The sequence below is a fragment of the Ictidomys tridecemlineatus genome, chromosome 14 (assembly GCF_052094955.1).
Source record: "Ictidomys tridecemlineatus isolate mIctTri1 chromosome 14, mIctTri1.hap1, whole genome shotgun sequence".
NCBI classification, from domain to species: domain Eukaryota; kingdom Metazoa; phylum Chordata; class Mammalia; order Rodentia; family Sciuridae; genus Ictidomys; species Ictidomys tridecemlineatus.
The window spans coordinates 15,007,332-15,494,918 of NC_135490.1; the positions used below are offsets into that span (position 1 = coordinate 15,007,332).

General features: G+C 42.3%; 3 protein-coding genes, 2 long non-coding RNA genes, 1 other non-coding gene and 1 pseudogene across 27 annotated transcripts; 4 read left to right on the forward strand and 3 right to left on the reverse strand.

Moving 5' to 3' along the window:
* Positions 1-40,603: 40,603 nt before the first annotated feature.
* Ints10 (integrator complex subunit 10) lies at positions 40,604-73,652 on the reverse strand. Of its 10 annotated transcripts, none has more exons than XM_021729094.3 (19): positions 73,430-73,652; positions 72,861-72,928; positions 71,404-71,507; positions 70,579-70,718; positions 68,454-68,535; positions 67,829-67,969; positions 65,952-66,123; positions 64,188-64,357; positions 62,801-62,934; positions 58,953-59,109; positions 57,726-57,808; positions 56,549-56,701; positions 53,508-53,616; positions 48,946-49,025; positions 47,531-47,693; positions 46,314-46,407; positions 44,209-44,285; positions 43,306-43,383; positions 40,604-40,967 (listed from the first exon to the last, which is right to left on the reverse strand). In XM_021729094.3, exons 1-19 carry the CDS (start codon positions 73,556-73,558, stop codon positions 40,930-40,932), a joined length of 2,172 nt encoding a protein of 723 aa, XP_021584769.1. In that variant the 5' UTR covers positions 73,559-73,652; the 3' UTR covers positions 40,604-40,929. The 10 variants fall into 10 exon arrangements, with proteins under 10 accessions (XP_021584769.1, XP_040149324.1, XP_077887056.1 ...); XM_040293390.2 differs by having other exon boundaries at positions 43,306-43,384; positions 58,953-59,106; positions 73,430-73,651; XM_078030930.1 differs by lacking the exon at positions 43,306-43,383 and having other exon boundaries at positions 44,163-44,285.
* Positions 73,653-114,356: 40,704 nt separating this feature from the next.
* Csgalnact1 (chondroitin sulfate N-acetylgalactosaminyltransferase 1) lies at positions 114,357-419,752 on the forward strand. 6 transcript variants are annotated; one of them, XM_078030934.1, is made up of 11 exons: positions 114,357-114,516; positions 251,371-251,529; positions 251,843-251,930; positions 268,172-268,293; positions 335,889-336,835; positions 375,866-376,082; positions 388,986-389,087; positions 405,225-405,403; positions 406,269-406,363; positions 415,171-415,252; positions 418,103-419,752. In XM_078030934.1, the coding sequence occupies exons 5-11, from the start codon at positions 336,196-336,198 to the stop codon at positions 418,384-418,386; spliced, it is 1,599 nt and encodes a 532-aa protein (XP_077887060.1). In that variant the 5' UTR covers positions 114,357-114,516; positions 251,371-251,529; positions 251,843-251,930; positions 268,172-268,293; positions 335,889-336,195; the 3' UTR covers positions 418,387-419,752. The 6 variants fall into 6 exon arrangements, with proteins under 6 accessions (XP_077887060.1, XP_077887059.1, XP_077887064.1 ...); XM_078030935.1 differs by lacking the exon at positions 268,172-268,293 and adding an exon at positions 238,613-238,753 and having other exon boundaries at positions 114,375-114,516; XM_078030933.1 differs by lacking the exon at positions 268,172-268,293.
* LOC120892737 (uncharacterized) lies at positions 161,732-167,665 on the forward strand. Its single transcript, XR_005737507.2, has 3 exons — positions 161,732-165,531; positions 166,041-166,157; positions 166,460-167,665. It is a non-coding gene; the product is annotated as an uncharacterized LOC120892737 (long non-coding RNA).
* On the forward strand, positions 366,252-366,773 carry LOC101956468 (TSC22 domain family protein 1 pseudogene; annotated as a pseudogene).
* A 3,271-nt stretch (positions 419,753-423,023) lies between the features above and the next one.
* Positions 423,024-423,100, forward strand: Trnae-cuc (transfer RNA glutamic acid (anticodon CUC)). The gene has a single exon. It is a non-coding gene; the product is annotated as a tRNA-Glu (tRNA).
* Positions 423,101-425,003: 1,903 nt separating this feature from the next.
* Positions 425,004-486,986, reverse strand: Sh2d4a (SH2 domain containing 4A). 8 transcript variants are annotated; one of them, XM_040293395.2, is made up of 11 exons: positions 486,422-486,562; positions 483,507-483,683; positions 481,577-481,943; positions 471,270-471,429; positions 469,701-469,872; positions 453,626-453,706; positions 449,473-449,584; positions 447,249-447,447; positions 443,064-443,200; positions 426,578-426,798; positions 425,004-426,138 (listed from the first exon to the last, which is right to left on the reverse strand). In XM_040293395.2, exons 3-11 carry the CDS (start codon positions 481,755-481,757, stop codon positions 426,046-426,048), a joined length of 1,356 nt encoding a protein of 451 aa, XP_040149329.2. In that variant the 5' UTR covers positions 481,758-481,943; positions 483,507-483,683; positions 486,422-486,562; the 3' UTR covers positions 425,004-426,045. The 8 variants fall into 8 exon arrangements, with proteins under 8 accessions (XP_040149329.2, XP_077887066.1, XP_077887067.1 ...); XM_078030940.1 differs by lacking the exons at positions 483,507-483,683; positions 486,422-486,562 and adding an exon at positions 486,965-486,986; XM_078030941.1 differs by lacking the exon at positions 483,507-483,683 and having other exon boundaries at positions 443,064-443,194; positions 486,422-486,560.
* Positions 433,577-443,057, reverse strand: LOC120892765 (uncharacterized). The gene is made up of 2 exons (XR_005737539.2): positions 441,242-443,057; positions 433,577-440,947 (listed from the first exon to the last, which is right to left on the reverse strand). It is a non-coding gene; the product is annotated as an uncharacterized LOC120892765 (long non-coding RNA).
* Positions 486,987-487,587: the final 601 nt, after the last annotated feature.

The following is a 487,587-nucleotide window of genomic DNA, read 5'->3' on the forward strand; positions in this document are numbered from 1 at the left end:
AAAGATAATGATCTTTCTCTCTCTCTCTCTCTCTCTCTCTCTCTCTCTCTCTCTCTCTCTCTTTCTCCAGAATGTCTTACTCAAACAAGACAGAGCCCCATTGAGTAGTACCAAGTTCTAGAGACTGTAACAGTTTATTGGTCCAGTCTCCTATCTAAGTCAAAACCTCATAGGTTGTTAGCAAAATTTTCACTGAAAAATTCCAACCATTAAGAACACAACTCAAATTTGTAGTATTTGGGAAAAAATGAATCTTATTTGATTAACTATCCCATGGCAAACATTTTCACAATAAAACATTTCAAAGCACAAAATGATCCCATAGTCACAGAAAAAAACACACAACCACATGTGAGTAATTCTTGAAGAATTAAAAAAAAAAACTGTGAATCAAAACCAAAACCAACAGCAAGAAAACCCTTTACTACCTCACTAAACAAATCTACATTCAACATCGGTTCTGCTTTATAAAAATAAAACACATTTAAGAACCCGCTTTTTCATTTAATACAGTTATTCTTTTAAGAATGACCCTATTTTATAATGGAGAAAAACAACAAATTAGGCAAAAATTAACTTCTCCTTTCCCAACAAGTAGATCTGAAGATGAGACTTTTCTCTCTTGTTTAGGATGATTGAGATGTTCATCTAAGGAGATAGACAAGTACCCCCAAAATATCTAAGACTGAGAAATAAAAGATGAGATTTAGAAATGCAGTGTAATCTTGCTCTCAAGGAACAACCTCCAGCTATGTGAGATCATTCTAGGAATTTAGGGTCTGAATTGTTTATGTTCCTGGCTCGTTCACAGAGAAAAACAAACAAGGCAGAATGAGCAGTACGACACCTGTCCAGCCCCAGGTTGAGCTCTCCAATGTCCTGGTCTAGGGGTCAGTCCAGCCGTTACCACCTGTCCCCATGACCCAGGCCACCGGGCATTAGAAGACGAGTTGCCAAGAAAACGAAGGGATGAAGATCAGAGGCCTCCAACTGATTGTCAGTTCCTCCCAAAGTCTCTGTATTTTCAAACATCATATAAGTAGATGGCTTTGGAGCATCTTCAAGAAAATGTCAGTGAGAAGCTAAGCAGGCTTCTGTCCTGATGGACGCTTACAAAACGATGCAGAAGCAGAGCAGAGCACAAGAGACAGCTCTCCTGTAAAACGGCAGGCTCCAGGAAGCTCATGACACTGCAATCACCCATTTAAGGACCTGGGGTGGTTGGCAAGGGCCACACAGAAGGCATTGTCCCTGCGTGTCTGTGGGAAAGTCCCCATACAGAGAAACGGCCTCTGGGCTCTGGGTTCCAGTGCCATTTCCTGGTGCACTTCCCAGGACTGATTTTTCAAGAGTCAAACCCTGACTGTTTGGAGACCTTTTTACATGTTGCCACAGTAGAAATCGAGCCAAGAGAGGTTCTGAGTGAAATACGCTCAGACGTCAGCCCAGTTTCAGAAACGCAACCAGTTTGAGTCAATGCGATGTGCAACTTATTGCTTTGTCACTACTGTTGAACACTAACCTTGAAGGCTTGCTTTTTTGGAAGCAAGAGAACATTTCATGAGACTACTTTATCATACCTTAGTTGGAAGCAGCATCGTTAAAATGTTACTCATAATCGCAAATTACTGACATTTATATAGTATTCTTTATTTTGCAAATTCTTATAAAAAAGGACCATATTTGATTTTGAAACACCCCGGGGAGGTAGGCAGAATAGATCTCATTATCCTTTTTTTTTTTTTTTTGCAGATGAAGAAATGGAGAGGTTTAGGCTGGTTAAATAAATTGCCAACCCCCAGTCTACAATGGCAATAGAAAGAGCTTATGTAAACCTCACCTTCCTGGAAGCGCCAGATAGCAACTGCTCACAGTATCTCCTTTTTATTACCATAATATTAATAATAATGATAGTGACCACCCTGATTTTGACTTCTGTCACTTTCAGTTTTCACAAAATACAACTAATGGCAGACTACATCTCTAAAGGCAAATTGTAACATTTTTTTCCTTTAATTTCCTTTGATTTTCATTCAAAATTATCAGCAAATAGTTATTGAGGACCACATTCTTGCATTCTTGGTGATATGGTCCATGATGAGATTTCAAGTGTCTAAGACAATAAGCTAAGGATATTTTACTTAGGTAATACTGACTACTCATGTATATCAAATTGTATAGAATATTGGATACATTTATACACATAAAATATAAGTAAAAAAAATCAGTGACAGAATTTTACCCCTTTCATCTAGATTCTTCAGCATCCTAAATAGAAAAAAATAAGAAAACTACCTGGCACTCTGAATTCCCTGTTCTTCCACTAGAGATATTCCACTAGGGCAGAGAGCATAGGGCTTCCAGGCAGGAAATATAAATAGTGGTGCTACTGGATTCACCCAGTATATATCCTTAAAACCCTCATTTTGTTTCTCACCTTCTGAAGCAGATAAATGTAAATTGAGACCCTAACCAGAGGGCAGGTAGGCACAGCAACCTTAAGAAATTGAGAAAAGTTGTTAACAGGAATCATTTAAGAGATGGAGGGACTTTGCAAGTAAAAAGAGATTAAAAAGTAGTATTAAATAGGTCTTGAAGATGCCCACCTAAAACAACAGAACAGGAAATGCACCGTCCTCTCCAAGTCTCTGAGTCTCACCTGAATCATGCCCAGCTCCAGGTCTGGCTGTTCTGGATGATAGGCATGCTTTGCTATATCCAGCTGCGTCCCCATGGCCTGGCAGCCTGTGAGTGAAAGATACATTTAATCATCTGCACTCATTCTGTGTGCACATCCACACACACGCAATACCTGATCTTTGTGTAAGAGAAAAATAGAAAATTGCATTGAAACTTGTTATTTAGCTTTACCACACACACCTCAGACCTCACATTAATTTCCAGGATATATAAAGAACTCAAAAAACTTAACACCACAAAACCGAATAACCCAATCAATAAATGGGCAAAGAAACTGAACAGACACTTCACAGGAGAAGAAATACAATCAATCAATAAATATATTTAAAAATGTTCAACATTTCTAGCAATTAGAGAAAGGCAAATAAAAACTACACTGAGTTTCCGTCACTCTAGTCAGAATGGCAATCATAAGAATGCAAGAATGTGGGGAGAAACATACACTCATACATTGTTGGTGGGACTGCAAATTGGTGCAACCACTCTGGAAAGAAGTATGGAGATTGCTCAAAAAACTTGGAATGAGACCACCATTTGACCTAGTCATCCCACTCCAAGGTTCATATCCAAAGGACTGAAAATCAGTATGCTACAGTGATGCAGCCACATCAATGTTTATAGCAGCACAATTCACAATAGCTGAGCTATGAAACCAACTCAGGTGCCCTTCAACAGATGAATGGATAAAGGAACTGTGGTATATATGCAAATATTACTCAGCCTTAAATAAGAATGAAATTATGGCATTTGCTGGTAAATAAATGGACCTGGAGAATATTATGCCAAGTGAAATAAACCAAAACCAAAGAACCAAAGGCCAAATCTTTTCTCTGATATGTGGGTGCTAATTCACAATAAGGGATGGGGGTAGAATATAGAGGTATTTTAGATTAGACAAAAGTGAGTGAAGGGAGGGGAGGGGGCACAGGGTAGGAATGATAGTAGAATAAATTGGACATCATTACCCTACGTATGTATACGATTACATGACCTGTGTAACTCTACATCATATACAGCCAGACAAAAGAGGAGTTATATTCCATTTATGTAAGATGTGTCAAAATGCGTTCTACTGTCAGGCATAACTAATTAAAACAAATAATAAAAAAAAGAAATTTTTGATTTAGAAGAGGGTAGAATGGGACGCTCCGCAGTGTCCCCTAGCAGGACATGCACACGCACTGCTTGACATGCCAGCAAGAGCTCTGCTCAGCAGAGGAGGGAATCCTTGGTTGGCTGGTCTGTGATCCAAAGTTCTACTCTTTCAGAGGAGCTCTATGTGGTTTCTGAGCAGCTTTACTGAGTCACGACTCACCTGCCATACGATCCACGCACTCGGAGCGTACAGCTCAATGGCTTTTAGCATATCTGCAGATATCTGTGACCATCACCACAGTAGACATTAGAACATGCTCCTTATCCCAGAAAAAACCCTGCCCCTGTGCCGGCACTCTTCATAACTCTTCCCCTCCAGCCACTCCCCAGTTTTAAGTGGCTACTTTCTTTGTGTGTCTTTAGATTTGTGTGTTTTGGACATTCTATCTACCTGGAATCATTTAGTGGTCTTTAGGACTGGCTTCTTTCACTTAACGGATGGTTTTAAATGTTCATCCATTTGTGGTATGTATCAGTACTCTGTTCCTTTTTATGGCTGAATAGTATTCCATCCTTTGATATACCATATTTTATTTATACCTTCATTCCTTGATGGGATTGTGGAGTGTTCCACTTCTTGGATATTATAAATAACACAGCTATAAACATTTATGTACCAGTTTCTGTGTGGATGTATGTTTTCACTTCTGCCAGGTACATATCTATGAGTGAAATTGGTGGGTCATGAGTAACTGTGTTTACTCATTTGATGAAATGTCAGACTATTTTCTAAATGAGAGCATCCTTTTATACTTCTGCTAACCAAAGTTCCAGTTTCTTAGTATCCTCACCAACACTTGTTATTATCTGCCTTTCAAGAAACTTCTGAAATGGCTACATCCTCATGGGTATGAAGTGAAATCTTACTGGGGTTTTTATATGCATTTCCTTGATCACTGATGTGAAGCACATTTTCATGTATTTATTGGCTATCTGTATATCTTTGGAGAAATGTTTATTCAGGTGGTTGCCCATGCTTAATGAGTTACTTAAGTAAGTTATTTATATAATCTTGGTCTGAATTTTTTATTGGGTATATTTGAAAACATCTTCTCCCATAATCATCTGTTTTATTGTCCCTTTCTTGAGAGTGTCCTTTGATGTACACAATTTTGATAAACTTTGATTTGTTGGTTTCTTTGTGGTTCCTCACAATTTTGTGTCTTATCTAAGAAAGCTTTGTCAAATCCAAGGTCATAAAGATTTACTCTTATTTTTTCTAAGAGTTGTATAGTTTTAGCACTAACATTTACATCTGCAATTCATTTTGAGCTAGTTTTTGTATGTAATGTGAGATAAGGGTCCAATTTGAATCTTTCCTATGTAACGATACAGTTATTCTAGCAAAATTTGTTGAAAAGACCATCCTTTGCCCAACTGGACAGTCTCAGCACCCTTGTTGATGGGGATGGATCAAGCATGGGGGTTGGTTTGTGGACTAAATGTCATTCCATTTATCTGTGCCTCTGTCCTTTTGGCAAACCACACTGCCTTGACTGAGGTTGAACTGAAATAAGTTTTGAAATCAGGAAGTGTGGTCCTCCTGTACTATCCTTCTTTAAGATTGATTTGGCTACTCTGGTTCTTTATGATTTCCTATAAATTTTAGAACCAGTTTGCCAAGTTCTACAAATAGGTCAGTTAGGATTCTTATAGGAATGGCATTAAATCTGTAGCCCAGTTTGGGGGATATTGTTCCAACAATATTAAATCTTCCAAAGCATAATCATGGATTATATTTCCAATTATTTAGATTTTATGTATTAACAAAACATTTCTTTCAATGTTTTTTAGCTTTCAGAGTTCAAGTTTTGTACTTCTTTTGATAAATTTGTTCCTGAGTGTTTTATTCTTCTTGGTATTCTTATAATGGGATTATTTTCTTAATAATGTTCATTGAAAGTTTATAGAAATACAACTCATTTTTGTTTCTTAACCTTTGCCTCCTGCAACCTTGCTGTATTAGGGTTCTCTAGAGGAAAAGAATCAATACGAAGTATAATTATAAAGGGGGACTTATTAGGTTGGCTTACATGATCAGAAGCTGGATAGTCCACAGTGGCCGTCTGCAGGCTGCAGAGCTGGAAGAACCAGTAGCTGCACAGTCCAAGAGGCTGAAGCCCCAGAACAAGAGGGATCATTGGTGCTACCCTAGTCTGAGACCCAGGTTTCTGGAGAATCTGCTTTGGAAGAGTGAAGAAGTGAGTCTGATATCCTCAGAGGATCACAGCAGCCATCAAGAACCCATTAAAGAAGAATCTGATGGTGCTTTCTTGTTCTTCCAACTTTTATTCCTTCCAAGCCATCATCCTACTGGACGGTGGTGCCCATGCTTAGGGAGGGTCTCCATTTCCGTTGTCTGTCCCACATGCCAATCATTCCTAGACACACCCACAAACCTCTAGATCTACTGACATCTCTTAATCCAATCAAGTTGACAATTCAAACTGACCATTACATTTGCTGAACTCATTAGTTAATTTCAATAGTTTTTTTTTTTTTTCCTGTTGGCTCCTTACTATGTGCTATACAAGGTCATGCCATCTCAACGTTTAGTTTTAGGTTTCCAATCCAAATGCTGTATACAGTGTTCTCTCTTTTATACAGTGTTCTCTCAGATACATCTGAGGTAGACACTGGGAGTTAATCCCATCTAGGGGCTGTGCCAGTTCAACAGTCCACTCAAATTACTGACAGTGCCATGGAGTCAGGGATCACTTTAGGTGCTGAGCCATGAAGCAGGCTGTGGCAATGAAATCCCTATGTAACTATCCAGTTATTTTAGCAAAATTTATTGAAAAGACCACTCTTCCCCATTGGAAGGTCAATGAAATCCCCTTAGTAGCCTTTAGCTTTGTTTGCATTTGGAATGTAGTTACCAACGTAGAGATGTTTTCAAGACCTTATTCTATTTCAAGTTTTTAAAATTGCAACAAGATCAAATTAATAGAAAACCTAAGATAGAAACGTCATTGAAGTGAATCTCACTCTCATTGCATCCTACCAGGAGACATATGATTCATATTTTCCCCAATAGTTCATTAATCACTTACGTAAGGTTGTATTTGACAACTTCTCCACCATAAACTCCAAATACCTATATTAGGCTTGCCTCCTACAAAGACTGTCCCTTCATCCTGCTCAAATCCACTGCAGATTTTATTATGCTATACCCAACTTGCTCAGCCCTACTTTATGTCTCAAAAAAAAAATTAAATTCTAGAATCTACTTTTCATTCTGGGGTTATTCATTCCCATGAATAATCTTCAGTTCCTTGCCAACCTCCTTGGCTTACTTTCATCTTGTCTTCCCTTTGAAATTATGGGACCAAGTTTCATTTGCCCTTTGCTACAGAAAGTACTCCAGTAGGTGTCTCTTCACGATTGTAAATAGCTCTTACTGTAATTGGTGAAGTGCTTTTGAGTTTCCAACTCCTTCTAGACCCTGTTTGCACCTGTCAGTTTTAACACAGCCTTCACCTCCTTGCTGCTGTCAAATGTGAGTAAAGATTCTGGCTTTTTCAACCTAACAACAAGGATTGCCCATTTTGAAATGCTGACTCTGGGCAGAAAATTCCTCCCTTAACAAATATGTCTCTTCTCTCTCTCTCTCTCTCTCTCTCTCTCTCCCTTCCTTCTCACCCACCTCTCTCCTTTTAAATATTCTAGCTTCAAGTGTGGTTTTTCTTTCTTTCTTTTGTGGTGCTGGGGATTGAACCGATGGCCTTGTGCATGTGAGGCAGGAACTCTACCAACTGAGCTACATCCCCAGCTCTGTGATTTGTCTTTATTGAAGAAACTTTCCAAGGGTAGCCAATGACCTGACTCTTTTCTATCATATTCTCTAGGATTCCTGACTTGGTAAAATGTACTTGAGCCCAGAGAGACACGGGCTATAGTTTAAACAACTGCCTTTCTATCCCTATGCTAAGAATTGCCAACTTTACACCCCAATAGAAAGAGATGGATGGTTGCTCTCCTTTGTAGTATATAAAATCATCATCTACAGTTTATTTTGCAGCTTTCAATTCCAAGACAAATTTATGTTAGGACTCTTTGAAATGCAAGTGGCAAAAACCTAGCTCAAAGTGTCTCTAATAACAACAAAATCAAGATCATTTAATTGATAAAGTCAACATTGATTTTATCAATATTGACTTGATGTCAATTATACATGGAGCTTACTGAATTGATAAATCTATAACCAGATTTGGAGGCTAAAGAAGGACCCTAATAACAACAAAATCAAGTTCATTTAATTGATAAAGTCAACATTGATTTTATCAATATTGACTTGATGTCAATTATATATGGAGCTTACTGAATTGATAAATCTATAACCAGATTTGGAGGCTAAAGAAGGACCCTGGGTCTTTGGCTCTGGTCATTTATTGGTTTATTTTACCTCTGTGTTGGGGTTGTTCAGGCAATGCTTCTCTTAGTCAGTCAGTCATTTAGACCCAATGATCATTGGTTTTATTTGAATAATGTGTCCAATCCTGAAAATAACACTCCAACCACAGGATGGGATACACTAATTGGCTAGATATGGGTCCAATGTTGATTTCTAGATCAAAAATGAGGGCTAATCCTACCTTCAAATATGAACCTAAACTGAGGTGGTAGTAAAAATTTAGGATACTTTTTAACAGAAGTAGAGAGTCTGGTTGGTCAAAAATAATAAACAATTAAATATAATATAGTGATTGGTTTGTAAAAAGAAAGAAATATGCAACAACAACAATTAGGTCTGATTGCATTATGATGTCCAGATCTAACTTGCATGGTCTCAGTGGTGGATACAAATTATCACTGGTACTAGTTTATCTCAACTTGTTTCAATGACAGAAAATAGATCTCTTTATACCTACACTTCACATTGAACTTGTACTAATTAACTTTATACATGAAGAGCTCAACTAAAACAGAAACCAGTCTTGTGAATCAGCCAATATATCATTGTTCAGCTGCTCCTACTACTCAGTCTCTTTGGACAATGCTAGAGATTTGGAGTTGACAACAGCCTACTTAAATGGCTAATTCTATCCTTTGCATTCTTCTCCTGCCTACACAACATGCCACAATCAACATTTTTGGAAAAATTGTTTGCTTCAGTTGAATTCATGCCTGAACAGGAGGAAATTTGTTTATCTAGATTACTGTCCAGCATGGATACTTCCTCTGAAGCATTCAGGAAATTCAGTGAAAGAATATTGCCCCACATACAGCTCTATTGGAATCAAATGCTTAAAAACAACAACAACAACAACAACAAACTCATAGAAAAATGCAGAGGACTTCCCTCACAAAGCTATAGATTTAATAACTCATCACAAACAATGCCTTTTAATAATCTCTGTATTACTAGAAGAAATAGGCTAGAAACAAGAACTCAAGTCTCAAATGTTTGTACTATTTCTGTCAATAGTTGAGATTTAGGAGGAGGAAAACCAAGAAAATGAAAGCTCTGCTTTACAAATTGAATATAAAATCCCTAACGTCTGTACCTATGGAGGCAGGTAAATTAGTTCCCTGATGATTTTGCCTGGGCTCCCCAGAAAATCATGCTTGAGACGAAAACTTGCAAGCCATTACTTTGATGAAGGGTGGTGGTAAAGTTCAGGGAGATAAGCATGAGAGGAAGAAGAAAAAGTGGGGCAGGAAGGAGGAGAAGCAAGCCCAAGCGTGTGCAGTTGGAACTGGACAAGCTGGTCTTGCAGGATGTCCTGAGAATGATAAAGGATTGCTGCATCCCAGAGCACCCAGTCCACGGGACAAGGAGAAGCCAGCAAGGGGGTGCGGGTTCCTTCCCATTTCCCTCCCCCATTGGTCAAAGTCTTCCTGACAGCACACTAGCCACGCCCACTTTAGGGTTGTTACTCTCTCCTCCCCCCCACCCCATCCCAGGTTAAGCTTCTGCTGGAATTTCCAGTTACCCATGGCTCTGTCCCACCAGATAGAGATGTGGTGATCTCTCCTGGTCAGTGTTTTCTGATCATACCAACAACATGAGCCACTCCTAGGACTGTGCTGGCCACCAAGAAAGGCAAATGGCTGAAGCTGAATGCACAGAGGTGTGGGGAAGAGGAGTGCACCAGTACACTTAACCAGTATGTCTGGAAATTTCTAAGGGCCACTTACCTTCTTCTCATTCACTCATTTATGTCATTATTTACTCACGAGAGGCTTGATAAGCAAGTATAGTGGTTTGCATTTGAAGGGGAAGTGAAGAAGGAGAGATGGGTATGACAAATGACAGAGACCAGGCAGAGATATACAGGAGAGTAATTTGTCAGAGCTGACAATAAAGGCCACCTCACTATAGTGGAGAGAGGCACAACAGGCTTGGGTTCTGGGACCTTTGTGGGGGGCGGGCTCAGGAATCAGAGTCAGGTGAGTCCTAATGCAGGTGGTTAGGGGTTGGGTTGGTAGGAGGGAGTGGTGAGCCTTTCTCAGACAGGCCCTTGGGCAGGAAAGTGAAATTTTTTCCTTAAAATGTCGGCTGTCACCTAAGATGGCCGTACAGATGCTAAGCCAGGACCTTATACCTGTAGAAGCCAGTTTGTTTCTCATGTGCTCCCTGATGGTCATCTCCAGATGTGGCCTCTTGACCTTGGACCAGAATCGTGAGCCAAAATAAACTCTTGCTTTTCTAACTTACCCACTTTGTGGAATTATGATTTTAGCGACAGAAAATGGAGTAAGAAAGTAAAAGAAGTCTGACTGCATGGATGGGAGGACAGACGGAAGCCTTGGGGAATCAGAATGAAGATGTTGGGAAGATCTTGCTTTGGCTATTCAACAGTGAACATCCATTTCTCCAAGCTCTGGGGGCTGGGAAGCCCAGTATCAAGGCGCCAGCAGATCTGGTGCATCATGAGGGTCCCCTTCTTGGTTCACTGATGGCCGGCTTCTCCGTATCCTCCTGTGTCAGAAAAAGGATGTGAGATCTCCCACAGGCTCCTTGTATAAGGGCACTGATCCCAGTCATGTAGCCGCCTTCATCTCCACCACCTAGTCGCCTCCTGTTTAGTCGGCTTGCTCGCTTCTGTGACTGAGAGACCAGAACAACCATAGAGGAGGGAAAGTTGATTTGGGGGCTCACAGTTGCAGAGTTCTCGGTCTGTAGAAGTCTGGCTCTATTTCTTGGAGCTCCAGAGATGATGTAGAACATCATGGCAGGAGAGTGTGGTAGAGGGAAGCAGCTCACATGGTGATCAGGAAGGAGAGAGAGAGAGAGAGAGAGAGAGATCTCCACTTATCAGATACAAATATTTACCCAAAATCACGCCCCCCCAATGCCCCACCTCCTCCAGCCACACCCTACCAGCCTTCAATTACCACTCAATTAACCCCATCAGGTGATTAATTCACTGATTAGGTTAAGGCTCTCATAACCCAGTCTTTCTCCTCTGAACGCTCTTGCATTATCTCACACATGAGCTTTTGAGGGCCACCTGACATCCAAACCATAACACCTTGCAAAGGTCCCAATTCCTGGTATCACCTCTTTGGGGGGCAAGTAGGATTTCCGTCTGTGAAGTCAGGAGGACACAGTCATTCAACAATACTGAGGAATTTGATCTGTAAGACTTGGTTGTCTTGGCAGATACATTTAGGACATGTCTGTGTGGGACATACAGAGGCATCTTGGGCACAATGGCAGGTAGGGGTCAAGGAGGAAAGCTGAGAAGCCAAGATGAGGGACAGGGGAAATGCCAAGAGTCCCAGGATGTTTTCATTAAACATTAGCCACATCCCAGCTCCAGTGCAACAGATTCACCTGGGTGTAAGGAACCCCAGAGGAGAAGAAATATTCCAGAAGTGTCTGAACAATTAGAGATAGATACTTTGGTCTCTGCGCCCTCCCAACTCCTGAACCTCGGGGTCTTAGAACATTCATCATGAAACGTACCAACGAATCCCAGACAGCACCATACTGTGAACACACCGTGCACATTCCCCTTCTTTGCAAAGATAAATGAGGATAACCAATTGAGATCTTCAGTTCTATCGGAATAGTTTGCCTCTCAAAGCACCGTGTTTCTACCACTTCCTGTGTATGCACATGCCGACCTCCTGAACAAAAATAAGGACACAACTAAAGCCACCCCAAAGTTTAAAGCAAGTCACCCATCATTCTGCTCTATTCATAAACAAGAATACCCACTCTTCCTATCATTTCCTCCTCTCTGTTTTCTCCCCATTCCCTCCTTTCTCCCTTCTCCTTCCCTTCTCTTTTCCTTCCTCCCTCTCATCCTTTCTTTAATCCTTCCTTATTTCCTTTCTTCCTTCCCTCCCTCTCTTTCCCTTTGTTACTCCTTCTTTCTCTCCCTCCCTTCTTTTTCTTTCTTTCTAGAGAAAATCCTACTCCCCTCATAAATGACCTCAATTCTTGATGAGATAATAAGTCTCATTTAGAAAACAAAAGTTCACTAAAGCAGAAACAATTTCCAAAGCAAGTATTTATATTCAAATTCAATCTATTTTCTGCTCTTAAGTTCTTCTTCAAAGTTAAATGGCCTGTTAGTTGTCTCGTGCCATTTTTTTTTTAATCAAAGAAATTTCCAAGAGTTGGCTTTTACTTTTGTGTAGTTAATACTTTCTAGATTTCCTGCAAAAGGAATAGCACGTAAAATTTTCTGGAAGGTGTCTTTGGGGAAAGATTTATTCCTCAGTTTGATGATGATTCGTTTTATTTATTCCAAAGATAATGGATTGCTGTTGACTGAATAAACATGGAAGAAGCCCTCAAAACTCTCCCAGGGCTATTTTGAGTTTTCTGAGGTTTGTTGAATTTTCTGGAAGGAGGAGCCTGCCTGCCAAAGAAATCAGGACTGTGATCTAGGATAATTCTGCACCCTGAAATTGAGTATTGTCCATTTCTCTAACTCAACCACCCCGAGTGTCCCTCTTTCCATGCAAACCTCCTTCCCTCAGGTTTTCTGCTTATTTGCTTGATTGTAGAGGGGCCAGCAAGGATAAGGATCTGGCATCAGACAGACCTGGCTTTTCCAACAATTTCTGCCATTGCCTGGTGACCCTGAGAAATTTCCTGAATCGCTGAGCCCACTTCTATCTATAAAATCAGGATACTAAAACTTTTCAAGCTTCTTGAAAGAGTAAATGAGATAAATGTAGTAAATCTCTTCGATTAGAGAAGCAAGAATACGAAACCCAAAATGGGGTGTACTGTAAAATCAGACCCAAAGGCAAGAAGCTGTCAGCCTTCCTTAGGTTCCAGTAGCCTCGCCAGCAGAGGAGAAGTGCTAGGAGCAGCTTTCTTAAGGAAGCTTGAGGAATGGTGTGATTATTACCCTTACTTCTCTCGCAGATTTCCAGTCCTGAAAATGACCACTGAGTTGGTAAGTCTCTCTGGAATCTTTAACTTAGTTGGAATGGTAGAAAGTTCAACTAGAATATCTTACCTGGGGTTTTGAAAGCTGGTACAAGTAGTTTGGGAGATGCAATAAGCCCCCAAGACTTCCCACCCTGATTCCTGGGACTGGGACTGTGACCAGAGATACCAAGATTGGGATTATGTTAACCCATTAAGTCCCAAATGTTCATTTTGGCAAATTTCTCAATGAAATTGACACAGGCACATGAAAATGGGTTGGAAATCATCATCTAGAGCTTATGTACTATTATATTAATATTGATTAACATAATTAGATATATTTATATTCTTATGTCACTATATGATATCATGTATTAAATGCCATATTTAAGTTTTCATAAGTGTCCCACATCTAGGATGCTGGGACACAACGGGTTACTATTACCTGGCAAAGGGAAGGCAAGAAATCAGTTGGCTTTGAGTTCATCAAAAGTTACTTTTATTCAAGTTACTTCTGGTTGCAGAAGGGCACATCAGAGAGATTCCAGGTGCAAGGGATGACATGCTTCCCAAGCTTTGAAAATGGAGGGAGACAGGAGCCAGCAGCCTCCATGAGCAGAGAATGAGGCTGGGTGACTGTCAGTGTCCTGCGACTTCCATCCTGCAGCCGCCAGAAATGGATTCAGACTGACATCCGCTGAACAAGCCCTGAGACCCACCAGACCTCCGACCTATGGAACAGGGTCTACGTTTATTACAGGTAATAAATGTGCCGGGGATTATTGGCAGTAATTTGCCATGCAACAATAAAACTCTAAGACAGGAGGGGCCCAGGGAGTGGGAACGAGGAAAGTGAAGAGGGAAAGAGAAAAGCTAAGGTTTAAGAGCTTGATGGGAGGCTGGGACTGGGACCAGCAGAGCTGGGTTCTTCTTGGATCTCCTGAGAATGCTCTCTAGAACTTCCACCAGAACCACCAGACTCCAGCCTCTGCCTGCTCATGGGGTCTGGCTCAGCCCCCCTCGTCCTCTCGGCTAGGGGAGCTGAATTGCCCAGTGTCTCTGAGGCCAGGCCTGTCCAAAGTGGGGGAGGGGGAGGCCCTGCAGAAAGGCAAAAGTCAGGAGCTCTCTCTCCAAGGGTGAGGGCTGAGCTTGCCCAGGAAGAACTAGAAGGCTGAGGCTGGAAGCAGAAGTAGGCCAAGGTCCTGTGAGGTGAGCATTTAAAATGAGATAATATTAAACTAAAACCCTCCAGGGTGCGGTCTGAGGCTCAGGGAGGAAGGAGGTCTGTGCAGGGCAGGACCACGGCTCCCAGTACTTCCCTGTGCTGGTGAGACCTTGTCAAACCTGGAGTCCAAATTCCTAAACACCTGTTGGCCTCATCATCCTTCCGTGGACCTAATGGGATTACAAAGCCACTTCAAGCCTCTGAGTTCACTTCACACCTAAACATCGCACTAGCAGTTATACTGTAGTGTTACAGTGCATTCACGAAACAAAATCATCGTCTATGCGGCCTAGTGTTGCTTGCCAATATTTAAATAGAAAAGAAACCGGGAAAAGTTGGTATGGAGTTAATTACCTGTATTTCCAAGTTTGTCATCTTTCTGAATTATCTAGAAACTTTTCAGCTTAACCTGGCTTGCCTATTTCTCTCTCTCTCTGCCTTCTGATGTGGGAGAGGAATTGGAAAAGAAGGAACAAAATCAATTTGCTCTTCAAGCTTCTTGTTGACAAAGTCTTGCTTCTTATTCTGAACTAGCCATGCTAATTTACATCTTTTTATTTTTTTTTAAAGAAATAAGCCTATCACTTCTAATACTGAGCATATAGGCATCTTATCTAGATTTCTATAGTTATTGATAAAGACGTAATGAAGTCATTGAGAAAGATTTATCTTCCCACCCTAAAGTGACTTGGTTAGAAACTTTTCTGAGCATCTCATCTTACTTTGTTCAATTTCAGTTCCAATAATTTCAGCTTGGTTTGGTGGTCTTCAATTACTCTGAAAATCTATCTGTCATGCTGAGCAAGTGTTCAGAATGTATTTGAGCTTCATTCTAAGTACCTGGATTTACAGCAAAGAGAAACAGGAAAGTGATTGTCCACTTTACAAAAGATGGAACAGAGACAGTTTATTATCATGTTCCATTAAAATGATTTAGAACATTCACTTACAAAGAACATTTTTGCAACCCCTCTAAAAGCACTATATTTTATTAATTCAAGGGCATACTTTTTATGTTTTAACAACTCTGAAGTCAGGAGGCATCTTATATTGCTGCAGCCTGGGAACATCGGTAATGCACTGGTTTTTGCCTGCACTTGTACAAACATCAAAAATATTAGCATCAAAACTCGTAGAGTGGCGTACTGCATCTTACGCAGTCTGATTTCTATCACCTTATCTCACTAGTATTATCTTTCTTCTTATCATTTAAATCACAACTGAAAATGTCCCCTTAAACACCTACACAAAATAGCCATCTAGTTATTGTCCATCTGTGCTCACTTTCTTACTGTCTTATTTATGTGTTGGTTGGTTAACTCATTGTCTCCGCTTCCCAGAATGTAATAAGCTCCTGCTGAGTTATTCTGACTGCCTGTTTCTCATAGTAGATGCTCAATAAACACGTCGAATGACTGAATACATTTTAGTTTTATTTCAGCCCACATGATACATAATATTGGTATTATTAAAGCAAATGTTTCAAAAAATGATTTCCTTTCCTTGAGCAAAAGAAACAAAAAGCAAAATATATTAGTCGATCAGACATGGCTACTGCAATAATCGAAGGCTATGTTAGGTCTTAATGGTAAAAACCCCACACCATCCCCCATTTCTAGTTTTTAAGGCTCTTACTCAATGCCAGCTGGTAAAACCCTTCTCTGCTTTAAGTCTCAGGAAATTATCAAAAGCGAGCAAAGCACCTACCTATCCTAAGAGTACAGATGTTTGTCTGAATGAATAAAAAGGTTCTCTTGGCTAGTGGAGTAACTTATTGACCCCACCACATGACCAGGGGACAGAGGGAACGATTCCAAACCGTGCTATGGACCAGACCCACTTTAGGAAGCAGGTCTGCGTCAATGACAGCGTCGCTGTCGAGGAGAGTACGAAGTTCTTCTGCTCTTATCACCACATCGTGGAGCCCAATTCCCCAGTTCCCTCGTTGCTCTATGACAACCCTTTAATCACTGATCAAATGTTTTATTGAGTCTATTTCATCACAGAAGCTCTTCCTGTGTGCCAGCTTCAGGGAGAATCCCAGATCTTAGAAGCAGACAGGAAATCAAGATCCCCCAGGGCAGGGGACAGGGCTTCAGGTGTGTATATTATTGTGTCTTTTTTTTAGAGAAATTGAGCTTAAAAGAGCTGTTTAAGGGCACTTATGGTGAGGACAGGGAGGTCCCCTGTCTGGCACTTCTCTGTTCTAATTCAATCCCCCGCTGTTGGTTTTCAGCCAGGTCTCATCACTTCTGCATCTCATTTGAAAATAGAGACAAAAATACCCCCTCCAGGGACCAATGCCCAATTATTCCATATTGGCCAGTTCACACCACTTTCGGTTGCCTTTGGCTTCTCAGCTCACCTAATGCCTGTTGGGAGTGCTGCAGGGATTTGATTTTCATTTGTTTAGCCCTAACAGGCTGTTTGTCCCCAAAGCCCCAGAGAATACTCCAGGTGCTGCAAGAGAGAATGAGTACCCATAGCTGGGAGAGGGACCCCAAAGGAAAGGCACAACCCTGCCCCTGACGCTGATTCAGAGACAGAGAGACCAAGACAGAATTGCCAGCCCAGGAAAAAGAAAGAAGACTGCTTTTCAAGAGGAATACACAATTTTGGGAAAATAGTCTGCCAAAGGAAGGCAAGAGTGGGTGAAGCAAAGGTGGAATGTGAGTGGGTGCAGGCTGTCAGGGGGTAGGGGAACAGACAGGCCTCCAGGTGACCAGAACAGAGCCAAGATCGGAAGAGCAAATGGGGGCGGGGGCAGGGTGAGAGCAAGCACAGTTCTGAGGGCCCGAAGGACAGGTTTTGCAAGACCATCCCAGGTGGGTGGCATTCAGAAATCTCTCTGGAAATCACTCATGACTGTTACTCCGATAGGAGCTGGTGGAGGTGGAATTAGGTAAAATTGATGCAATCCCTTATCTGGCTCCTTCTAATCAGCATCTATTTCGATTCCAAATTGTACTATTATAACCAATAGAATCTGTGCTTTCAATAATTTGATACCTTATAATGAACTCTCAGGAGTAGGTAAATAAATAAGCACGCTCTGTGAAAAATTTGCTGGTTTTCTTGAAGGTAAATATTTTTGAAAAAGAGAAGAGTTTAATGACTTCATCTCTGCTTTACAAAAGAAACATAGCAGGAAAAAATGTACTCTAATTACACAGTTTGCTAATTTTCATTTAGCTTAGTCTCTATGTGGCTGCCTAATATCTACAGAAACAAGCAATTTTCTCAGTAAATATCAATCAGTTTGAGCTTCTTATTTCTTGGAGGAAAATGCTACACAATTCAGTGTAATGAAGAGTGTCAAAAGCTGAGGAAGCAGGATTTAGGATGCTCTCGTTCTGCAGTAGCGAACAGTGTCACCTGCTGGTAATCATGCAGCAATTCTCTTTTTACAAAGGGGGCGTGTATGGACTTCTTTAAGACTTATTATTACAATTAAAACATGGAGCATGTTTTGAAAATCAAGTATAATTAAAGAAAACATAACAAAAAATCCATAATCTACAGTCTCACTTCCTCCTCTTGCCTCCTGATCCACAGAGGTAAGAAGCTCTTTCAACCTTTTTAGCTATTATATACATCATTTTTGTACAGACTTAAAATGCTGCTTGTGATCTGACATTTTTAGACATTTTCTGTTGATTTCATGTTACTGTAAATGACTGTTTCGTTTTCCTTCTCTCCTAACCACATCAGACTAAATATTCACTTTGTAATTGTTTAAATCTAGCCAGGTTTACATTATAACATTAAAGTGCTACATTGCTCTTTCCTTTTGAACCTCCCAATGTAACATCCAGTGGTCACTCTTTTTTTTTTTTTTTTTTTTTTTTTTGTACCTGGATTGAACTCAGGGGCACTCAACCACTGAGCCACATCCCCAGCCTTATTTTATATTTTATTTAGAGACAGGGTCTCACCGAGTTGCTTAGCGCCTTGCTTTTGCTGAGGCTGGCTTTGAACTTGTGATCCTCCTGCCTCAGCCTCCCCAGCTTCTGGGATTATAGGAGTACCCCACCATGACCGCCAATCTTACACTCTTGCTTTTCCTGGATTGCTGCTTTGGGGGGGTTGTTTACTCCTATCATTTCCTGTTTCTTTTTTCTGATCGGCACCATCATGTGTCTGCTCGTCACTCATCTCCATGGCGCTCCCACACATTAGGTATTTCATCAGTTCCCTCTTTCCTAGCATCTGCCCTGCGGGAGCTCTCCTTTGCGGGCTCAAGTTGGGACCTGCTGCTCTTGGCCATCTTGGAGTCCCTCTTGAATACCTTTTGGTAGCTTCCTCCTCTTTGGAGCACAGCTTCTAATCACTTCTTTAAAAAAGGGCATGAGATGTGAGGATTTTTTTAGTCCTTCTAGGAGTGACTATGCACTCACTCTCACCCTCGCACTTGAATAATATTTTGCTGAGTATAGAATTATTACTTGAAAAAAAATCTCCCCAGAATTTTGAAGGGTTCACACCATTCTCTCCCATCTGTGACACTATGGTCACTGGCTTTCTGTTTCCTGAAGCTTTGAAAATGATTTCTCTCTCTCTCTCTCTCTCTCTCTCTCTCTCTCTCTCTCTCTCTCTCTCTCTCTCTCTCTCTCTCTTTCCCCCTTCTCTGGATGTTCTTAAACACCTCTGTCCCCATGTTCTGAAATGGCATTGATTTTCTATGCTTTGGGTCTTTTGTCATTGATTGTGCTAAGCGCTGGGTGAGTCCTTTGCATCTGAAGACTCACAAGCTCGTCAGTTGTGCACATTTTCTTTGTACTATTGATTTACTAATTTTCTTCCTACGATTTCCTTCTTTTTGGGATTCCTGTGGATAGGATGTTACATCTCCTGCACTGATCATCGAATGTTCTCTTCTTTTTCTAGTTTTCCATTTCTTTTTAAATTTATTTATTTATTTTGGTATCAGGGATTAAACTCAGGGCACTCAAGCACTGAGCCACATCCCCAGCCCTATTTTGTATTTTATTTAGAGACAGGGTCTCACTGAGTTGCTCAGGGCCTCACCAAGTTGCTGAGGATGGCTTTGAACTTGTGATCCTCTGCCTCAGCCTCCTGAGCCGCTGGGATTACAGGCGAGCGTAACCACATCCAGTCTCCAGTTTTCCATTTCTATATTCTATTGTTTATTTTTTTCTGGAAAGGTTCTATGTCATTATATTTTAAATTTATACTTTTTTTTAAAACCTTGGCTACCATGTATATTTTCAATTTCTAAAATCTCTGTTCTCCTCCAGATCCTCTCTTGATAGCATGCTCTTTATACTTAATGGCTACAGTATCCCTTGACATTTGTTTGAGGAGATGAGTGTTTCTTGGATGCTTTCTTCTGAGTCCTATATTAGCTGTTCTTACTAAATTTTAAATTTCTCTGGAGGGTCACTAGGCAGTGAGGGGCTGTTTCACTGAGAACTCCTAAATGTCAACATCTCTCAGTCTTGTCTCTTGGCCACTCTGAAGACAAACTCAGGCAGCTGCCCTTCCTGGATCAGGACAGAATAAGAGATCCGGGAAATGTCACTAGTGCCATATGAAGGCTGCATTTAGTCCTATTGTTCTGAGCTCTCTGCCCCACCTCTCACCGAGCCTGCCTCCTTTTTTCCAGTGACTTCTGCCTCCTGCAAATGGAAGGCTTGGGGGAGTGTGGGGCGGGATGGAGGGAACAACTGCTCCTAAACATCCCTTTCCATCAATCATCCATTTTTATCCAGAGCCTCATCCTGCTTCTTGGTACCAGGTCTCCAAGTCTGAGATTTTCATAGGTCCATAAGACACATAAGGCCACTACTCTGTGTTTTCCCACCTTAGAGATGCATTGCTTAAGTCAGAGCCTCTTCTGCTCAGCATAGTCAACGACCACATTTCCATCTACATCTCTCTTTTGTGTAGCACTGGGTTTGATCCTCAGCACCCCATAAAAATAATCAGGTAAAATAAAGGTATGCTGTCTGTCTACAACTACAAAAGAATTTTAAAAACAAAACCTCTTATCTCCCGCCCATGTCCCGAACAGGCAGTGGGAATGGAGTTCCTCCTGGTGGAACGGGCTGGCTGCGGAATAACAGCTAAGAAAGGCAAGACAGGGAAAAAACCACAGGGCACAGAAAGCGATTTTACAAGAAGAGGGTGGGATGGGCTGGCTGATCTTAGAGATGGAGCTTCCACACGAAAAAGAGCAAAATGGAACCCGCCTTGCTTTATTGATATCAGGAAACATCAAAGGTTTTCCATGGAATGTTCTTTGCCAAATAAGGTAGGAGGTGGGCTGTCCAGTCCCCAACGGGTTACGCCCAACTCCGGAGCTACAAGAGGGTAGTCTTTCTACTGGAGTGGAGATAGGGGTCAAGTGCCTTGGGCAATCTAAAGCTTGCTGGGGAGCCTTGGATAGTTCCCAAGGAAAAACCTAAATCTCCATGGCTGATACCAAGTGAGGACTCTCAAGTACTTCACTGGAGTGGGGGGGTTGGGGGGGTGGCTCCCCGCACTTGTCCCTTTCTAAGTATTCTCTCCCTCTGCCTGCGCTTTTGCAGAGCTATCTCTATCTCTACTTCTCTACCTTTGTCTCTATTTCTATACCTGAATCTATTGTCATTTGTGGGCAAGTCAGTAATCGATGAGTCATTTGTGTATCCACTCACCAAGTTTAACTGGACCATTTCCTAAAACTCAGTCCAATCCATCACTTCCCCATTAGAACATTTCAGTGGTTTAACATTCAGTTGGCCAAGAGCCTTCCTGCCTCCCTCTCTAGCCTCATCTTAGGCTTTTTAAAATCTGCTGCTAGCATCTTAGAAATGAGAGTGGCCTTAGAGACAAGCCAGTCCAGTCATTTTCAAAGTCATTTTCCTTGGAGATCCAGAGATTTCATGGAGATGCTATGGAGATGCTGACAGGTGTGTCAGGGAGTGGGTACAGCAGTGACCCGTGTTCTGGCCTCTCCCCCCAGTTTAGTCTAAATGACTCCATGTTTGTCTGCATTACAAGCTGAATTTCTGTGTGTGGGGGGGAGGGGGGCGAGTTCTGTAGTGAAATAAAGAAAAAAAAAATGAAAGAAAGTCATCAATCCAAACCAATCACTCTAAACATGCCACCTGGAGCCAGGGCATTGGTCGGATGGACAGCCTCCTTCTCACGCTCAGGTCAGTAGGAGCAGAGCCAGGACCAGGCCAGCATGCCTTTGGCTTCACGGTGCTGCCTGCCACAACATCAAAAGGACATGGGGGTCCCCTCCTGGACTAAGGCAGAGGGGGCCCATTTCTGCCTTAGACGCATCCCCATGTGAGAACATTTTAGCCTTTACTGTTGTGCCAGCGATTGCTCTCATAGGCGGGACACAGCCATGGACTGGACAGACGGAAGCCCTGCCCTGGGAGCCACGCTCTGGAGTTTGTGGGGGGAGGGTGCTGAAGGCAATGGAACCTGCAGCAGGACGCAGATGCGAGGCTCGATTTCAAAGAGTGAGAGGAATTTTTTTTGGTGGTGCTAGGGAGTGAACCCAGGGCCTTGTGCATGCGAGGCAAGCACTCTATCAACTGAGCTATATCCTTAGCCCTAAGGGAGAGGAATTATATAAAAAGAAGAAAAAAAAAAAAGCCGAGTTAGAGGAAGGAACTGCAGGAGAGGGTGGCAGGGTTTAGTGGTTCCCTGGGGAGAGTCACCTGATTGGTGACCTAGGCTGATGGCTGCTCTGGAAGAGCCTTGCAGGGAGCAGGGGAGGCACTCAGGCACAGGGGGGAGTGCTTTTCTCTAGATTATCTTACAAATTCCAATCAACAAACAGGGGAAGACTGGACAACTTAACAGAAAATGAGCAAAAGCCTGGAGCAAGAACTTCACAGAATAGAACCTCCAAATGGCTGATAAAAGCCCAGGCTGTCCTAGCAGCAGAGAGGAGGCTGCTGAGGCTGGAATGCGGTGGCAAGGGGAGGGTGGCAGGAAAGAGGACTGGATCAGTAGCCAAGGGCCAGTTCACTGGGAGCCTGCTGCATGACGCGTTTGGATTTTATTCTGAGAGTAATGGGGATTTTCTTCCAAGATTTGGCGAGTTTTACCTGCCTTCAAAGATCAGTTCGACAGTCCTTTCTATGTGTGGTCATCCCAAACACTCCTCCCACATCCATAGGTTTCTGCTTCCCTACCCACAGGATTCTAGGTGCCACTATACAGATGTTTTTAAAAATGATGAGTCTTGTTGACAGGCCTGCGTCTTCATCCTGGTGGGTTGAAGTTAGACATTTTTCACTGAGAAGCACATTGCCTGAAACTGTCGGAGCTTAATAAACCTTGACTTGTGCATAAAGGGATATCTGCCTAATCCATGGGACAAAAACATGTCACCATTGCTAATAATGCAAAGCAGATTCCATTCTAAGTCCTCAACATCACACTAGAATGGCAACATCACCCATTCGTGGGCTGTGTGGACTGTGTGTGCATAGTAGCCGAATGAGGGGATGAGACTGGCCTTGGGAACCTCCTGTGGCACCCCCACAGGGATTGATAGCCTGATGCAGGTAAACTTCCCCCTCAAGCTCTGCCAGAGATCCCACACAGCACCTGAGAGGGGTGTGACCTACCAGGATGTCAGTCAACCTGCTGACTGCAAGACACCATGAAGAAAACTCTGCCCTTGAAACTTTATCCCTGCCTTGGTTGTCCCCTGATATAAATAAAGCAAGAGAGGGTTCCATTTATGCCCTCAAAGAGAATAGAAGCTCAATCTGTATGATCCGCTCGCTCGTCCCGCCTCGGCTTTTTGAAATTATTTTCTGTGTCTGGTGGTTTTTTTTTTTTTTATTGTTCTATTTTTCCTAGCTTTCACTTCTCAGCCAAACCATTCCACCAAGGGGAACCCCATTTCCATAGTCTGCACAGAACGCCGGCGAGAGTTCTCTTTAGGACAGACCCCATCCAAATGGATTGTTACATTACAATCAATTATATATGGCAAAAACAACATATGTTACTTAACAGTAATGTTCACTAAAAATAATCAGTCATATTGTCAGTGCACAGTTAGTGTATTTTCTTTTGGAAGTTGATAAAAGCATCATCCTTGACCAAACTTTTGTCAGGCTCCCTTGAGCCCCCTCTCTTCTAGGCCTCCCGGTGGCTTGCTGAGTGTCAGAAAAGAATTCTACTAAGCCAGATTACCAAGAATCTCTCCCCATTGACATCTAGTCAAAATTGTCCTCATCACTTCTGATTCTTGATCAATTTCTCCTTCCCCCTACTACCCTTGATATCTCATCAAAGTTCCTCTTGGTAATTTTCCAGGCTGTGAATCCACTTGTGAGTTCAGTCTCGTCCCTGTTGCAGTAGTCTTGAATAAAATCTTGCCATTTTTCAACTCGAGTCAGGTAAGTAATGTCTCCAAATCATCAACAGGCAGCATAGTTTTAAAGCAGAAAAGGATACTTAACAATAATGTTCACTAAAAATAATTCATTTTAAAAAAGCCATTGCTCTTTTTTTGTTGTTGTTGAAAAGAAATTGCACCTTATAATAAACTGAATGCTTCAGAATGGAAACCTGTGTTCCTCTTGCCAAGAAAACAGATAACCATCTTGAAAGTAAGCAAAGAAGAATAGTTTAACTGTCACATATCCACTCATAATGATGCTAGAGTTATTAAGTCAGGGTGGAACTGGTCCAACCATAACAAACAGATCAACCTAACAGAAGAAAGATCCAGATGACAGACACAGCTAGCTGAGTTAACACAAAGAGGACCTGCTAAAACGGGCTTTTTAACAAAACATGCTGCATAAAAGAGGCCCGAGGGGGAAATCAAAGAATCAGGACTCCTTTCCTCTTTGATATGCAAAAATCAATTCTTAAGTGGATTATAGATTTTAAGGAGAAAAGTAAAACCATAATTTTTTTTCCAGGAAAAAAACAAAAAGAGTATCTTCATGACTTTGGGTAAGGAAATGACATCTGAAACACAACAGGAAAAAAAAAAAGAAAAGTTTCTTTTTTTTTTTTTAAACATTGATCTTAATTTTTGTTTATGAAAAACATCGCTAATTGAATAAATAAAATTTCTAGAATAAATGCAATAAAATATCAAGTCTAGATTGGGAAAATGTATTCATAATACATACTTCTAAGTGCTTTTTCCAAGACTACCTGATTTCAATAGGCAAACAGGAAGGACCAAACAACTCAACAGGAAATGAGCAAAAGCGTACAACAGGAACTTTATAAAACAGAATATCCAGATGACCAGGGAACATGTTGAAGTCGCCAGTTCTTAAAGGCACATAAATTAAACCATAACATGATAGTGCAACTCACTCACCAGAAAGTTCCACGGAAACTCTCCTATCCTGGTGAGAGTATAAAATGCACAACATTGGAAAACTTCTTGGCCCAGATACCCTTGTCCCCTGCACACATGTGCCCCCCAAAATATGTATACGACTCTTCCAATATCCCTGAGTTGGAAATATCCACATGCCCGTCAACAGGAGGCAGAATCAACCGTGATCCCCTCAACCAGTTGAAGATTATATACACAAATATGACCTCCTGCCTCTTTTAATAAGTTTTGCTCATTCAGTTACAGATTATCTCTGTAAATTTCAACAAAGACTGAAATTTGTACCCTTAAAGACTAAAATATTTACTACCTAGCCAATTATAAGAATAGTGTACTACACATACTACATGAACAAAACAAAATGTTGAGTGAGAGACGCCTACATAATATTTACAAATGCTTAAAGCTACTCTCTGGTGTTAGCAGTGAAACTGTGGGTACCTTCAGAATAAGACAGGGATTCTATGAGGTGTGCAGAGGATTCCTGAGAAGCCAATAAGCGTCCACTTGTGATGTGAACATTGATTATATAGTTGGGTTAAATTTGAAAATTTCTTGTGCTATATACCCATGATGTGTACAGTTTTTATATTTTGAGTTTACTTTAAAAACTCACTTTCTAAACTAGGGCAATAAAATCTCTTCTGCAGTTAAAAAAAAATAGAGAGAAATTGCATAAAAGGCCTATAATTAAATATCAAGAGTTTAGATTTCCCGGGAGTATTTTCTTTCCTCTGTATGATTTATTTATTTTTTTCTTGTATTAGGGGTATTAGGTGTATAAATCTATTACAGGAAAGAAAAACATAACATTTCAGGAAGCTCTGTAATTCTTTGAGGTTATTAAAATAACATGAATAAACTAATAGCCCAAGGCACTTCGAATATAAAGAGTATTGCAATGTCTAAAACCTCAACACATCTGTTATAATGTAATCATTCTTTCCTGCATCAGAAACAGTGAGTCCGGGAGGTATAAGCAAGACTTTAGACAATCACACAAATAGATCTGGAATATGTTGGGAGGTTAAATTTATATAAAATTAAGGATTGAATGTTTCCCAAATTGTAGCATTTGGAAAGTGGCTTAAGCCAGGGACAGTGGCGCACGCCTGTAATCCCAGTGGCTAGGGAGGCTGAGGCAGGAGGATAGAGAGTTCAAAGCCAGCCTCAGTGATTTAGTAAGCCCCTAAGCAACTCAGTGAGACCCTGTCTCAAAATAAGAAATAAGAAGGGCTGGGGATGTGGCTCAGAGGTTAAGAACCCCTGGATACAATCCCTGGTACCAAAAAAAATAAAAATAAAAAAATAAGGCTTAACTCCACAGATTAGCTTGGCAAATGGCTTTCCTAAATCAGTAAAAGGAAGAAAACATTTGTCCTTCAAATTCCTTGTTACTTTCCTCCCTTGTTTGCACTCAGTCCTTCCTAACTCTTCTCTTTTCTTTGAAGCGTTTCTTTATTAACTTTTCTTTTGAGCCTCTCCTTAACTGTTCTACAGACTTCATTTTTAGTGTGGTTTCACTTATGTATATAACACTTCTTTTTGAAAATATGTAAAATATGTTTTTGTCACCTCATCATATATTTCATGAATTAGGACTGAATCACTCGGGTAAGGAAAAGGAGGTTAACACTTTGGAAAAGCCACTCCTCAACAATTAAAAATTAACCTTGTAAAATGTTTACTAAATAAGACGTGTTAACAATTGTCACATAAGTAAACCTGGCCACTTATACTAAAAGTTGTGACAACACACAGCTATTGCCTTTTCTGTGACATCTAGAAAAAATGGAGCCTACAATTTTCAAAATACTTATTTGTTATGGTTATAATATATCAGGTAATATAATACATTTTTTAAAGATGTAATGTAATAGCTTTATCATTTCCCAGGTAAGGAAATTGAGATTTAAATAACTAGGTAGCTGTATAGTGAGGGAGGTTACAAGACTGAATTCCAAGGTCAGGTGGTCTGGATTTGAGTCTCATCTGTACGACTTATAATCTCATTGACCAGGACAATTATTTATTTGTGCTTCAAGTTTGTCCTTTGTAAAATAAAAGGACTGTCTTCACTCATTTTCTGTTGCTCCAATAAAATACTGGAAACTGGGATACTTTAGAGAGAAAAGAGGTCTATTCAGCTGAAGAGCATGGCACCAGCACCTGCTTGACTCTGGGGAGGACCACATGACAGAAGGCATCACCATGGCAGGCATGTGCAGAAAAGATGGCACAAAGAGAATAGCGGCAAGAGAGACAAAGCCCAGAGAGCCATACTCAATTTATAACAACTCATTCCAGTTCTATGAGACCTGCTCTAACCCCTTCCAAGGGTGGTGCACCCGTGACCTTCCTCTAGGCCCACCTCTGAACTGGGACCAAGCTTCCAGCACATGAACCTTGGAGGACAACTCAAACCACACTCAGGTCATAGTAAAAGTTAAATATATTATAGTGAGTGCTGGATAAATGGTCGCTTCTGTCATTCCGTCCAGGACCAGGTTCCCACGCGTCCTCTCTAACTCCTAAATGTCACGGTTTCTTTGATTTTCTGACAAATGACAAGGAATTAAAATTTTGAATTCTTTGACCTCCAAGTGGTGGACAAAATCCTTGTTATGGGAACTATCAGGAAGTTCTGTGAGCTCTTGACCTGGGAAAGGTTGTTGGGTAATGGAAAGGAATGCTGAAGAAAACGTTCCCTTTTGCAAAACTTGGAATGAGGTGGTGGTGCTAGTGGACGTCACATCACCGCCATCCTGTGGCCTCATCACGCTTTCTATTTCAGTCTTGAGTCTAAAGGTAGTCAACTATAATAAGTCCTGCAAGTAGACAAAGAGAAGTATCTTATCCGAGATTCATGGTCTGACAAAGGATGAGAAGTCCTTTGAAAGGAAATAAAGCTCATCTTGAAACATCGTGCACCCACTGGTGTAGGGTCACTATGTCCTCCCAACCCCAACACCCTTCACCTTTGTCCTGCCCTCCTCTCACCCCATAGCTGCTCTTATTTCCAATTATCATCCATAGAAGGAAGGACCAGCCTGAAGCAACTACCTGTTGTTGCTCAGAAATTTCCTATAAAATTCTCTGTTGCCTCTTTCTCTTTCTCTCTCTGAGTATTCTGAAAATTCTTTGGGATCTTTCCATTTCTTTTCCGACACTTGTCAGTCTGGCTGGCACATAGAAGTTGCTCAGTAAATATTTGTCCTGTCCCATTAACTATGGAGGTAGTTTTATTCTTTTTAAATGAATATACCCCCGAGCTGGAAGTAGCTCTGATAACCAAGAAGGTGGATGGGCTGTTTATCTCGTCCTTGCAAAGACAGAAGTACAGAGAAGAGGAAGGTGTCTGCCTGCTTGAGTCTCTGGCACAGTGTAAGGGTCCGGCGAAGCGTCGGAGGAAGAGACCACCAAGAGACCACTCATGCAATTGGCAGAAGGGGATTTATTGAACCAGCATGCTGGGTCTCTGTGCCCACTCAAGAAAGGAGAGCAGCCCAGAGCCCAGAGCAGAGGTCAAGCAGAGCTTAAGTACACTTTTTGGGGAGGGCGGGGGGGGGCTTTGCATACATCAGAACAAATCATCATGAGGCGCGGGAAAATTGAACAACAACTCTGAGACATGATTAGTACATTCATTGGCGGGAACAGATTGGACAGGGGTGATTGGTCACTCCTAAGCGGGGTACACATTCAAACTGATTGGTTTTAGGGCCTAAATAACTATGTGACAAACTACACAGAGTCCCAGGTTATTAGACAACCAGGGAGTCAGTGGGAATATTTACTGGGCAGTTCGGGTATTGTCCTAACAGAGGATTTTAACAATACCTGGTCTTTCACTTCTTAACTCAGGCCCTGCAGCTTGGAAACTTTACAATGCCCGGTCTTTTACACTTTAACTCTTACACTTTAACTTCAATTTCTTTTTCCCTTACGACAGAAGTTGGTGAGCCTCTGTTTGAAGGTGGGTAGGGGTGGGAATATCTGTGAGGGTGAAGGAAGGCACCACTCCACACAGGTGAACAGAGTAAGTGGCGTGGATTGCTTAATAATGGGGTAAGTTCTCTAGAGGAAATAAAAACCACAAAATAGCAGGGTGGGTCTTACAAGTCAGCATAGTTGGAACCCCCAGATAAAGGAGTTTCAGGTAATTTCAATGATTTCTCACCTAAGTGCCATTTCATTATAATTTCCCTGTTTCTCTGACTTTTGATAGGTACACAAGTTCAGTCGGGGCTCTATTTAATATTGTTTGTGGGGAAGCAAGTGTGCAGACTATTTTGAACACAGCAGAGAGAGAAATTCGGAGGTGTCATGTTTATCCTTTGTCCCTTCTCCACTTGTCTCTGAGGACCTTTTGGTTTGATCTCATGTTACACAAATGTTTTCTGTCATGCTTCAGGCTAAGCAATTTTGGTTGTCAGTTAAAAGTTAAATAACCAGATACAGCCAGGGGATGGGAGGGTGTTTGATGTTTCCAGATCAGAAAGACACTGAGTTATGGCTTATGGTTTAGATATGTGGTGTCCTCCAAGGGCTCGTGTGTGACACATGCAGGAATGTTCAGAGTTGACATGATTAGATTCTAAGGAGTGTAGCCTAATTGGTGGATTGATCCATTCAAGTGGATTAACTGTAGTTCGGGCAGGGTGTGGCTGGAAGAGGTGGTAGGTCACTGGGGGTGTGCCTTTGGGATTTTATGTTGTCCCAGGTGAGTGGAGCTCTCTCTCTCTGCTTCTGGCTGTCATGTCCTGGGCTGCTCTCCTCCACCGAACCTTTCTACCGTGATGTTCTGCCTCACCTTGGGTGCAAAGCCCGTCATGAACGGAACCTCTGAAACCATGAGCCAAAAGAAACGTTTCTTCCTGTAATTTTTCTATCAGGAATATTGGGCACAGTGATGCAAAAGCTGACTAAAACGGGAATCAGGCGGACAGGTTAGAGAAACAGCCCCGGGGGAAACTTTATTATAAGGGCCTTCCTGTCAGTGCGTATTTACATAGTGGATGCTGCAAATTAGGAACGCACCTGTCCCTTGTGTCTGGGAGGAGTTGAAAACTAACAAGTCCTGAAGTCCAATTTATGCAAGCGTGTCTTGGACTGAAATATACCAGAGTTCTGTTCAGTCGGTGCCATCTCTAAACACTTTTTATCTTTGGGTATACAGAGGCAGATGCTTTGGGGGATGCAGAGGCTCCCAGTGGAACCCCTCCTGGAAGAGACGGGACTTGGCCTTGGACAGTGGACAGGATTTCAATAGTAGAAGAACTAGAGAAGTGTTTCAGGGAGAGAGCGCAGCTGGCGAGAGGTAGGTTATGAGTCAGTGTGTGCAGTGGAAGAAGTTTAGATCCCATGAGGACTCTGAAAAAGGGTTCTATTTTGACATGCAGCAGTCCAGCCACAGGCGTGTATACCTTGCACTGTCCCAGGATGTTGAAAATATGAGGCACACTAAATCTGCCGTTTATCAGTAAGCAGCTTAATTAGCATGGATCATCCAACCCAGAAGTCTGGGCCTCAGAATCTCCCCAGGTCATACCACGAGGGGCATCCTAATGTGGCATCAGAGTTTGATGGTGCTGTGTGTTTATTTCCACAGATTATTTATTATTCCATCATAGAGCATAGAAGGTAGCAATTATCTCAGCAAGCACTGAAATACATCATTTGTATTTAGTATAATAAATGCTTGCCTAGGTAATGGGCCTGAAAATTTTAATATAGTATATGAATCATGAGATTTACTTAACAGTATTCTTTGAAGTCTAGGAGTTAGTTTGCTATGGGAGAAATACCTGTGAGCTCCAGCCTCGCTACTTTGTAGCTGTGGCAACTGGTGGTGAATTATTTCACTGCTCTGAGCCTCAGTTTCTTGAACTGTGAAAAGAGGGAGATTACATCATGTGCATTATTTAATTCCTAAGTGGTTAAGCAAGATACTAGTGGTTAGTAAGCTTGCAGTAAGGTCTCAGTAAATATGTTTCTTTACCTTTCCTGTATTTTAAAGAAAGGTGGTCAGCTCTTTAAATGCATAACTCCGCATCATTTACAAAACCCAACCAGAGCTGCTCATTTGGGAGTCTCTTCAGAAAGCTTTTTTGGATCCAACTCTTTGGAATTTCCTTTAGAGGCTCCAGCATAGCAGAGTTTATGGGGAGGGGGGATCTGAACTATTGCAGAAGCAAGTCCGGGGCTTCAGGTGATGATTACGATGCTATTGCCAAGCTCCAGTCAGCAAAGGGCTGGAGCATGGTCAAGACACAAAATGAATCAATTCGGGTTTCTTGAAGCTGCTGCTCTTGCCTTTACAGGATTTCTTCTGTGACTCATCACTGCAATCCTGCTGCTTGTGGGTTCTCTGGAATTCTGTGCTGCTTGGGCAAACGGGGTGACAAGGAACAGAGGGCACTCCTGTCACGGTGTCTTCTCTCTTAGCAAAGGCTCCTTTGTCCCACTGGAAGGTTTTACTTACAACATACAAGATCAAAGATGATCGTGTCATAAGAATCTAATAAGAATTTGAAGATGGTGACAGTGAAACATTGAACCAAGCGCCAGGCCCTTCTGAAGTTGGGCCCATATACAGATTGCACACCCATAAAGCCAATCCTGTCCAGGTGAATGGGGTAGCAAAAATATATGAACAAATGAACATGTGGTCATCCTGTGAGTACTTGACCATGTGTGGACAGTACCACCCACCAACCACCCCGGTCTTCTGGAACAATTTTTTTTTTTTAATTTGACCAGATCTGAATTAGGGCTGAATTCTGTAAAATTGGGCTATGAAATTTAATTTGACTGTGATTTTGCTTCCCCTGAACAGCTCTAGTGAGAAATACAAGGCTGTTATTTGGCCTTGGGAAGAAGTTGGGTAAGTCACCCTAACCACCCACCCAGGCTTCAGTTCTGCTGTTGTCCTCTACCAATGGCATGGTCCCTGTGTTCACAGGTGTCCAGGTATAAACTGAATGATCCCTAGGGAGAATGCTGTAGCTCAACAGACAGCTCAATAGAGCTATGTAATGGGAGTCACAAACAGCCATTATGTTACTAAGAAACTTGAAATAGGCACACTAAAAACAGGGAAAGAGGGCGGGGTTTTGGCTCAGTGATAGAACATTTGCCTAGCACAAGTGAGGCCCTGGATTTGATCCTCAGCATCACATAAAAAATTATTAAAAAATAAATAAATCAAATAAATTTTACAAACTGAGAAGGAGCCAGGCATGGTGGCACACCCCTGTAATCCCAGAGGCTTGGGAGACTGAGACAGGAGGATCACAAGTTCAAAGCCAACCTCAGCAAAAATCGAGGCACTAAGCAACTCTAAGCAACTCTGTCTCTAAATAAAATACAAAATAGGGCTGGGGATGTGGCTCAGTGGTTGAGTGCCCCTGAGTTCAATCCCTGTACCAGCTCCCACCCCAACAAAAAAAAAAAAAAACAGGGAAAGAAATAGGTAGCACTAATATTAATAATATATTTTCTTTAACATATCTAAAATGTTATCATCTTAGCATATAATTAATATAAAATTATTGATGTAGCATCAATCATTTTCTTCATGTTATGACTTGTAAATATGGTATATATTTTACATTTAGAGCACACTTCATATTGGACTAGCTTTATTTCACCTGCTCAGTGGTCACCTGTATGTTCCCAGTAGCGACTGTGGTAAAGAAGACAATTGTAGATTTAAACATTGATGAAGAACTTGGATCAGCCAAGGGATATATAAAATCCCCTCCAGACCTATCTGTTTTGGGCAAGGGATTATTGTTCTTACAGTCCTATGTTCAATTACAGACCAAAGTCTTCTCTTCATTGATAATACAGACATTTGGTTTCTGTTTGACACAGTAGATAGTGGCTGCAAAGGGATAATGCTTACTGAGAGCAACTACTTCCCCCAGCTTCCCCCGTCAAAAGTAAATAAATGAGTCTTTCACAAAATTCAACTCCCATTCATAATTTAAAAAAAAAAAACACTGAAGAAATGAAGGGCAGAAGGAACCCACTTCAACAGCATAAAGGCTATACATGAAAAAAACAAAGCAAACCCCATAGTAAATGGGGAGAAACCAAAGGCATTTCCTTTAAAATCTAGAACAAGAAAAAAATGTCCACTCTCACTACCCCTAGTTATATACAGTGCTAGAAATTCTGGCCCGAGCAATTAGGCAAGAGAAAGAAATAAAAGGGATTAAAAATAGGAAAGGAAGAAGTCAAATTATCACTGTTTGAAGATGATATGATCCTATACTCAAAAGATCTGAAAAACTCCACCAAAAGATTGCTAGAGCAAATAGACAAATTCAGGAAAGTATCAGGTGACAAAATCAACACACAAAAGTCAATAGTTTTCCTTTATATTAACAATCAATGTGCTGTGAAAGAAATCAGGGCAACTATTCCATTCCAAATAGCCTCAAAAAAATACCTAGGGGCTGGGGTTGTGGCTCAGCAGGAGAGCACTTGCCTTGCACATGTGAGATCCTGGGTTCCATCCTCAGTACCACATAAAAATAAAGAAAAATATGTGTCCATGTATAACTAAAAAAAATTTTAAAAATACCTAGGAATAAATCTAAGCAAGGAGGTGAAAGACCTCTACAATGAAAACTATAGAATACTAAAAAAAAATTAAAGAAGACTTCAGAAAATGGAAGACCTACCATATTCATGGATAAACAGAATTAATATTGTTAAAATGGCCATATTACCAAAAGCAATGTCCGGATTCAATGCAATCCCCATCAAAATGCCAATGACACATTTCGCAGAACTAAAATTCAGTTTCACAGTTTTAAAATTCGTTTGGAAGAGTTAAAGACTGAGAATAGCCAAAGCAATTCTAACCAAGAAAGCAATGCTGGAGGCATGAATACCTGACTTCAAATTATGCTTCAGAGCTTTAGTAACAAAAAATGGTACAGAAATCCTTAATAAAGTTGCCAAAAACATACATTGGGGAGAATACAACCTTTTTAACAAATGGTGCTGGGGAAACTGGTTAATTATATATAGAGTAATGAGAATAGATTCTCTTATCGTTTACCCTGCACAAAAATCAACTTAAAATGGATCAGAGGCCTAGGAATTAAGCCAGAAACTGTAAAACTCCTAGAAGAAAACATAGGGTCAACACTCCAGCATATAGTCACAGACAATGACTCTCTCAATAGGACCCCTAAGACTCAGGAAACAAGAGTTAATTAATGGTTTGGCATCAAATTAAAAAGGTTCTACACAGCAAAGGAAATAATTAGGAATGTGAGGAGAAAACCTACAGAAAAAAATGTTTGCTAGCCACTTTTCTAATAGGATTAATACCTAGAATATATAAGGAACTCAGAAAACACCAAAACCCCAAATAATCCAATTAATAAATGGATATATGTGCTTAACAGACACTTCTCAAAGGAAGAAGGACAAATGACCAATGAATATATGAAAAAGTGTTCAACATCATTAGCAATTAGGGAAATGCAAATCAAAACCACACTGAGATTTCATCTCACACCATTTAGAATGGCAGTCGTCAAGAATACAAGCAATAACAAATGCTGGAGAGGATATGGAGGAAAAGGAACCCTTTACACTGCTGGGAGTGTAAATTAGTACCACCACTATGGAAATCAGTATAGAGGGTCCTCAAAAGACAAGGCACGGAAACACCATAAGACCTAGTATTTATTGTAAAGAATTAAAGTCATTAGACCGCAGCGATACATGCATATCCATGTTTTAGCCGCACGACTCACAATAACCAAACTATGGAACCAGTTTCAGTGTCCATCACTAGATGAATTAATAAATAAAATGTGGTATATGTACACAATGGTGTTTTATTCAGGCTTAAAGAAAAACTAAATTATGTCATTTGCTGAAACGTGGATAGAACTTAAGTGAAATCGGTTAAACTCAGGTCAAAGGTTCTGTGTTTTGTCTCATCTGTGGAAGCTACAGAGGAAAAAGGAAAAGAAAGAGTGTGTGGGCAGAGGGGAGAGAATCTCATGGAAATCAAAGGGATGAGAAAAGGAGAGGAGACAAGGAAGGTGGGGGGAGTTGTTGGGGAGGGATATCAATCAAATTATATTGTTATATTGTGTGCATGTGGGAATGTGTGGCAACAAATCCCATCAGTAAGTACAGCTACATGTACCAATAAAAATGTGGAATTTAAAATAAATAAATAAATAAGAAGTTAAGTAAAGGTTTTAGGCCTGCATCCCATTATGGCTGTTGATGAGACAATCTAACACAGGAGTTGAGAAGCCCGGTTTCTTATTTCTGCTCTGCATGAGCTCTTAATATGATCCCTGACTTAACTTCTTGGAATTAGCTTCTCCATGTCACATTCAAATTCCTACCAGGTATATGTTTATATGTATATACACACATATAATACATAATACATAAAATATATGTGTGTACATATGTAGCTATAATAAAAGCATGTGTATTTATAAACTTTTAAATATCGAGGCAAGTAAACATTTTAAATTATTCAGCTGTTACACATAACAAGGTGTAAGCTTAAATTACTGTCAGTCATCTGGCCTCCTTTAAAATCTCCTACATAATAAAATGACCTTTCCTTAAAGGTTTTTCAGTGACTGTCTTCCACTGATGAACATGTGCCTAATGAATTGTCTGCTAGATTTTTTTTCTAACACATCCATTTAGACCTTAGAATTTTGCTTCAACTGCAAACCAAATAGGGGTGAATCAAAATGTTTAAATATAAGCTACAACTCATGAGAAAAACCATTTAATTCCATCATATTTCTTCCCCTTTCTATCTCCTTGAGACAGTTATGTCTCTGAACTTTTTAAAATAATAAACAAGTGGTGATCCATTTATAAAGAGCTTCTCCTCCTAGACATGCATAATGGCTTGACTTTTAATTATGAACCAGAAATACTTTATACCTTTGTCTTCACCCCTGGCAGATGCCCTTGAGGGAAAGTGATTAATACAGCGCTCTAAAATTACATCCTCCCCTCCTACACATTGTCTGTCTGTTGGAGCACAATGAAGGAGAGCCCAGAGAGAATCCTGTATTCCAGTATTGCCCATTAAAGGAAGACATCCAATGCATCATTTCCTTAAGTGCAAACCATGCCCTTGTTTTGTCTCACCTCTGCTTCATGTGAAAGAGGGAAGTCCTGGGTTGTAAAAGGTGCAAAAACTTGGGATAGCTTTATGAGGAACAGGGAAATTGGTATTATTCTCTAAGATTGTATAAACAAACAACAACAAAACAAAACTCCCAAAATATGGTTCCCAAAGTATGATTGATTGAATTGTGACAACTCAAAATAAATGTTAAGGTTCTAACCCCAGCACCTTAGAATCTGACCTTACTTGAAAGTGGGGTCCATGCACATGCAACTGGTTTATATGGGGTCACACTGGAGGTAGGGCTATACCTCCACTGTGACTGGTGTCCTTGTAAGAAGAGGGAAATGACCTGAAGAGACACACTGGAGACCCCCACAATGACAGAAGAGATCAGAATGGTGCATCTACAAGCCAACAATGTCAGCGGTGCGGCCACCCACTGCAAGCTGGTGAGGGGCAAAGAGGGTTCCACCCGGAGTTTCAGAGGAGCATGGCCTTGATGACATCTCAATTTTGGATTTGTAACCTCTTTAACTGTGAGAAAATAAATTTCTCTTTCTTTTAGGCCACCAGGTTTATTGCACTTTGTTATAACAGCCCTAGGAAACTAATACCTAAGAGCCTGAACAATTTGTGCAGAAGTTGTTAAAAAAAGATGAGATTACAAGAAAGCAAGAGTTCATGAGGATTTTTTTTTTTTAAAGATTAAAATTGTGAGAGCACTGTTCAGAAAACTCGTCTTAGGGAGGCAAGCATGGTGCTTGAAATCTCACCATTAGGACCAGGTGGTCAGTAGTCTTGGGAGAGGTAAAATATACATCTTTCACAAAGACGTATGTGAATTCCTTTGACAGGTGGAACTGGAGTGAGCTCTAGGCTATGACTAAAGATGAAATGATGAGAGGGAACAAGCTCCTGGGAGGGAAGGATAGTGGTGCCCAAAGGGGAACTCAGAGCCCATGGAGATGGGGCCATCTTCAGGCTGTGGTCCAGTGAACGCTGGGATGGAGCCTCTCTTGTTCTTGTGTTCACCTCCAGCACCTGGTTCACACGTCCTACTGACTAGTCCTCAACAGGATCTGTTTGCTTTTAAATGTCATCAAATTTCCAGGATGCCTCTCAATCTCATAAAGATCTTCATATTTTAAGTTCTAGTAAAATTGTTTCATCCTCCTCCTCTTCCTCTGTGCCTGTCTCCCGGTGTCTTCTTCACACCACTCACAGGCCTACAGTCCAAATAGCTGTATGTGGGCCTCCTATTTGCCAACTTCCTGGAGGTAGAGAACATGCCCTGAGTTTTATTTTTCTATCTTTAATTATCTCATCTTCAGAGTCCAACACCACAGCAAAAATATGGAAGCTCAGGAGGAGTATCACAGAGTGGGGGGTCTAGATTCCAACCTCTCCAGCAGAGGTCAAGCTACATTTTGATGACCTCAGGACAGAGACGACTCCTTAAAGCCTCAGCCTCTTCATCCACATGTAATTCTATTGGCCTCATGGGGTTATTACAAATGAGAAAATACAACTGAAACCCTTTGCCTGAAGCCTGGCAGATAACTAGTGATCAGTAAATGTTAGACATTATTGAATTAATATATGGACCAATCAGAATTCACATTGGTTAAAAAGATAACGGCTGCCTCTACACAATTTGGTGTGTTGGAATCAAGTTGGTCACCTACGTTTCTGTGAACTGATCTCAGCCTTGGATCCTCTCTCTTTGGTTGCTAATTTGCAGAAAAGAGCCACTCTGGCAGAATCCTGAGACTCTTCAGTTATGTGTGTCACAGGAAGAAGCCTGTTTAGGGCTTGGAAGTGGAAGAGGAACAGTGGGTGGCACTGGAAAAGGCCATCCAATGTTGTAGGGAAAAACGAGGCAAGGCACCGAAGATAGCAGGAAACAGTTTTATTTGGCTGCAGCCAGGTTCAGAGGGCACAGCTTTTGCTGTAATCAATCAATCCCCTGAACCCCAAGTTCAGGTAGTTTCAGAGTTTTATACCCAGCATGTAAGGGGAGGGGCTCAGAAGTTCACAGTCTGAAGTTCACATAAAAGCTGATTTTTCTTTCACTGTTCTGGGCAAGTTAACCCTTCAAGGACAACATCTGAGAAGGGGAGAGCTTCTTTTCCCCTTTCTTTCCTCCCCTGCCAGTTGTTACCATGGAGCCCAGTTGGTAACTTCCCTTATCTTAAAAAATGTAGACATCTCTGTGAAGCCCAACTCAAGGCCAGAGGCCTTGTTTGTACATTTCTACAAACTACTATACTGGATACATTTGTGAAAAACTAGTAAGGGGGTGTCCAGCACCTGGAGTGCTGATTTCTTCCTGGCCAGTGGCCAAGTAAAACAGGGCAGCATGAAAATAGAAGTTTATCTACATTGAACTCTTTTGCAGACAATCCTAAAATCAGCCATGGTGAAGTTTTCTGGAGAAGCCCAGTTAAGACTTTTCTGTGGAGAAAGGGGGTGCTACTACACCAGGGCAAACCTTGCTTCCTTGATTTTTGTTTAAGGATTACTGAGGTATTGCTTGATATTATCTTGAGTGCCAAGTTTAGCAGAAAATATCATAGACCGCCATTACTGTAATGCTGCATCTATAACAAGTTGTTTTCCAATTTACAATCTTAAGTCACTTCCAAGATGGGTGGTTCCTGTCAATCAGTTCCTTTTACTGACTCCTACTGTGGCTTTAGGTGAACAACTGAAAGTTCAAGAGCTTAACTTAGAGTTAATAAAAGCATAAACAATTAAATTTGGGGAGAAACAAAAATTCAGGAGAAAAAGGAGCCACAGGGGGCTGGGGTTGTGGCTCAGCGGTAGAGAGCTCGCCTCACACGTGCGAGGACCTGGGTTTGATCCTCAGCACCACATAAAAATAAATAAATAAAATAAAGGTATTGTGTCCAACTACAACTAACAAATATTTTTTAAAAAGAAATAAAGGAAAAGGAGCCATAGAAGCTATACTAGAGAACGAGGTCTCTCCCGCCAGCAGGATCATGCAGCGTTTGTTTTGTTTCTGGCTCATTTCATTTAGCATAGCCTCCAGGTTCTTCCCTGTTGTTGCATACAGCAGGATTTCCTTCTTTTTTGAAGGCTGAATAATTTTCCATTATTAAAGCAGAAATAAAGACAAACACTGCATGATTCTACTCATATAAGGCACCTTCTCATATGTGGCTTCTCTGACTCCTTTCTCTTTCCTGAATTTTTGTCTCCCCCCAAATGTAGTTCTTTGCACTTTTATTTTATTGTATACCACACTTTATTCATTCACTCATCAACTTCAAAGACGCAGAGAACGGTGGTTGCCAGGGGCTGTGAGTTGAGGACCTCAATGGATGTAAGCTTCGGTTATGGAAGACAAATAATAACATTTAAGAGACTGGGTCTCACATTGTGTTCTTATCACTCAAAAAGAGATGAGTGAGAGAGAAGTTCCTTTTTTGGCAGAAGGGCCAAAAACTGAGCCCTTCAAAACAGCAAGGTCAAGCCTGGACGTCTGAGTTCCTTACTTTGGGCATCTTGTTGATCCTCCCCTCCCGTTATATACACCATCAACTCTTCATGAAGGCTTTATTGTTCAATTGCTTTTTCCTCTTTGCAAAATTCTGCAGTGGACAACAGAAGGCAGATGAAATGTACAGACATAAATGCCACAGGGCCAAGGAGCAACTAGCTTCAGGGCTGTATTACTATTCTCTCTCTGCTTAGTATCATTGTTTATCTGTAGTTTGACTTATTTTTAGAAAAAGAGATCACTTCCAAGATTCCACCCAACTCTGGGTTGGTACTTTAGTTCACATTACAAAAATAGAAATCATAACCCCTGATTAGCTGCTTAGGAACTGCAAAGTGAGCTCTCTCTTGCCGACTCTTAAGCTATCCTGTGGGCTTTTCAAGCACATGCAGCTGATGAGCATCACAGAGCACAGCAGCAGTGCACAGGGGGACAGACTCTAGGCCCTGAGAATGACAGTGGCTGTTGACAGTGCCCTGGAGAGGTTGGTTAGTTCCAATGGCACTGCTTTCCTTCACAAGCAAGGTATTTGATAATGGATGTGCCAGTTAACTTTGAGTCCTGGTTAAAAAACAGACATGTGGGCTGGGGTGTGGCTCACTTTTGCCTAGGTTGTGTGAAGCACTGGGTTCAATCCTTAGCACCACATAAAATAAATAAATAAATAATTGTGTCCATCTACAACTAAAAATATTAGGAAGAAAGGAAGAAAGGAAGAGAAAGAAAGGAAGGAAGGAAGGAAGGAAGGAAGGAAAGAAGGAAAGAAAGAAAAAAAGAGAGAAAGAGAGAAAGAAAGAAAGAAAGAAAGAAAGAAAGAAAGAAAGAGACAGAGAGAGAGAGAGAGAGAGAGAGAGAGAGAGAGAGAGAGAAAGAAAGAGACACGTCCTTCTGTAGCCATCATTTTTCAGAGGCGGGTGTGTGGAGATACAACTCACCCTGGTGCAATTGGAAGAGGCCAAACTTTACGTTAGTATGTAATACTTACCAAGGCTTCATTACAGGAAATAAAACCTTGAGATCAAGGAAGGCAGATGTCTTTTTAAGAATCTACATAATAAAATTCATTACTCATTCAGTGTGCTGAGTCCCCCCTCCCATGCTTGTAAGCGTAGAAGTTGCGTCCTGGTTTAGATATTCACAAGAACTAAATTTTTTAAAACCTCAAATTTTAGGATGATTTTTATTTACAAAACAGATGGGTTCTCTTGTTTTACAAAAATTACAAAAAGCGACTCTTGAAAATAGAAGTAGCTTCTTAGCTCTCGGGAACTACGGTTAAGCGACCGAGGAGCTGGACCCCGAAGTTCTTTTCGAGGGCTGTTGACAGCTGCGCTCGTCGCCGCTCCTGCGGCCTCTGGAGCAGAGGCCCCGGCTCAGGTCAAAGTCTGAAGGAGCAGGATCTTCTCATTTATGCAGAACCTGTGCAGCACCACCATCAAATTCTCGCCACAGCGGGAGACCTGGCGCTCCATGGCCAGACGGAAGTCCTCCTTCACGCCCTTGGTGATGCCACGAGTGACAGTGTGGTGCCTGAGGCAGCGGACAGGGAGACAGATGGAGAGCAGGCGTTAGCAGCAGCACCACTGCCCAGTGCTACCTGGTAGGAGCAAAGCCTGCCTCGTTTCTAAGCATAATAAGTAAAACGTTCTAATCACATTTTTAAAATGAAAAGAAAGAAAAGCTGCAACCAGCCAACCACTCCTGCCTGTTCTTCTCAGAAAGCTAGAGGCACTTTCCCACCCTAAACCAAGTTATTTTAAACAGCTGAATGTTCTTGAATTGCCACCTGCTTTGCTTTTGAACTCCTGGAGCTCTGGCGGTATGCATCCCCACCTCTGGCCTGCACACATTTCGGTTACTTGGGGCAGAATGGTTGCTACCCACACTGGCCACAAAGCGCTGTGTCCAGCCAGGACAGCAGGCTCTGGAGAGGCAGCAGCAGAGAGGAGGGAACCCAGAGTGCACCAATCACTGAGGACAGTTTCCACTGGGGCCCCTGCGGCTGGTGCTCCCTGAAGGCTTGGAAAGGACTGGGCCTCAACACAGCCGTTGGGGTCCCTGCTGTCCCTCTCCCAGAGTGCCAGAAAAGGGAAGCTCCTCTGAGCACTGCGCCCATCCAGACTCTCATCTGTTTGAGAGAAAGCAGGGGGACTTGAGGGTCCTGAGACAAGAATGTGGCACAGGTTGGGAGAGAGGCAGAATCACTGACAGAGGCCTGCAAAGTCCTAGAAAGACCAGATCTGTCCAGGAGACTTGGAGGGCCCTGCGTGGAAGGGTCGGTGGGAACACAAGCAAAGTACTCCCTGTGTCCCAAAAGTTGTGTATTAGAAAAGGAAATCACAAATGAAATCCTGGAAAACTAAAGACCACAAAATGCAGAGAGGAAAAGAAAAATCCAGCAAAAATCAGTGGACTCGATTAAGAGGAAAGGATTCTGGTTACTAGTTTGGTAATAAGTGGTAGACTGAGACAGACAAAAGCCACCATTGTTCCCTGCCCCTACCGCCTAACTCTCTTTAGACAAGCTGGAAAGTGAGATTTTCATGTAGTGTGCAAACAAAACTATTGATCATTCTAAAAGTTTGTTTTTAAAACTTGTATGAACTATATAAAATAAGTGCATCAGGAGGCATAAAATTGCAATGCAATAGAAGAAAAAAAATCAGGCTTTGTTAGACTAGTAAAGATATTACAGAACATTCTACTACACCCATGGATGTTTAAAAGAAGTATGCAGTGAAACATCGGGCTGTGGGGAAAACGCACAGCTCTTTGTGGACTGTCCTAACCCAGTCTGGCTGGTGAACTCAGGAGCTGGGACATGGTGGCAGTGGGGTGGAGGCTCTGGGTTCCATTGGGAGCAGATGCAGACTATTAGATGCAACCTTGATCCTGCTCTGCTGGGTCCCAGGCTGCAACCTCACATTGGAGGCGATCCTCTGCTCAAGCGGAAGTAACTAGTATATATTTGCAGGCAGTAAGTTGAGGGGCAATTTCTCCCCTTAATACAATCAAAATGTAATTAAATGCTCCATTCTGCTAAGCGAGGTCCAGCGGTATTGTTTCCATATATAAAGAGTAGCCCCACATGATGATAGTTCTAGTGGAGCCTCTAGCCCTTTAGCAAGTTTAGATGAACATGGGAATTACAGTCATGTACTTAGGAAAGATGTTTCAGTCAATGATGGACCACGCGGGTCCCATATAACCTAGGTGTGCATTAGTCATATCACCTCCTTTTGTGTAAGTCCCCTCTATGATGGTCACATGATGCAGAAATTGCCTAATGAGGAATTTCTTAGAACTCATTCCCATCAGTAGATGACAGATGACTGTAGTTAGCTTTTATGGGTAAGAAAAGGATAAACTAGCTAATAAATATGGCATCATTTAGCCTATCAAATATTTTCAATTCAGAAAGACAAGGTCTGAAAAACTAGCATCAGTGTCAGGAGAAAAGCTGTGCTAATGCTTATTTACACCACAGACAGTATGGTCACTAATATTAAAATCCACGAATAAAAATTTATTTAAACTTCAGCATTCTTAAATACTTATGACTGAAAGCTTCATGTTTTATCAAAAGTGAATCATAATTTAGCGCTTAATCTAATACAGCTTTATATAAGTATTTTTTCCAGATCCATAATGATTTTTAAATTCGACACAAACACACTGGCAACTTATGGAAAAAAAATAGGAAATGTTACAATATTACAACCAGATGGTTTGCCAAGGAATGCGGAACAAATTAAAAAAATTAAATAAAGCATGAAAAAGAGCACTGAGGAACAAAGAGCTGGAAACCATGGGCAGTAAAACATGTTGACACACAGCACACTATGAGCAGGTGTTTTCCACTTGGTACCTGTCAGCAGTCTGTATGCTGGGCTGAAGCACAGGTAAGAATTCCTGCTGCAGTAACCCCATGGGAGGGCTAGAAGGCCTTTAAAAAACAGCAAACAGCAGCATTCAAACACCCACACCAACGCACCCTGCACTGCAAAAACAACACTCCGGAGAAGGTACACAAGACTGGAAGCGGACTGTACAGAAACTGTAACCTGGACAAGCCCCTGGCCACGGAGTGTTTTCGGGGAGACTGGGGAGAAGCTAGTGAGCCCTTACTGCACCCGCTGCTGGTGCGAGTCCAGAGGCATCTTGGTTCCTGGTCCCAGAGCTCAGCCCATGTGAGATTTGGTATTAAAAGCCATCAGTGAGGAAGAGGACGAGGCAGTGTGACTGGGTAGTAGAGGAGAGGGGTCAGCATTTGAGAAGACACGAGTTCAAATCCAGCCTCCTTCACTCTGTACTCTTCTCATGCCCACAAAAGTCCCAGAAATACACCTGGTGACTTTGTGTGACCACCAGGGACAGGATTGAAACCCCAGACTGAAAGGGCCTTCCAACAGGACTAGAGGGGCTGGCAATGTTTTTGATAAAGTGTGAGTCTGAAGTCCAACCAAGTATTGAGAAAAGCAACTGATGGGGGAAAATGAGTCTGGGACCCATGGCTTTGCAGAATTCTGTAACAACAAAGATTGAGCATATTAGCTGGTATTCACCTCATTCAACATATCGTTTTCCATTTTAACCCAATCTAATAAGATACTGCAAATATCAGCACAGAAACATTTCTCTATGTTAAAACACTTCACGTAACAGATGAAGAGCTTATCTCTCCTTTAGGTCAGACACCAGGTGCCCTTGGGGTTTGTACTGTACCTGCTTGCATCGGAGATGCCACAACTAGGACGACTCACAACCTTACCCAAGGGGAGGAGCTGTACACTGTTCACAACATCTCTGCCACTCATCTGGAGGGACCACCCACAAGGTCTGCAATGGCTTCAGAGAATTTGTTTGGAACCCAAAGGGAAAAGGAATATAGATAGTTTTATTCAAGAGTCTAATAACACCTCAGTTAGTAAAAGCTCACTGTCTTACGCAGTTTGCTTCTCCTCTGTAGCTTAGGTATACGCTATCTGAAATACAGGCTTCAACTTTACTTTGAGACCCACAGAGAGAAGACCCAGCAGATTCCTACCAGGTCAGATCACTAGGTAACAATCCCTATTCCTGTTTCCAAACCAATGAAACTTCAGGTTTCCCAAGAGGCTTGTCTTCTACAGGATGCTTGAAGAAATTAAGTATTAAGTGTTAGACAGGTCAACATGGGAGAGCCTAGAACTGCCCCAAAGCCTGGGAATGCAGGCTGGGTGCCCTTTACACAAACAACCCCTCCTAGTGACACTGTCGGGGTATTTGATGCTTCTTTGCTTTAATTCCTTGTCCTAGGGATTGCCTGCATGTGCCCATGGTACTGTTCAGTTCAAGAAGAGAAGAGAAGCTCAGAACAAGGAAGACTGAGGTTCCACTGTATCTGACAGCCCATTCTCTCAACCATCCCCCAGCAGTGAAGCAGGATCTAGGTGATGTGTTCATCCTCTGCATGTTTAACCCATGTAGGTGGAGTCTGGTTCTAGCTGAGGATCCTTCTATGTTAGGACCATCTGTATGAGGATTATTGATTAACTTTTTAGCTAATTTTTAGCTTTATTAAAGGTATATTTGTATATTCTGTTTCAAAACCTAGGAATCCTAATACAAAAGGGATTCCCTGGGCTCTCATATCAAAAAGTGATCTATTTCCACACAATGTCAGGAGTACTTTGAACCATGCCATTATTTATTTTTCCCATAGTTTTGATTCACCATCTTAGGAAACTGAGGGGAGAAGGGAAGATGAGCATGCCAGCCCATCTTGCTTAAGCCACCTTCATGCATAAGGGTTTCAGGTTTTCAAAAAAAGAGCATTTGTCCTTTTGTTTTAAGTGTTTAGAATATTCAGTATCATTTACAAGATGAAGGGGACAAAAACAAAAAACCAGTTCATCTCTCCATTCTTTAGAATGGATTCCACAAGACGCTATTGTTTTCTAGGACATAAACAGAAATGTTTGCTATGTGTCAAATTACTGAGGTTGTAGAAATCCAGAATAAATGTTTCTTATTTCCCTTCCTCAATATTTCTAAGACTCTCCAAAGACAGAGCAAGATGTGGATTTTTGCTTTCAATAACTAGAAATTCTTTTATTCCACACTGAGGTACTTTCTTCCCACTCGGGGTCAGTCCCTTGCAGTACCTCTAACACTGACTTGCAGACAAACTGAGTATGCAGGAAGCAAAGGAGAAGTATGAAAATAAAACTGCACGTGGCACTCACAGCAGGGAGGAGATATTACCCAAACTACAATGAAGATCGAGGAGAGAAGCAAAATTATGAGCTATTTAAAAATCATAAATGGTCACTACCTTCACATTTTCATCTGAGCCAACCCGAAATTTAGGTAACATCCTGTGGTATAGGGGGCAGGCCTGAGAGCCAGCACCCCCACCTTCACCTGGGGACAGGTGGCTTCTTTCTAGAGGTACTACAATGAGCTGTTCCACTTTGTGCAATATAAGCAATGAGGGCTTCAAGTATAGTTTTATAAATAAAATCTGTAGTTTTTCCTAATAAATTTTCCTAACCCAGAACATCTTTAAATATGGTTGCTCTTTGTTAAAAACCCTTTGTCTCATCAGAAATTTACAAAATCAGTGTATATTTTGGAAAGAAAAGGAACCTTCTATCTAGTGAAGAAGTTTGACAGAAATACTCCAATTTAAATATTTTTTTCAAAATATCCTTTAGTTAAGAAAACACAAGTCTTTCAAAAGATATCCAGAATCAAACTGACCTTCAAAAACAGAAACAAGGTTTGGCTTCCTTTCTATTACACTTTGAAAAGGTACTGAAATTTACATATAGTTCACGTAAGTACACAAAAGGTGAGCACCTGGCTTAGAAGAGCAAAAGATAGTCTACTTACTTGATCAGCATTCCTTGATTGGGGAGTAATTCCAGATGAATCTTCCCACCTTCCTGAGTTCTCAAGTAGGCAAACTCCTCCAGCATATCAATGTCTGCAGCCACATTCAGGTTAACCACACGTAAAGACAAGGTCTCAGTGCTCTCAGGTGGGACTGGCTCCCAGCAGTTGACAGACTTGCCCTTCGAATCCCACTAATGATTGCAGAGTATCTGAAATCCAGGTCTATCGGATTCCAAAACTTAGGATTCTTAGATCAACCCAGCGGCCTCATAAAGAGAGTTCTGGCTTCCGATGTGCCTGGCTGAAGAATATTAGGAAAATGTGTTTTTTCCAGTGATAATTTAGCAGAGTCTACATGCTCATAAGAGCAAAAACAATTTTTTTTTTAATAGGAAATCAAAGAGGTGTTTGGTGTGGGATGGACTGTTTTGTGTTATAGAACATAAATCATAAAATACCTAGTGTGGCAAGGATTCTTAGATGCTTCAGGGAAAGAAGGATCTGTGAAACTTGGAAATTTCATGCAAAATGTTGATGACATTCACGTACACATTTTTCTGGTGAAAAGCTATATGACTTTCATTAGATTCTCAAAAGGCATCTAACAGTTTTTAACTCATTGCTCTGAGTACTTGGACAAAGACAGAATACATCTTATAACTCAAAATAATGTGTTAAGCAATGAAATAAAAATACCCAAGCTGGTGTATAACCTTCAATTCAAAGGTCTTTCCCTAACTGTGAAATAAAGCACTGCCCATTTCTGATACCAGAACCTTTGGTGGGTGCTCATTGGTAGCTGTGACAGTGTGGCATGATGTACTAATAAGCAATCTCAGGGGACAGTCAATGTCCCAGGAAAGGAGAGGGGGGCACTCTTTGGATAGATGAAGGCCAGGGTACTATCATTTTCTATGGCTAAACCAGCCAGCCTGGGCTTGTCCACAACCTGTAAGTTATTACTTCAGGCATCTTGGACACCTTCTTAGAGCTCAGTTAGAAAAGAAAAATGAACGTAGTTGTTGATACTCCTGATGACCTGAATTACATCTTTGAAGCCTTTTAAGACTTTTATGAAACCAATAGTCACAGCCCCACTTTAAATCACCATTCTTTCCCTTTTTCTCCAAAAGAACCAGTATTTTTACCCAGAGTGGTTCATTCATTTTCTAAGAAATCAGAACCTGTTGGCGCTTTAACAAGAAAAAGGATACTTGTAACATAATTAAAAAAATTCTCATATTGGAAATTTCCTTGTTGACAAATCTTATTAACAGCCTTCAAGAAAAGATTCTCTCCTCGTGGCCACTCCTGCTGAAGCAATACGATCACATGCCCCAAAGCCATGTCGTCTCTGTTGTCTGTGAAAGCTCTAAGCTGCAAGACAAAGATTTAAACCAGAAAGAAATCACAGGGTAATCTAGAATGCACCAAATATTACCTCCTAAAAAAATGCTGCATATACAAATGTTTGATGATGATCATTAGAAAAAGAAAGGAACAGAGTAGAAAATAACTGCCTTCTAAGGAGGGTAGATCTTAATCAGAGTAGCTGGAGGCTCCCCCTGCAAAGCTGACAGTTGCTGGCAGGGTATTTAACTGGGAGTTGGACATTCATGTGTGACCTGGAAACTTTTGATTTTGAACCATAGCTACATAAAGTTAAGTCATCCGGAATAACAGAGGAAAGATTCTGGAGACTTATGGGGTGAGTGGAAAAGATGGGCAAGAGGCCATCTATCTAAGAGAGAGGGGTTTGAGGGACTAGACAGAAAGAAAGGCAGTGAATAAGAAGGAAATATGAACTAGAGAAACAGCCAAAGGACTTTTTGCTTTAAACGGCCAGCATAAAATCATACTTCAGTTCCTTCTGTTGCTCCAAGTGGTTCAGAGCCAAGTTAGGCAACGGATGCTCTACAGTGGAAAACCAATAACATTACTGCCTTACCCACAAACCTCTACTCCAATCTAAGGCTCCGTTATACCTACAGCCAGGGCGCTGGTGTCCTTTCAAAAATCCTTGAACCTTTCCAACACTACTGGGTCTTTGCTGGTGTTCATTCTCATGTCTAAAATGTGTGATGAGCACAGTGTTTACAATATTCTTCTACCGGGGCTGGGGTTGTGGCTTAGTGGTAGAGCACTTGCCTAGCATGTGGGAGGTAGTGGGTTCAATCCTCAGGACCATATAAAATAAATAAATTAAATAAACGTATTATGGTCTTCTACAACTAAAAAAAATAAAATGTCTTTATCCTCTATATCTTTATAATAAACTTATCATCCCTCTACAAACTCAAGTGGCATTTATGTTCCTTTCTTCTAGAGCTAAATATAGTCTGACCTGTATATTAACTTACAAAATATTTACTGAGCCTTACTATAGGCAAGGTTATTTGCAAATCTGTTCCACTATTATTTGTAAACTTCCCTATTCACCTTTATCAACTACAGTTTTTATTTAATATTTGTTAATTCCTAGCCCCTGTGTTTTTCCCTCTATATCAACCTGCCCTTTAGAAGTAATAAACTAACAATCATTAATAAGGTTCTCAATTCAAGTCATTCCAAGTCACCAAGACATTATTGCAAATTAAATGTTTTTTATGCTAATCAACTTAAGGCTTACCTTAAAACAGGCTAACATCAAATGCAGGCAGTATGGCATAATAGCCTTACTGGTACAGGGCAGAAGCTTCAGATCAGAACCTAACAAGAGTCCACAATGTTAATGAATGCTATAATCCAAGAAAACAGCTTTGAAAAAGCAAATACTCAAGAAGCTTTCCTTCTAACAATAAAAAGGATAAGCAACAGTCACATGGTTCCTAGTACTGTTAAGCCACAGTTTATACTCTGGGATGGTGAAACTGGTTTCTAATGGTTTCTAGCTTCATTTTGCAATCTTTTTTTTTCTTTCCTAAACTCACATAAAGATTTGATTTTAAAATTATAAAACATCTCAACTATATTCAGAAACTGAAAGAGAGAATATTGTAAACACTGTGCTCATCACACAGTTTTATAAAACATTAATATTTTGCTTAATTTTAAAAGATTTTAATACCAAGTATTTCAAAGTCAGTTGAAGCTTCTTGTGTATCTTTCTGATACCATTCTCTTCTGTCCTCTCCAGAGGTAGTCACAGTTCTCAGCCTGGTGGCTGTCATTCCCACACATACTGCAAACTCTTCCTCATCAGTCTGCATTCATAAAAGCTAGAGGGATGTTTTGCACATTTTTGGCATACTATATGAAATGGTGGCATACTCTATGAATCCTTTCACAAGGTGCTTTTTTTTAACTCATGTGTTTCAGATTTATCAATAATAATCCATGTAGCTACAGTTCACTCATTTTCAGTGTTTTATAGTATTCTGATATTTACATATATCACAATAGATTTGTTTTCTTGATGGTAGATATTGAGGTTTCCAACAATGCTGAAATAAATATTCTTTTTTTAAAAATAAATATTCTTATATATGTTTTCTTGTGCACCTATGGAAAAAAAAACAAGCATTGGCTTTTAAACAAAGATCCCAATCTCTTCATTTATGGTCTGTGTTCTTGATGTACAACAGCCTTCTCTACCCAGAGGCAAGTAGCAGCAAGAAATCAATCCTTCATTTTTGCTCTCCCTGATACATTTTTTTACCTGGGGATCCTCTACAAACTTAACACTTGTTTTATATCCAAAACAAAAGATTTATGAAATAATATTTATAAATAATACTTAGCTGCAGACATTGAAAAATATTCTATTTTATTAAGAAAGAAAATTCCTCCAGGCACGGTGCTGCACACCTGTAATTCCAGCAGCTCAGGAGGCTGGGGCAAGAGGATCACAAGTTTAAAGCCAACCTCAGCAATTTGGCAAGACCCTAAGCAACTTTTGATATCTGTCTCAAAATAAAATATAAAAAGGGGTTAGGGATGTGGCTCAGTGATTAAATGCCCCTGGGTTCAATCCTTAGTACCAAAAAAAAAAAAAAAAAAAAGAAAATTACTGTTTGAAACTCATGATCCAGTGGGTGAGGATCCAGTTTGACAAACACCAATCTAAAGTACGCAACAAGGAGATGAGGTAAATAACTAGGTAATAATATATTCAATTTGGTAATGCTCAAATAGTTTCAAAAATGGCTGTACATTTCTACACACCTTCTGTCCTGAGAAATAAGTATTGCCACTTCAGGAGGAGAACCTTTTAAAATAGTTTTTGGTAATTTGAATTTCTGCCTCGATTACTCTGTTCTTCATATCCTTTGCTTATTTTATGATGTGAGGTTGGTTCATTATTCTCATTGATCTGAACTGGATATTTTTATGTGTTAGACAATTTCCTGGCATTCTATGGCTTATCTTTTCAATTTACTCATAATATCTTTTGTTGGCATTTAAATTTTAATCTGACAAATTTACTCATTTTTTTCCTCCATAGTGTGTGCTCTTTGTAGACCAACCTACTTAGAAGGCATAAAAATATTTCTTCTAAAAGTTCAAAAATTTTAATTCTCACATTTAAATCTTAAAATTTAAAAGATTTTTGTGTAGTGTGAAAGAGGAATCCCATTTTTTTACAACTGAACAATTACCTGTCTCAGTATCATTTACTGGATAATGGCATTCTTTCCTTACTGAATTGTAATGTCACTTGTTTTTTTTTTATTTGGGGTTTCATTTTTGCAGTGTGGTGATAGAACTACCAATGAGCTACCCCTGAACCTCCCAGTTTTCTCTGCTATTCCACTGGTCAAGACTCAATCATCTGACCCACCCGATCTGCTTCTGTTTCTCATGGATACTTGATTTTTTAAGAAGTCTGGGTTGAATTGATTACTTTAAAAACCTCTGTTATAGAAAACTTAAACCAACCATAAAACAACTTGTCTAGCACCATTTGTTAAAAGGCTTCTTTTCCTTACTGAATTACTTTGGTACTTTTGTCAGAAATCATCTGACCATATCTGTGTGGCTCTACGCCTGGATTCTCCACTGTTACACCTATACCGTTCTGACAGCTGCATTTTTATACTGAGTAGTACTTATCATGTAGCCTAAGCCATCCAATTTTGTCTTTTTTGAAACTGTGTTCATAACTCTAGATTACATTTCCATATAGATTTTATACTCAGTGTGTCCCTTAAAAAAAGTCTGCTGGGGTTTGCTGGGATTACATTGAATCTATAGACAAATCTAGGGAGAAATGGTTCTTTAACAAAACTGAATCTTCTGACTTTGTAAATGTGATCTATCAAGTGTCAAAGTTCAACATTAATTTCTCTCAGAAACGTTTCATAATATACGAAGTGGAGGTTTTACATGTCTTTTATTGAATTTGTTCCTGTATGCCTTATTTTTTAGGTTATTATAAACAGAAACAAAAAAATTCATTTTTCGATTGCTTATTACTACCATGTATGATTTGAATTTACTCTTTTGCATTGAAGTGTCTTGGAAATTTTACCTATTACTTTTTGTTTTGTTTTTGCAATGCTGAGGATCAAACCCAGGGTCTCATGCATGACAGGCAAGCTCTCTGCCCGTGCAATACATCTTTGGCTCTCCCCATTAGTTTTAGTAGCTTTTTGGAGATTCCACAGGCTTTCTCCTACATAGCCAAGTATGTGACTGTAATGTCACACCTATGAATAGTCTTTTTAAATATTTAAAGCCTTTATTCCTATTTCTTAGCCTTACTACACTGGCTATAATCTCCAGAATGTTGAACAGGAGTGATGAGAGCAGACATTTCTGTATTAGATGAAAGATTCAATATTTTATGTTAGACATGATTCCCAGCGGCTTGGGAAGCTGAGGAAGGAGGAACGCGGGCTCAAAGCCTGCCTCAGCAAAAGTGAGGCGCAATTCAGTGTGAGACTTCACCTCTAAATAAGATACAAAATCAGGCCAGGGATGTGGCTCAGTGGCTGAGTGCCCCTGAATTCAATCTCTAGTACCAAACACACACACACACACACACACAGATTTTGAGAACATTTCCTTCTTTTTCTAGATTGCTAAGATTATTTTTATCACAAATAGGTACTATTTTCTGTGTCCATTAAGAATCAGAATGATTTTTCTCCTTTAATTGCTTCGTGATGAACTACACTGTTTGGTATGTTAAACTGCCTTTACATTCCTGGCACATTGGTCTTATGTATTATCCTTCTCACACATTGCTATATTCCATTTGCTAATATTTCATTAAGTATGTGCATCTGCATGCATGGTAGAGACTGGCCTTTAATGTTCTTTTTTTTGTAAATGTTTATTTGATTTTGCTATTGGGTTATGCTGGCCTTAAAAAATGAGCAAGTAATCTTTTCTGAAAGAAATTGAATTGGATTGGTGATATATCTTCTTAAATTGATAAAATTCATCAGTAAAGTCATTTGGACCTACAATTTTCTTTGTGGGAAGGTTTTGGATGACAAACTTAAATTTTTAGCTATAAAGACATTCATTTTTTCGACATTATTTTCTGTCAGTTTTGGTAAGTAGTGCTTTTCAAAGAACTTCTCCATTTCATCTAAATGGTTAAATTTATTGGCATAAATGATTCTCTTACTATCGTTTGAAGTCAGTAGAATCTTTAATGACATTTACCTTTTCATTCCTGAGAATAATAACTTGTGTTAATCTTCTTTCTGATTAATTTTGTTAGAGGTTTATCAATTTTATGAAAATTAAAAAAAAAACTATTTAGGGATTTATTAATTTTCCTTATTTTGTTTCCACATCATTGATTTCCGTTCCTGAATTATAATTTCCCATCTTCGGTGTTTTTTAGGCTTAATTTGCTTATCTTGTTCTAATTTTAAGATAGAAACTTACTTATAAATTTAGTTTTTCAAGCAATGTGAAAGTTGACGTAAAGCCCAAAATGGCCCTCAAGGGCTGTGCGGAGACAGACTTCAGTCATCTACAGTTCTCCTGGAATTGCCACAGTAGGAAAGAGTTTACTGATATTCTTCAGAGATACACACCAAGGAAGTGGGGGCTCTGGAAGATGGGCTGACAGCTGCTCTCTGGGAAGAACAATCTGGGAAGGCATTAGCTTTCCAGAAAATCCAGTTTGGGGAGCCCTGCAATCTTGTCGTCTCACTAGGAACTGTAAAGTACACCTCAGCCTTACGTCCTACAGCTGTTTTTACCAAAGAACAGTAAGACTTGTCACTGTACCTTTTCTAAATTTGGGCTTCACTTTTGAGGGCTCCTCCTGTGATTTGCCTCCATCTTGAATGGGGAGTACCATGTAGCACATCAGGTCAAGGACTTTCTCACACGTCATCTGAGGAACATAAAACCAAAAAGAATGAACCCCATGAGCTTTCTGAACTGAATCAAATAAACAGAATGACCAATATTTCTAGCAAATAACCAGGCACCGAGATACTGCCTTAATACCATGGTCTCCCAGGGAGCACCACCACTGGCTCACAGCAAGTACCAAAAAAGTAACAGCAAGATTTAATCTACACACTAGAGGGGACGAGAATCCATTCTTTGCTATTAGAAAACAAAAGGACAAAACTTAAAAATTAACCAAGTATTAACAAAATCACCAAGTGTTCGACAGCACAGCAGGATCTAGAAGAAGGGTGGCCCTGCCTCATAGCCATGCACTCACAGGCTAGAAAAATAACAGAAACACACTGGCCAGACAGCAGGAAAAGCTCTGGGCACAGAGGTCATCCTGATCCCAGCTTTACGGTGGGCAGGGGGGATTCTCTAGGAGAAAAAGAGGCTGTGAAAGCAGGAGACGGAGATGTGAGGAAGGGCCGCATCTTGGTTTGGGTAGTTTACTTGAGGAGAGGGTAGGGACCGTACAGATGCAGACTCTAAGGTGAGAGAAGCAGGGAATGCCTGGGAGCAGGCTGGATCCCCAGGGGAGTGGCACTGCTGCTCACCAGCTTTCTGTCTATTCCAATTCTAATGCCAGTGGCCAGATTCCCTTTAGTGAGCACCTTCTGTGCAGGGAGCAACCCTTTATTATCTCCATGTTGCCCATGAGGAGAGGAGCTTTAACCCATGCTTCCCAGCCTTCCTCATGGCTTAGCAAACCCAGAAAACAGTGTTTGCATGGCTGCTCCAAGCTGGCGGCCACTGATCGTGGGCAGTTCTAGCTGCCCTAGGCCACTGCCGACTGCCCTGAGGGCTGAGGAATCCCTATCTTAGCACATCTGGGACCCATCAGTGGCCATGGGGTCGTGAAACTCTAGCTTAAAGACGGGTAGCTTGGTGGTTAAGAGGCAGTCAGTCCAAGGGAGGCAACTGGCCCAGCATCCCAGAGCCAGTACATGGAGTGCCTTCCCCAAATGTCTACTGTGCAAATGCCTGGGCTTAACAATATTTTATTTTAACCTAGATAAATATTCACACTTTCTCTCCAACTCCAGTTGTGCCACCTCTGGATGCAAGGATCCCATACACCCCACCCCAAAGCCTGGTCCAACACTGAGCTCATAGAAAGCTAACACTTCAGTTAGGTGGAACGAGGAAAGCAGTTATCTTAGACACAATGACCATGATTTTATAAGTTTGGAAAAAAGACTATTCCTCAGTTGAAAAGCAGAGATTTGGGTGGGGACAATGAAAATACTTTAATGTCATACTGGAAGAATTAGAAAGACTGGCTTGATCAAGAGTGAACCATGACTCAGAGTTGCACATCTAAGGGTCGCTACTATGGTCTAAATGTCTGTGGTGCGTACTCCCCCTCCCATCCCCCCCTAAAACTCATATATTAAAACCAAGCATCCAAAGTCAGAGTACCAGGAGGGTAGGCCTATGGGAGGTGAGTAGGTCATGAGGGTCTTACAAAAGGGACCCCAGAGAGCTCCCCTGTCCCTCCTATAAACCAGAAAGCAGGTTCTTACTAAACACTGACTTTGCCCACACCTCGACCTGGGACTTCACCTGTAGAAGTGTGAGAAGTACATTTCTATTTTTATGAGCGACTCAGGCTATGGCTTTATTTTTACAGCTGCCTAAGTAGACTAAAACAGCCAGAGAATTAAGAAAACTCACACCTGGATGGATGGAGTCTGAGCTGAAGAGAGGCATCCAGAGATTCAGGAGATCTGGTAAGTTACCACTGCAATAGAGGCCTGAGAGTGGTCAGCTTAGAAGTGGAACCTGAATCCCTGGCCTAATAACATCTATAAACTTATGTTATATACCTTAGTACAATGAAGAGCAGTACGCCATGTCTTGGTAATTCTATGTGGCATATATTTTTATATATGTATGCATGTATACGTGCGTGTGTGTATCCATATACATATACCTGTATACATATACATATACCTGAGGATAAATTGTGCTCTTTCAAGTTCTCAAAAGGAATTAACTGAAACTTAGAATCAAGTACCTGATAACTGCATGAGTAATAATGGAAAAGCATCTTCAATTTTAAATGTTCATAGTTTACATATTACCAAATTATTTCTGCAAAAATCATCACAGCAATTATAAATCATTTCAGAGTTCAAGTTAAAAAATTAGGGACTTTAATCACAAAGTAACAAATTTAACATAGACATGAAAAAAAATAAGAATCTGTGTGTTAAATAGTGGCCTTGAATTTATACAGTACATACATACATAAAAAAATCTAATTTTAATTGAATTAAAAAGTTTATTGTGTATTCCTGCTGTGAAAATCACTGTGGTAGCTGTTATAAGAAATTCAAAGGTAAAAAATGTGGTCCCTGCCCTGCAGCAGGACTCAGCCTCTGGGAGCAAACAGATCCATTCACAAACCTGCTCCTGCAATACCCTATGGTGTCCTCAACACCCAAAAAGAGATCCTGAGGTCTGGATGAGCTAAATATCAATCCTCCATTTCCCATTAGTGAAGGCCTATTCTTTCTAAGCGCAAGAGAACTGATTACACTTTAAAGAGATGTGACGCTGAAAAATAAATAAATAAATAAGAAAAATAAAATAAAGAGATACCAGGCAAAAAAAATTTTTAAATTGCCTTCCAACAAAATTGAACCATGAATAAGAAATCTGAACTAATTTCAGGGAAGTTATAGTAAAGAGAAAATTAAGTAAAATGAAATCACTGTGGTTTCTGCCAACAGACTAAGTACTAATCCAGGCAGAAAGATCAAATGCAGAAAAACATGCACTGAATTAGAAAGCCATTCTAGGGAAGAGAAAGCGCAGGGTGGTCTGGAATACCTCGGGCTCCACGCAAGGTGCCTAGCACTTACTCTGTACTCCCCCAGGGCAAAGTGACAGGTCGCCAGCTGGATGAGTGCCCTCTGATGCTCCAAAGTCCCCTGTCCTGTGATCTGTGGCTGAGAGAGTGATCCCTGGAGAGCTGCTAAATGATGGAGGCTGGCTATCGCCTTTTTATATTGACCCTAAGAGAGAGAACAGCAGGAGGAATAAACAATGCCATTAATACCCAACAAACACCCAAAGCTCCCAGAGTAAATACTGCTACCAGGAAACAACTACAAATAAGTGACCTCTGTAGCATCAGCTAAGCAGAACAAAAGGACACAGCAATAGAACCTAATCGACTTACTTAAAGCTACATGAAGTTCATTATGGAAGTGTTTTATAATACAGTCATCCCTGGGAATCCTCAGGGGATTGGTTCCAGGATCCCGGCAGATACCAAAATCTGTAGGTGCTTAAGGTCCTTGCATAAAACCATGTAGTACTGGCATATAGCCTACATACTTCTTCCTTCACACTTTAAATCATCTCTTGATTACTCACAATACATAATACAATGTAGGTATTAGACATATAGTTGATATTGTTCAGGGACTAATGACAAGAAAAACAGTCTGTGGGTTCAATACAGACATGATCTGTTTTCCAAACATTTTTATCCATAGTGGGTTGAATCAGTGCATGCAGAATGCCCAGATATGGAAGCTGACTATACAAAGACCTTCCTTCCTGGTCTTAAGTCTTAAAACTAGAGAGAGTAACACAAGCTCTTGACAGAAGTATTTTACTACTAACGCCATTTGTCCTTTAAGAAGGTCGGCTGCAGCAACCTCTCCATTTCTACATCTCATTAGCAAATTGTCTGCGTTCACTATTCTAGGTCTAAGAAGCTGGTGAAGGGCAGGCTGGATTCCACCAGAGCAGAGTGAAAAAGGGCTGAGAAGTATTCATCTTCTATTGAAACTAAAAATTGCACTTCCACTGTGCCTGGACACGCCAAGGGCAACATGAGAAGGGATGGCCTGGTCACTCTGGAGGTACTTGGAGGTGAAAGTGGATCGTAATCCCTTAGCCACTGAAAACTGAGCCTTGTGAATGAGCAACAACGCAGCCCATGGGGGAACACAATGCACCTTGTAGGTTAAAGTCTGACTGAGACAATCATCATCCTGTGCAGAAACGGGAACCCGCATACCGCTCTACCTGGTAGATGATCATATCCGTGAGGAAGATTCTTAGCCATAGCCACGTATCCGTCTTCCATGCCAAACAAATTCTTGTAAATTCTAAGTGAGAATTCAAAAGCAAATTCACCAAAAACATGTAACATAGAAGGGGAAATGAAACTAACAAACCCAGCAAGTAAGAACAACAGATAAATTACCAAGAGCTGCACAGTAACTTCGGACTAATTTCTAAAACCACATTCCAGAGCTTCAGTTGGAAAGTAAAGTTAGAACATAACTCTTATCAGTAACACAAAAGCAGCATTTTTTACGAGACACCAACATGTGCAAACACACTTTATGTGCCAAGAGCTGTGCTCTTCTTGTATTACCTTATTTATCTTCCAAACTACTTTACTCTCCACTGAAAAGGTCCACTTCATTTTCACCCAGTTAAAACAATAAACATACAATGATACTAAGAAGTTTTTAAAAAATAAGTTTATAATTATGGGAAAAATCTCCTTCAAATGGTCAATATATATTCCTACTTTAGATGCAACAAAGAGAAACTGCTTGATGCTTCACTGACCTAGGAAACACAACATGACACACCTGCCCACGGGCTCTATCTAAGCATGTGACAGGAGGCTGGGAGGAGTGTCCATTGCTACAAGGAAAGCATCAGGCCTTGATTCCAAAGTACAGTAATGATGCTTGGTCAGCAAAGAGCTAGTGAACTCTAAGTAATGTTCAAAGACTTAAATGTTATGCAAATAAAAACACCTCTAATCTTATGTCCATACTTTTTAAAAAATGCTTTTTTTACAGCTTTTGGATGAGTGTTCTAGGCAACAGAGTCGGTGAAGATAAAAACTGAAATACCTTTTGCATTCTTAGACACATACAGCTGAAGAAGACTCAAAACAACAAGAAAGAACAACTCAAAGAAACCCAGCCAGAAACACAAACAAAAATAGGAATCCAGCAACACAATATTAAAGAAAAAGAAAGACTGAAACTCCCTCAAGGCCACCCCAATCTGATTATAACAGACCCTTTGAGTGGGAGCTAAGAAGTCCACAGTTGTTTAAATGTTAACTAAAAAGATATTCTGCTCAAAAAAGATTTCTATAAAATGTGTGAGCTTCTGTAATCAGTTTAATTAGCCATAATACACTTGACATTTCAAGTAACATGATTTTCTACCATGATTTTATATAAAAAAACTTAAACACCACCAATATCACAAGCACATTCTCACCTTTGTCAAGGAACTCTAGGGAATAGAGAAGCTCCCAGCTCTCCCGGGCCAATTTAAAGCTTTCTAACACTTCAATGGAGTTTGGAAGTTCTGCTTTGTTAACTACAATGTGACGATTTCTTCCTTTTGTCGAACATTCTTCGTCATCTGAACTCTGCTTTGAAAATGTGAACATAATAAATTCAAAGTTATGAGTAGACACATGCCACAACATTATATTTATTGTTGCTAATTCTGCCTCCATGGATTTTACATCAAAGAATAGGTTGTGGCTCAGAGGTACAGTACTTGCCTAGCATGTGTGAGACACTGGATTTGATCCTCAGCACCACATAAAAATAAAATAAAGGTATTATGTCCACTTATAACTAAAACATAAATATTAAAAAAAGAATATTCGGGCTGGGGATGTGGTTCAAGCGGTAATGCGCTCATCTGGCATGCGTGGGGCGCTGGGTTCGATCCTCAGCACCACTTAAAAAAAAAATAAAGATGTTGTGTTCACCGAAAAACTGAAAAATAAATATTAAAAAATTCTCTCTCTCTTTAAAAAAAAAAGAATATTCTATGAGTAATAAAATCTTTTAAATTTAACAATTCAGCTTTAATTAAAAATGTCATCTTTATATTCTTACATTCAGCTTTGACTTAAAATTAAATTTTTTTGATGATAAAGTCTTATTTTCCAATAATTTCAAAACATCAGTTTTTATAAAAGCCAAAAAATTAGATTCTTCAATTTAGAGATATAGCTTAAATAGTACTTGCTTCATGATTCACTTTTCCCCCTAAATATGTGACATTATTTAATTTGCTTTCTAAAAAACAGTCATGTACTACGAAAAAATTCAAAGCCCAAGCCCCCAAAGACATTCTGTCGGAGAAACGCGCCACTCATAACTCCTCTCCAGGGCCACCCTGGTTAGCTCCACTCTCCCGTAGAAGGTGTTCGGTCAGAAATCTGTATGTGCTTATCCAGTAACACCCTTGTGATTTACAAGTCGGAGTTCTACTTCTTTTGCTCTTCATCTCAAGGCTTATAAAGCCAAAGAAGAGAGTGGGCTGCAGAGAAGGCAATGGTCACCAGTACCTGGGAACAGCCAGCTGTGCTGCCCAAGTACAGAGAGGGTGAAACAATTCCACTGCATTTTATTTTGCTGAGAACTTCTTGAATCTTTTATTCCACCTAAGTGATTTTCAGCTTCCATAACCAAATTAAATCATTCCTACAGATTTTCACCACATTAAGATCATTGTGAATATGTATAAATGCTTTAGCTAAAAGCGCTGCTCCCTATGCCAATGTCCCCTGAGACAGGCAGCATGCCCACAGTGTCTCCCCTGACCCACTTCCACAGCTTAGTACTCTCCTGCTTCTCCTTGTGCTTGGGGACTCTATCTACCCCTATACTCTCCCTCAGGACTGACATGTGCCCTTCCACAAGTCAAACCTCTCTCTCAGGTATACTGTTTCTTCAGGGTCTTGTTTATTCCCAAGCAGTGATAATCTAATATCAACATTATGAATGCTATGTATTTTTTAACTGTTGCAACTTATAAAAAACATTTCTGACTCCAAATGAGACCAGGAATTTGTGAAGGACTCCAAATGTTGGGGAAATTATATGGAATTCCAAATAGTTTGTAAAATCTTGAGAAATTACTTTTGAGATAATAAGCACCCTCTGAAGCTCTAAGGGGATGTGCTGAAGCAGCAGTTCTCCTAACTGCAGGGGACATACTCAAGGGTGTGCCAGGTGGGAAGCACTACCCAAATCTATGTGAATTTACTCTTTCACCACACTTACACTGATGCCCACCAGGGCGCTAGTGGACCAGACAAAGTCCCTGGCCCCATGGAATTTGTGCTGTAGTGAAGGGACACAGCCAGAAATTCAAAAAGCAAATAAATAAGAATAGATAGTAGTCAATAAAAAAGAAACCACTGGGCAGTTCCTTAAGATGAGTGCTCAGGAGAGGCTTTAGAGGGAGAAACATTTGGGCTGGGGCTTAGTGACAAGGCTCCAGCCTGGAACTGAGAGAAAATCACAGAGCACAGCCTGGACAAGGGATGAGGCTGGGAGGCAAGTCAGGTGTGAGGACACACAGTACCTACTGCAGGTGCACCCGCGGAAGGAAGAGGGCTCAGGAGGGCTCTGCAAGCTCTGGCTTTAGTCTCAGTGCCACAGGAAGCTGTCAGAGGTTGTAAAGCAGGAGTGTGATATCTGATTCATGTTTCAAAAGATTCCTGGTTGCGGGGTAGAGAAAAGGCTGTGGGGAGCAAGGGTGCAAGATGGGAGACAGAATGACCACTGATTGTCTAACTGTTTGTTGGTTTGAACCAGAGAGCGAATGGCAAGAAAGGAGAGAAAATGATGGTTTGGGGCTGTTAAATACTGAATTATATGGAGACAAGTCATTACTTTTACTTAACACCAGTAATAAAACCTGCTCCTACATGAGAGAAAGGGATGTGTGAAGTCTTCATGAAGCACCTACATAAGGCTTCAAGGAGCACTGATGAGATCTCCCCACCCAGGAATGTCAGGCAAGAAAAAAAGAGCAGACACAGGGCATCTGAGAGAAGCTGGTAAGAAGAGTTGTCAACTTGGGGCTCATGGTCAGACCTCAAATCATCTGCAGAACTGTTTGTGTATTTCTGAGAGAAAATATAACAAGGGTTATTAACCTATGAGAATTCAGAAGAGTTTTATGTCTGCCTGGCTCCAATCCACCCTCTTAGTACAGAGCCTTTAGAGACTTTGAATTAATGGAACCTTAAGGCACATTTCTCATCATACCCAGGATCCTCAAAAGCGCTACTCAAGGACTAAGAAATGTGAGTCAAGAAACTGAAAATATGGGAAGAGGAAGAAAAAAAATAGGTGAGGCTCCTGGTTCCCTTTGGGCATTTTGACGACAGCAAAATAAAATAAACTGCCATCTGTGAGACCAACCCTGTTTGTAAATAAAGTTTTATTGGAACATAACCACCATGGTGGTTGTTCATGCATTGTCTGTCAATGTTTCTGCACTATAACAACAGAGCTGAAAATATTCTTTACCTGACCACTGAGAGAAGTGTGCTGACTCCTGAACTAGGGCCTCTCCACTTTCCTGTACACACTAGCCTTCACCACTGACTTTATTGTAAGAAAGGAAATCGCTGTCTTGCATAGGCTTGCCACCTAGCTGGGTTAGAAGATGGAAAATTCACATTCTCTGGCCTCTTGTGTCTTTGTGCACATGGTCCCCTCTCAACAAAATCTACCTCCCAGTTCCAGGTGACAAAATCCTACACCCTGACAGGCAGATTTCAATGCTGCTCCTCCACGAAAGCCTTCTTGCACTGCATGTGAGTTGTTCAGGTTACTCCTACACCTTGGCCCTTGCCCTTCTGAGGCCAGTACCCACTATAGCACCCTGCTCCATGTGCAATGTCATCTTGGCTTTGTTTCGCAAATTAAAATCACGCCATCCAGTCAAAATATAGACAAATAACTTATAACAGAGTTTCTCAACCTTGTCATTATTAATCTTTTGGATTGTCCTCTGAGCTAGAGGATGTTTGGCACCATCCCTGGCCTCTACTTACTAGATGATACCTAATTAACAACCCTTCCCCAACCAGAGCATAGCTGTGACAATTAAAAATGCCTCTAGATATTGCCAAATATTTCTTGGAAATAAGATTGTCTCCAGTGAGACCCCCCATTTATACTATGATTATACTGTATAATTAAAAGAACAAATAAGCTTTATCAATTGAGTTCTGAAACTATATTTTACAAAATTCATGTCTAGCAAACTATAAACACATACTGTTAATTGTATCTGAAAGGATTTACCATGGGTTTTTCTCTTCCCTCAGCCAGTTTCCTCTTTTTATGTATGTGTTTATTGCGATCAATTTCTACATCACCATACACATTTGATACATCTTCAAGAAGAACCAGGGGAACTTGGCTTGGAGCATTGGGACCTATGGGTGGTGGAAAACACCCAATGTAAAAAACGTAGCAAGAAAAACGATACTTAATATTAGCTGAAGTTTGGCAATCATCACACAAAACAAAGCCCATTAGGATTTATCAGACATTATTACCCTATGTACACGCATGACTATATGATGGTGGGATTCTACATCATATAGTCATGCATGTACATATGTCCTACTCCATTTATGTATGCCGTATCATGGGTATTCTACTGTCATGTAAAACTAATTAGAACATATTTTAAAAAGTATCATTTCTTAAAACGAATAAACAAACAAAAAACAAAATAAAACTTGTTCACTGTGATCCTGAATAGGTGAACAAACAAGTATACATATGTAGGAAAAAACTAAATGGTTAATAAATGTTCTCTCTCACTGATGAAAGCAAGTGATCACTCCTCTTTGTATTTGTTTTGTTTCTTAACTTTTTTTTTTTTACAATAAGCATGAGTCATAAAATTACTATAAAAAGATAACAAAACTGCACATATGGTTATAAACTCCAAACAAAATAAGGACATGAAAATCTATAAGGCAATACACAAAAGTACAATTATTGTGGGTGACTTTACCTTCTTATTTCTATTTTTCAAACTTTCTAGAACTAATTCACATTATTTAACATCTCACTTAAATCTTTGCCTATGGTAATGTCTTTGTAAATTTTTGTAAACTTTATTTTGTAAATTTAATCCACACCATTCAGTCAAAAAATGGACAAATAACTTACACCAGGGTTTCTCAACCTTGTCACTATTAACCTTTTGGGCTGTCCTGTGACCTGGAGGATGTTTGGTACCATCCCTGGCCTCTACCTATTGGATGCTAATAGGTAACTGGATGCAACTCCTCCCTACCCAGCTGTGGCAATAAATAATGTCTCTAGACATTCCCAAATATCCTCTGGAGGGTAACATTACTCCCAGGGAGATCCACTCTGCTTAAATTCTTTGCCATATCTGCTCTTTTTTCAAAATAGTGACATGTGATTTGTTATTTAGTTTCACAAGTACCACTATAACCTTTGACATAGGAATTTTAAATAAAACATTACATTAAAAACTACCAACTTAAGCCAAACTAAGTCAAAATAAATCAACAGCCACAGAGAGCACAAGTACTACTCTACAGTTTCTGGATCCAAAAACAAAGGTGAAATTAAACAGCTGTGTCCTCCTCACCATCCCTACTAAACAAGTATTTTAGAAAACTCTAAAAAAAGATGGTAAACCAACCTTGGAAGAGAGATGGCTGTATGCTGTTGACATACTGGAATGCATTCTTGAAGAAGACTAACATAGTAGAATAAACCACTTGGTTTTTATATTTTGCATGTGCTTCATTATCAAAGTTGTTCATGTATCTGCAGAGATCTTTCATTCTATGCAATATGTCACTATAGCTTCTGAAAGACAGAGGATGATAAAATGTATCAGTTATCTGAACTCCTCAGCAAAAGGTCTAAAGAAAGGCTCCGACAGAATCTACATTTACCAAATGCAACTGTTTAAGTTATTTTTTTAATATACATATTTAAGGCATCTGCTATAGGTACATATCAATACATCTGTATAATCTGTCCTGATCAAAGCAGGATAATTTAGTTTCCAACTCCTTTATAACCAAGTGGGTTTGGAGCCTTTGTATTTCTCTCTTCTAGTTATTCATAAAATATATAAGAAGTTGTTGTGGGGTTAGGGATAACACTGCTCAGCAGTAAGATACTTGCCCAGCACCCCACCCCTCTCAAAAAAAAAGAAAAGAAAAAAAGAAAACCTTGCTGTGAACTACTGTGCTTCCACTATTCAGTAGAATACTTATTATTTCTATCTAACTGTGTTTGGGAAGCTGTGATCTAACCTCTTACTATCCTTTTCTTCTACCCTTCCTACCTTCTAGTAATCACTGTTATACATTCTAATTGATTTTTCTCAACACCCACATGTGAGAGAATATGTGAAATTTGTCTTTTTGTATCTGACTTATTTCACTTAGACCTCCAATTCTATCCCTTGCCACAAGTGATATCATTCTTCTTTAAAGCTGAATAATCTTCTATGACATATAAATACCACATTTTCTTTATACAAATTCATCTGTTGAGCACCTAGGTAAATTCTACATTTTAGCTATTGTGAATAGTGAAGCAATGAACTTGGACATTGCAGTTGTCTCTGACATGCTCATTTCATTTTCTTAGGATAAAATATCCAGAAATGGAAGAGATGGATCAATGCAGCATTCCTATCTTCAGTCTTCCGGGAGAATCTCCACACTGTTCTCCATAGTGGCTACACTAATTTACATTCCCACCAACAGTGGGACTCCTTTTTCTCCACATCTTAATGAGAATTTGTTATTTTTTATCTTTTTCATAAGAGCCATTCTAACTGGGGTAATAGCTCATTATGGTTTTGATTTGCATTTTCCTGCTGGCTAATGAAGTTCAGCATTTTTTCACAAATTTGTTGTCCATCTGAATTTCTTCTTTTAAGAAGTGTCTTATTCATATTAAAATTATTTTTTGTAGTCTGAAAATGTCTGCTTTTGAATTAGGGCAGCAATCAGACCAAGGTTTCATGACAGACACTTGTCAAGTAACTTTTCTCTTCTCTGAACTATCATGGAAAGCTTCAAACTCAATATCTTTTTATGAGTCTATATTTCAACTAGGAGTCATTTAATAAAGTGAAAAACCACACTCTTTGCATAAATATTAAATATTACAAAATTTTCCCCCAAATAAGTGTACCTATGCATTATATTAGTTTTAAAAAAGTATTTTTGTGGGCTAGGGCTGTAGCTCAATGGTAGAGTGCTTGTCTAGCATGCATGAAGCTCTGGGTTTGAGCCATGGTATGTGAGGCACTGGGTTCAATCCTCAGCACCACATTAAATAAATAAAGGAATTAAAAAAGAAAAGTAATTTTTTTTTAACAAATATCCCAAGATTACACAATCAAAAAATTTGATAGGCAATTTCAGAAATAAACTATTACCGTCTTCCTTTATCCATCTGCCATTCACATCTCATTCCAACGACATTCAAAATTTTAAACAGCCTCTCCCAAGGGTCCACAATCTGGGACGACTTTTCAGTGAGCCCTTCTATTACATACTTCTGAGAGCTACGTTTGCTAGGTGACATTAAATCAGACGTATCTTGGGCACCTGAGATGTGAGAAAAAAAGTAGCCTACAATTAACATCACTACTTACTATTTATGTAATAAACAGTAACTTCATAAAGAAAGGTCTAACTCCTCATTCAAAAGAACAGAGTGCAGAACCCCAACACATCACAGTCACCTAATGCATCTTAACGCTTCGGTCAATGATGGACTGCTCACACAACCGCAGTCCCACAGGATTAAATGCAGCTGAAAAACTCCTATTACCTAGTGAACATGAGCTAAAGAAGACATAAGAAAAAAGGAAATTGCAAGAGAAGAACCTCCAATAAAATTCACAATGAAAGGTTTAGCAGCTTTTGTAGACCTCAACAAGTTCCCTAACAGGCTTGAAAACATGGGTTCCAATACCCAAAGGGTTTCATTAATGGAGAGAAAAGATCACGGTGTGATTTCTACTTAAAAGGAAATCTCATGGGGGAAAAAAATAAGCAAAGTACCATGGACATATTTCTGAAAAGAGTGACAACTCCTCGAGAGCTTCCAGCAGGTCCTTAGAAAGGACTCCAAAATAACACTGGCATCGCTACTGTGGAAGCTGGCAGCTCCATGTAGGCTACTGCCCTAGAAGACCTTCCTGTGGCTCAAGATGTGGACATACAAAACAGTGATATGGATGATCCTGACTCTGCGTAGCCATGGCTAGTATGTGTGTGCGGCATAGTAAAAATAAATTGGGGAGGAGGTACCAGGTATTGGAATTCAGGGGCACTCAACCACTAAGCCACACCCCCAGCCCTACTTTTTATTTTATTTAGAGACAGGGTCTCACCAAGTTGCTTAGTGTCTCACCATTGCTGAGGGTGCCTTTTCCTCCTGCCTTATCCTCCTGAGTTGCTAGGATTACAGGTGTGCACCACCCAGTGTAGCAAAATTTTTTTTTAATTAATAGAAAAAAGTTTATAAAGATGAAAAACAGGGGTCTAGAATGTGGCTCAATAGTAGAGACCTTCTGGGTTTAATCCCCAGTACTACACACACACACATACACACACAAAAAAAATCTTTAGTAAACTAACGTTAATTTATTACTTCAGTAATACATTTTTATAAATTTATAAATTTTTATAAGTTTAGTGTAGCCTAAGTGTTCAGTGTTATAAAGTTTACAGTAGTGTACAGTCCTGTCCCAGGACCTTCTCTACATTTAGATCTATTTAGACAAATACTTCCTATTGTGCTACACTGGCCTGCAGTATTCAGTGCGGTAACACACCGCACAGGGTTAGCACTCAGAAGCAACGGGCTCAACTCTACAGCCTAGGTGTGTCACAGGCTGTGCCCGCCTAGGTTCATGCACATACACTCTCTGATGTCTGCATCATGAAATCTCCTAACAACACATTTCTCAGAAGGCATTCCCATCACTAAGCAATACACGACTGTGTATGTGAATCTCAACTGGCCTCTGGTCTAAGAAGAAAGTGAATTTTGAGCTGTGATACCTATAAGAGTTAAGTGCATTAATGTTACAGGTCAGCAACTAGAATGTTTTGATCAAGGGATAGAAATGGTTCTTGAAACAGCTCATCTCTTAATGTAATACTTTGTTTTCTTGATAACATCCTTTAGAAAAACTGTCAAACTATATGCATTCAGAGGACAGGAATCGAATTGATAAGGGATTTCTGAAGTTGCAATGTTACTAAATCTGTCTAAATAAAATTGCAGGATAGTCCCACTTACCTTGATGCTGATTTTCTATTTGAGTAGACCTAGTGACATAGTTGATATAAAATTCAGCTGCTTTGTTCAAGTATTTATATAATAAATTGGCAGGCAACCGAACATCATGATTGTTAATTATTAGAGGAAGGACATCACAAACTGTGGAAGGGGAAAAATAAGAAAAAAATGATCAGGTTGTCTACCCCGGGGTTCTGGCAATAACAAAATCCACATTAGAGCTCATTTAATGTAGCATCTAAAACATACGGGAAAACCCCTTATGGCCCACTTATTTAAAAATCGCCATGCAAAGGGACACTAGTAAAAGGAGGCAGTGAAAAAATGCCCAAGCAGATCCAAAATTATGAGAAAAGGTCCAGCACTCACACTGGGTGGTGTGAGTGGACTCAGATAGCTATGATCTTGCTTCTCACTTAGGTGTAATGCTGCACATATTCTTTCAGAAGTTCAAATATTACAAACTAAAAGTCTAAAAGTTGTTTAAAATGCTTTCTGGATTGAAAAAAATAAACTTAAGACTTGAATTTAATAATACAAAGAGTTCCTCTGCATTCCACAAATGACCTATCCCACCATACTCTACTCACCCCAAGGAAGTAACACAAAATACAATATTTCTTACCAAACAATTTTCTAAAGCAGTTAACAGGAGATTCTTGTTCTTCGATAGTTTCAGCTTCTAAAAGTACCTCCCCAAGGCCAAACTGTTTCAAAATAAAATTAACCATTTAAATGTGTGCAGTTTAAGATGTCAGAATTACATGAACAAATAGTATGGGGGTTGGGGATGTAGCGCAGTCAGTAGAGTGCTTTCCTCACATGCACAAGGCCCTGGATTCAATCCCCAGCACCACAAAGAAAAAAAAAAAGTATGTATTTTATTACACAGTTTATATAGTTAAACTTCCTGATGCATTTGCAATACAACCCAGAAGGCCAGGTTAATCTGATTACTTCACCACTCTGGTCTCAGTTATTCCCCACTAAACTAGCAAAATTAAAATGTTAATAGAATGTTTAAAGAAACTTTAGGGAAGCATTGGAACTCGAGTTAGAATAATACAGATAGATTTTCTGTTTTTGCACTGGGAATTGAACACAAGAGTGCTCTACCACTGAATTACATCCCCACTCTTTTTTATTTTTTATTTTCAAGATGGTCTCATTAAGTTACTAAGGGTCTTGCTAAGTTGCCAATGTTGGCCTCAAACTTGGGATCCATCTGCCTCCATGCCTGGCTAGATGAACAGATTGTCTAAGAAATGTGGAAACTAACTTTATTCTCTATATCCAAATACATGAGAAGGACAAAAACCATCATTCTCAAGAGTTTGGCGGAGGAGCCAGTCATTCAGAATGGGCAAGATTAGACAGAAATGTCTGAGTTTTAAGGCCATCTTTCCATCACCGCTGCACAAGTATAGTAGAGTCCTTTATCAAAATCCACCAAGATCTTTGCATTATCTTTCTTGCAACCACACTGGAATGCTCTATGGTAGAAGTGGAATAATGCAAAATATTAAACTACACAGAAGGTTAAAAGTTAGGGTCATGATCAGGGAGTAGAATGGTTTGAACAGTATCCCCCAAACTCATATCCACCCGCAGCCTCAGAATATGACCTTTATAGTCAGGCATCACCTACTGATGAGATATGGCCTGAGAGGTGCATGATTAGGCAAATTCATCACTGTGTGAACATCACGGATTGTACTTATACAACTTAAGACGGCTATATAGTCACTAGGTGGTATAATCTTATGGACCACTGTTATATATGCAGTCCATCACTGATCAAAATATCATTATGGGGTGCATGGTTATATGTTTTACCTTTAAAGAAAATAGTGTCTTTTGTAATTATAATGAATTAAGATGTGGTCATACTGATCATATAGGCAAGAACTCCAGTGACTGGTGTTCTTATGAGAAAGACACAGAGGAGCAGGGAAAGCCCACATGACAAATGAAGCAGAAATGAGAGTGATGCAACTGCTAGCTGAGGCGTGAGAAGGGTCTCTGACACCATCAGAAGTAAGGACTCTTCTCTGGAATCTTTAGGGCGAACATGGCCCATTAACATCTTGCTTTTGGACTTCCAGGTTCCAGAATTGTGGGAGAATTTCTGAATTTTAAGACACCCCACTTCTACTTTATAATGGCAGCCCTAGAAACAAATATAAGGAAGTCTACAAAAGGTTAACCAGGGGCAGAAACCAGAAAGATGGCATTGGAAGGACAAACCAATAGAGTTTGAATGACCAGAATGAAGGGTTTGAATCCTGATTACTCACAGGCTGTGGGAAGTTCCTGAAATATTTAAGATTTGGTTTCTTCAGGAAATCCTAGCACTTAACCAATGCCTCCAATAGCACTCAATAATTATCACAGTTGTGGCAAGAATAGGGCAGAAACACATGAAAAACATCTCCGTTAAGACCAGGAATTATGGCTCTCATTTAAATTCAAACACTGTAAATATTATAAGTAAATACTACTGTCAGAATGTGGTGTCTATTTCCTTACACTGATAAGACAACTCCTAAAAATGTGTAATTAATGTTTGCCAACAGTGATGGCCTTTTAGCTTTACTTACAAAGAAACTCTTGATTTAAATCTACCTTATCCAGAGCTCCTGGGATTCTCTGCGTTAATATAATACACAGGGTAGCTCCTAAATATACTGATTTATCTGTCAATAATCAGTTCTATTTTCTCTTAAGAAAAAGGAAAGAATCAATCTTACCCCATGTTGCACTACTGTTTCAGGGAAGCGTCTCAAAAGAAGGAGCAACATTTCTGATCGTTCCAACGTGTTGAAGCATTGTTCCGTAACCTTTAGTAACATTTCACACTGGACCCGACCAGGAAGGGTTTCAAATAAACCTGGGTACAACAAATTTACCTTTAAAATGTCTTCCAGAGAGAAAATACTGAAGCAAAATATGTTAAGTAAGGCAATTTCTTGTACTGAACAATAGCCAATCACTGTGGTCAGGTTTCACTTACAACCTGGTAGGCTTTGGAACTCCACAGTATTTAGAATAAGAGGTTTACTGAAATATGATAAAACATTTGGAGGCTTTACTGAATCCAGAGCACAAGAATGGTATGTGTGGACAGTCACAACAATGCTTGTTGCAGGTTGAGACAGAGAATATGCACTTGTTTCAGTTAAAATGACCTCAACACCTACTTTATATTTTATCTTGAATTTGAAATCTTTGCTTGGCTATAGTAATACAGAATTTTTTTTTTTTTTAATTTCAAGTTATGAAAAGTTCCTCTCTTGTTTTGCATAGGTCTACAAATACTTTCTGGTCACTGTAAAATGTGTTAAAAATATCAATTTCCTTGTCTCACTTATAGCTCCACATACTTTAGGAAAACTTAAAGGGATCTAAAAATATTCAAGGGACTGAGTGTCATTACAGACTTGAGTTGCCAAAAGTAAAACATATGTGTTTTATATCAATACCACAGATGTGACTTTCTAGTGAAATGCCTACATATGATTTGGTATTCCATAAATGATAACTTATACAATATTAAAATATTACTCCATTCTTACTTCTTAAAAATTGGGTTTGTTTATCCTGTGAATCATTCCTTAATGCTGATGTAATAATGCTGATTTCTCTCCATACCACCGGCTGGTCCGGGAAACTCACAAACCTGTTTTTAAAATATGTACATAAATTAAAATGTCAGATTTTATACAGTATCCAAAAAAATAAGTAAGAATATTAACTTTACATTTTTCTTTATTTGAAGTGAATATTTAGATATGGCAAAACAAACCAAAATAAAGATATGAAAATTAAAACTGGTTTAGAAAAATGAGAGTACTCACAAAAGTCTTTAGAAATTTTTACAAATGAAAAGACAAGCACCGCTAACATATACAGAACTAAAAATATCAACAAGACTAAAACAAACTATCTAAAAAGAGAAAAAAAATAGGCAAGGACAAATCAGAGACTATAAATTGCCAAAAAAAAAAAAAGAGCTGAAATAATACTCAACTTTACCAGTAATATGAGTAGCATAAGATTTTTAAAAAAATAGTACGAAAGAATTCTTTCCTATCATACTAGCAAGAATGAAAAAGCAATTAATAAGTCAAGAATGGTGGCACTTGACTATAATCCCAGCTACTCACAAGGCTAACACAGGAGAATCACTTGAGCCCAAGAGTTTGAGATCAGCTTGGACAACATAGTGAAACTCCATCTCAAAAAAAAAAAAAAAAAAAAAAGAGGAAGAAGACAGAAAACAAGAAAGAATAATAATATCCACTGTTGGCAAGGATGTGGGAAAACTGGCACTTTTATATACCCGTGGAAATAAAAACTGGGATAGTCCTTTTGGAGAGCAATTTGGTAATTAATTAAAATTTTAAATTTACATGCCTTCTAACTATGGAAATATGTCTTAGAATCCTCTTCCGATGAATACGAAATTACTTACTGATATTCTGAACAAAATTTCAAATAACTTGAAACTATCTAAATGTCTAAGAAGAAAGGAGTGGTTATGAGATGCTCTACAGGCACAAAAAACAATACCGAGAATCCTGACATACTGTCATAGAAAGGGCTCCATCCATAAGGCAAGAAGAGAGCGAGCTGCAGAATTTGAATAGTTTAACCTCACTTTTGTAGCCTCTCCCTCCCCAAAACATTTATATGTATTACGTCTAGGTGTATAGACACACACACAAAACTTAACCCTGGTTGAGTTTAGGAGAGACTTCACTTTTTATTCTCTATCACTTAAGTTTTGTTTGAACTTTTGCAATGAACATGTTTATTATATATTATTTATAATGTATTCCCAAAATAAATTAGCGGCTAGAAGAAGCTTTTTAACACGAATAAAATGACTTCTCTGCAGAAGGCATGTCAGCAACAGGGAAAGACTCCTAAGTAAGCTCTGGGCACCAGCGATGCAGACGAACTTTTGAGACCTTCCCCAACTCCCACTTCACACACAGAAACAAAAGCGCGGTAAGTGACGCTCGCTCACATTTCGTACAGCAGCCTCCCGGCGGTGGCAGTCCTCTCGGCATTCCGCTCGATGGTGTACATCTCATACTGCAACACACAGCAGGCCCGTCACCACCCAGGCCCGGGGCACGTTCTACACCACCTCCAGCCTCCCCGGTGGGCCTTCACGCAGTCCCCTCCGGGGCAAGGGAGGGCCCGAGAGCAAAGCATCACCTGGTGACACGGGACCACACTGGTGGCAGCCCTGCCCAGGGCTGAGCAGCGTGACCCTGCGCTCACTTCCACCCGTCTAGCTCCCAGGACTCACTGGGATAACGTTTCGAAAGTAAGGGACGCTGAGCAAATGGCTGCCACTGGGATGAATGAATGGGAGAGTGGCCTTCCCGGGGCGAAGCCGAGCTGTGCAGCCTCAGAGCAACACCACGCCGCCCCGCGACCCAACCAGCGCGACCCCCAGTGGGCTCCGCCGCGGAGGGGTGTGGACCCAGCGGCGCGCTGAGCGGGAGGCGAGGAGGAGTGCGACGGGCGGGGCGGCCGGGCGCGGAGCTCACACCTCCACGCGGGCCGCCGCGCGGGCCCAGACCTCACCTGGATGTTAAAATCGGCGGGATAGAGGCTGCGGGCAGTGATCAGCCACGCCTTGGCGGCCCACAGGTCCTGCGGCACCAGCTCCCGAGCTCGCTGCACCAGGAACTCACTGTCACTCTGGGCCGACATGACCCAGGAGCGAGCGAGCCGTCGGCCTAACACCGCCGGACCTTCCGGCCCGAAGATTTGGCTACAGCCGCCGCCGCCGCCGCGGGGAGCCACTGCGCATGTCCGGAGACGCAGGGAGGCGCGCGGAGTGGAGCGGAAGCGTGTTCCGGGCTTTGCGAGCAGCCGCCTGAGGTCGGCTCTCCGGGACGTCCAGGTTTACTCTCCCGTGAAACTGGAGTCTGGTCACCGACTCTGCAGGGTTACCTCCAAAATATGGAGAAGTGGATTTCATTCTTGAGGATTCCAGCTTGACCCTGGTCCAGTCAGGGAGCATGCGCGGGAGCCGGGCCCGCAACTGGGAGCTACTTGGCTCTGGGCTTCCTCCGCATTTTTTCCGCGGTCATCGGCTGGAGTCGGGGGACCAGCAGTCAAGGGATGGGAGGCGACTAGTTGTCCCCTGAGGCCTAAAGTCGGGGGATTAGACTGGGTAGAAGTTTGAGAGGACACGCGGCGGGTGTTCACACAGGCGGGAAGGAGCAGGACTGCGCGGGAGCTTCTCAGCCCAAGCCGGTGCTGCAGCCTCCCCGGACCCCGGAGCCCTGCAAAAGTCTGGGGCTCGACTGGGTGGGGTGAGGAGCGTTGGGAGCGTTTGGTCTGGTGCTTCTTTATCTTTCCTAAATCCATCCACGTTTTGAGACTTTTTTCACCTTTATTCTCTGATTCACCCGTGCATTTATTGAACAGCTGACATTTGGAAAGTGTTTTTTCTTGGGTGCTTGTGAGAGCTACGAAGATGTGCGAGATCAAGGGAAAAGTAGCGACACGATTTAAATTATCTTCTCAAGCCAGAATTCCAACCAAGATTTACAGGTTGCTTTTACTAATTTAGAAAACAAAATAAGACCAAAAAACTCTTGACTTCACATGAGTCTGCAAATTTGTGTCTGTCTGCTTTACTTTTGAGTCACCATGGATTTCAGGAACTGCAGGTCGGGTCCATAAATGTCTTGTGGTGAGCTGAAATCACTCCCTGGCAACAGCAACTTCCTTATCACCTGCCTGATGGATCTTGAGATAGTGATCAACTAGACGTTATTTAAACAGGGCTGCTGGAACTGGGTATTTCTGGTCCCATTTGTCAGTGCAATTTGGAAGTTTATTTCCCTATCCCTGAAGATAGGGCTGGAAACAGCCCTTTGTCTTCCAAGTATAGCTATATTGATTAAAGTTCCTTTCCTGTTTTCCACCATTACTTTTTCTGTTTGGTTTTTGGAGTGGTCTGACATGATTAGTTGGGAACCCAAGAGGCAGATTTCTGGCCTATGACCCCTGGAACAAAATCAATGTCACTTTCACCAAACCTTTACATTTGAGAGAAGGAAAAATACTAATTTATGTGCTCTGATGAGAAAGCAGTATTCATTTGGTGAATAGGAAGAATGTGCCCAAAAAGTGAGTTCTGAATATTAGATTTTTGATCCAAGTTTCATGTGCAAAATTGCGTCAACTTCTGTTGCCACTGACTGCCATGTAAAACCAAGAGATAAAGAATTCCAAACTGATTTAATAGAAAATGGAAATTGCAGTGTACTTACATGAAAAAAATATTTTAAATAAATATGAATATATTACTATTTATTGTAATATGTAAAATATCTATTTACTAATTTCAGTAATTTACAAATAAATAATTCTGTTTGTGGTGAATTAGTATATAGTTTTAGATATAAGTATCAAAAAGTGCAGACATAGAAGAGCATATATCATGTAAAGCACCAGTGCTGTCAATCCATTAATATCTAAGCTCTTTTATTTTACTATTGTTTAAGACTTATGAATTTTTTTTCTTTTTTCTTTTTCTTTTTTTGGTACTGGGAATTGAACCCAGGAGTGCTCTACCACTGAGCTAGATCTCCAGCAAACTCGACCCTTCTTTTTTTTTTTTTTTGGAGACAAGAGTCTCACTAAATTGCTGAGACTGGCCTCTAAGTTGTGATCCTCCTTCCTTAACCTCCCAAATTGTTGGGATTGTAGGTGTGAGCCACCCAACCAGTGAAGTTATGGAAATTTGACTTCCCCCTTTATCATATTTTTTTAAAAACTTGATTCTGTTTCATTAGTATCCTCAAAGATGGCAAAGTTTGGCTAAGTTTTCTGCATCAACCTCATCCTGTCACTATGAACCCATTGTAGTATTAGCACTCCAGGAAGCTTTGTGGTTCTAAGCCTGCTGTTCATTTTCCCTCTTGATGCCAGGAACACCCTAAATGTGTGATTTGTAGGCCACTCAATGTGGATTTGATTCCACTCAACAATCAAATAATTTTTGGCTTTGTACAATGGGAGAAGGTAGAAAATTGAATTTAAACAGCAGTCAGGGTATTTTTTTACTTTAGAAAGTGTAGGTCATACAAACAGATTGTAGCTTCAATATGTTTTCATCGTTTCACTGGTTTTAATATATAAGGTATGTGATGCTTTGGATAGGAGATGTCCCCCCAAAGCTCCTGTGTTAATGCAGGAGGTGAAGTAATTAGATTGTGAGATCTGTAACCTAATCAGTGAATTGATCCATTTGAGGGGATTAATTATTTGAATACATCACTGGTGGGTAACTGTAGGAAGGTGAGGTGGGTCTGGAGGAAGTAGGTCACTAGAGGCGTACCCTTAGGATTTATGTTTTATCCTGGCTCATGGCTGTCCCCCTCACCCCGCATCCTGTCAGCAGTGAGGTGCTTGCTGAGCAGCCTTCTTCTGCAGGGCCCTGCTGCCATGATGTCCCACGTCACTTAGGCCCAGAGTGATGGAGTCAGCCAACTATGGACTGAACCTCTGAAACTGTGAGCCAAAATAAATTTCTTCTCTAAGTTGTTTTTGTGAGACAGTTTGGTCACGATTATGAAAAGCCAACCAACAAAAAGTGTCACATCAGAATTTCCAAATGGCAGAAAGGACTGATGTGGGTCATTGAACTTTCAGGTTTTCAAGTTAAAATTGAAGAAACAAAAACAAAGCTGTACACTTGTTCCTGGATCTTCTATTAAATATACATTGTAAATGAACAATTTTAATTTAGGGGATAAATCAGGGAACTCTGGATGTATTTAGATTTTTTTTTGCCAGAAAACAGTAAGATTTGTGGCTATTTTTTAGCCAGCTTCTTAATTTATTGTGGCCTCCAGCTGAACATTTCTCCTGAGTTCATGTTGGCCTCTCACAGTACAGAAGGGGGGTCCCCCACACAGGAAGTCCACTTCTTCTGGCTTGTTCCGTTGTGTCTTGAAGCCTCCTGTCAGAATCTGGGCACCTAACTCAAGTTCTCTATGAACTCTATGTTATGGTTTGGATCTGGAACGTACCCTAAAAGCTCACATGTTGAAGGTTTGGTTCCCAATGCAGCAATGTTCAGAGATGGGGCTTGGGAAAAGTGATCGGATCATGGGGCTCTGACGTCATCAGTGGATTAATCCATTATGGATTTATAATTTGAATAGACTGTTGGGAGGTGGTAGAAACTGTAGAAGATGGAACCTAGTGAAAGGAGTAGGTCCTTGGAAGTATCCCTTTGGAGACTATATCACATCCCCAGGCCCTTCCACTCCTAGCTTTCCAATGACAACTGGGGAGCAGCTTTGCTTGCTCTATGGACTCTTCAAAATACCATCCTAGATCCTTCCTGGCTGTTGAGACTGGCTTGAAATTTCTGCTTTAATAAATACATGGGGGGAGGTGAGTATAACATACATTGTAAACATTGATGCTATAAGAGATTCAAAATTTGGGTATCAATTTAGACTTTCAACAACTATTCCAAGCCATTGTCATGGCTGAACCTCAAGCAGATGACCTTGGCTTTTACTAGAAAGGTTGAAGCCATCAAGCCTTAATTTTGGAGACTATTTTGTTTAGATATTAGGTATTCCCAAAAAGCTCATGCATAAGAATGCAGGATTTTTCCAGAAGTGAGAAGATTAGATTATGATTTGTGATATAATCAATGGGTTAATCCACTGATAGGAATTAAGCAGGCAGGGTGTGGCTGGAGGAGGTAGGTCACTGAGGGAGTGACTTTGGGGTTTGTATTTTGTTGCTGGTAAACAAAGCACTGGGTCTCTCTCTCCCTCTCTCTCTCTCTCTCTCTCTCTCTCTCTCTCTCTCTCTCTCTCTGTCTCCCCCCCTCCCTCCCTCCTTTCCTCCCTCCTCCCTCCCTCCCTCTCCTTCATGGTTACCATCTCCTGAGCTGCTTCTCTGCTTCACACCCTTTTCTGATAAGTTCTGCCTCAGCTCAGGCTCAGAACAACAGAATCTGTTATCTATGGACTGAGACCTCGGAAACTGTGAGCACCAAATAAACTTTTTCTCCTCTAAAATCGTTCTTGTCTTTGGTCACAGCAATGAAAAAGCTGACTAAAATAGACACCATACCCTATTTTTCTTTTAAGACCATATACCTGATCACATATGCATTCATTTGCTACCTTCTGAACCCAGGACTCCTTTTAGTTCTTTGGGGTAGTGTGTTTTTATTGTCTTCACTGTCACTTCTCCTGTGCCTAAAACATACCCTACTAGCTTCATTGGCAGGAAATCTTCCCTCACCCCACTTCTCCTTGTTCCAAAAATGTTTTGTTGTTGTTGTTTGTTTGTTTGTTTTTTGGTATTGAGGATTGAACCCAGGGGCACTTAACCATTGAGCCGCATCCCCAGCCCTTTATATTTTATATAGGGACAGGGTCTCGCTAAATTGCTTTCAACTCTTGATCCTCCTGCCTCAGCCTCCTGAGCCACTGGGATTACAGGCATGTACCACCACACCCGGCTCTACCGTTCTTATACTGTTTTGTTACTGATGGTTTACCAGAGGAAATTCCATCAGATTATCGATTTTATCTGTCTTTATGCTGTTACTTCCTCAGCCCCAAGGACATGCCAGTATATATTAATAATAGGCTAGCAATAAAATTCAGGTGAATTTGAATTCTTTTGACTTTTTGCTTACACATTTGCATAAAATTTATAATTTTATACAGATTTAATTCTGTCTAATTTTGAAGACAAAAAAGATTCCTTTCATTCAAAGCCAAAATCCTCACCCGAGCTCAGAATCTCATACTCAAAGACTCTGCCTTATCTGTTGATCCCACATCTATAGCTTCAATCTATTTTCCTGGTTTCTTCTAATAGTTGATGTGTTTTATTGGGTTGCTGTAGTTTCCCATGGATTACAGTAGATGTTGTGTGCTACGGTTTGAATGTGCTCCCCCCAAATTATGCACTGGAAACCTAATCTCTAATGCAACTATTTGGGGCTGTAGGTATTTAGGTCATACGCACTCTCATTAATGGATTCATGCTGATCTGGAGAGTATGACCTCCTACTGATGAGGGGGATAGACAGATGGAAGTGGTGGGGATGTGAGATTATAGGAATAATTCTATAACATGGGCACACTGTGCTGACTCCCACATGCTTTCTTTTCCAAGAAGCAGTTTACCTGCAGCCCTGTCTGCCCTAAGTGGACAGGATATGTTACATTCCTCAGCAAACTATCTATTATCTACAGAAGAAATGTAGGCCCACAATAATGTCTATAAGAGGAACTCAAGTTTCCCTGAAGGGGGAGACTCTTCTGCCCCTTTTCATAGACCTATGATAAGGATAATTCATACTAACAATAAAACCTGTAAGACTGAGTGGTTAAGAATCCGATTACAATTGGTCAGCATGGGTCCAGGTGACCTAGAGTTGTCATGGCAGTGGGGACTTGAAAATCTGATGTTATTCTGCTGTCATCAAGTCAAGCGGTAGACCTGGGAGGGACTCTGGAAACTTCTCTGGGATCCCGAATAAAACTGTAGTGCAGGAGAGACACATGGTTCCTCTCCTCTCTGAGAGGCCCCATTCTCTCCCTTTTCCCTTTGCCTGTCCCTTCAATAAACTCAGGCTTATTACTCTGAGTGACATGTCTGAAATCATTATGATTTAGTAACAAGAATCAGGGTTTGAAGGGGGATCTTGCCTCAGTTTCTTGGAAGGTCCCAGCTCTGTAACCTACCACCCCCCAACACACTGCATCCCCCTTCCCATGTGATGCCTTCCGCCATGTCATAATGCAGCAAGAAGACCATCACCAAATTCCAGTGACTTGACCTTGGATTCCCCAGCCTCCAGAACTGTGAGAAAATACATTTCTTTTCTTGAAAAATCACCCAATTTCAAGATTCCTTGAGAAGTTAGCCATGGGGGTGATAAGTTTAAAAATGTTTAGTGCCCTTGCATTTAGGGGTAGGGATGGCAAATGTATTAACATAACTATGTTTCAGGGTCCTCCTCTGATATATCAGGTTGTAAGGGTCCAGCGAAACGAACCATCGGAGTAAGAGACCACAAGAGACTGTCTTATGCAAAAGCAGAAGGGTGGGTTTATTTGGAGACCAGCATGCTGGGGCCCAAGCTCTCTATAGCAAAGAGAGATAGAGCCCTGAGAACAGCTTGAGCAGAGCTTATATACTTTCCCTGGAGAGGGCAGCGAGAGAAGTTACATTTTGTAGTTTGGCAGTTGGAGACAGCTCTTTCTGGGAACAAGATTAGCAGACAGTCCATAGTTGGGGACAGCACATTCTGGGAACAAGATTAGCAAACAGTTCTTAAGATTTCAACAGTGTTTTGTTAAGCATATAGAGAAACGGAGTGACAAGTACTTTTTTTATTAACCTTTCAAGGTCAAGGCTGGATCTATCGGAGACCAAATCCATGCCCAGCTTTTTCCCCTTCTTCACCCTGCACCTCTGCCCTCCACCATGGGTTTTTCTTGAAGAACATCCCCTCAGTAAATCATGTGCCCCCAAGTCCCTGTCTCGGGCACCTCTAGATAACCCAGCCTAAGACCATAGTTACTACTGGACGTGGGAGTTACAGGAGGTGCCTCAGTGAATCCTCAGGATGCCGGACATAGCTGAGGTCATAATTTGAGTGATTTGAATTCTGTGGCATGCCTTGGATTTCCAGTGTTTTCTTTTTCCCAGTATATCCATGTATGGGGAGCTCAGAATTTTATTATAAGAGTTTTTTCCATCACCACATGCCTTGGTCCATTTAGTGCTGCTGTGATAGTACCACAGGGGAGGGTTCTGGCTGGGGAATCTGAAGAACAGGTGCTGGCATCTGATGAGGGTCATCTTCCTATGTCCTCATGCAGCAGAAAGTAGAAGGGCAAGAAAAGACAATGCCAAAGCCTCACATGGCAGACCCACAGAGAGGACTCGCGCCTGCAGGAGACGTTCCTCCATTCATGAGGAGCCCTCTTGTCTTAAATACTCCTCCTGAAAGGCCCCGTCTCCAGGTTCTCTTGCATTGGAAACTAAGTTTCTTATAGAAATTTTGGAGGAGATACATTCAAACCCTAGCACCACTGTTCATACCTTTTATTCTATTAGGCAGAACCCCAAGAGGAAACAGAGGTATAGATGGTCCCAAATATATGAGAGTGACTTAGAATATTTTTAGTCTTATCATGGTTATTGGGACAGGCCCCAAATGCCTGTAGTTAGGCTCCCTTGACAAGACTTCTGGCAGGCTCTCCCATGTTGTTAGTGTGTAGCCAGGGCTGGTAACCAGCCATGTTATGGTTAGTCAAGGCCAGAAACACTGATTCAGAAGACAGAAGAGAGAGATGGAGAGGAGCAGGACCAGACTCATCTCTTCATAAGCAACCCACTCCCACAATAGCAGCATGAATCCATTTGTGAGGGTAGAGCCCTGGTGACCTGGTCACCTCTCAAAGTCCCTGCCTCCCAACATGGTTGCATGAGGATTGATTTTTCAACTTAATGTGGGATACATCCTACCCATATCTGCTTTCTTCTTCCTCCTCTTTATCCTCCTCCTTTTCAGTGGTTGATGTAGAGGTTTCATAATATGTTTACAATTAACCCATTCACTGTGTCATTTCGTCAGTAGTGTGGGTCCCTTAAAATAACAATAATTCTAATTCCTCCCTCTTGTTCCTGGTATAGCTACTCTCATTAGTTTTACTTATATAAGCATAAACACGCATAATCAGGTACATAGATGCTTTATTATTTTGAACAAACTGTCATCTGCTAGATCAGTTAAGAATAAGAACAACAGAAGTTTTCACTTTACTTTCATTTACTCAATCTTCTAGGTTCTTCCTTTTTTACATAGATTCATGTTTCTGACTTATGTGCTTTTCCCCAACCCTAAAAAACTTTGCATAGTATTTCATATAAATCAGGCAACAAATTCCCTCAATTTTGTTTAGTTTCTTTCTCTCTCCTTCACTTTGAAGGATAATTTCACAGCGTACCAAAATCTAGATTGGTGACTTTTTTTCTCTCAACATTTTGAATATTTCGCTCTACTCCCTTTTTGTTTTTATGGTTTTTGAGGAAAAGTCAGATGCAATCCTTATCTTTGCTCTATAGCCATAGTGTATTTTTTTCTCTGACTTTTTAGTATTTTTAAAATTCACCTTTGATTTTCTGTAGTTTGAAAACAATCTGCTTGCATGTAGGGTTTTTTTTCCCTCTAACTTTTCTGTTTGTTTGTTTTTCTGACCTTGTTCTTGCTTCATGCTTTCTGATCTGTGGCTTGGTATTGAAAGGTTAATAAAATAGGTACTTGTCACTCTGTTTCTCTATATGCTTAACAAAACACTGTTGAAATCTTAAGAACTGTTTGCTATTCTTGTTCCCAGAACGTGCTGTCCCTAACTGTGGACTGTCTGCTAATCTTGTTTCCAGAATGAGCTGTCCCCAACTGCCAAACTACAAAATGTAACTTCTCTCGCTGCCCTCTCCAGGGAAAGTATATAAGCTCTGCTCAAGCTGTTCTCAGGGCTCTATCTCTCTTTGCTATAGAGAGCTTGGGCCCCAGCATGCTGGTCTCCAAATAAACCCACCCTTCTGCTTTTGCATAAGACAATCTCTTGTGGTCTCTTACTCCGACGTTTCGCCGGACCCTTACAGTATCTCATAATCATTTGGGAACATTCTTAGTTGTTATTGTTTCAAATATTTCTTCAGTTCCTCTCTTTCTTTCTTCTCCTTCTAATATTCCCATTATGCATGTTACACCTTTGGTCATTGCCCCACAAACCTTGGATATTCTGATGATTTTTAGTCTTTATGCTCCTTGTTTTTCAGTTGTGTTTCTACCAATAGATCCTTAAAGTCAGAGATTTTTTTTCCTCAGCCATAACCAGTCGATTAGTAGATCCATCAATGGCATTCTTCACTTCTGTTAGTGCTTTTTTATTTCTAGCGCAGCTCATTAGAATACTCATTATATGTATATTTGTATTTTTGGTACTGGGGATTAAACTCAGGGGCACTCAACACTGAGCCCTATTTTGTATTTTATTTAGCAACAGTATCTCACTGTGTTGCTCAGCACCTTGCTTTTGCTGAAGCTGGCTTTGAACTCACAATCCTCCTGCCTCAGCCTCCAGAGCCACTGGGATTTCAGGCCTGCACCACTGCACCCAGCCTCATTCTACTTTATAGGATGAAGTGCTACCCAACATTAGAATCTCATATAAAAGCCAGTTATATTCTTAAACTAATTGCATTATAATTTTTAAAACTACCTCTTTTGATCCCTTGGTAGCTGCTCTATAGAGGGGTATAAACTTCAGTGGTGTTGGGGTGGGAATTTCATCAGTGACTTTATGACTCTGCTCCTCTGCCATCAGCACCCACGATCAGAACACAGACCCCCAACATTTGGAGAACAAAGTCCTTATTGTCTCCCCCAGTTCCTGCAAGCCACTCTAGAGGCACTATCCCTGCATGCCATAGGCATGGGGGTAGGAGGATACATGATTGTGCACTAATCTGACACTGATCAAAAGCAACCATAATTTATTGGCCACTTTCCCTGGAAGCTCAAACCTTTTGAATAGACTAAAGAATTTGAAATCCTTGCATAAGACAGATTCTGCCTATACACTTGTCCTCAGAGAGACAGATACCTTCTCTGACACTTTAGCCTGACATTTTGGTACAGCTCATTTTAAATGTTCAGTGTCAACATTCTAATTTAACATTTATGAAAACTGATTGCAAGTTGGAATTTAGAATCATTGAGAGTCACAGGTGGAAATTAATTTTTAATAACATTTATGGGCTTCTTTGGGTTATTTCTCAGATTATGCAAGGTCAAAAGAAAGCATGATTGTGTGTATAAATAAGAGGTAGCGATAGCAGACCAGTAGAGAAAAGATTGTGTTCCTGGAGAATTATAGCTTTAAGATCATCCTAAAACCATGGATTTGCCACTATGATGAAAATGAGAAGGTGGCATAAATTTAGATTAAAAAAATTTTACATGACTGTAAAGTGGCATCTATCACCAGGACAGAATGCTCTGGCTGAGTCCTCATAATGAGGGAAAAGTACTCAAATCTTATTTTCCTCTTGTGTTAGGCCTTCTTTTATGGCTTTATCCTAGTTTTAAATTAACTTTTTGTCTCCATGCATCATTTATACATGATCATGGATTTTTTTATGGGTCTATAAAAAAATACCTGATGCTAAGTAATATATAGAGAAAGTAGGTTTATGGAGCACAGTATTCTGGTGGCCAGAAAGTCCCAACAGCATGGTGCTGGCATCTGGCAGGAGCCCTCTGTGTTACAACATGGCAGATGGCATCAAATACCAGAAGCATGTGTTCAAGTGTGCAGAAGAGATCATGTGAGAGAGAAAGCAAGAAACAACCTTTTTTTTTTTTTTTAAATAAAAAGGGAATTTATTAGGTTGGCTTACATGACCAGAAGAAGAAACAACCCTTTTTTGGCAGGGATTGAGGGGGTACTAATCCTGTCCCACAATATCAGGCAATTTCTTAAGAGACAGCATTAATCAATTCTTAATAGTTGAGTCCCTATAATTTAATTACTTTCTACTAGGCTGGCTCTCTCAAGGGTCCCACACATCTTTCATTATCACTGTTGAAGAACAAGCTTCCAGCACATGAAACTTTTGTGGACAAACCAAATCCAAACCATGGCAGTTTTCCAATCAAATAGCAATTTCTTTGAGGTCAACAATCATATTTTAATGCCTTTTTTATGTCATACACTTATAGGTACAATTGTTATTCATGTATATTTAGTAATTATTCAGGGCATGAGAAACCTAACCCCTTTTAACTTGTAACTCATAAGGATGGAAATACATTTATTTTTGAAGATACAACATTAATAAGAGTTCTGGTGGGAATGAAAGCAAAATTCTTCTTCATAGACAGGAGTAATATTTTCCTAGATTGGGCTCCAAATTCTCTCATTACTTTTATTTTTACTGGGTCCCATTTGGTATATTAATAATTCATTAGCATGTATACAGGTTGATAGCTTGATGTTTTAAATTTGGTTCTAAGTCATTAAATGAAACAAATGAAACCATTTCAAATTGGAAAAGGACACTATTATTCAATGTTAACTGTAGAACACCTTGTAATAGTTTGAGAATCACTACCATAAATCATCCAAATATCCCATGAATTTAACAGTTCAGCATTCAAACTTTATTCCGTATACAGTATCTTTTGCAAAAACCCATTGCTTTTATTCATTAGAATTGTGCAACACTTAACTTTCTTGAAGTGATACATAACCATTATAGGGAATTAGAAAAATGCAGAAAAGCCCAAGAAAACAAATATAAATTACTCATAATTCCATCATTAAGAAATTACCACTTTTACCATTATAGAATATTCATACAGTCCTTTAAAAAAAAATCCTTTTCCCCACTTACATTCTATATTTTTAAGGAGAAATACAAGCAATCCAATAGGGAAAAAATGGGCAAGAATAGGTACTTCATAAAGACTATTTCTAAATAACTAATTATCAGTTATTTAGAAAAAAGGAAAATATAAATTAAGATGTCAAAAAGATAACATCTACATAGCCATACAACTATTAGAATTAAATAGAATAACAATAATTGGTACTATTCACCATGTAAAACAATGGAAACTCACAGTTTGAGAGTGACAAATAGTTACAGACAATTTGGAAAACTGACATTAACTATTCAAGCTGAAGATCTGCACATTTCACCTAGCAATTGTCCTTGTAAATATTTACACAACAGAATGGTAAGCTCTTGTGCAATAAAAGACATATAGAGGAATGTTCATGATAGCATTATTCATTTATTTATTGTTTACTAAGATTAAATGCGGCCAAATGACTATCCAAACAAATTATGGCAAACTGGGTTCCCATCCACATTGTAGAAGATTGCCAACTCTATCCATCCTCTACAACAGGTATTATCATTTAATGATTAATCTTTTCCAATGTGATCAAACACATTCTTTTTTTCCCCTTGCTTAAATAGGCATTTATTTAACTATTGTCAAGGTAGAACATTTTAAAATATATTTGTTGGCAATTGTGGATTTTCTGTATCTTTGCTCATTAAAAAAAAACTGTAAATCTAGATTTAAAACTTAAATTTACACTTATGTTTTCTTGTTAATTTAAAAATATTATTAGAAAACAAAATTATTGATCTTCTGCTCTTATATGCATACTTTCCCCAGAATTCCTTATAATCTTCTGATGCATTAAAAAATGGTGTTCTTATTGTGAAACAGAACAGGACATAGAAAGCCACATAAAGCATATAAATCCACATAAACCACATGAAGCATAATCCTAAGGCACCTATCCTGTACCTACTTCCCTGATGATGAAATAGAAGTTTCCGTCTCCCCAGAAATCCCTTCCTATGTTCACCCCTATTTCCTCCCTTCCTCAAGAAGTACTCACTATCCTGACTTATACAATAAGTTTCTGTGCCAGGTGTGGTGGCACAAGCCAGTGACTCAGGAGGTTGGGACAGGAAGATAGGAAGTGCAAGTTGGAGGCCAGTCTTGGTGACTCAGCAAGACTGGAATGAAACTCGGTGGTAGAGCGACCCTCGTTTCAATTCCCAGGACTGCAATAAATGAATAAATAGAAATAAAACCTTCCTGTGAATCCACAGAGTTTCATGACCCAACTGTGCATCCCTAGACATTGTAGCTTAGTGTCATCCATTAAAAATTAATATGGACCCTTTGTTTGTTATTTTAAAATTGAAATATGATTCACATGCCATAAAGTTCACTCTTATAAAGAATACAATTCAGTGGGTTTTTATTATGTTCTGACAGTTCTGCAACCATGATCACTATTTTACTCCAAAACATTTTCATCATCCCCAAGAGAGACCCTGTACCAATTAGCACTCACTTCCTGTTCTCCTTTCACTCCATCCCTGGGAAACACTTATCTAATTTCTGTTCTGTGGATTTGCCTAGTTCGGGCATTTCATATAAATGGAGTCATATAGTCTGTGACTTTTTGGTCTGACTCATTGTACTTAATATATTTTTCAAAGCTCATCGTGTTGTATTGCATGTATGAGTATTGCATCCCTTTTTATGGCCAAATAATATTCCATTTTTTGTATATGCCACATTTTGTGTGCCTATTCATCAATTGCTCGGGACTTGTGTTATTTTTTTCATTTCAACCAGTATAAATAATGCTGCCACTAACATTTTTATACAAGGTTTTGTGTGAACATATGTTTCAATTCCTCTGGGTCTATCCTTGGGAGGAGGATTGCTGGATCATATAGCAGCTCTCTGGTTAACTTCTTGAGGAATTGCCAAAATGTTTTCCACGGCAGCTGCACCATTTTACATTCCCACCAGCAATGTACGCCTTCCGATTTCCTTGCCAGCCTTTGTTGCATTGATTTGTCTTTTAAGACTCTTTTATTCTACACTGCCCCCTGAACAATCCCCCTCCCCATTTTTCCCTAACAATTAGTCTATTGAAGAAACCAGGGTGGTTGATCTTTAGATTCCCCCCCACAATTTGGGTCTATTCATGATGAAGTCTAAAATGTCATCTCATTTCTGCAAATTGGCAGCTATATCCCGAGACTGGATCGCACTGGGTTGGATACATTTGGCAAGAGTGGGAACGCTGGGACGAGTTCTTTCATCCAGAGGCACATGATGTCTGATGGTGTCTTTTACTGGGATGTTTGCAGCTGTTGATTCTTCATGCCTAGATCCATGAATTCACTGGGGCTGCAGAATGATGATGTTCAAATTCTAGCACTTCTCTTTCATTTGTTGGCTGGAATATTTTATAAATATAATTTTGGTTACCTTATGGTTCAATATAGGGTATGGTTCACACTAGAGGGGAAAAATAAAATAAATGCTCTATTTCCTTGATTAACTGGTTTTTTAAAGATAATTAACTGGTTTCCTGTCAAACTCTGAAAGTGATTAATTTCATTTTAAAATATGGCATTTATCGTGAATTCTTGGATGGAACTGTATTTGATGGATTTCAACCCACTGCAGTTATCACCTTTCCGGAGTTAATGGTGCCATCTTGGGCTAGTGGAGTGCGCGCTGGGGGCTGACTGCACGGAGGCCTTCCAAGGCTTCTTTTTCACATGGTGTAACAAGATGGACCCGGGCATCTTCTACATCTTCTGTTTTGGACCTGTTTTCCCTTTGCCTCAATAAACCTTTCTTCTTTGTTCGTTTGTTTCTGTTTCACTCTCATTAATGGATTCATGCTGATCTGGAGAGTATGGCCTCCAGATTTTTAAAAGAATGTGTGTTTTTATCCATTCCTACTGGTTGCCCGATATTGCATTGTAATTCACGCAATCATTTCCATTTGGTGAAACATTTACTATTTGTAGTTTCTCATACACAGTCATGCATCATTTACTGATGACCACGTAGTTCTGAGAAATGTGTCCTTAGGCGATTTCATTATTTTGTTAGTGTCACAGAATATTCCTACACAAATCTGAACAATAGAGCCTACTACACACCTAGGCTACCTGGTGTGGCCCGTTGTTCCTTGGCTCCTAACCTTTGTTGAATGTTATTATACTGAATGCTGTACGCAGTTGTAACACAGTGGTATTTGTGTATCTAAACACAGGAAAGGTAAAGTAAAAATACCTTATAAAAGTTATAAAATGGTTATACTATATAGGGCACTTACCATCAATGGAAAAAAAATCTTTTTCATTCCTAGCTCTGGGATGTGACATAATATATGCTATAAAAAACATACTTTTATGAATTTCTACTTTCTAACTAATTTCTTGAATTTCAATCCCCATTCACAAGTTCCCTTCTTGTCTTCTCCTTTCCTGTTATTAGTATCCTCCTTCTCTAACAGTGGGAAGCCTGATTCCCTTTACCCTCAATATATTGGCCCATTTGTGTGTCGACCTGCCTCCTCTGGATGTCTGGTCACCCAGGAGGGGCCACTGGACATCAGGCTGTCCCTCATGCTGACTCAGCCACTTGGAGTTTGACAGTTTACAGGGGCCTGTGGATACTGGGGTCCTTCCCTCCACCCCTCCTGACTCTGTGCAGATCCTGATCCTGCTCCCTGGGCTCCACACTTCTCTGCCCCCGCCTCATCTCCAACATACCTGGATGCTATCTTGCTAGGTGTCACCCCATGACCTAGTGATTCTAGGACCAAATTATTCATAATGAAAAGAAGGAAAAAGCAGAAGATAAAGGCAGCAAGGAAGACATAATGTACATTTTTAAGTGAAGAAACCATAAAAAATGCATTTTGGGCAAAATTTGTGCATGCAGAGGAACTCTGGACATGCCATGCCTAGATTGTCCACAGTGGCTATCCCTGGGATGCTGGGTCGTGGGCTCATTTTCTTTTCCTTTTTTGCTCGTCTCTATTTTTTTTTCTCCTACATATCCTCTTTGTGTTCCTCCCCATTTTTGGAGAGTAGATACTAATGAGCACAATTTGTTTTGATAATAAGAAAACTAAGTAGAAACTGTATTTTTAAATATAAAAGCAAGTTCTATAATTAAAGCCATTTTTCCCCCTTCCTGAGTGAAGAGTAATAGTGCAGTTCTTAGGATGACCTGAGTTTTTCTTTTAACTTAAAAAAAAAAAAGTTTGTTTTTTTTTTTTTTTTTTTGAAGCCGGGCTATCCAGAAAAAAATGCTGGTTATTTTATTTGTTAATTGCTTGAATCGGAGGTTCAATCTTTTTTCCATTGCTAACTAATATTGCAAATTAGAACTAATTTTCCTAACTGGCTTATTGATTCACTAAAAAATCATTCACCTGTGATGGACAACGTGGTGAGTGGAGGGGGAAAAAGACAGAGACAAGTCTCCTGGTCTCTTTCACACTCTCAGACTCTAATAAAAATATTATTAACATTTCCAACTATGGTAAGTCCAGCTGCCCTGAAACTAGCATAAAAGCTAATCCATCCAAAAGTGAGCTATATCTATTTAAATATCTAGTTCCTAGAATTGGAATTGGTAGAATATAGGTGGTTGCCTGTAACCAATTGGTTTCAGGAAAATAAGTACATGCAAATGCTTGGTGGAATGCTATTATTATAACACCACTCTGTAACGTCCCTGTGAACAGTTATTCCATATCTGTAATTTCTTGATGGGCTTACTTAGGATCAACTTCACATTCAAAAACAGACTCCTTTTAGAAGGATTTCTCCCATGAATTCGTACTCTTCGTTTTTTGGACCTTTCTCCAGTGAAGTTTTATGCCTTTGTAATAGTGATTTTGGCACCTGAAGCTTTTTCCCACTCTTGACTGGTTTTTGAACAAACCACACTTGCCTGGGCCCCCTTGGATTCCAGCTGCAGAGATTTAGGGCCCATTGCAAAATCTTTCATATGACTGTATAGAGGGAACCCGACAGGCAACAACAGCCTTTGGCACTAGGTTTTTATTTTTCTGGTTCTTTTGTGTGGATTCTTTTCCTTCTTTATGTCCACGGACATTATTTTAATGATCCATTTTCAGGGAGATTAATTATACCCTTGGCACATCTGCTTTCCCATTTGAAAATTTTCTTTCCGTGACAGGATTGGAAAATAATAGAAAACAGTTATACAGCTGCCTCAGTTACCAACACAACAAAACCACCACGTAGCTGGCTACTTTATTTTTTCTCTCTTTTTCTCAATACCTTCCAAATGCAGTATTCTTTGTCCTCAAAGCTTTGTGTCTGACTGAGGTTACGAGTTGATGATTATTGTGTGAAGAATTTAGCAAAAGTATTAATGTGCCCTGATTGTAGATTCACAACAAAGCAGTTTTTTTTTTCCTTTGGGTTTTCTTTTCAATTCTTGAAAAACTACTTGTGTAATACATTTCTACATGTTCTATACGGGGATATACAAACTTTGCAAAGTGTATAGTGTAAAAATCACAGATCTTACTTTCTAGGACACTGATCTCCATATCAACATATTATAGTGAATATGATTCTAGTAAATGGGCTTAGAGTGAATTTAAGACCAACTGTGTATTCAGATCAACAAAAAAAAAAAACACGTTAGAGATGCATGTTAAAAGTTAAAAAGCATAAAAACCCTCTAACCTTATAGGAACAACCTGTTTTTTGTATGAAATTCACAAAAAAAGACAAGTCAAAAAGAAGACATAAATAACCCATAATTCTAACATCCAGAGGTCACCACCATTAATAGTTAGCATTAATGCTTTCAAAAGGATTAGCTTTTATTTTTAAATCATACATGTTCGTTAAACAAAATAACAAAAGAATAGAAAAAATAGTGTCATTAATAATGATAATAGCAAAACAATGATGATGGCTACTCTTTTTATTTTTTTAATGGCTACTTTATTGACATTTCCAGTCCTATGGTAAGAGTGCACATACATGAAGGAAAACACAATGCTTTTTTGGTTAACATTTGGCATAGTAATTTCTAATCCTTTCTTTCCTTCTGCATATAGGCATTTCAAGACATATATAGTTATAATTGTATAATAAAGTAGTTTTTTTATACCAGGGATTGAACCCAGGAGTGCTTAACCACTGAGCCACATCCCAGCCCTTTTTAAAATATTTTATCTAGAGACAAGGTCTCACTGAGTTGCTTAAGGCCTCGCTAAGTTGCTGAGGCTAGCTTTGAACTCATGATCCTCCTGCCTCGGCCTCCTGAGCCGCTGGGATTACAGGCATGCACCGCTATGCTTGGCTATAAGAAAGACAGTTTTAACCTCTGATTTTTCCATAAATATTTTTCTGTAGTCTTACATATTCTTTGATATCATTTTAATAGTATATCATCAAATAATTCTTTAAAAATACTCTTTCATGCGTTGTCTAATATTTCATTCAATTAGTATATATAATCCATTTCATAATTTCCATGTTGAACATTTATTATTTTTGCTTTTTGCATACACGGATGCAGATCAACTAATGAGGACACATTCTGCACCATGTGTTGTTAGGTGACTTTGTCACTGTGTGACCATCGTAGTACTTAAACAAACCTAGGTAGTTCAGCCCACCACATAGCTAGGCTAGTTGGCATAGCCTGCTGCTCCTGAGCTACGAACCTGTAGAGCCCATCACTATACTGAACACCTAGGTGATTGTCACACAGTGGTATTGTGTATCCAAACATGTCAGAACATAGAAAAGGTACAGTATAAAAGACAAAAAGATAGCCTGCCTGTAGAGGGCACTTACCTGCAGGACTGGAAGTTGCCCTGGTGAGTCAGTCAGGGAGTGGGGCGGGGGGTGGGGGGAGGTGAACGAGGACACAGAGGATGTGACTGTGCCCTGCTGTAGACGTTATAACCCTGCACACTGAGGCCACACCAACTGAATGCATGCTGTCTTTGATGATGACTGAATTTAATCATCTGCCCAAGTTTGTAGCATTATTTCCTTTTTAAATCAACTGTTTATCCGTTGTGATGCTGCTTGTTTCCTCAAAAAAAAAAAAGCATGATTTTTAAACCACAAGCAGAATACATGCTTTTTGTAAAATTAAAACATAAAATGCACACAATAAAACAGAAACTTCCCTCTTTTGCAGTATCTCCTTAATCACTCCCATAGCAGTGGTCTGGTGTGTACGTCTGTACATCTCCAGGCCTTTCTCTAACATTAGGTGTTATGCCCATTTCCCCGCCTTTAAAATTTTGGTGGTGGGGGAAATGGGTTTGATGTGGGTTTACAAGAAATTTACTTCTATTCCTGATGTGTTGAGTGGTTTTAAAAGGTATTCACATTTGTCACTTGTACTTGCTAGAAATTATATCATATTTATACTATGTAGTATAAATACATAATTATATATAATATAATAACATCAATTATATTTTATATTATATATATTTAAATCATATTTTTATTACATATATTTCCTATTTGTTGTTAGTCTGTTTGGTTATTTTATTCTTCCTATCAAATTTGCTGATTATTTTCTTTTATGCTTGAAAAAATGTTTTTTTAGCTTACCAAGGCTTTTTTTTTAAATCTAAAGACACTTTGAGTAAAAAGTTCTGTTTTCTGCCATTTTAAAGTTTTCATATGTATTGCAAAGTGATGATCTAAGATAATTTGTGTTTTTTTTTCAAGAAAGTGATTTCAGTATACATTGTGAGATAATAAACTAAAAACAAATTTATTTTCGATTATATTGTAAACCAGGTCTCCTCAAGCCATGGGCTATAGGAGTTTCATCTCCCTCATTGCACCACCTCTGGTTTGATGTCTTAAATTCTGAAGTATCAGAGGGTCTCGGTCTGGTCTACCTTGCTTAATTGATTTCTGTGTGAATTTTGTTTTTTTAAAGGGTCACATAATAATAGGTATCATACTTTGAAAGAGGAGCTCTCCCTGCATACAAACGTTTCTTCGTTTCCCCTTGGTTTATATGGTATCTCTATACCATTACCTCACTGCTCTAATATTCACGATTCATAGTAAGTTTTGAAACCACAAAGTGTGGGAATTCCAACTTTGTTCTTTTTAAGGTTATTTTGCCTCTTTGCCATTCTTCAAGATTCCATATGAATTTCAAGTGGGACTTTCTATTTCAAAAAAGATTTTGGGATGTTGATAGGGATCACATTTCACCTTTATATCCCTTTAGATAGTATCATCATCTTAGCAATAGCGGTTTTCCACTCCATGATCATGGGCTATCTTTCCATTCTTTCATGCCTTTCTTTTAGCAATGTTCTGTAGCTTCAGTGTTTAATAAGTCTCCTCAATCAAATTTCTTCCCACATATTTGTTCTTTTTTGGTGTTATTATAAATGGAATTGTTTCCTTAATTTCCTTTTTTGTTTGTTTATGCTCAGGTTTAGAAATTGAACTGATACTTGTATGTTGGTTTTGTATTTTGCATCTTTGTTGATTTTTTTTTAATTCTCTGTGTGTGTGTGTGTGTGTGTGTGTGTATGTGTGTGTGTGTGTGTGTGTGTGTGTGTGTGTGTGTGTGTTGAATAGTTAGGGTTTTCAATATGTCAGGTCATATTATTTGCAAACAATCATTTTGCTCCTTTTTTTCAATTTAATACATTTATTTATTTATTTTTGCCTAATTGCTCTGGCTAGAACTTTTTAGACTACAAAGTGGCAAATTTGGCATATTCCTAATTGAAGAAAAAGCTTTCAGTCTTACCATTAAGTATAATATTAACTATGGATTTTTTTTGCATATTGCCTTTATCATATTGGGAAGTTTACTTGTATTTCTGATTTGTTGAACGGGTCTTATCATGAACATATGTTGCATTTCTGCATCTATTGAGATGGTTATGTGGGTTCCCATGCTTTATTTGATTAGTGTTGTATATTTCATTGATTGATTTTCATATGTTGAAGTGTCCTTGTATTCTAGGGATGAATCCATGCTCATAGGATATAATTCCATTAATAGTTGCTGAATTTAGTTTATGATTATTTTATTGAAAATTTTCACATCAGTATTCATATGAGAGTTTGATCAATAGACTTTTTAATAATCTTTGCCTACCTTTGGTACCAGGGCAATCTTAGCCTCATAGTTAGGACATGCTCCCTCTTTCTTCAATTGTTTTTGAATAGTTTGAGAAAGATTGGTGTTAATTCTTCTTAAATATTTGGCAGAATTCACTAGTGAGACCATGTTGTCCTGGACTTTTCTTCATGCAATGTCTTTGATCACCAATTTAATCTCATTACTAGTTATAGGTCTTTTTATGTTTTCTGTTGCCTCTTGACTCAGTTTTGGTAGACTATGTGTTTAGAGAAATCTGTCTATTTCATCTAGGTTATACAATTTGTTGGTGTAAAATTATTTACAGTAGTTTCCTAAGATCCTTTTCATTTCTGTAAAATCAGTAATAATATCTGTATATGGGGGGGTGGTACTTTAAAGTCTATAACAGTTAATGTCAATCAATAGGAGTAAGATCAAACCATAAAACAAGCTTCTCTCTCTCTCTCTCTCTCTCTCTCTCTCTCTCTCGCTCTCGCTCTCTTTTAATATTTTTTTTTAGTTGTAGTTGGACACAATACCTTTGTTATTTATTTATTTATTTTTATGTGGTGCTGTGGATTGAACCAGGCCCTCACATGTGCTAGGAGAGAGCACGCTACCATGTTACCACAATCCCAGCCCCAAGCTTTTCTCTTTTAATAGTAACAGTGATAGATTCTAGAAATTAGAAAGCATTCCAAAGAAATAAGAAAGCCAGTATCTTTCAGAAAAAAACTTTTCATTTTAGTAGAGTTTAGAAGAGTTGATGATATTGTTTCGAACTAAAGATAGTGGTGATATGAATTTTTATAATTCTTTAATAAAGCAATTTGGCAATACATTCATCATCTCAAGACAATAATTTTATTATTGATAAATCCACTTTAAGAAATAATTTTCAATAAATAAACAGCTTTATATGAAAAAAAATAGAAAGTTTTCTGTATAGCATTTGTGATCTCCATGACATAATGGGGAAATTTCAAGTAAAAGCACAGGTTTGTCCACAGCTGTAAAAGACTCAAGTTGAAGTTTGTTATAAGGACAAAACAGAGGAGTTCACGTGCCTTCTCTTGACAATAGCCATAGATATTTTGTGAAGTAAGACATTAGGGGAGAAAAATCAACTTCTGTATCACTAGTGTGTAATGTGGTCAACATTGTTTTGTTGGCAAACTAAGATCTTAAATTAAGAAATAAAACAGGGATTTCTTTGTCAAGGTGAGAAAGTGGAATGAGATCTGAAAAAATAATTTGAGTGTGCAGTCTCTAGGTGTTATTTGCATCAGGAATGCTCTAGAACAGTTGATTCTCAGGGCTGGGATTGTGGCTCAGTGGCCAAGCGCTTGCCTTGCATATACAAGGCACTGGGTTCGATCCTTAGCACCACATAAAAATAAATAAATAGAACAGTTGATTCTCAACAGGGGGTGGGAGCAGTCTGTTCCAAGGGTATTTGGCAACATCTAGAGAAGTTTTTGATTCTCACAGCTGTAGGTGGGGTGGGGTGTACTACTGACATCTAGTGGTGAAGCTTAGGCATGCAGATAACATCCTGCCTTAGGCTCAGGTCTGGCATCCACCCACAGCAAAGATCATACTCCAATTGCCAACAATGCTGAGGTTAAGAAGCCAGTTCTCAAGAAAGTACATTATGCTGTCACAACTATTAATTTACAAGGATAAGTATAAGGACTCTAAATGAAATAGGTAAATCTTGGCAAAACTATTGCTGTGCTTATAGAATAAAATCACAAGTGCACTCTATTTGAACTTCAAAATAAGGGAAGAGAAACTGGTATATGGATACAGATCAAATACATATTCTATTATCTACAAACACTTTGTAAAATTCTACATCTTTCACTAATTATTCTAAAAATATAAAAAGAAGTTAGGAAAACTATGAAATAGTACAAATAAATTAGCATCAATTCTTATATCTACATGAAAATGTGTTATTATAAGAGATGTTTCCCTTCTCAAGCTTTACTAAAGCATAATTGATAAATGAAAACATTTATGATGTACATGATGTTTTTGTATGTGAATACATCATGAGATGATACATCAAGCTAATTAATATGCCCATAACCTCACATACCCATCTTTTTGGGATAAGATGTTTTTGAGATCTAATCTCTTACCAGTTTCCGATTTTGCAACACATTGTTCTTGACTACATTTACCATATTGATCTCCAGAATTTATCCATCCTGTCAAAGTGAAACGTTGTACACTTTAGCCAACATCTCCCCACTTCCCTCCAAAAGAAATATTTTAAATAACTAATGACATTAGGTTATGTTTGATATGTACAAAATATGCATAAATAATTATGCACAAGTGTATCACATATATGAATATTATGCAAATGATGACATAGTATATGTAAATAATGATGCATTATAAGAATACCCATAAGCCACCACCCAATTTATGAATGTGAGCATTTTCAATACTGTGAAGTCATTTTAAGTCCCACCCCTACTTCTCCTCAAGAGTAACTCCTTCTTAAATCTGAGTTTTTGTCATTCTCTTACCTTTAAAAAATAATGATATCAAATGCATATATCCCTAAATTATATGCTAATTATTTGCTAAAAGTTCTACTTTTATTTGCCTATGTAAAAATAGTATTATAGGCCGGGCGTGGTGGGGTATACCTATAAACCCAGCAGCTCTGGAGGCTGAGGCAGGAGGATCACCAAGTTCAAAGGCAGTCTCAGGAAAGGCGAGGCATTAAGCAACTCACTGAGATCCTGTCTCTAAATAAAAAACACAAAATAGGGTTGGGGATGTAGCTCAGTGGTCAAGTGCCCCTGAGTTCAATCCCTAGTACTCCCCCCCAAAAAAACAGTAGAATGGAAGCATTCATTCATTTTTCACTCATTCCATCTTATCACGTGTAATTCATTCATGCTTTTGCTAAATAATATTCCTTTGAATATTATCTGTGTATGTATTCCTTATAGGATGTATACATTTGGACTTAGTATTGGCTAATTTGTGTTCATCCCAGAATTCATATGCTGGACACCTGACCCCCTGTACCTCGGCATGCAGCTGCGTTTGGAGACAGGGCCTTTAAAGAGGTTATCAAGGTGGAGTGTGGCTGTGAGGGTGGGGAGGGACTCTAGATCCACAGAGACAGCAGGGAGGAGCATGTTAAGCTGCAACAAGAAGGTGGCCTTTTGTCAGCCGAGGAGAACAGCTGACAGGGCCAAACCTGCCCACCCTGGAGGAAGGCCTCACATTATGGCGGTGAGTGTGCTAATCACCACGTCTTGAAAGAGGAAGTCAGAGACGCCTAAGTGGGGCCAGGCTAGGCTTTTTCTTTTCTGTTCTGTTCTTTTTCTTTTTTTCTTTTCTCTCTCTCTCTCTCTTTTCCCTCCCTCCTTCCTCCCTCCCTCCCTTCCTTCCTCCTCCTTCTTTTAACAATCTCTGGTGAGAACTAGGTCATGCCAGAACTAAATCCTTTTCAAGGAAACGGACCCACCTCTGGAAGGTTCTACACCGTCCCCCCTCCCCAGCTCATGCTCCAACTGAGGGAAACTCAGGGACAAGTCACATTCAAACCCGAGCAATAAGCCTGCGGCATTCAGTCGCCATTCTGTGCGACTCATCTTTTCTCATGGGCAGCTCTTTTTTTTTTTTTTTTTTTGCCTTCTCCCCAAACTGGGGATGGAACCCAGAGGCACTCTACCACCGAGCTACTGCCCCAGCCATTTTGTTTTATTTTACTTTATTTATTTTCTTTAAGACAGGGTCTTGCTAAGTTTCCAGGGCTGGACTCCAACTTGCAATTCTGCTACCTCCGTCTCCAAAGTCGATAGGTGTCCCCCACCAGGCCTGACTCACTAACTGCTTTTAGTAGGATGACTTGGCACCTGAGTTTGATTATGACATCCATTTCAAGTCTGTTGTAATTCTAAAACGATTTTTATTTATTTATTTAATTCATGTCTATTGGTGCATATTAATCATAGAGTAGTGCGTATCTTTGTGGCACATTTGTGCATACATATAACATGATGTGATCAGTTTTACTCCCCGATTCCTCCCTTACCCTCCCCTCCTCCCTCCTGCATAGCCTCTTCTTTTACTCCGAGGTCTTCCTTCTAGTTTTTTGACATCATTTTCCCCCCTCTTTTTCTCTCAAGCTTTCACATATAAGAGAAAACAAATGCCACTTTTCTTTCCGAGTGTGGCTTATTTTGCTTAACATGATGCTCTTCAGTTCCATCCATTTTCCTGCAAATGGCACAATTTCATTTTTTTCTTTTTGGCTGAATAAAACTCCATTGTATACATAAACCACATTTTCTTGATCCATTCATCTATTGACTGGCGCCTCGGCTGATTCTATAACTTGGCCATTGTGAGTTGTGCTGCAGTAAACACAGGTATACTCGTATCTCTAAAGTAAGCTGACTTTTAATTCTTTTTTATAAGTATCCAGTAGTGGTATAGCTAGATCATATGGTAGTTCCATTTTTAGTTTTTTGAGGAAACTCCATAGTAATTTCCATAATGACTGTACCAATTTACATTCCCACCGACAGTGGGAATTCCTTTTTCTCTATGTCCTTTTGAGCATTTACTATTATTTGTGTTCTTGATGATTTCCCATCTGACCAGAGTGAGGTGCAATCTCAATGCAGTTTTGACTTTTTCATGTAATTATTGGCCATTTGTGCTTCTTCTTTTAAGGAATGTCTGTGTAGTTCTCATTTGCCCATTTATCAAACAGATTGGTTTTTTTTTTTTTTTTGGTGTTGAGATTTTTAAAAATATATTCAGGATACTAATTTTCTGTTGGAAGAATGACTGGCATTGATTTTCTCCCTTTCTGTAGGCTTTCTATGCTTTTGATTCCTTTGCATTGTGGAAATGTTTAATTTGAAGCCATCCTATTTATAGATTCTTTGCTTTATTTCTCAAGCTGTAAATCCCTAAAGTTATTGCCTGTGCCTGTATGTTCTCTTCTAGAAGTTGCATAGTTTCTAGAAGTTTCTGCATAGTTTTATGTCTTTGATCCATTTTGATTTGACTTTTGTACAGGATAACAGATAGGAATCCAGTGTCATTAATTTACATATACATATCCAGTTTTCTCAGCACCATTTGTTGAAGAGTCCATCTTTTCTCCAACATGTATCTGTGGCATCTGTGTTGAGAATCGCACTGCTGCAGTTAAGTCTGTCTGTATGTCTTCTATTCCATTGCTCTGTTTTTGTGCCTGTACCATGCTGTTTTTGTTACTATGGCTCTGTTGTGTAGTTTGAAATCAGGGAAGGCTGTAACTTTCAGGAATGCTCTCTCTGACTTTAAGAACGTGTTCAGTTTGGACAGTAAATAATAAGGTTTCCTTGGCACTTTTGTCATCCTTTTCTCTTTTGTGTTTTTCAGTTTCACCAAAATGTATCTAGAATAGACTTCTTTCAAATCATGCTACTTGGAATATGACACATTCTTTAATTTCATCTTGCTTTGTGGTAACCTGTGTCACAAAGGTTTCTCTTCTAATCTATCTTCAAGTGTGCAGGTTTTCTTTTTGGTTATATCTAATCTGACATTTTAGCCATTTATTGAAACTTTAGTAGGAATTGATTATATTTTAAATATCTATTGTTTTTCTCTAAATTTGTTGGCATTTCTAATATACTTTGTTGATTGCCTATTGACTGTGTCTCTCTTATATAGAAAAGTATTTTGTACTCTGCATTTGATAATTTCAATGCGAAAGTTCTTTGGGTTCTAAATATATTATTTCTGAAATTTTATTTGTGGTGGCTTGTGTATTTGATGATCTTGTACCATGAACTTTTGAATTTGGTTGCTTTTATTCATTTGGAATTCTGTTTTTGTTACTATGGCTCTGTTGTGTAGTTTGAAATCAACTATTGAAGTGGGAGTGATTCAGTTTTTCAGCAGCTCTGAGAGTCTAAATTAAAAAGCCTTTGCTCAGAAAGAATTTGTTTTACCTTCTGGTGTGTGCCAGGAGATGCTACTTTAATTCCTTTAAAACATTCAGCTCACTGTGTGAATCTCAGGTTTACCTTTCATACCTATGGTAAGCTCAAAGAATGCAGATTGTTTTCTGTCTCACCTTTCAGTGTTATTTGTTTCTGCTTCATGTATTTTGAAAGTGTGTTATTTGGTGCATGCAGGTTTAGAATTGTTATGTCTTCAGTGAACTGCCATCTTTATCATGATGGAAAGCCCCTCTGTGTTTCCAGTAATATTCTTTGTTCTGAGGCCCACTTTGTCTGCTATTAATAGAGTCACTCCAGCTTTCTGTTGGTTTGAGTTTGTGTAATGTGTTTTCTCAAACTTTTACTTTTAACCTACCTATGTCTTTAATGTTCGTTTCTTGTAGACAGAATTTGTTTCTTGACTTTTAAAAATTTATTTTAATTTAACAATCTCTCTTTCTCTCTCTCTCTCTCTCTCTCTCTCTCTCTCTCTCTCTCTCTCTATTTTTTTTTTTTTTTTGAGATGCTGGGAATTGAACCCAGGGCCTTGTGCATGCAAGGCAAGCATTCTACCAACTGAGCTATATCTCCAGCTCTAACAATCTCTTTTAATTTAAGGTAATACAGATAGATTCATTGTGTGGAATTTAGACAGAAGGTGCAGAAAAAAATATCCCAAACTGAAAAGTTTTGTCAGCATTATTGAGATAATAATTTATAATAATTAGACATAGTAAAATACTAAATTAGCAAACGATATCAAAGTTCTAAATGATGCCTTGCATACAATAGGCACTCAGAAAGTATTTATTGCATAATTAGCTGAAACTGTTTAGGGTTAGACTCAGGAAAATACATTTACTCAAAGTTTACTATTTGATAAACTCTGAATCAGAGGCAGCTTAGATGAAACACAGAAAATACTCTGTTAGTGGCACTATTTCACTTTCTCTTTCTTATTTTCTTTCTGAAATGATAGAAGTGGGAGTGAATCAGTTTTTCAGCAGCTCGGAAATCTGCTTAGAGGATAATTTGTGACTGGCTTTTTCATTACCTACAGTAATATTTGTCCCTGATTTTGCATGTCATTAAATGCTTATGACATTAAATGTCACTACATTTATTCAATATTTTGAATAAATATTGAAACTTAGGACTAAGAAGATTTGCATCAACCTCTCCCTGTTCCTGTTGGATGCTGCAGTGGTGTACGGCAACATCTCAGATTGCTTGGTGCAATTGGAATGGCCCTCAATTCAGAGTGCAGAAGGCTGTTAGGATCCTGGGTCAGTCACCACCTGTCTCTGAGACTTTGAAGTAGATTCAGATTCCAATGTAACAAATACATAGCAGATGTGTCCTGGCCTCTGGTTCCATGAAAACACTTAGAAAACCAAGGATGATGTGAAATATGTTTTTAAAGAGAGAAAGAATTCTAAATTATTTATTAGTGACTTTCTAAGAAACATGCATTTTGGAAAATTTCAAACATAGTCAAAGTGAAAGGAATGGCCTAATAAATCTCTGTGTTTTCATTGCCAAAATGTTTGGCCAATGTAATTTTACTTACTTTCCAGACAAGTGTTTTTTTTTTCCTTTCATTTCCTGAAACATTTTAAAGAAAATTATGGATTGATCCGATCATTAAACTCATAAAAACTTCAGTATGTAAGTACATCCTTAAAAAAATCACATCTACTAATCCTTTTTGGTATTACAGACTCCCCACTAGCTTAGAAAAGTGAGAGAGTTAATGATTTGTTCAAGGCCATATGATTCGGTAGCAGAAGAGTGAGAGCTTCAATATTCTCAATACTTAATCTTATATTCTTTCCCTATAACATGTCGCCTCTGAAAATGACCTATTTACTAGCTGTCTTGGTACATTTGAGCTGCTATAACAAAATACCAGAGACTGGGTATCTTATGAACAACAGATGTAATTTATTTCTCATGGCTGTGAAAGCTGGGAATTGCAAGTGCAAGTTCAAGGCGCCAGTGGATTTGGAGTCTGGTGAGGGTCTACTTTCTAGTTCATAGATAGCATCTTCCAGCTGGGTCCTCACATGGTAGAAAAGTCACCCCCCCCCCGCTCCCCCCCCCCCCCCCCCCGCCATCCTATGCCACTTTTGTAAGGACTAATACCATTCATAAGGGACTGGCTTTCAGGACCAAATAAATCACCACCTCTTAATACCATAACACCGGGGTCTGTTTCAACATATGATTTTGGGGTGGACATAAATGTTCAGACAATAACACTAGCTGAAAAGAAAAAAAAATATTGCAATTCGATTCTCTGCAAGTGTATTAAGTCAGAGATATTAAAAATGTGAATTCCTGAGCCCCAACCCTAGAGGACCTAATTCCTTAGAGCTGGTATGGAGCCAGCAATACGTTGGAACAAATTTATGCCAGTTCTTGAGAACCAACTATTTCCTTTCAAGGAATTTTATGAGCCAATTACTAAAAAAAATCATTAAAAATTAAATCATATAAACATATAATTGCATAAATTATATGAAAAACAAAGGTTATAAATATTCAAAGCTCAGCACTGCTTACTAACTTTGCTGCACTTTCCTGTTACTTGTGCTGTTGAGGTCAAGTTCATTTTGTCTGTACGATGGAAACACTGTCTATGGTGTACCATTGTGTATTTTTCCCCAACCCCATCGGTGGTAGCTTGCAATTGGCCATGGGTGTATTTTCAGTTTATACCAACAAAATTTACAAGGACAAACCATGCTTGATTTGTAGCTTGTCTGAAAAATGGTGGAGGAAATGTTAATAATGTAGATTAAACTTAAAGTGTGTTATGCTTGTGGCTATTACATTATAAAAAGCTTTACAAAGTTGGGGAAATGTTGTTCTAATATTCAAAACCTATTATTCAGCAAATAAGTCTCTTAGATCATCAGTACATAATATGAGATTCATACATCATGTTTCACTTTGTTTATTCATTTGGAAACTACATTTGCTTATCAAATTTTAGCATAAGTTGGCCATGCTTGCTGCAGCCATAGATAACAAGAGTTCGGTAAAAATGATAAAAGTATTCTGCTGGAATGCATTAGATTTGTGAAGTTTATAATAATGAATATTGGATAATGTATTATTATTTGTAAATTGTGTGCTATGAATCCTTTTATTAGCAAAATATATAATGTTCTTGTGAACATGCAGAATGCCTACATTTGTTGGGGGAAGGACTAGTTGGTTGGTAAACGTTTTCTAGAAAACCCCTTGAATGGTCATTTTAAATGACCATCCCAGGTATTCCTGGGCATCCTAAATTTGAATAATGACATTAAGCAAAAATCAGGATTGGGCTGGGGTTGTAGGTCAGTGGCAGGGCACTTGCCTCACACATTTGAGGCACTGGGTTTGATCTTCAGCACTTATACAAAAATAAACAAACAAAATAAAAATATTGTGTCCATATATAACTAAAAATAATAATAATAAAAAGATCAGGATTGCTTAATTTAGTCTCCAAAGATTTCTTCCTGATCTTTACTGAAAGCAAATACAGAATGTGTCCTTTCAAATGTAGAGGTCATTTAAAAAAATTTAAAGCTTAAAATGTTTTATAGAAGTATAATTAACATATGATAAATGGCAGATATTTAGAATATGCAACGTGATAAGTCTCTACATATTGTACCCTTGTGAAATCAAGATTGTGAACATATTCATTACCCCTAAAGATTTTCTCATGTTCTTGTAATTCTTCTCTTCTGCCCTTCCTGACTACTCCACACCCAAGCAACTGCTGATCCACTTTTTGTCACATTTGCATTTTCTAGAATTTTATATAAATGATATTATACAGGGTTACTTTTTCTGGTATGGCTTCTTATACTAAGCATAGTCACTCTGAGATTCATTTACATTACTGAGCATTTGAATGGCTCATTTTCTTTCTTTCTTTCTTTTGTCCAGCAGTATGCCAATATTCCATGATTTCTTTATTCATTCAGTTGCTGCCATTTATTTCCAGCTTTTATCTATTGCAAATAATGCTCCTACGAACATTTTAATATAAATTTTTATATGAATATTTATTTCTTTTCTTAGATTAATATCTAGGAGTGGAATGGCTGGATAATGTGGTTGAATATCACGTTTAGTTTTTTTTTTTTTAAGAGACTGCCAAATTATTTTCTGTAGCTGCAGAGATCAATTTTTTTTTCTTTTTCTGTTTTCCTCCTTCCCTCTCTTCCTCCTTCCCTTCCTGGTGGTGAGAAAATGTGAGTGGTTCTGATATTGCTTCAATACTTTCATGTGAGTACTCCAAGCAAGCTGGTCATGCAACACACCTCAATTTATATTCCTTAAATAATTATGTAACATCTATTTAATGGAACTCAGAATAAACTATTTTATAGCACTAACCTCCATTGCATGAAGTTAGAGTCACTTCATTTACTCATTGGCTTATGATGAATTTGTTTGAATTTATTTTCCATTTTCTGCAGTTCTTGTTTGCATTTATTTTTTCTTTCATGATTTTCTGAACCATACCACATCTTAGGAAATATGTTAAAGGGTATTACATTGTAAATAATAATAATAAAAAAGTATATTCACTTCAGTAAGTGTTGTGCGACATATTATAATTAATTTCAGAATTTCAATTGGAGGCAACTAATTGCTAATTAGCACATACATATATACATTACCAAAATACTCAACAGAAGTGTGTGTGTGTGTGTGTGTGTGTGTGTGTGTGTGTGTGTGTTTGCCATATCCAGAATGTCTATTTGAAGAATATCTATTCCAAACATAGTGAGGCAAATTACATTTTACCCTGGTTAACTGAGGCTGTATTTCCAATTTATTTTAGTGATAGGTTGGTCTCTTTTATAGATTATTGCTCTGAGAGGCTCCCTAGCCCCTCAGTTTTTCTGGGTCTGAGTGGTGCTCTTAAAGAAAGAGAATCTAAAAGCTAAGACTAGCTCTGCTGTAATTACATAACACACTGTGCAAAACCCATGATCTAAAACAGCACAGCTAGAGTCAACCTCCAGCTAATTAAAACTAGAAATTCTGAGCTTGAATCAGGACATTCACAAAGACCTGAGCACAGGGGAGCCCTGACTAGAAAACATTTTCCTGTGTCTGTGCGACAGATTCTGAACATCTAAATTACTTCGTGAAACAGCATCACTGCCCAGATTGTCGCAGAATGGGTTGGTTGGTGGCAGGACTGGAAGTGAGCACTCTGCCAGCACTCTGCAACTTTTTGGTTGGACTTTCTGAGATGGGGAAGCTCCAGCAGCCTCTTCCCTCCCTGGGGAAAGAGGCCAAGAGTGAATGAATGCACACCCAATTCTTTGATGCGTCTGCAGTATTCTATATTAAATTATTTATTTTGTTATTTTTTCTGTTGTCACCATATTACTCTGAAAGCACAGAGCTGTCCGTATAACAATGAGAGCTCAATATTTGGCCCCTTTTCGTAGGCACTGTGTTCCAAATTACGGCAGGAGTTATGTAAGTCTTCAAAAAGCTCTTTATCAGTGAAGGAGCAATCTGTCTTTCTCTGGCCAATCAAGATAAAAGCTGTATCTGAAGGGAAGCCCTGTTTATAGATCCTGAGACTGGTAGTCATCCAAGATGCTAGTTAAAAAAAAAAAAAAAAGAGGAAGAAGAAATATCACAAAGGAGAAATCTGTGCTCTGCGGAAAAGAAGAGAAACAAAAGCTTCTCTATCCAGTTATGTAAACACTGTTGGTATGACTGTAGCTGTTAGCTTAAGAAATTGAGAATGTACTGACAACATTGATTATCACCTCAGAGTACAAAACATGGGATGCTGTCCTGCAGCAGAGAGCAAAGGCTTGAAGAGGCAGATTCATTAATTAAAATTAAAATCTTGCTCAACTTTGTGTTGCAATACAGTCGTCCCTTGGTATTTGTGGGGCGATTGGTTCTAGGACACCTCACAGATACCTAAATCCCAAGGTGCTCAAGACCCTTAGAAAATGGTGGAGTGTTGCATTGAACCTAGACACATAAGTCATCTCTAGATGACTTATAATACCCAACACAATGTCAATCCTATGTAATTCATAGTTATGTTGTATTGTTTAGGAAATAGTGACGAAAGTCTGCACATGTTCAGCACCGAAACATTTAAAAAAAAATATTTTCCATCTGAGATTAGTTGAACCCATGGAAATGGAGCTCACCCATAAGAAGGGCCAACCAACCATCCTTTGTCTCATTTCCCATAGCTTCACTCAAGTTCTACTCAGAACATAAAAGAGCACATGTGGTATTGCAAAGCATCAGATTCAGAATGGGGCTGGCTGAATCTCCTTTCTGGATTTACCTTTGCTGTCAGAGGAAAGTATTGGGAAGGTCAATGGTTCCCACCATAAAGAACCTATTTTATTGTCTTTTCCCTGTAGATACATTTTGAAAGATTTTATTAGTTGTCTAAGTTCCTTTTCTCTGGCTACGAAGTAATGGAAGCCCAGGAGGTATGTACAGGGAATGGAAGTTGGCCTGGGTATGAATCTTAGTCCCACAGCTTACTAGCTACATGACCTTGAGAAAGCCATGGGATCTCTTTAAGCCTCAGTCTCTTTATAGAGCTGTGGCACAATTGCTAGCATAAACATTTTTTAGAGCAGTGGCTGGGACATGGTCAAAGCCAAAATTCTTTAATAGCAGAGATGCTCCTGCACCTGCTGCTACCTTTCTTCTTTCTGCATAGTAGTGTTGGCCTTTCTGGGAGTTGACTAGCAGTCTCACCTCCATGCCTAAAGAGATACATCAAACTCTGATTTGAGTGATGCTGTTGTAGAGTTAAGAGGGTGTGGGAGTGGGCAACAGGAGTTTGGGGACAGAGATGGTAGGTGCAGAGAACTATGCTAATTTTGCCTGGTGAACATATCAGAACACAAGTTGGATAAGGCCTCAAACCAGGTTGCTCCCAGAGAAGAAATCATACCTGCAGAAGGCTGAGCCAATCATCACAAGTGCCTGTGAGAAGAAGGTGCTAGAGGGGGCAGCAACTCTTGGAGACCTAGTGCCGGTTCAGACTGGCTGAGCACACCCTTCTCACTCACTGTGGGGCTGTGGTTCCCAGCAATGGCCAGGGCGTTTAAACAAACTCAGGACTTGCGTCTGCAGGTGAAGGGTGTTGACAGTCTGTAACTACAGAGGTGGAAGAGGAAGGGATCCAAGAGTAGTTTTCCCCCTATTTGTATGAACATTATTTTTCTATTTCATCTCTGTTTCATTCAGATTTTAACCTAAGATTTGTCATTCTTTTGAGAATATAATGAATTTACCACATTGCTGATGTGGTTGTCATGCTAAAAACAATCAGAAGAACTAAATATACAGTTCCTCATGTGCTGCTCACTCCTTCTGGTTGCTTAATTCTGGGAGTCGTGGTTTCTAGGCTGAGACTGATGGTATGTTGGGCAGGGTTGCCCTTCACAACTCAGAAAGTCCCATTTTGGCATCGACACTGAATCAACTTGGGTCCATTGTGAAATGTCAGCATAACTACACAGATTTCTATGATTCTAGTAAAAACCAGAGAACTCTTTAATATTTAGATAGCTTGTGAAATGTTTGCTATTGGGTAAACAAAACTTTGCATTAAATTTTTGAAGTGCTGATAATGGTTCCTGTCTGGCAGAAGGAAGTTCATGACTACCCCAATGACTACTGCAAAATGTTATGCTTCTGACCATCTATCACCCCCACTTCTGAAGCTCCCTGTCTTTCTCACCTTTCTTCCCAGCTTCCTCTATCGAATCCTCTTTTCTGTCTTGAGATTGTCTTCCTTTGGATTGTTCTCCTGGCCACCTTTTATTTTTTTCACTGCATATACTCTTTCCAGTTGATCTTTTCATTCTTGTTATTTGCACAAGGACATTTTTTTGTATAAGGAGGATTCTCTCTACTTCTCTAGCCTAGGCCTTTCCCAAGTTCTAGGTCTCTCTTTCTAATTGATAACCAGACTTCACCTCTGGGGTGCCCCACAGATAAGGGCTCAGCTATTTTTCACGTTGATTTTCCTACTGCCTTAAACCAGTCATAATTTATCTTCCTAGCCCCTCCTATAGTTGGTGGCATCTTTGATCTCTCTTTTAGGGCCTCAGTGGGACCTCATGGAGATGGGCTCTGAGCACAATTAGGGCTCTCACTGCAAAAGGGAAAGGCTGATTGTTCAACTAAAACCTGCCCATATCCACACATTCCCATCCCACTAAAATTCAGATAATAGTCTTCATCTGACAGTCAGAGTCCCCAGTAATCTAGACTCAGGCCCTTCTAGAGTCTCACCCTTCTCTCTGAATGTCCCCTACATTCTGGTCTTTTTGGATCACTCTTATTCCATCTCTGCTTCACTCGTTAGGCATCACCTCTTGGGCCGTCGTACCCCTGCTCTTTTCTGTCCATCAAAATCCTACTCATCTTTCAGAAGCTCCTTCAAAAGCCACTTCTAACATGAAGCCGTCTCTGGGCAATGCAGGGATCTGCCCTTCACTTTCTCCCTTGTACTCCTAAAAGACTAGGCTCAGTCTTTTCTACTAGATTTTAGGTTCCTTGATAAGGACTACGCTTAGTCATGTTTGTTGTTCCCACAGTGCCTGGCACACAGTAACTGCCTAACTTACTGTTGGAGATGAGTAATGATTTGACTAAAACATTCTCTGGTCGTGTTTACAGCAAAGCCAAGGGTGTCTTATGATGCTAGGGAAGGAACGCCGCCGAGTTTCCCCTTAGATGCCTGTGTCTGGCTGTGCACAGGGAATCCCTCTGCTTGCAGGGCCTAGGAACATATGAACAGGGAAGGAAATGCCCTTTTTCTGCCATGGCAAAGCTTGCTTTCTACAGAAATATCTTTGCCTTGCTGTGTCTTTTTTTTCTGGGTGGGTGGCTTCTTGCTTTCCTAGGGTTTTTCTTATTTGGGGACCTACTGATTCCTCCTACATTTGCCCTTCCCCTCCCCAGGATGCTGTCACTGTTCAGTGTCTATATTTTATATGGTAGTTCTTCTGTTCTAATATCCTTGAGTACATCTTTATGTATCCTGTTTCTACTCTCAGTAATAAAGACTCTTACAATAATGTGTCATTGAAACATATTCTTTTATTAATGGAGGCCTTACCATCGTGAATATTTATAGCAGTGAAAGGGTACAAAGTGAAATCTGAAAGTGGGACAGGACTTTGCAGATATTGACTTAAATAATGAATGATGCTTTTTTTAAAAAAAAAAAAAACGTCGCTAGTAGGCTCAGGAAGATGATAGCAACACAAAATATCCTATTTACCAGAGTTAAAAAAGTTAAAGCAGAAATGAAATTTTGAGGACCCCTTAACTAACCTATTGAGACTTGAGTTACCAAATGGCAAAAGCAGAATTCCTATTCATAAATAAAGCCCTGGGTGAGCTAAATATGTGCATCAGTGTATTCATGCAAATAGTTTTGTAAGAAAAGACACTGTTTTAAGCATAACTATGCTTAGACATCTGGATTTTATGCATGCAGACCAGGTGTGGATTGACTTCTGCTGCTTCACATATCTTGTTTTTCTGTAGGTCCCTTTGTAAACCTCTGTTTTTCTCCTATAGATAGAAGGACTGAGGAGAATGGAAAAGCTAACCTGCGCTGCACCAGACGTTCTAGATGGCTTTCATGTGGGATCTCAGCTGTACTGCTGGAGCTGTTTAACAGGGAATGGCTCCTGTCGCCTGTTGTGTGGAGAGAGCTTGGAGTGCAATGCAAGAAACACATTTTCTCATTTCAGTTCTTGTCCAGAATTGATCTGGAAAGAAAAGACATGAACGATGAGGGTGTAAATTTGAAAATAGTGTGAAATGGCTAATTAACTTTGATGTGTGTATTTAAAGATGTTAATGTAAGACATCCTCACACAGCCAACCAATATTCATTGAGCCCTTACTTATTAGACTTACAGTGCTCTTGAACACATATTTTTTTTCCCTAGAAAAACAAAGCTCCTTGGAGTCAAATATTATTTACTTTACTTACTTTAAATGAAAATTTACTTTAGAGTATAGTTCCTATTTTTGAGCTTCCTTAATCAGATTGCATGGGATATAATGAGGTCCTATCTTAGTGACTTGGCACCCATAGTACACCGTATGGCCAGTCTCTGTGCTTGAGTACAACAGACCTCTTCCATCTAAAGACCTGCCTCTGACTACCTAGCACATTTGCACTTATCTAAGAGATCAGATAACCCTGACTAGTAGAAGAGCCACCTGGCCTTGAGTGTGTGTACTACAAAGTAAGGTCAGTGATGTTTCACAACTGTTGGTTCAGCTCCTACATGGCTCTGGGTCAAGGTTCTCAAGGATCTGGGTGAGGCTAAGAAGTCCAAACTTGAACTGCATGAGACATTTCTGAACTTAAAAGTTTAACAACTATGTAGTCTCTATTTGAAAAAAGTCATTGGAGAAATTAAATATAATATGCGTATTTTTGCATTTTATAAATGTTAAATTTTGCCATTGTATGCATTGTTTTAAAATTTATTTTTATAGAAACTACCTTTTCCCCCCAGGGGATAAAAATCATTCTGGTATCTACAGAGGTGAGGCAAAGAACCTCACCCCCCCACACACTGGCACCAAGGCCAAATTTGGGGACAAACAGAGTTGAGGCAAAGAACCTCACCCCCCCCACACTGGTGCAAAGGCCTATCCACAAGTATGGCTGTATGCTGGACCGGTAGTCAGTGACGGGTATGATCCAATTGCAGTGGTACCAACCTAAGACAGGAGGCTGACGCCTTGAGGTCAGCTCATCCGATGACAGGTAAGGACCATATGTAGTATTGGACAGCCTAACAGGCACGGTCCCTAAGCCACATTGCTTGTTGTTTAATTAAACAGAAGCAGGGAGATGTTGAGGGCCACAGCTGAGTCGGGATGATGCATGGCATTTTTGCCAGAAGCAGTGGTTGAGAGGTGATGCTAGCAAGCCATTAAGATGATGACTTTTGGGCTGGGGATGTGGCTCAAGCGGTAGCACACTTGTCTGGCATGCGTGTGGCCCGGGTTCGATCCTCAGCACCACATACAAGCAACGATGTTGTGCCTCTCTCTCTCTCCCTCTATCACTCTCTCTTAAAAAAAAAAAAAAGATGACGACTTTTGAGTTCTGGCAGAGTTCTCGTTGAGTTCCGCTTGAGCTCTCGCGGGGATTCCTGGAGAGTTCCCATTGGTTAGGGAAGTGCCAGGGGGGATATTTCCGGTTGCTGGTTCCTGGAGGAGCTGTGTGGCGTTTGGGGGAGTTCCCGGGAGTGTGTGTGGAGTGTGCTGGTGGAGTTCAGAAATAAAGTTTGTTCCTGCTTCAGTGGCTCATGATTTGTGCCCAGCCAGACTGCGGCAATGGCTTCAGTTATTTCCAGAACTTTCTATATATTTCCTTACTGTTACCATATCACTAATGCCATCTTAAGGCACCTCTGTTATATCCTTGGAAAATCAAATAACACAGTTTTATTCCTAAATCATATTTATGGAAAATGTTTAACCATACAATGCTGTTACTAAAAGTTAAATTCCATGGGGGAAAACTTCTCCTTTCTTTGTAATAAGTCATTCTGGCCCTTGGTCTTTGGGGTCTCTAGGATCCCATCCTTTTACTGGTTTTGCTGCTCAGTTCAGCTGGGCATTTTAAAGAAATGGGAACTGCAGAGACATGCTGCTTATTCTTTTCTCCTCAGACACTGCTGCTTCTGGTGATGGAGATGAAATACAACTCTGACACAGTTTGGTAATAGTGGCTCCCAGTGGGATAATCCAAAGGCTGTTACAGATCTACTTTCTTTCTGGTTAGTACATCCAGAAAAAAAATGTATCTTTTTTCAATTATGATGTTATTTAGTTTCATAGTTTTATCACTTTTTCAGCTCTCTTATTTTTTCATACATTTTATTGTCACAATGTCCAGAAAGGCGCTGAACCCTTAGAATCAATTTTAGGCCTGGATGTATAATGACATATACTGACTTGATACATGTTGATACACTACTGCTATGCAGATAAATCAGTATCTAAAGGGAAAGAAGCTGGAAGTAGTACCTCCAGGTATCTTTGTGTGTTGAGTCCCCAAAGGAAATGTCATCATATCTTGAAGCCATTTTCCTTTTTAAGATAAGAGGAAGAGAGAGTCAGTTGCAGCCACAAAGGCACCTCCCTTGACTTCCCCAGAATGATCCACACAGTTTAGAACCTGAAGCTGACAACACATGTCTGTAATGGGTCATGGCAGCACATACTCAGGTTTTCTGGCCAGTTTTCAAATCAGATTCCATGCTTCCTGTTCTTATATAATTGTGGAGACATCACTGAATGGAGAGATGGGAGATAATTTAGGAGGAAAAAAAATCAATACTTTAACAACTTGTCACAATTTGTAGGTGTGGGAATGTTTTGGTGGTAGCCAGAAGGCTCTGAAGAGGTTACTTGGCTACTCAAAAGAGTACTTGGTTGTGAAAGCACTAACCTTTACATAACTTACAACTAACTCCAACCTCCAAGTGGTGCTGTCCTTCTGCAAATGGGGACTGTCATATGGTTTGCTTTATGAGGTTGCTAGGAGATAATGTGTGGATGAACTTGGCCAATGACTTGTACCTACATATGGATGTATGTATCCTGTGTTAACTATTCATTGTCTCCATTATCCTGCAGCTTAGGGGGTGGGCAGCAACAGAACAGACATTATATTTTTTATTCATTTGGTGAATACCTGGTTCTTCCCTCTTTCCCAAATCTCAACTGAGTTGCTGTGGGGATGACAGCAGGTCACAAGGCTGAATTTGCTCACTTGAGGTGTGGGAGTGTGGAGACAGAATCACCTGGGGAATCCTGGTAGGAAGCCAGACTTGCTGCAAGGATGGGTGCTTAATGGGAATTTAGCTGCTCACAGACCCACTACCTCGTGCCTACGTAAAAATCTGGTGTCCTGAAATCTCTGGGATGAGGGCTGTGAGCATTCTGATGGTCAGGCAGTAGAAGGAGCTCTGCACCAGGAATCACAGGATTCTGTTTCCAGCTCTGGTCTGCCATCCTTCATTAAGGGGCATTGCGAGTTGCCTGCCTGCATCAGTAGGTGGAGATCACCTCTTCCAGGCTACCACGGACTCCTCCTGAGTCCCCTTCAATTATACTGAGAATTGGGGATCATAATACTCCCCAACTCCCTCTCGCATAGATCAGTGGTGGGGCAGTTACAAATGACAGGTGACAGGTGAAGGTGAATGTGCGTGTGTTGAGGGCAGTGGTGGTATCTTTTATTTTTTAATACCCTACTTGCCCACTTTCTATCCTTTCCTCCTTCCTCTCCCACTTCTCTCCCTGCAGACTTCACTAACTCACGGTGGAGGTGTCTCAGAGTGAAAGGGGTTTCTGACCTTCGCAGTAAATGAAAGTTCTCTAACCGAGGCATTATACTGACCAGCGTAACACAGACAGCGAATTCTTCTCTGAAGTGCAATCTTACCAAGTTTCCTAGGCAAGTCGACCCAGAGGGGTTAGGGCATTTCAGTAGGCAAAGGAAAACAGAGGTGGTTAGTGGGGGACTGGGGAACCGAAAGATGAAGGACCCCACAGTTGCAGGCTAGACACTTACCCACCTCTCTCCTGGGACCCCGGGGCACGCCACAACGTCCTAGCCCCTTCCCTCAACTTCTCCTGATCTCAGTGACCAGTCTCTCGCAAGAACTGGTCCCCCTTCGGGACCCTGCAGAATGACAAGCCTGAGCTAGGGCGCCCCGCTCAGCCCGGGCGCAGGGACGCACTGCAGAGGAGTTGTGGGGGACGCGGGTGGGCGCAGCCAGCGCGATCCCAGCCGGGTGGCTGCCGCCGCGCGGGCTCGCGGGCCCGGCGGCTCCCACCCGGCGGCGGGCGCTGGGGCTTGGCCGCGGTTCAGCCCGCCCGCCCGAGCCGCCGCCGCCGCCGCCACTCCCCGCCCCCCGGGTCCCTGGAGGCTCCGCGGCTGCCGAGCGGGAGGTGGAGCCGAGCCCGCGGCCGCCGAGCAGGAGGGAAAGTTCGGCGGCGGCGGGCGCAGCGGGAACCGGGCCGGGCAGCCCGGAGGGCGCCTCGGGGTGAGTCGGGTCCCCTCCCAGGCCGGCGGGGTGTGTCGCGCCGCGCGGGGGCGTCGGTGCCGCTCGTCCACCCGCGTAGCCCCGCGCGGCTTTCTCGCGCGCCCCAGCCCGCGACCTCGGGGTGGCTCCCCAGCCGGGAGGACGGTGCTGCGCGGGGCCTCGCTCCGCCGCTGCCGGCCAGCTGGGGCCCGGGGACTGGCACCGGGAGGGGGTCCGCGCAGCGCAGGGCTGGGGCGGCCCGGCCCGCCGAGGGCGCGGTGCCTTCAGGTGGACGCGCGAGCACGCGGGGAGGCTTCTAGTGAGGGTCAGCGGCCGCGGCGACCCGGGTCACTTGGGCTTCGCTGCCATTTATCGTAGCGCTCGGCTGTTTAATTACTTTCTCGAAACCCCACTAAAAAGTAGCCTTTACACGTGCCCGCCGACTACTTTGCTGTTATTGTCCTTTTATTTTTTGCTGTGATGGAGAGGGTGGCCGGTGGGCAGCGTGCTCTCCAGCCTTGGACCAGGGCCATGGTGACCGTGACAGAGGGTCACTGCGATCAGATCGCACAGTACCCCGCAGAAGCGTCTTGCACGATGGGTGCAGGGAAGCTATTCGAGGGCATGGTCTTGGGGTGTCTGGGGTTTGGAGGGCTGGAGGAGGGGGAAGCGCTACCAAGCAAAGGCAAAGTTATTTGTTTCCGCGGCACTTCCTGCACCTGCGCTCCTGTCAGTGAGTCTGAACTTATCTTTTCATCGTGAACAGAGAAAGAATGGTGGGAGAGGAAAACATGTTACATGCCGAAATAGTGAGCCTGGGAAACACTAACAAATGAAATACTAACAAATGATGCGGTGGTTTTATTTCGCAAACTCCACTTTTATTTTGCTTTCAACGTCTTGGCACCTTTTAAACTGAGATGTCCTTAGATACTTTAGATAATAAAAGTAATTAACTGTTGTTTCATATTTTTTACTAGAAATTTAAACTTGGTTCTACAGGATTCCTTGGATTTTTGTCAACATTATTCATGCAAGAAAGTCTCAATTATCGTAGTGTTGCAAAAGTGAACATGAATAAGGCTGGTGCAGTGGTCATCTTGTTATATGGAAGGAGAAAAGTCTTTCAGACTTGGAAGTAGAAGCATAAGGCAGAGATTAACTCATGCCCTGGGTATAAAAAGTGACTTGAATGTATGCAATAGTGCATAATATTATAGGGGATGGGTGGGTTATGCTCCCAGAAAGTGCCTGTTCCTGGAAAACAAGAGATGGATCACATCTATTGTAGGAACCCGGTAAATATTTGATAATTTCTCTGCATGAAACTCAAGTACTCTATGTACTCCAAAGAATGCAATATGGAAATACTTTAATTCTGCCATCTTTGTATTTTGAATCTCATGTCTGTTTGCAGACTGTGTTAATGGGGTTCAAAAACAAAATAGACTTTTGGATTCACATATGTACATTATAATGAAGTGAGATTATGCTTCACTATTTCAGAATCATGGGCTCCAAGTTGCTTCTCCCATTTATTAACTGCATTATTCTGGGAAAGGCATTTACCTTTGTCTAGCATTGGCACCCTAATTTGTAAAATGCTGATATTACTCCTCTCTTTGTAGAGATGTTTGGCAGAATTAAATAACACCTAGAAACTTATGGGTCCAGAGCTTTGTAAATGTTATCTCTTGTTTTTCTTTATTTTTAAGAATCGTTAATTTTGGCATGTTTCAAAAGTTTTTTTTAAAAATTATACTTTTTTAAAAAAAATATGGTCTTATTTTCCTTCTATCCATCCTTCCATCCATTTGTGTTGAAGAAACTCAGTGCTGCCCTATGTGTATGTTTAAAAATGAGGAGCTGACAGTTTGGAGGTTGTGGTAGGCGATTCTTCTGGGTTTTCCTGTTGGCTAGAATCTGTCATCAGGTCATATGATGATGAATTGAGCTTTCCAACCTTCCTGTTGTCCTAGTTCTGTTCTGTATGTGATGCTATTATCTTGAAAAGAAATAACAGTAATCTCTGTGTGTCTGCTCATCTCTCTGGTTTACCTGTCTCTCTATGTCACACTTGGTGCCTGGCAGGGTGTAAAGGGCTTATTGAATGTTAATTGACTTGAAATTCAGAATGTAATGAAGTTATTCTTCAAGTCACATCCATTTTTTAATATTCCTGACGAAAGGACCTTGGGATTGTAAATTACAGCCCTCCTATATATTAGGGCTAATAGAGGTATTAAGGAGGCAAAGCTCAGGTAGACTTTATTACCTATTGATTTTACCCTCATGATGAAGCAGTCCTATAAAATGTGCTAAGCCAGGTGGCAGAGGTAGCTTCGCCACTAGGGGCCTCCTCCGCATAGTGGATCACCAGGGCCTGTCGTTTGTTACCATTAATCTGTCCTTTGAGACAGCAGAGAATTTTGACTTCCTGGGTTCTCAGAATACTGTATGGGAAGAGGGCAACCTTGTGTGACTAGCATTACCAAAGGCCTGAAAACAAACGAAGAGTTCTCCAATAATGGATTTGGTATGGTTTTCTGAGTAACGTTAGAGCAAGCCTTTAGAGCTAAAGAATTAAGGAGATTTAAGAATTGGGCTTTTTACTTTGCATATCTTACCAAAGAAATATATAAAATTCTTAAACTGAAAAAATCAAATATATGATTTCGATCTAGTATTTTAAAGTGTTCTCTTTCTCTCTGCTTTTTTGAATACTATCTATTCTGTTGCTGAAATGTCAGTGTTTGATTTAGATCCCGAGTAATTTCAAAAGTGCCTTTCTACTTCTATCTCTCCTGGGTTAAATCCTTGCTCAAGTTAACATGTCGGTTAATGTTTTAGTCACTGTGTGTGTGTGTGTGTGCGTGTGTGTGTGTGTGTGTGTGTTTGTGTGTGTGTGTTTGATGATACTTATTTTTTAGTGAATCTAAAATTGCTTTATGTCTTAAATGGGTACTTGTAGCACTAACAATATGGGTTGTTTCTCAAGGGAATTTTATTACCTGGCCAGTTAAAACTCCTGGTATTCCTTTATTTTTTTATTAAAGTGGGCCCCATTATATTCCGCCTTTAAAATTGTTTTGTTACATTTCAGACGTGCATCATTGAAAGGCACCTGTCTTCTGTGTGAACTTACGAAAAGCCTTCTTATTTCTAAATTCTAACTTGAATGAAGTGAGTCAGGCTTGAGAATATTGATTGAACAACTCAAAGGTGTTTCTGCTTGCCAGATGAAATTTGCAAATTGTATGTGTGTAAGCAAACATCACACTCACAATATTGCCATATTGTTTGCAAATGAATATGAGAAACATCATATTTTCAGGTTTCTAGTGAAATTTAGTTACAATGACAAACAAAACACCTTTCATCTGTAAAGGAGAATTAAGCACAGCAGGAGAAAGGTCAGCCTGTTGTGGGCCTTATATCTTACCATGGGGCTTCTTATCTTATTTAGCAGAATGTATCTGAATTCAGAAAATTATCAGACAGCCAATTCTGACTGTCACACGGTGGAATTTTAAAACAAGGCAATCTGGTTTTTGCTGTTTTTCCTATCAAGGTCTAGGTCAGTCCTTGTTAGGGAACAGGGTAAGAGGAATAGCTTTTGCGTGAAGGCTTTAGATAATTTTTATTATCATTTCCCTCTGAATAAGCTAAATTTTTTGGATTGCTTTTAGGATCCTGTGCATATCAGAGTTAAGCAGATCTTGTTTGCACAAATGAGTTCTTTTCTAGAACAGGAGGAGGTTTGCTCTTACCCTCACAGCCCCAGTTAGGGAAGGGTATGGCATCTCCTAGCCTCTGCTTCCTCTTCCCAGACTGAGGCTGAGCCTCAGCCGGGATAATAGGCATAAACCTTTACACAGAACATCATGGTTGAGTTTGGGTAAGAACTCTGAACAGACCGAGATCATGGAAGCCTGAGGTGGGAGAAAATGAAAGGGTCTTTATACCTGGGAGTCATTTTTAGGAATCTGCATTTGGGTGTACCACCTGAATGGAAATGACAACTGTTGGCTAGGATTTTCAGTGAAATATTTTGAACTTATCACTTAGTCAAACATTGCTTTGTTGCTCAGCTAATTTTTGTTGTTTTTAAGTGATGCAAGACCCAACATTTGGTTATCCTGGGGTCACATCTGCTGCTTTATTTTATTTTCACATACAAAGAGCATTTGAGTTGGGAAGCAGGAAACGGGGAGGAGGTGGTTGTGAATTGTCTATTTATACTGAACTCTAGGGCCTGCCTTATTTTTGTGTTCCCATGGCACCTGGGCACCATTGTGCAGCTTAATATTAGGGACTGTTCACTGATGCTTTTGTGAATATCATCTATTCTGTTGCTGAAATGGCAGTGTTTGATTTAGGTCCTGGGTACCCTCAAACGTATCTTCTACTTCTCTCCTGGGTCAAATCCTTGCTCAAGTTAACATGTTGGTTAATGTTTTAGTCAGCTTCTGTGCTGCTGTGACTGAAAGGACCAGACCAGAACAACTGTAGAGGAGAAAAAGTTTATCTGAGGGCTGACAGTTTTAGAGGTCTTAGTCCATAGATAGTTGGCTCTATTCCTTAGGGTTCCAGGTGAGGCAGAACATCATGGTGGAAGAGTGTGGCAGAGGAAACCAACTCACACAGTAATCAGAAAGGAGGGAGGGGGAGAGAGAGAGAGAGAGAGAGAGAGAGAGAGAGAGAGAGAGAGAGAGAGAGAGAGAACACTCACCAGGTACAAATATATACCCACACCCATACCCCAGTTCCCACCTCCTCCAACCATACCCTACCACTTCAGTTACCACTCAGTTAATCCCTATCAGGGGATTAATTCGTTGATTGGGTTAAGACTCTTACGACCCAGTTATTTTCCCTCTGAACCTTCTTGCACTATCTCACATGTGAGCTTTTGGAGGACACCTCACATCTAAACCATAACAGTGAATATATGTAAACAGAGTTGCTGCCCAAGGAGTGTCTTTGTGGCAATTACCACCAGGTATTGATTCCTCTGTGGTGGATCATCCTGTACCAGGGCTTTAAGCTGAGTCTAGACAGCAGACTAGACTTCAGTCCTGTTCACTCCCTTGATGGGCTCTTGTGTGGCACATTCTGCACAGCTGTGCGTGGGGCCATTGTCTGTAAAGTGGTTGGAAGAGTGCCTGGCATATAGTAAATTGTGTGTGTGTGTAACTGCTGGTGATTATTATCATTATTATTATTATCATTATTATTATCTGAGTTGCTCTCAGGGTAGATCATTCTAGTAATCACAGTGATCTGGAACAGATGATTTAGTGAATTTAGTACTTATAATGATATTTGCAGAGGCAAGTAATTCATTGAAGTTTTCTCATTGCATATCTACCACGGTTCTTCTCTTCCCTTGATAAAAATGGCTACATTTATGGAGCACTTAACTGGGTAGCTGGTGCTGTGCTAAATGTGGGGCCTGGGCTCTTCCTTTACTCAGCACGGTCACTTACAGAACACACTATTATTATCTGCATTCAACAGATAGGAAAACCAAGACTTAGGAGGCACAGTACTTGCCCATCGTCGGCTAAGTGATAGTCACAGAGCTGGTCTTCAGTCTGTGTCTGCTTGGCTTCTGCTCGTAGCCTCTCTGCTGTTTTTTTTGTAGCATAAACTCAGAACTGGCAGCTGGGAAAACATCTTATAGTTCTGAGGGTTAAAACAAAAACATGAGAGCACTGATTTTCCTTAGATTTTTGTATTTGTGTTCATTTCTGGGCAGGACGGAGCACAATAACAAATGCATTTGGATCAGTGGGTCTCCTTTAGTACGTTTTATTTTATGGGTTTATATGTGTAGTATTTTTTAGTAGCTCAAAATATAGTGTAGAACGGCATCTCTGTACTACACTTAACTTATTATCCAGGCTCTTTGCAGGCATGTTACAAACATGATAAATGAATAAAGTCAAGTGTGTGGGTTGTGGAATATGAAGGTGTGAAGGGCTGAGTCAACCATTCACACATTCATTGAACAAATATTGCATATGCACCTGCTGTACGAAGGCACTACGTTGACTCCACAGGGAATATAAAGACAGGAAGATAGTGCAGGGAAGAGGGGAGCATTTGAGACCCTGGAGCAGGGTACTCTTGGGGTCTGTGTCCCAGCTGCACCACTTACTGCTGGAGGGGCCATGTCCCCTTAGTGAACATCTCTGAGACTTTGTTTCCTTGTGTGCATAATGGAGATAGTAACATTTTAGAGTCTTGCTTCAAGAATTAAATGGGATGCACAATATAGTGGCCAGCCACCTGGAGTGGCAGGTATTAAGCAATAGCAGCATCCTTCTTCTTTTTCTTTCTTATTTATCTCTCTCACCCTCCCACTTCTCTCCCTTTTGTCCCAACAGTTATGGAGCAGGAAGGTATAAAGGTATAAAATCCAAGATGGAATCAGTCTCCTGAAAATGTTATTTTCTGATTGTCCCTCATGGGGCTGGGACAAATCTGGCAGCTGCCTTGGTTGATGTGTGAGTTGGCACTAGCCTGAGGTTCCTATCATGCTTGGTTATCACCGGAGCTGGCCAGAGCCACTGAAGCCAACAGACAGTGGCAGCTTGGAGCCCAGGATAGGTGCCTATGGGGTAGGAATGGGTGCGTGGCATAGAATAAGGAATCATCAAGAACTCAGGTCTCATACAAATTGGAACAAGTCAGAAAGGAAGTCTGAGGTGGGTTTAGCAAAAGGGTTCAGGGTCTTAGGGGACAGCAAGCCAGGCTCTGAGCAGCCTGAGTTGGGTTGGTGGCTCTGAGTGGCAGCTCTAGGCCGGATGGCCTCTGCTAAGGAGCTGTGAGGACAGCTGCAGCCTTCTGCATCCCCAGTTGGTGCATTGCCTGGTATATACTTCTAACTCTCTGGGCTCTGACTGCAGGCATTTTCTGAAGGCGGCACATCCTCCGTCAGCAAGTAGCTAAGTCAAAATTATTAGTTGCCTGCCAATCTCCACTGGAGATTTCATGGGCTAGCTGGTATTGCAGTAGAAATGAGCCCCTGCTCCTTTGCCAGTTGGGGATTTGGCTAAATACACCCAGGTCTGTTTCACTCTGCAGCTGGGAGCCAGGTCTGTGGGCCTCTGGGTAGAGTCCCGCTGGCACAGCCTGTATAGTGGGCTGTGTTGTTAGACCAGGGTGGGTTTTTTACCCAGATGTTCCTGGTGGTTTTATGAGAATGAGCCTCCTTGTTTGGTGTGCAGGGTAGATGCTGTGTGTGGCAGCCAGGGAACATGGGTTTTACAAAATCATTACAGTTCAGGAAGGTCTCCCTCAGCCAGGGAGCGGGAAGCCTGGAGTCATTGCTTACTATTCCAGGGCACAGAGGCATGAACTGGCCCTTCTGTGTCCTAGCAAACAGGACCTGCCCAGGTGCAGGAGAAACTTGATTCAGGCCTTTTAAAGCACCATGCAGCAAATTTAAAAACAGCATCGAATTGGAGAACAGTTTGTTTAGAACAAGTTACTGTAATTTCCAAAAACCCATTTTATAGAATTAATAGAGTGTGTTAAAGTGAAAAAAAAAAAAACCAAGTTAAAAAAAATAGAAGAGCTTTGTGGGAAGAGGAATAGTCCTTGGAATTCAAGTTAGTGCCTATGTGTCTTGGGAAGGCGAGGATAGCAAAGGCCTGCAGAGAACTGATGGGTGAGAAACAAGGAAGGAACGTGTTTTGCAGGGACAGTGGCACCCTGGCTGAGTAGCCTGGGAGCTGGAGTCACTCACAGAAGGTCAGAGCTCTACTAGTTTCTCATCTATACAATGGATAGTCATGTTTATCTCCTTAGGTGGTTTGCTGATTAATTGAGATAACACATGGAAACGGGGTAGCACATGGCAAATACTTAATACATGGAAAATAAGTATTTTTTTCCTTGGACATTTGCCCTGGATTTTGAGTCTCCTGGTCCCATTCTTGGGCATTTTTAAAAATGTCTTCAATTCTAGACTATTGTAATCAAATGTCTTTGGGCTCCTACTGTGCGCATGTTGCTAAGGTGCTTGGGTGTGGAAATGAATTCCAGAAAACCACCTGAGGACCCTTATGTAGCTGAAAGTTTTAGACTGAGGTTGGTGGCACAGTGACTAGGACATGCTGTTAAACAATGAATTTCTAATGTCCCTTGGCTACTTCAGTTAGCTGTTCACATGACAGTAGATTTCCTTTTCTTCTTTCCTACCCACTCTCTCTATGTAAGTGGATAGGAATAGACACTTCTTGGACTTCCATGGACATAAGCAAGTCAGAATACTCTGAGTACCTTTGTGTGTCCTATGTACATAGAAGATTTATTTGCATACAATTATGGTATATAATAGGGAACAAGGGAGAGAAGCTTGTATTCTGGGGTGGGTATTTCTGGGGGTGTACTTAAGACTTCCAAGCTCTGGCTTCTGCCTAGGAGCTTCCTGTTGTCTTCTCACTAAACTCACGGCCTATAGATTCTTGGGCCTGACTAATGGGAGAAAACTGAGTTTGTAGACAAGTTGTTCCAGAAGGACCTTAGGTTTATAGAGAAAGGATTCTAGAGCTGACTCACTCTGTGGCCACGAGCAAATTCTCAATCTGTAAAACAGGAATTTAATCAGTGAGATGCAGGTGCTGTTCAAATGCAAAGCAATGAAATTTGTGGCCTGTGAACTGATTATCATTCCAAATGGTGGCCAAAGCCACAGCGTGAGCAGAAAACTAGTTACTCTGTTGGAGCAAGTAAGTTGGTCCAACATCTTGGGTTTGAGGTTTTCTCAAAAGTAGTTTTTCTTTGTAGAGAGTTCATTATTCACTGAAATAATTAAAAATCCAGAGAGTTTTTCCCATTAATGTCCTTGGGTATAAAAGGGAACTTATCCAGTCTCACTGGAATTAGCTTTTCGCTTTTTTCCCAAAATGTTTCTGACCTGCCATGGACCATTATCAGTGTGTATAATAGAGGCCACAGAGGACAACTCTTTTACACTCCTTGTGCAGAACTGGTACCTTGATGTTCAGTGTCCCGATAGACATGGGAAAGAAGGAGAGCAGATACTACCAGCTTTTTGGCCTCTCTCCTATCTAAGATAGTGACTTCACGTGTTAGGAATTATTTGCTCACTGAGTACCAGGAATACAATTCTTTTTCATCCTTCCAAGATGAGGAACTTTACTGATGGTCCCCAGGTAACCCGTGAGTGTTTGCACTTTTCACGAGGGTTCAGCTGATGGGCGGTAGGTACCGGTTTCTTTTAAAACTGTGGGGTTGCCTGAAAGCACGAAAGGGTGTTTCTCTGGCCTGTGGAGCTGGTTCTTCTTGGGGTGAAGACACATGGGAGGCACCAGCTTCTTTAAACTCCTTTCTCTAGCCTCCATCAGGATTGTCAGATTATCCGTGGGGTCAATGATGCTCTGGGTGAAGTGGCCAAGGAATGCTGCCGCTCATCTCCAAGGAACGAGGATCAGGAAATGAGTAGAGATGCTTTAAATGAAGTTGGCCATGTCCATTCAACTAATTTATATGAATCAGCTGAAACTAGAAGTGGCCGAAATGTGCATTTGAAAGAGTCACTTCATGCCTGGAGTACGTGTAAATGTCACTAAATAGTCTTGTCAACAACTTTTTGGTGTTAGAAGTGATAAGAGGATCATTGGTTAGCAAGAATATATCACCAGAAAGAGCTGTACTTTGAGATCATCAGCCTAATTGTCATCATTTGAGATGATGTAGACTGTCCCCAAATTTTGCAAATATACAGAAGGAGGCTCAGAGAGGCCAAGAGTCACTTATCTAAGGTTACTCAGGTACTTAGTGGGATGACACAAACAGGGGCCTTGTTTGTGTCACTCGGCTCTTGCTGGGCTGCGCAATGTCATTCAGTACCATTGCTGGTTAGCAGGTAACTTGAGGTGCCCTTACCATGGTGACATCTACACAACTGCCTGGTCTCCAGTTGTTCAGAATCTTACCACGGACTCACCGTGTGCTTGGCTTTGTGCTGGGTGCTGGAGAAAGTAGATGAACACACAGGGCATTCTGGCTGCAGAGAAGTAAAATACTACAGAGAAAGGAATGTATTGTCACGGCAGTGGCATGTGGAGCATCTTCCCTGGGGACGGGAAGCTCTCAGTGCCTACTTTAAGCACATGGGGATTAGTTTTTGTTTCCTGTTGATTTTACAACATCAGAAATCGAAATGAGTCAAATTGATGCTAAACGATCTCAGCTTCATTTTTATACATCCTGCTAGTGGATTAAAATGTGAAATTCTTTGATCTCTGCATTTCAAATCCTTGATTTTTCTGGAAACATTTGGTGAAGACTAATTCTGAGGAATTTGTTCCTGGACACAGATTAAAATGGGTTGTTATGTACCCAAAGAGAGAGAAGTGTAGATATGTGTATCATTGCAGCAAAGGGAGGGGTTGAATAATTGGTTTCTCAATTAAAACAAGCTTAATTTTAATGCAGACATGGCAGAAGTTTAGGAAGAAATTACTGTGTGTTAAATACTGTTCAAAGCACTTTCTTTGTGGAATTTATTTAACACATACAAAAATACTTGGGGAACTGAGTTTCAATAGATGAAGTCCCAGGTCAGCTGACAGTGACAGTAAAAGCCTGTAAATCTTTTGCTCCCAAGCTTCACATACCAAGCAAAACACCCTATGCAGGGGTAGACATTTTAGTTGCTTTTATGTCATCATTGGAACAAACTCTGAAGTCCTGGGGAATAGGGCCATAGTTTTCACGATTCGTTGATGTTTTCCAAAGACTATAGCAAGTACTGCACAGGGTGTAGGCACAAGAGGTTCTCAGTAAATATGTGTAGAATGAACAAATGCAGCAACAAGGGGCCATGTTCATGAATGGGCAAATGGCCTTCTAGGATCCCTGTATTTGACCATGAACCTGACCTTGGAGGAAACCAATGGTAAACCCACCCTTAGACTTCTTTCACTATAATTTGCAGTTCACAAGCATGCCTGTTTTTAAACATATGCCTGCATCCTGTGTGTTTTCTTAAAAGCTACTTGTAAACAAATTACGTATTCATAATCTTGTGGCAGGCTGGGTTTAATAGAGTCAGGAAGGCTTCCAGCACATTAAGTCTTGAAGGTAATAAGAAGGAGGACTAATTATCTAACTGAAATGATTGTAAGAGAGATGTTGGACATCTTGCTCTCTGGGATTTTGACATCCGCCAATGTGGCTTGGAAAAGGCAGCTTTGAGAGAAACAAGATGATCTATTTGAACCAAGTTGTTTTATTAAATCTTAGTGTGAGTGTATCTAAAGTCTACAGAGTAAGAGGACAGGACTAAATAATGCATTGAGTTCTGTGGATGAAGTGGTAATTTTAAAGTATATGACTGGTGTTCACAGTTGGAGCCTGTGAGATTTTACATTTAATGATTATACCTTTCCTGTAGCCATCTGTCTCTCTCTTTAATAAGCAATGCTGCTTATCAGGCCTGATTTGTGTACATTGATTGCACCATTATACTTGTTAAATATTAAAGCATTTTCCCCCCTGTGTGAAGTCTAATTAGGCAAAGTGTTCAGTGCGAGCCTAGCATTATCATTCAGAGTAATAGCCTGGTCATTATCTTTGTCGTACCTCAGCTTCTGGGATTACCTGCGTTTTCTATTTCTGGACACATTTTTGATGAAGGATTCAGCCCTATTGGGCTATTAAGAAGGATCATGCTGTAAACATTATGAAATGTTTTAAAAATTTGTGGATTAATTTATTACTATAGTTTTCATTTTTCATGAATCAGACTTTCAAACAGATACATACATTAGTCATGGTTATTTGATCACATTAATTTTATTAAGTTAAGGCATTCTGATATAGCTTTAAAGGATAGAAGTACAAATTACTGTGCTGTTGGAAAGCAGGGAGAGCCAGTCTGTAAGTAGTTACATTTTATATATGCTATTATATAAAAAGAATATTTTTAGTTATCAAACCAGTATTACCTGAAAGTCCATGTGGTGGTCCATTACTGAGTTTTTTAACTTTTACTATTTCTTTGCAGTCCAATTTTTAAAAAAAGTCATTTGCATCATTGATTTTGTAGCAGGTACAGAGCCAAAAATAAGATTATGAATCATTCTAGTTATCCAGCTTTACTTTTGAGATAATTACTGTTATGAGTATTGCCCCCCCTTTTTGAGGTGTTCACAGTACTTTCTCATTTATTATTTAAATTTCTGAAAAAAATCTGCAGCCTGTCACGTGCACTCGCGTATGTATAGGTGCACATGTGTGTATTTTAATCTGAGGCTGATTGGCATGAGGCAGGTAAGGACTAGCCAGTTTATTCTTTATGATTCTCTGAGAGAAATGCTTTTAAGCCACAAGTGTCACATAATGTATGGTTTTCAGGCTAATGGGTTTCTCCCTCTCAGTGGTCTCAGCAGCTCAGGTGGGGGTTTTGAAAGTACCTTTATCCCTTTGCAATTGCAGAATTGCCAGAATTGCAGGTAGCAACAGCACTGCTTTCCGTTTCTGAATTATGGAAATCAGAGTGTGTGTGTGTGTGTCTCCCTAAAGTGAGAATTTAGTTCAAGTTGTTTTTGAATGTGATCAAATCAAAATGAGATTTGGCTCTAAATTAAAATATGGAGATGAAGATCAAAGAATGGAAGGGAATTTATAGGTCATCTAGTCCACATTTTCTCTTTCATAAAAGGAGACAGTGAAACTGGGAGAGAGAGGCAGTGTGGCTCACCCAAGTTCCATGGGTGTAAATGGCAGAAAGGGATCTGGAGCCCCGCCCCCTCTCTTGCGCTTTTCTGCAGGACAGTGGACACCCTCAGCAGAGGATGACAGGCCCTTCAGAGTATAATGTATATAATCCAGGTGGTCAGAAAGGTTTTGAAGGCAGGATTGCTGCCTCTGGGCAGCTGAATCTGTCAGGTTACAGAAAAATTTACATCTTATATTTTAATTGGTATATTGCTGGAAATGGAGAGCCCAGGGATGAAAAGTCCCAGGGCAGCCTTTGAGACACTCACAGTTGAGTATCACATCAGACCAGGCAGCAGACAGCTGCCAGGGGACCTTCCTAGGGAGGCTGGCTGCAACGAGCAATCAGGGATGAGCTGGAGAGTCGCCTGGCGATCCATTTCAAAGGCCTGGAGTTCTGCTTTCTCCAGCCTGCAAAGGTTACGTGAGTTGATCTTCTAACCAAGATGCCCCAAGGTTGAAAAGCATCCGGAAGACACGTGGGTTAACTTATGTTTGCAAATAACTGTTGCTTTATACAGAATGGTGGTTAAGTGCACGGGGTCTGAAGTCTAAGATACTCGGGTTAGACCAACTGCTGTTTATCAGCTATGGAAGTTAGGCAAGTTACTCAACCACTCTGAGCCTTAGTTGTTTTGTCTGTGAAATCAGAACAATAGCACATATTAATATTGTGCTTACTGTGTGCCTTGTGACACCTTAGGACACAGTACTACATTATCTCCACTTTTCAGTGAGGAAATTGAGGCCCCAAAATGTTTCACGTCGTGTTCAGGATCATAGATATTCAGGGTTGAGTCAGGATTTGAATCTGGGCATTACTTTCCTGTTCAGTCTCCTGGTAGGATTGAGGTTACTCTGAGGATCAGACATGGCATCACATGAGAAAAAGAGAATAAAATCAAGGCATTTGCAGGAATGGATGCCATTGGAGAAGATAATGCTAAGTGAAGTCAGCTAATCCCCCCAAAACAAATGTTGAATGTTTTCTCTGATATAAGGAGGCTGATTTATAGTAGGGTAGGGAGCAGGAGCATGGGAGGAATAGATGAACTCTAGATAGGGCAGAAGGGTGGGAGGGAAAGGGAGGGGGCAGGGCAATGATGGTGGAATGTGATGGACATCATTATCCAGAGTACATGTATGAAGACATGAATTCGTGTCAACATACTTTATATACAACCAGAGATATGAAAAAAATGTACTGTATATGTGTAATAAGAATTATAATGCATTCTGCTGTCATTCATTTTTTGAAAAAAATCAATAAAAAGAAATACTAGTTTTCATCATGATTAATGATAATAAATTTAATGTTGCCTTAGTAATAAAACCAGTAAGATCCATATGCATGGTCAGCACTTTCTTTTCCTGTAGACCAGCTCCATACAAGGCCAGATCAGAAGCAAAATTTTGCTTTGACCATTTCAAAAATACTACAAGAAGAATTGTGAAGACTGTATCTTGTCCCTGTGTCTCCCAGAGCTGTGGCAAGAGCCAGGGGCGTGTCTGCTGCAATCAAGGCTGGTTTCCTGGAGTCTTTTGGTCAAGACCCCTTTTCTAGTTCCAGGGGTTCCACCTTGAGATGAGGCACCAATGATCCCCTCTGTGATGCTTTTCTCCACCTGTCCCTCCAGGTGACCAGGCATGTTAGAAATGTTAAGGGCCAACTACCACCAGAGACGTCCCTGAGAACACCACCTGCTCCTTCCAGGAGGTCCTTCAACCTCCTTCTGAAGGTCACTTATTGTCCAGCTTCCTCCGTGCTGTTGAGTTCATAGTTTGTTCTCATAGTGCAATCTTGTTTCCAGATTGTTCTACCATGGAATTTAGCTGTCAGCTTATGTCTGTTCCTTTATTCACTTTTAAATTAATAAATTATGAATGCCCATATGTGTGTATTGCTTGTACACATTTTAACTTATAATCATAGGGTGAATAACTGTCCGTAGCATCCAGAACCCTCCCTTTGAACCCCTTGGCTCGGGCATCTGGCTCATATTTCCCTCCATCCTTCCGCTCCCCCGGCCCAGGAGTAACTACTGTTCTTTCCAATATGATTAACCATTTCCTTGCCTTTCTATAGGGTTTTACCACCGATGTGCATCCCGAAGTATTTCATTACTATTGTGCCAGACAATTGGATTGGGTAGTGTGACTAGCACCTCGAGACACACTAGAGAGCAGATGCTAAAATAAGTCGTGAGAAAGACCAAAATGGAGATGTTTTTTTCAGAGGAAACATCGGAACACCCGTCTCACAGTTCTTGAAAATCCTCTTCCTCTGAGGGTATGAGAAGCATCAATACGGGATTCTTAAGGGATTTGTTTCAGGGAGGCTGTGCCGACCTCCTCTTTTCCTGAGGAGGCTGGGATGAGTGATCATCCCTCTCCCCAAGTCTGGAGAGAGCGGCTCTCTCAGTCAGCATCCTCTGTGTCTCCCAGGGTTGGGAGAGGGGTGGACGGGTGTCCACCCTGGTGAGATGTTTTGGTGGCCGAGTGAAAGAGAGCAGCTGGGCTAGGGACTTCCTGCCAAGTCTGTTGGAGGGATCTGCGGGTGCTTCGCGTGGACCAGATGTGTCTGTGTGGGACGGAGAGCCAACCTGGAACCGTTTGCGTTCTGCCCAGGAGCCACAGCCCACAGAGCAGAAGAGTGAATTTCAGGGCTGGGGGAGAGGGGTGGGTGGCAGGGCAAACAGAGGACTTGAATATATCAGCTGTATCGTAGCTATTTTGGACAGAGGGATCCGGGATGGGGGCACTGGACAACCCACAGAAGTACTCATGAAAAAGAGGAATCTTGGCTTCAGTATCTGCTGGTCCAGAAAGCGTGGAGACATCTGCACCAATAAGGATGACGTTTGCCAGCATATAAAGGAAAGAACAATGGTAACACAAAATAGAAGCTTATTTCTCTCCTATGCAAAATAAGCCAGTAAGTACAGTCAGTAGGTAATTTGGTAATGGGGAGGTTCCACACAGTTGACTGCTCCTACATCCCATGAATGTGGTGCTCGGAGGGAGCTGTGAGCCATCACAAGCTCCAGACATCTATCCCATCATGTTCCTGGCCCAAGAGGAAGGGAAGGGCAGGGGAAAGGCCTTCCTTTAAAGGATAGCTTTGGATGCCACACTCAACAGTTTTTGCATATGTCTCATTAACTCTCAGAATTCCGTCATGTGATTAATTATACTTAAATCCAAGAGGGAGCAGGAAATACAATCTCTGGTGGATAGCAATGGGCCGAGCTAAAAACTGGGATTCTCTTGACCAGAAGAGGAGACCATGGATGCTGGAGGGCACTAGTGGTCTAGTGGCCATTATTGTCTGCATGTATTCCAAACCTGGAGGGGAAGCTAACGTCTTGCCCAACCCCAATATCATAGATAGTTGGGAGTGGTAAAAATCTTCATTATCCTTACCCACCATGCCATTTTAACACCTAAAAAGCTCTTTAAAAATCACCTCACAATACCCATATGATGTGTATCTTTTTTCTTAATTATCTCAGAAAGTATCTCTTTGTTCAAATCATGATTCATAGGCAGTCCACACATAATTTAATTCGTCAGTCTTTAAAGTGTCTTTTCCTTTGTAAGTGTTGTCATGTACTCATTTTTTTATCATCTATATTTTCTACAAAATGCTTTTATCTGGTGGTTTAGTTAGATTCCACTTCATTTTTCTTTTCTTTTCAATGAAAATAATTCATAGTTCATATGAATAATTCTTTTTTGTTTCAATCAGTGTATGGTGTCTTGTTCTATTTTTAGAGATGCTAAAAGTGGACCAGCCCTAACTTTAAACTTTTATCTTTTTATTTTGCATATCCTTTTTTTTTCTTAAAAATGCTTTTATTTTGATAAAGTCCACATAACATAAAATTCATTATCATACCAATTTTTCAGTGTGCAGTATTTGCATTTGGTGACTGGGTTATTTCTCTTGGTCTAATGTCTTCAAGCATCATCTATGTTGTATCTTGTCTAAATTTCATTCTTTTTTAAAAGTTGAATAATATTCTACTGTAGACCTTTTCCCCCTATTTTTATTTTTGTATATAACTAACCACACATAACAAAATTTCCTATCTTAACCATTTTAGAGTATTCAGTTCAATGATATGAAATACATTCATAATGCTGTGTAACCATCACCAGTATTGGCATACATGATTCATTCCATTTTTTAAAACTGAAACTTTGTATTCATTATACAATAATTCTCCATTCTCTACTCTTTATCTCCTGGCAACTTCCATTCCATTTCTGTCTCTATGATTTTGACTAAATTAAGAACCTCATGTAAGTGGAATCAAAATATTTAGTATATCCTTTATTTTAATATGAAAATAGAAGTTAGCTAGATTTTAAAAATGTCTATTTGACAATCTCAGTCTCTAACTTGGGGCCTTAGTCCATTTATATTTATTGTGATAATTGATATGTGTGTCTGTTGTCTTATCTGTCTAGCTTCTTTAATATTCCTTTTTTACCCCATAATTCCTTCATCTTTCCTTTTTTTTCTTCTACCAGTTTGGGAAGTTATATATTCTATAGTACCCCGCCCCCAGCTTTTCTCTTAGAAAATTTTCCATATATGTTTAACTTAACAGAATCTAATTTTTATCATAATCAGTATCTTTATACTCCTTCTTCCTAAAAGCAATGTGGGACATTAGAAAACTCTGATTTCATTTTTGCCCTATCTTATGGCTTGTAAATTGACAAATTAGATATTATTGTTATTATATTATACAGTGGGCATTTATTTTGATTTATCTACATTTCTGTGTTTCTTTGAATCCTGTTCTTGCATCTCAGACTTTCCTTTTGGGATGTGTATACTTCCTGAGAAACATGACTTAGAAGTTCTTATGGCAGGATCTGTTGGAAGATGGAAATCCATTCTCCTAGTTTTGTTTATTTTATTCTCATTTTTGAAAGAGTCTTGAAAGTTATGGAATTCTGGCTGGAAGTTATTAATTTTCAGTATTTCAATTTAATTGTTATTCCTTATAAAAATGTGCCTTTTTTCCCCCCTCTGGCTGCTTTAAATATCTTTTTTTTCCCTACCTGAGCTACTTCATTTTCTGTGCTTTTTGATGTAGTGAATGAAGATATTTCTTTTTACTGATGCTGTTTAGGATTTTATGAGCTTCCTGAACCCAATGTTAATTGTTTCTCATTAATTCTGGAAAACTCTCATTCATTATTTCTCCTGATCTTGCTAGTGACTCCTTCGAAATTTCAGTGTGATACACTGTAGATGCTTTCTCTCTATTCTTTAATCTATTTTGTATTTTTTATGTTTTTTCTTCCTCTGGAATTTCCTTAGCTCTATCTTCTATTTTACAAACTCTCTTTTTCACCATGTCCAACACAATATTTATAGACCATCAATTAGGTTTCTAATTTCTATTTGCAGACTTGCTATGTGTAAGAACTGTTTGACTAATGAATTTTTTTAAAAAGAGCCCCACTTTCTGGGTGACTCCTTTTTTCATTTTGGGGCCTAATACTTCCTCAGGCCCAAAACCATGTAATAAAACCCTATAACAAAGGATATTTTGACATTTAGGATTTCAGGAAAAGACACAGTCATCAGTTGACTCAACATAATAGTTTCCAGTGTCAGTTTCCCATAGAGACTTTTTCTGCCAAGGACCAGGCAGTAAATATTTTAGGCTTTGGAGCCACACAGTGTGTACTGTACCTAATCAAGCTTGTGTCATCATAGTAGAGCAGCAGCCATTGACAACATGTAAATGCATGAGCAGAGCTGTATTCCGGTACACCTATATTTATAAAAACAGGTGTGCTCCAGTTTCTGAATCCTGATATGGAAATTTGAATTCTGCTCCATATTTGGATGAATAAAAAAATTGCTTTGTAAACATTGCAAGCAACAGAGAGAAAGAGATGGCTTTCGTAACAGCTCTTTAGCCTGTTAGAATTGTACTATTTCCAAAAGTTTTGAAGCATTATTAGTTTGCTTTAAAAATATTTTACTATGTTGCAATATTTTTACATGCAGATTGAGTGCAAAATCTCATAATCCCCAAGCACTGAAGATAGACAAAGAAAATAGTACATGAAGAAGAAAAAAGAGATTACCCCAATAAACCACAATTGCATTGCGTCTTACGTACTTAGTATTATTTCTAGGCTATTTTTTTCACTTTCAAATTGTTTTTAGGCACCAAATTTGTTTTCATTGTTCACGAGTATATTATTCTACCTGTGAATATTGTTTGGGTGTCTTCCATTGGTATGGAACACACTACATTTTTTTCTGCATTAAAACCATTGGATTTATTTTTTCATTTAATGATTTTTTCCTATAAGATTGATAAGTGAGAGTCAGATCTGATTTCTTTCTTTTTTACTATGAAGTTTATTTAATACTTTCTCAATCTGCAACAATTTTTTTTAAAAGTCTCTGTCTTTTGTCATATTCTTAGGTTCATAGAGGATGAAACATGCTTGTATCCTTTAGGATAAGCCCAATACCTGCAATTTTTGCGCATGTGATTTCACAGCTCTTTTTTTGTTTTCTGCTCCTGGTTTAACTTTTCTCCCTGAGAGCTTTGTGGTGTTTAATTTGTGTGCCAGGTCATTGGAATGTTTCTTGGAGAATTTAAAATGTGTTTGCTCAGAGAGGACTTAGTAGTCTCTCCCAGAGAGAGATGGGAATCTGTCATTCTGCTAGGATTTGGATGTGGCTGGAGTTTGTTTCCCAGAGGCTCATGTGTTGCAAGCCTGGTCTCCAGGGTTATATGACCCAGTTATATGTCTGGGATCCCCTGTGGTAACCTCTGGCCCCAGGGTGGCAGTGTTGGGAGGTCCTGGAGCCTTTAGGAGGCGGGGCCTAGTGGGAGGTAAGGAGGTCATTGGGGGTGTGCCCTCGAAGGGATTAATACCATCTCACATAGTGAGCTAGTTCTCATGAGAGTGGATTGTTGGACAAAAAGGCCACTCCACATGTTTGGCCCCTTTTTTCTGTAGCCATCTCCCTTTCCATTTTTCTGCCATGTTGTGGCCTAGCCAAGGGGATCTTCACCAGAGGCTAAACAGACGAGCCTATCTAATCTTGGACTGTCAGCCTTCAAAGCAGTGAGATAAATAAACATTTTTCCTTGATAAGAACCCAGCCTTAGGTAATTTTAGCACAGCAACAGAGATCAAGATACATTCCAAGCTTTTTCAAAGTGAAATCTTTGGCATAGAAATATTGGGGTCACACAGGGTCAATTTCAGCCCATAACTGTTGTAGTTAGGTTTTCTCAGCGGAACCCTTTTTTTCTTTATGTCCAGTACCAACACTGAGATAGGCAACTATGCCCACTTCCTTTTGGGAATTTTTTTTTTTTTTTTTTTTTTTACTAGTTTACTTCCTAAGGCTATTACATTTTGGAAGACCCAGTTATATGTATGTGATCCCCAGTGGTAACCTCTGGCCCCAGTATATGTCACAGGTTTTGTCTCCTGTCCATTCGGTGCTGCTCACTAAAATTGGTTTCCTGGTCACCAGATTGACACAGGTTCTCAAGGGCAAACCTGATCTTTCTTACTTTTTTGGATCTCTGGCTTTCCTGTAATTTCAGGACTTCAAAGATAGCTTTTACTTTCCTTTCATCTCAACTAGGCATTCAGATATGCATTTATAATATGCACACACAGAATATAAATATGCACACATATGTATATGTATTGTGTAGGGTGCAGGTTGGGGTAGTATTTTTGAGTGTTTTGTTTTTTTTCTTTGGCTCTAAAGTCTGCCATATTCCTGACGAAGGGAGTCTGTGTTTTCTTCTTCCTCAAATATTTCTCTGACCTCTCAGACTCCCAGCCAAGAATAAATACTATTAGAAGAAGAAAGGAGGGCTTCTTAATTTGTCTTTTCTCCCTTGTGTTAAAAGAAAAACTTTAGGCAGGTTAAATTTAGCAGAGTTTATTTGAGCAGAGAATTATTCATGAATTGGGCAGCACCCTGAACCAGCAGAGGTTCAGAGAGCTCCACCCAGCAATGTGGACAAGCAATGTTTGCAGAGAGAAAGGAGGTGACATTCAAGAACAGCATTAATGATTAGAGCTCAGTATTTGCCTTATTTGGGCCTGGTCTGATTTGCTGGCAGCCTGTATTTGGCCGAAGCTTATCCGTGACTCACATATTTGTTACCAGAATTACTCTTAGGTTGCAGTTTGTTTATATACTGCTAAGTTACAAGGTGCTGCACAGAGATTCAGTTGGGAGGCAGCTTTGGGCCATGTTTCACTTAGTTTGACACTTGGTATGAGTGTATGGATTTTAGGTGGTAGGGAAGAGTTTACTTTGAAATTTTCCATTTGGTTTAGAAGCCTTGATAGAGAGTGAAATTGAGATTGGGAGTAGTCATCTGGGTTGCTGTAGTTCTGAAAGCCTGACACTATTGTGGTCCCAGGCCATCCTTTGAGTGAGGTGTACAAGAGGTGATTGTGGGGGCTGGGCAGACAGCCCTGGCTCTCTGGTGCACCATGGAACTGGCTAGTACACTTCTCAGAGTACATTGGGTCTCCTCCATGCTTGAGTGTGCACTTCTGGGTTTGGGCATGCATTCTCTTGTGGTTGATATAAAGGTGGAGATAAGCTGTTCCTTCCCCTTACATATCCAGGTAAGGTAGCAGAGATTCCTCTCTGGTATTTCCAGGTGAATAATAATAATAATAATAATGATAATAATAATAATAATAATAATAATAATAATAATAATAATAATAAAAGATGATCATTAGTGACAACAGATAAAGCTTATTCCTTGTACACCTGAGCTGAAGCAAAATTTGAATTCTCACGTCATCCAGTCTTGCTTGCAAAAGGTCAGTGTGCATATGGGTGTATTTCAGGCATGCAGAAAAGCATGAATAATTGAGCATAGGGCAGCCCTCTGTCAACAGAAGGACATAGACTGCTCAACACACAAGAGTGCATTGTGCATCACCTTTGTTACGCGGTGATTAAAATTCTGTCTTAGGAACTGTGGAGAAGTTTAGTGGTAATCCATATTGGCAAAAAACTTCATGTGTCACACAGCGGCTGGCTCCTATCAGAAGGTTTGAGACAATGGGTTTTGATTCAGTAGTTATCCTGGACAGGGAATTGATTTATTCTTACTAATGGAAAGTATAGGTTTTTTGAAGTGGGAAATAATGGGATCTCTTTTACGCTTAAATTGAATTTCACATTGGCGATTGGTAGAGCGTGGGCCTTGGATGGGATCTTGTAATGGTAACATCCCACAAGGAACACATTCCAGTGGAAAAGAGTGCTTTATAAAATTGTGTGCTTGGAATATGTGGGTAGGATTTTACTTTCCTTTAACTCGCATTTACTGCTGCCTCCCATATGAAGCACCGACTGTGTAGAACAAAAGACGTGTGCGGGATGTACGGTCAGTGCAGACGGTCCCCACATCTGCCCAGTGCTCTGCTCTTCATCCAGTGAGTTACTGCTGCTCACACTTCCACCCTCCACCTCTCCCCAATATCTACGGGTAAGGGGACAGTTAAGTAGTATGATCACTTGAAAGTTACTGTGTTACATTTTCATTTTATCTCCTTTCTTTTTCAGAATGGATTTTGAGTTTGTGTGTATGCTTTACTTTCAAAAAGGACAAATCAACAGCAAGAACAAATCCATATCATCAAAGTTACAAGATAGATAAATTAGGAAATTAGTCACATTCTTTTAATTTTTTTATTTGTTTTAATTAGTTATACGTGACAGTAGAATGCCCTTTGATACACCACACATCGATGCAGTATAATTTCTCCTTCTGGTTGTACATAATGTACAATCCCACGGGTTGTGTAGTTATATATATACATAGGGTGATAATGTCTGATTTGTTTTACTATTCTTCTTACCCCCATATGCCCTCTCCTCCCTTCACTCCCCTCTACCTAATCTAAAGTATCAAATAAACTTCTCTATTCTTCCCTAGTGCTCGCCTCCCTCCATTGTGAATTAGCATCCGCATATCAGAGAAAACGTTTGGCCTTTGGTTTTTTGGGATTGGCTTATTTTGCTTAGCATGATACTCTCCAGCTACTTCTATTTATTGGAAAATGCCATAATTTCATTCTTCTTTAAGGCTGATTGGTAGAGCATAATATTCTGTCATCTATCTATCCATCTCACATTTTCTTTAGCCTTTATCTATTGAAGGGCACCTAGGTTGGTTCCACAGTTTAGCTATAGTGAGTTGAGCAGCTATAAACATTGATGTGGCTGCATCATTGTAATATGATGATTTTAAGTCCTTTGGGTAAACAGAAAAGTGGGATGGATGGGTCAAATGGTGGTTTCATTCCAGTTTTCTGAGGAATCTCCATACTGCTTTTCATAATGGTTGCACCAATTTGCAATTAGGAAATTAGTCATTCTATTTAGTCTTCTTCAAAGAACCCAAACAACAAAACAACTAAACTGCCTTCATAGGATGCAGTGATATGAGATAATGCACCTATATTCGTATGGCAGGGTGATGGATTTCAAAATGACATAACTATAAAGATCCATATGTGTAACTTTTTTTGCCACCTGACCCATTGCCCAAAGTTAGTAAATTCTTTTCTAGGTATTTATTATGCCAGTTTTTCAATGCCCAAGAAAAGCAACATAAAGGAGGAATGATTTCCTTCGGCTCCTGGTTTCTGAGGTTTCCTGCTGGCCATGGTGGGTCAGTTCTTTACTTTGTGTCTGGGGTGGGATAGAGCATCATGGTGGAGAGGACATGATGGAGGAGAGCTATTCAGGTGATGGCACTTAGGAAGGAGAGAGGATGATAAAGGAGAGCTGGGAATAACTGGCATAAGATGCAGCCCCTAAGAGCACACCCACAGGACCCATTCCCCACTCCCTTCAACTAGGTCCCACCTGTTACTTTTTTTTTTTTTTTTTTTACCATCTCCCAGTAGACCATTCGGCTATGATTCACTTGGTGGATTAGTCTGCCAAGGTCAGAGTCCTCATGTTTCAATCACTTCTTACGAGTACCACCTCTGAACATGGCTACATTGGGAAAAACACATGGGATTTGGGGGGACATTCCAGATCCAAACCGTAATGACACGGCAGCTTTTCATTCTAATTTCATTATGGGGGAAGTCTAAATGTCAAGGGAAAGGTCAATAATTGACAAATCAGAATTAGTTTTTGTGTTCTCCGTTTGCAAGAGATGGTCTTTGAACACGGCCACTAATTCTGGTACATGCTGTGTAGCAGCTGATAGATGAAGTTTACCATAGTAGACAGTTATTGATCTTAAATTGATGTATTTTGTTGTAGAAATACTGTTAGAAACTCTTTACCCTCTGTGTATAGGGAAATTGAAAATGGTGCTTTTGAGTGAAGGTTTTTCTTGTTAGTTACTATCTGTCAGAGACAGCAGAAGGAATTCAGCTAACCATCATGATAGTTAATTTGAAACTGAGCCTTTTTTTTTTTTTAGCACATTTCTGGAAAAAGGAGAGATCTGATTCAAGGTGGGTTGATTGAGATCTCCATGTTAGCTTGCATTACCCACTTCTCTTAACTAGGAAGATCTGGCATTGATTATAAGAAACATATGACAAATGGCTCATTTTGAGAAATGCTTGTTTCCTGAATGTTGTTTGTGCAGCATGGAGATCAAAACTCCAGGGCTATACATAATTGAAATGCCAGAATGGAGTTGCAATACAGCCGGGCAACTTGGTTGTTACTTGATTCAACATTTTAATTTATTTTCTGAATTATTGACCACAGCCCCAGTTTAAGAGTTCTTATATAAAATTATAAAGGATGTGGATGAGTAAAGACCTGCTATTTGTTGATCCAGAATTAAAGCCTAAACAGGAGATTTTTTTTTCTTTATATTGTGGTAAAATGTACATAATACACATTTGCTATCTTGACAATGTTGAAGCACGAGGTTCAGTGGCGTGGAGTACATTCCACAGTATTGCATGACCCCTCCACCCCCCATTGCCCATCCGTAGAACACCTTCAGGATAACTAGGTACCTTGAGTTGCTGTGTGCTGGCTAGCCTAATGAAGTTCCTGAGGAAAGGTGGCCTCACAGGGCCCTCAGGTCGTTAAGTTATATGATGGTGTGTCAGGCTGGGAGAGCAAGCAGCAGAGAGGGCAGGATGGGGAGGCGTCCATCCGTGGGGACCGAGTTGCAATTAGACAGGAACCAAGTCCTGGGGTGCTCTTGCACGGTAGGGTCATTGTACATGACAAATGCACTGTGCATTTCAAAAAGCTGCAAGGAAGGATTTTGAATGTTTTCTCCATAAAGAAATGATAAGTATGATTAATCTGGTCTTCACGTTATGTCATTGTGTACATATACAAAAGCATCAAGCTATCCCATTAGTGTGTACCATTTTTATGCTTTTAAGTTCTACTTGTGAAATAAATGTAACTTCCAAGTTTAAAAATAATCAAAAGAAGAAATCCACTCATCTTTAGAGGGCTCAGAATGCCCTTGCTTTCAGAAATCCTTCCCGCAGTTCCTAATCCCAGAGGGATCCTTGGCAGGCTTAGCTCCCTTACTCTTCGATGCCTCAGTGAATTCCCATTCCTCTCTCAACACCCTGGTGGCATGGAGAAGTCAGGGATGTGACAGCTGAGTTCAGGCTGCCTAAGCACTTCAGGTGTGGGGTTAGTGGGAGGTCCTGGCCCTAACCACTGTCAGGTACAGTCTGGTTTGTAAGATGCTCTGAGTGGCGGAACCCGAGAATTATTTGGTGTTAGTGACAAGAAATACTAGCAACTTATTAAAGGATAATTGGCTCTAGGGTCAAGGACAATTTCACTCCCACTGAGGAGTCCAGGCTGCTCTGGATGGGCCTGGCTGCCTGGTGAATGCCTGTCCACAGCTCTGCACACACGAATACCAGCGCAGAGCGGTGACCTAGTTGCTCCTTCCTGTGGGTTCACCTTAGACATTTTACTTTTTTGCTCATCCTTGAGTTCAATCCTTGAGTTCAATTTTTTAAAAATCCATTCAGAAGAGCAGTCTGCTTAAACATTGTAATTCCGACCTCAGCATGTACATAATACAGGTTTAACAAAGCAGAACATTTTTAGTCACCTAGCGTAGGCAGTTTTTCTTTATTAGCAATTTGATTGGAAGTCCTCCAGGGTGCAAATTCTATTAGTGGGAGCCCCTCCTCAGCCAGCCTGGGGCTAGCCTGGGAGCCACGGGTCTATTTTGCAGTAGCTGTTCTATCTTGGCCTTCACAGTCCTCTGGTTCATTTGGTGCATTGCGATTTAGTAATGGGATTGTGAGGGGGTAAGGATGGAAGCCTGAGGATGGTAGTGTGACTTGGGCTTTGCAATTCTCAAGGGATGAGCTTCTGCTTTTTATAATGGATGCAGATGAATTGTGACTGTCCCCAGGAGATCCCCCAACATTCTGAGGCTCTTTCAGTTAAGATTTTGAAGGTTTTTACCTGGGGGGTCTCCAGTTTGGTAAGCTCCACAGGTACTCCTTCAGCTCTCCCCTTCTGCACACCGTGGACAGCAGGTGACATCAGTACTCTGGTTCTGCTCATGTCCTGAAAGCTGAAAGTGTATGCTTTCGCAAGGTTTTGGGCTTTCCCGGTTGAAAGCAATCTGCATCTAGTCTAGCTGGCCTTCTAGGACTTGAAGCTTCCCGGCTATACCCCAGTTTGTCCACTCTGTGCTTGAATGCTCATGGGGACAGCAAACTCACTACTTCTCAAGGCAGGCCTTTCTGAATCTGGATGGCTCAACTCGAAAATGTTCCACATGATTTCTGGTATTTCCACCTGTTGGTCTTAAATTCTTGCCCTTAGAGGAATGAGGACTAGGGATGGGTACCAGTTTGCATGTGAACGTTGTCAACAAATAAGCATGTGATCATATAACAAGCAAGCAAGCAAGCAGACAAACAAATAAATACATATTAGAGCAAACTAAGTCCCTCGAACTCCTGATGTCAATGAAGGCTTTGGCTTAACATGCCCCGATGCTTCTGAGAGTGTACAGTCCTTTTCCAAAGATAGTATTATCCATCTTTGCAACAGTGAGAAATTTCAACATGCACTTAGTTTTATCTTGTAGGTTACATTTAACCAGAAGTGGAAGTCCATTAGTTTAAAAAAGAGAGGAACAGTTCAAATTTTCCCTTGGTAAACTTGTTTAGTAACATATTTGTACTCCATGGCTCCTTAGCAATCCGGCCGTTTACTTAAAGGACAATTTTATTTTTATTCCCTTTCATTTCACCTTGAGTGGCCCAAGCTAAAGGTGGGTGAGTTGTCTTCTGGGGGTGAGCAAAGGGTTAGTATTTCTCCCTCCCCACCCCACACAGTAATGCACATCTAAAAACATTCCAGAATTTTCAGTAGAAATTGTAAGAACGTATTAAAACTTGAGAAATGAATTAACAAGCCACCTTTTTATGCAGTAGCAACGTACCCCTTCATTGAATGAATAGCACTTTATTCCACAGCCGCATAAATCGTGGGTTGAAATGCAGAGTGAGCGAGTGGCGTCTAAGTCAACCAGGGTGTGTGAGTGCGGGTGCTCAGATTAGAAGGAGCCTGTGCAAATAAGATTAAAAGCCAGAGCTAAACTCACAGAACCCTGAGACAGAAGACTTTGGAATGAAATTCTGTCTTCAGCTCCTACCAGTGAATTTAGGCCTTGCTTTTTCTCAAACAGGTCATTCTTATGATTGCATTAATAATTTCTGCAGCATGAACAGAGAACTCTTGATATTTGAGCCTTCATCCCTGTTCATTACTTATTTTTCAGGCTGATCTGTAGTTGTGCTCATTTTTTCCAAATCTAATAGCTGAACTGCAACTGTTAAAAAATGAGACTACTTCTTTGGAAACAATGTAGAAATTATAATAAGGCTTCTTGTGCCGTGAGCCTCCAGTGCTTTACATACATGAATCTCCTTAGTCCTCACAACAGCCCTATGAAATTGCTACCGCTGCGAGCTACATCTACAGATGAGGAAACTGAGACACTGAATGGCTAAAGTACTTACCCAGGCCATGCTACTGGTAAGTGCTGGAGCCTAATTAAGCCCAGATGTCTGACTTATGAGTGTGGGCTTTAATTCCCTACGTGACACAACTGCTCAGAGCGTGGCTCATGGAGCTACTGATACCCTTGTAAGGATTTCTTGCTTCCTTTCTCTTAGGACAAGGCCAGGGTGTTACAATAGAGAGACTCAGCACAATTGCAATGGTGTGAGGAAGTATCTCATGTGGTCCTGGGTGTCACTCCAGCGGGGCAGGGCATTTATGCCTCTGGAATCTTTGAAGGGCCCAGGTTCCTCCAAGTCATTGCTCCTTGTCTCAGGGAGTTGTCGTCCACCTATCATGGGAGCTGGGTGGTGGCCTTGAGCAGATTGCACCCACAGGGAACTGGAGGAGAGTGGAGTGGCCTGCCTCTGCCTTAGGCCTCCTAGGCCAGGCGTGGGAGCAATTCCTTTGCTCACTTTCCACTGGAGAGAACTTTGTTATGCTTACCTTGGCCCGAGCTGTGTGCCAGGAAGGATGGGAAATGCAGTCTGGCTGTGGAGTTAGGAAAGGGGAGACAGATTTTAATCAACTACCAGCAGTCTACCATGTATGTAAAAAAGGAGAACATAGTTATCTGGATAAAAATATCTGTTGTCACAATAAGAAATCTTGAAGGTTGCAAAAAAATGTAATTTTCACTGAAAGTCTCTATTTATAATACCTTTTAAATCCAAATACACGGAGCTTCTATGTTTTCTGACATATAAGTGGTTCAGGCAGAATGACCAGAATTTTGTTGGGAAATTCAAGGTCACATTCCCCAGATAATATGGCCGCAGAGTTTTTTGCAAAAATCTAGGTCTTCAAAAAAGAAAGAATTTTTAAGGCAGAGAAATCACTCTGTATGGTATTAAAATGATGGATGCCTGTCAGTGTACATTTGTCCAAACCCATTGTACTAGTCAACTTTCTGTCCCTATAACAAAATGCCCGAGGCAATTAACTTCTAAGAAAAAATTATTTCTCTAACTCGTGGTTTTGAAGGTTCCAATCCAAGATCAAGCAGTCCCTGCCTCAGGCAAGGCAGCCTGTGATGGCAAGTGTGTTGGCTGGAGCAAAACCTTTCACCTTATCAGTCTGGAAGCAGAGAGAGAGAGAGAGAGAGAGAGAGAGAGAGAGAGAGAGAGAGAGAGAGAGAGAGAGAGAGAGGGAGAGACATACCAGGGTCTCCTATCCCCTTCAAGGGCATTCCCCCAATAACCTAAGGATGTTCCACAAATACCCCACTTACAAAAGAACACCACACTTCTCAATAGTATTGCATGGGGACTCAGTCTTTAATATACAGACTTTTGGGGAACACTTATCTGAACCATAGAACCCATATAATGTGCAACACTGAGATTGAACCTTAATATAAATTATGCACTTTGGCTGATTATCAGGTGTCAATGTAGCCTCTTTGGTTGTGAAAAATGTGCAACTCTTGGGGACATTGGAAGTGGGGGAGGGGTGCATGTGTGGGGGTAATGGAAAAATGGGAAATCTCTGTATCTTCCTCTCAATTTTGCTGTGAACTTAAAACTGCCCCCCAAAATTAAAATCTTAAAAATATTCAGGTTGTGTGGTGCAAGTTTTGGTCTCCATCTTACTGATCAAGCTGCCTTCCAGAGCCACCGTGGGGTCCCCCCATGCCTCAGGCAGGCAGCAGTCCCTGACGCCGATAGCCGTGCACTTTGGAACTCACCCATCTCTCTCAGTCGTACGGTGGCCTGCCCTGCGCACCACAGCTCATGCCTTGGCATTCTGCACCAAAGATGAGTAGGCAATTCCCCAGATTGTCAGAGGAAGACCCTGACCTCATTTATGGTCTGATGTAGCTTATTAGGCAAGGATAAAATCAAGCTCAAGACAAACAGCAGCCATCAGAAGTAGGTAGATTGAGGTGTGGGCAGAAGTGGGTGTTCATGAGTCAGATTGCCACAGTGAAGCCAGGGACACATGATCAGAGGCATCAGGGACCAGAGAGATGCCGAGGGCCACTTCCAATGCGGGGGTGGGTCTGGAGAGCTGTACCTCAGCAGGTGAAGAAGGGAATGTGGGGGCGTCAAGGGCACACAGTGCTGTCTCTCTCCCACCTACCTGGGCAGCCCAGATTTTTATTTGTGGTTTTATTTGGGATCTCACTCACCTTCATTGCATTTGGTGAACACATCTTTTTTTTTAGTTGAGAGTGTTGTGACAGGCAGACGAATGGCCTCCCAGAGACGGCCACATCCCAGTCCTTGTCATCTGTCAGCTGTTACTTGACATGGCAACAGGGTCTCTTTCAAGAGAAGATGCAGTCAGCAACCTTGAGCTGCCCGGGGCCGTTACCCTGGGTTATCTGGGTGGGGCTGGCATAATCACAAGGCTTCTTTAAAGAGTCAGGAAGAGAAGTGACAAGGAAAGCCAAGGCCCAGAGTGATGCAGCCTGAGGAAAGCTGGGCCAGCGTGGCTGCCTTTGAAGATGGAGGTGGAGCCGCAGCCCCAGGGATGCTGGCCACCTCTTGACACTGAGAAAGAAGGCAAAGAAATGCATTCTCCTCTGAGCCCCCAGAAGGAATCCAGCTCTGCTCATGCCTTGAGTTTAGCCCAATGGAACCCATTTTGAATGTCTGATCTTCAGAAATATAAGCTATTAGCTTTTTGTTCTTTTACATCACCAAGTTGATGGTGATTTGTTACAGCAACTGTAGGAAACTCATACAAACATGCTGTTGGATGTGGCAGCCTTGTTTCCCTAGATAACCCTTGCTCAGATTATTGGAAATTGAAAAACCAGCATGGAGGATTTATGCAGGAACCCTACTTTGGGGCAAATTTAAGCACAAATATTATTCAGGAGACAGGAAATGTTAAGGGTTTTAGAAATGGAAGCCCCATTTCTCAAAAATATTTCTATTTCTATTGATACACACACACACACAAAAAAAAAATCTCCTACTCTTTAAAAATAAGTCTCTTTGATTAAGAATGGACTATGGGGGCAGATTTCTATTTCAAACCAGCTATTTATATTTCATCTGGATTTAGGATGAGGCCTACAACCACTTGAATTTTCCAGAGTGTTCTTAGAATTTTTTCATGCACAGTATCATTCAATGGTGCATGTGTATCATTAAACTTAATCATGAGCTTATCAAAGGACATACTTTTTTTAAAAAAAGATAAAAAGTCACAGTGTCAGAGGAGCTAGCAAAGACCTCTGTACTGAGAAACAAATTGGTGACCTGTTTTCTTCCCCATTTACCAACAGCATCCATTCATTAGTGGTCATTCTAGGAGTTCAGACCAGAGAAATACTTGCCTGCTCTTGCTAGCTTGAGAAATAACAAAGGCACCTTCTCTTGAAAATTGAGATAAATATTTATTTATTCCTTTTTTTTTTCCCAGAATAGTAGCTGACATTCAAATAGGCAAAAGATGACATGACATTTTCAGTAACATAAGTAATAACTACATCTTTATAATGATCCATACCTAAAGAATTTTGTTGTTGCTTCTTGTTGTTAAGGGTTCACTTGTTTTCCATGAGCATGCTTTAAAATGTTAAACACACACACATGATATTGTTTTTGTTTTTTTAGGTTTATATCAAAAGGTCACCCAATCATAAGAACTTGAAAATAAGGGAAAGAAGATTGATCTCAAATTTTAGCTCAGGACACCACTTGCTTTAGAGACAGGGAATCCCAGGCCTTGGGCTTGAGGGTAACTGACTAAAGGGCTATGCAAATAGAGGAGGCGTGCTGTAAGGCAGAGTTGACTGAAAAGGAAAAGCTTCAGACAGAAAGACGTTGGAATTGCACATCTAATCTTTGTCCCCAGAGTAGAAGTTGGTGGCAGGTAGTGACAGCCAATAATAAGATCTAAATATTCTCTCTGCTCTGAAGGGACTGTGAAATGGTTGCACCCGCCCGCGTTCCGGTTTCCCCAGCAACGTTCTGATATTTACTTGGCTTCCCTGTTGCAGATCTTGCAAGTGGGGAGAACATGCCCCTGTGATGTTATGTCTCGTGGCAAAAGAAGAATCAGTGCACTTGTTGCACCCAGCCCTGTGAGCAGGTTCATCTGAGCCTCTCTGAGCCCTGGCCCTGCATTGCTCAGTGTGCAGGGCCAGTGCTCCCCAGTGACTCTGGACTGTGGCAAACTCACCAGGACCCCTGTGGGGCTGCCAGCCAGCTTGTGTCTGGTGGGCACAGGCTCCCATCTGCACATTGTTCTAGAGGTCACCTACGGACACCAAGGTGGAAGACCACATGCAGGTAGCACTAGGGCAGTTTTGGGCCAGACACCTAATACCTGCTTGACCTTAGTCTTGACCTTGCTGGGCCTTAGTTTTCTCATCTGTAAATTGAGTAGAATACTTACATTTTAGGACACCTGGCACATAGTAAGTAAGCATCTATGAAATTTTAGCTGCTATCAATGTTAATTAGCTAACAGCATCATAAGACACTGTAAGCAGATAATTGAGTAATTAATTCATTTACCTATATAAAATATTGATTAAGGTGCTCTATCTGCCAGATACTCTGGATTCCTGGGGAGAGAGCATTACCAGGGCAGGCAGTGTAGCCTCGAGCCTTATTGGTTTTTATGTTCTTTTCTCATCTAATTAGGGGGAAAAAACCCATAGATAAATAAATACTCATTTTAAACCAATTTGAAATATAAGCAACATGCTGACATTGAATGGAACTTCAGCCAGAATCAATTAATCAGCTTTAAACTACAGAAAAAAAATTTCAATACCAAATTTCTGCTTGTTCTTGCAATAAATTCCAGGTATTGGTAGCAGCAAGTGAAGACATTTTTACTCTTGTAACATTTTAGATTTGAATTTTTACATTAGCTGTACCAGGGAATTTGTTTTTCTAGCCATTAATTTTTCTTTAGAAATTAATATGCTAAGGAATACATTTAATGATCCATGGCAATATTGACTTTATGTTAAAGAAACATCCAAAGCCAACCTGCATGTATTAATTTGCACCCATAGTCCACCTCCTTAGACATAAATGTGGTTTCAGCGTAAAGTATGTCACTTTTCGGCTGTGTGATATGATGAAGAGACATAGCTGTCTTTTCAAATTTAACCTTTTGGATGACAAACATAGAATCCTGCTTACTAGTCATAGCCCATGCATTTTAGGTAAAATGTTTTCATAGTCACTGATTTCCTAGAACAGTGATTTCCATCATTTGTTGATCAGAATCCTTCTATAGGTATAGCGAGTTTGACAGAGGGCTTGAAGTTATAGCTGGGAACTCGGGCTTCTCTGGTTTATCTGGAGACCAGTTTCCCTGTCTCCAGGATGTTGTCCGCAACGTGGACCAAGTGACCTATCGACAGAAGATTAACAGGGAGGTGGTCCTGAGGCTGTCAGTGGTGGTCATCAGCTTTGGAAGGGAGGGTGAGGATTATACCTGACGGATTGCCTCTGTGCCTGGCCTGGCGGTCTCATCCCAGGTCCCAGAGGGAAGTGGCACATATCTCAGGAGGATGCTGAGAGCACAAGGTGGCCTGCTTTGTAGTCTGTAGGGGAGCCCAAAGCTTGGCTTCTCGTTTGGGGTTCCTTGTGAGTCTGTGACTTGGAATGCAAGAGGGAAAGGGGTCTGTGGGCACTTGGAGCAGGTGTTGGAGATTGCTGGTGAAGGATCAGGACTAGAGAGGAAGATGTGAGAGAGAATCCTCCACATGGTTGTTGACGTCAGCCCTGTGTGGAGAGCCCAACAGGGAGCATTTCAGGGCGGCTGAGTTCCCACAGGGAGAAAGGGGGCCAGCGGCACCCTTTGGTGACTATGTCTGGTGACTCCATATTCACTGCCCAGGTCTACTGTGGTCTGGGAAAATTGCTTTAAAGTGCTTTGTGTGTTTCCTTGGCCATCCTGGTTCTGCATGCAGCTTCTCCAGGAGAGGTGAGTGGATCTCCAGGCCTCTGCATGTGGCTGCTGATACTACCTTGCTGGGCCCATTTGGGGCAAGGGGCAGGCTCAGATGCCTCACCGAGAGATGGGTCACGATGGCTTGGAAACTGTGAACAAAGCCCTTTTCTGGGGTGCTGCTTTGCCAGGGTCTCTTGGGCATGAGCCAGAGCACCAGGATCACCTGGAAAAGGAGGGAGACTTCCCTCTTTGGGTGCTGAGAACACATATTTAGGACCCTCTCCAAGGTGGATGGAGGAAAGAGGGAATCTGAGTGAGATCCCAATGCCTGCATCTGGTCCATCCACACTCCTTGGCCTCGTCCAGGGAAGGAGAGCTGCTGCTTACCAGAATGCCCTAAGATGTGCACTTTGTGCAGTTCCACCAATAGAGATTTATTTTCTTGGACTGAACAGAGTCTTTGCTGGTGGGATTAATGGGGTGCTTTAGTGTGATGTGGCCCAATTTAAATGCTTTTAGCTAGAATCCATTTTTCCTTCTTCTGGACTGTCTTGACATGGCTCGTGTGCTTGTTACGTTCCATCTGGGATTATGATTATCCCCTGAGTTTCCTACCTTATAGATAATAACCATTGGAGGGCTGGTATCATGTCTCATTTATCTCTTTTATGATTAAGCACATCACCTCCATGATCACAAGGGATTGAAGTTTGCTGAGTGTAATAAAAAAAACCTAAAACACTAGATGGAAACTTAAGGGCTCATTTTTTTGCCTGCCTTGAAGAGGAGCAGGGGTGAGGGCCCAGACTCATGTACCATCTCTTTGATGTCACCAGCATCCCAGGATCCTTGAACTCTCTGCTCTGTTTCCTTTATCATTCTTAGGTTTTTCAAAATGACTCTTGTACTTCTGCCATTATATCTACCTTACAGGTGGCAAGAAGGAAGATGAGGAGATCAAGGTGGGCCAGCCTCCTGTGCTCCCTTTATTACAGGTTGCCTGTCCCTTATCTGAAATGCTTGGAACTAGATGTATTCCAGATTTGGGATTCTTTTGGAGTTTAGAATATTTGCATATTTTGACATTCTCAATAGAGACTAAGAAAAAAAAAAAAAAAGACAGTGAGTCTTGTACCCAGGTCTTGAGCCTGTGTGAAACATCTCTGGGAGCTTTTTGGTATGTTGATCTCAGCCTGTGCCACTTTATTATCCTTGTGGGTGTGCTTGCTTGGGGGGAATTTGTCTGAGGGCATGCGGAAAAGACATACTGCAGCTGAACAGGGTTGAAAGGTTCCTTTTTGTTCTTGAGGATGCTGAAAAAACTGTGTATTGTGTGTCTGTTTTGAATGCAACCCGCCATGTGAAGTCAAGTGTGGAATTTTCCACTCGTGTGGCATATGGTAGGGGTCAAAATGTTTTAGGGTTTTGGAGCATTTCAGAGTTCAGGTTTTTGGATGAAGGATGCTCCACCTTTATTAGGAGAGTAAGGGAGGTTTCTGTTCCTATCTCACTGGCCAGAAGTATGCTGCCTGACCACCCTTAGCTGCAGGGGAGCTGGGGAAGTGAGGTGTTGTTTGCCTCCTGAAGCAAAGATGGAGTTCTACCAGTAAAGAAGAAAGGGAAATGTGGTGTAGGCAACCAGCCTTGGGTGGCACCCTCCCACACAGAAATGACTTCATAAGGGCTTTCAGGGTGAGCAGCAGGGCTTCCCTGTTTGGGATGCAGCCAGGGCCAAGGACCTCCTGAGTCCTGGTTGGTTAGGGCAGGGGCAGCCTCAAGAACCTGTTTCTGCTTCCAAGCTCCTCTTAATGTAATCATGAATATTAGCCTGCCCTTCTGGCCAACCTTGCCTGCAGGGAGTGCAGGGTTTTTCTGTGCCAGGCACAGACAGGAATGAGTGTAGCTTCCTGTCACTGTCAGCTCTCCCCCACCCCCCAAAATGCATGCAACATAGCAAGAGAAATGTATTACAAGTCAGAAAGACAAGCAAGTCAAAGAGAAAACGAGGTAGGAAACTATGATGTGAACAGGGTGAAAATTGAAGTTAACGTACAAAATGCATACCAAGAAGTCCTTTGCAGTTCTAGAAGCAAGCTATGAATTTAGCTCTCTGCTTTTCAGCCACCAGCAGGTAAAGGGATGGATCCATGACCCAGCACAGTGTCCACAGGGCAAAGACAGTGACTCCAGCCATGCTCCACTCTTCCCGACTCAGAGAGATCTTGTGGGCAGAGCCAAGGGCTGATAATAGCTGAGAATGGCTTGGGTATGAGGAACTGGAGTGAGCAAGAAGTTCATTCCTGTACACAGAGGTCTGGGAGGGGTTCAGGGATGATTGACATTTACAGAAGAGGCAGGGATAGTTGTGGGTGGAAATAAGTTCTGTTTGGCCAGAGCGGGGTTAAGAAGAGTCCTGGGGGACAGTAGGGGTGCATTTGGAGAGGACTGAATGGTCTGGATCTTATCAGGTAAACAACAGAACGTTGTGGGGGCCAAGAAACCCCATGAGCAAAGCAGTGTTTTTTTGAAAGTATTAAGTGCTCCTGATGGCAAAACATCATCTATAATAGTTATCAGTCCCCATGTCAAATAGGAACAGTACACTGACAACAAGAAAAAAAGAGGAGAGAGTGTGTTCAACTAGATCACTAAACAATCCAAACGCACACGCTGTGCATTTGTTCTGTTGGGGCAACATAGCAACTGTGCAAATTGGGGTTAACCTCAGCTTTTGTCCTGGATGTTATAAACAGGAAAATGGCTAAGAAATAGAAAGCTCGTTGTTTTGGACCTGAACACCAAGGGGAAGGTCTGTGGGGGCTCCACCTCTCCTGCTGCAGCCCTGCAGTGGGCAGTAGTGCTGCCAGATGGGCAATGGGCACGAGGAGGGCTGCTGGGTCCCAGGGATACTTGGGGACTGCCTCACAGTAGTGCCCAAGGTGAGACTAGACTAGGGGTCAAGTGGGAGGAACTAGAAGTTGTCTCTGGTTTAAAGGAAACAGCCCACAGGAATAAGGTGTGCATTTGCCGTCACAGCCAACCTGTGGCTGTTAACTGAGTCTGTCAGGGACATAAGGAACTGGGTTCTGGGGACCAGGGACCTGAGTCAGGCCTGTGAGCCATTCAGTATCATCTTAAGAAGGGTCAGCACAGGGGAACGTTTGGAGTAGTGTAGCTGCTCTTTGCCGTGGTGAATCCATAACATGTGCGTTAGTCAAAACCCATAAAGCTCACACACCAGCCTGGCGGGAAGCTGCAGGATCAGAAGGTCACTCAGCTGTCACCTCCCTCAGCAACCTTTTTGTACAGCTCTGGTGTCTCTAACCCCGCAGAAGATATTTTCTCTGGTCAAGAGAAGAAAGTAACAGTCCATTGCTATATAGGTCCCATCCACAGTGACAGATTTGTGCCTCCCTGTCACACAAGGTTAATAGCAATACGTATACCTTTTAAGGTGTGAGTTTGAAATCAGGTAGAGAATGCCAAAGCACTGATCATTGTGCCTGGGACTCAGTAAAAGTTAATCCCACTCCTCTCTGCCAAAAGCAATTATTTTCCCAAATGATAATATATATTTAAAAAAACTGCATAGTGCTTATCACATGTATTATCTCATTTAATCTTTACAGAAATCCTGTGAATTAAGTATCAGTCCTTCCGCTCTTTACTCCCAGGGAGGCTTGGACATGTAAGTGATTTACACAAGGCCACAGAGAGAACTGAGGACCCCTGACTCTTAATCCTATATAATCACGACTGTGTTCTGACAAATGGCAGAGAGGGACAGGGTGAGCCTTAACCTTCTGTGCTATTTTTGCACTTGGAGGTTGGAGCAGAGTCTAAGAAAGTGTAAAAGGGGCACGTGTGTTTGGAAAACAGGAAAATGTTTGTACTAGATTTTGATAGAATAAATGGTTTTGCTTGAGATGTGAGATAAGCATTATAGAACAAATACGTAGTAATAAGCCAAGACTGCCACCCTTGGAAGACCTCATACTCTACTGGGCAAGATAAGACTTATTTAGGAATGTACTACCTGCCAGAAAGGATGAGCTAAGTAGTTAGCAGAGGCAGAGCTCTGTGCACGCTGGGAGGGGATGGGGTGAGGAGTGTTAGCGACACATGTGGAATCTTTGAGATGGATTTTGATACTTGGAGATAAGCAGGAAGGTCATTCTTGATAGCTGGAATAGGATGAAAATGTGAAGAGAAGAGGCATTTTGGTTTCTGGGTGGAGACATGGTGGACAGAAAGAGCGGTCAGGAGTCTATTGGAGGGAAGGGCAGGAGGGCAGGAGTGGGGGAAGTGCAGCCACCACCTGCTTCCAAGGGTGCAGTACTGCCCAAACCTAGACTTAATCAGAGCACCAGGGACACTCTCTAGCTCTCTTCCTCACAACCAGGGTGACCAGCATGGAGTAGCAAGTAATTTGCAAGAGGCAGAGCTTCTCTGGGGCTGGTATGAAACTTAAGGCTGAAGGTATAGCAGTCATGGAAACAGACAGACTCTGACAATGGACTATTTGCATATGACTCAGGGCCCTGAACAACCAGATTATGAGAGGACTATAAGGTCTATAGGACACTGAGGGTAACCATGGCAACAAAAAAACTCCAGGCCTTCTTATTTTTTACCTAATCTCTCTGGTACTTTCAGTGAAAAATTGCTAAGCATATGAAAAGAAGAGAGAGCCCAGCATGGGGGTACATACCTGTAATCCCAGTGATGTGGGAGGCCAAGGCAGGAGGATTGCAAGTTCAAGGCCAGCTTCAGAACTTAGCAGAACTCTAAGCAATTTAGTGAGACCTTGCCTCAAAATAAAAACTAAAAAGGGCTGGGGATGTAACCCAGTGGTAGAATGCCCCGGGATTCAATCCATTCCCCAGTACTAAAACAGAACCAAACCCAACCCAGGAGACAAAGCAATTATTTAAACCAGACTCATGTGACATGTAGGCACTATCTGATGGGGAGTTTAGCATAACTATGATTAAATAGATTCAAAGCTTTAATGCAACACATGGGCAATATGCAAGGTCAGATGGATCAATAGAAATTTCCCAGACTGAAACACAAAGAATTGTGTTGGGGGTGGGGCAGACAACAAGAATGAAGCAGAACTTGTAAGAGCTCTGGGATATCCATCTCACATACACTTTACTGGAATACCAGAAAGAGATGAGAGAGAGAAAGGGGCGGGGGGGGGGGGGAGGGAGGGAGGGAGGGAGAGAGAGAGAGAGGGAATGGGATAAAAAAAATCTTTGAAGAAAGTAGCTGAACAAATTCCCCAAATTAATGACAGACACTAAATCACATGTTCAAGAAACCCAGAAAATATCAGGCAGGATAAATATAACAAAGTTAAATAGTTGCAAACAAAAGAAAAAGAGAGAATCTTAAAGGCAATCAGAGAAAAAAATAAGCCACACATTACAGAGGAACAAAAGTAAGAATTATGGCAGACCTTCCTTCAGAAGCTATACAAGTGAGAACGCAGCAGAGTGACATTTTTAATGTTCTAAAAGAAGAGAGCCGTCAACCTAGAATTCTGTCTCCAGTAGAAAAATAAATCTATTTAAAAAATGAAAGAGAAATAAAGATTTTCTCAAACCAAACTAGAAATCCATTGCCAATAGATTTACTCTATGAGGAATATTAAAGGAAATTCCTTAGGCAGAATTATGATACCAGACAGATTCTTGAATCTATGCAAAGACATGAAGAGCACTGGAATGGGAAAAAATGAAGGCAAAACAAAGTTCCATTTTCCCTATTTTTAATTACAACGAAAGAGAACATTGTCCAAAGCAGAAAGAGCTGCAATGCATTGTGTATTTCTTACCAAACTTAAAGGTAAAAGGTATTCTTACCTAGCAGAAAGGTATATTCCCGCTGAGGAATTGGGAATATACAATTATAAAGTTCTTAGTGCATGTGGAGCACTGCAATAATGTTCAGAAGTAAAGTCTGAATAATTCAAGACGTTTATTGTAAATCTTAGGGCAAAACTAAGAACAAATGCTGAAACAGAGGTGTATAGGAGTACAGTGGATACATAGGCAGGAACACCTTAGTTATCCTGAGCCAAGAAAGGAAGCGGAGGAAGAGCCCTCAGGGGTGCGGTTGGAGAACTAGGCAGGTGTACCCTTCCAAGCACCAGACACAGAGAGCATCTCAAGCAGGAAGAAGGTGGATGTGTGCTAAGCGATCTGAGAACGTGTGGAGAGTGACTATGAGAGTGTTCCGAGAGTCCATGATCAGGCAGTCAATTTAGAATCCTTCTAGAAGATTCCAGCAAAGTGGTCAGGAGAGGCCAGTTGAACAGAGGGTTGAGTTGTGAGCAATGGTAAAGCTGAGGAATGAGGCATAGGCTGCTGTCAAAAGGAAAAGGGGAGAGGGCCACAGGGGGCAGGTGCGGGGAAGGAAGCAGAACTGCGGGAAGTTTCCCTGGGTGACCCAACAGGCAAGATACTGAAAGGAGTGGGGACTAATCCGGATAAAGTGTGCAGGAGGCAAGGTTGGCCTGTGAAAGGAGAAACAGCTCGTATTTTTGAAAACAGAAAGGCAGGTGAAGCCAGAGAACCCTTTGGATGTGGAGAGGAGAGTGTTGCAGGGAGCCCATTCCGAGGGTCTTGCATCCTGGTCAGCAAAGCAGGATGTGGCTTCTCAGAGGGCAGAGAAAGGCACTTTCTGAGTGTATTCTGTGGCTTCCTTTCACCCTATTGGGCTTTTCTCTTTCTTCCATTCCCCTATTCCCTTAGTTTCTTAGTGCTACCCTGACAATGGGCAGGTTGAGCATCCCTATCCTGAAAAACCCTAAATCAGGAATGCTCCAAAGTAGAAAACCTTTTGAGTTTCACGCTCAGACATTGGAGTATTTGGGATTTTCTGATGAGCAATGCTCGACTGGTAACACCTATAGAAATCTTCAGAAACCTGAAACACTTGTGTCCCAAGCATTCAAATGAGGGATAGTCGACCTGTATCACAAACTTTGTGGCTGACAACACAAATGTATTATCTTGAAGTTTTGGAGCTAGAATCGAAGTCAGGGTGTCCTCAGGGCCGTGTGCCCCCTGAGACCTGGAGCCACAGTGTCACTGTCACATGGCATTCTCTTTATCTCTTCACACGGTCATCTTCTTATGAGAATATTAGTCATATTGGTTTAGGAACTCACCGTGCTTCTGTAGGACGTCTTCGCTGATCACATAATCACGTCTGCAATGACGTGAATCAATTTCCAAACCTGGTCACATTCCGAGTTACTGGGGGACAAGATTTCAATCATCTTTTTTTTTTTTTCTGATGAGTGAGACACAATTCATCTCCTAACCCCTACCAAGTCTTTGTGCCTCTTAACAAAAGTTTCTTCTAGAGAAATCCAGGGAGGAGTCTCAGGTCCCTGTGATGTTGTCTCCTCCCAATGGCTTCACGACCTTCCCTTCCCCAGATGCCCTCGTTCATGCTCCTCAAATAAGTTATGTTTTGATTTGCCCCACCTTCCTAAAGGCGGAAATTGTCCAGCCGCTCTCTGTACCCTTCCCCGAGCCCAGAGGCATTTCCTTGTGAAATGATTTAGAACCCCTGATGGAGCACAAACCATTATCTGGGTCTTCAGGGGAAACAGGATAAAGTTGCTATCTGAGTGGGCGGAGACTAATCAGGCCAGCTTTCCTGAAAAAAGATGAGATAGGGAAAGAGAACATTCCAGGCTGTTTCTTGGAGATAGATATATATATATATATATATATATATTTTTTTTTTTTTTTTTGAGGACCGTATTGTAACCCTTCTTCCTTGCAGCCATGTTTTTGAACATTCCGGAAGCCATTACATTAGTCTGTGGAAGTTATTGGGTTTGTTATAGTCTTCTGCAGTTTTGGATATCCCCTCTGTGTTACTGTCTATGCCTGTGGGCACCTCAGTGAGATGGTCACCTGTCTTTAGTAAGATGGTGAGGTTGCCCATCTGTGCAATTTGATTTGGTCTGGTTTTGGTGCTATTTGGACCAGGAAGGCGATTTTAAGAAATGCAATGATTGTGCTCGATGGCGGTCACTGGAGGGCAGAGAACTGGTGGGGAGGAGGAAGAAGTTTGTAGGACTGTCTTGAGGATGTGCTGAGTTTGGCAGAAACCTAGCAAGTGCTACAAGGTCACTTGGGCCCTTGGAGAACCAGCAGAGTGAATTTCAGGAACAAAGTACTGGTGACTAGAGGTCAGCCCTGTAGGTTGCAGATATCTAGAGGAAAAGAAATCAGTATGTTGAAGAAACATCTGCATTCCTGTGTTTACTGCTGCATGATTCACGAGAGCCCAGGTGTGGAATCAACCTCAGTGTCCACCAGCAGATGAATGGATAAAGAAAATGTAGTGCATTTATAAAATAGAATAACCCTGCCATTTGCAGCAACATGGATGAGCCTGGCGGACATTGTGTTAAATGAAATAAGCCAGGCACAGAAAGACAAGCACTGCCTGATTGCTCATGTGTGGAATCTAAAGAAGTCCATCTCACAGAAGCTGAGAGTAGAATGTGGTTACCAGAGGCTGGGGAGAGCTCTGGAGAGGAGGGAGTGGGCAAGGTTGGCCAGGGGTTCTGGTTACAGCTAAGTTCTGGTGTGCTACTGCACAGCAGGCTGACAGTGGTTAATGATAAAGGGCTGAATATTTCACGGAGTTGGAAGAGAGGATTTTGAATGTTCTCTCCACAAAGAAATGATGAATGTATGAGATGATGGATACATACTAATTACCTTATTTGATCATTAGAAAATGTTCATATATGTTAACACATCACACTATACCCCATAAGTATTGCAGTTATTATGTGCTAATCAAACATAATCATTATGTTCTGTCATTATGTCCTTTTCTTGGTCCCCTAGTTCAGGCAGCTGAACTCTCCAGGCATATCCATCCTCTTCCTGTTCCTGGGAAGGTGGTAGAGAACACAGGAAGGAGTGTAAGTTCTAGTCTTGCACAGAACTCTCCACTTTATTACTTCTGGGCCTGCAGGTTCCTCATCTGTACACAGGGACGGTGCTTCCTTTGCAGCACTGGGAAGACTCAGTGTGGTAAGATATTTGGGAAGTGACCATCCTGGTTATGCCTAGTATGTTGAAGATGCCACACACTATTAATTGGTCCTTGTCTAGTTTTGAAGAGCCATCAACATTATGAGAAAAAGCAGGGAAGTGGTGGGCATGCCGCCTGTCTGTCTGGAATCCAGGTTACTCGTGTAGGGGACCGTCAATGGCAGACGCCAAGTCAGGACTCCATTCCTCAGCTGTAGGAGTCTGCAGGGTGCTGGGCTTTATTTCTCCTCCATGTTCATTCTTTTTATAGCCTATGACACACTTGGCAATTAAGCTTCTGAGAAATCTGAACATTTAAATGTGATAATATTGCTGATTTAGGGGTTCATACTATAAAAGCTTTCAAATATGGGTAGGTTATATTTGCGATGCTCCTTTAAATAGAAGCCACGGTGTTGAAATATGTCACTTCCTGCCACTGAGCACCTGGGATTAGACCTGCTATATTCCATCATGAATGTGAACCCTCCTCACTCAAATTTATTGTCAAACTCGTTAGAATCTCTGCCTTTTTATTTCTAGTTTTTCCCCTCCCCACTTTCCTGCAGGAGGGAAATATTTTCTACTGCTGTAAAATTGACTGATAAACACTTGCAGATTAAAAAAAAAAAAAAGAAAAACAGTGTTAAAACTTGCAAGTTACCATCTCCCGCCCAGCACAACTCAGCTCTCACTTTGGATGATGACTGACTTTGGGGCCCAACTCAGCCACAAGGACTATGCATTATCCTTTAAAGGCAGATAAGAACCCACAGTCATATTGTCCTCTGAAACGTACTTATATTGACAGCATGAGTGAAGAAAAGGAATAAATATGGAAAGGTTGACCCCAAATTTCTCAAACAGCCTCAAGGATCCAGTGGAGCCAAGAACCTACGTCAATCTTTCTCCAAGAAGGGGCAGACTGTCTTACTCATCTTTGTTTCTGGAAGTTCTTTTAGGAAAACAAATTCAGAGAGAAGCTTCAGGTGGTGATTCCGAGTATTCAAGGCGGGCACTGTGGAATAGACAGTCTGGGAGGTATTGAACTGCCTCCTTAGCTCTTGTGCATTAATATAACAGCCTAAACGCTAATGATAAATTGAGGCGCTTCGTCCCTGAAACTAGCAAACAGTAACGGGAAGGAGTAATTATAGGGTTTCTGCCCAATTTAACACATTATGCAAGAAGTGTTAAATGAAGGATTTTTACCCTTCGAACATGTTATCTTTTCTGTCCCCCCCCCCCATACATAAAAGCACAGAGAATCACATTAGGCAGGCATGTACCACTCCTAGAATTACAAAAGATTAACATTGTGTCATGTTTACTTCCGATTGTTTTTGAGTGAAAGGAATGAAATATTTCTGATAAATGGACTCTTCCTTCTCCTCTCTCCTCCAAAGAAGCCACTGTGGAGAATTTGGTGTGCTCCCTGTCACCAAGCATATAATCGTTAAGGTGATCTACTTCTTTTGGAGGACCCATCCTTTTTACAGTCGATTTTACTGCTTTATGATATGTGCTGTGAAATAAACTAGATGACTGCAGCAGCCTTCCCGAGCTGACTCTCCGCTGGTAATTACTCCTTGACACATGGATGATAAACCCCATTCACTCCCCATATATAGTCATGCTGTGTTAATTTTTAATTATGCATTTTATGGAATGACAGAGACAATTATAATTAATTTACGACTTTCTGGAGTCTTTTGTTTTGAACACTTAAAATCAGAAGTCACAGATAATTCCCAGGGATATGGATTAAGCCGGCTAATTAAGGATATTTCCTAGAACGATTCCTTAAGGAATTAAAATCAAGCCTATGGGGAGTAAATATTTTACACACATTATCTTGCCTCCTTGCAAGCTGCGAAGTGAGAACAAGCGGTAATTAGTTATTTACATCTACCGGGGGCCTAACCCAGCCTTGACTGTGTTTGGTCTGGTTGCTGACTGGAGCCCACGTTCTCAGGCACCTTTGGAAATGGGAGGCCCAGCCCAACCCGCAGACTCATCTGTAAGATGTGCAATCAAACAGCCGGTCATCCTGGAGAACTCCTCACACTGGGGCTGCCCTGCTGGACATTTGCATTGGAATCCTAGGGGGACACTCAAGTCAGGCAGGTCCCCGTGTTGTCCTGGTGAGAGCACTGACCACTCAGTTGAGAAGCTCCGATATACGGCATTCAGCCCGCCCTGGCCTCTTAGGTTCTTGGGCTCAGAAGGTGCTTCCCAGCCTCAGGGCACTTGCTGTCCGCTCCTGGACCCTGGAGTCTCTAGTTCAGACCACACTCCTTCATAGCGGCCTGTCTTCACCAGCCCATCTCAAACTGTCTTCATTACTCACATGACTCTGCACTGCCCCCGTTTACTCCCTTCCTAGCATCAGAGTCATCCGAAAGTACTTGTTAAATTGCTTTCTTATTGTCTCCTCCTTCTCTTACCAGAGTCCAGGCCCCTGGAGGGCAGCACCTTGATTTCCAATCACTGTAATCCTCGAGCCTAGGACGGTGCTTGGCATACTCTACACAGTCCTATATCACATACCAGTGTTTCAGTCCACAGCTGCATATACGATGGTGATCTCTTAAGGTTTTGTCGGCTAGTGATGTTGTAGCCGCCTGAGTTTGTGTAAGTGCACTCTGAAGTTCACACATTGACAAAACTGCCTGATGATGCACTTCTCGGAACAGATTCCCACCGTGAGGGGACCCCTAACTGCACACATATCTGTTAAGTGAGAATGAGTCGTAATATCAAGATGCAGTGATGGGCCACCGAGCATAAGTGAAGCCCTTCCTCTAAGACCTTGAGGTCTTTCCTGAAAACATGGGCCTAACTCTTTGCAAGCCTGGAATCCGAATGCAGGGAAGCATATCTTTGAATCCAGCCCTGACACTGCTTCCTGATCTTGCCCTCGGTATCTCCAGATAATAATAATAATGATGGGTACAGCCACAGTCGGCTTTTAGGTCCTTCAGGTACATTTCCACACTTTGACCTGATCTTCCCTAGGGGTCATGTCTGACCTTGCACAGATGAGGAAACAGAGCAGCTAACAACACATCCATGACCACTTACATGGCACGTGATGGGACTGGAATTGGTACCTTTTTTGGCATACCCTGAGAGGGATGCCTGCATCACGGGGCAATTTTGTTAATGTGTGAACTTCCACTCAGTGTGGACAGCCATGCTTTTTTCCTGATCCTCTGTGATTTCCTTTTAAAAATCTCCCAGGGAGGGAGAGAACAGCGGGTGTGAATGGAGGCGGGAAGGGGAGGTGCAGAGGAGGAAGTCTTGCTGCCCTCTTTCCTTGTATGCGCTGCCCTCTCTTTTGGGCCTCCCTGCTGGGCCTCTGGCTCATCATCACTGGGTACTTTGATTGCAAAGGTTCACACACGGCTGCTGCTGGGGACCTACCCAGCTCGCTGTGAGCCAGTGGGTAGCAGGTTTCCTAGCTGAGGAGCTGGAGCTTTGGGCTTTACTTCTCTTGGTTGGCTTGTGAGAGGGACCTTCCTCCCTCCAGATGCTGCCATGCACCCTAATCATGGTAGACCCCGTGTGAGTTTCAGGGAGAGATCCTAAAGTCTGGGGATGTCATCAATCAGTAGATCAGTTTCAAAGGATCTGACTGATAGAGATGAAAATATCTCACCTCCATGGGCAGCCCAGGTGAAGCGGGGGGGGGGGTGGTGCCTGAGGGGTGGGGGGGCCTGTGGATGCTGGATTTGCTAGGATGCTTCTGTCTGAGTCCGTTTTCTGTTGCAATAATAGAATACCACAGACTGGGTCATTCGTAGAGAAAAGAGGTTTATCTTGGCTCATGGTTCCAGAGGCTGGGACATCTAAGAGGAAGGCTCCAGTATCTGCTAGGGTCATGCTGAGGGACTGGTGCTGAGCCCTAACATGGCGACAGGGCCGAAGGGGTCATATGGTCAGAGAGGAAGCAAAAGAGAGCCCAGGAAGCTGAATTTGCATTTATCACAACTGCTCTCGCGGTCACTGACCCCCTCCCACGTGAGCCAACTCACTCCCAGGAGAACTGCACTAACCCTTCAGGAGGGTGGTGGCACATGACCTGGACTCCTCTTAAAGGTCCATCACCTCTCAACATGGTGACATTAGGAGCAAATTTCAACATGAGTTTTCTGGGGGACAAACCACATCCAAACCATGGCTGCTTCATAACTGGATGCATTCAGGAGGCCATTTGCATATTTTAACAATTCAAACATATAAATGAAACCCAGTCACGTGACCTGTTACACTTGCCCTCAGAGCCCAACTAAACTGCTTCCCTCCAGTGCCACCTCCCTTCCGGCTGCTCAGCACCTACCTTTGTTCTTTTCCTGCTTAGCTCCTCTTTGATACAGTGAATTTTTGTTATTTATTTCTAATGTAGTTTTAAGCTTTTTTTTTTTTTTTTTTTTTTTTTTTTTTGCAGATTTAAAAAAGCATGTTAGGTAAACATATAGTATTTGTCTAGTTCTCCATCACTGGATTTTGTTTGTGTGTGTCCCCAGAGGAGGGTGATTTTATACCTTGCACTTTGTCTGTGACAGTCTCGATTTGTATTAGTGGTCTCAGTATAATTATTAATAGAGACTCCTTTTACGCTCAACAATGTAGTGGTTTGTGTGATAATTGTAGGAGACCCCTATTCCAGAATGATCTTCTTCCCAACTCCCCATTTGAACAGTGACTCTTTAAATAAAAATGGCTCCCATCTCTGACACGGTTAGTTGCAGGCGGTGAGTTACCGTTCTTACCACCTCTGACCTATTGCACATGCACCATTATCTTAAATTGGGCAATGTTAAAGGAAATAATGGGGTAAATCAGTTGGCTACTATGGTTTTATTGGGTCCCTGAGTTCACAGAGCTATTCACTGGGATGTAAACGTTGTAATTTGTTAAGCTTAATTACACAGTGCTTTGGGACACAGAACTGCTTGATCTGTCAACCAACCAAGAATTTCCTGGCTCCAGCACCGGTATTTCCATTGACATTGTGGGTGTTTTCAAATACTGTTCAACCTCTTGCCGCTTTTCTCTTGCGCTACCTTCTGGATTTACCTGACTTGGGTTATTTTGGTCTCAGTATATCAGAAAGTCGGGAGGATGGGTGGGCTGTGCTGGTGAGAGCTTCCCCGGCCTCCTTCCTTCCTGTTTCTCACACATCCCTGGGGTTGTAAGTTTTCCTACTGAGAAATATTTTTAGCCTGAGGACTGTCCCTGTGTTGCAAGGAAGGGAAGTGGGGGCATGCCACCCGGTGCTGGCACCTTGAACCTCCAGAGGCTCCTGACCTCTACAAGCCCCGGGCTGCTTGCAGCTGACATTTATTCCTGCTGTACCTTCTTCCCCCATTAAAATGATTCCTCTTCACTCCTGGTGGTTGGAGGCTGAGTGAGGTGCTTCTGGGTGTTTTGTGGACTCCTTTAAACCTGATTCAGTGTCTTCCAGGTTCTGATTTTAGTGCCTGCGTTTTTCAACTGCCTGACCATCCGCACTGCGGTGGCCTGAGTGCTCCCCTAGGTTTCAGCTGGCCTCCGCTGCTGTTTTCCTTTTAGGAAGTAACACTTCCTTTGAGGATGCAGAGGAAATTCTGTTGGTGACAACACAGATATGGACTGAGCCAGACTTTGGTTCATGCACCACAGCAGCCATGAAAGTGCCCCCTTTTCAGAATCCCACTGTAGGCACAGACCATATTTTTTTCATCCATCCATCCATCCATCCATCCATCCATCCATCCATCCATCCATCCATCCAGGAACGCTTAGGTTGTTTTTATGTCTTAGCTATTGTAAACAATGCTATTGTGAACATAGCAGTGCAGATGTCTTTTCGAGAAAGTGATTTTATTTCCTTTGGATAAATACCCAGAAATGAGATTACTGGATCATATGGTAGCTCTATTTTTAACTTTTTGAGGAAGCTTGATACTGTTCTCCATTATGGCTGCACCAATTTACATGCCCACCAGCAGTGGATAACGATTCCCAGTTCCCCAGGTCCTTAACCACACTTGTTATCATATGACAGATGTGAGGTGTACTCTTGTTCTGGTTTTGATTTAGTGGAAATCTGCTTTTAAATTAAAAAGCTAGCGTTAGTGTATGCCACTAAAAATTTCTCCTCTATTGAGAACTATAAAACAGGGCACCCAGAGAGTGTGTTATTCAAACACTTTCTTCTCTGTTTTTAGGCAGCATATTCCTCTAGTGCTTTGTTTTTCAGAGGTTGGGGGAAATGGAGAGAGAGAAAGGAGGGAGAGAAGAGGGTGAGAAGGAGCAACTGAATTGCCTAATTAGCCACTAAATGTGGTTAATTCAGAGCATTCCCCTCCTTTAATTCATCAAAAACGTAAAAAAGAAAGAAAGAAAGAAAGAAAGAAAGAAAGAAAGAAAGAAAGAAAGAAAGAAAAAGAAAAACAACAACCCATGTGCCGTGTTGTGAATTGGGCTTACTGAGGTCTAAAATAGCAACTAAGAGACAGGTGCTGCCCTCATGGAGCTGAGAGCTGTTAGGAGAGATGGGGCAGCAGTATCCATGCACACTGTGTGAGATGAGGGGAAAAGTCAGTGAATGCCAATTTCCTGAAGACTGTTAGTTGTGACGTCCCTTGGGGGAGCCGAGATTAACCAGACCAAGGAGCTCTAGGTTTGGATATTGTGCATGACTTGGTTGAGAATTCCTTCTGAGTAAATGAATCTGGTAACTGTGTCTCCATCATGTGACCTCTAAGTCATGGGAGAATTCTTTGTATCGATTGAACTTGGGTTTTCCTGTGCAAGGTGCCTGTAGTCCAGAGTAATCAGTCCTCCAGTTTCCGGAGGAATTTCATAAGGTCTAAAGCAAGGGTCCACAAACTACAAGCACATCTGGCCAGCCGCCTGTTGGGAGTGATAAAAAAACCCATAAGAGATAAAGCCCTTCTTAAGAGGTATCAACCTGGAGCCGGTGGCCTCCTGGATTGGTCTGACTTGGGCTGTTGGGGTTCAATAGGTCAGAGAGGCAGTGGCCTCGTATTGGGTGGCCCCACAGGCACAGATAAGCACTTTCTCATGGCTTCTCTTCCTCCTTTTCCTCATGCATCCTTAGGTGATAAGTCTCCTATTCGTGGAGTAATTTTAGTTGACGTCCATGGGGATCATTTTGGTTCCATGACCTACAAAGGAAAATGAAAGCACATTAGAAGTGGGATGGGGAGTAGGAGGTGAGGGGGTCCCATCCTTGGCCCTGGTCCACGTGGGGACTGCTCAGGACTGTTCTCCTTGGGGAGACCCTGAAGCCCAGGACATTTCCTCCAGAAGTAGATCCACGGCCATTGTCCGGAAGGAGCGGTTAGTGAGGCCTGTGAGCCGTGGGTCTTGAGCTCTTTTTTTTCTTCCCTATGAATTTCATTTTAAGATTTTATTACATTTTTATGAAAAGAATAATCATTTTAATAAAACAGCTTGAATAGAAAGTTAAATAGAAGAATATGCCCACTCTCGGATCAGATATTCCACTGTACAATAATGACATGTCCTTTATATATTAATCCAAAAATTTTTGCTTTTCTTCATTTTATCTTTTAAAAATATATATTTAGTTTTCTAATTACCCATGAACGTGTTCGCATTTATGGGGTACCATGTGATGTTTCAAAATACATATACGTTGTGTAATGTTCAAATAAGCTAAACATATATATCTCCTTAAACATTTCTCATTTCTTTGTGATGAAACATTTGAAAATTCTAGCTTTAAAAACTATAGTTGTTATTATTATTATTATTATTATTATTATTATTCACCCTTCTGTGCAGCACAGCACCTGAACTCATTTCTCCTATCTACCTATGAGTTAGCACCCACTGAAGTGGGTTTTGAGGAGCAGGTCTGGTGTGGGTAGGTAGATGGAGATGGGGGAGGGATGGGAGAAGATGGGCCTCCAGGCAGCCAGAGAGGAGTGTGACAGGGTCTGAGATGGAAAGCCTGGGAGTAACTGACCCCCAACTACATGGTCTTAAACTCCTACGGATTTATTTTCTTAATAAGAAGGCTGGAGATGGCCTGTTGACAGCACTGCTTTGGTGTCTTGAAGATATCAGGATAGCTGAAATTCTCTTGTTTCCTTTTCTTCATGAGCTCAAGATAAGTGTGGCAGCTCCAGCCACACATCTGTCTCAACGGGGGAGAAGAAGATAGGGTGGAATGCCAAAAGGCTACCCATAAGTTGAGTAAGCGCCTTTTCAAACTCTTCTCTAAAAACCAACCTTAGGACTTCCACTGACATCTCATGGGCCATCCCTATATTCAGCAGATGTTGGGAAAGATAATTTCTTTCAAGAAAGTTTGCCCAGTTCCAGAATAGAATGTTTGTGACTAAGAAAAAAGGGGAGGGTGGTCACGCCCCAGTGGGACCTCACTCTAGGAAGACTGTCTCTAGCTTTTTAAGGAATCCGGTTGGAACCTTTCTAAGTTAGCAGTTCATCATATTCTCCCAAATTGACATTGTCGGCTAGTCTAATAATCTAATTTTTAGCATTTGTTTGAGTTTTGGGTTTTAAGAGTTTTAAGAAGATAGAGACAGTTAACAGAAAGGTGGGGACATACGATGTTTTAAAGTTGGAGACAGGGAGTTTAGTTTATGCCTGACAGTGTACTCTGGGTGCTGCCTGGTCCATGCCGAGGAGGGCTTTGTCATCTGGTCTGTGCCCGGTTTCTCCTCCCTCCACCCCCCCGACAGGTCGACACTAACGTAAAACACTCCAGGTGCAGAGAAGGAAAGTGATTAGCCCGATTCTGTGGAGGAGAGACGTCACCAGCCTGGGATTATACATCAGGAAGGTCTCCAGGGCCACAGGTATGGGGACTGGCGGACCTCACGTTCAAAGGTCAAAGTTGGAAGCAAACCCACAAGCACTGAGAAGATGGCACACCTAGAAGGGGAGGCTATGGGCCCAGTAGATGATTTATGTCACTAGAAAAGGGACTTGATCTTTCTGTGCCTTGTTCCTAATTTTAAAACGATAGATAAGGCCTATGCTTTATTGTTCACTGTGGTGAAACACACACAACATAAAGTTGTACCAGGTTAATAGTTACCAAGGGTGCAGTTTAGTGTCATTAACCACATTCACATTTTTTTTTTTGTCTTTTTTGCAGCCTTCACCACCATATATCTCCAGAATTCTTAAAATTACAAGGTGAAAACTGTCCCCATTGGACACTAATTATTTCCACCCCTGGGAACCACATTCTATTTTCCATACCTGTGAATATGCCTCTTCCTGGCCCCTCCTACGAGGGGAATCAAACAGCATTTTTCTTCTTGTGACTGGCTTATTTCACTTCGCATCCTGCCCTCAGGCTTCGCCCATGTTGACGCATGTCTCAGAATTTCTTTTTTTTTAATATTTCGTCGTGTGCATCCGTTCATTCTTTTGTGGACACTTGGGTTGCTTCCACCCCTCGGCTCTGGTGATGAGTGTAGCTGTGAGCCTGAGCCCACGAATATTTCCGAGACCCTGCTGTCAATACCTGTCGGTACAGACCCAGAGGTGAAATTGTGGGATTCATCATGGAGTGCCATCTATTCTGTGCCATTTGTGTGATAAATGTCACTCTCTCCTAGTAAACAGTGAATCCCTGGAGGAGAGACCTGATTTCTATCCCTGGTACAGGAACCGGCCTGCCTCCTGCCCATTTTAGCAACCACGTGGTTCAGGAAAGCACTTGGCACATAGTACATATGCATCAAATATTTTTGAAGGAGTAACTCAAAGAATGAAATTAGTAGTAGTTGAATGGAAAACTAGTGAAAGAATTTCATAAGGTCTAAAGCAAGGTCCACAAACTACAAGTGCATCTAGCCAGCTGCCTGTGTTTTATGTGGCTCCTGAGAAGAATAACCATTACAGATGCACATTTGCAGTCTGATAATAGGGAGCACTCACTTTGAACCCCAATTAATATAAATGTTATCTCACCCAGAAGATTTCCATTCTTCCTCATTAGTAGGCCAGTATTATAAAAAATTCCACTGAATTGTTGTTACTTATTTTGAATTTTATCGACATCAAATTTGAGGCTATGGTTTGCCCTTGTGTTGTATAAGTATTTCAATGTTGCCCCTTGTCCCACAAAGCTTGGAATATTTGGTGTTTGGCTTTGTATTGGAAAAGCTGGCTGACCACTGCTCCAAGGTGTTAACTCAATAACAATATTGCTGTTATTACCATTCTACACTGTGACAGACTGGGAAATTTAAAACTATAGACATGTTTTGGGCACACTTGTCTGATTAAATGGGATAAACTTTTTTAAAGCACTGAGCCCAGTAGGTGCTTAATAAATTATGTTTTTTTCTTCTTTCTTTCTTTTTTTTTTTTCTAAATGTGGTTTAATAGAATGAATAGTTGGTTGGTTTGAAGGTAAGTGACTTTAAATATATGACACACAACTGCATCTTGCTTTCCTAGAATATATGGGGGTCAGCCAGTGTTTCTTTAGTATAAACTGTAGAAACTACAATGGATTGGAGATAGAATATATTTTTTTTTATTGTCTGGATCTAAAATTCCTGATGGCAGTGGGTTGGGATACAGGATATCTATTTATTCATGATGCTGGGGAGAAAGGAAAGCTCAGCAGTTACCCTCATCAATCCTTCCTGCACATAAAAAATAAATAATAAATAAATAAAAGGCTGTTTGGAGGCCTGTGTCTACACATATATTTTTGCTACTGGTTTGGGTCTTTAAAGTCTTTAAAAATTTATATTCAGAGTGTTTTCCTGTTCATTTTTCATTTTATTAAGAAGAAACTATAAATAACTCTTAACAATGCCATCGTTTTTCATTAGCTCTAATGGCCTGGTGACAGAAGGAAATCTCATGCAGCGCAATGCTTGATTTTTTTCTTCCTCAAAGGCTGTCAGGCTAGATCACTTAGAAATATTACAAAATTTTCTGTACTGAAGGAAGAAGCTTTTGACTCCAGTTGTTTTTTTTTTTTTAACACGTGCATTACATCATGTGAAACATTAGTCACTTTTGGAGGCGATTCTAAATCACCCATGTTCCTTTGTCTTGACATTGTTGTTCCTTTTAAATTCACAGGCTTTCCTCTAAAATAATTTTAGAAATCTAAAAGCCAGTGTTTTTTTTTTTTTAAATTCCATCATATTTTAATTTTGCCTTGAATTAAATCTGCCTCTCTTAAGTTATTATTCTGGAATCACTTGTATAGTCAATTAAATGTGAGCATTTTAGACCTGGAAGGGATCTTTGACCTTATGACCTCCTCATTGTACAAGGAAGAAACTGAGGCCAAGAGAGAGACCGTGAAACACACTCTTGTCATATGGTGAGTTAATGGTGCGGCGGAGACGGGAACCAGCAATGCCAAACTCAAATGCTAAAACTTGCCAGTTTGTTTCCTCCTCTTAGGTTTTTAGGGATGAAACCATCCAGGCACTTGAATGGGAAGAAATAAGAGATGTTCAAATTAAATTAAAACCCTGTGATTCAAATGATTTCCAATTCTGTAGAAACTTGAAATGAAGCCCGTGGTTTTAGGAACCAATGCATTTTGATTGACGTTTATATAGGCAGATTTTTATTGGGATCCTACATCACCATGAACAGTGCCTTTACGTTACTAGAACCTCTTGGTGTCCGAATACGAGCGAGCAGAGGAGCAGCAAGCCTTAGGTGGGGGGCTGTGCTGGCCTGTGGGCACCGGGTGTCATCTCAGGGTTTGTTGGATGAGAGGGATCTTGGCTGCTAGTTACAGACATGGTGCCTTGGTGGACCGTCTGGGCTGCCCGGGAAGCCTGCTACAAACTAATGCAGTGCTTTGCACATTTGTGCAATGGGTTGCTTTAGAAAACAACCTGCAAAACTGTGCCTGGGTTTTATCTTTCCTTTCTTTTCCTTGATATGGCTGCATCTCGGATAGCTGCCTGCATTTTCTTAAGGGTAAACTGGGAATAGCTGAGCAATCAAGAAGGGCTCAGAAGCCCATGTTAAGGTGGTTGATCCCTTCCAGCAGCTCACTTCACAGTTAAGGAAACCCATGCCCTTCCCTATTCTAGAAGACCTCATGGGCACTCATTTCATATTTCCAAAGCCACAGTGCAGTATGAAACAAGGATAAATATAGTGTTGGAGGCTTAGAAAAGTCACTGCGTTTGCCAGTCCTGGCTCCACTCCCAAGTCAGCAACACCACGGTCTTCATTATATGCGGTTGTCTCTGTTTTTTTTTTTTTTTTTTAACTTTTTGAAACATTAATTAAGAGAGTTGAGCTTTCTAAGGTTAGTTGTTAAGGATGGTTCAACGGTTCCTTTTGGAAGGCAAGACTTGAAATGGGACCAATCTCTCTACAAAACAAGAAGCATCCAGGGAGGACTGTCATTATACTGTACTTACTGCACTTATGTGGGTAGTTGCCAAGAGCATAATCATTTTCTGGAACACTGTGTTCTGATTCTAGTTTGTACATCTGTTGTGCCTTTGTAGCCAAAAAAGAAGTAGAAACTTATGAAAATACCAGGTGAGTTTCAGGCCAGTTATGTAGTTATTTTCAAGTTAAAAATGTCCCTTTGCCTGGAATTGACTTAGATGTTTGCAAAACGGTATACACTGAGTTCAGGGAGTGTCAGATGGAAGATATCAGTGGAGGTTGGCTGGCCCCAGGAGAGCGGGAGTTGGAGGGGTAGCAAGTCTAGGTGGTCAGGGCTTACGCTGGGTCAGGACACAGTCACATGGGTGGTGTCAAAATTGGTTGCTCACAAACAGGTAAGAATTAAAGATCTAGAAGTGAACAGGGGCTCCCTGGAGAAGACAGGTCCAGGAAAAGTCTCAGATAAGGAACTGAGTCAGCTGGGTAGGTCTTAGGTAATACCTGGTCAAGACGGAGGGCTGCATTGGTCATGGCCTGTACCGTCAAACAGAATAACCTTAACGCAGGGACTTAGTTATGATGATCTTTGAAATATCCAACAAACCAAACAGGGATGACTTCACTCCGAGATTCATGACAGCAGGAAGCCACTACAACACAAAGCCTGGTGGAACAGAGAGAGGAGGTGGTGGTATTACCAGAAGCCAAGAGTTGGATATATTTGGAGGATCTCAGAAGCATCTGGAACCATGGAGGGAAGACTGTCTGGCAGAGCTGGAACCATGAAAAAAAAAGATAAAGCCACCTCTCTTAGTCTGTTTTGTGCTGCTATAACAGAATATCCCAGCTTGGTAATTTATGATAAACAGAAATTTGTTTGGCTCATGGTTTGGCAACTGGGAAGTCCAAGTCCAAGGGGCTAGCATTCCGTGATGAAGATGAGAAGGTGTGAGAGAGAAGGAAGGGAGATGAACTCATTCTTTATAAGGTACCCACTCACTCAATAATGACCCTACTCCTATGATCATAGCATTAATCCATTCCTCCACCCTCAGAACCTCGTCACCTCTTAGAGATCCTGCTCCTCAACACTTGCATTGGGGAGAAAGTTTCCAACACCTGAACTTTGGAGGGCACATTCAAACCATAGCGTCACTGCTGAGGAGGTCATAAACAGCAGAGGGAGGAAGGGAAGGAGATGCTCAGGCTCCATCTTTCTCTGCATCCCCCAGTCTTCCACCCAAACCTAGCTGGAGCTAGTTGGCAAGTGATCTAGAAAATGTAGTTTGCAGGTAAAGGGCAGGGAATGAATCAGAGAACGAACAGGCAAATGCTTGATACATAGGCACAAGGAAGGTTAGGGTTGGAGACACTCCTGGCAAGTGTGCTGGTTGGAGGCCATGTTCTAGTGGTTCCTCCAGTGGGAGAGACAGAAAGCTTCCATGAAATGTTAAGGAACCCAGAGCCTGAGATTCCCTGGGTCTTCCAAGACTTGGGCTTGTACCCCTATCTACTCAGAGCCCTTCTTGGGTTAAGTGACTACTCATTGTTTGGGCTGTTGGAAGCTCAGCCAGATGTGGAGACAAAGGATCCTTTTCAGGATCCAGGCATTCTTCCTACCGCCAGGTAAAGTCTCAGTGGCTGGATTCTCAAAACGCTACCCCTTAAATGGTTAATGCTTCCTGGGTGAATGATGGAAAATTCCATCATGACAAATATAGAATAAAGTTCTGCATTAAAAACACCTCACTTTATGCCTTTATGTCCTGGATGGCTATAGAAGCAACACTCTTCAGAGTTAGTCATAAATTCTCAGCCATGAATTAGGACATCTTCTGGTCCCTGTCCCTCTTCCAGTCACTCTAGATAGAGAAACTGCCACTTTTATCCTCATCATTATCACCATCTTCACTGCCATGATGATAGTCACGGAACACACTGCAAGTAGAACATTGTTATCTGCATTGCAGAGAAAGGATGAGGTAGGCTATTTCTAACAATGGCAACTAAGCTTTAAGACAGTAGCTCAGTGGTTCTCAAAGGTCAGTATGACCCAGACTCACCTAGAAGGCCTGTTAAAATGCAGGTCCTCACCCTTTAGCTCTCCCAGTCCATTTAGATTTAGTGGGTCTAGGGTAGGGCCTAGGGATTTGCATTTCTCATTGGTTTCTGCATGGCACTTCTAGTCCAGGACCTACCTGGAGACTCGCTGCATTGATATGCTGCTGTTCACCCTGTTCAAGGCAGGTATTATCTCCATCCTGCAACTGAAGAGCTGAGGCCCAGAGAGGCCAAGTTCCTTCATCAAAGCCACATGGCCAGAAAGCAGTAGTGGGAGGTCGACGTTTGGGTCAGTTGGCCAAGTCCCTGTAGGCCATCTGTTCCTCATGGTCAGGCTGGGAGCATCATCAGGACTGCAGTGCTGCAGGACTGGATGGCCACTGTTAGGTTTTAGATACTAGGTATCCCCCAAAAGCTCATGTGTGAGACAATGCAAGAAGGTTTAGAGGTGAAATGGTTGGGTTATGAGAGGTTTCACCTAATCAGTGTGTTAATTGCCTGATAAAGATTAATTGAGTGGTAACTGTAGGCAGGTAGAGTGTTGCTGGAGGAGGTGGGCCCCTGGGGTGTGGGCCTTTGGGGTATATATTTTGTCCTTATTGAGTGGAGCTCTTGCTGCTCCCTGGTGACCATGTCCTGACCTGCTTTCCTCCACCACACTCTTCCATCATGATATTCTGCCTCATCTTGAGCCCCGAGGAATGGAGTCAGTGGTCTGTGGACTGAGACCCTCTGAAACCATGAGCCCCCAAACCAGTTTTTCTCCTCTGATTGTTCTTGTAAGTTCTTTTGGTTGCAGCAGCAATGAAATAGCTGACTCAAATAGCCACCACTCTCAGTGGACCAGACCACTGACCCCCCCCCCCCCCCCCCCCCCGTGGAATTTGTACTTTGGTCTTCCGTAGCCCTAGTGAATGTCTGTCTTAAATTGTATTATTGGGTGACAGTGAATGGGTGGGTTACATTTTTATAGAAATTGGGTCCAATTTGTGGTCCTTTACTTTTTGGTACAAATGCCCCCGCTAGCTGAGGCTGGCTGGGAGGTCTGAGGCCTTGAGACCGCGAAGCCCTGCTCAGTGGCTGTCAGAAAGAGACCATTTGCATGGCTGGCAGGGATCTGGCTGGGGCTTTTCCAGGGGCCAGCTGGTCACCTGGAGCCTAGTGCCTGCACTCTGGGGCACTTGCCTCACACTCAGGCTTCTGTGCTTCCCCACCAGGAAGAATACTAAGCCTGTTGCTTAGCATTGTGTTTCAGAATAAATGGATGAAATTTAAGATGATCCAGTTTCCCACACTGATGGTTGCTTGGCCAGTGACCTTCACAGAGTAGTGATTTCTTTTCCTCATTCCTGACCTTTAATTTCCCAAATTACCTATCGAACAAGGAAGACCTAGGGCATGGAGGATAAAAAGGGTGTACAGTGTGTATAACACACCATCTCCTTCCCTACTGGATTTAAATCATATATTAATTATTAATTTAGAGTATCTTTATTGTTCCATCTGCAAACTGCAAATGTGAATTTCAGTCATGTATTTTTAAACAGCAGTGTTACGATCAAGCAAATTTGAATATCTCATGTAGTTTATTGCCAGTGGGCTTTGTTTATAGAGGAGAAAATCTGTTTTATGTATGGTTTCTAGCTTTTCATTTTGGTAAACTGTAGCCTAATTTTGTGTTAGGAGAAATGGGAGCTATTTTACTATTTAATACTTCCATATATCATACTTACAGAAGCTTCTATCTTACCACCTTTGCAGAATCAGAGAATTATGATCCAAAGTAGGGGGGAAAAAGACTCAAAGTAGGGAAATCTATGTCCTGAGACCTGGATTAGATTAGAGTTGATGAATTTATAATAATGTACATAATTAATCTAGGAAATAAAGATTTAAAAACAGCTTTACTTGCTTGGCTATACATTCAGTTAATATTGCCTTCTGAAAGTTAAAGAGGTAAATTTACACTTTCTGTGACTTTAAAAATTGATCCCAAGGGTATTAATTGCCTAATCAATTTTAGGAAGAAAATAACTGCTTGTAACCTCTTCTTTAAAGCACAGTTTTGTTAAGAGTCTGGTAAATTTATGCCTGTGATTTTTCAGTTGACTTTAAAAATACAGTATTGTGTTTCATATATGAGTTTTGTTGAAAAACACATTTTCAACAAATTTAAAGATCCAATTGGCTTTGATTATTTGTGATTCACGAGTTGGGAAGTATCTCATCCCAAGATTGAGAAGAGGCTCCCATTGGGCATGGCAGAAGAGCTGGTTTTTGTAAGGTCGCCTGAGCAAGAACAAGGAAATGGCATAAAACAACCAGCGCGTTGGTCAACATCAGGGCCCTTTAGCTTTATTTCCTTATAAAGGCTAGAGCAGAGGGGATTTCCTTATCGTGTTGGATAAAACTGGCTTATTGGGGGGACTGAGCTGTCATCTTTCCTGATTTCAGGGAAGGTGAGAAAAACAACTTAGTTTGGTTTGGAGACATGGATCTTGGGCCTGATTGACTCCGTTTTGGTTTGGTCTGTTGGGACTTCTAAGTGTTATTTAATTGTTTAATACTTTGAAAATTCTCACTATTCTTTTAGAATTTTAATGTAGAAATCAGAGGCTTGCAGAGCCGTACGTAGCCCTGTATATCAGTTACTTATTGCTGCATAGCAAACCTTCCCCAAACGGTCACTTACACTAAGTTCCAGAATAGGTAATTAGAGCACAGAGTGGCACAAAAGTCTTGTGTTGCGGCTCAGTGTCAGGTGGGGTAACTCAACAGGGTGCTGGAGAATCCATTTCCAAGATGGCTGTGGAATTGGCACTCGCTGCAGACCAGGAGTTTCAGCAGGGGCTGAATTGCCAGGGGTCTTGGTTCCTCTCCCAATAGACCTCTTCATGTAAGATGCTCCATGGCTGCCTGGGCTTTCCCATAATCCGGTTCTAAGAGTGGCTGTCCCCAAAGAAGCAGGCGCAGAGCTATAATACAGTCTTGTGTGACTTTGCCTTGGAAGTTACATGACATCATTTCTGCTGTGCTATATTGGTGGGCTCAGATTGAAGGGGAGGGGATGGTAGGCGACAGAACAAAAGACCTGTCAAAGAATTTGATGGTATGTTTTAAAACTGTCACACCCCGTGAGGAGCCTCTGACATTTAACTTATCAAACTGTGGCTTCTAAAGGAAAGACTCTTGATCACTTGTGGATAGGGTGAAGCTGCATTGATATCCATAATTATGTAGCCGAATGGAATCAGTCTTGGCCCCGTTAGGTTAAGTGCTGAACAGTGTTCATCGGATTTGCACATGGTGGACGTGGGTAACCTTGGCAAGGGCAGTGTTTTGGAGTGTAGGTAGCCCTCTGGCCTACCAGGAATAATTGGAAGATGATGATGATGTGGAGATAGCAGAGATCGACAGTGCTTTCAAAATGCTTAGCTGAGACAAGTAGAGGGGGCAACAACCAGAGGCAACTAGTGGGCCAAGAGAGCTTTTGTACGTATTTCTTTTTCTCCTGTTGTTTTTTAGGATGAGAGAATTTATAGGGTGAAGGGAAGGAGACAATACAAAGTATAAGGAGGCACTGTTACTATTCAGCTATGTGACTTAATCTCTATTCCATATTTTTTTAAGTGCAGGCATTCTGGTGGAGTGGCATACACAAGACACTTGATAAGCATTTGCTTTACAACTGGAGAATTCTAATGTGGTTTCTGGGATTACCTGCAACCTCCTATTTCCTCCTTTTTTCAGGGTGTAGCCCTTTGCTTGGCAAGGAGATGTTTTGTAGAATGTGTCCCTGTGTTGATGGATGCTGTTTCCATCCCTAGTGACCTCCATAGGGGTATGACTTCCTCTCATCACGCTTACCTCAGAGACTGTACCAAAGAATTTTATTTTCCTTTTGAAGCAAAACAGCCTACAGAATGACGTCAGGCTTTGAAGGCTTCATGAAAGTCCCACTCATGGTCTCAAGGACTAAATAGGTATCTCGTCAGAGTTGTTTCCTCTCACAGTTACAACTAACTATCCATCTGTTAGTGAGGAGTGAACATTTACTTTGGAGGATGTTGTGAGTTGAGGGTTGTGAATCAATCACTTTTGTAAAGCACTTTCCAAACTTTAAGAGTTGTAAACTGGAAAGCACAATAGAAATATAAAGAGCTGATTATTTGTAGTCTTGTGGGCCGGTGTGGGTGTTTACATTTCCTCAGAAACCTTGTTTCTCCTTTGAGGGTCATGTAGTATCTGCTTCAGTCATTTTCCCATTTTTTGACTTATACAAGAAATTGGCCTGGAAGTGTCAGCAATTGAAAAATTGCAATAATTTTTTTGCTTTGTGATCTACAGTTGTAATAGACACAGTAATAACAGTACTCTCTTTATGTAGTCTTTTTCTTTCTTTCTCAGGAGTAAAAACCACTAACTAGAGTAAATAATAAGAGAATGGAGTTTCATTGCTGAAACTGCATGTCTTTAGAAGCCAAATTTTCTTTGACACATGAGAAATGGTTGAAGATATTTCAGGAATTATTCATATTAGTGTGGTAATGGTCTGAGGAATACAACATGAAGAGAGTAATATAATCTAGTTTATAATTTGTGCTAATTAACTGCTATATGAAAATAATTTCTGCTTAGTTAATTTCAACTTTTAATAACTTGTACAATGTCTGTACACCACCATGCGCTTAGATTATCGCCATGATATGCAAGTGTCTAATAGTTTTCAATAGAGCATCTCTTTCAGAGCAACTACCCTCTTATCTAAAGCAAAGCTCATAATGAAAACAAAGGATGAGGAAAATTTTATGTGTAATTCCTAGGTGCTCCTACTTAGTAGAGGAAGGGTATATGCTAAATGATGATACATGGAGACGGATGCTTAAATGTTTGGCCAAGGAATTTGTCAAGGAGCACTTGGGATTCCAATCTGGAATAAAAGCACACTGGTAGCTTAGAGCCCTTGATAATGTCTGCTGCATTCTGATAGAGCAAAAGTAACAGACATAATTATCCTGTGTGCATTTCTGCCATTCTTCATACAAAGTTCCTAAAGACAATGATGATATATACAAGCCACCATAATAATGTTTAAATAATATAGAAGGATTTCTGAAAAATAAACCTTCATTGGTTTGCATTTCCTAGTATACTACTTTCATGGTTCTATATGATTTTGTCCTAGACGGAAATCTTTGTGCCAAGCTTGAGAGATGGACATTATGTTAACAAGTGGGACAGGGAGTTAGAGAAGGGAGAGAGCGTGACCCACTGTGAATCCCATGTCTGTTCTGGCAACCATGATTGCTGGAGTATCCCCTGTTATTTTTCCATGGTGGTTACTGGGCTGATGTTATCCATTTCTGGGGTTTTACTCTCCTGAAATGTCCTTGCCATCTTGTCTCTCTTACACTATGTAGGGCTTGAGGGAGAGGGAGCAAAAAACTCCTATTATTTAGCATTTCATTGCTTTGACCAAAATACCTGGCAAGAACAAGTTAGAGGAGGAAAAGTTTATTTGGGGCTCACGGTTTCAGATGTTCAGTCTATGGTCAGCCAACTCCATTGCTTTGAGCCTAAGGCGAAGCCGCACATTGTGGTGGAAGGGTGTGGTGGGGGACAGCTGCTTAGTTCATGGCAGCCAGGAAGCAGGGAAAGAGGGAGGGAGGGAGGGAGAGATAGGTAGATAGATAGATAGAGAGAGAGAGAGAGAGAGAGAGAGAGAGAGAGAGAGAGAGAGAGAGAAGGGGCCACAGGGAGGCTGCAAGCTGCACCTTTCCTTTCAGGGCATGTCCCAGTGACCCACCTCCTCTAGCCCTGCCCCACCTGCCTACAGTTACCATCCAGTCAGTCCAAACTAGAATGGCTCCACTAGGTCCCAGCTCTCATAATCGAATCGTCTCACCTCTGAATATTCCCATGTCAACACAGGAGCTTTTGGGGGCACACTTCACTTCTAAACCATAACAGCCCTAAACTGACCACAGTGTCTAAGCTGTTATGATGTGGTCAGTGTTCATGCATGAACTGCGTGTGGCATGTGGACATGTATTTTTATTTTCTGCTGCTATTTCATATCTGGGACTCTCCTTTATTTGTAGTCTTAGAGGCGAGCATTTGCTATGGCTAGGCATAGATGCACCTCCTGGGACAGCCAATCAAATACATCTCTCTGGAATGGAGGATCTTGAGCAAGCAATGCAGAGGAAAAAATGTGTTTGTAGCAGCAGCAGCAGCAGCAGCAGCAGTGTTATTCCCAAAACCATGGTGAGCTTTTGTGACCTTCCAAAGCACTGCCGCCTGTGAATGAAGTGGTCATGATGTTTTGCTATTTTAATTGTTCTAAAACTGGCAAGTATTAGTTTTGTCCCTTATTATCACAAGACTCCTGACTGATATAGAGACCACCCCATGCAGCTCCACATTGCCACTTGTCTCTAACTCTCTTTTGGTTCTGTTTCCGGGGGATCCTCCTTAGTGTCCTGGGTAGACAACAAAGCCTACCACCGATATTTGCCATTTCCCATTAGCCGAGAGAAAACAATTAGTTGTGGAGTCATTGCTCTAAAAGTTGTCATCACTAAAGGTTTTACACTTGTGGGACCCTCCATAGTTCATCCCAGAGAGTGTCTATACATGATGACTTTGATACATGAGCATTGGTAGATCCCATTACCACACTTTTGCAGGTGATCAAATACTCTCAATGAAATTAAGTGACTTGCCCTAGGTCATATGGCTATTAACTAGCCCAAGTAGAACTTAAACTGTGGTCTCCAAAACCACCTCTTCCCACTAGTTCGGGTTGGTTTTGTGGAAGTTGGCTTGCAATAAATCACCCTTTACTGAAACATCACACCCACCACCAGATTCAGAAGAACTGAGAGGAGGAGTCGCAGGGGAAGCATGTTTGAGCAAGGACAGTTGCCACCTGGCAGCAGGTACCACCACAGACCTCTTCTGAGCTCTCTGGGGACATGTGGTTCATGCCCAGTTCCATCACCTGGAGATCAAGGACGGGAAGGCTGAACATTCTTACATTTAATCTGCATGTGAGACAACACCAAGTTCTGCAAAGAAGGCCAAGAAGCATGATCTACAGATGGTCCCTGAGTTTAAATGGTTCAATTTGGGATTTCTTGACTTTATGATGGCACGAAAGTGATATGCAATCAGTAGAAATTGTACCTTGAAGTTTGAATTTGGATCTTTTCCTGAGCTAGTGCAATGTGGTTCGGTCCCCTTGTGATGTTGTGCAGTGCAGTGAGCTGCTCCATCAGTCCTGATCATCATGGAGGAAACAACCAACAGGGCACTGTGCCACCGAGCTAGAGTGCTTGGTGGGTCAGGGGCAGTTGATGCAATTTTCATTGGCGATGTTTTCAACTCCCAATGGACTTATTGGGATGTAACCCTTTCATATGTCACGGAGCATCCCATTCTTAGGGGCTGTGACAGCAGTTTTATTTCACCTTGTCTGAATCCATCCTCAGCCCTTCCAGCCCCATGTGACAGCCAAAGAGCTCAGCTCCCCAAATCACATTAAAGTTGCCAGTTCTAGATAGTTTACTTTGAAATTACACTTTAAAAAACAGCCTTTTAACACTAATTTAAGAGCAAATTAATCCTAATAAGAATCATCTTCAAATAACCTTTTCCATTTTTTTTTTCTTCTCAAATGGTATGTGCACATTGCTGATAAGACAGAAAATACAAAGAAAAAGCAAAGGGAAAAAACCTCTCATTATCTTGCCACTGGAAATAACCACTTTTATGTATATTTTTCTAGACCTTTTCTCTGGGTCTTCTTGACTTCAGATTTCAAAGGTTCTGCTCCTAACTGTCACCATAAATGTGCGTGCTTTACAAGTGAAGTTATGCAGTGACTTTTCCAAACTGTGTTCCTGCTGCAGTAACATGGATTGTGTGTAACATCTGTGAGTGCAGTATATCTGCAAAGGGTGGGGGCAGGGACAGATCCAGGTCCCGTGGAGCATGAAGCTGAGACAATTTGGGTTTCTCTTTACAAAAAAGAATATAAAACTATGCATATGAAATTAGGTACCTAAATGAATATTTACTTACAAGGAGAAACTTCAGAATATCTAAAGAAGAGTCAAGCAATGACTTACTGAATCAGGTCTCTGTCTTTCTTTGGAGGTCTTCTCAGACAGTTGACCAGGAGAGTTTACATCAAAGGCTCCCTCACCAGAACAGGCTCTCCCTTCCTTCACAGAATGCTCTGCACTCCCAAGGGCCAGGGGCCCTCTGCTGAAGCCTCACTGGGCACCAGGCATGTCCAGGGAAGGAGGCATCTCTCCCTTTCTCTTCTCTCTTCTGGGGATGTGGAGAATCACTTCCCAATAGCAGTGAAGCAATTCCTGACCCACTCCAGGGTGCTATTACAAATGTTCACTGGCATTTTCTTCCTATGACTTTGTTATTTCTTGTGTTGTCTTTGTCAGACCTAGAGTTTAATTTGGCGATTGTTTTGGAGTAGAGATCTAATCGATTATTATTTTTTCCAAGTCTTAACCAATTGCTGCAATACCATCTGCTGACTCATGTGTTTTTTTGTTGATTTTAAATTACTACGTACTTCTACTTTGATCCTCCTCTTGATTTTCTGTTCAGTTGTATCGATCTATCTGTCTATTGCTGGGCCATTACTCCATCATTAAACTTTGTTATACAGTTTTATATTTAGTAGAAAAGGGATTCTTCCCTCAATAGCTTTCTTATTTTAAAAAAAATATCCAGACTCTTCTCACATATTTATTGCTCCAGATCTTAAGAATTATTATTATTATTATTATTTATTTTTTTTGCCAAGCTATAGAAAAAAGAAATTCTGTTGGGATTTAATTGGGTTAGTTTTTATTTTGGACTAATTTATAAAGACTTGAAATATATCTAATATTAATTTATGTTTTCCAGAAATATGGTATCTCTTTACCCCATTTTCCTTTTAAGTACTTGCTATGCTTTTTGGTCTCTTTGACAAATTTTTTTTGTATGTTCCATTCTGGGTAGTTATTTTTATTTTTGTTGTGAAAGGGATCTTATGCCACCCTCTCATAATCTTTTCTAACTGGCTGTCATTGGTATGCAGAAAAGCTATTTTTTAAAAGAACTTGACACCTTACCAAACTCTTTTAGTAATTCTAATAGTTTGTTAACTGTTACATTTTTTTTCACCTTGCTTATCTTTTTGAAACTCATTTTTGGAGTGGTTTCTGAATATAAAATTTTGGTAAAATGCTATAACAACTGCAGGTGGCGAGGGCCTGGTGACTCTGAATAGTAATTGTGATTGGTCAAAATCAGGTAGGATGCACAGAACTTGTAGAATTTATTATAGATTTATTATAAGGCATCAGAAGCCAGAGTGTCAATCACACGGCGCAGATTCAATCACATATCCCGATCTAACTGCAGCCCTGTGATAGAGCCAGCTGCTTGTCAGCTACCCTGTCCATCCTGCCTGAGGGGCAAGAATGATCCCCAGAGTTGTTTAAAAGGATCCTATATTCAGGGTAGACTCACTTCACCTGCTTTTTGTTGTGTACAGGACAAGCTCATCTGTGTGGGGCTTCATCCAGGTTTGTTGGCAGAGATCTGCTACGGGCCTGTGGTGCCCTCCCTGCAGTGCCCGCCTCCCAGCGCAGAACCTGACTGTGTTTCCTAACTGCTGGATGCCAGAAAGGCTGCTAAAAACCAGATCTCAAACAACGCAGGCAGACAGGCTTGTCCAGGAGCTCAGCCACTGAACTCAGGCTGTGTTGCAGTGTGGCCCCGAGTCACAGGGAGAAACTGTGGCTCACCTGTGATTTAGACTCTTTTGTTTAAATATTGTTTCAAATTGTAGCAACATCCTCTGTAGGCTCTCAAACCCCATGTGCCTTAGTAAGTACTTTGGTAGAAACTGTGGGAGTGAGTGCTAAGGAGAACAGAGAAAGGGCAAGTTCTGGGGCTGTAGGATGGCAGGAGCGCTCCTTTTGATCTTCTGTGTGTGGGTGTGTGGAAGAGGGAAGTTTTGCCTAATGGGTGTGAAACTGGGAGGACCTTCTGTTGGGGGGAGTGCTGCCAGGCATTTTATTTCTAATTAAGAAGAGCTCCTAGGTGGAGGGAAGGTAGTTTGCCAACTCATTAGCAAATCCTCTGATTCCTTTCTCAGCACACTGCCTGGTGGGGCAGGGAGAGGAGAGGCAGGCCCACTCCTAACATTGACTGGGCCTGGGGCAGGAGTACCAGTGGAGACGTATGTACCATGTATCTGTAAATTTCCAAGCTTTAAGTCAGGCTGTCTATAAATCTCTTTCCAGGCTTCCATCTTGAGACATTCCTTCATCACAACCTAGAAAGCTGCATTCAAATTTAGGATTGTTGGGTGCCTCAAGTTTCTTAGCCAGCATCTCCCTGCGGGTCTATGTAGACATCTGTAACAATAGGTCCCAGGTCCTTCCCCACTCACTACAAATAGTCTCTCTTGTCCAAACCAGTGAAGTGGTTTATCTTCAAAAGAATGGATCAAGGTTCTAGGAACTGTAGTGAGGCCAGAAGATAGGGGGAGGTCTGATGGGCACATCCTGGGAGATCTCTGCACTTACTGTTCCACAGACCTGGTGCAGGGAGGAGGTATGAGTGGGGGCCTCTGTGCAGAATGCCCAGGCCATAGGCACAGCCAATTGGCCAGCCTAAGATTTGGAGGTGGGAAGGGTGGAGAGAGAGGGTGGGAGCTTGGAACTACATCCAAGGGGACAAGGTGCTAGAAGGGGTAAGGTCCAGCTCCCCAGGCACAAGGGCCCTGGGATGTACCAAATTGTAGTTTCAGAAATACCCTTTGGCAGAGTGTGGTGTCACATGCCTTTAATCCCAGTGTCTTGGGAGACTGGGGCAGGAGGATCACAAGTTCAAGGATAACAGTTTCAATAACTCAGCAAGACCCAGTCTCAAAATAAAAATTTAAAAAAGGGGTTGGGGATGTGGCTCAGTGCTCCTGGGTTCAATTCCTAGCACCAAAAATAACATTGAAAAAAAAATAAAAGAGAGAAATGTCCTTTTATTGCTTTTGAATTTGGGCAGTGTATTTAAATATTTGCTACTCATCTGATGTAGAACCCAGTGGGCAAATCCTGCACCTGTCCTTGACCTCTCTCCTTTTCAGTCCCCTAGGCTTCCAGTTCTAGTGCTGGTGGTAACAGGAGTCAGCCATGATGGCAGGAAGCGGGAGGGAGATGTGGAGGATGGAAGGTACCCTCTCTCCTTCCTCTCCCTGACTGTGCTTTCACACATCTGCTGAGCTGGTCCTCATTCTTTGTCTTTACCTCCCACCTTACCCAAGTATGTCTTGCCTCTTAATTTCCATTTTTATTTTTTTGTTCCTTTGCTTGCCTGAGAATTTTTTTTCTTCCAGATGGCTTTTCAAGGGGCAATGGGGAGGTAGAAGACACTTTCCGGGGCTTTACGGGGAGGTGGAAGACACTTTCTTTGCATTCCAAGGAACTTTGGTGATATTAAAATGATAGTACTGTTTTCAGGCATTTTACAAGTTAGGAAGGCTTTTGTGGGTTGACATGGAAACCAATTATCTGTAGCAACACTATTTCTATAGGGAAGTGTATCTCTACTTCCTAATCACCGATTTACAGGTGAACTTTCAGAACAAAACATGCTTCTCTGTGGTTGTCAGTTTTAGTATTTTGCATCTGGAAGGGTCCTCTGAGTCCACGAGACTTAGAAAGTGGATTGAATCTAAGCTGATGTGCCTCTTCCATCTCTGAAGATCTATGCTTTTAGTCTACCTCCCTCAATTTTGTAGATGAGGAAACTGAGATCAGAGAATGTGAAATAATTTAAAGCCAAACACAGATTCTTGTCCGGAACCAGCCTCTGATCCCTGCTCCTGCCCTCATTTATTACTCTCAGAACCTGCAAGGGCCATTTCATTATGCTCAAAGTCAGCACCTGTACCATTTGGGGGTGAACAGCACAGGAAGGTGGGGCAGCGTTGGGGCCTCAAGCCACACACAGCGCATGCTGCTGGGGCTACCTGTGTGTGCAGGGTGAAGGGATAGTTGGAGAACAGTCAGAAACAGAACTTCTTAATGTTTAATGATGGCTATAGGGGTCACTGCATCAACATCTCTGATGTCTCCATCTGTACCTTCAAATGTGATTGATCTGCACATGGAGTTAAATTGTTAGAATTTTTTCTATGTCTCTGCAACCATTTCCTTATCTATAAGCGTTCTGTATAGAATTATGACTACTGTTTGAGCTGCATGAAATTTGTTTTCTGTAGATCACAAATAACACCTGTGAGGCTGCTTCCTTCCCTGTGAAGTGGGGATCATGATGTGCCCTTCCTAACCCTTCTATCAGGATGGACAATGGACATGTAAGTTCCCAGTCCAGGGCCTGGCCTTGAGTAAGGATCCCTAGGCTGTGGCTTTTGTTATCGGAGTTGTCACTCTAGCCAGGAATTGTTCCCCGCTGCCCGGGGTCTCTTTCTGTCTGCTCCTTTCTGGGGCCACATCTTTAATTTGGAGGTGTTTTCCATTACTCCAGAGAACCTGTTTCACATTCTGAAGTTCTTTCCTTCATGGTTCAAGCGATACCGGACCCCTTTATTTTAAAGATTTTTTAAAAATTTTGTTCCATTAGGGGAACTGGTTTGGATTCTTGGTGGTGTGGTGATGTTCGAGTCCTTTCGGAGGCTTTTTCCTCAACACCATTGGTTTACTTAATCAGCTGGGGACATAGGAATATTCCTGAGGATTATTTGCTTTTTTCTGTTGGGCTCCCGATTGTATTTACTTCAACTAGAACTAGTCATTGCTCAGCTATGAAGACAGAATGAGAAAACTTTCCAAAGTTGAGCTGCCCTTCTTTGTGACTTCTGAGATACTTTTGTGTTCTGTTGTAGGTTATTTGAAGAATCCCTGATCTGGACTTCCCCTCTCCCTCTCCTGACTTTGCTTGTTTACTAGGTATTTCATGATAGTTCATGCCTTATGGTTTTCTTTAGGCCACGACGTTGCTATCACACCCCTTTGTCTCAGATTAAAGTGATCACCTAAAATTTGGGATTAGTCCCTGTGACCCAAAAAAGCAGGGAACTGAAACTCCAAACCTCGTTTCTTGTGTTACAGTGAAAGAAAATTTAAAGTCAGACACCAAAAGCCGTGCAAGAAAACTTTATTGTAAGTGAGAGAGATATCTCTGAGTAGAGAACAACAGAGGAGACAATGCTGTTTCCAAATTTATTACTGTTTGATGTTTACCAGGAGAACCGGAGACCACCTTCTGCATTCTTTACCAATCAGGTGTCAAATCCTCCTTTATGACAGGCTGTGGAGTTTTTTACCTTAGTTGGTCCTCTCCAGAATTGTCATGGTGGCCATCTTATTCTGGGGGGCTTCATCTACAAGTCAGTCCTATGTTAATGTGGGCATTGGAGTCAGTAGCAGGTCAGAGGTTACCTAAATGCCCTGGCACCACTAAAGAGTCCTTCTGTCTGAGATAGTAGGAGACACATGGCTTTATCTTGACCTTTATGGGTCCTGTCAAAGTTAGTCCCACAAATCCTTCTGTCTTGAAGCACTCCCCCATTATCTCTTTTACTTTTGCTCATTTATCCTCCAGGTTTGTTTTTCCTTAGGTTATTGTCTACAAATTAGTTACTCATCTGCCTCCGCAGAAGCTTAAAGGCAACTTTAAGAGTAACTTAAAGTAAACCTGTGACCTTGCCATACATTTCACTGCTCCTTGCTAACACCTGAAATTATTTAGGAAATGTGCTTATCAGGCAAGTAAATAGCATGTCGTGGGTTATGATGTTTTTCAAGACAATTCGAAAATCCTAGTCATCTGTTAACTTTAACGTTCCTTACAAAGGCATCATATCCAAATCCCTGTTGAATGTCTCTACCTCCCCAGTCCAGAGCGATGTGTCGCTCTCCACAGTGACTTTTCCTTTCTTCTCAAACCTCCAAGATTTCAAAAATTCCTTCCCTCATGCCAACTGGTGACCTTGCTTTATCTTTCACTGATGAAGATAGACACTTTGAAGACCATGGGTATGTAACCATTAAATGCTAAAACTACAGCCTATCCACATATGTCCTTCTAGACATTGATTTCCTCTCTGCTAAAATCCAGATTCTTATCCATCTGCCTGTCAGAGTCCGGCCCTCCTTCCTGTACTTTAGATCTGGTCCCATCTCTCAACTCACATTGATCCTTCTCTCCTGGAATCATTAATTTTTCCATTCCACTTGGCCAGATCCAGTAACATATAAAAATGTCTTTCATATTTAAATTATGCACGTTGACCCCACTTCTGCCTAAGCGGACACTCCATTTTCTCCTCTCCTGTACTGAGAAGCCTTTTGAGACATTTGTCCACACCCCTCTCCTTTGTTCCTTGGATTCATTTTAGTTTGGATTTTGACCCCATCACTTTACAGTTGGGTCTTGTCAAGGTCACTAACAACTCTTCCATTGTTGAATCCAGTGGTTGGGGCCAGTTCTCATATTTTCTTCAGCAGCTGCATAGGACACACACACACACACACACACACACACACACACACACACACACACGGGTTCGCTTCTTTCTCCTTGATTTTCTTCCTTTGGTTCCTGGAATCAGCCTCTCTGTTTTTTTCCTCTGTGGTGTTGGTTTCTCCTCCTCTTGCCAGTCTCTAAACACTGGTCAGCCCAGGCTCCGTGGTTGGGTCCTTTCTTTTCTCTCTCTTCAGTTAAAGATGTTCTTACCTCATTCAGGGATTTATTTCTTTACATGTTTAATTTTGCTCTTAATTTCTTTCTGTGCTTCTTATGCTACATACAACCACATGTACGGATCCTGGGATATGGTTCTTCAAGTCCCTGAGGGACTTGTGAAAGTACTATACTTCAGTCTTCGTTCTCTCTGTTCTTCAAATTGGATAATTCTGTTGATCTTCAAATTTACTGACTTTTCTCTCCTGGCATCTCCATTCTGCTACTGAGATGACCTCATGAAGTTTTGATTTTGGATAATTTAGTTTCAGTTCTATAATTTTCTTTTGGTTCTCCTTCCTTCTTTTTTTTAATAGTTTCTATTTCTCTGCTGGGAATGCCTACTTTCCATTCATTCCTAGAGCATTAATCATAAGGAACACGACTCTAATAGCTACTGTGTAATAGCTACTTTACTTGAAAATTCTAGCATCTAGATCTTATTGGGGTTGAACTCTGTTGATCATCTTTTCCCTTGGGAAATGATCATGTTTCCCTAGTTCTTTGTACATTGAGTAATTTTACATGTCATGGACTTTGGGAAAATTGCATTGCAATAATGCTAGGTCCTTTTGTAATCCTTGTCTTAAAGCAGATTATCAACATGGTTAGCATCAGGCTGTCAGTCTTGTTTTGCCCTCCATGGGTGGAAGTCATAGTGTCAATTAATTTTCAAAGTCTCTGATTTCTGCTTTGTCTTGCATTTTGTTCTGTCTTGCATTTGCACCATCAGGGATTAGTCTGAGACCTGGACCTTGCTTTATAATCCTTACTTCAGTTCTCAGATCTCTGTTATGTTGCTTTGGGTCTGTACTGCACATGCAACTCATGGGTAAACCTGAGACTCATTGGGTGAAGGGTCATACACAGGATTAGGAGATCCATTTCTCTAGCTTTCTGCTCTCTGTGGTTCCATTCATATTTTCTGCACAGATATTGAGATTAACCCCTTTGAAGCTCATTTTTCTAACTTCTGACTCCTTTCCACAATCTGCCTGATTTCGTTTCCTTTTCCTAGTTCACAGGTAGCTGACTTTGGTGTTTTGTCAAGTTTCTAATTGTAATCTGAGGGAGGAAGACTGTGTGGGCATTGACCACCATGATAGTTCCATGATTTTAAATGCCTTACTGGCATGCCCAGATTGATATCTCTTGCCTGGACCTCTTCCCAGAACGCCACATCTTCTTCTGGATGCCACGTAGATGTTTCAGCCTCTTACGTTTAAGGCTGAGTTATGGTCTCCTGACCTCAACCCCCTCTCATGGTCTTACCCCACCTCAACTGTGGGCACTGCCTTACTGTCACCCATGACTCCTCTCTGCTCACACAGCTCTTGAAGACAGTCACTCCTGATTGCTGTTTTTTAAAAAATAAATATCTGAGATATATATATATATATATATATATATATATATATATATATACACATGTGTGTATATATATATATCTTCTAATTTTATCTCTGTTATCATTTTTTTCTGCAGAGCTGTAATCACTTCCTACCTGCCCTCCCAGCTTTCACTCTTTCCCCTTTGTCTGTTCTTTGCTCCACAGTGGTTCAGATCATTTTGAGCTTTGTTGACTCCTTGCCCCCCATCAGTGATTATTCTTTCCCTATTTATATAAAACAAAGTCCTCACAGTGACTGGGAAGGTTGCAGGTGATCTCTGCCTGGCCCCCTCATTCCTGCTCTTCCGCACACCTCTCCTTATTCAGCTGACCGGTCCCAGGTCCCAGCTCTGCCTGTTCTTCAATTGTCTTCCTGTCGCTTGCTCAGGCCTTGGTCCTGGCCTTCTTCTGCCTCAGCCTCACATGCCCCTCTATCATCTGCTGGGCTGTTGCTTTCACCGACCTTCACATCTTGCTCAAATATCTCCTTTTCAGAAATCCACTTCCCCACTCCCTCTCTACTCCCTCTTATTGGGCATTACTTATAGCCCAATATAGACTCATCAGAAGGAACACATTGTACATTTGTGTGCTTCCTGACATTTTCAAAAGCTCTTTGAGGACAAGTTCTTGGTGTTTACCTCTTCAGTGTTGTATTTTGGGTAACCTTCAGTGCCCAGCATAGGGTAGGCACTTAGTAAATATTTATTGAATGAGTGATTTGAAAGACAAATGATACGTTCTTCTCAAAAGAGAATTTGGTGAAGTTACTTCTAATTCTTTTTTAATGAAGCACTATATTAAAATAGGAATGTAGAAATTATTACGGCAGTGAGTGTTCTCGGATGTGAGTTCCCCAAAGCCCTTCTCTGCCATAGAGTTTGAGTGCACTGGTGGAAGCACATGAATTAATTTCTGAGTCTTACGTGCTTGGACTGGGTTGCTTAGTTTCCACTGGACCATTTGTAGGGCTAGCTATGGGAATCAAAGGTGGAAAGGCCCGGCTTTCACCCTCTGTCCCATAGTACATCTTAAAGACCCAGGAGTGGGACACAGCCGCGTGGAAGCCAGTAGAGACCGTTTCGTACACAGCAACTCTGGCCTCATTCTTCCTGTCACCTTGTTCTACTGTGACCAGGTCCCGTGATCATAAATGACAGAGTGAAGAGCTGTCACACAGAGTTACCTGAATGGGGGCAGTTTTAAACAGTCACTGCTTGGCTCAAATCCTGGCCTCCTTCACTTTCAGCGCCTCTGAAGCCCAGGCATTGGTGATGGTGAAGACACAATATTGTGCAGATCAAATGCTTAAACTGGGAAACCCCACAAGGACTCTGAATCCAAGTCCCCTTGCATCTGAATCCATTTTTTAGTGGCCACCTGGGTTATTCACAGAAAAGATAGGCATCACCTCAGGATGGGTGTTCTCATGCCTGATGAATCCAAGAGGATGTTGTTTCTTGTTCCTCCTAAGGCTACATTATAAATTAAGAAATCTTTTGACTAAGGAGGCTGAGGCAGGAGAATCGCAAGTTCAAAGCCAGCCTCAGAAATTTAGTGAGACCCTAAGCAAGTCAGTGAGACCCTGTCTCTAAAAATAAAAAAAAATATTTAAAAATATATTAAATATATTAAAAAATAAAATAAAGGGGGGACTGGGAATGTGGCTCAGTGGTTAAGCACCCCTGGGTTCAACCCCTGTTACCAAAAAAAAAAAAAAACAAGAGAGAGAGAAAAAAATCTTTTGAGTTGGCTTTCTGGTTTTACCGCCAACTTCTGAAAATTGACATGGGGAAGGAGGATTTGGGGACTATAAACAGTGAAATAAAGTGCTTACAACTCAGAGTGTCCTGTTGCCTCTGCAATGAAACTATTATCACTCCATGGCACGGCCCCATAATGAACCAGTTTAGGTGATGAAAGAACTGACGGATCCTGTTCTTGTTTTGCATTTTTGGAGTACAGTATTTTCTTGTTTGCCAAGTTTTATACAAATCATTTTTAGGTCTCCCCCTCTTTATGTAACAGTATAAAAATAAATTTCTTTTTGATAAGAGCAGCAGTTGAATCATGTTATGATTGGAATTTAAGATGAATAATGGCTTACGAACTATTAAAAATATTTCTCATTCGTGTTTCAAGAGTAAGACATTGTATAATTGTCATCTTTTAAATTTTAGAAAGAGGGAAAATCATGCAGGTGTTTCAGGGGCTGTCCCCACATGCTGTTTGGATAGTTACTGACTCCCGATAGTTAGTAGTATTCTTTAGCTGTCCAGGTTGTATGGCAGTTCCCAGCATCCTAAACACATTAAGGGAAATACTTTGCAGCCCTGTTAAGAAGATGCTAAATATGTCTGAGATATGACTCATTGCTCTTGGTAAAAGGAAGCCTTAGTGGGAGGGAAAAGTTCCAAGCATCTCCCTGGTTCTATGAAAGGCAGAATGTTTTATGAGTACTCATTCATTTTTGTTCATTTATTAATCCAGTGGGTACTTATTACATGTTCCTCTCTGTACCAGTCATTGTGCTAGGTAGGCGTCTGGGGAGGAACTCCTCTCTGATATAGAGTATTTCTATACAGCTGGGCTGATAGTGTAAGAGATGGAAAAGCCAGAGCAGTTGTGTGCACCTGATGAAAAAATTGTCATGTGTGGGTGGTTAGAACCTTGACAGAAAGAGAGGGAGAAAAAAAAAAATTAAGCACATTGCTTCAAGTTACTGCTGCCGTGTGTAGTTCAAGTATATCCTGAGCCTTAACACTAAGTATACCAAGGTCAACACAATTCCACCTCTTCACATTTCTCTAAAGAAAAATAGAAACATTATTTGTAATAGCTTTTTAAAAAGGAGAAAAATCTAATTGCCCCACAGAATGGAACAGTTAAATTAACATGAGGCCTTCAGGAGGCGAAATTCTCTGGGGTCATTAAAAGTCAGATTGCCAAAGAACATTTATGGCTTGAGAACATACTCATCATATAATAAGTGGGAAAAAGCTCATAAAACCATCTGATCTCAGTGTGCTACATACTCAGCTTGACCTGTCTTCACCACCTGGTGAAATCTGTGGCTACCCCGTCTCCACTCCCGCACCCCCCATCCCCACATCCTCTCAGCACCTCATGCTGACCACCTTCAGACGCGCCATGAAACATCTTTGTACCATTCCTTACTGTTTTTTTTCCTGATGAAATTCAGGTTATAAGAGGGCAGGAATTTTTCTCTATTTTATTTTTACTGAGGTGGCCCCCAAAATCTCAAACAATTCGTGGTACATACATAGCAGGACCTGAAATGGTACTTGCCAAATAAACAAATGAACAAAATATGGTTAGGTGATAATATGGATGGCTATTATTATTATTATTATTATTATTATTATTACTACTTTTCTTTGCTTGCCAAATAAATGAAATATGGTTAAGTGATAATACGGATGGCCATTATTATTATCTTTTTAACACTTTTCTTAATTTTACCTATTTTCTATGATATACATGGATTTGCTGTGGAATTAAAGAGGGGGAAAAAAGCTTTAAAAAGATTTTCTTGCATATATGAGTTCCTCAAATGATCTAACAAAGTCGTTTTTGGAAACGACCGCACAGAGAACCGGAGAGGGAGGAGTGTAGGCAGAGGACATTGGCCATAGCAGTCTTGGGACCTGTGGGCCCGTGCTGGGTTTGGCTCACCATCGAGTTTTGAGTTCTTACTTACTGACCCACCATCTCTGCCTTCTTTCTTTCCGGCACCCGTCAGGCCAGACCCATTCTGCATGCACTCCATACTGGGCATGCTAAGGATGGCCCCAGCCCTGCATCTGCTGTCTCCTTCCTATGTTATGTTTTTCCAGGTGAGCACTTCAAATTCAGTGATTTCTTAACTGCCAACTTCAGTCCTGGTTTTTTTCTGTGGTCTTCTGTGGGGACTCTGGCCCTGTCCTCTCCTTGAGTTCCTGTGCAACTATGGAGTGTGCTACACCCTCGGTTCATCATCGGGCACAGCTGGGCTTCTGGGCAGCCATGTTTGCCACCGATCTTAGCCAAAGAGGCCAAAAGCTACTACTGCTGGGAGCCAAGCAGAATCTGGTGCAATCTATTTTAAGTCAGAAACCATAGAAATACTTGAAGCACATATGCTCTCCTTGTCTCATGTGTTATCTTTTTTTTTTTTTTTTTTTTTCTGCAAGTAAATGACAAGCTGTTAGAGAAGAACGTTTCTATTTTCTACTTCTCTTTTCTTCAATAGGGCCTAAGCAGTTCTGGTCTTACCTTTGATACCACATGCTTATTAGTTGATTGATCCTTCATTTTCCCTATATAAAATAAATGCTGTTTCTGACGCCTCGGAGATGGTAAAAGAATAATATAGGGCAGTGAGTGGAGTGCCTTAGAAGGCATTATATATGTATGCACATATATATTTAATGACATTTTCTTATTAATATTTAAAACACTAATAAACCAAAGTGAAATGTTCAGGATATAACGTGGCTGCAATAACCTTCTGCTATTGAAATTGAACAATTTTTATTCAGAGATACAGATTGATTTTTAGGAAACAGGATATTACATAACAGATTATTCAATTCAGAAAATGCATTTTGAGATCCTGCTCTTTATAAGGTACTTCAGAGGCACTGAAGGGAGCTGTAGAGGTCAGATACAAGGGCCCATGAGCTCTCAGAAGCGGGAACATGGGCACCGAAGCAGTTCTCAGGATGAGTAGGAAAGACACATCATTGAGTATTTAAAAGAGGAAGTGATTACCTGTGACCTGGGGGCAGGTGAATATCCTTGGAGTAGGAGCCACAATAATGAGCACAGAAATATGAAAATGTTGGTTGGGGGAGATGGTAGATACAAGAGAAAAATATTCCAGGTGTTTGGGTGTAGGTAACAAAGTCAGAAGGCAAGGGTCAGGAGGCATCTGGAGGGATAGCATGCTGTTCGTGGGTAGGACTTCGAGAACATGCAGGTGAGAGGGGTGGGAGAGGAAGCTAGAAGGTAGGTTTGGGTAACATATGGAGGACTGACCTTCAAGCTGCAGCGAGAAGCTCTGTTTTCAACTTCCCAAGGGGCCTTTGGATGGTGTACAACATTAGAATTAAGTTTTGAAAGAAAAGGTTTACAGTTTTCATTTGGCTTGACAAATAAGGAATGCCCATATGCTTTCCATGTTTGTGGTGTCTGTGATAGTGCCCGTCGCCTCAGAATGAAGTTTATTAAACCAGGATACATGAAACCAAGGGTAGAGTCACTTCCTTCTGGAAATGGTGGTGGTGGGGGGGGGTGTCTTTTTTCCCTTCTGTGTACAGATCCACTGGATGGGACTAGAGCCTTCATTTGCAGATTTATCCAAACTACTATGAGGGAAAGGGAGGTAATAAATTTTAAATGGTTAAATTATTTTCTCAAAGATATGTGGCAAATTTTCAAAATGTTTTTAATAGAATACATGCATCCGACCTCTAAGAAGTCTTCTAAGTTGAGACCCTGTGAAGATTTTCCAAATGTTCTCAGTATGATCAATGCTATGTTATGTGCACTTAGTGTTCTAATTTTAATGCAATTTCAGTCTGTTGCTTTGTGCAGAATTTGTTGCATAGTCAATAGATAATCATCCATGATTTTCCAAGCAAACATTTTGGAGAGGAGTCTAAACCAGGATCACTGGTCATTCCTAAATTATTTTGGTATCGTTTTAAGAGATTTCGTAGTATTCAAGAAGTCATTCCTACTCTGCATAACTTTTTGTCATTTTCCAACTTAAAATAGATGAGCAGTTTAGAATTACGCAGTTACAACTCTTTGGGTTTGAGTTTACTTGTGAAGTAATTAATTAAGATTATTTTTCATTACTTAAAAGATTCAGCTTACTATTTACTTTTAATTTTTTTTTAAATTCTAAAATAGATTGAGGAAGACACAAATTGAGGATTTACATCAAGTGCTTGCCTCTTTTTGTAAAACTGTATGTGACTTATTGTGTGAGTGTGTGCCTGAGATGGTGTTGTGTGAGTGCAGAAGTCAGCCGAGGAGTGACTGCCCCCAAACTACATCCCTAAGGTGACTCCAGAGAAGTGGTGGCATTGAAGGAATAGAGGAAAGAGCTGTCATTTCTCACATTACTTTATAAAGAAGCGATGAGATTAGAATAGTTTTACTCCCTCTTTTTTTGCAGTTTTGAGTAAAAACAAAAAAAAAAACTGTTGTTAAAACAACTATTTTTAATTGTATAGATTATCATGTTTTATGTTTTGTGGCAAGTTTTTTCCTCTCCCTCTGGAAAAGTTAGAAGATGCATATGTGCTGGTGAGATTTTAACTTTCTTAATGCTTTTTCACCCTCTTGTAATATTTGAATGTTTAGCTTCTTCAGTTCAATTTTACTGTCCTCGTTTTCAGAGGAGTCGTGCTCTGTGTTTTAATTATATTTCCTTTTAAAATACCTAGTTGAAGGGGATTCCGTGATCATTCATAGGGTTTAGTACTTTTTTTTTCACATGCTTTATCAAATTTTTGAGTTCTCACCAATGTTTAATACTCTCATAATGAAAATATATGGATGGTATAATCTTACATTCTGTTCTCTGTGCTGTAAGTTATAGTGATTTATGGCCTATGATTTTTCACATTCTGTCTGATGAAGCAGCAAATGATCTTTTCAGCTTTTCGAAAGTGCTTCTCATTTGAGCCAGGGACGTTGGGCTTTGAGTTTCAGAAACCTTTACCTTATTGTCATCCTGTGGTCATGTTGCATTAAGGGCCTTGCCCTCTGGATACATCCATCAATCAGACTGTTCAAAGGTGATGTCACGGTGGGACTCTCTCATTGCTATTCATTTCTCTTCTCCTTGTTGTGAGAATTAACAGTTAAATCACTTTGCACTTATTGTACTAAGCTGGGCTAGAAATGTGTGTTTTGAGAAGAAAATATTAATCCATAACTTGGAGGAAGTAGCCAAAACAGGAAGTAGTAGAAGCGATGAGGTGTTCCTTGAAAATCTAAGAAGACAAAGAAACTGCAACTGGAAAGATGAAAGATGGAGAGAGAAGAAGTCTAGAATGTTATCAAGAATGTGGTTGGGTGAGCATGGGCCCTCTGACCTTGTCGTGGGGAAATGGAAGTCTCAGGTCTTGATGGATGGAGGATGGGCTCTTTCTATCTAAATCATATTCATTATTCCAAATCTAAGGAGCCCACACCTGGACATAATGTATTAAGGTGGAGTACCAGGGAAAAATCATGTCCTTCATGGGGCTAACAGGGGAGGAGACCCTATCCTCTTGGCTTGCCAGTTCATCCTTAGTGCTGATGGCAAAACCAAATTCTGTGCTGGGTGGACTGTGGTTTTGCCCCAGGGTTGCGAGTCAGTGATGAATGGTCTTCCCAAGGCTGGATGTCGGGAAGAGGCGTGGTGAGTCATCCTCAGGCAGGGAGATGTCAACACAGGCCATGAATAAAGAGCATTCATTCCATCAAATGTCCACTCACAGTCTGAGCACCTCTGAAGCAGTCGCCTTCTCTTGCTCCTTTCTGCTGAGGGTTGGCTCCTATGTGTCATCTTAGGAGGCAAACTGTCTCTACATAGACATTTTGTAACTATTTAAAGTACTTTATTAAAAGGATGAAAGAACCACGGGTTTCTTCAACACCATTCAGTAGTGAATATTTTTTTTGCAAAGCAATCCGTCTCTTATTTCTATTAATTCCCAAATGGATCCATCCGGGTGGTTCGAAGACAATGCCATTTCTTTATCCAGCAGTCCTGTTCAAACAGTGATGTCTTCATTCTGGTCTTTGATTTGCAGCTTTGAAAAAAAAAAAGCTTTCAGTATAAATGTGAGTACGAGGAACGTTTGGAGAGAGTATGTCCACATGAAGAGGTAATGGGAACAACATAGCTCCATGTCCAAGGATCTAGTCTGAGTGACGGCTCAGGTTCCAGGCAGGGTGCAGAGGGTGTCCTGGCTGTGGAGGTGCCCTGGCCAGCTGGGCCTTGGCTCCACTGTGAGGAGAGTGCCATTTCTAATCTTGTGTAAAATCTGATATTTGACTATTGTTTTAAAACCGCCAATGTCTGCTCAAACCCAGATCGGAAGGCTCTTTCAGGACCACATCGAACATTAAGAGAACTGGACTATGGAAGAGGAGGAGGAGCAGGAGGAGGAGGAGGAGGGAGGAGGAGCAGGAGGAGGAGGAGGAGGAAGGAGGCTGAATTAATGGCTTGGCCCTTATCGGTTCTCATACCTGATTTCTTCTTGATGTATTGAAACTTTTTGTACAACAGAAAGGTGGTGCACATTCTCCCCAAGCTGTTTCAGGTGGTGCACATTTTCCCCCAGTCTCCCTCCCCCATCCCCCGTTGGTAGCCATTTTGTACACCTTGGGCCCAAGGTTGGAGCTGTGAAAGCTCAAAGAAATGCCAGCATCTCTTGCCACGCATGCCTGGCATGTCAATAAGGCCTCCGCAGCCTCCAGGATTGTCTCTTCAGCCTGTGAAAGCAGAATGGCGTGCCATTTGGAAGGGAGCCCATGGTAGGAACCCCTCCTAGGAGGGAGAGGGGGGGAAATGTAGGATGTTTAGTCAATAGCTCTTTTAAATTTAAGATCTTCTCTGAATACATTAGCTTGCCGTGAGTGATTTTCAGTAAGTTCTGTGTTTAGATTTTGGGGTTAAAGGAAAATACAATCTCCTAAAGGAAACAAGAGTTTTCATAGTATTTTACCCTTGAACAATAATAGCAGATAAACTTAAGATACAGTAAGTGCAGGCCTGAGTCTAAGACATGAAAGATGGGAAAAAATCTATTTTCAGGATAGTAGTTGTCTTTTAGCATGTTGATGTAGTTGCATAGAAATGTTTTCCCAACTGTTTGGAGGGACTTTTGGCATCGTAGACATAGCAGGATCATGATTAATGACAAACATAATAGACACATAGAGAACCTCCCACTTCATTCTTTACATCCCCTTCCAGGCGTTTGAAGAGCTGGAATTTTTGGTTCTTTTTCTTTTCCTTTCATCATTACAGATGTGCCCAACACTGAAGGCAGATTCTTGGGTTTCTGCCTCTGGGACAGCCAAGTTCTCTCCTGGGAGTGGTTGAGTAGCTGGCTGCGTGGTGCGGCCTCCTGTGTAGGTGGAGAACATGGCAGCTGTCTTAGGTTTTCATCACTGTGCCAAAATACCTGACAAGAACAACTTAGAGGAGGGAAAGTTTATTTTGGGTTCACGGTTGCAGAGGTTCTGTCTGTGGCTGGCTGGCTCCATTACCCTGGGCCTGAGGTCAGGTGGAGCATCATGGTGGAAGGGTGTGGTGGAGGAAAGCTACTCGATTCATGGCAGCTGGGAAGCAGAGGGACAGGGGAGGCTGCAGAGAAGACCCCACCTCCTGAAGCCACACCCTACCTTCCGTCAGTTACCACCCAGTCAGTCCATTCAAACCAGGATGGACTGATGAGGTTACAGCTCTGGTTATCTAATCGTTTCACCTCTGAGTGTTCCTTCTTCATCACAGGAGCTTTGGGGGGACACCTCATATCCACAGCATAATAGCAGCTCTGCTAACCCATGCCGATGGCCTCACCCTCTCTGCTCTGCTCAGAGTGGACGGTCAGGGAACCAAATGAGAGAATCGCCGCTGTTGGCCACTATTCCCAAAGGATAGAGAGTGGACAGGAAGCACTTTCAGATACACACCTCAGTGGCCACTTAGCAGACACAGCTATTTCACTTCAGAACTGAAAGTTTTCTCTAAGAAAAAACAGAAATAATAGAACAGGAGGCTTTCTCATGAAGGGGGAATACTGTCCATTACTAATTGTTAACTAAGTCACCTCTATTATTGTATGACACAAAGCTTTTAAACCTGAACATTACTGTACCATTCTCACTTCGATTTTTAAATCAGTAAGCATGCTGAGAACAAGAGGCTGTGTTGTAACTGTTTGGATTACTGAATCATAGTGATAATCTGGAATTGGAGGAAATGCAGAGGACCATGTTAAGTATTAGTGGAAAGGGAGTTGCTGCTGTGGAGGATGATTTCAAAGTACCTAACCTCTAATTCCAGAAGAGTGAAAATCTGGAAGGGGAATGAATGATCTGGGATATCATGTGTACTCACCAGATCTTGAAATGTTAGAACAAAGGGCAGTTTGGGGTCAAAATGAATTTAAGCCACTTAGGAAGAGAAACTGCCCACAGAGAGATCCAAATACTGAAGAAATTGAGTATTGGAGAGTTGAGAAGGCGAGACATACCTGTGATCTTAGGGGTGAGTGGCAGAGCCACATCCTCTAAGGGAAGTGAAGGGATGCCTGACGTTCAGTGTCACAGAAAGGGATGACCATATCCCCCTGTGTGAACAGAATATTCCATCTGGGATAAATATAAAAGTAATGGAATGTATAAAAATATCCCATAATTTATAGGGAGCATGACATAGAGAGTGACGAAAATAGACCAGGGATGAAGATCCTCATGTCTCTTACGGTCCAAGCTGTAAAACTCTATGTGGCCGTCCTCAAGCTAAAGGGTAGGACATCTGAAGAGTCCTGAACGGGGCAGGCCTCCCACAGACGCTGTCGGATGGTTGCATTCCTTGGATTCTAGGCACTTTTTCATTCTGATTAACTTTCATTTTATAAACAGCTTTCCCTGGGCTGCATAGTGAGGAGTTAGGAGTGTTTTGCAGCATTCCACGGAGGAACTGGGCAGAGTGATAGCGGGAGGTACTTCCCACTGGGTGACTCATCTTCACATGCTCTGAGCGGAGCCTTTGCCGGGTTTCCAGGCCCTCACAGGGAGGCTGGAGTGAGGCTCTCGGCCATCTGCAGCTCCTGGGAGCTGGAAGCGAAGGGTCCTGTCTCTGTAGAACTGTAATCCAGGAGGCTTGGGGGAGGGACGCCCTACTCAAGGACCTCGTGCTTCTCTGGGTGTAGAAGTGGTGTGCTGTTCTGGACCAAGGGCTCCTTGACATCTGGGGCTGCTAATTCTCATGACCGCTTGGAGGAAGGCTCTGAAGACTGGCCTTTAGCTCACTGTGCTGCTCACTAGTAACAGGAGGGCCTTTCTTGGCTATCTAGTGAGTCCAGTTGCCGACATGAATGAAGATGATCTCAGAACAGACTTTTTAGGTGTGGCGAGACCAGGAGATTCTGGCTTAGGGTACAGTTGACCAGGAGATTCTGGCTTAGGGTACAGGTACTAGGCATCAGCCAAGCAAGCGTTGGTGTTCCCCCACAATTGTAAAGGATCGTAATCTTGTGGAGGATGTGGCACCACAGTGTTACAGAAAGATTATGGGGTTGTGCCTAGTTCTGCTGTTCATCAGCAGTAATGGGAGCTTATAATTAGGCCCAATTTATAGATGAAGAAATTGAGGCTTAGGGAGATTAAGCAATTTGCCTGAGGTTGCAGTTAAGATCCAGGTCTGCAACTCAACCTATTTGGTGCCCAGACTGCCCTTACATTTGCTGCACCCTCTCATGTGTTTTTTTTTTTTTCTTTATTTTGCAAAAGACTCCCCCCCCCCGCCCCGCCACTTTTTTTTTTCCTCTTTCAGATCTCTTCGTGGGCTATCTGGATAACATAGCATATCCTTTATAGATGTGTGTATGAAATTGTGCAGAAGAACACAAACTCCAGAGCTCAACAGACTGACCAGGCACATTCCAGTTATGTGTCTGGACAAGATTACTTAATGCTGCTGTGACTCGGTTTCCCCATCTATAGGTTTTGGGACAACAACACTACCTACCTTGGAGTTGTTAACTGAACTACTACATAGAGAGCAGCCAGAACAGGGTCAAACGTATGATCAGCATTGAGTGAATGTGAGCATTATTCATTTGGCCATCATTTGCTGCCATCTTTTCAGGCAAGAGAGTAAGTAGGCACTTTGTGGTTGAAGGAAGCACAGCTCTGTCCCCTTGGAGATGCCCTGATAGAGTGTTTTGTGCTTTGATAGGCACCCTGCCAGGGCATGCAGACAGTTTTCCAAGCATCCTATTATGCAGGTGCCCTTAAGTTATCCGTAACAGGAGAAGTTGGATGACCTGTCAGCCTTTAATCCACAACTGAGGCCGAAATGAACAGGATGTGCTTTCCATAGGCTTAGGATGCAAAAGAGAAAATGATCTTTTAAGCTGATATTCAATTTTGCTAATACTTTTTTGGTAATTTATAAGGTCCAGAAAGATTCAATTCAAAGATTTCTAGAGTCACTACCAATACAGAGATACAAGTCCTGGGGGATTCATAAGACCGATCGTGTACTTGTGAGGAACATTCAGTTTTGTTGGAAGTACACACAATTTGTGGTGGAAGTCTTTTTAGAAGAGTTTGAGTTGGCAATGACAATCAAAGCCTGGGGTCAATGCAAGGCAGCGCATGGTAGGGCCCAGGACAAGAGCAAGAGCCTTCATAAAGGAGTTTGCTATCCTTGGGGCAAAGAAAGAGCTGCTTGGAGTTGAGGGTTGTGGTCAGGAAGCAATGGGAGATACAAGCAAAGTCCACTGTCAAGTGTGGATCTAGCCTGATGGGCAGCGATATTCCATGGTATTCTGATTATGAGTTAAATTTACTGCAAATACATAATTCTGTCTAACAGTACACCAAACATTTAAAATAACCACGATGTCCTGCGGAAAAATGTACATAACAAAAATTTTGCTTTTTCCATGAGAATTGAACAAATGTTTCCATGGCTTACATTAATGGAAAAAAATCATTTAAGAAGCAAGTTATTCACAATTCCATCTAATATAAGTAACCACCAGACCCCAAGTTTTGAATATCACACTCCCCAAATCTGTTCAACTTGAACTTTTACAGGTACATATTTAAAGGTGAAGAGCATGCAATACTTTCTAGCCTCAAAATTCCTTCAAAGGTGTTAAAGCTTGGGGAACCCACAGCTGTTGGAAACCCAGTGAAGCACAGTCCTGCTTGGATCAAGGGGCCTATTCTCCTGGACTTTGCTTGGCAATTACTATCTTGAAACATATTCTATTAAATCACAGTTGGTAGAATAACCAAGCACACAGTCAGTTCAGGCTGCCATAATACAATCCTGTAGAGGGGTTTAAACAAAAAATAATTGTCTCACACTTTGGAGGTTGAGAAGTATAAGATCATGGCTGGCCTCTTTAGCTCCTAGTGAAGGCTTGTAGATGGCTACCTTCTGGCTGTGTTCACATGAGTTTCCTTTGTGCATGTGCATGAGAGAGTCTCTCTCTCTATCTCTCTCTCTCTATCTATCTATCTCTCTCTCTCTCTCTCTCTCTCTCTCTCTCTCTCTCTCTGTGTCTCTGTCTCTCTCAAAACTCTTCCTGTAAGGGTACTCTTTAGGCCCTCTCATGTGTTTTTTTTTCTTTTTTCTTTATTTTGCAAAATTATCTCCCCAAAGCTCTGCCTACAAACATCATCATATTGGATTTTAGGCTTTGATGTATAAACTTTTTGCTAGGGCACAAATATTCAGTCCAGAATAATAACTCACCGTATTTGTCTATCACGGTTCTGCCCAGATATGGATGTCAAGGTTGAATGGTGTCTTGGAGAACAGCAAGGTAGACCGTCAAGCTGTCAGTGCAGTGGCCCATCTAGCCAGTGCCTGGACACCCCCAGCAACACAGGGCTCAGCCAGCTGTTGAACTTTCCCAGTGGAAGAGCTGAGTCTTTAAAACTGCCTATAACTCCCCCCCCCCACCCTGTGCAGTCATCCTTGGTGTCTGTGAGGGATTAGTTCCAGACCACCCCTGCCATGGGTACCACATCTGTGGATATGCTCAAGATCCTTATATACGCAGCAGTGTATGTAACCTATGCACAGCCTCCCGGTGTACTTCACATCCTCTCTAGGTTACTTCTAACAAATGACATGTAAATAGTCCTATTGTTTAAAGAATAATAACAAGAAGAAAAAAGTCACTAAATATTCACTCCAGATGCAATTAAAAGTCTTTTTCTTAATTCACTCTTAGTGGAACCCGTGGTTACCAGGGCCAGCCATAATTTGCCTCCCAGCTGTCTCTCTGTTCTCACCTCCTAGCACTCCTCTTTGCTCTGCCCACTGTCTAGAACATTCCTTTCTCGGATACATTTATTTCTCCCTTATTTTTAAGATGTTTTCTCAGGTAGTACTGATGGCAAATTGATATTTATTTTCTCTTATCACATTGAAGGTATTTTCTATTGGATTTTGAATTCTGTTATAGCTCTTGAGAATCCAACTGGTTTTATTCCTTTAAAGGTATCTATCTTTTCATTCATTTCTTTGACTTTGGCGTTCTGTAGTGTCTCTATGATATATTAGGTGTGAAGGTCCTTTAATGTCTCAGTTTTGAATTTATTAGATCTTCTGCACCTTTATATTGGTCTCCTTCGTTTCTAGAAAGCACCTGTTATTTCTTCATATGTGCCTCTAATTCATACTTTTTCTTTTCTCATAGAAATCCAACTGAATCTATTAGACATTTTCAACATCCTCCTCTGTCTTTTAACCTCTCATTTAATTTTCCAACTGTGTCTTTTCTACTTTATTCTAGATAATTTCCACATTCTGTATTCAAATTCATAAATTATCTCTTTAGCTGTGTCTAGTCTGTCAATAGACATGTCCATTGTGTTTTAAATTTCAATTATTTTCTGTTTTTATTTTTAAAAGTTCTATTTAGTTATTTAACATATCTCCTTATTTTAGTGGTTTCATATTCCATGCAAATTTTATAAATTGCTAATTTTATTTAAAAACAATTATTTTATATTTTGAGTTTGACTATTCTAGTGTCAGAAGTCTTCGCTGATCTGCTTGTTTCTTTTTCTTTTTCTTTTTTTTTGTGATTTCTGCTGGTTCTTGGTTTTGTGTGCCTTTGTATAAATTAGTTACTAGCGTATTTATCTGTGGGGCTTCCCACGGTCTAGATAGAAGTAGATTCCTCCATAGAGAATTTATATTTGCTACTGCCAGGTTTCTTGGGTCACTAGCAACGAGGGACCACCTTATAAAATTTTTGTCTTGAGGTTGTCAGACCATGCAGGCACTGAGAATTGTGTGGAGGTCCTGTTATGAGGATGAGAAGACCCCCCACACACACATACATACACCTACACTTATTCATAAAGTTTAAGGTAGTCAAATTTTCTTCAGTCTCTGGTAGAGAGACAGCCACGTAGGTAGTAGATAACATTGCACAAATTAGAAAAAGGCGCTCCTGTCTTGAGACACTTTATTGTTAGGGTTATTGGTCCTAAAAGTTTCATCATAACCTTAAAATCCAAGATGACTATGAAGTGAATTGTGAGAAGCAAAGGTTGTCCTTCTGTGATTGAAAATGTCACTCCTCTCTTCTGCCCTATCAAATAGTGCCCAATCTTCAGAGTCAAACTCAAATTGTTTATCTTCTGAGAAGACCCTGGATCCTCTACTCTAATGTGAAGCTATTCCCCTTCCTCTGAATTAGCACAGTAGCAGTGGTGCATGTGTCACAAATGTACTATTTTTTTGTTACTTTTTCTTTTCATATGATCTCCATTACCAGGCTCAGGATTGCATGTTTTATTCATTGTGTTCTATATCCCATAGCCTTAAAGAGATAGTTGGAATGTTTCTATTCAATAATCAGGTGGAAGAATTTAATTGGGTAAGGGGACGTGAACTACCAAGCAAAGCATTAAGATCAGAAATTGGGATGGTGCATAAAGGTCAAGTCTCATGGTGTAGCTCAGAAGGGCTGTTAGATTTGTCTAAAGCCTTCTCTAGTGATGGTGCACTGTGTCACCAAGGGCTTGGGTCTTTCTTTGGGCTGCGTTTGTCCCTCAAGCAGAGAGGATTGGCAAAACATCTGTCTTCTCAGAGTTGGAGATGTGTGCTACAGAGGAAACTCTTTGTACCATTGCATTGATTTCTATTGTCATTGTTTTTTCAAAGAGAGATTAGGTCATCCTGTTCTACAAAAATTATTGCCCTAAAATTTGTTTGATTCTTACTCAGTTATTTTACTCTATTTGTCAAATGAATGAATGCATGTCATCAATTTTTCTTCCTTTCTCTTTTTCACTTTCACGTGATTTTAGATTTTTTTTTCAGCAGAACTAGAAAAATGCTTTTTTTAAAAAAAACTCTCTTGTTTGCTACCATTTTGCTTTATTCTATATTGATGGAAAATTTGACTTTGTCCTGGGCACTTTTTATAAGTCACCTGACTTATGCCTTTCAAGATCCCTCAAGATTTTCATTTTAAAGATGGGAAAACTAGTCACTTAACCATGAAGGGATGGGACCCTTGTGATTTGAACTTAGGCCCATCTGATTGGAAGGGTTTGCTCTTTCTGGTGGACCACACATTTACAGATTAACTTTATTATAGGATTTGGTCAGATTTTAAGTACTTAACATTAAATATGCTTTAATCTTTCCCTTCTGCTTGAAGTTCAAGGCTCACTATTAGGTTGGCAGGACATGACCTTCTAGGGAAGTGATTGAGCCTTTCCCGTTTCCCTTGTTTACTTCGTATTTGGAGAAACAGCTGGAAGACATTACATTGAATGACTATTACTTAATGACTCAGGTTTATGTCATAGTGTGGGGGTCCTCAAGCACTCCAGAGTCATCAGTGGGCGTGTTTTTAGGGATTGTTGAACAGGGCGGTTTTTCCTGTGAGGGGCACACCCCACGAGTTGCAAGATTGTGATTGGCCAGGCTTTGCCCTGTGTCCCGTGGTGGAGGCTGGGATTTGCCTTTCTGCCACCCCATCATCTAGAGAGGCTTCCTCACAGGGAAGGGAGCTGTGTTTCAGAGGAAGGAGAGGTACTGGGGGTGTGTGGCAGGCAGTCCCAAACTACGGCTGTTGTCCTGGGCTTCATGATACCTTCCTGGAGACACCAGTGGGTATTGGGTGGAGGGGTCAGATGCTCAGGGGGAATGTATGACTGAAGATTCTCATTTGGTTCTTAAAGCATTTAAGTGGGAATTAAAAGCCACAAGGCTGGATGAAGCAAGACTTGGAGACACAACAGGTCATAAAAATGGCGCTTGCAGAGGAAAGAGTGGCACCTCTGAAATTCAGAGAAGGGGGCGCTGCTATCTGTGGGAGTACTCAATGATGTTACTGTCCTGAGAGCGCAGGCCCGAGGAAAATCAAAACATATCCATTGGTTTCACTTGTAAGATGTGAGAAAGCTACCCTGACAGGAGATGACCACCCAGTGGAAATGTGGGTTGAAAGAGAAGAGAAATAGAGAATACACAAGTATTCTGGTTTGGGTTAGTAGGTGGATGCTCGGTTCCATCAAGAGGGACCGTGGATCTGGGAGGGCGGAGCAGGTTGGAAGATGGGGAATGAGTTCAGTTTTCATCAGTCCATAATTCATGCCTGTGGCTTTAATTAAAATGGTAAGGTTGTGAACTCTCAGACCTCTGTTGCATAAATTGTTACATAAAGAGAGAGAAGGTTCAGGGCAGAGACCTGATCAGAGGAAACATTTGAGGGTGGAGGACAAAGGCGCGTGAAAAGGCTGGAAGGCTACAGTAGACAGTAGGTGCTGACTTCTTGTGGCTAGCCAGGTGGGGAGTGGGTCCCAAGGAGTGTCAGCACTTTCCATTGCTAGAGAAGAGGCGTCCTATTAGCTAATGATTGACAACCATCTATTGATTTTGGCCAGGACATCAAAATTCAGTTAACTATTAGGAATTTTAAGCCATTGAGCAGGGAGGTAGAGAAATGGGTCCAGATGCTGTTTCTGAAGCTGAGTCAATAAAATAGATATAAAAGCTTATGAAGATGGAGATCATTGTTTTTTGTTCTACTGAAAGAAGCAATAGAGAGAGGGAGGTTGAGATACTGGAGGGAAGAGAATTGAAGGAATAAGGTACCAAAGAGACTAGTGGGGGTGAATGGGTTGAGAGACATTTCATCTAGGGAATTACCAGGAATAGAATAAGAACCAGAGGAATGCAGCTATTTCTAGATTATATGGACAGTCATGTAGAATATTTTAATTGGTACACAATGTCACATGAAAGTTTTATCAACTCCCCTCCTTGATCTCCACCCCGAAATATTTAACATTGTGGAAATCCTTATTATTCTCATTTTATAATTCAGGGGCCTGGGCAAAAATCTAGGAGTTTGTAAATAAAAATTTTAATGGAAACTATAACTCCTTTCATACTACAACAGCAAAACCTAAACCATTCACCATCAGACCCTTTTCTGAAATGTCTTCTGACTTCTGTACAGCTGATAAAACCAAGGCCCACAGGAGACATGGACCTCGGAGCACCCTCATTGCACCCCTGTCCAGCTCTGAGACCACTTCTCCGTTTTTCTTGGCATTGTTCTGAAGCTGTGAGATCTCTTAGTGTTCTCTGATACTTTCTTTCTCGAGAGCTTTCAATAGTTACAGTTGTATAGGCAATGAAATTCACACCTGCCCTGGCCTCACCAGAGATGCACAACTTTGTCCTGGTACTCACCAAAGAGACACAAGCTGAGGACAGGTATGTGACATGATGCTGCCAGGTCTTGCTCTTTCCATGTTCCAGGAGGTACAAATTGAGGATTCACTTCCTCTCTGAAGTCATTACCAAAGCCTCCACATGCTTTTGTTTCTTGGCTGCAAATTTCCTCAGCAGTTCTCTGCATTGTCTCCAAACCCACCTGTGCACTTTCCAGAGTGCTGGAGCAGTGCCCCTGTGACAGGTCTAACCAAAGCCCCCCTGGGAGGACAAGAAGTACATGCACCTTCGTCACCATCTCCTATTCTACCGCTTACCCGATGAGTTTTAAGGTGAAAAAAATTAAGAGCTTCAAAATTGCTCCCTTACACATAAAATGAGATGTTAATTCCTAGCCCTTCTCAACCATTCTTGAAACTAGATCCCCTCCTGAATCTTTCAAAATTGACTTTGAATTATTGACCAAATTTGAAAGCAAAGGGCTTATGAGTACCATTTTTTTTTTCTTTACTTCATACTGCTCCTGGTTTTTAAGAGAATACAAAGCTATTTCATTGCCTGGTTTTCAAATGCTTCTGAAAAGGGCCAGGGCTTTTAATAGCTGCAATTTCGTTGTACAACTTGATTTCTCAAATTAGAGTTGTATTTAGTTGGATGCGTTGTATAGTTCCTTGCTGCTCAAAGTGCAGCCAGTTCACCATTGCTATTGGCATCAGTTGGGAGCCTGTTAGAAATGCCGTCTTGATTCACATAGATCCACTGTGCTTTTCAGAATCTGCTTTTTAACAGGATCCCCAGTGATGGAAATACACATTAAAGTTTGGGACACATCATTCTGGGCTACTGATTTGTGTTTCAGGAAATATTTTTGTTTATTTTGTAAATTTTATATACTATGATGATCTTATATATTACGATATTTATGTTAGTCTGTTTTTATATATTATCATGATGCACTTTTGTATTTTATGTTTTATGATGAGTATTTTCCCAATCAGAAAAATTTTGCTGCTTTTCTCTGTTGTTGTTGAAGATGGGTCACATTTAATGGAGAAAGTATGATTTCATTATTTTTGCTACTTGGAATGCATTTAATTCTTACTTTTGGTAGAAATAAATTCCTAGGCTTCTACTGTTTGACAAGAGTCTTATAAAATTGGTAGTAGGTGGACAACATCAATCCTTGCTCATAACAATAAGCTTAGTGCTGTTTTTTTTTCCATCCATGTAAGTACAAGCATATTTTATCATATCTCTTTGATTACTTTGGAAATTGCTTATACCCGTAACTGTGGATTCTGTATAGAATGAAGTTTTCTTTCTCATTTTTTTCCCTAAATACTTGAAAAAAACTGAGGGATTAATTATGCAAGCAAATATAGGAATGAAATTGCATTCCTTTAAAATACATAATTTATACACAGTACTCTTTATGTTATCCTTATCAGTTCAAGCAGGCATACTAAAACATTCTGGATTTATTAATTTTGGACAGATCATGCTCGGGTACAGAACTCTGAAGATTCAGGGAAAAGGAAATCTCTTTCTCACCTACCTTCTAGCCCCACGCTCTCCTCTTCCAGGTTCACTGTTCTTACCAGCTTATCGTGGGCATTTTCAGAGACAGTACATGTGCTATGAGTTTGTGTGTGGTCATGACTGAGAAGGTGGGCTCAGGCCGGATACAGTTTGAACCTTGACCATTGGCTTTGTGACCTTGGGCAGGTTGCTAAACTTCCTGGCCTCAGTTTTCTCATCTATGAAATAGGAATATTAGAGTTGCTGAGAGAAACAAATGAGATCATACATGTACAGTACTAAAAATAATCCTTGTCATGCAGAATACGGTCAACAAATATTAGCTACCAATAGTTTAGGTGAGAATTTGTTTATGTCATTATCTTTTCTATACAGCAGTAGTATCACACTGCGCTTATTTAAAAATCTTGCCCTTTTAAACTAACAATGTGAGGTTTTTCACTTCATGATGTAGAGATTGGTTCATTTTATCATGTATTGATAATGTGCCTTATTTAAGGGGAACACTACAATGTTGGTTTTATAGATATAATTTATTTATCTAGCCTCAATTGATGAACATTTGAGTGTTTCCATTCTTAGGATATCATTAAAAGCCTTGGGGACGTGACATGTGCCCATATGGTAAAGTGTCTGTTGATTAAAATTCGAGAAATGGGATCTGGTAATGGTCACAGGGCAGATTTTAGTTTTGATAGATATTGATGAATTGCTTCTCATAGAATGTTAGACTTTACCAGCAAAGAATGAGAGTGCCTATTTTTGATAGCCACATTTTAATTTTAATTGTTTTTTTAAAAAAGAATTCAGCTTTATTTAGAAATCATAAAAATAAGCCATATTTGTTTGGAAATTGGATTAGGGTTTGTGGATTGTTTGGAACAGGTTAGTGGCAGGGTGAGAAGATGGTACGCATTTACCCTGAAGTGTTGGAGCAACGAGAGGTTATTATCAGAGCAACAAGTGGCCATGCAGAGGTGTTTTTAGAGGAACTGAAAAATACGCAACACGTTTTTATGATATTCCCTAACTCCCAAAGTATTCTTGAGATACAAAAACAAAACTAAGAGTTTTGGGAAAAAAATTTTTAAAAACAGAACAGCAGTGCCTTTCATTTTTGTTTGCACGAGAGCCTGACCTCTGAAACGCCTCTTGACTTGTCCTGTTAGCAGAGCTGTTCGTTGCATCCAGTTTCTGAGATGGGCACAACACAGAGAGCCTCTTTCTTCCTCTCCAACATTTCATTGTACAAATTCTTGCTGCCTCCGGAGCTGACCATACAGCTTTTGTTTAGGATGTAGGCAAAACAGTTTCTCAAAATACTTTCAAATAGTAATATAATTCCAGAAGTAAATAAGACCTATCTATCATTTTTTTAAAATATATTTTTTAGTTGTAGTTGGACACAATATCTTTATTTTATTTATTTATTTTATGTGGTGCTGAGGATCAAACCCAGCACCTTGCATGTGCTAGGCGAGTGTTCTACCGCTGAGCCACAATCCTAGCCCCAAGACCTAACGTTTATGTCAGCACTTAGCATTCTATACCATAGGACCTTTGTTGTGTGATTTTGGGGCAGTGAGAAAGTTTCCAATCCCCTTATTATGTGTTTTACAGTTAATAATTAAGTAGCCATTGTATTCAACAGGGCTTGTAATGCACACTGCTCTCCCGAAATGTAACTCCAGTCCACCGTGAGAATTAGGATTCAAACCGAGATAGGTGCTTTTAATCCATTTGGCAAATGATCCCTAGGCTGCTCTGGAATATGCAGATGAGCTGAGGAATTGAAAGAGGAGAAACAAAAGATAATATTCCTAGAGGCAGATAAACACATGGCCATTTGAAGTCACCAGCATCAGTCAGGAAATACTTGCTGGATATCAGGGGAGTTGAACATGGCACCTGGTCAAGGTGAAAAGCGCGGACTGTTGGCTGTGCTCTCCGGACCTGCACGAGTGTCCTCCTGCTTCAGGATCCCAGAAACTGACTTTCAGGGTGGACTGTGATGCTCTGCTTTGCCATTGTGGGCCTCTTTGCATTTGCATTTGGCTCAGCTAGTGTGTTATTCAGAGGCCCAGTAAGTGGGGTTCCCAGGTGCCTGGGGTGAGCTGAATCACTCAGCCTTACAGCACTGACCATGTTTTAGGATCTCTGCAGACATGGAGGAAGTGCCTCCTCTCCCTATTTTAAGAGTCCACTTAAGACAGTAGACTGTATTAAGCAGCCCAAAAGTCATATGTAGCTCTTAACTGGGTGTCAGGCCTTTCGTCCATTAATTGCCAGTGGTTGCAAACATCAACAAGACAGATATTTAGGCTGGCACTTCCTCTGAAGGTGGCCTGCCTCCTCCCTTGAATGTATATTCCTTACTTTACCCCTGAAAACAGCTCAATTACTATAGTATGCACCCTCCCTTGAATGGGTATCTGCTTTCTTCAATGAATATGAGTCTGAAAAAAAGAGTATATATCCCCAAGAATACTGTTAGAGAGTTTCAGTGACATGTGCAGACTAGTAAGGGGACAGTGGAGACTCACACCTGGGTCTTTCTCACTCCGAGGCTGGTGCTTCCTTACTCTGCTAGTCTGTCAGCTGAGAATAAAAGTGCCCCTAAGGAGATAAAGGGCTGCCAGGTCTGCCAGACACAATTGTTTCTTCTAAATAAGGGCTCATTATCACTCCTACTTCATCTACCCTTAATGTAATTAACCATCAATTTGAATGTTTCAGTCCCTCTTTAAATTATCTTTATTACTTCTCCAAAAGTTGAGTCTTAACTCGTTGGCAGGGTGTCACAATTGCCCTTTAACTTCTCAGGGATCAGCGACATCATCTAGGCTCTCTGGTCAGTTTCTGGGGTGGGCTGGTGCTCCCTGCACCCGGGCAAGGTCACTGTCTAATTCCCGGAGGATCCCGATGTGCGCCTTCCTATTTACACACACTTATCTTGTATTTCTAGTGTTTTCCCCTTTCTCCTGAGTCATATTGATTTTTGTCTTCATTAATTCTTCCCATCACTGCCAATTTTTCCCTTTTGTGTTCAACATCTTTTTTTAAAGTACCCTTCGATAGGTTCATTCTAGATGTGTTGATTTCTCACTCTTAATTTATTTCTTGTTACTTTTCTTTTACTTACGAGCCTTATTGCATCCTGGGCAACGTGCCTTGCACCCACACTCCTGCGGTTGCATTGTTCCTTCTCGGGTAAGATTCTTCTTGCTCTTTTCTCAGCCTTTCATCTCCAGATCTCTTCCAGGCTGTTTGTGTATGGGGTTGGGGTGTGGACAGAGCCCAGGCCTGCACAGGCTCTGGGAACACCATCGGCATCGTCACCAGGGCGATTGCCAGATCATTCTCTTTCCACCTGTCCCAGCCTCCTGCCAGCACCAAGCAAGACATTTCCCTGGGCCTGCAAGTCAGCCGGGAAAGGGAGCACAGAGCCCCCAGCATCAGGGACCCCTGAGCGGCCCCTGTGGCCCCCAGTGTTTCATCATGGAGTTGCAGGTAGTTAGCGAGCTGTGGTGTTCATTGCTGGGCTGGGAACCAGGCACCCAAAGGCTGGTTCACCCCTGTACTCCCCCTTCCAGGTGAATACATCATGCATGCTGACAGCCAAGGAGAGTGTGCTCTGCGAGGTTAAGGATCTTGCACAGATCGTAAGCGTCAGTGGGACTCCACCCCTTGTCCGAGTGACTCCAGAACCTATTCTCTATCAAGTGAACTGGGTACTTGAGTATTTCTACATCTTTGGTTATTCAGTTGAACTGTCGCCTTCATGTCCTAATTAGCGGGTGTCTTAGGTATTCCCTCCTGCCGTACCTTAATACTATTACATCATGCTCCCTAGAGTTACTCATTTTCCCCTCCTAGATTCATGGACAACTCCAGTATGTTGTTTCCTTTGTTCATTGTATTAAAATCAAGCAACTGGTGAATCCTGTTTCCCAGCTTCCTGCCACAGCAAAACAGGCTACATTAATTATACTGCTGGGCTCCGACAATCTAATAATATCAGAATCAAGGTTATTGATTATTTTTCTTCTAATGAATTAAGGTTGGGCTGCTTATAGAACTTTTGCACAGCCCCAGTTCTTTTCATTGTATCAAAACCAGATTTCTACTCTTAAACTCGTGACTTGCCTACACAAGATACTGTGCTGCTGCTTATGCCAGCATATTATTAATCCCCAGCTGCCCATGTTGGGATGAGACATTCATCCATTTGGATAGGCCTTTATTTCATAAGGTACTGATGATTTTTCGTCTGCAATACAACATTTTACATTAGATGTCCAGAGTCACTTTCTGTTCTGAATTCTGGTTTAGAACAAGTTCTGACTGGGTGAATATCAACATATTGATATTTTGAGGAGTTGAGGGCTTTCTTTCAGGTTTATTTTTTTCCTCATTAGGAAAGCAATTATTATTAATTATGGAAAATGTAGAAAATATAGAAATATATGAGGATTAAATAATAGTTACTTTCTTCTGGAATTATAGTGATATCTACCATTAGCTATTTTGGCATATTTCTTTAAATCTTGTCTGTGTGTCAGTGTGTGTGTGTGGGGGGGTGTGTGTGAATGTGTTTTTATATTCCTGAGATTCTAACACGTTTAACAAAGATCATAATAAGTTCTTCATTATTAAAAACTCTCCTTTGGGCTGCGGATGTGGCTCAAGCGGTAACCCACTTGCCTGGCATGCATGGGGGTGCTGGGTTTGATCCTCAGCACCACATAAAAATAAAATAAAGATGTTGAGTCCACCAAAAACTAAAAAATAAATATTAAAAAATTCTCTCTTTTAAAAAAACTCTTCATAAGCATAATTTTCATGGTATTTTAGTATTTCATAATATGTATATGTCATAACTTGCTAGTCATTTCTCAGTGTTAGGCTTTAAGTGGTTTTTAGCTCTATGAATAATGACTCCATGCACTTTTTAGTGTATATAAATATATGTATTTGTCCACATTAATGTTTGTTGTGTTTAGATTGATTCCTTGAAGTAAAATTACTAGCTCATAAAGTAAGATCACTTTGAAAGGTACTTGATATGTAATACGTGCCAAATTATTTACTAGATTGACTGAACCAATTTCCGTTTCAGTCAGCAATGCTTTAGAACCTGGATTCAATACCCCCAACAGGTTTTGCATGTTAGCATGGCTCATTTGATCAGAAAAATCAAATACATTGCTCCAATTTGCAATATTACCAATGAAGTTACATATTTTTAATCTGTATTAAATTTTTTGTTGCTTTAAAAAAAATCTTTGATTTTTTATTTGTTGAAATTATGTATCTTTTTTTCAGCTTAAAAGGGATCTTAATATATTAAGGACGTTGACATTTTGTCTATTACATTTGTTGAAAATATTTTTTCATTTTTTGTTTTTGTTTCTTGTTTTTTTTTTTTTAGAGAGAGAGAGAGAGAGAGAGAGAGAGAGAGAGAGAGAGAGAGAGAGATTTTTTAATATTTATTTTTAGTTTTTGGTGGACACAACATCTTTTATTTTATGTGGTGCTGAGGATTGAACCCAGCGCCCCACGCATGCCAGGCGAGCGTGCTACCGCTTGAGCCACATCCCCAGCCCTGTTTTTGTTTTTTTAAGATTATTTTTTCATAGGTGATTGACTAATTTTATTTAGAATTTTAATTTACTGTACAATCTACAGCTTATAATATATTACGAATGTTTACTACATTTCATATAGTATAAGTTTACAGTATAAAAATTATTACTTTTTAATTTATTAATTTTTATTTTGAGAAGTCAATTACATCTTGAGACTGTGTGTCTGTGATTCCTGCCATAGTTTTAAAAAGGGTTTCCTCATACAGAAAGAAATGATTTAATTAAGATAATGGAATCATATTATCTTCTAGCTCCCCCAGTGGAATTTTTAAGCTCTAGGATTTACTTGGACTTTAATCGGGAGTATATTTTGTGAAGAAACCCCAACTTGGCTGTCCTCTTTAGGTAATCAGTGACCAGCCATCTTACAGAATCAGCCCTGTGTCTCCACAGACTTTTTTCAATGTTCCTCACCTATTCATGTCTTACATAGGGTAGGGTCGGATTCTATGCTATTTTCTATTGTTTTTTTTTTTTTTTTTGTTTACCTGAGAATGACACTCTTAATTATTATAGCTTTATCATGTCTTTTGTTTACTGGAGAGATTATGTTACTCCTTTGGCAATTACTTCCCAGAATGTAGTTATTTTAATCTTTCTAATTTTCTTTATATAAATCAGAATCGTTTGCCAAATTCTTTATCCCCTATCTCCGATAGCCTCCTTCTCCTGCCCTAAAACAAAAAAAAGATAAATAAAAAGAAATACAAACATTATTGGGATTTCTATTGGAATTCTGTAAATCCAATAAAACGATTTAGGCAGAATTGAACTTGATTTTAGTGCCTGTCTTTCAAGGCACTTTCCTTTTGAGCAGAAGCTTTTCGGTTTTCTGTATTTTACTACTTTTTATTTAGTTGGACGACTGGCATGCATTGCTTTGGGGGGCAGCAGGATGTGGCATGCAGAGCTGTGCAGATTACAACACGCAGGACCGAGGTGGCCGTCAAATGTCCCTCAAGCTAAGAATGGTTTTTACAGTTTACGTCTCATCTAAATAAATAGATGAGAAAGATGCGCTGGAAACCTTACGCACGCAGCCCAAGTGCCTGGCGTATTTAATCCTCTGGTCCTTTTCAGGAAAGGTTGGTGAGAGCACCGTGCCCTAAAGCTCTGGCACAGGTGCAAGGGCCTTTGCAGGTCACAGGTTAGTTAGGAAACATGGCTTTTCTTCCCTTTCTGCACATTCTCTAGGAAGCTTTTGTCTGTTGAATGCATATAAGGCAATGTTATGTGAGGATGTAAGTGAATACCTGCAGGTTGCGTTTCTTTCTACATTTGTTTTCTCCCGAATATTTCAAAATATGTTTTCATGTTTTAAAAAAAGAGCCTCAAGTGTGTGTTGTACACGAAAAATGTAGATCATTTTGGAGGCTCATGTCCACTCCAGTGAACATCTCACTTTGATGACCTGTCACATGCTGCAGGGCCCGTGTGGTCAGCAGTTGTCCAGGCAGAATTATTTGAAGGACTCCAAAAGTAGCCTCCTCCCACATCTACATGATGCTCCAAGAACAGACCAGTATTGTTCCTAGACATTTTCTTAACTAGGCTGAGGCATTTCTCAACCTAATCTGGTTTATTATGTGACTAGCATCCTGTTTTCAAGGGAGGAAGCCCAGACTCCCAGGATGGGAGTCTGTAGGGTGTGGGAATGTGAGGTGGAGAGGCTTCTGGGATCTTGAAGGAGCTTGAAGACTTCTGCAAGGGTTGGAAAAGAGAGAAGGTTCATAGGCCTTCATTACCGATGACACAGGTAGATTCCACATTTTGGGGACACGAGAGAGACGAGCCAGAAAGTAATTCTGCTCTGTGTTCCAACAGCCTGGGCCTTACAGGGTGAGTCCAAACTCTAATGCATTTTGTGAGGTTTTCTGTGCTTTGGAAAATATGATTGCTCAGGTATCAAATCCAGTCTTTGGGGTAATCTGAGAGGAAAAAAGAAATAACCAAAGTTTAAACCTTGAGCTCATAAATTTACTTGCTGAAATATGGAAGGTGTTTGCTAGATGTTTCAGGATCTTTTTTTCCCTCCTAAGTATAGAATTATTCAAGAGGAGTGAAAGGCCTTGCAGAGTTTAGTTAATAGAATTTACAGCAGGCAAGTCAGGCAAAGACCAAATTTCATGGGAAAACTTCTAAAGCAAAGTTGTTGGATATTTAAATTGGATTTGAAGGTGACAGATCAACTACTGAGAAATGCTACAATGTCTCGCTGTTAAATTCTGTGGGAATCTGCTTAGAACCGATATTGTTTTTCTGATGCAGTGGGATACTGATTTTGAATTTTGAGTTCAAGGATGTACATTTTTCAGATGTAATCATTTTACCCAAGTAAATGAAAATATGGCGGTGTAAGGGACTCAGAGCGATCGCGTTGTGGCTGGGCCCAGTTTGATGTTCAGTCAAGAACATTCTATTAACTGAACTCCAAGGAGTCTTGGGAGAATTTCCTGCTTAGGAAAAGTATAGTTCCAGGAATCAAGGAGAAAACAATAAGATTAAAAATTTGGGAGATTGACATGTGTGGGATCATATGCTTTAAATTTCTTTGAAGACATTTTCCATCCACATGTATTATACATAAATGTCTGTATGCGTAAATATTTCATAAAGTAAGCTAGATATGTTAATGTTCCCTATTACACTTCGCCATAGCTGGCAGGGGCTATAGGATGAGAGGTGAGATGTTAATGCTGAGAAGCCATCTGTTCACTAAATATCACTGCTGGAAGTTAAAGACCTTGTGATTCTTGATCATTTCCACCCGGGTGCGTGGAACATGGGAAGCTCTAATCAGTGGGTGGGATGATTTAGTGAGTCCTATGCATAGACAGAGTTAGACCTCAGGAGTGTCTAAGATGCATACTCTAATAAATACCTCAAGTCTTTGCCAGGCAGGATTTTATTCCTTCCCAAGTCACTAGAACATATTCCTGCATGTTTATGAAGTATATACCTGAACCTTTTCAGAAAGTGGTATCCAGATAATTTTCAAATACCACTTAGGTCTCGGTGCCCTATGAGCTAATATGATCTCTTGTTCATTCTTATGTATTTAGCTCTCAGCACTGTGCCTTGCACATTATGGAGACTCAGTAAACACTTGTGGAGGGAATGAATGGGCTGTACACTGAGCATTTTAAGATTGTGACCTTAGTTCCCAGATTTAGCCACAGTAAAATAATAAAAATAACAGGGACTGACATCCATTAATTGGTGTTAGTACAAAATACTAAATCAGAATACAAAAAGGGCTGGGGATGCGGCTCAGTGATTGAGTGCCCCTGACTGAGTTCAATCCCTGGTCCCCACCCACCCCTCCAAAAAAAGAACTTTTTTCACACTTTCATTTAATCTTTTCCACATCATGTGAGTAACATGCTGGTCACCATATGCAGGCTTATACTGTGTTGCCATGGTCACCCCAGTGTTTGGGTGGCTTCACTCGACAGAGCAAAGTCCACTGTAGTCAGGGCAAAGTGACTTGAGGTGCTACAAGCTTCTTTGGTCTCAGGATGACTTTTCCATCTCAACCCGAGGCTGCCAAGATAGAGGATGGAGCTTCATGCAGGGACAGTTTATTGCCCAGACCTGGAGGGAACACACTTTACACCTGCTTCTGCTTCATTGATCAGAACTAGACGTACACCCCTGAGAAGCACTGTCTTCAATGTGCTGGGGAGAGGGGAGGAAAACCAAAAATTAGTGGATAACAATAATGGCTGCTGTGGGTTCATTGTATAGTGACCCATTTTATAGATGATTGAACTGAGGCTCAGAGACAGAAGGTTCCTTGTCCAAACTTACACAATGAATATGTGGCTAAGTAAGGTCCGGAACTTAGATTTGTCTGTTTCCAAAGCTCATGCTCTTCACAAAGCATGAAGATTTCTTAAGGAGATTGATTTCCTTCTTAAGAAAACTTGACCTTAAGGAGGGGGAGAATAATAAAAGTCTTGGGTTGGGGTTTGGGAACCTGGTTGATAGAACCGATTCCATCCCTGGCTCACTTATACACGTAGCCGAGCTATATTTCAGGGCTTGTGTCCCCACGTGGGAATAATCACTATCATGGTGGTATAAAGTAATGTTTATAATGGCACTGCAAGAGGCCTCAAGTTCATATAAAAGATGACAGTGTTAATGCTGACATCGATTCTGAGTTGACCTTGTGCCGGTTTTTCACAGCGTCAAGATTCTTGTAAGAAAGTTTCCTCTCATATAATAAGTAGACCCCTTTAAATTATCTTGGCTCATTTAGCCGTTTTCCACGCAGAAGCCGGTGCTACACACACTGCCATTGAAAGCTTCCCTCTTCATTAGACTGCAGTGGCGTTAAGTCTCGAGTAGATTTATTAGCGCTCACCTTCTGTTTTCCCTTCCCCTTGTGTTTCATCATATTAAAAGAAATATTCCTTAAAGTCAGCATCCCCAAGAGAATTTCTAGACAATCCAAGAAGATGTATCCCTGAAATTGAGGAAACTCTTTAACATTTTGCCATTTGCTTACAGTGACTTGGAACAGGTCAGAGCGGTTGAATGCTGTCTGCAGCCTCATTAAGCAGAGCCGTCCTCTGCCCCTGCAGATGGGGGAGAGAGGGAAGCCTTTCCGTCAAATGTGTTAAATCACCAGCCCCAGCTTCCTGTGTCTCAGCACTTGGTGTGAGACTGTACTTCTCAGGATTTTTTTGAGCGTCTCCTGAGCTCCATATTTTATGAGCATGTCTCTTCCCAGGTCTGGTCTAGCTACCGTCCTTCCTGCAGGAACCAGGGAACTGTGCCCGCTGGGGTGCCCTGATTTTGGGTTGGTTCTGTCTCCACATTGGTTCAAGTGCAATGTAACAGATTTTAACAATCCTTTGGCTTCTCCCTGGCAGCAGTTAATAGAGCAGTGAATGATAGGATCATGATCTTAGGATCATTTCTAATGATAAGATTAGACAAGAATAAGCTTTTAAAAATAATTAAACAATAAAAAAGAATTTAAAACATCGCTGGCATATCTTTCTCAGACCCCCGTCTCATAGACATGCCAATTCCTCATTGTTTAAGAACAACCCTTCTGAACCCAGGGCAAGCATGCTGCGTTCCCTCCTCCTGTCCCTTTTGGATATAAAGCCTGTTATTGTTGATTGTTCTGCAGTTGGGTCACTGGAAAAATGAATTTTCATTTAAGGAAAACTTTTTCATTACTGGGTAACGGGCCTTTTAATTTTATTCTTGTAGAGAGGCTAGGGAAACATTTATATTTACATCTAATTTCTCCATTTCAGAGTTCTAAAGAGACAGGGAGGAATCATTAGCTAAGAGAGAATCATGACACAACTCTTTATTGGTGAGCCATTAAAAAGAAAAAACAAAACCCACACACAAAAGAAACAAAAACACAAGAGGTAGGCATTCATTGTATTAAGTCTTTGGCAAACTGTAGACGGTAGTTTTTAACTGATTTTGGAAGTTAACTAAGTCTTGTATGTGCTTTTCCATCAGAATGTGCTCTGTAAAAAGGATGATGATCTTTTGCATTTACAAAATATCTTCCCAGAGGCCTTGTTCTGCTCTTTTATGACAGTGGCCAGTGACTGGACACGGTATCTCTTGGCTTGTAAAAGTGACCACACAGTGACCCCTCCTTTCTATCCCTCTTCTTTTCGGTTCACTGACATAATCACTTCTTGCAAAGGCCCTTCATAAAACTATTTAAATTCCAGATGGGTCAGTCTTTTATGTGTTTAGATTTCATTCAATTATAATGTGTTTCAAGTACCCCTCCTCTCCTCTTCATTGTTCTTTTTTTCCTATTGTTCCCGTTCCAATTCCTCTAGGTCCTTTTTACCTTGTTTATTGCTAGTATTTTTTGTGCTGCTGAGAAGCCATGATTAATGAGGACAACGAAACAAATGAGATTAAAGATCTCGGAGGACAGGAAAAAGAAGGGTCGGTCTGAGGTTGGGTTGAACCCAAAGACGGGAAGGTGTTGATGGGGTGTGGGCTGCCCTTGGGGACAAGCCCCCTGTCCTTTACATTCCCTTCGGGTTGTCCTTGTCTTCTTCATCCTCGTGCCACCTTCTGGAGCAGTGGGCACAGTGTGCGCGGAGGCTGGTCTGGGAGATCTTTCTTAGGAGCTGACCTCTATGCTGAGACCTGAAGGGTGAGGTGGACTTAGCCGTGCGGAGGGGTGAGGAAGGCAGTTTCAGGCAGGGAGCCCAGTTCTGCGCCTGTGTGGGGAGCTGGAGGCTGACTCTTACTCAGACATCCTTGGTCTCCAGGAATTGGCAGTTGAGGCTGCTTGTCAAGGTGTCTGCTAAACTTTCATTTAAAACCTCCTCTTACAAGGTGACAAAAGCCTTTCAGCTCCATCCCCACTTCCTGTAACCCTGTCCTTTGACTTCTATTGAACCAAGTCTTTGTTTCAACTTTTGATCTGCCTCCAGATAACCTTTCAGAAAGCTGTTTGTCCCATCCTCCTGTCACCTTAAGCTAATGCCTACACTGGCGCCAGTTCTACTGCGTTTGTTAAAATCAGTAACAACATACTGTCCTTCGGATGATAGGATTTTGTCCTTTCTGCAGCTGAATCATATTCCACTGTGTGTATAAAACACATTTTCTTTACTCATTCATTCATTGAGGGACACTTAATTTGATTCCATTTCTTTCCTATTACCAATAATGCTGCAATAGACATGGGAATTCTTATGTCTCTCTGAAGTGCAGATTTCATATTCTTTGGCTGTATACGAAATAGTGGCGTTGCTGGATCATGTGGCAGTCCTATTTTTAACTTTTTGAAGAGCCTCCATACTGTTTTCTTTAATATCTGTACTGATTTACATTCCCACCGACGAGTAAGAATTCTCTTGTTGTCAGCATCCTCATCAGCATTTGCTATTTTTTAAATTTTTCTTTTTGTTACCTGGAATGAAGTGATATCTCATTGTGATTTTGATTTATATTTCCCTGATGGTTAGTGATTGTGTTTGTCAGTTTTCTGTCACTGTCACAAAAATACCTTCCCAAATCAACTTATTAAGAGGAAAGGTTTATTTTAACTCATGGTTTCAGAGACTTTTGTCCATGGTTGTTTGGCCACATTGCTTGTTGCTTTGGGCCTGTTGAGGCACAGTAAGAATATCATAGCAGGAGGGCATGTCAGAGAAGGTGCTTATCTCATAGTGGTGAGAAAGAGAGAGAGAGAGAGAGAGAGAGAGAGAGAGAGAGAGAGAGAGAGAGAGAGAGAGGTGTGTGTGTGTGTTTGCGCTATGGTCCCAATATGTCCTTCAAGGACACACCTCCAGTAACCTAACTCCCTTCCACTAGTCCCGCCTCTTATATATAATTCTACCAACTCCTAATAGTGCCACAGGTTGGTGACCAAGCCTTTACATACAGGTCTTTGGAAGACATCTAAGATTCAAAGCACAACAGTGATGTTCAGTTCATATATCCTTTAACCACTTGTATGTCATTTTTAAAGAAATGTTTATTCAGGCCTTTAGCCTATTTTAAAAATTGGATTACTTTTTGTTTCTGTTGAATTGTACAAAAGGGGTATGTGAGTCAAAGTATCACATTGTACCCCATGAACACGAACAATTATTAGGTGTCAATCAGGAAATTAAAAAAGGCAAAAGAAAAACGGCACAAGTTAATTTACAGTAGACTCTCACACAAGGGATGTAATTATTAGGTTGCGGCTTTTCCTGTCAGACACCAAGGACACTGAAAAGTTAGTCCTGCAGTGGCACTGGCAGACTGATTCCTATTTGCCCTCTCTCTCACTTGTTACCTTTTTAAGATGTAGACACAGTTTCACAGTTAGATCGGGCCTGAAGGGAAGCTCCTATCTGGATGAGCTGCATTAGGCTTCATTTGCATGGAATAATATCAACAGTATCTGTTGGCTTATTTTCCCATCTCTGCATGCAAGCACATAACTGTTCTGCTAACATTAAGTCTTAAATGCTTTTATTTTAAATATCAGCCTGTGGGGGGAATAATCAAGACCTAACAGAAGGGAAAATTAGGCTTATGACTTTATCATACAAAAAAAAAAAAGAGAGAGAGAGAACATTACCATAAACTGAAAAGAAAAATAGTAAAATAAAAAATCTTACCAACTGCATATGGTAAATAAAAAAGAATGATTGCTGCTATTACTAAATACTAAAATCACTAACTCCAAACTGAGAGAATAAAGGTTTTGTGTGGAAAAGAAGGGGGTGGTGTGTTGTTTTTTTTTTTTCCTATCAGCCATAAAAGGGAGAGCCTATGAGGCAGAACAATTTCCTTAAGACTTTGCAATGAAAATAGATGACACAACATAAGTCATTGCTCTCTCTAATGAAGGATGTATTTGAAACAATTCTGATAAGCTTATGAAAGCAACGGTATTCCAACGGCTTAAAATAAGGCATTAAGTAATGAAGGCAAGAAGCACCACAAAACCCATGAGACAGAAGAGTGGAGCTATTCGTATGGAACATAGAATTCTAGAAGGATGGTAACCAAGATCTCGCTCAGGTGGGGAAGCCGCTATGGACAGAGTGGACACCGGAAAACCTCAACTCCTGTGAATGACAGTTTTGGAAAAATAGGTCCCTGTGTATAAAAATAATAAGCCATCGGTGCCTTACGTGACTTCTCGGTACTTTGCAGAGGAACATAGGATAGAAAAATGTCAGCCCAATCATACAAAAAACGCTGCCGATGTTGGAGGTTCTCTTTTCTCTCGGGGTTTGGCATTTCTCATTATCGTTCATGGGAAAACGGCCATAAGTTTGAAAAGTTGTGCTGGATCCTTTTTAAAAGGAATGACAAGGTAAAGAGAAAAGCAGAAAGACCTCCTCCATGCCCTACTTGAGATGTCTCACGCCCGCTCCCTTCTCCCCATCCCTTCCTAAGAAGTGACCCCAATATGCCAAGGCCGTGGGGATGCATGGGGCTGTGCCGGGAGGAGCAGTGGCCATCTGGTGGGATGGGAAGCAGCAGGGATGCTGGACAGAGAAGCAGCCGGGATTCACCCCAGCCTTATCCCAACAGGAAGACGTGGCGAGCGAGCCAGGGGGTCTAGATGAGCTATTATTTCTGGGACAAAGTATGGAGGAGAATCCCAGCAAGCAAGTAGGGCTTGGCATCTGCAGCGGGGGCAGTGGATGTCATTGGGTGTTTATAGGTAAGAGAAGGCATCATGGAAGCCGGACAGAGAAGCAGCCTGAGCCCACCCCTGCCCTTGACTCCCACAGCCCACGGCCCTGCATGACTGGCTGAGAGGTTTGGGCAGGTGCCCAGCCACAGCCCACAGGCTCTTCCACCTGTGTGAGCTCCAGGGGGGACGGGACCACGCTCTTCTCCCTGCTCTCCTCCTGTCACCAACCTCAGAGCACAGGACAGTGCCACGAAACACAGGATAACCTGAGCAAATCAGTCCTGCTTGTCACGGAAAGGGACAGAGCTTAGCGACTGCGACACAGGCCTGGAAGCATTTGTGGTACTTAAAACATCTACAGTTTCCAGGAAGAGGGTCCTCACCCAAATGCCATCTCATCACCCCTCTGGGTGTAAGGTGTTCTCATCATTTCATTAAGTGGCTTTCCTGTCTGCGTATGACAGCTGCTTAGTCTTCTTCCTGGGCTGCCCAAACACAGGGCCAGAGTCTGAGCGGCTTAAACAGCTGACACTGATTTTCTCGCAGCTCTGAAGGCCCGAGACAAGACGTGGCCAGCTGGCTCTGGGGAGCAGCTCTCTCCACGGCTTGTGGATGCTGCCTACTCTCCGTGTACTCGCATGGCTGGGGACAGAGTGACTTCTCTGGTGTCTCTCCTTCCAAAGGCACTAGTCCCATGATGGGTATTCCACTCTCTGACCTCATTTAGACCTCGTGGCTTTCTAATGACCCCATCTCCACCTACAATCCCAGTGGGAGTCGGGGCTCCCACATGTTGACCTGGGGATCGTTGCATGATTCAGCCCATAGTAACAGCTTTCAAGTTAAAGTGATTTCATGTGTATAAAAGCAATGAAATAGAATCTTAAGGTTAAAAATAGGACATAAAATATCCTAAGTGTATCTTGATTTTAAGATGAACTTATCAATTTCTTAGTGTATGTTTTAAAAAAATCAAACTAAAAATGCACTTATACGCCCAAGAACCTTTGAGCAGTATCCCTGGAGGCTGTGACCTTGTTAACAGAAGTGTGGGGACAAATAACGAAGCCCCCCCCACCCTGGGTTGAGGAGGATTCTGGGGTCCCTGGGGAGAGATTGCTGCAGCCAGTGTGAGATCCTGTCCTGGGGAGCTTTGGACGCCAGGAGACCTGTCACAGACCCCCAGGTCTGAGCCTCTGAATTCTGGAACCCCTTTTTCAAGGGTGCATGTGTTAAGTTTTCTGGGGCTGCCGTAACCAATGGCCACCAACTGGTGGCTGAAAATAACAGAACCGTATTGTCTCGTGGCTCTGGAGGTGTCTGGAATCTGAAATCTAGCCAGGCTCCCTCTGAAACCTTCCGCCAGAATTCTTCCTTGGCCCCTCCTACCTTCTGTTGGTCTCTCGCATCCCTTTGCTTATAGCAACATCTCTAGAGTCTCTGTCCCTGACGTCATGTTTTCACAGGGTCTTTCTATGAGGACAGTGGCCATGTACAGTGAGGGGCCCACTCTGCTCCATAGGGACGTCACCTTATCTAATTACACCTGCAGCAACTCTGGCTCCCCATATGGCCACCTTCCCAACTGCTGGGGGTTAGGACTTCCATTTGTTTCTTTTTTTGAGAGGCTACCACTCAGCCCGTAGCTAGATTGCTGGAGAAGTTTATCTTCAGTGTGGTGCAGTGCACACATCCAGCAGTAGGGAGGGAATGGGGAGGGAAGGACATCATTCAGTACTTGCTGCTCTCCAGTCCTGGGGCTGCCCTGGTAAATTAATGAGGGACATAAGGTTGAATTAGTGAAGATGTCTTTAGTTCAGCAATTAGTAATCCAGCATCGACAGGAAAGTTATTTTTTAATATACACAAACGATGATATTTTTACTTTTACCAGTGCCAAACCCCCATTTTAAAAAGCCCTCAGCAGACTGTCTAATAACTCTGCTTAGATTGGCAGAAAAATATTGGGGAGCATTTCCTTAGCATGGTAGAGGTGTGAGAGCTTCGCAGAGTCACTCAAAGCTCCTTACGTTTCGTACGGACAGTGACGTCTGAGAGACAGGGAGGACTGGACTGCTTCTTTGTCATATGGCCAGGAGTTTAAAACAGAAGCAATTGAACATATCCTACAAAATATGATGATGAAAAACAACAAAAAGTTACTCCAAATGTTAAACGTATTCCTAGCAAATGCCTCTTGATGCTTCCCTTCAATGCTTTGCCATTTGGTTTGGAAAAGTCTTCAGGCATCTTTGCCACCTAATTATGGACTATTTCCCAGGCTTCGGAGGAGCTGCCACCAGCAGCAGATAAGCTGTTGAGGAGAAAGCACTTGTTTGATGTAGTTCGATCTTTGCTTGTTAAGAATGTCACATAAAATGGACCATTTAAAAATTTAAGATCCTTGCCAACAATTTTTCAGGGTGGATGTGTTCTGTGACTTTTTATTATGTTAAGTTTCGTGGGCATAGAGTTCTAAGAGTGGAAAGTTCACATTTGTAAAAAAAAAAAAAACATGAAATTGAATGACTTCTTTTCAAGAATTTTTTTTTTTTGCATTTTATGGCCTGAATCTTTATAGAGTTAACAACCATCAAAACCATTATGTAAACATGCAGGTGTGAAGTGCAGCTTCAAGGTAAATATAGCAAGAAAATGTCTTTTACTATTTGAAAATTTAAGCCATAGCAGGTGTAACAATATACAGAAAATCTTTCTTCCCATTATCCTGTTGCTCTAGTTTCCATAAAATGTGTTGGAGAATGTCTGGGTAAACCATTGAAGAAGGGAGGTTCCAGACTCCCATCCTCAGACCCCCCACCACACAGCCTTTCATATCCTAGAAGAGCACAAAGTAATTTAGGACTGCACAGTGTTTAAATCTGAGAGGAGTTTTGTAGAACAAAAGCAAATTCAGAAAAGTCAAAGGTAATGCCTTTACGTAGCTAGTAATTAATGGAAGACAACTTTATTTCAGGTATCCTCACATCATTTTAGTATAGTAGTGAAGAAGGGACTCGTTTTGATTGATGTTTTCCAGCTCAATGTATTTCAGGTACTAAGAAATACCAGCTGTGTCTTCAGCAGGAGAAATTAATTGTCTTAGAGTATTTTGTTCTCTTAAGAGAATCCTCCTGTTTGAGTGGATGGAGCTTCTAAAAATGACAACTTTGGGCTGAATCCTGGAAGATTTTTAAGATTTGCTTTTGACTCTAGGCAGTGGAACACCATGCTTAAGAAAAGACACACTTAGGTTAAAACAAGATTCAACCACACACCTATTGAACAGCTGGAATCCAGAACCCTGACATCATCAGATGCCCATGAGGACGTGGAGCAACAGGAACTCTCATTCATTGCTGGTGGGAAGTCAAAATGGTACAGACACTTCAAAAGACACTTTGGCAGTTTCTTACAAAACATGCTCTTACCACACAAGCCAGTAATTGCGATCCTTGTTTCTCCCAAATAAGTTGAAAACATGTCTATACAAAGACCTACTCATAAATGATTATAGCAACCTTATTCATAATTTCCAAAAAAAAAAAATGGAAGCAACCCAAATGTCCTTCAGTCTGTGGATGGATAAACATGCTGTGGTATGTCCATACAATGGAATTTTACTCATTGATAACAAGAAATAAGCTATAGATGGACACATGCAATTCCCCATATGTCAAAACCCTTTGAGCACTAACACTGACTTTTTACTTTAATTAATAATAATATATCAATACTGATTGTAACAAATATAGCACACTAAAGCAAGATGTAAATAACAGAGGAAACTGTGATGGAGGTTGAAGGGAAAATGTGGGGACTCTTATTTTCTGCTCAATTTTTCTGCAAACTCAAAACTTCTTTTTTAAAAAAAAAAACCTGTTTTTTAATTTAAATTTTTTCTTTTTAGAAATACAGAATGTATTTTGACATATTATACATATATGGAGTTTAACTTATTCCAATTAGGATCCCATTCTTGTGATTGTATGTGATGTAGAGTTTAACCAGTAGGGTATTCATATATGACCATAGGGAAGTGATATTCCATTCATTCTGCTCATTCCAATTCCTGTCCCTCCTCCTTCCCTTCATTCCCTGTTGTCTAATACAATGAATTTCTATTCTATCCATGACCACCACCTTTTGTCTGTTAGTATCCACATATCAGAGAGAACATTTGCCTTTGGTTTTGGGGATTGGCTTATTTCACTTAGCATGAAATTTACTAGCAAATGCCATAATTTCATTCTTCTTTATGGCTGAGTAATATTCCATTGTGTATATGCACCACATTTTCTTTATCCACTCATCTGTTGAAGGGTGCCTAGGTTGGCTCTGTAGCTTTTCTATTGTGAATTGAACTGCTGTAAACATTGATGTGCTTGTGTCACAGTAGTATGCTGATTTTGATTCCTTTGGGTATAAACTGAGGAGTGGGATAACTGGGTCACATGGTGGTTCCATTCCAAATTTTCTTTCTTTCTTTTTTTTAGGGGTTTGAATTTTCTTAATTTGTTTTAATTAGTTAAATTAGTTATACATGACAGCAGAATACATTTATGCACTTTGATATATCAAGTTTTCTAAGGAATCTCCCAAGTAGTTACACCATTTGCAGTCCCACCAGCAATGTATGAGTGTACGTTTCTCCCCACACCCTCACCAGCATTTATTGTTACTTGTATTCTTGATAATTGCCATCTGACTGGAGTGAGATAGAATCTCAGTGTAGTTTTAATTTGCATTTCCTCTAATTGCTAGAGATATTGAACACATATTTGTTGACCAATCATATTTCTTTTGTGAAGTGCCTGTTCAGTTCCTTTGCCTATTTATTGATTGGGTTATTTATTTATTTATTTATTTTGATGTGAAGGTTTTTGAGTTCTTTATATATCTTGGAGATTAATGCCCTGAGTTGCAGGTGGCAAATGTTTTCTCCCATTATGTAGGCTCTCTTTTTATATTCTTGTTTCCTTTGCTGTGAGGAAGCTTTTTAGTTTGATGCCAGCCCATTTATGATTCTTGTGTTTACTTCTTGTGCCTTCGGAGTCTTGTTGAGGAAGTCAGTTCCTAAGCTGACAGGATGGACAGTGGGGCCTACATTTTCTTCTAGTAGGCTCAGGGTCTCTGATCTAATGCCTAGGTCCTCAATCTACTTTGAGTTGAGTTTTGTGCTGGGTGAGAGGTAGGAGTTAAATTTCATTTTTCTACATGTGGATTTCCAGTTTTCCCAGCACCATTTGTTGAAGAGACTATCTGTTCTCCAATGTATGTTTATGGTGCCTTTGTCTAGTATGAGATAACTGTATTTATGTGGGTTTGTCTCTGTGTCTTCTATTCTGTTCCATAGGTCTGCGTGTCTGTTTTTGTGCCAACACTATGGTGTTTTTGTTCTGTAGTATAATTTAAGGTCTGGTATTGTGATATCTCCCGCTTTACTTTTCTAGCTAAGTATTTCTTTGGTTATTCTGGGCGTCTTATTTTACCAAATGAATTTCATGACTTTTTTCTAATGTCTGAAGAATATCAATGAGATTTTAATAGGAATTGCACTAAATCTGTAGAGTGCTTTTGGTAGTATGGCCATTTTGACAATATTAATTCTTTCTATCCAAGAACATGCAAGACCTTTCCATCTTCTATGGTCTTCTTCAATTTTTTTTCTTTAGTGTTCTGTAGTTTTCATTGTAGAGGTGTTTCACTTCTTTTATTAGGTTGATTCCCAAGTATTTTACTTTATTTTTTGAGGCTAATGTGAATAGGATAGTTTTCCTAATTTCTCTTTCAGCTGATTCATCATTACTGTATAGAAACCCAATTGATTTATGGGTGTTAATCTTGTATTCTGCTACTTGGCTAAATTTATGAGTTCTGGAAGCTTTCTGGTAGAGGTTTTTTTTTTGGGGGGGGGTCTTCTAAATATAGAATCCTGTCCTCAGCAAATAGGGATAGTTTGATCTCTTCCTATTTGTATCCCTTTAATTTCCTTCTTTTTTCTCCTCCTCCTCCTCCTCCTCCTCCTCCTCCTCCTCCTCCTCCTCCTCCTCCTCCTTCTCTTCCTCCTCCTCCTCCTTCTTTCCTAATTGCTCTGGATAGGGTTTTAAGAACTATGTTAAACAGAAGTGGTGAAAGAAGACATCCCTATCTTGTTCCAGTTTTGAGAGGGATACTGTCAATTTTTCTCCATTTAGAATGATGTTGGCCTTGGGTTTATCATGAACAGCTTTTACAATGTTGAGGTATATTCCTACCACCCTAGTTTTTCTAGTGTTTTGAACATGAATGAATACTAAATTTTGTCAAATCCTTCTTTTGCATCTATTGAGGTAATTATGTGATTCTTAAAAATAAGTCAATTGATGTGATAAATTACCTTTATTGATTTCCATATGAAGAGAAAGAGAGAGAAAAATTACTAAAATTCATGACAGAAAAAGGAAGTATCACCACAGACACTGATGAAATACAAATGATAATCATAAACTATTTTGAAAATCTATATGCCAATAAAATAGGAAATCATGAAGAGATCAACAAATTCCTAGAGACATAGGACCTACCCAAATTGAATCAGGAGGACATAGAAAATACAAAAGATCAATTTTCAGCAGAGCTGGAGACTAGGAGCATTGGGAAGCACAGATGTTCTTTATAACTAGAAGGGACTATAATTGATTATTTGATCCAGGTGTAGCCCGAAGGCTTAAATCTCCAAGTTTCACCGTGGGCATGATTGTCGTGAAAGGATCTGGGCTGAGAAGGCAGATAAACTGGGATTTGAATCTCCTGTCTCTGCCACTGAGCTGCTGAGTGGCCTTAGGCAGGTACCAAGGTTTCCATATCTGTGAGATGGGAATGGCTGTGTCTATCCTACCTTTGACTATGAGGATTAAAACAGTTAATATGTGAAGAGCCTCATATGGGGCCTGGCACAGCACCTGCCAGACTTTCCTGTTTAAGCAGCCCTTTTCGCTGCTGTGACCAAAAGACATGTCAGGAACAGTTTTAGAGGAGGAAAGTTTGTTTGGGTGTCACAGTTTCAGAGGTCTCAGTTCACAGACAGCTGACTCCATGCCTCAGGGTTCCAGGTGAGGCAGAAGAACATCATGGCAGAGGGGTGTGGCACCAGAAAGCAGAGAGACAGAGAGAGAGAGACTCCACTCAGCAGGGACAAAATATATATGTCCCCAAGTTACGCCCCCAATGACCCACCTCCTCCAGCCACACCTGACCCACCCTCAGTTCCCACTAAGTTCATCCCTATCAGAGGATTCACTCACTGATTGGAATAAGGCCCTCATAATCCAATCACTTCACCCCTAAACCTCTTGCATTATCTCACATGTGAGCTTTTGTGGGACACCTCATATCTAAACCATAACACTTCCCTTCAGATTTAACTTGAGGAGAATGAATTTAAAGTTTCCTTCTTGAGGGTCTCAGAAGAAAGAATCTAATCTGTCCCAGTTTTATCCATACTCAGATGGTTGGAAAACCATTTTATTTTAATGTCAAACTAAATTCTCTCTTTTCAGTTTCAGTCTCTTTCATTTATCCACAGCCTCTGGACATGCTCACAAAAGCCTTTGCAAAAGGTGGCAATTAAGCCACCTCTTGACTTTCCCTAGATTAAATAACCCCAATTACCCTGACCTGCTCAAATGGGAGCTTGGTGCTGTTCCTTTGAAAATGCTCCTTACCTCCCTCCAGCCCCCTTTAGTCTCTTAGAGTGTAACACGCCGCCGTCGGCTTTCCTATGGGACCAAGTGATGCAGAATGTACCAGAAAGATCACTTTTCAGGGTTTCACATGCTCACTTTACTTCATTTTTAAAAAAATTCTTTTTTTTCCATGTTATTGATTCCTGTTCTGACCTCTTTATTTTCCTATCTTTCATTTTTCTTAAAAAAAAAAAAAAAAAAAAAAAAAAAAAAACTGCTTACTGGTAAGACAAAGGCTCTGGAACTGGACTCCCTGGGTGTGGATACTGCTCATATCATTTAGCAATGGTGTCCTTGCCCACATGTTTTTAAGTTTCAGAAACTTAGTTTCTTCATCTGTTAAACACAAGAATACAGTTTTCTATTGCAAGATTTATGATTTATTATGTTGATATATACGAAGTTCTGTGCACAGTGTAGACGCTGAGAGAGCACTCAACAAATATTAGCTATTTTTAAATCTTCTTATTTTGGAATCATTTTAAAGTCATAAGACGTTGAAAAAGAAGTGCAGAAAGTTCCCAGATACCATCTCCCTGCTTTATCCAATTACATCTTCCGTAATTATAGTACTTACCTAAGCAAGGACGCTGGCGTTGGTGTTAACACTATTAACTAAACTGCAGATCACAGTCACAGTTTCCCAGTTATTTCATGCTTGTGTGTGTGTGTGTGTGTGTGTGTGTGTGTGTGTGTACAGTAGTGAGAAAATTTATTACCTGTCTAGATTTATGTAGCCAACACCAGGGTCAGGATACAGTATTGCTCCATTTCTACAAAGCAACTACTATGCTCTGCTAAACTTACAGTCAGATCTTCCATCTACCTGACCCCTTGATCTGTTCTTCACTGATCTTTCCTTCACTTTTCCAGAATGTCATGTAAGTGGAATCATACCTTTTGAGGTTGTTATTTTGTTATTCAATATAATGAATGACCTTGAGATCCATGTAAGTTGTTTGTATATCAGTAATTTGTTCCTTTTTATTGCTGATTAATATTCTATTGCATGGATGTACCAGAGTTAAGTTTTTCCATTTACCGGTCAAAGACATCTGGGTTGTTATCAATTTTTTAGCTGTTACAAATAATACAAATTTCAAATGCTATGAAAATTCCATTTATATTTCGTGAAAGCATGTTTTCATTTCTTGAGGACAAATACCCCACAGTGTGATTGCTGAGTCATATGCTAGTTATATGTTTAGCTTTTTTTTAGTTTTATTTTATTTTATTTTTGATTGATACATACTAACTGTACATATTTATGAGATACAAGGTGATATTTTCATACATGTGTTATAATGATTGAATTAGGGTAATTTGCATATTCTTCCCTTCAAATATTTATCATTTCTCTTTGGTGAAAGCGTTTAAAAATCCCCTCTTTTAACTATTTTGAAATACAGAATACATTATTCAGTTGTGAAATTTTAAGAAATTGACCTCATAAAAGTTTAGAGCAGAATAGTGGTTGCCTGAGGCTGGGGAGAGGTGGTGGTGGGGTATGGGGAGTGGTTGGTCAATGTGGAAGATGTTAACGGGAATGTTCTGGTATGATGACCGTATTTAACAATACTGCAGTTTTGACTTTTTTTAAAAGCTATCTTTTAGTTGCTGTACCATTTTATATCCCCCCTCCCCCAAGCAATGTAAGAACGCCCTTGCAGAGTTTGGTGTTGCCACATTTTTATGTTTGCTGTTCTAACAAGTATGTGGTGGCACCTCTTTGTGGCTTTACTTGCATTCCCTAATGCTTGATATTGAACATCTCTTTGTGTCCTCATTTACTGTCCCTATTCTCTCTAGGGAATGTTTGGTCAAGTCTTTTGCCAGTTTTAAAATTGGATTGTTTTACCATTGAATTTAGAAAGTTGTTTCCATCTTCTGATTATAAGTCCTTGGAAGAATATGTCATTTGCAGATCTATTTCTCCCTTCAGTTGTTTTGTCTTTCCATCCTGTTCATAGAATATTTTGTGGAAAAAGCTTTTAGCTTATTGGATTTTTTAAAGCGTCAGTCATCATGCTGTGGCAGTCATGGCTAAGATGTCTTTGCCTAACCCTAAGTCACAAAGATTTTCTCCTGCATTTTTTCCTAAAAATTTTTATATTTTGACATTATTTCCTAAAAGTCTTATATTTTGACATTATCATTTGATTTACTTTTTGTCGAAGGTGTGAGGTTTCAATGGAACTTTTTTTTTTTTAACTTATGGATATCCATAAGTTATTCTAGCACCATTTTTTTTTGAAAACAGTACTCTTCTCTCATTCAGCTGTTTTTGTATCTTTGTTCAGCATTTGCTGGCCAATTGTATGCAGTGATTTCGAGGTCTTTACTCTGTTCCATTGATCTTTGTGTCTCTCCCTCTGCCAATACCACACTATCTTGATTACTGTAGTTAGGTAGTCTTAAAATTGGGTATTGTGATTCCTCTTACTTTATTCTTCTTTTTCAAAATTGCTTTTGGCTATTCTAGCTCCTTTGTGTTTTCACATAAATTTTAGAAAACACTTGTATATAGCTACAAAAAAATCTTGTTGGGATTAGCTGTTATTTGAAATGCTGTTTCTTTCTTCATTCTGTTATTTGTTATATTGTTTCAGTTTAGAGATACTTAATTCTTTTTTTAAAGATCTTTTTAAAAGCCTTTAAGTCAATCCTCCATAATGGAAAAAAAAATCATCCTGATTCCAACATTTTACAGTGAAACAAAGATGGTCTTCCTTTAGACTGGATTCAGTGAGGTTAGACGACTCTCCCCAGGTTACACAGGAGGTTAACTGGTTTAGGACCACTGGCCATGCCTCTAACTCCTAGTTGTGTAGGATTTGAATTTGCCACAAAACATCCTCTCTTAAATCTGGTTAATCTTCTCCCTACATCTTCTAGTTTATTTGAAGGGATTATTTGGAATTTCACTGCTGTATTCCAGAGGGAGCGACACTGTGTGCAGTAGAGAGGTACCTTGGAAATTTATTAAATGTGCTGTTTCCTCTGTTATAATCCTGGATCCTTCTTTTTCAGTAAGTGCCATGGAGCTCAATGACCTACAATCTGACGAGGCCCCTCAAGTGGGCTGTGGGCCATACCTTGAGAACCAGAGAGGACAAGGGGAGAAATATGGGTCTTGGGTTCAACTCCCGCTCACCTGGTATCTGCTTACTGTCTGTGCGCTTCAGTTCCTTCATGTGTATTTAGAATCGAGGCATGACATCTGCTTCCTAACTTTTTTTTTCCCGTTTCAACACAGTGTGTGTAAAGTTCTTAGCATAAAATTTGGTACTCCAAATCAGTCAAGGTTGTTTCCTCTCTTTTCTTCCTCATTAAGTAATAGACTGTGAAGTTGGATATCTGCTTGAGATACAGACTGTGTGGTTTATTGAACAGATCATTTCACTTTCCTCCTCATCACTGGGAAGATCACACTGTCATCCTTCAGTCTCTGCTGGGGATTAGTTCCAGAACCCTCCATGGTTACATGAATCCACAAATGCCCAGGTCAAATGTAAAAATGGGTACCATTTGTGTATATCCTCTTGTATACATCTGACCATGTTTAGATTACTTATAACACTGGTTACAACATATACACTATGTAAATAGTTGTTACACTATGATATGTAGGAATGATGGAAATGTCTGTACCTATTCAGTACAGGCACAGCCTGCATAGACTTAGCTACATAGTTCATGTCAGCAGTAACGTAAATGTACTTTCCCAAATATTTTTGGTCCACCCCTCATGGAATCTGCAGATGTGGATCCTTGGCTTTGGAGGGCTGACCGTGTTTCCCAGGCCCACTTTGTATGTGGTTTCACGTGACTATTTCTGGCCAGTGGAACATGAGGCGGAGATGGTAGAGCACTTAACTTGATTTCTCTTTGTTCTGCTTCTGCTGGCTGTGTGTCAGCCGATGGCACTGAAACCAGAAGATGGGATCTACAGTGGATGAAAGCATCCCAGCTCATCCTCATCATTTGGAGGAGACTCCAAACTCCATTAACTCATGTTTAACTGTGGATCAAACAGAACCAAACCTTAGTTGTTTTAAGCACTGAGATCTTAGGGGATGTATTTTAGCAGTTAGTGTCCATTACTTCAATTCATATCTGTTGCTGTTTGAAAACTTAAAGTTATTTTTGAGTCATCTATTTGTGATGATATTCTGAATACTTTGTGATTTACCCGAGTTACAGGAAATACATAAATGTGTGTGAGTGTTCAATAGAAGGCTGTAGACTTGAGGAGATGTTCACTTGTGGCAGATAGAGGTCGTTTTAAATCTAGAATACGGTTGTGCGTTTTAGGTGTGTGATCGCAAACCTCCAAGTGGGTCTCTTCACCAGGCAAAGGTGGACATAATAGTCCTCCAGAATAAGCACCAACAGGATCCACAGCGGGCAGAGGAACACATGTAGAACCTCAGGGGGGCAGTCCAAATCGTCTGGGGTTGGGGGGCTTCCTGCATCTAGGTCCTGCAAGAGAAAAGGAAGAACCTAAAGCAAAGAATACCATTCTAGCTCTCACTGGAAACTAGAAGATTCTTGTGTCCCACAGAGCAGCTGCCCAGAGCACAGATCCAAAATATTTAACCATTTGCCTCCAATGACCTCCCAGGCCTAGAATCAGGCAGAGGCCCCTTCAGGAACATGTTCCATTAACAAAGGAGAACCATATTCCAGGTGAGGACATCATGGGAGCATGGCGGGGGAGTAGATATTTCAGCACTTTCACTGAGTGGAGAAAAAGACCCTTCTTAGCTTAGAGACGTGTCTTCTGGAAGGATATATGTTTTTATTATCATGAAGTTCGAAGTAGGTTTTGATTCATGAATTATTTAAAAGTTCATTGGCTAATACCCCACACCTGGGGATTTCCAGTTATCTTTCTGTTATTGATTTCTGGCTTAATTTTACTGAGTTCAGTGAACCCACTCTCTATAAATCCAATCTTTAGAGAAGTGGGGGGACCTGCTTTCTGACCCTGCCTATAGCCAGTGGTTGTAAACATCATATTTATTCTTGAAAATAGTGCATATTTTACAGGTGTGAGGTAAAGTGTTTGTGAATGTTAATCATATGGATCAGTTTTTAAAATGTGACAGGTCACTTTTATGTTGCTTATTAAAGATACTTCCTAAATTAAAGATGCATAGGGAGGCTAAAAGTAAAAGGTTAGACATTTTGTTCAAAACTTTAATGTCTTCACAGATTTTCCTGTGTATTCTATTAGCTCCAGGGAAAGGGGTGGTAAAATATTTACAGCTATGATTATTAATTATAATTACCTCTCCCTTTAGTTATTTTATTTTTGCCTTACGTATTTCATGCCCAAGTGTTTAGAATCATGTAAATTTAGATTCATTATATTAGTCTTAGGACATTATATTAGTCTTAGGTTTTTCTCTTGAAGTCCATTTGATTAACTTGATTCTCCCAGATTCATTCCTTTTGGTTAAGATATGCATGGTTTATCCTTTTTTATCTTTCCATAGTCAAAACACTCTGTATCATTGTGTTTGAACTGTGTATCTTAAAAACAGCATAGATTTAATTATTGCATCTAGTCTGCCAATCTTTGTCTTGTAATTGGAGTATCTACCTGTTTGCTTGTAATGCGATTACTGACTTGAGCTTGTTTTTTATTTTATTTTATTTATATTTTTAGTTGTAATTAGCATTTATTTATTGTTTTTTATTTTGATATTTTTTAGTTTTAGATGAACACAATGCCTTTATTTTATTTATTTATTTATTTTTATGTGGTGCTGAGGATCGAACCTAGTACCTCCTCACTCGTGCTAAGCAAGTGCTCTACCACTGAGCCCCACCCCAGCCCCTGACTTCTTTTTTTTTTTTTTTTCTGACTCGGGTTTTAATCTAACATTTTTTACTATTTGATTTCTACTTGTCTCACTTATTCATGTTCATTTATTTCTCCTTGTTATTTTTTCACTTTTCCTATTTCTTTCCTCTCTCATATTGCTTGCTAGATATTCATTCCATTTTGTCCACATGGTTCATCTTCGATTGATTAAAGGCTAATAGAAACTTGTAGCACTTTCTGGGTACTGTAAGGACCTGGAGTACTTTATTTATGCTCCACCCAAACTTACATGTTCTAATTTGAATAACTTCAAGGGCAGAGATAATAGTAAAGTGTAGTAACCTGAGCAGGAATGATGAATCTTGAATATTTAATATCTGTTTTTGAAATATAATTTAATTATAAGCATTTTTGATTCACTTTAAATGATGTTTATAATTAACTATTATTCGGCTTACAGAATTTCTGAAAATTTAATAATTATTTCTCACAAACCTTTAAGAGCTGGTTCAAGTTCAGCATCAAATGAGATCATTTGTTAGAGCTGCAGCCGAGCTTAAAGAAAACCCTTGGAATTACAGAGGTCTCAGCATCCAAACATGGATATTTACGATCCCTAAACAATAAAGCAACAGCCATGTTTTGTCAAGTTCAGCAAATAGGGGCACATCTGTATCAATAATGTGGACAAAGGAACTGAGAGGGAGATTGTAAATGTAACAGTGAAGTGCACTGTGTCTTCATAGTGGAAGTACTGTGTACGGCTGTGCTACTGGGCATTTCTTGCAAATTCCGAGTTTAGTGGTGCCCAGGTTGTAGCTTCAAATTGGCCACAATGGACCATTTGCTTCATGGGAATATTGACTTCACATCAGGGCTTGATTGATTGCTTTGTTGTCTAGACTTAAGGATGAAGAAAATTAAAGATTAAAGTTAATGGTGTCTCCTTTGCGTAACATTACACCATGAGCAGCAATAAAAAACGTTTGAACTATTCTTCTAGTATTTAAAAAACAAATACCTGACTTAGCAACGTCAGTCTTGCCATCCTGAGTGAATGATGAATTGTTTTACTCTCAACCTCCAAGGTCAGCAAGTATTCATGTTGGAGCTATTCTATCAGTTTCAACCATCCATTGCCCGTAGATGTGGGATTTGGCAGAAATGAACCAAGCCATTGACTATATGGAATTTATGATAAACATATTGTATCTTTTATTACTTGTAGATTACACGCCACAGGTTCCTTATATCCGTAATATTTATAATGAATATGTGCACATAGTTGTAGGGGTGCATGCCCCTTTTTCCTGGCTAGCTGGTGGTTAAACATTTGTCCACACACCACTGACCTCACTCTTCCAAAACTGCAGGTGGAAGTTTTGTTATTGCACCTGCTGACTTTCTTAATAATCCTAGGATGAAACTTATCAGCCATCACTGTCTTAAATACAGTATTGGCTTCTTTATTCTAATTTCCTTATCTCTTAAGAACTTAAACTAGTTGTCCTCTGTCCTCATTTCTATAAAAACTACCAATGCCTGTATCTTTCTACAGAATTTTTACCACCTTTTAAAAGTTGTAAATTTCTCTGTTTATCTATTCCAAATACAAAACAGATAATTTTCCTGCTTTTCCTTCCCAGCATTCTTCTGACAGATTCTGGGTGTGACAATGAGTGACTCATGCTTCCCATTTGAGGGACCTTGGCTTCTTCTTCTTGGGTCTGAGAAGGAACATCTATAAAAGCTTTAAGTCACTGTCACCTCCCAAGGTGTTGATACTTTCTTCTTGCCCAGGACTCAATTCAGAGTGTCTTAAAAATTAAAGATATTATTTTAAAATTTTTTTAAAAAATATGTTCTTTGGAAACCATAGGAAGTCTTCTAAACTATATGATAAGAGTGCTTATTTATGGTATGTCAGGTATTGGGTTTTGTACTTTCTCCTTATGTCAGCCTCCTGATTCGTCTCTTCAGGTAGGTCTCTGTATTAGTCAGCTTTTCGTCACTATAATAAATACCTGAGAAAAATTAACTGATTGTGAAAAAAGGTTTATTTTGGCTCACAGTTTGGGATGTTTCGGTTCACTGGTTTTTGGCCCCACTGCTTTGGGCACATCACGGCGGGAGTGCATGGCAGAGCATGCAAAACAGGGACACACCTTCAGTGACACTTCCCAGTAGGTCCCACTTCTGAAGGTTTCATCTCTTCTCATTAGCTCCGTCCATGGGACTGAATCTTTAACATATGGACCTTCAACATCCCAACTCTAGCAGTACCTTTATGTTCCTCATCTTAGAGAGAAGAGAACTGAAACCGAGAAGGAAAACTTGCCCAAGGTCTCAAGTAGCCAGACGAGGATCTGAGCCCAAGTGCATCTTGTTCTGTGTCCACCACGTTGTCCTCCCTGTTGTCACAATACCTGTGACCGTCCTCTCAGGTAATCTCAGTGGCCTCTGCTTTCTTTTCTAGTGTCAATATTTGGCTAGCATTCTCTGAAACTGAAAGTCCAAGGACAGGGCCATTTTATTATTGTGACGTGAATGCCGTTGATGATTCGAGAAGTGTCTTAAAAATAACAAAGAAAGTTAGACTCTGAAAAGCCTCCACTGACTTCTCCTCTCTCTCGGCCCCTGTGCACAGGGCCACCAAGCCTGGTCCCGTGCTTAGAGTGTGTCCTCCCTCCACCTTGGCCCCCATCTGGCCCCAGCCCCTCCGTTCAGGCCTTCAGTCTTTCCTACTCGACTGCTGGATCCTTCTGGTGAGTTCCACGTCTTCAGTCTTCGCCTCTGCAGCCCAGATCTCAGCCCAGACCCAGAACGAGCATTTTAAAGGGTCACAAATATGACCATCTCCGCTTCTCTCTTAAATTCCTTTAAGATTTTTCCGTGGCCCTTTGGACGAGGTTCCTTCGCTTTCCAGAGCTTCTCAGCCTTCTCTGTGGACCCCCTTCCACTTCCCCATGGGCGCCTGGAGCTCCAGCCTGGCTGAGCCTGGGCTTTGTCCGTGGGTTCCACCTATCTGCACTGCACCTACCCTACGCCACCCCGGTTGGAACTGGATCAGCCTGATCCGATGTTCTTCCCCGTGTGTGGGTCTTCTCAGAGCCCAGGGTCTTCCAAGCTGGAGAGTGAGGACGTGAGCGGTGAGCCCAGACAGGGACTGGGGCCCCATTGTCTACCTGGGCAGTTTGAATGAGGGAGAGTTCGCTCACCTGCCCTCCACTCTATTAAAAATCCCTCTTCTCCTTTAGAGGTGAAGAGTTCAGTAGGGAAGAAGGTGAGTGGGGTGATAATTATATGATGAGATGGAACAGGAGGGAAAAATTTAGAAAACAGTCACAGGCACAGGTGTGCCAGGAAAAAAGCGGTAGCGCAGAATTTCCGCGCTTTGGATTGTGGTTTCCAGGAGAGTGGGAAATTCCACACTGGGGTTCCTGAAGTTCATTGAGAGTTGTGCATACGACCTTAGGGATCACAGTTCATAGTTCTCTGTGTGATAGTCACTCGGGGATACATCTCACAGAGATACAGAACTTCCTGATTATTTCCTGATCATGGGACTCAAATGAATACAGATTTCATTTTAATCCTATAGGAATATAATGACTTTTAAGACCCTCTTTTGCTTATTTATAATTCTTCCTTCAAGGTATTAAATAAATGACATTTTAGCATTAATCAGTACAATTTTGCTTGAAGATATCCTAACATGTCAAAACAGATAAATCAAAATAAACTAGTATATCCATTGTGGAAAACCATATGGAGGTTCCTCTAAAAACTATAAAACTACAGCTACCATACTATCCAGCTCTCCCACTTCTGGGTGTATTTTCAAGAGAAATGATATCAGCATGTCCCTGGGCAGCTGCGATATTCACAATAGCTATACTATGGAACCAACCTAGGTGCTCATCAACTGATGAATTAATAGACAAAATATGGTGTGTATACACAAGGGAATATTTTTCACCCATAAAGAAGAGTAGAATCATATTATTTGCAGAAAATATGGATGGAAATGGAGGTCTTCATGTTAAGTGAAAAAGTCAGCCACAGAAAGACAAGCATCACTTTTTTTTAAAATGTGTAGAAGCTTTTAAAAAAAAGAAAGAAGGAAAAATAAGGTCTGAAAGTAGAAGAGGGACTATTAGGGGAGGGAAAGGGGTTGGGAGGGAGAAGTATAGACAAAGTGGAGGAGAGAGGGCATTAAGGAGGGTGGACAGGGTACCATTCTCTGCTACTTCTCTCATCGAGATTATATTTTTGTTTTTTCCTGGTGGTCTTGAAAGGCCCACATCTGGTATTTATTCCATTGGTGCTAATTTTACAATTTTAACAAATTGTTTTATTTGACTGAAACTAGCACTGAAGGTTAACCTCAAAGAAGGGGTCAAAAGAAGTTACAAATGATGGAACATTATTGGAATAAGTGTCTGTCCTCTCAAGTAATCTGTCTAAAGGGCAATGTTTATTTGATTTATAAGTGTTATTTTATGTAAAAATGTTTTTTTTAATATATTAAGGTCATCTTAATGAGCATTTCTCCACCAGTTTGACCCTGTGAGTACTTCAGGACTCTAAGATGAAATACCAATTCTACAATCCTTAGTGAACCTCTGTCCCCATTTGAATCCAGCCTTCTCTGTCACTCCCTGCTCTCTGCATCTCTCTCGTAGGAGTGGAGGATAACCAGGCAGCAGCCAGCAGGGCTGTAGGGTGTAGTGGAAATTGCTCTGGACGGTTGGATCTTGGATAAATCACGTTCCTTCTTGGCTTCAGTTTTACAACTGTAAGTTTGAGAGTTTGGAACATGTGAGTTCTGAGATCACTCCCAGTTTCAGTTCTCTGTGATCAGAGTTTACTAAGCACCTATCTGAGTAGCTTCAGTGCCAGACCCTATATAGAATGAGAAGCACAAAACCAATCTATGTTTTAAAAGAAAAGGGATGAAGATTCTGTGTCTGATCCATGGGTGTTACACAAGTGTAACTGTCTGTGCATGTGTCTTGAGCTGCATCTGTAAGGTGAACGCTCTTGACTCACTCGTGTATTTCCACATCCACAAATAAGAACAAAGTAAACCTGCCAATCATGGTGGAGCACACACCTGTAATCCCAGTGGCTTGGGAGGCTGAGGCAGGAGGATCTCAGGTTCAAAACCAGCCTCAGCAACTTAGTAAGGCCTTAAGCAACTGAGAGAGACCCTGTGTGTAAATTAAATATATATATATGAAGGACTGGGGAGGATGTGGCTCCGTGGTAAAGCACCCCTGGGTTCAGTCACCAGTACAAAAAAAAAAAAAAAAGGAAAAGAAAGAAAACTAAGCCAAAAAAAAAAAAAAAAAAAGGAACAGAAACAGAAAAATAAATAGAAGGAAACCAGCGAGATGCTTAAGGTTCTGTTATGAGGCAGGACAGTATAATAGAAAACCCCCAGGAAGTAGACAATGAGATTGAATCCTGACAACGTCCCACATTAGCTTTGGAATCATTATTTAACCCTGTGAGTCCTGGTGTCCTTAGTAGAAGCAAAACTTTTAGTATCTGCTTCATGAAGCCATCGATAGCACAATGAGTAGCGGGGTTAGGGAGGCCCTGGTTGCCGCAGTCTGGCTGGGCACAATTCAGGAGCCACTTGTCAAAAGAAACTAACTTTATTTTTAGAACTACAAACGCCAAACAAAACAGCTCCTCAGGAAAAAACCCTCAGAGCCCAACTGCCACCACCAGCTTCCACAAGCCTCTCACCCCCACACCAGCCTCTCCACCTCCCACAATCCTCCTGCTCTTGAGGCCGATTGGCTGGGTTGTGTGGGCGGAGCCAAAGAAGTCCCCCAATGAGCAGCTCTGTGGAGGAGCCAATCAGCTAGATGTTGCTGGGGCCGCTGTGAGCCAATCATCAGCCGGCAGCTGGAAGTTTGCTGGCAGCTGGAAGTTTGCTGGGGCCCCTTTGGCTGTGGCTCTCAACACTGGTGGTAGGTGATGGATACATAATCTTAAAAAGAGGCAGAAAGAGTCTTATAAAGACATTTGACTACGGCAAAGAACGAAAAGACCTCACATCATTCTTTTGGAATCACCCCAGAATAAATAAATACCAGTGTTAGAGTGAGTATGAAGAAAAAGTTAGGCTCATGTTTTACTAGATTGTCACGGTGGCTTGGGGAGAGCCACCTGGCAATTTGTAATAAAAGTCACAGAGTTGATTATGGTTTTTAAAGTTTTTTTTTTTTCTGGGCTTTTTAGATCATAACCTAAGAAAATAGCTCAAAAAGATAAACAAACTTGTTTATTTAAAAATGCTTGACTAGGTTATAATAATGTATGGAAACAACTAGCTGAAAGATGCCTAATTAAACCGTGTTTTAGCAATTCTGCGGAACATTGCTCCACTCAAAACGACAGATTCGTAGATTAAGTCGACGTGGAGAAGTCAAGAAAAAAATTAGAAAATAGTCTTCTTGTGGTGAATCCGAGCACATAAAACCCTATGTCTTTGCAGTGACAAAGGTTGGGAGCAAATTTTGTAAATCTCTGGTTTTATGCGGGGAGGGGTGAACTCTATTTTAATTTCATGGCCATGATAGTAGGATGATGGCTACTCAAAGAGAAAGGAAGTGAAAACATGAGTTATACGTTCTGAGCTACCACAAGGTGATTATAAAAATAGACGAGTGTGTAAAACACAGGATGAAAATGCAGAGCAGAAGCAGAGTTACAGAAAAACAGACCTCGGAAGCCTTGTAATTTTAGGAGTCTGTCTCACCAGTGCATTGTGAGAGTAGTTATCACACATAAGACATGCGCTTTTCCCAGAAATAATTTTCAATTCGGCTAAAACCCCAAAATAGGGAGATGAAAATTCATGAGAGGAGTTGTGCTTAAAGATAGGGAGCTCCCTGTCAACTGCACTGTCTCTCGCAGCTGCCTGTCCTTCTTTCCTTTCTTTTATGATAACGGGGAAGGTTTTCTAGATGCTGAGATGTTTAAAATCGCCTCATTGAGTTGCTCTTATTTTTTTTTTTATGCTTCCCCAAAGGGTCACAAAATCTATCCACTTAAAAAGAGAAAATGATGTGTTTTTAGTGCAAAGAGAGAATAGCCACTTCAGGGCCCCAACAGGAATGGGAACGCATGGAATCTGCCAACCGTGGCCACAGCATGTGACCTGTGACCATCTCAGATGTCAGCGGCCGCACAGGGAAAATGGAATGAATGACCTGCTGGGCAGAGGGGTGCCTCCTCTTCACCCACCGAAAGCCCAGGTCAAGTCTTGAGTGTGTAAGACCAGCATTTAAAAGAGGGTTGGAGTGCACAGGGCCGGCAGCACTCCCTGGGGGAGGGGCCCCCTTTCCCTTGGGCCTTCCTGGGGTGGGAGGGGGGTACCCCTTGTGAGCTGACTACCTTTGGTAAATAACGAGGGATCCTGCTAGGTACAGGAGGGGTGTTTCAGGGGATGGAGCAAACTTTGCTTCTGAAATTCCCAGGGAAATTTTTGATCCAAATTACAAATGTAGGGAGGATTCCAGTAAGAGAATTGGTGGAGTCACAGAGCTGGAAGGGTCTGAGAAGTTCACCAGTCCAACCAATTAAAAAAAAAAAAAAATGTGGGGAGGAAAAAAAAAGAGGTCTATTAGTCCAAACCCTTAGTTTTACCCAGGAGGAAACAGACCTGAGGAGGAGAAATCCTTGCGCACATTTACAGCCATCAGGATGGAGGTGGCCCAAACCAATTCTGTGGATTTCTGGCCATGTGTTTTCCACCGTACCTTGCTGTAGAGTTCACCCTGCCTTGCATCGCTTCCTACTGACTGTTTTCTGCTGCTATCGTGCAAAAGATTAGCTTTCAGACTTAGAAGTGTAGCTGGTAGTTATTTAATGCACAAAGAATCTTTTTAAGCCATCAAAAGCATGAGTCAGCAAGTCATAACCTACAGCGTCATTCCAGTCTCCTGCCTCCCCCTCCCCGACCCTGTGGGGCTGGGGACTGAACCCAGAGCCTTGCATATGACCAGACAAGTGCTCTGCCTATGAGCTGCATCCTCAGCTTCCCAGAACTCTGTCTGTCCATTAGAGGTAAGAAGTTTAATTTTAAGAATTCAACTCTGAAATCAGACCAGGGGATGGCGTGTGACCTTAACCAAGTGATATAACCTCTCTGAACTTTGGTATCTTCATCTGTAAATTGGAGCATAACCATACACACCTTAGATTCCTTAGGGTGAGGATCCCATGGAATAATCCACTAGATTGGGGCCTGCCTTTTAGCAAGGGCTCAATAAATGCTAGCTAGTAGCTAGTTATTGTTTTTGTTCCTCTGAGGGTAGTTACAACTATTTCTATCAGAATCTTAAGAAAATAAGAACTGTATATTTTTTTTGGGAGGGGGGGGTGTATTTCGTAGGCACAATCCTTTGTCACTTAGAAAAACCTTCTGAAAACCAGAAAGCTTTCTTCAATAATCTCTTACATGTCTAGTATGACTTTTTTTTCTGTAACTTTTCATCCAACCGAAGTCTCGATAACTCACAGATTTAACTACTTGCCTTTAGAACTTTTTTCTCTACAATGGTCTTTCAATATTCTTATTGCTTTATGGAAGTATAAGTTGATATATAATAAAACCACGTGTACTATTTAAGTTGCGTTATTTGATTAGTTTTGATAAAAGTGTAACCTGAAACCATTGCCAGAATCAAGATAATGTGCATAATATGTCTCCTTGGTAATCTCACTCATCCGCCCAGGTCCCTTGTGGCCCTTCTCACTTCAACTCCCATCTTCAGGGGCACACTGACCTGCTGGACTTTCACATAAATGGGATCATACAATACGCATTCTATTCGATGGGCTCCCTTCTCTCCACTCAGAGATAATCAGTGCCAATATGGGTTCCAGGAGTTTCCTGAGTACTCAAATACTTTTTCTTTGTTCACTCTTTACCCTGTTTTGCTTACCTAGATATGACATGGAATTAAAACATATTTTAGTGATTGATTTTTTGATTAAACATCTGTGTTTCTTGCTCTTGTTTGTAATTTTATGGCCATCTACTATACCCTGTAAATAGTAAACAGCAATTTGTTTTCCCTGAGGGCAATACCCACTTGCATTCTGTATGAATAGATTCTTTTAAATGATGTCAATGAACATCATTGCTATTTATTTACTTATTTGGATTTTAATATTAAAATCTCTCCTGTCTCCCTGGCATGCATGTGGCTCAGGAGCTGTCCCTCCCTCCCCCCCCCACACACAGCATATTGGATTGATTGACTAAATGCAGTTATACAAATATTTACACCAGGTTTTCATTTTCATGGTAAAATGTTTATTCCGTTAATGTGACAGTCTTCTTTCAAAAATACGGACAGTATGTTCTCAATTCCCTTGCAGTTGGGGTGTAACATGAAATAAGCTAAAACATTGCTACAGCAAAAGCAATATATTTGCAAGCTAATGGGAGATCATTTGGGAGGCAAGTCCATTTTTGCAGTGACGTTTTTAACCGTCATCAGACTCTCTCTCAAGTATTGACATTTCTGCATCTGGGATGGAAGAAGATGAAAATTGCCATTCAAAATAAAAATGCCTGTTCAAGTTTGGTGAAAGATTTAATTTCTTCATCTATCACAGTGTCACCAGCTCTATGAATACTATAGATCAAGCCTTTGGTGCCAGTAGCACAGAGACTTGGCAGCTGGTAGAGGGTAGAATTTAGCCAGAAGGAATCATAAAGGAGCCAGAAAAAACAAAGTTGACCCATTCTGCATCTCAAACTCGTGTTCTGGGCAGTTGTCCTGAGCTTTTTCTTTGCCCAAGAAGCCCTGGGCTTGCAGCAGTTTAAAAACCGAACTAGTAATGGAGATGTATACACTGATCTTAAAAATGCTACAAGAATTCCAGTAGCAGATAGATTTTATGTAGGACAATAAAAATGTAAGTGCAGTTTCTGTCCTAGCAGGTAATTTGGAAATGATCTGTTCCAAACTTCTATTTTGCAAGTAACTTCCCAAGGTCACATCATCACCCTGGGGCAGAACTAGGGCTGGACCTGATGTTCCAAGCCACAGTCCTGCACCCTCTGCATGCTGTGGCTTCTGTGTGTTGGGGTTGGTGTGTTGGTGTGCAAGGTGTTGGGATCTACAGTTTGTTCTCTTGGGCTGTCTCTGTTGCGTGGCACAGTGCATCCTAGATGAGCATCATCTTGATCCCTGCATCTTCTTTGGGTGACATGACTTTGTTGAATGGAGGGCTGTGATTGCCTAACCACCAGCAGCTCCAAAAGGCCACAATGAGAGGTACACTCAGCTAGTGGACAAACCTGTGCTTCAATTTGGTTGGCTGATTACTCTGGATCAATGAGTCTGGCAAAGTCTTTATACCCAGGAAATCCTTATACCCAGAAGCTTAAGTTCTTTTTAAGTGCCTCTTCCCTAGTTTTCCCACCGAGGTCAGATCGCTGTCCTGAATCCTCACCACACATTCAGCAGCTTGTTCCTGCCTGTAACTTATCCTCTTGCACAAGGATTCTCATTGGGGGTGGGGAGACAGTTAAGGATCATCTTCCTTCACTGAGAATCACGGGTTCAGTCCAGCCCCCCTTATTTTATATATCCGCAACTAGAGACTCATAGACATTTAGGCTTGTCTGCAGGCCCATAGTCACTCATTGAAGAGCAAAAGCCAAATCTCTTATTCTGGACAGGAGCAAGTGCCTCCTTAACATCTGTGATGGTAGTGAGCACCTCTGAGCAGCTGCAGTATCTAATAGGGGCAGGGCCAGCCCAGGATTTGCTGGAAGAAGGTGTCAAATATAAAGAACAATTGCATGTGAGCGTAACTCCAGGACAGCAGATTGCATGCTAGAGGACAGCTCTCTTTCATGGGGATTGGTCAGCCATCTGTATCTTAACTGATTTAGAAGAAAGATTGTGTTCCCCATCTCCAACCAATCGCAAACAGAACAATGTAGTTTCTAAAAGAAACTAGTTACAATTCTGACCCTTTCTGGTCTCAATTAGTCACACTTTCGTTATGCTCTAAGAGCTTATTATTTATACCTGTAGTTGTGATGTGAGTCATTTCATTTTCTCTCTTGTCAGTGTCTTCCATGTTGGTTATGTGAAGATGGTTTAAACTGTGGGCTTGGGGTGAGGGAGGTCCCCAAGCCAAGCTTGGAAGACACTTGTCAAATCTTTATAGAGTATCAGGAAAATATTTGATTTCTTTAAGGCTAATAGACCTGTCCATTTAAAAAGAGACTTTGAATAAATGAATAACATAATTTTATCATCTGAGATGACCTCCATTTATCAGAAAAGAAAATAAGAGTGGCCTTACTCCACTGAAAGGATTAGAAATAAAAGTGGAATATCTTCTCACTTAATCTGTGCATTCTGGAGCAGGACACAGAGATTTTCCTGTTTATCAGTCACAGAAGGACAGGAGAGTACCCTTTGTGGGGAAGGCCTCATGGCCTTTTAAAGTCATTTGTACCCTAAAACATGCCATTTGCAGTAAAAATTATTTAATGTGGAAGGAATGTGGTTAAGAATACTCATTTTTTTTTCATGTGCAGCGGCCAAGGCGCTTTCTTTTCAGAGACATGCGCTTGTGAAAGATGATAATTTTAGAAGTTGGCTGCACAGTTCCTGACCCTGTCCTGACTCTGCCTTCCAGTACTAACATGCAGAAGATGCAAGTGATCGTACACATGAAAAGAGTTTCCATCCAGTTCTTAAAGTACATATGGTTACGTGTCTCTGCACACAGGCAGTCTTCAGGAGGAGCCCCGACCTCGTGACTGGGTGTGTTATAGACACCTATCTTGTGGCTTGGTGCATTTCGTTGATTTTAGGCATGCTTAGGGGAAAGAGTCTTCTTAAACCTCTCTCTTTGTTTCCACATTTCAGGACTCAGTGGATCTGACACACACATGGTTGAGATGGGTGACAGATGTAGGGATTTAGGTTGATGACAGCAAGGAGTCTGGGAGCTGGAGGCTGCGGGAGTAGTATTTTCACGCTATTGCATCAATTGTGGTTTTGAAGATTTTTGGGGAATCCAGATGGGAAGAACGTTCACAAATTAAGCGTACCTTGACTAGAATGATGACCAGATTGTTAAAATATTACTGCTCTCAATTATTCCTGTTCAATATTTTGGATCGTTCTTTTCTGTAAACCATTTTTGGAAGCCTCCATGTGCCAGGATTAAAGGCTGGCCGAGTTCAGGAGGACTGGTAATTCATGTATGCCTATCTCTGTGACCTTGGGTGGGGTGACTTTCTAATCTTTAGAATCCTGATGGGAAGCTTCCACAATCCAAGCATGTGATGTTTCCATAGACTTCTCTCGGCCACTCTGGTGCACAGCCAGCCTTGATCTGCCCACTGTTCACCATAACTTAAAGGTGCAAAGTCACACAAGCTCCTTCGTATCGATCTCTGTGCCAAACTATCAAGGACACACTGGACTCAGACAACAGGGGAGTGGACTCAGCCCAGACACTAGTGTGCAAACTGAGGGTTGTCTGCTTGTCACTTTGAGAGCAAGACACTTTATCTGCTGTACCTACTGCAGTTATTGCCTAGAGTGAGTTCTTACTTTTAGCACCTTCTTACTGAGACTCAGGAAGGCTGGTCAGAGGATGTGTTTCTGTTTCTGTGATTTTTTTTTTTTTTTTTTTTTTTATGAGGACAGATCAGGGGATCCTCGAGGGGCTATGTTCCCAAAGCCTTGGTGGCAATCTTTGGCTGCTGCCCCCATGTCTGCTTAGTTTGGGCACATGCAGCTACCCACCCACAAGTTCCATCTTCACTGTTAAAGAGACACACACAAAGACTAGTACTTGCATGGAAGGTAAATATGCTAGAGTGGAAAGACTTGCTTTTCTCTTTCTTTATAGAGTTTTGGTTTTGAAAGTGAGGAAAAATCCTGGCTCCACCACATGTTAGCCAGGCAGATTTTTAACACCTCATTTTTTTCCCTTTTGTAAAAGTGGGGATATTAACGCACATATCCACAGCATCACTGTGGGAATCACGTGAGTTCCTGCACATCTCAGCAGCAGGTGTGTGGCACATGGTAGGTGTGCTGTTGATGTGCCTTCCCTTTCTTCTACTGGGCATAGGTCCAGTTGAACACAACCCCTTCTCCTAGGCACACCCACGGTTCATCTTCTGTAATTTTCCATGATGCCATTCCCATTCCACCCTGATCACTAAAGGGGCCTTGTCAGTGATTCTGCCTTCCTGTATTTTTTTCCTTTTCCCTTACTGGCTTGAGAACACTCCCCTCTGAAGGAACAGGAGACTTGGAACTACTAAGGAGATATGCACTTCCCAGAGCCCAGGAGCAGAGTTTTAATGAGTTCTTTCACTCCAAGAGGGAGACGCTGAGCCATCCTGGGCCTCTTATCCTGCAGTTTGGCATTGCAAGTGCCGAGCTCTCGAAGCTGGAGGAATGCGGATTACGGTGTGGAAATGAAAAGACTGTGAACATTTTTCTTCAAGTTGCTGAACTGAAAAGTCCAAGTTAGATTATTAATGATCACGGGGAGGTATGAGCTGACAGTGTATTTGTTTTCATTATTAAAACAAGGGTGGTTTTGGATTATGCAGATTTCCTCCCTTTTTTGCTTGGATGGCAAAGAATATTCATTCAGGATATCAGTAAAGACCAGGCCAGTGATTGAGCCTCCGGAGCTGTCCCCTGCATGCTGAAAGACAGAAAGGAAAATTTAAGTGGTGGAGAATGAGAATGAGAGATTGATTGGAAGCCAAATTATAAACTCATTTCAACTCTTGGCCTGCAGGCTGTGAAGTAACATTATTTGTTGTCAAGGATGGAAAACAACTCAGATTCGGGTCCAAGTGATTATTCCACTTTGACACTGCTGCCTTCCTGCCAACTGCAGTTCCATTTAGACATAGATTAATTAGTCGGGCAGAGGCGGAAGTGGGCTGAGAGAGCAGAAGCCAAAGAAGGCGGCAGGCAGCACAGGCCTCTAGCCGGGGTCCCAGGGACTTGGCCCCAGGCAGTTGGCAACCCACATCAACATTAAGCCCAAAGCGAACTTGGGTAAGAGAAAACAGACTCTAAACTTCTTTGGTAATACTCTTTACACATCTGCTAACTCTGTTCATGCCAGTGAGTCAGAGAAAACCTTCCAACTTAAGTCACCAGCAGGTGGTCCCCACACAGGGGGGGGATCAGCAGTGTGCAGACCAGAGTGGCTTATCAGTCTTTCCTTCCGCCTTGTATGAGTCCTGTTGGACTCTCCTTTTTTTAATTCCTGGAAGTGAAATGGAAACAATTGTACAGATACACACAGAGCACTATTGAATTATAAGGACAGATGGAATATAATCATGAAAACTCTTGGGAAAGAAATCTGCCTTGGTTAATGGAAGACAGCATTATTAACACATTTAACAGGCAGCGTTCAGACTTCTTCCAGAACATTTTCTCTCTGGTCTTTGATCCAGAGTATTTTGCCTGTACCTCGTTCCCATTCTGCTTTTTATTTTAGATGATGCATTTGTTTCCTCCGGTGAAGGTGAAATTCCTCAGAGGCAGGAACAGTGTGGGGGCCCATCGCTGTCCCCACACCATGCCTCCCTGGGAATACAGGGAGCATGGAGAGCTGCAGGCTGGCAGGGACTGGGGTTCATGCCCTCGGACGCGGGCAGCCGTGGCATCCAACAGGACACAGCCCACCCACTCCCAGTTCCTAGGGAGGCGTCCCCGCCCGCGCGGCACGCTGTAGCGCGTGCGGCGCCAGCAGTGGCCGGCGTGTCAGTCTCCGCGGCGCGGCGCCCTCCCTGGGGAGCGGCGGCTGCAGGCGCGGGAGATGGCGCTGCGCTGCGGCCGCTGGGCGCGCAGCCTCCGGGGCGGCCCCGTGCGCCTGGCAGGCTGCCTGGGAGCCGGCGCTCCTCGCTGCCTCCCTCTGCGCGGCGTGTGGATGCTTTCCTTCCCTCCAGGAAAACTTATATGAGGATTTTCTATTTTTTTTTTAACATTTCATTCCTTGGATTTTTTTTTTTAAGAGGCGGCGCTGAACGCGGCCTTGCAGAGGGGGGCAGCACTTTCACTCCGGACCCCTACCTGGGAGCCCGAGCGCGACTCGAGCGCTGTCACAGCACCAGAAGCAGATGTGCGAGTCGGGAGCAGCACGTTGGCGGCTGTGCGCGGCTCTTCCCGGCAAGGTTAGCTATTTTTGTTGGTTGTTTTTCACGTGAAAATGCTCTGCTTTGACTAACACCATCTTCTGCATGGCTTCCACGCTTTGAAACCTTGATTGTTTTTATTTTAAAACAAATAATTCGAATTGTACTCATTAAAATGGGGGTGGGGTGGGGAATATCATCCTGCTTTTGGGAGTAGTACTTTCAGATGAATTGAGTTTTGTGTACAAAATCCTGTAGTATTTTACCATTTTGTAAATTGCACCTGAATTTAAGACATGGAAATTTACAGGGGTTACCTCCTTTTCTTATTTATTTTTTTATTTATTTATAGGCTCTTTTGCATTTCAAGGAGAGAAGTCTAAGTGATTTTTACCCAGGGGAGGAATAATGTAGATCCTAACCTTTTCTTATACTTCCAGGTAAGTGAGTCTATTTAACATAGATGAATTAAAAAGCAAAGCTGTGTTTGGTCTGAGTTGTATTCAGTATTCTGGATATGTTTGAAATGTGTTAAATTTCATTTATTTTCAATAACTTGATTAATGGCAAGACATTATTTCAAAATATTTCTTTTTTCCAAGTAGCACAACTACTTTACTTTGAATCCTTTTATTCACTTTTTAAAGGATATAATCTACATTTAACTTTCCCAACTTTTTTTGTTATTCATCTCAGACTGGCAAGTCAATAACATAGCTAGAAGAGCTACATAATTCTTCTTCTTCTTTTTTTTAAGTTCACTTAAGCAGAAATTTTCCCCTCCTTTTAGAAGTTGGGACAGAGTATTAAACTTTCTAAAATATTTACCCTACCTACAATCATATGGGTATCATAATTTTGACCATGCTACAAAATAATGATTTAAAGAAAGTCGTTTAGGAAATTGAAGAGTGATCTTTTTTTTTTTTTTTCTAACTTACAACATCTCAGGGGTATACTTGCTAGAACTCTTTGAGAAGAGCCCCCTAATGGGTTATATGGTGAGTTTTTGGCTGAAGACAAATGTAAATTTCTGGAACATTGTTTCAATTCTGCTCTCATAACTAATAATTTTGAGAGCATTTTTTTTTTTTGCAATAAGGTATTTTATTGCATCTGGCAGGACTAAACTTAAAAACGAAAACAAAACCAACACCTTTGGGACATCATTAGTGTTGAAATGCAACAGTCTGAATTGGGAAGTTGTATAGATGGTTCTCAACTTTAGCAGCACAATACTTTTTTTTTTATTTTCTCTAGAAATAATTCAGTAGACATAAAAATGAAAATAGGCAAGCTGTGTTCTGCATACAGATACCTACAAAAAGTGTCCTTTATCTTCCTTCTGCATTGAACAAATGTCTGTAGAGTTTTTGTTCATGGTCCTGTGTGTTTTGCTATCCTGAGAAAGAGAAAAGAGTAGAAGTCAAATCATTTGGTTTGGCATTAATGAAATGCCTTCCACTAAAATGACAGGGTGTGCAATTTTAAGGGGGATGGCTTTTGAGCTACTAATAATAGAGAAAATATAAATAACTGTAACCAAAAGTTAAAATATAAGCCAAAAAATAGCTGAAGAATAGTTCTTCACAAATTCTTTTCTGAGTAGCAAGTCAAGTGGCCAAGAGGTCTAGGTGATGCCAGGGGCATGTGGAATTGTTCTCTTCTTGGATATTGTGATGTTTAATGTTTTTGAGAATTGTCTTGGAAGGTGTAAAAGAGCACAATGTCATTAGAGATCATAATTGTCCAAACCTTGAGATAATATTAGAAAAGAGTCAAAGTAAACTTAGAGAAGCAGCCAAGGGCTGATTGAGGTCTACTTGGGAAAAAGGCAAAGCTACAGCATATTTATGGTCTGAAGTTAAGGTTTAGATTAGCAGGACAGGGCAATATTTGGTAGAAGAAAGGCAAGGCTGTACAGCGTAGGCTGAATTTGAGTGATAGTCATAAGGCTGTTGAATCCTAGTACAGAGACAGGAGACATTGCCAGGGAGCCAAAACTCCAGGGCATTGCAAACTTGGAAAGGGATCCTTTTCCCTGGGACTGCACCTCACTTTTATGGACTCCGGTCTCGAACATCCTGCAGCAGTGAACCTCCCCCAGACCTGCAAGAAATCAAAGTGTAAATTGAAAACCTAGTGAGTGATTGTGTTCTCCTCCCTCTGGTAGACCGATGTACCAAACCGGCACAGGTTTGGTAACCATGGAATCCCAAGCAAGAGGAGTTCATTGCTTGATTCAAATATTTACTAGTGTTGCAGTAGGGGTATCTTCGTGTCCTGCACACATACTTTAGAGAGCCTGAATCAGCATGGTTGCTGCTCAGTGAATTGCTACTCACCTTACTTTTAATCTTCATTTGGTAACTTGTGACAGCTCCTTAATGTGTTCCCTTCTTCTGACTTGAAATGTATCCACATTCCCACATCCTTAGTTCCCTTCCTCGTGTCAAGGGAGAGATGTGCTTCTGTCTCAGGACTGTACCCGGCTTCCCGTACTTCTGGTCTCACTTGCTCTGATCTCCCTGCTTTCTGGCCCCTTCCCTTCCTGTTCCTCCCTAACTCACTGAGACTACGCAGAGCTCTGTTGGCCTCCACATTCTTCTTTCTACCTGAAATACTTCCTCCTTCCGGCTCCCCACAGAACTTGTCTTTCAAACTCACCTTAGTGAAGCAGGCGTTGCTTCATGGATGCTGCTTAGCCCTGAGAACCTGCCCCTGCTCCTGAGAAGTGCCAAGTAAAGGAATGAATGGGGAGATGGATGGATGAACAATGGAGAAGTGAATAAAGGGGTGCCTGTCATTTCTGAAGAGGCTGCCTCTTATTATATCCCCAGCCCCTTCTGGTTTCTTCTGCGTGGCTCAGGCCATCACATTGTCACTACCGTTTACAGGGTGGCCTCCTGAACACATCCTGAAGCAGCAGGCAGACCTTCTTTTACATTTTGGTGGTCCAGCTCCTCCAATAGTGTCTGGGAAGTAGAGATTTATTTGTGGACACATAATCTTGTAGGTCCTTGCAGTTCTATAAGCTCATGAAACATGACTACCAAATAACATAAAATGTAACTGATCCAATCTTTGTGGGGGAACAAAGCAGGTGTTATAAGCACACACGGCCATGTGCGATTTGACAACGTTTTCATTAACGATGATGGTGGTCCCATAAGATTATATCACCTAGTGACGTCATAGCTTCTCGGTTTGTATAAGTGCAGTCTGTGATATTTGGACAGGAATGCTATCACCTAACCATGCATATCTCAGAAGTTGTCCCTGTCCTAAAGCATGGCATGCCTATACTAATAGAAAAATATAATGTAGTCTCTTGGCAAGTTGCTTATATTTGAAAAGCCAAAGAATTAAACAGAGCGGCTTGTGTTTTATGAAGTGGCCGTCTTTTGGACATGTTTTCAACTTTTAAGATATTTTCATTTGATGGAATGAGGTGCGACATAAAGTCTGTAAGCTTTTAATGAGTGTTGGCTTTGACTGCCTCAATTCTAATTTATACTCCTGAGCCACGGGTTTGTTTTCTGCAGTGGAGGTGACCCCAGGAGGATCATGCTGGCACCGGAATGGGTATTTTCTCTGTGGGCTTTCTGGCAGGTTTTCATTTCTTCGTATTGATTGATACTTAATTAGGTCTTGTTTCTTGTCTTTCCTAATCGGGTTTAGGACTCTGCTTATTGAGATACATTTTTCATACTTTGCCTGAGTGAGTTCATTTTTGTCTTCCAGCTTTCGCTTCAGCCTTCCCTATCCAGGGCCTCCCTCTCTCCCTACCCTCAGCCTCTCCTTCCTTCCCTGGGACTCAGCTGCAGCCTGGGACTGAGCCACAGCCTATGCTAGGCTGGTCCCTCCTGCCCCTCTGTTGCCTTATCTTCTCCCATTGTCTGTAATTATTTACCTGTAGATAGCCTTTGACCATCATTGTCCCCAAAGGAGACATGGTCTCTGAATTTTTAGCACGTAGCACTTGTCCATCCATAGTCGATTCCACTGACAAGTGCTTGAATGAGCTCTTGGTTTCTGAACCCCCTCCTCATCACCTGGCAATACCAGCATTCCCATTTTCTGTCCTTGCCTTTCCTCTGTCTCTGCCTCCTTCGTTCTCTTTAGCCTTGTGTTTTCTGGGCCACAGTGGAGGTGAGGGATTTGAACCCAGCCAGTCTAACACCAGCAAGCCACACCTGCTTAGTTAAATAAAAATTTTTGAAGGAAGTCAAAGAAGGTGGAAGCAATCCCAGAGACCATTTTCAAATGAATGGATCGACACAACAGGTGTATCCATACAGTGGGATATTATTCGACATTAAAAGGCAAGGAAATTCTGATACATGCTACGATGTAAATGCACCTTGAGGACATTGTGTTAAGTGAAGTAAGCAATCACAAAAGAAAAATTCTGTGTGATTCCACTTCTGTGTGGGACCTAGAATGGTCATACTTATGGAGACAAAGTAGCATAGGGTGGGAGAACAGGGGTGGGGAGAATGGTGGATTTGTTGGTTGGGTGAAGAATTTCAGTTTAGCAAGATGAGAATGTTCTGGAAATTGGTTGCACAACAGTGAATGTATTTAGGATTACTGAACTGTGTACTGTGAATTTATAATAATTCAGATGGTAAATTTTTTGAACTGTATACTTAAAAATGGCTAAGATGGTAAATTTTATGTTTTACCACAATTAAATATAAAGTCAAAGTGCTTGCTTTTATAAGGATCATTATTATCCTTTAAAATGAGAAAAAAAGTTAAAAAGAATTTCTTTGATTTGGGGACTTTTTCTTCTTTGAGCTCCATTTCTCCTTTGCTCAGATTTTTAAATATTACTTTTTATTTGAAAAACAAATAAATCTGTTTTTGAATTTAAATGTATTATGTATAAAAATAAACTGTATTTATATTGGTAAGATCTTTGGAATTTAATTTTAGACCTTGTTATAACTTTTCTTATTGTTGCCTATTTTGGCAGTTGAAACCTGATTCAGAATTAATTACTCATTTCCTAACTGTTTTTTTTTTCTCCAAGAAAGATAATAGGATCTTATTGCTCATCCAGAAATACTTGTGTGACACTTTAAAAATTGCTTTCATGATTAAGAGCAGAAATCTTTGTTCTGTCACAAGCCGAGGGCCTGGCAAACTCCCGAGTTTGGTTGGATTGCTCATGGAAGCCGTCAGCTGTGGTCCTTTTGTTTTTCTCCCCCCTCATTACCCTCATAGACCTTTCTGGTGGGAAAACCATGACTCTAAAAGTGTACAACCCTGTAATGTGTGAAAGAGTGCAGTTTCAAAACGTTCAGCTGATTCTTTAGGTTCTCTTTCTACTCAAAGGTTCTGACCCACGGTGTGTTATCTTTCTGAAGAATTTACAGTGAAACTGGAATTGGACTAGGCAGGAATAGGTGAGCTGGGAGTGGAAAGAAGGTCCTGAGGGAGGAAAGTCTGGGCTGAGCATGGGGTGAACAGAGTGGGAGGGCAGCCAGAGGAAACGTACCTGCTGCAAATGTACTGCTGGTTGTTACTTAGGTTTATAAACATTTTTACTAACACAATCATGTTGGCAAGCCTCCCTGAGAAAAATTAAACTCATCTCTGATCTACTGGGCAAATATCTAATCCAAGCTGATACTTTATATCTTTTTTCTGAAGTTCTTTAATAATATTCAGTAATCAGAAATAGGACTTAATGTTTACACCTAAATGTTTCAATATAGTGCTACATATTTTCAACTCAGCCAACATATCAAGGCTTACAAGTGTTTACATGTGGTTGCCCTGTGCTAGTTACTGGATTGGAACTCAGGCTCAGGTGAAGGTCTCAGTCATCCACAGACAAGTGAGAAAAATAGAGTGTTGTTTTCAAAGAGCTGATGTTCTCTTTCAAAGAATAGCTTGTACCTTAAGGTTCTGGCTTTTTTTCTTATTTATTGAAATTTAAAATTTCTTTTAGGATGGTTTATTAATTAAATTAATGATTGCTTTAAATTATATTTCTTGGCAAAATAAAATGTCATTTAGCATTCTTGGTTGCAAGAAACAAAAATCAACTCGTCTAACTTATGCAGAAAAGGAATTATTAGAAGTAATTTCACAGAATTGATGGGAAAGCCAGAAAATTAAAATCTCAGACAGAATAAAGATTTGCAGCCAGGGATATTGGAATCATCAAATGTGTTTTCTAACTTTAGAAAGCATGTGAGTAGCCAACCATGTCTCAGTGTACAGGATATATGCCAAGGAGTAGAGGGAGGTCTTGATGGGTGGAGAAAAAAATTAAGTAAAAATTAAATGCCATCACATGATTTATAACATTTGATTTTTATGATGACTTTTACTTTCGGAAGGCAATTAAAGCTCTTACCTATAGCTTTAGGAAATTCACATCTGTCCCAATTTAGTTACATTAAAATGAGGACTGTACCTAGGTATAGATTTGCTAGGTGAATGTGGGCCTTTTGGTTATTTTTATTTTATATGGTCACTTACCTTTTTTTCTCCTAAAGTCTTTGTTGTATGTTTTAGTCTCAGTGTTTTTGTTCATCTCATCATAATTTGATTCAAGGCAGGTTAACTCTTATTTTGAGTACTTAGATATTGGTACCAGATTGCTATGGTTTGTCCACCAGAGTTTCTTGTGTTGGAAGCTCTGTCTTTGATGTGGTGATGTTTGGAGGTGATGGAACCTTTAAGAGGTGGGGCCTAAGGGGAGGCTTTTAAGTCATTGGGGGCGTGTCTTGGGAAGGAACTAAAGTGATCCTTCTTGGACTCCTTGATTAGTTCTTGATTGGCCATGCTCTGGCCCCTTTGGCTTCCTGTGAGGCAGTATGATCTCTCCCTTTTGCATGTGCTCCTGCCATGTTGCCATCCTCCATGAGATACCAGATCTGAGCTGATGCTGGCACCATCCCTTGAAATTCCAGAACTCTGGACTAAGTAAACCTGTGCCTACAAGTTCTTTGGCTTAGGTGTTTGTCTATAGCAGCTGAGACTGATATGCAAATTATGCATCTTAGGTGTTCCCCAACCTCTTCAATGCTGGACACCTTTGACCACTGTCCCTGAAACTCTCAATTCTTTGGCTTATTTATATAATGTGATAATAAGCTCCTCTAGCAGTTCTCCTCCTACTTCTCTGGCTATTCTGTGTAGTCTCCTTTATAGATGTTCTCTAGCGCTTCAAGACTGTTCTCATCTATTTCATCTACATAGTTTCTTTTGGTCAAAGTAGTGAACTCTGATCTCTTAAATGCTTACTGTACCCCCAGCTCACACTACTTTTTTGAACTGTGGACTCTGGGTCATGTTTATCACGTGTGCCTGACTCATTACATCCCTGCCTGGTTTCTTACTTTTCTTCCCACCTGTCACCAGCGTAACCCTCCTCCTTCCACCTAGATCTACAAGCCAGAAGTCCAGATGTGTCCTCAACATCCATTTTTATTTCATTCACCGTGCTTACCTAGCCTGTTGCCAAGTGCAGTCTTCTACTTTCCATTTGTCTCTTCTGCTTTGCTACCATCTCTGGTTGGTTCAGGCCCTGACATCACTTTGCACTTGGACTCTACAGTGCTCTCCTGAACTCATCTTCCTGCGGTCACCTTCCTCCACCCCTCCATCACAATGACCTTTAAAGACTGCATCTATGCTCAGCCACTCCCTGGTCAGAATCTCCTCCAGGGTGACCTTGAAGGCTACTCAGCCTCCCACTTCCCTACTCTGCTGTTCAGAGATATGGAAATCTGCACAGTTCCCTAACACCGCTCCCCTCTCCCCTTAGCTGATGGCTTTGCTGTGTCCCTTCCCTGGGTTGTCTTTTCCAGCCTGTTGGCTAGACCAGTTGCTACTTATTCTCAAGGACAGGCTTTGGAAGCCCTTCTTCCTGAACCCTTTCCCTGGGCTGACTTTCTGGGCTAATTTTCCCCTTTTGTGGCACTTAGCAGTGATGCTGTGGCCTTTTGGTTTTCCTGCTTTTCTTTCCCATCTGCTGGAATTTCTCAGTGTACTGGCTCCCGTTGGGTACAGCCATTTACATCCTCAGTGCCCAGCATGATGCCTGGCACACAGTAGGTACTCAACAAATGTTCAGTAAGTAGGTGATAAGGGTGTGGATAGGGAGTAGAACCTCCTTCTGATAAGGGAGGTGGTGAAATGCTTGGAGCCTTCAGTCCACTTGAGCTGTCAGTCCACAGTGTCTGTTCTTCTTACCTCTTTGGCTGCAGGTCTGCCTTCCCTCTCAAGGGAGGACTCTCATTTTTTTCCCCCCAAATAAATCATGGGAGAAACTGGGGATAAAAATGTACACGAATGAATGAAAACAATTCACGTTGAGAGAGTAAAAAGTGCTTCAGAAAAAAAAAAAGTAACTCTTGGTCATCCTGTTGGTTACACTCTAGTTCCCTTATCAAATTGTTTCATGTCGGTTTGGAGAACAGAAACAGAAATCCATAGATAAGCAGTGAGCTGAGTCTGCACCGTCCGTGGTCAGTGTCTTCATGAGATGTACCCATGCAGTTTCCTCCCTTGGTGGCAGACCATGCTGTCATCTAGGAATTTCTACTTTAGTTTAGGGCACATGTGGTGCCTACAGCCCTTTTCCCCTCTAGATGTTGGGCATCTTGGCGGTGTGGTTATGGCAGAGCTCTCCCAGGAGAGAGGCATTGGCTTGACAAGAGCTCTAGAAACCTCAGCCACACCCCTATCAGTTCTGTGAGCCAGCTCATGTTATCAACCCCTTGCCCTTCAGTTTCTCCCACTGGAAAAGGAAGTGAAAGTTACCTTTTAGAGTTGTAAGGATTGAAATGAGTAATTATGAAGTACCTGGCATGTAGTAGGTACTCAGTAAGTCATTATCAATACAATACATACAACATGACATACACTCTTGCACTTCTCTAAAGTGGAATATATATATATATATTTGATCACTCCTTCCTCCATTTTCCTTTACCAGGGTCCATAATTGAAAACTGCAACTGCTTCTTAGTGGGTTAATTGATTAAACAAGTCATGGTTTGGATATCAACCATGAGCAGATCTTGTTCTAGCTGCTGGAGATTCAGGCAGGGATGACACAATCCTTTTCTTCAAGGAGCACCCTGGAGGGAGAAACTTGGGCACAAGGTGGAGAACAGGCATGAGGAAGAGGGACTTGGGAGCAGGAAGAGGGGCTTCTGGCCCTGCCTGGAGGGAAGGAGTACAGGAACCAGCCCCCAGAGTGATGCTTGAGCCAAAGTCTAGAAGGGTGTGGAGTAACTAGGGAGGCTGATGGGAGGAGCCGCAGACACCCTTTGATGCCAGGCGTCCTTTTTCTCTGGGGTGAGTCTCCAGCTCATTTGACTTAAGATGAAAACTATTCTCCTTATTCATACCCTGTAGAGAAATCTGCAACCTCTTATAAAAGAACAAACCATTATCCTCAAAGTATGGCACTGGGGGCTGGAGGTTCCCGGCACCGGAAGGGTCAGCTGGAAGGTGCAGCCCACAGTGTGGTCTTTGGATCAACCTGCAGCAGGACACTGGCAGAACAGTCAGGGTCCCCAAGCTCCACTCCACACCCACAGAACAGAATCACTGGGGAAGCTCTGTGTTGTGGTCAGCTCCCACAGGAGTGCCGCACAGTGACGCCAACATGTCACTCCCAGGTGGCACACCTCTGCAGTCAGGGCTCCTTTTAGCTTCTTTGTTTCTTGCTTGACATCTTCAGTCCTCTTTGCTATGTGCCCTGTACTGTAGCACCTGCCACAGGCGGAGGCCTAAGACCCCTTTCCCTGTGCTCCAGTTCCTTCACATTTGTAGTGAACTTCCTGTCACCAGAATTTGTAGTGAACTTCCTGTCACCAGACCTTGTATTTCTGACACATACCTTCTTGATCTGCAGTGCAAATATCCAGTTTACTTAAGCACTTGGCTTCTTGCATCTGTATAGGATTTTATTTTTTGAATTTTTTTTTTGGAAATATTGTCAAAGTATTAGAAAGTTGCAAAAAATAAGAAGAGTACAAAGAACACTCATACACCCTTGACCCAGATTGACCTATTGTTAATGTTTTGCAATATTTGTTTTTTACTTATGCTCTTTCTTTCTCCCTTTGACCCTTTCTCTCTAAAATATGTGTGTGTGTATATATATAAATATATTTATGTATGTATATATATATGCATATATATGTGTACATATACTATTTATACCCACATCCAAAAATATATATCATAATATTTTTCTGAACTATTTGAGAACAGGTTCATACATCATAAATTTAGTGTGTATTTCTTAAACATGAAGATATTCTCATATACTAACAACAGTGCAGGCATCAACATCAGTAAATTTAGCATCTATTTAATTTTACCTTATATATGGTATATATTCTTGTCTTATAAATTTATTTCATAATGACCTTTGTGGCATTTTTCCCTCCAGCACCAGAATCAGGTACTGCATTTAGTTACTATGTCTTTTTATTCCTTTAATCTGAACAATTTTCATAGCCTTTCTTTGTCTTTCATGAAAAAGATGTGTTTGAAGAATATAAGCTTCTGTTCTTTTAAAAAGTATCCCTGGGGGCTGGGTTGTGGCTCAGTGGTAGAGCGCTCACCTAGCATGGGTGAGGCACTGGGTTTGATCCTCAGCACCACACAAAAATAAATAAATAAAAATAAAGGCATTGTGTCCACCTACAACCAAAAAAAATAAAGTATCCTTGGGCTGGGGTTGTGGCTCAGTGGTAGGGTACTTTCTCACCTATGTGAGGCACTGGGTTCGATTCTCAGCACCACATATAAATAAGTGAATAAAATAAAAGTCCATCAACAACTAAAAATATTTTTTAAAAAGTATCCTTTATTTGGGGTTGCAGGAGTAATTGTCTTGATTGGATGCCGGTTACACATTTCCAGCATGAAGTCTGCCTGAGTAGGGATGGATGTGTGCTCATCAGAGTATCACCTTTAGAGGCACATGGTGTCCATCTGTCCCTCGTTATGGTGACACAAAGTGATGTTTGATTTCTTCACTGTTGTTGTTTTTTTTTTTTTCCTTAAACTAATAAGAAGTTGCTTTTATTCTTCTCCCTTCCTTTTTGATACCTGTCAGTCAATTATGAGCCCACTGTGCAATTAGCCTTCTTAAAGTGTCTTCTGTATAGCTGGGAAGTCGGCTCGGAGGGAGTCTCCCACCTAATCTTACTCTGTGATGAGAGCTTCAGGTAGACAAGTTGAAGATGCATGAATAAGCGACTGACAGGGAGCGAAAGTAGCCATCACGGATGTTTTCCAGAACACTATGTTTTGTATCCTGGTGATTAATTCTGAAGAGCCCATCCTTTGAAGTTCATAATGAAAACATGCAATCCGGTGTCTGAATATGTACCCCTCGCTTTTATGCAGTGTTTAGTGTACATGCCAGTTGTTCTTCTTCCACCCTTGAGTCCCCCCGAAACAAAAGCAGCAGCAGACCTTCCTGGTGGGGTGCAGCTGGCCTGGTGGTCCTGACCCTTCTGCTGGTTGAGGGTCTGCAGCTGTTGCTGCTGCTGTGACTCCATGAGGGTGGGTCTAGGAAGGGGTCTCTTTTTTTTTCCAAATGTCAGCTCTTTCAAAAAGAAACCTTCCTATTATTTTGCTTTGTTTTGGAGACTGACCAAGAGATATAGGTCAGAGGTTCTTCAGTGTTCTTAGTTCATGGTGCCATTAGCATCTCATTAATTTTTTGTAGCACTCCCTTGACCCAAAGAAACAGCTAACAGTTTTTTAAAATTAAGTAGTTAGATTTGTCAGCTTGATTATTTCTGTCCTAACAACTTCATAACTATTTGAAAATAATAATAATAATAATACTATAAAGTGAAAGGAAAACAATAGTTTTACCCCATTCTTTGGTAACCACAGTAGTTGAGTAATGATATGTCTGCATCTCTTGGGCTCAGCACAGCCTTGCAAACCTTGAAATCAAACTGGACCCCACCACCCCATTTTGTGTCACGATTAATTGCCTTTTATTACAGCAACTGCTGAAAAAGCAGTTTTGCAAAGCTGTGATACATCAGGAGAAATGTTGCTCCATCTAATGAGGGAAGTGTGAACTCCTTTGACCTAGTAGTTTGCAGCAGATGTCCATTTCAAATTTGCTTGACAATTTGAAATGTCCTGGAACACCCTTTAGTTACTACAGGGTTCTTCAGTGCATAGTTTGAGAACTATTGATTTAGGCAAGAGAATCTTTCTGGGCATGTTTTAGCATCTTTCTGTTGTCTTCAGTTACCCAAATATGTATCTTAGGGGCAGGTTGGGGTCAAATGACTGTAGGAGATATAATAACACTACCACAAAGGGGCAGGCAGCAGAAGTAACCGATAGTATTATCTATTGCAGAGATAAGAGGATGATTTTTGACCTAACCAGCAGAAGGTAAAAAGTCCTTTCACATATGCTGTGTGTCAGCTAGAGAGGCCTGACTAGTGTCTTTTAATACAGTATTTCATCCTGTTTACTAGGGAAGAAAAGAATAGCCATTGAACTACATTGTTTATGTGTTGACTTTCTTACTTAACCTTTTTGATTTTGTTCGCCTGTTATTTTCTCCACAAGCTGCCTATTTTTTTTCTAGATTAATGATTTGTTTATAAAATATTTTAGCATTATCCACCTCAGGCTTTGGAAGAATGCTATAAATCTTGTGAAAACTAGGATTGTAATCAGGTTTCCATCTCTTTGTAACAAGACACAATAGCTGTGCAAAATAGCTAGATCCTAGCAGAAATTAGATCTGGTTGACATGATAATTTTAATTTTATTGATTTGAGTTTCAGCTACAAAAAAAAAAAAAAACTTTCCTAAAAGGAATCAGGATAGTTGAAAATTTTGGTAGCTGTAGAGTGATAACTAGGAGCTGCAGGCTGCACTCAGTGGAATGTCCTCAGCGAGGATCTTGGTGGATTGCTTTTCCACCTCAGGCACTCATAAGCCTGAGCAAATGAACAGGAAACAGGTTGCATAGCACCCAGGCAATCCTTGAAAGCACGGAATGGCAGAATGTCCAGAAAAGGCCCCAAACGGAGTGTCAACAGATCCTGGTTCTCACGGTCACCATGACCCTGGGCTAGGCTGATCCCGTGACACGCAGGATGTCCAGCATTCCTGGCCCACTCAGTTGTTCCACCAACCAAAATGTCCTCCTTCCACCATGTGTTCCCAGAGCCCTCTAACTCTGTCGATTGAGCGAGACTCTAATTCAGTCCTGGTTTAATAAAAGAGGAAACTGAAGCTCAGAAATGTAAAGTGGTCGTCTAAGGCCACGTGGACAAGTACTGCTGGGACCCAAGTTGCCTGCCCACCTCTCTGGAACTCGTGTCACAGACAGGACTGCTAACGTGCTTTAAGGCTTAGCAGTTCCATATTCTTGTGATCTTAGGGATAGAGGAGTTCAAACAGCGATGAAGCCCCACAAGAAAACTGAAACGACAAGTGTCAGATATGTGGATTCCCAGGCCTAGAATGTCGTTTCATGAGGGTGGGGGATTTTATCTCTGTTCACTGCTTTATTTCCAACTCCTTGTGCACTTCCTGGTGTCTCAGAAACATTCAGCATGTTTGTCAACCGAGTGCCTGGGCACACGTTAATTCGTGGGTAATTTTATGGGAAACATACACATTTAGGTAATCAGTGTTCTTTTAAGACATAAATTACTATTATGGGTTAGATGTGAGGTGTCCTCCAAAAGCTCACGTGTGAGACAATGCAATGCAAGGTTTAGAGGAGAAATGATTGGGTTGGGAGAGTCTTACCCCAATCAGTGAATTAATCCCCTGATGAGATTAACTGGGTGGGAACTGGAGGCAGGTGGGGTGTGGCTGGAGGAGGTGGGCATTGGGGGCGTGGCTTTGAAGTACATATTCAGTGTCTGGCAATTGGAGATCTCTCTCTGCTTTCTGATCATCATGTGAGCTGCTTCCCTCTGCTACACTCTTCGGCCATGATGTTCAGCCTCACCTCAAGCCCCAAGGAATAGAGCTTGCTGTCTGTGGATTGAGACCTCTGAAACTGTGAGCCCCCAAATAAACTCTCTCTCCTCTACAATTGAGCTGATTACGTCATTTAGTCACAGCAGCGGAAAAAGCTGACTTAAAACAATTACCAAATTCTAAGTTGGCTTACATGAACTTTTATTTTATTAGTTCATAAGAACCAAATAATAATCTATGGAAATATTAATGTCTGCGATGAGTTCCCACTGGATAGAATATGGTGTGAGAGTATTACTATGTTATTAGTAGTTTTGTCATCATTAATCGAATAACCCGCCCAAGGCATTTTTGATATTGTTAGATATTTGTGATGCTGGTCCCAAAGGGAGTACAAATATGAAGCCCCTCACAGCTGGAAGCTTATCACATGGTTGACTGTTTTAAAATCTGACTTCCCAAAGTGGGGAGGGATGGGGGGAAATATGGGACATAGTATGAGCTCAGGGTCCCTTGAACACTCTGTTGGAATACCGGGCCATGAGTGCCCTTACCGTTCACTAGTAGAGCAATGGCATACAGAGCTTCTAGGACATCATCTTTACATAAGGAGGTACCTGTGGGGGTTCAGTACTGCTGTTTGCCACTTTATTCCAAGAAATTGACTTACGTGTACACAGTTTCGTCTTCACCAACAACTCGGTTGTTGTTACTTACTCCTTGTTTGTAGGAGGGCCGTGTTAGGAAAGTGCAGAGTCGTCTGGGGTAACTTTAACTTCCCAAGTGGGGAGATGTGGGAAGTGGGTCCTCACTACCTGACTCCAAACTAGTCCACAAGGGAAGTCGGTTTTCAACAATTGCCCTTCCTTGGACTCCAGCAGTGAGAAGTCAGGAAAACACGCGGGGCAAGAACGCATCATGCTTTTATGATGATTTTTACCACGCTGTCCTTCCTGGAAACTTGTAGAGATGGTGAATGAAGGACAATTATATTAGATCACATCTCCTAAAGTGTGTTCCAGACATAACTGGTGCTATAAGATGTTTTCCAGGGGACTTTTTCTGATCAAATAGGTTTGGGAAATGTTGTATAATGAATTCCCTTCTTGTGGCAAGTGGCCTGGGTAGGGTGTGGGAGTTCTAAAGTAAGGACACATGTTCTCTTTAACCCTGGGATTCCCAGCTTTCATCTCCACAAGGTCCTTTTCCAACATGGTGTTTCTTTGCTTTCTTAAGAACAGCGTTCCACCCACTAGCCTTTGAGAAGCTGCCCCCGGCGCCTTTTGGGAAAACCTGATTGCCCAGTTGATCTGTATTTTGCTAAGCCAGTGGACTAAGCCTGTGTTTCCCTCCCTTTCACTGGGATCTGTCAACAGCTACAGATGCCCAGGCTCCTCCCCAGAGTCTCTGCTCTGTATGGCCAGGGTGGTGCCAGTTCCCTACATTTTGGAAAAGCACCACAGGTGCCCATATATGTTCTAGAGGCTGAGAATCTCTGTATCTGAAGAGGCTTCTAAGCTCTCTTTCTTTTCTATATGGCTACCAGAGGCGTCTCCATTTTGCCTGTTTCCTAGGGGATTTGTTTCCCTGCTCCCCGGGCCCCATCCTGCTCTTTCCAGCCTGGGTTTTCACCCTGTCCCTGGCAGGTCTGGACATGGCAGGCTGCTGGCAGGTGTAGAGAAGTGGTCAGGAGGGAGACCACTGCTGAAGGCTCCCGGGCTCCTCCAAGCAGGCCACCCTGGACTGGGCTCAGCTTTGTGGACACAACTCAGGACTCGGGACGTTGGAGACTGGTCGGCCATTGTCTTGGAGAAGTGGGCTTTGCTGTGGGTTCCTCTCATCTTCCACCTCATGGCCCAGCACCCCCTAGGATCTCTGCTGTTTGGTGTCATGTGGTGACATGCCGTAGCTCAGCGTGATTGGCAGCCTTTCTAGTGCCACTTAGGGAACTAACACAGGCATGGGGAAGTGGTGTCGCCCAGCCGGAGGTCTTTTTTACCCAGCGAGGACACAGGTAGAAACAGAGGACAATGACACCAAGTCAGGATCATCAGCCATGTTGCACGTGGTCTGTCTTGGCTTTTGGAAAACGCTCAGAAGCGAATGTTTCATAAGGGACTGGAGAATCAAGCATGTGCTCAGGGGCCCAAGAGGCGCTTTGAGGAGAGTCGTCCTGCTTTGTCTTCTGCAGTCACAGTGGCTCACTGACTGCTGCAGTTTGAATGATCCCCAACAGTGAATGGGTTGAGAACTTAGCTCCCAAAGTCAGGTCAAGGGTTTTTAAAGGTGAAGCCTCTGGGAGGTTAATAGAATTAGATGAGGTCATGGGGATGGGGCCCCTATGACGGTATTGGTAGCTTTATAAGAAGACCACACACACACACACACACACACACACACACCTACTCTGTCTTGTCAGTAATGCCCTTTGTCATGTTATGATGCAGCAAGAAGGCCCTAGACGCTGAGCAGATGCTGGCACCATGTTCTTGGACTTCTCAGCCTATAGAACCATGGGCCAAATAAACTTCTGTTCTTAATAAATTACCTGGTCTCAGATATTTTTGTTAGAATAACAGAAAATGGGCTAAGGTTGTGTCCTTGCCAAAGCAGTATGCCAGTAGTTACTAGAGAGTGTGAACTCAGTAGGAAAGCAGGCCTCTTCCTGCTTGTGCTGATTTGCATTCTTCTTTTGCATTCACTCTCTCTGAAGTGCTTTGCCTTTGCATGGGCCAGAAGAGAAGCCAAGGAAGCTCATTTCTGTAGAGTAGCCCAAGAACTGTGTGATCCAGTTTACCTGTACAATTGTCTCCTTTGTTCTCTTCAACAGTCCTGGTAAGTGTACGTCTCATTAATTCCTTAAATAAAGATGAGCGGTGGAGCCTTAGCGAGATAAGTGAAAAGTCCACCTGAATTCCCCACCTCCCTGTCCTGCTGTCTACAGTTGGTGTCATGTCAGTATCACTGTCAGTCTTGCTTCAGAAGATCTCCTTTATAGTTAATCTAGATAATAAACTCATAATCTGGTAGAAATTTTAAAAAATAAATAGATGCCTAAAACCAGTGTCTTAAGACTTATTATTTATTGCTGCTTTCTGTCAGCAGTCATTATGGGATACACTCTGAAAGCAAAAAGTCACAATGGTAAGTCAAAGTATCCATACATTTATTTCCAACAAGAATATTTCGGTTCTACTTCTTTTGATTGTTTTGAATTTTTGAATAGACAATGAATGGTGTTCACTAGCAATGTGTCTTATGTCTGGAATTTAGTGGTGTTAACTAGAATTTTTATAATGGCATAAACAGTTCTCTGGAGGAAATAGAATATCACTGTGTGATCTAGCTAACATTAGTCATTAGTAAAATAAATATTAATCCAAGGGTAATACTGGCCTAAGCTTTCTCTCTCTTTCTTTCTTTCTTTTTTTTTATTTTGAGAGAGAGAGAGAGAATTTTTTAATATTTATTTTATTTTATTTTTTTTAGTTTTTTTTTGGTGGACGCAACATCTTTTTTATTTTTATGTGGTGCTGAGCATAGAACCCAGCGCCCCGTGCATGCCAGGAGAGCGCGCTACCTCTTGAGCCACATCCCCAGCCCCTAAGCTTTCTCTTAATTCAGATTCCAAGCTAAGCCTTACCCTGTCAAAAGAAAATAAGAGGTACTGTAGTTTAGCTCAGTTTGACACTGGAATAGGAAAATCACCACAGACTTGCAAAAGTGCCCTATGAGTAATATTAACTGGCTTCATAACCTAATTGCAAAATACCAAATAACTTTGCTTGGGAGGCACATGACTCTAAGCGACCAGCTTTAGACATTACAAGACTTCTCAAATGTTAGCTCTGGAAGGCGATCATTTAATTTGATTCATGTTCTACAGATAAAAAAAAAAAAACTACACAGGCAAGTGATCTTTCACAATTCACAAGGCTAGTGGATGGCACACATGGCTTCTTCTCTTTGGTCACTGTAGATAGTGTTGCTTTTAGTTGGAGTCGTTTTAAGAAACACTTCAGCCAGGCCTATTAATGTAGCAGCCTATTAAGTTTGGCCCAGTTTGTGCTTCTGATGTGTCATTTAATCACAACTGAGCCACGTAAACACACCCCAGAAGCTGCAGGCTGCGTAGAGTGATAGTTGTCAGTGCTCAGCCTCGTTGGTCTGGGTCCTCTCAAAATTCACAGTCAGAGCAGGTGGCCCACAGATTTGGGAAGCTTTTGAAATATTATTCCAGTTGCTCAGTGACTACAGGCTAATGCTCAGTTCTTTGTTGGCAGTTTCAAACCAAACATGAAGGCTTTGTGGCTCATAGGTAGGAGGGAGGTGACCCAAGAACTTAAGTAAGCTGAAACTGAATGCTGCCAATGAACATAATCCCAGCAAGGGCTAAAATCAAAGCAATGAAATGTATAGCGGTTCGTAATTTTAATAAAAATTGAATGTAGTTTTCTGCTGCTATGTTGTTTGAATTATACCTGTTTATTATTATCAGAGTGGGCTAAGAAATTTGGTAGCCTGGTAAGTTTTGGGACAAAGTCCCCTAGAATGAAATCAAATAACCTTACTTTTGTTTTCCTATTGGAGGCTGGTCAGATACCATAAAAAGGTCATAGCTTTGTATTATATCCAGTGCAACTTAGAATTTTTTCCTTCTCCAGGGCTCGTGTGTCCTGGCCAGGGCTTGCCCTTCAGGTGTAATCTGGCTACTGGCCACCCACTCAGCAGGACTTTTAGCTGGGAAATCTTTTGAGGCACCTCAAAATGGTACCTGTTAAAATGACTTTTTTTCAGAGTGAGCATATGAGTTGGGACTCTTGTTAGCACAGCTCACAAAAAGCAGGGAATATAGTGGCTTATGAAAATACACAGGGGCATCTGACCCTGGGATGCCTTGATCCAGGAACTCAGATCTCTTGGCTTTGATTTTTACCTTGGCTTCATTTTCAGGTAGTGGGGAAAGGCAGAACACCTCTAAATTGAAATCTAAGTGAAGAGTGGGCATACCTCTCAGTCTTCCCAGTGGAGTCCAAGACTTGTCGTCCTGTGGCTGGGATTGGGTCATGGGTCCATCTCGAAGCCAGTTCCTGGTCAAGGGGTCTGAACTACTCAAATGACTGGGTTTGTTGGTAGTTTCAAACCAAATATGGAGGCTTTGTGACTTGTAGGTAGGAGGGAGGTGACTGAAGAATTTAAGTAAGCTTCCAAAATCTGTTGGCCACCTGCTCTGACTTTGAATTGGAGAGGACTCAGATCAACGAGGCTGAGCACTGATTATGTGTATCATTCCTAATGCCAGACAATTTCCTTCGCATCTAAGGCTATAGGAAATGCTGGCTTTAGGTAGATGCTTTCAGGCTCTTTCAGGCTCTTTTTTTGAGGGGAAATAAGTAACTAGTTCATTTTTTATGCTGCATCTTATAGCATAACTAATGCACCTTGTAGGTTTGAGTTAGTCTTTATGTGGAAATGTTGATTTTCCCCCCATAAAGTTCACCTGTTGCTTTCTCTAAATCATCTGAAAACTTTAATCATAGTCTTCTAACATGTTCTTTTTCACTAGGATAATATCTAAAAATCCCAGTTAAATGGGGACATACTGCCACTCACCATGTCTAGTGGCAGCCAAGGTCTTCTTGGAATAGTGACAAATTACAGAGCACTTCTATTTTCAAGTCTTATTTTTCTGTACCAGAACTTCCAGGACTCATTTGGGTTAGAGAAATTATTCAAATAGAGCTTGGACTGGTAGATAATTGCCATTAAAGAAATTTATCTTTAAGCTTCATTTTCTTGCTAAGATAAAGAAATTTCCAAGTTGGGAAAAATCAGTATAAATGTATGAATCCTTTGAAATTCTGATGAATTTCAAATATATATATTTATATGGTGTTGAGAATGGAACCCAAGGCCTCACCCATGCAGGGCAGGGGCTCTACCACTGAGCCACAGCTCCAGCCCCATGCTCATCATTCTTAACTATCTACAATAGCAACCTCTGTCTACATGATAAGAGGTCCATCTAACTACACCAAGATAATGACTCATTCTTATCCCCTACTTTAAGGGCCTGGGACCCTGAAAAGTGAAATAATGCATATGAATCAGTATGCAGTTGATATCACTAGAAAAAGTATATTTCATGTTCATTTTAGTAGTTGGAGAAGTATCAGACTTCAATAAAAAAAAACCTTTTCTTTTTACAGAGTAATTGACAGGTTTTTACAACACAATAGAACAATAACAGATTTTATATGGCAAAATTGATATTGGCAGAATTTTACCTTCAGTGAATGTAAGATTTTGATTTTATGATTTTAAGAGGAAATTACCTGAATTTTATCCTTAGTCCGACTCAATAGCAAAATGGGTGACAGAAGCTATCATAGTTCCATAATTGAGCACGGCATATGAGTGAGGCTAAATGTGCTATTTATTTCCTCTATTGCTGCCTCCTTCCTATTTCTCCCCATCTTGACTTATTTTAAGATTTTTCTTTCTATCTGATCTGCAATAGTTTTCCTGTGATGGGCTTTAGGTGTGTTTTCTCTTCTGTAATTGTAGTTCTTAGAGCTTCTTGGATCTGGGGCTTGATATCTTTATCAATTTTGGAAAACTAGGTGACTAGCTCTGATATTCTTGCTTCTTTGTCATTATCTTTGTCTTCTTCTTCTAGGATTCCAGTTACATGTGTATTAGTACTTTTATCCATGCCTCAAATATCACTTAAGCTCAATTCGTTTTTTTCTCTCTATACTTCTGGTTGGATATTTTCTATTACATTTATTTTACTTTAGCAAAACCCTCTTTTTCTATCTAACCTTCTATTGCATTCATATATTGAGTTTTCAACTTCAATTTATATTTCCCACTAATTTATTTACATACATTCCAGGTATCCCGTAAAATCATTCATCTTTAATCTGTCTTCTTAATATATTTATAGTAAAATTTCTTTTCATCATTGCAGTATCTAAAAGACCTCTTCATCTATGTATTATCAATTTCTTTCTCTTGGCCTTTGGTCATTTGTTCTTTCTTTCTGTGGTACTTTGTAATTTTACCACATTCCTGACATTATACATGAAAATATGTAGATTTGCTGCCTGCTATCAGTTGAGACCCCAGTATTTTAAGAGCCAGGGAAACAGAGATCAGACTGAAACTCCACTCCAGTCTACATAATGGTCAATTGGCTCTGTGTGAACAGCTATATTCTACCGTCTATTGGGGAAAAAAAAATAACCTAAATGTCCTTGGACATAGCCCATCCGTGCTTCAACTGAAAGCCTGAAGTATTCACCAGGGTTCTTTTCCTATGGTAGATTTTAAACTTCAAGTCCCCAGCACAGTGACACTGTCCAAAGCTCTGCTTGGCATTTTAGCCCCTTAGCAGAAGCTTTCTGCTTATTTCCCTCTCCTTTCACAACTCTCGGCTTTGGATTCAGCAAATGCCTTGGGCACAAGGGCTGAGAAGAAGGTTTGATTCATGTCTCGAAGGTTCTGTTTTCAGCAGGATATCAGTGCCTCAAGTTCTGACTACACAAGCAGTCCTGAATTCAATTTCTGTCTCCACAGCTCAGTGAGACTGCTCTAAGCTATGGGAAGACCAGGAATTGATGAATGTCTCGACAGGAACAATTGGTAGCAAAGGAAGCTCTCATAGCACTGTGTTTTCCTTGGCCCCTCAAGTCTGCCTGTGTTTCTTGAAGACCAGAGCTTCAAGCAGCAACCTTCCTCCTCTTCCTCCTCCTCCTTGACCATCTCCTTCTCCTTTCTCTTTTTTTTTCTTCTCAGTGTGATGTCCATTACACATTGGAATTCTTATGTCATCCAAAAATTTCCAGAATGCCGCATGTATTCTATTGTCTATTTGTAACAAAGTTTGACTTCAGGAAAAGAAGTTATGCAAAATATTATAACTGTTTTAGGTTAAATAGCCCATTGATATTTGTCCATTAACTTTTTTATTCATTATTGAACATGCTAGAGACTGGAGATATTACCGTGAACATTACATAGACATAATTGCTGCCCTTGGGAATCTTATAGTGCAGTAGCAGAGACAGATAACCTGTATGTCTATCTCTTTACCTCTATCTAAATCTATTATCCACATCTAGATATGATTATAAGTTGTTGTAACTGCTTCAGACGAGAGGTAAAGAGAATTTTGAAAGAGAGTAAAAGTGTAATTTGATTTAGCATAGGAGGAAGGATTTAGAGAATGTGCCCCTTTGGATGTGAGATGACAGACCCGAAGACTGAAAAGGAATTGATCAAGGAAAGAGAATATGCAGCACAAATGCAGACCCTGAGAACCAAGAACCCAGTTCATCTGAGGAACTGATGAATGCATGCCAGAGTGTCTTATCTGGCCTTTCAGGAGTGTGGAGAGGGTATGTGGGCAGTGGGCAGTAACATTATGTAATCTAAAAACTACCAGTGGAAAGTAACACGAGATGAATTTGGAGCTGGAACAAGATCCTGATGAATGTTTAAGGTCATGCTAAGGGTTTTGTAATTTCTCCTCAATACAGTTAAAGGCCATTACATGATCTGGGGTTAGGACAGTTTCATTGTATAAGACAATTGCTCTGGCTTCTGTGTGGATAATGCACTAGACATGTCAAGAGCCGGAGTGAGGACCAGTTAGGAAGCTATTGCAGTAGTTCAAACAAAGATGGTGGTGGATGAGACAGAGGTAATGACAGGAAGGAGCAAGTGAGCAGATTCTGGGATTGGAATAGATGGAAGAGAGTGAGAGAGCGGGTTTGAGGACAAGGCCTTGTTTCTGTATAAACAGCTGGGTGACAGCAGGTACCACTTACTGATCAGGAGAACACAGGGGAGGAGGGATTTGGCACTGGGGTCAGAAGTTCAGCTTTGGATTTGTTAAACCTGTTGAACCTCTGAGTCAAGTCGGAAGTTGGGTAAAAGTGCTTGAAAGCCAGAGAGAAGTCTAGGCAGGTTCAGGTCCAGGGAAAATATGAATGAACTAAAGAGAGTTGGTGGGCTTGCCCAGACAGAAGGAGGAGAACAGGGGGGAGTTTTGGGAACTTGCAACATGTAACCATCTGAAAGAAGCTAGTGGAGGAGAGTGAAGGATCGGCTGAGAATCCAAGGTCTTCAGGTGACAGCGGTGTTCCAGAAGCCAAGAGAAAGTGTTGTGTAACAGAGGAAGGAGTCTCAGGCAGTGCTGACCTTGGTTGGCTAGAGGTCAGGTAAGATGGATTGGCTTTGAGATTTGGAAATGTGGAAAACAGGGGTGACCTTAGCAGTGACAGTTTGAGTGGAGGGATGGAGGCGGAGATTGGGGGTCAGACTGAGGAATGCCTGGCGAGAAATGGAGACAGCTAGACCCCCCACTGTTTTGAGAAATGTGGCTAAACCAGAGAGGTGCGCAACACAGTCCTGAGTCAGTACCTCTATCTTCCTCCTCCTCTCTCTCCCACACACACATGCACAGACACATGCAAAGTCCATAGATAGATAAAACAGAGATATTAGGACCTGCATTTCTATACCACAGAATGTGTTCATGTTGCCTGTGTATTAGAATACAGGCCAAGCAACTCCCCATACAGTGAATTCAAAATTTTTTTTTTTGTTTTACGTAAAGACCTTAGATGTTGGTACACTCTAAATGTTAGAGAGGCTGGAAAAAAAAATGCCTTCCTCCTTGGGACAGGAAGCTGATTCCTCAACACAGGAAGGGTGCACACAAAGTCCCCGGGGCACAACACACCTCCACTGCGGTAGGTTATCCTTGTGGTCCTCTCTGTGGCTCGGTGCTGGCCCAGCTCTCATAAGAAGGCTGGGCTTTTGAGAAAGATAATGTAGAAATTATGGCAGATTCTTATCCTAAATTGCAAGTGGCACAGTGCCAGGTTAGGGGAATAGAATTCACGATGGCATCTGCAGCCCACGTGTTGCTTTGTGCCTCGGGGATGGCCAGTGCCCGCGGCCTGCACCTGGACCACGGAGGATGTAGCTGAGCTGGAACCTGCATCGCCCCATCTGTGGCGTGAAAGCCGGCCAGGGCACTGCCATCATTTTTTCCACCACTTTATTCAGTGCAGCCACACCTACCGCGTCCACTGATCTTGGTGCCAGCGAGCTCTTTATTTTACATTTGAAATAACTGTGGCAGGGGGCTGGACTCCTGTCTCCTGGGAGGTGATGCCAGTAGCTTCATTCAGTCATGGGCTGCAAGTGCTCCAGGGGATCTGGGAGTCATCTCAGTCACCTCTCTCATTTTATAGTTAAAGTTACAAAGTCTGAACTTCAAACACTGCTCCAGCCTTTTATTCACTCAAACAACTAGAAAGTGGTGGATAATGGATCGACACCCATTCCTATTATTTTGAGACTAGTGGGAGTGAGTCTTACTCATTTTCGTATTTTCTTGGCCTGTCATGGAAACGTGCCGCCTAGTAGATGCAGCACAGGGGTGGGAGATGCTCACTGCTATCTTTGTGTACCACACTCCCAATGCCAACAGCAGCGGTGGTATTTCTGTTGAGAACAAAGCTATTAAATCTCCAAAGCCAAATACAACTCCCAGTCCACTTCCAGGTCCAAGAAGGGACACTAATTAGCCCAGTTTTCACTAATGGCACGTAAGAGGAGGCCTGGGATAGAGAAGAAGCTGGACTTTCTCTTTGTGAGTATAATCTTTGTGGATAAAGTTGACCTTCTCTCTCTTTCCCCTAGAAGAGCAGAGGCTGAGGGATTTGGGACGTTTCCATGTGTTGTAGTCAGTTTTTGATGTTGTTGTTGTTGTTTTGCATTTTGGCTGCTGTGAGCAAAAGACCTGACAGGAATAACTAAAGGGGAAACGTTTTATTTTGAGCCTCATGATTTCAGAGGCCTCAGTCCACAGATGGCTGACTCCGTTGCTCAGGGCCCCAGGTGAGGCAGATCATCATGACAGAAGAGTGTAGAGGAGGAAAGCGGCTCAGGACATGGCACCAGGAAGCAGAGAGAGCTCCCCTCACCATGGACAAAATATACCCCAGAGGCACACCCCGAAAGACCTGCCTCCCCCAGCCATGCCCTACCTACCCACACTCACCACCCAGTTAATCCCTATAAGGGGATGAATGCACTGATTGGGTTAAGGCTCTGATAACCCAATCATCTCACCTTAAACCTTCTTGCGTTGTCTCACACACGAGCTTTTAGAGAAAACCTCATATCTAAACCATAACACCATGCTTCTGAGCTGAGGTAGGAATGGAGGGCAAAAGCACGATCTTATAATTCTTGGGTGCTCTAAGAAGGGAACACAGCTCGTTTGCTCTTATTGAACATCTACTAAGCCATCTTGCTTACTCATCCACCCCAGCACTCATGGAGCACAGTTAGGGAGAGATATCATGATGGTATAACCAGTTGCAGAAGCAAGGCAGCCCCCTCCAATGCATGGCCTCTGAGAGAAATGCAGGTAGGATCACACTTGTCTCATGGGCAGGCCCGAGTATTGGCCTTGTCCCTAGATATGAGACTAGGTTGGGCTATCACCAGGAAGGGGATAGGGAGGTGGAAGGTCTCTCACATCAAAGCATTATGGCTTGGTGCTGCCAGCTGAGGGTCAACTGGAAGATGCAACCAGATCTGTCAAGAGACTCTCAGTGCCCAGGGGAGCTACTCAGGATGAGATCCTGCCCAGGAGACTTGTTGGACCACCATCTGTATCAGTTGTCATGACCAACAGAAAGACAACAGCAATCTTACCACCTGTGCGGTGGTGATCAATCACGTAGGAGAAATGATCACTAACTACTCAGGAGAAACCACCCAGCTTATTCTCTGTTCTGTATCCAGAGGAGAAAGCACAGAAAAGAAGGAGGAAATGTGGGGGACAGACCATAACCTCTTCCTCTCCCTCTGCCCACCCACCTCTTCCCATCTGAGCCATTGGACCACCACGTAGAAGGGAGGAGAATTAGAGATGGGCATGAGCTTTAGATATGTTTCTTTTATAAAACCTTTTATTGTTAAATCTTTAACTATACACAAAATTAGAATATAATGAACACTCATGACCTCACACCCAGCTTCAGCGATTATTAACATTTTGCAATCTTACTTCATCTGTCCCTCCCAAACTTTTATTTTATTTATTTAAAAAATTATTTAAAAAAATTTAGTAAGGATAATTTAACAACAGATCCCAGGCATTATGCCATCTTATGGCATAATCTTATCATTTGTATACATTTGTATACATCTTATCATTTGTATACATTTCTAATACATAGAAGAGACCTTATTAAAAAACTATTATTGTTCCTAACAAAATTAATGTTGATTCCTTAATATAAATAATATAATCCATATTCAGTTCTCCCCAGTGATTTCAAAGGTAACTTTTAAATTGTTTCTTGGATTTTTATGAGAAAGGTCCACATTTTTCATTTGATCACTATGTTTTGTAAGTTTATTATGTAGTTCGTCCCCTCTTTCTTTCTTTCTTTTTTGTGACCCTGATTTGACGGAGTAGCAGGTCATCTGTCCTATAGACTAATATTGCTTCCCAATGGTGTCATTTAACTTGTTTCCCTATCCCTGGTAGTCCCTGTAAGCTGATGGGTAGATTCAGGAGCTTGATTAGACTCAGGTACATTTTTTTTTTTTTTTTTTGGCAAGAATACTTCCTAAGTGGTGCTGTGTATTCTGGATTGTTTTAACAATCAAAAAAACGGAAATGTTTTTAGTCTTTGGCCTGAAAATTAAGATTGTCCAGCCCCCATCCAACGCGGGCTACTGAACCAAAGTCACTCGAGGGAATTTGGCGTGACACTAAAAGGCCACACAGACACGGATGATCTTTTTCTGAGCTTCAGGATGGCTTCCCCAGCTTCCCGCCTCAGTCTCCTACAGAAGGGGGCAAGAGGAGAGAGGCTGACGAGAGAAGGGACACGTCCTGAGGCTCGCCTTTTATTGAGGCTCTATTCCATGGAACATTCTACCCCCAAAAGGGCAAGGGGTAGGATTACAAAGGAATAGGTGGGTGTTCACCGCTGGGTGACGCTCACTCCTGGAGCCACACCTCCTTATCCTGGCGGAGGTAAAGTCTATTGTATTGCAGGGTGCAGTCACTGTTCGGTACCCCTTTACTCAGGACTTAAAGGTGCGCACACAGCTCCCATCCAGAGCGGCTCCCGACAAGGTTGCTCACTTCCCACGGGGAAGAGGTAACATCCAGAGTGCAGCGAGTAGAAGAAGTTACTGGAAAAAGATGAAACCACTGTGTTGAACCATCTGGGCCTCTTCAGCGATTCTGGTCATAGGCGAGAGAGGTGTAATGGAATTTTTAAATTGCTTTTTCCACCAGGGATCCAAATTAAATAGATGTGTGAGTTGGCAGATGAGACAGTTTTGAAAACCAGCCCCACAGCTCCGAAATGGTCAGACTGTAGAGAAGAGACGGGACTATGAAGAGGAGATGGTGGACGCAGGCTGCCCTCTTATCTGGAACCTTTTGGGGTGGGGCGGGGTTCCACAGAGTGCGATTCCATGACTCTCTGAGCTGCAGAGCAGCACCACAAGAGTGGCTGGGCTCCTGAGCTGGCTGCCATGTTGATACTGGTACCATAGGGTGGCTGTCCTGTTAGGGGTCAGAGAACTGTAAGAGGTATAATGAAACGACCACACAGGAGCGGGAGGGAGAAATAACGGATAGCCTTGTCTATTACAGAGATAATAGGATGATTTTTTGACCTGACTGGTGGAAGGTAAGGGAGGTTAAAGCTGCTCTCGAGCAGCCCAGCCAGGACAAAATGAGCTTCAGACATCTGCCAGGCCCAGAGCACTGGCAGCCAGTTAATGACAGAACCAGCCCTGGTAAGAGCTGTCTGCTCCCCTTTCTTCAACCTCCCTGGAATCCCAGCGCCTGAGGGGACCAGCAGCTGGAAAGAGGGAGACCTGACGCGCCCACTCCCTTCCCCAGGACTTGGCCTAACACCAACGTGGCCCTGGAAGGAGAGATGGAACTCTGAATACGGAGTTTTAAGAGGGACTGGAATATTTTACGACTGTAAGTGACTTGGTGACCTCAGAGTGAAGAGAAAGGTCCTGGCACCTGCTACGTTTTCATCCAGAGCAAGGGAAGGCCACCCTGAACCCTCGGATGGAGTTTTATGGTGCAAAGAGGGAAAATAAGGTGTTTTCCTCGCGGTCCAGTAGGAGTGCTTGCTGGGCTTTCTGGTCACCCAGACGGTGGGCTAAGATTGGGCTAAAGAGCTGGTGAGGGCCAGCTTGCTGGGAATGGCAGGTGAGGGCAGGATGCATCCAGCTGACTGCACCTCTGTCATGTCTTGAACTCAAAGGAAGCGTCAGAATGCTGCATCCAGAGAGAGTGTCCTTTAGATGACCTGTGGTGGCAGGTGTGAACTCGCCTTCAGGCCACTGCATCCTTTGTCCTGGTGTCTTTATCATTTAGTGTCGTCCCCAACCCATGTAACAAGTACGGTTTTGATTCAGAATTCCTCATCCTCTCTTCTCACTTTTTAAATATGATGTTTTAGGAGCATGTCAGTTTTCTAGAGAAAGTACTTCTCTCTCGCTACAGTTTATTTATCTTCACTGGGAAAGGCTTAAAAATAGTGTCTTTCCTGTTTTATGAAAGATTTTGATGTGAATTATCATAAATGACTCCGAATAATCTAACTGTATGTCTTTGAACACATGAGAGTCTTTATGAAATGCCATTTTTTTTTAGCATCTGCTACACAGTTTTCCTCCTTTTGTATGAGAAGAAACATATAGACCTTGCAACATGATCCACTCAAAGGTGACATAGTAAATTTATCTGTAGTTCAGTAAATAGAGTTAGTTTGAACTACTGGAATAATTTAGCATACGTGCTGAATTAAAACTTGACCTTTGGGACTAGTGTAGACACATGAAGTGACTCTTTTGCTGGAATGAAATCTTTTGTCTGTTTATTGATATTGAGGGCCTAACCACCAGGAAGTTGGGTTTCCTGGAAGAGACTCTTGAATCTCATGTTTTGGTTTCTTGATTTCCTGTGTTGACCTGTTCTGAAAACGACCATGATTTTGCTCTTAGAATCAGTGTTAAGCTCCTGACACTCTCCTTTCTCTGCGTCATATCCATCAAGAATGACAAGAAAGCGAGAGAAGGAATGGCATGGATTTTGAAGGGTTTCATCCATTGCATCTGTGGAGATGGACTTTTATAGACAGACACACATTTAGGTCTGTCTCTGGGGGAGGTGGCTGTGGGATGGCATAGGGTGGGGGAAATGGAGCTCGAAAATCTTAAAAAGCCTACGAAAGCATAATTATTATTTTAAGGGAAAGCACTCAGATTTTTGTGGTGGTGGTTGTCAATATCTTTCTGGCTGACGGGTGGATGTTGCTGTTTCCAATAGGAGAGAAGTACTTGCTGGTGAGTGTTTTTATTTAGCCATTGCAAATATGAAATTACGATATAGCCTATGATAAGAATGTTCCCATTCATGTGGAAGTCAGCGTCAGGGCCCTCGAAAAGAATGGCCTGTTTGTTGGTGAATGGGAGGCAGCCAGTGGTAATCCAAATATTTTGAAATGAATCTTTCTTGAGTATGTAGGGCCCAAGGAACTTCACGGCATCTTCCTTCAGGAGACGGAGGCCTTCCAAGTAGCCATTGTCTGGTAGCAAGGAGGCCAGAGGTTTCTGTTCCTGTTTTGCTTCATTGCGGGGTTGGGGGTACCATAGGTTTGCTTTAACACCCTCTGAAAAGTCAGTTACGGAAACAGCTGAGGCCACTTTTAAGGGACTTGGCTGTGAAAAATGAAGGGAACATGGTTCTCTGTGACTTTTCAGTAACATTTTCTCAAATATTGGTCATTTTTACTTGGAGTTACTTTCAGAGGAGCTCCTGTCTGCTTTAGTTATTAACCTTCAATATGTTAGCACCTTTTTAATGCAATGGCCCTATTAGTCACATTAGTCCCTGCAGAAGAGAGGTGGCAGCCGGCAGTGGCTCTTTGCCTGGACCCAATTTTTGGCTGCTCCCAGCTGCCTTTGGGACTTCCCCCATGTGGACACCAGACTTATTTCATAATAATCTTCACATGTCTCCCATGTCTCTGGACTTCAAGGACTCCCTATGTGATAGGTCTTACCTGGAGACTGGCTCAGATGTAATAGAAGGTTTGGCAGATGAGTGTCTTATGCATACCAGATTTGGAACTTCAGGAACCGGAGACATCTCTATGCATGTCTTATTAAATTACTAAAAAACACTTAGTGATAGTGTGGGCCCCACTTGGAGTACCTTGGAGACCTTCATTCATGGAACTGGAGTTGTCACTCATTCTGTGCCTATCCTCATTATTGCTTGCTCTCTGCTAACATATGGATTTGAGTTGAAGCTCCCTGTGGATGTTAATGAGGAGCAAGCTGTTGAGACAATAGGAATGGTTTATACACCTGTGTAGGAAGAGAGCACATCTCCTTATTCGATTAGCTGAAGTATCCTTTACAGTGCTCAGACTTACTGTAGCCAATGACAAAAATGTGTTTAAATAAAACTGGCTTCCATAACCAAAGCAACCAGAACATTTTTTAACCATCAAGAAACAGCCAACATTTCATTTTCTTATTTACCTTTTTAATGAGGTCTGATTTTGTATAAGGCAAAGTATACATCTCTTAAGCATACAGCTCAATGAAATTTCATATGTGAATAAACCCATGTAATCCCCCCACAGACAAGATGGAGAACACTCTAGCACCAAAGGCTCCCTACCCACTCCTCCCTCACACCTAATAGTTCCTCCCCCCAAGGTAAGTGCTATTCTGGCTTCTAATAGAATCTAACGTCTCTGATGAATTTTGACGGTTCTTAACTTTCATACAAATGGCGTCACTAGGTATGTACTCCTTTGTCTCTGGCTTCTTCCCTGTGTCTATGAGATTGATCCATGTTGCTTCATAAAACAGTAGCTTGTTTTTGTTTTTTGTTATGGTACCATGTTCCATTAAATAAATATACTGCAATTTAGTTATCCATTCAACCGCTGATGGATAGTTTGTTTTCCAGGGTTTTTTTAATATTTATTTTTTAGTTTTAGGTGGACACAATATTTTTATTTTACATTTATGTGGTGCTAAGGATCAAACCCAGTGCCTCATGCATGCTAGGCGAGAACTCTACCTCTGAGCCACAACTCCAGCCCCTGTTTTCTAGCTTTGAATACACATGTATGTGTTTCCTGGTATACATGTCTATTTGTGAATTACTTGGTCATAAAATAGGTCTGTTCTTATCTTTAGAAAACACTGATAGTTTTTCAAATTGGTTGTCTCATATTAGATTCCACTAACAAAGTATGTGAGTTCCAGTAGATGCATATCCTTGCCAACACTTGTATTGTCAACAGTCAACTTTTAACATTTAAACAATGCTAACTCTAATTTAAAAAATATGATTTTTGTATCACTAGAGTTCGGTCACTTGTTTTTAAAATATATATATATATTTTTAAATCACAAGTGCTATTATTATTGAGTGCCTATTCTGTTCAGAGTGCTTTGTTGTGCCTTGGAGTCTATAAGAGAATAAAACACAACCTACGCTTTGATAAGTTTGCCTTAATTCATAGGGTGCCATAAAGAACAGCCCGTTAGTGGTTCAAGTTAGTAGAATAAAATGCTGTATCCAACAGTTAACTCAAGACACATCTTGACAGCAGGACCATGTCTTCCATTACATTGTTAAATACATTATTCTTGTCTCTACCATCTTTTTACTTTTCCTTTAGTACTCTAATGTCATTAGCATTGTATTTTCCAGAATACCTCACTGCACCAACCCATCTGGCTAATGGTAGCTATATGTGCTCCAGATTTATCTCCTTGGAATTTCCCTTTCTCTTCTATATTATTATCAGGACTGATTCCAAAAATCTTGCTTGTGAGTCAGGTAAATTAAGTTGTAATGTTAAAACTGTGTAGTGGCTCATTTATGTTACCTCTTCCCAGAAATATTTTCATTTTAATAATGGATTCTAGGAGACATAATGTCTTAGCTCCAAGGAATTGATGATTGGATTTTTGCTGTTTTCAGGCTAATGGAGAATTTTGAGAAATCATATGTATACATGTTACCATAAAAGAAGCTGTCCATTGTACATACATTTAAAGGTAGTTCTAACAGTGTAATGGCTGAAAAATAAAACAGAAGTTTCAAACCATTTAATTCTGAATAGATTGGCTGAGTAGACTCTTAGATCTGTTGTTTCACTTTTATGAATATTGCCAGTTTAGGGTTATTGTTTTGTTTGGGTTTTTTTTTTTTTTGTTGTTGTTGTTTGTTTGTTTTTTGGTGCCAGAAATCAAACCCAGGGCATGCTGGGTGAGAGCTCTACTCCTGAGCTCCATCCCAGCCTGTCGGTTTAGATCTTACACAATAACAGACTTTTCTGTATACTCATTATTAAATTAAATAATTCAAAGTCTGTTTTTTCAAAGTTAATACAGTATTTATATGGAAATTTAAACTCTCCTTCAATGATTAGTTAAAACATGGAATAATGATATTAATTTTGGTTCACCATCAGAATTTGCATTTCACTCATCTAATCAGAATTCTTATGTAACACATCAGGGTACTTCTGTATTAAAAAAAAAAAACAACTAGTGTTTCAGAAGATATTGTATTACATCTACTACAATTTTTCTTTCATTTACTGTGAATAAAACCTATCTGTGTTACTTTGGAAAACTCAGTAAATATGTATAATTTCCATAGAATGATACAAAAAGGATGTTTTGTGCACCTTTCATTTAATTGATTTCTTTGTGTTTTATATTTTTGATAATATAGGAAATGTTTTTTTAATATTTTATTTTATAATTCTTTGTGCAGGCACATTGAAATGCAATTGATTTTCCTACATTGAGTTTTGTATCCAGCAACTTTGTTAAACTCTCTTATGAATTCTAATATTTTATCTGTGATTTTTTTTTGGATTTTCTACATTTACAATTATGCTTCAGTAAATAATGTCAGTTTTGCTTTTTCCTTTCTGTCTCTTATAATTTTTATTTCTTTTTCTTGCCTTACTGCATAGGCTGAGATCCTAAGTACAAAGTTGAAGAGAAGTGCTAGTCGGCATTCTTATACTGTTCCAGATCCCAACTGTGGAACTTTTAACATTTCACTAACACTCTGATATCTCTTAAAGGATTTTTATGAATATAGGCCTGACGATTAGGATACACATCAAGTCTTGCTTTCTCTTTCAAGGGCCAATAGATAAATGGAGAAAAAGCAGAGAGCGTGCAGAGAAGGACTCTTTAACCCGCTTGCCTTGCTACTAGCAGCTTGTCACAAGTTATTAGGTTAAGGAAGTTGCCTCCTATTCCAAGTGAATTAGGTATTCTGAGTGGATGCTGATTTCTGTCACACCCTTTGTCTATCACATTGTTCTTAACAATACTGAATCGTTCTCATTAAGACATGATTTTTTGTATTTTTTAAAATCATCATTACTTTGACTGGGTTTTAGACTGATCCTTCGACCCTCTTTCCTGGCTAAGTGATGCTGGAAGAATTGACATTTATAATTGTCTGTGTCTCCCTCTATGTTCTGATGAAAATCTGGTTCTGAGCAAGGAATGGCTCATCATGATCATAGTACATTTGGGGTTTTCATGTTATTATCTCCCCTTCGCCCTCAGGTCTAAGATTAAGTCTTTTCAGTTGAAACAATTGATTCTCCATCCGTATATTTTGCCATTAGCCCTAAAGATGAAGTGTTTACATTGAATCAATGAAAATTAATTCACCCTTTACTAGAGGAAGAAACCAGAGTGTGGGTTAATTGGGGATACCATCTTGATCCTTCTGGAAGCAGCACAGAGTTGTGCAGAGGGCTCTGAACCAGAATCAAGATGCCCAGAGTTCTTCCTGGATCTCATATGGTAAGGTCCTCACCCCTATGAGTCTTCGTGTTCCCATCCCTAGAATAAAGGTCTGGCACTAAATACCCTTTGTGGCCTGTTTTAACTCTAAGGCTCCATGGATTTTTTGAAGGGTAGACCAATATCTTCCTCTTCTGCATTATCCCTTCTACTCCAAGGGAGTTAAGGATTTTAATCTTATATTTTCAGATGGAGAACTACCTTACAGAGACATCACATGAGCCGTTTCAAATCAACAAGAATGAAATGTCATGTCTTAGACCTGACCTACAAAGTGGAGCTTGAACATATATTAATTATTTAAAATGTAAATGTTAATGAAATTTACTTTCCTTGAAAAACAGAAACATTTTTGATAGAGGTGAATTTTCTTGCACCATGTTTCCTAATGCTTCGCCCATACTAAGCAATCCATGAAGTGCCCTTTGGTTTCCTGTGACTGTTGTGGCTGAGAACCTGTGATGGGAAATGAGGTTAGAAAGGGAGTGAGAACCAGTTACCTAACCTCATAAACTGGTGAGAACCAGTTACCTAGTTGGTTGTGGTTTTCAGAAAATTAAGAGTTTCGTTGTAGATACGTTAAGTGAAATTCATGCTTTAACTAATGTTCAGCCAAAGTCTTATGGGAGCATTGGGAGTGGAAAGACCAAATCTGCACAGGGAGGTCACAGTTGAAGGAAGAGGTATCCGAAGTGGAAAGCAGTGGAGATAGATAGGCTTCCAGGTTTAGAATGAGCTACTCTGTGAATTGTGTTGAGGAGGCAAACTTGGCTGATGGAAAGGAAGATACTCGCTAGTGGCTGGAGGAGAGCCTGAGAGGGCAGGCTGGGGCCTTTGAGAGTTATGCAAGGAGGCCTAGCCTTCTTCATGAGCTGCTGGAAGTTCCCGAAGACCTCTGAGGCATAGAAGGATCTGAGCAGACTTGTGGTTAGGAGCCTGGATCAAGTGACTGACAGGTGGATTCAAGACATGAGAGAGGCAGGAACAGGGCTTAGGAGGCCATAGTGGCAAGTCAGTGCAGCCCACGAGTGAGGACCTGCAGGAGGGCAGTAGTGGTGGGCATAGGAGAGAGAGAGGGCAGTAGATTTAAGGGAGGTGGAGGTGACAGTTGGGCTAGTCTCTTTCGACATAGATTGAAGGGTGCGTTGACAGTGTGGGAACAGTTTACAGGTGACTGCAGGCCAGCTGCACCCATCTACTTACTTCTGTAGGCCAAAAAGATTTTTTTTTTAAGTCACTACTATTCTGTTTAAAGGGAACTTTAATGTAATTTTTGGTATGAACCTTAGGAATTTTTATGAAATAATTTGACCTAATAAGAAAAAAAATGCTTTCAGTGACCATGAAGGGCCTTTTCAAGGTCGAAGATCCCACGAATATCCTAGAGCTCGGGCCCTATTGGCTACAGCTCATCAGGGTCCCAGCTTCTGACCTGGCTGTGGGAAGACTGAGGCTAGTGGTAGACGGCAGACCCCAGATGCTGGGTTTCTGTTCTCGCCACTCAAAGGCTCAGGGGTCACTCTAGTTAAACTGGGCTGACTGGGCTGCACGAAATAACCACACAAGAGACACAAATACCTTTTTCTTTGGGGTCGCTGTGATGGCTCCTCTGACCTTAAGGGTCCGCAGAAAGAGCGAGAGCACACGCTGACCCTTTTTATTGAGGAGAAGCTATTCAAACGAGGCAAGGGGTCAGGTTTCAGGGGGCTGAGTATCTTCATGATGTCCACTGTCAGCAGGTTGACTGACACCTGGGTAGGCCACACCCAAGGGCACAGTAAGAGGAGGGGACACACACAAGGCACTTCCATGGAAGATTCTATCCTAAACAGGACAAGGGGTTCTATTACAAAGGAACAGGTGAGCTGGCTTCACTATGGGGCTGTAGCAAGACACACCCATTTCTGTGACTGAGCGCCTCAGCACCCAGCTGGGGAGTGTAACTCAGGCACCCGTAAGGTTGGCCTCCCACACTCAGAGCAGCCACAGCTCTCCCCCCATTTGTCAGGGAAGTGCAGCCCTGGGGACTCCAGCAAGGAGGGACAGGGGTAGGGAGGCCTGGGGTGGAATGTGTGGGAAGGCCCCAACACTGCAGGGGATCAGGAGGAGAAATGTGGGAATTCAGGGGCCTCATGGGGAGAAGTGACCCCTCCCCAACACATCTGGACCCTGCATTGATGCAGGGCCTCTTTGCCCTTGAACACCGCTGTCTTCTCTTGTCCACGAAGCCATCTGTTGCTTCCATTGACTGCCTCATTCCTGGCTCACTGCCTACAGAAATAGCTTCACAGATTTTCCTTTTGCTCTTGGCCTTGTGACAAGTTGCTGGTAACAAGGCAAGTGGGGTTACAGAGTCCTTCTCTGCACGCTCCCTGCCCTTTCTCCGCTTATCTATTTGCCCTTGAAAGAGAGGGCAAGACTTGAATGTACCTCCTAATCGCCGGGCCTACAGTGCAACAGACAGAGGCCAACTTCAGCAGATGAAAGCAGCTCCAAGATCTGAAAGGTTTCCCTGGATCTGGGGTAGCCCAGAGGACTCCCAAGGGAGGAGCATGGAGGCTTCGGAGAGGGTCTAATCAATAGTGTGTTTCGTATCATTCTCTGATTTTGCTCTGCTTGATTATGGTAATGAAACATTTATCCAATATATCCCCAAATGGAACTCTAAAATGTACGCATTTGTTTTAGTCATTTTTATTACAAAATACAACATGTGTACAAAAAACTCAGTATTCCATAAACAGGTAGACTAATGAATAATGAGAACGTAAACACCTGAGCAATCCAGAGCCCTGCCAGCCTGCCAGAGCACCCTCTCTTCCCTTTCCACAGGAAACTAATATATATATATTAGTTTCCTGTGGAAAGGGAAATTAATTTTATATTATATAAAAAAAAAAATATATATATATAATTTTTAAAGCATATATATATGCTTTAAAAATAATCCCACCACTTTTTAAATAGTATTTAGTTTTTATTTTGAATTGTTTATAAATGGACTCAGACTGTACATGTTGTTTTGCATCTTGTTTTGTTCTGTTAGGCTTGTAAGATGCATTTATTTCACTATGGTTAGCTATAATTTGCTACATTTTGCTGCCGTATAGTATTCCAGTGAATGAACGTGCAACATGGTGCCTCCCCACATTAGCCTTGTTAGCAGTTTAAGGAATCCAGATCCTGCAGGGTGAAGATTTTCCATACTTGCATCGCAGTGCATAGAGGCATGTGTATCTCTGTCGGCTTTGAAGGGGAGTTGATAGCTCATGGGATATGACCCCTCTTCATCTTTACTGTGTTCCCAAATGGTCATGTATCTTTGGCAACACTCAGTATTACCACTTTTATTTTTGATTTTGCTGAACAGAGATGTGTTTCATTTTTCTTCTCTCCATTTTTTAGTGTGGTTGATCAGTTTTTTTTTTTTAATGTTTATAGCCATGTGGAGTTTCTCTTTTGTGAAGCAGATAAGTTTTCTATCATGCTATCTACCTTTTTTTAATTGTCTGTAGAATTGCTTGACTTTCTGGGTCCAAGCTTCTGTTAATTATTCAGATGGTTAATTTCTTCCACTCTGTGACATGTCTTGTGACTCTTTTGGTGTTTCTTTATAAACAGAAAATTTGAATTTTGATATAGTCAACCATATCAATCTTTTTCTTTATGATTGTTACTTTTTGTGCTTTGTTTATAAAGTGTTTCTCTACCCTGAGGTCATGGAGAAATTTTTGTTAGTAAATTCTAAAAGTTAAAGAGTTTAGCCTTTCACATTGAGGTCTAAAGTTCATCTCAAATTGATTTTTATATGTAGTATGAGGTTAAAAAAAGTCAACTTAATTTTCTTCTGCATGGGTAGTGTCCCAGTTCCATTTCTTAGAAAGACTGTCCTTCATACTCTGTGATTTATGATATATCCTTATAAGAGTGGGCCTGTTTCTGGATATACTCGTCTGTTCTGTTTATTTATTCTATGTCAGGACTCTGGTTTAGTCACCGTATCTTTCTTTGAAAATGTGCCTTAATATCAGATAAATCATTCTTGGTCTTCAAGAGTCTTGACTATTCTTGGCCCTTTGCATTTTCACGTAAAATTCTAGAATCAATTTAGTCAAGTATCCATACCCGACGCTTAAATTTTGGGGATTCTGATTGGGATTGCATTGAATCTGTAAGTTAATTTGGAGCTGACTGACATTTTTACAATATTGAATCTTTATTTAAGTCTTTAAAAATGTGTTATAGAGCTTTATAGTTTTTTCTTTTGGAGACTTGGCATATCTTTTGTTCGATTGATTGCAAAGCACACTTCATACTTTTAGATACTGTTGCAAATGGTACTTTTTTAGAATTTCATTTTCCTTTTGCTGTTATTCAGAAATCTAATGGTTTTTTTCCCCTACTTTGCTAACTGATTCTTCTCTATTGTTAACCTCTCCATTTATAACAGCTTCTCTGGAAATACCTTTGAATATTCTACAAACATAATCATGTCATTCATGAATAATGACGGCTTTGTTTCTGCCTTTTTGATCCTGACGATCTTGTGTACTTGTACCTTCCTGTACTGGGCCAGCCCCCAGTTTAATGTTGATGGCAAAAGGGGTAATGGCAGGCATCCTTCTCTTGCTTCTGCTTTGGAAGGGAAATTTTTAGCATTTAACCAGTGAGTACGATGTTTGTTACAGTATTTGGAGGAGGGAGTAGATATCTAATAGTAGAAAAATAAGTGACCTTCCATTATCACTTTTCTAAGGATTTTAAGCCATGGATGTTATACTTTATAAAATATATTTTCTGCATTCATTGAGATGATCATGTGATTCTTCCGTTTTGAACTATTATTGTGAAAAATAAAATCCCTGATTTCGACATATTATCAACTTAGTGTCTAAGAAAATCAACTTGGTTGTGATAGTATGTATATATTACTGGATTCAATTTGTTAAAATTTTGAGTGGGGTTTTAGGATCTATGTTCATTAAGAGGAATACTTTGTAATTTTCCTTTTTCATACCATTTTTGTTGTTAGAGTTGGGCATTGAAGTATTTCATTTCATTCTGAAGTTCCCTGAAGAATAAAAATTAAGTTTTTCCAATGTTAAAAGCACAGTTTTGAAATAGAACTATTTACCAATGCATGTGCTTCAAGGAATATCAAATATTTGGAAACTTTCTTTCTTTGGAAAAATTCAAATCAAATTCAGAATGTTTTCAGTCTGGCTAATAGTGAGAAAATTCCTTTATATCAATTGTTTCATAGAAAAAAAGAGTCCTTTTCAAGATATCTTCACAAGAATGTTGGTGACATGTATCTAGTGGCCTCATCCTTTGATGAAACAATTTTAAAAACAACAATATTTTTTGAAACTTATTCAATATTCTATTTCAATCTCTAAATTAAATGTCATATGGAAAGAATTTTTCTTGTCTTGGATAGCCCTGGGGTACTGACAGTTTGAGTGTTGAGTCAGTAATTGAGTAGTGTATATTCTAAAAATGGTTTTCACTTTGGAAAGGAAAAACAAGTATTTTAAGTTAGAGAGAAGTAAAAATCTAGGTAAAAGCTACATAATGTCAAATCTATGATATCAATTGATTTTAGATCCACATATATTTCTCTTTCTATATTGACATGCTGTTTTCAAGAGTGTTGAGAAATCACTTGGAAAACCCCATGGTCTAAATTTTTTAGCTACAGGAACTTTTGGGTCCCTAAATATAATGATCAAGATAATGATCAAGATAATGTTGGGAAAGGCAAAGAGCTTAGGGGTCAGCCTGAGAGAGGGTTCCTGACCTTGTGTAGTATGTATAAATAGATACATCACGATACCAACAACTAAAACAAATCGGATATGTTAAAAAACCATGAATCCATACACAAAGAAAGTTAACATAAAGTATGCTCTGCTAAAGGTCGTTTCAATGCACTTCAGATCTATTAATATCACCTAATAAACATGGGATATACTATTCAATGGGCAGCTTCTGAGCATTTTGTAAGGGTGACAAGCTTATTAAGGATGTAGTAAGAGTTTTAGAAGGAGATGACCATTAGCAACCATGCAATCTGCTATTTTCTTGTCCACGCGATAAGACTAGGGATTTCCCTAAGATCAGAAAGACATTTGTTATTAGAGTTGGAACTGCATTTATTTACTTGTTTATTTCTTTATTCCACACAAGTTTATTGAGAATCTGCTATGTGTGAGATGTTGTTCTACATACTAGGGATAAAGTAGTGAACAAAAGAAGTCCTTCCCTCATGGGATTTATATTCCAGAGTAGGAGAATCACAGTGAGCAAAGAGCTATGTGAAAAAAAATAGCATACTGAAAAGTGATGTCTTCGTATGTTTTCTGTTGCTATAACAAAATGCCTGAAGTTGAGTACTTATACAGAAAAGGATATTTGTTTAGCTGACAGTTTTGGAGGTCTGAGAGCATGACACCAACTTCTTTTCAGCTCTGGTGAGGGCCTTCTGGCTATATTGCACCATGGTGGATGGCATCATGGTAGAAGTGCGTATGAGAGGGAGAGATCACGTGGTGAGTCAGGAAGTAAGAGGGAATCGAGGAAGCCATACTCCCTTTATAACACCCCAATCTTGTGGGAACTTACCCATTTGGAGAGACCAGCATTGATTCCTTCTGAGGGTACTGTCCTCCACCAAGCCCTATAAGTCCCGCTCCCTCAATACCACCAAACTGGGGCTCAAGCTTCCAATGCATGAGCCTTTGGGGGGCAAACTGTGTCCAACCATAGCTAGCAGCAAGAAGGAAATGAAGCAATGGAAGAAAATAGGGATGGCCAGGAGTGGTGTTTTGGGTTGGATGGTAAAGAATAGGTCAGTGAAGAGATGTTGACCTTTGTGCAAAACTTGAATGAAATGGGGGGTCGGGAACCCTATGGATTTTTGGAGGAAGAATGTTCTAGGAATAAAGAACAAAGAAGAATGTTTTCTAAGTGTTAAGGTTTGGATGTGAGGTGTTTCCCCAAAGCTCGTGTGTGAGGCAATGCAAGAAGGTTCAGAGAAGAAATGATGGGGTTATGAAAGCCCTAACCCAGTCAGTGAGTTAGGCACCTGAGGGATTAATTGGGTAGCGACTGAGGACAGGTGGGGTGAGGCTGGAGGGGGTGGGCATTGGGGGCGTGGCTTTGGGGTGTATGTGGAGTAGCGTCTCCCTCTCTGCTTTCTGATCATCATGTGAGCTGCTTCCCTCTGCCGTGCTCTTCCACCACCATGGAGCTGGCCGTATAGGCACTGAGACCTCTGAAACCCTGAGCCCTTAAATAAAACCTTTTCCTCCTCTACAGTTGTTCTGGTTGGGTCTTTAAGTCACAGCAGTGAATAAGCTGACCCAAACCCCAAGCCTTTGCCCTTCTCCACGAAGAGCAAGGAGGTCCATATGGCGAGACCGTAGGTCACAAGGTGGGAGATGAGCCAAGATGCCGGGTCACTAAGGGGCCCGCGGGGCAGGGTCAGTCAGGACTCTGGGATTTCTTCTATCTGTGACGGGAAGACCCTGGAGAGTTTGGGATGGGGAAGTCAGACAATCTGACTTCAGTCAGACAGAGTAGTCTGAGGACAGACGAGAATGGAAGAAGGATGCAGCCAGCGGCTATTGCATGTTTATGCAGAGAGACCCAAGGTGGGGGAGTTCAGGGTACTGAGAGAGGCCGAGAGCTGCTGGCTCCTTGTCATGTCCTTAGAGGTGAAGGCAACATGAGTTTCAGAGGCACAGAAGGGTAATAGACGGGAAATCCCAGGCACCCAACCACGATGTCCATTCCCTCTTACTTGACTAATATTTTCCTAGGATTTTATTTTGCTTTTCTTCCCTGAAGGGTGTTCAAGTTCAGGTTCAAGAGTCAGTCTTCCAGGCACATGACCCCTCTGGTCTTCAGCGGTGGGTTTGTTCACCGAGCCCCCTGCCCACACTGACTTTGGATTGGATTGACTGGAAACGGCCTGCACCTGGTTCAATGTTAATTTACATCTGGGAACCTCACCGTGTTTTACTTTAGTTTCTGAACTGACCAGAATATGCTTTTTTTTGAGGCTAGATTTGTTTCAAGAGAGATGATACATGAGTGAGACGATGGTAGCTCTGGGTGTTGGTGTTAAAGAAATTATTCTGGGGTTGGGGGAAAGAAAGAAAGAGAATCTATGAGCTGGTGGCTGATTGCAGCAGATGGAAGCTTGCATACAGAACAGTCCCAATAATGCTGAGTTCTGCCTGTGCCAGCTCATTCAGCTGCCTGGAGGACAGCACGGTTGGTCAGCAGTCCCCGTTGCCGTGGCACGGTGACACTGACTATTGACTCTGCATCGATGCCAAAGGCAAGTCCATTGGATTTCATTAGTACTGATTGCCGTTCACGGTTTTCCTCTCTCCAACCAAAGGAGCCCTTGTGAAAGCAGGATCTTCTTCAGTAACGAAATATTCCTTATCATGTAAATTGTTGATGAAGGACATTGCTCATGCTGATCGTCACAACCTCCAGGGCTGCGGCTGCTGTTCTTGTCTTCCAGGGGAACAGAACACCACAGAGCACCCATTCCAGATGGCTTTTTTTTAAAAAACGGGACTCTAGAGGCCAATGAAGACGAGCATTTCACTTCTGCAGTTTCTGAGCCTCTCCCCCTGCGGCCACGTTACCAAGGGGATGAATGTGTGGCAGTGGTTGTTTCCACCGAGTTGCATTTTTAAGTAGTTTGCACACCAGGTTGAATGTTTCCTGCGAAACAGATAGAGCATACTTTTAGGCTGAGGCCGTCAGGATGGCCAGAGATTTCATTTTGGTAGCAAATAAGAACAGAGATAGGCCTTAATTCCCTTGGAGCCTAACCACCTGTGACATGCTCAGTGAAGTCTGAAAGCGCACTGTTGGAGCCCTGCACAGCGCTGGAACTCCAGAGACGCTTTTGAGTGCTCACAGATGTTTCCTGTTGAGCCAAAGTCAAGGACTTGTTTTATTTGATTTTTATTTATTTTTTGCTAGATGTGTCAGAATCGTGCTTCATTTTATTGGATAGACTTCAGATACTTAGGTCAGAGAGTACTCGGCTTGAAAAATTAGGGAGTTAGGTCCCTCCCAAGTGGACCTCACTGTTCCACCTGAATCTCTCTCTTTCCTTCTTCAAATTTGACCCCCTGGGCTTCCATAGCACCGGACAATCCTGTTCTTTGTTGCAAACTCTTCCCTCCCTTCTGTGTTGATTGTTCTCTAGGGTTTCATCCTTAGGTCACGGCTTTAATCCACATATTCTCCCTGGACAGTCTCACTCATATTAGACAGATGACTGCTAGATGGTCACCTCCAGCCCACGTGTCTGTCTTAAGCTTTTGATTTGTATCCTGGGTCATCCCGGTTCACCTTTTCTACCTGCATGTGTCACGGGTACCTCGGACGCTGACGGGTCCAAACCACACTCCTCATCCTGCCCCACGGCCTGGTCTTCCTCTGAGTGCTGACTTGGTTGGCGGCCCCACTCATCCATCAAGTCCTCAGAATCTTCCGCGCAGTAGAAGATCCACAGCCAAATCCTCCCTATTTTTGTTTCCGGATATTTGAAAATAAATCTCCTTTTAAATGTTTTATCACAGCAACTCATGCCTGTGGTTAAAAAGCCAAACACTGCAGATCGGCTTCTAGTTAATAAAAACAAGGATTTCCCCATCCTCCCCCACCACCCCTGTTCTTTCCTGCCAAAGGGAACCACTTTTCACCTCCGTAACCGCGTCTCTGGCTAGTTATCATCTTATCTCTGAGTTCTGTGCTTGCGCGGTTATTTCCTGATTATCAATTGGGGGCAGCATCTGCTGGTTTCCTGGGGCTGTCTCCTCTCAGTCCTCCCCCCTTTACCCAGTGCAGCTCCACCATGATTCTTAGTTCCTCTACTTTGTCTGTTTTTTATCTTGCTTCATTGCCTGTACGTGGATGGCACCTCTTGGCCCTTGACTTAGAGGATGAGGATATTGGCCTTCCCACCCTTTCCTACAGCTTCTCTCCCCATGGGTTTCTGTCATAAACACTGAGTTTCTAGTTACTGAAATTGATCATATTTATTTGACACATTGATCCCTTGGTTTCCCCCTCCGGGGCGTCCAGTGTTGCTGATGGCAAGTCTGATGTCCTCTCAATCTTCCATCCATTCCAGGGGATCTGTGCTTTCTCTTTGGAGAAGGACACAACATTGAATCTGACTCTTTGACTTTGGGGTTCTAAAATCTTTCCGTGTTGTGTTCGGGTGTGTGCTTTTACAAAAGTTTTACTTTGGGTTTGACTAATTTTCTCCCATTTTATCTCTCTGTTTTGTCTTGTTGGGCAATGCGTAAACTAGAAATGATCTTTCAGGTGACTTTATTTTCTTATATTCGCCCCCCCACCCTATATTCTGGAAGATCTCCTCAACCTTATCTTTGAAATTTTTATTCATTTTTAAAATTTTTTGTGTGTGCCTTATTTGTTGGTTGGTTTTTTTTTCCCCATAATATTCTATGATTATTTTAGGGATGCGATAATTTTTAAGCTCTCTGAGAATAACAAAGACATTTTAAAAAACTTTGTTCCTAGTTTTTCCTGAATGTTCTATCACTTTGGGGGCTTTCCTTGTGGAAATTTAAAATCCCCGATTCCTGCCTTAAATTGTCCTTAATTGTCTGTTCATTCATCAGTAGGAAGCAGGAGATGGAGGCTGTCCATAGAGGACTTGGAGGTTTTGCCTGGCATCTTTGCCTTTGAGAGATTGGAGCTATGTGGGAGGGTGAGGGGGGAAGCCCTTACACTTTGGCATTCCTAGATGCTGGAAGGTTGGGGTTTTCTTCCAGGTGTTAGCTCCCCACTGACTGGGTACTTCACCGAATTTCAGTTCATTCATGATAAAGAGGTGCATTCTCTGTCACTCTGGCTTGCTGCTGTGACTTCAGTGTGTCCCTCAAGAGTTCATGTGCTCTGGAAACCTAATTTTGCCATGTGGCAGTGTCGGACGGTGGGACTTTGTGAGAGGCTTCAGGTCATGGGGGTAGACTCTTTGTGAATGGGTTCATGTCTTTCTTGTGGGGATGTGTTAACTATCCAAGGAGTTTGGTCCCCTTTTCTCTCTTCCACATGTGCCCACTTGCCTTTCCACTTTCTACCATCCCTTAAAGCAGCATGAAGTCCTCACCAAAAGTTAGGCAGATGTTAGCACTGTGTTCTTAGACTTCCAGAACTGCGAGCCCAAATAAACCTCTCTCCTTTATAAGTCACCCAGTCTCGGGTATTCTGTTACAGCAACAGAACACAGAATAGGACATCAGTCTCTTACATCCTTTAAGATATCACTGAATAAACAGTAGGTTTTTTTGTTTAATTTTAAGATGATCCAGTAATTGATCAGTCTTTGTGTTTAGTACTTTGTCTTATTTAAGGAGTAGTTTTCTAACCAGCAGTTAAAGAGCTATTATCTTACACTTTTTTTCTAAAAGCCTCTTGTCTAGGTCTTTAGTTTACCTGGAAGTGATTCCTGTGTGTAGTGTGAGGTCAGGCTCAAATTTCTGTAGACCAAAGCTGCATTTCTTTAGCAACAGCAACAACATTAAAATCAAGTAGGTGATGGAAGTAACCTCTTGTGGCTGAGACTTTGCCATGTCCTCTCAGTGTGTCCCCCTCTGTCCTACATAGATCCCTTCCACCTCTGGTTTGCTCAGTGGCCCCTCATCAACCACCTGCCTCTGCTCTCAGTGGGTGAATTTTTTTTTTTTTTGGCACCAGAGATTTAACTCAGAGACGTTTAACCACTGAGGCATACCCCAGTCTCCTTTTTATATTTTATTTAGAGACAAGGTCTCACTGAGTTACCTAGGGCCTCGCTAAGTTGTTAAGGTTGGCCTCAAACTCACAATCCTCCTGCCTCAGCCTCCCAAACTGCTGGGATTACAGGCACGCGCCACCATACCCAGCCAGCTGTTAGCATTTTACTCAGGTAGGTGAATGAGAAAGGGAAAATATTTTATTTGCTGATCTCACCAGTATTCTACTTAGTTTGTCTTTATTTTCATGAAACTCTTTACAGAAGGAAACTAATACATTTTTAAAGCACAACTTAATGCAGAGAAATTTTTAAAGCATCAGCAGCCCTCGTGTGTCTCAGTATTGAAGTGTCACCACATTTTGAATGTCATCATGTTCAATGTGTAGAAAGGCAGACTTTAATTTTCCTGAAAAGTTGTTGGAACTTGGGAGGGTGAATCTTGAAATTGAACTGCACTTGCTTTAGGAATAATCTTCCTTATTCATAGAAGAATGTTTCTGCTAGGAAAAAGCAAAGTAGGTAGAAGAAGGAGAAGGAGAAGCAGGAGCAGCAGCTTGGGATGGCAGTAATTCTTTTCTGCATTCGGAACATACAGCTGGAAGGAATTTGGGAGGCCGTTGTGCAGTGTTTCAACTCAAGGAAGTAGACCATTCTCACTCTTAATGCAATTCCAGAAGAGAAAATTCCACTCTCTCCTGGTAATATTTAATGTACTTCACCGTATGTGGATTTTCCTTGTGCTTTGTCTCAAGTCTATTTTCTCATTCTGTTTGAAATGGAAATTGGAAAAATTGGGTGGGCCATCCTCGAAGGGCTTGGCCTCTGTTAATCTCCATCAGATCGGTCTGATTTCTTTATCTCTTTCCCTTAGGCCAGTTTCCAAATCTTTTAATTATTGTTTTGGTTTTTTTTTTTACCCCATTCAAATATCTTCCATGTCATTTATAAATCAAGATTTATAAACTCAAAAATTGAACGTAATACTTCTGCCACGGTACGCTCAGTGCTAGCTAAGCCTAGGGATGAAACTCATCCTGGGGGCTCTCTAGCTGAGACTTCTAACCCCAATTATTATCATGATAAAAATATTTTTTGACTTATGCTCCATGTGATCATTGAAACACACTTGTTTATCCTCTGCCTCCTCCTAAGACTACTCAAAATGATAGACTAGAAATTCTTAAAGGATTGGAATCGAAGTGAATGAAGAAAATGGGCTGTGAGGGTTGTGGAGGGAAGATGTGAATAGGTTTTGGGAAGGTGGGAAATAAATGGATAAGTGGGAAATGCACTAACCAAGGAGAGAAAAGTAAAAGCCACGTGCCGCAGAGAGGGAAGCCAGCCCACGGCAGAGACCAGGAAGGCTGCAGACTTGGAACCACTCTCTGTGCCTGGACACAGAAACAAAGGACAGGCCCCTGGCGTGAGGTCTGCAGTAGGCGTAGGTACGCCCCATTCCATCCCTGGGGCTGGGCAAATTCTCCTGGCAGGCAGAAAAATTGGACCAAAGATGCTTTGGACTTGCAAAACACACACACACACACACACACACACACACACACACACACACACACAAAACACACAGGTGACAAGACAATTTGGGTAAGACACTTTGAAGAAAAATGGAGCATTAAGTGAAAACTCTGTTTACAGAATGGTGCCCTCTTCCTTCTGAGCCCCCGGAACTCTGACAACTATCCATATATACCTCCCTCCTTGGATTACAGGAGCAGAGAATTATTTTCTGGGAAAGTAACCAATTAAAGATAAAAGACATTTGAAGATTCCCCCATAAAATGACGGGGCCCTCACTCGGCCATAACACATAAGCTCAGCTATTCTAGGTCTCATGGAGACACCCAGCCACCACACTTTGGAGGACTGTCTCCAACACAAAGAGTGAGACCACAACCGGACCAACAGGAAACAAACAGGAGGCTGAGAGGAAACAGAGAAACCAGGGAAGAAAAAACAAATTTTTAACCATAGCTGATACTCTCTGAGAGATTAGAGAAGAGACTGTATCCATGAAGGAGCACTTGGAAAGTAAAAATGTATTAGCAGAAATTAAAAAAGAGTTTGGATGTTGATGATATTTCCCAGAAAACAGTATGAACAGATGGAGATGGAACACAGAAGAGCCAGATGTAGTGGCACACACCTGTAATCCCAGTGACTTGGGAGGCTGAGACGGGAGGATCACAAGTTCAAGGCCAGCCTCAGCAATTTAGTGAGACCCTGTCTGAAAATAAATGGCTGGGAATGTAGTTTAGTGGCAAGTGCCTCTGGGTTCAATCTCCAGTACCAAAAAAAGAAAAAGAATGAAAGAAAAGAGAAAGAAATAAGAGGTTCCTTTTAGGAAACCCAAAATCTGATCAAGAAGAATTTCAATAAAAGAACAAAGAAAATGCAGGAGAGAAAATGATAGAAAACTCCTTTCAAGAACTGAACTTGAATTTCCATATGGAACGGGCACATTAAGTGCTCAGCACAATGGATGAAACCAGGACTGGTTCCAAGTCACATTTGATAGTCTGCGAATAAAAATATTTTTTTCCTTAAAAGTTTTAACAGAGAAAAAAGTAATTCTCATACAGAGGCTCAGGAGGCCAGCTGGGAACTGCTGTCTCCACGGCAACAGTGGAACTTAGAAGAAACAGAGCTGGACCTTGAGGAATAGTGCATCCCTTTAAATGGGAGGGAATGCACGGACCCCCTGGTGTCCCATACCTGGCTGCCCTGTCAACCAGACCCAAGGGTAGAGTAAGGATCTTTGCAGACAGAATGCAAGGTCTCAAAAATTGGCCTCCCGGCACCCATTTTTGGCAAGTCCCTGTGAGTCCCCAAATGAGAATATGCCAAAAAATATGCAGTGTATAGAGAGAGGGAGGAAGTTCCCCGGTGAGAGGTGTGCAGAAGCTTCAGCCCAGGGAAGCCGATGGTCTAACTCTCAGTCCAAGCCTGGAAGGCCCAAGAACTGGAGTTCTAATGCCCAAATGCAGGAGAAGAAGTGGGTCACAGCCCCAGGAGAGAAAGGGGGAATCTGATGTTCCTCTGTTTATTTTCTCCAGTTCCTACCCAGCTTGGATGAGGGCAAGTCTTCCATACCCAAGCCCCACTGATTCCAATACCAGTTTCCACTGGGAACACTGTCACAGATGTACCCAGAAATAAGACTTTACCAGCTACCTGCTATTCCTAAAATTAGCCATCACAGGAGAGAAAGGGAAGTTCTGGGTGACAGCTAGACATCACCGTGTCAGGCTGGAGAACCACCTCTCCAGGAGACAGGAGGATGGAGAGACCAAGAGGGTTGGTGTGGGGGAAAGACCAAGCCAAAGCAAAACAAAGCAACAATTGGGAAAGTTCACCTAATGTATTTATGAATGATGAGATGAGTCTTCCAGTTCTGCACTAGACTGTGAAGAAAAATTGTGTTAGATACGCAAACATCAGTCAAATGAAAAACTGTGGCAATTATTAACATCAGGAAAAAACCCAAAGGGTTGTACAAGAAAGACATATATACCATTGGGCTTAATTATGAACAGTATTCAAATAGACAATATAATGTGGTGTACTGAGTATTCTTACAACCAAAACTGTGATAGAGTAAAACTGAGAGGATTTTGGAGAGTGTGGTGGAAGACAGGATGAGGAGGAAGGCAATAGGTGCTAAAAATAGAGAGGCGTTGAAGAGTATCACTTGAAATATGAGAGTAAGTACTAAACAAAACCTGAAAGAGTTGAAAATTATTGCCTTTGGTCTCAAGAATGGGAGAGTAGAGAAGAAAAAAAACTGCTATTTTTATCAGTCTCATGGTACTATTTGATTTTAAAATTATGTGCATGTATTATTTTGATAAATGTAAAATAAATACATTTATACAACAGTGTATTATCATATGTAAAATCGTATTGATTCTGCAATTTATTTAAATTTTCATTTATTTACTTATTTATTTGGTGCTGAGGATTGAACCCAGGAGTGTTTTACCATTGAGCTACATCCCCAATCCTTTTTTCAAACCTTTCAATTTGAGACAGGGTCTCACTCAGTTGCTTCAGGCTTCACTGAATTTCTGAGACTGGCCTTGAACTTGCAATTCTCCCATCTCAGCCTTCTGAAATATTTTTTTTAAATTAACATGTATCTGAGAATAACTAACAGCAATAGGTTTTGAAATTTATCAAAAAGGTGACATGTTTTAGTTTGGTGTGAATTGTGAATTGAATCATAGTTGGTTTGATATTTGAAATTGGAATTTGTGAGAACATAATAGCACTATGATTCACACAGGTGGTATTCAACTTTTCTTTCATATTTATTAAATATTAGAAAAAGTTGCTAGAATCACTGGAATCCCAGTCTGACTTCCTTGAGGAAAATTCCAGTTGTAATGAAGCAGGTAGTTTCCCTCTTCTCATTATAATGCTTAGTGTTTGAAATATAATTCAAAAATGTTCAAATATAATTTGAAACACTTCCTGTAAGACTCTACTTCCAGCTTTGCACACTTATAGGTTTTCAACCTCATGGAGCTGGTGTGAGCAGTGTGTTAGATCACGTATACAAATTTCTCCAATATACTGCTTGGAATATGGTAGAAGCCTGGTAGAATGCTAATTGTTCTCCTCCCTTCCCCTTTCATGTCCACCATCCACCTGGCATCAAACCCAAGTCCTTTAGGGTCTAGTGGTGTTCCTCTCATCCGAGTTTTGCTGTTTCCTTCACGCCTTAGTTATTACTTGCCAGTCATAAATTGATTTTACAAACCAGATATCCCATCTCCCTTTTTCTAAGGAGGTTTTGATTGTTATTCTTGATGCAAGTGAAACTCCTTGGAATACACTTCACTCTATTCTATTAAACACTTAAGTGCATTTCTGACTCCAAATGGTGATGGCATGGAACATAAGGAGTGAGATTTTACATCTGTTCCTTGTTAGGGTGTGTGTTAGGTTACACCTCAGAGCACCAGCAAGTGGCGGGCAGACTTTCAACAAACCACGATTTTATTGTTACATCATCCTTTGGCATCCTTCGTGAAACCCTTCATCTCCTGACTACTTTTTCTTGACAGTAAGAATCGTGGTATCTTTTTATGCCTGTTGTCAATTCTTGAGTGTAGCAATACTCTGAGGCACTGGTAAGTTCTTAGAAGGTGTTTCCAGAAAATCAGCCCTAGATATTTCCGGGCTTCTGAGGATTCAGCCACTGTCAGCTCACTCTGGGAAGAGCATCTTGACCGTGGATTAATTCTGTGAAGCCAGAGGAGCCTTCTGTACCCCTGAACTTATGTGACACTGACCAGGGACCTCAGTCATCACAGTGGTCAGACCTCAGCTTGGTCTAGATTCAAAGTCGTTTGCAAAGAACAGTATCCCCAGTTCCTCGTATTGTGCTTTTTAGTTCTCATCTGAGCTTGGAGAGAAATGCAAGGCAACTCTTGAGGTATTAGGTTATTTACGATTTAACGGGATTGATGATTACATGATGAGCAAGGATAGAGGGAGGGTCAGGTCGGGAGAAACATGGAGACTGTCCAGTCCCTGGAGCAGCTTGTCTCTGTAACCATCTGCACCATCAGGTAGGATTCGCTCATCAAGTGCAGCATTATCTCTCCAGGGAACCTCAGTTGCAGTTGATTGAATCAAATTGGGAATTTATCACATGGGGAGGGCCAATTTCTTCTTTTTGAAAAACAATTTTATTGAGGCATCATTTCATATATAAATCATCTCAAGTGTACAATTCAATGTTCTTGGAATATTGTAACATTAAATTTTTTAAAACTATTGCACAGTTTAATAAATGTTGCCATTCTAAAACGTTGCCATTCTAAAGTCACTTACTTTTAGCCATTTTATTTTAACACATAGCATATAATTCGCCCCCGTAACATTTTTTCAGGATATGGTCTGTTGGCATTAAGTACATCCACATTGTGGGTACTCTTCACCACCATCCATCTTTGGAACTCTTTTCATCTTTTAAAATTGGTGCTTCTTGCCCATTAATAATACTCTCTGCCACTCCCTTCAGCTCCTAGAAACCACCACTTTATTTTCTGACTCTATGACTCTAACATTCTAGGCCCCTATTATAAGAGGAATCACACATCATTTGTCTTGTATTTGGTTTATTCATTAATATTCTATCCTCGAGGTTCATCCAGATTGTAACACGTGTGTGTCAGAATTTCATCCTTTTTTTTTTTCAAATAGGTGAATAATACTCTTTTGTGTGTACCTACTACCTTTTGTTCACCTGTTCATCTGTTATTGGACATTTTGGTTGTTCCTCCTGTTTGGCTATTGACAATCAAGCATCAAATCCAAAAGAGCAATTTCTAGCTCATTCTTTAAAGCCCCTATAACCCAACAGACAGGAAAACAGAATTTCACTTGCCTTCTCTATTATTCAGGAATGTACGGGGTTCAGAAGGACTCCGTGGTTAAGAGATGCAGGCAGGTCGCAGGTCTCACTGGGAAGAGAGTATAAGAAGGGAGTAACTTTGTCCTGCAAGGAAAAAAATGATTGTAGAAACTTGGGAGAAGGTGGTGACAAGCAGAAAAAAGAGAACATCACATAGAGAGAGCCATGTTTAATTTTCTTTCCCATTTTTGCTAAAAGTTTGAGGTTTGAGCAGAACACCAGGCTTAGACAGTAGTCTCCACGATCCTTAGTTTCTGGACAGTCCACAGTTGAGGCCTGTAACCCCACCCAGAAAACAGACAGATAGCTAAGTCAGGGGCCAGTGGGGGACTTCAGGGGTCTGGGATTTTGGAAGCACTGGGATCTAGAGGTCTCCAAAGGGTATTTGTTGTTGTTGTTATTGTTCATTGCTTTTCTGTTCCAGTACTCTGTAGCAAGAGTACTTACTTTACATTTCAGGCATTCCAGTAATGATTGGGTAGGAAGAGGGCAAGACTTTGTGAATCTCTTTAACTGGGAGAATCTGTGACTGTGTATCATCGGACAATTTCCAAATATTTGTTTTCTAAATAATATAGTGCCATCTTTGGTTAAGAAAACTCTGGTTGGCTGTAGGACCCATGTTTAATTCTTAACCATACTTTCCCATTTCAGTGAGGAGGAAGGAGGCGCGGGTTACATTCTAACAGTTCTCTTGAGGTCCGTGGTCACGAATGTCTTAATATTCCTCAGTGTAATGGCAGAGCTACTGCTAGAAAGCAGGTTGGTTAACACAGGTGTGCAACCGTAACTTCCACAGAAATTGACAGTTATAGTGGGATTGAGAAGGACATACGGCCATTTTGAAGCCTTTTTTGAGAAGGGAAAAATGAAAACCCTAATATTAAAACACAGCCCCTACATCAAAGCCATGTTATGCACAATTACCAAAACGTGATGAAAGAAAAATATTTTTAATGTTGATATTCAAATATTGACCCATATAGAAATTGGGTGAAGCATATTAAAATCTTCTACTCTACTGAATTCATCTGCATACTCCCATTTGTACCATTGAATTCAACACGTAAAGTGTGTTGAGATTTTCCTCGTTTCATTGTAAATCCTTTTGAGTGTGTGAAGGGAAAAGTGCTTTAGAGACTTGATAGAATGCGATAGCAACTGCATATCCTGAATTTTTCTCAGCTCTTTGGGTTTCAAACTCCATCACAGCCCCAATAACTGTGCTTGAAATTTGTGGACTGTGTGCCTTATTTATCTTTCCTTGTGTGTTTTTGTTTTGCTCCTTAGAAAAATATAGTTACCATATCTCTTATTTACCAGCTCTTCTCAAAATCTTCTCCTTCTTAGCTTCCTAGAGACTTTGGAAGGAAAATAGTATCCTAGTTCAGTCTGATAATTTTACTTACCTCCTTCAGAGTTTCTTCTTCTCTATTGTTTTAATACCTTACTTTTTAATTAAAAAAACTTTTGAATTTATTTTTATTTTTAAAAGTTATTTTTAATTGATAAATAATAATCATATCATTATATAGGGGTACAATGTGATATTTTGATCAATATTTATAACATGGAATGATTACATCTGGCTATTTAACAAATCCATCACCTTGCATACTTGTGGTGGTGAAACATGTAAAATTTACTGTTAGCAGTTTTTAAATATGCAAAAATCAATATGTTTTCAAATGTAATATAACCACCATGTGACAACATGGACGAACCTGGAGGACCTTACCCTCCAAGGAACACCTTATCTTTTTAATATGCCCATCTCATTCATACAGAAACATTTGTCAAGGGTTTATCATGTTGGAAGCACTATCCTAGACATTGAAGAGGAATAAAAATAAACAGGACAAAGTCCCAGCTGTCAGGAAGCTTGCCATCCCATCACTCATCTGGCAAAATCGGTGATGGGATTCGAGGCTTCTCAGAGTCGGGTAAATCAGAGAAGGAAGGCACAGGCCGGGGGCTGCGGGGAGTCCTCCCAAGCTCCTCTCCAGGAAGAGCTCACCTATGAACTGAATCTTCATTTCAACGTTGCTTGTTCCGTAGGAACGTCTTCCTTCTGGGCTTGCCCTCACCCATCTCTGCTCCTCCCAGAGGGCACTCTAGATCCAGCTGCAGCACAGGAGATGCCAACCACCATGGCTGCCATTCAGCTGCTGGGAGCGGGCCCCCCTCCCAGGAGGGACTTGATCCAGTCCAGAAATGGGATTTCAATCATTTCATGGGAGCATGGTGTGTGGCTTTGCCCTGCCTGGGAGCTGCTCCCGGAGTCCCTGTGTAGTTGTCCTCCTCAGCTAAGTTACTGAAAAGAGGAGACTCTGAAAGAACAGACAGACCGCTCCCATGGTTCCCACCCTTTGTCTTTGAAATCTCCTATTTTTGAAAGAAAAGGAGCCGGAAGCTCCTTCCGTGGGTTTTTGTTTCTTGAGCACGATTTCCATCTGGAGGAGGAGACGCCTGTGCAGGGTCCCCGCAAGATGGACCTGTCTACCGTCAACACGCCATGCAAGGATCATGTGAACTTTTGGGCTGAAAGCTTATTTATTTACCCCTGGCTTTTCCCCAGCATACCTGAGGGGGCATATTCCCCATTTCTCTAAGAAATGCAACAAAACGTTTGGGTATGTCAGTTTCAGATCCTCTTTAGAACTTTGAACCTCAGAAAGGTTAAAAAAGCAAGAAGGACACTCCATCAAGGGCATATCTACTTAGAGTTAGCTTTGATTTAGGTTGATATAGTTCTAAAGTAATTAAAAAACAGCACAGGGTTTTCCTCTTCTAGAGTAACCAGAGAGCTGTATAGTTATTTTCCTTTACCACCGCAGACAAAATTTAATATTTCATGTTCTTATTATTTTAAACATTTGAATTTTCACATCTAATATGTCCATTGTTTCAGTAATAAATTTATTCAGTGATAACTTGTCCTCACTATCTTTTAAGCTATATATTTTTTTAAAAAAGTAGAGATGAGTGCTATTAAATTGTATTTTCTTAAGATTGAATCAGAGAAATAAAACTCAGGCTCCACAGTGGTAGCACATTTTGCAGCTGTCCTCTGCTTTATTTTGTTGCCTCTGGCAAGGAGCAGATTTATTATTTGGGCCCTGTCTAAATTTATAGTTTGGCAGCTATGTCCTTGTGGTCACCAAAGTATTCTTTTTTCCATTAACTAAATAGCAACAAAACAACTTGTAAAAAAAAAGTTACAGTTGTTTCTCCATTAAAAAAAAAGTTGCATTATTGCATTTAGCACAGGTTATAATGTATTTTGAGAAAGAAGGAGAGCAGTTTTATGTCTCTCTCTTAAAATTCCAATCTGAGATTAAATAGGATTCATGGTGGCTTTTCTGTTTTCCTCTTCATCAAGATTAACAGTTTACCCAGTAAAAGCTAACACTGTGTTTTAGGCCTTCTTTAGGAGGGGAGAGAAAGACTATTCAAGCATTCAGTGATTCACAGGGACTCAGGATCAGTATGTAGTCACACTTACTGTAGGATGATTGCAATGAGACAGCAGGGACACAAGTCAGACATCAGGGAAAGGAACTGGTGGAGTCAATAGGTGATGAATCCCTCTGCAACTTCCCGTGCCCTTTACGTGAAGGTCAGACAGAGCTTACCCACCCCCACTGCAAAATGTGCAGCCACCTGTATGCAGTGTTTCTGCCCAGACGAGCCCATTTGAGTTTGGAGGTTTGGGGTTTTAGTAGAGAGCTGGTCATGTAGGTGTTCTCTGCCCAGCACCCCTGCTAAGTACCAGGCTTCTTAGAAAGAAAGCAGGCATCCCGTAAATCACATTGTTTGCACAAACAATCTAACCACAGTAAAACAACCTTATTGGTTAGGAAACCATTCTTACCCACATAGGGAACTTTATACCAGCCAAGTTCCCAGATGGCAGCCAAGGCCAACCTTGCAGGTTGCAATAGCCTCGGGCTTGCAGGGTTCACACTCTTGCAGAGACTTGCATTTCATTTTTGTAAATAGTTTGTAAAAATACACTGATCTTTAAATGATGGTGATGGGTGGGGGTGATAAATGCAATTGTTTCTCTGGACTAATATCAGGGTTAGACTTAGCATTTGATGAAGATATCTGGAGCTAAGAGGAGCACATTTGAGGACTCTGTATATAATAAATTTTTTTATTATAAAAATCTCATGAGACAAATATTTTTAATTACAATTCGGTCATAATCTGGGTTACGTTTTGCATTGTAGATGGCTGCTTTAGAAATTCTGACTTGTACATCATGCAGTTAAATTGGGTCTTACTGCCAGTAGCTTAGACTAGAATGTTCTATCTGCCTCTTGCTGAACAAGAGGGTAAATATTCTTGGAATAGTCCGGACCTCTCCGATATTTCATTATCTAAGTATGAATACCAAATCTGATTTATCCAGAAAGAGAACTGGAATCAAGGAAAGGGCTTTAAAACAATTTAGAAATTATGTTTTTTCTTGTTTTGCTTTGAATAACAACTATTTTTAAAAATCAAATAAGAGATTTTAAGTAGGGAAAAAAAAAACCCAACAGTTCTGGGTGGCAAAGAGGTGCCTAGCCAAAGCGGCCACCTGAACACCTTCACCTTGAAAGACCAAAAATGCGTTTTGTTCCTCCTCCGTCTCAAAACTCCCCTGTACAAGTTAATCATCATCTCTTGTCTCTGTAACTCCACGGGGATTTCACAGGGTGTCATTCAGAACCTGGGGAGGACAGCGAGCTTTGTGGAGGAGAGGAGAGAAATAGGGTGAAAGATCTGGGACTCGGGAGAGACTGTCCTCGGGAGCCATGCCCTTGAGCCTTGTGACTGAAAGACTTAATGATCCCTTTGCCACCAACCCAGCTTCAATATTCTGTGAAATGAACATTCTTCCCTTCTTGTTGGGGCTTGAGTGACAGCTCCTGTTTGACTGACAGGCTTTCTTCATAGGGAATTTAAATGGCTGTCCTTTGGGCTTAGCTCATCATCATCAGATCCAGTAAACAATAACTCGTGTGAGTGTGTGTGTGTGTGTGCATGGGTGTGCTTGTGTGTGCATGTGTGTGGGTGTGTGTGTGTGGGGGGGGGTCCTTGTGTTTTCTCCTCTCTTTCTTGGATACCTGGAATGAAATTCATGTCAAAACCAAGTAGCTCAAGAGGAGAGATTTAGAAGATGATTTCTCCTCATTTACTCTTGTTCCTTCCATCAAAAACTAGACAACCTCCTTGGACAGGGAATAGCTTCCATGATAAGATGTACCTGGGCCAGAGTTTCCTCTTCTTTTGTATAAACATGTCTCAGTATTTGTTGTTAACCAGAGACCTTTTCTGTCAAATGTTATGAGATTCAAATGCGAACTGCCAAAAGCAATGTTTGACACAAGCCTGAAGGGGCTTGCTTTCAAGGTGGCCCTCCATGGCTGACACTTATTTTAAAGAAAGAGAAAATGGGAACGTTCAAGAATTAAATGTGTTTTCATTACTAAATGCATGTTCGTCGAAATCAACATTGGAAACTTACAAGAGCTGAACTAGTAACAGTAAAAATTCTTTAATAAAAGAACTGTGAGCCCTAGATACAATTACAGGAAGGCAATGATGAATATGACACAGTTCTTCACATGACCTACAGACTGGGGACAGGTGAGAGGAGAGATGGAGAGGGTTGGTGAAGAGGCAGCTGCAATGCACCATGAGGAGGTCTGGTGGGCATTTAGCCTCGACCCACAAGAGCCTTCTTGGAAGGTGACATGAGAGCATATGCTGAGGATGTATAGGGATTGTTCAGGCACAGGGGAAAAGATTATTCCAAGGAAAGACTTCCCAGGCAAAGGGAACAGATCTTTATGGGTGAGAAGGGAGCAGGACACACTCACAGACCTGCAGCTCCTTCAGCTCAAGTCAGGGCAGCTGACACAGAGAATCCAAGAAGCTGGGGCTGAAAGTCGGGGCAGTAGGAAGAGCTCTGTTCAAAAGAATCCTCCCGCCAGGTTGACAAGTTTGGAATATCTCATTTTGGCAATCGCCATGCAAATATTTATTCAAAAGAAGTGTTTGCAAGCATATACTATGCGCCAGACTCACATCTTTGCGTCTGTACAGTGAGCCAGTGTGTCCGTACAGGGAACCAGGGGACAGGCCAAAGACTTGCTTTATAATCTGCTCCAGGTAACATGAGGCACAAATACCATTTTTCCATTTTGCCAGACAGTCCTTTTAATAGTTAAATAGTTCAACAGAGAGAAGGAACATGCTTAATTGGATAGTACCTGATTTTCTAGTTGCATATTTAGGTGATTTTTTTTTTTTTTTTTTTTTTTGGTACCAGGGATTGAATCCAAGGGTGCTTAACCAGACAGGTATCACTAAGTTGCTTACAGTCTCACTAAATTCCTCAGGCTGGCTTCGAACCTGTGATCCTACTGCCTCAGCCTCCGGAGCCGCTGGGATTACAGGCATGTGCCACCACGGCCAGCATAGATTGTTAAGACTATATTGTTATCGAGGAGTAAACTTTCAAAGAGCAGGAGGAGCTGGGAGGTTGTAAAGACTCACATGCAGGAGGCAGGAATCTCAGGGGAACCAGGAGTGGTCATTTCTCAGGATGGAGGACAACCATAGAGGTGTGGCTGAGTGCCGGACTTGGTGATCTTTGAGCTGGTGTTTTGTGGCTACACTACCCTCTTTGTGTCTCGATGTAAGTTCACCCGTCAGTTGACTAGTGCCCAGTATCTCTTCACTCCGGGGCGCAGAGCCTGCTGGGCCAGTCATGCCCACTACCACCAAACTGTGTTGCAGTTCTCCCCACAGGGGCTCGCCTGCCCCTCTGCAAGGCTGTGTCACTGGCACAGTGCAGACGGGTCCCCTAGTCCCCTCCGCAGGGCTGGAGGAGGGGCACAGTCTTATCACAGCCAGCAGGGGTGGGGGTGCACTTCTTGGTGGATGGACATGGCTCACTTACACATCAGGCTGCTCCTGGCCGGCCTGACTGTGGTGTGAACAGCGTGTCTTCACATTGCTCAGCATCAAGAGGACCCTTTTCCCACCTAGCAATCCTGAGGGTCATGACTCACAGAACCTTTGGTTTAAAGTCCTTCCTTTCCTTCCTCCCTCCCAGTCAACAACTAGTTTCCCAAGGCCTTGCATATGCAGGCCTTGTCCCAAGCACCAGGGTTCAGCAAGGAATACGCCACAGATGATCTCTGTTCTAGCAGACTTACCTTTCTTGGGGTGGAGGCAGATGGTAAGTAAGAACATGCATCATGAGATAGTTTGGGATATTTTTTTCCTGTGGAGATCAAAGGGTACAAATCTGTAATTATATTGGATAAATAAATGTAGAGATCTAAGGTACATGAGGACTAAGTTAGTAATATTGTATTGTAGACTGAGAACTGACTAAGAAAGTAGATTTTGGATGCTCTCACCACACATAGGGAAAACTAGGTGAGGTCTATTTATACGTTTGACTGTCATCGTCATTTTATCATGTATTTCAAAACATCATGTAGCACATCCTGAATATATAAATTGAAAATTTAAGAAAGAAAATGAAACAAAATATGACAGAGAGTGCCTGAGGATCAAATTCTGGTTTCTTGCTTGTGACCAGCTCAGGGTTTTTTTAGGGGAAAATACTTCAATTCACACTCAATTAATGAGAAGAGTCAGGAAGACCAAACTCGGGAAGAATGTTCCGGGCAGAGAAAAGACACGTGAACCTGGAGGCAAGAGTGAGCTTGGTGCACTCAGAGAATACACCACAGGTCAGCCTGGGGATGTCCAGGAGGCAGAGGGACAGGACAGAGGACAAACCCTGCCATTCCCCTGATACTCCGTCATCTGCAGCAGACCCTGCCCGAAGCACAACTCACCATTTATTCCTGCTTTGCTATAGCTCCTCCAGGCTCCTTCTGCCCAGGAAATTAAACCATCACACACATAATGGCTCAGGTCACCCTTCACACCTCCTCCCCACTTTCCCACTCAAACTGCCCAGTCCTCAGTCCTCCATCCGACACAGAACTCAAGCTCATTCACGTCTCTCCAGATGCACTGCCCCATCTCGTTAACGTCACCTTTATCTTTAATTACTATTTATTTATTTATCATTTTACTTTATTTAAATTTATTTTTAAGCTGATTCAGAAGAACATGAAAATCACGCATACCTGTGGGGTGCCGTGAGATGGCTCTGCGCTTGTGCACATTGTGTAATATGACTATCAGGGGCCGTTATCTGTTGCCTATATCATCCCCTCAGTCTCCTGGCTGATTTTCCACTATGTTGAAATGTCTGCTCCTGTTTTTTCCACATTTTCTAATTGGATGGTGTGTGTGTGTGTGTGTGTGTGTGTGTGTGTGTGTGTTATGATGAGTTTTTATGGTTCTTCATGCATTCTAGATGTTAGTACTTTGTCGGATATGTGGTTTGCAAATATTTTCCCCAGTCTGATGCTTATCTTTTCATTTTCTTAACAAACTATTTTACCAGACAACAGTTTTTAACTTGATGAAATCTAATTTATCAACTTTTCCTTTTATTGGTTGTGCTTTGGATGCCACATTAAAGAACTCTGTCTAGTCGTTAAGTCCCAAAGAATTTCTATTTCTCTAACTATTTTGTAAGTTTAATTTTTTAAGTTTTATTTTGCATTAAAATCTGTGATCCATTTTTGAGTCAATTCTTAGATACGGTTTGGTACTTAGGTTAAGGCTCTTTCTTAAAGTGGATTTAAATTTGGCTTATGACTTGGAGGTTTCATTGCTCCAGCAAAGCACCATTGGTTGGAAAGGACTCTCCATCTGCCATTGAATTCCTCTTGAATTTTCATAAAATATCAGTTGGGCATGTTAGTTGGGTCGACTCTGGGTTCTCTATCCTGTGTCACTGATCCACGTACCAATACCACACAGTCCTTTCACAATGGTATATAATTCTTATGGATAGACCAATTATTTCCACATTATTTTTTTTCAAATTATTTTTTTGCTGTTCTAATTCCTTTGCTTTCTCATATGAATTTTGCTGAGACTTTTTATAGAAGTTCTATTAAATCTGTATATAAATTTGGAGAGAATTTATATATTCCCTGTGTTGACTCTTCCAGTATGTGAATACATTTTACATTACATGAATCCATTTATTTAGATCTTTCAATTCTTTCTTTAGTGTTTTATAGTTTCCAATACCTAAGTGATATACATATTTTGTTAGGTTAATACCTTAATATTTCAGTTTTTAAGTCAAGGTAAATGCAGTTGTTTTAGGTTTTTCAAAAACTTTATTTATAGACATTTAGGTTCACAGAAAAGTTAAGAAGATACAAGAGATTATACTTCATATATATGTGATATGTCAAAATACATTCATTCTGTTGTCATATATAACTAAAAAAATTTTTTTAAATAAAAAATTTGAAAAGAAAGAAGGTACAGAGATTTCCCCCATAACTCGTACCCTACACATGCATAGCCTCCACCAATGTCAACATCCCCTACCAGAGTGGTGCATTTGTATAGCTGATAAACCGGCATTGGTACATCATGTTCACCCATAGCCCATGGTGTACATTATAAAACTGGTTTTTGTATATTGATTGTGCATCCTTTGACCTTGCTGAACTCACTTATCTGTTCTAGAAGTTTGGGGTAGATTACTTGGGATTGTCTACATACATAATCATGCCAGCTACAAATGTAAACATTTTCATTTCTTCATTTACAATAGTTATATCTTTTATTTCCTTTTCTTGCCTATTGCACTGACAAGAATTTCTTGTACTGACTAACAGAAGTTGAGAGAATGGACATCCTTGCTTGTACCCGGTATCATGAAGAAGGTATTCAGTATTTTAACAGTAAGGGTAATGTTAGTTGTAGGTTTTGCATAGATATCAATTTGAGGAAATTCACTCTATTCCTGATTTCTACAGTTTTCAATTATACATGAGCATTAAGTTTTGTCAGTTTATGCTCTTTTGCATCAATTCATATTGTGACTTTTTTGTTGCCTGTTTATATGTGTATTACATTGGAATAAATGCAAGAATTGATTCACCGTCTTGCAGTTGGAATCATGTTAGTTTTAAAATTTTTCAGAAATTGGAGTGTTTTGCCTCATTATGAGAAACAAAATCTTATTTTTCAGTTCTTCATCTGACTTTATTAATCATTATTTAAGTGATTTTAAATGTGGACTATTTTATTGTCGGCATTGATAGATATTTACTTGAACCAGTGATTTTGAGAATAAAAGTATATAGCTGTATATTTTTACTAAAGCTTCTTTATAATCAAGAGAACTCAGTTGATGAATCACCCACTTCAGGAAGTCCACTTTAAATTGTGATCAACTTTTACCTCATTTTTTATTGCCGTCATTGGAACAGGAGTTGCAAATTACTAAGTTATCTTGGACCATCAGTTTGGAAACAGTTTAATCTGCATCTTGGATGATGAATCCTTCTTTGAGGTTTTGGAAGAACACCCTCACATTTTTTTTGAAGGCCTCTAGAGATCTGAAAACCTTCACTAATAATTCCATAAAGTTAAACATGGGAGACAATGATGCTTTTCTATTTTTTTTCTCCTAACATTGTCCATAAGCCAGTAATAGGTGCAGGGGTTATAATTTGGAAGTAGGATAAAAATATTAAAATGTCTTAGAAACCTGTCTCTTTCCTCATTCTTTCGTTATCCACAGATGGTCTTATGCAGTTCTACATTATGCCTTCACTACTTTCCCTTGAGAGTTCTCCCCTGGTCCTGGCTGCTAATTCTATGCCCTCATCCACTTTAAGCCAGCAGCACCCTGGGGCTATGTTGGCCACTATATGTCTTTCCTCCTTTTAGGGCATTGAAGCCTCTCCTGGGAGGACATATTGGAAGTGCAGCAGATATACACCAAATTTATTGTTAATCATCAGGACTATTTGGATAACAAACTCCTGCACTTGATCTGAAGAGGAAAAAATACTGCCAAATGCAAGATCAGTTCTAATAAACTCCTTAGGATTATTATTTGACTTCTCCCAGGCATTTTTTATGCCTCTTTAAACTGCCATTCCCTGTGCAATTTAGACATGTGTGAGAGAGTTTAGGTCACTGGGGGCTTTTCCATTTCTGATTCAATTTTCTATTCCTTCTGCTTTTAGTTCTGCCAAGAAATGGTTCTTGGTGGATTTCATTTAAACTTCTCTGGCTCCTGGCTTAATGGCTGCTGAAGGGTCCTAATGGGTATGTTTTCCCACCTGCACACCACATCTACAGCAGGGCAGGGGATGGGTGCTTGGTACCCCAAGAACTGGCTTCGTCATTCTCTGATACAGATTCATATCACCTTCAATAATGTGATTTTTTTCATGCTTTATTCTACTTTCATATGTCTCTGAACATGATATATTTTCAGTACTATTTTAAATTAAATTTAGACTTTGGAAAAGAAAGACAAATGCTACAGCTGAGCACATCAAAGCAAATGATTTGGTTTCAGGAGAAGGTAAGGAGGGTCTTTTTTTTTCTTTAATTTCTATTGTTGGTTGTTCAGAACATTACATAGTTCTTGACATATCATATTTCACACTTTGACTCAAGTGGTTTTCTTTGATATAAGGAGAGTAACTAAGAACAGAGTTGGGAGGAAGAGCATGAGAAGAAAATTAACATTAAACTGGGACGAGAGGTGGGAGGGAAAAGGAAACAGAAGGGAAATTGCATGGAAATGGAAGGAGACCCTCAGGGTTATACAAAATTACATACAAGAGGAAGTGAGGGGAAAGGGGGAAAAAAACCAAGGGGGAGCAAGGAGGGTCTTATCCAAAAACTTGAGGAGGCTGAACTTTGATAGAATACTGCAGATTCAGTTTCTTCTCCTTGTGATTTTAAATACTTTATCATTTGGGCCTTTTGACGAAGTTCTGGCTAGGCTTTGTTTACCATGTATTTTATCTTTTCTCCCCAAATAGATTGCATATTCCTTAAAGATAAGGACCTTTAAGAATTTCTTCCATACACCCCCAGCAAAGAGCATTAGGATAAGAATATTGCGGAAGCTTAACAAATTGAGACTGGGCCTCACTCGGCACTCTCTAAACTGTTGACGTACAAAATGAGTAAGATCCATTGTTTGCACTGACATGCTTTTAGGAGGGTGTAAAGTACCTGAAAACATACAGTCAGGCTGAGCGTGCAGCTCAGTGGTGGAGCACGTGCTGAGCACACACGGACCTGGGTTCAATCCACACAAAAGGCAGCAGCAACAAAAGTAAGACGAAAAATATGTGATGATGAGTCAGAGGAAAAATGAAATCAAAATGCCTGAAGCCTGGATGGAAATAGAGTAGGAAAATAAAGCGTCACACGTAATTTGATATTTAAGATAAAGCTCAGAGAAGGGGTAGGATTTAGAAGTGGATAAATTAAAAAAAAAAAAGGAAGGGGAGAAAAGACTGTTTTAGACAAAAGTTATAATGAGAGCGAAGGTGTGGCCCTCGGAAGGTCCTGTGATTGACAAGAAGATTGTTTCTAGTTCATCTTTAGGAAAAAGAAGTGGAGAGTATGTAAATACTCTCCCCCCAGGGCCAGCTTGTGCTGGGGCTGGGTGTTTTGGGTGACACCTAGCTCTCTACACCGTCTCTGCCAAGGGCTTACCCAGCCTGACCACGTGCACCTGTGGAGACGGAGAGCTCATCACCTCTTCAGTCACCTTCTGTCATCTGAGCATGGTGACACCTGGGTGGGAGGCTAGAAGGAGAGGACAAGGCCACATTATAGGGACTTTGGGGTCAGCGAGGAGTTTCCAGTTACTTATTTTTTAAAAACCATGATTGAAGCTTTGACTTAGCAAAAATTAATGGCAGGTGTGGAGGAGGATTTGGGGTGGGAAGACCATTAGGGAGCTCTTTTGTAGTCATGAGAGCCTAAAGCAGAGAGATGTTTAAGGGAATAGAAAAGAGACGGCAGATATAAAAGGCTTTTGTAATATGGATAATGCTGTTTAAAATACCACACTCATAAGTTCTGACTCCCAGTAACCCCCAGTTGTTCCTCAGTGCCCTGCAGCTGGCCATCCCCTGGGTCTGGGATGGTTCATTGCTGGAGGAGGGTAGATGCAGCCTGGGCGAAGCTCTCGTGGCTGGGCTTCCAGGACCAAACAGGAATTTACAGTCCAGAGTGAAGCACTAATCTGCAAGCAAGCTGGTTTATATTTCCAAAAGCTAGACTTGTTGAGAGAGAAAACAACAAAGAGCCCGCACATTCCTGCAAGCTGAAGCTGACAGTCTATCACAGAGTTCATGTGCCCTCTGGTCCTGATGCAGGATCTGCTGTCAGGGCTCTTTTCCCGACAATGGAAAAGAAAAACTCAAGCAGGAGGCAGGAGCTAGATACAGAAGGGACAGGCTCCTCTGCTCCCTTTTGGGATCCTGTGCATCCGGGGAGATGGGAAGAGCAGGCAGGAGAAACGAGAGGTGCTCTCTGCTGGAAAGACATTGAGCCCCAGACTGTAAAGGGACGGATGTGCTGAGTCTGGTGGAAAGGGTCACTGGATTGCAGAGAGTGCTCCAAAATGGGATGGGGTGGGTGGTCTACTGCAAGCAGACTGTGAGAGCAAGTAATTCCAGATGTCGACTGTAAAGTTCTTTTCTGCCAGAGAAGTCTAGTTGATATAGAATTTCACCTGGGCTACATGGTGGAGAGGTGAGATGTTCGGTGATGCTGTCTGAAGTTTGGAAGGTTTTACCTCCATTTTACTAACAGTTGAGAAACTTGACCAGAAGGGACCAGTCTTACCAAGATTATTTCATTAGTATTGCATGCTGGAAACCAGACATACAGATACAACTGAATTGTAAATTTTGACTGCATTTTTGCAAATGAGTACACGAAGGAGTCCACTCAAAGCTGCATATCTAGCTGAGGCTGAGCGGGGCATTCTGCCCTTTGATCTGTAGTTTCTAGCTGGTCCAGATACCAGCATGGCTAAATGAATGTCCATTCCATTGGACCTCCAGTTGCTTTATAAATTATGTGTAGGAGGAGTGGAGCTTCTGGCAGACTAATTAGTTAATTATTTTATATTCATCTAGAAAGCTGGTATTTTGGAGGTTTAATTGCTTCTTTAATCTCTAAAGTTAAGGAGGAGAGATGCCTGCCTCCCAGAGTGGGATGTAATGAGGATTTACTTTTCTGTGAAGAACTTTGAGTTCCCTGGAGATTAGTCTCGGGGCTTTACTCTTTAAATTGATCACCACCATGTTCTCCTGTAGTGGTAATGTCAGCTTTACCAACTAACCACTGATGTAGGTTCTCAGAAGTTCAGGCCGGAGTCCCAGGCTTGAAGATCAGCTGCAGGTAGGCATGTGACGTGAGTAGCTTTAGGGAGGGGCATAGAGTGTGCCTGTGGTCCCAGCACAACTGTGGTGGTGTGATCATGGTGATGTATTCGTGTTGGACGAAACTGCTCCTGCTGCTCATTCTGTGTCTCTCTTCTCCTCACCAGCCCCTTTTTCATTAGCATGAAGTGAGATGGAAAGTCTTGCTAACTCTGTAGGCAGTTGACTTTTTCCTGCTTTGCTGTTGGTTCCACAATTTTGTTTTTGAGGAGGGGGGGTGAAACAAGAGTTTAGCAACTCATTTTAGCAAAATTTACGTATGATGGTAATTTATAAAAGTAGACACTGAATCATAAGTGCAAAGTCTACTACTTATCTATGTTAAGGAAAGAGCAGATTTATGAAATTATATATATATATATATATACACACACACACCCATAGATATATTCATGATCTATCTATATGTATTTGTGTGTACACATACATACACATATACACATTTGTTTATGTATATGGGACGTAGAAATAAGCACTATTTTTCCCTTTTTATTTTTTCTTTTTCTTGAAACTTATTAGTAACAGGAAAGTAATGATTGCAGTAATAATCAGTTGTATATTATTAAGAGCCCATCTCTTAAGGTCAAATGAAACACAAGGTCCTCTGCTTGATTTAGCTGCCACCCACTTGTCTTGAACAGGACTCAGGAGGCAATGGGAGGAGCTGCTACCCAGCAATGACCATGGCCGCCAGGTCTGGGCACTTGCACAGGTGGGACCAGGTTCTCCCTCATTCCAGACTTTCCCACTATCACCCACTTACTCTCTCTCTCCTCGGTCTTCTAGGCTTGTAGCTAGGCTTCTATTAAAAGTTTTATATATTCACTGTCTGATTCCTTCCCACTGGCTCTTTAATTCACCCTCGCCAGTCCACAGGAGTTTGTCACTAAGTCACCGGGTGGTCTCCATGCTGCTCAACACAGAGGCCAGCTTTCATTCTTAGCTCACTTGATTTCTCAGCCACATCTGACATTGTTGGATACTGCACTCATCTTCTGAAAGTGTGTTGCTGCTGGGCGCGTACACACTTGTAATCTCAGCAGCTCAGGAGGCTGAGGCAGGAGGATTGTGGGTTCAAACCCAGGCTCAGCAACTTAGCAAGGCGCTAAGCAGCTCAGTGAGACCCTGTTTCTAAAATAAAATACAAAATAGATCTGGAGATGGGGCTCAGTGGTTGAGACCCCTGCAAAAAAGCATATTGCTAAAAACGTACGACTTAAACATTTTATTAACAATGACAGCCCCGTATACTCACCAGTCAGCTTGAGAAATAAACTCTTATTAACTTGAACAACTATACCCCTGTAGATTTCCAAGGGCTCCATTCCCCTGCCCAGTCCCACTCCACTTCTCCCCTCCCAGGCAATAACTCCAGTCCCAACCTTTGTGCTATGGGGTTTCAGGACTAAATACGTTTGTCTTCCACACCCAAGTTCTGTGAAAGAACAGCAGGACCAGGCCGTGGCTGGACAAACGTGTTATTGCTTGTTGCTCTGAGGGTGAAACTCACCACCCAGAATCATGAGGGGCCTCAGGAAAGGGGGTGAGAAGACTCCTTACATCGGGTTGGACTTTGGTTGGATGAATTCGAGGAACATCTCTGCCTCTGCTACTCAGTTATTTCTGTCAGAGAAGCTCTTTTATCCTCTCAGATGTTTATCCTGCTGAACGTCTCCTCCAGGAAGTAGCCGAGGTGTGTCTCTGCAGAGAGCCTTCCCTGAGCCCTCTAGGCTAGCTTGTGTTCCTTTGCTCACTTTGGTTTCTCTGTCATAGCAATTACCTCATGGGTCTCCTTATCCCTTGTGGGGGGGGGGCTGTCTCCTCCACTATACTTTCAACTCCTGGAAATCTCCCTATCAATAGTCAGCTATAGATATGTAGGTAGACAGAGATGCATATACAGAGAGAGCTATCACATGTCTTGATTGACCCCTGGCACTTAAGAGGTGCTCTGTAAATACTCGTTAAACTGTTTGTTGTCTATGGATTTTTGTTAGCATTTTTCCAGTCCTAGGATGACCAGGGACTTGATCATTTTTAGTATTGAAAGAATAAGGCAAATACTTTATCTGGATATGTTTCAGAAAAGTATTATTAAATTGAAGTTTGGTACAGTATGAAGCATTTTCCTCTTAAATTACATGTCATTTTCAGAAATGGTTTGTTTTCATTTCTGATTGATTGCCATTGGGTTCTGTCTCCATAGTTGCAGTAATATCTTGATCAGTCAAATAAGCGCTATCCATTTTCTCTGTCATCTTTATCTATCAATCACGGGTATCCTATTATCCTAGTTAAGGAAATGCAAGGCATTGGGTTGAGAACCAGGACTCCTGCCTCCCAATCCCATGTTCTTTCCCTGAACCCAGTTGGGAGCTTATGAGAAAGGTGGTTTGGGGTGAAGCAGAGGAGAAGATGGGATTTGACAGTTATGGTCTTTGTGAATTGATCATCTTTTTCTTTTTAAGCTTTTTATTTAGAAATAATTATAGATTCACAGGGAGTTGGTCTCATATAACCCTCACCTAGCTTCCATGTTCCTACACACATTAAAAATTAGAACAAACACACAGTACGCCAGTGTCAATGTCCTGGTTTTGATGTTATACTATAGCTATATGTAAGACGTCAGCAACGGAGCATCTTTAATGGGGCTGACAGTCATCCTGGGAAGGTAGCAAAGAGAAGCTATCTGGGACCCATGAAAGTCACTGAGCAGGGCACAGCAGGGAAGGCTTCTCAGAGTACACCCAGCACAGCAGGGGGAGATGGGCATTGTGTGTAAGGGGTGCTGCCTAGCAGCAGAGAGAAGAGCTCAGAGGGGAAGGCTGGTCTTCCAGCCTTCATTGATCATTGTTTGAAACTGCAATTCCTGTGTAAGCAAGGATTTATTTTTGCTTGATTAGCACCTCTAATTTGACATTCTCAAGTTAAACACCTTTGCAATTTCTGCAATTTCCTAGTCCTGGGGATGATAAAAGCTGCAGCATTGCCACCCATAGTGAGCACTGGATTTGAACTTTGAGATAATTTGTTTGAAGAAAATCGACATCACCTTTTCATCAACCTTGCAACTAAGATTTGTGTCCTGGAAGGAGACCTTGGCCTGGCAAATAAAGTGGAAAAACACAGAGTTTCCATACTGAAGAGGCATGCATGCTTTTCTGAATTGCTAGAGATAAAGAAGCAGCAAAGTAGTGAATTATGCCTGAGGTTGTATTGTACTATTTCTAGATTGGCTGGGTCTTCTCAGCCTGTGCGTGCTGGTTCACGAGTTCCTGCAGTGGAGAGGGTCTCCTCTTATTCTTTGCAGCATCAACTGTCTGATTCACAAGCTAGGGCTGTGGGTTGATTGACAGAAGTAAGTTTTGTTATATTTTTGCTTACATCAGTCATATCACTGAGCCAGAAGGTAGGAAAGAAAGAACTGAGGAGCACTTTGTAAGCAGCATGTTAGCCCTCAATAGCTAAGGAAACTCCTAAAAAACAGTATCTCATTACAAGGTTTTTAATAGCTATAAAGCATTAAAAGCTGAACCCACCTTCGATTCACTTCTCCACAGGATAATTGCATTTATATCAATCTCGAGACCCATTAGCTTGGCTTTAAGGACAAAAAAAAAAAAAAAAACCAACTGTTCTTTCTACATGGAAGGAACTAATAATTTTTTAAAAAAATAAAAATAAAATAAGGACTATGACAAGGCACATTGTATTTTCACTTTTCCCTGAGGCATGTAAAAAAGGGTTGAAAACTGAAAGAGTCAGGCTAGCATAGAAAAATCCAGAAGAAAATAGGTATATTCAATAACTCGGTGACTGTTTATAGTTCTCTATTTTTTTTTTATTAAGACAGTATGCATCCTTAATAGTGAAATGAGGATGGAAATAAGGAACACTCAGTTAGATCTGCTGCATATTCTCTACCCAGGATCAGTTAGGTGTCCCCAAGTGTCCCCATCTCTACCTAATAAATAATGTGTAGCTTTTCAGAACCTGCTGAAAGTTCTCTGAGTCCTCTAACCTGAAACCGTCCTTTCCTTTTCTGATCTGCAGTGACATTGGTTTATATCACCAATGATTGATCACATTCCCCTGACACCGTGATTTTTAGATCTGTCCCTCCCACTGCCCATGACCTTTGTGAGGACAGGGTCCTGGGCTGACTCTTATTTTATCCCCTTGGCTTGGTCCCTCCCAGATACTAGGCATTGGATTCATATTTGATGATTATATGGATAAAACTCACGTTGACTCTGTAATATTAACTAAATTTCAGAAAAAATTATAACACAGCAGCTGCACAGCAGTACTACATAGTACGCCTTGGATGCTTCCCACAGGCTGCCTCTCCAGGGAAGTGATGGGTGTGGAATGAGCAGGTGGTTTCAGAAGCTGCTGTTTGCTGCGATGCGGGTCTCTGTAGCATGAGCTAGAACTCTTTCATGATTTTGTCCCTTGAAATTATTGTAAAGCAGTTGTAGTAATTTCAGCAATTGTTGCAGCTTCACGTGCGAAGTCAAAAGGATCGTATTTCAATTCATCTTTCAGGTGGAGGCATTTTATATCCACCTGAAGGGCTTTGAACTGAGACCCGTTATCCAACAGGATAATGATGTGCTATTGAAAGAGGGGATCGAGGAACTCCTTCCTCTCCAAAGACGCTTGAAGCTTAGGTGGGAAACATCTTCTGTTGTAGTTTAAAATTTTTTTGAACCCCAGGAATATATCCGATACCATCAGCTGCAATTGCAGTGTAGGGAATAGTATCATGGGAGCTACTAGGAAATTATAATCCCCAAATATGTGAGGAGGTCTTGAGATTCTCCCAAGTGGCACCTGCTGTCCATGTAATAGTGACTCTTCAGGTCAGAACATAGAGTTGTTCCTGGGGTCCTCTTGGTAAGTCTGTGGTGCTGGAAAATTTGCTTGCTACTTGTGGTCTCATGTCTACAGCCATGAACTGCCCCCCTCCATGCAAGGACTCTCCTAGCACCCTAATGAGATCCATGCCACTCTGTTCAAATAGTAGTTTGGGGAGAATTTTTCAAATTCACTGTAGTTTTGTTTCTTTCTTTTCCCTTTTCTCTTCTCTTCCCCTCTCCTCTCCTCGCCTCTCTCTTCTCCTCTCCTCCTCTCTGTCTCTTAATTAACTGGGCTTTTGGGAGATAACAATAATATAAAAGAGTTATGCTACCTGTAAGGCATTGGTCCCAGGCCCTCAGTTGATCCCCAAATCCATGGATGTTCATGTCAATTACATAAAGTAGCCTAGTATTTACATATAATATATCTATGTACTCCCTTATGCTTTAAATCATTCTAGATTACTTATAATACCTAATGCAACCATGTACAGAGTAGTTGCTATAGTGTAAGTTGTTGCTATAGTGCATCGTTTGGGAATATGGATAAGAAAAAACAAAATCTGTGTATGTTCAGTACAGATCAATTTTTAAAAACTGTTTTCAATCTATGTTTGGTTGAATCCATGGATGTGGAATCAGCAAATATAGAGAGCCAACTGTGCTTTTATGGAGACTTTCGAGAGTTTAATTTGGAGAAAAAGACAGATTCTTGGGTTTTGGATTCTAGCACTAACTAATTTAAGTAATTTAATTTAGCTCATAACTTTGTATCAACATCAGCTATTTCTTGGTAGTTTAATTGTCTCATCAGTAAAATGATGTCGATGCTAGGCTCGTCTCTCTGCTGGGTTTAGACCTTATTTTGGCACACAGCGATGGGGTATTAACTCAGGCACTATGCTGAGCACTTCCTCAATACAACAACTCTAAGGAAGGCCCTGCTGTGCTCCCAGTGTTTGGGAGATGAAGGCTGGAGGAAACCAAATAATGGAGGGCTCCCATGCCTGACCCCAAACCTGTGGTCTAGGCCACAGACCTATACTACCAGGATAAAAGGAGATACAAGGCTGGGGTGTAGTTCAGTGGTAGAGTACTTGCCTAGCATGGTAGATCCCCAGCAGTTGGGGGGAGGGCATGGTGGAGACAGGATTGAACACAAGATATGCAAACTCTTTGGAGAGTCACAGCAAATCCACTCGGGAAGACTTACAGACACTTGGGAATTGGCAGAGCCCATGCTTGCCTGGGCAGCTATCTGAAGAATACAGGGAGAGTCCTCCTGCCGAAGTCCTCGCTGCTCTACCCTCTACCTGGCATTTCTGTGGGCAGTGCAAAGTCAGCACGTCCAAGACCAAACGGGACTTTCTCCTAAATCTTCTCCTGTGCATGTTGCATCCTCTGAGTCACATGAGCCCAAACCAGGGCCCCATTCTGGATGGCTGCTCTCCCTTTCCTTGTATAATAAGCCTTCAAGTCTTGGGGATGGTATCTAAGCAACAGTTCCTGAATCCCACCTCCCCCTCTATCTTTAGTGCTGTGGCCTTGATTCAGGTCTTCCTGGTCTCTTATTTTTAACACTATAGTGGCCTCAAATCTGGTGTCTTTAATGCCAATCTTTCCTCTCCCGTCTATCTCTCTCAGTGCTGCCCACTTGCTAAAAATTCACTTCTGATCACACGGACTCTCCTGTTTAAAAACTCAGATGCAAACTCACCATTGTTTATGGATTAAGGGTTAAATTCCCTTCCACAGTATAAAGGGTCTTTGCTATAAGACCTCTCCCACCACCTCCCTCTTGCCCCTTTAAAACTCCGGCTCTGTTCCTTGAGTAGGCTGTGTGCATTTCCATGTTCATTTGTCCTCCTCTTTGTCTTCCCTTTACAAAGTGCACTTCTGCTAAAGCACGTAGCCAGCAACAGAGAAGTAATGGCAGAGTGACCAAGAACACAGGCAATGGGGAGGCATATTGGATTGGAAACCTGGATTTTGCAGTACTAGAACCCAAGACCCAAGTTGATGGGTGCTCTGGTTTGGATATGACGTGTCCCCCCAAAAGCTCCTGTGTTAATGCAAGAATGTTTGGAGGTGAAATGATTGTATTGTGAGAACTGAAACCTAATCAGTCCAGCCCAGTTTGAATGGGCTACTGGGTGGTCACTAGGGGCAAGTGGGGTGTGGCTGGTGGAGGTGGGTCCCTGGGAGCATGCCCTGGAAGGGTGCATCTTCCCTGTGGCCCTTCTTCGCTCTCTCTCTCTACCTCCCATCTGCCATGAGGTGAGCAGCTTCCCTCTACTGTGCTCTTCCACCATGATGTCCTACTCCACCTTGGGCCCAGAGCAATGGATTTGGCTGACCATGGACTGGATCTCTGAAACCATGAGCCAAAATTAGCTTTCCCTCCTCTAAGTTGTTCTTGTCAGGTATTTCAGTCATGGTAATTAAAAAAAAAAGTGATGAATACACTGTGTCACTGGAAAAGGACCTAGCCTCTGTCTCAGTGTCCTTATTCTGCAAAATAGGGCTGATATAATAGGACCTGCCTTCTAGGAGACAGACATCAGAAAATAGGGAGTATATATAAAGTTTTCTTTATAGGTATAATATCCTGAAATGCTTTTAACTACCACCTTAATAATCATCCCCTTAACAGGGAGAGTTGACTACATGGATTGGTCCCAGGTGTCAGGAGTAAGAAACTGAAGCAAGGAAGGGTAGGGAAAGCTAAGAGGGGTTTGCTGACATAGCCCTGCAAGGGTGGGCTGCAACCAGAAGCTTAGAAATATTGTCTATGATATTTATTTTTTAAATATTTATGATATTTATTTATTTATCTTTTAAATAACAATGCATCATAGTGCATTTGTTAGTTATGGGGGCTTCCTCAATAGCTAATAATTCCTTAATGAATTATTAAATTCTCCCATAGTTTTGCTTCTGTTTCCACACTCAGGGAGATGGCACAAACAGAGAAGGCTTTGTTGATCTCGCTTCATGGGGTTTCTAAAATAATTCTGCCCACTGCATGCTTTCCCTAGTCCTGTTATATAATAACCGCTTTCTAAAAGAAAGCCCCTCATTTGTGTGCTGATGTCTGCCTTGTAGTGGGAAGGAGGAGGAGGGCTGAGAGGAGTTGGGCTGTTTATTTTGTCTTGACTAAAAGTGGCAGTTTCATTCTTAGCCCCTCTCACCTCCAGTGGCCACGAAAACCCATCCGAGCACTCACCAGGGTGGGCGTCCCCCTTTGACTTCGGATGTTCCCAGAGGTCCTTTCTTTGGGGTGTGCAGTGGGGATGACAGTCAGCTGTGCTGGATCCCCTTCCCCAGGGGAATGGGGGCAGACAGACTCCCCATTCTGCTGGCTGATGCCCAGGATGGGGTTTGGAGGCCCCAATGTCACTCCTGGAGAAGGAGCACACAGCCCTTTGTTGGCTACAGGCACCCATTAAGACAGAATTTCCTCTTTAGGTTGTCACTGCACTGGGTAGAGTGTCCTTCCTGGGGGAGCTTGAGATGGGGCACCCCCAATTACCACTTCCAGGTCAAGGCCCGAGTTTGCCCTTTTCGAGTCTGGCATCTGCAGGTTCTCTTCCAAGGCTGTCTGGCTCATTTCCAGGTGACCCCAGCTTCCCTGCTCTTCTTTCCTGCCCTGTTCCACAGCACCGCCTTCCCATTTGCTCCTTTTGCTTTATTCTGTGTGTGCTGAGTGACTCTGCTCTCTGGAATGTAAGGTTGACGGAAGGCAGTCATGTTGGTTGGTGGTTAGGATTCGGGGGTCCCTGGCTGTATGGACAAGTGTGTCAGCCAGCTTTCCATCACTATAAAACCTACCTGGGGTGGTCATCTTAGTGAGAGGAAAGGCTTATTTTGGCTGGCAGTTTGGGAGGTTTGAATACATGATCCGTTGGTCCCATTGCTTTGGCCTGTGGTGAGAGGGTACATCATGGCAGAAGCATCTGGTGGAGCAAAGCTGCTCCCCTCGTGTCCAGGATGCAAAAGAGAGAGAGAGAGAGGAGAAAGAAAAAGGGAACAGAAGCTATAATTCCCTTCCAGGACACACCCCCAGTGACCTGGAGACCTCCTACTAGACCACTCCTCTTAAAGGGTCCATCACTTCCTGATAGCACCGTGGTAGGGCCTTCGCCTTTAACACAAGGACCTGTGGGGGACAATTCCAGATCCAACTAGAGCAGCAGGTCCCTTGGTCCTCCTGAACCCCAGTTTCCTAGTCTTACAGAGTGGAAATCGATGACTCCCGTTGAGGTTATCATAGGATGGAGGAGGAAGCTACCATAGGAGGCCCAGCCACTCCTCAATACCGCTCTGTGGAGCCCCCTCTAGGGCTGCCCAGAAGGGTCCTGGGCCACTGTCTTTGACTGACTCAGAGTGAGCACTTCTCCCTTTATCTGTCAATGAATTGGGCTTTCCAAGCTGCTTTGTTCAGGGACATCAGAGGCCTCTGATACCCATTGTCCCTTATCCTCTATGTCCCTTCTCCTGTCTGCTAATAAGGAACATAGATCATTTTATCAGAAGGCAGGAGCCAGTTTTTCCCTTCTCCTTATTGCTTTTCACTGTAAATGAAGCTGAGTCCTGTCCACCAGGAGCCACCATGCCCCTCACAGTGCAGAGTGTGTGATTCACACTTCTGACCTCCCCTGTGTAACTGATAGTTACCGTTCAGCAACTCCGCCTGCAACCTGTTCAGGGCCCTGTGTTTGTTGCTTAGCTAGAAGGCACGGAGCATTGCTCACTTTTAATTAGTGCCCTCCTTGCTAATTGCCAGTGTGCATTTCCCTGGAAGTTGTGCCGCATGACCTCAGGACCTGATCTCCCCAGGCGCTCCTTCCCCAAGTCTGCACTAATGCCAGGCTGACTGCGGCTGCCCAGGAGGATGCTAGTCGGACACACGGTGCATGGCCATGGCCATGGGCATCTGTTTTGCAGTGCTCTGGAGGAAAGAAGGGGACTTACGCTTGGCAGGAGAGAACTCCCTAGTAATGCCAGCCATCATTTCAACTGGCCTAGAGATGTTCTCTTTTTCTCCATTCCAAAGAAGAAATATCTCTCAGTTGATGAAAATGTCACCAGCCAGGGTGTCTTCGAGTTGAGATGTTTAGACCCAATATGTAGCTATAAGATGCTGGCTTCTGATTAGGATGTTGCAAAGGTCCTGCCCCAATTATGGGTTCAGAGCAGGGCTCACACTGGCACAGCTGGGCCGAACATCATGTGTCAGGAGAGTGTGAGTTTGCATAGCTAGTGACAGATGTGGAAATGCAAATCACAGCTAAACAGAGAAGCAAAAAAAAAATTACAGCTAGAGAAACAGAGCTTCCTGCCACATTTAAGGGACCAGGAAAACTCATAAATAAGAAGTTCATTGTGAATTCAGAAAGGAGAAAAATTGGCTAGGTTAGGGGCAGAAAGAGGAACAGGTCTCAGCAAGTAGTTCAGATTATAAAGGGTGGTGGACAGTCTAGCCTAGCAGGCTAGCCCAGCAGGGGTTCAGTGTCAGCCAGAGCTGAGTTAGGAGCTAGGATGAGCCATTTGCAGGGCTGTGCATCTGGGACCTGTCATTACACTGCTCTAAGCCTCAATTTCCTTATCTTTAATGGGGATAATAAGACTTAGCTCATAGAATTGTTTCGCAGATTAAATGAGATAATGTTTGTAAGATGCTTAGTCTGAAGTCTGGCCCAAGTAAATGCTCACTAAGTGATTGTAATTATGAGCAATGGGAGGGTTTGGAAGCCTTGTTTTAAGGGCTCTCACTTGGTGATGCAGAGTGGCTCCCTGTCTCCAAGGGCTTCATGGGAGATGGTGAGTAGGCACGTCTCCCTGCAGGGCTTTGGCAGCTGACTCAGCCTGTATCTGTGCTTGAAAAGGCCAACTGCTGGGAGAAGGTTCTTGATTCTCCCTGGGTTACTTGGGTAGTGCCTTTGTATGCCAGTGCCCTCTCTTTGCACCCTTCTAGCTCCATCTTGCCACTTCTGCAGACTAATAGCCTCAGAGTTTCCTAAAGAGGGGTAGAAATGGAAGAGACAGCACAGACAGGAAGACTCCTTCTATAGAGCTTCTCTACCACCATCCACCAGCAAGTTCAAAATCAAAACCAAAACAAAAAAACAAAAAATGAGAAGAGCAAAGATTAATTTCTGTCTTCATTTTCAAAATTATTTAAACCTAATTCCTTTTAGCCACATTTCTCTTTTCCTGCATACCACTAGGGAAAATAGCGTCAGAATGATTCTTTTTTGTTTGATACTGGGGATTGAACCTAGGGATGTTTAACTACTGAGCCGAGTCTCCAGACCTTTAGAGACAAGGTCTCCCTAAGTTGCTGAGGCTTGCTTTGAACTTGAGATTCTCATGCCTCAGCACACCACCCACCGCCCCCCCCCCCCCGCCAAATGGCTGGGATTACAGGTGTGTGCCACCATGCCTAGCTCATCAGAATAATTCTTTTAGAAGACCAGCATGGAGTTGAGGGGCTGAAGGGTACCTTCCAGCTAAGGAATCCCCAACTAAGAAGTGATCAACCTGTTCCCCTGGACTGCATCTGTGCTGGTCTTAGCAGAACATGCTGATGGGGGCCTGGTTATAAGGGGGACCTCACCAAGCAGACCCTTGAAGCCAAGTCCTAGTTTTCCCAGTTAGGAAGGAAGGGAAGTGAGTTCCTGGCAGAGGCCAGATGATGGTTGGGGCCCTGGATATTGGGGGTCCTGGATCGAGATAGTAAGGTTAAGTAGGAAGTACATTACCCTGAGGCTGGAATCCCTTGAGGAATGGAGGAAAGGGTTTGGCACTGGGGCTCTAGAATCAGTCCTGGCAGGACCTCCATCCTGTGGAAATTTGAAATGCCATCAGGAGGTCAGTTACTGAGAATCTAGAGCAGAGTCCTTGGAGGTGCCCAGCAGCACAAGAAATTATTATTGAAAATACTTTGCACTTCATAATTTTAGGAGATGATGGAGCCTTGACCAGGCTGGTGGTACACATAAGAAAGCTCACCTGAGATAGATTTCAAAGTGGAGCCATGTTTGCTTGGTGATAGGTCAGTGGCAAAGGATGGCAGAGCAGGAAGGCTTAGGAATGTTTTTCTGTGTCTCACCTTAGTGGCTTGGTGGAGCATGGTGCCACTTATTGCCATGAGGACGACTTGGGGAGAGGCAGGTCTGTGGTGCTTCACCAGTTCTGGGTTATGTGGCCCACACCTTATGATGGTCAACCATTCCAAGCAATGATCCACTATGGGCTCCAGGCTTCTGGACAGGGTTCCCCTAAAACAGAATTACATTTTTGCCTTAATTTTACCATTTTCACAAAGTCCTTGTCATTAATAGAAAAAGAAGAGTGTATTGCTCAAGAGTAAAAACTTAGAGGAGACGTGCTATTATAGGAAGTGTATTGAACATGGAGTCAAAGATAAATTTGAGTCCCCGTTCTGCAGCTTATAGGTTGTGAAGCAAGTCACATAAATTCTCTGAAGCTCAGTTTTTCCAAATTGAGATGTGATTATAGTGACATCTTTCTGTTCTCACAAGATTCTTGTATCAGAGGAGATAAGACATATTAAAACATATTATGAAGTGAAAAATACTCAGCTGTTTGGGTGGTAGTAGTTATAGTATTTCACTTAAATCTAAAGTCTGTAACCCTATACATCAGCTACGTTTTTGCATACAACAAAACCCCAAAATGTAAGAGCTTAAAGCTACAAACATTTATTGTCTCCAGGGATCACAGGGTCAGAAATCCAGGAGCAGCTTACCCTCTGGGCTCTCACAGATTGCAATTGAACTGTCAGGTCTTGGTCAGCTCAAGGCTTGACTGTGGCTGAAGAATCCATTTCCAAGCTCACTCAGGGGATTGCTGGTAGTGTTGGCTTAGTTCCCAATGGCTGTCAATGGGGGGACATCAGTTGCTTCCTATATGGGCCTCTCCACAGGGCTGCTCACAACATGGCAGCTGACTGAGAAAAAGAGAAAGAAAGAAGCTGCAGTCTTTTTATCCTATTTTCTTACAAGTGGCGTACATACCTCCTCTGCCATGTTGTTGGTTACTCACATCAAGCTCACACATTGAGCAAACAGACAGTGTGCTGTGAATGGATAATTATGATTGTAATGCATTCCACTATTGTCATGTATGTGAGAAATAAAAATTAAAGTTAAAATAATTAAAAAAAAAGAATACCAGGGGGCCAGGTCATTGAGGGCCATCTTGGATGCTGACTACCACACCCTGTGCACAAGAATTAAATTGAAGTAGAGGCAATTCTAAATGAAGTCATATGCTCTAATAAAGTTTACAGTGTTCACTTTATATCCATTTTGGAAAGCGTTTGAAAACTCTCTGAATAAGAACCCTTGCACGATGCCCTTTCCACAGACACCCAGGATGGCATGTTTATCCAGGAGATGTGGCTTCGGTCTGTGTCCTATCACTACAGCCAGTCCTTTCCCTGAAGCTGCGTTTGTTTGCTTACTGTCAAAGAGCTGCCTGTATGGGCCAGACTGGAGCGGGCTCTCATGGTGGCAGTAGGGCTTTGGTGCACCACTTCCAGACCCAGCAAACACTGATGGTTCTGTCCTCTTGCGGTCCTCTCTTAGCTGTGCCTGCCCATGAGGTAGAGATGGCCTGAAGGATTTTTCACTCCCTGGAAAGTTTCCTCTATCACTCACAAGGCCCCTGATTGTAATGTGTAGGGCTGCCTGACCTGGTCTCACCATGAAGCCACCCCCCCCCACCTTCTGCAGGCCACGGACCCTGACAGCATTTCATCAGTAGGACTTGTCCTGGAGTCCTTCGTGATTTATGAGCTTCCTGAGAACATTAATAGATTCATCTTGGCAGGTTCCATGTCTTGTGGCTGAAATGTCCACTGGGATCTGTAGAGTAAAATGCTAGCACCTATCCTAATAGCAGTTTCTGTCCTAGGCATAGAAATTCTGATATCCACTGACCACCTCTAAGCGGGGAGTCATAAGCTCTGGACCAAACTTAGACCTATCTTTGTTTCATCTTCCAGAAGCTTCCACTTGAGAATTATATGGTAAACAGCACCTGTGGCCACTTGTATATCTTAACAAATGTCAATGATTCACAGCATTTATCTTCTATTGGTTCTTTTAAATTTTATATACTTCTTATACCCTCTCCTCTGCCTCCCCCTACCTCTACAATGGTAGATGAGAGCATGGCATTCACACCTTATATCTATGTAATATCAAATTTTCTGTTTGGGGGCTCAAATTATGGTATAGTTCTTTGAGATCATCTGAGTTCCTCTACAAGCTGAGGTTGGAATTTGTACACTGAGCACAGTAGGTACTTAATGCCTGTTTGTTATAGGGATGAATAAAGACAGAGTCCCAGAGGGTGTGGACTGTGACTTATCCAATGTTGGGTCACTATTATGTTGTTGGGGGTCTGGGGAGGTCCAGGATGCTTCCTGGTCTGGGTGAGATCTCAAGGCTGTTAACCCAGTTTTCTCCTGGAGTCTTGCAAAACCTTCCATTACTGGACTCTTTGACATGAGTCTATTGTATCTCCCTGATTCCCAGCCTTAAAAGCCCAGGAAGGGCTATACATTTATTAAGCAAGCCCTTATCTGCATATCCCAGCCCCAAAGCTCCTAGAATTATTCTGACATGTGGATGATGAACACTGTCCACACAGAAGTGAGTTTTTCAGGTCTGAGACTCTTTAGTCCTGTTGTATGGGCTCAGACCACAGTGAGCACCAGAGCAGTGATTTGACTTCATGGGGCAATTTCTTTATTAAGCATTGCCTTAATACGTTGCTTCAGTTAACCAATATGATTTCAATTATGCAAACATGACAATTATTTCAGTAAAAATCTATTAGAAAGGACCATAAAGAAGCTTTCACCCCATCATGGTGTTGCCCAGAATGGTAATGAAGCCATGGTGCTTGAATGTTCCCTTCAGTCTCATCAATAAATCCAGGGTTCCAGACATGGTGCATTGCAAAACCATTCATTCTTTGGGGTTTGGTCAGGGATACAAAAGTATTGGGCAGAGTAGTCAGTAAGGATGGATGTTTTTAAAGGTGACAAGAATCCTGATTTTCTGTTACTCCAGAAATATGCATCTCTTCCTTGAAGAGTCCTAAAATTGATTCTGACAGGGAACTCCCTCACTCTCCACTTTTTCCCTGTACCCCAACCACCCTCAGAGACTGGCTAGTCTAAATATCTGGATGCTTTTCCTAAGCTTTTTAGACAGTGGCACAATGCTGCTGTGAGCACATAAGGCTATATTTTCACTGTCATCTCTAACTCGTGGTAGTGCTTGGTAATTACATGGTCCTTCCCATCTGCAAGTCAGTAAACACTTTATAAATGTTAATTCTAATTGTCCAACCCCTCTGCCTAGACAGAGAGATTACACAGTGCCTTTGTGACTCAGTCGTGCATTGGTCTAGTTTTGCCTCTTCAGGTGTCTTTCCTGAAGGTGGCGGAGCGGCTGGCACCCACTCTTCAGGATGACCTTCTGTGCTGCCAAGTAAAAGACCTAAGGTTTCCAAAGGATTAGCGTCTTCTGACTTCAGCAAGCAGATATTCCTCTCCAGTACGTTAGGACCTATAGTTTACCACTTACTATTTTTAATTACAGATTAGATTGCTGAGATCATTAGAAATAGTTTGTCTATTAAAGGATGCAGAGTTTTCTTTCTGACATACATTCTCTGCTCCTGACATTTAGAAGGAAAAAATTATCACTGCTTCTTTGGCAACAGTTTTGTTTCTTTTTTCGTGTGTGTGTGTGTGTGTGTGTGTGTGTGTGTGTGTGTGTGTGTGTTTCGTTTTAAAAGTTAATTTTTCCTAAAGATCTAGGGCTTTTTTCTCCTTTTATTCCTTTTCTCCAAAGAGTAGAATACCAAATAACCTTGAAATGTATACTAGTGTATTTCAAAAGCCAGACTAGACTTTAAAGAGACTTCTAGAACAGAACAAAATGATGTTCTGCAGTTTTAAGTTTCTTTAAGCATAGCCTTAATACATTGCTTCAATTAACCTACATGATTTCAATTATGCAAATATGACAATGATTCCATTAAAAATTAGTTAGAAAGATTGTATATGTTAAGGTCCCACAGCAAAAATGTTCCATTTTGTTTGTTTGTTTTTTGATTTGCTTATTTTATCTTTAATGATGACCTATTGAAAGCAAATGTCTTTAAAATGGCAGAATAATGTGATAAAGCATGTTTTCACTGGTAATTTAATACTTGGACATAATGAGTTCATCTGAGAAATTCCATTAAAAACAGCAAGGTGCCTGAACACCAAAGTTGAGATGCTTTTAATCACAGAATTATAGTAATTATACAAATCCATGGATTTTCATCAGACAGAAAAGGCTTCCAGGGCAAAACATGCACTTTAAACTTAGCACTAATAACTGTGTATTGTTCTAAATTATAGTAGACTCCTCAGGCCAAAGGAAGTACTAGAGAGAATATTAGAAAGAAAATGTTATGTGTTGAACATTTAAAGAAAATAGAGAAATAAACTATTTTGGTGATAGATTGGTAGCAGTAAGGGCACATATCCTGGTGATAGAAAGAAAACTATGTGGATGCAGAACATAGCAGGTGACATTCCAATCAGTTCAGTGAGCCTAGGATTATTACTGTGGCTTTAGTATGGAGAGAATAACAGTGGAATCTCCTCCGGGGTCCTGGAGGTGCTAATTGACTGGACTGAATTCCTGATTCCCATCTGTGACTGGAACAGAAACAGTGAGACTATTAGTGGCCTAGAATCTGGCTTTCTGGGTTGCGATAGAGACGGTCTAAAGTAAATTCAGTCATCTCAGGGATTGTTTAAAATGTCAGGTTTTCATGAAATGTAAAACACAGGGGCCCTTAGGAGCTTATTTTTAAGAGAAATGATACAGGAAGATGCAGCTAAGAAATTCTTACAGAAATGTCCCTAAACAAGAAATTTAATTTGATCTACATTCTATTAATCATTTTCTTATTTATTTTTTTTTCTGGCTGCATAGTGGGAGATATAGAAAGGGCATTGAAGAAAGAAGAACACTGAAAAAGAAATGTGCAAGGAAATATCCTCTACCATGTCCCAGTGGGGAACTGGGAGCCATGGAGTTAGTTTGGCTCCTTATTTGTTACAGGGATTTAGAGTTGGGGTTCAGAGCTGCCATCTGTCTGAGAGTCACTGTGAACAATCAGGACACAGAATTGTTTGCAGACAATGGAATAGAGACATGTCTGGGTTGGAGTCTCGACAAGACAGTATTTCTGGTTTCTCTTCTCCCACCCTCATCCCTCTCTAAGGTGAACTCATTGCTCTGTCTTTAAGGCAGGATTGGAGAGTTAAGGGGAATAACTGTCCCGATCCCTCTGAGTGTATTACCATCCACATTATTACTTGCACATTTGAACTTCCAGGCGCTGTCCCAGGTTCTATCAGAAAGCTTGAGATCCATTCTAATGACTTGCCGGCCTGCCCTGGGTGAATGCACACAGTGAGCACACAGGGTTCACCTGATTGCACCCCGGGACCTACTGGCCAGGCCCAGGCAGAAAAGTCCCCTGGTAACAATTTCAATATCTTTTAAGTTTTGCTTTTTTCCTTTTTAAATCATCAAAACATGTACCATTGTGGAGAATGTACAAGATATAAAAATAAACAGAATAGAAGAGAAGAGAAGCAGAAAAAATGCTCTTAACCTTTCTACCCAGAGAAAATGACTATCTGCATTTTGCCCTGTTTTCCTCTGATCATTTATCGGTGTCCTTTGTTCTTCACTGTGTTACACTGCAGGTGCCCCTTTGAGTCCTGATCTACAAATATTTACCAATATTTAACCATCGATGGTATCTCTCCATAAACGTCAGAGGAGACCTGTTTCGTTCACTGATGGCCACAGTGAATGAAAACAAGGTGTTACCGTCTTCATTAAGTGTACCTGCCCTCTGTGTCTCCCCAGGTCCCCACGTCTCAGTGGTCTCAGTGGTGCATCAGGAGGGTTACGATGGGAATGAATGGAAGAGCCTGGAGGAGCCTGTTAAAGTACCGCTTCTGCCTGGAAGAGCTTCCCTTAGAAGTGGGAGAGCTGTCTCCGGTGGCTGTTGACTCCAAGGAGCGGGACACGTTTTAGACGGAAATGGACGACAGCCGCGCAGGGCGGCCCAGACGCACGCTTCCTGTGGTCTAGTCCGGGAAGCCCTTCCGAGGGGACCGTGACGCTCTGGGATGTCGCGCATGCTGGACGCATGGCCTTCCGCTGAGTGACGATGGTCCGCCGCGGGCTGCTGGGGTGGATCTCTCGGGTGGTGGTTCTGCTGGTGCTGCTCTGCTGCGCCATCTCCGTCCTCTACATGTTGGCCTGCACCCCCAGGGGCGACGAGGAGCAGCTGGGGCTGCCCAGGGCCAACGGCCCCACGGGGAAAGAGGGCTACCAGGCCGTGCTGCAGGAGCGCGAGGAGCAGCACCGCAACTACGTGAGCAGCCTCAAGCGGCAGATCGCGCAGCTCAAGGACGAGCTGCAGGGTCGCAGCGAGCAGCTCCGGAGCGGGCAGGACCAGGCCAGCGACCCTGCGGGCCTGCGCCCCGGTCCCGGTCCGGGTCCTGGTCCCATGCATAAGGCCCAGGCCGACCTGCTGGCTTTCCTGCGAGCCCAAGTGGACAAGGCCGAGGTGCACAGCGGCGTCAAGCTGGCCACCGAGTACGCAGCGGTGCCTTTCGACAGTTTCACCCTCCAGAAAGTGTACCAGCTGGAGACGGGCTTGACCCGCCACCCCGAGGAGAAGCCCGTGAGGAAAGACAAGCGCGACGAACTGGTGGAAGCTATCGAGTCGGCCTTGGAGAGCCTGAACAGCCCTGGAGAGAACAGCCCAAATCAGCGACCCTACACGGCCTCAGATTTCATAGAAGGTTGGTGTGTTTGTGAATGGGAGCTGGGGGTGGGGGGTGGGCAAAAAGGCATTTGGGGTCCCCTTTGGCCACCAGGCAGGTTCCAGCTGCAGGAGGTCAGCAGTTGGCTCTGGGTTGGCTGGTGGCAAGTTTGATGCGATGGACACCAAAGAACGTGCTGTGGATTTTTATTTTTCAGAAACATCTGTTTCCACTTAGTTTCTGGTAGAAACCACAATCATTAAGTGCACTTTCTCCTTGGCAGATGAAGGTAGAATGTCTTACTTTGCTTTGAAGAAGGGAGAAAGCAAACAAAATATAGACCTAAAACCTTGAAGCCCAATAGACTGTGATAGGCAGTTTTCATTCTATTCCTTCCCATACACATGTCTAGGAACTGGGTCTGGGTATCAGGCCTGGGAACCTTACATGTGCCAGATGCAATCTGAGGTACTTTGCACTTATCCATTCACTTTTTCTTCAAAAGTACCCCACTAGAGGAGGAGGAAATGGAGCTATAGATTAATTAAGTGCCTGGAATTGCTTGGCTAGCAAGTGACAGAGCCAGAATGTGAACCCAGCAGCGAGTCTTGAGTCCAGAATTCCCACCCTTTTATCACCAGGTCTATTGTGCACATCGTCAAAGCAGGTGGAAATGAAACACGTGACTCAACTTTTTCCATGGGCAGGAGACAGCCTCGTGTTAACTTGTGTTTGTGGCTAATTTTAGAAGACAGGTGCCTTGTCCGGTTTTTAGATTCATTGGTAACCTTTAATTAATTTAGAAATTATTTCTGGTTCAAAATCAACTAATAATTTGAGGGAAGTGGTAGCTTCAGGGGCATCCAGTTCTTTCCCCCCATTTCTGATTATAATCTGCTTTGACTTGTCCAGAAATGGAGCTGTGTCCACCTAAGCCCACTCCACGCTTTGTTATACAACATTTCACGGGCCTATAGGCAAGACAGATTTCCTTTTGTCAGAAACACTCCTGCTGTTATTTATGTCTGTTCTCTTTGGCACTTTCCTGTCTTATGATTTTTCCATTTTATATGTGAACCATAAATTCATGCGGTTTTAATGTAGCATCATTTTTCATATATCTAGGTAAAGAAATCATTTATAAGATCAAGCTTTTTGCGTAAGATTTTTTTTCTCATTTATATGAAATATGAAAAATGCCCGGAGTGTTCATCCACGAACCAGTATAATGATAAGCATGTGGTGAGCACTCAGTAAGAGTTCAAAATATAATGGTGATGCAGCCTCCCATTTTATGGTGCCTTCCAGTTTATGAAGCATTTCCACATATATTATCTTACTAGCTGATCCCTGGAGAAGCTCATTAAACATCATTTACAAAATCCTGGTTGCCACTGTCCCTGAAGTGTGCTACATAGAGCTGCCCACATACAAAGCAATTTCTAAAGAACTTGATTGCAAATCAATGCCTGCAGTTTGGAATGTTTGCCCTTGTGATTTGCAATCTGCCTTTATTTTTGAAGTCTGTCTGCTTTTCTGTATATAGTATCTTAATATGTAAGGCCCATCTTTCTCAATCAGCAGTGGCACCAGCCTGTTGTCCCCATGCTTATCTGCTCTGAGATCTGGCTGACTTTTTGCAGGAGACACTCTCATCAAAGCTGCCTGGTGTTGTTTTCATGAGCAGAAGATGGCTGATATTTTAATGCAAATCAATCCACATGTATTTGGTGAAAGTCTAGACAACTGTATTCCTATGTGTAAATAAAGTTAAACCCTTAAAATATATTTACGTAGATTTTACAGTTATAAGCAACAGAGGTTAACTTTTAAAATTCTTAGTCATAGCAAAAGATTTGGAGGCAATCTTTTATACACCTAGGAAGCAGGGTATTGTGAAAGATTCAACAAATCAGAGGAAGCAGGGAAGTAGTAGTAACTTTGAAAAGTAGCAATGTTTCAGAAGAAGTGGGATTAATGTTATTATAAGAATTCTTCGCTTAAGTGGGGGATCATTTGGCCAGGAGTTTGTAAATCATGAGTCTTGCCTCAGATTGGTGGCCAGACTGAATTACACTGAAGTATCTTCTCAATCCTGGCTCATGAGTCTTCCATCCACACCTAGACCTTTAAAATAACTTATTTGCATTTCCAAACGTGATTTTGCATATGGGGTTTCCTTAGTCCAAGAGCTGGAACAGTTTACCAAGAGTCTGTTGAAAAAAAAGAGGTGGGGGGGATAAATAAAAGCCCCTGCCATGCTTCCAGATGGTAATAGATATATAAATTTAAAGGTCACCGTGAGGCAGGTGGCATGATGGCCCAAGCATGGGGCACTGAGACCTCAGGACTGAGGCTCCTCCTCTCTGAATAAGAGACTCCATGTGCACGCCATCACTGGTCGCTACAGCCCCAGCCTCAGATCCTGGACTCCATTTCTTCACAACTTTGCCAAGCCACCTTTTCTAAGGAGTCTCCATCATCCACTCTGCTGGGTGACCCAGGACCAGCCACCTACCCTTGGGATGCTCTCCTATAAAAAGATGAATTCAGACTGATTACCTAGGAGGTCTCGTCTGGCTGTGGCAACTCAACAATGGGTGCAGCTTCCAGAGAGCATGACACACTGTGACTCTCTACTTTGTTATCTGTATGATTTAATTATTATCAGTCTCCAAACACAAGGGAAGCGATATCTGCCTCCTTTCCCCAGATGTTTCATGGGCGTTTATTTTGTGTTCTATTCTTACATAGTTGCACTGACATTTTACAATCATCTGGAGAAAGAAGTGTGATCGGGACCTGGCCTTGGATGCCTCACTTTTGATCTCCTCAAGGAAACAGGCAATTCCTTCTTTTATGTCGTAGTTCAGTTATTCCTTCAGTATGGGACATACACCCAGGCATTGAAATCTGAGTGGCACAGCATTTGGCTTTGATTTAATGTTTTTTTTTCAGTAGAACTCTTGGATATTGGTTTAACATCATCTCATAAAACAATTTAGCCTTCTGAGTCATTCCTCTTTTGCAATCCAGACATCTGACAGTGGGACTCCTGTGCAAGCATTGGAGTCTGCTGTCTCCATGGGGTAGCCCTAATGTCACCCACCGGCCTGGGCAGCTCATCCTCCTCCAGGGAGAGAGCTGTGGCGAGAGGGGGTCAGATGCCCAAAGACTCTTTTTTGGAGTGAGGTCAAGCCAAGCTATGATCTGCAAGGAAATGGAGGTTTTGAGAGTGCTGTAGTATGAATGTATCCCCTCCCAAACCCAGGTTTTGCCAATGTGACAGTACTAATAAGAAGTGGGACCTTTGAGAGGTCCCGAGGACTCGTTTCCCTGTGAATGGGAGTAAGACTCATAAAAAAGGCTTCCTAACACCTTCAGTAGCTTGCCCTTCCACCTTCTGCCATGTGAGGAAACGGTGGTCCTCCCCTCTGGAGGTATAGCCCTCAACAAAAAACAAACCTATCAGCACCTTGATCTTGTAGTCCCTCCACCACCAGAACTATGAGCAAAAACGTTTCTATTCTTTATAAATTATCCAGTTTTGGTGGTGTGTTTGTTTGTTTTTGTTTTTTGTAGCAGCACACAATGGATTAAGACAGAGGGTAGAACCTGGGCATGGTAGTTTATGCCTGAATACCAGCTACTCAGGAGGCTGAGGCAGGAAGATCTCAAGTTCAAGGTCAGCCTTGGCAATTTAGCAAGTCCCTATCTTAAAAATAAACAAAAAAGATGAAACATACCCTGAGAGGTGAGATATACTTTAAAACAAGAAGATATAGAAATTACTGTATAAATTAGTAGCAGACTGTACTGTTGTTCCCAACCTCTGGACTCCACAACCAAGACCTTGTGGAGATACTGCTGAGTTTCGGACTTCCATTGTTTGTGTATCTCCAAGTGACTTCTAAGGGACACTCTGTAACTGACCACTTTGCTCAAGTGTATCCAGACAAATCAAATCCAGTTCCAGGTCTGGCTTTGAGCATTCTAGAGTCATCCATTGGTGAGAGACGTGCCAGGGCAGAAAATGGAGCCTTTTCTCAGTGTGCATTTGGACCTCTTTGTTGGCTGCTTTATGGCATGAGGTAGAAGTGGTAAAATGGGTATTTGGATGCTTTTTCTGGGCATTGGGAGATCTTGGTGTGGAAATAAGGAAGAGTGGAGGTTCAGTTCTTGACTTAGGGCTTAAATTTCTCTGCCAGTGTCTCCAGGGGATTGAAAGTGGCAGAATTCAGTATAATTGGTTTGCCCATTAAGTAGTGAGAAAGCCTGTGTGATAGATGGTTCTTGTGTCACCTCACCCATGTGCTCTGTCCCTTTCCCTGTCTGACATCTACCCATTTGTTTGTTGATGCCTTAAGTTCCTATGAGGAGGGAGAGATGCTTTTTATTCCAAAATTAGAATTAAGAGGCTTAAATGCAAATAAGTGGCTTGAGGTTTCACTTACAAGAGTAAATTATATCTATGGTGATGATGAGAAAGAAAGTAGCCCAGCCTTGGTTTCAGCCGGTGGACAGGAATCTGCACCCCAGGCCCTCCATCAGGGCCTGGCCAGCAGGAGCGTCCCTGTAAGAATAAATACTCTTCTATTGAAGAATATTTTGAAATTCTTGATAATTCTTGAATACAGGACTCCACATTTTCATTTTGCACTGGCACCTGCCTGCTAGTGGCCAGTCTGCCTCCAAGACGGGGAGGGCAGGAGGAAATAGTTAAGGAAAAGGGCAATAGAATTAGAAGGTTAATTGTACAGTTCTGACACCTTTACCAAGGATCCACTCCATTGACCTTCAACAGGCTGGGACAGACGGAACCTGTGTATGGAGTATTTTGTTGCAAGATTGAGAAACTGGCAAGTCTGAGTTTGTATTATCATTTTGTGGTTGGTGATTTCATTATTTTTATTTAAGTAATTTATTTCCTAGGGACCTTCTCTCCTCCTCCTCTTCCTCCACCTCCTCTTCCTTCTTCTTCTTCTTCTTTTTTTTTTTTTTAGTTGAGGTGTCACTTCCTGGTTTAGGTTTCATATTAATAATATATTATAAGACAGAATTTCTGATGCTATGGAGTGACCAAGATGGAGGAACTTGGCTTTGGCTGGAGTCGTTAGGCTCAGAGAAGAGAGGGGACCTGAACTGGGGTCTCACACTAGTTGGAAGGGGATGGTGCTCTGTGTGAGTGGATGTTGGGTGGGAAGAGGAAGGCACAGGGCCACCTTCACACAACTGGTTCAGCCCCTCTTTTATGACAAGTGCCACTATTCAGATTTCAACTTTCTCTGCCACCCTGGGCAGGAAGTGGTATTTGAAGGGAAGGATCAATTGTATTTTAATCAGGCCTGCAGCCTTTCCTCAGGGCTGTGGATGAAGTCCTGCAGAGAGGTTTAATCAGCGTGCATGTGTGGAATCCCTGCTCTGTGTGCAATGTCTCAATGGGCTTGGAGGGCTAAGACAGGAGAATAAGCCAGGTGTCAGGCTGCCTGTGCAGGAAGACAGAACTCTGAGTGAGTGAGGGTTCAATGGGGAGACTGACCGTTAGTGTAGTGGGCTTCAGAAATGGTGACTGGATGCCAGTGGATGGTCAGGGATGAAACTGGAAGAGGTGGAACTTAAGTGGGTCCTGAAGTTAGTGGGGAACAGAATGGCAGCAGAGGCAGAGTACCAGAAGACAGAGCGACTTGAAAACAGGATTGGGGGTAGGATTAGGAGGTAGACCAGTGTTACCAGCCAAGAGGATCTGAGAGTTATTGGACTTGTAGCTCATGGGGGCCTTGGAGCCAGATATAAGATGGTCTGAATCCAGAAATGTGCTACAATTAGAAAACCCTCCTTTCCTAGGAGATGGAGAGCCCAGCTCTTGGGCCCTTAACATTTGCTGTGGGTTCCGAAAGAGTCCTGGAACAGCATCCTGGAAATCCCAGTGGTAAGAGAGGCCATTGCTTATGGCTTTTATCTGTGCATCTGCAAAGGGGACTATTTCTGGTGTTTCACAAGCATGGTTTTATTTAATCTCCTCTTTACCAGTGCAGTGGACACTCTCATTATCTCCATTTTATCGGTGTGGAATATGAAGTTCAAAGAGGTTAAGTTACATCCATCCCTAAGGTTTGCCAGCTAATGATTGACAGGACCAAGGTTCCAAAGCCTGTGTCTGCCTTAACCTTAGAATGCAGCCCTTCACTGTGCCACTTCTCCTGCTCTGAAGGCCTCTGACTAAATCTGCTCTTCTCTGGTCCCAGAGTGATGTAAGGAAATCTTAAAAACATAACCAAATCATACAAACACCCTTGCAGGAGGCCTACTCTGCAGACTTGTGCAAACTTTCTGGGGAAGAAGTTTTGATCAGAAAGAAAAACATGAGATCCTGGGAAAGACAAACAGGCACAGGAAGATGGTTAAGATAGATTGATGAACTCCACCAACAAAAGAACACTAGCATCGTTTTAGTCCTTTTGTGCTGCTCTATCAGAATACCACAGACTAGGTAATTTATAAACAGTAGAAGTTTAATTGCTCATGGTTCTAGAGACTGGGAATTCCAAGGGTATGGGCCTGGGGCTGGTGTCTTATGAGGCCTCCAAGCTCCATCATAAGGGGGTAGAATGCAGAAGGGCAGGTAAGTATGTGAAAGAGAGAAAATGAGGTGGAACTCCTCCAGTATCAGGAACCCACTTGCAAGGTAATGGCAATAATCCATCCTTTTTGTTTGTTTTTTGGTATGAGGGATTGAACCCAGGGGTGTTCAACCAATGAGGCATATCCCCAGCCCTTTGATTTTTCACTTTGAGACAGGGTCTCTGTACTAAGTTGATGAGGCTGGCTTTGAACTTGTGATCCTCCTGTCTTGGCCTCCTGAGCTGCTGGGATTACAGGTGTGTCCCATGGTGCCCAGTTACATGGCCTTAATCCATTCTTGACCTTATCACCTCTTAAAGGTTCTGCCCCTTAATACATTTGTAATGGCAATTAAATTTCAGCATGAGTTTTAGAGGGGAAATTCAAACCACAGCAAGTGTTTATAAGCCTTTAGCATGAAAAGCTTTATTTAAACTTCTCAGAAGCTGCGGTTCTTTCAGAATCTTTGCAGCATGATAGGGAAAAAAAAAAAAGCAAGGAAGGGACTTGAAAAAGTCAGGAGAAAATATTGAATTCAAAACACCTCGTCGTGTGCCCTTAAAGAGCTGTTTGGCATGCTCGTCAGTTCCTTGAGGGCAGAGACAAGGTTAAAATTTCTGTCATATTCTCCAAAATGTAATATTATATGTATGTTTGGGATTTTATATAAACCCACAGTCCTGGAGCACTCCATGATTGGATCCCAACCTCCCTTTCCAGCCTCATTTTCTACTGCCCCTCCCCCCGCCCCATCCTCCTGCCTGTCAATCATGCCTCTTCCTGGCATGTGCCCTGACATTCTCCTCTGTAGCCACCTCACTAGGGATGCCTTGGCTGTCTGTACATCCCGTGTTTTACATTCTGTTTCCTCTCTGAAATCTTTTCCGGTTCTTCCAGTTGAAAGGTCTCTCATTCTTTGCAAAGTAGCATCTTGTGCTTGAGGGCACGTCTCATTTCCCCACCTAGTTTCACAGTCCTTCATTCAAATTTAACCAGTCTTTGCTGAGAACTTCTAGCAACAGTAATTGAAAAAGCAGGTTTCACTCTTCACTGATTGCAAAGATCTCCTGGCTGTCTTTGAAATCCATATCATCCCATCTGGAGCTGAGCTAAGTGAAGTTCTGTAAGCCTCACTTGCCTGCCTGGACTTCTGACCCTCTAATCACCATTCTTTGCAGTACCCTCCTTGGGGGCTGGACCCAGGGCTCACTCAGCTCGCAGCTGCTGAACCTCACTGTATACACAGCACAATCAATATAGATGTAGAAAGTTGCCTGAAACTTTTTGGAAGAAAAGTTTATAGGAAATTCAAAGTATACACAGTACTCACATTACTGATCTACTGGGCTCTTACAGTTCCACTGGAAATCAGTTGTTTGGATAGGAGGACATTTTTCATATAAATAATCCCAGAGTTGAGGCTTAGGTCCTCTGATTTCAAATCTAAACTGAAGAATACAAATGCCAAGTGGCTGGGGACAAGGAAGTATGGAGGGTATCCTTAGAAAGTTATTTTCTTTTCTTAGGCATGACTAGTTTATTCTCAATCTAGAATCTAATAATTAAATCACTTTTAAAAGACCTTTTAGCTAGGTGCAGTGGCACACGCCTGTTATCCCAGCAGCTCTGGAGGCTGAGGCAGGGGATTGCAAGTTCAAAGCCAGCCTCAGCAAAAGCGAGGTGCTAAACAACTCAGTGAGACCCTGTGTCTAAATAAAAATATAAAATAGGACGGAGGATGTGGCTCAGTGGCCAAGTACCCCCGAGTTCAATCTCTGGTACCCCCCAAAAAATGACCTTTTATTTTTATTTTGAAATAATTTAAAAATTATAAAAGACTTGCAAAAATAGTACAGAGTTCTTACACCCTTTACTCAGTTTCCCTAATGCCAGAATTTTGCACAATCATGGCATCGAGATCAAAAGTAGGAGAAGAGCATTGATACAGCTATTATAAACCCTCCTTTTCTGTGGTTTTGCTTTCCTCGAATTCAGTGACCCACAGTCAACCGCAGTATGAAAATACTAACTGGAAAATTCCAGAACAAATCATTCATAAATTTTAAATAAATTGTATTATAGTAATATTGTTGTAATTATTCTATTTTATTATTATTAGCTGGTGTTAATTTCTTACTGTTCCTAATTTATAAATCAAACTTTACCACAGGTCGGTCTGTCTGTCTAGGAATAAACAGTGTATGTAGGGTTGATGCTGTTGGCTAAGGTCTGGGGATATATCCCTCTAGGATAGGAGGGAGACTCCTTTACAATAATGTGAACTAACTTATGCCTACGTTGGGTTTGGTGTTGTTATTGTGTTTATCCTTCTTGGTTCTCTGAACTTTATAGCTCTGCATATTGGTGTCTGTCCTTCATTTTGGGAAAATCTGGGGCAGGTCTACTGAAGAGCTCTCCTTGCCCTGTTCCTTCTCTCTTCTTCTGGAATCCCAGTGAGGAGTAGCCACACTGTTGCACCTTGTGTCAAACAGGGTTCTGATTGTTTTTACTCTTTTTTCTCTGTGCTTCAGTTCGGATCGTTTTTATTGACCTACCTCAGGCTCACAAAGTCTCCTTGGTAGATTTGATGAGCCCATTAAAAGGCATTTTTTTTTTATCTCTGTTACTGGATTTTTCATTTCTGGCATTCCCATTCGATTCTTAACAGTTTCCATTTCTGCTCTCAAGTGGCCAATCTGATTGCACACATTTTCTACTTTTTTCCATATTAATCCTAGTACTTTGAATTCCCTGGTAGGTAGTTCCAGAGACTGTCTCATATCTAAGTCTGGTTCTGATGATTGCTTTGGGTCTTGGGATTTTTCTTACCTTTCCTCGGCCTCATAACTTGTTGAAAGCCAGCCATCTTGTGTAGATGGTGAAGCCTGAGATCAGTGGTGTTTGCCTGTGGGAACGGCTGCTCCTTTTCCTGGACCTTCAGTGTAGCATGTGTGTATGGAGGGGGGTGGTCATCTGCAGATGCTTCAGGACTCCCTGTGTGGTTATGTCCCCATAAATCCATCCGTTGAAAATTGAAAATGCTATAAGCTGAAAATGCATTTAATACGTCTGTCAAAATCATAGCATATTCTAGCTTCCCTTAAACATGCTCAAAACACTTCCATTAGCCTAAAATTGTGTGGGTCAACTAACGCAAGGTCTATTTTATAAAAAAATATCAGCTGTCTCAAGGAATCTATCGACTGCTGTGCTGAAAGGGGGGAACGGTGTGGGTGTGGGTGCACTTTTGTCCCTGGTGAGCTCAAGACAGTGTCAGTTTTAAAGCCATCCTGCACCAGGACTGTCCAGGTATGAGCCAGGCTGCAAGTTCATTGCTGTGGTGGTGACCCCGAGCGCACCACACTCTCCCACTCCTTTAGTGATAACCTCGTGTCTAGGACAGGTTGTCTTGCCTGATCACCATCCGTTCAGCCCTGGAACTGAACTTTGCCTTTTCTCTGAGTCTCAGAGAAGGTCTCTGTGCCCTTCTCCTGTGCAATGTTCCACTGTCACAAGCGCTGCAGCAGTATCTGCTATGACCTGTTGTGACTCAGAGCTCCTTGGCTTCGCTGTGCAGGGCAGTGGGAAGTGGAGTTCACTCTGGGTGCATGCTTGGGTGGATGTATATAGCACCGTACATGCTGTGCCGTGGGCACAGTTAAAGTTTCCAGGCTGGTGTGAGGACCTCACCACAACTGATACTAGTGCTTCTGTGCCTTCTGAGTGAATGCAGCCCATGCATACAGAGAGAACCACCTCCCTGCACCCCCTGGTGCTGGGTTGCGTTGGCCGCAGCCAGTGTTTCCCTGCACTGAGTGGTTTGCTGGATAAAGGGAGCCTATGAGTGGCAGTAATGAGATGATTTAAACTGTAAGCAAGGAAAGGGTCCATCCTTCTTCCCTCGCCATCTATTTCAGTTGAGGTTGCTTATCTGAAGTGGGAATCCATGGAGAGCTTTGGCTTGCTCTTCTCCAGAGGGGAAGGGCTGCTGAGCTCATGCCCAGGTGGCTTTGTTCCCATTCCAGGGCCTGTGGGAGCTGAGGTGGAGGAGGGTAACCAAGGAGGCTCCATGATGGAGGTGCCCCCCTAACTCCTCTGACTCCTACCCTCTGCCCTCTGCCCTCAGTGGCCTGTTTTGATTGTAGACATAGATGAAGGGAAGAAGTAGACCTTTCCAACCTTGGAAAGTTATCCGGTTTATCAATTGGTATGGGAAACGCAATTCTGAGAGGAGGTGACTTCATCTAAAGGTTTTTTGTAGGGAGGATACTGACTTCAGAGAATAACCATGGGAAATTAAATTGCAGGAGGAGGTAATTAGGTTAAGTGCTACTGGAAGCTTCTCAGCTTGTTAAATGGAGGAATAGATGTATAATGGGATACAGTGAGATGTGTGCTCTGATATTTTTAAAGACTTGGACATTCAGTGGTCTTTACTCACTAGATCTGCCTTAGTTATTGTCCGTGCTGGTGGTAGACAAGTTGGAGAATGCAGTTCCTGCTCCATCCCAAGCTCCAGAGCCCAGAGGAAGGGACACCCAAGCAGATGGTAACCACAACACAGTTTTACAAAATGGTATAGAGGAGAGAGAGAATTCACTGTATGGAGAGTGGAATGGCCAGAAATGGCATCACCCTTGAGTGTGGTTTTGAAATAGGAGTATGAAGGGTTCGGGCCCAGGGAGTGAGTGAGTTGTTGGAGGGGAGAATTTTAGGTAACAGGAATAATGTGAATAAAACATTGGAGACGCACAGTGAGTTGGCATATGTGGAGAACTACAGGTATTAGATCATGCTGGAGGGTTAAGTAAGAGCACAATAGGTTGGAGTGGGAGGACAGGGTATGGCAAGGGGACAACTTTGAAGAATTAAGCTTGGGCAAGGTTATTGGGGTTTATATGCTGAGTGTTTGTCATTTCTTCTAAAGGACATGTCAACTATGGACTGTTTTAAATGTGTTCAATTGGCTTTCTTGCTGGGTCACACTGATACCAGGTGGACTGGAGTGGAGGCAGTTTTGGGAGATAGCCTGGCAACTCCTTGAAATGTCAAACATAGAGTAACCATGTGACCCAGCAGTTCCACTCCCAGGTGTATGGGAAATGAAAACATAAGTTCATTCAAAAACATGTACACGAGTGTTAGTAATAGCATTGTTTATAACAGCCCAAACACCCATTGGTGGGTGGATTGATAAAGGACTGATAAACAAAATAGTATATCAAAAGCTATTCAGTAGAAAGAAATGAAGTACCAATGTATGTTGCAACATGAATCGCCTCTGCAAACATTGGGCTAAGTGAAAGAAATTAGACATAAAACACTATACATTATAGAATTCTATGTATAGGAAATGTCCAGAATAGACAAATTTATAGAGACAGAGACTAGGTTAGAGGCTGCTAGGGCTCTAGGCAGCTATGTGGGGTGGGAAGGGCTGCTAATGGTTACAGAATTTCTTCCAGAGGAGATGAAATGCTGTAAAATTCAGTTGTAGTGATGGTCATAGAGCTCTATGAACTTACTAAAAAATTGGTTTGCATACTTCAGATGGTAAATCATATGGTGTCTGAATTTTATCTCAGAAAGTTAACTAATTAAAATAAAAATATACAATCTCCATTCTCAAAAAAAAAAGAAAAGAAGAAAGAGAGTAGAAATGAGGAGACTGATTGAAAGGTTTTTAAAACAGCGAAGGTGACTGAAGGGACCCTGAATGGGTGGACATGTAGGAGGGATGCTAAATGTGCTCAGGAGATCACAGTTCTTCATATTTAACCATGGGGTTTCCCATAGACATGTCTCAAGAGTGTTCAACAAGGAAGCTATTATGAACATATTTATATGATGGTTTTTCAAAAAAGAAATTAAGGCAGCTACAGTACGTGTTGATGTCAAGTCTCTTTCCCATTTGTGTAAGTGTTGAATCACACCCTTTTGTAAGACACCAGGCGGGGGAGGTGGGCAGAGGCTACATGAAGGAAGACCCAAATTTTACTCTTACTATAAGATTATTCAACAAGCAAAAATATGAAGAATTTCTGTTTGCATTGCTCCTGATCATCCTCAACTGATTACCATAAAGATGAATTTGCAACTTGAAAGTACTTTACCCAATATGCTGTCACTAGTTGAACCCTCCAGCATAGTCATGGGAAGCACGTGTGCCCCTGCTTGGTGGGTGTCTGTTGGCACAGAGGTCCGGGAATGAGCTGGCGGGGGGGAAGAGCTCCAAGACCAAAATGCAGCTGGGCCTCCAGCTGGTGTCGAAGTGGACTCTGCCATTATCCTGAAAGCTTTTAGGGCAAAACCCTAGTCAGATGGGGGCATCAGGCCCGACATGAGTAAGGCTTGGCACCAGGCCTCAGGCCAGCCCCAGCAGGGTGGGTGGCATAGATTTCAAGTGGCCATCCACTGATTTCTAGTCTGTGATCCAAACTAGACACGAGGAGACAGGAATCAGATGGAGTCTGAATCCGGAAAGCAGAGGCAGTGTGCTGGGACCTGAAGATACAAAGGGTCTTACTGCCCTGGGATAATTGTTTATTCGGCCATCAAACACTGAATCCTTCTACACGCCAGGCCTGGTGCAAGAGGATGCTGGTTCATCTCAGGACAAGAACCGTGTGCTTTTGACCCTACATTAGTGCGTCTCTGAAAAAAAGGAGCCTTCATGGTTCTCACAGTATTTTGTTACTTAAGTTCCATAAATTTCTAGATGTTTTCTAAAAGATGGTCACTATTCGCCTATGTTCCTCTAAGGCTACCGTATAAACACACTACTCATTTTCAAGTTCATGGCTGTACCTCCTTGAGTGATGAAGATGTTTATGGTCAATGAGTACAGTTTATGCATAGTGCAGAGTGTACTTTGGCCTTCTCTCATGTTTAATGAAATCATTAATCTCTGTAACCTCTACTCACAAACTAAATTGCACTGGAATTCATGAAAAATTGCAGACTCTATGGCCTCTTATAAAGTGTATAGAATGTAAAAATTATGTCATAATGCCCTTCAATTATGTGCTAAAATTATTCAGAATCAGCCATACTTTTTGCAACTTATTGGTTAACACCAAGACATACATGAAAGGTTAAGAATGAAGTGTAAAAAGACCTTACTTCATTTGGTTAAAGATGCATTCGACTTTGAGTTTTTACTTAAACCCAAAGAAACTCATAAAAGATAAACGGACAAAAGATATGAACTGATTATAAACAAAGAGATATAAGTCTCTGCTATACACATGAGAAATTGTTCAATTTTTCCTAACAGAGAAGGAAAGAAAAATTAAAATAAAATTTGGTTCACCCCAATTTAAGAAGTGGCAATGTATGGATTGATGAGGGTGGGGGAAATAAAAATTGATACTTAGTAATGAGAGTACAAATTGGTACAACCATTCAGAAAGGGAATTTGTATCAAAGCCTCCAAAATGTTCACTTCTTTCCCCAGTATTTTCATTTCTGGAAGCTTATTCTCAGAAACATCCATGCATATTTATATCAAGAATGTTAATCATTATTAGTAACAACCCAGATGACTAACAATAGGAGACTGGTAAAATTATGCAGTATCTTTACAGTGAGATGTTGCAACTAAAAGTCATTTATTCAATAAATATTAAATAATATGAGGCAAAGCTTTGCTATGAAAAATTATATTTTTAATTATAAAATTAATCATAAAGTGCAACTATGTAAAGAGAAAAGACAGAATGGAAGTGCCATAGCAAAGTGTTTGTAGTTTTTTTCTAAGTGGTAGTATTATGAGTGATGCCGCATTTTCTAATCTGTTTTGGAAATCTGTTGTCATTATACTTTCCAATAAGTTATGCCGGTGCTTGAATAATGTGGGCATGGCTAAAAAGAAAATAGTATTTGACTCCCTAAATATGACGTAAGCGGGTAGTAGAAATAGAGAATTCAAGGCCATGGTGTCCTGCAGCCATCACGCTGCCTACTCCATCCACATGGACAGTCCAGAAGAGCAAAGTCAAGGGCACAGGTCACTTCTCAGTCTTGACCTTGACCTTACCCTGAGTACCAAGACTGGAGGAGTCAGGATGAGCAGAAGAGCTGTTTGGAGTAAGTGATCTCCAGCTGATTGGACGAATCTCAGCATGCAGAGCTCTGAGCAGGTGTGGGTTTACCAGTTAGCACAGCAAGGACAATGGCTTTGCGTCCTTGTGTCCCTAAACAGCAGTCTGGCAGCACCAGCAGCTCTGCTGTCCCTGTCAGAGACCCTTTCCTGTGGCATCTTAGGATGCTTCCTAAATTTTTTCAGCCTTCTCAGTATCCTGTGAGATGAAGAGGAGTTTAAATGGCAAAAGGAAAAGAGAACAAAACACCCCTCCTTCGTGCCCTTCAAAAAAAGACCCTCCTGTCAACAGTGCCTTTTATTTTTATTATTCTGCAGCCTGTTTCTCTGCTTTCCCTTCTTTCCCAAAAATATGCTTTGCAGTTGGTTTGTGAAAACCAGCTTGAGCCGCCGCAGCCTGTCCTCTGCAGCCTTCCATCTGTAGCCTGGTCTGTATTCTGCACCGTATATTTAGAATGCCTCAATTAGTAGCATTCCGCGTGCTATTCAGAAAGGGGCTGGAAAGTCAGATGCAAGAGCAGGGCCATTGATGGGGACTGGCTTCTGAATGCTGCTGGCTCTTATCCTCTGATCCCAGAAGTTAGGGATATTTTGGGGACATCCAGAGAACAGATGGCCCATGAAGGCAGCTGATCCGTGTGGTAATTAGCCCACAGAGGCAGTTGGTCACTTTCTGGGCTTGAAGCAGAAATGTGCTTCTGTTTGTGCCATTCAAGGTGTGGGAAGAGACTGGTTGGAATGCACAGGGCAGAAAGAGGTGCGTAAAGGTATCAGCCCAGATGTTAGCTCTGCTTGACCACCAAGTAAAGGGTCCTAGCAAAAAGGTTGAAGGGGAGATTTTTGGTTTTCATTTAAAACTGGGAATTCTAAGCTATGTTTAATAGAGCTAGAGAAAGATGGCCCTGTAAAGGAGTCAGTAAAAATACAATATGGGACCCTTGATGGTCCCAAGACTCCACACACTTCCTTTCCCCTGGCATTTGTGTATTGTGATTGCTAACTGTTACCTTCGTCCCCCGCTAGGCTGAGAAGAGGGATCATTCCTCACACCACTCGGGGTAACTCTAACGCTGAGCAGAGTGCCTGGTTCATAGACCTCGATTGAAGGTTTATTGAATGAATGAATGAATGAACTCAGAAGGAATAGAAGCCAGAGCACAGTTTTGGAAGCACTGGCTTGGAAAAGTGGAAGAAAAATGCTTCTTTTGAAGCTCTGCAGATGAGAAAAGTTTTCTTTATTTGATTTTCTCTTTGAGAAAAAGACTGGAAATTTAAAGTCTAAGCAATAATAAATGCTGGGCAATAATGATTTCATCCAAAAATTTTGTTCCTGCAGATCTCCAGATATTTTAATTTGACCCTTTAAAGTGGAAAGCGAGGTTGATGGTAGGCTTGGTGTCCCTATTTTAGTAATCATCCTGATCCTCTCACTCTGTTCACTTTTCATCTTCTCTCTCTTCATGTGTCCCCAATGATGCGTCCCCCTGCATGTTCGTGCTGCCCTTTGAAACTTCCAGCTCTTCTGAGGTGACCCATTTACCTGTCTCTCATTTGCATTTTCTACCTGCAGGAAATATACTCTTCGCCTTTCCATTGGGGGCCATTGTTACATCTCTGCACATAATTAATTGTAACTGCATGTAGTGAATTTTCAAGAATCCTGGGTCTGAATGAAATAAAAACCCTCAGTTCTACTCTGACTCATGGGCTGGGAAAATAAATTTACTAGACAATAGGTTCCTGTTGCTCCTCCCCTTTAGAGACAGGCTGCTTGGATTTAAATTGCACCTGAACTATTTAACTACTGTGTTCTGTACATGGTGCTTAACCTCTCTGCTGAAGTTAATAACATTAATACCCACTTTTTGGGGTTGTTATAAGCAGTATATGGATTAATATACATAATGCTTTTAGGGAAGTACATGGCACAATAAATAATAAATAAATTAATTATTGCTGTTTGTGTTATTTACTGGTAGGCTTTTGGGGGAAGTTTTTATAGCTCTGGAAATTTTGTAGCTTCTTCTCTGGCCTCTCACATCCACCTATTAATATAGCTTATTAGCTTATTTTCTTCTCATAGTTACCTACCCATTGACTAGTGGTGGGCTCATTTCCATTTCTGTATCCAGTTCCAAAATATCATGCTGTTATAAACAAAATTAAACACTTTTCAGTGAAGATTTGTTGAGAAATTAGAACTGTGATCTAATCCTGTGTTGATGTTATCATCATCAGTGGTCATTATTGAAAAGTCTGTGGCATATTCATCTCATTTTTTTCTGCATAGACTATCTATTGGGGTGAGAGAGTGTCTCTTGGGAAGGCTACAACATGGAGAATTTGGGATTTAGGGTGAATGCTAATGTTCTTCTACTTTTTTTAGCCTATCATGGAACATGGGTTTTTGTTTTCTCATTTTATTGTTTGGGTGGCTGTGTTTCCATTCTAAAACTCTCGGCCTTCTTTGATGAGAGAGCTCAATTATTTCATGCTCCCTGTGGTGTTTTTCTAATTGGAATTCTCTTAGGAGATGGATGGCACAGAAGATGTCCCAGGGGCATGTGAAAGGACTTTTCTGTGCTGAGACACTGTGAATAGCCGACATGGCCAGGCACCTTCACCGTCCCCTGCCTCTGGCATAGTTCCCAGGGTATGGCTTCTCCCCTGTTAGGGTTTATCAAAATTGAGTCTCTGAAAGCCTAACCATTTTTCTTCTCTGGAATCTGACCCCTTATTCTTGTTGACTTTCCATCCATCCTGTTAATTACTGCTAGATTCTAGCTCCAACTCAGAGCTCAGTGGCCCTGCCCATTGCTCTCGATGGAGGCTCCACCATGGTCTTACATATGGTGGCCCCTTCTCCTCCCCAGGCTGTGTCCAAGACCTTCCTGTCACAAAGACAGGCTGTCCAGAGCACTTAAAATCTGGAACTGCTCTGACTAAGCAAAAGCAGCCGTAAAGACACTTATTCTCTTATTTCCAGACACCTGGCTGGGGCTGGGAGGTGAAACGTTCTCATCGCGGTGGTGGATGGAGGAACATTTTCTTTTCAAAGCAATACTGTGTTTTAGGATATTAACATGAGAGATGAGTCTCTGGGGCAGAATATGAGTAAATGTTCAAGAAAAAGCTTTCAGGAGTAAAATTTAAGCTCTTTAGAGTTGTCCGTTGGAGAAAAACATTGAGGTAATTCTTCAAAAGGGAAGCATTGTATAAAAGTGTGAGTTGGCATCTGAATCTAGGTTAACTCTCTTCCCCAAAAATAGTGGCTAAAGGATTTCTCTTTGCCAGCTTTCTAAGAGGACATGTAGTAAATCCCGACATCCATTCATACAGACGTTAAGTAATAGAGAGCCTTTTCAGTTACCATTCCTTCTGCAATTATTATCAAGTGCCCACTGCATGCCAAGTATCATCCCAGGCATTGACGATCCAGAAGTGAAAACCTGGGCAAAAATCTTGGCTCGTGGAGTTTACATTCTAGTTGGGGAGGCAATGAATATAGACCTAAGTAAGTAAAGGACAGAGCTTGAAAAAGGTGATTCCCTTCACCGAGGAGGTTGAGGGAGTAGGACGGCTGACAAGACATCCTAATTGTAAACAAGACAGATATCACTCTGAAAATAACACCTGAGCAGAAGTTTGAAGAGTAGAGGAGTGAGCCATTCCTACACCTGCAGGCGAGGTCCCGGATGGGAGGACAGCTGCTGTGACACTCTGGGGACTCTGTCACTGTGCTGGAGCAGCGAGAGAACAGGAGGGGAGGGACACATCATGGGCCTTGTAGGCCAGTGGAGGGACTTCAGCTTTTAACCTCAGTGAGAGGGGAAGAGCTTGGTTGGTTTTAACCAGCATGGTTAGTTCATGGATTGATGAGAGAGAGAGAGAGAGAGAGAGAGAGAGAGAGAGAGAGAGAGAGGAGTGAGGGATGACTTGGGGGTGGGGTTAGTTTGAACAACTGCAAGAGTACCCTGCTATTGACTGACACGGGAAGAGTGTGTGTGTGTGTGTGTGTGTGTGTGTGCATGTGTGCACATGCGTGTAACATAAAAATGCATGTGAACACGCACTGTATCTTCTGGGATGGTAGATCCTGGCTAACTGATGTGATGGTTCTTGGTTGTGTTTCTTGCCTGGGCCGCCATAACTCGGCACTACAGACTGAATGACATAAACAACAAAAATTCATTTTATCACGATTTTGGAGGCTGGGATTCCAAGATCAAGGTGCCAGCGGGTTTGATTTCTTTTGATGCCTTTCTCATGGGCTTGTAGATGACCGTCCTGTCGCTATGCCTTCACCGGGTCCTTACTCTGTGAGTGTGCATCCCTCCTGTCTCTGTGGGTGTCCAAATTTCTTCTTCTTTCAAGAACACCGGTCAGACTGAGGGAGAGCCCATCCCAACAGCCTCATTTTTACTTAATTCCCTTCTTCAAAGCCTGGAGCCAAACACAGTCACACTCTGAGGTGCTAAAGGTCGAGATTTCAACTTAAAAACTGAGGGGGAGACACAATTCTGTCCACAACATTGATATTCGTTATCTGAGAATTTGGGAGTTTGTACAATTAGACTGTCCGGCAGCCAGGCAAATCCTGAAATTAGCATGTTAATAACATTTTTTATATCAGATTAAAATATAAGTCTGTTAATGAATGATACATTGAAATAAAGGCTGTTACTATACCAATTGTTTTTAGTACTTTCATGGTTCCCATATGAAGGGTTTCCTGAAAGCTGTGGTAGTTAAAGAGAAGGTGTGGTAGTTAAAGAGACTATGGTCACTAAAGAGATATTAAGTACTTTGCAAAGAGACAATAGAGAGCTGGGGTTGGGGTTCAGTGGTACAGCGCTTACCTAGCACATGTGAGGCACTGGGTTCAATCCTCAGCACCACATGAAAATAAAGGCATTGTGTCCACCTACAACTAAAAATATGTGTTTTTAAAAAGAGAGAGAAACAATAGAAAGATGCCTTGAGGCCACCTCAGGAATTTGCAAGAAAACACCCAGTACAGGCTCAAGGGCACAGAAGGAAAAATTTTTTTGGAAAGAGATAATGAGATCACCTTGTTCATACAGGGGAGCCTAGGAAGGTGGTTCACCATGCTCAGCCATGATCTCAGGAGGTCCAGCTACTGCTGGGCTTGATGAAGATTAGATGAATAATAGCATTTATATGAAGCTCTCTAGACCAGGGAAGGTGATCTGCCCAGTTTGGGAGAGTGGTGTCCAGAGACACTTAAGGGAGATGGCCAAGATGGTTGGATCATGGGTTTGGAGCTCAAGACAGAAGTCTAGTTTGGAGCAATAGTGGTGGACATTGTTAAGGTACTGATAACAAATTTAAGTTGTGGAGATGGATGAGATTCTCCGTGGAAATGTTCAAAGTGAAAAGAGATCTGAGACCAGAATTCTAAGGACACCCAAAATTAAGGAATAGGCAGACAGACAGACACATGTGAAGGAGACTATGAGAGAACAACCAGACAGGAAGAAAGAACATTGGGAGGACTTAGTACCTTTAACGATCCAGGGAAAGAGATCAGTTTCAGACAGAGAGAGTGGCCATTTATCTTGAATTCTGAATAAAGGTGGTTTCCATGGTTGATTGATAGGGTTTTGCATGAACAAGCTGTTGATGACCTCTGAGTTGTTGGGGAGGGACAGAGGCAGGAATTATTTTATTTGGATGAGGAAAGGAAGGAAAGGAGGTGTGCCCTCAGATATAGACTGCATAGCCTAAAGCTGTACTGCCCAGCATGGTAACCACTCACCACATGGGGCTATTTACAACTAAAATTAAGTAAAATCATATAAAATTTACAAATTCAGGTCCTCAGTATTCCTAGACACAATTTAAGTGCCCATTGACTATCTGACAGCACAGAAAATTCTGTTTGATAGTGCTCCGCTGGGTGCTTATTAGTGAAGGAAATAGAATGGTAGATATGATGAACTCTCTGAGCATGTTTTTAAGGAGTGTATGTGTCTATGTGTGTTTGTGTGTGTGTGTATGTGTGTGTGTGTGTGTGTGCGTGTGTGTTTCATAAAGAGACATAAGATATTTAGAGTTGATGGAAAGAGCTCATACTTGGATGTATGCATGTGTTTGATGACATATCAAGTAACTATAGTGTATAGAAAAAAAAAGACTCTTCCATTCCTGCTAGCACTTTGAAACTCAAAATTTTATTATAATTACTTCTAAGTATGTTTAAAAGTAACTGAAAAAGAGAAAATTTGTTTGATCTCTAGCTCCATAATTTCTAGCTTTGCCTCCCCCCCCCCCAAAATGGGGTTGATTCATGCTTGTTGATTTAAATTCTGAATTATTCTTGGGACAGCAATGTTCTAGGAATGCAATTCATTGTACACTCACACAGAAACATGTTATCAGCACTTTTTTCTCTGCTCCAACTACAATTCTAAGCATTGAGGCTATAGAAATTAATATGACATAATCTTTACTGTAAAATTTTGACTATAAGCATGTATGCTTGTTTCCGGTTTGGGATTCTCTTCCCCAGGGTGGTTCTAGTTCTGCTTGGGTGTGTCTTGTACACAAGAGGAAGTTTGGGTAGTCTTTGATGAAGACCTCAGGGAGGGGTAGGTAGAGACTTGGGACCTTCCTATTCTAAACCACATGGCATGCTGAAGATCCACGCGTGCTTACTGAGCTCCTGTTAAGCGCCTACCCATTTATCAAGTCCTAGAATATTGTGAAGATTTTATAATAAGATGTGATTCCTACTGTAGTAGGAAAAATGAGACACCTTAAGCATATGAAGGTAATAACAGGACAGAGTTTAGTAGGTGACTATGGGAATAAACACCCAGAGTGCCAGGAATTCATAGGGGAAAGAAGGAGCCTAGTGGACTGACATAGTGGCCAATAAGTTTAATTAGGAATAAAATGTAATAACTACACATTATAAGGCTATTGTCTAATTAATGGCAGCCTTTAAATCTTGGAAAAGATTTTCAATGTGATGTCTCCAGCAGTGGAGCATATTTCAGGCCCTTGTGCAGGCATATGGCCTGATGCACACAGGAGTTTGCTGATGTGCAGGGAGTAGACTCCCTCCCTTGCCTAGGAGACTCAGCACAGGGGAGCCCTAGGGTGGGCTGTGATGGTCCATCCTGCATTTGTGACTGTGACTATTTATTGAAAATACAGACTCCACCTCTTTCCATCCATATTGTTGGTGTTGTTCTTAATCTCAAAGATAACACATCTTACTACTTCTATGCAAGATATTCCAAATCCCTGAACCTCAGAGAAGTTGAAATTTCCAGGGATGCTCCTGTGCCTGTGCTCTTGGCTATGTTTGTATGAAGTGTACTACCAGTTTCCCATTCGGAATTTAAATATGGAGAAAACTGAAAAATGCTTGACTGGGGTTATTTATAATTCAAGCCTATGAAGACAAGCATACTATGTTGAGAAGTATTCTTTTAGGGCTGTGTACTCTACAAAGAGGTGTCTGTCATCCTGCAGTTTGTACCACATCTGGTTCTTGAACAGAGTTCTAGTGTGTAAATTTCTCTCCTGAAGAGAGGCATTCATATGATCCATGGAGTGGGATCTTTCCTTAAGACAGGAAATAGGGCTCTCTTTTTAGGTTAAATCTCCCAGCTTCTGAAGGCACCTGGTAAGAAATACCAATATTTCGGGTCTTTGTTATCTGCATCTTCATCAAAACCCCTCAATTCTGGGTATTTACCTAGAGGGCCCCCAAAGTTACAGTCAAGATGTAATAAATATACAAAAGAGAATAAGACAGAATTAAAAGAAAAATGAAATGATATCTAGGGTTTACAGCTTAATAATAGAAGAAAGACAATAAACTGAGCTGTTTCAGGTTAAAACTGATAAAAACCAAAGACCAGCCTGCAGGACAAGTGGATGCTGACCCCCTGGGTGGCACTTTGAGAAGCCTGATTCTGACAATGGATTGAGTCTTCAGTCCTTGAGACCTTTCCCCTGGGTTACCTTGAGAACACAAAGGAGGGAAAGAGATGGAGGATGCTTTTTTAGTTCTTCCATCTTGGCTGAGGTCCTTGAAGTGCCTTTGGCTGTGAGTGGGCTGATAGAGGTCCAAGATTTATGTGGATAGAAAGGGCCCTGAATCCAGAAAACAATTTTACACAAGTTTTCCACATGGATCCCTGCTCCAAAGTGTAATATTTTCTTATTTCTTCCAGTTCCATCTCCTTCCGTCATAGCAACCCACATATGGTAGGCACGTTGTAAGACCGCTCACCCTTTGAGGTTTCGACTTTGCATCCCACATCTATAACACGATCGCCTAAATCATTCACCAGACCTTCAAGATTTCCCTGTATTTCCTCTGCATGTTCCTCTCACAGAAATTTCCACCATCCAAACATTATTATTCTGAGATGGTGAGGATTTATTATACAGGCAAAACCGGAGCCCGCTGAGACCATTACTGTTACACACAAGGGAATGATGCAGAAAGCACTTAAGGAGTCTTTTTAGAGGAATGAAGAACACAGAGGTCTGGAAGCGTTTCTTGATTTCAGAGTCGTTCACTCCTGTTTCATTTGAATATCAGCCTTCGAAGGATAAATATCTCTGTCCCAGAGCTCAGCAACATGAATACTTCTTTACCAACACAGTTTATAGTAATGGAGCCATTCTGCAGGAGACAAAGGGGAGACATTATTTTTGTCATAACTTAACTCCTAAATTTGCTTTCAAGAGTAACAATATGTTACTGGCCAAGCACCGGTGCCGTGAGACTTCCTGAAAATGACTGCCTCCATATGGAAATCACCAGATTATGAACGGTTGAAGTCATGTTCCCTGAAGCAATGCCTTCCAACCTTGGCTGCACATTACAATCTCTTGGGGAGCCCAGGCCACACTACAAAGTAATTAAATCAGAATATGTAGGAGTGGAGCCAGGGCATCAATCTTTTTAAAGGTCCCCAGGGGATTCCATGGTGCAGCCACAGTTGTGAACCACCGCTTTAAAGACCTCCAGACCTGGTGCTGAAATAGGCTCATAGCTAATAGTGCCCATGTCTGTAACTTTTCCAAGGTCTAGAATCCCTGGAAATGCTGACCTTCTTTGTCAAAACATCATGAAATATGGTTGAACAGCTAAGTATCATGTTGGGGATCACTCAGTTGGGACTTGAACCTAGGCTCCCTGGCTCTCAAGAGTCAGTGCTGTGGGTTCCTGTTTCCTGCCCTCTCCCTTGCACACACACAGAGAAAGTCAAGCATGGATTCATGCAACACATAGTTACCGAGCACCCATGCAGTGCTGGGCAGAGTTCTAGGTATCCAAGCATGTTTTCTCTTACTTTACTGTTATGAATTAGGGGTACTTGTCAAATGACAGGCCCGTGTATTCACTTCAGAAAAATGATTTAAAATCAATTGTTTCAAAATATTCTCAGTAGATATCCTATAACCCCAACTCTTCTGCATCCAATACCTCGAGTCAGGTATTTAGTTTTATATATGTTTAAATTTTATCTAAGACTCCTTATGTTTCCCATAGATTACTTATAAGTGGGTTGTTTAACTTCCAAATATGTAGAGATTTTCTTGCTTTTTATTATCGGTTTCTGGTTTGGTTTTATTATGATTAGAGAATACATTCTAATTATTTCTATTCTTTTAAAATTTGTTGGTTTGTTTTATGACCAAAGAGAGTATGTCCTAATATATGTTGGAAGATTGCTTGAAAAATATATGTATTATGCTAATTCTGGGTAGAGTACTCTATAAATTTTCAGTAAATCTTGTTCATTGATTGGATTTTATGACTTCTATATTCTTTCTGATTTTATACATAGTAGTTCTGTCAGTTATTGAGAGGGGTGTCAAAATTCCCAAATATGATTGTGGATGTGTCTTTTTCTTCTTTCAGCTCTATCAGTTTTTGTTTCACGTATTTTGAGGCTCTGGTGTTTAGTGCATATACATATAAGACCATGTATTCCTGGTGGATGGATTATTTTATCATTTTATAATGTCCTTCTCTCTCTAATAATTTTCTTTGATCTGTTTTATCTGATTTGATATAGCCTCTACTTTAAAAAAATTATGGTTTTAAGAGTCTATCTTCCTCTATCTTTTTTCCCCCAAAAGTTATTCAGATCATTGAATTTTAAATATAATCATTATAAACACCCAGCAGTTGAGTTGTGCTTTTAAAAAATCTACTGTGCTGGGGCTGGGGTTGTGGCTCAGTGGTAGAGTGCTTGCCTAGCACATGTGAGGCACTGGGTTCAATCTCAGCACCACATAAAATAAATAAATAAAAATAAAGATTTTTTTTTCTTTTTTACTCTACTGTGCTAATCTCTTCTTTCTAATTGGTATGTTTAAACCATTTAGACTTAGGATAATTATTGATATGATACAATTTATGTCTCTCCCAGGTTAACTAGAAATATAACCAAGGTCCATTTTTGTTAGAGAATTCACCTAGAGATTAAATTAGAAGTAGCTGTCAATGGGTACTTCACTAAACATTTGCTTCATTCTAGGCTAAATTTTTTGAGACAAGGCTCAATTGTGTGGGATTTTGGGGTCTTAGCTACCCACTTATCCCTGTCTTTAGCATATTGAGACTTTTTTCTCCAAGGAAAATCATAATTCTATGCAGGGAACTTGAATCACCCAGCTCCTGGTACGTCAGATGGTTTCGTGTTCTGCCACGTGTCTTGTGTGTATCATAAGAGGTTATCAGAAATACTGAGAGCACAGTGATGTTTGCATCTGCTCTTCATGAGGAGCATTGCAAACTCACAGGCTGTGAGCTCAGAAAACACAATATCAAAACTGTTACCCACCAATAACCTTCAGATACTAATAGTATAGTTATTGCTGCATTATAAATGATCCTAGGATTTCGGGGGCGGGGATGTTGGGTTAATACCACCAGTTTTGTATGCTGACAGATTCTGGGTCAGGAATTCAGGAAGAACACAGGAGAATGCATCCGTTAAGAAGTTAATGAAATCATGATAGGGATTTTGTGCAGACAATGACTATCATAATCCTGAGATGACAATGGTGTTCTTTCTTGTCTGTTCCTACGTCCTGGACAAGGTAGGCTGTCATTGTTTAGTGCCTGTTCTGAACAGTTGGGGAAACTGAGGCTTTGGGAATGGACTTCACCCAAGCCACAGAGCAAATTAATGGTAAAATGGAATGAAAATTCAAGTCTCTCTTTACCCCACGCAGGTCATCTCTGAAAGAACTCTCCCTGGCTTTGTTGCCTAAGGTGTCTCTTTATGACTTGGTACACACAGGGACTTAGCACAACTGAGATGTTGCGTGTCATTCTGAGCAGATTGTTCCACTTAAAAGAGTGTTCCCGTGGGGTGGGCACACCTCACAGCTGCCAGCAGTCAGTTTTCAAGTTGTTTCCCAGTGCGTTCTTCACCCCAAAGGAAGAGCCTTCTTTGCTTTCTCCTTCGAGTCATATTTTCCCCTGGTGATCAGTGGAGGCGCATCTGTGTCCCTGTGTGTGTCTAAGGGTGTGGCGGTAGGTGTGGTGCAGGACTCAGTCCTCTGTCTCCAGGGGGTTTTCTCCTAGACTTCATGGTTCTCTTTACAGTTCAAGATCCACCGTGTTATAGATTCTGTTTTGTCTATAGTGGGTTCTCCAAAAGTAAAAGAAAACCCTTAAACCAAGATTCAAACAAAGCCACAGCTATGTGGTAGCAAATGGTGAGAACTCAGCCATCCTCACAAAGCCTTCTCTGATCTGGAACCCGCCTGGCCCTTGTGCTCCATGCCTTATATTCTTCACCTGCCCCTCTCCCAGCCGACCTGGACTTGGGTAGTTTTCTGAATGTACCATATTTACTCTTGTATCTTCTGGCCACGTGGCCTGAAAAGTTGCTCCGAGTCGGTCAGGGTGGCTCCAGGTGAATTGGGCTGGCTCCTAACTGACCACACGGAGACAGAAAAGACCTTTTTTTTTTTTTTTGCGGGCGGTCAGTAATGGCTCCTTGACCTCAGCTCCCACAAAGCAAGCAAGAGAGGCAGGCAAGAGAGAGAGAGAGGGTTCGCCTGAAACCCTCCTATTTACTGAGGGGAAGACATTCGAGAAAGTTCAACCCAAATAAGGCAAGGGATTGGGTTTCAGGGGGTTGCTGGGCAATGTCTTCTGGTCAGCAGATTGACATCTCTGAAAGCCACACCCAACTCAGGTGCTGGGTGGCGATCATAGGCAGAGCAGGCAAAAGGGACACGTACGTCACACAGCCCAGTCAGAGCAGCAACGTCAGTGCAGGCCCCTCATGCGCTCAAATGCCATAGCTCACACACACAGCCATGGCTGGCTCAGACAAAAAGTCCTCCCCACTCATACGTATTGAGTTTGCCTGCTGCCCAGTGCCGTCTCCTTAACTTAACTTAAATACTTTCCTGTGTCCACAGCAGAACTGAGGGTGTCTCCTAGCACCCCACCCCCAACTGCAATGCTGTAGCTGCTCATTTCTGTTTCTGTACAATTTGCAACCCCTCCAGGGAAGGTGCACGCTTTATTCTTCTTTGTATATTCTAGACTATTATCAAAAATAGTCAGATCCCAAAGAGTGAGGGGACAGGCCCATCCTCTTGACGGGAATGAGTTCCTAGACTCATGGGTTAACAAAAGCATATCCTTCTGCTCATCATCATTTTAGCTTTACCTAATGTCCTTGTGGTCCTAGAACATTTGCAAGAAATGCTACTTTATTCAGATTTCATTAAACATGCCGTCAATGTTTGAGCCATAGCTTTAGATTGTCTCTAATTGAGGAGGTACTTTGAAGGGGACGGGGAGAGCTGGGTCTGTAAGTGTGCTTTTCATCTTGATTTTCTAGGCTGATGAGGGCATCAGTTCCTCTCCCTTTCTGGGATCACCATGGAACCAACAGAGACAAAACCAATCACACTCCATTGCTTTGGACAATGGTTATTTATTACAATGGCTAATTCTTCATTTTTTTTCTAACACTGAAGGCTCAAGATGAACCAGTTTGGGGTAAACCTGTGGTTCCCAAAAGCTGGTCCTCAGACCTTGGTTTAACAGTCCTGGTGTGGGGTCCAAGAACCTGTATTTCCCTAAGCTTACCAGTTCCTACTGGCAGAACGAATGCAGCTCAGCTAAAGCCTGTTATGGTAAAAAAAAAAAAAAAAAAAACTGTTTTTTAGACATATTTATTGTTTCTTGATCTTTGGCAGTCTGTGGTTTATCTGTGGTCTAGAAGTTTCTCAGAAAGATGCATACATTTTCCTCAAATGTCCCTTGGATTCAATCTCAATTCCCACCACTGACTAATTAGATGAATCATTCAAATAAAATCAGTGCTTACAAGAGACACAACTCATGACTTTCCCTAAAGCACAGAGTAGTTGAGGTTGATGCTTTGAATGCACACTGTGTCCTATTCTTAAAACTAGGAATAGGAACCCTGAGCCATTGAATGTCTTATTTAAGGAGGTACCAAGTCAGTGGTGAAGACAGGATTAGACAAGGAGTGTCTGGCGTGGGTGTTGGCCAACCACAGAAGCCTGCATGCAAAAGCCAAGAGAGTCAGTGTGTCTGGCAGAGGAAGGACCCTGTTCTAATTATATTAGAAATTGTGGAGGACGGTGCAGATAAGATCTGGTGCACTGTTTTGCTAACCAGTTTGGATGGTTGAAAGCAGAGGTAGGTGTAGTCAGATAAAAGATTGTAATAGATGAAAAGGGTGTTGGGGTCAATGATTTGGAACTTTTAGTTGATATCATACATTTTAAAAATTGTATTGCATCTTGGGGCTGGGGTTGTAGCTCAATGGTAGAGTGCTTGCCTAGCATTTGAGAGGTGCTGGGTTCGATCCTCAGCACCACATAACAATAAACAAAATAAAATAAAGGCATTGTGTCCAACTACAACTAAAAAATATTTTAAAAAATTGTATTGCATCTTAAAAATGGCACTGCATTATTGCTTAAAAATGATCTTGACTTCCCGGGCTTGGTGGTACATGCCTGTAGTCCCAGCAGCTCGGGAGGCTGAGACAAGGAAGATGGTGGGTTTAAAGCCAGTTTCAGCAATGGCGAGGTGCTTAGCAACTCAGTGAGGCCCTGTCTCTAAACAAAGTTCAAAATAGGGCTGGGGATGTGGCTCAGTGGGGACTCCTGAGTTCAATCCCCAGTACCAAAAAAAAAGACCTTGACTCAAATACTACATATGCTAATATGTCTATCACAAGGTGTTTGACCAGAATAACAAGAATCTTCACCTTTTCTAGTTCCACAGTGGCAACTTAAAAAACAATAACTACTTGTATTCTGCTCTCAAGCATATTAAATGCCAGTACAGCAAGTGGAGACACTTGAGTCCTGGCCTATTTGACCAAGAACAATAATACATTAAATGATGAATGGAGCAAAGTGGATGACATGGTGACAGTAATAGCAATTATTATTGTTACTGCTAACATCTCTGAGTACTTCTGGTGTGCCAGGCTAACCTTCACAATAGCGTAATGAAGAAGTAGGTGTTATTATTAATCCTATATCTGAAAAACAAAGATCAGATCTGGTGTACTCTTTTGCTAACAGTGGATCAATCATTAAGACCTTATCCAGAGATCAGATGGTTCTGGCCATCTGACCTCCCAAATAGGAGGTCTTGTCAGTTGAGCAGCCGCCAGGACTGGCTGCTCCAGGGACAGGGTCTGACTCCCTTTAACCTCCTCTGGTTCAAGTATGGTAGCTGCCAACAAAAAAATCAAGCAAGCTATAGATCTAGTAAAAAGCCATTTGATGTTTGCAGTTAGAGAGGAAGTGGAGTCCTCCAAGAGCCAATCAGAGAACTAGGGAGAAAAATTCCCAGCTGGAGCAGGAAGACACTCGGCTGAGGACACTGGCCAGTCCTGAGCAGCTCACTCAGCTTCTAGACCAGCTGCAGGCTGACCCCCCTCCTGCCACCAAGCAGCCACAGGGGACCACACAGCCCCCGGCTCAGTCAGCGTCCCAGGACTCAGAACCAAGCTCACAGCCTCCTATTTCCTCGCAGAACTGGCTGCTGCTGTTGTCTGAACTGACCACACCGGGAAGGTGTACTAGGGAGAGTCGGCCTCCATAGTCACAGAGATGTGAGACTGAAATATGCCGTTACCTTTTTTTCCCAGTGTTAAACACTCATTTGCTTTTGGCTTGAAGAAATTAATTAGTTGGGTGAATTAAAGGTTCATCAGAGAATTAGCACGATGGACCCTGTGCAGCTTGGCAGATACCTGAGGAAGGGGGTAAGTGGTGCTGAGGAGCTGGGTGCCTCTCCACCCCTTCCCGCAGTCCACCCCACTCCCAGAGTGCAGCTGGCTGGCAGTGTACTCCTCAGGGTTAGGGAGCAGTGGAGCTCCGCCCTGGACTTTGCACTCTACCTGCCCCCCACCATGAGGAACTTGAAAATACTGTGCCTCTTAAACAGCAGAAGACGCAAAACTATTAGTGATAAAACAATGGCAGGTAGCAGGGACTTATGCTCTTACTATGAAGGTTATTTTGCTTATTGGGAACCTGTTTATGTAGTGTAACTATTTTGTACATCATTTAGGTTGTACAGATTGAAATTTAGATTGTTTTCTTGGCTGGCTGAAGAGGTGTGGATTGTTTTATAGAGAGAACTACATAAAGACTGCTGCATGACAAAAACCACACCTGAAGACATTTTAAGAATTTGGCACAGTCACTTTATGTAATCAGAAATCTAGCTGCTGTTCAGTGAAGTCTTTGGATTGAGCTGGCTGATGACTTCGAAAAACGATCAGTTTTAGCTAATGAAATGGATTTCTCAGTAGGGTGTTGTACAGATCACCTGTGTGGTCGTTATATGCAAATGTTCCTGTGCATGTTCACTATGCCATTGTAAGGTGTCACTGAATTTAACTGTTGTACTTGTCAGCTTTCCATAAAGCATATGAAATGTTGATTAAAAAAAAAAAAATATGTTGGGCTGGGGTTGTGGCTCCGTGGTAGAGTGTTAGCCTAGCACGCGTAAAGCACTGGGGTTGTTCCTCAGCACCACATAAAAATAAATAAAATAAAGGTATAAAAAATACATTATCAATTTCTCAAGGATGAGTTTTAAGATTGACTTGTCTGATATACTTTGGGAAAGTTGATTAACTTTTTGAAGCATCTTTCATGATGTTTTTTCTGTTCTCAAATGTCAGTTTCAAAGAAAAGAGGAAAACAGGAAAAAAAAGTGATTAACATTCATTTTAATGAAGTTGATTTGCCCCAGAAGAACGTAAACATGATGTTGCTCTTAAATCCAGTCACATGCACAGCAGTCTGATCACGTCGTGGGTAACCTGGAACAGGTTACTTATTTAAATTTCTCCAAAGGCCTCCATTCACCATCTATAACAGGAAGTAACGAATGGCTTATCTCTTTGGAAGAATAACTTTAAAATCAAGATGATATTTGTGAATGTGGTTGAGAGAGATACGAGTCAAAGGTAATGTCAGTTTCATTTAGGCTGTATGTCCTATTTGGGTGGCGGCAAGTCAGTTTGACAGTTGCGTGAGGACAAGTGTCATGGTTGGCCAGGGACAATACTCGATCTTTGACCTCTGAACTCCTGCTCATTGCTGCTGCCTGTATGTAAGCTATCTGCTGTCCCACAGCGTCCGGATAAATGGCTCCACTGTGTTGTGAGAGGAAGTCTTGGCGGCTGTTCGGAAACTTTCCTGATAATGGCTGCCCTGACTTTCCTGCCTCAGATGTCTGTGCTGGATTCCCCGAAGAGCTCCCGCCTTCTGAACCTCTCCTGTCCTGCCCGGTTTCTTCAGCTCTCTTTAGTCCAGGGTAGACATCTAGCTTGTGTAATTTCTAGTCATTTTTTGCTTCTTAAAATAAGGTGATGGAAAGAAATAGGTCTGTCTGTCTTCCTAGGAAACCCCTAATTCTTGAATCATAAGAGCTGAGAGTGAAGAAGAGATCCACATACTTGGGGACCTCAGGAGCCTGTGGCCTGGGTCTGGCAAACTTGAGCAGTAATGAGGGGAAAAGTGCCAAGAGGCCCCATTTCCTGGACCTGTTTGCCTCCTGAATCACATTCAACATAAGACATCCTCAGAATCCACCTTTTCCCCTTCCCTTCTGTTAGGCTGATCTCAGTCTCTTTCTCTCTTGTTCATTCGCATCGCAGGGATACTTTGACCCTCTCTTCTTCTTTATCACTGCCTTTTCCTGAGATTTTTATACCCTTTAACCACCAGCTTCCTTTTTCCCAACCCCCCCCCCCCCAGCCTCCTAGCCCCTGAGAACTACCATTCCACTCTCTGCTTCTGTGAATTCGATCATTTTAGATTCCATGCAGTATTGGTCTTTCTGTGTTTGGCTGGTTTCATTGAGCATAATGCTTCCAACTCCACTCATGCTGCCACAAATGACAGAATTTCTTCCTTTTTAAAGGCTGAGTAGTATTCTGCCGTGTTTGTACACACCACATTTTCTTTATCCATCCTGTTGAAGGACACTGAGATTGCTCCCACGTCTTGGCTCTTGTGAATAACGACCCATGAACGTGGGAGTGCAGACAGACCTTGAGCACACTGGCCTCCTTCTTGGTCTACAGACCCTCCCTGGTGGACCTCATCCATACCCACAGCTTCAGTTTGTTTGGTGGGAAGGCCCAACTCTATGTTTAAAAAGTTCTGTCTGCCGACTGCAAACCTCAAATCAGCACAGGCAGACCTTGACGCCCGTCCTCTTTCTCACCTGCCGCTGGAGTCACCCCCACCTCCTTCCCTTTCCCTCTGCTGATGACCATTCTCTAACACGTTCTGACCAAGCTCTCTAACCAGCCTCTTCCCCCTCCCCGTCCTCTCCACTGCCACCATCCTGGCTCAGGCCCTTGTCATTTCCCGCTGCACCGGGTGGCTCCTTCCTCCTTGCTCTGAGCTCACATCCTGTCATCCGCCCCCACTCTGCCCTGCTGTGATGTGATCCTCCTCACGCCTCATCCCGCCTGTTAAACCACCTGGTGCTCTTGTGCGCTGGGACCGAGTCACACCTGTGAGGAGGACTTAGCTGGCCCAGGTGGCGTGGCCGCCCCTGACCTCCGGCTCATCTCCCACTGCTCTCCCACACCTACCTACTGCACCCAGTCCGCCGCGCTGCTGCAAGTCAGCCAAACCCAGCCAGCTGTTTGGTGTTCGTTTGTTGTTGTTTCCAGCATCTTCACTTACGCCATTGTCCTCCTTGGCCTGGCCTCTCTGATCTTATAGGCCCCACAAACAGCCACTCGGTCTTCAGTTCTGGTGAGACATCTTCTACCTAACCACCCAGACCCTCTTCCAGGTGGACGCAGCCTCCCCGACTGTTCACTCGGGCTGACTCTGGGAGGTGCGTACCAGATTACTTGTGCTGTCTTGCTTACCTTTGTGTGTTCTTCCCTAGAACGTGAATTCTGAAAGCCCTGCTCTTTTATCTTGCTCCTCTCTGCACCTCTGAATGTGATCTGGGGGGATTAATACTGGTAGCCACTAGAAATATCAAGGATAAAACAAAATCGCATCACTTGAAAATGGATGATGTGGGGCTGGCAGGTCACCTGTGTGGAGCCAGCCCACTGCAGCTCCAGAATCCTACATGCCTTCGGTTCCTACTTATTGTTAGATACCCCGAGGCCTTTGTGAGGTGATAGGTACGTTGTAGTTTTGTGGGGTGGGGGAAAAGAAAGAAAGTCGACTGCTAATACTAGTGCTGGAGTAAGAAGGAGCTCTAAATAAGTGAGGTTCTCAGAAGTTTCTAACAGAGTAAGAACTAAATATTGGTTTATCTGCTCAGATCTATGACAGGAACAAGCACACACGGAATGCAGTCTGTGGAATGAGAAAAGATCATTTATGAATCTCCTCAGCAAGTACAGTGGGCACAACCATTTTTTACCCAGTGGAAGAAATTCTCAGAGCCATGTGCAGTGGTGCACGCCTGTAATCCCAGCAGCTTGGGAGGCTGAAGCAGGGGATGGCAAGTTCAAAGCCAGTCTCAGCAACTTAGCGAGGCCCCAAGCAACTTAGTGGGACCCTGACTCTAAATAAAAAATAAAAAGGGCCAGGGATGTGGCTCAGTGGTTATGTGCCCTGATGTCAATCCCCAGTACAAAAAAAAAAAAAAGAAAAAAGAAAAGAAAAAGAAAGAAAGAGAAAAGAAAGAAAGAAAGAAAGAAAGAAAAAGAAAAGAAAGAAAGAAATTCTCCGTGGTAAACAGGGTTAAATTTCAGTGAGGATATGGCCTGAAAGTAAGGGACATTCCATGACCTAGCTGACAAGCAAAAGCTGCACCGTGGGGCTCCTTGATTGCTTGTTGACTTTTTAGCACCTGACCCTGGGGACCCATGGCAGTCTGTTCATTGCTTTCACAAATACCACGTTTCTACTATTGATCTGCGACATCAGAGCTGGCAAGTGACAGCACTGTAATGACGCCTCATTTATCTGGTGGCCTGGGATCAAGACACACCAATCTAGGCAAAACTTTCTAAGTAACTGAAGCACCATAGTTTTTAAAAAGTACTTTTTTTTTTAATAAAACCTTTCTCACATACTTACTTCTTTCTCTTCCTGAAAAAAAGGTCAGCAGAATATGCTCTTCCAGAATCACAGAGCAAGCAGGTGTGTGCTCCTTCAAGGATGTCTTCAAGGACCACTTACATGAGTGGAGTGTTTTTAATATTAAATGATCCCAGATAATTTTTTAAAATAATGTTCTGCCTCCTGTCCTGCTATCAGGAGTTTGCCTGTCACAGTTTATTTCTATCAGCATTTCTACCTGTTACAGATATTCTTTTCCCAGAGACAGTCAGCCCTCCGTATCCATGGGTTCTGCATCCAGGATTCAACCAACCTTGCATTGAACATGTTCAAAAACATTACATCTGTACTGAAAGCATATAGACTTTTCTCTCATCATTATTCCCTGAACAATAGAGTATAACGACTATTGATATAGAATTTACCTTGTAATAGCTACTGCAAGCAACCTAGAGAGGATTGAAAGTGTATGGAAGGATGTATGTAGGTTATATGCAAATCCTATGCCATTTATGGAAGAGATGTGAGCATCCTCCTTGGATTTAGAGATGCTTGGGGAATCCTGGAACCAATTCCCCATAGGCATTCAGGGACAAATATATTCTTTTTCTTTTGGGAAATATCTCCATCTCCCCTGAAAATCCTCCCTTTCAAAATTTACTACTTGCAACATTTTACAGATAACTCATGTAACAACTGTCAAGATTATATAGTAAGTGAAATCAAAGCCGTAAAGGTCCATGGGAGGCTGAGATGTGGGCCAGCAAGCCCAGTACCATGGGCTTCACTGCAGACTTTATTCTGTCTATCCTGACTTCTCAAAAGCTCTTTCCAGGTTGCTGCTTCTCTTCTGTGTTCTGGATTCAGTGCTGCATGTGAAGGGGAGTAAACTCTTGAGCCAGCACTGTCCCACCAGTCAGTAACCAGGCAGGTGGAAGTGGGGAAATGACAACTTCTCTGATTTCCGTGTGCCTGTCTGGTAATTCAAGGTCCTTTCATGTTCTCAAGTACCAAAACCAGTGGTTCAGGACAAAAATGTTTAAATGCTGTGAGACACAAGTGTCAGGAGGAGGAGGGACCACTTTGGATTGAGACTGCTGTGGGCATCTTCCCAAAGTGGGAAGAGCAGTGTCAGAGGGGGGACAAGGAGGCAAGGAGACTAGTGGGGTATGTGTGTCTCTGAGAAAGTGCCAGGCCTTTCCACAGGAGGGCAGTTACGACGGAGGGAGGAAAATGTGCCTTTCATAAAATTAACCATTGACCATTTTTAAGTGTCCAGTTTGGTAATGTTTGGGAGCTCCACAGTGTTGTGCTACCACCACCCTCTCCATCTCTAGAACATTTTCGTCTCCCCACATAAAACCTCCACGCTCATTAAACACTAGCTTCCCATGCCCTGCTCCCCACAGCCCCTGCCTTAATTAATCCCCTAGCTTATTTCACTTAGCACAATGTCTTCAAGGACATGAATTCTTGTAGAAGTTAGAAGAATTTCATTTCTTTGATCGAATCGTATTCCATTGTATGCATATGCTGCATTTTGTCTGTCTATTCATCTGTTGCTGGAGGTTTGTGTTGCTTCTGTCTTTTAGCTTTTGTGAATAATGTGGCTTTGAACGTGGGTTTAACTTTTTGAGGAGCTAACTGCCAGGCTGTATCTACAGTAGCTCAGCCACTTTACATTCCCACCAGCATTGCACAGGGCTCCAGTTTCTCCAAAGGTGGCCCCACAGGCTCACTGCATCTATGGAGGGAGGGAAAGGAAAAGAGATGCCAGCTAGGGTGTCTGAAGAAGATCCAAGCTTGCTACAAAGTTCTTATTTTGATCTTTCATTTGTATAGTGCATAAAACAATATTATCCTATAAAATATTACGAAAGTGTTGGCGTGGCTGACCCGCTTTGTGTTTGCCATGAGTGCGTGCCAGCTCGCAGACTAGAAGGCCACCCCGACTCGTAATGCATCTGTCTGCTTCCTTTCTGTTCCTTTGAGTTCCCACCACTAAAATAAAGATTCAGGAAGCAAAAGAATTCCTTTAGGTGCTGTCCTTTGTGTTCGTAGCAGACCACCTGGGAGGGCTTTCTCTGTGCAGGTGTCTAAGCGTGTAAGTGTGGGCGTGGTGGTGGGGTGTGGGTGTTGGTGGACTGTTTTAAATAACTTATCTTTAAAAGAGATGCAATTAAGGGAATCTCAAATCAGATTGATAAGACATGATTAAAATAATTAGAGTATGGGGAAACGTACTCAAAAGTTGATGTAACAACTGTTTCAAGGCACAATTTGTGGAAGGTAGTGAGAAAGCAGTTCAAACGGTGTTGTGGTCATCCTAATGGGGGGGCCTCCCTTGCTCAGAGCCACTAGTCACCACAGCTGGGCAGACTGGGATCACTGTCACCCTGGGCTGATGATGTGTGGGGCTGCAAAAGACCACTAGTAGGCCACAGTTACAGGAATTGCTATTCATAACATTTGTTGCATTCTCTGGGTTCTTTATAAATAGGTGTCTATCTCTTGAGACGGATTTGAATACACTGCTGTCTGTGTTTTCGATTCTGTGGATGTAGATTTTTAAAAGCTGATGATTCTTTGCCTGGTGCTGAGTAAAAGAAGAGGGGTCAGTTGGAGAAACAACCCCCCTGGCCCACCTGCATCTTTTGCATTGTTCGTTAGTGAAAGGAGAAGCCGTGCAGCTGACGTGGAGTAGGAGAAGCTTGACAAGGTGCAGACCCGACCGGGCAGGCCGGTTTCAGTTGTGCGGATCTGCCCTCTGTGGCCCGCTGGGACTCTCTCTGACTCAGCCCAGCCTCCCTTGGTTCCTGGGAGTTGGTGGTTTAAGCAGCTGCTCTAGTCATCATTAGAGCTGGGGAAAGAGCCTGTTTCCGCAATGGGAACTAATTGCCTGAAAGAATTAACAGACTTTGAAGGGAACCACTTAATGTTTTCAAAGAAGTCCTGTGAGCTTCCAGAGAAATAAATCTTTTCTCTTCCATCGCCGGAAGACTCTTGAATTCCTTTCCAACATCAGCCAAGTAGAACCCTGTCCGCCTCCGTGACTTTGAAGGCAGTTGAGCAGTGTGCCCTGTTGCCCGAGGATCCAGCTAAGGCTTCCAAAGAGGACTGAGTCTGTGTCCTTCTGCACCAGGGTCCTTCCGTCACCATGCTGACAGCCAGTGCACTGTGCCTCTGTGCCTTCGGGTGGGCCCGTGGGACAGCTGTGGGGTAGGAAGCCGCCTTGAGCAGACACCTGGCTCTTCTCTCCCAACCTCACGAAGATCAAAGAGCGGAAAGACCAGGGCTGGAGGATGAGAAGCCCCTATGAGCCAAAGAACAGAGACGAGAACTTGGTGACGTTTGGGAAGAGGTATAGTTCCCACCGAAGAAGGGAAGAGGGGGAATGAGGAAGGAAAGAGAAGGGGTTGATGAGCCACGGGACAACCTGTGACTCACCAGAGGCAGACATTTCTCCCTGCAGATTTATTTTTGTAGCTACTCAGAGACTGGAAGGTGCATTCTCAGCCAATGAGGTTAAGAGGAAGAAGGCGACAGGGAACAGAAGATGTCAAGGATAAAAGCTCTCTGGTGTTTTTTAATGTGACTAGTTTCCCTTATTTTTTTTTTCTGACTTTAAGAAAACTCCCATAACTGATGATCTTAGGAAGAAACTGGAACGTAGACATTAAGGTCTTTAGGCAGGGAAGTTGTATCATGTGGGCTGCGGAGAGGCTCCTCCTGAGACTGGAGCAGAGAAGCTGAGGTGACGTCTTCAACCTGACAAGCCACACTTGGTGGAGTTTCAGTCACGGTGGCCTAGGGTGGGACACAGTCTGAAGGGAACACAAACTGCCCTCTCTTCTGCTTCTGTGTCTTCTGACTGTGCTCTGTCACAACAGGGCTGCAGAAGAAGGGAGAGGAAAGATGGAAGCCAACATTTATTGAGGACCCACTGTGTGTCGTGCACCATTGTCGACACGTATTAAAGCACGTACCCTGCGCAGCAAACTGTGGGGAAAACGAGGCACAGAGAGTTTAAGTAATTTTATACAAGAAATCTGTGGGGCTAAGATTGAGCCCAGGACTTCTGGCTTGAGCATATGTGCTGTGAAGCCTTGAGCCACGCTGCTTAGGGGCAAGAAGGAAGATGTGAAGCTAAATAGGATGTGTCTACTCGTCATATTGAGTACTTCATATGTTATCTGCTTTGATGCTTCCAGAAGCTTCCCAAGGGCCACATAGCCCACAGGTCCAGCCCTGAGCTCCTCCGCAATGCCTTGAATAGATCACTGTGGTCAATGTATTTGAAATGGCCATAATTCCTCAGAGATAATTATAACACATACATTTTAAATTAAATAAACATAATCATTTTAATCTTCTTCTAATCATATTGCAGAAAATGTGAATAATAGCAGAAAAGAAAAAAACACATCCCACTCTACATCACCATCAGTCTTATTCTGGCATATTTCCTAGCAGCCCTTTTATGAATGCCTCTGAATAATATAAATATAGTTTTGTACAGAGCATGATACGTTTTCCCCATGTTTTTCCTGAAGTCTTTGCAACTGGGTTTTCTGAATGGATGGCATTTGGGTTTCTCTTGGTATTTTTAATTTGGAGCATTTTGAAATTTTCTAATACTCGTAGAGATTTAATATCAGTTTTTAAAGGCATTTTGTGCGAGGTCTCCGTTATGGAAAAAAAAAAAAAAAGAACTCAGCAGTAAGAATAATTCTTGAAACGTTCTTTCCTTGTCTTTGTGTTAACAGGGATCTACAGGACAGAAAGGGACAAAGGCACTCTGTATGAGCTCACCTTCAGAGGAGACAGCAAGCACGAGTTCAGGCGACTGGTCTTGTTTCGGCCCTTTGGCCCCATCATCAAAGTGAAGAAAGAGAAACTCAACATGGCCAACACGCTCATCAACGTCATCGTGCCACTCGCCAAAAGGGTGGACAAGTTCCGGCAGTTCATGCAGAACTTCAGGTTGGTCTGTTTGCACACGTTTATCTCCCGTGGAACAGTGCGTCAGAACGCTGAGCTCACGTCCTGTCACCCCCTCCGTTTCCCCTGCCAGGTACAGAGCGCCCTTTCTCTGGCTGTTCAACTCTGTCTTCTTGGTATGGAGTTTATCACTGGTATCTGTGTTTCCCCAAAGCACAATGAGAAAAATCCCCGGAGAAGCACATTTACCTTCGGAAGTGAAAATTAGGAAGGACGGGTTCTCATCACCGCCTCCAAAGATGACCCCCTGCCCTTTGTGTTCAGTTGTGACAGGAGTGTGTGCTTGGGGACAGCAGGAAATAAGACTCTCAAAGGCGAGAGGGTGACATTCTACATCCTAAGGAGCAGGAGGAGCTGGCTGGTGACAGAGCCTTTGTCGACACTGAACCCTTGCTGGCCCAGGCCCTTGCACAGTGGAGGGCTGACTTCAGTACTGTCCTACTGTCTGGCTCTAGCCACCCCTGAGAGGGGATGAATCAGAAACTGCTTTTTATTCTAAGCTTCATCCTCTAAGGGATGAAGCTTAGAACCAAGCCAGGAAAGCTTCAAGCATTCGTTTTTAGAGCTATTCAATAAGACTAAGTGAGGTTTTGTTCTCAGACGCACTGAGATACTTTTCAGTCTGACTTAAAGCCCTTCACTCTGGGTCTAATAAGCTTTTATGGCCCAAATTCATAGACTGACTGAGGTAAACCAGCTAACCTATTTAGTCTGCTGATTTTAAAGGTAGAATATCATTTTATCTATCATATTGTCTAATCACGGAAGATCAAGCTGATTTTTAATCTTTTATCATTACAGTCACATTGTTAAATGCAGTCATGTTCCCTATGAGAATGTGGTTGGTACCTCTCAAAATCTGGTTCATAAATATGCTGGGTTTTTAAAATTTAAATGGTAATTCATTTATATTTAACTCATTTATTTAAAATCAGGATAAAATACTCTTAAAAGAGACCTTTGAGGTCATTTAGTCCAATTCTCCTTAATTCAGAATCCTTCGACAGCACCCACAACCTGTGGTTTGGAGGGTGAGTTCCAAATGACCACCTCACAAGCTGACTCTGTCCAGCCAGCTCTGGACAGCAAGCACTTGATTGTTTGGACCTAAAGTCTGCTGCTTTGTAATTTCCCCGCAATGAGTCTAGTTCTAGATCTGGGGAAATGACTGAACAAATCCATTGCCTCTTCAACATCATAACTTTTCAGGCATTTGAAAAAAGCCGCCACACCTCTTGTCTTCTCCAGGTGTAGCAGTTCTCCTTGTCCCTGGTTCTGACTGAGGGGTTTATGTGTTTGAGCTTCTTTCCACCTTCCTGTGGTGTTTCTGTGTTGGAATAGCAGGTGCCACTGGCTGATTAAACATGATGTCCTAGGAACCAGTAGCCCTGTGGTCAGCCCTGGGCATCAAGTAGTAGCATTACTCAAAGCAGCTGGTGTGCCCATACCTAGGACCAGTTTCAACACAAAACTGCTCCTCAGTGGAGCCCTCAGGGGACCTGAAATGGCAGGATTCTCTAGGTAACATCTGCCTAGCTACTTCCTTCATGTCACAAGGATTGCAAATCATTAAACACAGGAAGAAAAGTAGAAGGGAAGTATTATTGAGAAAAGTGAAAGTAATCACTTATGGGTCTCCAGAACAGAGGTGGCAAAGTGAACTGTAATGTTAGCGAATGTTTACGAAACACACAAAAACCCGGAGCCTCATTTCCTGACTTTCACTGACCATGTATCTTCGGCTGCACAAAGGGGTGGGAGGAAAAGACTGTTTCTCAGATAGGATGTTTTGAGAACCTGTCACATGTCCCAGATACTCTATCCAGATGTGAGAGGTGAGAAGAGGAATTCCAGATATGGAAACTGCCTTCACAGAAAGCAGAACCCGCTGAGCAGAACATGCTGCTGGGGATTCAGGCTAGAGAGGCTCCCTGAGCAGATGGCACTGGGCAGGAGGCCAAGCTGGAGTCTGCTCTGCAGTCCAGGGCTTCTGAGTCCACTGGGATATGGCAGGTGAATACCTGACGCTGTTTAACTCCCGTTAATAACTTAGCAAAGGCAGCATCGCGAATCACGAAGAAGGGATTGTTCATGACGTGGCGTTACGACAACTAACTAAACAGCAGGAAAAAAAATTAATTCTTATTTCACACCAAAAAACAAAGCAAATTCTGATTGACTAAATATTTAGATGCAGATATCATGATCATGGATTACTGGGAGAAAATGACAATGGGCTATTTGTCAAATATTTGACCCTGTCTTTATGATGTCCTTTCCTACCCAAGATTGGAAACTATTAACTGGCTGATGCTGAGGAGGACACTGTGAATGATCTGCATTCCTTTCTTTTTTATCTGTTCTATAACTTTTTATGTAGTTTCCCTAAGTTTTACATTTTGATGAAAATTGGTTTTGCTTTTTTAATTTACCCATGAATTTCTAGTTCATAGAGGTGATCCTTGGCTAGTATAAGATGTTTAAGCAATAGAGAATAAATTGTTTACAAAGTGACTCCAGGTCTAGAACTATTATTAACATTAGTTGAATACCATTCCAAGCACCTTTCTTTCTCTATAGACAGACCAATAGCTTGCTAGCTAGGAATCCTCTAATGTGACATGAGATATACTCTACATTCTATCTGTAATTAAATAATCAAATTTTACCTTTCTTAAATTTATAGAAGAGAATCTGAAGTATAACAGAAGAAATTGCTGAACATTAAGAAAACATCTCTTCACTGTAAGAGATCCTTCTAAAGTTTAAAAATAAAGTGATTTTGCAAATCAAAAACAAAACCAAAGTTTGGAATGACTGTGTATTTTTTATGACATTTTAATTTTAGACTGGATTGTCTAAAAAATTGCAGTAAGAAAAAGAAATCAGCACCATCTATGCTTTCTCTGTGTTCCATCATCCAATATCTGTTAGTCATCCATTGTTTGGATCTTGTCTGAGTTTGCAACCTTCACATCCTGTTTTGTAAAGCAGGGTTCTGTATTTAAGTAGCTTTAGTGTATTCATCCAGTCTTCTCACAATAGCATCTCCATTCCTGCTCCCTGTTCAGCTCTGTTGCATGGACAAGGAGTTTTTTTGGAGAAGGGTCACCCGTGCCTGAGCCAGGATCTCTGCCTGGGATCTTGGTAGGAGAAAGATAGCTTGGCTGACTGGAAGTTCCCAGGGCACACTTTCCTGGGACTTGTAGCTTGCTTTTGTCTCTCTTGCAAATGCCTGACTTTTGCCTAGTGGCCTGAAGATCTCTCTGTAGTCTGGAATCATAATAAATTAATTAGGATCTATCTTGTCTCAGTTCCAGTTATTCTAGCCATTTGCCTGGAATAGAGTGGGCTTGGTTGTTTTGTGGGTTCCTTCATTTCTGGGAGACTTTTCCGGTGTTCTGTTTTCAAGTACTTCTTCATTTATTGGGTTCTGTGCTGGGCACAATTGCCTACTTCAAGATCTTCCTTTATTAGCATCTCCCTGATTTTCAATGTCTCAGGCTTTTATCTGCATTCACTTAAGCCCTCCCTTTATGTCAGTAATTTGATTTTCTGATGTATTCATTCTGTACCTTGCTGTTTCCAACTTAATACTTCTGTTTATTTTGGCTATTGATTTATTTCCTGAGTACATAATGTGCCTTTTAGTTTTTATCATTTCCTCTTTGAACTTTTTTTTTTTAATCAAATTCACATTTTTGTAAAAAGGGTAAAACACTTGTAAGGAATTTTCTTTTGAGTTATGTTTTCTTGCAAGGCAACACTTTCATTTGCTTTGAGTTCTATTTCTTTCTTAAATCTCAGGTTTTTCCTTTAATTGTGTTCGGACCCCTGGGGTTCGGTTGCCATGGTGTTTCTTTCCATCTTTCCTCTGAGTCATGTGCAGGGCTACCCGGCTTCCTGTTTGCTCTGACATGGTTTGAGCGGATTCTCCTGGGCTCCCTCCTCATCTTGACCGGAGCCCTTTGCATCCACTCCCAGTTGCCTTCTGAGGACAGAATATTGTTCTGTTCGCTGTGGGAATGAGTGGGTGATGGCGAGGAGTCCCTGTGCTAGGCTCACTGGTCTGGTTGGGGGTGCATCCTATTTCCTGGGGTGCAACATGTTTGGCTGGCACAGCAGGCTTTCAGGTGAGGGCTGGAACTTCCGAAAAAGTCAGCCCTGTTTGTTTCCCTCTCTTCTCTCACTCTGTCTTCAATAGTGCTCTCCACTTGTACAAGTCAAAAAGAGAGGAAGAAAAGAAAAAAGTTTGGGCTCTTTCCTGAATAATTCTGTGGGGCATGGCGAAGAGACATAGCAAATAGATAGTTGGCTCTCAGTGTGTCCCAGCCCTTCTTTTCCAGCTCTGACAAAGGATTCTAATTACATGCAATTCTCTTTTTTTCCTTTGCTTCTCTCAAATCCACTTATTTTTGCAGGGGTTGGTTCACAGCACATGACTAAGGTAGAGCCCCCTTACTTTCCTTGCAATGTTAAAAAAAAAAAAAAAGAAAAAACAGTCCACTGCGCAACCAGCATGCTATGGCTTCATACAAGAGGTTCGAAGCATAGAAGTTAACTAGTGAGATCAAAATAAACACACAAACTCAATTTACCTTTTTCTTTGACCAGGTCTGAGACGGCCCTCCCTCTGGCTCCTGCCTCAAGCCACCCGGTGGGGCAGCGAGGCTTACTCAGACTAGCAGGAGAGAGAGAGAGAGAGAGAAAGAAAGAGAGAGAGAGAGCATGCCAGAGGATGGCCTTTTATTGGGGAACAAGAAATTCAGGGGAAAATTCCATCCAATGAAGGTTGAGGGGCACAGCATTCCAAGGTCAGGGTCAGTGATTGGTCTCAGGGTCAATGGTCAGTCACACCCCCACATGGACAGGCTCTCGCACCTGGAGATGGTGGGGATTAGTTCCCACACAGTTGAGCCAGAACGCTTCACACCCAATCAGGGAGGTGCCAATCACATGGAGAACAGCTTCCCACAAAACAGAATCTGCCGGGCTCTTCCTGCTACTGGTGGTGCCCGGGTCCTGGGGTGGGAGATGGGGATTCCTGTGGTCTCCCTGATGCTCCAGGGCTGCCTTGGCACCTCCTCAGCCATCAGGCTTCCTCCTGGATGTCACACTCACTCACTCCCCTTCTGGGGGCAGTGCCTGAAGCTGAAGCCACAGGAGGCTACAATAGAATCTTCCATGTCCTTCCTTGGCCTCCTCTTTGTGAAATTTGGTGGCGAAAGAGTGCATCCTTTCCACTGGTTATTTATTGGTGGCCAGATCATTGACATTTTCCCACTAATTTTGGCAAATGGCTTGCAGTTACCACTATTTGAGATTGCTTACTTAAAGCATCTCGTCCTTCCTAGGTATCACCTTTCAAGCATCAACAGCCCTTGGCTGAGGAATCTTTGATGGCACTTCATGCACCTCAGCTGTAGCCCTTTCTAGAAAGTGAAAATGTTGGCCCAGCTGGGCCCCAGGCAGCTCTCTGCTGAGCGCCACAGGGAGCTTTAGGCCTTTGACTCCAGCATAAATCCCCTTGTCATTCATCTACAGGAGACTCACATGGCTAAGACTTAGAACAACAGGTCTGCGTTTGTTCTTGTCCAGAAATAACGAATGTGGAACCTGGAATTCCCAGAGAGCAGGCCTGGTTGTGAGGTTCAGCACGTCCCCTGGGAAGGCTGAGTCTGTAAAAATGGCTCACCTCGGGTGAGCGCCTGCCTGGGGTGAACTCTGCCAGGAACAGAAGGCCAAGTTTTCAAGCTCCAGAACTGTGTGCCTTGGGGACAAAATGGATTCCTGGGTATATGAAGTACTAAAGTATTTATTCTCATCGTTGCCTTATTATAATCAGGGTCACCGATCCTTAAATTATTTGCATTTATGAAAATACAAATTTAAAAATCATTTTCATGAAAGTCAGTGGTCAGGGGCTCAATCACAAAATGGGAAGGGGATAAGTTTCCCTGGGAACTAGTGGAAACCATCAAGACTTGACAGAATGGCAGGTTTTGTACTTCCCCGCAGACAAGCAAAAGGAAAACCAAGGCTACTTTACTTCAGCCCTTAGTACTCAATGAGAAGAAGCCTGACAGTTGTTAAGTGAGACAAGTTTGTTTCTTAGCAATGAAATGAAGGGTCATTTTTTAAAATATATATATATATATATATATATATATATATATATATATATTTAGTTGTAGATGGACATAATACTTTTGTTCTATTTGTGTGTGGTGCTGGGGATCGAACCCAGTGCCTCACGCATGCTAGGCAAGCGCCCCACCACTGAGCCACAACCTCAGCCCCCCCGAAGGGTCATTTTTAAGAGGTAATGAACGCCACAAATGACATTTCTAGGATTTACAAAAATCATGACACCGAAGCTTCAGTATTGTCATCTCCCTGAGTAAGAATAAAAACCTCACCTGCTGCACCCCTCGAGAGCAATGAGGAGGACTTTGCTCCTGGTGTCCCCAGGCTGCATATACGCACTGCATGGCCCCACCTCTGGTCCTGGGGATCAGGTGGCTGGTCACTAAGGCAGACTTCTGCACCCTTGCTGTTGTCTTCCTGTCCCATGGGGGAACCACACAGATGCCACCTTCCATTGCCTCTCCCATGAATGTCCCACCACCCTCACCTGGGATCCTGGGACTCCTCCACCTGTGGCCAGGAATGCAGTGGGCTCCCCTAGTGGGGCTTGCTGCAAATCCAGTCCTGTTGGTATGTGCTGCCATTTTGATGGGTAGAGTACTGGCTCTATCTATCCTCCTCCGCCTTCTTTTCCTCTCCTCCTCCTTCTCCTCCAGCTCCTCCTCCTCCTAGTTCTCCTCCTTCTTTCCCTCCCCCTCCCACTGCTTTCCCTTCCCCTCCCCCTTCCTCCTCCTCCTTTGCCTTCAAAACTCTGGTCACGCTTTTTTTTTGGCTACTAGGTTTCTCTCAGCTTCCATGTGATAGAATTTAAGTTGATCCATTATTTTGTGTGTGTTTTGTTTGATAGCAGGAAGAATCTCATAATAACAAAGCTATAGATTTTCTTTGGATCTTTATCTGAGCTTCTCCAAGATTATAAAAAAAAGAAGTATTATACTATAAAATATTCTTTGTGATTTTATAAAAAAAACATTTAGTTATTCATTTCAACTTTGCTTGCTTTTTATTTTGACTACTTCCAGCTGAATTGAGAACCTATTTTATTTTGCTAGGCTCCTCCTCAGACTGGGCAGATTATTTTTGTTTTCATGTTCTCCCTCTGTCTGGGTTCTCATTCTTCTCAAGGCCTTTATCATAGATTAATGCAATCTTACAAAAATATTTTTACTTGAATTTATCCCTTATTGGCCTAGAACCTTTAAGATGGTTCTGGAAATTTCTGGGGGAAAATGTAAAGCACAAATTGTAAAATCTCGGATTGAAATAAGGCTTGAGCATTTGGCTGGGCCAGTTTAGGTGATAGACAGGCCCCAGGTCATCAAGCGTTGAGTTGTGCTAAAGGTGGGTTCCCAGTAAAAGGGAAGTAACCGACTTCGCATGATTCAGTGTCTACCTTACCCAGGCCCCATACCTGGTTATACCCCTATACACTGGGCCCTCTATTCATTCACCAGTGTGGCTCCAAGAAGTTTGTATAGCTACTGTGTTTGAGAAACACTGAGCTGGATCATGCACCTTGTTTGGATAAAGCTTTGTCTTTGGAGGCTTAACAGAAGCTGGTCTTGGTTTAATTCAAGCCGCAGGTTAGATAGAAACATCTATCCAACTCTAAAAAATGGATAGTTGTAAAATTATCTATTCTGAAATGAACAATCAGGAAAGTAGTTCCCATTTGCTTGGTTGAGAGTCAGAATTCACTCTCATTTCTTACCAGTGATCAGACTACTCAAATAATAGGAGAGGAGAATAATGTATTAATTCATCATGACACAAGGAGAGCAGAAAGAACCCAACAAACCCAAGGTATATTGCTCCTTCTTGTTTCTTAAACAGATTTCAGAAGGCCCCAGTCTCTGTTCCTCTCCAGCGATGTCCCTGTTGCTCATTTCCGATCCCTGTGTGGCCAAGCACTTTTCCTCCTGTTGTCAGAGCAGACCATAGGTAGAGTTTGGAACTGACGGGCTGGTATTTATCATTTCATTTGCTGGGACACTCCTTAAAGCCTAGACTAGATTTTCTTCTCATACTTGACACATTGGAGTCGAAAACTGACTTTGAAAAGAACAGCGATGTGATTTCCTTGCTGCTGTGCCTTTTCTTGGCTGTGAAGGCCTTTCTCTGCTCCTCCCGACCTGTGGGGGCCTTCTCACCTGTCAAGGCTCAGCCAGGATGCTCCCTCCTCCTGATGCCCTCCCGCTGTCACCCATCAAAAATTAACCTTCCCTCCTCTGCACCCTGCTGCCTCATGATACCTGTTACTGAGTTACTCCTTCAGGATTAACTATAACTGTTCAGCTGTCCATTCCTGTGATAAGCTAAGATGCTCCTGAGGTAGGTAAGGTGACCAGTTGTCCCAGTTTGCCGGGAACAAGGGATTTCCTAGCAGCAAACCTAGGTGGCTGTCCCCCTTTAAGGACCATATAGAATTATCCTTTTAAAATCGTATTCCAATGGGAATTATGCACTGGACAGCCCAGAGACTCACTGAATGTTTATTATTGAATTGGTGTGTTTTAGCCTAATTTCCATTGCTATGAAAATACCTAAGACTGAGTATTGTATAAAAGAAAAGATGTTTATGTAGGTCACAGTTTTAGAGGTTCAAGGTGCTGGCGCTGGCTCCACTTCTGGTGAGATTCTCGTGGCAAATGGCATGGTGTTGGGAGTGGCTGGGAAAGAGCTCGTGGTGAGACCAGAAGCCAGACTTCACTCTTTTACAACAATCCTCTTGCAAGAACTAACCAGGGTCCCCCAAAACAAAATCAATTTCCTTTCAAGGGCAGAGTCCCAGTGACCTGATTACCTTACACCTACGCATCACTTAAAAGTTCTGCCATCTCCCAAGTTAGTCACACATGAACCCTTGGAAACAACATCCAAACCCTAGCACCATGTTTTCCTATAGGAAAGACATCCCCAGCGGTTTCCCTTCTCTCTCTTACCTGCTTTGGCAGATCCCCAACCTTCTGTGCTCTTTGCAGTCTTCCTAGGTGTCCCCAGGATGCCTGACAGGGTCCAGACAAAAGTTCACCTCCCCTGCTACCCAGGGATCACTGCAAACACTGCATTCCCTGCTTACAATGGTAACCAAAGTTGTTGGCACTCACCAAGGCCACAGAGGCTGCCACCACCACCATACCTACCTCTGGCACCTCCACTGTGCCAGCATTTATTCCCCTGGCTTTGGCTCCCAACACCCTTCAGTTCTGAAAAGAAATAAACCCAGATCTTAATAGCTCCATCTCTTCCTAGGACTCACGTGAGCGTTCCCAAGAAGGAGCCGGGGTGCAGGACAGGCTCTGGGATGGGCATCATTCCCACAATCTCTACCCCTTTGACTAATGAGATGTTGTTACTGAGCCTGATTCCTCCTTAAGATAGTGGTTCAGAACGGAGGCCGTTTTGCAGCCTCCCAACCTGGGACTGCTGGCAAGTCTGGAGATTTCAGTTGTCACAGCTGGGTTGGGGTGATGCTACTGGCAGGCTGTTGGCAAGGGCCAGGGACCTGGGGGAACATCCTGTAATGCACAGGAAAGCCCCAACCACAGAGGGGAATTGCCAGACTGTCCATGGTGCTGAGTTAGAGAAACCCCTGTTAGGATGAGTTGTCCCCTAAGAGCACACCCCCTCCTCCAAATGGGTCTGAGATCAGTGGGTGTCCAGTCCCCCAGATCTGCCCAGCCACACCTGACTGACTTCCATCTCAGGAATCAGGTGGAACCATCAATTCCCAGTTTGCATTTAGGATTTTATTGAGGCTTCCTCTGCCCTGCATCTGGCCACACAACTCTCTCAGGTCTTGCTGTCCAGGTGGAGTCCTGGACAGCAAGACCTGAGCTGTCATATCTCTCATACTGCTAAGGTGACCTGGGCAGATGCGAACCAGGCTGGTCCTTGGGAAAACTGCCTTATGCTCCAGCTGCCTCCAAAGCATGGGACAGGTCCTTGAACTGGTTTCTCACCTCCACATGAAGGATTGAACGAGGGTCTCTCACCCCTCTTCTGGGGCAATGTACAGATTAATAACAGAACACAAAAACCATGAGGTGCTTTGAGCCTCTTGGGAATGAGAAGCATAGGTGTATAAAAGTGACTGCAATACATGTTCTGACTGAAAATTCATCTTAATTAGTCTGAGCAATCTGTATTAAAATATCCTAGGGGAGAAGAACTGCTATTTTCCAGAAAAAAAAAAAAAGATAAGGTCTTTATGAAACAGAAACAAGACGTGCAGCTTCCAGGTTAAGATACGGGATGACCAGTGGAGCCGTGGAGTGAGCAGAAGCAGAAGTTAGTATGGAGCCCTCCCGCACAGGGGCCCTGGAGGCCGCAGCTCCTGAGAGGGTCCTGAAGGCTTTGCATGCAGCTCTGCTCTGTCATCTCGGAAGACATGCTCACAGAGTCATGGAAGTCACCTAGGGGGATCCAGGCAGCCTGTGCCCAGGTGAAAATAATGCACAGCACAAAGCCAGGAGTCTGTCTAGGCTGTGGATGGCGCTTTCCTTCCTCTATCTGTCCTACTTAACTCTTGAACCTTTCCCTCCAAAACAAAGACACGCCCACATATACCATCACTGCTCCCGCTCCCCCACTGTCTTTCTCACACACTTCTTCCTAGGGGATGGAGAATGGGTTTGAAAAACAGCATCAGACAGGGAGCCCTGTGTCTGCTCAGGGCCGGCCTGTGTTCCCAGGGCGGCCGCTGCTCTCCAGAGGAAAGCTTCATTCTGCGTAGTAGGTGGAGAACTTGAGAAGGACACACACATCTTGCTCATTTTTTAGGATTTCCTGATGGGGTGTTTGGCGCGTGGTGTGTTGTCCACAAAGGGTTGTTGAGTGTGTGGAGGAAAGAACAGGTGAACGCTGATGGGCCTGGAGGGAGTCTGCTCAGCAAATTCTGCTTGGCCTTTTCTGAAAGCCTCACTTGGTCAGGAAGTGTCAAGGTCACTTTTCTTAAAAACAGGAAGTGCCTTGAATGGATTTTAAAATGCCAGAGAGGAACACAGCAAAGACGTTACTGGAAAACCGAGAATGATTTTTTTGGTTTGTTTTTGTTTTGGGTTCTGGGGATTGAACTCAGGACGCTGTACCACTGAGCTACATCCTTAGTCTTTTTTTTTTTTTTTTTTTTTTGAGACAGACGAAGTTGCCCAGGCTGGCCTTGACCTTGAGGTCCTCCTGCCCCAGCCACCTCAGTGGCTGGGATTAGGGCACGCACCATAGAGCCCTGTGTGAATGCCTTTATTCAGCGGGTGACACTCTCCTCCTGATTCTGGGATGGGCGTTTTCCACCTGCACACTTAATTCTGAAGCACGGTTTTTCCTGTGCTCCGCCCTGTGTGCACGCCTTTCTTCCACCCTGGCAAAGGAACTTTGGCACATTTGCCAAAGGAATCTTTTTTGTACAGAGACTTTTTGTTGGTTGAGAAGATTCAGTCAGCAGAGACCCTGGCTACAAGGGAGCTCTGACTTTTGAAGCACGCAGTCGCATCCAGGCCTCTATTCCTAGTTCCTTGCCTGCTTCTGAGAGCTCCGCCATCATTCTGAAATCCCAAGACAGCGCCTTCCTTTCTTCACAGGAAAGAAACAGAATTCTCAGACATCCTTCCAGTGGTCGTCTGGGGGTTGGGCAGCACCAAGGTGGGCCTGCATGCCTCTTGCCCAGTGCAGCATGATCTTCCCTGACAGTTCTTCCCTGACCGTCCTTCTCGCTGCCTTGATGAACTTCAGTGGACGCCCTTCAGGGCCCAGCCGTTCCAGCCCCTACGACTTGCCATGCTCCTGAATCCCATGTTCTTTTTACCAGTGCCCAGAGGTGCCTGATTATTTCATCTGAGCTTTTACTTTCCTCACTTCCTCATTTCCTCTTTCTGAGGGCAAGAACCACACTTTCTATTGCTTTGGATTTCTACCAGCAACCCCAGGAAGGTGCTCACTCCTTCTTGAAGGCAATATAAAAACCATTGACTAATCTGGCCTCTGTAAGTATAGCTGAGAGATTTCTGAAAAATCTATGATGTAGATTATTCGGGGGAGGGGGTTAAGGAAAGTGATCAACACAGAGACAAAAAGAGCAAAATCTAAGGACAATGCAAAATATCAGAATATCACAAAATACCGTCTTGCCAGTAGAATCTTTATGGAATTTGCTTCTAGAAAATACCTGAAAAATTGTTCATATGTACATATAGAAACATCTTTACACACATATTCACATATATGCACATACGTACAAATATACACACATTTACACCCACACATGTATGTATGGAGTAAACCCTCAGCCGAAGAGCTTTTGGGTGGAGGCACACAAGGAAAGAAGCTACATTCTAGTCTTGTCTTCTTAGAGGTTAGCTTTTTGTCTGCAACACAGAATCCGTATCTTTTGTACTCTGTAGACTTCTTATAGGGTTAAGAACCCCATGTGACACAGTGTGGCCCCAGTGGGATTAAGCATTTGGCAATTTGGACCTATCATGCTTTGCATCTGAGTTTTGATTTGTCAGATCTGCATATTTAAATTTCCTTGTTTTCCTAGTAAGATAAATGCAAATTCCGGAAATGGGATGGCCAACTAGAACTGACTTGGTTTCCCATCCCTTCTCTTCTGGAAGTTTACTTAGTCGCCTTCAAAACCCTTTTGTTCTTTACAAAAAAAAAAAAAAAAAAAGAAGAAGTAGTATTTGTGCCTTGCCTGTTGATGTGAAAACAGGAAACAGACATCCTTTTGTCTTCCAGGGAGATGTGTATCCAGCAGGATGGGAGAATTCACCTCACTGTTGTTTACTTTGGGAAAGAAGAAATGAATGAAGTCAAAGGGATACTCGAAAACACTTCCAAGTGAGTACCATCTGGAGCTGGGACCAGGAGTCACGGTAACCCAGCTCACAAATACACACCCCACGCTGAAACTTCTGCTTAGTTTTATTTTCCTTAACACTGGGCAAACCGGGAGACTGGTCGCTGGCCAGGTATCAAGAAACCCAGAGCCCTCCTTCCCCCAGAAGGCCACCCTGTCTGACACTGGTCTTTATCAGGCAGGGGTGAGGACTTTGGCAGAGGAGATGAACTGTACTGAGCAGCAGGGTGGGCAGCATGGGCTTCTGTGAGCTGCAGCATGACTGGAGGTGGTCACTCTGCGCCACAGATTCAGAACTTGCGCTGTGCAGAGCAGGATTGAGGGAGAGCTCAGCTGTGCACCAAGCTCTGTCTCTGCCCTGGCTTAGAAGGCCACGGTGATATCTGTGCTCAGAGCTTGCCTGTGTAGCAAGCGGTCTCACCCTTTTGCCTTCCGTTTCTTACGCATTCAGAGATGTTAAGGGGAAGCCAGAGGGATGGCAGGGTTCTTTATGAAATCTACTCAGTCGAACAGAAATGGTTTAACCAAAACCTTAAGAGCCAGGTTGTGTATTTACATTTCGCTGATCAGTTGCAGGGGGAATACCTGTATTCCAGAGCAGCATAGAAGGATGTTTTAGTCAGCTTTCCTGCCACTGTGACCAAAAGACCTGACAAGGAAGTTTATTTGGGGGCTCACAGTCTCAGAGATCTCAGTCCATAGATGACTGGCTCCATGGCTGTGGGCTTAGGGTGTGGCAGATCATCATGGCAGAAGAGTGTGGCAGGGGAAAGCAGCTCAGGACACGGCACCAGGAAGCAGATAGAGACTTCTCCTCTCACTAGGAAACAAAATATGTACCCCAAAGGCATGACCCCAAGGGACCCACCTCCTCCAGCCACTCCCCACCTGCCCACAGTTACCTCCCAGTGAATCCTTTGAGGACATTCATGCATTGATTGGGTTAAAACTCATAACCCACTCATTCCACCTCCAAACTTTCTTATTTTGTCTCACACATGAGCTTTTGGGGACACCTCATATCTAAACCATATAAATGGATTTTTTTCACTAACAAAATAAATGGCATCATGTACCAATGGCACTACCATGCTCCCCTTTGATTGGTCACCGAGGTTTGTAGGGCTTAGTTGAGTGATTGTGCAAGTAGTTTCTACAAATACATGAAGCTTTGAGGGTGGTCAGCAGTACTCAGTGTCAGAAATAGTCTGAATAGGTCCACCTTGCTTAGATATAATCAAGACCCTCTGTTATTACTGGTAAATGGTCACATGATAATGGATATGGAAGGATAAGAATGCAGGATTGAGAGCATTTAGTGTTGATTTTCATGCTTGTTAGTAGTTTTGTATTAAAGGACACAATATCAGAATGCTAATTAGAGTTCTTCAATCATTCTAAAGCAAAAGATACCAACTATAGCTCAAAGGTCAAATTTGGCCACCTGTTTTTGTGAAGTTTTAAAAGAATACAGGCACATTCGGTTTGTTTACATATTATTTATGGCTGCTTTGCAGTACAACTGCAGGCAGAATTGAGTAGTTATAACCAAAACTATTAAAAAACATAAACCATTTACTATATGGTCCTTTACAGGAAAAATTTGCTGATCCCTAAAGCAACAGGGATTTTTAAGATTATAAAAGTAGTTAACTGCCTAAAGTTAAGGTCCATGTTTCAAGACGATCAAATAGAAGAAAATAATTGAATATCCTATATGAAAGTAAAATGGAAATCTCTATACTCCAACGTGTTGCAATATCCTTCTCATCTCTGCTTAGGAATGAAGAGCATAAATGATAGAATTCTTGTCCTCTGCCCAGTAGCTAGGTTTCAACATCTCTGCCAAAATCCATTCCTAGACATCGGTTCTTTTAAGTTTCCCAGGTGATTCAAATGTGCATCCTGGACTGGGAGCCACCCAGGGGAAGGAAGTGCTGTACCTGGGGCCACGCCCTTCACTGCAGCCAGCGGCCCCATTCTAGTGTATTATAAGTAGCTCTCAAGGTGACTCTGCAGTGCAGCCAGCGACGACAAGCTCTGTCCTATGAGGTCTGGCACCTTTTCAGCACATCAAAGAGTGCTCAGACATTTTCTGATGGTTACACTTAGGCTGTTGAATATGTAGAAGGCTCGTTTCAACACGTTATGGGAAATGCCCTTTCCAGTGACTAGAATGCTTAAATACTTTTATCAAGGGATTTTTCTCCGTGCCAAGTTACCCAGCAAACAGAATTCTCAACCAGAAGGTTGCTTGGTGAACAAAGAATGCACAGAATCAGAACAAGAGAAGTGAATTCATTTGAATGGTAGGGATGGTTTGTCCAAAACTTTAGAAAACATCCAGAGATCAGTTTACGCCATACAAAGAACTTTGGATGAAAGACAGAGTTGATTGGTACTTTAAAGTAATGAATGCTACACAAACTTTTGCAAAATTAATTTGAGCCTCATTTTTCTGTGTTCATATCCTGTTTCGGTGGATAGTTGAAGTCTAGTGTGGATGATTTGGGGTGTATCTATCTCCATGATGTTGGATTGATCAGATGATTTTCATGGGAATCCCCAGAGCTCTGGGCAGTTGCACTGAACTCCACCTTCCAGATGAATCTTGCAAACTGGCTCTGGCATTTAGCCTCATCTTTACCACTTAGCACTCTCCAGCCAAACTGGGGGTCTAGAGCACCCCTTTATCCTCACTCCCATTAATTTCCTCTTGAGATTCCCTCCACCCTCTTTTCCATGTACTCAAACCTCCCTGCCCTGCCATCCCCACCAAAGCCCCATCACAGAACTTTCCCTAAGTCCCAGTTCTCTCCTCCCTGACCATCCTCACTTTCAGCACCTCTTCTCTTTGGCACCTGGCATAGGATGCTAAATACATTTCTTTTTATTCCCCTAACTTTGCAACTAGATAATAAGCTGCTCAATAAATGATAGCATGTCATGCCCCTTGGTAACGCCAACACTGAGTGCATTGCCACACATAGAAAATGTTTTGTTCAAGGGCAGAAGAATGTCAGTTAATTAGCAAATTTGGACAAATGGAAATCTTTATGTAAACTTAATATGGGAGGCTTTAAGAACATTTATATTTCTCTTAAGGTGCTAAAAATTTTTGTTCTATGGTAATTTCTTTTTGAATAATAATAGCATCATTATTAGTTGCATGAATTATTTAATATTCACAGCAACCTTTTAAGATGGATGCTGTTATTAGCCCTGTTTTGTGGGTGCGGAGACTGGGGCTTGCAGAGGTTATTACTCAGCTGTCACCCCTGGCACGTGGGAAAGCCTGGAGTTGAACCTCATCAGTAAAGGCCAGGACTCTCAGTCTTTACATAGCATCAAATGTTCACTCCTAGGTGCCCCCTCCTAAAACCCATAATTATTAGTTGAAGGTAATAAGATTTGTAATCAGAGTAAATGAAATTTATTTTATTTGGAGATTGGTATTGTGATTAAACTGTTCTAAATCCAGCTAAATGCATACATTTTAAGAATATCTAAAAATAAAACACTGTTTAATGACTAGTTTGCAGTGTTTTAGACTCTCTCTCTTCCTAGGCTTACACTTCCTCAAATGAGTTCTACATTTCAGTTGATTGCAATAGATGAGTGTTTTGCAAACTCTGGTTTGTAATTCATTAGAGGATTGTGAAATTGATTTCGTGGGATATGTCCAATGCTTTTAAAAAGTGAAATAGAATACGATAGAAAATATCAGAATGAATCACAGGTCATAAGGACACATATTGTTTCGTGGAATTTTGATTTCAGTGAACAGTCCTGTGTGTGTGTGTGTGTGTGTGTGTGTGTGTGTGTGGTCACGTGCGTGCATGAACTGCATTACAATATATGACATATTCCTATGTGAGGACTGTGGCTAAAATGTGCATAAGCCTCTTCTATAGAAAACAATACATATCAGTTCTCAGTATGCAATTCTTAATCTATGAATTTTTATCATCTTCAGATTATCTCAGATGAAAACTGAGCTCATTGGTTCTCATATACTTTGGCATAATGGGTGGTACTTTTTAAAATGCGGATTCCTAGGATCCCACTCCAGAAATTCTGAGCCACTAGGCTTGAGATGAAACCCAAGAGTTAACTCTTTGAATCGGTTCCATGTGTGATGCTTTGTGGTCTGTGGGATACAAAGACTGGGCTAGGTGGATATTTGGTTGGAGCTAACAGGAAATTCTTAAAAAAAATGATAACTTATAGATAAATTAGCATGGGTTGACCTTTAACACATTGCAAGTTCATCTTTGTCCAGCCATGAGGTTGCAAAGGCATCTTCCAGAGGAATCACATGAGCAACTGAGGTACTAGAAATTAGAGACTGCTCTGCCACCGTGAGTATAATATCCTGTTGGTTTGTTGTGGTTTGGGGGGACCTTGACATAGTGTGCAAGGCCCTTTGAAGCAATTTATTTGACAAATACCCCCAGGAAAACTTCATCAGACATCCTGGAAGAAAATTTGGAAGAGAAGTTTTTTCTTTTTTATCACTAAAATTTGAGCAGTATCATTTTTTAAAAGTTTTTCTTAAATAGTGAATATTTAGGTAAGAATCATCTACTAAAATGAAACAAGCTGCACAGTGCATCTCTCCTAAGCAGACAGAGTCCTGGGCTCTGAGAAACATGCAGGGGTTAGTATTGATTCAGGCACCATCTCGAGCCTGTGGTCAGCTCTCCTGGCTCTGCCGGAAGGTGCCAGACCTGATTCTGCCTGGTGTAGCAGCTCTATGGATCTCTGCCGGCATTCCCAGTTGTTCTTTGAAGGACCTGAGCATGGCATATATATCATAGAATTGTGGCAATGTTAAATCTTCCAAGTGTGGTTATTATATTTTTAGAATGTTATAAAGGAGAGCATCCTGGGTCTTGGAAGGTATGTGTCTTTGAAGATGAAGTCATCATGGCATCTGTAACTAACTCTCAAGTAGTTCAGAAGGAAAGCAAGCAAATGTGAAATGTGAACCCTTGGTGAATCTAGGGGAAGGGGAAGTGGGTATTAATTATAATATTCTTGAAACTTTTCTGAAGGTTGAGAATTTTTCCAAGTAAAAATTTGGTAAAATAAAGTACCAGAAAAAGGGGGGGCAAGCATATTAAGTTTATGCAATGAATTATAAAACAACAGTTAAAAGAAGAAGGGTGAATCGGCAGAGAATGGAGAAGTGAAGCTCTCTACAAACATGCTCCTCCATAAACAGCAACGTTGAATGGGTTTTTATAAAAGTAGTCAAAATCTACTTTTTCAGAACTTTGCAAATTAACTGAAGCTTGCAGCAATCTGAAGAGTGCTTATCCAAGAAAGGTGGCTGAATTTCAGGGTGAAAGGGAGCTGCGTGGACCTTTCCATTGCCCATTCCCATCCCCTTCCTCCAGTTCTGCGGTGACCTTGGAATCCAACAGACCACAAGCACAGGAATCAGGGGTCCAGATGGGGCTGGAGAGTCCTTAAAGTATCAGCTAGAGAACCGGCATCATCTGAACTGTCTGGGGTTCCCTGGAAGGCCCCACTCACAAGGTGGTCTTTGTTGGACTCACTCAGAAATCTTCCAGCACAAAATGCCTTTTCTCAGGTGGACAGTGAGGGGTATTTGTTAAAAACTATCACTGTAAGTGTTTAATTTTGTGGCTGCCCGAGGTGGTGGACTACAGACTAACCAAAAATGTAAAGCTGAGGAATGAGATGCCGCCAGGGTTTTGAAAAGTGCCAACCCCATTTCTGAATCTTGGATCTGTGTCTCAGAAAGACCTGAGCAGGTCCCAGGCTCTCACTTGGGGCTGAACTTGGGGCTCTGTGCAGACAGAGCTGAGTTTGAAGGTGTACACCGAGTTTATCAGCAAAGATTGGGAGAATTGTTGGCTCTAGCATTGAAGGAACATTTTGTCCAATCATAGAATTAGTTTAGGAAATTCACCAACCAAACAAACAACAGCAAACCTGGGGGAAGGGGGAGATTCTGATTGCCAGGGTCGCCCCTACATTATACTTAAACTGTCCAGTTTTTAACACAAATTATGAGGCATAGAGATACAAGAAACTAGGGCATGTGCTCAGGGGGAAAAAAATCAATCATTAGAAATTGTCCCTGAGAAAGCTCGGGGGGTTGTACTTACTTTTATACTTTCAATCAGATGCACAAAATGTGCTCCAAGAAGTAACAGAAATCACATTTAAAGAACTAAAGAAAAGAGCACCTTTTCTCACCAAATAGGGGATATCAATAAAGAAGTATAAATGATTTTATATATACATATATAAAATTCTGGAGAGAGTTGAAAAGTGCCATAAAAAAATGAAAAATTCACTAAGCAGGGTGGTGCTCAAATGCAGTTTTGAAGAAACAGAAGGAAAAAAATCAAAAACATTAAGATAGGTCAACTGAGATGGCCAAGTCTAGAAAAACAGAAAGAAAAAAGAATGAAGAAAATGAACAGATCTCAGAGACTTGTGGGATACTATAAGCATGGAAATCAGAGGAAAAAAATCATACAAATATTTGAAGGAATAATGGCCAATGTTTTTTCAAAATTGATGAAAAGCATTACTTTATACATCTGAGAACCATGACAAACTCCAAATCGAATAAACTCAAAGAAATCCACACTGGACATATCATCATCAAACTATTGAAAGGTCAGAAAGGAAAAGCATCTTGAAAGCAAGAGAGAAGCAACTGGCCACACCAGGGATCCTTGATAAGACAGACTAGTAGTTAATTTCGGTGAAGATATGGAGACACATGGAAGCCAGAGGTGGGGGTGGTATATCCAAAGTCCCGAAGGAAAAAACTGTCATATGATAATTCTTTCATTATTAGAAAGAACCACCCTTCAAAACATAAAGGAGAAATTAAGACATTCCTACATAAACAAAAACTAGACACTATCACTCATGAACCTGCCCTGTAAGAAATACCAAGAAGAGTCATTGGGGCTGAAATAAAAGGACACGGGCAGCAATTCAAATCCACATGAATTACTAAAGAACGCCACTGTCAGTCACCACGGGGTAAACATAGAAGGCGATAGAACATCTTTTTTCTTTGTGTCTCTTTTTCTGCTGATTGAAAAGATTTAAATCATTTATTTCATAAAGTAACAAATGATATAATTTATATTGAAGGACACATAATGAATTAAGATGAAATTTTGAATACAATAGCAGCCCAGAAGAAGGAAATGGGATCTTGTGTACCATTAAGTGAAATTAAGCATATTTTCAAGGAAAAAGAGAGAGAGAGAGAGAGAGAGAGAGAGAGAGAGAGAGAGAGAGAGAGAGAGAGAGAGAAACCTGACTATACCTGTAACAAGTAAATGAATTGATTTAATTTAAAAATTTCTACAAAAAAAGAAAGGTCCAAATTATTTTACTGCTGATTTCTACCAACTGTTTAAAGAACTAACATCAATTCTCCACAAAGAACTAACATCAATTCTCCACAAGCTCTTTAAAAAAATATAGAACACTTTCCAACATATTCTATGAGGCATGAATTATCCTGAAACCCTAACTAGTCAAAGATTTCTCAAGAAATGAAAACTACAAACCAATATCCTTTGTGAATAAAAATGCAAAAATTCTAATTAAAACTGAATTTAGCAATGTACGAAGAGGATTATATGCAATGACCAAGTGAGTTTATCCCAGTAACATGAGATTAGCTTACTATATAAAAAAAATCCATGTCAATGGATGGATTACCATAAAAATAAACTAAAGGACAAAAACTATGTGGCTATCTCAGTACACATGGCAAAACCACTTGATGGAAGTCTAACACTCTCTCATGATAAAAACACTCAGTAAACTAGGAGTAGAAGAGAATTTCTCCCACCTGTTAAAGGGATGGACAAGAACACTTGTCTATAAAAGTTTCATCAATGAAAAACTGAAAGCTTTCTGCATGAGATCAGAAACCAGGATAGATATCTGCTTTCATTAATGTTCAACGTTTTACTGGAAGGTTTAGCCAGAACAATTGGGGAAGAAAAAGAAAGACATTTAGACCAAAAAGGGAGAAGTAAAATTCTCTCTATTCACACAGTACATGATCTCTTTCTAATACAGAAAATTATAAGAAATCCATAAAAATGTGTTAGAGCTAATAATATCAACAATGTTGTACATACAGGATCGGCATTAAAAAGTTGATTGTATTTCTATACAGTAGCACTAAACAACTTGAAAGTTAAATTAGGATAATAATTGTATTTCTAAATGTAAGAAGCTTTATCTGTAAAACTCTTAGAAGAAAACACAGATATAAACATTCATCACTTTAGGCACTTTTCTCATAGATATGACATCTACAGAACCGAAACAAGTAAAAGAACAAGAAGATAAATTGAACTTTATCAAAATTAAAAACTTTTGTGCATCTCTGCAAGTGAAAAAACAGTATCAATAGTGTTATTTGAAAATGTTTGCAAATCATAATCTGCTAAGGGTCTAATATTCAGAATATAAGACAGAACATTTATAATTCAACAGTTAACAGTCAAATGACCCAATTTTTAAAATGCACAAAAGATTTGAGTGGACATTTATCCAAATGGCCAGGAAGCATGTGAGAAGCTGGTGACTATCATTTGTCATTAGAGGAATGCAAGCCAAATCACAATGTAAATCATACTCTCTAGGATGTCTAAAATCCAAAATCCAGACAATCACAAGAGTCGCTAAAGAGGTAGAAGAATTAGAATTCTTCTCCACTGCTGGTAGGAATATAAATGTACTTTGGGAAATTATTTGTCAGTACTTTAAATGGTTAGACAGAATTATCATCTGACCCTGCAGTTCTGTTCCCAGATACATGCCCAAATTAACTGAAAAAATATATTCAAACAAATAACTGCACATGAATATTCACAGCAGCATTAATCACAGTATGCAAAAGGTGGAAACAACACACGTGTCCATCATCTGATGAGTAGATAAAACATTGGTAGATCCATACAATGAAATATTATCCAGCCATAAAAGGAGTGAAATGCGGATCCTTGCTTCAGTGTGGCTCAACCTCAAAACCATTATAGTCAATGAAAGAAGCCAGACACAAAAGGTCAATAATGTATGGTTCCATTTATGTGAAATATCATCACAGGAATAGAAAGGAGAGTAGTAGCTGTCAGGGACTGGAGATGCAGGGTAAGGGAAAATGACTGCTTAACGGGTATGGGCTTTCCTTTTGGGGTGATAACGTGTTGGAACATTTGGAAGGTTGTACAACATGTAATGAATGTCTCTGAGTCTGCACACTTGAAAATGGTTCATTATATCATTTGAATTTCATCTCAATAAAATATATACATAAAATGTTCACATGCATACACACATACACACGTGTGCACACATACATAGATACAGGGTTTCTGATCAGACAGTGACTCTTATTCCTTATGTGCTGGATGTGAGAAGGATCTGACTGTGACACTGTTCACACAGCTGATTGCCAGAGTTCATTCAGTTGATCTAGCCATCTAGATGGTGTCTCCTTCCTCTCTCACTCCTCCATGTGCATCCCTCCCAAGCTCTGCCCAAGAGAATGATCTTCCCTGGCACTCCTTACATGCCCCAGCGGAGCTAGGTGCTCCTGTACTCTGCGAAATGGACTAGGATGCATTGCTGGACAGCAGCTGATCCAGGACAGAAAGGAAAGAGCATGGTGCCCACTGGGTGCCAGATGCTGTGCTGGGCAGCTGGAGGAAAGACCTAGGCTCAGGTATACATATGGTGATGTGCAGGGCAGGGAAGCCTGCGTCATCAGGGCAGACTCCAAGAAAGGAGAGAGGAATTGTATATCCACATCTTGCAGAGCACAAGAGAGGCTGCAGATTCGGGAACTGCAGGAGCTGAGGTCCCCTCAGGGCCCCAGAAGCAGAGATGAAAGACTGTGTCCTCCTGGAGATTGCAGCCTGAGGTTACAGCCTGGGTTCTGTGAGATTGTTGTCCCACACCCTCAATGAGACTGCCCCTCGTGGAAGGGGGTGGATCCGAGTGATTGGAAAGAAAGCTTCACCTGTTCACAATTGCTCCTGCAGCCTGGAGCAGAAGCACGAAGGTTGGTGTTGCGTTCACCCTCCAGTTTTCAAAGAAAACTCCATGGCAGAGGTCTCCTATCAGACCTTTGAATCTTGTTATTTTTCTGGGCATCAGCAAACTTGTTTGGCACCTGCCAAAGCTGGTTTTGCTTTCCCCATTCCAAACAAAATAAACAAAAAATTATGTGCATATGGTGAAAAAGAAAAGGCAGCATTTGGCCTGAAAGAAGGCGAATCTAATTAGCTGCAGCCTGCACTGCAGGCACTATGAGGTTCAGGCACATTCACTTGCTCTTTCCAATGGACTGTGGCCCATTTGCCTGTGAAATTTTAGAGCCAGTGGAAAGGCGAACATGAGTTCCCTGAAGAAGCTTGCTAAGACTGGCATGCACGAGCTCAGGATCTAGGGAATTCTAATTGGCGAAAGTGCTTACTGTGAAAAACTGGAGGATAACATGTTTGGTTTTAAATTCTTCACTCTATTCAGGTGTCTTCAGTAGGTAGAGTTCATAAAACATTTTGATATTTAGAGCTATAAGGTTTAAAATTAAAAATTATACGTTGGACGGAATACTTGTTTCTATGCACATTTTTAAAAATTGCCTTTTATTTTTTTTTAAGGGCTATTTTGAGAAGTGTCACATTAAGACAGTTTTTTTGCAGTTGTGGGAAAAAAATATGTATTTGAGTAAATCATATTAGATAGCAAGATCTTTTATCATTTTTAACCCAGCAATTTTGGGAAATGCAAGTCAATTAGGGAAATTAAATCTCCAGTAGAAACAGTAGCTTTCTCAGGTCATTATAACCCGCATAAAAATGACTGTAACCAAGGAGTCCCCCCACACTAGATTTTATTATATTAAAGAAAGGAATTGCGTGGGACATTCAAGAGTTGCATCAGTTAATAATGTAATTCAAGAAGAAAAGAAGAAATAATTATGAGCGAGTCATGAGGTCTTTTAAAACTATGTACTCAGATTCATAATAAAAGATTACATAATATAAAAGGTAGCGTCCACCATGATAGATGCTCATTTCTCATTAGGCCATAACTGCAATAGGTATGTCACTAAATATGACATTTCTTTATGAGTAAATTAAAATATTTGGAACCAAATGGTATCTTAGCTTTCTCAGCTCTGTTTTTCTGTTGCTTCCATATTTTCCATCTTCTTAGAGCTAGCGTTTGGGCCTGTCCTGCAGAAGCCATTGACCACAGCATCTTTCTGATGTGGGTTGTGGGCTTGTACAAAATGTAGGGGACTCTGGTAGCCCCCTGAGTCGTGTGCACTTTCCTGGGAAGAGGTAGGCACCTCCTTCCAGACAGATCTGAAATGTGCCTTGGTATTTTCCTGGTGCTCATCTTTTTGTTCGCCCAGTGTTTATGGATCATCCCCCGTGTCCCTGTGTGTGCCATTAACTACATGGTGCTGGGTAATCTCTGAAGATGGGGAAAATAGGAAATGAGGCCGTTGGTGCCCTGGAAGGGTTTGGAGCCGAGAGCATCCCAGACGTTCTCCTACAAGCAAAGGCACAAGAAGGCAGCAAGACACAAGGGGGGGTGGGGGGGTGGGCAAAAGGCCTGGGGGCGGGGAGAGGGCACTTCAGTTGCAGTGAGGTCTGAGAGAGGTGGTGACTCCTGATGTGGGCCTTGGAGATGCGTGTGATTGTCACGGGAGTAGGTGAAAAAGCCTGTTGCGGGGAGGGAACACGGAGCAAGGACAGGAGGCCCAGCCAGGCCCACTCCTTGGCAACTGGTCTATGGTGAGCCTCTATCTACTCCTGACTGGTCCCTGTGGTTGGGGGAACAGAAGACCAGGGTACAGTGCCTACATCAGAACCATGACGGTCTGCACTGGGAGTGTAGCCTCAGGGCTGTGTTGTGCTCATCCCCAAACCCACTCCACCACCCTTGCTTGGACACATCAGTGTTTTGAGCTGAAATGTGTCACTGCTTTGGCATGCCTGTTAATACCCTGTCGAGCAGGGAGCGCTCTGGTCTAGAGAGGCAGTCCCCCACCTGATGAGCAGCGTGTCTAGATGAAGATCACGGGCCCCACTGACGGGCAGGAGCCACCTCCTCCCCATCCTGTTGCAGCTGTGTCTCAGAGGCCCACGACTGGAGCTAAGTTTGAGGAGGGGTCCCACTTCCAGGCCAGAAGGTTTGAGGATGTATTTATCTCTCTGCTCTGGGAAACAAAGGAAGTTGAGCTCCTCTGATTATTCCCCTTCTGTTCCCAGCTCAGCCCTCTTTCTTCAAGAGTGTTTGATAAATATCAGGGGCCTGGCCCAATGGCAAGGAGGGGCTCCTGCAGGTTATTGGCTAGTTAGAAGCAGCATGGGTTGAGGAAGCACAAGGGAAACTCGTGCCATTATCCCCAGTAGGGTCCAGAGGCCTGATGGCCTGACAGTCATGTGGCTCACACGGAGCTAGCCCTCGGGGGCCTTTCCAGCACCTGTGACTGGCTTGCAGTGCTTCCCACGCCAGCGATGACTCTGTCCACACCCTGCCTCCTGTGTGCGCTTTCATCCGGCCTCCCAGTCAGGGCTTGGTGAGTTGTCAGGGCTTCAGACAGGAGCCAGCACACATCCAGGCTGCCAGGCCAGCAATCATGTGTCACTCTGCGACCTGGCCACGTTGCGTGGGGTGGTTGAGGGGGCCGAGCAGAGCCCAGGGCACAGAGCACTGCGGGCACAGGGGATGGGCAGAGGCTGCCAGTGCCACGTGCACACTGGCCTCACAAGTCCCCGGGGAAACAGTTCATGGGACAGAGGGGGCCTGTCCTGGGGCTGTCCCATTTCATATCTGTCCTGACGGAGGGCGCTGCAGTCGATATGCACTCCAGAGAGTGGATTAAAATGCACATTCGGAATGGGCCATGCCATGAAAATAACACGGGTTGTCTCATCCTCGTAGAGAGATGGACTGGACAGAAAGGAAGCAAAGTGCCTTTTGGTTGGGCCAGAGCAAGGGCTCCCCAGCACCCACTTCCCTGAATTCTCTTTCTCTGGAAGCAGTAGATTGAAGCACAGAGGTTGATGTTAAAAAAAAAAAAAAAAAAAGTTTTTAATTAATTAAGGCCATTCAAATCTTAGGTGCCATGAATTCTCCCTTCCCTTTCCCAGTCACTGTGATTGTGATTGTCCTGCAAGTCCTGGATCCTTTTGCTACCATGGAGCAGAGAGTAGAGAGCAGCGTTTATTAGCAGCAGCTCGAGCCAGAGTTTGGGGAACTTTTGTGCAGAAGAAGCCATGTTGATTTATGTGTTGGGTGAGCATCTACACCAGGTCACCAGTCCCTACTCGAACTTGGTGGCACTCAGCCGTCTACTGTTCATTTTCCTCTCTGTCACCCACAGGCTGGTTGTGTCTTTAGCACTGTGAGCTCATTTTCAAATGTTGCCTTGTCGTCTTCATTGTTTAATGTGATTTAACTGCCCCCAAATATGTGACACATCGGTACACATGGACTGTAGACTGTTTAGGGAGGGAAATCCTGATGCTGCGGTTCTTTTAATGCAGCTTATTGATTGATTGATTAATTGATAAAAATTATTGATTGAATGATTGATATCAGGGATAGAACCCAGGGGTGCTTTGCCACTAAGCTATAACCCCAACCCTTTTATTTATTTATTTGTTTTATTCTGAGACAGGGTCTCGATTTAGGGCCTCACTAAGTTGCTAAGGCTGGCCTCGAACTTGCGATCCTCCTACCTTAGCTTCTCAAGTCGATGGGATTACAGGTGTGAGCCTCCACATGGGGCTAAATGCAGCAAATGAAGGAGCAACATGCCTCTTGCCTTTGCAAAAGTTGCTTGCTATCATTCAAATAAAATGCATTTTTTTGTATTTGAAATCTCTTGTGACAGATTCTATAAATGCTCCTGGAGGAGGTATTTGAATTATGAGCTCATTCATTGTGTTTGAAAATGTCAGTGTTCTCTGCTCTGCAGATTAGCTACCAGACCTCCCTGAAGTTAAGGGAGCAGAAGTTCCAAAGAGCATAAACTTAGAAACAAATGAAAAAAAAAAAAAAGACCTATTACAGGATGCTAAAGCCAGACAGGCCCCAGGCTGGACAAAAAGCAATTTCCAGACCTGGCTGGACACTCTCTTAGAGGAACAGATGAAAATCCAGTCTTCCCTGGAAGTTGGTTGTGCTGACTTCTGGAAGCTGGGGCGGTAGAAACCCAGCAGACATGAAGCTGGCAGCCAGGCCTTCACACCGCCCGTGTGTCTTTGAAGACAGGGATGTGGCTCTGTCCTTAACAGCTAGACCTAATACTGAGAAGGCTGTGGAGCCCAACTACTGTGCTACTCACAGAAAATATGGACTGAGGTCCCGTATCCAGATAAAAGGTTACAAATAAAGTCCTAAGAGGAGGAGAGTCCCTCAAACGTAGAGCAGGGCTGCAGTGAATGCAGAATTAAGGAAAAAGAAAACTTGGAGGCTAAAGGGACCTTGCAGCTCTGCACCTGCTGGATTTTGTAATAAGGAAACTGAGGAAAGAAAGACGAAGTGACTGGCCTTTAATAAATTAGAGGCAGATCGGGGCTCAGAACCATTTATATATCCACACGCTTATTCACAGATGTCTGTTGAACGTCAGGTGGGAACCAGGCACGGCTCCAGGCCCTGGATCCAGGTTTCCTGACTCACAGAGAAGGGCTCTTTCCACCATGAGGCCTTCTGCCCTGATCTCAATCTGAAATGCCGTGTCTGGCATCAGACTCAGACAAGGCTGGGCCCACAGATTCCTGAGATAAAAATCCAAGCCCCGCTCAGATCTGAAAGAAGATGGTAACTCCAAGAAGGAGAGGCAGAACTGGTTTCACTGATAAGATGACCAGATATGAGTACAACTGAGCACCGGAAGCGCGCTTATGACTCTGTATTTGTGTTGACCTTTAACCAGGAGAGTGACTTCGAATAGAGACTTTTTTAAAAAATGGAACTTGGCTTCCATAACTTTTAACTCTGTTAAGATTAGAGAGAAGTTGGGGAATGGTGGGCCTGGTAAGGAGGGTGAGGAGTTGGGGAAGGGGAATCCATTATGAAAGAAGGGGTGGTGTTGGCACAAAGAGGGGGACCCGCCAAATGCCAGGCCCTGCGCACACAGGAACTGGACAGTGGGCCCCTCCTTCCTGGAGGGGGGCAGGCCCTGTCCTGCTCTACACTGAATGGTGAATTCTGTTTAGCTCGACATATGCCTCTTCCAAAGGTTCTCCTGTGCCTGGATAAGAGCAGCAAACTGAAGAACCACCTTGGCTTCCCCACCTGGGCCTGGGAATCCTAATGACAGCGCTGCTTCCAGAGTGCCTTGTGCTCTGGGCACCATTCATCTGATAACTAATAACTCTGTGAGACAGTCAAGGGAGGTGTTATCATTCCCACTTTGCAGATGAGGCAACCGAGGTTCAAGGCTTGCCTGCCTCTCAGAGCTCATGTGCCGGAGGTCTGAGGCCGTCCCAGTCTTCTGACTCCAAGAGGCGATTGTTTTCCCGCCATCCTCTGCTGCTTTACCTGAGGGTGGGGAAGGAATCCAAGTTTCAGTCTGTTTGGGGACAGATACACATCAAGAAGATTTTGCCTAGCTCCTGGATTTAAATGCAGATGAGAAGATGCCAGGAGGGGCCGTTCCATGGTAATTTAATTTCCTCGGCTCAGTAGATTCACTTGGGTGACTGAGGAAGCATGGAGATTTCCCGTGGGGCGTGTCTGTAGTTTCGCTGGTTCAGGCTTTCTCCTTCACCAAAAAAAAATCGTCCCTAGTGATGACAGCACAGTTTTCAACGTGGGGAAATTGCCAGACACACAAGAGAGGGGGAAAAAACCAAGTTAAAAGTTTGCTAGGTGTTCTTGGTCCTCTCCGTCCCAGTACCTGCCTGGGTGGCCCCTCCCTGCACCCTTCGGGTTACAGAAGAAACAGGGTCAGAGGTGCATGGTCCTGGCCATGTTTTTCCCCCTGGGAATTCTGTCAGCCTGCGGGAAAGACGGGGCGTGGGAACGTCTGTCCCTGATTGTCTCTTCACCTTCCCTTCCAGAGCCGCCAACTTCAGGAACTTCACCTTCATCCAGCTGAATGGAGAGTTTTCCCGGGGAAAGGGACTGGATGTGGGAGCCCGCTTCTGGAAGGGAAGCAACGTCCTGCTGTTTTTCTGTGACGTGGACATCTACTTCACCTCTGAATTCCTCAACACGTGCAGGCTGAACACACAGCCAGGTGTGCCCTCTGCCCCAGGTGTCATGCTCTGCAGCTCACTCTGATGTCCTGCCTCACCAGGCTCATTTTACCCCAGGGACACAGAAAGGGACAGTCATCTGGTTTGGTCTCTTCTTGAGTGCCACATGGCAGGCCTGGGCAGACACCATAATTCTGGGACTGAGTCCAGAGTTGGTTTGTGTAACCCCGTATCCATGTTCTACTGGGAGGTCAGCCTTAGTGGCCATCACAGGGGAAGGTGTGGTGAGAAGGTCAGGGACTGTTCCAATCCAAAGGGAAAAGGACATCTGTGGGTGAGTACCAAGGCAGGAGGGGCTGTGAGCAGAAGGAGCCCACATTATGAAAATTATTTCAATAGACTTTGCTTGGGCAGGACTGATAATCAGCTAAGAATTACTGGCATGGCCATATTGGTTGTTAAAATATAGAAACTCTTCCTACTTTGGGGAAGATTTCTTGTATTTCCTATACATGGGTAAAGAGCAACTACTCTGAGCTCTCTACGCCCTGCTGCCCTGTCACCCCAGGCTCCCCGGGAATCCTTGAGAATGCCCTGGATCCAGCCATCAAAGGGTTAATATTTGCCAAGCAGGGGAACCAGGACTCTTTTTCCATATCCACCTCCTTGGTGGGTACCCAGTGCCAGAGCCACAGGCTGTGGAGATCCTGAACATTATCCCTGCTCTGGGAGGGCAGAAATGTTTGAGCATCTGATTGACAGGTCTACCTGGGCTGTGCTTGTCAGATCTATTTAGAGTTGAGAGAAGAGAAAAAAGAAAAGTGGGCGCAGATATCCAGGACGTCCCAGAGGCTGAATGTCAATGAATCTGTCCCTTTAAGCAAATGCTTGTTTTCTGGTTTGCAGGGAAGAAGGTGTTTTACCCAGTCCTTTTCAGCCAGTACAATCCTGGCATAATCTACGGCCATCACGATGCGGTCCCTCCCCTGGAACAGCAGCTGGTGAGTCATTACCCTGCGGATCCGTTTGTGCGGCTGCTTTGTGGCTTTCATTACCAGGGGTGCCTGACCGTGAGGGAAGGTTAGTGGGGATCTGTGGATGGATTCCCTCAGTAGTTTTGTAAGTTGAGCAGATGTTCTGGCCTTTGCTCCCAGCGCCTTGTGGATTGAAAGTGTTTGCAGTATTTAAAAGTGGAAAATAAATAGGAACGGTACCTTACAGGAGGGTAATTTCACACCTTCCTAGTTTTCTTCTATGGTTCTTGGGGAACGAGTGTTATTGCGTGGTGACTGAAGCATACTTTCTCTTTATTATTATAAAATCCTGCCGCATAGGAAAGGTGAGATTAATGTTTCCATTGTTCAGGTGGAAAACAGACACTGGAAAGACGCGGCTCACCGCGGGGCACAGGGCTAGCCGGTGGGGAACGAGGGCTGAGCCAGGTCCCCAGTCCTGGGTCTTTCTCACGGCAGGACAATTACCACATATCAGCGGGCCTGGGTGGACACTGGCATCAGAGGTGTCACTGGCAAGGGGGCTTTTGAAGGAGTAGTGGAGAGACCTCTCTGCTAAGATCGCAGCTACACAGGTGATGGGCTGTGGAACCACATGGCCAGCGACTCTCGAAGCCAGATGTCATGACAGACTGCTGGTCCCTTCGGCAGAAAATCAGCACAGGCATGGGGTGGGGGCAGGGGGCAAACAGGAAGAAGACCTCCACTGAGCCTAGGCTGCCCCTCCAAGAATGCATTTCTGTTACTTTAGTCTCCTCTGATCCATGGGACATGTTCCAAAACCCCCAGTGGATGCCCGAAACCATGGGTAGTACCAGACCCTACACAGACTGTTTTCCCCTATAGATACACACCTAAGATAAAGTTTGATTTATAAATCATAGTAAGAGATTAATTAATTAGCAATAGAATAATTATGACAATATACTATAATAGACATATTTATTTCTAGAATCTTCCATTTCATGTTTTTGGACTAGTATTGGCTCTGGCATGGAACCCACTAAAAGAAGTGGAGCGGGTGGCTTTTGTACTCTTGCTCATCCTCCCTTCAGAGAGGTGAGATATCTTGTCCTCAGCTGCATTTGAGTTGGGGCTGAATCTTTGGGCTGCTCCTACCAGGGGGTGTTCTGTTCTCCTTTGCCCTACGTAGATCCGCCTCCTGTTGGGACAAAGCAAGTTTCTTCCCATTGAGTAACCTTGAGGGGGAAGGAAGGAAATCTGGTTCATGAACGTGACAGAGTCTCTCCTGCCCCTGTGCAAGGGGCAAGTGAATGAATTTCCATAGAAAACATGCGTGCGGTGAAATTCTGTTGGGGACTACCTCTGTGTTTAGTTTCTGCAAGTTGCAAATCTATTGTCTCCAGGCCCATCCTGTGCCCTTCACCCTCCCTCCCTCCCTCCCTACCCAGTTAACCTCTGGCAGCTGATGGTATATGATCATTTCCAAAATGTGGCAGCTTTGAGGATCTTCAGGCTAGACACAGATTTCTCACCCATGTCCTAGTGTGGTTTCCATGGATTCAAGCCAGGAGACACACTAAGAGAGAGAGTACCCCATGAAACTTTAGCACCATTGTATGTCCATTGATGTAGAGTACCTTTAACCATGCTTTATACAAACAAACTATACATTTTTACTCCCCAAGAGCCAGTTCTCATCTGCTTACAAGTGAAATCTCCCTCCATCAAGACAAACTTCTCATTTTCTGTCCTGAAGAGTCTTAACCTTCTAATAAGGTTTAAGGGAAAAGTAGGGCGCAGAGTTGAGTTTCTTTCAGCCAATCAGAATAAAAGTTCCTTTGGTTTCAAATGTGATTAATTCTTTAGGTCAAACTCATAAAGACCTTATTTGCTTGCAAAAGAGTTCTGCTCATTTTGCAATTCAAAGGTTTTATCCTTGTATTATTATTCCAACAGAGAAGCAGAAACAGAGGGATGTTACAGTCAGCACAGTTAAGCTGGTCTCCCAGAACCTCAGACGCAGTGGTTAAGACAGAAACAGCTCAGATTTCCTGAGTCCACCGCTAGAAGCGCTGGAATATCCTGAAGCCTTTGACGTTTACTTACAGAAACATTTTGACCTCTCCCAGAGCACATGACTCTGCTATTTTGGAGTTTAATATTTGTGATTATTTAATCTGAGGAAAAAGGACACTCCAAAAGTTCCCCATCCACCAAAATAAAAATTAAGTCACCTTCTTTACTGGACATGCCAAGTCTTAAGTACCTGCTGCTGCCCAAGGGCTTGGCCCAGGTGAGTCAGAAGGACTGCAGCAGGTCCCTGTATTCCGAATTGTTTATGAGAGATCTCGCCCGGCTCCTCCTCCTGCAGAGGTGGAATGACTGATCCAAGATTGCCCAGCTGCTAGTGACGGAGCTGAGCCCCAGGCCAGGATTTCCTTCCTCCAGTGCATTGGAAATGGATTTGCTGAGGTTCAGGATGAGAGCCGAAGTGTGAAAGCAATAGGCTGCTGACAAAAATCCCCAAGGCAAACATCAAATTGGGGGAAATCAATATAATGGAGATGGAGTGTGTGGGTGGTGAGAAGGTATAAAATAAAAAGTAATGACTGGAGATAGATAAATTAGGAAAGACCTCCTCCTGGGGGTACGTTTAGGCTCAGTCTAGGAAGAAGTGGTTGCACATCCATTAACAAATCTTGATAGCCTTCCTTGGAATGCCTCGGTATCACAGGCCAGGGGGGACATAGGTCCAGAATGCAGCTGTAATGAAAGTTACTTATGCAAACAAGTCAACCTTTCCCAGCAGCCCTGAAAATATGACCTCGTTTGTCAATGTGTCAGTTATTACTCCTCACGGCTGTTGCCACTGTCGTTTTCTATTTTGCTTGCAGATAAAAGCAAGGAACTGAATGTGTGAGGGTGCGTGTGTGCTAGACGACTTGTTTCTTCACCTTTGAGCACAGGCCATCACGAATAAGTAATAAGTGACATCATGGGACTTTATACTAATATTTAATTTGGGGGGTTTTCGGCCGCGAGATGAAACGGGCTGATGCTTTCCTGTAGAAACACCTCGCTGAGAAAGGGATGACTATCGTTTAAATAAATGTTCACTTGAGACATTCCACTTTGCTGGCTCGAGCTTTGCTACTTCTTGCCTAGGTTCCTGCAGGAGCCTCCTACCACTTCTATCTTTAGATCCCGACTCTCCCCTACTCTCTAGTCTTTTCTTCACCCTCTGCCGGGGATGTGTTTCAAAAACACAGATTAATTCCATTTTTTTTCTTTAAAAAAAAAAAAAAAAGTCTTCCATGGCATGAAGCCAGTGGTGTGCTGGTAAATGTTTAACAACCCACTCTCTGAAAAGGGGGGGAAAAGGCCCTGGTGATGGCGTGTGCCGATTTCCAATGTGTAAATACTCCCACTGCGGCCTATTTCGGGGCACCAACGTGATGTCGCATGAACAGAGATCTGCGAAGGGACAGGCACAGTCCTTGGGAGCTGGTCCTAGTGGCTCTAGCACACTACAAGCCTGACCCCCTCTGGGGATTAATTGTCCTCCACAAACTGACTCTAACCTGATGACAGAGAGTGTATCTGTAACCCTGCCATCAGGCACTTGGTACCAGCAAGAGAAACACCCAGGCCGACGCGCTGCCAAGGGCACAAGTGCTCACCGTTTCTCACGTCCTCGGTGTCAGATGCAGCTTCTCTGCCCGCTGTGCAGCCACTCCCAAATTTTAAATGCAGGGACTTTGTACCATTCTGTTCAGCACAGGAAGGAGGCTGGCACCTGTCCCCACACTCCCTCAGATGACACCCCTACCTCTCTAACTCCTTTCAAAAAGTGTTTTATGCAGACCCACACTTTAGCTTTTAAAAAAATTGCCTGCTGAGCACAGCACATGGAGTGCATCCTTGCAGTCTGTTTTTATTTATTAGGGAAATACACACTCACGGAGTTAACAAAAATAATTAGCGGACGCCATTTCACAAGTCCATGCTGTGCCCGGATCAGCTCATGGGATGCTCTAGAAGGATGACTCTCACTTTGCAGACGAGGAATTTGAGGCTCAGGGAGCTTAAGACACGTGCTCAGACTCCCACAGCTGCTGAGTGACAAACGCAGAAACTCAAGTGCCACCTTGGGTTGGGAGTGCCAGTGGCAGGGCACACACACATCCTTTGGCCTCAAAGTGCTTCAGGAGAAGAAAGAGCCCTGTTCTGGAGCTGAGAGAACCGGGGTGATCCCTGGGCAGAACGTGGCCTGGGAAGAGGCAGTTCGGTGAGGGGTTGGGGGAGGACAGATGCTGATTAAAGAAGGCTTGTGGGAAAATGGGAATGAGCGCAGACCTGGGAGGAGATGGCACGGGAGCCCATTCTTAAGTGAATCTTTTGAAAGTGGTGGCTCCAGAATACCTTATTGCTCCAGCAATGGAACTGGGATTGTCCCAGCAATCCTAGCGCGGCTCTGGGCTTGCCCACCGCAGGCTCAGTGAACTTGGCCACAGCATTCTACCTCCATACACAGAGGCCACAAAAAAGAGGACATTCCTGGAATCTTTTGCAATTTGATCTCTGGGCCCCAAATAATAAAGGAATACACAGCACAAGGGGTATATGTGGTGGGGTATCCAACCCCGTCCTAGAAGCCGCTGCCATTCAGGGTGTCTCGTGCTCACCGAGAAGGACCTGCTACCTAAGTAGCAGCAAAATGAAAATGCAGGCACAGGTCCAAAAGCATCGGGGATCTTAAGATGGCGACAGCAAGCACGCGGTCTTCCAGGTGTGGGGCCCTGCGGTTCACAGGCCCATCATTCTGCCCATAGGCATTCCTGGTGAGTGCCAGGCTGGGCGACCAGCTTCGGTTCTTGGGAGACTCTCTTTGATTTGAAGGAGCTACTCTGCCTGAGTCTCTGTTATTTATTTTATGTTTGGGTCCAGATTGCTTCGTGGGCAGAGGTCCAAGGCAGCACCATGAGCCAGACAGGTGCTGCCTGCCGGCGGGCGCCCATGCAGCTGCGGGGTGGGGTGCCCGCCTTCCACAGCCTGGGGAGAGATGCTGATTCCTGCTTTGTGTTTGGGTCCTAATAGAAAATAATCACCCCATCACGTGGCTCGCCCACAGAGCAGTGGCTCTGGGAATTTCCTGCGGGTGAGCAGGCCTAACCACATCCTGGCGTGGTGTGTTGGCCTGCGGTGCTGAGCCTGCCCTCAGGGGGGACAGGTGGCACTGCAGGGAGAGATGAGAGGCCAGCTGTGGAGAGACATTGTTAAACAAAGGTGGCTGCGTGGACAGATGGTGAAATGCAAGAGAGGCTTCTCACCACCACCCCCGGGGGCAGTAGACACCAGGGATGCATATGTCTGAGAGCTTTTGAGAAGTCAGTCAAGCCCTCTGCTGTGAGTCCCAGGAAGGGGAAGACACTTTTATCTGTTGACCACAGGATTCTTTTTTCTTTAATTTTCCTTTTCTTAATCATGCATGGCAGTAGAATGTATTTTGACATATTATACATGCATGGAGTATAACCTCCCATTCTTGTGGTTGGACATGGTGTGCAGTTTCACTGGGGGGTGTGTTCACATATGAACTTAGAAAAGTCATGTCTGATTTGTTCTCCTGTCTTTCCTATTCCCATCCTCCTCCCCTCCCTTTATTTAATCCAATGAAAACTTATATTCTTCCCTCCTCCCACCCCTGCCCTTATTGTGGGTTAGCATCTGCATAACAAAGAGAATATTTGGCCTTTGGTTTGGGGGGATTGGCTTATTTCACTTAGCGTGGTAGCCTAATTTACCGGCAAATGCCATAACTTCATTCTTCTTTATGGCTGAGTGATATTCCATTTGGGTCACAGGGTTCTGACATCACCACTGGACTTCCTAGGCCTTTGCTGAGTCACTTGCTGACAAGTGTCTGCCACCTGGAGTGTGTCTGTTTCCACTGGCTGCTGGGAACTGTCTCTGCCCTAGGACTGTGCCCCTCTTACTCATGAGCATCTATTAAGTGCCTGCTGTGTGCTGGACAGTGTCTGGGTGTTAGAGATATAGCCCTGAATGAGACCAAGGCCCTGACTTTGGTTCACCCAGGGTGGTGGGTGACGACTGTCAGCAAACGGAGGCATGAACGTGACAGCAGACCACGTCAGAGAGCCAGGCGTGTTATGGAGAAGATGAGCCAGGGTGACGGCACGGAGTGTGACGGGGTGGCAGGTGTCCTGGAGAAAGATGCTGATGCTACCTTGGGTTTTGGTCCTAATAAGAAACGATGGCTCCTCGGGTGTAAGAAGCACCAGCATTCTGTTCCACTAGTCAGGAGGGTCAGGAAGCCGCTCTGAGCAATGGGATAGGAGCAGAGTCCAGGGGTGAGCAGGGCAGGGTGACCAGGTTGAAGACGGTAGTTTCCCAGCCTTGGATGCCTGAGACATCCATGTTTGGGCGGCAGGATGTAGGACTGTGTACCGGGGAGATGGGAAGAGAGGCAGAGATGAGGCAGGGGAGGCCAGGTAGTGGAGGGACAGAGGTTTCCCGTGGATTCTCTTGGGATTGCTTTGGGGAGACACTACAGGGTTTTTGCTGGGAGCGTGATGGGATTGGACTGGTGTTGGAGAGCACTCGCTCCCTCCCCCAGGCTGCTCTTGAGGGCTCCCTTCCAGTCCCTGCTGCAGCCTGCTGGCCTGGGGGAACCTCTCATGAGTGAGCTCCATCTTGCCCTGGAATTATGTGCTGTGGGCACAACCAAGTCGTCTCCACAAAGGGCTGCACTTCACTGAGCTCCTCACTTGGTGGCTTTCTGTGGCTTGCCGACCTCAATGACTGTTTCTGCAGCTCTCTCCCCTGGTCGTAAATCAGCTTGTCCCCGTCATGCCGTCCCCAGGTGAAGGGCGCCCTTCACCTTGCTCCACCTTGTCGGGCACTACATGGACCCCGTCCCGGGACAGCCACCTCTTGGGAGCTGTCCTGTTCTTCCCAAGTCCTGCCCGGCTGCTTCCCCATCGGGAGCGTTTTCTTTTAAATCCCACGTAGACCTCAGCCAAGTGTGTGAAGTGTGGACGCTGGCTCCGCTCTGCAACTGCACTCCTACCCAGAAACTTAGAGGACGGTCTGCATCCTGGCCAGCAGAGGGGCCTCTACGTGGGGGGTCAGGGAAGGAGCAAAAGGCCGTTTTATGAAATGACCTAGAGGAGAATTTTCCAGAATTTCCTGCCTCGAAAAAAAAAAAAGAATCTTTCCAGCTGATGTTAATAAAATGTCCTTGTTGTCCGGAGGTGTTTCAGGGCAGCCCTTGGTCCTGAGGTGGTTTGGAAGAACATCTAACGAGGGCAGCTGTCACCCAAGAACCTCCCTAGGTCCCCTCTCCCTCAGGGAGTTGTGACGTGTCGCAGTGGAGTGGACAACCCCTACAAGTGGGTCCCCGTGCAAATAAGATGGCCTCCTGGGTTCCAAGGGAAAGAATTTTAAGATGTGACGAATCCCTTTAAAAACCATTTGTCAAATATAATCTAGGCTCTGGGAAGCTTCCGGAAGATGGACGAACAGTGATGAGAATCAGGTTTGGATGTGAGAGCTGGAAGAATCCTTAGGGGTGACTAGTTCAACACCGTCATCTTATCGAAAAGAAAATAGGGGCCCAAAGAAATGAAGGGACCTGCCTGAGCTGAAGTGGCCGTCCTGTGGTCAAGTTGGGACAAGTCCCTGCCACTCCTCCCCATTCACTTACTGTTTCTATTTAGTGGCCACACAGTCACGGGTCCCAAAGGGGACCTGCTGCCTCTTGGGCTTGGGGAGGGGACTGCTATCCTCTTAAGTACCTATGTGACCTGCAAAAGCAAATCATAAAAATTAACTCTGAAGGTCTCAAAAACAGGGGCTGGGGTGGTGGCTAGCGGTAGAGCGCTTGCCTGGCTCGTGTGAGGTGCTGGGTTCGAGTCTCAGCACCACATAAAAATAATAAATAAATTAAATAAAGGTATTGTGTCCATCTACAACTAAAAAAAATCTTAAAAAGATCTCAAAAAATTATATATATATATATGTGTGTGTGTGTGTGTATAAATTTTTCAAAACGTTTTGCTGCCTCAGCAAATCTCCTGGAAATTTACTTGCAAAGTAAGAGACTGAGCAGAGCCGGGTCTCACTTTTTTTAGACAGTCGCAGCTTGGATGGCCTCTGGGCCGCCCTGTAGGCTGGCACCTCCGGGTGGCCTTCCTGGAGCAGCCTGGATGAGTGGGCAGCGTCTTCCTGCAGGACCTGGCCTCTGAGCGCCCTTTTCCTCAGCGAGAGAGAGGTTTCGGAGCTGGGGAGCCTGGAACAGAGCGGAGTTTCTTTTTATTCCCAGAGGGAGTGGTGTTTGTGGGCTGCACCAGGACGGCTGAATCCTGACTTGTTCTCTCCATCCCTTTCCTCAACTTTCTGAGCCCTTTGCTGGCTCCCCGCCCGGGGCCTGTGTGAGAGGCCCAGGCCTCAACTTCTCTCTGGCCCTGGGATGGGGCCAGACACGTAGGTGGCTTTTCCATGGCACTGCTCAAAAACTTGCTCTCCCGCGTGTGTGTGTGTGTGTGTGTGTGTGTGTGTGTGTGTGTGTGTGTGTGTTTTCATGCCTACACCCTAGAAACATTCCACCCAGAGGTGCCAAAAATCACAAGGCCCGGTTTTTTGGAACTGGTGAGCTTCCTGTATTCCTGTCTGTGAGGATCAAATCCATCTGTCTCCCCTGGGGCCGGGGCTGTTTATGGGCGGTGGGGTGGGCCCCCTCTTTAGCACTGCTCACAGGAGCGTGCGAAGACTGTTTTTCCCGGCCGTATCTGACAGTGCTCTCCTTATAGGTCATAAAGAAGGAAACTGGATTTTGGAGAGACTTCGGATTTGGGATGACTTGTCAGTATCGGTCAGACTTCATCAACATAGGTGAGGCAAAGCTGCGTCTCTGCTGCCACCCGGAGGCCACTGCCCGCACAGGCCTTAGGAACCGCCGGTGTCTGGGAGCCTAGGAGCTGGTGGTGAAGAGTGGTGTGGTTTTCTCCACATCCTCTCCCGCTAGCCTAAGTCAGGCTTGAGGGTGGACAGGCGTTGGCCCCTTAGTCTCTACAGCACCTTGGCTGTCTGTCCTTGTGGCACAGAACAAGCACTGGGGCAGGCTGTCCCACACCCCCTCCCACATGGCCTCTGGCTGCAGTGCCCCACCTCTCCTACAGACTTCCTGAGCCTACAGTAAGGGCAGAAGGGAAACCAGAAAGTTAGGAAAATCCTGCGAGAAGGGACCCAGGTTTCTCTCTGCTGAACTCTTAGGGATGTCAGATGTCACTTCAAACCCTGACAGAGTGTGTAGCTGCTGTCCACTTGCACACATGACTCACAAGCCCATAGTCACACTCACAGATGCTCATACACATGTGTACAGTACACACACACACACACACACACACACACACACTCATATGCACTTGCCCGTGGGATTCCAGAGCACAGAGAGGAAAGGCCCTCAGGTTCCAGCTGTGCCGACCAGAGTTCCCAGAGGCAAGGGGACTTCCTGGGGTTTCACTGTGGTTATGTAGCTGGGATGAGGACACAGAGTCTCCTGTCCCCCTTGGAAATACCTCCCCCCTCCGCTTAGTGGTGCTTTCCCATGTGCCTCTGGAGGGACTGGAATGTGGGTTACAGATGACTAGGCCAGAAACTCGCCCTGGGCTCCTTCCCCCAGTCCTCCCCTGAGCTCTGTCTTTCCCCCTCCCAGTCTCCTCCCTCCCAGGCCCAAACCGTAGAGCTTCTTGTTTTAAAACCAAGGTACAGGAGCAGCCCCTGTTTTGTAGGTTTGTCTTGTTCAGAGCAGATTCTGATAGGCCACAGGGACCGTGGAACCCCAGAGAAACCATCAGGTTTAAAAGAAGGGCTGGGGGTGGCTCAGTGGTAGAGCACTTGCCCAGCATGCACAGGCCCTGGGTTCCCTCCCTTAGCATTACAAAAAAAAAAAAAAAAAAGTGGTAAAACCAAACCATCTGAAGTCACATCCCCTAAGAGGTGCTGGTCCCTGAGTGGCAGCTGCTGAGGATACTCAGCAACTGACAACAGGTGTTCTTTGGTGTCTTTATGATTATGTTCATTCAGATCCCCCCAAATGATATTTCTGGATTGTAGCTGAAGATTTCCGTTCCAAGGAACTCTGTTTCCTCGCACTGTATACAGAGATGATTGTGTGGACGCACGTGTGTATCTATTTTGGCTTCGTATCAATATGTTTATCAGATTGCATTCTCCTCTTGGATCTTTCATGTTTGGACTCAGTGTATGTTTATCATTTTGGATTCTCCTAAAGATGGGCATCACTGTGCTTGAAAAACAGGAAGCACAGCAGGCTGGGGAGGGTGCTGTCCCTCCGGAAGCCTCCCCTGGAACCTCAGAGCCTGTGGGACCTGGTGAGACCCCATTCCTTGCAAGCTTGTACTTACTTGCATCCTGCCCACGTCCTGCGTGGGCAGTGGGAATGGGGCTCCCCTCAGTGGAATGGGTGGATGAGAAATAAAACCTAGGAAACATAGAACGAAGAGAAAACCCCAGGACACAGAAAATAATTTCAAACAGCAGGGGCAGGACAGGACCGACTTGCGGATCATAGGGATCGATGATATATACTATGGCAAAATGGAGCCCACACCTGCTTTATTTATATCAGGGGACATCAAAGTCCTTCCATAGAACGTTCTTCTCCAAAAATGGCTAACGGTGGGCTGTCCAGTTCCCCACGCCCATCCCCAGAGCGACCATGAGAGGTCTTCCTAGCACAGTGAAGATAAGGGTCATGTGCCTTGGGCAATCTATTGCGTGGGAGTGGGAACGCCACAGATAGTTCCCAAGGTTAAGCCTAAAATCTCCCTGGTCACAGGCCCAGAGAAGATCCCAGGTGTTTTTCACAGATGGCTTCCTGCACTTGCCCGTGTTTTTTTTTTTGCACCTGGTATTTAACAAGTAATAATAGTAATAGTAATAAATCAATTGTAGCTACCAGCCCCTTACATTGCTAGCTTATTTGGTTATGATATTTATTTCATTTAAGGATAAAAAAAAAATCTAAAATTCGAGAGGGTAAGTGGCAGCTTCCAAGAGAATCAGCACACAAATTCTGACCCCCTGACTCATCATTGGTCCCCTTCCTTTGCCTGTGCCCCACTGAGGGGTCACAGTCACTCGTAAACACAGCCAGGGGGTGGTTGGTTGTGGCTCCCTACCCTCCCCATCCGATGCCTGAGCCCCACCTTGGGGTTCCAGCAAAAGAGGCTCAGAGAATATCTGACAAGGGATGTTGAGATCCCGTCTCTGCTGTGAGAGTTGAGGTGAGTAAATCTCTCAGGTGAGACAAGAAACCATGACACAAGGCCAGTGCTTCCTGCTTGGGATGGGGGGCGGGTCATAGGTTAAGAAAGGTGAGGCTTTCTTGCCTGTGTGGGCAGGGGAGTTTCTAGTTGGAAAGCCAAAGCACTTCATCCTGGCTGCTCATCAGTTTTGCTGATGGCTCTTCCAAGCTGACAGATGCTCGAGATTCTGCTGCAGGTCTTGTTATCTCTAGAGCTTGGTGCTGTCTGCCATGAAGGTCATCTCCCTGTTGGGCATTTCCAGGGCCTCTGACGCAGATGGGTGCTCTGGTAACTTGGAGGGGCAGTGAAGCACACCCCTCTTCTTGCAAAGTTCTGTGGCTGTGCCCCTCAGGGAAGCCGGGATAGATCAGAGCGGCCCATGCCTGAACAGAGTGTTCTCTCCCCACAGGTGGATTTGATTTGGACATCAAAGGCTGGGGTGGAGAGGACGTGCACCTGTACCGGAAGTATCTCCACAGCAACCTCATAGTGGTGCGGACGCCCGTGCGGGGACTCTTCCACCTCTGGCACGAGAAGCGCTGTATGGACGAGCTGACCCCCGAGCAGTACAAGATGTGCATGCAGTCCAAGGCCATGAACGAGGCGTCGCACGGGCAGCTGGGGATGCTGGTCTTCCGGCACGAGATAGAGGCTCACCTTCGCAAACAGAAGACAAGCAGCAAAAAGACTTGAGCTCCTCCGGGGATGGATGGTGGGAGACATTTTCTTTTCTCCTTTTGCAATTACCCCCAAAGAGTGGCTGCACAAGGAAGAGACTTCCATAAAGGATGAAAGAAAGAATCTGATGAGCAAAAGAGACCGGAGGAGAAAGCCTCCCATTTCTCTCTCTTTGGCTTTATGCAACAGGAATTCCAATCACTACTTTGCCTGCAAATGTAGCCCAGATGCACCCCGAGAAGTGTCTGACAAAGGCAGAATGGTTACGAGAAGAGAAGCCTGCTGGTGTGGAGGTTCTGATGATGTTTACAACAAAATGAGATCTGTTGTTTTCTCTGCTCATTGAAATATTCAGGAATGAAGCCCACTTTTGTAGAAAAGTTTATTAGAATGAAAGACAGGCACATTTCTCCTCGTATGAATGATTACACCAGTCAGGCTCTAGTTTTTAGGGAGGCTGGAATATTGGAAGGCAGCAGAGGAGACCTTGTGAAATGTGGATCTCTGCTCTCCCTTATGCGAACAGTGAGCAAGATCAAAGGAACCAGAGGAGAAACCATAAATATCATATCAATCCCCCTCAAGAGTAACCCCAAATAATCTTTTGGATGTCCTTTTAACCATTTCTGTTTATTTTTTATTTACAAATGCACTTTTTTTTTTTTTTGCTTGCAAGTTATACTCTGCTAATTTAATTACCGACTTGCAAGCCTTACTAAGGAAGCACAAGGTAGCATATGTTACGTTTTCGAGAAGATATTTTGAGATGCATTAGGAGAACTTTTCAGTTCAGAGATTGACAACACATCCAGGGACTTCAGATGCGGGTCCTGTCGGGCATGGGGCGGCAGGCCTTGAGACATTGGGAAGGCCTGGTCTGGGGCTACTGAGAGAAAGAGGCATACATTTTATCAGAAGAGTATATCCTAAGAGGAGCAACTGAACACTGGAGGAAAACTGAAGGACACTTTCACCATAATGGAAAAGGAAACTCACTGAGACTCATGATATCTTGGGATATCTAAAAGTCAGAGGACACATTTCCTCCTCAGGGGAAATGGGGACCACTTTCTTACCTGTTTCAATAAACCAAAGTTGTGAACCAAACAATCTCTTTTCAAAGCAGGGTGCTTTTCCTGGTTTCTGGATTCCATAAGAAGAAATACAGAAATATATATTTTGTGAAAGATCAATCCATCTGCCAGAACCCAGCGAGATGGAAGTTTTTGCTACATGTTCACTCACTACTCCGGGGCTAGGTGGAAGTCACTTAATTATTTTTAAAATTAAGCAGTTCTACCCAATCACCAAGATGCTTCTGGAAATTGCATTTGATTACAGTTTCAAACCATTTTAAAAAAATAAATACAGTTAACATTGAGTGGTTTCTACATCCATGTGAGAATTATTTATTTATTAGCCAGCACCAGATGCATGAGCTAATTATCTCTCTGATTCCTTGCCTTCTGTTTGCCCACAGTAAACTCATTGTTTAAAGGCTTCAAGAACATTCAAGCTGTTAGTGTGTTTAAAAAAAAATTGTATTGATTTGTACTGGTAGTTCATAAAATTTCATGAAAACACAAGATATGAATGGAAGGTGGCATTGAACAGCTAATAAAACACAACTTGTGGATTTGATTTTTTTTTTCCTTAGAGTAAGAATACCATGTCTAGTTTTACGGAAACATTGTACATGTAGATCAGGGCTTCTCAACCTTGGTACTACCGAGATTTGGGGCTGCAGAACTCTTTTCTAGGTTGGGAGGAGGTTTTGTGCATTGTAGGATATTAGGCAGTGTCCCTACCTGATTCTACCCACTAGATGCCACCAATATCTCCCATCCAGTTTAGACAATCAGAGTGTCTCCACTCATTGTCAAATGTCCCCTGGGAACCACCAGACTAGAGAGAGAAGAGGATATATTGAAAAGCCTGGATTCTGTATATGTTTTACTTGCCCTTTTGAGTTAGAGGAAACTGAGAAATTATTTCTAAGGCCCCTTTCTACCCTGAGTATTTTCACACACTGTGGTGATACCAGAGACTTCAGGGCACACACATCTGACCTGTCTCAGCAGTGGTCCTGCAGATGGGAGCTGATGGACCTTGACCATATTCTACCATATCCAGCAAGATGGTAGCAGTGATCAAATACTTGGTCATGGAATTAGGCAAGTTTAAGCGCCTCGGGTGGTGCAGACTAGGCTGCACTCTGTGGGCTAAACAAACTTTCATCCTTGACTACACTGTATGTTGCAGACGCCCAGGACAGTGCTCATGAATTAGGCTTTAAAAGTTTCTGAGGATGGCTGAAGAGAAAATATATTCAATTTTAAAAGCTCAGCTAGGTAGTGTGGTTTTTATAAAAGGAGAGGCCCACCAAAGAATCTGTGTACATGATCTATCCGCATGGCCTGCCTAAGGCATGGATCAAGAAGGCTGGAGAAGGCCCCACTGGAGCATGAGCAGGAGACAGGAATTTAAACTTACACAACAAAGGGAAGCAGTCAAGAAACTGGCCTGCAGGACCAGGAGGCACTGGGTCGAAGGCCCCTTCCAACTCTGCCTCTCCACTGTTCCTGCTTCCTGTCAATTGCCTGGTAACCAGCCCAGCATGTTGCTGAGCTGGGGTCTCCATGCACTTGGGGTCTCCTCCAAGCAACAGTACCCATGCACCATGTGAGAGCCAATAGATACCTCTTCCCAGCTCCTCCCTCCATGACAGTCTCAGCCAGTTGTTAAGTATTTACCAACACCACTGCCTTTGGGTGACACCTGGACCTCCTTGTGCTGTTTTCCCTCCAACCTTCTACTCTCCAGCCCTGCCCCCTTGTATTCATAAATGTGGTCAACTTTACTGTTTCCATACATCAGAGATGAAAGACTTGCACCTAGCTGCACATAACCTAACTACTAATTTTTGTTTCAGGAAAAACCCTCTGTTATCTAATTTTATCTACTCTTACCAGGATTCAGTGCAGTGTGGCAGCTAATATCCTGGCTTCTCCAGCTAGATAACCAGGACTCAAAGACCAGCTCTTCCACTTGCAACTTACATGATCTTAAGCGAGTCACTCAACGTCTCCCATATCTGTATATCATCCAATTGTAAAGTTTGGTGAGTCCATAGGGATGAAGCAATAGGACTTGGTAGGCACACAGCAGGTATTTAGGTCTCATACTCAACACACACCCCTTGTTTACAACTGCATATCTGTCTGCTAAGCTTTTCATGATGCCCACACTTCTTGGCTATAATAAGACATTATGGGCCATGCATTGGGGATGATGAGAACATCATGTAGGCTGTGGTCCTTTGTTTTTGTCACTGTGAAAACTGTATCCATATGTGTGAAGAAAAGTTAATGTAAATGTAAACCATAATGGATCCTTTCTACCTCGACTTCCACATGGGGTGATTTGGAGCTGATGTTCCCCCCCACCCCCCGCCCCCGGGCAGTTTGGATGCATTTGGTGTTTCTGAAGCAAGAAGCTCATCCAGGAACCTTCTGTTCATCCTACCAACTTTCTAAGGTAAGGGAGATAACTACTTCCATTTTCCAGGGGCAGAAAACTGAGGCTCAGAAACTTGGAGGAATTTCCCCACCACAAACCAGCTGCCTCCAGGGCTCCCTGTGGGCGTCCCATGGCAAGCTCCAGATGGGCTTGAAGCTCCTCAGGGAGGAGCTTTGGCCTGGGGCAAGTCCAGAGCCCATCCCACCTTTACCTGCACCTCGGCCCCACCTGAGAAACCTAGAGAGGAATGAAACTTGTTAATACGCCCTCCAGACAGTTGATAGCCAAGCCCCTGCACCTCCGTCTATTTGCACTAATCTCTGCTCCACTTGGGACCAAAGGCCCAGAATCCAGCTCTCCTGCAGGATTCCAAGAGGTGAAATTTGAAGATGGTCTTGAGTCAGAGGGGAGAGCAGGTGGGAATACTTCTGTTTTTTTTTAAAAAAGACTTGATCTGTTTCTGAGAGGTGCTGATTAGAGATAGTGACCTTGGGCTGCTCTTTAGTGGGGTAGGTGTGTTTTATTCCCAACACACATCAAATACCTGGCAGCTTTGTGTGATCCATATTCTGATTACCTTTGTATTTTAATTCAAAGCTGTTTCTCCTGGCAGGGCTTAGGGCTTTGCTGTTCCTGCCAAAAACTGTGGGGACTGTGCCAGTTGGTTGGGGGTTTGGGGTGGTGTGTGTGTGAGTGTGTGTGTGTGAGTGTGTGTGCGTGTGTGTGTTTTTCCAACACAGAATATGTTCCTTCCCGTCGGCAGAGGTGCCTTTCAAAATGTCTTTGCTCTCCTGAGCCTTTGAATTAAACCCAGGGTCCCCTGGGCTGTTTCTGGCTTATGGGCAACTCTAACAAGAAGGCAGACAGGGACCGTGGGGAGGGGTTAAGGAGGGTGCCAGGGGACGGTCACAGCCATGGAAGGCAGAGGACACTCTGGGGAGAGAGGCGGGCTGTGTTCCTTTACTGTCAGCCTAGATTCTGGGAGGCCCGGCCACCCATGGTGGCCTCTTCCCAGGGCTCACCCAGTGTCCCTCCACCTGGTGTGGGTGATTGGGGGAACTAGATGTAGCCCTTACTCCTCATCAAGCTGGCAGCCGGACACTTTAGCTCAAACAAAGATAAGTACACTCCAGGGGCTGGGGACATAGCTCAGTTGGTAGAGTGTTTGCCTCTCATGCACAAGGCCCTGGGTTCAATCCCCAGCAGCTCAAAAAAAAAAAAAAAAAAAAAAAAAAAAAAAAGATAAGTACACTCCAAGAAGCTCCTCTACCTGGCACTGGCTTTCTGCAGCTTCTAAACCCCTTACAAACCTACCCTCCCTCCAGGCATGTTTAAAAACAATAATAAACATCATCTGGCCTGCTAGGATGTCAGAGCTTGATTGAAAAGGATTTTAAAAATTAAAATTATGAAAGAAAAAAAAAATCCAGAAAGACACTCAAATCCAAAGACTGAAGGAAAGTTGTATTTAACAACTATTTCTTTCTTCTAGTTACAAGCCTCAAACAGAACTGTGTAAAACTCCACCCTGAGCATGTGGGGCTGTCAGCAATCGTAGGGAAGTTCTCTCTAGCTCTCTGCCACATCATTAGGATAGCCCCCCAAAGAAAAGACATTGGCCATTTTGCCTGGTTCTTGAGGCTCAGAGCTGGGGAGCATTACTGGGATCTTAACTCCTGGGTGGGTGGGAAGACTACCTAAAGGAACTTCCTTTCAACTGAAGAAAAGCCGGAGCTGCTTCTGACAGACACAGGTGCTGGGGCTTGCCCCATTTCTGGTCACTAGACTTAGCCCTGGTACTGCCTGACCTGTTGGAAGACAGGAAGAATAAGTCCTAAAGTAATGCCTCCTACTCAAAAAGAAGACAGACACTCAGAGGTTTGTGATCAGGAATCCCTGAGCAACTGAGTCAGTTTGTTAATGGCCAATTTGGGGGTGAACACTGGCTCCTGCTAACTTGAGCCTTGTCAAAATCATTAGAAAATGACCCTTCTGCTGGGCCAGCAGCTCACACCTGTCATCCCAGCATCTGGGGAGGCTGAGACAGGAGGATCACAGGTTCAAAGCCAGCCTTAGCAAAAGTGAGGCACTAAGCAACTCAATGAGACCCTGTCTCTAAATAAAATACAGAATAGAGCTGGGGAGGTGGCTCAGTGGCTGAGTGCCCCTGAGTTCAATCTCTGGTACAAAATTTTTTAAAAACAGAGAAAACACCTCCACCTCCCTGCCACTTCAGATGCAAACTGCGTGAGCCGTTCTCTGCAGATCGACTAGCTAATGTCTTCTATAGATCATCATGACATCCCTCACACTTTAAGTTTCCCCCTCCCCTTGAATATCACCCTAGAAACTCCAGGAAATGGTAGGATACAGAGCCCACTGGTGGTGTAAACTGAGCTAACGTCGGGGAGGCCAGGGGCACATGGTCGCTGGCTTTGTTGAATCCACAATTCACTGGGAATAACTGCCACTTATGCAGCAGTTTCTCTCTGCCAGGCACATAGCATATTTTTTTCTAATCCTCAGAACCCAAGTGGCTTTAGTAACATCTATTTTATAAATGAAGAAGCTGAAGTCCAGACTTAGTAAATTTTCTGCTTTAAGATTCCACACAGTTAGTTAATGGTATTGGCAGGAGCCAAAGCCAATTCTGCTGGGGTCTCTCTAATGTTTATATCATACATTAAAATGAGAATACTTGGATCATTTCAGCCTCTTGATAGTTCTCAGTCTAGGGCAGTGGTATAAAGTCTAAAGATCCCTGCATAGGGAGAGAGGGAAGGATATAGCAAGGAGCCAGGAAATGTGGTCCTGGTACTAACATCCACACTGGAGGCAGTTCACAGCAGAATTAACACTGCAGAAAAATCAGTCTCTCACGTAGAAAGGACAGATCATCAGCTCCCCTACAATGCACCAGAAAGAAGAGACAGATAAAAACAATGAGGAGTAGTCACAAAAACAGAAGGCAAAGAAGAGAAATCTAAGTAAGACTTATAGCTACTCCTAAGGAAGAGAACAACACAATTCAAACAGAAGTGATGTTTAAAGATACAATTGTAAAAAAAAAAAAAAAATTGTAGAAAACTTATGTTCTAAGAAAGACATGTGCATTGCAGACTGCAAGGAAAGCATTTACTGTGTACTTGACAAAAATGAAAGTAAAGAGATCCCTGGCTATATATACCAACATAGCCCAAGATAATTTTTGTGTCTTCCCTGCACCGAATGGCAGAAGCCCCAATAGAGCTAGGTGTGAAGGCCAAATGTTCCAACTCAAGTTCATTAGGAAAGAGTCCTTTATGGAAGGTGGCAACTGTAAAAATTTACGTCTTGAATTTTTTCTTTTAACCTAGAAGGAGGAGTGTCCTCAAGTAGTATCCAAATAGCTCGTGTGTTCTGTTCTTGACCGTGCACCATCAATCGATGACAACTTGGATGTGACTGCGCTTCATTCTTTCTAGTGCACTCTCGGAGCCAAAGCAGGCAGAGCAAGTGCTGTCCCTAGTCCCCAGAATACAGAAACAAACTCGCAGACATTTGCCCACTTTCCCATAGCCCAGATGAAGTTTGACACATGCTAACTCTCTCATCCTACATTTAAAATTTTCCCATTCAGTTTACACTCCTGATTCCTATTTTTCTCTCTTACATTCAGTCTCCAACGTGCATGGTGGGGACGTGTGTCTTGACTGTCCTCTCAGCCATCAGTAAGGACTTTTTGGCCAGCATGCCAAAGCTAAGATGGAACTTCATTAAACAAGACCCTGAGATCTTTTTGAGATTATACAAAGAGAGAATGCAGACGTCACAAAACAGTTCATAGGAGCTACTGTTTTTTGAAGTACACCTTAATTCCTAAAAGGTTTCAGTTTCTTCTTTGTTCACTTCATCTGACAGACGTGGACATCACATCCTTCATGGTACGTCATCTCCTGTTCCTTTTAGAGTGCAGATAAGGCAGAGATAATTTTCCCTTGACATTAAACTCCAGCATTTGTGCAGAAGAGAGATTTCCACAAGGACTCTGGGGACACTTTCCATTGATCGGTATTGGCTCTGCTACGGGGTTGGCTTCACACACAAATGCCTGTTTCAGTGTGTGTGTTCAGGAAAGCCCAGTCAGAGGCTGTGGGATGACCTGGGTGGACAGCGTCACTCAAAGAGCTCCAGGTAGTCAGGTGGCTGCTCCTGCTGCCCACAAGGGTAGAGCAGCAGTTCTTTCCCCAGGGAAGTTATGGGCTCCTCCTGTCAATCAAAAGGCACAGAGTTAAGCTGGGCTGTGAGGTACAGGCCCTTCCTACCTCCTCAGGGGACATCACCCCTCTGCCCTTGATTTATACAAAGCTTCATTAGTTTATGAGGATCTTAAAAAAGAGATTTTTCTCATCTACACACTCTTTCCCTTTAGGATTTGAATTCTGACTTAAGACTCTTGAGATATGATCGATGTGTGCACAATTTGTTAGCCTCTCTTGTATTCTCTGCCCAGGGGGTCTCCCCAAGTATCTGAGGAGGAACTCGGTTCCACGATAAAGGAAATGCAATTAAAAATGAGAATTATCAAAGACTAATCCCCATGTTTCTTGTCTCAATCATTTTTTTTTTCCTGGTAATTGCCTTGCTTGGTTAGAGCTGCTGCAGGAAGATAAATCACAAGGCAAATTAAGTTTCTGAATGGCTTCACCTTGTGATATTCCACCAGATCTGCCAGGGTGGCGTGCTGCAGCTGGTCCACGCCCAGGAAGCTGTAGGAGTCGGCGGAGGCATCTATCAGGAAGTGTTTGCAGCCCTCCTCCGACAGGTAGGACAGGGCATAGCCCTTCATCTTCTCGCTCACTCGGATCAGGAAAGTGCCAGGCAGGCCCGTGCTCAGGAGTTCGTTGGCTTTGTTCAGTGTGAGAATTCCTGTGGGAGGGAAGAGAAGCAGGTATCTCAGCCAAATCATTTCCCAAGCTTTCCCCTGTCCAACGCAGCCGTATGGGTAAAGTTTAGTTGGATAAAAATCAGAGCCATTTTATGCGTGTTTGGGGCATCTTAGGAATACGGTATTTGGTAACTGGACAGGGATAGAGCATAAGGTAAAGGGACAGTATAAGTGAGAGCATTCTTTAGGAAGAGCACATGGACTCACTTAGGGACTTACTTATAGCAGCCTGTGAGGGCCTGGCAGGACACCCTGATGGTTGTACTAGCAGTGTCAGATCTGGAGGGGACTTCAAGATCTCTCCTCAGGCCACCACAGCCTGTGGGTGAGGACTCAGAGGCCTGGGGAGTGATCAGACCTGAATAGACCTAAAACAGTGGTTCTCAACCACGGCGACATCTGGTTGTGACAAGTGAGCGACATTTTTGGTTGTGACAAGTGGGGGTTCTATAAGCATCCAGTGGTTAGAGGCAGAGTGCTTATAATGCACAGGATGGCCTCACACTAGAAAGAATTGTCTAGCCCAAGGTGTCAATAGTGCTGCAGTTGAGACCGCATGGTCAAGGAGGGTCAGCCAGTTAGAGACACAACCAAAAGGCCTAGATCTGCAAGTGCTTCAAATTGTCACCACTCCCTGGCCCCACTCACAGAGGAGGCAGAGCAGACCAACCCCAGAGAAGAGGAGAAGGAGAAGGAGCAGGAGACCAACCACACTACAGTGACTCATCTACCAACGTGTGTCTGTCCTGCCAGCCTCTGTCCAGACACAATAGCCAGGACCGGAAGACCATCACCAAGGTCCCTCCAGACCTGGTTACACCAGAGGTGAGACATTGATAACCTTCAGGGACTACAAGATTATAGAGTAGAAACTATAATACCTCAGACCCACACACCTAGACAGGAAGACACATGAACAACATGAAAAAAACAAGGGAAGAAAATGCCCCAAACGAACCAAGATGCTACAATCATAGAATCCATGGACAGCACAGTAGATGAAATGTCAGAGAAGGAGTTCAGAACGTACATAATTAAAATGATCTGTGAAGCACAGAATAATATAAGAGAGCAATTACAGGCAATAAATGACCACTCCAACAAAGACGTAAGAGAGCAAATACAGGTAGCAAAATATTATTTCAAGAAAGAGATAGGGCTGGGCACAGTGGTGCATGCCTGTAATCTCAGTGGCTCAGGAGGCTGAGGCATGAGGTTCAAGAGTTCCAAGCCAGCCTCAGCAATGTGAGGTGCTAAGGAGCTCAGGGAGACCCTGTCTCTAAATAAAATACAAAAAAGGGCTGGGGATGTGACAGTGGTTGAATGCCTTGAGTTAAATCCCTAGTACTTTTAAACAAACAAATAAACAAACAAACAACAAAAAAAATCCTGAAATGAAGGAAACAATAAATCAAATTAAATAGAAAAATTCAATGAAAAACATCACCAACAGATTAGATCACTTGGAAGACAGAACCTACAGCAATGTAGACAAAATATGTAATCTTGAAAATAAAGATGACCACACAATGAAGATGGTAAGAAACCATGAACAAAACATCCAAGAATTATGGGATAACATGAAAAGACCAAATCTAGCAATTATCAGGATAGAGGAAGGCACAGAGATATAAACCAAAGGAATGCACCACAATCTCTTCAATTGAAATGATATCCGAAAATTCTCTAAACATGAAGAATGAATTGGAAAAATCAAATACAATAGGTTTACAGGACACCAAATATACAAAAATACAACAGATCCACACCAAGTCACATTACAATGACAATGCCTAGCATACAGAATAACGATAGAATTTTAAAAGCCGCAAGAGAAAAGTTTCAGATTACATATAAGGGCAAACCAATTCAGGTCTCAGCAGATTTCTCAACCCAGACCCTCAAAACTAGGAGATCCTGGAACAACATATATCAAGCTCTAAAAGAAAATGGGTGCCAACCAAGAATCTGAAGCAAAATTAAGCTTCAGATTTGATGACAAAATAAAATTCTTCCATGATAAACAAAAGTTAAAAGAATTTACAGCAAGAAAGCCTGCACTGCAGAACATTCTTGGCAAAATATTCCACGAGGAGGAAATGAAAACAACAATGAAAATCAGCAAAGGGAGGAACTACACTAAAGGAAAAGCCAATCAAAGAAGAAACCAAGTCAAGTTAAAAACCAAAAATAAACCAAAATGACCAGGAATACAAACCATGTTTCAATAATAACCCTGAATGTTAATGGCCTAAATACATCAATTAAAAGACACAGACTGGCAGGTTGGATTTAAAAAAAAACAATAACAACAACAACAATCTGCTGCCTTCAAGAGACTCAGGAAAAGACATCCACAGATGAAGGTGAAAGGATAGGAGAAAACATACCACTCACATGGATCCAGTAAACAAGCAGGAGTTTCCATCCTCATATCAGATAAAGTGGACTTCAAACCGAAAATAGTCTGAAGGGATAAAGAAAGTCATTTTATACTGCTTAAGGTAATCAAACATCAACAAGATATAACAATCATAAATATCTATGCCCCGAGCAATGGAGCATCCATGTATATCAAACCCACTCTTCTAAATTTCAAGAATCAAATAGACCACAACACAATAATACCAGGTGACTTTAACACACTTCTCTCGCCACCGGCCAGATCTTCCAAATAAAAACTAAACAAAGAAACCAGAGAACTCAATAATACAATCAATAATTTAGACTTAACAGACATATACAGAATATTTCATCCATCAACAAGTGAATACACTTTTTTTCTCAGCAGCACATGAACCTTCTATAAAATAGACCATATGTTATGCCACAAAGCAAGTCTTAGCAAATACAAAAAAAAAAGGAGATACTACTCTGTATTCTATCAGACCATAATAGAATGAAATTAGAAATCAATGATAAAATAAAAAATAGAATCTACTCCAACACCTGGAAACTAAATAAAATGCTATTGAATGATGCATGGATAACAAAAAGACAACAGGGAGGAAATAAAAGTAATTCTTAGAGGTAAATGAGAACTCGATACAACATATCAAAATCTCTGGGACACTATGAAGGCTGTGTTAAGAGGAAAGTTCATTGCACTGAGCTCATTCATTAAAAAAAGTAAAAAGTCAACAAATAAGCAACCAACTTAACATTACGTCTCAAAAAGATTGTTGCATTTGGGGAACACCTTGACCATAAGATCTGCACATGTCTGCCTTCTAGAAATTCTTCCTAATAGAAAGTAGTTAACAAGTCTAGAAAGAATGGAATATGGTGGGCTGGGGTTGTGAATCAGCGGTAGAGCATTTGCCTTGCATGTGTGGGGCACTGGGTTTGATCCTCAGCATCACATCACATAAATAAATAAAATAAAGGTATTATGTCCATCTACAACTAAAAATTAAAAAGAAAAAAAAAGCATCAAGTATGGCACTGTGACCCTTTCCGTGAGGTTAGCTGGGAGAGTGTTTTCTGTTCCAACGTTTGTTTAACCTGTGGGCAAGTCAAAGTTCAGTGCCCTTTGGGGAATGGAGAAACTTAACTGAAATTTGGTCAAGTTAACAGCTATTAACAAGATAGTGAATCAACCTAAATGTCAATCCATGGGTGAATGGATAAGAAAAACTGAAATATAAGGAATATTGTTCAAAACAGTATTAATGATAAGAATGGTATCTATCATTTACAGCAAAATGAATGGAACTGGAGGACACTATGTTAAATAAAATAAGTCCAGCATCCAAACACCAATACCACACATTCTTTCCCATGTGTGGATGCTAAAAAATGTTGACTCAAGTGAAGAATCATTTACTAGAGGGTATAGGGAAGGGGGATGGGGGAGGTGGGATAACAGGTACAAAAACACAGAAGAAACAAGTTCTAGTGTTCTAAAGCACAGTGGAGTGACTATAATTCACAACCACTTATGATATATTTTTTAAGTAATTAGAAGAGAATAACTCAAAGATTCCAAACATAAAGTAAGGATAAGGAGACAGAAACATTAATTATCTCATTTGATCAGTACATATTGTATACATGTCATGCTGTCCCTCATAAATATTTACACATTAAGCAAAACTTTTAGCCTGATTGGATCATTATGCCTTGCATGTATTTATTGAATTATTACAACGTGCCATATAAATATATACAATTGAAATAATAATAAATAATGAAAATGGAAAAAACTGTCACCATTCCTAAATGTACATATTCATTGACATTGAAAGGAAGAGGGCTTGCATATATCCAAAGGAGTAACCTATTCTGTATATGTTTACATGTGTATATATGTATATATCTGTACATGTTCGTGTGTGTGTATGGATATATGTGTGTATGCACATATATGAGGTTTTATAGAGAAAAACATAGTTTAAATGCCTCATGAATTCCTCTCTTTTCCCCAACTAGTCCAAACTCATGAGGTTTGATTCGTATCCCAAAGTTCCCGTTCCTACTGTAATTCTTCGGTGAACAGATGATGTTGTCTGTTCAGAACGCACAGGAGCAGCGACAACAGGTCGGCTTGCTGAGTTCCTCAGCTCTGACTCTGGAGGGAGGAGCAGGGTCCCCCGGTGTCCTTTTCCAATTCAGAGACAGAAGCTTTTGACTTTTGCTCCACAATCAGCTCCCTGTGGATACTCACTCCCTATTATTAGGAAACCAAATAAAACCTCTCCTCGTGGAAAAGCCGTGGGTGATCTGATTAGTAGTAAAGTTGATTAAGAAGTGAACCCTAATCGTCCAGAGAACAAGGTCAAGTAAAACCACTTTGCTCTCCTTTCTGTACACTGACCTTTAACGAGAGGTGCAGGAGTTACCGAGACCACCCACCAGCCCTTCTCTCACCCGCTCTTCTCCCATGCACCATCCCAGAGGACACAGGTCAAGGTCCTCAAGGCAGAGCCAGCATGAAAGCTCAGGACAAGAACTGGGGATGGAGAAAGGTCTAAAAGGAAATAGCCCTGAAAAGGAGGCCCTTGGCCTCTCTTCTAGAGGCTGAGCCCTGTTGCACTGACTCCCAGCAGGACCACCAATGCACGAGACCCATCCACCCCATATCCTTTCCCCGATGAGACATGGTCCACTGGGAACTGTCAGCCCCACTGACACCAAGTGAGCCTCCTGGTTCAGAAGCTCCCATCTCAGGGGCTCCAGTGACAGCTGAGTCCCCACATGCACCGCTGCTGCTCTTGTGGGTCCTTTCCACCTCCCTAAACAGCTGGTTCCACTGATAAGTTACAAATGACAACCTTAAGTTAAAGCAAGGTGACAGGCGACCAGCCTGTACAGGGACTGCATGTGACACAGGTTTGAAGACACCATATTAGATTGAGAGAGCAGGGGTATGTTTCACTGACATTAAAAAAAAAAAAAAAAAAAAAAAAAAAAACAACCTCCCTTCAGAATGGAGGACCTGATAAACCATGATGAGAGGGGAAACCGGCCTCTGGAAATCATCTCTCTCTCTCCTCCCGGAGGTACTGACAAGCTAACTCTGAAGACCCAAGCTCCTTTGGCAGATGGAGCAGATGTCGTCATTTATAACATCTGGATGTCATCCAGGTGGATTTGGGCTCCTAAAATGAAAGCTATTTTGGAAAATGATAACCACGCCTGGGCTAAGGTCAAATTCCTCCTAAAATCAGGCCACACAGTAACTGTAAATCAAACTGCCTGTAAGCCTCCTAATCTCCGTAATTATCACCTGTTACACAGCATCTTGGCACTATCTAATCTCCCAAGATTCCAGAACACAATAAAATAATCCTGCAGCAAATCCCAGGTCAGAAAGGAGCTTCCTGGTACACCACAGGAGAGAGGGCCAGCTCAAAGGTGAGTGGCCGCAGGGACCAGGCTTTGAATGACGCTTAAGAGAACTAATTTTCACACTATGACCCCAAGAGACTTGAAGTAACTCAGAAACTCCCAGCAGGAAATCCAAGGGACAGCAATGCTACCCAGGAAGAGGGCACATCAGTGGGGTGCCCTTCTCCACAGCTCCTCCCGGGAAACTGCTGGTTCTCCAAGATTCAACCCGACAGCATGAAGTACCTGAGTGAGACTCAGTTTCCCCTGGGCATGCCATGTTCCTGGCTCCTGCCTCCACCTGTGCACTCACCTGGATGATGCCAGCTCTGTCCTTGGATTCCCTGTACATTCTGCCATGACTCTCTCTCCTTGCTCTGCTCCCCTGGGAATCCCAGAGGGCGATTACCACCTTTATTTTCTTTAGCACCCGCTGCATCTACCACTTGGAAGACACACCCCGCCCCCCCCAAAAAAGCTCTAACAGATGCTTTTCTTACAATTGAATCAAAAGCTCCCTTCTCTAGGGCACTTCTGAGCAACCACAGTCTCTAGTCTGAGAACTGCTAACACGGGAACAAGGGACACGTGTCACTTTTCTCTGAAGTGCCACCAGGTGTACGTCTGTAACATGTACTTCCTGCACCTGGAAAATGTGTATTTAAAGATCAAATGAAAGATCACAAATAATAACTCAAAATATGGATTGCCTCATTCAATCCTTACGGCAATCCCACAACAAGATGCTGTTGTTATCCTCAGAAAACCTGCCAGCCCGTGTCATGGAGAGCTGTGTTGCTTCCTAGTGTCACTCACCATAGCTGATATTGCCATCATCCCCACTTTATAGATGAGCAAACTAATGCAGAAAGGGTAGGTGCCAAGGTTACAGGGTGAGTTAGTTCCAGGTCCTTCTCTTCCACTTTAGTGTTTTGTTTTTTAAGTCACTGGGCTCATGCCATTTCCTGGGAACGGGCAAAATGTGGGTACACAGAGAGGTGTTCATTTTTCCCTTGGCTACGTAAAGAGGGTGTGCGTTTTTCAGTGATATTTCAGTGTGGTCTGGCTGGGCATGGCATGATGCCCCAGGGCCCTCTCCTGCTCTCCTGAGCTCAGGGTTCATTTTCTGAGGACCCAGAGACTTCAGGCTGTTCCACCTCGTGGCTCCTGCTGAGCTGCCAGAGCCTGAGGACTGCCCCTCCCCACTTTGCCCTGGCATCTCCCCTTCTTTTCGTGCTGTGTCCTGCATCCCCTGCCTCTTGCCACCCCCCCCCCCCCGGAATATGGCAAGAGAAGGGGCAAAAGACCACATTCATAAAGGGACATGGCTCTGCAGCTCAGGGGATCTCAAAGTCCTACACTGCCTCCTGCCTGGAGAAGGGAGTGAATAAAGGAAGAAGAGGCTTCTAGAAGACCAAGCTTCCAAGTGGCAGCCTGTGGGACTGGAGTGCACAGTATCCAGTGGAAGTCTTGTACTGGGGGTGGGGGTGGGGGGGAGGCAGCGCTGCCTTCACCAATGGCGCCTTCTACTCAGTGCTTTCTTCAACCCCTTCTGCATTTAAGGGGAGTATTTTGGGAGAGGCTCTGGGACGTGCCTGAAGCCCTATCTAGAAGATGAACCACGATGACAAGCTCTCTCCGTGGAGGTCTCAGGCCTTGGTCACCTCAAAAGGTTGACTTAACCCTTCAGAGATGAGAACTCCTAGCACGGTTTGTTCTCCTTCACCACCTGGTGGCTGACACTCCTGGGAACTACTCTGCACCACACTCAGTTGGGAGTGATTTGTTCCCATTGACTCATCCATCTTCAGTCAAGATCTGCACCATGCAAAGCAGAGACAAGTACAGAAGGCATGTGACTTGTCCCTGGCCACACAGCCAGCTGCCTGGGGACTCCAACCACTACTGACTCCCTTTGCCGCCTCCCTTCCCGGGGCGTAAAGGAAGAGTGTCCAACCCCGTCCAACTGTGGAGAAGGCACCAAGAAAGCCCCGCTGACCAAGACAGCCTGACGGCAAAAACGTGACTTTTAAGAAAACTTACTCTAAATAGTAGAACCCCCCTTTCCTTACAAAATTCTAAGTACACCCCAAAGCAGAGAGGCGCTCCTTGGCCTCTAATGTACCCACTCCACAAGCCTCTACCAGTCTCAACACTCACAGTAAATCAGTAACAGTTTTTGTGAGAAGTCTGCTGTACTGAGTCATTTATCCAACAAGTCTGAGTCTTCCAGAAAAAAAAAAAAAAAAAGAAAAAGCAACGTGTATGGTATTTTCTGCAGAAAAGTTCGCTCTTTGCTCTTCTCGGAATAAATGTGCATCGCTTTAGCCTCTTTCTGTTTCATCTTCCCCAGTTACTTCAGCAATCTGAACAAATGCATGGCAGTCTCAGAGGAGACCTAGAGAGAACGATTCAGGCGAGTGCTTTGGTGCCATTAATGTAAGGGAGCCTTCACACTAAAAGGAGCCCTCGCAAGTGACTGCCAGTGAATGGGCTTCCAGTTGCCCTTCCCGGCCACCCACAGGTGGTGGCATATTCTTGCTGCTGACCACAGCCTATCTGCTCCCTGGAATGTGTGCATCCTGTATGTAAATGAGGCTGGACGCACACCATCATCTGCAGCTTGGGAACAAGGCTTTGAGAAGACACATAAATCAGTAATCTGTGCTTGATGAACACAGCAGCTGCCTGAAAACCCCTTCGTGAGAGGTGGGCAGAATTTTGATGGCCCTGTGATTAAAAATCTCTATCCCACAGCAAGAGAGTCGACAGAAAGATCACGGAGGGGCATTGATTGACAGTTTCGCTAAGGTTTCAGCATGAAAGACGCCGTGGTAAGCATCTACGGGCCTCTCTGAATGTGACCTATTCAGTTATGGAGGCTCAGGCTGGGGTGGACCTGGTGCCCACGCACAAGGACAAACTGCCAGGCCGGGAGGAGGGAAAGAACACAGGCAGCCACCTTGGCAGTGGTCTCTAGGAACAGAGGTTCCACTGACATGGAGAGGATTTACCTCCCAAGGAGAATGAGACAGCAGGATGTGTCAGAAATGAAAGCAATTAAAAGAGCTGCAGTGTGAGCTCTGTTGGTATCCCACTGAAGCGAAAGGGATTTTGCTTTTTAAGTCGCCTAAAATATATACTATGAAGACTAAAGCGTTTAGAAGGCAGGCTCAATTACAGGCCGTGACAGCAAAAGACATCCATTAAGAAGCAAATAAAGATGGAGCCACTTCATCAACAGTCTCGCTGAAACCGCATTTGAATAAAGAAAGTGTTAATTATACTTCGGTGGAATAATGATCAGCCACGATGCACAAAGCACATATGTGACTTCTCAACAGAAACAACTGGAAATGTGCTAACCAGAAATCTGTTATACGTTTATTTCTGTCTTTCTACCCACCTTCTCTCTCCCCTGTCCCGACCATTTTCTAAGCTCCTGCAAACGGCTGTCCGTTAGGAGGAGTGGGGAAGTGTTGATAGAGTGAAGACGTTAACCTGTGGGTTTCTGGACAGACCTTCAAACTTCAATTTTATTTATTTTTTGACCATTTCTTTAGGAGATTTCGAAGCATGTTAGTCGGTGTGATTAATGACATTCCTACATACCTTGAAGACTCCCAATCAGGAACTGGATTAGGGTAAGACAGCTGTCAGTCAGCAGGACACTGCTGTTGGCCAAGGGAATTTCTGTCATTTGTCAATTCCTTCAGGACCTCATAGACTACTGGGTCTGTCTTACAGACTAACTGATGCAATATGGTCACCAGATGCAAAAGTGAAATTAATAAAAACAAGGATTGTAGCTAAGGGTCAAGAAGTCCTGAGCCTGAAAACTGGTGTTCAGGACAACAGGAGGAGAAGAGATAAAGACAGAAGCAAGCACTCCTTCCTAAGGAAATGAAACCAAATGGACTTTACAGTGTCCAGAAGGGTACCGATCCAGAAAGCAGAAGACGTTGCTTCGGCGACTCCAGGTCTCACTGGTGCCTCCCTGCACCCCGAGCTCCATGGTTATCTCCAGATTCTGCTAACTTCCCAAGCAGCTCCACTCTCTGCTCCATAATCTGTCGTCCTTCCAAGTTACTGTTGCCTACTGTGACCTCCTGACTTGTTAAGGACAGAACCTAGAAAATACTTGTGAACATAGCATAGGCCACGGTTTTCTGTTTTATTGAAGTGCCACTTATTCCTTTGTATATGACACTGCTACTCAAAATTATATTCTGTGTAGCCAGACACAGTGACACATGCCTATAATCTGAGCAACTCGGGAGGCTGATGCAGGAGGATCGCAAGTTCGAGGCCAGCCTCAACAAATTAGCTGAGACCTGTCTCACAAATAAAATAAAAAGGGCAAGAGCGTAGCTCAGTGGTAGAGCATCCATGGGCTCAATCCCCAGTACCACAAAACACAATGACCTTCTACAGCAGGGTTAGGATTGTGGTGAAGGCTAGACAAGGACAGGAAGGTGGGCACCTTCTAAACTCCTCAGCTCTGAGAAGTCATCAGAGAATCACTTCATGCCTAGCTCTGTTCAGAGCTCTTCATTCCTATTAGCTGCTTTCCTTGGTAAAAACAACCCATGACATAGACTCTCGTTCCCCTCCTATACAGAGAAGGAAACAACTCAGACCTCAATGGTCTAGTTATGAAACTTTAAAATTCATCCCCACCCCCATTCATTTTTCTCTTTCTTCCCTTCTGGGAGCTAGACACAAAAGACTGGTCGATTAAAAACAACTGCAAGTACTGTAAAAATCAAAAAGCAACCACACAAGCCCAAAGAAAGGCACAGGTTCAGAAAAGCCCCAAGAAGACCACAAGTTTGCACCTCAAGATGAAGGCTGCCATAGAGGCAGACTATAAATGAACTTGGGAAAAAAAAAAAAACACCATGACTGAACTTTACCCTTAAAAATGGTTAAGATGGAAAATTTCACATGATGAGCACTTTAACACAATAAATGAATGAGTGAATAAATAAATATCTCTACACCTCCTATCATATGCAAAAAATAAATTACAAATGGTTGTGTGTGATACAACAAGCAAAAGCCATAAAGGAAAAAGAACTAACCTCTATCTCATCGAAATGAAAAACTTCTGTGCTTCAAAATGTGCCAGAAAGTTACTCAGTCACAGACTAACCACAGACCAGAGGAAGCTATGTGCAACCCCTGTAATTGACAAAGGATGTATAAAATCTTATGAATCAGTATAAAAAAATCAACGCACTGGGAAAATGGCTGAAAGATCAGTAGATGTAATTATGCAGATGTAATTATGATGTAATTGTGGTAGATACTCAGCTGGCCAGCAATCATGTAGTAAGGCTCAGCCTTACTACAGATCAATGAGATTTCAAATAGGAGGAAACCCACTGTGCACCCATGAGATGAATGGAAAATCAAGTCTGGCGTTACCCAGCACTGGAAAGCAAGTAGGAAAGCAGCAGTTCTCAAGTACGGCTGCAGGAGCACGTGTTTGAGCAGAATCACTCTGGGAAGCACTTGTATTTAGGTGAAGCATCCCTTTTCTGAAATGCTTAGGACCAGGATTATTTCAGATTTTGTATTTTTTTGGATTTTGTAATATCAGCATAGACTTCCCCAGATTTCTGAAAATCTGAAATCTGAAAAGTTCCAAAATCTGAAACTTTTTGAGCAACACATCAGCTCAAGTTTCAGAGCATTTCAGATATGAGACCAGAGGAGAGTGTACTACCTCATTTCTGTAACAGCAGAAAAAAAAAAAAAAAACTATACCAAATGTAGAAAAAGACATGAATGAGCAATGATACATGTGTGCACACTATATAAAATAAAACACCCCACAATGGGAGCAGTCTACGTTTATAAACAAAGACAAATCCAGAGAACACGATGTTGATAGAAAATATGTGCAACATGATACCATGTAAATGTTCAACATAGTACTGCATATTTCACAGAAACAAAGATGTTTGCAGTATAAAATATGAATGCAAAGTACCTCTTTAGGAGAGAGGTTTACCTTTGCAGAAGGAGAGAACAGAAGGAAATGGAATTAAAAATGGAGTAGAAGAGAGCCCTAAATTCTATCTGTAAGATTTATTTTTAAACAGACATGAAGTACACGTGACTGTTGACGTTCATTTCATCTGGAGAGCAGATCTCACATTTGTTATATCATTGGTGTTCTTTATGTTTTTTTTTCTGTACTATGTTTAAAGGATTTCATTAAAAAAATCAGTTTTTAAATGAGGAAAGGAAGAAAAAAACTAAATCTGTACAATCTTTGTTCATGCTTGTGGTTTGGAGGATTCTTTGCCTGATTCCACTCTGAGAATCTAAATCAGGCCTGATTCTTAATGTGAATGTGGTCTACTTCTCACAGGCCAAGAAAATCTTCCAAGAAGGCTGCCGTAGTGATTCATGTCAGGGGTCGTTTTAGTCAGTTTTGTGTTGCTGTGACTGAGAGACCCGACAAGAACAACTTGAAGGAGGAAAAGTTTATTTGAGCGCACGGTTTCAGAAGTCTCAGCCCATGGTGGCCAGCTCCATAGCTCTGCGCCTGAGGTGAGGCAGAGCATCACAGTGGAGGGGTGTGGCAGAGGACACGGCACCCAGGGAGCAGAGAGAGAGAGAGCTCTGCTCACCAAGGACAAATAGAAACCCCAAAGTCATATCCCCAGTAACCTACTTCCTTCCGCCACACCCTGCCTGCCTACAGTTACCACCCAGTTAATCCATCAGTGGATTAATCCACTGGTTACCTTACAACTCTGACAATCGAATCGTTCTTGCATTGTCTGACACGTGAGCTTTAAACCATAACGTGAGTCAGCATGTCTGGCCCACGGTGCCCAGATATTTAGTCAAAAATTACTATGGCTATTTCTGTGACGATGGGTCTTTCCCCTGCTTTGGATGAGGTTCATAATTAAATGGGTGGACTCTGTGAAGCAGGCTGGCTACTCTGCACCAGGCGGGAAGGAAATTTCCTAAACTAAAATGAATTACATTTGAAAATAGTTTTAAAATGAGACAAATACAAATTGTAAAATCCCTTCCTCAGGCGTCTGCCACATGGCTGAAGGTTTATGTACTCGGGACTGGGTGGCTGCAGCGTAGGGAGGGAGGCTACCAATTTGCAGGGAGTCTTCTCCAAGGGGTAGATAGAAAGCCTCCTGGGAAGGAATCAGGGCATGACTTAGAATGAGGATCCTGGTCTCTGACCCTTTAGAAGAGGAGAAGCAGTCAAAAGACAGCCAGCAAATTTGTCTGATTGCATCTGGACCCCAACACCAAACTGATCCAAGTGAAAGCTACCAGCGTGTTTGGGCACTAAGGGAAAGTAACAGAACGTGAAAACAAGCTTTAGAATCCTATGGATTGAATCTGGTTTTGTTTCCACCAAAGCCTATATTCAGGCTGAACCCCTCAGGGCTGCGGTATTGGGAGATGGGACCTTTCAGAGGTGATTAAGTCACTAAGAGGACCGACGCCTCTCTCCTGGGACTGGACAGAGTGAATTCTCGCTCTCAGTGTTGGAATAATTCTTGCAAGAACGGGTGGAAACTAAGTGAGGCCTCCTCTCCATGTTCTTGGCCCCTTCTGCAAGCAACCAATTCCCCTCCTTCTTTTCCACCATGAGTTGAGCGGCACATGGCCCTCTCCAGAAGCTGAGCAGTTGTGGTCCCCATGTTCTTGAACCTCCAGAACTGTGAGTTAAATAAATGAACCTCTTTTCATTATCATTTACCCTGCCTTGGCTATTTTGTCATAGCAACAGAAAATGGTCTAAGGGTTCTTACACACATCCCTTGTGGAACCAAAAGCCCAGTAAAAAATTGAGACCTATTGGTTCTATGAATGTACATTCAAAAAGCTTAACTTTATGCTGGGAGAAGAGTAGCTGTGAGGAGATTTTACATATCTGGATGCTTAGGAAGCAGAGGTCAGCACCTTCATTCCAGAATCTATTGGTCTTCGGATTTTCATCAAAATCCTCTACCTAGGAGTTCAGAGACAAGACCATCTTGCCCTGCGTGTAGGGCACACACTTCCATAGGAGGCCGGATGCTATTTGCCTCATCAGGAACCCAAGTAGGAAACAAGGCCTGAGCCCAAAAGCTCTGGGGTGCCTGATGCCGGTCCCCACCTCAGCGGGGCCTCCTCTGCCATCAGATGTCCTTGGTCGTCTTCTCTTGTCATGCTTCCTAACTCACCCCTGGAAACTCACATCCCTTCCCATGGCTTCAGTCACGTGCTGGTGACTCCAGGGTATCGTCCTCAGCTGATCCACTCACCCAGCTGCCAAGTGGATATTTTCATGAGTGCCCCGAGTTTCACTTCAAACTCCACATATCCCACATGAGTTCACTCCCCTCCCTCTGGACGCTTTCCTAAGCCTCCGCATCCCCCGGGTCCCCGGGTCCCTTCTCTCAGCTGACATCACCCAGCCACTAAAGCCAGACATCCTGTAGTCTTGGTTTCCCTGTCCTCCCCTCCCCCACCAGTCCCCATCAGGAGAAAAGGATGACAGTGTGAACTGACAAGGACCCAATACTTAGGTAGGCAGAACGTGTCTTGAGAGAGGTAACTCACAACGTAGAGGACAGAGGAGATGGTAAGCCAGCACAGAGCTTCCACCCCAAGATTCCAGAACAGGGCTCCTGATGAACCAATAATGGTATTTCCAAGATGCAGAACGTAACCATCATCTCTCTCTAGTGGGAACACGAAATGTTGTTTTCCAAAAGCTGAAGATAAGAATTTATATGAACCACGTGGCTGTGTATTTATTTGTCATTGTATTATTTATTTTGCTGATAACTGACAAATATCCGTATAAATAATAATAACAGCAGCATATTGACATGTTATATGCAGAAGAACTTGAGTCTTATTTTTTAACCAAAGCTCGAATTCGATTATTAGACCAACTAGGTCTTCCCGGCTTTCCGCAACTATTTCAAATGGAACTGTGGGTCAAGTGGCAGAATTTTTAATAACAAACATCAACCAACATTTTCAACGTTTTACTGCCTGCTGTGAAACAGACCACTGCCCATGTAATTAGGGATAACGGCATCTTCTGCCCAGGAACACAGAAACTACAAAGTGGCCCATTTCCTCAGTGCTTATCTTATAAGGAAAAAAAAAAAGGTGACACAGGACGGCAGAGATAACCATAGGGAACACATCTGCAGTTGGCCAGGGCGCTTTCTGTTCATCTTTGATAACATCTTCAAAGCAGCACAGAAAGGAAGGAGGCTTTCAACCCAATCCCAGGAGCGGGAGGGGACTCCTCCAGCAATGGACAATCGTGTTTGACGCCAGACAGTTCTGTAACACTCTGACTGTAAATCAGTCCTTTAAGAGAAAGTCTGTCACAAAGAATTTGTTCTTTTTTTTTAGGAGATTTGTCATGCTGTGTGTTAGGCAGCTATTTTTTAGAAAGATGCCTTAAACATACTTAAACAGAATTCAGACTAGGCTCACTAGGTCAAGCCTGCTAAGTGGGAGAACTTTTAACAGTTTTGAATGAAAGCACTTTTTGTTGTATATTCAGCCAACTGGGTCACAGTTTTTCTGTTTTTGTTTTAGGCGGTGCTGGGGATCCAACCCAGAAGGGTTTCGTCTGTGAGCCCCGCCCCTAGCACCAAACATAGACCTCATAGAAGCCAACTAAGGGCTTCCAGAAGCCACACCCTTGTCTCAAGATCCAAGAAATTAGAGGATAGTGAAGCATGCACGAGCTGGGTAGACAGCAGTATTTCAATTAATCACATCTCTTGGGTCAAATATGGAGACAATTGGTTAACTAATACCTGTTCAGGACCCAACAAATCCACCTTGCATCCTTAACTACACCAGAAATAAGGTATCAAAGCCACAGAATTTTTAAATTAAAGATCACACAGTTCAATCCCTTCATTTAAAAGATGAGAAAATGAGCCTCAAATCAATTGGTCTGATACCGTTTAGAAAGACCATAGTTTGCATAAATTCGCGGGGCTCCTTAAGGGAGCGGGTCAGACCCTGACCTTCCACCTGCTCACTTCCCATCCTAGCATGGCCAGCGGCAGTTGCTGACCCCCTGGGCCAGGGAGGACGATGCCATTTGGTGGAATCACAACCAAGTGCCCTCGTGTGAGCCAGCAGGAAGCCCTGCTCTGCCCACCGCCCCCGGCGCCAGTGTGTGGGGCTGAACAACGGGAGCGCACACAGTCACCCTGAATGTGGACAGCTTCCCAAACAGGCGTGAGGAGGCCGCTGGCTGAGCAACCTCGGAAAACCCGCCTTGTGGAAATGGTGTGAAAGGCGCATTGGGGGCAGCACCAATGAAAGGAAGCTTTCATTCCTTCTGCCTTCCTGGTGGATTAGCACAGCTCCAGCGGCCTTCAAAGGCCCCCTCCTCACTCACCATGGAACCAGGGGGCGATGGTGTCTGAGGTTTTCTGGTAGCCTGCTCGGCAGGGCAGCTGCTCCTCCTTGAACCACCGGATGATGTCCTCCTGGGCCGAGCTGGAGGCCGTCCTGGTCACGCCCTGATTGCTGTTACTTGTAAAAGAGTTTCCAAGTTAGAGCCAACTAATTTGAAAATAATATCCTCAAAAATATTTTATATATCTATGTGTGTGTGTGTGTGTGTGTGCGCGTGTGTGTGGTGTGTTATACCTTCTGTGTCCAAATATTCCACATCCTTGGATTCAATCAGTGGAGGATCGAAAATATCGAAAGAAAAAACCTCATGTCTGTGATGAACAGGTACAGACCTTTGTTCTTTGTCATTTATTCCTTAAACAATACAGTAGGGCGACTATTTATGTAGTGAGTATGTATTACTATAACAGAAAGCTAGAGAGGCTGGCTTTTGCTAAAAGCATTCTTTTTTTTTTGTACCAGGGACTGAATCCAGGGGTACTTAACCACCAAGCCACAGCCCCAGCCCTATTTTGTATTTTCTTTAGAGACAGGGTCTCACTGAGTTGCTTAACCCCTCGCTAAGTGGTTGAGGCTGGCTTTGAACTCATGATCGTCCTGCCTCCCCCTCCCAAGCTGCTGGGATTACAGGTGTGCATCACCCACCTGGCAAAGCACTGACTCCTTAGGCCTGTGCAGATGCTCAACGGTGAGGGAAAGCAGGATCAAGCTGAGCATCCCTGCCTCACTCTGCATCTGTCTCCTTTATTACCTTAACATTGGGGTCCAATCCCTCTTCAGCTCTGCATGTAGATGCATTAATCCTTTAAGGAGGGGCTCATCTAAAAGCTGGCAATATGAGGCTGATTAGCCCTGAGTTTACCTAACCTATGCCCTTCCCGTTCAAGGCTGAGGCAAGATGTGCGGCAGACTGTTTCTGGCCCCAGGAGTGTCACCCTGAAGTCCTCAGTCCTTGTCCTACACCTTCCAGGAAGCAGGAGGCAGCACGTCACCCCTGAGGTGAGATGAGGATGAGGCTGACCCCTGAGCAGGAGCAGCCCCCCATGAGACCTGAATTGCCCCGCAGGACAGCAGGTCTGATGAACATTCTGAGCAAAAAGTGGAAGCTGCTCCCTCAGGTGATAAGGATTTCTCCAGAGCCACCCCAGAATCAGCCACACCAGTCTGACCAGGGCTCTTAACTACGCAGAGCTCCCCACCCCCCACCCAATTCCTCCTCTAAGCCTAAAACTCCTGTCAGTGCTCCAAAGATGGGGCTGAGACGCTGGATCCCAGTTTGCCTTCCAGTTATGGACATCTTGACTAAAGTTCTTTTCCTAATTTTTCTCGGCACTTCTTAAACAATCTTTTCCTGAATTTAATATTACCTTTTCTGTTTGTTTTTTGGGGCAAGTGGCTAGATGTGGGACCCACCCATCCCACCGTCAGACTTCTAAGCTAGGATCCAGTAACATTAGGTATTATAAGTAACCCAGAGATGATTTAAAGTATACAAGACTCAGTGCCAAGGTTATATTAAATACTGCACCATTTCCTATAAGAAACTTAAGCATCTTGGTTATCTTGTGGAATCCTGAAACTACTCTCCCACAGATACTGAGGGACAGCATGTGTGTGCCATCTGTGTATACACACACACACACACACACACACACACACACACAACTATATACATCTCAACATCTAATTACATGGGCTGAGATAATGAGCAGCTGGACTCCTTGCGTACCACCATTATACACTCCCCAAGGGTAGACAGAGGGAAGAACACAAATCCATCGCCTGTCCTTCCAGTACCAAAGGGAAAGTCATAGGTATGAACTACTGCTGTGTTAAAACCTAGATTTAAATTCATTTTTAATGGGAATTAGAAGGACCATTAACTCCCAATTAAAATTTCAGAAAATAACCATTAAAAAGTTGAAATATACTTTTCAACTTTTTGAAAAGTTGAAAAGCACTATTTTCCAGCACTATCTTCCCACAGAGCATTTACTTGCAAACAAAAGAAATCACATGTGATAGATAAATTCTTTCCTAATGTTTTCTTTATTTGATTTTTCTCTTTTTTTTCTCTGTTTCCACTAACCTCCCAGACTGGCTTTCTTCCCTCCCCTATTTTGAAGAGGTTTAGTTGTACTAAAAGACAGTCTCAAAAACACAAAGTAAAAGGAAAAAGATGGTTTGAAGATTTGGGAGAAGAAATAAACAACTGGATCATTTTGAAATAAATTCAGTGGCAGGACTTGAGTTCTGGTATGTAAACAGGTTTCCAATACAAAAAGCAATGCTGCAATTAATAAATATATTTTAAAATCCTACTTAATAGCAGAATAATCCTGAGCTGAATTCACCTAAAAATAACAACGACAAATAATCTGGGTGAGTCGCCGGAATTTCCTGTAATGTAAATTAATTTATGGCTCTTCGTGCTTTCTATGATAATGTGCATTACTGAGTCACATGTGATGTGTATTACATATACATACATACATGTATATCTGCTTATACATGTATATATTATTCCTCATGATTTTCAGAATGTTTTAGAAAAAATATGCTATAAGATTTGACTTTACTGGAAAGCCACCATACATACATGAGATTGTATGATATAGTCTTGTACTAGCTTCTAAGTGAGGTTCTTTTTCTCCAGAAAATCCTTGAAGATGGAGCAAAACTCTAAAGACACAGGCCCTATCTTCTCCTGGGCTGGCTCCTGGATGACCTCTGGTCACTGTGTAGAGCCCCAGGCTCAACCCCACCCAGCCTGACGCAAGAGGCACCTCAAGCAGTACCTTAAGTTGGAAAAAATGAGCTGAGCACAGCTCACAACAAGAACTGCCCTTTTAGAAAGTCCACCTTCGTTGCTGCCAATCAAATGCACTGTGCTCCAAAAATACTGCAGGGAAGGGACACATCACAAGGCCTTCTCCCATGCCACCCTTGGAAAACACCAGAGCACAGGAGTGAGCCACACAGACAGCCCTGCCCCAGGCTCTGTGACCAGTGTGCACACGGACAAGCCTCATGGTGGACAGGGCTATACATGGGAACCTGATCACAAAACTAAGGGGACATGTATCTCTTGTTTTGCTGTCCATAAGGAAAAAAGATCATTCCTCCAACTGTCATTTTGTAGAACGTGGTCATTTAGTGTTGGTCCCCACATCTCAAAATGGAACTTTTCAGTTGAGTAAGTAGAAGTAATTATAGCAGAGGAAAAGGTCCACCTTTGTGTTTCCTCTGAGGTCATCATCCCTGTTAAGGAACAAAATCCTTGATGATAACGACCAGTTCCAAGTCAAGGGAGACTTTGTTTGGTCTTCATTTCACCACACTCCTAACGAAGAAGTGTTTTTAGCTTTTATTTCAGAAGGCAAGGCTGAAGATAGTCTGATTCATTCCATCCATAATTAACTTTAAACATTTTCTTCCTAGATATTAGAATATTAGGGCCAGAGGTGTAGCTTACCTACCATGCATGAGGCCCTAAGTTTGATCCCCAGCACCACAGAATTAAATAAATATGAGAATATCAAAAAATAGTATGATGTCAATAGCCAGGAAAAAGTAATTTTGTAATCAGTAAACATGAGGGAGAGAGGTCTTCTACTGTGGTATCATTGCCTTTTTCTTCAGGGTTTTTCCAAAACAATTGTTCTTCCTACTGCCCCCATAGCCTAGGAGGCAAAGTTTTCATTGTTACCAAATAAAGTGTTTATTCAAAAAAAGGAGCATGTGCAAATTCTCAAAGTATGAAATCAGCCAGGGATCTCAGAAGGAGAACTGCTCTCCATCCCGAGTCCCCAGCGGTGGAAACTTAGCGGTGGTGATGACATCGAAGTCCACCAGCCCGCAGGGTCCTGCTTCACTGTCCTTTTATCACTAGAGGCATCCTGAGCATCCTGCACTGCTGGGCGGGGCTCAGGGAGTCCTCTAGCTCCCAGCCATCCTCATCACAGACTTGGCTCTAGGAATCGTAACTACTGGGTCATTTCATGGATAAGAGAGGGATGACTCAGGGTCAGGAAGCAGGGCTAGAGGGGAGGCTGAGTCCACCAGCCTCCAGCCAGTCTCCCAGGCCCACGCCCACGCCCATCACATGACTGAGCTTTGATTAACCCATCCCAAGGCTGCGCCTAGAGCCCCTGCTGGTTCTTACCCAAGAGCCTTTGGGGGGTGTCCCGCTGGGGGTAGGAACTGAGGCTTGGGTGGAAGGGGGGGCCTTCTGGGTTTCTGTGGAGCACTCAGTCCCTCAGCGCTTCTTCCTCTCTGGGCTGCCAGGGATAACCTCTTGTAGTCTTCCCGCGCCTGTTTAGCCAAGGAGCGTCTCTTCTCATCAGCTGCTTTGGATTTTCTCACTAGAAAAAGAATGAGGTTTGAGAAAGGCCCACGTCAGCCCACGGAGACAGGAGGAGACGGTGCATCACGGTGCACAGAGCAGGGTCTGGGCAGCTAGTCACCTGGTTCTACTGAGAGACAGTCACAGGGATGCCCCTTGCCCAGCTCCTAGGGCTAGCCCAGCGCTCACTCCCTCTCTTCATCTGGGAGCTGGGGGATTTTCACTGGGGAGCAGGGAGGGCTAAGAAAGAGGTGGAGTTGGCAAGACCAGGTGATGAGCCTCAACGGAGACCAGGGAGGCAGGACCCTGGGGGCATATGGCCACAGACAAGGCAAGGAACAGCACAGCTTGCCACAAGTCATGCTCAGAGCCTGCCCGGAACTGAACCACATGTGGCCTGGCCTGACAGAAATACCCTTGGGGGTTATAAGTAATCTAGGAAAGATTGAAAGTATACAGGAGGAGGTGCCCGTATGCAAATAGTGCACCATTTAATATAAGGAACTGGAGCATCCTCAGATTTTGGTCTCTCCAGGGGTCCTGGAACCAATCCCCTGCTGATACTGAAGGACAACTGCTGTGTGTCCATGTGTACACACACACATACACACACACACACACACACACACACACGTACATTCTGGATAATTGTAGAACATGTTAGAACATGTCAAAGTACCCCAATACTGTCTTTTAATATTATTTGTAAAAGAGAGTGTTTTGTTTCAGCCACATAAAGTTAAAGACTCTAACGTGAGATGAAAGAATAATTTTTATTGAGTATATTTACACTTCAGGCTTTATTGGTCAAATCCTATTATAGTTGACTTCAAAGAGATATCAAAAATATTTCATTATACTAGGATTTCAGGGCCCAGCAGAAGGTGGTTACTGGCTGGATCTTGCAAATATTTTCTCTTCACAAAAATTATCATTTTAATGGCATTTGTTGTAATGGGACTGCAGACCAGTTTAGGATTCCCAACACCTTGCCAATACTGCCACTCTTGTTCTGCTCAGCCTGCCTCAAGGGATGATCTGGCTGTTTAGACTTCTTTGTGCATGTCAGACGGAAACCCTGATCCTTTCTCCGACATGAATTCCCTCATCCTCATCCTTGAGCATCCGCTGCTTGGCCTTCATTTGCATTGGCTATTTTTCTCCCCATGGGCTTATCTCTGGCAGTGCCAGCTCAAAAGGGGGTCAGAGTTGGATGAGAGGGATACTAATATATCAAGCCTGTTATTCTGTGTTCTTTAGATTACAAAGTTATGTTACATTGCAACATCACACTATACCCCATAAGAACACTTGTTATGGGTCAATAAAAAGAATAAAGCTTTTTTTTGGTACTGGAGATTGAACCTAGGGGTGCTTAACCACTTAATCCCCAGCCCTTTTTACTTTTTTATTTTGAGATAGAGTCTCAAAGTTGCTTAGGGCCTTGCTAAATTGCGGAGGCTGGCCTCAAATTTGCAATCCTACTGCCTCAGCCTTCAGAGTCTCTGGAGTTACAAGTGTGCACCACTGTGCCAGGCAAGATGAGATTTTTTAAAATGCATTCACTGTTGAAAATGTATAGTTAAAAAAAAACCTACAAAAAAAGTGAAAATTAAATAACCTTAAATCCCCCCTCCTCAAGAAAACTAATATTAATATGTTAATACCTTATAGTTTTTTCCTTCGTGACTTAGACTTTCTAAAGTAGTGATATTTTTCACACTATTTTATGTTTTTTCCTTCTCTGAGCTGAAGAGGTCATTAGACACTCTTCCAAAGCACATTTGTCATAGCTTCATGCCATCCCATCATCAAGAGAGCTCATCACTTTGATGGTATAAAGAAGAATTGAAAAATCATTCTGCAATTCAGAAGTAGCTCTCCTAGGTCTTTGAGTCATGGCTTAGGAATGACATTTGAGTAACAATTTAGCCTGACGACATCTCTCAACCACCCACTTTCAGTGCTTCCTGGACTCAGAGTTTTACTAGGTGAAAGATGCAGCTGAGGGACTCAAAGCAGCTCCCAGGGCCTGGCTACTCACGGGAGGCCTGCCACTCGGAATCTTCTTTCCAGTTCTTATAAATCTGCTTGGTTTTGTCTTCCTCCACTTGTTTTATTTCTTCGTCTTGTTTTTCCTTTACCAATTCTTTCTTCTGTTTAAAGAAACAGACACAAGCATCGGTGAACAAATCCAACAGACTCTGTGGGGAGAGGGCAGTAGGCACCTGACTTCTGTTGAACCCTCTCTGGCCCACGAGGGAGGCGATTTGCTATACGCAGTACGTGCAGCAGGCATAGGTGCTACCTGGTTGTGGAATTCCAGAGCAAGTCACTGAACTCTCAAAGGCTCTTTCCCCAAAACAAAAAGGAGAAAACAGAGTGACAGTAAAGGTTAAATTTATTTATTTATTTATTTGGGGGGACTGGGGATTGAACCCAGGAGCACCCTACTACTGAACTTCAGCCCCAGCCCTTTTTAAATTTTGAGACAGGATCTCACTAAGCTGTCTAGGCTGGCCTCCAACTTACTATCCTCCCACCTCAGCCTCCCGAGTCTCTGGGATGACAGGCACACACCACTGTGTTCAGTGATGAGGGTTAAACTTTTTAAAGTGCCTGCGCAGTCCAATGTACAACACATAAAAACTCAGTAAGCTGAGCATGGTAGTGCATGCCAATAATCCCAGCTATTGGAGAGACTAAGGCAGGAGAATCCCAAGTTTGAGACCAGTCTGGGCCATTCGGCAAGACTGTCTCAAAATTTAAAAAATAAAAATAAAAAGGGCTGGGGATGTAGCTCAGTACTACAGCACCACTGTGTTCAATCCCCAGTGAGAGAGAGAGAGAGAGAGAGAGAGAGAGAGAGAGAGAGACAGACAGACACACACACACACTTTCAATAAACAGTCTTTTCTCTCAGGCATAGCACTTAGTTGCTCCAAATATATTTCCCTAAAACAAACACACTATTTCATGGAAACCACAGTAAACACCACTTCACAGTAGCTGACAGTTTCCACAGAATAACTGCACATTCCCGGAGCAACCTCACTAGGTCTTAAACCACGTTCCAAAATGTGATTTTAGGAACATTTTAGTTGTTGTTTAAAAAACAGACAGATGCTTTTAAAAGCATCCTTGGAGAAGGGAAAATGCAAAATAAATGTCAGTATTCCTCTAAAAAGGGGATTCATTTTTTTTCATTGTGATAAAACACACATGACAAATTTACTCTCTTCACCATTTTTAAGCACGCTATTCCGAGGCCTGATGTGTCATCAAGGGAATTCATTTTAAACTAAAGAGAAATGAACAAACCAAATCACTAAGACCTAGGAAGTATTTTTTTTTTTAATTTTGATTATCTGGATGCGGCCTTCTGAGTGCTCATAATACAACTGAATTTACAACTTTGGTGAACTAAGGAAGCCTCAGTTAACTAAGTAATAAAGCAGGCTGAACAGGCCAGAGAGGACCGTTCCCTCCTCCTGTTCCCCAGCTTCCTTCTCCATCACAAGGGGTGGATTCTAGAAAAAAAAAAAAAAGATCTCCTTGCTGCAAAATTCTTGCTCCACAACTAAAATATACATAAACCTTGATGTTGAGAAACTTGTTTTTGATCACTCTGGGAAGTCATAAAGCACCGTTAATGTAGTGACAATTCATAAACTGCACTTCAGATGTAACTAAAGTTGTCCATCTTCTGTTTTATTTTCTTACATTATTTCCCTGCCTCGAGCTAAGCTCCTTTTGTTTGCCAATACATGCATTATAAAAACCAAGGAACCGCTTTTGATGTTTGAAATGACTGTTAAAATTTGCCATCCTGAACTGAAGCTGTTTACAAGACTGAAATACATAAATAAGTGCTGCCAGCCATTTCCAAACTCAAACAGGAAAAGAAAAAAAAAAAAAAACACCCAAGGTGAAGAGCTCTGTTCTTCCTTCACATGCATATGTATTTATTTCTAAGTAACTAGAAACATGATTCCAACATCCAATCAGGATTGTCACGGATATTGTTGCTTAGGATAAGCAAGAAGTCAAGGACATGAGAACACTGAAGGAAAATTATTAAGTGACTAATAGCACAGGTAACACTTGGTTGACAGGTGACACTCAGGTGACAGAGATGCTGTGTTTCGTCAGTCTCCTTTCTAACCTGCACCACACTTAACACAGGCCCAGCGGGGAAGGAGACAAAATGACTCAGTTCACAGACTAACAGTAGATAAGGTCTGGCCCTGACCTATTTCTTCAAAGCAGCCAGAAGACTTCAAAACTCATCTGAGTTACTCTAACAGCAGGACGCTGCCATTCATGACCGTTGTTCCAGAGAAACTTGGGAAGTAGGCCTGCTCACTTTCTCTCCAGTTCTCTGCCACTCCTTAGCCAGGTCAAGTGCAGTGTGACCTCAGTGCCTCATCCCTGCGGCTCCCTCTGCCCCGAATACGCTTTCCCCAGACACTCACCCCACATGGAGCCCTCCCTTGTTCCTTCAGGTCTCAGCTCCAGTGCCACCTTCTCTGACCTCCTCGCAAAAATAACAGCTTGACCCCACCAGCATCTCTCAGGGACTGCATCCTGCGGTATTTCCTTACCCACAGGGTGACCTGACATCAACAATTCAACATGTGTGTCCTCCATTCAAAATGCAAGTTCCCCAAGGGCAAGGATTTTATCTAATGTGTTCATAGAATTCGTCCCCAATTTCCACACCAGTGCCTAGCACACAGTAAGCACTCAATAAATGTTGAATGAATACAAGGATTCTTTGCCTTTCTCAACTGTCATCCTTTAAGATGATGTAATGTCATCTGGGCAGTGCTACTGAAAACTTCTTTACTGCAGCTGTTTTGGTCAAGGGTGCACAGAGTCATCTGTCAGTTCCCTTAGGGACTGATGCCAGAACTCCCAGGGAATACCAATATCTCTGGATACTTAAGTCCCTTATATAAAATAGCCTAGTATTCGCATATAACTACACACATGCTCCTGTACACTTTAAACCACTTCTCACAATATCTAATGCAATGTCAACAGTTGCTATAATGCATTATTTAAGGAATAGTGAGGAAAAAAAATCAGTCTGTATATGTTCAACAAAGATGCAATTTTTTTCCCAAATATTTCTGATGCATAGTTGGTTGAATCCACAAGTGCAGAACCCATGGATGCAGAGCGCCAATTGAATTACTTCATTGTTATGCATGCAGGGATCAGAATTCCAAAAACTCATCACAACTTTTTTTAGACATCAATAGACCTTTATTTTATTCATTTATTTATGTGCAGTGCTGAGAATCGAACCCAGTGCCTCACACATGGTAGGCAAGCGCTCTTCCACTGAGCCACAACCCCAGCCCCTCATCACAACTTCTTGAAGTCTCAAAACTTTGAGCTCTCCAAGTTCATGCCTGTCCTGTAGAGGGATCAGGGAACTGATCACACAGTCCCTAGGAACATAGACCTGGGCAGCCTCCTCCACAGCCCAATCTGTCAGGCCTGGGCAATTTGGTATTTTCCTTCATAGACTGGTATCTTACCCTGCTTTTTCAGACTATCTGTGGGTCAAATTCTACTTTAGTTTCCAAGTGCCAATCTACGCCTCATTTATTTTGAGCAATGTATTCATTTATTTTGAGCAATGTATGATCTGTTCCCAATGAAGCGTGATGGGCAACCTGGAGTTGGTTTGGAGGGAGAATGTCGCTGGACGGATGGGGAGTGATCTAGTGCCTGCGGGGGTTCCTGGCTCAGTGAACAGGGACAGCACAAGACTCTGCTCTTCCTCCAGAGCCAGGCTCACAGAAAGAAGGAGCACACCAGTGACTGCACTGGAATTCACTGCTGCTGCCAAGGGTGGCGCGCCATTTATCACGCTCTGAAATCTGTCTCCCCCCTCCCACCCTCCTGTGTTCGCAGCAGCCCAGGAGATATCGCCTCTGCCTTGGCTCATCCGTGACTGGTTCAGCAGATACGTCTTGGCATCTGTTCTTTCATGACATTCAACACGTTCCCAATTCAGGATTAAACGGGGGAAAGATGAATAGCTGTGTGTGCAGCTTTCAAGACAGATTTCGCATTCTGTTGCTTAATTTCACTCCTGCATGAGACTAATTAACTAATTTGTGAAACATTAGTGGAAATGGCTATGCGCTGAGCTCCCTGAAGACAGAATGTAAGTCTTTTACCTGGTAGAATCCATATGCCTTCATACGATTGATAGAATCTGCCAACATTTGCTGAATATTTCTTGATGAACTGCAGGATGACTAAAAATTAAAGGAAATACATTTTTATAGCATTTAGAGCTGCAATGCAATTTCAGAAGCTAATCTGTCAATGTGTCCCTGGTGTCATTGTTCACTAATACAGCCCCCAACCTGATACCAGTTTCCCTTCCAGTGGCAGCTGAGTTTCTGAGGCCAATCTTGACTAGCACCTAGCACAGGAGGCCTCCCTTAGCATCCGCCCCTTATAGGGCGTAGAAATGAATGATTGCCCATGAGCCAGAAGCTGATAGTTTGGTGTGTCTTGCTCCCATCTGGCCCTGGGGAACCTGAGATGATTTCTAGACAAAACTTTACTCTGTAATTTAAATCCTCTTCTTGCTCCATCTCTGTATCCCATCCTCTGCTTTAGTTGAGACAAAAGGAGTGCCTTCGTCCATGGCACGGAATTGCAGGATGCCTTGCCCCTCCAGGACCGGAGATGTGTGGGGAGCACCAGTTTGCTGCCACGGAGCCCTGCCAACTGCCCTACCTGGCTCACATGCCACCGCACTTCCCTGCCCTGGTTATCCAGTATCTAGGTTTCTGGGGCTCTAGATGGATTTCCCAATAGGCAACTTTCCAGACCCATTGCTGGAATTCCCCAGCATCTTTCCTGCCCACCATGTGCTGACCCCTCTGGCACTGTGAGTGAGCTGACAAATCACAGTAGACTGCTCTTAAGACCTCATGGCCCTGTTCCTGTCCCTGGCCTGAGTGCAGAGCCCAAGCCAAGACCCAGCATGAGTAGCTCCATGCTCTGTATAGCCCCAAACAGCCACCCCCCCCCCAAGCCATATGACTGTGACTTACATGACTTGTTTCTGAGGATTCATTCTTAAATTTTGGCACAGATTAGAAATTGTCAGCAAATTTTCATCAAAAGGTCAGTGCTGATATTCATAAGGGTACTGCAGGGTCATTACCATGCCATGGAATAAACCCGTGTGGCAGCGACTGCCAGCTCTCCTAATCATGTTCTGTATTCACAGCAGCTGGGCATATGGCTACCCAGCCACACTGCATTTCCCAACTGCCCCAGAAGTTAGATGTCCCCAGGCAAATAAGGGATCTCTAGGCAGGTGATAACTGGCATTTGCCTCTTCCATCCAGGACCTCAAAATCTTCTTCACACACTCCTCCAGGCTACTACCCTCTCCTCTGGGCCAGAATGGTAACAGTGGCCATGCTTCCCCTAAAGATCGCAGAGCCCCCGGAGGCTGAGGCCCTGAATGACTGTGTGGAGCTGAGCCCTCCTGAGCCAGAACATGCAGCCCAGACGGTTGTAACAGAGAAAAGAAACTTCCCATTTTGTTTTGTCCATTGCATTTTGGGTCTATTTGTTTCAAAATTTTAGTTACCTTATCTGATAAAACTGGCCACAGCAGCTACGGGTGGCACATTTGAAGCTCTCTGCTGAGATGACTTTCATTCATCATTGGTGGAATAATTAATCCTGATTCTACAAACAGTTACTAGTCACAAAGGCCTCTGACGGCCAGGTTCTGATGAGTGGCCTGGTAATATTTTTACTCCACACATCTTTGATGGATGGGCCACACGAGCCCAATTTTCAGATGAGGATTCTGAGTCTCAGAGGGATTGCGTAGTTTTCTCAGGATCACACAGCTGCCTTGTGCCGGGGTTTATGCCTTTTGGCTCTGTTTACATTGTAGTGATAGGAAAATGAAATAGGAAGATTTTCTTAAGCTAATTACTTGGCAACAGAATGAATCTATAGGTTTCCCAATCACCACTTAACCATATTCCCGCTCATTTTCTTTCTCATTTTAATATTACAAAAGGATATTCAGCTGCTGTGCACCTAAAGTAGAAGAGTACAGCAACCATTTCCTTTATTTATAAACAAATTAGAACTGTTCCAACAGGTTTTGTGTAAGTCCGTCTATTCAAGAGTCCAGGAAACTTTGAAAATCATTGGATGCATTTCTACCATAAGGAATGTGAGTTTGGAAAGTGGGCTCGCTCTCCCTTTCCTCATGGATCCAAGATCCACGGGACACTGTTCTGCAAAAAGGATCCGTTTCCCATATGTTGGAAACTGGGAGGCAGGCGACCCTCCTCCATGCTTTCCTCAAGTATTAGACATGATTCCCACAGGTGCTGGGCCACACTCTCAGAACCAGAGGAACCGGACCTACTGCTTGGGATCTTAAATGTCCCTGAAGACGCGTGTCTTACAGGCTTGGTCCCCAACGTGACACCACTGGGAGGTGGTGGAACCCTTAAAGAAGTGAGGCCTAGAGGAAGGACCACGGGTGTCTAGAGGTCGTGCCCTTGACAGGACCTGGTCCCCTTCTCTTCCTCTCTAAGTACCCATACGGGTGCCAGACAGTGCAAAGGGAGGGCATGGTGCTGGGGACTAAGTGGTCCCTGTGGCGATCATCATCGTCTGTGTGGTGGTCAGAGCTGACGTACTTTCTCTGTCTTTAGAGGTTTAGGTTCTGTTTGCAGCATATCAAAGTTCACAAGTCGGTTCTTGAATAAAAGAATTTTTGCCTAAAATTGACTCATTTAACGACCACTCCAGGGGTAAGTACTTCTATACAACTAAACCACAATGTAAACCCTAAAGCTATTATATTCCAAGAAGCACATTTTTAAAAATGCAACTCTTCTTTGGGCTGGGGTTGTGGCTCAGGGGTCGAGCGCTTGCCCATCACATGTGAAGCACTGGGTTCGATCCTCAGCACCACATAAAAATAAATAAATTTAAATAAAGGCACAATGTTCACCTACGACTAAAAAAAAAAAAATTTAAATTCAGCTCTTCAAGGTGAAGTAAGATTTGCCATTATTCCAAAGTGTTAAGATACCATGAAGAACTTACGACTTGCATAGAAAAGTTACATCTGCTAAATCTCATTTTCTACAAATCCAGGAAATACACCCAGCACAGTGGAATAGACTAAAAGTAGTGTCATCCAAAAGAAATTTCCTTTATTAAAAAAATAGATTAATAGGCTCAAAAGTGATGGCCTATGATGGAAAGAGCAGAGGGAGACTACCTCTAAGCACTCCCAGCATCCCCAGAGGGATGAAGAGCCTTCTCAGAGAGGGTCCCACGCCCTCTCCAAAGCTTCCTTAGGACGCTGAGTTCCAGAGAATACGCTCATTAGTTATTGCTACACAAAAGAAAAGAAGGAACAAAGCTACTTTACCTCTATAATTTTGGCTGATCAAGCACTTTCAGGTCTAATACATCATTTGACCTTCAGATCAGGTATCAGAGGAGATAGTATTCCAAGAGTTAAGGTGGCCTGTCCATAGGTAGAGGGTGAGGACTGCAGTCCCTGTCATCTCCACGCCTAAAGCTTGCTCCTCCCATGGGTCTCTCAGGGAGAACACGTGTGCCCTCCCGTGCACGTCAGCCTCTGCAGTCACCTCCCATTTTCTACCTCAAAGAGACCTCAGCAGCTGCTGAAACGCAGGCACAGTTGAAGCAAGCCCGTCTGCGTGATTTGCTCTGTTTAAAATAAACACCGTCATTAATATTTATGCAAAGCTCCCCAAAAATAGAGAAACTGAAAGCAAACAACATCAGAAGCTAATGGTCCTACTGCAGACACCAAGTCAGAATGAAAATCCAGATTAGATCTGCGAGTGTAGTCCAGTCCACCCAGACTGGCCAAAAGATAGTCTTTTTAAAACACTACAAAATGCTGTTGGAAGTACAGCAAATCAATCTACACAAACCACCGAGTAACAAATGGATGCTGCTGACAATATCCATATTACATGGTTATGAAGTACATCCCCCCAGGATTAGGTGTCCTATGAGAAGGATTATCCTAGGTATATCCACTTTTTAAACTGGATTGAAAAAAACATTAATTCTGGCTTTTAAATTAATATTTGCTTTGTTTCAAAGTAGGGTTCAGCAAATCAGACAAATGCCAAGTGCCTTTCATTTCAACTAAACCCAGAATCTCCAGTAAACACAACAATTTTGGCATTTCATTTCTGCACTAAAGATGAAAATGATGAATTGACAGGATAAAATCAAGAATTTATTTTTGGAAAAATACTACTAAGTTTTTACTCAGCCTATTCTCCTACATGTCTTAAATCCATGATGTTTCTTAATAGAATGGTGGTTAGAATCATAACCTCCATATGTGGAGTTAGTGTGCCAGCTCGTTCACCATCTCCAGATCCACAGAAAACAGAAAAGGGGCCCTCACATTTTTGCTCAATGAATGAACACATGTGAAATTCATGGAACGCCATTTCAATGATTAACAGATACTCAATCTAGTTCTACTATTAATCAAGACATCCTGAATTCAAGTACTCTGAAAATCAGTGATCTAGAACTCACTCCTTTTGTTTACCAGATCATTGACATAATCAGATCATCCTCTTCCCAACCATTTTAAATTAAAAAGGAAATTTCTGAATGATGACTATATTTTTTTTGAGTATACCAGGATCTAGCATTTTTATTCTAAAATAAGGGAAGGTAAAATAATGATGTGCTTTGATAAAGAGTAACAAAGAGTAACAACAGAAAGAGAGAGAAGAATATTTTCCTAAGGCAAATCGATTAACAAGAAGAGAAGTGGGACAATACATTTTCTTGCTGTAAACACGGTACGTGATCCCTATAGTGATGTTACTGAAACATGAATCAGGACAATGGAGACCCGAGGAAATCTTTGCCCCATTTCTCTAATATTGTTTCTAGCAAAATCCATGCTCAGAGACTACTGGGTACTCTGCCTCAAAAGAACATCAGACTCAAACATGATGCATGATTCAAAGGCACACCTTTAAATAATATATTGTCTTTACTGAGTTTAATTTCAACACATTAGAGCATCAAATTGTCATATTAGATGAACATTTGTTCACTTCTATTGCACCTTCCCCTACAGCTCCATAAAGCAGTGCACGTATGATAGAACTAGGCAGCAACCTCTCCAGAAAATGCAATAATGCAGAGCTGGGAAAAGTTGTTGAGGCAAAGCATTTCAAAAACAAAGAGTTTGAAAAGCCACTTACATCCCATCCATAGAAAAGAAGAAAAATAGCCAGGCATGGTGGCTCACACCTGTAATCCCAGCAGCTTGGGAGGCTGAGGCAGGAGGATCATGAGTTCAAAGCCAGCCTCAGCAACACTGAGGCACTCAGCAAGTCAGTGAGACTCTGTCTCTAAATAAAATACAAAATAGGGCTGGGGATGTGGCTCAGTGGTTGAATGCCCCTGAGTTGAATCCCCAGTGCCAAAAAAGAAAAAAGAAAAAAAAGACAAGCAAGAAAATAAAGGAATTGTAAACTATAAAGCATAAGTAAAAAGTAATAAAGGATCATTAAGAGAGCATTCCGAGTCTTAAAAACCTGATTGATTCAGGATGTCTTGATACAATGGGACAAAGGAACCTAACAGCAAATAGTAATAGAAAATAATATTCATATCATACATGATACTTTGTAAAATACTTTCATATATATTATTTCATTTGATTCTCACATTTGCCCAATGACATGTAGCTACTATAATCTCCATTTCATAGGTCAAGAAACAGCCCCAGAGAGTTGAATGAATGACCTCTAAAAGTTCAACTTGACCTCAAGAGTCTCCTGACTCAGGATTCCTTATCTTTGTTCCCCGCACGTTGCTTCTAATGAGGTAGACAAGTGAATCACTGCAAATATCACTTGGCATCACTCATTGGACAGGTGAGTCTTTGCAAATATCACTCCCCATGTAGCTGTGTGTCGGGAAGTTGATATCCAAACAAAGCTGAGTTCCCAGTTTTATCATGTACAATCCTCAAGACCAGAAATCTGGTTTTCTCTCTTCTAATTTACTTGTTATTAAGCTTTTTATTTAAGATCCTTTCTTATTTGTTTGTTTTTAAAAAGGCCCAACAGATTAAATGGCTTTTAAACTGCTAGCATTTGGTGATTCTATCTTACTTAAAATTTTATTCTATAAGCTACCATGAAATTCTATTACAGTGACATGGAAGCTACTCAAGTAATTATGTAAGTCTGATTATGGCTCTACTCTTGAATGAATAAGATAAGCACAATTATTCCTTGTATGTTCTTACCTGGAATACCCAATATTTTATCTCTCATAAAAACAATACTGAGATGCTTCCTTCATGTACACTGACCGGAAGGGAATCTATATCAAAGGAATCAGTCACTAGTTTGCGGGGGTAGGGGGTGGGGTGGGGGGGATTAGACCCCTTCTTCCTTTACAACTGACTCAACCCTTAAAATTCTGGCTTGCATTTCAGAAATGAACCATCTCATTCTGCTTCCTATGGGATTCCTTCTAATAAGTGTGCACCTGACTTCCCCACCTCCCAGAGACTGGCAATATGTCCGTCTGTCGAAAGGTCCCAAGTAACACCACAAAGGGCACACTGGACCCAGACCCAGGGCATCTCCACCCTGCTCCACACCAGGCTTCAGGCTGGCCTCTGCTTAGTCACCATACACAGTTTTTTTTCGCCCTTTAATGAAGCCCAAGCTGCATAAAACTCAAACTTTGGTTGCTACAAAACAGCACTTTGAGATGAATAACTAACCAAAAAAAAAAAAAAAAAAAAAAACCAACTTGGCATATTCCTTTCTGTTCTTTCACTAAAATGGTCTGATTTTAGGATCTCACTTCTGAATCCCTCTTTTATAAAAGCAAACAACTAAAATCAACTTGGGGGGAACTGCTGGTTTCAAAGTAAATAGCAAGCTTAACTTTGCTTTGGAAGGGAAGTTGAAAGAAGAAAAAGACTAAGTGAATATTTTCATTATTAACATCATTTTCCAGGTGGCTCCCTAACTGCTATCTACTAACGGGAACATACTGCCGAGTTCCAACACTTAAAAATATAAGTGAAAACCATCACCGGCTCAATGCCAGGTCTACCGTGAACCTTCACATTTTAGTAGAGTGTTTTTGACATCATTAGCTGTTATAGTGAAATAGCAGATTTAAAAGCAAGTATCCAAGCCTCGGCAAGTGTGGAAAGGTGTGCATGTGTTTGTGTCAGGGGTGTGCATGTCGGGGTGGAGAGGCCGAGGTCTCATCTCCATTTAGTTAAGGAGGATGAGACAGAGAAGCCTCTTGCTCAAGGCTTTTTAACTGCCAGCTGAGCAAGGTCTTTTTTCTTTTTCTTTTTTTTTAATTTTTATCGTAATGCTTTGAATCCCAGATGTTTGTGTTCCAACTCTTTTAATCTCCTGTTTTGCTGTGTGGCCGACTCTGAAGGCCATTTCTGTTAAAAAAAAAAAAAAAAAGTGGAATAATTCCCTGGAGATAAATATCTAAAAGTGAGCAGATACAGTTTTATTCAAGGTCCCCTTCAGGGGCAAGGACAGTGGGTCTCCTGATTAATGAGTTCCTGGACTACAAATTACATACAAGGAGAGAAACACAAAGGGGCTTATCTTTGAATTAGCATTCTCTGCCATTCTCCAGCCACACTCCGCACTTCTCTTTCAGGAGAGGGAGAGAAACACTGGGTACATTCAGACTATGCACACACGGAGGGTCCCTAAGGACCTCCCCACAGCTGCAGGGTGCTCCTGGTTCCAACCAACTCCTCCAGGCAGGGTGATTCTGCTCACACGGGGCAACACCTGCCATCTTCTCTGTATCCCATGAACTCCCATCACATCGATCTCCACCTGGGAATGGGACCTGCTTCCTAACCTCCATGTCTCAGAACTTTGCTAGATGCTAACTGAATCCTGCAACTGACTGCCACCTCCGGTTCAGTGACAGGCACCCAGGAACACTGTACACTGTGGCCCACCCAGAACAACAGCACTCTCACTGAATAGGAAGCAGAGCATCATTTCCAAGACTTCTGAGCTGCATCACCCCTGCCAAAAACAAGGACGAGATGTGTATTTCATAGAGGATAATGGCTCTGCAGAAAAAAAAAAAACCCACACACTTGGTTCCAATGGAGGTGTAATGTCCACATCCTCCTCAACGTAGACAAACCAGCCAGCCTCCTTTTTGCCTCCAACTCATCATCTGAGAAATGAGAAAGACCAAGCCTGGGATCAAGATAAAACAGCATCTTTTAATTGAAGGACTTCAGGGGACAATTCTTGCTGTTTCCATCAGCTGAGACTGGGCAAGCATTCTCATATTCAGAAATGTTTTCAGCCTCCTTTATAAAGAAACAGTACTGCTAAATTTAATATGGGAATTTTGTTTTGTAGAGGGAAGAGGTCCCTTGCAGCATGCTGCCCCAAGTCACAGTGCTGCTTAAAAGCACGGAAACTGCCATTCCCAGACTACGCGTCTCCTAATGTGCTAGGAGCGTGACTTCCAGGTAGCTGGTACTTAATTGGGCCGCCTTCATTTTGGATGTTTATTTAGTCAAATTAAAATTTTAAACCAACATAAATACATTCTTTTTTAAAAAAGTCTTTTGACAAGATTATCTTAAGTATGTGGAAAGGAACCCTGAGCCTGGACCTTGAGTTTTCTCAATCTCATAGCAGAGATCAAAGAGCTTCTCAGAACCCCCATAGAAGAAAATTAGCTATGTTCCAAAAGAGCTAAAAGAGACAGTTTTTGAGTTGGATGATGGGGGTGCTGTGGCAAAAAGAAGCTCTGGACCGGATAGCCTCTTGACCAAACAATACAACATTTGGGCTCCATTCCCAGAAACACTTTTTTAAAAAGGTCTTGTCAAAAGACTTTCTTAAAAAGAATGTATCATCCTTGCCCGATGCCTCCCTGCCTAACTGCTGCTTGAATATGCAAGACTAGACCTCATGGTGTGGTTTGTCCATTGAAATTGGACAGAAACCCTGCTTAACAGCCAGTGGTCTAGGAGATAATATTCTTCTTCTGCAAGCATGAGTGTTGGTTTAGGATATGAATGTTCAGTGTAGGAAGGAAACTGAGGAGGAAATCATCTCAGCCGTCAGATCCACCTCAACAGTGAGCTCTTGGGACTCTGTATGGCTGCCTGGAGCACTCTGCTGACAGAGATGTGAGCCCACACCTGGCTCCTGATGAAGAGTGCTGTGATCAATCAGTGATGTCTGCCTGGGGTCAGGGCATTCAGAGTTCCTGGACTGGTTCTCTGTGGCTCATACACATCTTAAAAATCTGTAATTTTGTAAATGAGAAAAATAAAGCCCTGCAGAGACAGAGTCAGGAAGAAAATAGAGCTCTTGTGACTATACTTAATCTTACTCTCGTGACATTCCACTAACTCAAAAAAAGAAAAAAAAATCCTTTATTGACATTCTGAAACTCAAAAGCTCTGAAAATATACTACTCAAATGGAGGGAGGACTTTTCTAGTAGAGGCACAGCATTTCTTTTATAAAATTTGAAATCATTTGAAATCTGAAGCACAGCTTGGCCCAGAGGTTTTGGATAAGAGATGGCAAGCCTGTACTGTACCCCTGCCTATTGCTACAGGGGTACAGTAGGCAGAAAGACCCCCGAAGATATCCATGCCTGAGTCCTCAGAACCTGTGAACATGTTATCTTACGTGGAAAAAGGAATTTTGCATATGATAATTACAAGCTATGGATCTTAAAAATGGGATTATCCTGGATCATCCTAAGGGAGAATTTAGGATAATTTCTGCACTTTTGCCACTAACAGATTGCTCTCCAGGACTAAAGATTCTTTCCCCCAGGTGTCTCTTTCTGGCATGCCCACCCCTCTCCAATCCTGCCCTCCCTAACCAGCGGCCCAATCCCCACCTGGAACCTGGTTAAACCCTGCCTCAGTCAATGCTTCTGCTTCTCTTCTCCCCAGAGGGCTGAACTCCTAAGGATGAAGTCCTTGTCTGACGCCTCCCTCCATAACACCTGTCATTGCCCCGTATGGACCCTCAACATTCTCTGGGGGAATGACTGATTCTGCCACAGCAGCCTGACGGTGCAAGGTGGTGAAGTATTCACCCCTGAGAACAGACTGAAGGCAGCAGAGGCCCACCTTCCAGAGTTCCAGGTTAAAACAACTCTTCCAATTTGTACTGGGACTTATAGTTTTCAGAACATTTCCAAATGCATTGCCTCTTGTGATTTTTACCCAAAAACCCATGAGGTAAACAAGGCAGGTATTTTTAATTTTCCATTTTAATTTTCCATTTCAGTGGATGAGAAAACAGGCTCCAGAAGGTTCTCAGACTTGCCCCGCTAGCCCCAGTAACAAACGCTGCAGCGTGTACTCGGTCTCTCACCCTAGAGACAGACATGGAGGCTGTGCTCAAGACTCAAGGCACATGCAGGGAGAAACTGACCAGCAAGGGGGTGGCCTGAGAAAACACCTCCCACCGTCCGTGTGGATCTGCCTGGCCGTCGGCTCCAGGCAGCTAGACTTAATCCTGTCTACTCCTCCATGGCTTCCTCCCGCCTTCTTCTTTCCCTTTCTCTACGACTTGCTATTGAGAAAGTTCTGCTTAATTTAAAGCAGTGAACACCTTGGACTAAGAGATGAAAAAAAAAAAAAAGGCCCAAATCTAAACTGATCCCTGCAGTGGCAGTGTGACCACTCAGACACAGACGTGAGTGTCCTGCCCTGGCAGACAAGGAAGTGGACACTGGAAGGAAGGGGGCAGTCCTACCTCCATCCCCACCTTGGGCTTGCCCTGTCCTTGATTCCCCGAATCGAGACCAAAATATCCATTTCACACTTCCTATGACCAGCATGAGATGAACCAATGAATATCTGTCTTTTGAGAGCTGTGCAGAGCTACAGGTATTTAAAAGGCCCAATTCCTCACCCTAGCCACTACTGCTCCAACCAGCCTCCCCGTGTCCTTTTAACCTCATGCCATCCCCCTCAAAATATCCGTGGGTAAAGAGGAAGGACAGAGAAGAAGAAACTGTGGGGTTTACCCCAAGCTCTATATGGGCCAAAGAGGGCCCTGACTCCAGGTCTGCCCCCATCCTTTCATGAGATGATCAGAACAGAGCTGGACAACACTGGTAATGGAAATGCAGAAATTCAGTGGACTCTTCTGCCTCCGTACAAATATAAGGAGCCAAGGTTAACTAAAAGCACTGCAGACTCTAAGTGACCGACTCTTCCACAAAAGCTTCCGCAGTGCTGAGTGTGCTCCGATGTTTGGGTTGAATCTAACTTTTGCCCACACTCCACAGGACTTTCAGATTCAGGTCTGCAGTATTTTATTAGGATCTGGGCCAACGATGATCATTTCCAGGGATGATCTGTCATGGGAAAATTTATCAAAAATCTAACCAGACTACTTTAGTAAATCCATGGCTGATTTTCCTTGAAGATTTTTTAATAATCCTGGAAGACTGATGACTCTTTAAATCCTGCCACGGTTATGTCATCACTAAGTTCAACTGAAACTGGAGATTTTTTACGATAGGTTTTAGGTCTTGCACGACATTGGAATGCTGCAGACAACATTCCTTAGATATTACAGTTAAAAAACGGTAGTTGAAACTTGTAAATCCTCAGTGAGGAACCAGAATTGCGTTTTGGAAATGTATCAGATGACTCAAAGCTGGAGCCTGGATTCCTCATCAGAGTTCTCCTCTGAAGGAGATGGTCTCGGCTAGGCGGTGAGCTCTGTTTTAAATATGTCAAAGTTTTGATGAGTGGGAACTGAAGCAGATAGGTGGAAGCAAGGACACCCAGGTCTGTGATTTGGAGGCGAATCATGTAATCTCTTTGAACATCTGTCTCTTCATCTGTACAAAAGAAATGCTAATACTCGCATTGTTTGCTTCTCAGGAGTGTTGTGAAATGAATGTAAAATGCAGAAAAAGCTTTGTGAACTCTGAGTCAGATTGAACGTGCTTTATTCTCATGTATAACATCAGCCTCGTCCACCACTGCCACCTGAGCAGCTCCAACCAGCTCATCTCCCCCATCCCCCATCAGCTCCTCCTCCAAAGGCTCCTCTTCAGGCTGCTGGCCTCCCTCTCCCCAAGGACTCAGACTTAGGAATTTGGGCCTGCTGCCTTGTCCATGCACCAACCAACTGTGATCCAGGAAAGTTCAGTTCCTTTCAGAATATAAATCGGGGGCCTGGGGAAGGAGCTCAGTGGTAAGATGCTTGCCTAGGATGTGTGAGACCCCACCTTCGACCCCCACCACTGCAAAAATGAAGGGGGAAAAGAAGTTCAAAATACAGATCCCATCAGGCCAATCCTTTGCTCAAAAATCACTGACAATTTCCAATTATTCTTTTTAAAAAAGGGCTAAAACATGTCAAGTCGTCCCCAGACCCCGTTGTGTCTGGTCTCGCCCTCCTCCCGCCTAATCCAATGTTCTCCTCCCCCTCTGCATGGTTCCTCCAAAGCCTTTTCTCACACTGGAGTGGAACCGCTGGCCCCGGTGGTCCTCTGGTCATCATCTCAAGCTTAGGTCTTCAGTAAGGCCACCCTGGACCCCCTGGCAGTGCCCAAGTCCTCAAGAAATAGGGTATGTTTTGGATGAAAAATCTATTCCTTTCTAAGGAGCATTTATGTCGTTTGAAACCTGTCACATGGAGAATCTCGCTGCCTCCCCAGCCATAAAGTTAATGAAAGCAGTAATTGTTTTTACTCCAACACTGTCAACTCAAGGCCTAGCACATAACAGGGACTCAAAATACTTTTTTTTTTTTTTCAGTACTGGAGATTGTGCCCAGGGGTGCTCCACCACTGTGCTACATTCCCAGTCCTTTTTATTTTATTTTGAAATAGGTTGTCACTAAATTGCTCAGGTTGGCCTCAAATGTGTGATCCTCCTGCCTCAGCCTCCTAAGTATCTGGAATTACAGCTTGTAATACTTTAAAAAGTATTTTGTAGCCACGGTGGCTAGCTTTAAAATACTTTTTAAAGGAATGAGCAAGTCATTTAATCTTGGGATCCTCTCCTCACTGCCTAAATTTAAAAGTTTAAAATGTTAAGGGAGAAAAGTGAGCTAACTAAATATCTAATATATGTTAGGCATTTAAATAAGTGCTTTGTACTTATTGTTTCATTTTTTCATTATTAAATTATACCAGATTATATTAGCCTTCTATGACCATGGAACAAATTATGTTAAATACAGTGGTTTAAAACAACACAAATTTATCATCTTACATTTCTGTGGGCTGGAAATCTGACATTAGCCTAAAACCAAGGTTTCAGCAGAGCTGTGTTCCTTCTGGAGACCTGAAGGGGAACCTGATTCCTTGCTTTTTTAATCTTCTAGAAGCTGTCTGAGTTCCTTGACCCCTTTGTCCACCCTCAAAACCAGCAAACTCACATCTCTCTGGCCATTATTCTATGCCACATCTCCCTCTGACTCTGCCTGTTGGGATCGCTGGAATGAACCCAGGTAATCTCCCATCTTAAGGCCACAGAGGCAAAGTTGCTTTTCCCATGCATCCTCGGGGGCTAGGAGTCGGGATGGATGTCAGTTCCACTATTCTGCCTAACAGGTAGGCTGGGTGTAGATGAAGGATGCAGAATCAAATGATGTCTCATTGTTCAGAAAGGCTCACTAAAGTGGTTGCTGCTTCCTTATTTTATAACTAAGATCGCGTGAGGAAACATCTCTGAGAAGGTGTACTAAAGGAACTGCATTAGCTTCTCAGGGCTGCTGCAACAAATTACCATAAACTTAGTGGCTTAAAGCAACAGATACTTATTCTTCACACTCCTACAGCCTTAAGTGGGACATCAAGGTGTCGGCAGAGGCTGCGCTCCTCCCAAGTGCTCCAGGGGAAGCCTTCTTGCTTCTTCCAGCATCTGACCTTGGCTTGGTGCAGCCTACCTGCACTCCACCTGTCTGCACTTGGCCTCTTCCCTGTGTTCCTGTCTTTCAACTCTCCATCTGCACTGTTAGAGTCTGTAAACAAGTCTGGATGGCACCTGGCAAAATGCCAGGGGGAGTGGTTTGTGAAGTAACCCCAGCGAGCCATTAAGTGTGGAGATTCCTTATTGGTTGACTGATGTATCTAGTTTATGCTAATTAAGATAAGCTGTGTGGAATGTATAAATACCTCTGTTGTCTTACAATAAACGGCTCCTACTCCTGCTGTATCAATCTACACAAGTTGTTCGTCACCCCCCCCCATTATTTTGCTGCAGCCAGACTGCGGCACTGCACTTCTTTTATAAAGATGCCTGCCACTGGATTTAGTGCCCACCCTGAGTCCGGGACAATCTCATCTTCAGATCCTTAACTTAATTACATCTTCAAAGACCTATTTCCAAATAAGCTCCCACTCTGAGTTTCTGGGTGGACATGAATTGGGGAGGACCCTATTCAACACAGGCAGGGCTTATAAAAGGCATAAGTGTGTTACTAAGTGGACTGTACACTGGTGGAAGATGGCCTGCCACACTTAAATGCTCACACCAGCCGTAAAGCTCATCGGCCACCTCGAGCCTGCTACTGTCAGAGCAAACTTAGCCCACATCACAGAGACCCCAAGAGCATCCTCTCTGACCCAGGGGGAGATGAAAAGCAGAAACGTCAAACCTGTCACCCATCTAGTTCCCTGTTCCTTGTGCCTAACAAGTGTGTCCTTCTCCCCTGCCCCATCTCTTTCTATAGGACGGTTTGACAGACATCTGAGGGATGGGACAGTGCCACCCTTCCCTGTAATTTTTATGACATGCTTCAAGAATAATAACCATGGTATCTATTTTAGTTTGTATTTTAATCTTCTGGAAAAAATCTCTAGGAAAATGCTGTCATTCAAGCATAACGCTAAGCAGGCCTACCCTAAGCTCCTGGAGGAGATTTCTGTGGTTGCTCTTGTTCTTCATGCGAGCGGGTCTCAGAAAGGGAGCTACCTGCGGGGAGGCTGGTGTTAAACATGTTGAGAGCAACCTGGCCTGGAAAGGCCCCAGTGCCTCACTGGGCATGTGGGGAAAGTGCCCAGAACTGACCCGCAGACAGGCATCAAATTTTACAATTTTGTACTCCTAAATATTCTCAATCTCACAACTGTAGCTCTTTATAAAGCATCTTCATGCTCTTCATATTAGTGAGACAATCAAGCACACGAGCTAATAGTTACAGAATGAGCTGGGGATCCTGAAGAATGGGGGGGGGGGTGAAGAAGACCCTTGGCAGGTTGATGAACCACACCTGGCCTCAGTTTCCTCACCTGTAAAATGGGCAGTATGCTGTTCAGACTGCTGCTGTGAGGACCCAATGAGACACTCAGTCATAACCACCCATGACTGCTGTTAATTGTTAGAGTATTACCAGGACCCAGAAGTAGTCAGAACAGATAGCCACGTCCCCATTTGATAGTGGCACAGAATTCAATAGCATACAGTGAAGCAGGGCTGGGGACTAAATCGAAATCAAACAACTGCAAATCCCCTGTTAACGTTCAGTATAATTAAACTTCTGGCAGAAGAAAGTACTTCCTAAATTGAGTTTTATTGTTCTTCCAAACTATAATCCAAGCAGCAAATTATGTTTGAGTTTTTTAAACCACCTGGACCATAAGAGAATTCATACCAGCTCTGAGTAAAAAGAGCTATTGTGTTGGGGAAATTACTATCCCTGAAATCAGAGGCAGAACCAAGGAAGCCAAAGAGGCATTGAGATTTGGAGTCTGCAGTAAAAAGGGAAAGACTCAACAGAACACCATTTAAATCATAAATGTACCAAGTCTGGCCCTCTGTCTGTCTTTGTTAATAAAGTTTTATTGGAACACAGCCATTATCATTCATTTGTGTATAGTTGCAACAGCACTTATTGGGCCCACAAAGCCTACATTGTTTGCTATGTGGACTTCTACAGAAAAAAATTGAGGACATCTATTGTAGAAGACACCAGGGAAAGAAAACCCTGGAAGACCTCATTTTATTCCTTCTTTGTGAAATAGAAGCTAAACCAATCCCCCCAGCGAAATGAATAGCAGGACCTGAAAGGTGGGAGGTGTTTTCCCCAAGAAAGCCGGTTTAAGTTCCTGATGCATGGCTACATTTATCTTAGTGGCCTTAGTACCTACGTCTCCCCCAGTTTTGGAATTCTGCACATCTGTAACATGCAAGACTCACCTGGGTTTTCTTTTCTTCCAGGATGGGTGCTGGTCTGGATTCTTGCCTCACTTCTTCCTCTTCTGCCACTTTCTTGCAGGCATTCTGTGTTTTCCAGTTATTTGGTGTTTGCAGATCAGAGCACTGTGATTTTGTTTTCAAGTTATTGGTGAATTTTTCAGACTGAGTTTTTCTGAAGAGAAACAAAAGTGAAATTATCAAAACCATCCTTCAACGTGGACAGCTTGTCAGAAGCAGATGTCTACACTCAGACTATGTGAAAAACAGTAACAGATTGCTTATTATAGTGCTTATAATCTGCCAGACCTCTTGCTGGATACTTTACAGACATTAACTAAGTCCTCGTACCAACCCAGGGAGGAAGGATTGTTATCCTTGCTTTGTTAGAAGAGGCTCAAAGAAAGCTTATAATTCATCCAAGACCACACAGTGGCATAGCCAGGATTTAAATCTAGATCTGCCCAAATCCTGGTTGAGAAATCAGGCTGTTGGAGGACACTGCCCTGCTCTCATCGGTTGGCAAATACTCCCTTGTGCATTTATGTGTTAATGTCCCACGGATTGGCAGATGGCATCATCAGCCTTTGGGGGCTGAACTGAGATCCTCATGTCTATACCAACATCCATTTTACCAACTCAGTTGGGTTATTAACACCACTGCCCAGAGCTAGGGGAAGGCAACCAAGAGAGGGTGGCTTCCCAGAGGCCACCCTGTGCACCTGGCAGAGGGGATCACCGCCTGCCGCAGGGTTCCTCGGGTTGTGCCAATGCGTGTTCAAAACGGCCTCACTCTCCACAGAAGATCCATGGGGCCTTGGAGACACCCTACAGCAAGACCCTCCATCTTCCTCTACTCACCCGGGTACATCCCAAGCACTCAGAAGAACTCATTCCCCAAAGAGCCGTTCAAAGTCAAGTGGGGGATCCTGATTATGCCCTCCACCTTCACCTTCCTTCCTGACCTTCGGTAGCTGGAAACTCAACTTATCCTTCAAGGCTCGGCTCAGATTTCACCTCCTCTGTGGGTCAGAAGGACAGGTTCCTCCCTGGGCTTGGTTAATTCTTGGTTTATGCCTTAACCACAGCTCACAGCGTAGCCTGCATCGGCTGCAAGTGGTGGTGTGTCAGCCTGTGCCTCCGCTACTCTGGAAGCTCCCTGTTCCTCTTTGAATTCCCAGCGCCTGGTACAGAGGAATGACCAAAAGGGCCTGAGCACTCAGCTGCCTGCAACTGAGCCATCTTCTTCCTCAAAGGCCTGACGTCGGAACAGCCTCCCAACCTCCTGTCACTCAGCCACAGCGCCCGCACTGCTCCACCACAACCCCAGTGAAGCCTCCGCTGATGGCTTCGGAACCTACATCCTCGTGCAGATCAGCAGCACCTGATCTGACAGCACTGTGGGAATGAAGGGAACCACTGAACGTCTACAGAAACATTCCAGAAAGATCAAAAGTGACGCTTACAATCTTCAGAAGCTACCCCTCTCTCCTACCAGATGCTGTCAGTAAGAAGCATCATTGCAGCATCTTAACCTCTAGCCAGTCTCTTACCGGCGTGCAGATCTCCTACCTGAGCTCCTCAGCTTCCTGCTTGGCTCTCAGCCGCTCCCTCTCAGCAGTGATCTCACTGCAGAGCACATCGTAGGGCTTATCCAGATGGTGTTCGCCCATCACCCAGACCCACACTTCCTTGTCGGCTCCCAGTTTCCAGTGGACAGATTTGCCATTCTCTGCAAAGGAGACAGAATGTGGGTTGAATAAATACCTTGAGTCATGGGACACTATGATTCCCCAATCAGTAAAGGGTCTTTGTGGGGGTGGGGGTGGGGGACAAATAAAGCAAATGCTTCCAACCTGCTCAGGAATAAGCAGCCTTCATGGGTAGCAATGACAGGAGTGAGCGAGTAGCAGCATTGTCACAATTGTTTAAAAATATTATGGCCAAGGTTTTTTCACATACCCATTTTGCAGGAAAAAGCATTTGTGGTTGGTCTTATCCTTTAGGGTAACAGCTGCTTGGAAGTCTAAGTATCTCCCTATGACCCCAAATTACACAGATGCTCAAGGGTTTGGGGCCTCTAGTGTCTTCATGGGTTTCACTGGTGTATTAGTGGCATTCAAATCCTGGCTCTGCCACTCACCAGCTGTGTGACTTGGACAAACTAATCTCTTGAAGACTCTATTTCCTCTTCTACAAATGGCGAGACCAACATCTACTATACAGAACTGCTGTGCAGGGTAGGCAGGCTGGGGATGCCAAGTCCTTCCCCTGGTGCCTGCCACATAATAGGAGTTCAATAGAGGTTAAATGCTGCCACCCCAGCCTATTATTTACTAATACGGCTGCCTCGAGATCCACAGCAGCTTGTGAGAAGGTGATACCACCAGGCAGTGTGACACTTGATGAAGAGACTTAAATAACCCTTGCTTACCGTTGGTCTCACAGGTTGTATTGTGTTCCAGTTCCTGTGCTCCTCAAATGTGCCCACACTGGGCATGACCCTAGAGACCGGCCAAGGGGTACAGTCCCTAAGTCTATGGCCCTCCCCGGATCATAGTGGTCCAAAGTTGTCCTTAGACAAGACCCTAAACTACCCAGTGGTGTTGAGTGTGTGAGGGAGGGCACCATCGGGAACATGGCCAAGCCCAGCCATGCTGCGAGGGTCAGAAGTCCACACTGTCTTCTTACACCCAGTGGGAGAAGGTTTCCAGTTACAGTGTCATCGTGTTGTTGACTTATTTTGTACCATTACCTCAGAAAAGCAGGCTACTCAAAGGCAGACTCCATCTTTATTTTGGCACTTTCTACTCTTCCTGGGGCAAAGGTCGCTGCCTGCAGTCTAAGAAAGCTCTAAACAGAACTGCTTGGTGAGGTGGAGGACAGACTCCTATACCCTGCTCTACCAAAGGATTCAAAAGTATCATTGAGCAGGAAACTGCCCTGACACTGTTTTCACAAGTGAACCCACAGTGCCGGTGGTACCCGGGTAAGGGAGGGAAGATGGATCCATGTGCCCTGGGGGGGCGGAGTGCCAGCCCAAGCACTCCGGAAGCTTCAGGAAATGCCACATGGTTCATTAACCTTAGAAAGCCGTCATACTTCATAAGACTCCTTTTATTACACCCACTCGGGGCAACTAATAATATTTTTACCATGTCCGCATCGCAACCCTTACCCAAGTAACTCTCTACTAATATTTTTTTTGACAGCAGAAGACACCCAAAGAGGGTAGTGGCAGTCTGCCAAGAGAGGCGAAGAGGGAGAGCTGAGAGATTCTGCAACTCAGCTAGGACAGCCCTTCACAGTCTCTCCCCAAACCCAGTCCCCGGAGAGCACAGCAGGCTGCAGGCAGATGTGACAACGCATGGGGAAGAAGTCCTTGCTCTGCGGTGGGAGAAAGAGATCTAGGCTCACAGGTGAGCAGGGAAAGGTGCCTAGGGACTAAAGGCAAAGAAGAGAGGCAAAGTAGAGGACTAGAGTCTGCGAATTTCAAAAGAGGGGAGTCTTAAGAGTATGGTAAAAGTAGTGGTAGTGGTGGTAGTAGTAGTAGTCGTAGTAGTAGTAGTGGTAGTAGTGGTAGTGGTAGTAGTCGTAGTAGTAGTAGTCGTAGTAGTGGTAGTAGTGGTAGTGGTAGTAGTCGTAGTAGTAGTAGTAGTAGTGGTAGTAGTAGTAGTGGTAGTAGTAGTAGTAGTGGTAGTAGTAGTAGTGGTAGTAGTAGTAGTAGTGGTAGTGGTAGTAGTGGTAATGGTAGTAGTGGTAGTAGTGGTAGTAGTAGTGGTAGTGGTAGTAGTGGTAGCAGTAGTAGTGGTAGTAGTGGTAGTGGTAGTAGTAGTGGTAGTAGTAGTAGTGGTAGTGGTAGTAGTGGTAATGGTAGTAGTGGTAGTAGTCGTAGTAGTAGTAGTAGTAGTAGTGGTAGTAGTAATAGTGGTAGCAGTAGTAGTAGTGGTAGTAGTGATAGCAGTAGTGGTAGTGGTAGTAGTAGTAGTGGTAGTAGTAGTAGTGGTAGTAGTAGTAGTAGTGGTGGTAGTAGTAGTAGCGGTGGTAGTAGTAGTAGTGGTAGTAGTAGTAGTAGTAGTGGTAGTAGTAGTGGTAGTAGTAGTAGTAGTAGTGGTGGTAGTAGTAGTAGTGGTAGTAGTAGTGGTAGTAGTGGTAGTGGTAGTAGTTGTAGTAGTGGTAGTAGTGGTAGTGGTAGTAGTGGTAGTAGTAGTGGTAGTAGTGGTAGTAGTAGTAGTAGTAGTAGTAGTAGTGGTAGTAGTGGTAGTAGTGGTAGTAGTGGTAGTAGTAGTAGTAGTAATGGTTCATGAGCAAGAAGGAAGAGAAGTAGATGTAAAATATTAGATTTTGCCAGATGTTCACAACTGGGCTCTCAGCAGAGCGGCACTGACAGTGATCTCTATTCCAGCTCATCAGTTCCAGGGGCTCAAAAATGGGGTCAGAAAGCAAAGAGACTGGAGGAGATTCCAGGGTGTCACTCAACTCCCTGAAGCTGCTGCAGGGTGAGGAAGTCCTTCTAGCAGGATGGGTGTCCTACCAACTCCGACACCTTCGGCTTCCTACCAAGATGAGGGATGCCAATCAAGGTGGCTGCCCTCGGTCACTCATTCCATGCAGCAGAAACTGGGTTCCTACTATGAACAAGCAGGAGAGCGAGATGCTGCAGGGGATACCGGGAGGAAACCCACACAAGAGTCTGTTTTCTTGCAAAAAATACCTAGAATCTAAGGGGGAAAGGACCAGGATCAGGCTCTTTACCTAGTGGATTTTCATTACCCACCTACACACGCCAGGCACTGAGGGAGAGGCAGGTGAGCACTCATGACAAGAAAGACCAGTCCCGGGCCCCAAGGGATTCACATTCTAGTTGGACAATTTTACAAAGGAAGGTGGCCCTTGTGGCTGGATTCAAGGAAGGATTCAGATATAATGCCAGAGCTTTGAAATGCTCGAGCCGGGAGGGTGGTCGCCAGAAACAGTGCTATCCAGAACATTTATCTGTTGGGGAACAAAATAGTGAGCTGTTTGGAAATGCAGGATAACATTTTATTTTACTGGAAATCTCTGTGGAGACATCCAGTAGACGTCTGGACTCCCTGTGGAGCTGAGAAGGCGGGAGACAGCGTGAACTTGACAATGACCTTATAGATGCTATCAGCGAAGCCACTGGCATAGCAGAGTTCACCAAGAGAATGAAGTCCAGAGGGAAGCTTGGAAAAGCCTGCGCTTCATCAGGAACAGGAGAGGGGGGGAAAGAGAGCCCTGGTTACATGTAAACAAACGTAAAAGGCAGGGGATTCCGGTCCCCCAAATAACTAAGTAACATAGAAGGAGACTGGGGAAAGCCCCCACCAGGTCCCCAAGAGAGGAAAGGAGGGGATCGCAACAGCTCTGACTTGGGAGAAGGTAGTTTCAGAGCCACAGGGGGGGACAGGCCTCTCAGGCAGGAGGGAGGATGGAGAGAGCTGGTGCAGGCCATGGCTGTGTGCTCTGGAGAAGTCTATCACTGGAGAGGGAGAGACGTCAGCCTTTCAGCTCAGTTCACGTCACGACACGTAGGCACTGCGCTGCCGAACCAAGGGGCAGAAAGCACAGCGTAGGAGCAGAGTCAGCTGAAAGATCTCCGGGCACGGGAAACATGGGCAGGGGTTGTCCCCGAGTTTTGGGAAAGGAGGAGAGTAAGGAGGCCAGGGAGGAAGTCAAGGGGATGTGGCCACCTCCGAGGTTCCTGAAAACATCTTCTCTAACCAGCTTTTCTAGAAAAGAGGATCGGTCCTGCACAGGACCACACCATGAAGAACTTCCAAGTAGAGGCAAGTAGCCACACCGCATTCTGCAGGGAAATGGTCTCCCCAGGGAGCCACACACAAAACCTCTAAGGAGGCAGTGTGGAAAAATGTGACATAAAAGTCGGGTGGCCAGGAATATTCCATCTATATGACAGCATGAGACTTCTCACAGCGCCCTGAGTTATCCCCGTGTGGCAGGTCTAGCAGGGGCGCAGGAGGGAGAGACTCGGGCATCAGTGTGCAGCGAAGGCCAAGCTCAGGCCTTCTGAAGGCAGGATGCACTGCGGGGAGTCAGCCCCTGGTCTCCACCCTGACTAGGTGCAGCTCAGGAGGACCCTCGTGGAATCTGTGTGGGAGAGAGAAAGGGGAGAGAGGGAGACAGACAGAGGGAGAGGACTGTGTCCTCTATTCCCAGGGGGAAGACAAGTACTGGGTGAACAGAAGCCAGAGAGAATCAACAACCTCCTATAGTGCCCAGGAGCAAATTTACTAACACAGTCATTATTTCATGGGGGATTGACTCTAGGACCCCCTATGGATACAAAAATCATAAATGGGTAAGAATGTAGCTCAGAGCACTTGTCTAGCATGTGTGAAGCCCTGGATTCAACCCCCAGCACTACGAAAAAATAAAAAAGAAATGTTTAAAAGGGACAAATCCACAGATGCTCAAGTCCCTTATATAAAATGGTGCAATATTTGTATAGAACCCATGCACCCTCTGGTGTATTTTAAATCCTCTCTAGATTATTCATAAAACCTAATAAAGCATAAATACTGCATAAATAGTCGTTATACTGTATTGTCTAGGGAATCATGACCCAAAAAAAGTCTTTACATGGTCAATACAGATGTAATTTTTAAAAGATCTTTTCAATCCTAGTTGGTTAAATTCAGGTGCCTACAGGTAAGGGATATGACTATAAATGCAAAGGGAGCCCTACCAGGGCAATGTGAGCAGAATACCTACCAATAACAAGGTTGTTGAAGTATTGAGATGCCTCCATAAGCTGCTGCCACAATGTCCCATGTGGAATCCTCCATCACTCGGTCCTGTCTAGTAGCCCCACCCCCCCCACACCTGCAACTGATCCAGAAATCAAAAGCTGCAGGAAGGCTGGCAGGGAGCCCAGGGCTATGACCATGTCCCTGCTGACTGGCTGAAGCCCATGCCATCTCCATCATTAATTACCTACTCTTATTAACTCTATTTTACCACGAGGGCACAGAGCTCAGGGAAGTGAATAACTTGAGCAAGACCATCGCGGCACTGCGTAGAGACAAGAATTCAAAAACCAGAGTCCGTGACTGCAAAACCTGTGTTTAGGGCGGCCCTGTAATGTGTGGTCCAAATGGAAACCCTAAGGACAAAAGGGGACCACCCAAAAGGGACACCAGGATAACAAATGTGAACAGGATTCTGCAGGCAGGCTGAGCACGGTCATCCCGTTCTTTCCTATCCCGGCAGGGCAGGACGGGATGCAAAATGCCCCCTCTAGCCTCATGCTCATTTTAATGAAGGCCAAGGCCAGCCGCTATGGGACTTCCGGAAATGACTTAAAACTGTTGCTTTTCCCGTTGTTTGCTAGATTTGTTAGAACCTAGCAGAGGGGGACGCTGAACCCAGCAGTGAACTGAACTCAGCAGTGGAGGACACTGCAGGTCTTACTGAACACCCTAGGGCCAAGGGAAGGGAAGAGTAGGCAATGCCCGTGGTGCTGGCTAAACCTATGGCTTTGTCATAGGAAGGAAGGCTTTGAATAAAGGAACTTGCCTTTGGTAACAATAAGAATCCAGCAAATGAAGTTTCTCATCTGTCACAAGGGCACATGAGAGAGACCCTCCTGCACCATGAGCAATGACCAGATCCCACCCTCATGATGGACACTCAATGAAACAAGTGCTGGGAAACCCTCTGCCAAGTGACTATGTCTTCTCTTTGTTTCTGGACAGAATCACACTGGAGATACTTCTAGAAGATGATGTACAATCAATCAACAAATACATGAAAAAAATGCTCATCATCTCTAGCAATTAGAGAAATGCAAACCAAAATCACTCTAAGATTTCATCTCACTCCAGTCAGAAAGGCAACTATTATGCAAACAAACAACAATAAGTGTTAGCGAGGATGTGGGGGAAAAGGTACACTCAGACACTACTGGTGGGACTGCAAATTGGTGCAGCCAATATGGAAAGCAGTATGGAGATTCCTTGGAAATCTGGGAATGGAACCACCATTTGACCCAGCTATCCCTCTCCTCCGTCTATACCCAAAGGACTTTAAAACAGCATACTACAGGGACACAGCCACATCCATGTTTATAGCAGCACAATTCACAATAGCTAAACTGTGGAGCCAACCTAGATGCCCTTCAGTGGAAGAATGGATAAAAAAAAAATGTGGCATATATACACAATGGAATATTACTCAGGAATAAAAGAGAATAAAATCATGGCATTTGCAGGTAAATGCGTGGAGTTGGAGAAGATAATGCTAAGTGAAGTTAGCCAACCCCAAAAAACCAGATGCCAAATGTTTTCTTTGATATAAAGAGGCTGATTCATAGTGGGATAGGGAGAGGGAGCATGGGAGGAGTAGTCGAACTCTAGATAGGGCAGAGGGGTGGGAGGGGAAGGGAGGGGCATGAGGGTTATTAATGATGGTGAAATGTGATGATTCCTATTATCCAAAGTACAGGTAGGAAGGATCCAAATTGGTGTGAATATACTGTGTATACAACCAGAGATATGAAAAATTGTGCTCTATATGTGTAATAAGAATTGTAATGCATTCCACTGTCATATATAAATTTTAAAAAATCATAGTTATACCACTACAATATAGGTTTTCCAAAATTCTTATAAATAAATAAATAAATAAATAAAATTTGAAAAAAAAAATCACACAGGAAAAAGGCTCCATGACAGGTCCCCAATGCATGCATATGTTTTAGACACATGCACCTTCAAACAACAGTAACTGTCATTAAGCCCCGGTTAAGATTAACATGAAGCACATTTGTTCATAGTACCAGTATGGGGAGAATCAGACCCAGGTCTATTCTAGCTCTCATTTCTCAGCTGTTTGCCCCGGGCAAGTTAGTTAAAGTGCCTGAGCTTCACTTTCCTCATTTATAAAATGTAAATAGCAATTCATGCTTCAGGCTTGGTTGTTATTATTTAATGAGATAATATATTGAAGCACTCAGCTCAGAGTCTCATATGCAGTCACTTAATAAATGCTGGCTGGGGCTGCTCGTAGAGTCTAGGGACACACTGTCCAAATGCAAGCCTCATTCATTACATAAAAGAAAAAAGCAGGTGAAGTTAATTTTAATAATGCACTTTGTTTTACCTAGGATATCCAAAATATGATTTCAGTATATAATGAATATACAATTATTAATGTGATTTTTAAAAAATATTTTTGAGTTATAGATGGACACGTAGTATCTTTACTTTTATGTGGTGCTAAGGATCGAACCCAGTGCCTCATACAGAGAGACAAGCGCTTTACCACTGGACTACAGCCCCAGCCCTATTAATGTGTTTTTTATTTTCTTCCTACCAAACCTTTAACATCTGGTAGTTAGCACTTACAGCACAGACTCATGCCCTGTGACCAACAGCCACATGTGGCTCCTGTTGACACTACAGCACAGCACCCCTCTAGACATCTAGTTATACTCCAGTAGGCACAGCAGGTCCACAACTCTCTCCTGCTATAAGAATCACGATTTCTCACTACAGAAATCAGCAATGATCTGCTCTATTATTGGTTGAATCCATACTTCTGGTTATTTTTCAGTCCCTTCCACTTAAGCCTTCGAATTACTAAGTGGTAGACAGGTTCCCATGATTCACAATACAGGCTGTGTGTTTTGTGTATTTATAAAGACCAGATGATAATGAAAGCCTGCTAATTGATGGGCAGAATGTTGCAACGAAATGGGGGCAGGAACAGGATATCTGTAATGAAAAGTGCAGCCTCCACCAAGCCAAAGCCTGACTCCAAACAGCCAAGAAAAAATAGCATTCAACTCAGTGCAAGGTGGGCTGACGCAGGTCCAGGAGGCCGGCGCACAGACAGGAAGGAGGGGGGCTCAGGGTGGTCTCAGCACATAAAGGCCTCAGGCTTAGTAGGTCTGCAACTCAGACAGCACCTCCAGGCAGCGCTGGGCACGATGACACTGCCTTGGGCCATCTGTGGCTTTATTCTCAAAAGCACAGCAAAAAGAAAGAGAATTGCTGTGTTTTTAGGGGAAGTGGGAGAAACCTTTCCCTTTTCTGGAATCAGAAGAGGCACCGATTTAAAGCTAACTACATTTCTCCAAGTGTCAAAGGATTTAAGGCGGTAATAAACTTTTGAGATGAAATACTGACAATGTTCACTGTGTTTATTAACACACTTTTTCATGACCATTTAACTTATAAAATAACACAGGTTTTCTAACAGATGATTTGAAACTCTACAAGGAGAAATTAAAGCAAAGAAACTGACACTATTGTCTTCAATAATCACAAAGACAGTCATTCCGTAACATGAGAAGCCCAAAATAAAAGGTCCAGCCACTGGTCAGAGCCCTTCAGCTCTCACCAGGCCCAAAATCACTGTTCCAACAAATTATATTCCCAGTGGACATGATGTGCAGAAGAAGCCCAGCTGTACATCCTAAACTCTAGCTAAGGAATACAAGGAGATGTGTAAACCAGTTCAGAAAGACAAAGGGGTTAAGCTTCAGTTTGTCGGTGCTACTTGTTGAAGGAAAAAAAAAATTTATTTGGGGTAGTGCAATGTGAAATTCACAGACCTGGGCATCTATGAATGGGTGACCAAACAACTATTATTTATCTTTTCTGAGTCCTGAGTTTCTTACCTATAAAATGGACAATTAATGCCAACTTTGCAAAAAACTTGTAAAGATTAGACAGAATGTATGTTAAAGAGCTGGTACTATGCTGTTTACTTAGTGCTATATTAATTATATTAACGTAATAACAAATGAGATACTCGTATTTGTTTCCTAATCAGTATAAAGCCTTCATTGAAAAAGAGTTAGTGAAGGGCAGCATAAGGTGAAGGTCACTGAACTGACCTTCACCTTGAATCTGTGCATCTATTGGCATGCAAGGGAGCCTCATTTTCTCAACGCTTGAAATGCTAAGAGTTTTTTTTTTATATCTGTACCTTTTCTAATTTAATAAAAAATGATAAGAAGTTGGTTTTGAATGCCTCTGTAAGTCACCTTGAAAACTGTGCTTTTTTACGTAAAGTAGGTATTCATGCATGACAGAATCTGTGTGGTGACAGCAGTGTGTGCTTCTCTGTGTCTGCATGTGTATACTCTTTAAGTCTTAACTTACAAAGAATCACTTCTCCCAAGGTCTCAAAAGAACTTCCCAAACTGTGAGGGATTCCTTGGTCATGAAGGAGTACATCTGAAAAATTCACTCACATTAAAAATATAGTATTATGATATTTTTTTCCCTCAAGACCATTCCTTACATTTTAAGAGGAAGCATTCCTGAAAAATAATTCAAAGAAAAAATCTCTTGAGATCTAAGAAGTGCAAACACAGACATTACAAAGATGCTGATACGAGTACTTTGTATGCTGATGGTAGAATACTAGGCCTCTGTCACAATAAGGGGAACAGGAGACAGGGTCCTTTCTTAAATCCCCTCAAATCACACCATAGGAATGACTTTTTTTTTTCTTCTCAGTGCTGAGGGTGAAACCCAGAGCCTGGTACATGCTAGCCTTCTGCTCTACCACAGAGCAACACTTCCCTAGGAGTGACCTTTAACGGCAGCTTAAGGTCAGTCTAGTTTCAGTAAGAGACTTGCGTTACGACAATACAACTCCATGGTAAGTGCTGTGTGTGTGTGTGAACGTGTGTGTGTGCGCGCGCGCGTGCAAATGCTCACACATGGATGCAGGTCTCAAGTTGATAAATCACACTATCAGAATTTCAACATTTAGCATCCGTCCACCAAATTACAGCTCACACCAGGAGAGCTTTTGACCGGTGTGAATCGTTCAGACACCCAGCTAACACGCTCGCAGCAGAGGCTGCCAGGCCAGGTTACCTTTCTTTGGTCTGGATTTCACTGGCAAGGACTCCTTTCTTTCCATGGCTGCTTCTCTTTCTTTCCATCGTCGGATCTGTTCCTCCCTCATCTTGAAGAACAGGATCTGTTTCTGCTCTTCGCTGAGCTCAGCCAGGAGGTCAGGATCTATGTACATCTCTGACAGTATCTGTCTCAGCATCTTTGCAGCGCAGGAGTCTTTTACACCTGTGGCAAAGGTTCCTGCAGATGGCTTACAGGTGTACCTCCACCAGGCTGGCACCTAGAGGTGTCCACAGACCCTCCCAGAGATGCACACGGTCCAGAAATCCCCACTGAGTGGGACAGGAATTCAGCAAATTGTCTCCTCGCAGCTGGTAGCAAAAACCTGCAAAGAGCAACAAGCCAAATCAGGTGGCATTAAAATGTGACGACGGGGCAGTGGCAGGCTTATAAACAAAGCTTGGAAGAAATACAGTAGCATTTCTCATTCCAGGAGAGAAGGAAAGTTGAGGTATCTGTGTTTGTGTAACCTTTACCCCATAATTTCCAAAGATATTGTGAGGAAAAAAAAAACTAACTTTATACAGGTCAGGGAAATAAAAATTTAGCAGAGGTTTGGCCTTCTCCCAACTAAGCAAACATATTGTTACATCAGAGCTGCCAAACCACCAATTGTATGACTGAAAAAAAAGAACTTAAAAAAATGTCACAGGAAGAAGTTAAAAAGCTCTCTCTAAACAAATTATTTCAAAAGAAAATGCCACCTTTTGAGATTTCACACAGACGGATTCACCCCAAACCAAATCAAAACAGCTGTGCTCAAGGAAGAACAAATTATAAAAGTTAGACCACATGCAGTTTTTACATTTCCCCTTGAAAATAGCACTAAATAAATGCAATTACATACTTCAGCCATCACAAAGGACAATCTAGTTTCCAGACAACCTACTGGAGCCATGAGAACAGTACAGGTGCAAAAGAGAACACTCTTGACCATTCTGGAAGGTCACCAGGTTTTAGGCATACCTTTTCCAGATAACCTAATTTAATAAAGTCTAAATTTACAGACCAGATAAAGTAGGGCAATGAAGAAGTCACTAGGTTTATAACAAAGGACCTTTGATTTATAGAATCTTCTTTTGAAAGAAGTCACAGACTCCAACATGCACAGTGGTTTCAGAGGCAATACTAGACAGCAGAAATTCCACTAGGTCTTAAACTACTTTACACATATCTGTTTGATTGAATTTTTTTTAAATGCCAGCCCTTTATACTTTTATCATCAGAAAGAAATCATGTAAATATTTCCTTTTTTGAAACAACAAAAAAAAAGACATTTGTTTCCATGTCATAGATAGTATAAAACTCTCAGTACAGTTTTTCATAATCACCTACATTCTAAGAAACTACAAATTTGGTGCTTACAGTGCCTCAATAATCTCACCATCTGCCCTCTCAAATATCTTGTTTCTCCATACTAAGTCCAAGCACTCTTAAACTTGAGACTGGCCACTTGGCTATGTCATGACCACAATGGTTTCAGCTCCTCTTATTTCTTTTGTTTTGCCATTCATACAGCTGGATTTTTTTAATGATCTTCTCATCTCCTGGGAGTCCCCTTCTTCCCATCCTTCTCCTTCTTACCAAGTTGCTACTTGACTTAGAGTCTTGAGACAAGCCTGTTCAACAGGGGGATACTAGAGTACCTTGCATCTAAAGCACTGACTCACTAATACAGCAAGGGCCTTCATTGAAGCTATAACTGTTCTTACTTACCTGCACCCTATATTCTCCTTCAGCATGGAGAATTCAAATGGAATAGAAAATTAAAATAATTTTTTTTAAAAAAAAAGAATCTAAAGCACTACCACTGACTCTAACTCAATCAGAACTCAACCAGGCATGCCCTCCCAGTACCCTGACTAAGAGATTTTTGCTTTGAGCTGACCTTCAAAGGCTTTCATGGTGCAGAGTTGATGTCTTGTAATAATTTTTTTGGCTTTCTGGTTCTAGCAGCTTCTCGTGGGGTGGAGCCAACTGAGTCCACACACGGAAGGAGAGGTCTGTAGTGGATACTCTTCCTTCACAGAAAGAATCTGGTTCCCTGGCACATTTGACTCCAAGGCTCCAAGATAAAGTGGAAAGAAACCAAAGTGAATAACCCCTTGACATTCCAGGAATGTCCTTATGTGGGCACAAGCCATGACGGCAGTGGTCAACTCCCACAGAAATTAAACACGGTAGAAAACAAGGGCCCATGAAGTCTGAGGTTTCTGCCCTGATCCCCATTTCGCACAGGGTGAATCCTGACTGGTGGGGTGAATAGTTAAAGTCTAACGCTGTTAAAGGGCCAAATTCACACTTCTCCCTCACCCCCACCCAGAGTACTCCTGATAACAAAACTAACACTTCCAGAACCAGCACTCTCTGGAGAGCTTTGCCTGTGTTAACTCCTTTCATCATCACAACAACCCTTTGAGTTTGGTCCCATTTCACAGATGAGGAAGATGGAACAGAGGCCTCATCCAGGTCAACGGTTTAACAAAGGCCAAATACAGGAAACATCCCCCTCAGTCAGCACTGCCACATTGGCCCAGGTGTGGGCCTTTAGTTACCAGGCGCTCAGCCTCCCCAACATGCCCTTCCAAAAGACCCCTGGCATTTAACTACCAGAACTCAGTTAACCTTGAGTAGAGGACCCTGGTTTCCTCGTGTCCTCAGAGAATAGGAAGGCAACCCAGCTGACCACTGTGGGTGGTCAGGCTGTTGAGTATGCCTGCCATTCTGTGGCTGTTGATTGGCCCTGGTGTAAATTGACCGTCCCCCCACCCCAAGAGTTTCCCACTATTGCATGGCGGTGTGTTCCCAGAATAACCCACAGCCCTCCAGCCTGGAGGCGCAGCTCTGCCTCTCATGAGCTGGGTGGCTTTGGGCTGTCCCTTTGGGTCCTTGGACTCCATTTCCCTGCCTGTGAAATCAGTAGGTCAGTGCAGCCGGGGAATCTTCATAACTTTTGGATTATGCAATATAATCTAGTGAGAAATTATCAAGATAAGTGGAGCCAGGGAGCAGGAAACAGAAATGAGGAAATTAACAAACCAGGGGTTTTCCCCCCTCTCACTCACTCTCAGGACAAGCTGTGGTTGCTAACACTGATTCATGCTGAATGACTTTCCCCTCTCTGATACACTCAGTGTAGCAAATGTCCAGTTATTGGAGATCCAATGAAAAGAAAGGCTCATCTAACTCAGTTTTCTTCTTCTACAGCACTTTTCTTAAAAGAAGAGAAATGACAAGCAACAAGTCCAACACCTACTCTTTATCCCAAAAGTCCATTTCTAAAGGTGCCTTTCTAAAGGGTCATACATTGGAAAAGTTAAGTCTTCCAGGGTACTCATCCATCAGGTCTGATTTTCACACCTTCCACAGACAATATCCTACAATACATTGTGTTTTCAATGACTCTGAGACCTACACTATAAAAATAATAAGGCCTGAGGTACAGAGTGAATATTAAAACGTTGTGAAATGGGCAGTATATAATTTTAATTCTAATTATTTTTAACATCCAAGTCTGTTTTCAGACTTTGAGTTCTCTGACTCAGGTTTATCTTACCAGTCTATCTGCAAAAGGGCTGTTTTTGAGGATAAAATGAATTAAGAGTGATAACAGCAATTTGGCATTTTGTAAATAGGCATTATTCTTCAGAAATGTCAAATTACTGTACCTACAGATTTGCCCAGAAAACTCCAATCATGCCAAATCTATGTCCAAATATGCTCCCCATTAATTAATTCCATTTTCAAATATTGGATCCAAGTTGTTCTATCACACAAGCAATCAGAGATTTTCTTTTTAACAAGAAAACCTTTGGGGAGTGAAGAGAATCTAAGTTCAGGAAGACGCAGGTGCTAGGCTTGCTTTTCTCAGACTCTCAGGAAGGGAGACCACTCAGGAAAAACTGCAAACTGTGACGCCTTTGGTCACCCTTAAACCTGTGGTCAGGAGCCCGCAGGGGTCTCACTAGGTTGAGGAAGGTCACAGCCCAACTGACAGGGGTTGCCTTCTGGTCCCAAGGGCTCAGGGAGGCGACATAGCAGGGCCCCACGCGGGGGCGCCCCTGGGTGAGCGACGCACGGGGAAGGGTGCCCAGCGAGTGCGGCGGAAGCTGAAACCGGTCCCCGGCGCTCGGCGCCCAGGTCTCCAGGCAAAGGCCGTCCTCTCGGCCTCACCCACTGATTGCGCGAGGCTGGTCTTGGGGAGCAACTGCCTGCACAGGCGCTGGGCGTCCGCGTGAGGGCGGGTCCCAGGACGCAGCGGCCCGGGGAGACCACCACTGCCCGGGCGCCCGCGCGGCGCTACCACTCAGTCTAGAAACTGGACCAGCCCAGACCCTCCCCGGGACCCTCGCGGAGCGCCCTGCTCCCCGCCCGCGTAACCGCGCGCCGCGTGCGTGTGAGCACTCCCCTCGGCACCGCATCCCCGCCTGGATCCCAGAACTTCCCAGAAGGACACCGAAGTCCCCTCCCATCTTCCCTCTAAAGACTCCCTGCCTCGATCGAAAGCACCCCACCTTCGGGGACCGCCGCTCACCCTGCCGGCGGCTCCAGACACCGGACACCCGACACCGGACACCCGCCGCCCGCCGGGCCGCGATCGCCGGCTCAGCTAGGCACCTGAGCCCGCCCCGGGCGCGGCGGAGGAGGGACCAAAAGGAGGGGCGGCCGGCTGCTGCAGGGACCGAGGCCTCGCCGCCCGCTTGCCCCTGTCCCTGCGCCACCCGCGCTCCCCCTCGAGGACCCGCTTCCGCTCTACACGCGCCCTTCTCCCGGGTCCCCTACAGCACCCCTGCACCCACCCACCTGTTTAGGGCCCTGGGCTCGCCTAGGCAGAGTGACCCGAGTACCCGCCACGTCCAGATGGACCACCAGAAGCTGTCGGAAAAGAGGAGAGAAGGCCGAGGCTCGGGCGAGCGCTGCAGGCTGGCTGCACAAACACTCAGGCTGGGAGGGCAAACGGCGTCCAGCCCCTGGCCCGGCCCGCCCTCGCCTCCCGCCGCGCCCACTAGTCCGGGTGACTGGCTGGGCGCGCTCGCGGCCCCACCCGGGCGCCTGGAGACGCTCCAGGGCCACTCGCCGGCAAGGCTTGGCAGCCTGCAGCATCTCGGGACAGCTGTCGTGGTCCGCGGCGGCCCTTGCCACCACCCTCCCCTCTTAGTTCATTAGAGCTGGCGTCTGCAGGCTGGGCTGGATTGTCCCGCCAGCCCTCCGCGCCCGCGGACCTTTCTAATACAGCGGCCCAGCCCCTGCAACAACTCTGAGCCCTGGGCATCCTGCAAGGCGGAGCTGCGGAGGAGGGCAGGCCCTGTTTGGTTACTCTGGGTCCTGCAGGCCGAGTTGGCTCACCTCTCAGGCTCTGCTCCTGCGTCTCTGCTGGGTTTTTCCCCCCACTTTTGTTGACACTAAGTAAATTATCAAACTCTGAGACCTATGTCAATAGAGGCGTGGCTTTACAGGACAAGATCAAGGAGGACCAAGACTGGACATCTGGAGCCTGAAGGCAACAGAATCAGGGGGAGCAACGGAAAAAAAAAACTGGAGGAAAGTGAAAAGGTAAAGGAATCCTGTGGATCGCAGCTCCAGCAGGTCTGGGTGGTGGGCTGAGAGGCCAGGGAGGAGCTGACAGCCTAAGAACCTTATGAAGGACAGTCCAGCAGAGGCAGAGTGGAAAGGTCGGAGGACGTTTTAGAAAAATGGCAGATTGGGGGAGCCTCAGATTGCCGTGTTGAAAGGAAAAGTAATAATAAACAGGGAGACGGGGTAACTCTGCACAGCCTACCTGATCTATTCAGGAGCCAGACCCGCTGCCGCTAACAAAAAATATCTTCTGGTTCCCAGAACCTCCAGACCGCAGAAGATGCTCAAAGTTGGAGAGAGCCTTGGAACAGAGAGATCAGTGTTCACATTACTAGAAAATGAGACCCAGCTGTATAGGAACATTTCTAGGAGTCCTATCAGGTGAAGATTTC

Excerpts from the sequence above, each read along its gene's own strand:
- Csgalnact1 (XM_078030934.1), top strand. The coding sequence starts at position 336,196 with ATGGTCCGCCGCGGGCTGCTGGGGTGGATCTCTCGGGTGGTGGTTCTG. Across the intron at positions 336,836-375,865 it reads GGCCTCAGATTTCATAGAAG|GGATCTACAGGACAGAAAGG; the intron begins GTTGGTGTGTTT and ends TTGTGTTAACAG. Across the intron at positions 376,083-388,985 it reads CAGTTCATGCAGAACTTCAG|GGAGATGTGTATCCAGCAGG; the intron begins GTTGGTCTGTTT and ends TTTGTCTTCCAG.
- Ints10 (XM_040293390.2), bottom strand. The coding sequence starts at position 73,558 with ATGTCGGCCCAGAGTGACAGTGAGTTCCTGGTGCAGCGAGCTCGGGAG. Across the intron at positions 46,408-47,530 it reads TTTTTTTAATTATGTTACAA|ACATTGATATGCTGGAGGAG; the intron begins GTATCCTTTTTC and ends ATGTGGCTGCAG. Across the intron at positions 43,385-44,208 it reads TGTACAGCTCCTCCCCTTGG|GGCCTTCTAGCCCTCCCATG; the intron begins GTAAGGTTGTGA and ends CTGTTTTTTAAA.
- Sh2d4a (XM_078030940.1), bottom strand. The coding sequence starts at position 481,757 with ATGCTGAGACAGATACTGTCAGAGATGTACATAGATCCTGACCTCCTG. Across the intron at positions 443,201-447,248 it reads CACCCCCCAAAGGCTCTTGG|TAACAGCAATCAGGGCGTGA; the intron begins GTAAGAACCAGC and ends CTCTTTTACAAG. Across the intron at positions 426,799-443,063 it reads CATCGCCCCCTGGTTCCATG|GAATTCTCACACTGAACAAA; the intron begins GTGAGTGAGGAG and ends TCCCTCCCACAG.